The sequence below is a fragment of the Archocentrus centrarchus genome, chromosome 22 (assembly GCF_007364275.1).
Source record: "Archocentrus centrarchus isolate MPI-CPG fArcCen1 chromosome 22, fArcCen1, whole genome shotgun sequence".
NCBI classification, from domain to species: domain Eukaryota; kingdom Metazoa; phylum Chordata; class Actinopteri; order Cichliformes; family Cichlidae; genus Archocentrus; species Archocentrus centrarchus.
Window position 1 is genome coordinate 8,257,923 of NC_044367.1, and position 576,716 is coordinate 8,834,638.

General features: G+C 40.6%; 16 protein-coding genes, 1 non-coding gene and 2 pseudogenes across 29 annotated transcripts; 9 read left to right on the plus strand and 10 right to left on the minus strand.

The window, feature by feature from the left end:
- The window catches only part of LOC115772692 (neurexin-3a-like), a 311,850-nt pseudogene extending 147,725 nt beyond the window's left edge, over positions 1–164,125 (minus strand).
- A 44,775-nt stretch (positions 164,126–208,900) lies between these two features.
- Positions 208,901–316,746, minus strand: adck1 (aarF domain containing kinase 1). Of its 5 annotated transcripts, XM_030719006.1 has the most exons (14): positions 316,604–316,746; positions 316,197–316,268; positions 311,815–311,850; positions 310,705–310,844; positions 307,530–307,613; positions 260,381–260,584; positions 243,084–243,242; positions 239,528–239,686; positions 238,440–238,556; positions 232,296–232,445; positions 230,191–230,388; positions 215,800–215,993; positions 210,028–210,111; positions 208,901–209,706 (listed from the first exon to the last, which is right to left on the minus strand). In XM_030719006.1, exons 4-14 carry the CDS (start codon positions 310,834–310,836, stop codon positions 209,505–209,507), a joined length of 1,683 nt encoding a protein of 560 aa, XP_030574866.1. In that variant the 5' UTR covers positions 310,837–310,844; positions 311,815–311,850; positions 316,197–316,268; positions 316,604–316,746; the 3' UTR covers positions 208,901–209,504. The 5 variants fall into 5 exon arrangements, with proteins under 5 accessions (XP_030574866.1, XP_030574865.1, XP_030574867.1 ...); XM_030719005.1 differs by having other exon boundaries at positions 316,197–316,696; XM_030719007.1 differs by lacking the exon at positions 311,815–311,850 and having other exon boundaries at positions 316,197–316,696.
- A 3,321-nt stretch (positions 316,747–320,067) lies between these two features.
- On the minus strand, positions 320,068–357,238 carry arid4a (AT-rich interactive domain 4A). Of its 3 annotated transcripts, none has more exons than XM_030718856.1 (25): positions 357,157–357,238; positions 355,221–355,273; positions 353,867–353,977; positions 350,881–350,946; positions 348,305–348,395; positions 345,563–345,642; positions 345,352–345,449; positions 345,056–345,188; positions 342,310–342,389; positions 341,932–342,008; positions 341,434–341,615; positions 341,241–341,313; positions 338,601–338,695; positions 337,913–338,010; positions 332,779–333,016; positions 332,420–332,646; positions 331,491–331,652; positions 330,865–330,946; positions 328,740–328,944; positions 328,460–328,522; positions 326,829–328,379; positions 326,642–326,746; positions 324,224–324,382; positions 323,637–323,783; positions 320,068–322,502 (listed from the first exon to the last, which is right to left on the minus strand). In XM_030718856.1, the coding sequence occupies exons 2-25, from the start codon at positions 355,224–355,226 to the stop codon at positions 322,399–322,401; spliced, it is 4,233 nt and encodes a 1,410-aa protein (XP_030574716.1). In that variant the 5' UTR covers positions 355,227–355,273; positions 357,157–357,238; the 3' UTR covers positions 320,068–322,398. The 3 variants fall into 3 exon arrangements, with proteins under 3 accessions (XP_030574716.1, XP_030574715.1, XP_030574717.1); XM_030718855.1 differs by lacking the exon at positions 357,157–357,238 and adding an exon at positions 356,246–356,301; XM_030718857.1 differs by lacking the exon at positions 357,157–357,238 and adding an exon at positions 355,503–355,523.
- LOC115773157 (small nucleolar RNA SNORD53/SNORD92) lies at positions 352,150–352,235 on the minus strand. The gene has a single exon (XR_004019086.1). It is a non-coding gene; the product is annotated as a small nucleolar RNA SNORD53/SNORD92 (small nucleolar RNA).
- Positions 357,239–357,972: 734 nt separating the features above from the next.
- On the minus strand, positions 357,973–370,348 carry psma3 (proteasome 20S subunit alpha 3). The gene is made up of 11 exons (XM_030718560.1): positions 370,211–370,348; positions 369,091–369,173; positions 368,749–368,872; positions 365,989–366,090; positions 361,244–361,317; positions 359,735–359,807; positions 359,514–359,579; positions 359,286–359,332; positions 358,945–359,012; positions 358,487–358,551; positions 357,973–358,170 (listed from the first exon to the last, which is right to left on the minus strand). Exons 1-11 carry the CDS (start codon positions 370,229–370,231, stop codon positions 358,126–358,128), a joined length of 768 nt encoding a protein of 255 aa, XP_030574420.1. The 5' UTR covers positions 370,232–370,348; the 3' UTR covers positions 357,973–358,125.
- A 3,066-nt stretch (positions 370,349–373,414) lies between these two features.
- On the minus strand, positions 373,415–383,213 carry snx6 (sorting nexin 6). Its single transcript, XM_030719129.1, has 14 exons — positions 383,150–383,213; positions 382,942–382,992; positions 380,669–380,773; positions 380,455–380,565; positions 378,988–379,109; positions 378,772–378,895; positions 378,331–378,426; positions 378,138–378,243; positions 377,926–378,001; positions 377,641–377,680; positions 377,391–377,477; positions 377,144–377,303; positions 376,814–376,899; positions 373,415–375,206 (listed from the first exon to the last, which is right to left on the minus strand). The coding sequence occupies exons 1-14, from the start codon at positions 383,153–383,155 to the stop codon at positions 375,153–375,155; spliced, it is 1,224 nt and encodes a 407-aa protein (XP_030574989.1). The 5' UTR covers positions 383,156–383,213; the 3' UTR covers positions 373,415–375,152.
- A 5,541-nt stretch (positions 383,214–388,754) lies between these two features.
- On the plus strand, positions 388,755–415,690 carry baz1a (bromodomain adjacent to zinc finger domain, 1A). 3 transcript variants are annotated; one of them, XM_030718688.1, is made up of 30 exons: positions 388,755–388,859; positions 389,165–389,304; positions 394,302–394,580; positions 394,748–394,909; positions 394,987–395,091; positions 395,487–395,574; positions 395,672–395,794; positions 397,786–398,028; positions 398,108–398,203; positions 399,244–399,382; positions 399,878–400,009; positions 400,440–400,760; positions 400,887–401,052; positions 402,815–402,922; positions 403,899–403,960; positions 404,049–404,146; positions 405,868–406,112; positions 406,218–406,438; positions 406,602–406,732; positions 406,816–406,958; positions 407,106–407,257; positions 407,496–407,567; positions 407,759–407,841; positions 408,693–408,857; positions 409,346–409,566; positions 411,017–411,136; positions 411,221–411,414; positions 411,930–412,069; positions 413,131–413,218; positions 413,373–415,690. In XM_030718688.1, exons 2-30 carry the CDS (start codon positions 389,192–389,194, stop codon positions 413,546–413,548), a joined length of 4,386 nt encoding a protein of 1,461 aa, XP_030574548.1. In that variant the 5' UTR covers positions 388,755–388,859; positions 389,165–389,191; the 3' UTR covers positions 413,549–415,690. The 3 variants fall into 3 exon arrangements, with proteins under 3 accessions (XP_030574548.1, XP_030574551.1, XP_030574550.1); XM_030718691.1 differs by having other exon boundaries at positions 411,933–412,069; XM_030718690.1 differs by having other exon boundaries at positions 394,990–395,091.
- A 5,087-nt stretch (positions 415,691–420,777) lies between these two features.
- On the plus strand, positions 420,778–432,011 carry cfl2 (cofilin 2 (muscle)). Its single transcript, XM_030718720.1, has 4 exons — positions 420,778–420,934; positions 425,500–425,807; positions 428,835–428,911; positions 431,003–432,011. The coding sequence occupies exons 1-4, from the start codon at positions 420,932–420,934 to the stop codon at positions 431,113–431,115; spliced, it is 501 nt and encodes a 166-aa protein (XP_030574580.1). The 5' UTR covers positions 420,778–420,931; the 3' UTR covers positions 431,116–432,011.
- Positions 432,012–437,930: 5,919 nt separating this feature from the next.
- On the plus strand, positions 437,931–443,509 carry LOC115772543 (interferon alpha-inducible protein 27-like protein 2B). 4 transcript variants are annotated; one of them, XM_030718850.1, is made up of 6 exons: positions 437,931–438,034; positions 439,106–439,464; positions 441,108–441,167; positions 441,298–441,327; positions 441,945–442,115; positions 443,208–443,507. In XM_030718850.1, the coding sequence occupies exons 2-6, from the start codon at positions 439,176–439,178 to the stop codon at positions 443,321–443,323; spliced, it is 666 nt and encodes a 221-aa protein (XP_030574710.1). In that variant the 5' UTR covers positions 437,931–438,034; positions 439,106–439,175; the 3' UTR covers positions 443,324–443,507. The 4 variants fall into 4 exon arrangements, with proteins under 4 accessions (XP_030574710.1, XP_030574713.1, XP_030574711.1 ...); XM_030718853.1 differs by lacking the exon at positions 437,931–438,034 and having other exon boundaries at positions 439,087–439,428; positions 441,135–441,167; positions 443,208–443,509; XM_030718851.1 differs by lacking the exon at positions 437,931–438,034 and having other exon boundaries at positions 439,087–439,464; positions 441,135–441,167; positions 443,208–443,508.
- A 1,789-nt stretch (positions 443,510–445,298) lies between these two features.
- Positions 445,299–448,353, plus strand: LOC115772693 (major histocompatibility complex class I-related gene protein-like; annotated as a pseudogene).
- Positions 448,354–451,687: 3,334 nt separating this feature from the next.
- On the plus strand, positions 451,688–462,521 carry LOC115772343 (major histocompatibility complex class I-related gene protein-like). Its single transcript, XM_030718534.1, has 8 exons — positions 451,688–452,287; positions 456,700–456,966; positions 458,656–458,934; positions 459,254–459,556; positions 460,262–460,357; positions 460,718–460,735; positions 460,884–460,955; positions 461,199–462,521. The coding sequence occupies exons 1-7, from the start codon at positions 452,236–452,238 to the stop codon at positions 460,928–460,930; spliced, it is 1,062 nt and encodes a 353-aa protein (XP_030574394.1). The 5' UTR covers positions 451,688–452,235; the 3' UTR covers positions 460,931–460,955; positions 461,199–462,521.
- Positions 462,522–481,949: 19,428 nt separating this feature from the next.
- Positions 481,950–485,480, plus strand: LOC115772575 (interferon alpha-inducible protein 27-like protein 2A). Of its 2 annotated transcripts, XM_030718907.1 has the most exons (4): positions 481,950–482,057; positions 482,191–482,220; positions 484,121–484,282; positions 485,338–485,480. In XM_030718907.1, the coding sequence occupies exons 1-4, from the start codon at positions 482,048–482,050 to the stop codon at positions 485,439–485,441; spliced, it is 306 nt and encodes a 101-aa protein (XP_030574767.1). In that variant the 5' UTR covers positions 481,950–482,047; the 3' UTR covers positions 485,442–485,480. The 2 variants fall into 2 exon arrangements, with proteins under 2 accessions (XP_030574767.1, XP_030574768.1); XM_030718908.1 differs by lacking the exon at positions 482,191–482,220 and having other exon boundaries at positions 481,977–482,057.
- A 9,179-nt stretch (positions 485,481–494,659) lies between these two features.
- LOC115772881 (interferon alpha-inducible protein 27-like protein 2A) lies at positions 494,660–495,655 on the plus strand. The gene is made up of 4 exons (XM_030719310.1): positions 494,660–494,733; positions 494,862–494,891; positions 494,986–495,147; positions 495,340–495,655. Exons 1-4 carry the CDS (start codon positions 494,724–494,726, stop codon positions 495,420–495,422), a joined length of 285 nt encoding a protein of 94 aa, XP_030575170.1. The 5' UTR covers positions 494,660–494,723; the 3' UTR covers positions 495,423–495,655.
- Positions 495,656–503,063: 7,408 nt separating this feature from the next.
- LOC115772925 (interferon alpha-inducible protein 27-like protein 2A) lies at positions 503,064–504,438 on the plus strand. The gene is made up of 4 exons (XM_030719377.1): positions 503,064–503,158; positions 503,297–503,317; positions 503,398–503,559; positions 504,176–504,438. The coding sequence occupies exons 1-4, from the start codon at positions 503,149–503,151 to the stop codon at positions 504,259–504,261; spliced, it is 279 nt and encodes a 92-aa protein (XP_030575237.1). The 5' UTR covers positions 503,064–503,148; the 3' UTR covers positions 504,262–504,438.
- An 11,883-nt stretch (positions 504,439–516,321) lies between these two features.
- Positions 516,322–517,721, minus strand: LOC115772922 (interferon alpha-inducible protein 27-like protein 2A). The gene is made up of 4 exons (XM_030719374.1): positions 517,629–517,721; positions 517,498–517,521; positions 517,052–517,219; positions 516,322–516,702 (listed from the first exon to the last, which is right to left on the minus strand). The coding sequence occupies exons 1-4, from the start codon at positions 517,651–517,653 to the stop codon at positions 516,599–516,601; spliced, it is 321 nt and encodes a 106-aa protein (XP_030575234.1). The 5' UTR covers positions 517,654–517,721; the 3' UTR covers positions 516,322–516,598.
- Positions 517,722–523,744: 6,023 nt separating this feature from the next.
- On the plus strand, positions 523,745–525,154 carry LOC115772924 (interferon alpha-inducible protein 27-like protein 2A). Its single transcript, XM_030719376.1, has 4 exons — positions 523,745–523,828; positions 523,966–523,995; positions 524,076–524,237; positions 524,892–525,154. The coding sequence occupies exons 1-4, from the start codon at positions 523,819–523,821 to the stop codon at positions 524,975–524,977; spliced, it is 288 nt and encodes a 95-aa protein (XP_030575236.1). The 5' UTR covers positions 523,745–523,818; the 3' UTR covers positions 524,978–525,154.
- A 3,940-nt stretch (positions 525,155–529,094) lies between these two features.
- On the minus strand, positions 529,095–530,527 carry LOC115772923 (interferon alpha-inducible protein 27-like protein 2A). The gene is made up of 4 exons (XM_030719375.1): positions 530,405–530,527; positions 530,274–530,297; positions 529,825–529,992; positions 529,095–529,475 (listed from the first exon to the last, which is right to left on the minus strand). Exons 1-4 carry the CDS (start codon positions 530,427–530,429, stop codon positions 529,372–529,374), a joined length of 321 nt encoding a protein of 106 aa, XP_030575235.1. The 5' UTR covers positions 530,430–530,527; the 3' UTR covers positions 529,095–529,371.
- Positions 530,528–537,422: 6,895 nt separating this feature from the next.
- Positions 537,423–541,792, minus strand: LOC115772697 (cytosolic 5'-nucleotidase 1A-like). The gene is made up of 6 exons (XM_030719090.1): positions 541,696–541,792; positions 540,958–541,062; positions 540,475–540,595; positions 538,318–538,446; positions 537,986–538,173; positions 537,423–537,743 (listed from the first exon to the last, which is right to left on the minus strand). The coding sequence occupies exons 1-6, from the start codon at positions 541,711–541,713 to the stop codon at positions 537,423–537,425; spliced, it is 882 nt and encodes a 293-aa protein (XP_030574950.1). The 5' UTR covers positions 541,714–541,792.
- A 13,261-nt stretch (positions 541,793–555,053) lies between these two features.
- LOC115772589 (cytosolic 5'-nucleotidase 1A-like) lies at positions 555,054–567,690 on the minus strand. The gene is made up of 6 exons (XM_030718924.1): positions 567,253–567,690; positions 565,920–566,087; positions 565,506–565,635; positions 559,041–559,163; positions 558,697–558,881; positions 555,054–556,795 (listed from the first exon to the last, which is right to left on the minus strand). The coding sequence occupies exons 1-6, from the start codon at positions 567,388–567,390 to the stop codon at positions 556,424–556,426; spliced, it is 1,116 nt and encodes a 371-aa protein (XP_030574784.1). The 5' UTR covers positions 567,391–567,690; the 3' UTR covers positions 555,054–556,423.
- Positions 567,691–576,716: the final 9,026 nt, after the last annotated feature.

The window sequence follows — 576,716 nt, forward strand, 5'->3', positions numbered from 1 at the left end:
TTTAATATATGTGAAGCTATATATTATTTATCAAATGATAAATAGTACAATTTAAATGATTATGCATACCCCAATATGGAGATTCAAGACTCCTTTTAGTATTCAATAAGCATTTGAATGTTTTAAGCAAAGCACATTGCTGCTAAATTCAGCTCTTTGGGCTACATTTAGTTTAGCTGTTATAATGTTTTGATATTAAGACATTTATCTGTCCTCGTTGCTTGTAGACTTGACAGAACTTTTTGTTGGTGGTATATCAGTATATTAGTCAAATCAAAGCTGGAAAGTCTCAACTCAAACTCAGCTGCACTCAGTCCCGCTTATGCTTAATGTTGAAATAGTAACACATATCCATCAAGGTAATTGATTCCTCAAATGGGACACAGTTTGACTCTACCATGTTCAGCCTGCAAATGTTATAATCGGGATTTCCTATAAAGTTGTCACACAGACTGCTGTTCCCATGCTGCTTCACCTGTCGATCTCTTCAGGCACTAGTTCTTCAATATTAGAGATGGTATCAGTATGTAAGGTTTTGGGAATGAGGATGAACTATTATGACATCCAAACAATCACACTTACCTCTCTCACAGGTGCGTGACCAGTAGCCAGTGCCAGTGCAGTCACAGATGAATCGATTCCAGCCTTCTTTGCAGACTCCTCGGTTCTTGCATGGGTAGCTCTCACACTGCTTGCCTGGTTGTTTATTGCATGATGGTTTAATACCAGCCCCATTTTGTGCCTCAGCAATCTGACGGATGTCCTTGCTTCGACCATCAATGAAAAGGTCACGAATACAGCCCACATAGCCATAATTGAGCATTGCTGTCCAGAGCTCAGTGGGCAGGATGAGGTTGGTGCGGTCAGTTGGAAGCCCCCCCAAATACATGTCACCCTCCAGGTCCAAAATTTCACTCTCACCACTAGCTGTAAACGGGGTCCTTCTGCTGTTTACAGAGATGGTGCCTGAGGATGGGACAGAGGGAACAGAGATCAGAGTCATGGATCCAAACAGCATTACCTGATAGAAAGGTGATTTTCTGTTCTGTTGTGTTCTTTTTTATTTATTTATTTTTTTTGCTAAGTCACAAGCCAAGGCATTTGGATACTTGCAGGTAAAAAAGGTACTTTCTAATTCCTGTGTTTAAAAAAAGGTTTAGTTTAGTTTGAAATGTTTAAAACTATCAAAAAAGTGAAAATAAATAACCAATAATATTTTATGTCCAAAAATGTCTCTATCTATGTCTTCACTTGACATCTCTTCATCAGTGTCAACTGAAGTTGAACATGGGCCTAGCTCTACTGTCATGTAATACCATTTTGAAACACAAAATTGTGTACTGACTCAGTGCAGCTACACCATTTATACAGGTACATCCATCCATTAATTTTCTTTCCCCTTATCCAATTCAGGGTCATGGTGGGGCTGGAAACTTTCCCAGCTGTCATAGGGGAAGAGGCAGGGTACAGCCTAGACAGGTCGCCAGTCTGTTAGAGAGATATAAGCTTTCCAACATCTCCTGGGTCTACACTGTGTCCTCCTTCCAGTATGACATGCCTGGAACACCTCACCCAGGAAGCACCCAGAAGGCATCTTAATCAGATGCCTGAACCACATCAACTGGCTCCTTTTGATATGGAGGAGTACCGGTTCTACTTTGAGCCCCTCTCGAATGACTGCACTTTTCGCCACCGCTTGTATCCATGATCTCATTCTTTTGGTCACTACCCAAAACTTGTGACCATAGGTGAGGGTAGGGGTTTAGGTAGCTCCACTTTTACACTCAGCTCTCTCTTCACCATGATGGACCAATACAGCATCCGCATCACTGCAGCTGAGGCCCCAATCTGTCTCTCAGTCTCCCGCTCCCCTCTTCCCTCTCTCATGAACAAGACTCTAAGATTCTTAAACTCTTCCACTTGGGGCAACAACTCGTCCCTGACCCAGAGTGGGCACACCATCCTTTTCTGGCTAAGTACAATGGCCTCAGACTTAGAGGCCCTAATTATGATACCCGACACTTTACACTCCGCTGTGAACCGATCCAGTGCAAGCTGGAGGCTACCACCTAATGAAGCCAACAGGACCACATCATCCACAAAAAAGTTGATATGAGATTCTGAGGCCACCAAGGTGGAAAACTTCTGCTACTTGACTATGCCTGAGAAGTTTGTCGATAAAAATTGTGAACCAAATTGGTGACAAAGGACAGCCCTGGCAGAGTCCAGCACCTGCTGCAAACTAGTCCAAATTGTTGCCAGCAATGTGGACCAAGCTATTGCTGCAATAACAATCATCTGCCAATCCAGAGTCACTGTCCCAGATCTCCAGGCAGTGCTGCATAGGCTTGTCAACCAAGATGGCTCTACAATGTCCAAAGCCTTCAGGAACTCAGGGCAAATGTCATCCTCCCCAGGGGCCGTGCCACCAAGAAGCTGATTAAGTAATTCAGTGACCTCAGTGTTGGTACCCATCAGCTGCCTCTCAAGTCCCACAGGCTAATCAAGCCAAACAGGACTCCTTCTTCAGCTTCATCTCTCCCTTCACCTCCAATGTCCACCATTTGGTTCGGGGATTACCACCATGACAGACACCAATCACCTTGCAGCCACAGGTATGTGCTTATCCTGCTAGCCTTCAGTGCAGCATTTGATACTGTTGATCATAATATTTTATTACAGATTTTAGAGTATGACATGGGTATTAAAGGTGCTGCACTGCAGTGGTTTGAATCATATCTATCTAGCAGACTCCAATGTGAAAATGGGGAGTCTTTTTTTCCACATACTACAGTTAACCTTCTAGAGTTAACAGACGTTCTGACATGTCCAAATGACATCATCAATTTAGGATGACATAGCAGCAGGACACTACCTCAATGAGTTGCCATTTCAACTTGAACTTGAGTTGAGAAAAAAAAAATATAAAGTTGTTGAGTGACGACAGCAATATCAGGCCTGTGATGTGCCCCTTTGGAATGGCACAAATAATTTGTGTGGTATCTTATTGTGACACCTGACTGTTTTGTAGTTAGACAAAAAATGCCTGAGGCATTGCCTGCATTTTAATGTAAACAGTTATATACCACGAACATGGTATTTGAAGTTATAAAAAACCATGTTTGTTTTTTTCACAGTAAAAAATGTGTGAATGCTATATGTCAAAATGAAAAAAATAAATAGCTGTACAACCACAGGAGTGATTGTGCTGAAAAAAACGATACCAAACAAGGCAAGTTTTAAAGGAGAAATATAAAGGTAAAATCAAAAGTAGTCAACAATGGCCAACAAACTACTGAGGATTAATATGGAGTTCCACAGGTTTCCATGGTAGGACAATTCTATTTACATTATACATGATTCCCTTAGGCAGCATTATTAGAAGGCATAGCATACATTTTCATTGCTATGCAGATGATACCCAGCTTTATCTATCCATGAAGCCAGATAATACACACCAATTAGTTAAACTGCAGGATGCCCTCTAATTTACTGCATCTAAATTCAGATAAAATTATTATTGTACTCAGACCTATAAATCTTAAAAACATAGTGTCTAACCAGATAATTACTCTGCATTGCATTACCTTGGCCTCCAGAATTAGGTTTAAAATTCTTCTTCTTGTATATACCACCTTATCTTAAAGAGTAGTATCAAATATCACCCCAATAGAGCACTTTGCTCTCAGACTGCTGGCTTACTTGTGGATACCGTATTTTCCGGAGTATAAGTCGCACTTTTTTTCATAGTTTGGCTGGGGGTGCGACCTATACTCCGGAGCGACGTATATGTGACATTTATAACACATGAACCAAAATACTCCAGCCACTTGACATCTCCGTGAACTGCAGCTTTAAGGCAGTCTTGCGTAACCTGTGGGCGCAGTGGATGGAGAGCACAGCTTAACGGCAACTGGGAGAATGCGCCACCCAAATTTCCTGGAAGTCATTGGATGGATCAAGAAAACATGGGCTTCAGTGACAAACCATCCTGTTGGGATTCAGAAAGGCTGGAATAATTGGAACTGCAGCTGACGACGAGTCTGACTAACGCGACACAGAAGAGGAAGCGGCGCTTCGTCTACGGAGTGTACGGAATTGTTTAGAAGTGACACCGAGGATGAAGAATTCAATGGATTGATGGTTTGGTTAACTTGTTAGTATGTTCTTTATGCTATGGCTATCTGAATAACTTAATGTTACGTTAACATACTGTAGCGATTCTCTTAGTTAGAGAGCGTGTTGATGTTGTGGGATTTCGGACTGTTCGGGAGGTTCGTGAAGGCAGCATGGAGAGAGAGAAAAAGACCGAGAGCTTGCCTGTGTGTGTGTGTGTTGCTGTTCCGCTGTTGTAGTTGTGGTTGGCGTGGCTGTGGCCTACAGCAGCCGTTTTTCTGTTAATAAAGATGACCTTTGTTGTGAATATCGCCGACTTTGGAAGTGTGTTTACAACGTAACAATACCGAACACGTGTTCGTTGTGCGTCATGTAGCTGAATGTGCTACGTTAGCATAACGTAGGTGTAACCGTGTTCGTCCTGTTCTTTAATCCATTATTATTTTAAATTGCCGTTCAAGATGGAATTTGTGCTCTGAGTCTCGGATTCTATCAACCCCCCCCCCCCAAAAAAAGTGCGACTTATAGTCCAGTGCGACCTATATATGTTTTTTTCTTCTTTATTATGCATTTTTTGGCTGGTGCGACCTATACTCCGGAGCGACGTATAGTCCGAAAAATACGGTACTTAAAAGTAGAATGGGAAGCAGAACCTTCAGTTTTCAGGTTACTCTTTTCTGGAACAAGCTCTCAGTTTAAATTTGGGAGATAAACACCCTCTCTATTTCTAAGATTAGGCTTAACACTTTCGTCTTTAATAAAGCTTATTGTTAGGGCTGGATCAGGTGACCCTGAACCTTTAATTATGCTGCAATAGGCCTAGGTTGCTGGGGGCTTCCCATGATGCACAGAGTATTAATCTCTGGCTCTCCTCCACAGCAGATGGGTGCCCCTCCTTGGGCTTGGTTCTCCCAGAGGTATCTTCTGTCATGGCGCCTGGGTCTTGGGCCTAAGATTGCTGAATTTTCTGGATATTTGGGGGGGTTCTCCCACTTTGAATGTTTTGAATTAGTTTTTTCCCCTTCTTGTTCCCTCAGTCTTGTCATTGTTAAGTTTTACATGTGTAGGTCTGTTAATGGTCACTTCCTGTTTTACTTTGGCAGCCCTTTGCATTGTGTACTTTGTATTCACCTTTGCTTCCCCTTGTCTTGTTAGTGTGTTTCAGCTCACCTGTTCTCCCTGGCTGTTTCCATTTTCCTCATTACCTCTTGTATATTTATTGTCTGTGTCCTCCTCCTGTTCTTTGTCATGTTCTCCCTCTAGTTGTGTGGATTACTTGCAGAGAGCTTTAGTTAATTCTGGCTGATGCCCTGCCCAGCCATTTTTTTGTGTTTGTTTCTTTTTGGAAAACTCCTGCAATAAAAGCTGGTATGAGTTCAAACCTGCTTATCAAGTCTTGCATTGGGATCCTATTTCTGCCCGCCACACAGTGGTGTCTTAGCATCTTCATGTTAAAAGGGAGTTTTTTCCTTCCCACTGTCACCAACTGCTTGCTCAAAGGGGATCATCTGGTTGTCGGTGTTTTCTTTGTATTATTGTATTGTATTATTTGCCTTACAGTATAAAATGCCTTGAGGTGACTCCTGTTGTGATTTGGCGCTATATAAATAAAATTGAATTGAATTGCATCTGAATCAGTCTTCGTCTGGCCCCTCACCCAGTACCAGTTTGTCTTAGGAGACCCTACCTGGGGGCAAAAGCCCCCTGACACAAAACCCCTGGAATCCCTGGGACATACAAACCCCTTCACTATGGTAAGGTGGAAAATTCACAGAGGGATCACAGTAACAGCTTTTTCTTTATCCCAGAAAGATGATTCTGACAATGAAACTTTTCTCCCACTGAAAATGTTGCACCCAGATGAAGAAAATAATTGTTTTGGGATTCCCTTACCTGAATTATTGCGCTTCAATCAAGACAAATTTTGCCTTAGATTGCAGAAGTGCTTGAGTGTTCTGAGCTGTTATCAGGGGTTCATCCATTTTTCAGCTAAAAGAATTGTCCACTCCTCCATACTGCTAGAGGATTAATGAGCTGCTCCGTGCCATCTACTAGTTAGTGTCAAGAATTTAGGTCAGAACCCTGGGATTACCATTTTAAGCCCTGATTCTCTGATGGAAAATATTCAATAAGAGACTTTTTGTTTTTTGCATTTTTAAATTTAATCATAGTGGTCTTACTTTTCGAGCTTATGAGTTTTGCTGCCAATATTTATTGATTTTATACATCATCACCCTGCAGTCTAATCTGGCACATCTGTTATTTGGTAAATGGACTAGTTTTTACTGTATATAGCACTCTTCTACTCTAATTGAGCACTTTATACAGCATGTTTGCATTCACGAGCACTATATAACATTCGCATTGGGAGCAACTCGGGATTCAATATCTTGCCCAAGGATACTTTGTCATGCAGACTGGAGCAGCCAGGAATCGAACCACCAACCTTGGCAGCTCACTCTCTTGGCAGTATTTACTTTTAAAGGAACAGTATTGTATTTTGTATGTATTCATTTTTAAACATACTTTAAAAGTTTGTAGTGCAGTAAAACTCAGATAAAGGTAGCATGACAGATGTTTACTTTGTAAAATTTTTGTAATTTGTAAATATTTGGACATGAATAACTTGAGCCAATTGCATAATATTATACTACTCTATATTTATAACTAATTAGACAGCTAATATTTTTCCCTCTTGTCAATATGTTTTTAAAGATATAATGCATTTTAAGGTCAACTTGAAAGAAAGGCAGATGTGAAATGTGAAAGTGAGATCAGAGGTCAAATGTGTCACAATATTTTGATGCAAAATATAATATGATATTTACAATCGCCATATACCAGTGTCATTTTCTAAACATTGCCAATACAAAGACAGTAGAATTTTAAGCATAGTTTTAGAGATAAAAGACATTTTATGAAAATTTGTGCTACCAAAAGTCTGACTTTATTTGACCTTAAAAAAAAAGGTCAGAGGTCCAAAGTAACATGATATTTAGAATACCCATATATCATTCCCTGTATTCCTGTATGTTGTCAGTACAAACAATGGCAGTAAAAAAACATAGCTTTAAATAGTTCTATATAGCATTGTTATTGCTTTGACCTTCAGATCAATCTACTGACCTTTCAGGAAATGTCAGAGGTCACATGTGATATGATATTTTAAATCTTTATACTGTATTTTCTATATGTTGACAATACATACCACACTTGTAAGAATCGTAGTTTCTAAGCTATAACATATTTTGTCAATTGTCGGCCAATAAATTATGAAGTTGACCTTGAAGACCTTGGTGGATTTAAGCCAAATTTTAATGGACTGTTAACATGACCCCGCTCTACACCCCTAAACTCTAATCAAACATAAAAAGTTTGATTAGAATTTGTTCACTATAATCAAATTCAATTTCATTTCATTTATATAGCGCCAAATCACAACAAACAGTCGCCTCAAGGTGCGTAAAACTTCAAAACTGAGCTATCGTGTTTACAGACAGAATTGCACACATGCTAGCACGCAAATGCTACCAAAAACATAGCCTCCTTGACAGAGTTGGTAATATTAAATTAATTTGGTTGCCTTTTTCTACCTCAGTCACTTCATTATAAAATTCACCCATACTACTGAAGTACTAAATTATTGTGCATTGTGATTATTACAGAATGAAGGTTTTGGTACAGAAGTTTTTGATATTTGAATTTTACAATACTTTAAAATCTATTTATATGCTATTAAATCTGTATAACCCACATATTGAACTTCACTGACCTGAGCGTCCATCTCTCTGGATGTCCACATGATACCAGGCCCCATCATTCACCTTTGTCTGAGTGGCCTTAACCTTGATAGTCCCTGAGCCCATATCCAGCAGGAGGTACAGGCTGCCATCCAACAGCTCCACAGCAAAGAAATCCACCTGAGCAAGACAAAAAGAAGTCCCTTTTCTGAAAAAAAGAAGGCAGTCATTTTTTTCTATGGTTGTTTCTTTTTCATTTTTCTAAAATCCACACATGTTGTATGTGTAAAATAACCCAATAATAGATTTGACTCATGACAAATGCACAAATCCTTGATATTTCAGTTCAAGTTCCAGTTTAACAACAATGCCAGTGGATAACATAATGGCAGTACATATACCAGATTTTGTACTGTGACACACTGGTGTGCTATCCAGATATGGATTTGGCTCATATACTTGGTTAGGCATTTATCTCAAGTATACATTATTATTGAAATTGTTACCCCTATACAGGAAGTCTGGACCAGTTCTCCAATAAAGAGTCCAAGTATCTGCTCCTAAAGAGTATTAATCTACCGTATTTTTCGGACCATAAGGCGCACCGCATTAAAAGGCACACTATCAATGAACGGGTCTATTTTCACACATAAGGCGCACCGGGTTATAAGGCGCATGATAAAACATATGTAGAGTGAAGCAAAAGCGTCAGGTATGTCGAACTTTATTCAACTCATTCAAAATAACTCAGAATATTGTTCAGTTGTAACAAATACAGAAAAATACCCTCACATTTTAAATCATTCATCTTCCACAAATCCTTCAAATTCCTCATCTTCAGTGTCTGAGTTTAACAGTTGGGCAATTTCGGCATCAAGCATGCCGGGTTCCCTCTCATCATTATCCGAGTCAGTCTCGTTGTTACTGTTTTGTTCTGGTTGCAGCACACAGCAACCATTTAATTGTTAATAAAAGGGCAACTTTTGCTGGCAATCTCTCGCCATCTTCTTCAACATCTTAACAGACGCTGCAATATATTCTTTATTAATGAGGGTAAGAACAAGTCATTTTTTTCATTTTATATATAAGCCCTTCATAAATCCTGTGCACCAGTATATTTACGGATATAAGCAAAGAAAAAACATTAAAAAAAAAAAAAAAGGAAATCCCTTTTTGACTCAACACCGGAAACCTGAAAACTCCGCTGTCACCGTGTTTTGCGTACATACAGCGCTTGTACTGCGTCCCATCGTACGCTGTGGTATCGCCCGGACCTCTGGCACCGAGGAGAACAGCACACACAACCCCGGACCTCAATTCGTCCTTTAGCAACTTTTGAGACAGTCGACGGCGAGTTTTGTTACACAAAAGTTGGCAACAGCACCGGCCGCTGATCGCCAGATTACGCACAAATATCCGGGCCAGCATAGATGGAAATAGGCCGGAACATGTAGAATAAAATCCATCATCGTTTTCTGCGATTTACTGCGTACGGTTTCTATTTTTGGAACAATGCTTCCACTTCTTCTTGAATTTATCTCCGGCGGCTTTTACTGCTTTCCACACCTGCTGCACTGCACTCACAGCTTGTTCCTGTCTAATATCGTCAGTAGAGTAAAGTGTGCCTTATAGCCCGAAAAATACGGTAATAGGATTTGCGTTAAAATATGTACAGCTTTCTTATACCATTTTATACCATCCTGTGGCCACATCTCAGTAAATTTTTCACCACACCCTCTCACCCTTCAAAATTAGTGCTATATTATACTTACTATTCAGAATCAGAATAAATCAATACTTTTTGCCATTCATTGTAGTTGTTAAAACATACCATTACACTTCATTACCATTAGCACAACCCCCTCTTAGTCCATAGGGTTTAATATGATGTCGTCCCACCTTTTGCAGCTATAACATCTTCAATTCTTCTGGGAAGGCATTCCACAAGGTTTAGGAGTATGTTTATTATGGGAAGTTTTGACGTTCTTCCAGAAGCACATTTGTGAGGTCAGACACTGATGTTGGACGAGAAGGCCTGGCTCACAGTTTCTGCTCTAATTCATCTCAAAGGTGTTCTTTTAGGTTAAAGTCAGGACTCTGTACAGGCCAGTCAAGTTCTTTCACACTAAACTCACTCATCCATGTCTTTTTGGACCTTGCTTTGTGCACTGATGCACAGTCATGTTGGAACAGGAAGGAGCCATTCCCAAACAGTTTCCACAAAGTTGGGAGCATAAATTTGTCCAAAATGTCTTGGTACGTATGCTTAAGCATTAAGGGTTCCTTTCACTGGAATGAAGGGATCGAGTCCAACTCCCGAAACGCAACCTCACACCATAATCTCCACCAAACTTAACACTTGTCACAGTGCAGTCTCCCGGCAACCACCAAACCCTTAAGATGTTTCTTCTTCCCAGTAGCCTTGCTTCACCATTTTTTAGACTGCTGTCCAGCAGGTCTGGCTGCAGCATTTAGTTGTTTCAAAGTGGACTTTGGCATGGGTAAGGGCCCACAGACCATTACTATAGTGATACAGGATAGCCAGGACTGCTATCAGTGACTCCCGCCAAGATTTTAGTCATCAGGGACAAGCAAAAAGTCCTTTTTCCATATCCTTGTCTTTTCCATGTTTGCTGCTGACACTTTCTGTTTCCATTATCTTCAAATTTATTCACCTGACATAATTTGTTTTTTTTTTTTTTTGTTGTTTTGTTATGTTTTGTTTTTTAACAATTTGTAGGCCTTTGGAATTGTGCGTCTAGTTTCCTTTTTGCATAAAAATGTACCTTCTTAACTGGACTGGGCTAGTTGTGTGGTTCCCTGGTGATGGGATGGCTTCAGCTGCCTAATCACCATAGAGGGACCTCTGGAGCTTGAAAAAAGGTGACTGGACCTTTTTTTGTTTCTTGAAGATGTCTCACCTCTCACCTCGTTGTAGCAAGGAACACACACATGTAAAGAAAGCCCTTAAATCATGTGGTTAGCCCACCTGGGCCTTCATCAAATCAGCCAAGATGCACAGGAAAGAAGGTCAAACACAAACTAGATGTTCTCCACTGAACCATCCAAGGTGGCCAGGGAAAAATATGAAAACAGTACCCCCACCAAGGCTGGAAATGGAGCAATACCGTCACCCATATGAAAGAGCATATGGGAGAAGGATGCAACACACAACACCAATGCTCAGTGGGTAGTGGATCTAAGACAAGACCACAGCAACCTCCCTGAACAGGCTCCTGTAACCATGAAAGTGGCAAACATCAAGGTCTCACTTATGAAGAATTGGACAGCACCAGGCCCTGAGATGTTTCACACTTACTGGCTAAAGAAATTGACTGCAATCCATTATTGCCTTTCAGCACAAAATGACTAGCTGCTAATGCCTAAGACACACCTGGAATTGCTGACTGAAGGCAAGATGGTCCTGATCCCAAAGGATCCCCAAAAGGGACCAGTCCCATCCAACTAACGGCCAATAACGTGCATCAGCACAAGACGGAAACTCCTCTCAGGCATCATAGCAGCTACGATGAGCAGGCACCTGGATCAATACAGGAGCGGGGCCCAGAAAGGAATTTGCAGTAACACCGGAGGAGCAAAACACCAACTACTGGTAGATAGAGCAGTCACTCGAGACTGTAAGACAAGACTGACCAACCTGAGCACCGCCTAGATTGATCACAACAAAAGTCTATGACTCGATGCCTCATACATGGCTCCTAGCACTGTACAAGATCAACAGGACCCTGAGAGTCTTTATCAAGAACTCAAGGGGAATGTGGAGAACAACACCAGAGGCCAACTTCCAGCCAATTGCACAAGTCACCATCAAGTGTGGGATTTACCAAGGAGATGCTCTGTTCCCACTGCTGTTCTGCATAGCCCTGAATCCCCTGAAGACCAACTACGGTTATAAACTACGAAATGGAGCAAACATCAGCCACCTCCTTTACATGGATGACATCAAGCTATATGCCAGAAGTGAACACGATATCAATTCACTGAACCAAACCCCTAGGATCTACAGCAATGACATCAAAATGTCATTCAGACTGGAGAAGTGTAGTTGAATGGTTACAAAGAGAGAGAAGGTAGTCAAAACTGAGGGGATTGCACTACCAGAAGGCAACATTACAGACAATGGGAACCATGAAGAGCCCGCTAGGAAAGCTGCAACCACCAAATAAGGGAATTCCTGAAGAGTCAGCTGAATGGAAGAACAAGATCTGGGCAATCAACACCTACACCCTGCCAGTCATTAGATATCCTGCTGGGATAATAAGCTGGCCAAAGGAGAAGATAGAAGCCACACAACAAGAAAGTTCCTTGCTATGCAAGATGGGTTTTGCCCTAAATCCAGCACCCTGAGACTGTACGCTAAGCTAAGGAAGGAGGCAGAGGACTAGTGAGTGTCAGAACTACTATCCTAGATGAAACTACAAAGATCCATGAATACATCAGGAAGATGGCCACAAAGGATCATGTGCTTAGTGAGTACCTAAGTCAGGTAGAACAGGGACCATCATGGAAGGACAGGCCTCTGCACAGCATGTACAACAGACAGATAGAAGAAGTGGCTGATACAGAAAATTTTTACCAATGGCTGGACAAAACTGGACTCACAGACAGCACAGAGGCACTAATCATGGCACCACAGGAACAAGCTCTGAGCACAAGAGCGATAGAGGCTGGGGTCTTGCCACGCAAGGCAAGACCCCAGGTTCAGTCTGTGCAGAGATGCCCCTGAGACAATCCAGCATATAACAGCAGGGTGCAAGATGCTAGCAGGCAGGGCATACATAGAACGCCATAACCAAGTGGCTGGCATAGTGCTGAGAATGACCTGGAATTTCCAAGGTCAAAATGGCCTACGCCCCCACGAGTGGTCAAGAATAACCAAGCTAAGGTCCTGTGGGACTTCGAGATACAAACTTGTGGTGGCTAACCAACCAGACATAGTAGTGATGGACCAGCAGAGGAAAAAAACTGCAGATATTGATGTTGCAATGATGGCAACACCAAGAAGAAGTAACACAAGAAGTTCAAGAATAGGGCTGAGAGAAGAGCAAGAGAGGATGTGGAAGGTGAAGGTAACAGTGGTCCCTGTGTTAATTGGAACACTTGGGGCAGTGACCCCCAAATTGGGGGAGTGGCTCCAGCAGATTCCAGGAAAGACATCCAAGATCTATGCAGCCCTAAGATATTGCGCAGGACCCTCAAGCTCCAAGACCTCTGGTAGAGGACGACAAATACTGCATGCAGGGCAAGTGGGGAATTTCTTTCATTCACACACACACACACACACCCACATATTATATACTATATATATATATATATATATATATATATATATATATATATATATATATATATATGTGCTCTACACACACCAAATATGCCTGGGTATTTGGTGTGTGTAGAGCACAAATGTTTGAAAACCATTCATCTAAACCACTGGGAACACCTGGGTAGACTACCCTAAACACAAGGTAAAGTCAAGTTCTGTAATTTGTAAGAAATAGAGAGAATATCATTTTTGCATGAATCATTTTTCTTTTAAATAATTTGGCATGAAATATGTAAAACAAGGGAAATATACAGGAATATTGTTTTATGGTTAAAGTAATCTGCAGCTCAAATGCAATATACAATAAAAGTGAACAGCAAACCTCATTTTATTTGATCACTGGGCCAACAAGATTAAAATCTACCTCTTTAAAACTCTTCACACAGCCAGAGAACATTTTCTATCACATCCACTGAATTTGCTGTTTTGTTTTGAAGACTGCAAGTCAATCAAAAGGCCTCATCAGTCCTTTCACACTGGTTTCATTTGAAGTAATATTTGCAGCTGTTGTTAGGATAGCATTTCTTAAAACTGAAATTATCAAGCGACTGAAGAGATTATGGACTGACCTTGGTGTTCTTTTGGCTGCGTGCAGCATCTTTGCGCTCTTGGGGTTTGCCATGGGTAAAGAGGATGAGGCCGTTGGGCTCAGTCGTACGGAAATCGAAAGAGATAGATCCCATCCGCTTGGTGTTCCACTTAGGGAGACTGATGTAGGCCTCTGGAGTCTCAAAAGAAATTGGATCAAGGGTGGCCACATTCTCACACTTGTAGGATACCTCACCCTGGATTTTCATCTTGGGGTCCACAATTCGAGCCAGGCGGGACAGCTCAAGACGGATGTCATTGTTCTTATACACTACCTGTGATAAGGCAAGGGCAGCATTACTTACTCTTTTATTAAGGTTAACACATGTGACACACATTCAGAGAGACAATTAATAATAAACCAATAACATTATAAAAGACTACAGAAAAGAAAATCATCATCTCATTTTTAATCCATAGGGTTTAATATGATGTCGGCCCACCTTTTGCAGCTATAACAGCTTCAGCTTGTCTGGGAAGGCTTTCCACAAGGTTTAGTTGTGTGTTTATGGAAATTTTTTGACAATTCTTCCAGAAGCGCATTTGTGAGGTCAGACACTAATGTTGGACGAGAAGGCCTGGCTCACAGTCTCGGCTCTAATTCATCTCAAAGACTGGTGGCTGCCTTTCAATGATCCGTTGGTGCAAATGTTTATTGTTTATTGTCCAGGTATAGTTTGCTCCAATCTTAAAGAAGTCTCCTGGCTACTCTACTCATTGTTTATCATATCTCAATTGTCATTACAGCATTTGTCTCTTTTAGCCAGATGACTTCTCCCACTGCTGGATCTTCCCATTGAGACTTGACCAATTCATCTATGCTGAGGAGTTCTTGGGAGTTCTTGGCTAATGTTAGCAGTGAGAACTAGGACGGTAACTCAAGCTACATCCTGTTCTTGTGCTGCCTTAGTCCCACTTCATGTGGTGTGTACCACTTCAGTGTGATTTGTAGCATGCGTGTGAATGTAAAGGGGCATGTAGCACAATTTATCAGCATTTGTGTTTGCTTTTCTAGGTCTGTACTTTATCTCAAACCAGAAATCTGACAACTCCACAACCCAAGGTGCCCAACAGCATTGAGTTTAGCAGTGCTCATTAGTGTGTGGGCTAAGCTAACTCCGGCTGTTTCAGAAGTACCTTCTCCACGTTACATGTCAAATCCCAGTGAGACAAACTACTGGTCAGGATTTACCTTTAATTTGCATAACAATTATATTGACCACATGTATGATTTTATTACTTACTAACAGGTAAATGATGAGATGGGTAGTGTGTTTTCCTCCCTTACTACTGACTTAGGCCACACTAAACCATCTCACTAGGGAGGAGGTGCCCCCTTGTGGCATACATGTGTATGTCACAGTTTTCCTCTCCAGAAAGTGGAGGAAATCAATATTGATATTCTCTCAGAAACAAGGTCAACAGATTTAACATTTAACAGATTTTCTCAACTATATTTTTGGAGATTCTTTATTTAGTCACTTTTTAGTTATTGCTTTTTTACTTTCAGTTAGTACATACCCTAAAACTAAAATCAGAATCTGTGGAATGACTATTTACTTTATCTCTGTTACCACATCCAGTCATGAGAAGAAACCACAGGTTCAGGCACTTTACTCTATAATTGTTTTAGCTCCAGAGTTATGAAAAATCTGAAAGTGTTTTTTCAGGAGAATTCTCTCCACAAAGGTTACTTTTTTTCTTTTTTTTTTTTCTAAATAATGATAATTGAAGGTATCCAAATAAATGGATTTCTCTAAATGGTATGTTTCTGTAAGTTGTTGAAAGGTATCCCGATGTTCAGGTGATGATATTACACTTCTATTTCATGTCATAGTTAGTTTTTCTTTCTTTCTTTCTTTCTTTTGTTTGTTTTTTTGTTGGTGGTTTTTGTTTGTTTTGTTTTTGGATCCAAAAGGTGACACAAAAAGACTGAAAGCTGGTAGTGATGATATGGAACTTAACTTATGGCAAAAACAGAAAGTGATGCATTGAAGTAGCAGGAAAGCCAGACTACTGAATGAAGTGCGAAAGAAAGAAAGAAAGAAAGAAAGAAAGAAAGAAAGAAAGAAAGAAAGAAAGAAAGAAAGAAAGAAATGATTCTAGTATAGCAAAAGTATGTGTTGATATTGTTATCTAAATACTGCAGTTCTATTTTTTAAACATGTGTTGGTCCTGCTTCGCTATCCTGGGAAGCATTTTTGTAAAAAAACACTAAATGATATGTTGGTCTGCAGTTACAGCTGATCTTTCTGTGGTGCATCCAGAAACACAGTGTAAATCTTTCTCCAGAAAACCCATTTGTGACACAGAGTTTCTTCCATCCTACGATGGAAAACAAATAAATGAAGACCACAAATCTTTTATCACAGCAGCCTAAATGCTGTCAATAACAATGGGAGGGTGGCGTCATGGAGGGGTGTGTCTGTGTAAATTGAAATCTGCTCAAGTGGAAAATTGAAGGCCTTTTTCTCACTCAAATTCTCTGGGCAGCAACCCCCCCACCCCCATTTTGGGCACACACATACACAAAATAAACACAACCTCTCCTCCAGTTCACTCTCTTATATTAATAGCTCTGCTCTTGCTCTGTTGGAGAATGCAGCAATGGCTGAGTGGGTGGATTGAGGGGACTGGCTGAGATTATCATTAATCCATCAGCACATGACAGTATATCAAGTCCTCCCTTAAGGTGCACTTGGCCTGGATAGAAACAGCCTTTCCATCTTCTCCCCTCTCTCTTTTTGTTACATCTACCCTCCTCTTACTCACCCCAGCCATCTATCTCATTGCCCCGTCTCTCAGCAAGAAGCAGCTGTTCCTTCTCCCACTCAGGCTGAGTATTAATTCCCAGAGACAATGAGCAGCTCGATCATTCACACTTCCAAAATAAAAGCCTAAATAAGAATGACAGCATCTTCAGACTCACTGAAAACACAAGTTATAATGTATTTGTCCCCTGTGACCAAGTAATAATCTGCAACATTTTCACATAAATAATAACAAAACCTGCTTTGCTGCCTCAGTGGCTTACTGCTGTGATGGCATAACAACAAGACAACCTGGTTTGTTGTTCTTAAGAGCTGGGCCTGCTTCATTTTTACTCTATAAAGATCTCATTATGTGTTGTGAAAAAAGGCTTTTCTTTGGAGCTAATGTTGCCTACTCCCACACTTTGTTATGGTATCCCATCAACAGAAAAGAGACAAACAGTTGTTTTTTTTTGTTTTTTTGTTTTGTTTTGTGTTTGTTTTTTTGTTTTTTGTTTTTTTGGGGGGGGGGTTGATAAATGTAATATCAATTGTAAAAACCGTGTACATCATTTTCTCATTAAAAGCAATTAAAGTTACTGTTATTTAAAGGACTATTTTAACCTTCTAAACATCCAGCATGTTAAAAAGGTCTAAGGTTAGGGTCATAGGGTCACACCTAATCTTTAAACTCGGCTTCTTTAGCATGTGGCTATAATCAAAACCTAACCATACCTCTAACCTTAATTGGTTCCCTGGTGAATGTTTAAGAGGTGAGCAGTCAATTATTTCATTAAGACTATTTTTAGGAGATGGAATGTGAACATAAATCTTGTTTGTAAAAGACTACAAATGATTCTTGTCAGGAAAATATAAATCTATATATGAGACTTAGAAAATTTGTCACCAGCAATGTCACCCTCAAAAAAGTGTTTATCTTTGGCAGTTTTTGAATAATTAGCTTTAATTCTGTAAAGAATACCAACACAAAACAAAACTACAGCAAATATTAAAGAACAAAATATTAAAGAACCTTAAGGAAAAACAAAAACAGCACACAGTATATTCAGCCTTCAAAAACATAATAAAGATTTTTATCTACAATATATGTTTCTCTATAGAAGCCCATAAATAGCTTATGTGCAGTTAAAGCCATAATATTTGACCTCATGTGTCAAGTAGCTAAACTGTAGCCAGGTGAAAGCGATTGGGCCGTGGCATGGGAGTGTAGGATATTTTGCTGGCATGTTTGGGCCCACTTGATTTGAAAGATACCTTCTTGTTTTTTGGAAATATGCATGTTTAGCATGATGCTAAAATACACCCTAATTCGAAATGGCCATCCAAGAAATCTTCAGTTTTGATGAGTGAAATGTATGTCACAAATCCATCACTCAGCACTAGCGGGCAGGTATAACATGTATCTGTGCATTATGACCATCCATTTAATGCAGCATGTTAACCAGGCTTGCTAGCCTTATCTGATAGCTTACCACTCCTCCCACAGAGAATTTTATAGGAATTATGGCATTTCTCTTTTCTTAGCATAATTGTAGTTTGTAAATATTTGTCAAGACAAACAATATTGTGCCATATGTTGGGAGAGTATATTGACACAAGCTCTTAATGTGTTAGTGTTTCTTCTCCTGTTGCACCCTTGTTGATGAAAAAAAAAAAAAAAAACTGTGGCTTTAGACTGGAAGAGGGGGTTATGGCTGGGGGGGGGGGTTGCAGGAATGGAAGGGACAACTGACAATTTGACAAGTCACTTTCAGGTCCTGCCACCTCTGAACAACAGCAAAAAAGCCTTTCAACATGTAAAGGAAGCTTTATCAACACGCTGCAGATGCAGACTGCAGGTTAACATGAGAATGAAGCATAAGCACACACAGATAGCAGACTGAGGAATACCCAACCCCAACACACACTGATGCAGACATGATGAACACATAACATATACACAAACATAAAAATGTGTGAGTATGTGTGTTAGTGAGAGTTTGACTGACAGAAAATGCTTGACAATGGTCAGATGAAAGGAAACCATCACTGCATTATCTCCTTCACCACGCTTCCGCTGCGCACATCATTACACAGGCATGCAATGGACACACACTCTTATTAGTGAATGAGAACAAGCAGTATAATACCATATGACCGAGGTTTGAATTTACCTTTCAGGCTGCCGGCTAATATAGATATCTGATTTTCCTGGTACTATTCACCCAGAAATCCCACAAGATAGCAAGTAACTGATTTTTTTTTTTCAAACAAAAGGAAAAAAATCAAACATAAAATATTATTTGCATTTTTAGGGCTGTAAGTAATGCAGTAATGATGTAAAGGTTATAATACTAGAAAAGGCCAAGCTGCTCATTCAAATCATTTTGCTGGGAACATCAGTGTTATCAAGTTGACATTTGTCCACAGGTTTGTGTTAATAAATAAATAATTCTTCCACTGTAATTTACACAAATGCTCCGTATTTGTTGTTATATCCCGGGAAGTTGATTAGGATGCTCCGTGTGAGTTTTAAAGTGCAATATTGCTATACTCCTCTTCAGTTGTTTATACCTTATATGCTGTTTATTGTATATATAGCTTCAGTTGTGCTTATATTCTTTTATACTGTTTTTATGTTTGAATTTTTATGTTTTATTTGGCACCATTCAGTGTCAGCTGCTGTATTTTTGTCATGTAGTGCATGATGACAATGAAGGCGTTCTTCATCTCATGAATACAGAAAATGAAAGAGAGATGGCGACACGTGGAGGAGGGTTGGTGAATCAGGAATTTCAGTGGATTAGTAAGAATGAAGGGAGGGCAGCTATGAAGAGGCTCAAGAGTGGAAAGGCAGTTGGTTCAGGTGACATACTTGGAGAGGTGGGAAGTAATGGAGTATCTATACTTCAGTATTTATTTTTCTGACAACTTTTTGTTTTTACTGCCTACATCTTTACACAAATATCCGTACTTTCTACTCCTTACATTTCATATAATTATTAAATAATTTATTTATTCATTTTATTATTATTATTATATTATTAAATATAGTGCATATAGTGTGTGTGTGTGTGTGTGTGTGTGTGTGTGTGTGTGTGTGTGTTGGGGGGGGGGGGGGGGTGGGCATGCATGGCTACAATTGATATCATCTCCAGATGTCTCACTTTCCCCTAAATATGCCCACTGACAATATATAAGCTGTGTGCTGAAAAGTGTGCAATGCTCATGTAGACCATCTTCAATGAAGGCTTCACTTTAGATGTTAGTGCGGTAGTATCACAGGTCACATGTTGCTGACATGAGACACTCCATGGATTGTTTTACAAGATCAATTTGTTTGCAGTGTGATGTCTTGTCCACAGGGTGGCATGATTTCCTTTGCAGAACACATGCAATGCCTTTGAGCCAGGAGCTTCTTAGGTCAATTCAATTCAATTTTATTTATATAGTGCCAAATCACAACAGCAGTCACCTCAAGGCGCTTTATATTATAAGGTAAAGACTTCACTTCCTCTAATTCTCATGTGCATTTATAACCTACAGTGATAAGAGAAAACACCAACAATAAAACCCCCTATGAGCATGCACTTGGCAACTCCCTTTTAATAGAAAGAAACCTCCAGCAGAATCAGGTTCGGGGAGGGGCAGTCATCTACCGTGACCAGTTGGTGGTAAGCAGAGGGAGACAGGACAAAAGACATGCTGTGGAAGAGAGCCAGAGATTAATAATAACTAATCATTAAATGCAGAGTGGTGTATTAACAGAGTAAAAAGAGGGAAATGAAGAAGAAACACTCAGTGCATCATGAGAAGCCCCCCTGCAGCCTAGGCCTATTGCAGCATAACTAAGGGAAGGTTCTCCAATGCAGAATCGCCCTAAACTTGCATTCTTGACCCATATGGTTGTAAAAAATCTTGCAGTCCAGTAGAAGTGAATGAAATGGCACTGCACTGCAAATAAAGCTAATGTGCTTAACAGCTCCAAAGCATGACAGATTAAGCCACCAAAACTGCGATCCTCCCCAGAAGACAACCTCTACCACTTGGCCACTGAACTGAATGCACTTAAGAGGGCAGGCACACAGAACGCTACTGACCTTCATGACCTACTGACCAGTCATACTGCATAGTTAACAGAGGTGTCAGCTAACTATTAAGCTATTAAACCAACTCTTCCCTCTCATGAGGTTGAGAGGAGTGGATTTGGTAGCAAAGCTGACTACTGACGTGATGTTAGCTGTTTTACCTGTTAACAGTTGGCATTCAGTACACATGCTTCTTTGGACTTAGACAGATTTATCTATTCAAGTGTCCCCTGCACTCACACAGACTTGCTTTACTTTCTCTCAGCAGATTCATTATATGACCTGTTGGTGTCAAAGGCTATTGTGAAAAGGTGAGCGTGCAAGCAAGCAAGCATTTTAAGGATGTTCAGAAATTACACTTGTCATAACTGTGGTGTTTCTGTGAAAATCCTAAAGGGTTATCTATACATTATGAAAACTGGATGAAAACTTTTCAAGCCCCATGCGGGGTGGGGTAGGGGTGGGAGTGTCCCGCTGTGGTGAAACACGGTCCAGGGGGGGGGTGTCCCCCTTAGTTGCAAAGCGGCGGCAGGACGGCTTTACAGCAGACGGTGATGGTGGAGTTTCACTAGTTGCTATGCTAACATACCTGCTAATGTTTCCTTGTTCCACCATGAGACTTAATCCGATGTTCAACATTTGTTCCGCATGACTTTTCTCCCAGGTTGTTTGTGTCCCACCTGTCATGACCCTGTGCCCCACCAGTGGGGCGCACCCCAAAGTTTGAGAAACACTGGGCTGCACAAAAATGAGGCACATTACCAGTGTGCTTGTTGTATTGCTGGTTGAAGTCTCACTTCAAAAATTACTGTGCTTTCAAATGTCTCATTTGCTGTCACCATCAGCTTTCTTCTGTGTTACAATGTGAGATTTTGCAGGGAGCCATTATAGAGCCAGATGAAAAATATAAAGTTAATGTAGTCCTGACAATAGACTCCTTCCCTCAGTGTTTCCTCCATGTGGTCCTTTACTGTTAAGTTTTGCCTATTTCAAATGATTTTTTTCTCACTTCCTGTTTTATTTTGGTAGTCATTTTTCTCCTGTGTCTTGTATTTGGTTATGCTTCCTTTGTCTCATTGTCTTCAATAGTTTCAGATGTACCTTGTTCCCCAGCTATGTCCATTTCCCCTAATTCTTGTGTGTATTTATAGCCTATTTCCTTTGTTTTTGTTTTGTTTTTTCAGGTCATTGGTTAACCTCTACTCTAAGCCTGGGTTTTGCTGTTTATTTGTTTATTTTGGCCCTGTATGATTTCAGTGAGAGGAAAAATCTTTAAAATGGTATCTCAGGTTCACAGCACTGGCCTTGAGCATAGAAGCCCCACCCACCTGATATTCAAACGTTTGTGAGGGGCAGTCAGTCAGAATAAAATTGACTTAAAGGCTAATGTGGCTTGTTCCAGCCAGAGGATGCACTGAAGGGCTGCATTAAGACTCAGTATAAGGTAAAAAAATTAAAATTATGGAGTTCTTCTTAATATAAATATTGAAATGTTTGTAATAGCTTCAATTTTATAAAGTGTTCTTGGGTAACTTCTACTACATGATTAAAATATCCAAAATTCTTTCTTGAAAAAAATTGCAATAGACTCACAGATTTCCAAAATTTACAAAGATGTGACCCCCTAATTGTTTAAAAAGATGTAACTAGTTTTATCCATCTCTGCTTAACTTCTGGCACACCAGTTAGCTTTTGAACACACACCAAATCAATTTATTGTATTTTTTTGTGTTGTTCTCGCCAAAAGTAGAACTAAGTAAATGAATAAAGATGAAATTACTTCTAAATTAAAATTATTTATTAAAAGTACAAAAAAAAATTATAATACTAATAAGTAGTATTGGTGTTATAACATGCTGAACTGTAACAAAGGAATATTTCCTCTGGAAAACACTGTCAGTGCTGCTCATATCCAGCGTTGAGTCTGTGAGCTCGTCCTTTGTGTTTCTTTGTTGGCTACAGTACACAGGAAAGCCAGAAGCCTCCGTGTGAGTGGTTGATGGAGGTGTAATGACAATGACAATTATAGCAATTATGTGTTATTGTAGGCCATTATGTATTTTGTAGGTTTTGAGATGTAGGCTTTCTTTGTAATTGCTGGCTTATGAAAGCCATAATAATCATGGTCCCGCCAGCTGCAGGAGCTACCAAGGGCAACCAGTACCTGGTGCCATGGTAACAAAACATTTATCCATAATGCTGCTCAGTGGATGGCGAGGACAAGAGCATTGGCAGCAGGCAAATTAGCCCTAATGGCAGGGAGTGGAGGACGAGAAGGTGCTGGACAGCAGACAGAGGGAGAGCTGGTGGGTGCTACAGATATGTGGGTGGGTGGGCCTGTGATTAGGAGGTGGGCAGAATACAGAATACATGTGACTGTATAAGGGAGTATGTATGAGGATAATCTTTCTTATAGTGTTTGTGACAGGTGTGCATCAGTGGCTGCTATGTAACGCTTTAGAGGAAAAAAAGTTTTCACATAGAGAAGCACTGATGTAGTTACTTCGTTTTACTTGAACATTAACACTGAGTAACCATTGCAACACACGGCCAGATCCTGTTTCTTATGTGCATTAACGCTTACCTATTAAATATGCAGCCTTAAATGGTAAAAATTAGAAATAGCAGTACTAGCAAAAGTAGGAAATGTAGGCGATTAAACAAAATGCAGTGACATTTACTTTACCTTTGTGATTTTACAACATGATGCAATGAATTATTATGACAAAGATATTTTCCTTTGTTAAAAAGCTTTCATTAGATTAACAACATTTTCATTTGGATCTACCAGAGGGGTGTACTATGAACTAAGTTTGATGTTTCTTTGCGTTACCTGGCTTGATGAGATAATGAGTTTCACAACAGTGGTTATCAAGTTTCTTTGTTATTCCAGGCTTTCTACTTTAGGAACACTCACATACAAGGCAGCATTTGATTTACTCTTCTAAACAAGATATAATATATATATATATATATATATATATATATATATATATATATATATATATATATATATATATATATATATATATATATATAATATGTGTTAAGGCAAAACCAAGCACAAGTGCTGCAAATGAGGAGGCTACAGAAAACTGTTAATTTAGGAAATTAATAATTAATTGTTTTTTCATTCAGTAGCCAAACCTAATAACTGGTTGTGCGAGGATTGCAATCAAGCATTTGCAATAACTGAGTCTTTCACATCGCTATGGAGGAATACTGGCCACTCTTCTTTGAGAAATTGTTTTAATTCAGCTGAATAATTAATTAATTAATTCAGCTACGGTGGAGTGGTTTGAAACATGATGGTGTAAGGTCAAGCCAAAGCATCTCAACTGAATTTGAGCCAGACTTTTACGCTGATGGATTTGAATCTTGTTGTTTTTGAGCCTGTATTTCAGATCATTGTCATGCTGAATGTGCTTGACCTTCAGGGGACAAACTGATAGCTCAACAGTCTCTTTCAGAATTTCCTGGTAGAGAGCAGAATTCATGGTTCTATCAACTACAGTAAGTCATCCACGTCCTAAAGCAGCAAAGCAGCCCCAGACCATCCCACCATGTCTGCTATGTTTTTTTTTTGTTTTGTTTTTTTTTACAAAATGCTGTGTTAATTTGATGCCAGGTATAATAGGATTCAAACTTTCCAAAAAGTTCAAGTTTTGTCAGGTCAGTCCACAGAATATTTTCCCAAAAGTCCTCAAGATACTTTTTGGGAAATGTGAGACGAGCCTTTGTGTGGTTTTCATCCACAGTGTTTTTTTTGCCTTGAAACTCTCCCGTGGGTGCTATTTTTGCCCAGTTGCTTTCTTGTTTAATCATGAACACTGACTTTAACTGAGGCAAGTGAGGCCTGCAGTTCTTTAGATGTCTTTTTTTTTGTGACCTCCTGGATCAGTCGTCAATGCACTCTACTTCACTTTGTTACACGGTTTCTATTGAAGTGATTGCTTTTTTTCTTTTTTTTTTAAAGCCTGTCTGGTCTGGGAGCTTTTGCAATCAGAATTGTGATCTGAATGCAAGATGAGCTCTATAAATATTCTATAAGCTCCCCTTCTTAGTATGTATATTATATATATATATATAAATGTGTGTTTGTGAGAGAGAGACTAAGAGAGAGAGAGAGAGAGAGTGAGTGAGTGAGTGAGTGAGTGAATGAGTGAGTAAAAGAGTGTAAATGTCTATTTTTGCCATGAAATGCACTTAACAATGAGGGTGGACCCAAGGCCACACATGCCATTGACAGCCCCATGCCCACCCAGAAGGAAGAGTGAGGCCTCAGATGGAGCCCCACAGCCAAAGGGTAAGAGTCCCAAAGAACCAGAGGCAAGTCACCCCAGCACGGCGGACAGTGGGGCCCCAGGGCCGCAGGCACCCGAGGACCCCAGGAGGACCCCTTCTCGATGCAGACTGGAGGTCTGCATCGAGAAGTAGGTTGTATAAATATACAATATATTTTGGATTATACTGAACCCCAAGCTCTCTGATGGAGAGTCACTGGAGAGTGAGCGTTAGATGTAAAGCATTAGAAAAAAAAAGTGAATGGGTGAATAAGGCATGTTGTATGAAATGCTTTGAATGTTCAAATAGTGTAGAAAATTGCAATGTAAGAAACAGTTTATTTACCACAGAGTAAAGGAAAGGAAGGTGAAATAAAACTAAGAAAACCTGAGAATACAAACAAGCTATAACCAAGAACAGAACCCAGGTAACAAAACTAAAAAAACCTGAGGATACACCTACAACACAGGGTAAATTAAACCAGATATCAAGAATAAAGAACTAAACACAGAGGCAATACTACTCAGTTAACACGCAAAGATAAAAAACACAGAGATGGAGACAAAACCAGGCACAGAAACACAAGGGAGGCAGGAATATGCAAGGTGGTAGTAACCCAAAAGTAATCCACAAACAAACAAAGGCTACAGGCACAAATAACAAAACAAAAAGGAACCTATTCCATGCACCAGAAGATTATTAGAAAAAGAAAAAAAAAAACAGACACACACACACAATCACAATATACTGAAAGGATTAAATGTAGAACCTCAAAATAAATCACACACACAATCTGGGACGACATTCCCACTATGATACATAAGGGTTTAAAAGTACTAGTGTGTAAAAGTTAGCTGGCTCTGTTTGCAGAAATTGAATGTAATAGAATTCAAGGTTCTAGCCAGAAAAAATTCACAGGCTGGCGGTATTGGACAGGAGAGGGAGACAGGCGCAACAGTACATCAGCCCAGCGTAGCGCCGAGTGATCAACTGCTAGCTTGATCCCTGGAATGACATTTTCATTAGTATATAATCAGTTGCCTTCCTTTCACACCAACCAACAGTCAAAACAGATGGCCACCCTTCTTGAGTCTGGTTCTAGCAGAGGTTTCTTCCTACTGTTAGAGAGTTTCCCATGACTGCTTTCTCCCCAAGAGCTTGCTCAATAAGAATTTCTGAAATTTCCTCTATAACATTATATGCCTTTATTTTACTATATAAAGTGACTTCAGATAGCTTATGTTGTGGCTCTATAAATAAAATGTAAATGAATTATGACAGTGAATTATGACTTTCCAAGCTATTTTGTTCTGTCATATTGCATTGACTTTAGTTAGATAAATTGTTTTTAATATTTTGGCTGATGAAACTCATTATTATTAGCATAACATACAGCCTTTATATTTACATAGAGCATCCTCTTCCATGTTAGTGGTCTTCTATGTTAAGCCTAGAATAGTCAAACCACATCCACTCTAGAGAGGGCCATGTTTTTACATTAGAGTGATGGCCACTGCAGGTTTTCCTACATGTCTAGAAAGGAAGGGGTGAGAGAGTTTATTGCAGTCTGCACCTTCACCACTACGTGCCACTAACTGCTACACTGGCCTTTAAGTCACCAGATTCCTACAGTATATTCATAATAGTAGCACAAAGTATTTCATTAAAAATAAGATGAATATGTGGAATAGGATGTGGTAAACTATATTACTTGGTATATTAAGCTGCAACAAAACAGTTTAACTGTGTGCACCAGCCCACAGTTTATGTGTCCTGTTTTTGCTACATGACACCAGTTTTATCCTTGATCCTGTGTTCTTTGATGGGGAAATAAAGATTTTGATGATTTTGATTATATGTGAATATGTGTGTGCTTCTGTCCATGCTCGTATTTGTCAGGGGTGGGTGGTGCAGGGAATTGCACACATGCCCAGCATGACACAGAGCAGGAAGTAGGCCAGAAGGGGATTAAATAGCTACTGGGCCGCTTCCCCCTCTCCTTGCAGTTACATGAAGCTGCGTATTCTGTGTGTGTGTGTGTGTGTGTGTGTGTGTGTGTGTGTGTGTGTGTGTGTGTGTGTGTGTGTGTGTGTGTGTGTGTGTGTGTGTGTGTGTGTGTGTGTGTGGCTGGTTGTTGAACAGTGACAGAGAAAGCCAAGCCCCTACTGTCACAGTACTCTTCCGCCAGTTAGTGCAAAAGTATTACATCATCAGCTTGAGGGAACAATATTTATCTGTCTGTCTGTCTGTCCATTGTATGTTTTTTTTCTGTACTGATTAACTCAGTGAGCTAGCGTTTAGATTCTTAAAATTGCTATAAAATGAGTAAAATTGGTACATCCTTTCAAGGCTGTCATTTTTTTGTCAGCTCTGCAAAGTTTACAATTAATCATGATGTATGCATGTATATGGCCAATGTGAAATTTGCCTTATGAACCTGCTGAGGTTTTCATGCATTTATTTTTTTATAATTTTTTTAGTGCAGTAATAAGGTTCTGGAAACCATGAATGAATGAATAAATATATATATATATATATATATATATATATATATATAAACAACATTTAGCACTTAAGTAGCAAGAAACAGGAGGCTGCACACAACAGTTCTGTGGGTAGAATTAAAATAAGTCTGGGAGCAAGATTCTGAAATGCTGCTTAAAGTAAATTTTATTTATTACAACTTTTAAAATGGCCCCTAACAAGCAAAAGGCAAAAACAATAACAACAGGTATTTACCTCCTTGAGACAGCCCATGAAGTTGTTGCTGACTGGAGAACCTGGCAGGTCAGCTGTGCTGGGACTTCCACCAACATAGAAGAAGTCATCAGAACCCAGCATGGTGTAATCTTCCTGGGTGTAGCCTGTAGTGGTCAGAATCCCATCCACTGATATTGTCACCTGGCAAAGATGAATTAAAAGGTAAAGTGAGCGTGGAAAAAGGACTTCTGCTGTTTAAGACATTTATAATTAAGAAACACTCGGGTGTTTCTTAATTATAAATGTGAAACTGAGTTTAACAAATAAAGACATTTGCCAGATTATTTTTTTCAGTCAGTAGATGTTATCTGTGTGAGTGAAACTATTAGGAGGTACAGTATACAGGGTTAGTAAAATGTCAAAAGAATGTGTTAACTGGGTGATATAGCTCCAAGCAATGACAAGCATGCATTAATATTCATGTATCTCTAATAAATTCCAAGTTTTTGATTTGATTTTCTGTTGTGCCTAAATATGTTAGGAAGGAAAGAAAATAATACAGATATTGTGGCATGCAGGAGCAGATGAAAACACCCACAAACCAGGAGAAAGGGAAGAGAAGACAAGCTGGGCACACAGAGTGGTAGAGTCCAGACCACATTGCAGGATATTGGAAAAATGTAATGAAGTAATATTGTTGAGCCTTTAATTTGTTATTTTCTATTTCTCCTGATAAGCTCTATAGTTCAAAAAGATGTTATCAGAGTGTATTTATTAATTAGAATTTCATATAAGGATAATGGAAGATTAGTAGCCTCAGATACTCTAGACTTAAATCTTCCCACTGCGTGCCTTGCATGCCAACAACTCAACAAGACCACTGAACTTGCAGTTTGATTTTGTGAATTAAAACATTTTAACTCTCTTTGCATGAACCTTTGTCATAATTATCAGAAAAAATCTTAAGATATGGCCACAAAGATGTTTCCAGGGGTCACAGTGACCTTGTACTTTGGCCATCAAATTGTCAACAGGATTAGAAGCAAAGCATTAGTTAAGACAAGACGCAGACTTAAATTTAGCAGTTAAAACTGGGACATTAATTGATAACAGCAGCCCTCAACATCAATCCACATCAGTTGATGGTTCAAGGGACCAGCATGGCCGTGCCTATGCAGAGCTTTGCAGACTGGCATGAGCATGTTGTGACTGTGTACTGTCACCAGGGGGCAGTGTCAAAAAATATGTGGAACCACAGGTCTGTGGGCTACCCCTGAATATCTTTGTGCTGTTGTTGGTCCTTTATTTTAGACCCCGCTGTAGAGATCAGTTTCATACTATACAAAGATTTTTGGGGGGGGGTTTGTAGCAAGGTGAAGCTGAGTATTAAAAATAATGACAGCTGTCCAGTGCAGCAACTGTCTGTGTCTCTTTTCTTTTTCTTTTTTCTTTTTTAGCTTTGATTACTTTTTATGCTTCTTCCTCTTCATGGTGAACTCCAGTCTCACTACCTTTCTCTTCAAGACAAATTTTCAGTCAGTCAGGATTCTACCTAAACACAATTCACACATCAGTGAATTTTAGACCAAATGGACAGTTATCGGTGTTGTAGTGTAGATTTGTCTCTCTTTGTTTGTTGTAGCACACATCTGGCCTTAGAGTTTTTCTGTTATGAGTTGCCATTTGGGTATGCCAAAAAGGTGAAAGATGTAAACTAGTGGTGGACGCAAGATTAATTGCAAACATTAGAGAAGTAAAAGGATACTGGTGACCAAAGAGAATAACAATGGAAAGTGAAAATGTGAGTGAATTAACCTGCTAAAGACAGATGGCCTATGATTTAAAACCCATTTCCTTGTTTTAAGAGGAAAGGCATCTTGAGGTACAAAAGTCAGAAAAGAGTACACAGCAAACCAAAGAGATGATAATAAGAATGATATCTACCATACAATGGAGTTTGTTTACCATGGCATATCCAATGCCTGTTTGCTTTGCAGAAAGATGGGGTAGGTAAAACAAGTTTATATGAGTGAACAGTGGGTTTGTTAATACAAAGCAAATCAAACAAAAAAAAAAAAAAAAGGTCAACAGAAAGTGTAGCCTACAATGGCTGAGGCACTGCAAGCAAGGTTGAAATGAGTGCAACAGAAACCAGGGCTGAATGGACAGTCTTGTATGTATTATGTATGGACTGTATTTAATTAGTCTAAAAGGTTTGAAAAATATGTGTGATATGATTCACAAGACAATTAAAAAATGTGTACAATGATTTGTGAGTAATTTGGGGTACTTATAAATGCGTGCCCCAATCCACACACAAAGCAATTTGAACACATGTAAAACTATTTTACAAAAGCATGTCTCAAAACCTGAATAAATAAAGATAAATTACACACATATTTTTAAACTCAACTTCACAAATCTGATCATTTTCACTTTCACAAAGGTTCCTGTGTTTACAATTTACTATTTGTGATATTTGTTTTCAAACACTTACAGAAATGTTAAATGTATGTACACAAATTGTCTGATATGCACAGATCATGAGAGGTGCATGTAAAAGGACTGGTTCTTACAGAGTGCTTTTTTTACTCTACATAAGCACTCAGCATGCCTCATTCACCTATTCACACACTGATGAACTGGAACACAGGGGTTTAGTATCTTGCCCAAGAATACAGGCAGGGATTGAACCACCCATCTTCCAATAAGCAGATGACCTGCTCTACCTCCTGAACCACAGCCACCCCTGTGGGGCTTCTTTATAGGCTGTGCCCCGAGAAGGTCTATGCCAGCGTGCTAGAAAGGAGAGTTTGTCCATTAGTCAAACCTCAGATTCAGAAGGAACAATGTGGTTTTTACTAGGGATGCGCCGATACGATATTCAGTATCGGTATCGGTCCGATCCTGGCCTAAATTACTGGATCGGATATCGGAAAGAAAGAAAAAATGCAATCCGATCCAATCCGATCCGACCTACGTGTATTACAGTGCTCTTCTTCTTCTTCTTGTGGGTTTGCGGTTGACCAAACCAGTTTAGAGCTGCATTACCGCCACCTACTGGAATGGAGTGGATCAGGAAATAACCCCCTCAGTTCTCCGTCGCTGCGACGGATTCCTTTTGACACTGAGCGATCATCGCTGACATGTTTTTCCACACCTCCACCGCTCTCTGCTGTGTTTGTGTGTTGTGGTCGCTGTGCTGAGAATTTCAGCAGTTATTTTTTTCTCTACTTCAGCTCTCGGACATACTGCTAGCGAGCGCCCTTCCCCGTCAAAATATTTTTGATACTTTAATCCCTGATTAGAGACTAAATATGGACCTGCAGTATAAAGGTATTTAGGAGAATGCTTGTGACTATAAAGCATTACAAGATTACGCTCACGCAGCGCCCAGTTTTTCAACATAAACACTGATAACACAACAGCAGCAGTCAGCTGATTTACGTGCAGTCTGTCTGCACAAGCGCAAAGAGGCGGAGCGGTGAGCTCAGATGGAGTGGACAAAAGCTTTTCTCCCTGTAACCTCCATTAAACGTTTATTGGGAAACAGTTGGAGATCCTTCATCAACCAACTGATCAGTAAGTGAAGAAAAGAGAACTTTGTAGCTGCTCCATCCACCCTGTTTGTTTCACACAGGGCAAAACTGCAGTACAGAAGTTAAAATATGCAGATGAACTGTTAATGTGAAAAAAGTATTTCTTATCCAGTTACTCGGGTAATTGATGGAATAATTGATTGAATACTCGATTACTAAATTAAGCGATAGTTGCAGCCCTACTGAAATTTGCAACATACCATAAGCCAATGCATCACCTTCTCACAATGGAGCAACAGGATTCAGGTGATAGAGCGATTGTTGTAAGTAAGTAAAGTTTATTTATTTAGTGCTCTCCACAGACAGAAAGGCGCTTTACAATAATTAAAACACAATATCAAAAACCCAGATAAAACACCATGTTAAAAACATATTAACATTACCATATTAAAAAAAAGAATAAAAATAAAGTCAACAGAAAGTCTGGTTAAACAGAAAAGTTTTCAACTGTTTTTTTTAAGACACAGAGTCAGCTAAATGGAGCTGGAGTGGTAAACAGTTCCAGAGCTTTGGTGCCACCGCCTGAAAAGCTCTGCCCCTCCCTGATTCTTAGTCTTGTATGTGGGATAACTAAAAGATTTTGATTTTGTTGTGTAACAGACTGTTCACTTATGTAAAATGTATCCAGGCATTTGAAATCAATTGTTTGTTTGTTTTTTTACTTCAAATCCTCTAAAAGCACAGGCCTATGGTTAGACCAGTGATATCAATTTGTTCAGCGTCCAAAGTAAAACAACAATGCTGTGGCATGCCATTTATATAGACTATGAACTGTATTTGAAAAATAAAACAAATAAACACATTAAAAAAGACCCAGGAAGTCTGCAGTAGCGGTTGGTGGCATTATGAAATTATAAGGCACTTTATTAATCTCCTTTCATCCAGGAGATTACTGTTTGACTCCTGTGTGAAACTTGGTTTAATATAATATTTGTTGATATGTATGTTTGTTTTCACACCCTCTTTGGTTTATTTTATTATTTTTTATGGTGTTCATTTTAGTACCAAAACTACATGTCCGAGTTGATAAACAAAATGTGACTCACATTAAAAAAAAGATCCTTTCACAATATTAGCTTTTTGTGTATTTTCTTGTCTTTTCTGCTTTAATATGTGAGTGGGTGGCTGAAGAAAGTGGGCATACAAAGGAAACCAACATTTACGTACAATAACTGCAGTTCCTATAACACCCACTTGGGGCTTGCTCTAAAATTATCAACTTCATCCATGAAAATTACAGAAGATCTGGGCTCCATAGCTAACTTCCCTTTTCATAACAGCGGTATAGAAATGTTTTAACTCATCAATTTCAGTAGTGCTAATACTTATAGTTAGGGGTGTGGCCACTTAATTGACTGGCGAGCTGACACAGGGAGCTTTAGTCAGCAGCTGATTGCTGTTTCACCTCAGTCCATTGAAAGTCATGCAATCATGTGATAAAAAATGTGATGTGGTCAAAATGCAAAATGTGGGGTCTAGAAACCAACTGGTAACGTCACAGTGGCTCAATATTTGTTCTACAGTCTATGGTTGAAAAGAAGTGACTGTGGAAAAGCAGAAAAATAAATGGCAAAGATGGTTAATTACAAATGTATTTCTGAAACATCCCCTCAAAACATCACTGATGCAGTTTGGTGGTATGTGAATGAATTTATTTTAGGAAACAGGGCTTAATTAATGTGTAAAAAACTACCCAACAGTGATGCATTCAATTCATGACTCAAGTCAACAGCAGAAGTAGCTTTTTTGCTGGCTAGTGGTAGTCAGTAGGATAATGGACCATAGCCTGCCCATAGCGGACCCACTATGGCGGTCAGCATGTTATCATGCTTGCTGTGGAAACATCCATACAATTTGTCAAGTACGGCTAACTGCTGCAACTGACATCTTCACATCAAAAAGTGCACCTCTGTGCCTTACCTGCCGGAGGTTGCGAGTCACTTTGACGTCATGCCATGAGTTGTCGTTGAACTTCCCATTGACTGGTTCCACGATGGCTTCAAACGCTCCAGAGCCCAGGTTGATAACAAGAGAGACAGCTCCATCCTTTAGTGCCAGGTTAACGTAATCAGCTGATTTGCCCGTGTGAAGGATAAGGCCGTTGCGCTGCCATGTTTTGAAGGACAGCGTAATCTCATCGCTGCTGCTCTGGATCGGGTTCTGGGAGAGATCGTAGCAGAAGTACTCTGAGCCACGGAAAGTGGCCACATTCTCTTCTCTTGCTATAGTAAGAAAAAAAGAGTTGTAGGGAAGAGTATATTTCAGTAAAGGATAAAACATAACAATAACTGTGTTTTTCAGTAGACAACTGCACATCTAGTGCAAACGTGTTAGGTATGTGAATGTTTCATGAATAATCTGACATGGATAATAAACATATTGCCAGTGTGGCAGCGGCTGTGGACACCCATCTCCCCTATCTGTCTGTTCTTCACTGGATGGTTGTTCCGAAAGCAATTTCGTTATATTATGACGGAATGTCGTTATATAATGTGTTGTATAATGATTAATTTCGTTGTATGTATAATGACAATAAAGTTCTATTCTATTCTATATTCCTTCTTTTTACCAGCTCAAACGTGTTTTTATTTTCAAGTCTGAAGATAACTAATATGGTTACACTTTCTCATATGCTATTTACTATTTATTTTTCTTACTTGCTCAGCAATTGGGTGTACATTAAAGGAAAAAAGAAATAAAAAAACAGGTTGAATAACTTGACATGGGTCAATTAAACAAAGACATACTTTTAGGAACATAAAAACAATATTCGAGTGACGGTCACTGTATAAATTGTCTAGAAAAATGTACCTTTGGAAATACTGAACATGTAACAAAGAGGAATGTATGCAAGACCACAGAAAGCTGCCATATCAGAACAGCAAAGGCATAATCGTTTCAATGAAATTGCGTTTCCTGTCAAACACCTTGCAACACAGTTGCAACAGATGCTCCAGTCAGGTGTAATCTGAGAGATCACATTCAATTAACTTGCTGTCTCTTAAGCAAAAATGCTAGCCACTGTGCTCAGATAGAAATGCTGCTCCTTGCATTTTAGTGTTTCAGTGACTGCTTTGCACTTCAGAGTACAGATTTCATGTTTCCATATGGGGTGTTGTTTAGAAAAAAATGGCCACTGTTTTCATCTCACACAAATACTCCATACATCTGTTTCTCAAAGAAGACTCCATCCCACACACCACAGACTACTCTCAAAATGTAAAGGAGAATGTATGCTTTAGTGTGTTGTTCTCCAGCATATGGATGCAAAACCATGTTTCTGTTAAATCTAGGAAACAGAGTATAAAAAATTAATAAAAGTAAACAAAAAAACTGATTGCAATAAAAAAAAATGTCAAAATGAAATATCAGAGTTTTGAACAGCTGAAATCCATCAATCAAGAATTAACACACTACAAAAAAATTTTAAGTTACGAGTCCTCAAAGTACATGTAAGTAGGTTGAAATTTGACACTTTTTAAGTAGCTAAATAATTTTTTTTCTCCAGCATTTTTGATCCTTCAGAACTTCTTCAGTACCACAGATAGTCAAATGAAATTTTCAGACATGAAAAACACATTTAAGCTCTGTTAAAAACTGCCACCAAACAATTATAGTATACTAATAGTATACTGATAAATGTTACAATCTAAAGCTAAAATTAGAGGGTTTTTTTGTTTGTTTTTTTTACCTCCTTCTGGTCAATTTTAAACTTTTTTTTCCAAACAAGTATTGATACTGGTATTGGTATGCTTTATCCAGAGTCACCTGGGAAAGAGAGTGCACTCTTTTTTAGATCTGAGAATTATGTATCAGAAATGAAAAATCATCTTTATAACGTTCTAAAATTACTTAAATACAACTTCAGATTAACAACAACACATAACATTACAGTGTCACTACTGGTAGCATGAGGCGATCCCCGGACCTTACAGAGGTTGCACAGGTAGTCCAACTCCTCCAGGACGATACATCACTACGTGCCATTGGCAGAAGGTTTGCTGTGTCTCCCAGCACAGTCTCAAGAGCATGGAGGAGATTCCAGGAGACAGGCAGTTACTCTAGAAAAGCTGGACAGGGCCATAGAAGGTCCTTAACCCATTAGCAGGACCGGTATCTGCTCCTTTGCGCATAGCAGAACAGGATGAGCACTGCTTCAGCCCAACAAAATGACCTCCAGCAGCCCACTGGAGTAAATTTGTCTGACCAATTAATCAGAAACAGACTTCACGAGGGTGCCCCAACATCCTCTAGTGGGCCCTGTGCTCACTGCTCGGTACCTTGGAGCCTTTGCATTTGTTATAGAACACCAGAATTGTCAGGTCCACCACTGGCACCCTGTGCTTTTCACAGATTAGAGCAGGGTCACCCTGAGCATGTGTGACAGATGTGAAAGCGTCTGGAGAAGCTGTGGAAAATGTTTTGCTGCCCGTAATATCATTCAGCATGACTGGTTTGGTGGTGGGTCAGTGATGATCTGGGGAGGCATGTCCATGCAGGGACACACAGACCTCTACAGGTTAGGCCACTGCACCTTGACTGCCATTAAGTATCATGGTGAAGTCCTTGGACCCATTGTCAAACCCTACACTGGTGCAGTGGGTCCTGGGCTCCTCCCGGTGCACGACAATGCCCAGCTTCATGTGGTGAGAATATGGAGGCAGTTCCTGGAGGATGAAGGAACTGACACCACTGACTGGCTCCCATGCTCACCTGACCTAAATCCAATAGAACACCTCTGGGACATTATGTTTCAGTCCATATGATGCTGTCAGGTTGCATTTCAGACTGTCCAGATCTGGGAGGAGATCCCCAAGGACATCATCGGTAATCTGATTAGGAACATGCCCCAACATTGTTAGGCAGGCACACAAACACATGGGGTCCACAAACTACTGAGTACCATTTTGAGTTGCTGCAATGAATGGCAAAATGGACTAGCCTGCAGCATCAGTTTCATGTGATTCATGCACAAACATGGATAAATATAGCGCAGATCCACTCGGCTGGACAGGTGCCAGAAATCTGAGGAGACTAGGAGGAAACTAGTAAACCGCATGGGAATACAAAGTGAGGGGGGGAGCGACAAAAAAGTTTCTGGAAATTCACAGGAGGAATCGAAAATGTTGAACAGACCAATCATAATCCTTGTGGACTGCATTGACCTGATGTGCAGTTACATTTCTCAAGAGGTGCACGTCACGTTTTGTTGGAGGCTATGGTGTAGGTTCCAGATGGGTTTCCAGTTACATATGTAGGCCCTGCAAAGAACCGAGTTAGTAGTCTAAATCAGGCCTAACTCCATTTAACGCAGTAACCTACGCTGTCCATCAAAGTGTCCAGTCACATTAGGCAGGTCGTTGAATTTACACGCAAGGGATTTATGAATACCTGTTCACGTAAAATTCAGTTATTTGCTTGGATTATGTTTTTTCTTGTGTGTGACTTTTGACATAAATATAATTCTATAGACTTTGCAATTATCTGAAAAAATCATCTGATCACTCTTCATAACATTCTGGAGTATATGCAAATTGCCATCATAAAAACTGAAGCAGCAAAGTTTGTGAAAACTTTTGTCATGCTTAAAACATTTGGCCACGACTGTAGATATCCAGCATGATTTTTTTCTTAATGAGATCTGGTGTGTTTTCAAAATATTCCTTTAATTTTTAATTTTTTGGGGGGTTTTTTTGAGCAGTGTATAAAACATCTCTGTTTTATAGAAGTGATGATACATTTAAAGGGGAAAAAATCAATAAAAGACTGCCATCACCAAGAAAGGTAACTCGAGTCATTTTACAGAATTATGGAATAGTAATGAACTGAGAATGAATATAACTTCTTTATGACTGAAATGAAGATGAAGCAAGGAGATTTTTATCAGGCCGTTATGGTTTTAATGGCATCAGTAACCTGTTCTATTCGGAGCCTTCATTTGATGGATGAGCTTGAATGAGTCCTGCAAGGGGAAATCCATAAAAATGTCAGAAAGACAGGTGGCAGGAGAAGCTATGGCCACAGCAAATGTCCCTGCTATTTGAAAGGTAAGGGGATGCTGTATACCATGAGTGACAAAGAGCCAAATTTGTGCCTTTGATCACAAATTTGCCTGTTACCAATTTTAAAATGATCCTAAATTGATTTTTCAGTCCACAGTTATACCTAGTGCTAACATATAAAAAGAGACAAATTAATATACACATGCACAAACACTCATACATGGGCCTGATAAAAGCATGATTTGGCACCAGCTCAGGTGAGAGCATTTAGAAACTCCTGGGGGGACCATCTGATATCCCTGTTCACTTGAAAGATAGCAAAGGAATGATTCAATTCCCATTTATCTGAACAACTTTCTGTCTTTGTGTGTGCAAGGCAGTGAGTGCTGTAAGGCAGAGGAGAGGTTAGTTTGCAGGGGTTTCACTGAAAATAAAACGACTGAGATAATGCAGAGGAGAGTATGCTGGCAGAAGAGTGGAGAAGAGTGAGGAATGCATTATCTTGAGTTGCGCTGAATATGAATGTGATTGCTAGATCCTTCCTTTTTGTCAGCGTAGGGACTGTAAATTATAACTGAGTGAGAGAGGTACATTATTTTGGGGGGTGGGGGTGGGGGTGATAAAACAGCATGCATTATATGCCACTGGCATATCGAATGGTGCTCATCCGCAACATTAAAAAGTCTTCAAGCAGAGCCAGAACACAGGAAGTGGACACACTGGAAAAGCACAAAATGGCTGCCTTATTCCTCCATTTGTAACTCTCTAAAACATGTATCCACTTGTACTGTATATAAGGTTTAAGGCTGATGTGATTCCTGGACTAAAGCTTGCGTAGAATCTCTGGGACCTTTAACAGTAGTGGCTGAATTATGGATGACAGCTGACAGTGAAACTGCACCATATGATGCGGAGACAGTGTTGTTAAAAAAAACTGTACTGTGTCAACACATAAAATAGTAGCTCACTTATCACAAGTGCTTCTGTCTAACATAAATGGCTCTGAAGAGACCTTAGGTAAGCTATTAAAAAGTTATTAAAAAAATAATTTGGGGGTTTTGGTTTGTGCCTGAGATTTAAATTTAAAAACAGATAGCCGCTGTTATAAAATGCAGGTGTGTGGTTGAAAGAAGTGGATATTTAAGAGCTAGATGGAATACAGAAATTAAAAATATCATGGAAGGGCCAAAAAGTCAGGTCTGTCATGGTCCTGGGCCGTCTGCCCAGCATTTTGTGTTTAGTTCTGTCTTCCCTGAGTTTTGTTGTTTTTCAGTTGTTTTGATACGTTTGTTCCCCTCGTCCCTGTCTCCCCTGCTCCATGTTCTTGTCATGATGTCTTGTCCCTGACCTCCTGTGTTTTCATGTTGAGTTTATTCCTAGTGTTGTGACTAGTCTGTGTCTCTGCCCCGTGTCTGTGTGCCAGTCCCCCGTATGTAGTCTGCGTGCGCCTTGGTTAGTCACTTCCTGTATTATTTTGACAGTCGTATGTTCCCTGTGCTTTGTGTTTAGTTTTGCTTCCCATGTTAGTTTCATTTGCTTCACCTGTTGTTCCCTGCTGTTTCCTCTTGCCCTGATTACCCAGTGTGTACTTAAGCCCTCAGTTTTGTTTTGTTCTCTGTCGCGTCGTCTTCAGTGTTCCCTCGCTGTGTGTCTCCCTGCTCCTCCTCAGGTTTTGGTTTAGTTCCTTCCCCGTATAGGTTGTTTTGTATTTTTCCAATAAATCCTGTTTTTTTGAGTCTGCATCCTGGGGTCCAATTCTGCCTGCCACACACACCCGCCATGCCAGAACGACGCGACCATTTCAAAGACCCCGCGGACTCAGACCTGTGTGAACGGCAGCTAGCTGTGCAAGCTCACCTGCAGGAAGTGGTGAGGAGGAAGCCGTGGCTGGCTCCCGAGTACGAGGGACAGCTCCGCCGCTCTCACCGCGCTTGGGGAGACTCCAGCTGGGTTAAAGGGTCTCCGCGTCAGAGCTTGCCGCTCTCTCCACCTCCGCCGCCACAGCCCTGTTCATCAGCCGCACTGCAGCAACCGCTCGATACCACTGCCCCACCTCTGCCCCAGCCTTTAGGGATTAAGCTGGGCGGGTTCTCCCTGGCATCGGATTCGCCTCCACCGGCCTCGTCATGCCCCAGCACACCTCCTTCACGACCCGCTACGCCGGCACGTAAGCGGAATTCCCGGCGCCATAAAAGCCGAACGGAGCCAGCAGCCAGGGATAAAATGACAATGGACTCTCTGCAGTTTTCAACCACTTCCGACTCCACCACTGAATCTGTCCCTCCTTTCCCCGGCTCGTCAGACATGATTAACCACACTGCTCCACCGTCCTTGACAGCCAGATCAGACATTTGCAACAAGGCATCCAAGCTCTGTATCCTGTGGTTCCGGCTACCCAGTGAGGAGCTGGGGAATACCATCGCCCACAGGATACATGACATGTTGACAGAAAACACCTGGCTTATGGATTCCTTGCCCCGGCTAACCCAGTGTTATGCGGAACAAATACTTCATTCCGCAGCCCTCACTTTCCCCTCCGTGTCTCCCAAGGTGACTGTTTCCAATAAACCGGCTAAAGAAAAGACTGTGTGTTTCACACCTGGACTCAACCCTGACGCTCCATCCTCTGTGCCTCATGCTCCTGCACCCGTTTCTGTTCCGCGGGTGGGAGCACCAGCGCCTCAGTCACCAACGCCGCTTGTAACAGTCACCCCTCAGCCACTTCAGTCAGCAGCAGCTCCTCCCCAGTTACTCCCGTCTCAGTCAGCTGTAGCTCCAGCCACCTCCCAGTCTCAGTTAGCTGTAGTTCCGGCCTCCGCTCAGTCTCAGTCAGCCTCTGCAGCTCTCCCCGCTTCAGCTCCCTCAGCTTCAGCCCCCTCGTCCTCAGTCACCTCAGTCCCTCAGGTCCCCGTAGTCCCTCAGGTCCCCGTAGTCCCTCAGGTCCCCGTAGTCCCTCAGGTCCCCGTAGTCCCTTACTCTACTCCCACTTCTGGTCCCTCAGTCCCTCAGGTCCCCGTAGTCCCTTCAGCTCTCCCTAGCGCCCGGCCTGCTTCCACGCAGCCGGCTCTCCCTAGCGCCCGGCCTGCTTCCACGCAGCCAGTCGTCTCCCGGCCTGCTTCCACGCAGCCAGTCGTCTCCCGGCCTGCTTCCACGCAGCCAGTCGTCTCCCGGCCTGCTTCCACGCAGCCAGTCGTCTCCCGGCCTGCTTCCACGCGGCCCCTAGTGCCAGTTCCCTTAGCTTCAGTCCCGTCAGTTTTGGTCCCTTTTGTTCCCTCCTCTGGTCCCTCAGCTCCTTTCGTTGTGGTTCCCCCTGCAGCCTCAGTCCCAGTCTCCTCTGTTCCTGCTCCCCCGACTCCAGTTTCCCCGCAGTTAGCTTCGGTCCCCTCACCTCTCCCGCAGTCAGCTTCCCCAGTGTCAGCTTCCCCGTCCTCAGCTTCCACACTCCTAGCTCCCTCCGTGTCAGCTCCCTCAGTGTCAGCCTTAGTTCCCTCCTGTACTTCCATTCCTGGTCCCTCGGTCCCCCTAGGTCCCTCAGCCTCCCTGCAGTCACAGTCCATAGCGTCAGCTCCCTCGCCCTCCATAGCGTCAGCTCCCTCGCCCTCCATAGCGTCAGCTCCCTCGCCCTCCATAGCGTCAGCTCCCTCGCCCTCCATAGCGTCAGCTTCCACGCACCCACCATCACATGCACCTGGTCCATCCCCCAAGCAGCCCCAGCTGCTCAGTGAAGTAGCTGTGTGCCCTACACCGCAGACCCAGCCTGCACATTCGGAGCCTCACCTTGTAGGCCCCGTTCAGCCCAAGGGTCCGGCTCAGTCGGAGCCGTGTTTGAAGCCCAAGGGTTACGCTCAGTTGGAGCGTCGGGCTCAGTTCGAGCCTCCTGCCTCGTCTCGCCGCCGCCGCCTGGAGCGCGGTCGGCCCCCAGTCTGGTCTCCTCGTCGCCGCCGCCTGGAGCGCGGTCGGCCCCCAGTCTGGTCTCCTCGTCGCCGCCGCCGCCGGGAGCGCGGTCGGCCCTCAGTCTCGTCTCGCCGCCGCCGCCTGGAGCGCGGTCGGCCCTCAGTCTCGTCTCGCCGCCGCCGCCTGGAGCGCGGGCGGCCCTCAGTCTCGTCTCGCCGCCGCCGCCTGGAGCGCGGTCGGCCCTCAGTCTCGTCTCGCCGCCGCCGCCGCCTGGAGCGCGGTCGGCCCCCAGTCCCGTCTCCTCGCCGCCGCCGCTGGAGCCGCGGTCGGCCCCCAGTCCCGTCTCCTCGCCGCCGCCGCAGGAGCCGCGGTCGGCCCCCAGTCCCGTCTCCTCGCCGCCGCCGCTGGAGCCGCGGTCGGCCCCCAGTCCCGTCTCCTCGCCGCCGCCGCTGGAGCCGCGGTCGGCCCCCAGTCCCGTCTCCTCGCCGCCGCCGCTGGAGCCGCGGTCGGCCCCCAGTCCCGTCTCCTCGCCGCCGCCGCTGGAGCCGCGGTCGGCCCCCAGTCCCGTCTCCTCGCCGCCGCCGCTGGAGCCGCGGTCGGCCCCCAGTCCCGTCTCCTCGCCGCCGCCGCTGGAGCCGCGGTCGGCCCCCAGTCTCGTCTCCTCGCCGCCGCCGCTGGAGCCGCGGTCGGCCCCCAGTCTCGTCTCCTCGCCGCCGCCGCTGGAGCCGCGGTCGGCCCCCAGTCTCGTCTCCTCGCCGCCGCCGCTGGTGCCGCGGTCGGCCCCCAGTCTCGTCTCCTCGCCGCCGCCGCTGGTGCCGCGGTCGGCCCCCTGCCACGATTCCTCGCCGCCGCCGCTGGTGCCGCGGTCGGCCCCCTGCCACGATTCCTCGTCGCCGCCGCTGGTGCCGCGGTCGGCCCCCTGCCACGATTCCTCGTCGCCGCCGCTGGAGCCGCGGTCGCCCGCCTGAGAGGTTTGGACTCTGCCTTTTGGCCCCTTGGCCTGGACGGCCCCCTGAACTATGGACTGTTTGTTCCCCCTGGCCGTTGCGCTTTTTGTTTCTGTTTTTGTCATAGCTCCTGAACTGTTCCTTGTTTTGACCCCCTGTTTTGGACATTGGAGCTCTCCGGCCTTGTGCCGTCGCTTTTTGTTTCATCCAGTTGTTTTTTTTTCTCATTCCTGTGTTTTGTCCCTGTTTTTGGACTTTGTCCCGGCCTTGTGCCCCTGCTGTTTTTGTTCTGACATTGTGATTTTTGATGTTTTGCTCCCTGCCTTTGTTGCTCCCTGCCTGGTTTTGTTTTTGTTCCGGTCCCTCCGTCCTGGTCCCCCGCCTCCCTCCCTGGTCTGGTTTTGTTTCCTGTTTTGGCCGTCGGGTGCCGGCCTTTGAGGGGGGGGTGCTGTCATGGTCCTGGGCCGTCTGCCCAGCATTTTGTGTTTAGTTCTGTCTTCCCTGAGTTTTGTTGTTTTTCAGTTGTTTTGATACGTTTGTTCCCCTCGTCCCTGTCTCCCCTGCTCCATGTTCTTGTCATGATGTCTTGTCCCTGACCTCCTGTGTTTTCATGTTGAGTTTATTCCTAGTGTTGTGACTAGTCTGTGTCTCTGCCCCGTGTCTGTGTGCCAGTCCCCCGTATGTAGTCTGCGTGCGCCTTGGTTAGTCACTTCCTGTATTATTTTGACAGTCGTATGTTCCCTGTGCTTTGTGTTTAGTTTTGCTTCCCATGTTAGTTTCATTTGCTTCACCTGTTGTTCCCTGCTGTTTCCTCTTGCCCTGATTACCCAGTGTGTACTTAAGCCCTCAGTTTTGTTTTGTTCTCTGTCGCGTCGTCTTCAGTGTTCCCTCGCTGTGTGTCTCCCTGCTCCTCCTCAGGTTTTGGTTTAGTTCCTTCCCCGTATAGGTTGTTTTGTATTTTTCCAATAAATCCTGTTTTTTTGAGTCTGCATCCTGGGGTCCAATTCTGCCTGCCACACACACACGCCATGACAAGGTCTCATCTGCTGCAGCTTCTGTTGTAACAGTAGTTTTTCTTTTTTTCTGTATCTTGTAAGTACTCGTAAAGAAGTTCAAGTGGAACACTCTGTTCTTTATGGCATCACTATGCTGTGACACCATCTTTAAAGTATCAGGATGATCACTGTACAAGTACTTTTGTTATACATCCTGTGCAATCGTGATCATTACAATTTACACATATTCATCTTCAGCCATTTTACATTTTTTAAAAAAAACATGACAAGTCCACTCAAAACCTACAACTACTTATACAATTATATGCCTACAGATCCACCTGTGTAATTCTGTACAAATGATCAGTTACTACTTTCTACTGTAAAAGCTTGTCTTCAAATATAAATAAGAAACAATGACAGGAGATTTGTTTATTTGCAGCAGTTTCATCTGCATCTTCCCATTTTGAAGCCTCAGTGTGTGTGTGTGTGTGTGAGACCGCTGCCATGTCAGCCTTGGGTGGCAGCTTTAATAACTACAACTTTTGGCACTCTGCATTGGCTTAATTTTTCAACCCTGAAGGTTTTTGCAATGTGAAACCATGAAAAGGTTTTCTTCATTCTCCATTTTGCCATTTTTTTCCTTAATTCAGACAGTGCAGTGTGGACAAAGAGGAAATGTGGGAAAACAGAGCTGGGAAATGACCCGTAGTATAAAAATGGGCAATTGCAATCAAATCAAGGACTTACTACAAAAAAGGTGGGACAGTTCTTCAGATGTTGTTATGGGTTCTTTTATGACTTCCTGGATAAGTCGTTGATGCACTTTTTCACATGGGATTTGGGTAGATTTGGATATCTTTTTTTCCCTTAATAAATGAAATCATCATTTAAAAACTGCATTTTGCATTTACTTGGATTGTCTTTGTCTAATATAAAAATTTGTTTGATGAGCTGAAACATGTAAGCTTGAAATATATGCACAAAAAAAAAATCAGGAATGGGGAAAAAAGTTTTTTGTTTTTTTTAAAAAAGCAATGTATATACAGATTTTAAAGCAAAATATGTTTCCATCCAGATGTCTTTTTCAGGAAAGGCCAAGTATATTTCAGCAAGACAACGTTAAACTGCATGCTGCAGCTATTACAACAGCATGGCTTTGTAGGGGAAGAGTCCAAGTGCTGAACTGGCCTGCTTGCAGTCCTTTCACCAACTGAAAACATTTGGCACATCAGGAAATGAGGACTACATCAAAGAAGACCGGGGACTGTTGAGCAGCTGGAATCTTATATCTGACAAGAATGAGATAACATTCTTTTCCCAAAGGTCCAGCAGCTGGTCTCCTCTGTTCCCAGATATTTACAGACTGTTTAAAGAAGAGCGGCTGCTACACAGGTAAATATGCCCTGTCCCAACTTTTTTGTGAACTGTTGCTGCCATCAAGTTCAAAATTATTTTTGTCTTCTTAAAATGGTGCACCTTGTCGGTTTAAGAGATTTGCAAATCATCACATTCTGTTTGTCCCACCTTTTTTGTAGAATTGGGGTTTTATAAAATGTGTTTGTAGTGTGACTGTGCTGTGAAGAACGCATATCTGTAAATAAACAGCTGCACAACGATCTCAGAAAAATAGGCCTATATCTTGATTTTAAAAAGTATGTTAAAATGCAGTGCTTAAAAAATTGGATGTTTATGGCACAGCAGCCCTAAATTAACAGTACTGGTACTTTCCAAAATCATTTTTAATGTTTGTGTAATGGTTAATCCAACAATATGTGCGAGCTCTGTAATCGAAATGATATAATTAATGCAAAAATAAAATGTTTTTAATCCATGAATTTTCAAATTTGGTGTTTTAAAAAAAAATTAAAGTACATTATTATTTTCTGATTAAAATGTCAAATTCCAGTTATTTACTTGCATTCCTGAGCAGAACATTTTGTTCTAGTTGCTGAATGTTATGCAAGATTAATTTCTGACTTCTCAAAGAAGTTCACTGTACCGACTCAAATTTGGGTATAAAACATAAATTCAGTTTTTTTATTCACGGAAAAATTTACTTTTTTATTATATAGTTTTTGACCAATTTCCAAAATATTTGTGTTTTCTTGGTTTTATGACAGGTGATCTAATAAATTTGTATCTGAATCAAACAAAGAAAAAATTGTGTTGTGATTTGGCACTATATGAATGAAACTGAATTGAACTGAACTGAGTTCCCTCAGCTTCTAATAACTAATAACTCTACTTATTAGTCCTAGAACAACCAGGATAAACAAGGATAAAAAATGGACTGTTGGAGGCTTTAACTTACATAGGTTTACCATCAACAACACAAACCAAAAGAAAATGAAATACAACTTCCCTATAAACAGCAGTGGCTAATAAAATAGCCCAAAGCAGTTTTAAATCAGTGGTATTCTAGTGTATACTAATAAACATTAACAGAACCTTTCTGATAATATGTCCCAGATATTTTATACCTTCAGCAGTCTGGCACTGAGAACACAATGAAGCAGACATTCAATGCAATTCAATTTTATTTATAAATCATAACATCAGTCGCCTAAAGGTGCTTTATATTGTAAGATAAAGACCCTAAAATAATACAGAATCCCCTATGAGTAAGCACTTGGTGACAGTGGGAAGGAAAAACTCCTTTTTAACAGGAAGAAACCATAGGCAGAATCAGTAATAAAACTGTAATAAAACTTATTCCCCACTGTTGGGCAATCCATTAATGTAAAAGTAAAATGATCAGACAGGATGGGGCTTTCAGGGAATACTCATTAGTCTTCAGTTTCAATGCCATATGTCAGAACAAGATCCAGAGTATGATTAAAGTGGTGGGTGGGCTCATTTACATTTTGAGAGAAGACAATTTAATCTAATAATTGCAATAAATGCAGTCTTGAGGCTGTCATTTATAACATTTACATGGATGTTAAAATCACTTACTAATTATTTTATGTGAAGTGAGCACTAAATCAGATAAATCAGAAACTCAGATGGATGATAGAGAATAACAAATAAAGCAGGTTTTTGAATTTTCTAATTAAGGCTACAAAAATGTCACCATCCAGTGCTGCTGCAGCTGGCTTATAGAAAAGTAATACTACTCATCACTGTTTTAATTCATCTGTAGCTCCTTGGGCTACTTAGTTTGCATTCAAGTGCTCAAGATCAAGGTTTTAATGAAGCTCACTGGGTGTTTTTGACAGTTGTTATCACAGGAGCCAACGTGTGAATTTATAGCCATTATCTACTAATCAAAAGGTCTTGGTTTGGCTGGTTTAGGACATCAATTACTTTACATTCAGAGTGTGGATCGCTATTTATCATTACAGGCTACTTTGTGGAACAGTGTGGATATTATGGTAGTAATGACACTGTAGGCAGCATTGTTGGAAAGTAATTCTGCAGGTTGGAAGAAACACTAAACAATCTAAGGACTACTCGCACTACTCAAAACCTTTTGTCTGTCTTCCTTGAAACAACTGAAAGTATTTCTCCAAAATATTTTAAAGAAATATTTTAAAACCATAAATTACTGCACAGTTAACTACAACTTGAATTCACCTGTCAGCTTATTCTACTTTATAACAAGTGACAACCACAGGTGCAGAAACTAAAGCCAAAGTTCTTCAAGATTCTTTTTACATGTTGTAGCCTTTAAACTTTCACCTGAGGCCACAAGTAAGTGAACTACCACCTGGATAGCTCTGTACTGCTGAATTGGATGAGGAGGTGGAGTTGAACAGTGCAGTATGCCCAGTGGGGTGAATTCTGGGTTCAGCTGGGTGAGGTGTCTTGTTTTGGTCAAGCTTTTGAATTATTTTTGTACTGACCTGTTGCCACTTAACCCCATTAGTTGTTTTTTTTTTTTTTTTTTTTTTTTGGGGGGGGGGGGGGGGGTTGCCTCCATGACAGTTCTTTTAAGCAGTTTTGCCACCATAAAATTTAAAATTAGTTAATTTTCATGAAATGCTAAAATGCCTTAGTTTAAACATTTGTGTAAAATATAAAATATGGGTTTATGGATTTTTTTTTTTTTTGGAAGTGGGCTTTGTATGTTTAAAACGGGCCTCAAAAAATGTTTTTGGACTATGGATAGTATCACATTTCATAGCATCTGTATGTTGGGTGATTTGTTTTTCCAAACTTCATCCATATGAATGCTAGTAAGGGTAAAACTAGGAGTTAGGAGCATAATTGCTTTGATTAGGGATGGCTGTGGCTCAAGGGGTAGACAGGGTTGCCTGCCAGTAGGAAGGTTGGTGGGCTGAAGTAAATGTTAAGACTTTAAAATGCAGAGTCCAAAACCAGTAGGGGATGTCGGTGCAAATATGCATTCTCTGTTTTGTAACTGAAAAATACTGAGATTTAATAACTGTGCCACATGAATGTGAGAATTCTTTGTGGTCTGGTCACTTACTTTCCACACAAATAAATTTTTGCATATTTGCCATACCCAAATGGAATCTTATAACATAAGACTGCTTAGGCCAAAATGCATGGAAGATACTTGATCAGACTGATGTTGAGACAAGAGAATTTCATAGCTTATACAATTTACATTTTTATAAATAACTGTTTCTCCTACTAAAATGGTTTCAAATTGTTAAATTTTTACATAAATACATTCATCTGTGCATTTTCTTTGATAAACAAGCAATCAGACCAGTGTTAATATCACACCAGCTTCCACAATAATTGCAATATGTCTTTTAATACTGACTACTTCACTAAATGAAACAGGATCATCAATAGTATTATGCTCTGTGATAGAGACCTGGGTCACAGAATGTGGATTAATAGCAAGAGGGTTGTGAACAAATAAAAAAAAAAAAGAGTAAATCCTCATGACTGAGCTGAAAAAGCTTATCTGAGGGGAGGCTGGTTGGCACAGGATGGCTGAAGGAGGCAGAAGAGAAGGGGCTGGAGGGGGGTTAGTAAAGATGACGGGGGAAGGGTTTGGAGATAACATCAGTAATTTCAGCATGCTGGTGGGTTTCCATTTGTTTGGAAGCTTGACCAATGGTGCGATGGGATGTCTGAACCAAACAGAAGTATGGAACTGAAACAGTAGCAACAGGAAGGGGGATGGAAGCAGTCAGACATTAGCTCAAAGAAAGAAAAGAAGGTACTGCCATTTTGATGGCATCTAGAGAGTGAAGGGTGAAGTCCTCAGACAACATTTACACACACAGAAACACACATATGGCTAAAGACTGATAAATCAGTTTGTAATTGAGCTCCACTGAAAAAACTGAATATTGGAAATACTGTTAGATTTGTTCAACTAACCTAACTTCCCAATTAAACTAATTGCCAAAGGTCAGTCTAGTGAGAAATGGGTCATGGAAGAGCTGAATGGTAAATAAGTTTTTTTTTTTTTTTTTCTTCCTCTTAGAATCCACTAAGTGGCCAGCAGGCAGTTTAATGTCAGGAGTAGGGTGAGGGTTAGGCTCCATTTTACTCCTTTATATTGAATTGTATCCTCTTTGGCATACCCTAATGAAAATCCTAGAACAAATGTATGGCAAAAATGAGTCACATGAGAGATAATACTGTATGAGCCTGAATATACATGGCATGCATTGTATAACAAAAAGAAATGCTAATAGTGTTTCATATAATAACATTCAGAGTATTTATGAACCAATGACCAATGGAAGAGCAAGCAATCTGAAAACTAGCAGCATTAAGTCCTTTTTTGAAAAAGCCCAATTTGTACTCTACTGAGCTAAGCAATTACAGGCCAATATCAGTAGTGGCTGGGCAGCTGACTGCTTTCTTGGAAAGTAATAATATATTTCATAAGTTTCAGGCTAGTTTCCACAACATGCACTCCACTGAGACTGCCTTGTTGAACGTCTCAAATGACATATTGATGGCTGCAGACTCTGGTCAGAGCAGTGTATTGGTTCTATTGGATCTGTTCACTCCTAGACCCCATTTTGTTCCTCTTATACATCAGCCCCCTTGGTAAGATTATCAGTAGCTTTAATAAGGTGTCTTACTATTTGTAGGCTGACGACATTCAATTGTACTGTTCCTTCAATGATTCAGAATTACACAAGCTTGATGATTTACTTAACTGTGTCTCTTGTATTAAGGACTGGCTAGCTAACAACTGCCTTCAGTTAAATTCTAGTAAGACTGAAACCCTGATCATTGCTCCCGAACAGAAAGTTCTTGGATCAAACAACACCTCAGTTATCTGGGCTCCTCCTCCCAGCCCAGCCTTAGAAACCTTGCTGTTCTGTTTGACCAATCAATGTCTCTGGACAGACATTCAAGACTTCTGGTAAAAAGTTGCTTTTATCATTTGAGGAATATTTCTCAGTTGAGGGCAATGTTATCCAAATCTGACCTGGAGATGATTATTCACGCTTTTTTGGTGGGGGAAGATACTGAACAAACCTGGTATGCCCAAATGTATAGTGAGAGTGCGCTGGGAATGTGTGGCAGAGGCCCCAGTCTGTGAGATCTTCAGTTTCCACCTCCAGCAGACCTTCATTTGCATTCAAGAGCAATTGAATCAGAGCTTCAAGTGACCAAAAGAATGAACTCATGGATACAAGTGGCAAAAATTAGTTTTCTTTGAAGGGTGGTTGGGCTGTCCCTTAGAGACAGGGTGAGGAGCTTAGTGATTCGAGAGGGACTCAGAGTGCAGCCACTGCCCCTCCATTTCAAAAGAAGCCAGCTGAAATGGTTCAGGTATCTGTCTAGGATGCCTCAGAGGTGAGGTGTTTCAGGCATGTCCGGAGGAGGCTCCATGGTAGACCCAGGACTTGCTGGAGAGATTATCTCTTGGCTGGCTTGCGAATCATTCAGCGTCACCGTGGATAAATTGGGAGAGGTGGCCAGGGTGAGGGAAGTCTGGGCTTCTCTTCTCAGACTGCTGTCTCTGCAACCTGATCCCGGATAAGTGGTAGAAAATGGGAGGAAGGAAGGAAGGAAGGAAGGAAGGAAGGAAGGAAGGAAGGAAGGAAGGAAGGAAGGAAGGAAATCTTTACTGGCAGACATTGTGTACTTTGTTGAGAACAAGATGATGTAACAACTGTTAATGAATACCAAAATCAAAATCAACCACCTGTGGGCTACAAATACAGGGCTCAAAAAAAAATTAAAGGATCACTTTGGAAACACATCAGATGTCACTGAGAAGAAAAAAAAACATTGTGGATATCTAATTGATATGGAGTGGGCAATGTGTTAGGAAGGAAAGGATGCTATATTGTTTGATGGAAATAAAAATTATCAACCTACAGGGGGTTCAATTAAAAGACAATGTGGAAATCAAACTGAAAAAATGATGCGGCAGGCTAGTCCATTTTGATGAAATTTCATTGCACTCAAAACGGCACTCAGTAGTTTGTATTGCCCCCACGTGGTTGTATCTATGCCTGACAACTTTAGGGACATGCTCCTAATGAGAAGACGGCTAGTGTTCAGGGAGAGTTCCTCCTAGCGCTGGACCAGGGCATCACTGATCTCCTAGACAGTTTGAGATAATCTGGTGGCGTCAGATGGACTAAAACACAATGTCCCAAAGATGTGCTATTGGATTTAGGTCAGGTGAGCGTGGGGGTCAGTCAATGGTCTGTGAGAGGGTGCAGGCAGTTCCTGAAGGAACTGCCTGCACACTCCCGCCACATGAGGCCAGGCATTCTCATGCACCAAGCGAAATCCAGGACCCAGTGCATCAGCATAGGGTCTGACAATTAGTCCAAGCATTTCATTCCGATACCTAATGAAAGTCAGGGTGCTGTTGCCTAGGCATAGATGTCTGTGCATCCCTACATGGATATGCCTCCCCAGACCATTACTGACCCACCACAAAACTGTTGCTGCTGAGTGATGTTACAGGCAGCATAACATTCTCAATGGCTTCTCCAGACCCTCTCATGTCTGTCACATGCTCAGGGTGAACCTGCTCTAATCTGTGAAAAACACAGGGCACCAACGATGGATGTGTCAATTCTGTAAGCAAACCTTCTGGCAATAGCATGATGTGCCATCCTGGAATAGACGAACTACCTGTGCAATCTCTGTAGGGTCCAGGTATTGCCTCATGCTATCAGTAGTGATGCTGACACTAGGCAAATGTAAAACTAGTGAAAGAACATTCAGGAAAGTTGTCAAGGGAAAAATGTCAGTGGACTCATTTGTAAAACCATCCCTGTTTTGGGGTTTCTCATTGCTGCTCATGTTGTGCACCTGTTGTTAATTTTATTAACAACAAAGCAGCTGAAACTGATAAACTCCCCAATCTACTACTTAACCGACCAGATCAATAGCCTAGAAGTTTAATTGATTTGATGCTATTCTCTCTAAAGGGGTTCCTTCAAATTTTATTTTTTTTTTTTGAGAAATGTATATGCATATGCAGAAATGTATATGGATATATGGATAAGGACTACCAATATGGAACTGATGGAATTTTACTATGCCAGCCTACCCAAAGAGCGAGGTTATATGCAACGCATGCCGGAACTATGGATAAGTAGAAAGGGACAAGAAGCACTTGGTAGCTCAGTGCAATAATATCAATAGACGATAGCTACTATCGAAGGTGGAGAGGCCACAACACAGCAACAACAAATGTGAGCAGTACAAACATAATAAGCCAACCACTGAACTAAAGTAACAGTTTAGTAACTGAACTAAATGAGGTACAACATGCCCATAACTGAGGTTGTAGAAACTGCAAAACAAAGGCTCACAGTTTTGGCCAATAGGCTGAAGAGGTGTAGAGGCTATGAGAATAAATGACCTGTTCTCCAAAGATCCATCCAAGATGTGCTCTGAGGTACAAGGGAATAATAGCACAACGGCAGACCCACCCAGAGCTGAAACTGAGCAATACTGGAAGAACATCTGGGAGAAAGCAGTGCCACACAACAACACCAACGCCAAGTGACTGGTAGACCTAAGAGCAGACCACAGCAACCTTGAAGAGCTAGAACCAGTCAGCATTACAACAGCAGAGATCCAACAACGAGTCTCTGGAATGAAGAGCTGGACAGCACCAGAACCTGACACGATCCATGTCTACTGGGTGAAGAAGCTAACAGCAGTCCATGGATCCCTGGCAGCACAGCAGGTACTCATCCAGACTGGCTAACACAAAGCAGAATCATCCTAATCACAAAGGATCCCCACAAGGTCACGACACCATCAAACTACTGGCCAATTACCTGCCTCTCCACTACAAGGAAGCTCCTCTCAGACATCGTAGCAATCAAGCTGAGTAGGCACATATGAGTCAATACATGAGCACAATTTAGAAGGGCACTGGCAATAACACCAGAGGGCCAAAACACCAGCTCCTAGTTGATAAAGCAATACACCAGGCCTCTAAGACCAGGCAGACCAACTTGAGCACTCCCTGGATTAACTACAAGAAATCCTATGACTCAATGCCCCATACATGGATAGTGCAGTGCTTAGCACTATACAAGCCTAATAGTGCACTAAAAACATTCATCAGGAACTCAGTGGGATTGTGGAAGACAACAGTGGATGCCAACTCCAAGGCAATTGCACAAGTCAAGTGCAAGTGCAGAAGATACCAGGGTGATGCACTGTCCCCACTGCTGTTCTGCTCTTCTCTAAACAAGCTCAACACTAAGAATGGATACAGATATAGCTTCAGGAGTGGCCACCAGTCACCTCCTGTACATGGATGACATCAAGCTGTATATCAGGAGTTAGCTACACTTACTGATCCACCTCAGACATTAGGACATCATTCAGACTGGATAAGTGTGCCCAAATTGTTGTAAAGAAAGGGAAGGTCATCTGAACTAAAGGAGTGGAGTTGCCAGAAGGTAGAATAGTGGACATACAGGACAGCTACAAGTACCAGGGTATCCCACAGGCCAATATGATAAAGATGCACGAAGGTCAGCCACAGCCAAATATCTCCATAATGTAAGATAGGTGCTGTGAAGCCAGCTGAATGTTAGGAATAAAATCAAATCAAGGATATCATAGACAACCAAGCTCCTGCATGGGATGTATTATCGACAAATAGAGGAAGTAGTATGCATCAATAAATCCTACAAGAGGCTAGAAAAGGTTGATGAGGCTCTGATCATGACAGCACAAAAACAGGCCTAAGTACCAGATCTATGGAGGCAGGAATCTACCAAAAAGAGGAACATGTGGGGGGAAAAAAAACCAAACAGAAAAGCTTATGATGAAGCACATCTGTCAAACATGCAGGTGCTTCAATTATGTGTGTGAGTTACTCTGCTGCAATACCAACTGCTCCTTGGGAACAAGTACAGTACTTGAGTTACTGAATGACTGATTAGTGGTACTGCCATTCACTGATGTCACTGCTGGTGGAAGCAGCAAGATAAATGCAAAGGTATGCAGGAGCACTCTGTCTGCTCAGACTCAGCCAAACAAATCAAAACTCACTGAAGAGGAGGTCATTATTAAGCGGGACACCAATCCTAAATACACATGTACAGCAATCAGAAATTTTAGAAAGTGCCAAGTCTGGTGTTTATTTATTTATTTGTCAGCTGATTATTTCAGGCAGCAGGACACTGTTGCAGAAATGAATGGAAAAACTACAGTGCAGGTCTTTAAGATAATGCATGTCACTCAGTGCAACAGTGTGACTTGTTACTCATTTATCAGCAACAATAAAATTCTGTGGCACAGAAGGAATTATACAGACTTTGCAAAAATGCTGATTAGTGGGATCCGTTTGTAGTTTTTTTTTGGTCTCTTCACTTTATTTGGTGGCAAAAAGAAAAACTGCAGATTCTGTGATTCAATTCTAAGTGTTATGGCTAGAGTTAATTATTAAAAATAAAGGTAGTACTTTATACTAATTATCAATAACAAAGGATAAATTAAAGGTTAGTTAAACTTAAAAACTACGTTAAATTAATTATATCTATGTTAGTATAATTACAGTGTACTACAGTGTGCATCTGTTAGTAACATTAAAGTTATTTTGTTACTGATCTGTGAGCCTGTTCTTATACTGAAGGTGTCAAACCACAGAGTAAGAAATTTAACAAAATCCACACAAGAGTGGAGTGGAAGTTTTGTTAACAAAATCTTATTAAAACTTTAACAGAATCCACTGATGTCACATTTTAACATCTTCTGTATTTCATATGCAGCATATTATGCACCAATATTGTGATCGTACATATTTTAAGTTTAAATCTAACCAAACGAGAAGTGAAATCACAGTTTTCAGGTTAAGGTAATTTACAACAATCTATCTGTCAATTATTCCCTCTTTAAAAGGGAGCATTACAATCATTTCATTGTTTGTTACAGTAAAATAATTATTTTTCCTGTTTCTCAACTATGGTTATTATAATGTCTTACCATAATAAAGCCAAATCATATGACAGCTCCTTTTCTAAAGGACAAAGAAAACACATAGTCTGAAATAGATAGATAGATAGATAGATAGATAGATAGATAGATAGATAGATAGATAGATAGATAGATAGATAGATAGATAGATAGATAGATAGATAGATAGATAGATAGATAGATAGATAGATAGATAGATAGATATTTTGGATTTTGCCATTATTTGCTTTCATGAATCCTAAATCAACACAACACTTTTTTTATTTGGCTTAGATCCAGTAGGAAAGATGACAATAAAAAATAAGCAAACCTTAATGAACATCAGTTGTTTTAAATGCCAAAAAACTGCAATATCTCATATACCAAATGTCATCCACTAGATAAAATTAAGCAAAAATCAAGATAAAAAAAAATACTAATAATAAAACACGTTAATTTGACAGAAAGTGAAACAAAGTGATTGTTGTAAATCATCCATTGGCTGGTTTGTTAAAAATTCTGAATTAATATATATCATCATTTATATGTAAGTTTTCTATAATTGCAGTTTTCTAAAATGACTTCTTTTTGTAAAATGATAATTATATTTTTATGTTAGTATGTGTAACATCACCAAAGTGGCAGCTTGTGGTGGTTTGTACAAGCAGATGTGATGCCACTTTTTTTCAGCGAGTATGAGCGAGCATGATGGCCCCATATTGTATTGTATTGTTTGTTTAGAATAACTGTTTAGTAAAGTGCAATTAACTACCAATTCTATTGTAAATTTATAAAAACTATTCAAAAGTGTTAGCTATTAGCCCACAAGAAAAGAGAAAAAAGCAGCAGCACCAAAATAAATATGTATATTTAAAATATATATAAATATATTTAAAATATATATAGTATATTTAAAAAAACATATAATAATAATAATAATTTTTTTATTTCTTTGATTACTGGGCCACATTTTGATTTTGCTCTTTTTTCTCTTTTTTGTCATATTCTAGCCTTTGTTTTGTATATTTTATTCCTCTTTTTTAAACAAAATATTGTACTTCCGCAGTATTTGGAGATGTTAACAACTTAGCTTTATTACAGTGTGCTGTGCATATGTGACAGCTTTGACTCTTCAAATGAATTGATTGTAAGTCTTCGTGGGCTCTGTGTGCTCAGTCAGTCCTTCGTTCCTTACAATGATTGTGTGCACATTGTGCACATGAGGCATCCAAGCATATGTGTGTACAATTGCATGTGCATATCTTCCCACATGAGTGAAGCGAAGGATGACCACATCCACTCTTACAAATACGCACATGCATTCACGCACACGCACACACACACACACACACACACACACACACACACACACACACACACACACACACAGAGCCGTAATTTTCTGAAGCATGACAGCAAGGGTTGACTTTGTCCCTGCAGGGTTTTCATTTACTGCCCAACATAATGCCGCATCCCCACCCACCCCCACCCAAACACACAATCATGCACACCTCCTTATTGGCTATTATCTGGGCTGTCAGAGCCTGTGCTGATACCTAATGAAGGGCCACGGTTGCCTTTTCTCAGCTGATGGTCACCAAGGTAACAGGAGTATAGGGGAAAAGGGGGCACTGGTGAGCGTGGTTTTGTGGGGATTATTAGAGAGAATAAGGAATAAAGGCTGAAGATAAGAGGTAGTTCAATGCAAAATGAGATTTGATTTAGTTGTTTTCCGCTGTTGTTCTGCAACATGGACAAACCATTTTCCTCCCATACCGCACCAGGTTGGCTTTTAGTGGTCAGTGTGGATGGCTGGACTGCTCTTGGTTAAATAAAGAAAAGCAAATGATTAAGTGGAGCACAACACTTTTTTCTAATATTTTTTTAACCTTTCTTTTCCCTGACATATGATAAGATAAAATAATCTTCTCCCTAACCATCGCTGGAATTGCCTTTAGGACTGCATGATTAGTAAATCCTATTTTATTAATTTGTAATAAAACTACCAAACTATCTTTAAAAGCATTAAGCACTAGCTTAATTATTTATTTCCAGTGGGTCAAATTTCATATGACAAATTACAAAAGGTGCAACATATAGGGAGACACACAGTTAAAGCACAGAAAAGAAAAATATTTGTGATCATGAATTTCTAGATCAGCTCCAGTCCCATCATGACCCTCAATTACCAAAGATTTCAGTTTTAGAGAGCATCATGGAGACCCAGAGCATGAAAACTAAAAGTAGGTGTTTGTTTATTTGTTTGTTTGTTTGATTTTTTTTTTTGCCCCCAACCTCAGTACTACCTGGAGATCATGCAGTGAAATACAGTCATTTTACCATATACAAATGATGTATAGTGACATTAGAAAATTATAAACATATGAAAAACACACAAGCAAATAAACATATTTTAACCTCTTGACATCCACCAGTACACCAGTGAACCATTTAGGGGTAGGGTTAAGGTTAGGTTGCATCTTAACCTCAACCTAAATAAGCATAGTGGCAGAAACTAGAAGATTTTACCTTTCAAATCAAGTCTCTTTCATTAAGTTGGCCTTTCAGTTCTTTTGTTTATAAGATTTTGGGTTTTCCAGAGACATGAACATTCCACGGAAAAAGCTAGATGTGAACCTAACCTTATCCTCAACCCTGAACGTTTAGGTTACATGCTTAGAAATAATAGAAGCAGACAAACAATATGATGTTGATGAAGGAAATGTGCATCAACTATACATCTGCCTAGATTAGTAATTGTAGTTGAAACTTCCATTTAGTACAGCTGTACAGGTGTACAATAAAAAAGAACAATTTTTTGCTCTTTATATTCAGGTAACATTAATAAGAGCACTAGCTTGATGCAAGATGAAAGAAGTACATCTCTAAAAGGGTCTTAAATATCACTAAAGTTTTCTTTCTTAATATTTTGAGGTAGGCTGCTTCAGAATTTGGGATGATGAGTCAAACATGACAAACATGCAGCAGACTGTAAATAACATATGAAGGCTATACAAAACAACAGCAGAGCTAGTTTGATTTCTGTGAAAGGCAAGTACTGAGAGATTGTTTATATAATGTGTGTCGTGGTCCCCGGTCTTGGACCCAGGGTTTGAGCTTGTGGGTTGTTTTGTTTTTTTCAAGTTTTGATAATCTTTTGATTATGCTTCTGATATATTTACATTTTCAGGTTTTACTTTCATGTCTAGTTCTGCCTTGGGATCAGGATTTTTGTTTATTCCTGCTTCTCTTGTGTTCCAAGTCTGGCTTAGTCCTTGTCTGTGTTTATCTTTTGTGCTTTGTCAAGTTAATCTTGTCTCCTGATTCAGTTGTGACTCTCTTCCTCTCTTATTTTGATAGTCTCTTGTCTCTTTATCTGTGATTAGTTTCAGCTGCTCCCACCTGTGGCCTATTCCCTCGTTATAGTGTGTGTGTGTGTGTGTGTGTGTGTGTAGATAGATAGATAGATAGATAGATAGATAGATAGATAGATAGATAGATAGATAGATAGATAGATAGATAGATAGATAGACAGATAGATAGATAGATAGATAGATAGATAGTCTCAGAGGTTCTCCCTCAAAGTTGTGTGTTCCTGATAGAGGTTCTTGGTTTTTGGATCATTTGCTCCTGTTCTGGTTCCTGGAGTATTTATTTTGTAAATTTTTTTTATGTCTATCTTCTTGCGACACAACCAACCTTGATAATATGTAAATGTAATTTTATCAACTTACATTTCTGTATTATCTACAAATACATGTTCTGTAATTCTCTTGATGCTGGATATTTGTAATGTGAATATTACAATTGTTACCGTTGGTTTTAAAATCTGGAACACTATTGTAATTATTGATTGCTGGCTCTGCAGGTAAAACTGGTGGCTCTTTATTCTGTTTCCTTTTATTTTTTTCAACTGTGATTCTCCGTTCATCTTTGTTTCTTCACTCCTCTCTGTCTCCCTCATACAATAAACACAACCCCACCACACTAGCTCCTCTTCCACTGCCAGTCACCATTTCTTTCAGATTTGTTTTCATGCTCGGCTGATGGACAGTTTGTCCTTTAACTCAAAGACATAATTGCATTTTGAGAGGTACAGATGACACCAGGGCCAGATTAATCAAAAAACTAAACTCATTTCTGAAGGACGCTTGTAAGGTGGCGATTCCACGCACTGTCTCCAGGTAATCTACAACAATGAGATGTGGCAGGGCTAATACTGCATGCACACTCTGGCCTAATGAGAAGACAGTCCAGTCAGGATTATGAGATGCCTGCCAGCCTCCGCTGTGAACTACTGTCTCCTCTGAACAGCAACAGGCAGGCAGTCTGTCTGAGTTGTGATGAATGAATCAGACTTTCAAATAAAGCAATTTGTAATATAATATTATCAAGATTATTCTGATTAAAAGAATAAATGATTAGGAATATTGCATCATGTCTAAAGCTACATACCCATACATGCCCTTTTTAATGTAATCTATGGCTTCTATTTACACTGTGCGACAAGTTTACTGATTTATAATAAATATACATTGATTAACCTTTTAGTGATTCAAGCCATTATGACTATTATGATTGGCATCAAAATAGTTTTAATATTGTCAAACCATGTTATTGTTTTACAAAATATTTTCAGTGAAATATACCCACATATAAATTTATCAGACCTTTATGTAATATATTAAATGACCAGACAAAGTTAATCAAATCATCAGGAAATCAATGTAAATTATATTCTCTAAATAAAGGTAAAGGTGTAGGCTGAAACATAAACGTACTGTGTCTGCTGGTAAAGTGTCCTTATGTTGGTCTGTCCAATAACATTACACATCTTCACAGTTTGCGTTATTTTCAGGAGACTCTATCCATTCCCTTTTTCCTGACAGAGCTTTTAACAACACAGACTGTTCTGATAGTTCAGCTTCAAATCTAGGGAAAAAAAAACAAAAACGGTGCAAATACACTCGTGCTCAAATGTTTACATACCCTGGCAGAATTTCTTATTTAAAAAAAAAAAAAAAAAAGGCAATTTTTCAGAGAATATGAATGACAGTACAAAAACGTTTTGTTCACAGTTAGTGGCTGGGTGAAGCCATTTATTGTCAAACAATTATGTTTGCCCTTTTAAAATCATAAGGACAACAGAAACTACCCAAATGACCCTGATCAAAAGTTTACATACCCTAGTTCTTAATATCGTGTATGACGTCCTTTAACATGAATGACAGCTTTTGAGTAGCTGTGATTGTGGCACTTTATTTGCTCAGATGGTGAAGCTGACCATTCTTCTTGGCAAAATGCCTCCAGTTCCTGTAAATTCAACAGAATTCCTCATTTTCCATTTTTTAAATAAGTGTTTAAACACTGCTGATTTGCATTCTCAATTCCTTGGATATGTTTTTATATCCTTTTCCTGTTTTAATAAAGTTCAACTCTCTTCTCCTGCAGATCCTTTAATGATTATTTGCTTTCTCCATGGCTCAGAATCCAGCAACATCAGTGCAACACTGGATGAAACATGCAGGGTTCTGTCAGGAGCCCAGAAACTCACTGACTTTTTATACACACACACACACTAATGATAAGCAAAAAAAAATAGTTACCTTCAGTAGCCATTTAAACCAGTGTGTCAAATTGTGTGTAGGTTATCATGCCAAAACTTCCAGGGTAAGTAAGCCATTGATCACAGTCATTTGGGTAGTTTCTGTTGTCATTATGAGCTAAAAAGGTCAAACACAATTGTTTGATAATAAATGGCTCCACCCAACCACTAACCACGAGTGAAAAAGAGACACACTCTGCCAGGGTATGTAAACTTTTGAGCACAACAACTGCTTTTACTGTTTGGGAACAAACATTTAACTTTTGGGCCCTCGACAAATTAACTCGGCAAACACTGTTACCTTCAGGTCCAATATTTAGTACTTGGGGGACACTTTTATGTCCTGCAGGGACATAAATGGACTTTTACTGTACTCTATATCTAACAATGTTCCACTAACAGATTTAATAGATGTACTGTACTGTGTCAATTAACCCAAACCCAAGTTGTTTAAAGGCATACGAGGCATATATGTCTCATTTCTTCTATATGCAGCAATACCAAAAAAAGTGATGATTAACTTCAAAAATATAGAGAAAAATGCTTTTCTATATTATTTATAGTGCAGCTCACTGTGGGCTAACTTAATAAGAAGAATGACAATGATGAAAAATAATGATAATGTTTACTAAGCATATTTGGTTGTATCCATTAAGCCTTTTTTCTCTCTTTTTTACCTTTCCATTTATTTGTTCAAAGTGAGTTTTTGGAGGGTGTTTGTTTGGGCCTCAGTGAATTTATTTTGGCCTGAGCTGTAATTCTGAGTAGCTGCATTTGACCGTCCACTAAACACAAAGCCCTCTCCCATTTTACACTCATGTTCACCGTACATGCAGGCCTTTGTGTCAGCAAGGAAGCTGACAGGAGCGTGTGTGTGTGTGTGTGTGGGGGGGGGGGGGGGTGGGGGGGGGGGGGGGGGGGGGGGGGGGGGGGGGGCAGTAAGTGATTTTGGCTTGCCACAAAATATCTTTCGGTCTCCAAGCCTTACACACACACACACACACACACACACACACACACACACACACACACACAGAAACACACACACTCGCACACACAGAAACACCCACAATGGGTCTCAGCAAGCCTTCCTGAGGCTAAGTGGCGTTAACCTCTTTCTCTCATGGGGCCCAGACAAAAGCCCCCAAGGAGGGCTAATAATCACATCGCTATCTACCCCTCCTCCTCCCCTACAAAACACCAGCTCCAGCTCCCCTCGTGTCTGAGCTCCACAGCAGAGCATAAAATAGGGAAATTTCAACACAAAATTGAATGAAACAACAAAATGATCCCAAAGGTCAATAAAATAACATTTTATTCACCATGTTATTTAAAAATAACATGGTGGGAAATTAATAAATGTACAACTATAAATGGATTGATTCGGATATACCGCCTTTCCATTCAATTTGAGCAATCAAAGCACTTTCTACAACAAGTCTCATTCACGCTGCGCTTTTTATCTAGCATTCACACACACACACACACACACACACCCCCCCACACACACACACACACGCGCGCGCACACACACACACCAATGGCTGTATTAGCCATGTAAACTAAAGGAACCATGGATCAAAGCCAACACCGTTGATTGGCTTGATCCCTAATAATAGATAACCTGCTCTATCACTTGAGCCACACTCACCCCACTATGGAAATCTAGTTTCATCTGCTCCTTTGTCAAAGACATCGCCACAGTGGGTTAGCTCTGCATGTTTTGATTTGGCAACCTTGAAGGGATTTGTGTCTCCAGCTGCAATTGAACCAGGGACCTTTTGCCAGTCAAAAGAATGTGTAATCCACCACACTATGCAGCCACCAATAAAAGTATAACTATACATTAACTAAATTCTAAAAAATAAAATAAATATACACATAATACATTTTATGAAAATTGCTTTCCACAGTTAAATATTTTAAATAATTTTATTTATACAGAGCAATATCACAACAAACAGTCACCTCAAGGCACTTTATATTGTAAGGTAAAGACCCCACAATAATACAAAGAAAACCCCAAACCCCAACAATCACATGATTCCCTATGAGCAAGCAGTTGTAAACAAGGGGAAGGAAAAGCTCCATTTTTAACAAGAATAAAACTGTGGCAGAACCAGGTTCAGGGAGGGGCAGCAATTCACTGTGACTTGGGTATTAAAAAAAAATTATTATTTTTTTTTTTAATACCCAAGCTTGGGTCCTCTACCAGAGGCCTGGGAGCGTGTGGTTCCTGCACAGTATCTTAGCTATTCCCAGTATTGTGTGTGTATATATATATATATATATATATATATATATATATATATATATATATATATATATATATATATATATATATATATATATATATATATATACACACACACATAAAATACACTCACAGGATAATGATGGGAAAAGATAACAGGTAGCACACACAGCAAGAAATATGAATCATAACAAGATGGGGAAGTAAACTCAACACAACCAAAGAGAACAACAGCTACCAAAATAAAACAGGAAGACGTAAAGGCCTGGAGGACCTCTAATTTCCTGCTTTTAAATTCAGATTAAATACTGCAGCTAGAGTACTGACAGAGATTAGAAAGAGAGAGCATTTTTCTCCCATATTTGCTTCGCTTCATTGGCTCCCTGTTAAATCCAGAATTGAATTTAAAATTCTTCTTCCCACATACAATCAGGTCCCATCTTATCTTAAAGACCCCATAGTACCATATCACCCCAATAGAGCACTTCGCTCTCAGACTGCTGGCTTACTTGTGGTTCCTCGGATACTTAAGAGTAGAATGGGAGGCAGAGCCTTCAGCTTTCAGGCCCCTCTTCTGTGGAACCAGCTCCCAGCTTGGATTCAGGTGACAGACATCCTCTCTACTTTTAAGATTAGACCTAAAACGTTCCTTTTTGATAAAGATAGGGTTGAATCAGGTGACCCTGAACCATTCCTTATTTAGACTGCAATAGGCCTAGCCTGCTGGGGGGCTTTCCATGATGCACTGAGTTTTTTTGTTTTTTTTTTCACTCCCCTCTTTTCACTCTCACACCACTTTACATTTAATCATTAGTTATTATTAATCTCTGGCTCTCTTCCACAGTGTGTCTTTTGTCTTGTTTCTCTCCCCTCACCCCCAAACAGTCACGGCAGATGGTCACCCCTCCCTGATCCTGGTTCTGCCGGCAGTTTCTTTCTGTTAAAAGGGAGTTTTTCCTTCCCACTGTCACCAAGTCCTTGCTCGTAGGGGGTCATCTGATTATTGAGGTTTTTTTTCTGTATTATTGTAGGGTCTTCTCTTTACAATATAAAGCACCTTGAGGCGACTGTTGTTCTGATTTGGTGCTATATAAATATAAATTAACTGAAATAAATTCAAATAATAGGACTAGAAAATCATCCATAAAGAGCCTATACAAAACATGAGCTAAACAAGACTTTTTTATCTCAAGGGGAGAATGACAACAACAACAACAACATCTCAATAACCTGAAAGCTAAATGCTGGCTAACCAAGAAATACAGAAACCCAACCCAGTGATAACCTAAACTGAAGAACTTCAAACAATAAGGAAAACACAAACAGGCCACTGGAAAACTAATAATAAATTAAACCAGGAAAAATATAACACTAACTTTCAAGAGGAACGAAACAAAGAGCAAAACTTGAACATAAATCACTTCACAAAAACCAAAAGGAATAAGAACAGAAACTCAGAACCAGGAGTCCAAGACCCAGGGACCATGACATCAACTATTCAGAGTAAAATAAACATGCCAGTGCCTTACAAAGTAATTAATTAATAATTTAATTAAAATGCTTTAATTTGTACTATATGTGCAGGAGTAGGCAGGTGAAACTTATAGGAAATAGGTGGTCTTGCATGTAAAATAAATACAACAGTTACTATATGAAGCTTGTGTGGGTTGGGTGTTTGTACTTTACTGAACAGCTGTGGGTGGTGGCAGTATAGAAATGGGAGTCACTGGGGTGTAACGTCACACATGCTGTGTCTTCAATGGCTTATTTTTAAATTCACTGCTGCACCCCCAACCGCCCCAACACACACACACAAAAAAAGACATGGCATGAGCAAATGGTTTTAGTGATAAGTCAGTTAAAATGTTTTTATTTTAAAAGTCACCAAAACAGGAATGAAATACACATCCTCGTTGTAAATGCCTATAAGGGATAACCATTAGATAATGTATTAAAATGTGAAAGAAAGAAAGAAAGAAAGAAAGAAAGAAAGAAAGAAAGAAAGAAAGAAAGAAAGAAAGAAAGAAAGAAAGAAAGAAAGAAAGAAAAAGAAGAAAGAGAGCAATAAATGCAACAAAACCTCAAATATCCATAATTGTTAACTTAAAACTAATCTAAATAAAACAGAAATGCTGACAGCTTTCAGTCTGCACTTGTTTTCTCCTCACTGATTTTCCATAGTAACAATCTGGACAGCCTGGATTGATTTGTTAACACTGCTTTTTGTTCTTTGTTTGTTTGTTTTTTGTGTGTGTGTCTCATGGAGTTTTTTGGACTGGCCCAGTTTGTCCGTTAAACAGCTGATCTCAGCGATTGCTGGCCTTCCTATACTCCATTAATACCAAAGACTAATATGGGGCCTGTTACCCTTTGACCTGCTGGCTACATAACACACTCCAACACTTCCAGCTTGATGAAACTCCCTAATCAGCTAGCCTCTATCCTACTAGCTTACAGCCAATTTCTCAGCCAGCAATTTGGCAAACTAGCTTCCTGCCTGCGTTCAGGTGATTGGGCCTACTTCATCAGTTTGGAATCCTTTGGCCTGCTAACCCACAGCCACACTCCCAGACTGCTGGCATTAGGTCAGCCCTCCTCTTCCAGCCTGCTACGCCCCTGATAATCACAGAGTCAGCTAGCAGTGATACTGTTATTCCCTCCATTTGATCCTGTCTCTGAGTTGCTTGATGTCCTAACCATGATTCCCTGGAAGCCAAGCTCCCCACAAGACTCAGACTGCCCTTCTCTTGCTCTATGCCAGGTTTGCTTGTTCATTTGCTCATCTGGGTCTTCTCGCAGATCTATAACCATAACTGGGAAACCCCTGTCTTTTATATCTTTTGGAGCTGACTGTAATGTAAAGTTGAGTCCAGTCCTTCTAGGAGACTCATAGTCTGGCTGAATATGATGTCTGGGAATTGATTTTCTTTTCTTTTCTTTGCTTCCTCAATTCTCTGATTACTGAGTTCCTCTTTAATGTCACTCAGCTGTCGGTTGTCTTGACTCTGGCAGTAATTCTCTCCACATACACTTGATTTTTCCTGACTTTTCCACTTTCCCACCATCTTTTGCATTAAACTCTGCACACATGGATATTCATCATTGTTGTTTTTATTACTCTCATTTCCATCATTATCTTGCTATCTGGAAGCTTAAAATGCAGAGTGGAGTTTGACTGGCTTTAGTGGGATAATACTGATAATATGTCAGAGGAGACTGTTCTAAGCTGCTTTCTTGGGTGGTGGAAGAATCCAACAAAGATTTATGGTTGTATCCTCAATGTTGTCAAAGAAAAAAATGCAGTACTATTTTATGCAATTTTTTAATCTGAAACTGGACCAATTAATGTCAAATATACTAAACTGTAACTCCAAAGCCAATGTTCCTATGCAACAGTAAATCTGGTATAGCATTACAACTCCTTCTGCATAAAGTGGCATCATCATTCCAGTTTTAAGTCTTTACATAAAAATTTCAAATCCTGGAAATCAATATTAAAAGTAATTATGCATTAATGATGATGAGGGGGAAGAAACAAAAAGGAATAAATGTGAAGGGCCAGGAGGGGTAGGAGGGAAAGGGGTGGGGGAGGTGAGAGTGTGGGATCTGGACAGAGAGAGATAACAGCTCTTTCTCTCTTTGAATTGTCATGTGAGTAGCGTGTCACAGTGAGCATCTGGTTGATAAAGATAGCAGGGTCCACTGCAATAATCTCCTCTGCACACAACACACATAGAAACAAATCCAAGAAAATACACTTTATCATGATCAAATTTAGTCAGGTGAGGTGTTCATCAAAATCTATGGACTCAGTAAACATACACTATTACCACAACAAAGCACCATTTAAGAAAACTGCACTGTAGCTGCTTTGCATGTGGGGACATATGTTGTAAATGGACTCCTCCAGCAGAATGCTTTAAAAAGGTAAAGCTGTTTTACATTTAAGTTTCCATTCAGATATACATACTCTAAGGACAATGGAAATTCCATTTGTCCAATGGGAAAATGTTGGGGAGTTGTTCAAGGAACCTGCACTACCTGCAATATGAATGAGTATAAGAAAATAATCCTAGTCTCTTGAACCATAGGACTTAAACTGTAGTCTCCTGGTTGATTTTGTGTATGAGGATTACTTATGCAGAATTCAGTGAACTCTAATACTATAGGTATTTTATTGGAAAGAAACAGTTTTTTGTTTCTTTCAAACAATGTTCCAACAATGTTTCCATCCATGTATGTGTTTTTGTTGTTGCTGTTTCTTTACACATGGACAATGCCTGAGGGAAATGCTATGACCAATGACTAAAATGAACTTTTGGGTGAATGGTAAATGGACTTGTTCTTATATAGCACTTTTCTACTCTACTTATACTACATGTGTCATTCACCCATTCATAGAAGCACTTTTTTGCATTGGATTTGAATGTATCGATGAATGTATTGGAGAGCAACTTGGGGTTCAGCATCTTGCCCAAGGATAATTTGGCATGCAGACTGGAGAAGCCAGGGTTCAAACCACCAATCTTCCGATTAGTAGATGACCTGCTCTACCTCCGGAAAAGTGAAGTGAAAAAATAAAGAGACAGCATTTTCTATGGAATGCATTGGAACCAGAAACTGTGAGGCTGTGAGCCAACGGTGCAAGTAATAGCAGGGTAATAATTTGATAATAGAAACAGTCATTTACTTTATGCACGTAATTACCAACATTTTAACCAAGTCATAGACCAAGTACACTTTTTAATGCAAATATTGCACTGTTTATTCTAATGCTGTCAAAATATACTATTACTATACTATTTGCCTTATTGGTACCTTTAAAACGTGTCCCTATTATTACACAGTGTTTCTGTTCCATCTTATTATTGCCAGTGCTGGGCATAACGTTACAGTGATCACATTACATTTTTCTGTAATGCATTAATGTAACACGTTACTATACCAAATTCAGAAATTACATGACAGTTACAATCATGTCGTTACTTGTGTTACAATTTTTCTTCAATTATCTGCACAGCAGGCAGATAGAAAGAAAAAAAATCAAATGTCTTCAACAGAACACAATGGCAATGATGAGCAGTCAGCCCTGCAGCCTCCATTTACACCTGAATCAGGAAAGATCCTCTATGTGCCCTCATTAGAATAGGGATTTGTGTTTATGTGTGGGACTGTAGCCTAAGGTTTATATTCTTAACTGGTAATTATGAGGCAATGTGTTTCAGGTCATTTTCCAGAGTAACGAAAAAGTAATGTAACAGTAGTAGTAGTGTAACAAATTACACTTCTCCTGCAAGTAATTAAGTAATGTACTGTATTACTTTAAGAAAAGTAATGAGTAATATGTAATACATTACTTTTTTGAGTAACAACCCAAACACTTATTACTCTGCTATAAGATTGTTAATACCAATTTATTACTTGATTATTACTTAATTACATGGTCTTTTTATCATCAGCGCTTTACTATCAAACTATTACCCCACTATTTATTACTATGCTGTAATATAAGTGCTACTGTTTTCTAAAATAATGAAGGATTTAAATGGTTTTAAGAGAAGCAATGCTGCTGTAATGTATAGTAAAGTCATAAATGTAAATTACCTCAACCTCCCACACTTCAGTCACTGTTGGATGATGAGCTACTAAAGTGGGAAATAACAGCCACCAGGCTTGACTACAGAAAAGCGGAGCAGATTAGATCTTGTTGTGTGGTTGACTATAGTGAGACGTGACATTAATGAAATCAGACTGGGATCAGTGAACTTCTTTAAACCTCAGACTGACACTGCTATACATATGGGAACATTGCCACATGCACAAAGCTTTATCGGTGCATGTGTGTGTGTGATTGTTAGCACTGATTACAGATTACTTGAATAATTTCCCACATTGTTTTACGTGCTTCAATCAACTCTACTTACTGGAACCACATACTCAATACAGGAATCAAATTCCTGACCTCCTTTCATACACACTCACAAACATCAAGTCAACCCTGCAGCATTATGACATGAAGATAATGTCTATAGAGCACTGGACCCTGTCACTGCTCCCTGACTGCAGGCTTTGACATGAGATGAAGCCACTGATACAGTCCACAGAGGCTCACTGAGGGCTGAATAATGAGAGGACAATGAAGTGGGGCTGTGTAGTGATGACAACGGCTGGCACTGGCATGCACAGTGGGAAAATGGTAACCCGGGACAAACTGAGGAGATGGGTTTGTTTGCATCTTTGTAAGTTGAACTGAGTCTAAAATAAATATGAAATTAAACAAAAGACACTAATTGGACGTGACTGGAGCACATGATAATAATAGAAAGCAATTACATTTAAAGAACAGAAAGAAATCAGAACAAAAGAAAGAATAGAACACAAAAGACCATTAATAACGACACAGCACAGAGACAATGTCATAATCTTTTTCTTAGATCTTACACAACCTAAAACTGGTTCTCAAAACATACAACAACTGTTTTATCATCATAATTTGGACCTCCTACGAAAGAAAAACTAGTGATTTCACAGTACAGTGGCCAAATATTAATAGAAAATAGCAGGTTTGGTAAATGGACTGGTTCTTACATAGTGCTTTTCCACTCTACTTTGAGCAGTCAAAGTGCTTTATACAACATGCCTCATTAACCCATTTATACAAGCACTTCTTTCTATGCCTAAGTGCTTTTTATCTAATGTTTACATGCCAATGAGCGTATCGGAGAGCAACTCAGGGTTCAATATCTTGCCCAAGGATACGTGGGATGCAGACTGGAGCAGCCAGGGATCAAACCACCAACCTTCTGGTTAGTAGATGACCTGCTCTACCTACTGGGCCACAGCCACCTGCTGAGTAATCCTATTGTTTGTAATATGATTACTCAGCCTTTTGGCCAGACTGGTACTTGGGTACATTATTGTACCTTTAGGGATACAACAGCTTATCACTGACCAGAAGCTTTTACAGAAAGTTGCAAAATTCAGTCCCCATTTAGTGCATGCTTTTTCATTCATACACCTGAAAATGGACTGGTATTTGTATAGCAAGACAGATACAGAATGAAACCATGCTTTTCATAGACTGTCATCCAGTAAAGGCTGAGTACACCTTGGCCAGGTTGCAAGTCTATCATAGAGCTAACCAGAAGTTAAAGTGGGATTTGGCAGGTGGGGGGATGCTCTCTCTTATAATGTCTCTGCTGCTACTCAGTACCTAACCTAGCAGTGGCATTGAACACTACAGTATACCTGCAACACTGCAATATAGTTCACTATAAACTGAACCACAACTACCCAGTTTATCCTGCACTTACAGTCCAGTATAAATTTTGAATTACACGGAATTATCATTTAATTTGTTTGCAAAAACAAATTCAGAATATGAAATGTCCACATAATGTCAGAAACACATCATGTACAGATCCAATATCTGATTTAAAAAGAAATCTAAAAAGAACTAGAACATTACATAAAAGAATATCTCATGTTCCTCTTCTGTCCTCTCATTTTTTCATCTTTCTCTATCTCCAGAAGTAAAAATATCACACTAACATTTTTTCTTCCCTGGAAAACACAGCCAGTGGACCCTTAGCTAGCAGACTGAGTGCCAAACTGCACAGAAACTGTTTATGTGCCTATGGGCTATGTGTTGAGCTGCTTGAAAAGTTGAATTTGAAATTACCTGCCACTTCAAAAAAGTTACTGCATTTATGTTCGCTCCTATTTTGTAGCACTAGCTAGCTGCTGAAGGACTGTGAACACAACTTTACATCTGAACCTTGAAGGCATCGTGGGGATGGGACGAAAAAAAGGGCACACAGTGTGCAGTGTATTAATCTGCCTATCAGATTTAATTACTCATTAACTGAAGGTGCTGGAACACTGCTCTGGATCATCCTGGCCCACTTTATCCCCTGGAGCTGACAGAAAGAGAGAGAGAGACAACTACACACTCGTGTTCACATCCACACCTGCAGTCAATTTAAAATCATCAGTTAACCTACCGAGCATGTCTTTGGACTGTTGGAGGAAACCAGAACACCCAAATCAACCTACCAGGTACAGGGAAAATACATGTCATAGGAATGCTCAAACACAGACCCTTCTAGCTACAGTGCCAACCTCTTAAATAAAATATTAACTCCGTAAAATTTAAGGGCAAAATTAATATTTTAATTAATCTCATTTTGTATCTGGCCAAGTATATGCTGTCTCTTGTTACAACACTTACCTCTATTTCTGAGACTGTAGGCAAAATGAAAAACTAGCCATTATAGACGTGGGGAAATAAATATTATTTAAAAACATATATCACAGCAAACAGTGTCTCAGTGCACTCAGTTTCTCTAGACAGACATTCAGTCTTACACTCAGTTATTATAAAAAACAGCTAGCAACAGCATACTTCCTTAACTTTGTACAGTTTGTCAATCATGGCATGAAGTAGATATGAAAGTCGGAATGTTGAAAAATTATAGAAATGTTCAGAAATCCCACAGGCAACATTCCAGCACCTAAAAGCTGTAGAACTGTTTTTTAAGGGATCCAACTGTCTGGCAAGCACCTAAACATGAGCTACAGGTTTTGCAGGTGTGTTAAAAAACAAAAAACAAAAACAAGAAAGAAAGAAAGAAAGAAAGAAAGAACTGCTGATCTCATTGCCTTTTGGGTTTCCTTGTATACAAGTGGAAAGGTGGAAAGTCCCAAAACATTTCATGCTTCCACATTTAAAGTATTTTATTAAAGCGATCCCAAAAAAATATGCTTAGATATTATTTTTTCAAAGCTCTACTATTTATTCCTGATACTTAAAGCCAAATTCCAAATCTCCTGTAAAACACACGATAAGTACACTTCAGGACATAGTTTAAAATTTGCATAATGGGGCAACATACTTTGATTCATTCACTGTAAATGAAATAATCAGTATCTGTTTATATTATTACAACCTTTACAATGACTGTTTGTGAGCATTGTGTGAATTGTGAGTTTAATAATAAAAGATTAATGTCCGCATTCAGAAACAGAAACTAATGGTTGTTTGTTGCTTGGTAAACTGTATTGTCTGACCAACATTTTTTAGATCTGACGGCAATCAAAGAACAAGGCTGCATGGCCACATCCACCCTGAGGCCATATTGTCTGTATATGGTTGCATCAGAGACAACTCGGGGTTCGGTATCTTGCCCAAGGATACTTCAGCATGCAAACTGTATGATGAAGCTGAAACAAGGATCGACCCACTGACCTTCCAATTGGTAGATAACCCACTCTACCTCCTGAGCCACAGCTACCACAGGTCAGTGCTCTGATTTCACCATTCAGCTTTTTTTCAAGTCTGGAACTGCCGTATTATTTCTGTCAACATATCAAATAACTGTTAATTACTGAGTAGATCCCCAGAGTGATCTAAGACATGGCTGCCATACTGCTAGTAATGTCACCACAATGACCAAATTTTCTAGATATATTTTTTAGAATGGTGTAGCTGTGGCTCAAGATATAAAGTGGGCTTTCTACTAATCAAAACACTTTTGTTTGCTGCCTTGGTCGCTGATGTCTACATGTCTCATGGATCGCTGTGTGGCAGGCAGGAAGTAAACTCAGAAACAAAACATACAGTAACTCAAAGTTCTCAGCTTTATTTGCTAGTAATCCATAGGGTAAACAGAAAATTACAGTAAAGCAGATCAGGAGCAAACTAACCATAAACTGAGACACTAAGCTAAGCACACAGGCTGGAGGGCGCACAGCTGGCAGAGAAGCCAGTGACACACATAATGTATACACAAGAGGTAACGAAGGAAGAGTAGAGACAGCTGGGGAGAACAGGTGAATAGGATTAAATTAGCATGACAGAGGGAAACAAAACTGAACACACGGAGCAAGGCACTGGCAAAAAAAAATAAATAAAAATCAGGAAATGACTAAAGAAATGCAGACTTGGCACACAGGGAGACAGGCATACTGAGGGAAACCACAAACACCATAACAGAAACTAAATACTCAAAACTGAAAGGAAAAATTCAAAACTGCAAAACCTACAATAAACTAAATCATAAGCAAACTTGCTGCTATCTTTCTGTCACAAATCACCTCTGATACTCGTCTCCACCCACTCCACCCTGCCTGCAGTCTCTTCTTCACCTCTCTTGTGCACTGTCTGTTGTTTTAGACAGCTGAACCCAGGTTTTTAAACTTATCTACCTTGACTATCGCTACTCCTTTCATGCTCACCTTTCCACCAGTCTCTCTCTCTCTCTCTCTCTCTCTCTCTCTCTCTCTCTCTCTCTCTCTCTCTCTCTCTCTCTCTCTCATTCACACACACATATTCTGTCTTGATTCTAATGACTTTCATTCCTCATTCCTCCATTGCATACCTCCAGCACCCCAGGCTTTCTTCCAACTGCTCCTTCCTCTCACTACAGATTACAATATTGTCTGCAAACATCACAGGCCACCGAGACTCCTGCCTGACCTCGCCTGTCAGGAATTTAAATAAAAGAAAAACAATAAACCTTTATAATAAACTATTACTATTAATAAATGGTAAATTGATTGTGTAAAACTAATTTCAGTTAATAGTTACATTATTTACTGTCATTATGTCATTAGTTTGTGTAATAAAGTTACATACTGTACTTTATGAATTATATATCAGCATGGTACAGTATCATAGCTGATAAGAGATGTTTTGTAATGAGGGCTTCTTTACTGATCAGTCAGCCTGTTCTCATTAAATAGATGAGAATGGGCAAAGCCACTTTCACCTCAGCGATACACACAAGGTCTCCTTTACCCCCAGGAAGACTATCAACCACAACACAGCCTCTTTTCCTGAACCTAAAATAAAGTAAACGTTTATTTAAATATTAATTTACTGTTTATTGTTATTGGACATTCCTGTGAATTCTGAAAAACAAACAAGATTTGTCTCAGAACTTAAAGGTCAATTATCTTATTAATGTGTCCCATTAAAAAACATCCTGGATGCACCCCTATCTTATAAGTGAATGTATTACACTTCCGCGCATGTGTGTGTGTGTGTGTCATTGTTATTTTTGCATTTATTGTTGTATAGGAAATTTCAACTTTTTATAGAGAATGTGATCATTTGACAAATACATAAATATATTAAAATAATTCAACTGAAAAAAATATATACTATTTGTGTTCACTTGATTACCAGGCATCCGTTAAGTGAGTGGAATACATCATAAAGATACTGCTTCACCTCAGCAAACAGAAAACCATCACCAGAGGTTTGCTTTATTTATTTGCAATGAATACTGCAGATATGGGTCATGAGGGGACTGCCTTCTGCTTGGTGGGATTCCAAGAACAACACAGTGACCATGTGTTTATATCTGTGTGTAGCTTTGGAAAAAATCCCAGGCTTTGCCAACAGAGCAGCTAAGGAGCTAAGGCCAAAACAGCATAGCATTTTAACAGCCACACACACACCAGACATCACTCTGTAACTTCAAGTAAGCAGCCAGCTGAGCCAAGACTACAGTCTACTACACACAGGGGTGGCTGTAGCTCAGGACGTAGAGGAGGTCACGTACTAACTGGAAGGCTGGTGGTCCGATCCAGTCTGCAAGATGCTAAACCACTAGTATAGTTTGAACTACTGCACACTTATTTGTTGAGCTGATTTGGGTGTATTTTCCTGTTTTCACTAAATTTTTCATCAGATTTGCTGCCAGTATGGAAAGTCAAATTGTTACAGTGTCCCAGGGGCAGTGTAGACAGGGAGGCGGATATATGACTAACCAGTGGGAGTTGCTTGTGCAGCAACAGGAGTGTGAGACTTTCAGAATAAATAACTGCTTTGTAGATATGATTAACAAAGGTAATAACTTTGTTAATCATATCTACAAGCATTATAATGCTAGACCTTAACAGGAAGAAATAGGCACTCGGTCCTTAAGCTGGTCAGAATAGGTTTGCAGAGACCTGCTCTATGTGTAATTTTCACCTTTTTTTTATATGAGCAGCTATGGCTCAGGTGGTAAAAGCAAGTCATCTTTTCAGTTCAATTCAGTTTTATTTATATAGTGCCGAACAACAACAAACGGTCACCTCAAGGCACTTATATTATAAGGTAAAGACCATGCAATAATTACAGAGAAAACCCAACAATCAAAATATGAGCAAGCACTTGGCGACAGTAGTAAGGAAAAACTTCCTTTTAACAGGAAGAAACCTCTGGCAGAACCAGGCTCAGGGAGGGGCCGTCATCTGCTGTGACCAGCTGGGGGGAGGGGAGGGAGACAGAACAAAAGGCATGCTGTGGAAGAGAGCCAGAGGTTAATAATAACAAATGATTAAATGCAGAGTGCGATATAAACAGAGTAAAAAGAGGTGAATGAAGTACAAATACTCAGTGCATCATGGGAGTCAATCGTAAGGTAAATGGACTGATCCCTTACTCCTCCAGTCCACATGTCAAAGTATCTTTGAGCAAGAAAGTTTTTAAGTTTTAAGTTTTGCTGTATACGAGAGATCTTTGAGGTCTTCTAATCGTCTTTTATTAGATGTCCCAAGAACCAGGTTAAAGTATTGGGGTGATCGGGCCTTTTCAGTGGCTGCACCCCAACTGTGGAACAGCCTTCCTTTAGATTTCCGACTTATTTCGGATCTGAAAATGTTTAAATCTAAACTTAAGACTTATTTGTTTAAACAGGCTTTTAATACCATGTAATGGAACGATCTTATTTTTGTCTTCTGTGATGTAATATTATTTATATTTAATGTAATTGATTTATTTTATTGTATATTTTTAAAGTGCTTTGGTCACCTTGTCAGTTGTGTTAAGCGCTATATAAATGAATAAATGAAATGAAAGAAACTGAACCCTGAATTGCCCCAAATTGTGTGAATGCAGGAAAGCACCTAGACATAGATAAAAGCACTGTAGTATTTGATTGGGTGAGTGAGACTTGTAGTAGAAAGCACTTTGAGTGTTTAGCTGAGTTAAAAGCATTATATGAGTACCACTATTTACCATTTAAACTGAAATCCATAACAGAAGAACTGTGAGGCCAAAATGAACATATTTGAAAGGTACTATCTTCTTGTTTCTGAAACTTTTAGTATTTTGCTAAAAAGCAATCTAGGCCACCAGGGTAGCTCAGGGCATGAGCAGGTGACCATGTGTGCTGTGTGGCAGTGTGGTCGGCAAAGGTTCAAGTCCCGACCTGTCACTATTTACTGTATGTCTTCCTTGTTTCTCCTCCCACTTTCCTGTCTCTCTCCACTGTGAAAAACTGTCAGTAAAGCTGTGAAAAGGCCAAATAATATCTTTAAAACAAAAAGCTATCTAATCCCAACCCTACACCTATAGTCTAATGCCTCTTTTGCAGTAATACCTTCTTGGCTCAACTTGACTCTACTCTACTTGGTTTTGGTTGCTTTCCATTACAATTGACTACTGCCTCAGTGTGGGCGGGGTCATTGTAGCAAGGTGACCTGAAAGTCCAATGACATTATTTATATGTGACAGAAACACAAATGGTCATTCCATCTACTCCCCCTGGATTTGGTTTTTCTTTGGACACTGGCGGCTTTTTCACTCTTTTTCAGTCCAGTCCTTGTACCTCACAATTTTTAGATGAATATTTTTGCTTTGTTAATCCACTTAGCTGTCATGGTCCATGTGGGTTGCTGCAGTTCTTTTCCTGAGTCCAGTGATTCTTGGCCCCTACACCTCCCAGGCGGAATCTGGGTTCCGGTGTGCAATGAAGCTCACCTGCTTTCTATCAGGTCTCATCAGCCTGCAGGATTTAAGGAGCCACCAAGCACCCAGTCTCCACCAGATCATCAGCTCTTATACTGTGGTAAACAGAGAATCTGCTTTTCTTCCCTCTGAATGACAACACTTTTCATTACCTGTATCTCTATTTCCAGTGACCTCTACACGCAGCTGCCACCCAGCTTCAGCATCCACAGTAGCTGTCTCTTCCTCCTCACAGTTCTTCTTCCCCTTACTTGCCTGCCTGCCCTCCTGGAAGAAGCAACCCCTCCTCGGACCTACCTCTTCCCCGTGGAATCATTAGCCCACCTGGGTAAACCCGTCGCAAAACCCACCACCTCAGTGTAACTTTGGCTCTCACCATCTCTGACTTCCCATATCCAGTCGACTAATTCTGTCTCTCTCTCTTCCCCAAGCAGACCCCTCTCGAGCCCAGATATCCGTTTCTCCAGCAGAAAAACCAAGATAAATCAATTTGTTTTCCTTCTTGTGAAAGAAGAATTCTAAGTTGGATTTGCTCTCGGGTGGTGTCTGCATCAGAGTCCATTCTCAGCGTGGTAGTCTAGGCTGCCTTAACATTTAACACTGATCTATGAATGAGCATAAAGCACAAAAAAGGCACCTAACAAAGAACTAATTGTGTCTACACATAAAAGACAACAAAGAACCAATTTTAAATTGTATCTTTAGGCTGCTAGGCACTTTTTATTGGCAACCTGTTGCAAAAACACATAATGTTCCCATTCCTTTATTTGAATCTTTTTTTGAAAAAATAACACAATTTAACAGGCATAAAATAGTGATTCCCAAAGAGCTATTAACTGAAAACTTGGAATTACTGGGAGACAAAAAGAAGTGGCAGGCCTAAAAAAAAAAAAAATATCTGCAGCAGATGAACAGCATCTGAAAGTCATCTGAAAGTCATGCATTTAAGAAATATGGAAAAATCCAGCAAATCCCTGACACAGGACCTGAGAGATACAGCTGGCTTTTCAGTTTGCCCAGAAATGATCCCAATGGAAGGGTGGCTGTCAGGAAGCCATTCTTAAGGAAGGAAAACAGAGAGAAAAGACTGAGGTATGCCAAATTACAGAAGAACTTTGAGAACAGCTGTGATGACACAAATTTTACTGTTGATAAATAAAGTATTTCTTATTCTGATTTCCACATGTTTGCATGTTTCCAAAAATCGCCTATTTCCCATATTCCTAGCAAATACAAAGAAATGAGAGGTGAATCCAGACTTTTGCACAGTACTGAGTGTGTATCCAGAGACATTACAAGAGAGTGAGACCGAACTCAAAAATGTATTTAAATAAAAAATTTGGGAGAGTTCTGCAACAACAAAGACAGTGGTATAAAAGCTTTTTAAAACTTTTTCTGTTTTCTGGAGTCAGAGTCAGAAAACCTGTGTTCTTCTCAAATTTGACTGATGATTCTATACATTATTTCACATCCCAGTGAGCACTGAAATATAGTTAAATTAAATGACACTTCAGAATAAAAGCCCAAAGTTCCTGAAGGTTTTCCTCCAGAAGTATTTTGGTGGAACTATTTTAGGGTGAAAGTACTAAAATGTTTCCGAGCAGTAATAGGGATTTGCTCCATTTCTTCTAGGGCTTTATGTGCAATATCAGGAGGCAGTCTGTGTTCCATCAAATACAAAAAGAAATTAGGTAAAATGTTAGTTTTACTCTTCTCCAAGGTTCTGGGTTTAATCGTCCAATGACCTTTGCTTTTCCTGGTAGTTTGTCTATGTGTTTGATTTGTGATTCTAAGTTGACTGTAGGAGCCAGTGTTAGATAAACAAAGCTCTGAGTCCAGTCTGTTTTCAAGTATATAATAATTACCATATATATAAAACAATAGATACACATTCAATTTTCTGCCCTTTTAAGAGGTTTATTTTGATATAAAAAAAATTACCACCAAAGGTTCAAGACTAGCATCCATAAGGTACAAACTACAGGGGTACAAATAAGTACACCCTGTCAGTGGTACTGCAGCAGACCTTAGGGCACACCCCTGTACTACAGAAAATAAAATAAGAAGGAAGAAGAAAGAGAAAGATAAGAACCCAGCAAACAGGCTCAGGAGAGTGCACAAATATCAGGCCCTAAGGAAAGCTTTTTACTGGAACAAGAAGGAGCCAGTGATCGGGAGGAAACATAAAGGCAGTAAATGAGGCTTTTGTTTTCTCTCCCTCAAAGGAAGGGAGAAACGTGGAGTACATTTTCAAAACATTAGGAGCATTTTTAACCAGTACTTTTTGTATATTGTGTGTCTGAAAATGCACTTCAAAGCACTAACCTAATGATATGTGTTGACCGAAACAATCATACAACACAAAACCATAAAAAGTTCTAAATAGTTGCCCATTGTTAGAATAAAAGCTGTTGAGTCATTAAAATCAAAACAATTTTATTTATTAAGAAGTAACCTTCCAGATAGAGTAGGTGTAGTATCTTCCACCTCTAAGTCTAACACATTATCAATGTGTAAACAACACATTGAGTCAGTATGCTCAAAGTCAAAAATGTTACTCAGAGCATAGCAATGAAAACGCTCTGATAAACCCAGCACTAATGACAAACAAAGAAACAGAAATAGTGCATCATTTACCAGCTAAAGCTAAATGTTTGTTCTCAAGTGCAGACAAAAACAGAGGTGCAAACATGACTTCAAATTAATGCTCATGCTACTGCATGGCTCTAGGATGAGCGACAATACTAAAAACTAAAACTATTTTATGTCATGTACTGTACTTCCACCTACTATATAGTGAGAGATTTGACGCACTTATTTGTCAGCTCTCACGAAAAATTTAAACATGCTGATTAATGCTGTTGTATTTCTTGGCAGCAGAATGTGCTCCAAGAAGGAGGACACAGATATGCTGATCACATTCTAAATCTGATATCTGGAAAAATAAGCCTTTGCAGCTTTTGCAGTATCAAAGCCAGTGGCTCACTGTAATACCAGTTCTGCATTTGACATAATAGACTTCTTTTATCTGAGTATATAAATGTTAAAAAAGATTAGTGGGCCCACTGAACAGCCCTGAGGTATGTCACAAAAAAAGCAATCTCATTTCCTATTGCAGTACACAGCACAAATATTTTCCACTCATTGCTCTCAGGGAATTTGCATTCATTGTAAAGGCTAAAGGGAATATTTATTAGGTTAAATTATGCTGACGGGGAATTACACAAGATGGGGAGCGAGATCAATCAGTGAAAGGCATTCATTTCCTACATTTGTTCAGCCGCCTAGTGTGGTGTGTATATCCGCTTAGCCTTCCTCCTGATCAGATAGTACAAACACTTTAATTTTCTGAGTCATAATGTTGAAAGATTGGAGGTCACCTTCAACACAGAATCACTGCTTCTCTTTTTTTTTTACTTCAATTCCACTCTGGGTTCAAATGCTTTTGATAGCAGCCGGTCAGACTTTAAGAATATCAAAGAGCAGGACAATGTTAAAGCATTTCTCACTTCAAAAAGTGCAGTATTTCTCTGTCATAACTGTATGATTGCTGCAGTTATGGTCAAGTTAAAGCAATCAGATGATCATTGGAACTCAGTCATGTGGAACAATGCAGAAGCCGAAAAAGATAGGGAAGGCATACTCTGACTGTCAAGTATTGAGCAAAAAAGAAAATGTATGCAAACTGGTTCTCTCAGTGCTCACCATGCCTTTAGCCTAAATGAAATGTAGCTGAAAGTCAGCAAATCTTCCTTCCTCACACAGAAATGATCCCTCTATCACTGCAAGTGTGATACTCGCACAGGATCATATGGATAACATATTCAGAGATCTGCCCAGGCAATTATAGCCATCATGTTAAAAAATATATTGTTTTAAAAAGTCTAATAAACTGGTGCTGGTATACACATTTTTATGCAGAGTGCTATGGTTCAGCACTGCACTCTTCAAACTGAGGATTGTTCCATGCTGCTTATCCAACGAGCCTCCCGGCACATATATAATAGATGCAGAATAAATATGTGGCTCAACTATGGAATGATAATGACAATGACTATTTCTTAGAGTACATCAAAGCCTTTCCAATTTAAATTATTACAGCCAGCAAGTACAAAATACAGGAGTGAAGACACACTACGAGATAAATTGGAACACTCCACAGAAGACACTGGAAAAAGGACAGGTTTGACCGATGTGTAAACTTCAGGTTAAAAAGTCAAAAGAGCCAATTTCATGTTTATAATACTGTTGACTTTTTTTGAATATTAACCCAACATGAAAGTGACAAAAACTGCAGTTCCACTAAATGATCCCTTTAATCTGGGCACAAAATTGAGTAAAACCCCATATATTCACGTTAAAATGCTCAGCAACTGCATTTAAAAGCATATCAACAGCAAAAAATGGCTTCAACCTCTATGGATAGCTTCTCCCTTTGTAACAACTGTAGGATGACTTTTTTTTTTCTCTTTCATCCATTTGGATATTGGCAAGCCTTAATGGCAGGGGTATCTCTGGTTTGTCAGATGTGCCGAAACATGGAGCTGTAGCCAATAACACAGCTCCCCGTGTCAGCACCTCCTCTAAATCAAATCAGTGAACTGTATTTCCCTTTGGAAATTTTTTACTGAATTATCTGACAAAAAAAGGTGAACAGGTGGACTACAAAACACCTTGAGGTTGGTATAAATCAAACTGAAAGAAAAAGATGGTTACAAACATAATTGCACAAAAAAAATTAAAGGAAAACTTTGAAAACACATCAGATCTCAATGGGAAAAAAAAAATCTGAATATCTATAGTGTCATGAACTGGGTGTGTTAGGAATAAAAGAGTGCCACATTGTTTGATGGAAATCAAAAATATCAATCTACAGAGGGCTGAATTCAAAGACAACCTGAAAATAAAAGTGAGAAATTGGTGCGGCATGCTAGTGCATTTTGCCAAAATTTCATTGCAGCAACTAAAAATGGTACTCAGTAGTTTGTATGGCATCCATGTGCTTGTATGCATGTCTGATAACATCAGGGCATGCTCCAAATAAGATGATGGATGGTGATGATAGGGATCTCCAGCCAGATCTGGACCAGAGCTTCACTGAGCTCCTGGACATTCTGAGTTGCAACTTGGTGGCATCAGATGTACCAAAATATAGTGTCCCAGAGGTGTTCTATTGGATTTAGGTCAGGCGAGCGTGGAGGCCAGTCAATAGTATCAATTCATTTGTCCTCCAGGAACTGGCTGCATACTCTCGCCATATGAGGTGGGCATTATTGTGTACCAGGAGGAGCCCAGGACCCACTCCACCAGCATAAGGTCTGACAAAGGGTGCAAGGATTTCATCCAGATACCTAATAGCAGTCAGAGTTCCATTGCCTAGCCTGTAGAGGTCTGTGCATCCCATGCACATAACCTCTAGAGGGAATGACCCACCATTATTATTCCACCATCAAACTGGTCGTGTGGAACAATGTCAGTGGCCTCTACCTATAAAACCATTCCTGTTTTGGGGGTTGTCTCATTGTCTCATTAATGACTCATCTTGTGAGCAAAAGTATTGAAACATGTGACAGGTGTGTTTTGTTGCCCAGGTGTCGCCTATTACACTGATTATTCAAACAATAAATAGCTAGGCTCAGTTTCAGAATTGGGTTTTGCCTGTACAGACTGTGCATTTTTAATTAGAAGAGTAAACAACATGAAGGTTTTTTCATGTAGCAGACCCCGAGTCAACAGTGAGGAACACACTCATGGCCTTTGCTGGATTTGCTGGTATTGGGGCAGCACTGGCCCTGTTGATCAGGTGAAAAAGGACACCAGCCTTTTTTGGACATTTTTTTTTTTTTTTTTTTTCCACCAGCCTTGCTTATCTGAACTTCAACCACCATGTGAATTTATAATATATATAAATATTATTTAATTTACAGATTTTATTTTGTTTAACTCTGTAAACATAAACATGGGGGTAGCATATAACTACATATTGGCAGAAAAATTCTAAAATGCCACCAATTTACAGATGACATTAAAACGTTTTGTTGCTAAAGAGTTAAATATTGTATACTGAACTGAAAATTAAACTGCTAAAAAAAAAAAAAAAAAAACGGCAGTATCGTCAATGGCGGCGTGACTATCTGCAAACATTTGAGTGATTAGCTTTTTTTTTTCGCCAATTTATAACTAGACAGGCTTAAAACTAAAAAATATAAATATAGGTAGTTTCTTAGCCTAACTTAAATTATTTTCAACAATCTGGAGGACGGTGAAGAGGACCTGGATAGTTTGCTGCGGTACATCGACGGGTGTTTTGAGCGAGTCGTCATGGGGAAAACCGACAAGACGCCGACTCCCTCCACCAGCAAGGGAACTCCGTCCACAAAAAGAAGCCGCCCCGAAGATTCCCCAGAGGCAACTTCGCCACCCACCACCAATATTGTGGGCATTCTGGAGTCCATTAACAACAAGCTGTCAAGCTTTGACGCCCGCTTGGCCCTGGTTGAAATCCTCCACAAGTAGTTTCAGGCCCTGCGGGAGTCAGTCGAGTTCAGCCAGCAGCAGGTGGAAACACTCGCTGCTGAAAACGCTGTCCTCAGAGAGTCGGTGAATTCCCTCACCGAGGAAACGGCACGGAAAGAATCGATTATCGAGCTTCAGGCCCACAGCATGAGAGAAAATCTTGTGGTTTCAGGTATCCCGGAGAAGGCAGAGGAGGACCCGGAGGCTACAGTGATGGAGTTTATCCAAATTCACCTGAAGCTCCCGGAGGACGCCGTGAAGACCATCGCCTTCCATAGAGTCCACCGCCTGGGAGGGAAGCGACCCGGAGCACGCAGACCCAGACCGATCCTAGCCAAATTCAAACACTTCAAAGAAAAAGAGCTGGTGAAGAGCCGCGGCTGGGAGCTGAGAGGGACGGACTTCAGCGTCAACGATCAGTTTCCAAAGGAGATCCTGGAGCGACGCAAGGTCCTCTTTCCCATCCGGAAGAAGTTCATGCAGGGAGGCTCCCGGGCTGTCATCGCCGTGGACAAACTATATGTAAACGGACAGCTTTACCGCGACAAAGACACCACGCCATGGCTCTGCTGATCGATCAGGTGATCTGTGTCCACATTAACACTCTTTTCTGTTTTTTTTTTCTTCTGTCTTCTTCTTTCTCTACTTTCTCTGCAGTCTTCGAAATGTATATTCAACTATCTAAATAGTACCATTAAATAGTCTAAATCTGTCTAAATAGTACCATTAACGCCGACAAGTCAGCATAGTGCCGTGATCGTTTGTTTGTTTGTTGGTTCTGTTTTGTTTTCCCCTCATCTAATTTCATTCTGTCACTTAGGTCACTTTTTACACGTCTTTTTTCTTTCTGCACTCAGCAATATTGTTAGCAGAGACAAGATGCGCAGAGATCCTGGCGTGGAAGCCTAGACTTTACCGACGATCATTACGGAGGAATAAAAGCACACCAGCCATCACTTTTCTCAGACTTGAACCAACTTCCCGCGACAGGGAAAAAACTTTATTCACGCCCACCAGTGTATACCTACATGTCAAAAACAACACGCCTCATTGGCTGTCGGCGTCCTCTGCCACATTAATATTTAACACAAATAATTTGTCTGTAGACAACAGGAAACAAACATGTCTTTTGCACAACAAATGAGGTTTTCTTACCTTACACTGTACACACTGATACACAATCAACCTCCAAAAATAAACCTTTCAAACTTAACCAGCTTATCTTTTGTGGCAGGTTTTGTCATCACATCTGCTACCATCTCATCTGTTGGACAATAACTCAAAATTATTTTTCCCTCATTCACAGTTGACCTTACAAAGTGATACTTTATATCAACGTGCTTACATCTCTGTCTGGTAACAGGATTCTTTGCCAATGCTATCGCACCTTGGTTATCTTCATAAACCTTAGACGGTGCATATTGCTGTCCATCGATACCTTCTAATAGTTGCAGCAGGTACAGACACTCTTGCACAGTTGCAGCTAATGCCATGTACTCAGCTTCACAGGTAGATAAAGCAACAGTGGGTTGCTTTTTGGTTTTCCATGAGATCAAAGGACCATTCTCATTCAGACTTACACAATATCCAGTAGTGCTCCGTCTGTCAGTTAGATCTGCTGCCCAATCTGCATCACTGTATGCTTGGACCTTCAGTTTCTCATCACATTTTCTATAACACAGTTCTTTCTCAGATGTCCCCTTTAGGTATCTCAGTACATGTTTTACTGTAGTCCATTGTTCCTCAGTTGGCTCAGTGAAATACTGTGACAGTTTGCTTGCTACAAAACTAAAATCTGGTCTTGTGCATGTAGCCAAATAAAGCAGGCTACCCACTGCCTCTCTATATTTCCTGGTATTGTCCATCATTTCTGCACCATCTGTGTAGCTTACTTTCTGTTCACAGGGTGTCACTCTGGCTTTACAATCTTGCATATCAAACCTTGTAAGTATTCTTTCAACATATTTTTTCTGTGACATTCTTACACAGTCATCACCCTGGTCAAAATCTATACCAATGAAATGTTTCAGTTTACCCAAATCTTTCATTTTGAACCTTGCTGTGAGCATTTCTTTCACAGTAGTCAATGTTTTCACATCACTGGCTGCGATAAGCAGGTCATCTACCCATATTATCAAGATCACTTTCTCATTTTCTGTCACCCTTGTGTAAACACAATGGTCAGCAGGATTCTACACAAAGTTGTTTTCACTCAAATATTCATGTAACATCCTATTCCAATTTCTGCCTGATTGCTTTAGCCCATACAGTGACTTTTTCAACTTGCACACAAATCTTTTATCTGTGTCGGATTCCACCTCATAACCCTCTGGCTGTTCCATGTATATCTCATAATCTACCTGTGCATGTAGGTAGGCAGTTTTAACATCCATCTGATGTAAAATCATGTTTTCTTGCGCTGCCTTTTGCATCAACACTCTGATACTGGTCAGGTTAGCAGTAAGAGAAAATGTTTCCTCATAATCTACACCCATCTTCTGACTGTATCCTTTGGCTACGTATCGTGCCTTGTATTTTTCAGTTCCATCTACATTGTTTTTGATTGCATATACCCATCTACCCCCGCTGTTTTCTTACCCTCTGGCAAGGAGTTTAAGGTAAATGTGTCATTTTCTTTCAGTGACTCCATTTCTTCATCCATTGCACCTACCCATTTCTGAGAGTCAGATGACGTTACTGCTTCTCTGAATGTTAGGGGTATGTTACACATGACTCTGTAACAATAATCCATGTTAGTCAACACTTGATCACCACTGTCCTCACCAGTTACATATTCACTCAAATATTCTGGCTTCTTCCTCACTCTGGATAGGTAACGTGCAGCCTCATGGTTTGTCTCACATTCTTGTGACTGGTTGTTCACCTCAGGCATGGTTACTGGAAGCTGACATTGAACATCAGTATTTTCTCTAGTCTTGCTAGTCCTGTTTTGTACCTCAAAGTCATCATCATCACCTGGCATCATGTGAGTTTGTGTCTCTCTCTCTACAGTTGTTTTGATAACAAACTTCACCAGTCTGTGCTTCTGTACCTTCCCACTGTTAGGGTAGTAGACCATGTAAGCTGGACTATTCTTGTCATAGCCGACAAAAACTCCCTTCTCACATCTCGAGTCTAGTTTCCTCTTGTTCTGTCTGTAAACATAACACACTGTCCCAAACCTCTGCATCTTAGAAAGGTTTGGTCTTCTTCCTGTCAACATTAGATATGGTGTCTGTTTTGTGCGTTTGTTAAAACATCTGTTCCTCACCACAGCTGCGGTTTGTACTGCATATGTCCATAACTCCTTAGGTAACTCACTCTCTATTAGCATACACCTGGCCATGTCAAAGAGTGTGCGCCAGTTTCGTTCGGCAGTACCATTCGGATGTGGCGAGTATGGTGCTGAAGTCTCATGCCTGATCGCATTTTTTCTGAGAAGTGCCTGGTAATCCTTCCCCATAAACTCAGTTCCATTGTCAGATCTGATACATTTAATTTGCCCATATGGGGCTGTATCAGCCAGAAATTTCTGTGTTGCTTGTGTTGTGTCACTTTTACTTTTCAGAAAATACACAAACACTGCACTGGAATAATCATCAGTGAATGATAATGCAAACCTATATCCATCTTTGGATTCTGGGTCTACTGGTCCTGCTAGATCTGTGTGCACCAGTTCTAGAGCAGCCTTGGCTCTTACATCAGGCTCCCTGTTCCTAGTCTGAATAAACTTCCCCTGTGTGCATACCTGGCAATGTAGGGCTGATTTATCAGTTTTACCTTTGATTGTCATCCCATTGACAACACCTTGTAATTTTTTAATGTCATCATAATTGCAGTGCCTCACTGCAATTATGATACTTAAACTCCTCCACTTGCCTCAAGTGGAGGAGTTTAAGTATCTCGGGGTCTTGTTCACGAGTGATGGGAGAAGGGAACGGGAGATCGACAGGCGGATCGGGGCTGCTTCTGCAGTAATGCGGACGCTGCACCGGTCCGTCGTGGTGAAGAGGGAGCTTAGCGTAAAAGCGAAGCTCTCGATTTACCGGTCGATCTACGTTCCTACCCTCACCTATGGTCACGAGCTTTGGGTAGTGACCGAAAGAATAAGATCGCGAATACAAGCGGCAGAAATGAGTTTCCTTCGAAGGGTGGCTGGCCTCTCCCTTAGAGATAAGGTGAGGAGTGCGGCCATCCGGGAGGGGCTCAGAGTAGAGCCGCTGCTCCTCCACATCGAAAGGAGCCAGTTGAGGTGGCTCGGGCATCTGATTAGGATGCCTCCTGGCCGCCTCCTGGGTGAGGTGTTCCGGGCATGTCCCACCGGGAAGAGGCCCCGTGGTAGACCCAGGACACGCTGGAGAGATTATGTATCTCGGCTGGCCTGGGAACGCCTTGGGGTCCCTCCGGATGAGCTGGAGGAGGTGGCTGGGGAGAGGGAAGCCTGGGCTTCTCTGCTTAGGCTTCTGCCCCCGCGACCCGGCCCCGGATAAGCGGAAGAAAATGGATGGATGGATGGATAATTGCAGTGCCCTAATATTTCATGCCATGTTTGCATGTCATAGCAACCGTTACACTGGTCATCACTTTTGCTCACTGTTTGCAAGTAGTACAATCTGTTATATTCATATATGGGAAACTTTGTACCGTCTCTGTGCTGTAGGGTATTTTTCTCTTGCTTGAAAATAACAGTTGCTCCGCTGGAAGTAGCTGCTTTTACAGAAAAGATGTCCTGTGGGTATGAAGGAATGTACAGTGCCTGCCTCAGAGTTGTTTTGTGGCACTGACCTCTGCTGTCGATCAAGCAAACCTCTGCATCTCCTCTGTGCTCTGCGACTCCGTTGCACTTCGTACCATCAGCCAGCTCTACGTAGTGTGTCTTGGCCTGGAAGCTGTCATCGAATTTTACGAACTTTGCTATATCCGTAACGATATACGAAGTTGCTCCCGTGTCTACCATCAGACCTTTCTTTTTGACGCCACGCCCTGACTGGATCCCTGGATCCTCGTCGCTCGTCCGGAATGCATAATCCTTGCCGCTTGGTTCCTCAGAAACTTTTCGCGCGTTGTCCCGTCGCTGTTTCCGTCTGCAGGTTGCGTCCCGATGTGTAGAGCTTTTACACTCACTGCACCACTGCTTGCGCTGACACGTTCTGGCTTTGTGTCCCCTTAATCCACATCTGAAACACACAATGTCTGTATTCCCGGCTCCCCGGTCATTTGGAATTTCAGACGCGGGTTTGTCACCCGGCCGTGCTCCTGCTTTCATGACATTATCCTCCGATGCTACGGTGCGCATTTTCTCAGTGTCCTCATAGCTCCGCAGTTTAGTTTTAAATTCTGCAAAGGTCACTGTCACTTCACTTTGTGTGATATGGATAGCAAACGGTCTGAATGAATCTGACAGTCCCTTTAAAACCATTGCTACCAATAACCCATCACTCAATGTCTCACCAGCATTTCTCAGGGCAGTGATGGCGGCCTCTGCCCGTATTACATACTCAGTCACACTCTCACTGGTAGACTTTTGGAGTGAAGTCAGTTCTGTATACAGACTAATTATGCGAGGCTTTCCTTTACCCGCATAATAGTCCCTTAGGATCTTCAGCGCTCTCTGCCCATTGTCCGCCGCTTCTCGCATCACTAGAGACAAGCTTTTGTCATCCAGGAACTGGATCAGCTCTGCATATGCCTCTGCGTTTTTCGCGCTGTCCTCTTCTTCCTCGACACCGGCAGGCTGCTTCAGAATGATATCTTTCAATCCTTGCAATCGAAGATGGCCCAAAAATTTCGTCTCCCACAGTTCATAGTTCTTTTCATCTCCGTCAAAAACTAGCCGAGACCAGCGGTTATTTGACTCGGCGACCCGTCGACTCATGGTGTTAGCATGCTAACTCTCACCGGACACGCTGTACGTTGCGACGTTTCTTTCGGTGGAAAATCACTTGACAACTTTCTCTGGGCAAGTCTAAGCTATACTGGGCCCATAACCTGTTAGCAGAGACAAGATGCGCAGAGATCCTGGCGTGGAAGCCTAGACTTTACCGACGATCATTATGGAGGAATAAAAGCACACCAGCCATCACTTTTCTCAGACTTGAACCAACTTCCCGTGAGAGGGAAAAAACTTTATTCACGCCCACCAGTGTATACCTACATGTCAAAAACAACACGCCTCATTGGCTGTCGGCGTCCTCTGCCACATTAATATTTAACACAAATAATTTGTCTGTAGACAACAGGAAACAAACATGTCTTTTGCACAATTGAGAGCATATCTGCCAACAAATATGTTTACGTCACTTACAATGCTACAGTTTACTACACTAACATACAGCGCAGACGCACACACACCAACATACAGCGCACATACACACGCACACATCAATATAAAGCGCACACACTGTCATGATCCTGGGCCGGTGGCCCAGCGTTTTGAGTTTTCTTTTGTGTAGCTTTCTTTTGTTGTATTTTTCAGGTTGTGTTTCTTATATATTGTTTTGAGTATGCTGTTTAGTCTCCCTTGTTTTTGTGTATGTTCCCTTAAGTTTTCAGTGTTAGGTCTGCGTCTGTTATGTGTACTCGGTTCCTGTTTTATTTTGACGGTCTGTTTCCTGTGCTTTGTGTTTAGTTTTGCTTCCCCTTGTCATTAGGTTTATTTGGTTCACCTGTCGTCCCCTGCTGTTTCCACTTGCCCTAATCCCCTTCTGTATATTTAAGCCCTTTGTTTTCCCTCTGTTCCTTGTTCGGGTCCTCGTCAGTTTTCGCTGTGTGTTTTGTCTTCGAGTTTCGAGTCTTCAAGTTTCTAGTTTCATGTTTTGAGTGTATTGTGTAGCACAACCAATAAATCTTCACTGAACCTAGCTCTCGTCGTGTCCTGCACTGGGGTCCTCCCTGCCTTGCCCGCACACAGCCATGACACACACACGCCAACATACAGAACATATGAGCACACAACAGTCCATCAGTTAGTTTAAATATGAGCACACTCAGATTTGTCTCATGGAATGTGCACGGAGCTGGTTCGAGGGAAAAGAGACTAAAAATTTTTAATCGGTTAAAAGACTTAAAAGCAGATGTTTTTCTGCAGGAGACACATGTGTCCAAAACATCTGTGCACACTCTCTCCTCTCCACAGTTCCCTCACACTTACTCAGCCTGCTATAACTCCAAACAAAGAGGTGTAGCTATACTGATTAACAAGAAGATAAACTTTAACATTAGCAACAGTACAATAGACCCTGAAGGTAGATTTATAATACTTAATTTATCTATACAGAATACAGATTTATGTATTGCTAGTATATATGGGCCAAATGTTGATGACCCCTCCTTCTTTCATGCTTTGTTCACTTCACTCTCAGATCACTCTGACACCACACTTGTAATAGGAGGAGACTTCAACCTGGTACTTAATGCAGATACTGACAGGCTCACTACAGCAGTGAGTCAGAGGAACTGGCAGTCTGCAGACATTCTTAAACAGTACATGAAGGATTTTGGTCTTTGTGATGCTTGGCGTTCACATCACCCCACTCTAAGAGATTATACTTTTTTCTCCCCAGTACATCACTCTCACTCCCGCTTAGATTACTTTTTAGTTAGCAGCTCCATGATGATGGATATCACAGACACTCAGATTCACCCTATCACTATCAGTGATCATGCACCGGTGTCTATGACTCTGACACAGAAAAGAGTCACACCACCAATCAGGAACTGGAGATTTAATACATCATTACTTAAAGAAGAAGGTTTTATTAATTATTTCAAAAAGGAGCGGTCAGCATACTTAGAATATAATGATATTCCAGGAATATCACCATGTGTTCTTTGGGAAGCAGGAAAGGCAGTAATGCGGGGCAAAATATTATCTTACTGCTCACATAAGAAAAATAAAGAAAAAACACTTGTGTTAGAATTAGAACAAAAAATTAAATCTTTAGAAACTGCCTATGCTGCTTCACCAGAAGAACACACAATTATCAGCCTGAGGAAACTGAAACTGGAGCTAAATGAAATAATTGATAAAAGGACACAATTTATGTTGCAGAGGCTGCGTTTGGAAAACTTTGAGCATGGAAATAAATCTGGAAAATTCCTGGCCAACCAATTAAAACTGAATAAAGAAAAAACAGCTATTTTTTCTATTAAAGACTCGACTGGTATTATTACTCATGACCCACAACAAATAAATAACTCTTTCAAAGACTTCTATGAAGCCTTATATTCACCACAGATTAACCCATCTGATACTGAAATTGAAGAATTTCTTAATAATATAAATCTACCAAAACTAAATGACGGCCAGGCTGCAGCTCTGGATTCACCTTTCATTGTCTGAACTTAGTGAAGCCCTACTGCATCTCCCAAATAATAAAGCCCCTGGCCCAGATGGTTTTCCAGCCGAGTTTTATAAAGAATTTTGGTCTGAGCTAGCTCCCATTTTTTTCAGAATGGTGACTCAGATTCAGAATGATCACACATTATCTCCAACCATGAACTCTGCTAACATTAGCCTGTTTCTTAAACCAGGCAAAGACCCCACACTCCCATCCAGCTACAGGCCAATCTCTCTCATTAATGTAGATCTTAAAATAATCTGCAAAGCCCTTGCCAAAAGATTAGAAAGTATTACCCCATGTATTGTACATCCAGATCAAACAGGCTTTATCAAGGGTCGGCACTCAGCCAATAATACACGTCGACTGATAAATATAATAGACTATTGTTCTATTAACAAATTAGAGACAACAATCATCTTTAGATGCAGAAAAGGCATTTGATCGGGTAAATTGGAAATTTTTACTAGCAGTTCTACAAAAATTTGGATTCGGTTCATCCTTTATAAACTGGATCAGAACACTACACAGCTCTCTGAATGCACGTGTTAGGACAAATGATCTCATTTCCCAAAGTTTCAGTCTGCATAGGGGCACCAGGCAGGGCTGCCCACTCTCTCCCTCTCTTTTTGTAATTTTTATCGAGCCACTAGCAGCAGCAATCCGTCAAAATGTAAATATTAAAGGGATTCAAACTGAAAATATGGACCATAAACTTAGCCTTTATGCTGATGATGTATTACTTTTCCTTGGGAATTCACAAGGCTCTCTTTTGAAGACTATCACACTGATAGATAAGTTCTCATCGATATCTGATTACTCTATCAATTGGAGTAAATCAACAGTTTTGCCTCTGAATTGTAATTTCCATAGAACCTCTAGGACCCCACTAAAGTCAGGAAATATTAGATATTTAGGCATAAATTTTTCTGCCAGGCTCTCAGACTTGGTACGATTAAATCATATCCCCTTATTAAAAACAATAGAGGATGATCTAGCACGTTGGAACAGTTTACCTATATCACTCATGGGGAGAGTTGCTGCCATTAAAATGATGGTTTTACCAAAAATTAATTATCTATTTTCATTGATCCCTAATAAACCTTCTCTTCCTTGGTTTAAGTCACTAGATTCAAACATCTCAAAATTTTTATGGAAAAACAAACCGTCAAGAATAAGCTTAAAAACTTTACAAAAACCAAAACACAGTGGCGGTCTAGAATTACCAAACTTTTATTACTATTTCTTAAGCAGTAGATTGCAGTATATTTCAAAGTGGATCAAATCCAATCCATTAGACAACACGTGGCTGGATGTAGAACAGGCACTTTGTGGAAAAATAAAAATCTCAGATCTACCTTTCATTAGTCCCAGTATTAAACATCATAACTGCTATAAAGTCCTAAGTATAAATACCTCTCTGACAGCCTGGTGGGAATTTTTAAAAATAGCTAAATCTTCACTTATCCCCTGTAAACTAACACCCATTTGGAACAATCCAGATATTTGTCAGAAAAAGAAAATGCTGAATTTTCCGTTATGGCGTGATAAGGGTATAAATAACTTAGAACATATTATCCAAGATGGAAATCTTATCACGTTCCAAGAACTTATATCAAAATATAGAATTGGCAACGGTAGATTTCTGGAATATCAACAACTTAAGTCCATCTTACAGGGAAGATTTAACCTTAATCAATTGAATCTAGAAATGCCTACTTGGGTGACAGAATTTCTTAACCTCTGTACCCCAAAATTGTTATCAAAATTATATAAATTATTAATAAAAACTGATGATTCAGCTTCCCTCCCAATTGCAAAATGGGAGCGTGATCTTTCTGTCAACCTGGATCAAAATTTATGGACAGAAATATGTTTAAATATCTTCAAAATGACTAAAAGACCCCAAATACAACTTGTACAATTCTCCATAGTACACACTATACTGGACAAAGGATGTTCCAAATGGGCCTTACACACTCAAACATATGCACCCACTGTACAAGCAATTCAGAGGATAATCATCTACATGCTCTGTGGTCTTGTGTACCAGTTCAGAGATTTTGGCAGAGGATTTGTGAAGATCTATCCACATGGTTTAGCTGTCGTATCCCAACTTCCCCCAGACTATGCATCTTAGGTGATGTCAATGAATTAATTATGGAGTTAAATATATCACACATAGTTCTTACTGCCTTGTGCATCGCTAAGAAGATGATCCTCATGAACTGGAGGATAAAAATAAACTATGTATTACTCAATACAGAAATTTATTAGTAGATCATGTCAGTTTAGAGAGAATGTCTGCTTCTTCTAAAAACAAATTGGAGGAATTTGACTCTCTTTGGTTTCCACTGATCAGCTCCATTACTTAGTGGGGGTGGTGGGATGCGGACTCTGCTCCTGATGTGCTTTGTAGGCGGTTGGGTGAGGACTCCGGACGCCTATGTAGCTGGTAGCCTCCTGAGACTGGAGTCCTGGGGTGACCTTCTGGTGATGTCTGTGTGCCTGTCCTGGTTGATGGTGGTGGGGCTTGGATGATGCTGCCTTCGGTCCTGGGGTGTGGGCCGGGGTGCTTGGGGGGGGGGGTGCCAGCCCTTGGTCGGTTGGCTGGTCTTCCCTGTATGGCTCGGGGGCTGGGGTCTGGGGCCCCGACACTGGGGCCGTGCCAGCTCCCGGTGGGTCCCCCCTGGCGCTGGGGGGGCCTCTGCTGTCCCGGCCGCGCCGCCGGGTGGGTTGGCCTGGCGTCGGGATGTCCGGTCTACGCTTTTGGGGCCCTGGGGTGCCTGCATTGCAGGGGGGTGGGGTGGGGGAAGGGGCCGCGGTGGGGTGGTTGGGGAGGGCTGGGCACTGTATTCCCATGCCCAGGCCAGTATGTCCTGTCGCTTGTTTGTGACTATTGTTGAGTGAATGGGCATCCAGGGGGAGCGGGCCGCCCTCTGCAGTGGGGGCGGGGGCGCCAACCTCGGGTGCTGCAGTGCTCCGGGATGCTGTCACCACGGCCCCGGGCTCACCTCCCCCTGCCCTGTGCTGGGGTGTGGGGGGTCGGGGTGCCTATTGAGCCAGCGGACAGCTGGCTCTCTTCTTCCAGAATTCTTCCTGGTCATATGCCCCCCCCTCCCCCTCCCCATACACAAACACGCACACACACACACAGAATACACAGATGTAGGATGGAGAGGCCACGTGGAGAGCTGCACCACCACTTGCCTCTCCGTTTTAATTGCACTTTAGTCATTATAACTCACAACACATACACACTTACAACCTGATACACATAGGACCTTTGGGGCAGGCATGTTACTCAGAGGTTGATGAGGTGGGGCCGCTGATTTGGCCCCACTCGGATCCTCGTCATTGTCTCTCCGCAAATTTTATTTGCACTTTAGACATGGAGGGTTTTGTGGGGACAGTGTGGGCGACCAACAGTTGGTGCTTGTGGCACAACTGTCCCCTCAATTTTAACAGCACCCTATACACCTCATTCACTCACAAACATTAACACATACACTTACAAGTTGGGGAGGAGGAGGGGTGGATGGGTCATCTCACACCCCGATTTCTTACACCTCGCCCAGGGTAGGGGTCGGGTGGTTCCTTGGGGACCGGGCTGGTGGCGTCCTGGGGTCGCTGTTGGCCCTGGGGTGCTTTCCACTTGCCCCGTCTTCAGAGGGTGGGTAACTATGGATGAATGTGTGTCTTTGTGTATTTGTCACCGTCTCCGTGAGTATGGGTGGGTGAGTGAATGTGTTTGTATGGCGTATCTGTATGTGGGTAAGTATGTATAGGCATGTATGAGTATCTGTGCATAAATGTGTACACGGGTGTGTGGGTGTGTTTGTATGTATGGCTGGACCTGGGTCTGGGCCTTGTGCCTTGCCTCCTGGCCGCTCCTTGCTGGTTACCTCCTCCCCCCTGCCCCCCTGGGGTGGGGGTGCCTCAGGGCTCCTGGGTGGGGCTGGCCTGCCCCCCTTGGGGGTGCGGTGCGGGGCTGCGTTGGCTTCTTCGGCGTGGGGGGGGCTCTGTGGAGGGTCAGGCGGTCCTTGGGTGCCGTGGGCCCTGGGGCCCTGCCGCCGGCCAGTGCAGGGGGCTGGCCGCTGGGGGGGGACTGGCTTCTCATCACCTTGGGTTCCCTGGAGCCCTTGCTCCTCGACTGGGGGGGCTCCGTCTGAGACCACCCTCTCCCGTCTGCTGGGGTGGGTGTGCGGTTGTCTTTGGATTGAGTAGCCACGGGTCTTCCTGGCTCTTGATGGGATGCTGGTGACCTGGGTTTCCTGAGGCTTTCTCTACCTGCCTCTAGCTTCCGATGGGTGGAGCTGCAGCGTTTTGCCCTCATTGGTAAGTACGTTCCATGACACAGACACAAACATGACACAGACACAAACACCCACTCAATCACAACTCAACAAAATTGTTGGTGTACGTAACATGCTTTGTTAGTTTTGTTTTTCACACACAAATTTATTTTTGCAAGTATTGATAGTATTTTTTAATGTTAAAGTGATGAACTATTTGATTAATTTACTTGTGCTCTTTCCTCTTTTTTTTTCTTTCTATTCTCCTTTTTTTGCTCTCTTTCTCTCTCCCTTTTTCTTTTCTTTATTTTCCTTTTCTTCAGCCTGTCAGCTCTGGCTGTTACATTGTATGTTAAAAATAACTCAGATAAATAAAATAAAGGGTTAAAACATCAACAAGAAGAGCCTATTGAGAACCTATAGAGCTCATCTTGAAATAGCAAATATGTTTGGCACAACAACGCATTCAGATCACAGTTCTGCTTGCAAGATTTACCAGACATGACAGGCTTTAAAAAAAAAAAAAAGTTCTCCAGAGTCCTGCTAATGACTTCTATATGTGATTCAGGTGTGCTGGATCAGGGACACATCTAAAACCTGCAGGACACCGGCTCTCGAGGCCTGGAGTTCCCTACCCCTGGACCACAGCAAACCCTGAACGGGATCCAGTGACCATCACAGTGGCAGACATCCAAGTAAGAGTCTCATATATGAAGGTCCTGAAATGATTCACACCTACTGGCTAAAGAAGCTAACTGTACTCCATAAGTGTCTGGCAACACAAATGGACCAGCTGCTAGATGCTAAAATGCACCCAGAATAACTGAGGGCCGGACAATCCTGATCCCCAAAGACCCCCAGAACTAATCTGCCTCAGTACAACATGGAAACTTCTGTCAGACAGCTGTCATAGCAGTTAAAATCTGCAGGCACATGGCACAATACTTGAGCGGGGCCCGTAAAGGAATTGGCAGAGATACCAGGGGAGCAAAACACCAGCTACTGGTAGATAGAGCAGTCATGTAAGACAAGACCAGACTGACCAACCTGTGCACTGCCTAGATTGATTACAAGAAAGCTTATGATTCAATGTCTCATACATGGATCCTGGAATGCCTAGAACTATACAAGATCAACAGGACCCTAAAAGCTTTCATCAGGAACTCAATGGGGATGTGGAGAACAAGACTAGAGGCCAACTTCAAGCCAGTTGCACAAGTCACCATCAAGTGCAGAATTTACCAAGGAGATTTTCTGCTGTTCTGCATAGACCTGAATCACCTCAGCCAGATCATCAACAAGACTGGCTATGGATATCAACTACGAAATGGAGCAACAATCATCCACCTCCCATACATGGATGACATCAAGCTGTGTATGCCAGGAGTGAACAAGAAATCAATTCACTGATCCACACCACTAGGATCTACAGCAATGACACTGGAATGTCATTCAGATTTGAGAAGTGTAGTCAGATGGTAACAGAGAGGGAAGGTAGTCACAACCGAGGGGACTGTGCTACCAGAAGGCAATATTGCAGACATTGAGGACATCTACAGGTACCTTGGCTGAATGGGAAGAACAAGATCTGGGCAATCAACACCTATGCCCTAACAGTTGTCAGATACCCTGCTGGGATAATAAGCTGGGATAATAAGGAGGAAATAGAAGCCACTGATGTCAAGACAAGAAACCTCCTTACTATGCATGGAGGGTTTCACCCCAAATCCAGCACCTTGGAACTGTACGCTAAGCGGAAGGAAGGAGGCCGAGGACTAGTGAGTGTCAGAACCACTATTCTGAATGAAACAACAAAGATCCATGAGTACATCAGGAAGATGGCTACAAAAGGATCATGTGCTTATTGATTACTTCAGGCAACAGAAACCCGAGAAAGAAGAGGACCAAGTACAGAACCATCATGGAAGGACAGACCTCTGCATGGCATGTACCACAGGTAGATAGAAGAAATGGCTGATGTAGAAAAATCCTACCAATGACTGGACAAAGCTGGAATGACAGACAGCACAAAGGCACTAATCATGGCAGCATAGGAACGAGCTCTGTGAACAAGATTGACAGAGGCTGGGGTCTTGCTACACAAGGCAAGACCCCAGGTTCAGGCTGTGCAGAGATGCCCCTGAGACAATCAAGCACATAACAGCAGGGTGCAAGATGCTAGCAGGCAGGGCATAGATGGAACACCATAACCAAGTTGCTGGAACAGTATAGAGGAACATCTGTGCCGAGTATGACCTGGAGGTCCCGAGGTCAAAATGAGATATGCCCCCAAGGGTGGTCAAGAATGGCAAAGCTAAGAACCTGTGGGACTTCCAGATACAGACAGACAAACTTGTGATGGCTAACCAACTGGACATAGTAGTGGTGGACAAACGGAGTAAGAAAGCCATAGTGATAGACGTTGCAATACCAAGTGATGGTAACATCAATAAGAAAGAACATGAGAAGCTCGATAAATACCAAGGGCTCAGAAAGGAGCTTGAGAGGATGTGGAAGGTGAAGGTAGCAATGGTCCCCGTGGGAATCAGAATGCTCAGGGCAGTGGCCCCCCAAACTGGGAGAAATGCTCCAGCAGATTCCAGGAATGACATCCGAGATCTCTGTCCGGAAGAGCACAGTCCTGAGAACAGCTAAGATACTGTGCAGGACCCTCAAGCTTCCAGGCCTCTGGTAGAGGACCTGAGCTTGGAGGACAAAGACCGCCCACAGGGCGAGCTGGGATTTTTTTTTTTTTTTTAACTGCAGGAATGTCTTAAAGACATAAAGGCCTGGATGACCTCCAATTTCCTGCTTCTAAACTCAGATAAAACTAAAGTTATTGTACTCAGCCCTACAAATCTTTGAAAAATGGTGTCTAACCAGATGCTTACTCTGGATGGGATTACCTTGGTCTCCAGTAACACTATGAGAAATTTTGGAGTCCTTTTTGACCAAAATCTGTCCTTCAATGCACATATTAAACAAATAAGCAGGACTGCTTTCTTGCATTTGCACAATATTTCTAAAATTAGAAACATCCTATCTCAGACCGATGCTGAAAAGCTATTTCATGCATTTAGTACTTCTAGGCTGGACTATTGTAATTCATTATTATCAGGTTGTCCTAAAAGCTCCCTGAAAAGCCTTCAGCTGATCCAAAATGCTGCAGCTAGAGTACTGACAGGGACTAGAAAGAGAGAGCATATTTCTCCTATATTGGCTTCTCTTCACTGGCTCCCTGTTAAATCCAGAATTCAATTTAAAATCCTTCTCCTCACATGCAAGGTCTTGAATAATAAGACCCCATAGTTCCATATCACCCCAATAGAACATTTCACTCTCAGACTGCAGGCTTACTTGTGGTTCCTATTATACTTAAGAGTAGAATGGGAGGCAGAGCCTTCAGCTTTCAGGCTCCTCTTCTGTGGAACCAGCTCCCATTTTGAATTTGGGAGACCGAAAGAGGGACACCCTCTCTATTTTTAAGATTAGGCTTAAAACTCACCAATTTGATGAAGCTTATAGGTAGGACTGGATCACATGACCCTGAACCATCCCTTAGTTTTGTTGCAATAGGCCTAGGCTGCTGGAGGCTTCCTATGATGCACTGAGAGTAGTAATAATAATGCGGCCCTTTCACACCTTAGGTGTGATTTTTCACACCTATGTGATAAAAAAGCCTTGCGCGTGCATGTGAGGTGCGTGTGCGCGTGTGTGTGTCCGTGCGTGTTTGCGCTGACGTGTGATAATGACGTATACGGTATCCGTTCAAATCAGCTGATCTCATTGTCTCTCCTTACAAGGGGGCTTTTTCCCAGACGGACATCAAAGAGGTTCAAACTCACAAGACAGTGGCTAAATAAAAATACAAAGGTAAATAATCTAATATCCGAGCCCACCTGTGGTGCATAAAGCACACAACACAGTGGCTAAATTAAAATACTATGGCTAAATAATAGCCGTATATCCTCCTCAACAGTAGGGCTGTTCATTTACATACAGTAGGTCTGAGGATCCCAGTCTACAGATCAAAGGGTTATGACGTGTGTCTCCACCTAGTGGGGTGTGTCTTAAGTTATAGGGTGTGTATATAAGATCGTATGTACCTCACTTCTTCAATTGACCACCGGCATATACAGCTTCGGAGAGAATTTGCGACAGCTAGCAATCAACCAACCACCCATCTAAACAGCCATGACGTCCTTCAACCCACTTGCCGGAGTGAATCCGTCTGACCCTTTTGGAATCAGGACCGACTTCGGAGGTACGTCATCAGATGCGCAGATTGATGGGCGTCCTCGCAAAAAGAAGCATGATGAAGAGGTTGAATTTAAAACAGATTACCAGGGTGTGAACGGGTACGTGTATACAGCTAAATATAGGGACGGTAAGGTGGCGCTGTGTGTGAATTGTGGGGATGACGAGATTTGGGGCGTTGGTGGTTCACACCATATGTCTATTAAAAACTGGAGACTTTTTCGCACCGTGGTCGGGCCTGACCTGGACCAGACAGGCTTCCCCGACATGCTGTATGCATCCCAGTGGTATTCACCAACAGGGCCTGAGTTGTACAGAGTGGAGGCTGATCGTTACCCACCGAGGAGTTTATTTTTTTGAGTGTTTGTGAAGACAGGGAGAGGGTTATTGCATCCAGAGGAGTCGAGAGCTGGAGATTAAACCCGTATCCTACCACAAAAGCTGAGCGCATGAGTTGGTTTAAGGACTTGTTTTTTATCCAGTGGGCAGATTGGAGAGCTGTGCAGCGAATGTTTAAGGAAGTCGATGCGTTTATCAAGAGAGACAAGCTCAACAAGGGTTATGAGAACGTTAGAAAACGCCTTGTTTTTGATGATTTCACCCTTACTACGAAGACTGCTGAGCCTTCTGCCTTGTGTAGGCCGAAAATCATCAGACTGTCAGACTACTAGGGATAAAAAAATAAATAAATAATGGTACGTTTTTAGTGATTTGTATATATATATATATATATATATATTACATTACATTAATGCTGGATACATAACTAATGATGATTTTTTTGTTTTTCCAGACGTTAAAACAGCCTCATCTGTTACACCTTCACATCCAACACAGATGTTGAGCATTCCTCCTCCTGATTCACCACCTCGGGCACCATCATCCCCACCCCACCCGTGGGTAGTGGAGCTGTCAGACGAGAGTTTGAAAAACGTCAAAATCGCCACAATTCGTCTACTGACGTGCGCTATACGAAAGTATAGAGAAGAGGTGTGTTACGGATGTATCGTTAACCACCCGAGCCAAATGCAGCATGAATGCATATGGGAAACCCCAGATTTCTATTTCGCCACACATTATGATGAGATAGTAAAGATATTGTGGACCCCAAGATTCATCCCAGCGGTCAGGCTCTTTCTCTGTGCCACCAGCAGCCTGTGGGAGTCACGCAACGAGCTAACAACACCCGTAAATATCATTCTAACTGAATTGTTGCCTTCAGCAAACATTGAGCAGGCTATGAATGACATATTCTTACCTCTGATGAGTGAAGATGGGGATGCATCTGTTAAATACGCCCATCTAGGAATGATAGAACACTATTGGTCTGGAAGGCATATGTTGTAACATAATCAGTGCATATTTGTTGTTGTCACCCATATGTTTGAAATAAAAACGTGTGTTATTCCATACAGACTGTTCATTTACCTTTGCATTCATCATGGAAAACGCTCTGCGCAAAATATATCATAACCACGCACACCCTGCGGGGTTGGCTAGTGTGAATAAATTATACAATGGTGGGGTTGAGTTGCTTGATAAACCACCAACATACACTGAGGTGAAACAATATTTAATGACAGATGATACATATACTCTCCATAAACCTGCCAGGGTAAACTTTCGCAGAAACAGAGTATTGGTGAACGGCATAGACAAGCAATTTCAGGCTGACTTGGTTGACATGCGTGAATATGCATGTGATAACGATGATGTGAATTATTTGCTAACCTGTATAGATGTATTTTCAAAGTATGCGTGGGTTAGGTGTGTTAAAACAAAGTCCGGACGTGCCGTAGCTGCTGCTTTTGAGGATATTTTGGCTGAAGGGCGCATCCCTCTTAAAATTCAAACAGACAAAGGAACTGAATTCTATAACGCACATTTTCAAAAAGTGTTAGACAAATATAATATTACACACTTCTCAACACATACTGAAATCAAGGCCGGTGTCGTCGAACGTTTTAACAGAAGTCTGAAAACACGGATGTGGAAATATTTGACCTCTGCAAACTCTAGAAGATATATAAATGTCATACAGGATTTTGTACAAGCATATAACGGCTCATATCATAGATCTATTAAAATGGCACCAAAAGAAGTGAACGCAGACAATGAGGAATTAGTGTTTAAAACATTGTACAAATCAAAGCCTGATGAGGTGTATGATTTTAAATTTAATGTGGGGGACAATGTAAGAATTTCAAAACTGAGAGGTAAATTTAGAAAAGGCTATGAACAGACTTATACGGACGAGTTGTTTACCATAAAACAGCGACTGGGGAGAAGATCACCACATGTCTATATATTAAATGATCTTAGTGGGCAAGAAATCGAGGGAACATTTTATGAACAGGAAATACAACATGTTATTATCGATAAGAATAAAATCTTTAAAATTGAAAAAATACTAGCTAGAAAAAAAATGGGTAGGAAGAAGATGGCTCTGGTGAAATGGCTAGGTTGGCCGTCTCATTTTAATTCCTGGATACCTGAAAAAACCATATTAAATGTGAAATAAAAACACGCAGCACAGACTACAACACAGCACTCTTTTTTAAGATTGTGAAGACGAATGATGGAGAAAAAGAATGGGTTTTATGTTACGCTACCATCAAATGCGTCACAGCACGTTTATCCAAATAATAAGATATGGAGTTTCAGAACTAAACTGGCTAAACCTATCATTCTGAATGAGCCGTATGAAGTTGGTATTATCGAATTTCAATACCCTAGAATCTGGAACACCTTTTCAAAATCTGATGCGATGGTAGTCGTGTATGTCCCTAAAAGAAAATCAAATGTCTATGTGCACCTTCCCGTGGGATATTATGATTCAATAGCGCAAATAATAAAAGAGTTTTATTCTGAATACCTTAAGCTGACACAGTCCACGGACTTCAGCATTTATCACAACCTGATTACAAATAGAATACATGCAGTAGCACAGGAAGGAGTTACTTTAACGTTTAAAGGTCGGCTAGCCGAAATACTGGGTTTTAATCCTGGAGAAGCTTTTACACTCTCTAAGACATCCAAATCCGCCCCTCATCCTGCTGACATTCACGGAGGAAGATATAATATTTTTATATACAGCGATATTGTAGATTACCAGCTGGTAGGCGACTCCCATGTACCCCTCCTCAGATGTATAAATGTAGCGAACGAAGACAGCTCCATACCCATTCTCACATTTGACAGACCGCATTACACATCGGTGTGCAAATCTGTTATAGACGATATTGAATTATCTTTGAAAGACGATCAGAATCAATTCATTCCCTTCATCTACGGCAAAGTAATTGTAAAATTACACTTCAGACCTGCGAGACATTATTTTTAAAAATAAAAAAAATAAAAAATGTTGCGCACACCATACATTCATGACGAGACCAAATATCTCAACTACTATATCAATCAGGCTGGTGGAGATATGCCCGGATTCATAGGAAGCAGTGTACAATACGGTAGCGGATTAGGAGGAATCTTTCGCACACTCTTCAGGTTTGCTGTCCCATTGTTAAAAAGGGGTTTTAATATTGCCAAGCCTCATCTTAAATCTGCAGCCACGGGGATCGTATCAGATGTGGTTTCAAACATAGCAAGGCGTGTGGGGTCTGAAAAACAAGAGGGAAATGGATTATTGGTTTACACATCTAAACCGTCGAGATCCCCTCCCACTTCACACAGTCGTCACACCAAAACAGCCAAGAAACGCAAAACACGCTCCTCCTCCTCCTCCTCCTCCAAAAAAAAAAGAAGAAAAGCTGTCAAAACAAGAAGAAGCACCACTTCAAATTCGGCTTTTAAAGGGAGAGGACCGGTGAAAGACATATTCTAAGATTAGATAATCATGTCTCTCATCCATACACAATCAGCTGATTGCTTGAAGTCTGAGCTGGACATTTTTACAGTACCCTTCACACAAACGTCAATTGAAAAATGCACATTTATTGAAATTCCTCCCCTGTCGGCAGTGACAGACAGTGGGCCTCTTGAGTTTTTTATTTCATCAAGCGGTGAAGATTATCTGGATTTGAATGATTCTTATATATTTATAAGAGTCAAAATAACAAATGCTGACGGCACGCAGTTGGATAATGCAGCAGCAGATGTAGGATTTATAAATTACCCAGGATGCACGCTCTTCTCTCAACTAGATATAACGTTGGGAGATCGTCTAATAACTCAATCGTCAAACACCTATCCGTATAGAGGGATAATTGAATGTTTAATTAATTACAGCAAGGATACATTGGACACGCAGTTTAGTACTGGATTGTTCTGTAAGGATACAGCATCACATATGAATGTGACGTCCATAGAAGGTGATAATCAAGGTCTGGTCGCTAGAGGGAGACACACTGGAAACAGCAGAATTGTGGAATTAATAGCACCAATTCACACGGACATGTTTTTTCAAGATAAATTATTGTTGAACGGTGTTGATCTGTCTCTAAAGTTTACCAGGTCTAAAGATGAATTTTGCCTCATGACGGGTCAGAATGCACAGTACAAAGTTAAGATTATCTCAGCAAGTTTGTTTGTCAAAAAAGTAACAGTTTCCCCCACGATCAGGTTGGCACAGAGCAAAGCGCTGCTGCATGCAAACGCTAAATACCCTATAGATAGGGTTACGTTAAAAACATTCTCCATTCCGGCAGGAACACGTCTCAACACACAGGACAATCTATTCCTAGGAGCCATACCACAGTTTATCATTGTAGGATTTGTGGATAATGAGGCGTACACAGGCAGCTATGCACGGAACCCATTTAATTTTGAAAACTGTGCTATAGAGTTTATGTGTCTGTATGCTGAAGGACATTCATACCCAGCCAAACCATTTCAGCCCCACTTTCAGAGAGGTCAGTACCTCAGAGAGTATTATCAATTATTCAAACCACCGGTCGTCATCTAAAGGACAGACCTCTGGCTATATCAAGAGAGGATTTTGGATCCGGATACACACTGTTTTGTTTCAACTTGGAAGCTGACGAAGGCCATTCTGGGAATGTATCCCTGATTAAAACAGGCAATGTGCGCCTGGAAACCAGATTCAGAAATCCTCTGCCACGTACTATGAACCTTATTTGTTATGCTGTTTTCGACTCAATTATTGAGATATCAAACATGAGACAAGTACTTTTGGACTACTACTAAAGTAGACATGAATACTGTGGAATTAACCTCAGTCGTTAAAAGAATAATTATTAATGGGACCTATTTTCTAGGAGTATTTGCATGTGATCAGTTACCTAAAAAGACAATATCGACATTTCCCTGCATGGGAATTGTAAACACAGATCCGTCATCCTTACCCGGACATCACTGGTTGGCTTATTATATCACAAAAGACAGACGAGGTTTATTTTTTGACAGTTTTGGTAACTCGCCAGACAAATTCCCACATGAGATAATAGACTTTCTAATGAAAAACTGTGATAATATTATATATTCTGGAAGACAAGTTCAGAGCTTCTTTACCACAACTTGTGGCCATCATTGTGTGTTTTTCTTGTATCACATGCAAAAAGGTGTAGCCTATAATCAGTTGATTAATATGTATACTTCTAACCTTGTCTGTAATGATGCTATGGTATGTCGCTTTGTTAACAAAATACAACCTGTTTCTAAGTGTTTAGGATATAGCTTTGATTGTGTACAACGTTAATGCTATGGAAAACGAGACAATAAAGACGATGAAAACCACAGATTGATTCATTTCATTTCATTTATTTTCAGAAAAATATAAAAACAGCCTTATCAAGCAAAATATACAGACATGTAGAATGTTAAAAACAGTTTTATCACACAATATATATATACAGGCATGTAGAATATTAATTAAAAAAAACATTAAAAGAGAAAAAATAAAATAAAAGAGAAAAAAATCAAATTAATGAGAAAAAAATCAAAATCCTTCCCAGCTACCAACAGGCCTTCTCATCTTTTTAACCGTACTAATGGGTGTATGATCACTCTGCGCCCGTTTTCTACCATTCTGCGGATCATGTTTAAACAAGCCAATACTCCTGCGCACGTGTGTGTTAGGAAAGACAGAAGACGGTACGTTTAACCCTGCAAGTGTTTTTAAAAATACAATCCATCCGGACGGTCTTGAATCATCAGAAACATTATGTACAGCTGTGACACTTTTAATTAAGTCGTAAAGGTGTGATCCTCTGACAGTTTGATTATCAAGAATAATTTCCCCACGTTCGTTCCATGATACATCTGCTGTACGCATCAGAGCAGATAGGATAACCTCTGCATTTCTCCTTCTCTTTTTGGGTATGTATGTCAAAACATCATTAGCAACCACATCGTCACTCATCTGCTGATGCTGTTCCTGCTGCTGATGCATGTATAAAGGTGATTCGTCAGGGAAAGACAGTGTCAACACATTCTTTTCATTCTGGCCTTGTTTCACAAGCGATAAATATCTTTGAAGAACAACAGAATACTTTTTAGCTTTTTCATATTCATTCATATCAGGTATTTGCAACACTTCAGACATAGCTTTGTCCAACTCATTTTGCACAGATTGCCTGATGGAAGAAGTACTTTGCTGTTGCTGCTGCTGCTTTAAAAACTCCATCTGGTGCTGGGGAACCAGATACATTTTCTGAGCGTGCTCCATATCATCTATTAGCTATGAGACTGGTAATGAATGGTATTGCAGCCCCTAATAAAGGGAGGAGAAATCCTCCAGATTGGTTGATGCTTCTTTTCTTACTATTTATTTTGACTTTCTTGTCAGCAATTAGTCTGATTATAGTCTTTTTCTTTTTTAGTTGTTTGTACTGACGATCACTGAGAGGTATGTTACCTTTCATTACATTAAGAGCTATTTCACACAAAGCGTTGATAAAATCTAAGCTAGCATTCTTAATAATTACACGCTGTACAGCCGGAGGGGATTTGTGCAACAATTCCAACAGAGATAAATTTCTACGTATGCGACTCGACATTTTTTTTTTTCACTTCTTCAACCTCTTTTTAGGAATATAAACAGCTGTGCGATCAGGTAGCAAACCACTTCTGAGTCTTAAATGGTCAGGGGTCTTGCCTTGGTAATCAATGAGCATGAACCCAAAAGGCGTGGCAGTGGCGTCGTTAAAAGCTTCTAAAAAATATTTGATGTTACCGGGAAACATTTGTCTACCTAAAACTGAGATCTGACATTTATCCCTAGGATTGTTGAACAAAATTAAATAATTTGTGTTCAGAGAAATAGTTCTGCTTGATTTTCCCTGAATAAACAAGTTCTGAACTAAATAGATACAACTCAAATTCCTGTGATGGACATACTTGGTGAACACGTTTTGTACTTCCAAGTTATTGGCAGCGTCATTCATTAAATCATCTATAATAAGTAAGTTGTTCTTGTCTGGAGGTAGCAGAGTGTCGTCACACAATGAATCAGGGAGACCATTCACAAAATGAATACTTCTGATCTGAAGAAGTTGATCATATATGGGTTGCCAGCATGAGTAAATGTACACAATATTATCAATATTATGGGATATGATTGTTGATGCGTTTTCAATAATGGTCTTGACCGTATGTGTTTTACCACAACAGCTCGGCCCGCTAATTACCATGCTAAATGGGTGTTGTAAGCGGGTATCAAAGCATAAATCAGGTTTTTTTTTTTTTTTTTTTTGTTTTTTTTAAGGGTTAAATATTAATTTTTATGAAGTTAATGTATTTAAACATAAGGATACAACAGTAAAACATTGCATTTTAAAGTATGAACTAATAATAAACATAATACAGATAAACAATACTCATCTAAACATCTATATTTAATTTTTAAGGGTAATTATGTTTTTATGTCTACAGAAGTGAAGCAAATTTTTAGCTCACTCAACAGTCACAAAGAGAAGCAGCAGAAATAAATAACGGATAGTTTGACAACAGGTTGAAGTGACTGAACTACTCAGTTCACAAAGTCTGAGTGTTTGGGTGTCTCTGAAATGACAAGCTCACCTGCGACTGTTGATTTCCTTCCTGTTTGAGGATCCTAGAACTCAGGATCTCTCTTCTAAGATGGGATTTAAAAAAAAAAAAATCCTACAACGTTGGTTAAGACCACCAAGGACAGATCTTTAGGAGTTATGTTATTCAGGGCTTCGACTACAGGCGAGTCCAGACATACAGGAACAAACGTTTTACTTTATAATGCAAACCGCAACATATGAATTATATTATTTACCCAAAGGAGCAGGAAAAAGGTCATATACCCGTGGCAAAATAAATCACACAGTCTGTGTTAAATCTAAGTCCAACACAATATTTCCATCCTCAACCATAAAGGGAATTATTCACCCAAAAAACAACATGTACATTCCTTTGATGTCGGACAGTTCATTCTTCCTTTGTGGCTTTAACCACTTAACTGGCGGCTAAAAAAAACAAAAAACGCCTGAAAAAGCATACCCAAATTAAATCAGCTGCTGTTCCTGAACTCTTTGGAGTACACACAAAAGTTTAGTGTCTTTGCGAAGCAGACAACCTATATTTTTCATTTATGTAGTCAAAAGCACTGTAACTGTAATGAGTTTGTAGCTATTAAGTTTGGAACACAGAAAAAGTAGACAATTTTTGCCTCGCCTAGATTTTTCCTGATTGTTATCATATAACTACACACTGAATATAGAAGGTAACGACTGGAAAATACATTGGAGCTGTAGAATGAAGTCTTTTTGTCGTGCATTTCGAATTTCATCAAGATAGCACAAAAGCCTATTGTTTTGTAAAGGTTTTTGTGCATTGATGCCCTGGCGTGCTCTCTCATGTGCCATTTGGATAGTCCAAGTGCCGCATCTAAGCCCCCTTTGACATGCAAATTTTAAAGGGCTGTAACTCCTCAATGCTTCAACATACAGTCATCAATGAGGGCTCTAATCAAAGATACTGTCCTGAGGAATCCTGTACTACACACAAAATTACTGAATAAATCATAAATAAAGCCATATTAATCCAATAAAATATGAATGACACTATTGTACATTGTAAAAAAAAAAATAGTCACAAACAAATCACCATTTCTGTAAATGCTATTTTATTTTTCAGAGTAATGTAAAAAAAAAAACACAGCACAGCAAACTGCAACTATTTACAATTATTCTGCTCTACCCCCACCCCCCCCTCACATGGAATTTTCAATGTGCCACTGGTTATAGCAGTCTCTGTTTGGGACAAAGCACAATGGCTTGTCACATGTGGTGCACTGGCCCTTCTGGCCTGTGCTGTAACAGGCATTAGATCCTCTTCATCAGATGAAGAAGCCTCTTCCACCATCTTCTCTTTGGCTGGCTGCCACTCATGATCAGAGGTTCCCCTAATTGTAAAAGAAGGAAAATGTCAGGCCTTCATGCACCAAAAACCCAGTCATTTTTCAGTGATTCCCTTACACACACAAATAAATACATTGTATCTCAAAAAAAGTTACAGTAAATGCAGACAGTGCATACACACATAAAATAAAAACCACACAATCCTCCCAGTAGTCCTTGTCTGATACAAAATGTACAACCTCCTCCCATACAATAACCCCCACCCCCAACTTGTAAAACTTTAGACACTTACTGGTCATCTCCATCGGAAAACAAATCTTCTTCTGATGTTGGATCATCAGTTGAACCCAAAAAGTCTGATGCTGAAATGTCGCTCTCTCTCCGTGTGAGCAATTCCACAACCTCCTGAGCGCTGAACTTGGTCTTGCCGGCGGCCCGCTGTGCCATTTCGCAAAACTCCAAAACAACGATGCGATCACGACGAATCTCAAATGAAGCTCTGAGACGTTGTCCACCTCACCTTGCCCTTTTATCGGGTGATGCTGACGTAATAGAGAAGCCCACGAAACCCCCAATCGATACTTACAGTACACCTTTCCCTACCCCCAAACACCTGGCACATTTCAATACGTAAATCACACCACTATACAGCGCCCACGCAAACACACAATATAAGTGGCGCCACAGCGGCGCACGGTTATATTTTCTGTGTAATGGTGCATGCCAAGCTCAGCATTACATACATATTTACATCAGAACGGCATATAATACGAGGACGAGCTGAGAATAAAAACTTACCTTCTGCCTTCTGAGTAACAGGTGTTCATTTGCAGCGATAAAACTGGTCAAATCAGCGACGACATTCTCTAATACAAAATAATCCACTCTCGTGAGTCATTTAGTCACTTCGTTGAATAAATGTAGTCTGTTTTTGATGCATTCTGACAATCCATTGCCGAGAGAAAACATTGTAAATACTGTTTATGCACGTCAGCGCATAGACTCCTACTTCCTGTTTGGTTTACGCATGGAGGACGCAGCAAATACGCACTGAATACGCAGGGAGTTTATGCCTTCATGTGAAAACACACCCCATAGTGCCATATACCCACGTGTCGGGAATTTTATTGGCTATCCATCTGTGGTTTTAGATTTCAGGTTAGAGTTGACCAATAAGAACGATTGGAGAACATTTGGGGGCATGTCCTTAAATGTCACATGACGCTCTCTGGATATTATTGGCTCTGGAAAATCCATTTCATAACATGATTGGCTAAATGAGGTGTCAATCGAATTCTGAGGGTCTAGTCTGTCATATAAAAGCATCGTGAGGGCGAACGGCAGCGTTACTGTGACGCTATGAGGCTTCAAAGTCGGAAATCGCTACAGAGGGCCCGGGGGCGGGCCCTTGCCAGTTAACAGGATAATCAAGTCTCACCCAACGGCAGGAATATGGGACTTTTACTTGCTGCAGCTTGCAGTTAATCTGCTCATCCTTCAACATGACTTTTTGGTCTCTATTCTCCTCGGCTGTAGTCTGGCTGTGTGCAGCTTATGCAGATATAGTCCTCCTTCTCCGCACGCTCAGCAGACAGTCCAACGCAGATCTGGTGGAACCACTGACTGCAACTGCCGTCACACTGGACCCAGTTTACCTCGTCACCCTTACCCTCGTCACCCGTATGGATATTAAATCAGGTTTAATATCCATACGGTAATGTGGTGTAGTCGCTAAGAACTCTCCGCTTATTATACACCACACGCACCTTTTTAACAGTGACATCATTCTTCAAACGGAAGCCCTTTTTGTCTCTTTTGATGGTGTCAGAGACAGCCGTCACGTGTGCGTCTGTATTCTGGTTTGCCACAAATGAACTGACTAAGCCTTTCAATGCATCATGCGTTACGATTTTAGAGTTTACGGCGTTCAGTGTTACACCTTTGCACTTTACCACTGTTTTGCCTTGATTAGTGCGATAGCCATAACATTTTGGACCCCCAGAAACAAACTCGACGATGTATTCGTCATCACCATGCTTACCGATGGAGAGTTCACTTGTGAGGTCGCCGAGAAATGGACCCAGCGGTGGATTCCATTCACCCTCTCTTGATGTGAAAATGACAGAATCAGTGTCACAGTAGAGCACCCTATGCTGCAGACTGTCCAATAAGTCGTACAGCATAAGCCTGGCGTGTGCCGTTGTCATGGCCCCGACAAACACGTTCACATCTCTCACTCGAGCTGTTCTAGCGTCAGCGTGCGTCCACTGCACCATGGCAATCTCATCAGAGATGAAGCAGAATTGCCGCACATCATATTGATCACTGAACATGAGTTGTGTGAAACGAGATGGATCAGTGATTAGCTCACACGTTGGCATGTTTGCCCTCATGCTGAAACGACCCCAGAGCGAGTTCAAGAGGAGCTTGTTGCAGCTTCTGACCGCCTTGTTCACACGAATCTTTGAAGGGTCTAACATGATGCCTTCGTGCTCATAATACTGTTGAATGTAAGCCTCCTGCTCATCAGGTGTTTTGACATTCTCACGGTATCCAGATGCTTCCTGCTTACATTTCAGGAAAGTTTTAACGTAGTCTTTAAAAAGTGAAGCAGACCTGTTAGGGAAATGCCAGACTTCGCAGATGGAGATGATTTTATATCCCTTTTCAACAGCTTTTTCGAGTTCAAACGACACCCAGACACCATCCAACTGACGTTCAGCATCAGAGTGCCCACACACAGTCTCCTGATTCTCCTCTACAGCGCACGCTGCACACAGCGGGAACATGAGCTTGTTGTGGCATCTGAATGGGAGGACGGGATGGTAGAGACCTCTAGGGGGCAGTACAGAGCATTTCACAAACCCAAAATATTTATCCACAGTGTCAAAATCTTTGTAGATGATGACAGGATGGCCCAGGGGATACGGTTTTTTAGACTGCACAGTTGGGTAGAGGCTTGTAAAGTCATAATAATGAATTTTTTCACCAATACCAACTTTGTGATACAGCTTCATCGCATTAGTACGCCCTCCAAACAACGCTTCCCTAGGATTCAGTCTCTCAGGCATGCTATAGCTGCGCATGAACGCCATCACAGAGGGATCTGTCTGTTTCAGCTTCTGCCAATCACACTCCCACATCACCACCACGTTTAAGCCATGCCGTTGACTCAACGCTTCAACCTTCTGACAGAAGGTGTGGTACTGTTTGCCATACGACAGTTTACACACAGGATTAATCTCACTCTCCGCATAACATTTGGGGCATCCGTGAAACACACAACCAGCAAATTCAAAGCATGTGTTTGTGTCTGTGTGAAAACCGTCCACATAATACGGACCGACAGGTTGCTCTCCTCCCCGAAGGGCATGCTTGATCACAATATTGTGCCTGCGGGCCAAATACTCCAACCACTCAATAGAGACGTTAGAGTACGTCTTATGTTGGTAAATGTAAGCGGTGTCGTGGGTGAGAGCGAGTGTGTTTTTTTTGAGAAAGTTTGTTTTATAGACACCCATCGCATACGACGCTATGGTCACATGTCTGAACGGATCGAGCCCCGCACACTCCTGCAGAGTCTCGCGGTAAATCAGACAGGCCTTTCGCAGGACTTCCACATCGTTAACACAGTATTTGCGTATTTCATGCTGGAAGTTGAAGAGGGTTGTGCGCACGGGCTGGTACCACTCCATGAATTTAGCTTTAGCATCTGCGGTCATGTTGTCATACCCATAAAAGGATGGATCAGGATACGGGCCAATATAAAACTCGTTGGCCTTAGTATTAAATTTGTGAGGGAAATATCCCTTTTCCAAATCCTCGAACCCTAGGGCTGCTGGTGTCTTGGCAAGGCTCATGGGGAGGAAACTGAATGAATCAATCCAGCGTTGATCATAACAGTCATCATGCATTATTATTACTCTGCTACCTCTCATTGTGACGGAAGGAACAATTCTTTGTCTGACAAAGTGTTCTAAAATTAAGTAACTGTCAAAACCAGACGCATTATGTGCTATAAATGTGTATCCACTATATTTTTCACATCTGTAATGCCTGATGAATGCGCTCACACACTTTGACGTGTTGTAGCAGAACTTGTTTCCCTGAAAATCCATGGCACAGACGAAGTTTGCTTCATGTTTACCATTTTCAAACCTGGTCTCGAAATCATAAAATATGTATTTATCATTAGGCTTTTGTTTGTCGACAGGTTGAATGAAACACAGGTGTTGTGTTTCATCCTGAGTTTTCGCTTCGTGGCAGTGTGGACACTTCGCAGGCGTACAGACGTGTGCTGAATTCTTACAGTATCTATACACGCTACCACACTTGTCGCAGTATTTCATGTAAGCACATGGTATCTTATTGTGTTTCGGATCAGGTGTTTTGTGGTATTGATAACAGATGGAAGACTTACAAATGCGTTTACAGTCTTTACATCTGATGGTTGTTTCGGATTGTTGTTGTCGTTGTTGCTGTTGTTTACATGCTGCTGTATAACACACATTGCATGTCACATCACATTTATGCATGAGCGGACCTTCGTATGTTTTGTAACAAAGGTTACAGAAATACAAGCAGCCGAAAAATCCTGTGAGGTTTTTGATCAAATAGTAATGGTTATCATGGAGATACAGGAAAATTGTGTCGGGTCTTGCTTTTGTGTCTGTGTGGAAAGGTTGCACACGTTTACGCCCTGCAGAAGCGTGGTGGAATACTACAATTTTGATGTTTAAGATCGATTCAAATTTACAGACATCTGAGAGCATCACCTGCTGTGTTATGTCTAGGCCTGCTTTTATGTGTGTCTGTCTAGCTATGACGTCTTTTTCTGGTTCTTTTTTTTAGGATGGATTTTGTGTGTGAGACACCTGCTGAAACACAGGTTGTCATCATTGTCCGGGTTGTATAGATGCTGTCCTTTTTTAGCCAGAATTTCATCGTAAAACATGTTCTTTAGTTTTAAACGTTTACCACGACCACCGCCTCTGTTCAGTGCAATACTGACAATGAACTCAAGCTCATCATCGCCAAGTGTGTCAGCGTTACTTTGCATAACTGCGGCTATCTCATCGAGAAAAACATCGGGGTTATAATCATTATCTGAATTTAACACAGCTTGTACATCGCTAGATAAGCTAGGCCCTCTTAAAACAACATTCAAAACACTAGATGGGGGAGCCCCGTCCACCGCACGATCGATAACATTACCTAGACATTCTCGCAGTATTGTTGGTGCTTGGCTGGGATTATCTAATCTTATGTTTCTGAAATCTATGGGCTGTCTGAATTCACGCCCATTAAAAACAGGTATGTCCCTAGCCATTCCACCGCTTTGCAAAGTACCACTCACATCAGAATGGATGGAATCCACACAGGCTGTGGTAACATCACTCCACACACTGGTAACATCTATACACGGTCTATGACTGGAGGACGACGGTATCACGAGATGATCACCATCACCAGCCTGTATGTATGCATTATCAGCACATCCAACATTAGACATGCTATCGCTCATCAGAGACGGCGATTGAAACAACCAATCGTCATCGCAAAAATCAATCATGTCTGGGGCTACTAGTATGTCACCCACATCATAGCTATGAGATGAGATGTTAGACACGCACAGAGCATTGGACTCGCTAGCAGCAACAGCAACAGATAAACCAGACGGGCCTGCAGGATCACAGTGCACGCCCCCACCTCTAGGGAGTGTGACAACTGCAGTAGCAGCGTTGCTAACATTAGCAGCACAAACAGTAGCATCAGCAGTAATAGCACCACAAACAGTAGCATCAGCAGTAGCACACGGCAGACCCGCATCGCATTGGGATGTAGCAGCAGCATTAGCGCCGATGGTTGTGCAGACATTACCAACAGCACTAGCATCTGGTATGTAAAATGTGTGGGTGTGTGAAGAATGATTATTGCTGTCTGTGTTAACAGTTACAGCGTGTGTATTGCATGGTTCTGCCACTGGTTCAACACTGTCTGATAAAGAGGATGAGTTCATTACACTTCTTTTTAAACCATCACATGTTTTAACCATGTGATTACTCAATATATTTAAAATGTGGAGTTGTGTACGAAGTTTGTTATTGTCGATATTCAAACTGCCAGAGGATTTAAATTTTTTCTTCGTGGGTTCCATTGATAATCTGAGATCAAGGAGCGGATGAAGCTTCTTGTGCCTCCTGGCCTTGCAGTAATCTTATACTTACGGTCTCTAAAATAGTTTTTAAAATATCTACAATGGCTAGTTGTGTGTTTAAAATTTCTACAATGAATTGTCTTGTTTCTTTTAATTCAGTAAGGTTTGTTTCTCTGGTACAATGCCTGGTTTTGATAGAGTTTAAAACAGATGATAACACTTCGGGATTACAAAGATTATTATGACTGGCGATTTCAGGAGCAGGGGTTGACGCTACCCATGCGTTGTAAGCTTCAATCAAATCGTGATCAGTTATGTCATGCACATTATTATTGGGACCCCTAACTCTCATACAGCGTGGAGTTGTAGCACAGCAAAAAGAGGGACTGTTGTCACCTGATTCAGATGAGATGGTTTGTTGTCCTGGTTCAGATGAGATGGTTTGTTGTCCTGGTTCGGAGGAGTTGGTTTGTTGCCCTGATGGAATCTGTTCGACCACCTCGTCTTCGCTGAAAAGTTCCCCGTTGTTCAGCCTATGTACAGTACGTAATCATTCAAAAGAGCGAGGCCATCCTTTTTTTTTGCACAAGATTGATGTGATGTATGATGTGAGGTTGCTTCGTGATGTGAAGATGGTCCTGCGATCGCTGTGTCTCTCGTAGACGACGTAATGTCCTCACACACACCCCCGTGCACAGAGCGATAGATTTCACTCGCGTGCCCGTGAATTAATGATTGACGCCTTCCTGCTCCAGCGTGATGAAACGATCTACTGTGGTATGAAAGGCTGAATGAATATCGCATAATAAAAATCAAATATAAATCCAAAAAAAAATATCAAACAACTTTTACTCACCCACGATTTTCAGATTCCCTTCTTGACGATTCAACTAATGCTATGGGAAAAAAAAAAAGCAGGAGTTTGAGAAAAGTTGTGATGGATTTAATTCAGACACAGCTTGTTAAAAAAAAAAAAAAGACTTACGGTTTGTAACGATCCTTAACTCCCCCAAAGGTCTTCGTATTATCTGGCCGCGTGCATTCTTGTATGGATGGATGAAATAATCTGGTATACAAAGGAACATTAGATAGAAAGATTTTTTATTTTTAAGAAAAAAGTGATTATATATATATATAAATATATATATATATATATCAGTGAAATCACTCACCTCTTACATCACGTACACTTCTCCTGAAGTCTCTATTCTGACCACTGTTGTCTAAAACCAAACTGTGTGTTTTTAAAAAGAAATGAGATACTATACAGAATACAATTTGTTTTCACATAATTTTGTGTAAAATAACACGCTTACCTGAATCCATTTAAAAGTCCGTGTGTAGCGATGGTCCGGAGTCCGTTTAAAAAGAAAAAAAACTCGGGGAAAAAAGAAATCAAGCGAAACCTCTTGGCAAGCGAGAGTTTGAGAGGACCTTCTCTCCTGTTCCCTGTTTTATAAAGGCACAAGCCTTTTGTATGGGTGAACGAACCACTGTTTTGAAATTATCCCCTCCGCTTGTTATTTCACGAACCCGTTGTCTACCACGGATGATTGGTACCAACACGTGTGAATTGTCGCTGGATTGAAGCACTGTAAATAAAAACATAGGCTTCAGTCAGAGTCTGGTAACACACCATAACCCTTTGATCTGTAGACTGGGATCCTCAGACCTACTGTATGTAAATGAACAGCCCGAGCAGTGAACTCGGCCCTTACCGTTTTATTTCACAACCGTATTTTAATTAACTACTGTCTTGTGAGTTTGATCATCTTTGATGTCTGTCTGAGGGATAAGGAGAGGCATGAGAATGAGCTCGATTGTTTTTGATTATAGTCTGACATTTTTTCAATATGATCGGGATTTCTTTGGTTTTACAGCAAACTTGTTTGATCACTAACGATCTCACACATGCCTGTGTGACTGCCTGGTAAAAAGAGAGAAAGCTCCGCGATTTTCGGAGTGCATACGGATCCCACCTACTGTAACATGTGAGTTATTTCCTGAGAAAAAAAAAAAGTCTCCGATGGGGAAATCAGATTACAAATAAACTACAAAGCGATGTAAGAAGCTATGGCTGAAATGTGAAAACGCTAAACACTACAATCAGCTGATGTCGGCGGATCGCGGCTTTGTAAATGCCACATGTTGCTGAGTTTGGTTAATGGGAAATGTTGTGGATGTCAGTATATTATTTATTTTATTTTATCATCACATAGACTTTTTAGTAAGATCGATTGTGTAATTATTTGTGTGTGTGTGTGTGTCTAAATAAATGCCTTGGGTTTCAGGGATGAATCTACTAATCTGATTAATGTGTAATCAGGACTGGGTCATCCTCCGTTCTGTATGTAAATGAACAGCCCTACTGTTGAGGAGGATATACGGCTATTATTTAGCCATAGTATTTTAATTTAGGCACTGTGTTGTGTGCTTTATGCACCGCAGGTGGGCTCGGATATTAGATTATTTACCTTTGTATTTTTATTTAGCCACTGTCTTGTGAGTTTGAACCTCTTTGATGTCCGTCTGGGAAAAAGCCCCCTTGTAAGGAGAGACAATGAGATCAGCTGATTTGAACGGATACCGTATACGTCATTATCACACGTCAGTACAAACACGCACGGACACACGCACGCGCACACGCACCTCACATGCACGCGCAAGGCTTTTTTATCACCTAGGTGTGAAAAATCACACCTAAGGTGTGAAAGGGCCGCATTATTATTACTACTACTGAGTATTTCTTTTTACTCTGTTTATAAACCACTCTGCATTTAATAATTTGTTATTATTAATCTCTGACTCTCTTCCACAGCATGTCTGTCCTGTCTCCCTCCCCTTCCTCCAACTGGTCACAGCAGATGACTGCCCCTACCTGAGCCTGGTTCTGCTGGAGGTTTATTCCTGTTAAAAGGGAGTTTTTCCTTCCCACTGTTGCCAAGTGCTGCTCATAGGGGGTCATTTTGACTTTTGGGTTTTCTCTGTAATTTTTGTAGGGTCTTTACCTTACAATATAAGCACCTTGTTTGTGGTGATTTGGCACTATATAAATAAAATTGAATTGAATTGAATATATATTATATATAGGCACAGTATATATAATGACACAGTGAGTGTGAGTTATTACTTATTATTTTTGAGTCATTTAGCCAAATGGGAACAATTAAGATGGTCACCTCTCTTTGCAAGATCATCAATGTCTGGCATCATGTTTAATGTTGATATGCACAGAAGAGAGAACTTTTGTTTTTCTGTAAGATGTGATCTGTAACATGACTTAGTTCATCACAGAAAAAGTTTTAGCAAGAATCCTCTATGTATGCCTGTAGAGGTTTGGAAACTGTGTTTCCTTCAGCAAGTTGTAGAATTATAGCAACATTTTGTTTGAGAGCAGGGTCGCACTAATCACAGTTAATACAAGTTTCACATCTGGGGCACTTTGTTTTTTCCATCTCTTTGTGCTGTTGCCATTATCACAATTATTGTTGTCCTCATATTTAATGAAGTAGTTTGCACATTGTTTCCCTGACTGACTTTTTTCAGGTGGAGAAAAATCATTATTAGTTTATATTATTTTGACATAGCCAATATTGACCTCCTGTTGACTCCACATTTTCAAGTTAAAATCCAGCAAACAAGGTTGAAAATCCTGACATCTTTGCCACCTTATCGTGGTAGAGGGGTTTGTGTGTCCCAGTGATCCCAGGAGTTATGTTGGTAGGGTCACCTAAGGCAAACTGGTCCTGAGTGAGGGGCAAGATGAAGAGCGATTCGAGTAATCCCCATGAAGCAAGAAAAAACAAGGGACCAGTTCGCCCTACCTGAGACTGGCCCATTCAATGCTCATGTGGACAATGACAATGAAACCTGGAGGTGTGTGACTGGATATGGAGGAATGGCTTGCCTGATCTGAACCCCAGTGGGTTTCCCTTATTGGACTTCTGTGCCAGCCACAGTTTGTCCATGTTCAAGCATAAGGGTGTTCATAAGTGCACATGGCACCAGCACACTTTACGTCGCAGTTTGATGATCAATTTTGTAATAGTTTTCTCAGAGCTAATGCCACATGTCTTGGATGCTTGGATAAAGACAGGTGTTGGGGTGTCAACTGATCACCACCTGGTGGTGAGTTGGATTAGGTGCCAGTGGAGAATGGTATACAGAACTTCGACAGCATTCTAAGAGAGGCTGAGGACAGTCAGTACATATTGACCAATTTCCGCACCTCCACTACTGAGGTGCTACTCAGGAATCACAGCCACAAGGTAGTTAGTGCTTGTTGTGGTGGAACCAGATGGTGGATACCTGAGATTAAGGGAACTGTCAAGCTTAAGAAGGACTTCTATCAGGCTGTGGGACTCTAGAGGCAGCTGACAAGTACTGGCAGAGTGTGGCTCTAACAACAGCTGAGCAAAAACTCGGGTGTGGGAGGAAACAATACTTTTGGTCAGCCTTGAAGTGATTCTGGCAAACCGTTGGGTGACCAAGGAGGGGAAAGCAGTGGTCTACTCACTCTGTGTACAGTGAGAGTGGAGTGCTGCTGACTTCAACTGAGGATATAATTGGGCAATGGAAGGAATACTTCAAGGATCTTCTCAGTCTCAGTGACACAACTTCTGCGGAGTCCGGGAATGAGGGGGTTGACATGCCCATCAACGGGGCAAAGGTCACTGACAACTCCTTGGCAGAGCCCCTAGGGTAGATGAGTTTCACCATGAGTTCCTTAAGGCTCTGGATGTTGTGGGGCTGTCTTGATTGGCACACCTCAGCAACATTGGGTGGAGATCTAGGGCAGTGTCTTCGGATTGGCAGACTGTGGTACTGGTTCAAATTATTATGATAGGGGACCAGAGGGTGTGCTCCAGTTACAAGGGGTTCACACTATTGACTAGAAAAATCTATGCCAGGGTAGTGAACAGGAGAGACTGTCTGTTAGTTCAACCTGAGATTCGAGAAGAACAATGCAGTTTTGGTCCCGGTCATGGAACATGGGCCAGCTCTTTATCCTCTCAAGCATGTTAAAGAATGTGTGGGAGTTTGCCCAGTCTTTGAGCAATTGTTATGGCCATTTAGTTCATGCACAACCACAGTGAGAGCTCAGTGTCCATTGACAGCACTAAGTCAGACTCATTTCTGGTAAGGTTGGATTTCTCCAGGGGTTTCTCTCTGTCACTAATTCTGCACATAATTTTCATGGACAAATTTTTCAGGGGTAGCCAAGTGGCAGAAGGTTTACACTGGTGGTCTCAGGACCATGTCTCTGCTTTTTGCAGATGATGTGGTTCACCTCTTTAAGAAGAGGGACTGGAGGGTGTGTTCGAATTATAGAGGGATCACACTCCTCAGCCTCTTTGGGAAGGTCTATGCTAGGGTGCTGGAAAGGAGAGTTCATGTGTTAGTCGAACCTTGAATTCAAGAACAACAATGCGGTTTTCGTTCTGGTCTTGGAACCTGCTGGACCAGCTCTATATCCTCTCAAGGATATTTGAGTGTGCGTGAGAGTTTTCCCATCCAGTCTACATGTATTTTGTGGACCTGGAGAAGGCATCCTGTGTGGGGTGCTGCGTGAACATGGGGTGTCTGGCCTATTATTATGAGCCATTCGGTCCCTGTGCAACTACAGCGAAAGCATTGCAGGCAATAAGTCGGACTTGTTTCCAGTGGGCGTGGAACTCTGCCAGGGCTGCCGTTTGTCGCTGATTCTGTTCATAATATTTGTGGACAGAATTTCTAGGCATATTCAAGTAGTGGAAGGTTTTCCACTTTGGTGGCCTCAGAATCTCATCCCTGCTTTTTGCAGATGTTGTGGTTCTGTTGGCTTCATCAGGTTGTGGCCTCCAGCTCGCACTGGAGTGGGTCGCAGCCAAGTGTGAAGCAGCAGATATGAGAATTAGCACCTCTAAGTCTGAGGTCATGGTCCTCAGCCAGAAAAGGGTGGAGTGCCCACTCCGGGTCAGGAATGAGTTCAATTCAATTCAATTTTATATATATAGTGCCAAATCACAACAAACAGTTGCCTCAAGCCACTTTATATTGTAAGGTAAAGACTCTACAATAATTACAGAAAAAACCCAACAGTCAAAACAACCCCCTATGAGCAAGCACTTGGTGACAGTGGGAAGGAAAAAACTCAGTTTTAACAGGAAGAAACCTCCAGCAGAACCAGGCTCAGGGAGGTGCAGTCATCTGCCACGGCTGGTTGGGGGGAAGGGGAGAGAGACAAAAGATACACTGTGCAAGAGAGTGTAATTAATAATAACATATGATTAAATGCAGAGTGGTGTATAAACAGAGTAAAAAGAGGTGAATTAAAAACAACACTCAGCACATTATGGGAAGCCCCCAGCAGCCTAGGCCTATTGCAGCATAACTAATGGATGGTTCAGGGTCACCTGATCCAGACCTACCTACAGTATAAGGTTCATCAAAACCTTTAAGTCTTAAAATAGAGAGGGTGTCCCTCTCTGGGTCTCCCAAATTCAAACTGGGAGCTGGTTCCACAGAAGAGGAGCCTGAAAGCTGAAGGCGCTGCTTCACATTATACTCTTAAGTATCCTAGGAACCACAAGTAAACCAGCTGTCTGAGAAAGAAGTGCTCTATTGGGGCTATTCTGGATTTAACAGGGAACCAATGAAGTCAATATGGGAGAAATATGCTTTTCAGGCAGCTTTTAGAACAGCCTGATAATAATGAATCACAATAGTCCAACCTAGAAGTATCTGGTTAAACACCATGTTTCTAAAGTTGATGGCCCAAATGGAGGAGTTTAAGTATCTCAGGCTCTTGTTCACAAGTGAGGGAAGATGGAAGCAAGAGATTGACAGACGGACTGCGAAGCAGCACCAATTTATCATGGTGCGGAGTGTAAAAGTGAAGCTGTCAATTTACTGGTTGATCTATGTCCCTACCCTCACCTATGGTGACGAGCTTTGGGTAGTTACCAAAACATTGAAATCATGGATACAAGCGGTGGAAATGAATCCCAGGGTGAGGAATTCAGTCATTTTAGGAGAGACTCAGAGTAGAGCTGTTATTCTGCCACAGGAGCCACTTGAGGTGGTTTGGGAATCTGACTAGGGTGCCTCTTGGGTGAGATATTCTAAGCATGTCCTGCCCGGAGGAGGTCCCAGGGCAGACCCAGGATATGCTGGGCTAGCCTGGGAATGTCTCAGTGTCCCCTCGGATGAGCTGGAGGAGGTGGCTTGAGAGAGGGAGGTCTGGCTTTCTCTGCTCAGACTGCTGCCCCTGTAACCTGGCCCTAGATAAGTGGCAGAAAATGGATGGATGGTGTTTGTGATAATGACTTTGGAAATGAAAAATCCATCCATCCTCTTCCACTTACCTTTTTCAGGGTCACAGGGGGCCTGGAGCCATACTCCACACAGAAAAATCTTGACCAGGTGGTGGATTCAAACCCAGGACCTTCTAGCTGTGAGGCAACAGTGCTAACCACCATTCTGCCCGAAATGAAAAAACAAATTATAAATAATAACAATAATTTTCACTGCAGATAAAGAAGTTTTACTTTGCATTGTAATATTAGAATCTGTTATGGCTATCATATATATACAGCCTACTCTTTATATATATATATATATATATATATATATATATATATATATATATATATATATATATATATATATATATATATATATAAATAATGTTCTCAGAAAAAAAAAGGAAGGTTTCACATGGTCACCATGAGAAAAAAAAATCAAAATAACAGCTTTAAAGCACAATTGACAGGAAGCTACAAAATAGAAAATAAAATAAGAAAAAACAAGAGGGAAAAAAGAAAGGGAGGCAGAATGTGACGTGAGAAAGATGAATGATGCCGTCTAAATGAAATGCTATTTCCAGTAATGGGAAAAAGGCCATACCAGAAAGCAGGTCACTTAAATTGCAAAAGATGTATTTAAGCAGTGTAGCCTCGGGCACAGTGAGCTTGACAAAACTGTTAACATTAACCTTCCAAAATCAAAATAAATGGAAGGAGGACATGAGGGGAGGAAAGGAAAGCCAAGAAGAATACATCGCTTTTTGTCTGCAACATGCAGCCTGACTCCTGGAGCGAGGATGGCATAGTCAATGGCAACCACACCACTGGCTTGGGTGCACACACACAATCAGGAAAGCATCCATGCAAACAGACACCTTTCCAAATATGCACTACACTGTCTTTCCATGCATATCATATGTCATCTGCTTGTTATATTGTGGCTCTAAAGTATGAGCCAAATTGAGTCTGACAGTTGCACAACTCAGCTTTGTTGCTTTTTAAGGAATATCTCAGTAGTCTTTTGACTGCAATAGCCATGAGTAAAAAAACAGCCACCAAACCAGCATTACAGAGCAGACTTTCCCTTTGAAATACACACACAGCCCCTGGCAGAAATCAATACGAGGAGCATAAAATGCACTTGCATTTAATTAAGATAACTAGCACACTCGTTCATAATTTCTCTTTCCTCCTCCATCTTTCTCTCACTACATCTCTCTTTCCGTACTGCTGCCCATGTCAGTCCCCTCTAGGGGGTGAGAAATGTTGTCGGTAGGAATCTGGATTTAATCGTTTCTCAGATCAGCGCCATGTTTTTCTTCCCCTGAAGCATGTTTCACTCACCCACCCCCACAGCCTCCTCTTTGAAATGTTGTCTAGGGTGTGTTCTGCAGCTGAAATGTGTTTGCTCTACAGCAAGTGGTCTATTGGGATTGAAATCTTCAAGTTAATGGGTTGCAATCCATTGTGTTGGTCAGTGCGACAATGTCACAGTGTTTTGCTTCACTGTTTGCATATGTATTTTGTAGTAGATGTGTTGGGGTTTTTTACTGACTAAAGGAAAAAAATTGCAAATGAAAGATAAACAGTTCCTGTTTTTTATATTCTATATTTTTATATTCTTTTATATTATAATTAATATAGTGGCAATCTGTGAATGGATGGATGGATGGATAGTGGCAATCTATCTTTTATGAGTTATATACTGCTTTCACATTCTCAAGGAATTTGAAATACACAAACTATGAGGTTAAAATATTTCATTAAAGATTGATGTCATTATTATTGGTATACAGTGGCTTGCAAAAGTATTCATACCCCTTGAACCTTTCCATATTTTGTCACAGTACAACCACAAACATAAATATATTTCACTGGAATTTAATGTGAAAGACCAACACAAAGTGGTATACAATTGTGAAGTGGAAAGAAAATTATACATGATTCAAAACATTTTTTACAAATAAAAAACTGAAAAGTGCGGTGTGCAAAAGTATTCAGCCCCCCTGAGTCAATACTTTGTGGAACCACCTTTTGCTGCAATTACAGCTGCAAGTCTTTTAGGGTATGTCTTCACCAGCTTTGCACATCTAGTGACTGAAAGTTTTGCTCATTCTTCTTTGCAAAACAGCTCAAGCTCAGTCAGATTAGATGGAGAGCGTTTGTGAGCAGCAGTTTTCAGATCTTGCCACAAATTCTCGATTGGGTTTAGGTCTGGACTTTGACTGGGCCATTCTAACACATAAGTATGTTTGGTTTTAAACCATTCCATTGTAGCCCTGGCTTTATGTTTAGGGTTGTTGTCCTGCTGGAAGGTGAACCTCCGCCCCAGTCTCAAGTCTTTTGCAGACTCCTACAGGTTTTCTTCCAAGACTGCCCTGTATTTGGCTCCATCCATCTTCCCATCAACTCTGACCAGCTTCCCTGTCCCTGCTGAAGAGAAGCAGCCCCAGAGCATGATGCTGCCACCACCATATTTGACAGTGGCGATGGTGTGTTCAGAGTGATGTGCAGTGTTAATTCTCTGCCACACATAGCATTTTGCATTTTGGCCATAAAGACCACATTTGTGCAGTGCACGACTAATAGTTGTCCTGTGGACAGATTCCCCCACCTGAGCTGTGGATCTCTGCATTTCGTCCTGAGTCACCATGGGCCTCTTGGCTGCATCTCTGATCAGTGCTCTCCTTGTTCGGCCTGTAAGTTTAGGTGGACGGCCTTGTCTTGGTAGGTTTACAGTTGTGCCATACTCTTTCCATTTCCGGATAATGGATTGAACAGTGCTCCGTGAGATGTTCAAAGCTTGGGAAATCTTTTTATAGCCTAAGCCTGCTTTAAACTTCATGATGCTGTTTACTCCCCAATATTCTCTTAACCAACCTCTGAGGCCATCACGGAGCAGCTGTATTTGTACTGAGATTAGATTACACACCGTAGTTCCTGTCATTGCTGGGATTCTATTTCAATGGGCCATCAGAGTCTGATCATCAAATACATTAATTCTATTCTGTATATCAAAAAATTGTGTTCAACTCTTCCTAATGAACTCTCATTATTGAAATGCAAGCTATAGGAAAAAATGCCCAAAGTGCTTTTGCAAAGTGAGTTTTTAATGATGAAGCACTTGATGTTGTATGGCTGACACCAGCTTCGAGTCTTATTCAGTGTGCTGAACTAAATACAAACACAAACACTTCAGTGGTACATGACACCATTAAATTGCAGGTGTACTGATGGCCAGGAGGCAGGGCTATTGTTGAACACTATTATTTGCTGCCCATATAGTGTCACTATATTGTTTGCAGGCAGTGCAGAGCCTTGCAGAGCTTACAAAGAACACCTTTGTCCACTGAAAGTGATTTTGAAAATCCATTTTACCTTTTGTTCACCAAGCAAAAAGAAAGTTGAAATCAATTTTATTTATATAGTGGCCATTCACAACAATCACCTCAAGGAACTTTACATATTGTAAAGACCTTATATTATTTTTTTAGATTTTTCTGTTCATGAAATTACCTGAATACTGTCAGAAAAGTTTAGACTTTCAGTGGACATAGCAGAGACACCTATGAGGTGTGTTTCAACAATGTGACTAATAAGAGATTTAACTCTTGACTGACAGCTTGCATGCTCCACAAACATTGTTGTAATAAAGTTCTTAGAAAAATAATAAATCAGAATTTCATCTTTTAAGGAATCAGAAACAACCAGTCCAGGTCTTGATGACGGCAGCATGACAGTCTCCTGTTATGTTCTCCATGTTGTCATTAATGTTGTTCATTTCTGGTGGTAGCTTGTTAAAGAGGTGGTAAAGAAACCTTTTATAGAAGCACATCAGGACCACGCACAGGAACAGCAGAGCAGTGTAGACACACACACACACACACACACACACTCACGCACGCACACACACACACACACACATTCTTGAGTGAAGTATACAAAATAGATTTTTAAATGTAGATACCCAGTTTAAGGTAATCATGGTCTGACACTCACAGAGACTGCATGAATGCAGGCATTCACAGACACCTTCCTCCAAAAAAAAAAAAGAAAAAGGTTTAGGGGTAAAATTGTTATTTTCACCATTTGGTGTAAAACCAGTATAGGTCAACAATGAGGCATATTTTCTTTTACTTAATTGTCATACATTTTAATTCACTTTTAATCAAAACAAACAAAAATTATATTCCCATACAACTAAAATGCAAGTTTTAGTTAGCTTTAGAACAGTAAGCCATAATGGTTCACTCTTTACACCTTAAATGTCTATGTGTGGAAGCTCAAATGGTCTGCAGAGTCAACCAGACTTGCTGGCTACAGCAAAGAAAAGAACAGTCTTCTACTATCACCAGCACTCAGGTGTTCCTGTCCCTCACAAAACTGTACAAAGATGCATTTATAGATCTATACAAACTTGATATGGTCCTGGGCTGTGTGCCCAGCGTTTTGTGTTTAGTTCTGTTTTCACTGAGTTTTGTTATGTCCTAGTTTGTTTAGGTTTTGATTATTCATCTTAGTTTCCTATCTGATTGTTAGTTATGGTTTATATTTTGATTCCCTAGTTCCCTTTGTTCCTGTCTCCCCTCTGTCTGTGTTCTTGTGTCTGTGTTCTTGTGTCTGTTTTGTCCTTTTGTCGTGTCCCTGGCCTCTTGTGTTCTGTCCCAGTGTTGTGACTAGTCTGCATCTCTGTCCTGTGTCTGTGTGTTTTCTGTTTTACTTTGATAGCCCCTAGTTCCTTGTGCTTTGTGTTTACTTTTGCTTCCTCTGTTATTAGTTTCATTGGTTTCACCTGTTGTTCCCTGTTGTTTCCACTTGCCCTGATTACCTAATGTGTGTATGTAAGCCTTTAGTTTTTCTCTGTTCTTTGTCGCGTTGTCATCTATGATCCCTGCTGTGTGTCTTCCTGTTTCATGGTCCAAGCCAAGCCAATCTATTTTTTCAGTCAGCTACAGCAGCTTCCCAGCAGCCTCGGTCGGCTGCAGCAGCTTCCTGTCTGGAGCCCAAGGGTCACGCTCAGTCCGAGCATCCTAAGGAGTTAGGTCACCTCCTCCGGTCTCGTCTCGTCTCGTCTCGTCTCGTCTCGTCTCATCTCGCCGCTGCCGCTGGGATCGCAGCCGGCCTCCTGCCTCATCTTGCCGCCTCTGGCACCGTGGTCGCCCCCCTGATCAGCGTCACTTCCATAAGGTTCCCCAGCCCTTGGATCTGGCCCCTTGGCATGGGCGGCCCCCTGACTTGTTTGGACTCTGCTGACCGACTCCTTGGCCTGGGTGGCCCCCTAAACTTTTGGACTGTTTCGGCCTCGTTCTGCCTCAGCAGCAGTTTTTACTGGACTGTTTTCTTCAGCCATTTGCTGCTGTTTTTGTTTCTGTTCTGGCCCTGTGTTTTTGTTTTGTTTTTGTTTTGTTCTTTGTCCTTGGCCCATCTGCTTCCTCATTCCCAGTGTTCTTTTTTGGTTTGTGTACTGTTTTTCCAGCCTTGTCACTACTTTTTGTTTTTGCCCCCATTTATGTTCTGTCCCTCTGTTCCTCTGTTGCTCCCTGCCTTGTTTTGTTTTTGTTTTGGTATTTGTATTTTTTGTCATCCTTCTCAATAAAACCACATTCAAGTTCAGTTTGCCTTTTGAGTCCTGCATTTGGGGTCCAACCTTTGCCTGCCTGCCACAGCTAACCATGACACAAACTTATATGAATATCTCTGACAATCCTTGACACATCACAAAGCTTGTGAATGCAGTTTGTGAAAAAAAAAATACTGGGCAAAGTTATTTGTTATTTTAGAATCTAACAATTGGCCCATGTCCAATAATACTGCAGTATAACAGTAACCAGCATAAAACATGGAAGTAGCTTCCAGAAGCCTGTACTACGAAGCAGGATTTTGGCTTATCCAGGTCATTTCTAGGACGAGTTGAGAAGGATGTAGCGTGAACTGAAGGCAGGGTCTAGAAGCGGTAAAGATTCATGCAGGGAGAAGCTGGAGACCAAACTCCAGCTAAATAACATCAAAGAAGTGTGGAGGGGGGATGAAGTTGATCACCAGCCCCATGCCCCCTTTACACAAGAACGATCCAGTGGAAACTGTGATGTTATTTCCGTTTTTGCTTTCAAAAGGTTTTCAAACACATTCAGATGGAAACATTTTAAAAACGATCTCTGTTCACAAGGAAGCACAAGACATTGAAAATGATGTAGTTCCTATTGCCAGGCCACAACTTGATTTTGGGGTCATTTATATATGCTTTTAAACATTATAGGCTTTGTTTTTAATCTAATTGTCCACTACACTGTAATGCTTTACAATTACCATGACTAACAGACCTAGAATAGCAAGATTTACTGCTGCAGGAACCCCAAGGTAGATGCAGTATATGGACAAAAGTACTGGGCCACACCTCTTAACCTTTGAATTGAAGCATTTTCAATCCCATTACAACAGGTGTGTACAATCATCCACCTAGTCATGCAGTTTGCCTTTACAAACATTTGTTAAAGAATTCACTAAATTTGAGTGTGGTACTATAACAGGATACCTCTAGTGCAAATGGCAGAATGGGAAATGCACTAGTTCTTTTATGGACCATTCAACCAAACTGGTTCAAATTGCAGTCCCATACTTAAAAACACATTTTGGAAAGCAATTAAATATTTGGACCCTTGATATTTATTAATTTCATGTTGGGATCTTCTGAATCCCAAAGCATTAGTTCAGATAGGTCTAAATTAAATAAATATACAATATCCTCCTTTTTATGTGACTGTTTGGAAACAGCTGTCCCAAACTCCAATTTCTAAATTTCAGTAAATGATTCAATGATTCAAATTCAAGATGATTTTGTGGCTTTGTTAAGAATTCAAGAAGTATATGACAAATAAGCTGCCTTATGTTTTCATGTCACTACCAAAGCAAGACATGTTATGGTCCATAGGAGGGGGGCCTTTTTTCAACCACATACCCCTAATTTTCTCCAACAATAAAAACAGACATCCTCTCTGTAATGGCCACATAGCAAGCAGAGAAGTATAACCATTTTTCAGTAATTGTTAAATTTTTTTTAAGACTCACTACTGAACACATAATTTCTGCGTATAAATATTTTTATTTTCAGTGATATATGTTTTATTTGTTTTATTCATGAACATCTCAAATCTGTGATTGCCAGTCATTTTTTAGCCTAGTGTTGCTGAGGTATGTTAAGAATTAGCTAAAACTGTCACTACCAAAACAGTCACTAACATAGTATAAGGCAGTGGATGTCAATTATTTTTATGCATAAGAATACATTTAATTTTTCAAACATACAAATAATTCTTGTTTCTATTTTATTGTGTATTTTCCTAGGGAAAGATAAAATATAAAAATGCCTACTAAAAAGAAAAAGTGGGACAGAGCAATTTCCAGGGAATGACTAAGAAATTACCCAGTAGAATATCAGTTTATAGACTCGACCAGCCTGTGATGCCAACTTCTGACTGGCTGAGCATTGTCTAACATGTTGGTCAGGGATGACTTATGGGCGTAAATAGTACAGACTATGACTCATCATTGAGCAATATTAAAGCCGTACCTACTGCTCAGCAATATTGCTCACATGTAAACAATATGGCTGCATTATGTTTTGCACATGTTTGCCTTGTGATTATAGTGATGTCATACTTAATGCATTGATTATCAGCAGATTATGTGGTATTGGTGTATTATATAGAAATATTCTGTACACACATGAGTATGATAAGATGTGAATACTTTGCAAGTATGCATTATATCTAGCTTATTGTTATAGCTTATATAAATTTAAAAACATTATGTAGTATAAACCTTTGTACAAGAGTACAGTATGTCTGATTTGTTTACCATGGATTTTTGTGCTTGTGAGTGTCTGTTTTAGGATGTGGTTACCAAAAAGTGTTTGCAGATATGTTAAAGATGATCACAGAATATCAGAGTGCTTAAAACTGTTTTGATTTAATGAGTATTGTTAATATTGAGAAAATATTTTTGCTGGAATATATATTATATCTTTACTAACCCTGAGGTGCCTAAAAGTATTTGGATAAATGTTTTGGGCAGGGCCTTCAAATTAGGGCAAAATTGTGTCACAGAATGTAATAAAATTTCTGCTGAAGGTTTTACCGTTATGAAATGGGGCTGTAATTTTATCCTGACTTCTAGATTTATTTGATATATTCATTAATGGTGGAAGGATATCCCCATCAGTGATGACGTCTTGTTTATTTCCCTCTTGACCCTTTGCCCCCCCCCCCCCCCCCCCCCCCCGTGTGTCCTGTTGAAACTGAATCCAATTAATTAATTAATTAATTAAGTAAGTACTGTAATCACTCCTGAAATATACCAAACATACACCAAAATACCTCGCTTTCAAACAACATTTTATGATAATGTATGTTTAGGTGTATGTCTATTTTCAAGTCTGAAAAATTCTTTTGGCAATGTAATCAAATATATAAATTTTACAAAGAAAGATTATATGTAGATTTCAATGAATTTTAAAAATTCAATATTAAAAATTTTAGAAAAATTCATTAAAATCAATTTTGCTGTGAACACCTTATAAATTAATTATAGAAAAATTGTCTGTACAGGAGGGTTGAAGCAAAAGATGCAAAGATAAAACAATTATTTTTTTGTTTGTTTATTTGTTTGTTTTGGTAGTGACAAATTTTATGAGAGGAACATTATTACAAGATAGTTTGAAAATACAAAATTAACACTTAGTGTTCCATTACTAAATATGTGTTCTTTAGCTATAAAGCAACAGTCATCTGGTTTTAAAAAATGATAAAAGAGAATACAAATTTTAATTAAAATTACAACTCTTAATTTCAACCAGATCCTTAGAATGACCCATTTAGAGCTTTTCTTCTCTACATGAGCACTCAAAGCGCAATACAGCTTTACACAGCTTCATACATCTACTAAGTTCATGAAATATCTTCCTTCCTAGATATTCCACAATCAGCTTTAAGCGGTATTATTGCAAAGTGGAAGTGACTCATCCATGAAGTGGCAGACCACATAAAGTTGCAGAGATGGATCACTGACTGCTGAGGTGCATAATGCATAAAAGTCATCAGTGCTCTGCTGATTCAGTAACTACAGAATTCCAAGCCTCCTCTGGCATTAACTGAAGCACACAAACTGTGCACTGGAAGATTCATGGCATGGGTTTCCATGGCCAAAGATCTCCTGTGGGTGTAATGTGTAGGTGGCTTGGTACTTTTGTCCATATAGTGCATATCCCTCCCATAGTAGCAGTTCCTCAAGGAGGAGAGTGGCATGTGTCTGGAAAGTAAACAGGTAGAAGCAGGGCTAAGGTTTGTGTGGTGGAGACAGAGCTCATGGACCCTAACAAAAGAAGAGGAAGGCAGGACAGTGACGAGAGACCCTGGACCATCCAGACACCTACCAGGACCACCACCCACTTCCCTAAAAGTTGATTACATGTCTCCAGTTCTGCTCCAGCCACACTCAAATACCCAAAAGTTTTCATCTGTGCTAACATTATTGATTTGCCTTTAATAACATTTCTTATCAGTTATATGGTATATTATAAAAAAAACACTGTTCTTTCAGCAAGAAGGAAACAAATGACTAACCTTTTGAGTGGTGTACATAGAAACATACACACATTTAAATACAGAGAAAATATGGGAAGTGTGTTTTTTAAAAATTAATATTGTCCAACATGCAATCAAATGCTCTTTGAGTCTCAAATGTCAATATTGAAATAGGCTCTCACAACAAGCAAGCTTGACCTAATTGGCTGGTCTGATCTGCATTTCCAGTGTAAGGCACACAAGACAAATGGCAAAACCAATCAAGAATAAAATCTTTATTAAATGAAGTCTTTGTGAACCAGGGTTTCAAATCTCTCTCTCTCTCTCTCTCTCTCTCTCTCTCTCTCTCTCTCTCAGACACACACCACACACACACACACACACACATACACAGCATACATCCAACTGACTTTGCTGTGTGTGTCAGTATGAGACAGAGGCACACAGAGAAGGCAGTGTTTGTGGTTAAAAGAAGTGAATTCCCAGTGTTAATCATCTTGTGATTAACAGTCTTCTCTAGGTTAGCAAGAGTACACACCTCTATGGTGCAATCAAACCTGATTGGCTGATTAGCATAATACATGCATAATGTTACCCCTATTCATTACCCATTGAGTGAGTTCATCCTCGCTCACCAGGAAACATTGATCTTTTGCTCCACGTTCTGATGTGCAGATACAACACACACACAAACACACACACAGACAAATGGTCAAACTATAAACTAGTTGAAGGAATATGGAGTAAGATAACTGTCAAAAAGATGTTTGCATAATTCTAACATTCGTATTCATATTTGTTTGTCAATAAAATTCTTGTACCTAAATCTCCGCTGAAATATATGTGAGTCTGAGAAATTGTGCAGATTAGGATTGTTTTTATGTGAGTATGCCAGCCGAAATATATAATCTCGCCAACGTATCCTGGGTCTGCCCTGGGACCTCCTCCCGGTAAGAAATGCCTGGAATCACCTCAAATGGCTCCTTTCGATGTGGAGGAGTAGTGGCTCTACTTTCCTGAATGACTGCACTCCTCACCCTATCTTTAAGGGAAAGGCCAGCCTACCTTCGGTGAAAGCTCATTTCCATCGAGTTTAACCGCAATCTCAATCTTTCTGTCACTACTCAAAGCTTGTGAGCTAACCATGACATCAGCTCTCTTCACCATGACGGACCGGTGTAGCCTTCGCATGACTGCAACCACAGGCCCCAATCTATCTATCAATTTCCCACTCCCATCTTCCTTCATTCATGAACAGGACTCCAAGACACTTAAACCTCTCCACTTGGGGCAGCAACTTGTCCCTGATCCGGAGTGAGCACTCCACCCTTTTCCAGCTGATGACCATGGCCTCAGACTTAGAGGTGCTATTTCTCATATCTGCCGCTTCACACTCAGCTGTGAACTGCTCCAGTGCGAGCTGGAGGCCACCAGTTGATGAAGCCAACAGGAACACATCATCTGCAAAAAGTAGAGATGAGATTCTGTGGCCTCCAAGGTGGAAACCTTCCACCACTTGAATATGCCTAGAAATTCTGTGCATAAAAATTCTGAACAGAATTGGTGGCAAAGGAAAGCCCTGGTGAAGTCCAACACCCGCAGGAAATGAGTCCAACTTATGGCCAGCAAAATGGACCAAGTTCTCGCTGCTGTTGTATAGAAACTGGATGGCCCTACCAATGGCCCAGACTCCCCATACTCCCACAGCACCCCTCATAGGGAGCATGGTCAAATGCTTTCTCCAGGTCCACAAAACACATATAGACTGGATGGGCAAACTCCCAAGAACACTCATGTATCCTTGAGAGAATAGAGAGCTGGTCCAGCATTCTGCGACCAGGAAAACTGCATTGTTCCTCTTGAATCCAAGCTTTGACTAACAGATGAACTCTCCTTTCCATCACCCTGGCATCATTGATGCCAGGGTGATGGAAAGGTCTGTGTGATTAAGGGGGTCCTCAAAGTATTCCTTTCATTGCTCGACTATAGCCTCAACTGAAGTCAGCAGCACCCCACACGAACTATACACCATGTGAATAGAGCACTGCTTTCTCTTCCTGACTCACCTGACCGTTTTCCTGAATTGCTTCGAAGCAGTCTGAAAGTTTTTTTCCATGGCCTCACCAAACTCCTCCCACACCCAAGTTTTTGCTTTGGCCACCACCCGAGCCGCATTTTGCTTGGCCTGGCAGTGCGCATCAGCTACCTCCAAAGTCCCACAAGCTAAACAAGCCCGATAGGAATCCTTCAGCTTGATGGCTCCTTTCACTTCCAGTGTCCACCATCTGGTACGGGGATTACCACCACAACAGGCACCAACCACCTTGCAGCCGCATTGTTGAGCTCTGTGCAGCAGCCTCAACAATGGATGTGAGGAACATGGTGCATTCAGACTCAGTGTCTTCAGCTTCCCTCGAAATGCTGTCAAAGTTCAGCTAGAGGTGGGAGTCAAAGACTCTATACATTTAGATGTGCCAGGTCTGTCCAGCATCCTCCCCCTTCACCTCATCCAACTCACCACCAGGTGGTGATCAGTTGACAGATCAGCTTCTCTCTTCACCAAAGTGTCCAGAACATATGGCCAGAGATCTGGTGATACAATTACAAAATCGTTCATCAACCTGCGACCTAGGGTGTCCTAGCGCCACGTGCACCTATAGACATCCTTATGTTTGAACATGGTGTTCGTTTGGACAGAAGTTCAATAACAGAGCACCACTCAAGTTCAGATGAGGCAGGCCGTTTCTCCCAATCATGCCCCTCCAGGTCTCACTGTCATTGCTCTTGTGAGCATTGAAGTCTCCCAGTAGGATGACAGAGTCACCGGATGGAGCACCCTGAAGCATCCCACCCAATGACTCTATGAAGGCTGGGTACTCTGAACTGTTATTTGGCGCATAAGCACAAACAACAGTCAGAATCCACAGCGAAGCAACTCTTTCATCCACTGGTGAAAACTCTGATGTAAGTCTCCTCTTCAGGCTGCACCCTACTGGACCACACGGGCTAAGGCCAGGCCACCAGGAGCTCTCCCTCGAGGACCCTCCTCAGGCCTGGCTCCAGGATGGGGCCCCAGTAATCCTGTCCCGGGCAGGATAAACTGTTCCCTTGATGTCTTTTCCATAAGGGTCATTGGACTCACTCTTTGTATGGTCCCTCATCCAGGACCAATTTGCCATGGGGAAGCTCCCAGACAACATAGCCCCTGGGATCACTGGGACACACAAACTCCTACATCACAATAGTGTGGCAATTAGCGAAGGCACATCAAAACATAATTTTTTAAAAAATCTGGTCCTTAGCAAGTCTTAAAATGAGGTAAATGCAAACTCAGATGACCTACAAGACATGACATATTACACCATATCATTATTTATTTTTTATAAAATGTGTGAAAAAATAAGCACATCCTCACTACTTCTACATTAAGAGGGTAAATAGCAGCCAGGTGCTGTTAATCAAATACACTTGATTAACTGACCAACAACAAAGTTGTTGCTACTCAGTTTGCTACTCTGGAGCAATTATGTGTGTGTGTTAACACAATGCCAAGGAGGAAAAACATCACCAATAATCTTAAAGAAGTAGCTGCTGCTGTCCATTAATCTGGGAATGGTTGAGGTAATTTCCAAACAACCTGAAGTCAGTGATCCTACGGTGAGAAAGATTATTCATAAGTGGAAAACATTTGAGACAACTGCCATTATTCCCAGGACTGGATATGCCAGCAAATTCACCCCAAGGTCAGATTGTGCAGTGCTCAGACAAACTGCAAGAAACCCAAAAGCTGCATCTCAGACTCTGCAGGTCCTGCTAGCATGTTAATTGATGACAGCGGAATACAAAAAAAAAGAGAAAAAAAAACTGAACATTTCTGGTGTGTTTGGGAGGATTGCCAAAAGAAAACTTCTTCTCTCTAAACAGAATACAGCAGTACATGTTAGATTTGCAAAGTTGCATCTGAATAAAGACTATTTTGAACAGATGAGATCAAAGTGGAGATGTCTGGCCATAATGCACAGTGCCATGTTTAGTGAAAACCGAACACATCCTATCAGCATAATAACTGTCAGTCCCGGGGGGGTGGAGGGATGATGGTTTGGGGTTTTTTTGCAGCCACAGGACCTGGACACCATGCATTCATTGAGTCAACCATGAATGCCTCTATATACCAAAGTATTCTAGAGTCAAATATGAGGCCATCTGTCTGAGAGCTCCAGTTTGTCTCAAATAGAACAAAATTAGAAAAAGAAAAAGAAAATAATTTTAATGAAAGCTAATAAATCATGGGGTGTATTTAGCTTCTCACCCACTGTTTCTGTATTTTGGTTTAATTTTGCAGTTACATTTTATGGGATAGTAACAAGGGACCTAAAAAAGTATGAAAAGACACTGGGTACAAATTAAGAGGGTGGTTTGTCAGCATTTGTTTCTCTCTCTCTCTCTCTCTCTCTCTCTCTCTCTCTCTCTCTCTCTCTCTCTCTCTCTCTCAGTGTGTGTTTCGTCTGTGTTTGTTGTTTTTGTTGCCACTGCTGTTTGCTGGCATATGACCCCTGCCAAAGGTACATGGCACAGTGTGGCATTGCATGAACAGCTTGGGTGTGAGTAGCTCACCAAGACTGGCTTTGGTCTGAATCACATGGCAAGTCGTGTAGTTTCTAGAAACCTTTATTTATATTTAGATGCTACATTAATATTATGTATTGAATGCAGTAAATTCAGTACAGTACAAATAGCGTATATCCACATATAATACTGACCACTCAGTCATCCAAGTGAATGTCCATTTATGTTAATAAAGTATCATTATATCCATGACACATACATTTTATAGTATCCTTCTATCAAGAGTCAGCAACGTGCAACAATTAGAGGAGGCAGAGAGTATGGAGCCTCTATTAAAATGGGCATTATTGCAGGCTTCCAATTCTCTGCAGAAACTGGGTATTTTGTGTTTTATATTCTGTGTGTAAGACACTAGTTTTACCTATACCAAATTTGGGAAGTTATTTTGTTACATCAGTTAAAAATTACGTTAAACATACAAAGATATAATTAATTTGAAATCCAAATTAATATGGTAAAGTAAATTAGTGGACAGTACAATGCAACAAAGCAGCTTAGTGTGTACTTAGTGTTTCAAGAGTGCAGGATTTAAATAAACTGTTTACATTAGGGTCATTCCATCTCAAATCATCAAATTTTCTGCTCAACCATCTCTTCAAACTTTGGATATGAATTATCCAATTATAAAAATATCAAATAATTTTAAAGATTTTTTTTTTGGTTGAAAAATGAAGAAAATGCTATTTTTATTCAACTTTCATGCTGGATTGGTCATACTATTCACAAAACATTTAACATACTAAATGAGACCCTTAGAGTCTAATTTGTATCTTCTCCTTTTTTTTTTTTTTTTTTGCATTTTACTGGGACATCCAAGATTGGCAACTGTCTTGAATATTTTCCACTTATGAATAATCTTTCCCTCTGTAAGATGATCTTCAAGTTGTTTGGAAATGACCTTATAACCCTTCCCAGACTGATGGGAAACAACAACTGGTTCTCTAAGTTCACTGTTGTCTTTCCTTCTTAATTTCTACGGAAGCAGTAAGGGTGTACTTATGAAAAAATAGGACTAGTCCTTTGATTCTGTCTTTCACCCTGTGAAAACCTGCCTTTTCACATGACTGAATAATCCATCATTGTAGAACTGAGTATTTCTGTCTAGATGGTATGCCCCGGAGTTGTACTGAAAGTCTGTTGTGTACAAGGTAAACAGGAAAGGGGTCAGCACAATCTTGTGAAGCCCCTGTACTTTTTATTTTAATTTAACACACAATACATGTTAATGGACATCAATATATCAAAAATATAAGACGCTATAGGGCAAGAAGCAGGTTAACACCCTGGACAGGTTGCCAGTCTGTCGCAGGGTCAACACAGACAACCATTTGCACTCACATTCACACCAAAGGTTTAGGGTTAGGGTTAGGGGTTTTAGAATCACCAATGAGCCTAACCGCACTGATTGCATGTCTTTAGACTGTGGAAGGATTCTCAATTTAAAATATACTGCAGAAAAAAATTAAGGAAACACTTAAATCAGATCTTAATCAATTAAATATTCAGGTTGAAAATCTTGCTGACATACAGTGTTTAATCTGTTAAGAAAAAAATGACATAACAGCCAATGGAAAACCAAATTAATGAACCTTTTGGGGGCTAGATTCAAAATCAGACCAAAAATCAAAGTTAAAATTGTTTAAGTGTTCCCTCATTTTTTTTTTCTGAGCAGTCTACTTGTGCTACTCATGCTCCTGTCCATGAGGGAGACACACGGGAAGGCTGCTGTGTCATTCACCATATTTGCTGGAAGGACAGGTAGAAGTAGAAAGTGATGATGTAACCCACTGTTTTGCTTTAGAGCTGAATTGAAGCCTTCTGTATGACATCTTTTCCTATTGAAGTCAAGGCCTTCAAAGTATGAGGCACAGGGTAGAACAGGAAAAGCAACCTGATTGGACCATTTAGCACACAATATTTTTGGTACATCAGCTAAAATGCAAGATGCATTATACACATTGCACTTAGCAGTTAAAATTGCATATGATTAAAAGAAGCCAAGAAGCATCAAATCTTTCTGTGAAAATGTATTCCAAATGGCAACAAACAGCCATTATATCATGAATGAAACACAAAGGCATTAACAGCCTTCCACTAAACCATTTCTTTTTAACACCTTTGCTGTTACTCAGTTACCATCAGAACACTCAGTTACCAAATTACATAAAACGTCAACTACACTTATAAGAATAATTCAAGAAAGCATATGTGAGATTGTTATAGCATACCAAATTAATCATACCGAATATAAAGTTACAAGGAAACACCAGAACCTTAAAGTCCAGAAACATGCATGTTAGGTTCATTTGTGATTCTAATTTGGCCATGCATGTGAGATATATAAAGTGCTTTAAGTGCATAGAATAAATCACTGCATGGAAGTATGGTTAAATGTGACTCGTAGTCTAAAGTGCTTTAAGTGTTCAGTAAGACTTGAAAAGTCCTACATACATTACATTACAAATTAGATTTGCAAGCTGCTTTGTAACCCACCTCCACCGCAGCTCCTCCTATCTGTTGTCAGTGTCTGTTTGTGCTTGCTACTGCTTTCCTCTGGCTTTCTATATATGCCCGTGGAAGGGGGAGGAGGTTCACAGCACCAAATATAAATGATTTTTGAGTATTTTGGTTATGAATTAAGTACAAATGAAAACAGTCATTAATATTAACACATATATAAGTTTTTTAAGTCATGGCATGGTTCAGGGGTGCAGCAGGGTGTCAACCCTAAAGGTGACAAGTGGTTAAGAAAATGGATACTATGGTCCTTACTAAAGTATGAATTATAAAAATTCACAAGTATTAATACAAAGTGTCTCAAGAGAATAAATATCTCTGCCTTTAAACTCATTCATCAGAACTAAAATGTGCATCCACAGTTAAAGACTATGCCATGGTTAATGGTTAAGCCAAGGATTGTAAATACTCTAATCACTCGCTGTGATGACCCAGAAACCTTTTCCTATATTTCATAATGGTGAACATTATTGTGTTATCTGCAGTAATAAATAAATATCTTCATCTATGCAAAAGTATGACAGATCATACTTTCCCCCAAAGGTGTCAATTGACCAAATAATTCATCAAGTCATCAAAAGCAGGTCTGCAGTGCTACCAGTGTTGGTACCATGACTGATCCTGCTGCCAACCATCAAATGACCTGATTTGAAACCATGAGCAACTATGTAAAATGTTTTATAATTGTAAGCATAAACACTGCTTTGTTCTTATGCATCTAACTAAACCAATAATATAAGGACTTTCCAGGATGCACCAGAAACGCATTTCACACTGATTCCTAGATACACTCATCGACCTACTCACTATCTACCTGCTGTCACTGATGCTGGGATATTACTGGCTAACCTCAGTGTCTGGCTCATTTACCAGCACTCAGTCAAGCAAAGAAAACCCAAATGTCCAAGCAACCCCCATCCCTACTGCACTGTGTCTATGACCTGATCTAGTCATAAACAGCTTCACAGGATTTTCTGCTTTTCTGTAAAACTGCGCTAGTAGAAGAATGCCCAGTGGAATTGCAGGATATGTTTTGTTTCAGGTTTAAGAGACAAAAAAATACTGACTCATGTTTTATCCTATTTTAAAATATGTTTTAGTCACCTGTTTTATAAATATTATGTTAAAATTTTTACTATTGTCACATTAAAGCCAGATTAAAATCAACAGCAAACTCCATAGAATTAATATAAAATATGAACTACGGTGTCACTGCTCGGCTGCCACCATGTTTGTTCTTTTGGAACAAAAAATGACCATATTTAGATTAGAAGTTAGAATGCTAAGTTATCAACTAAGGCTGGTTAGCAAGCTTCATCCATAAACTGTATGGGTGCAACACACAGACACAAATATATAGTATTCAGTGCTAAGTAATAATAGAATATTAGTCACCAAACAACCAATAAAAAAAAAAACAATAGCACAAATATTCCAGTCCAGTTCGATAACTTGAAATAGAGGACATGAAGCCCGGCAGACTGCCACAAATCATAAGGTAGTAAAACCTGTCAGTTTGATAACTAAATCGAGTCAGTTTGACATGACCACTGGCAGTCAAAAGGCTGGCCATCATAACACAGTGTGCTTATTCAGTATAACATGCATGGTAGTGATACAGTGCACTCAGACATAAAACAGCACTGTGAAAATAATGCAAGTAAAAATAAAAAAGTGCAATCCACTCAGAATGAAAGCTAATCTAATGCCAAAACACTGAACAAGGTTTTATGTCAGTGAGGAATTTACAGCTCAACATGCTGTTCACATTACATAGACTAGTTGCAGCTAAAGCTGATCTAGCTTTAATGTTAGTGTGCAATTTTCCACACACCCTCTTTCTTGGCTCTACTGGTCCATCAAGAATAATAGGCTTATCTAAACCAGCAGCAGGTGTACAAAATTGCAATAAGAGAGTGAGTACAAAACTGAGAATGAAGTTAATAATAATTGATGAATCTAGAAAGAGGGGCAGGCAGCGAAGGAAAGGCAGAAAAGGAGAGTAATTAGGAAGTGAATGAAGAGTGAAAATGAAGAAGACAACAGAGATAGAGTGAGAAAGCAAAGTCAGATAAGAGAAGCAGAGAGGGTGACTGACCATGACAATATTAAAAAGAAAAAAAAGTGACCAGATATCTGAATAAGATGAGGACAGGAGCAATTATTATCATCCATTCACCAAGAAATATGATTTCACAACTGCAGACACACCGTTTTTTACTATTCCCTTCTCAGTCTATCTGCTCCTCTGCCACCAGTGAACTGCCATGCAAATGGAGCCAGAACGAAGCCTCTTGTCTGCCTAACAGGAGACAACAGGGAGCCTGTGTGTGTGTGACACCTAATAATGTCTACATCTAGCTCAGGGATTAGACACAGTTACAAGAAAAAAAAGGACAGGTGGTGAGGGAAGAGGAATCTCCAGGAGCTTACACAAGCTTGTTCCATGAATGGGGGAAGCCATTACAGGTGTACACAGCAGGATGCAACCAATCACGGCTTCTCAAGACAAACGCCCGACAGCATTTCTGCGCTGAACACTTTGTACTAACACCCACTGCAGCCCTTAAATTTCCAGATGCACTGTCATGCTGAAGGATTATGTGTTCATCAAACACAGTATGGAACCAACTGCTTGTGCAGTTAAATTACAACTTTTACAGAATTATCATGGATAGATCAGGCATATTTTCAAAAAGATTCATTTAGGGGATGTTTTAGAGGTTAATCCAAAGGCATGCAGCCTACTTTATTAATACAGCACACTCTATAAGATCCAGATTTTTGGTAACATGCAATTACAGATATTAAAGATATAATGAAGTTAGAAGTAGAAAATATATTTTAACTCTTTGGTAATACAACTATTTCATTTCAAAGGGTATCAGCCAACTGTATAGTCAATGATGTTATCAGTCCCATACAGACAGAAGAAGCTTCTTCCACTTAAACAGTCATATTGAGTCCAGCTTATTCTGCTCTGAAGTTACAGGCAACATGTTAACTAGCAGCAAAATTACACATCAAAAGGCTAGAGGGGTTGATGAAAGCATGATCCATTCAATTTTCAACACTATCAACTGTGAGCACTCAAGCCACATTCAAAAAAAGTCAAAAAAAGGTTTTGTGGGTTTAGCCACCAAAATTAAGCTACTTGGCCTTTTTTAGGCAGGTTATAGGCAAAAATACATAGTCAAGGTAGCAACAGTATTTGGTTAGTGTTAGGAAAATATAACTAAGTATAAAACACTCTTTTAAAATGTAAAATCCACATCACAGGGTTCCAGTTGCTGTCTTAAAACTACATTTATGACCAGAGATTTTACATGAACTACTTTGCACTGCCACCAGATGTCTTCTACATAACAATAAAGAAGGCAATCAGTGAGCCTACCAGTTTTATGTCAACTTTAGTTTTAATCTTCTGAGACCTGAGATCAGTTTGACCCAAGTCACAAAGCCAAAAACATTCCTGATCTGTTTTAAACACTGGTCCACCTTCAGCGAATTAAGATTGCCCTCACAAAAGAACAATCCAATAATTTGTCTGTGCAAACTCTAATTCACCCCTTCAGTCATGATACAAGAAATTTTGGTGGGGAAAAGAGTATATTTTGCCTACATAATTGTTTTAGATAGGAGATGTAAGAAAATGAATATTACAGCACAATATATAACTATAGAAAATGATGTGTACACGTGACTGATAGGGGTTAAGTTTATAATAATTAAATGTGTGCTTGTGGAGATGAAGCAGAACTACAGCAGGCACTCTAGTAACCTACACAGTGCAGTATTTTTCAGTGACTCAACTCAACCAATTGAATTGAATTGAATTGAATTGAATTGAATTGAATTGAATTGAATTGAATTGAATTGAATTGAATTGAATTGAATTGAATTGAATTGAACCAGTGCATGAAAGTGAAAACCAGAAGCCAAACACAGTGTGAAGCACACTGATGTCCACAGTATGAAAACCAGGATCTCCTGCAACTTATGCAAGTGAATGCAGGTTCACCGGCAACCATCCAGTCTCCTAATGCAGACTCTGTAGCTTTCTTTGGCTGATATTCCCACAGGCGGTGCACCTGAGCATCAGCATTAATGGGCACCTTGTTCATTAGTAATGCCTACATGCTACAGAACCTAAAAATAAAATAACATTGAAGTAAATCAGGTAACTAAATCACTGGACAGTTTACATGAGTTATTATTCTGTATCACTGGTCTCCATGTTTGCATAATTGTGCTTGATGAGCTGAATTCTCACTAACATAAGTGAACAAAACTAAATGCACCTACATTTTTTTCACACCACAACATACAGGTTACAGTTTGAGCATTGTTGAAGGACAGCCTGCTCTGTCAGTGTTTCCATCAGCCAGAAGAAAATCAATTATAAATCCTGCCATTTATACTCAGCTGATGAATTGAGCAGACAGGTTTACATACTGAGAAGGGGTGGAAAAGCTTGTGAAAACTGACCCACAGTGACGGTTGTTCTTTTTACACAAGTGTCTCAGAGGCGTACTCATACAATTCAGGTCTTATTACGAATTGCAAAATATGTGCACACATTTAAAAACAAGTAGAAAGCAACACACTCTTTTTTCCTTCTCCTTCAATTAAGGTTGGCTTAATTACTTGCTTACTCCAAGCACCCTCAGTGAAAAGCCATTACAGAGGAGAACTGAATACAGACAAGTAAACACCTTAAAAACATCACACACATTACACTGCACTGCTCTCAAACACTCACAGAGCAAGCGTCGCTTTTCATAGCGGTGGAAAAGGAAAGATTTCAAAAAAGCTGTACCTTTGCTTTTAGCTAGAGGAGCAGGGGGAGGCAAAGACAGCACACAGTCCACAGCCAAGAAAGCCCAGGCAGGGAAGAAGAAGAAGAAGAAAATTAAGTCCAAATTGTAGCAAACACCAACCATATAATTTCACAGGTTTAAATAATGTACGGCAGCATCTTTGATGCAGCTGTACATCTCAAAACACACGAAATACACAAACTACAGATATAGTGGGTGCATAAAGCACTGATCAGGAAAGAGAATTTATATTTAACTATCATAATACCTAGAAGTGCAGATCCATGCATGAAAAAAACATATATATATATAAACACACACAGCAATCAGTCATAGCTGTTTCACTGGCTAACTGTAGATTAACAATAATCCATTTTTCAGTTACTATCTTTAGACATTCAAGGATTCTTTATTGCCATTCACATTGCATTTGCATGCAGTGGGACAACATTTCTATATCATTTCTATATAAAAGGTGTTAGGTATAATAATAAATATAATAATATAGTCATAGTGGGATATTAGTGGTTGTAATTGTGTAATAAAACTTAATTAGCAAAGTATAAACACAAATTCAGAGTGCAAGAATGGTCTGTGAAGGTAAAAGTAGACCAGTTTTTCTGCTTGTGTAAGCAAGCATGCTTTTCACTTTATAAGCTAATCTCAGCCTAATACTCTTAAGATCACACAAAACAATCTCTCAATATGTTGATTGGGAAATTTGAATGGTGATATTAATCTACCCTTATGTTCCAAACATTTCCTTTTGTTTAAAACTAATACTGCAAAGACTACTTGAGGCAATAAAAAAAATGTTGAAAGTGGAATTTCATTATTGAAATGTAAATAGTTATTTGTTTTCAGGGATTTATTACACAATATCCACTGTGCCGTATACTGAGCATGTTGTCATTTTTGTTTTTGTTTTCCTTCATAGTTTTTACATTGGGAATACACATCACGGGTGTCTCTGATGTTACGTCTGACAATGTTTTCTTCCATCTTTTGCATGACTTCAGATACATTCAATTCAATTTCAGTCCATTTTTTCAATAATTTTATTTATATATTTTCAAATCACAACAACAGTCGCCTCAATGCATTTCAGAAGGGGAGAGCAATCTTCTTCTTCCTTCTTTTTCCAGCTGTTCTCTTTAGGGGTCACCACAGTGGATCATCTGCTTCCATCTCGTCCTGTTCCCAGCATCCTCCTCTGTCACACCAACCCTCTGCATGTCCCCCTTCACTACATTCATGAATCTTCTTCTTTTCCTCCTGCCTGGCAGATCTATTTTCAACATCCTTTGTAGAATATGTTCAGTACCTATCTTCTGCACACGGTCCAAACCGTTTCAGTCTTGCTTCTCTAACTTTGTCTCCAAACTGTTTTCTCTCTTTTCTAATCCTGTCCCTCCTGGTCACTCCCAATGAAAATCTTAGCGCATTCAATCTGCCACCTCCTCCTCCATCTTCTGTCTTTTGTTAATGCCACCATCTCCAAACCATCAGAGCAGGCCTCACTACTGTCCTGTAAATCTTTCTTCTCAGTCTTGCAGCTATCTTTCTGTCACAAATCATCCCTGACAGTTTTCTCTACCCACTCCACCCAGCCTGCACTCTTCTTCACTTCTCTTGTACACTGTATATTGCTTTGGGTGGTTGAACTCAGGTATTTAAACTTGTCCACCTTCATTACCTTTGCTCCTCACATCTTCACTGTTAAACCCGCCTTCCTTTCATTCATACACATGTATTTTGTCTTGTTTCTACTGACTTTCATTCCTCCTCTCTCCAGTGAATACCTCCATCTCTCCAGGCTTTCTTCAACCTGCTCCCTACTCTCACAACAGATCACATTGTCATCTGCTAATATCACAATCCATGGACACTCCTCATGCACTACCACAGTTCCTCTCTTGGCAGAAAATCTATGATCTGAGAACCCTCACAGACTGCAGATAACATGTGTTCTCTACACAAAGACACAGTGGAACTCCTTCTGACTTTCTCTATACTTCTCCATCAACGCTCTCAAAGCAAACTTTGCATCTGTAGTGCTCTCTCTCTGCTGCTCACTGATCATCACCTCTCTTCTTAACCTAGCTTCAACAGCTCTTTGCCATAGATTCAAGGTATGGCTCCTCAACTTTATCCTTCTGTGGTTACTGCAGCTGTGCACATGAACCTTGTTCTTGAAAATCTGTACCAACACACTTCTTCTCCATTCCTCAGGCATCCTCTTACTCACCAAGATTGTGTTAAACAATCTTGTTAAAAACTCCACTGTCCTAGCTCTCAGACATCTACGTACTTCCACAGGTATGTCATCTGGACCAAATGCCTTTCCACTCTTCATCCTCTCCATAGCTGTTCACTTCCTCCTATGTCTCCTAATATTCTACACTTTCTGAAAGAGCCCTAATACTCTGTACTTTCTGAATTGCTAACTTTTCATTATTTATCCTGCCCTTTTTTTCATCCATCAGTTTCTCATAGTACTCCTTCCATCTTTTCAGCACACTCCCTTCACTTTTTAGTACATTCCACTTCCTTTGAATACTTTCCTGTACTTTTTCATTCCATCACCAAATCTCCTTGTCTTCTTTCTTCTGTCCAGCAGATATACCAAACATCATCTTCAGTTTCCCTCAGTACTTCAGCTATACTTTCCCAGTCATCTGGTAACTCTTCCCTGTATCAACTCTCCTATCTCTTTCAGATTATACCTTCTGCATAAGATATTTTCCACCTGTGTGCATCCTCCTCCAATTTTATATGTCACCCTATGTTCCTCTCTCTTCTGTTCATCACAGCCATTTCCTTTTTGCAAAATTCACTACCGTTTGTCCTTTCACGTTCCTCTCCTTAACACCATACCCTCCCAACGCCTCCTCATCACACCTGCAATGTCCATTGAAGTCCACTCCAATCACCACTCTATCCCCTCTGGCGACATTCTCCGCTGCTTCATTGAGGCTGATCCAGAATTCCTCTCTCTCTTCTGACATCCACCTTGAGGAGCATATGCACTGACAACATTCATTACCCCTTCAAATTCCAACTTCAACTTATGATTCTGTCTGACACTCCACAACACTGTTCACATACTCTTCCTTCAAGATTACCGTCCTTCTCTCCATCATAGCCGTCTTGTTTTTGATGATCAAAATGTTTGATTTAGCAAATATTTTTACGATGCTCTTCCTGACACAATATTTATCCCGACACCTGTGGCTTGGTTCCTGTCTTCCTACCCTGTTCTGTGCAAACTGATGCAGCTTCATAAAAAGACTGACCCAGTGCTCTTTTAAGCTAATTCTGAGACACAGACGATTATTAGAACATTTGGGTTAAATCTACTGTTGGCTTAAACTTAAGAGATCATGTTTTAAGTTATATGTATATTATGTCTTTGCAAATAAATGGAGTAAAACATGGTTCATGCTCAGTTTTATCCATTTACTGAATTTTTCATATCTTTCAAATTATAGCTTTTATGGAATTTTTCTTGCTAGTTAGCAAGTTACCATATTATTACTAAACTGTAACTATACTCAGGCCATGTTGTGTCATGTGTTTTGCTATAAAGGTGACATTGCCCATATTTACCCTCTTTTGAAAATTTCATCATTACCCTCATATAATTATTGTTAAAATGTAATTACAATATAGCCTCATTCATTATTATCACTTTATTATTCACTATTACCCCAGTAGTACAGGGTTATTACTAAGCTGTAATGTAAAGCCTTATCTATAGATTTTAACAGCCCAACGAATTTCTTAGGGCAGTAAAATTCACACTCTATCTACAGTGGGAGAAATAATTTTTTGATCCCTTGCTGAATTTGTAAGTTTACTCATTTCCAAAGAAATAAACAGTCTCTAATTATTATGGTAGGATAATTTTTATGGTAGGATAATTTTAATGGCGAGAGACCAAATATCAACTAAAAATTCAAACACAAACACATTACATAAAAGTTACAAATTGATTTGCACGTTATTGAGTGAAAAAAGCATTTAATCCCCAAACAAAACATGACTTTGTACTTGGTGGAGAAACCCATCTTGGCAAGCACAGCGGTAAGACATTTCTTGTAAGCTGGTGACCAGGTTTTTGTACATCTCCGGAGGGATTTTGGCCCACTCCTCTTTATAGAAACTTTCTAAATCCTTTAGGTTTCTTGGCTGCCACTTGGCAATTCGAAGCTTTTCTGTAGGATTGAAGTTTGGAGACTGGCTAGGCCACTCCATGACCTTAATGTGCTTCTTCTTTAACCACTCCTTTTTTGCCTTGTCAGTATGCTTTGGGACATTGTCATGCTGTAAGACCCATCTACAACCCATCTTCAGTGTTCTGGCTGAGGGAAGGAGGTTCTTGTCCAAGATTTTATGGGACAAGGCTTCATCCATTGGCCCTTGAATGCTGTGAAGTCGTCCTGTACCCTTAGCAGAAAAACAGGGCCCAGCCTATCAGGCACTCTCCCTCAAGCACCCTGGGAGGGTGCTTGAGGGAGAGTGCCTGATAGGCTGGGTGAACTGTTCCCTTGATTTTTGTCTGTCATGGGGTCATCTCAATTGTTCTTCATCTGGCCCCGCACCCAGGACCAATTTGCCTTGGGTGGCCCAACCAGAGGGCAAACCCCCCCAACAAAATTGTCCCATGGTACACACAAACCCCTTCACAATGGTAAGATGGAGATTTACAGAGAAGTTATTCTCTTTCTCTCCATTAAAATGACCCAAATTATCCAAAATGCTGCAGCTAGAGTACTGACACAGAAAGAGAGACCATTTTCTCCCATATTGGCTTCTCTTCATTGGCTCCCTGTTAAATCCAGAATAGAATTTAAAATCCTTCTTCTCACATACAAGGTCTTGAATAATCAGGCCCCCCTTACCTTATCTTAAAGACCTCATAGAACTGTATCACCCCAATAGAGCACTTCGCAATAGAGCACTTCACTCTCAGACTGCTGGCTTACTTGTGGTTCCTAGGATACTTAAGAGTAGAATGGGAGGCAGAGCCTTCAGCTTTCAGGCGCCTCTTCTGTGGAACCAGCTCCCAGTTTGGACTCAGGAGGCAGACACCCTCTCTATTTTTAAGATTAGGCTTAAAACTTTCCTTTTTGATCAAGCTTATAGTTAGGGCTGGATCAGGTGTCCCTGAACCATCCCATAGTTATGCTGCAATAGGCCTAGTCTGCTGGGGGGGTCCCATGATGCACTGAGTGTTTCTTTTCATTCACCTCTGTTTATTCTGTTTATACACCACTCTGCATTTAATCATTTGTTAGTATTAATTTCTGGCTCTCTTCCACAGCATGTCTTTGGTCCTGTCTCGCCCCTCAGCCCCAACTGGTCATGGCAGATAGCTGCCCCTCCCTGAGCCTTGTTCTCCCAGAGGTTTCTTCCTGTTAAAAGGGGAGTTTTCCTTCCCACTGTCACCAAGTGCTTGCTCATAGCAGGTCATTTTGACTGTTGGGTTTTCTCTGTAATTATTGTTGGGGCTTTACAACATAAAGCTGTTGTGATTTGACGCTATGTAAATAAAATTGAACTGAATTGAACTGAATTAAAATGAAACTGCTATAAAAAATTAGAGACTGTTGATTTCTCTGTAAGTGAACAAACTTACAAATTCAGCAAGGAATAAAATAATTTTCCAGAAACACCACGTAAAACTGCCACACCAACACACCACAACATAACAACCAAAGTTTAAAAAAAAGACTTGGTAGAAAAGAAGTAAAGAGAGGCATACCTTGCTCGGCCATCATATGTGCAAGGCCTTAAGAAAATAGGAGAGATAAAAGAGAGGGGAGGGAAAGAGTGAAAGAGAACATTTCAGCAAAGAGAACACTTAGTTTCAATACTCTTTGGTATTGTGATGATTCATGTTTTTACCCAGGAAGAAAAACATGACATCGAATCACACAAGTGTGCAAAGCATCCTGGGCCTGAGCAGGAGGCTTCCTCATAAGAAGTATCACACATGAAAAAGCTCATCTCTACTTAAGTTTAATACCAGAGCTCAACTGACCTGCTGTATGGACTTATACGTGTGATAACTGTGCTTTATTATTTGGCCGCTTGAGGCAGGAAAAACAGATTATAACATTTTTTTTCAGCTTTTTAATTTTATTTCTACCTTGCTAACACACATTTGCTCACACTATATTGCCAAAAATATTTACTCACCCATCCAAATCTTTGAATTCAGGTGTTCCAATCACAGGTGTATAAACAAAGCACCTACGCATGCAGACTGCTTCTACAAACATTTGTGAAAGAATGAGTCGCTCTCAGGAGCTCAGTGAATTCCAGCGTTGAACCGTGATAGGATGCCACCTGTGCAACAAGTCCAGTCATGAAATGTCCTCACTACTAAATATTCCACAGTCAACTGTGGTATTATGACAAAGTAGAAGCGACTGAGAGCTAAAGCAACTCAGCCACAAAGTGGTCAGCCATGTAAAATCACAGAGTTGGGTCAGCGGATGCACAGAGGTCACCAACTTTCTGCAGAGTCAATCGCTACAAACCTTCAAACTTCAGAGTAGCTCAAGAACAGTGTGTAGAGAGCTTCATGGAATGGGTTTCCATGGTTGAGCAGCTGCATCCAAGCATTACATCACCAAGAACAATGCAAAGCATCAGATACAGCGGTGTGGAGCATGCCGCCACTGGACTCTAGAGCAGTGGAGACTTAAGTGATGAATCATGCTTTTTCATCTGGCAATCTGATGGACGAGTCTGGGTTTGGTGGTTGCCAGGGGAACGGTACTTGTCTGACTGCACTGTGTCAAGTGTGAAGTTTGGTGGAGGGGGGATTATGGTGTGGGGCTGTCTTTCAGGAGCTGGGCTCAGCCCGTTAGTTCTGATGAAAGGAGCTCTTAATGCTTTAGCATACCAAGACATTTTGGACAATTTCATGCTCCCAAGTTTGTGGAAACAGTTTGGGGATGGCGCCGTCCTGTTCCAACATTCCTGCACACCAGTGCAAAAAGCAGGTCCATAAAGACATGGATGAGCAAGTTTGGTGTGGAAGAACTTGACTGACCTGCACAGAGTCCTGACCTCAACCTGATAGAACACCTTTGGGATGAATTAGAGCAGAAACTGTGAGCCAGACCTTCTGATCCAGCATCAGTGTCTGACCTCACACATGCACTTCTGGAAGAATGGTCATAAATTCCCATAAACACTCCTAAACCTTGTGGAATGCCTTCCTGGAAGAGTTGAAGCAGTTATAACTGAAAAGGGTGGGCTGAAATCATATCAATCATCATGGCATGAGATGCCACTCAAGTTCAAATGTGTGTGAATGCAGACAAGCGAATACTTTTGGCAATATAATGTATTTACACAGCCTATTGAGGGCTGCCCAATTAGAATACTCTCTAAGTGGCCCATGAAGTTGTAGTCCATGTGAACTGGTGAATTTCATCAATTTAATATTTGCTGACTTATGTAAAGATGGTGTCAATTTGCAATCTAATTTGTTCTTTTAGATAACTTAACAGTTACTGTAATGCTCCAATAAATTCCTTGTTTTCAGGCAAACATTTGAATATCATTTCAGCTCCCAATTTAAAAATTAAAAATAGTTTGAGGAAAGTAATCTGTAACAGTGAACACTGCCTGCTTTTGCTTCTGTCAGTTATGAAGACACAGACAGACTGTCCTACTGACACACAAGAGTCTGGTATGTAGAAATGATCCTAAAGCCAGGATGCTTACAGTAGACATTTGTAAATAAAAGACAAATCTACCATCTACATATGTTTGACTAATTAAAGGAAAAACCAACATAAAGTGTCATAACAAAGTGCTGAGCCACCACAGTACACCTAAGCACTGATTCTTCAAGTGTTCACCATTTCCAGCTAGTCTGCATTAAAAAAAAAGAAAAAAAAACTTGATGCCATACCTATGATTCTGAGCCCTCTGTTGCAAAGTATGGCTTGTGCTGAACTATTAATTAATCTAAAATGCCATCAAAATAGCAAATAAATACCCACAGCATAATAGAGCTTGCAGATCCTTTCACTTGTAAGGAGCAGTTGTTCAGGTTTTTCCTTTAATTTGTCCTTTGCCTGTATATACAGACTCTTTGTGTACAAAATATCCCATTTCAGCTATACAATGTGTATTATGTTAAAGCATGGACAAGAATACAGCAGCGAATCATCAAGTTGGAACAGTAGCTTCACTTCATCAGCAAGTCCATATTTCTGTTTGTACAGCTCTTGAATGTCTGGATATCAAATATCTTTTATCTGAGATTTTTTTACTGAAACTCACCTGGCATGTTGTTGCTGTTGATCTCTGGAGTAAAAGAGGAGACAGAGAAAACAAGCAAAGGCAGTGTTAGAAACACACTTATTTCTTGCATGTTGAATGTCATGCAAATGATTACACACATAGTTCATACAGAGGGCTGGCAGTATGCACAGCCATTTGCATGTTCTTTATCATTCAGAATGTTGTGTCAAGGAGCAGTCAAAGCAGCAGCAATGGGCTTGATTCACAACCACTATATGAAATCCAAAGAGAAATGTTCAGCACAAATAAAAATTCTTCTCGCACATTTATGTTGAAGGCACATTACCTCATTTGTTCAGTGTCAACATACTGTTGCTATATCATAAAGACATGCAACAAAAGAATGAAAACCTCAAATGTTAAAGCCAGAGAGCTCCTAACGTCTGCCCCCAGACCATCAAAAAACAATCCAAAAATCAGGAAAAATTATTTAGGCAAAAGAAAAAAAAGAAAAAAGAAAAATATAGCATCCCCAGCTGCACCAAAGAGTAAAATTGTTAAATGTGGTTTATTAAACTTTAGGTCTCTCTCTAAGTCCATCCATTCTCTTCCACTTATCCTGTTCTGGGTCCTAGGAGCCTATCCCAGCTGTCACAGGGCACACCCTGCACAGGTTGCCAGCCTAACATAGAAACACAGACAACCATTCACACCTATGGGCAATTTAGAATCATCAATTAACCTAACCCCCACTAATTGCATGTCCTTGGACTGTGGGAGGAAACCGGAGCACCCGGAGAAAACCCACACAGAAAGGCCCGGGACAAGGTGGATTCAAACTCAGGACCTTCTTGCTGTGAGGCAGCAGCGCTAACCACCATTCCACCGTGCTGCCCTGTTAGTAAATTATTTAATAATTGATCAACATATTGCTATGTGGTGCCTTACAGAAACCTGGTTCCAGCAGGTTTCTGTAAGGCACCACACAGCAATATGTTGATCAAGTCAGAATCCTCAAAGTACAAAGAGGAGTAGCAGCAATCTTCAATTCTAGCTTATTAATTAACCAGACAGAGTTTAAATTAATTTGGAAGCCTGATTCTTAGCCTTGTCTACCCTAATAGACAAGGGCCAGGTGAGTTTTATTTGCTCACCTGGCCCTTACTAAGGCTTCTGATCTGATATCTTAGACTTTTATCTGATTTAGATAGTGGGTGATTTTAATATCCATGTAGATACTGAAAGTTTATTCCTAAGCACCTCATAGCCTTAGTAAGCAGAAAAACAATGTTCATTTAAAAAAAAAAAAAAATCTGTTGTTTGATTGCTGAAGAATATGAGGCCTTATTCATTTGATTAAGTAGTAGTGTAACTGTAACTGACTGGTGATGCATTAAATGCTCTTAGCATGGACTAATTGGGCATGTTAGCGTCAACATGAACACAGACAGATGGAAGTCAATCTGATATGCATTAGATATTAATTAGGTTTAAACTGAAGACTGTCAACCGTGCTCCAATGTGAAGCAAGCTGATCCAATGGTAATCAGGAAGTGTGTGTGCTTAGATTTATACACATTCATGAAAAAATAAAACAGGGATAAAGACAGCGACATAAAGGAAAAGAAAATCAATAAAGGAGTGTATGTGTGTCATCACACTACATACAGGGCTTAATCCTTTCCTTATTCTTATGTATTATATTATACTCTTATATAATAAAGTTACTGATCAGTCACATGAATGCATATGAAGATATCCACCCCACTTCTCTCTGCTCAGGATCATGACGGCAGTGTAAGCACAGATGATTGGACCTCCTTTTCCACAACCACCCCAAGGTGTTCCCAAGCAAGCTCAGAGACATAATATTTACAGTGTGTCCTGGATCTGCCCTGAGATCTCCTCCCACTTCGACATAGTTTTTCCTCACAAATTCAATTGAGACTCGTCTGTTTGCTAAGTTTATTAAGGAGTTTTATTACCTTATCTTGAATATAAAACAACTCAATAAGGGTGTTGCAGAATTTTCAATATAATTCCAGCCCTTGGCAGCAGAGAGTGGGTGAAATTCCAAAAATTACAAGGGGCCTTCATTCACTCATTAAATGATTAGGTGAAGAAATGGCTTCATCAATGGCTTCATCCTTGGCTGTTAGAATTGATAACTGGCTTTGTGAACAAAATTGAGAAAAGAACTACAAATCCTGGCAGGTCTCAATATGCGGTTCAGCACCTACTTCCGTGGTTCGTTCCCCTCTCCTTTTCATTTCCAAGTCTGGCATGTCACACTCTTCCAGGGAGAATTCTGATGAGCCAATGCAGCTGGAGAGAACTTGCCTAACCCCAGAGAAATGGCAGAAGAGAATGGAAGCCAGGGAATGTCTGTATTGACCAAAACTGGAAATTTTAATGCATCTTGTCCGGTGTGGCCAAAAGTTCCCACCCACCAGTAATACTGCTGGGTGGCTCCTTCAGTGTCCTGTGCTCTGTGTTAATCAAGACTCTTTGGCTTTGCAAGCTCTAAAAGACTCTGACACAGAAGACAATCTTCTTGGAACCCACCAAGCACCACAACTCAAAATTCCCACTATGCTCATCTCACCTCTTTCTGTGTCTGCACGTAATGATCAAGTCTTGTCCTCCATTACTCATCAAACATGATCTGTCCAACTCATCATTTCCAGAAACCATCATGAGTAACCTGAGTTTTACATTTTTTCTGCACCACAGACTCCAATTACCTTAGGCATTGGGTAGAAAAACACAGTTCTCACATCAAGTGGTCAGAGAAACACATTGAAAGCTGGAGTTTATTTTGCCTGCCTAACCTCTTGCAATCAGCCTTACCACCTGCTAATACTTCACCTGAAAATCTTGAGCTGTACTCACCTGACCTCTCCTCTGTCCCTCTGTCATGATCTGCAACAAGTTTTCAGCAAAGCACAAGGACAAAGCAGTGTCTCTTATGACTCCACTATTGAGTTTCTTCTTGGAGCTCTACTACCTAACAGTGGCCTCTACAACCTGTCCCACCCAGAAAGAGATGCTATGGAAAATCACATTTGTGAGTCTCTGGTAGCCTGAATCATTTGTCCATCTTCATCACCAATAGGTGCTGGTTTGTCAGCTCTTTGTTGACAAAACGAGTCTCAGACCCTGGACTGATTACTGTGGTTTGAACTAAATAACCATTAATGCCATTATCTTTTCCAGATTTTATTTTAGGGCTTTTTGCCTTTATTTGACAATGTACCAGCAAAGGGCAGACAGAGAAGGAAAAAACCCAGCAAAGGGCTGCAGGTTGGACTCAAACCTGGGCTGCTGTATTGTGACCCTAGGACATATGTGCACCTGCACACCCACTGAGCTAAACTGGCACTCATAATGACACTATCTTCACCAAGTTAGAGCTATGTAATGCTTACCACCTTGTCAGAATTTAAGAAGGTGTGGGAAACCACTTTTACCACCCCCACTTGGCCATCCCAAATGCCTAGTTGTGCCTTTTGCCCTGACCAATGTATCTGCCATTTTTCAAGCTCTGATTTGTTTTTGTCTGTTTGGATGCATCTTAATCTTTTCCAGCAGCCACTAGGAGCACCATTGCCATGTCAGAAAGATCCTACTGCGCCTCCTAGAAAATAAACTGCATGTAAAATTAGAGAAGTCTGAGTTTATGTTCCTTTAGTAATCTTTCTGGGATATGCATTTGAGGGTGGGTAGATAAAGACTTAACCAGAGAAGATAAAAGCAGGAGTAGAATGGCTGACTCCTACTTCCAGAAAGTAACTGCAGCTGTTCTTAGGATTTGCTTATTTCTATTGACATTTCATCAGCTTTCCAGAAACTGAAGAATAAATTCAACATGGCATCAGTTCTGGTTCAAGCTTATCCCAAGTTGCAATTCATTATGGAGGTAAATGCCTCAGGGGTGGGCACAGTGGGCACAGTCATATCTCAGCAGTCAGGCCCAGATGGTAAGTTCTAGTTCTGTGCCTTCATTACCCAATGTCTGATTTCCAATTAACAGAATTACAACATTAGTGGCTGGCAGTGAAGTCAGCCTTAGAGAACTGAAGACAGTGATTGGAGGGGGCTGAGCAGGCATTTATTGTATGAATTGACAATAAAAAAACTCTCCTACCTGTTCCAGAGAATGAAACTTTTATCCATCAGGCATTCTAAAATGAACCAGACCCTGGCAATGGCCCCTATGACAACTGTGCATCCCCTCATCTGTGCACTCATGGCTTATTCACTGGGTCCACTTTGTCAAGTTCACCTGCTAACTCAGGGTAAGTCAAAAAAATTTTTTGTCATGGTCCTGTTACATGACAGTATGACGGGTACTAGAAGGCATGATCACATCACTCCAGTTTTAGCAGGTTTACACTGGCTCCCTGTCCAATTTCATATTGATTTTAAGATTCTTTTACTTACTTTTAAAGTTTTAAATGGAATGGCACCCAGCTACCTCGCAGCCAGCCCCCTGAATTGCTCCATCAGTGCCGCTGGCCACGTGGCCATCCTCCATCACCTTCATCACCGTTGCCACTGTCTCTGCAACCGGCCCCCTGAACTGATTCGCCTTTGTCGCTGGCCCTGCAGCTAGCCTCTAGAACTGCTTCGTCTGCACCGCTGAACCCACGACGAGTCTCCCGAGTTTGTCCATCTACGCTGCTGGCCCCGCAGCCAGCCTCCAGAACTGTTTAGCCCAGCTAGCCTCCTCCCATGGCCAGACAGGCCACCTTAATTGTCCGTTTGGACTCTTGAGGTCTCTTGTTTTGTTTTTCCTCCTGTGTCAAGTCTGCATTCTTGTCTCCGTGTTTCCTGTTTTACTTTGTCAGACTTGGTCTCTTGTCCTCTGAGTTTAGTTTTACTTCTGGTCTCATTTCTCTGATTATGTTCAGTTGTGCTCCCCACCTGGTGTCCGTACCCTGATTATCCCTCAGTTTTCCCCGTGTCCTTTCTTGCATCATTGTTGTCAGCTCTCCTCGTTGTGTGTTTGTCTCTGACGTTCTCCTCGTAGTTAGTGCTCCCAGTGTATTTAGTTCCTGGTCTGCTCCTCGTTCATAATTTAGTTTCCAGCAATAATGCTGTGCTTTTGAGTTTACGTCTCATTTCCAGAGTCTGCATTTTGGGGTCCTATCCTGCCTGCCACACAGTGTTACATGACACGCTTTCTAAGGTGTTACTTCTGGTGGTCATCTTAGACAGAGATGTTAAAGAATATGTGGCCACTTGCTCAACCTGTGCCAGAAGTAAGAGCAGCTCCCAACCTCCAGCAGTTACTTTAGCCATGGTCTCACATGGCCATGGCCCTAGATTTTGTCATTGGTCTTGCCTCCTCTAATGGAAAAACAAACAAACTTTCAACTTCCACTGAAACCATTGACCTTCTAGTTCAACATGTTTTCCAGTTACATAGTATTCCTCCACCTTCTGAAAGAGGTTCACGTAAGAATTAAAATCATAACACATCCAAAGTACATGCAAAGAATTCACAACATGCCCTATCACCGTCATTTTCCTTTCATATTTTCCTTTCCCTAGGCCCATTTTGGGTTTTGTGCATGCCTGTGTGTGTGTGTGTGTGTGTGTGTGTGTGTGTGTGTGTGTGTGTGTGTGTGTGTGTGTGTGTGTGTGTGTGTGTGTGTGTGTGTGTGTGTGTGTGTGTGTGTGGAGAGAGAGAGAGAGAGAGAGAGAGAGGTGAACACATTAATATTTAATAAAGATTCCAGTCAACAAACCAGCCAAACACTCACCGATACAATGTCCAGTGGGAGCCTTCTAACATTTAATTCAATACAATTACTGAATCAGGGACCTTTAGAAATTCCTCTTTATAAATTACTTACTTACTGAACATTGATTCACCAGGATTTTGACAAACTTATTTATTCATCAGTGGATAAATATTGTAGCTACAAGTAATGTTATGACACTTTTAATTCTGTACCCAAAAGGTGAGGTGAGGATAGGAGGGAATTAGAGCTCAAAGTAGATTACTTAAAGGGATAATTTATGGCGTGCAGGAAAAAGTGGGAGAGCACGGTGATTAATGAGGCATTTCAAAATCTGCTTTCTTTCATCCCTGCTGACTTTTCAGATTTTTTTTTTCTGTAAATTGGAACTATAGAAAGTAAACCAGCACATGAATGTTATCAGTCATCACAGTGCTGAAGGCTTTATTGTTTCAACATCATTTGAACTGCCATAAAAGCTTCTCACTAACTGATTCCACCAGCAGCAATGGTTCATGTTTATACGAACACATGGGCAGCTGGAGAAGCAGCTAGGAAGGGCAGCTGAAGCCATCTGTTCATGTTGAGGTTCAGTGGCATACAACTGGTAACTCAATGGCTGGATAATGAAATCACTGTTACTTGTTACTGCGCTGAGATTTGTTAGAGAGGGAGCCACACTGGAAAGATGCCAATTTGCTCATCACACTTTACTCGGAAACCTTTTGCACATTTTTTTTTTTTTTTGGTTTTGTTTTTTGTCACTGCAATGCAAGAACTCCGTTGGTCTTTTGCTAGAACTAAACTAAACTAATATTTAATTTTGAGATTTTTTTAAAATGTGACCATATACATCATTTCATCTTTGCAGTCAGTGTGTTACCTTCCCAAGGGAAGTGCAAGGTGGATCAAGTATACAAGTATGTGTAAACTGGTTTGCTAACTACTACTTCTCCTCCTGCAGGGGATGGTTCATAACACATAAAGACACAGCAGAATGAGAATGAAAGGCAGAAACACAAATAAAAGTAGATTGTTTTCTGATATCTACATAAAAACACAGCAGATTCTTTATAGTTGTATGTTACTATCACATTATTCATTGTTGCTGCATAATTTTCATGTTTTAGAAAAAGAAATGTAGAATACATACTGAAACTCATATTTGTTATTTTCAGTTAGATATAATTTTCTCTTCATAATGTATTCAGAAAGCAGCCAATCCACCAGTTCACACCTGCCAGCTTCATTAAGCATGTCATTTATCCCTTAACAAAAACCGATCTAAATTCTCTCTGGTTTGCTTGAGTCCCCTGCCTCCCTCACCTATCACTGCTTTGCAGGAGGCAGCCAGGCAGATAGGCAAAAGAGGGAGAGCCAGACATAAATCAACAATGGGAATGGGTCCCAGCGTGGAGGCTGCATATCAAGGTTGGGAAAAGCAGCCTATCAGCCTACAAGGGTCAGTAGACAGAAGGTTGTAAGGAGAGTGTGTGTGCGTGTGTGCGTGCGTGCGTGCGTGTGCATGTGTGTGTACTTTGAGGAGAGAACCATGAGAGGATGAGAGAGCCAGGACAGGTAGGACATGTTTTGGACTCAGTGAGTCCAAAACATTAGTCATGTGTGAAAATATGTGTTAAGAACGATCATGTGTAATATTGTGTGCTGTAAATAGAATCTTCTGTAGTGGTAAGCCTACGGGTTTCCACTACACTGAAGGTTTTTTAATTAGATTTTTATTTTATTTCAGTTTTTTTGCATTGCATATGATGTGGAGAATTAGCTGTGGATATTTGTGTTACACAGTGGATGAGTCTTAAAAATTTAAGTGGTCCTCAGGTCAAAATTCCTCTGGTCACCCATACAGTGTTATAGTAGAGGTGCCTTGTAAAGATATAAACATGACATTTATAGGAGGGAAGCTCATTCCCAACTCCATATTTTAAGTCTTGGAAACTCTAGCCCTCTGATGCATGAATTATGAGAACCTCAGGCAAGATTTCTTTTTCCTGAATGTTTTTATTTCTCTATAGGCAAGAAAAAGAATGCAATTAAAATTTTGTTTATGAACCTATTTTTCATGGAGTTACAAATATGTCCAGTCAGCTGGAATCCATGCATTTGACTTTTCAACCAGAGAAATATGTATTTAACACACCAATAACAGAAAATGATATTGCATCCTCAGATTGACTGTCACTATTGCTAATATTGACTAATTCTGATTCTGGTAATGACATTCAAATAACAAATGAAAATTAAATAAACAACTCCCCATGATTGGCCAATCGGTAGCAGTGTATGGGATGATGCACAAGCATCCACTGTGTTGACTGATATGCAACTGTAACAACAAAACACATAAACAAGAGAACAGCTTTGAACAGCTGTCCACTGTAGTGACCACTATGCATGAAAGGGCTAGAGTAGTTTCAACATAGGGTCAGTTCATCCTCTGTCTGAACCAAGCTTTTTTAACTTATCTCCCTTAACCTTTTATAGGGCAAGTGATTATTTTTGGTAATTTCCTCCACTTCATATATGGCACCCCTCCTTTGCCTCAGCGAGCTTAAGTAGCATGTGGTCATGAAGAAATGGCCTAATGTTATAATGTGTATGTTGTAATGTTCTAAAATGTGATGTTCTAATTAATCTGCTGTAATGTTCTAAAACACTTTCACCATATATGTTTTTCTTGTATTTATTATATGTACAATTCTTGGAATTTTTTTTTTTTTTTTTTTGACCACTTGTAGGCAAGGAACCAAATGTTGTAACTTCACCGACTTTGTTTTCTGAAATGAAACATTTTGAAAAAGTAATTAAAAAGTAATTAGGTCTTATGTCTTCCAGTAACACTAAGGTTGAAATTTTGAATTTCAAAGTATTTCAGTGAGTGCTATAAAGGGTTAAGGCCACCGTCCCTTTAAGCAAACTTTGTTGTGATTGGCTGCTTCTTGCTTTAAGTGCTCATTTAGAGTAGAGAAGTGCTATATAAGTACCAATCCATTTACTACTAACCCTCAAAAACAGAAGATTTGAACAGCAGGTGAAAGGGGATTTGGTGCTCACAGTTAAGAGCCGTGTGCTTGAGATGACCATATAGCATAATACAGAGGAACGAAAACTGTCTGAGTGTTTGGAGCAGTGTGAAGCCTGAGTTTGGCTCACAGCAATTAGTTATACATATACTGACCTCATTATTTGGACCTTTGGCCACCACTGTATAAGACTACATTACAGAAGGTTAAGAAAAACCTGTACTCACATCACATGACTGATAAGGTCACATGACTTCACTGGACCCACAGAATTAATTCTATTGTTTCAGTAACCTCAGAATACTCCACTATCAGGTAACATGGAATCAGTCAAACTTTCCAAAACACAAATCTATAATAAATGCTAATCCTGCTAATATTACATTCAATACCTGCAGAGGATATACAGTTGTCCATAGTCTCCACCCTCAGGATGGACTTTCTTGTTGTTAGCCTAATTATTGCTAAGCACAAGCAAAGTAAAACCATCATGCCCTAAAGAACCCGATGACTTCTCTGACCTGCCCTTCTTATGCTGAAATTTCAGCCTTTTTCTTGAATCGAATCAAATCAAACTGACTGTGTCAATCATGACAGGTGGTGGATGTTAACCAGGTTAAAAACTCTCAGTCAGCCATATAAGCTGCTGATGTCATGAATCTCATTTTAGTTTGCAACACGTATCCATCTTATTTCCAATAAATCAGTCTAAATACAGGACACATTTGGACAAATACTTCCTCCATCAGACTAAGGTCTCAAGTTCCCTCCTTGGAATGCTATTAGACCTGTTTTGGTTTGTAGTGATGTCCAAAAGATTCAAATAAATGCAAGCAATAAGGCTATAGAGACTAAAAACAATAACTAAATGGACTCTCAGAGAGCACAATCCTCTGGCCAAATATCCTAGTTAGCAATTTTAGAAATCTTCTAAAGACTAAAAGACCAAAGCAAATAACAGATCTAATAACAGGATACACAGTACTATTACTAACATAACTCTCTCATGTATTTGACTAGTACTGGGAGCAGACAGGGCAGTACAGAGAAAGTGTGGCTCCCCCTCTTAAATAGGTAGTCCTCCGCTCTGCTGAGCTAGCAGATTTTCTTTAACACATTTCACATCAAGTTGTCTTCTCCAGTTCTCAAAGGCAACCAAAAGACAAGAATGAACACATAAACACTTCTTCCCTCTGTGTGAGCTCTATGCCTCACTTCAATCAGCTGAGCAAAGGCAAAGCAGCTCATAGAGCAGACATAGAGAAAAGGAAAAGCCCTGACACCTCCCCCTACCTCGGAGACAGATTAAAAGACTCTAATCTTTAAATTCCAGATTCCCCGGCCTTTTGTGTGTGTGCTGTGGATGTGGCATCAACCCAGATGGGATGTAAATTCCATATTTGTGAGGGGTTAAGAGAAGCACACCAAAGTCAAAGAAAAATGGAGGAAAAATGGAAGAATAAATGTATTCAAATGACCTCTGATGCAAATTAATTAAACAGAAAAAAAAGAGTTCAGGGACTTTTTCATCTAAGTGGTATTGATTATTTTATAAGGAGTCAGATTATTGTGTCTCCTTAGCAGCTGGAGGCTGCTGGTTTAGAAGGCCTGACAAATGTGTATTGATTGTGAATAATTAAATACATGGAAAGAGTTTTCAGAGCACATAAAAAAGCAGAGGTGCCTGGATCCATTTCATGTGCTGATGGCACTGTTCCCAATTACCAAAACAAAAAAGGAGAATTTTCTGGGCTCAGGATTTATCAAATGACAGGAAGTCCAAGTTTCTACATAAAGCAAATCAAAGTGCCTTTTATTTGGCCTGTAGAGAAGAAATACATGGGGGAAATGAGTAAAGGGCTTTCTTTTAATAGAAATCAATTTCACTCTGGCTATACACAACTGTAGAGCAATTGAAACACAGTGCTAGCAAAATTCTCAGCACAAAAGGATGTGATATAAAACACCTGCCATCTTGTGACTGGGTGAAGAAAAGGGGCTCAGGAGGCCCCATTCACTGTAAAGGCATCCTTATCGCTGCCTGCAGGGCTAATGCCATTAACCTGTGCTTCACCGACTAACTGGTTAGATTAGATTTCGGATTTTACAGCTCAGTCACACAGGCGAGCGCGCGCACACACACACACACACACACACACACACACACAGTCCCCCAGATACCTGGTGCGATAGCAGAAACAATCCTTAGCTGAGAAAGATTGAAAAAAAAATAAGGAGTCAAATTATGTGAAAAAGGTCAAAACCTTCAAGGTCATGACTTGTTTTTTTTTAACATTCTTGCAAATGAAGAATTCATTTAAACTAGACAGGGAAAATCAGCTATATAATGCACCAAGTGAAGTGAAGCAGCTCTCCAGATATTAAAGAAGCCAATTCTTATTTCAGCTAATTCTATTTTACCTCTTAGCAGCCGCCAAGTTCCTGCCAAACCCCTTAAGGGTAAGAGTAGGGTTACACGGCATTTTTGCCACATGCTAACACAGGCACAAGCATAGTTTCAGAAACTAGAAGTTGTTTGAAGACCTTTCAGATCAAGTCTTGTTACAGTTCTTCTGTTACATATTTTACATTTGGGCAGGCGTAGATGAGAACCTAATCCTAACCCTACAGAGGTCACTGCAAACTGGTTGGATGTTAAGAGGTTAAAAAGCTCCGTGTAAATTTGAAGTGAATTAGTGTTTAATGGAGTACTGCTTAATGTTTCAGGATAAATAGCAGCATAGTATGAAGCTTTATAGGTTTGTGTTACCTTCACTGCAGAAACGGCCTTTGTATTCTGTTTTGGAGCAGTCACAAAACGGTTGTCCATCCACCACCGTGCACATTCCACCATTCTCGCACGGGTTCACGGTGCACCATCCTTCCGACTCCAGGGGCACATTAAGGCTTCCTAGGAACAGGGGCTGTGAGATGCCATATTTGAGGTCTGTGATTGTGCCACTGAAGGCCTGCATGTTTCGCACCGTAGGCAGTGTAAGTGCACCACTGCGGATATCCTGAGGCACTCCACCTAGGAACAGGTCACTGACTATTTTCATGAACTGACGCTGAGGCTTCACCTCACCTGCTTTGGCCTGGCCATCCAGCACCAGCACTGTGCGCAGGTTATACCTGCTCAGGGTGGCAAAGTGCCAGCTGCCATCATCTACACGTCTGTCAGACATTATGGTGGTCTCAGCACAGTCGATGCTGAAGCGCAGCCGCAGTAGTCCCTCCTCCACCGAGAGCTGTAGAAAGTCACAGTAACCTCCATCGTCAAAGTACAGCAACAGTGCCTCTGAGGCCTCTGTCTTAAACTGGAAGCTGAGGTCACCGCGGGTGCTGGCATCCCAGCGGAGGTAGCGTGCCCACTGACCTGGTGTACCTAAAAATTCCAATCCCAGACATGTGCTGAGGAACACTTGGAGCCTGATAGAAAAACCTACAAGATCCATACCTGTAAATAATGTATTAATCCAAAAAAGTGTCTGAGGAGAGTTCAATTAGCTTCAAATCTTAGGGCGTCTAGAAGGGATTTCAGTGTTCCACAGTTATATCCACAATATGTATATAGATATATTTATAAAAAAATATGTTTTTAAAAGTGGGAAAGGGCAATAGCGGGAGAACAGTCGTTGTAGTTAACAGTCATAAAGTAAATCACAATAAATTTTCCCAAAGTTGCAGGGCAGTGTGTAGAGGAATGATTGTTGTCCTTTTAAGGGTTAAAGAGAGGGCTGACAGAAGGAGGAGGCGAGGCTTTAATATGATTTCCTACTCTTCAGACCACATGAAATCAAGACTTGTGGTGCAAAGTCTGATGGAATAGACTTTTCTGGCTATCAGTGTGAGTGGAATTTCCTCCTTCATTTTGTCCGCTGGGAAGTGGCGGTGACACGGGATCCACTGGCTTCTTGCAGTTCCATCACTGTCAGAAAACAAGAGGCAAAGGATTACAGTGGGTCCATCAGCACTCATTTTAATACTAAAACAGCACACATCCTGGAGTGGACCTTTTCTGCATAGCATCACATGATCTATGTCTACCTTCTAGTTACATACTGTTGCCATGTATGCTTATATGCAGTTTCAGTGGTACAAAATAACTTAAGTACATCATGTATGTACATATCATAAGTTCCATTTAATGTTTTTTTACATGACTGCCTGACACACTACAGCTTTATTACAGGGTATTATAGGGTTCAAATGTGAGCTATGTATTACTGTACCAACTCACAGAGTAGTGACATAATCTCCATATAAAAATGTTTGATTTGCGAGCTTTTGAAAGTTTACTTGTATTCCTCAATGTACTTTTTGCACTTGCTGCTGTATTAACATTCGTAATTAACATTTTAGATGGTAATCATACAATAGATAGTGGAATCTGTACATCCACTCTAATTGGATTTCATTTTATTTATTGGTTGTTTGTTTTTTTGTGAGGACATGTGCAATCAGCTGTAGGTCCATTTCTTTCACTTAGGTCATAGACTCGACCAGATGGCTAGCAGAGCAACCTATCAGGAAATGGGAATCAACATTGTATTTACATCTTTGAATCAGCAGCCTGACATTCACCAAAAAACATATTTTGCAAGATGGTCGACTTTCCCTGGGCTGCTAACCAAGACCAACGAAATGTCGTTATCAGTAAAATGTTACATATTTTTTTCACTTGATACATTTGTATCTAAAATTATACAAATGCAATGGAGTAGAAATATTATATTTTCAAGTTACATACAATTGCATAATTAAGTTTCTATTCATGCTGATAATGCACACACACTTTATTGATATATTTCAGTAGTTCTTCTGCACGTAAAAAAACACAAGACAGTGACAGTACTGATAAAAAATGAATGTCACATATAAAGTGCACATTGAGGAACCATCTGTGAATCAGCTTGTTTCATAAATGCAGTTGATATCCACCCATTTCATTCTCCTGAACTCCCACAAAAATCCCACAATTAGCTGCATAATTTCATAGGTAATCAGAGGTAAAAACAACCCTGAAATAAGGTTACATAGTTAGCTGTGAATGGGCCACTAAAATAAGGTCAAGCGTTTATTTCTAACCTGCACATTGCTTGTGACAGTAAACAATCCTGAATAAAAGTGCCTGTGAAATCGCTGCATTTTTCCCTCCTCCACAAAGGTTGTTCGGCGTTATCGGTCATCTGCTGGGGAAATTAGTCTCATTATTCTCATGGCAGTGCATGACTATCAGTCAGCCAGACACACTGCCTTTATCTGATGACCAGCCTGGAGAGACAGCTTTCAGCTGAATTTTGTTGAATAAAAAGGGGTACAGAAAAAAACACAAGCTCATTGCAATATCCACTCGCTAAACAGTATTTTTTTTTTAAATAAAATATACTTCTATGTTTTTAAAAATACTGATAAACCTTTTATCTTCCTAAAAACTACATTCATACTTTCTGTCTAAATTATCATGGGAACCATGGGAACATCTGCCTGAATTCTTGGTGTGGTAATGTCAGCATTATTACAAAGAAGTGGAAATGTATGTAAACTGTATGTAGTACTATGCAAAAGTCTTGAGCTACCCCTCATTTCTTTATTTTTTTTTTCTTTTCAAGGACTCAGGAAAGTATGTTTAAAGTGGTCTTGAGCAAATAGTTCTGCAGGTTTTCTGAAGGTCTGCTGCTTTTCACTCATTCTCACTTTTTTCACTCAGCCCTTCCTTTTCAGAGAAATGTTGTGTTTTGTTGAGCTACCTAACACTGACCAGTGAATCACTCAAGCATCAAAAAGACACATAACTCAAGGAACCAGTGTTGTGACTACACATAACAGACAGCTTAGCAAAGAACCAATTATAAAGTGGCTCTTTAAGCACTGTTTCAAAAACACATCATTTTTTCCCAATTTCCCCATTTTTTTAGTTGAATCTACAAAAAATGTCAAAGGCATAAATTATATTTTTGCACTGATGAGGTGACTCCCAAAGAGATATTGCCTTGACAGATCTTAGAATGGTGTGCAGTGTGCACTTAGAAAAGTTGAGGAAATTGGACAATCAGAGCACAAAAGAAGAAGTGTCAGGCATAAAAAAAAACTATTTAAAGCAGATAATAGTATCTAAAAAAAATCATGTCTTTAAGAAATGTTAAAATATTTAGCAGCAATGTGAGAAATGTGCCTGGCCCTTTAGTTTATCCAGCTACTGTTCTCCGAAGCCCTATCAGAGATGATCTGGTGGGAGCTGTCAAGAAACCACTCTTAAGGAAAGGAAACAGGGAGAAAAGGTGTGCCAAAATCCACAAAACTGTCTGAAAATCAGTGGTAACAAGTCTTATGGAGTGATTCATCCAAATATAGAAAAAAAATTATACAGACGGTGGCTCAAGACTTTTTCACAGTTCTGTATGTGGGTGTTTTTTAGTTCCAAAATACTCCATGTGTGAAGGTTTTGTGCCTTACTAAGTGCTCTGAGTAGTTTTTTGTGAAGCTCGCAAGTGAGATGAGAAAATGTGTACTATTGTACATTTAATTCATCAACATTTCCTGTCACATTGTGATTTACAGCAAACAAATCAGGAGAGCGTCGCCATTCAGTGTCAGCATTTCCATTCTCACCTGTACAGCAGATTAAATGTTCCTTGATTTAAAGATTCTGCAACATATTCAGACATGGAGCCATGAAACTGTGAACTTGGGTGAAGTCTGACAAATCACAGTGAAACCTTTAAAGGTACACAACACAGCTGATTCCACCTGACTATGGAGGAGCTACATGTAAACTGACACATAATAATAAAAATCTATATCGCTATTGCCACAGGCATCTGCTGGCACTCCTGGGTGATGACTTTAAATATTTTTTTTTTAATCTACAATAAATATCACCACTTTTAACAATATCGCCTCACTGAACTCCTGCTTTGTGATGTCTACTAGTATCTTTCCAACCACACTAGTCCACCATATATACCACCATATATATATATATATATATATATATATATATATATATATATATATATATATATATATATATATATATATATATATATATATAAAGCAGGATCTGTTACAGGACTGCATCAAGAAATCAGGTTTGTTTCCAATATGTTTTACAAAATTGTCGACGTTATCACATGTGCTGCTCATCTGTTGTTTTGTTCACTGCAGTTAAACTTTTTTACTTAACCTTTATTTATACAGGCAGTCCCATTGAGACTCATTGTCTCATTTGCAAGAGAGACCTGTATAAACAGGCAAGCAGGCAAAATTCTACTAAAAGGTGAACTTCATGACTTCGATCTAAGACATAATCTAATGTAATGAAAAAAGAAACTATGAAAACTGGACAATAAATTGATCTAGTATTTTTAATACTGAGATACACAGTATTAATGTGTTTTTGTTTTTTTTAAGCTGGTACACACAGTTTGGATGTATTTTGTTGATTATTACATGTATGAAGACGAGCAGACCACAGTATTTCACATAGCATGGCCTCTTATGTACAAGGGCCACAAATTTATCTTTTTTTAATATGAAACCACATTAAAATGTGCACTATCAGTTAGCAGGTTTATCTATAAATGAAGTGGCTTTGAAATGGGAGCCGAATCGTTGTGCTGCTGCCTCTGTGGGAGATGCAGTGATAAGATCATATGACAGTTGTTTGGGGTGGAATCATGATCCACAATCTGCATCACTATTTTTTTTCACCTTTTTAAAAAATGTGGACTAGTTCTACTGTATATTATAACTAAAATTGAATTCTTATATTTCTACCTGTTTAAAGATAACCCCACCAAGCACCAGATTGTGTTGGACATTGTTTTCTGGGCTGGAGCTTGTCAGTCACTCGTGGCCTTTATTTAGCATCATTGATAATGAGGTAGTGTCTGATCTGATTTAAATTTAGCCCAAACTGAACATTTATTATGAAATAATATAGCTTTATTACAGTCACTGAAAAATCAATGACTTGATAATGACATTAATGATTAGTTTTAAATAGCTATATCACTATCTAAGTCTGCCATAAAAAGTACCATATGGTTGTTCCTGAGGAGTAAGGAACTTGGCCATATTTATCACCCTGCCTCCCACTGATGAGAGCTGCAAGAAACGATGTGTCCAGTGCTGGCCTGCACTTCACAAGCATTACACATTCTACCGTAAGCAAGACTCTGATGTTCAGCAACGACACTGGGTTTCATTTAATTAACTAACAGTGGATCACTTCAATAAAATGATACATACCCCTGAGATCAAGGCAAAAAATGAAGCACAGCCACGTGCCAACATGCAATTAGACAGGGGCCTAGACTAAAATTCTATACCACCCTACTACACTTCTTAAAAAATAAAAGAACCCTTTGAACACGTCAGATACCAATGGGAAAAAAATCACGCTTGATATCTATGCCGATATGTTAGGAATAGAAGGATGCCACATCATTTGACTGAAATGAAAATTATCAAGCTACAGAGGGCTGAATTTAAAGATACCTGAAAATCAAAGTGAAAAACTGATACAGCAGGCTAGAACATTTTGCTGAAATTCAGAGGGATCTCCTCCCAAATTGTGACAGGGTTCTAGCAGACTGAAACATAGTATTCCAGAGGTGTGGATTGAATTGCCTGCATACTCTCACCACATGAGCCCAGACATTATTGTGCAACAGGAGGAACCCAGGAGCTACTGCACCAGCATAGGGTCTGACAATTACTCCAGGGATTTAATTCCGATATCTAATGACAGTCAGGGTCGCCTAGCCTGTACAAGTCTGTGCATCCCTATGCCTCCCAAGCCCATCACACCAAACTGGTCATGCTGAACGATGTCACAGGCAGCATAACATTCTCCACAGCTTCTCAAGGCCCTTACACTCTGTCACATGTGCTCAGGGTGAATCTGCTCTCATCTATGAAAAGCACAGAGTGCCACTGGCGGACCTGCCAATTCTGTTATTCTGTGGCAAATGCCAATCGGGCCCCACGGTGCTGGGTAGTGAGCACAGGGCACACTAGAGCACGTTGGGCCCTCAGGCTACCCTCATGAAGTCTGTTTCTGATTGTTTGGCCAGAGACAGTTACACCAGTGGCCTGCTGGAGGTCATTTTGGAGGGTTCTAGCAGTGCCCAGCCTGTTCCTGTTTGCACAAAGGAACAGAGACTGATCCTGCTGATGGGTTAGGGACCTTCTACAGCCCTGTCCAGCTCTCCTAGAGTAACTGCCTGTTTCCTGGAATCTCCTCCATGCTCTTAAGACTGTGCTGAGATACACAGCAAACCTTCTGACAATGGCACGTATTGATGTGCCAACCTGGAGGAGTTGGACTAATTGTAAAAAAAAAAAAAAAAAATGTCATGGTTGTAGTTGCAATTTGCATTAACAGCTCCACATGGGTTACCACAGTACCTGTATGGCGATACAATATTGAGGATGCAAGTCTGCAGTCTTGGTTTCAGAGTTGGAACTCTGCTGATTAGCTCCAACATGTATTCATAGAGCAGAAATCCTATACCCTAAGCTTACAAATGCAAACTTGTTCTGGTATTCTTTTCACTCTTTTTTTTTTTTTTTTTGCGGATGTGTGTGCGCGTGCTTTTGTCGCAGTGTGGGAAGTGTCAGGTTAAAAGGCTAAACGGCATGGATCATTGTTCTCGCTGAAAGGCTCCTTTGACGAACCCCACAGGGACGAGTCCACATACATTCACTGACAAAAGGCTGCAGCCCTCTGGATCCTATTAACAGCCACACAGACTGGAGTGAAGCATGTGTGTGTGTGTGTGTGTGTGTGAGAGTGTAAATGCAGATAAAAGCAACCAATCAGTTGGCCCCTTGTGCTGATGCTACTTGCCAGTAATTTTACAGCAGGTGCCCAGATCACACACTCATGACAAAATGTCCTCCATAACTCATCAATAATATCACTGAGAGTGAAGCCATTCAAATATGCACAGAGACACTGGCCGTTGTGCCTGTCTTTTTTTGCTGCAGTGGTACACTCCAAAATCATTTGAGCAGGACATGCATGCTGACAATGGAGAGGAGGAGGAGAGACAGCAGAAGGAAAGATGAGTGGAAACAGAGAGAGGGAGGGAGGGAGGGAGGGAGGGAGGGATGTTCCACCTCATCCATTCCCACTCATGCATTTCATGAAACACTCTGACACTATTCTTCATCACACTGCAAACACACACTTCAAGTCAGCAACAGAGCTCGCTGGGTACACACAGCGGCACCGATCCACCATTTTAGGCAGATACATTTGGGCTCAGTTCTTCTATGAAGACTATATTTCATAGTATACTGTGATAGTCTCAAAGCTCTGGACATGTTGCTGAGAAACTGTCAGTAATTGTGTATTTGTTCTTTTACAAATCTCCCTTCACCTCGTTACATGCATATTTTTGTTTATTTCATTTAAACAAAAAACACAAAATAAAGATGAAATTAACAGAGTAAAATTATTATTATTATTATTATTATTATTATTATTATTATTATTATTATTATTATTATTATTATTATTATTATTCAAATTTATAGATTTATCACAGTAATATCCTTATTGAGATTTGTACTGGTCACGATAATCGGGGTGAAAATCTTGTATTGTGACACCCCCACTGCTAACAATCCATCATGTGTCCCAAGCTTGTGGCTAAATGTAGTGAACCTCTGAAGCGGGACATTATTACACACAGTCACAGTCACATTTGACTGAAGTCAGTCTATCAGTTTTGTCTTTTTAAGAGACCATTACGTTTTTAGAATATTAAAAAGTTTTTTGTTTGTTTGTTTTTATTGTTTTGTTTTAATTGCCCAGGTGGACACCTTATCAGTAACATTCCAATAGATTTTAAATTATCAGCAGAGGAAAACTATGGAAAATAAATATTTTTATTATTAAAACCTACCAGCTGATTTAAAGAGGTCATTTTAAAACATTAAGAATGAAATGAGATTGCATTCTCTTTTTTCTTTTTTGTTTGAATGATTTTTATCTACTTGTTAAATTCCTATTTTAATTTAAGTGTGATCTGCTGCAGGATGTGTTCGTTTTCAGTCTACTAAAATACAATAAAATAAAATACAAATCAGAAACGTAAAACGAGAAGAAAGCCAAACTGAGGAATGGCGGGTGTGTGTTTGTAGAAGGGTGGAGGGGGGTGGGGTGAGGGGTGGGGGGGTGGTATTTGGCGGCGGTTGCGCGTGGGCACCGTGTTGTTATCCAGCTTCTCAGCAGGCAGGACACGCCTTCTCTGGACTCCTGGTTTCTGCTGCAGCACCCTTCACGGCATTACATCACCCAGTCAGAGAGCACCCAGCACCCCACAAACACTTCACAGCCTCGTGCACGTGCGCTCAACGACAGCACAGACGCCTACCACGCACATTACCAATGTCAGTACACACAACACGCGAACAAACACACACACACACACACACAATATACACTCCTTAAAAGTATAATCATGACTGTACATATTCGTAAAAGAATAAATGTCTGCACATGAACGCTGCAGCCAAAGCACGGATACAAACCTCTCCATCAGCTATACACACTTCTATCTACACTCACACACACACACACTCCACCAATGAACACACCCACAAATACCCCACCACCATCACCCGTTTATGTAACACCAGACAGCCTTCATGGTTGAGGACTTTTTTTTTTTTTTTTTTTTTGATTCAAGGTGTTTTAATCATCGTATATTTTGCAGTATTCAAAAACTCAAATCACGCCTGTTATTAAGTCTAAAACCTAAATTTGAAATAACAACGCGTGTAGTTGTTATTTCCCCACACTTTTAATTTATATAATTAAAAGGGAAATATATAATTTTAAAGGCTGTTTTTTAAAGGAGCATCACTTGGTCACAAAAAAAAATATTTATGGCCCCACACTTTATTTAAATATAAGAAACGGAAGAAAAAAAACGACGAAATGAAAGAAAAGAGCATTCTCCCAAATCCTGCGTGATGTCTGAGTCTCTCCGCCCGGTGGGATTACTGCTACCTTGAGAGCCCTTGGCTTTTTGCACTTGATTTGTCAGCACAGTTAATCGGCTGCCAACCAGGGGGGGAAAGGACAGCCAAATTACCCAAAACAACCTCCATCATGCGCCCAACACCCCCCATCACCGCCACCACCACCACCATCCTAACCTTAAATCAGGGTGAAGGAAAAATCAAATCGAGGGGGGGGGGGGGGTATATTTCTGTAGAAAACACGCACCGCCCATGTGGGCGAGTCGCATTTTTAGTCGTTTTTCATATAAATCAATTCAATACTTGACCAAATGTCAATTATCATCACACATTTACAATCATATTCAACACAGCCTGCCCAGTTTAATTCCCAGCAATGCGAGAGGGGAAAAAAATCTAACGAAATAATAAATTTTTTTTCGTTCTCAAAATTTTAATCTTGAAGATTATTACGCAATTAAATAGCAGGTGATAAGACACCATTGGGCCCTTTGCAGGGGGAAACAGACGCATTCCCTAGGTTTGGGTTACGCCCATTCAGAGGAGCGTCAAAAAAAAAAATTCCCGATTAGGAATTCCCCGTGCATAAAAGCACAAAAATCATCTAATCCTATTAACTCAACAAATCCGACGCATTCAAATCAGCGCTGCAACGGAGAAGAAAAAAATTCTAATTGTCATCCGTTTGCACTTGTTTTGACTTTTTTTCCACTGGTTCAGACTGAAGCTGCAGATGTTAAAACGCCGTCAGACCGCCCGTAGATCAAGGCCTTGATTGTTATTTTGCGGCAGACAGTGGATTTTTTTTTATAGCGCACTGCACAAGGCCTTTTATTTTTCTTCAGTGGAAAACAGACAAATTTGATGTAAATGGGACATCCTGCATTCGTCGCAGTGAAAATGACAAAATAGTGTAAAGGGGGAAAAGACGGTCCAATTTAAATTAAAATTCCTGCGATTAAATGAATTTGAGCTGATTTTTAAAGCAGGCCCCAGAATGAAGCTTTTCAAATGTGGACTGATGAAGGGGTAAAAAAAAAAAAAAAGTTCTCAGCTCCATGCGCCATGAAATGCAGTTTACTGAGAGGAGCAGCTAACCTCCCTGCTCTTCCTGCAGACGCCATTTGATCCACATGGGAATAATGAAAATCATCCAAATCATTTCGAAAAAATGACATTTTCCTTAGAAATATATAATCACTATGCTGCATCTCAGTCCAAACGGATCGGGGTAATTTTTCCGAGTAAAAGGATCCTGTTTAACTACATATTATTTATCTATATGGAGTAATGTGAAGCCTTATAGAAAATTCTGTTGAGTTGTACTGAGCTTTAAAAAAAAAAAGCGAGAGAGAGAAGAAGGATAATGGAGGAATGTGATGGTTGTTTCATGGCGTGGAAGTGCGCAGCCTGCTGCTGCGCGCTATCCATCTCCGGAAGGTCATGAATCAAACTGCTCGAATTACATCAAAAATATGCATCTATATTTAAAGAGTATTAGCCGGGGCCTAAAGGGCGTCGCAGCGCGTTTGTTTGTCATTCCGACATGAAAGCTGCAGAGGAGAACAATGCGTGGATACTGGACACCTGGCGTTCACCTTATTTATTATTCATCATTCTAAAAACGAGTTGAAGGAAATCCTTTAGGTTGCCCTTAAAGTCTCTTTTTCGGGGGCTTCGTATTTAATGCACGAGCAGGATTATATGTGTATGTTTGAAATATAATGAAATATAAAATTGATCAATTCTATAGTAAACACCGAGAGAGCGGAGAGGGCTGTAATTCTACACCCGCCTGTCACTGTGTCTCCTTTTCATCGGACGAATTTAGAGGCCAGCATAGCAGACATTCTCATTTTCCATCCTTCATACGTGACTTTTCTTTCAAGGAGAATCGCACCTGCTCCGACTGGGCACGTTCACCGTTTTGGTGCGTAAAAATTGGGGGGGAAACTCCCGTAAAAGTGGCTAGTCCCGTGGTGCCTGTCCATCAGGAGTGGAAACTCTGCCTCATATTTCCCTGGAACATGGTCCTGGTTCTGTTAAATTCATACAGGGTTAAGTGATATGAACAGGTTGGACTAAAAAGACGACGCTACTGACCTTAGTTAAACAGACCACCAAGAGTATCCAACTGCTAAAATCCAGCTGTAAACTCCACGGAGATGTAGTGTTTTGGGGGGTTTTTTGGTTGGTTGGTTGGTTGGTTGGTTGGTTTTGTTGTTGCTGTTGTTTTGTTTTTGTTTTGTTAATCCAGAATTCTGTTTTTTAAAGCAGCAGTGTTTCCGGCGCCGGTGGTGCTGATGCGTAGTGGCAGAGCGCTGAGCAGCACCAGGCGGTACAGGGCTGGGTTTATCCTTCCTCACAGGTGCGTCGACGACGGTGCATCATGGGCACAAAAGCCGCTGTTAACTCGGCGCGACTTGCAGCGGCTGCAGGCGAAAGGCGTACACACACAAACGCGCACACGCGCGCCGCCCAGGTCCGCCCTCTCCTCAGCACCAGTACACGCCATTTAAAGGCATACAGGCTAGTAAACGGCGGGCTCTCTCGCACCCACACACCTGTAAGGATGTTCCATTGCGCTTTAGGCTGATAATAGGCTGTGTCAGGAGGTGTGGTGGTTCACTTTATCACCGTGGGTCAATAGTATGCCCAGATATTTCAGGCTCCACATATGAAGAAAAACATGATGTACACTGTAGCTGCTCCCAGTCACTGATTTGTGGTGTGTCTACAGAGTAATTGATATTTCATTGATAATCGGACTAACTCCTGCATCTAACTGTTTTTCTTTCAACCATATTTGAATATGATGTGACAAAAAAATTAAATAAAAATAGAAAGTTCTTTTTTTCAATAACTCATTTTATTGTGGTCTTTCTTTGTAGTTGAAATCAGAACTTTATTAGAAGAGTACCTCAATAAAAGCCTGTTAGCAGCAGGCTAACAGCATAAGCAAAGGATGACGACAATGATGCTGTCCAAGGTGCTGAACTGCCTGCAGACGTCTCGTTAAAGTGTTCGCTGTTGTTCCCTTTTAGCGTGCATGTTGGACTTGAGGAGAGCGAATTCTTCAGCCGTTATATTAACATGTTTCAGATTATTGTGATAGCATGCATTCTTGGTGAAAGAAAACACGTTTTAACACAAATATGGTGAAGTCATGTGTTCCTGTCAGTTCAGCTCAGACTCATGAAGGGCATGCAATCAGTGCAGTCAGTGCACCAAGACCTGTGACTAAAGGAATAATCCACTGATTTAACTAAATCGGACTCATAGTCATATTCAAATAAACAGGGCACAACCACACACACGGTTTATATAATCAGCACATTTTCCTTATGTACGTGGGTAATATGATGTTGACACTTATGTTAAATCTGGAAATTCAATCAGAAAATAATACAAAACCAGTTGAAAATTAGTTGAACAGCAAGTTCTGATGATCTTAATTGTGTGCAGACCTCCTGCTTTAATAAACATGCAGAATTAATTCATGAATAGATCTGAATAAACAGATACAAGTATGACATGGATATTTGTTTAATCTTCCTGTGTACATGCCTGTACCCACCACCACCGTGCATACCCTATCCGATCCCCTGTTTCAATAGCACCTGCTCTCCTCCTGGATAAGTTACTCCTAATTTAATGAAACATATGCTACTTACCTTATTGTTTTGCGTCCCCACTAAATTACATCAAAACTGTGAAACTGCACAGTATGTTCCACATTTCAGTCCATTACACTATATTTAACATAGACTCCAAAATATTTGTTTTATCTCTTTTAAAGGTCTTTGCTTTTTAGGCCAATGCTGTAAGATAGTGAGGTGGAACTGAATAAGCAGCCCACAGCTTTCCTGAAAACACTGGCAGTTTGTTCAAACTCTGAAAACAGCACGTGTGCAGTTTCCTGACAGGTGACCTCTTGTGGCTGCAAGGAAGAAGTAGCATGATGTCACTATTTGATCATAAAAAGTCCCCCATTTTCTTGCGCTATTTTCTTTCCTTAATATTAACCATAGTTTTTTTTTTCAAAGTCCTTGAAACAAGTCTTGCAATTGCAAACCATTTTGAAATGCCATCTGTTCTGATAAATTATTGAGAAGTTATGAATTTTATCATTTACTGAAATTCTTCCTCCTCTTCTTATTTTAAATTAAAAAATACAAATAAACTGTTTCAATAATTTTTGAGGCCCAGGCTCTGGAGAAGCTGGTCCATGACTGATAGTGTTCCATTGTGCAATTTTCTATCCAGGTTTGCTTTTACTGCATTGGCAGTGTGTTTGAGATACTTGTCATGCTGACAAATGAAGCCATTGCCATCTGGAAAAATGTTTTCCAAATGGTATTGCATGATGGATCAAATTCTGATAACACTTTTCTGCTTTCATTATTCCATAAATCTGGACAAGATCTCCAGCACTATCTCAGCCTGTTCTTGCTGTTTCCCTTTCTTAAGAATGGCTTCTTGACAGCCACCCTTCCACTGAGACCATTCCTGATGAGACTACAGTGAACAGTAGATGGATCAGCGTCTCTCAGGTCCTGTGTCAGGTCTTTGCTGTTTTTTCCTATTTCTTGAGGTCATGACTTACACATACTGTTCACCTGCTGTCAATGTTTTTTTTTTAGTCCCACCACTTCTGACATCTTATCCATTTTTCTCAAAATTTTCAAGGACAATGAGATGTGCCAAGTTTCTAGCTAATAGCTATTTGGGAATCACATTGTTGGTTCAAAAATAGCATTTTATGTCTGTCAAACTGCTTTCACTGGCAGCTTCACAGGTCAGGGTTAGACCACTTACATTACAGGAAAATCTAGTTCCTTGGAAGCAAAACATAAAGAAATAAGGGGTAGACAGTAATCCAAAAAAAAAAAAAAATTAAAGGAACATTGTTAAAACACATCAAATCCCAATGGGGAAAAAACTCATGCTCGATATCTATACTGATATGAACTGGTTAATGTGTTAGGAATGAATGGATGCCACATTGTTTGATGGAAATTAAAATACAAAACCTACAGAGGGTTGAATTCAAAGGCTCCCCAAAATTCAAAGTGAAAAAAAAATGCAGCCAGCTAGTCCCTTTTGTCAAAATTTAATTGCAGCAACCAAGAATGGTACTCAGTGGTTTGTATGGCCACCACTTGCTTGTATACATGCCTGACAACATTGGGGCATGCTCCTAATGAGACAATGGACAATGTTGTGATGGATCTCCTCCCAGATCTGGACCAGGGCATCATGAAGCTCCTGACTGACCTCAGTCATTGGATGGACTGAAGCATAATATTCCAGAAGTGTTCTACTAGATTTTGGTCTGGCGAGAATGGGTACCAGTCAATGGTATTTATTCCTTCATCCTCTATGAACCACCTGCATACTCATGCCACATGAGGGCAGGCATTGTTGTGACCTGCCAATTCTGGTATTCTGTGGCAAATGCCAATCAGGCTTCACGGTGCTGGGCAGTGAGCACAGGGCCTATTAGATGACACTGGGCCCTCAGGCTACCTTCATGAAGTCTGTTGCTGATTGTTTGATCAGAGACCGTCACACCAGTTACCTGCTGGAGGTAACTCTGTAGATCTGGCAGTGCTCATTCTGTTCCTCCTTGCACAAAGGTGCAGGTACCAGTCCTGCTGATGGGTTAAGGACCTACAGCCCTGGCCAGCTCTCCTAGAGTAACTGCCTGTCTCCTGGAATCTCCTCCATGCTCTTGAGACTGTGCTGGGAGACGGAAAACCTTCTGGTAATGGCATGTATTGATGTGCCAACCTGGAGGAGTTGGACTACCTGTGCAACCCCTGTAGCATTCACCTGCTACCATTATTGAAACCACTAGTGAAAAAACTGTCAGAAAAGATGAGAAGGGAAACCATTCCTGTTTTGGGGGTTATTTCTTTGTGCACATGTTGTTGTCATCAGTACCAAAGCAACTGAAACTGATTAAAAACCCTCTCTGCTACATCAATATTCCAGAAGTTTAACAAACTCGATGCTGTACTCTGATTAAAAAGTGTTCCTGTAATTTGTTTTTTTTAGCAGTGTATGTAAATGTGTATTTCTTATAAACTTTCTACTAACTGTTTCATGAGCTTCATGTGTGCTTATATATAGGGAATTATATATAGGAATTTTAAATATCACCGTTCTTTGGACATCAGCCCTTATCTTCAAGGTCAAATGAGGTCAAACTTTCAACTGAAAAGTCTGAAGAAAACCTCCAAACAAAGTAAACATCTGTCATGCTGCCCTTATCTGATTTTTATTCCAAAATGAATACATACAAAATCCAATACTATTCCACTAAAATACTGCCCAGAGAGTCAGCTGCCTTGGTGGAGGTTTGCACTCTCAGAGTGCTTCTTGTTTATTTATGTATTCATCAATTATTCATTCCATAACTCCTGTCTTTGTGGCTTTAAGACATTCTTAAACTGTATCTAAATATTACAAAAGGACATCTAAAACAGAATGACACCTAAAACAAAACACATCAACATGATGTTATTTGTATCCCATTACATTAGTTTAGCATTTAAAATGAAATAGCAAGAAACAGAAAAGATTTTTTTTAAATGGCTTCTCAAAATCCATCCATCTACTCTTCACCATGTACATGTACCATGCCATGTTTGCGTAGCACAGAATTCCTCAAAGGAGATGCATAAATTAAACACTTGTTAACCAAGCTTTGCACAGACAATTACAGTAGGTTCCAAAATACAGATTAATAACAATATTATACCATGTGTGGAAGCTGCTTTGTGATCTATTCTTCAAATAAGATAGACAAACAATATTAAATTTCTAAAAAAGAAATACAACCTGATATGTGAAATTGTGTCGTTTTGAACAGTTTCTCTGTTTCTGTTAACTTGATGTACACATAAGAAAAATCTCCAAACTTAATGTTAAAACAATGACTTCAATATACAGTAACAGCTAATAATTCTGTAAATATTTTAGGGAATACAGTCCCTATAAGCCTGTGTAAGCTTGGCAAACAGGTAATATGTCCCACTTTTTACTTTTTCTTAATTATGGGGAGAACCTTTCTATTCGCTTTCAATTTCTCAATCTGTACAGTAAGGTCATGATAAAGGTCTTCAGTTTCTAGCTTCTGCAGTAGTCTTGTAGAAACCCATCATACTTCTTTTTTGACACAAAGGTGAACTCTGCAGTTGTAGCACTTGCAGCCATTGCGTTCCTATCTGCTCTGACAGACTTGTAAGAAGATCTTCGGTTCTTCCATCACAGAACTCATATAAAACCTTCTTGTATCTTTTCACGACTTCCTGGGGATTTACATCTAAAATTGAAAGTATTAGATTTAATAAATAAACAGTTAATACTGGTAATGAAATGAATTTTGAAAAAGCTTGTAGTATATGAAATCACTCACCTCTCTTCAGAAATGTATTTTTCCTCTTCTTCCCTTTCTTCTCCTTCTTGTCCTGTTTGACTTCCTTTGTGTCTGCATCAGATGGAGATGAGGAGGATGGATTATAGTGAAGATGAGATGAGGTCAGTGACGTAAGATATCAGAAACAAAGAAAAAACTGAGCCTTTTAAAAGGTTTTGAAAGCTTGTTACAAAGCTCACAAAGCCTAATGTAAAACATACAATAAAGGTTTTTTGTTCGTGTTGTTTTCTTCTTTTTGTTTTCATTTTTGTTTTTGTTTGGGGGGGGGTTGTTTATGTTTTGTTTGTTTTGCTCAATAACAAATTATACAAGCAAATGGGTGCAATACAACAAGAATATTTGCCATGGCTTTGTTTCCACACTGTACAGAAAACTTGAGCATCTGCATTTAATGTCCAAAAAAAAAAAAAAATTTCTATGATAGTAAAATATAGAAATTTTAAATTGTAGCTCACAGACTGATTTGATTTCCCAGACGCTCTGAAGTGAAGTACACAGTGCAATTTCTTGTTAAAGCCCGTCTCTGTGTAAGGAACAAATTATTTGAAGTAATTAATAAAGCTGTAGCTGATGTCATGATTAGCTAAACTGCAAAACTGCTCAGTTATAAATATTATATATGTTAAACAGTTTGAGGCCTTGTTATTGCTGTTTAAGAAATTCCCCAAAACAAGATATGGAAGTGACATACACACAAATACAGTCATAGTCTTACGAGTGTGTGCATGCGTGTGTGTGTGTGTGTGTGTGTGTGTGTGTGTGTGTGTGTGTGTGTGTGTGTGTGTGTGTGTGTGTGTGTGTGTGTTAATGTGACAGCACACAGACTTGTGCAGTGGTGAAAGCCAAAGTGACCAGAGTGCTATTTATTCAAGAAGCCATCATTTTTACGATTTTGTCAGATTAACATAAAGTCCTGAATGTTGGAAAGAGGCTTTTTATTTTTGTTTCAAAGTCACATCCCAAATGCATGTAAGTCAAATGCATGGCAAGTCATTTAAACATTTTATGACTAAAATTTATATCATTTCAGAAATCCGCAACATAGTTGTTCCTAAGAAAAACTTTCTTTCAGACTTTCACAATATAGTTGTTGGAATCTGTAAAATATTTTCCAAGAGAACCCATTAAAAGTTAAAACAGACCGCAATGAATGTGTGCATGAAAAATACAAATAATTCATTGTTTCAGACAAGCTGCTTATCGCTAATAAACAGGCTGGGAAACAGTGACTGAGCTGGCTTTTTAAAGTTCACATTAAAATTCACACAAATATCAGTTCAGTTACTGAGAACACCACTGTAAATCAAACACATTCAGGGAACTGCTTCAATTTAGAGTCTCTTCGGTCGATTCAGCAATTTTCTTTGATTGAAGTTTTTTTTTTTTCTTCTTCTTTGCTTTACGAAGCTTTATGTGACGTTATTGTTATTTTTATTGTCATTGTTATTTCACCAAGCTCAGATAAGTTGATCGTCTTAAAAATATGTGGAAAATGATAAAGCAAAGACGTGAGAAAGTGATGGTTTTAATTGAACATTGGCTACATTAGCTTGGTACAGGCCTTGTTTGCTGCTAACATGTAGAGTTAGATACAGAACTGCTACATGTATGCAATAAATGACTAACTATTGAGCCTGCTTACAGGCACTATGGCCCTCTTCCACTTTTAATCCTTCCCCACTGTTGCTACAGCAGTAGCAAGCTGTTTCCTCAAATGAGTGAACCCCTCATGGGTTCACCCTGGCTCTGTCCTTACTTAAACATAGTCTACAAATTTTCAGTAGGGTTAAGACTGGAGCTTTGGGAAGACCATTCCAGAAGCTTAATGTTAGCCTGCTTTACTCAATTGTGTTCCAACAGTTCCAACTGTCTAGCTGTTGATTTGATGTGAATTTGAAGAATTTGGAGGTACTCTTTATTATTCCATCCACTTTGTGCAATGCACCAGTAACACTGGCAGCAAAACAGCCCATGATGCTACCACTACTATGCATGACAGAGCGTACAGTTATTAGGTTTGAAAGCCTGATGTTTACTCCTCCAAAGCATGCCTCTTGTCACTGCGGCTAAATAGCTCAATCTTTGCTTCATCTGACCATAAAACCTTTCTCCAGAAGGCATTTGGCTTGTCCATGTGGGCAGCTGCAAAATTCACTCAAGCTTAAAGGTGTCGATCTTGAAGTAGGGACATCTTTCTTGGTCATCGCCCTCTCAGTCCACGGTGATGTAAAATTAGCTTCACTGTGGGCAGTCACATTGATGTTTCAGCTGTTCCCAGCTCTTGGCAAGCTTGAGCTTTGGCGTTTCCGTTGTTCCTGAACATTCTAACCAATTTCCTCTCATCAGAGGGTGACGTGTCCAAACAACGTGCTGGAATCTGCAGTTGTTTAGAAATGGCTCCAAGAGACCTTCCCAACTTGTGTAAATCTACAATTCTCCTTCTTAGCTCTTCACTGAGTTCCTTGGACTTTCTCATGGTTCTCAGTATTGATCAATCCAGTGAGTGCTGTCAAATCATTTTTTATGCTTGCAAATCATGATTACTAAGAAGAAGCTAACTGGCCTTGGCCTTGTCAAGTTAAAACATTGCAGAACTTTCAGCACCACTTATTTAAAGATGTAAGTGAATGTATGTATATTTTGAGCCTGTATTTTGACACTGTGGGTTAGAGAAAAGCTAAAATAAATTCAAACTAACTTCTGCAGCCAAATCTTGTATTCTTATTTTTTCAAGTCATTAAAGATGAATGCTGTGCAATCATTCCACCCAGGAAAAAGAACAGTTTAAAGAAATCATTAACAGCCCAAAATTACCATGACATTCATGCCCATGATGAGTGAATATAAACGTCAACAACTGTAACTCCCAGCAAAGGGGCTGAGACACATCTCGCTGTGTTTGTACTGTATGAAACTGCATCTTCTTTTGGATTTATTTTAATAGGCTTTTACTTTTTTAACAGTCCAACCTCAGTTGATGGGCCTGCAGCTTTGCGCTCCTCCACTCTTCCAACAAGTCCCACTACCACAGACATTTTGCCTCAGCAGACCACCTGCAGACTTGATAAAAACTTTGAATCTGAAACTTCTGCTTTTGCCTAAGATCTATGCAGTGAATTGCCCAGTACAATACAACTTTTCTCCAGGGCTGTCACGTGGGTGATGTGTGCATTGCAGCTGAGGAGGGTACTGTAGTTTTCAAAATGTTTGTGTAAACAAAGCTGTGTGCTCCAGTGTATACTTTGAAGTATACTACACTACCATTAAGTGGCAATTTTACAGTCCAGGCACCTACTGAATTGTCAACATGTGTAACAGCTCCAAGGAAGTATGTTTTCACCTCTTTCAGGGACTGATGTCATCACCTCCCTCACCCCTCTTGTGCAACAAACAGCAGATAAATTGCCTTTTGCAGTTATGTAAGAGCTTTACAGTGGTCTTTCGAGTGATTATGTCCACATGTTGTGTTCTTTCCTGAGAAAAAGGGAGGCTTAGTTCATTCTGTGGCCACTAGGCAGTGCTTGTTCTGTTTTGTGAAATACAGCCCTCATTGCTGGAGGTAGCCATTTTGTTTTGTTTTGTATTCCAGTAGAGAAAGCATCTACATCCATCCTGTTCGGAAAGCACAATAGTTGCATCCTCTATAAGTATGGTTGTAAGATATCTATCTATGTTTGCTTTGATGTATGCATTTTGTATAGATGACTAGGTCAGGCCATGTTTTTGTGTCATATGTTCATTGTTTGGTATGTAATTTGTCACGTTGGTGGCTTTCAATTAGCTAAGATAGGCATTATGAGACTAAAAAACACCAGGAAAATGTATGTTAATGAGGCTTATTATGCTCATCATTGCTGTTATTTGCTTTCTTCATTTTCTGTTTTACACCATTCTTATACTGTCAATATAAAGTGGTGGTGCTCAATAAATCCATCATATATTGACTACAGATATCAAGCCTGCGCAACTTTTTCAACCAAGTTGTCAGATGCAGATGGGAAAACTCACTAGACACTAGATCAGTGTGTTCACAGTCATCAAAATTGTCAGCCTGAGACTGAGGTCGAGGCTCCCTCAGCTGATGATAAGGCCCCCCAGCTGAGGTAAAAATTCCCCCAGCAGCCGTCAAACCTAAGCCACTGACTGATTCTCCCCCAGAGCATAAATCTGTTCATCAAGATAAGACGCATCAGTTATCTCCACACGCCCTTACTCCTACTGAAGCAACTTCGAGCCAGGGACGCCCGCTGGTTTGTTTCATGCCTAAAAAGGAAAGTGAACAGAACATCCCACAGTCACAGTTTAAGAGCTCGTGGTCACCCAGGGACAACACAAGGGATAACGATCAGTCACTGAGAGGAAGATACCATGTGTTTCGTGAATCCCGTTCTGATGTCTCAGACTTAGCAAGGTTCTTAGCTTGCCGTGACCTACTTACAGCTGGACTCACAAAATTCAATGATAAGACAGCTTGGAAGTGCACACTCTCCAGCGCCATCAAGGACCTCAATTTGAAACCCAGTGAGGAAATTGACCTCCTAATTAAGTGGCTTGGATGAGATCCCACTGAGTATGTGAGAAGAGTGAGGCCAGTTCACATGAGACACCATGCTGTGGCCCTTAGTATGGTCTGGGGAAGGCTAAAGGAGAGCTACAGATCTGTGGAGGCAATGGAGACTCCTCCAAAACTCCCCAAAGTCTCCCCCAACACTTGCAGGAACTAGGTGACCCTCTACTTGACCCGCAGTGTGCCCAAGGGGAAGGTAGCTATCTCCTACCTGGACACTGCATGTGGTATTAATCCTATTTTGGAGAAATTACCTTTCAGTCATCAGAAGAAATGGATGGTGCATGGGACAAACAACAATTCAACATCAGCTTCCCACCTTTCTCCATCTTCTCCAGTTTCATTAGCGAGGAGGCAGGGATGAGAAATGACCCAAGCTTCATCACTGCAACCTCCAGCATTGTGCCACCTAAGGGAAAGATTTTCAATGAAGATACTGAGAACTCCAATAACAGTAGACAGAACAGAGGTGAACAGTCCTCAACTAAAGGATGAGGCATGAGGGTTGGACAGCCCTAAAAAGCAATGTCCCATTCATGAAAAGCCACACCCACTGCATACATGTAGAGCCTTCTGAAAGAAACACCTGGAGGGTAGAAATGCCTTTCTTGGAGAAAATGGTATATGTTTTTGTTGTTCTGCAACCTCTCACCAGTGTTCAAAGTGCAACAATGATAGCCACATTGCAGCCCTTCATGCTGGCCCAGCATCTTGGTCAGTGAAACAAGCTATCAGCCCCTCTGAAAGGCATGGTGTGGAAGAAAAGGAATCGCCATCTCCTTCAATCACCACCTCAACCTGCACAGAAGTCTGTGGAGACAGCACTACAGGGAAATCATGCACCAAAATCTGCCATGTTTATGTGAATCCTTGAGGTCTGCTGGAGAGGAAAGTGAGGGCATATGTCATTCTAGACGATCAAAGCAATCGGTCTTTGGCCAAATCAGCCTTCTTCAAGATGTTCAGCGTCACTGATGACACCTCCTCTTACACACTCAGAACACACAACAGAAGAGGACGCTATCGCTCTTCTTCAGAACACTCAAGACATGTTCCCCCCAGAAGACTTGGCTAAAGGGCTGAAAGACCTGGCTCTCAACACAGACTTCCATCCCATGCAGAGATCTTTAGGAGTTGGGATGTCTTGGAAGACTTTTTCACCTTCCAAGTGTCAGTAGCAGAAAATCCTTGTACTTCATGCGAGGTCCTGTCTACTATCAACAGCCTGTTTGACGCACTGGGATTTGTAGCCCATATAAGCATTCAGGGCAGTGTTTTACTCTATGAGCTCACCACAGGGGCTGGTGACTGGGATGCCCCTCTCCCAAAAGAGAAATACAAGGAATGGAAACTGTGGAGAGACACACTGAAAAAGCTTGAACAAATCAAGATACCATGCAATACACCAATATTTCATTCTGGCACAATGTAAGGAGTTGTGTGTTTTCTGTGATGCACCCACAATCGCACAATTGCTGCTGTTGCCCACGTGCAGCCAACTAATCTGAGCATAACACAGATCTATGTACTTGCCACGCCCTGAGACAACTGTTCCACAGCTTAAACTGTGCACTACCATTTTGGCCATGGAAATAGCAGAGGCAATAAAGGATGAGATGGACACCAGATTTCACAATGTGACATTCTGTTCTGGTAGCAGAGTAGTCTTAGGTTCCATTCACAATGAATCTAGATCATTTTATGGGTATATAAACAACAGAATGCAATGCATAAGGAGATCACCCAGGCCAGAACAGTGGAAATACATCCCTACCAATGACAACCCTGCTGAACTGGGCTCAAGATCAGTTCTAGTGGGCAGCCTGACCCACTCAATATGGGCATCAGGACTAGCATTCTTGTTGAAGTCAACTGGACGTGAGACTGCTCCAACTTCCTTCGACTTGGTTGATCATAGTTCTGATGTTGGCATCCGCTCACAGATTATTTGTCATGCCACCAATGTCACCAGTGACAGATAAGACCCCAAGCACTTTGAAAGGTTCTTGAGCTTGCACTCACTCAGTGATTGTGCAGTTTCAAGGCTTGTGCATGTTGTCCACAACTTCAAGAAAGGTAGCAACTGCAAGGGTTAGCACATCCACACAGATAGACCACAGAGAGTGCGAGTCAACAGCATTTTATCAGATTTGCTTTTATCCTGCACTGGTTCCCCTCAGGGATGTGTCCTTTCTCCACTTTTATTTGTTCTCTACACAAATGAGCATCAGAGCCATTATAAGAACAGACATATAATTAAATATGCAGATGACTCAGTGATCATTTCTTTGCTCCATGATGCAGATCCTGACCACGGCCCAGTTGTGGACAATTTTGTAACATGGTGTGGGAATTCCTTTCTGGACATAAATGCATCAAAAACAAAAGAAACAATCATAGACTTTCTTCGGAAAACCTCATCCGTACCTGCTGTTCATATTCATGGCCAGGAAATAGAGGTAGTGGAGAAATACAAATATTTGTGCACTATACTAGACAGCAAACTGTCATTTGATGCAAATACAGATGCCATTTGTGCAAAAGCTCATCAGCGTATGTACTTGTATCGAAAACTTAGGGGTTTTAACGTGGATAACATTTTTATGAAAATGTTTTACTCTTGTTTTATTGAGTCTGTTTTAACCTTTTCTTTAATCTGTTGGTTCAGTTCTCTGAGCCTTAAGAACAAAAGAAGGTTAGAGAACATTGTGAAACTGTGTAGCAAGGTGGCAAATGTAAGTCTTAATGATCTTGCCCTCCTGTACAGGGTTTGAGCCACCCAAAAGGCAAAAAGGATTCGGGGTGATAGCGCTCACCCCCTGTCCTCATTGTATCAGTTATTGCCTTCAGGAAGGAGGTACTCTCTGCCACAGTGCAGAACAAACAGATTTAAATTCTCTTTTATTCCTAATACTATTAACTTTTTGAACTCTTTTAGATGATTGTGTCCCTGGTTGTATGTGTGTATGTTTGACTGTTTTTATAGATTTACTTATTTTTGCTGTTGGTTACAAAACAAATTGCCCCTCGGGGATAATAAAGTATTTGAATTGAAATTGAAATTGAAATCCATGAACGCCACAGTCCCATAGAATACTTGGACCAAGCAAGGAACATTTTGGCCCGTAGTCTGCAACACCATGCCTTTGCTGAGGAATCAGAATGCATCAGAAAAGGAAGAGCCACTCTGAAACAAAGCCCCCTCTTCAGCCTATACACTTATTTTGATTCTCTTGGTCTTCTCAGAATTGGAGGACACCTGTCCCAAGCAAGCCTAGCCAAAGATGAAATCAATCCTCTAATCCTCCTTGGAAGGAGTCATATCATGACTCTATTCTTCCAGCATTAACATGAGCAGGAACAGCAACAGGGGTGTCATATCACAGAGGGCACTTTGTGAGCGGCAGGCCTGTGGATTGGTGGTGGAAAACGATGAGTTAGCAGCACCATTCACCACTACATCAAAGACTATGCAGGAACATAGAGACTCAGAAGATGGCTGACCTACCTGTGACCACCTCAGGACCAACCCACCTTTCTCCTTTGTAGGTTTGGATGTCTTTGGACCATGGATGGTCACAACACAGTGGCCTACAAGCGGGTTAGCAAGCAGCAAACAGTAGGCGGTGCTTTCTAAATGTAGGAGCGCCAGGGCCATACATATAAAAGTCATCGAGTTGATGGACTCTTCGAGCTTCATAAATACACTGCAGCAGTTCTTTTCTATCAGAGGACCAGTCAAACAGAAGAGGTCTGATTGTGGCACAAATTTTGTGGGGGCCTGTAAAGAGTTGTAGATAGAATTTCTGTGGAGCAATAAGAAAGTGCAGGGATATCTGAGCAGCAGTGGATGTAAATGAGTCTTGACCCACTGGGAAGTCCTGACCACAGAAGTTTCGGCAATGTGGAATGCCCACCTACTGGTTCCAGTATCCACAAACCCAGACTCGCCACTTATCCTAACACCAGCGACACTTCTCTGACACATAAAGCCAATGCACTTCCTCCACCCCGAAGTGTATTTGATGAGAAGGATCTCTGTGGCAAGCAGTGGAGGCAGGTACAAAGTTTCACCAAAGCCTTTTGGCATTGCTGGAGGACAGAGTATCTTCCTACCCTGCAGAGATGCAGGAAATGGAAAATGGAAGAACATAATCTCCGTGACGATCAACACTGTCATACTGAAAGACAGGCAAGACGGAAGAAACAGGCAGCCTATGGGCACTGTAGTCAAGACATTTATTGGTACAGATGGGAGAGTTAGGAAGGTGGAGATTAAGACAAAAAAGAAGGATTCATGCAAGAACTTTCAACAGCCTGTCTCAGAGACTGTCTTACTCCTCTCCTCAGAGCCTGATTAGGGTTTAGTTCCTTCCTGCCATGTATCATTAGTGGAGGCACCCTTTCAGATATCAGGCAGGGAGTGTTCTCTCTTGAGAAAAAGGGAGGTTTAGTTTATTCTGTGGCCACTAGGTGGTGCTTATTCTGTTTTGTGTATTATGGCCCTCATAGATTACCATCTGGATCCTGTAGGCAGCCATTTTTGTTTTGTATTCAGGCAGACAAAGCATCTACATCCATCCTCTTTGGGAAGCACTATAGAAGCATCATATGTAAGTATGGTTGTAATAAGATGCCTATGCTTGCTTTGATGTGTATATTTTCTATAGATCACTAGGTTAGGCCTTGTTTTTTGTGCCATGTGCTGTTCATTGTTCGGTATGTAATTTGTCTCATTGGTGGCTTTCAGTTAGCTAAGTTACTACCAAGTATGTAAGATAGGCTTTATGAGGCTAAAAATACACCAGAAATATGTACATTAACAGGGTTTATTATGCTCATCATTGCTGTTATTTGCTTTCTTCATTTCAGTTTTACTCCGTTCTCATGCTGTCAATATAAAGTGCTCAGTGAATCCATCATACACTGACTGCAGTGTGTGGAAGGAGTTATCTGAGGGTAGAACATTTTGTGCACTTTTGCTTCCTTGCACTTTCATGTCTTCCATATGTATTAGTAGGTAGACCTTTATTTGCTTTTATGGTATTATTATGCTTTTCTACACTACTGTTACTTTGGCAAATCAAGGTTCAGTATCTTACTCAAGGACACTTTGACATACAGACTTCCTGTATTCCCCCTGCTTGCAACATTTCCTCTTCGATACTGCTATTCACTATGACCAATAGATGGTGCAAAAGCGCATACAAAACAGACAAATGCGCTGACTCCAATGCAATCACAAAAAGTTCCTACTTTATTTAAATCATTGGTTATATTTTTCAGTAGTGTCATATAGTGGTCGTCTTTTTGATGCTCCCTTTAGGGGTTGCCATAGTGGCCTCGTCTGCCTCCATTTCAACCTACCTCTACTATCCTCCTCTGTCACACCAACCCTCAGCATGTCTTTCTTCACTACATATATAAATCTCTGTGGTCTTCCTCTTTTCCTCCTGCCGGGCAGCTACATATTCAATATCCTTTGTCCAAAATATTCAATATCCCTCCTCTACACATGTCCAAACCATCTCAGCCTTGACTCTGTAATTTTGTCTCCAAACTGCTCAACTTCTGAAAGGGTACTCATTTCCAATCTTGTCCATGCTGACCAGTCCCAGTCAAAACTTTGGCATCTTCAACTCTGCCACCTCATATCTTTTTGTTAATACCATCATCTCCAAACCATACATCATAGCCTCACTTTCTGTCACAAATCACCTCTGACGCCCGTCTTCACACACCCCACCCCACCTGCACTCTCTTCTTCACCTCTTGTGCACTGTCCATTCCTTTGGATGGTTAACCCCAGGTATTTCAACTCATACACCTTCACTACCTCTACTCCTGACAGCTTCACTGTTACACCTGTCACCCTCTCATTCACACATGTATTCTGTCTTGCTTCTACTGAATTTCATTCAATACATAGATCCATCTCTCCAGGCTTTCTCCCACCTTCTTCCTACTCTCACTACAGATCATGTCATCTGCAAAGATCATAGTCCACAGAGACTTCTCCCAAAATGTACCTTGCAGAAGCTGCAATCTCTTTCAGATTATATGTTCACCACAGCCATTTGCATCCTTTTTGCAATTCCACAACATTTCTCCTTCTGCATTTCTCTTCTTACCTACCAACACCTCCTCATCACCCTATTTCCTTCCCTTAGGTGTCTGCTCCAATCATCACTCTCTCCCTCTTGAGAACACTTTCTACCACTTCATCCATCTTACTCTTCTAAATGATATTCAACTTGTGAGGCATGCACACTAATATTCCCTTAGATTTCCAGCTTCAAACTTTGCGTGACACTCTTTTCACCTCCACAACACTATTCATATACTCTTCCTTCAAGATTTCTGCTACTCCATTTCTCTTGCTATCTACACCATGGTAGAGCAGCTTGAATTCACCCAATGCTCCTGACCTTGCTTCCCTTCCACCTGGTCTCCTGCACACACAATATATCTATCTTCTTTCTCTCCATCATATCAGCCAGCTTTCTCACTTTTCCAGGCACATGCATTTAAAGTAGCACAATTTTCACCAGCACCCTGTTAGCCAACAGCACTGGCGGTAGTCATTAACCTGATCCCTGACTGATCTAGTAATGAAATCTCATTCTTGATGATTTTACGCGAGATGCCCTTCCTGATGCAACCCTCCCCATTGATCCAGACTTGAGACCAGTACTAGGAGTGCACTGTACACCTCTTGGCTGGGTTATAGTTAGGGCTGAATCAGGTGATCCTGAACCCTCCGTTAGTTACACTGCAATTGGCCTAGGCTGCTGGAGGCTTCCCATGATGCACTGATTGTTTCTTCTTCATTCACCTCCTTTCACACTCTCTCTCTCTCTGTAAGGTATGTCCCTACCAATATTTGCTCCACTGGTGTAATTAGCACTACACTGGACTCCAATTCAGTGCTGAAGGGGGCAGATTCGACTCATGTCCTTACCAGTGTTAATACCACACCTATGCCTGTGTGTGAAAATAAAAAAGTGAAACCAGCTCTAAGGCATTCTTAACTACAGTACTTTTTAAAATGTATTTTGCTACTTGTCACAAAGGTAGAGCACATATGTTGACTACTGTCTCCAAAGTTAAACAGTTTGCATTTAACTCTGAAGTTAAATCACTGCAAGGTCAAAACTATTTGTTTCCCAAGCCTGTATCTATCTTTCCACCTGTCACACAGCAGGTGCCAGTAGCCACAGAGGCAGACAAATAAGAAAGACAATTAGGCACAAGTCACTATGTGGATATTCAATGGGAACCACACAGAGGAATTGCTGGTGTACCACCTTGTAGTGAATGAATGGAATGAATGTTTGAATCCCATTAACATTCACATACCAACATAGTCATGCGAGGATGAAAGATGTTGATACATACTGAAGTAATACTAATGTCATTACCAACAGCATATCAAAACAAAAGGAAAAGAGAGAAGAAAGTCAGAAAGAAGATAGAAAGGATTAAAAAATATAGTCACTGTATGTAGAGAGAATGAGAGGAGCTTTAACTGAGGGAGATAGTTGAGAGAGCCCAAAAAGCAAATGTAGGCTTTCTTCCAAAAGCACTGGTATATCCCAAGTTTTAAGTTTTAATGCAGTTTAAATGCATTTAAACATGAAATGTTACATTCTTATATTATTAAATGAAAATTAACCTAAAAGGAATAAAAATTTGTTTTATCACAAATCTTTTTTTTTTTTTTCAGGTCTCACACACTTGACACAAAACCCAAGTATTTCATGAGCACTTTGTGGTTTACTAAAGGTTTATAAATGACTTACAACACATTTTTTCTTTGTTGCAAGTGCTTTTTATAACACTTTAAAAGCATCTGAAAATGTATATTAATCTTTTGTAAAATGTTACTTTATCATAAACTTTAAGTAATTGATGAAAACAGTAGTTAACAACGTCCTTGGACTGTAGATCATTGCCTCGCCCTCCGATGGGTTGAGGGAGGTCGTGTTTTCGGTCACGTCCAGATTAGGGTCTGGATCCAGGGTTTTGTCAAAGGATTCTTTACCATTGTGAGACAGGGACAATATTCACATATTTGTGTCTAATCTTGTGACAATATGTCAGAATCCTCTAAAAAGAATTAGGGTGCAACATGACCTTTAGTTCTATCATAGAGCAAAGTTTGTTTAGGATCAAAGAATCTACTGATCCAGAATGGTGATAATTATTTATGATCCAGTATGACAGCACTGGGTAGTATCTATTACAGCGTACTATCAGCACATTAAATATTTGGGTTATGCACTCTACTGAGTGCCCTTCAAGTTTATACATTTAATATGTTAAAAAAATTAAAATATTTGGATAACACTTGTACTCTTAATAGGCTAACATAAAATAATAAGTTATATACTGATCATTTACTGATGATTTGTTCATTATTCACAAACACACAGACAGACACCACCACCATCACAACACCCTCTACTTTTTTAAACAAACAACAAATTCACACAATGAAAGAGCTGAACAATACCTCTGCACTGTAATTTCAAATATTTTTTTAGTCCATATACTGTCTAGTATTCTTGTGCATACTTGTTTCAATTTGAAATTTGTACTTGATTTTTTCCCTAAGTACAGAACACTTCTGCAAATTGCAAGCACAAAGGACTCACGGGACTGTTAGATTTTACCTTTAAATCCTTAATTTAGTCAGTTATTTGTATTTAGACATTGATTCTTGTGAATTTCTAATGTGCTTTGCAGTGTATTAACACTGATTTCAACTCCTGCAGTGTTTAATGTTCTTGTTCAGGGTTGTTTTTCCTGTAACTGCCCTGTGATGATGCTGTACATTTTAAATTTCTTATTATTACCCCTTATGAATAATAATAATAATGGATGGATTTACTATATTGCTATAATATTACACTATACTATAATATACTCATTGTTCAGGGGAGCATTCAGGTTAATAATTATAACTCTGTATTTTTATGTATTAAAATTTCCATATTCACTTTAATATTTTGGGGGGACTTTTTTTTTTTTAGCAATGTCTTAATTTGCAGAAACCACTCAAACAAAATGTGTCTGTGTGATCCATATTATATTAAGTTTACATTGGCTAACATTAGGATATATTACAGATCTGATTACAGATTTGGACACATTTAATGGGACTTCCTTTCTTTATTTTTTGTCATATGCATCCTGTTTCAGTAGTGGATTAAATATGACCAAAGTTTCAAATTTTTATATGAGCCAAAAGCTCATCATCATCATCATCATCATCATAATGCAAGTCCAGCTGGACCCACTAAGCAGACTCAACAAGTGGGTGTGTTTAACTGAGTAAAATTTATTGTAAGGAAGGGGAGTAATGGAGAAACGGAGGCAGGGAAAGGAATACTGCTTCAGAGTGGACGGGATCATGGGAGCCCTGCTGGAGAAGGCTGGGGTGTGAACTGAATCAGATTGAGCCTTACTTAGAAATGTGGAGAGATTAAGCTCGGAAGGAGTACTGAGCAAGCTGGTGGGTATCTGTGAGGAGCAGGTGGAAAGCAGGCAGGTTGGCTGGGTGTGGGTTGCAGATGTCTGGAGGTCCAGGTGGTGGAGAGGTGGTAGAGCGAAGCAGCTTGAATCTCTTCCAGATTGCGAGTTAGTTGATTTGAGAACCAGTAGGTTTAGGTAAGCAACTATGAGGTGCACAGGGAGATAGAGAGGTGAACAAATGAGGTTGTGAACGGGTGACATAATGTGGGAGCCTAAGAGTCACTATAGTGTCAGATCATACAATATTAAGAAGACAACTCCAACTCTTGTCCTTGTTCATAAGGGTTTGTTTGTTTCAGACACAGGATGAACTGAGAAATATATGAAGGCCAATATTAGCATAAGAGGTGTAATTTAAATTTCATACATTTATTAAATTAATACACAGTTTATTGAGTCTCATTTCATAGTTAGTGTTTTTACCTAAATAAATATCCATGAATAAGTAGTTGTACCCAAACTTGTATTTTATAGTAATGGGATTTAATATTGCTAAATCTATCCCTCCTAGTGATTGAGTGATTGTTTCACACCCTGATTATTCTGACACTGCACAGAAAAGCAAACCCAATGATCCTCATAGTCCTCAAAGTGCATCTGAAGAGTCATTTGCATCTATTGGCTCTGCTGCATTATAGCTTTCCTAACACCTGTACAGAGCATTTGTCATGAAATGAAGCGTCAGTGTGCAAAAATGGACTGGTTCCCTGTGACCTCCAGGCAGTGTGATTCTCCAAAAGGCCAGGACACAGAACAGCCAAATAATGTACAGATATTACAAGTACAAAAGCCCATGCTAGAGAGAAAGGTCCATTAATGTTTCATCATAAACACAATAAATAAACAAGCAATAAATTCAGAATTAACTGTGCAACCAAAACTCCAATAACAGAGTTTAATGATCTTCCAATTATATATCTTTTCTTTATTAAAATAACATTACTATTTCTTCAGTGTGTGTGTGTGTGTGTGTGTGTGTGTGTGTGTGTGTGTGTGTGTGTGTGTTAAAAATGTTAAAATATCTCCAAATCATCTTTAATTCTTTGTGGTACTGTATGATCTTTCCCTTTTTAGGGATTCTGTATTTCAAGCTCTGTATGAAGCAGGAATATCTTTTCTGATTGGTTCCTTCTGCTGGCTCCAAAGGCTAGGAAAGCATACAACAGCAGTGGGAGGTCTTTACACAAATGTCAGTTTCTTAAAATATATCATGTTCATCAAATCAAAAACATGATTTGATGAACATGATGACAAGGGTGTAGCCTGGTTTCCATTTAAAGGTTCTCTCATTTAGACACTTCATTACCATTTTTGTATCATCCTCAGTCATCTTTACAAACATTGTTACAGTTTACCTGTGAGCTTTGGCGAGCATATTCATGATCCCTGAAGACAGAACATTACAACACATTTTGATTTTAATGACCTTGGCTGTATATAGATTTGAAACTCCAATGGGAACACAATAGGAGTAACATAATTGGAATTATCAGAATGTTAGTCGCTTCATCCAACACAGGATACACAACATTAGTGTGTTTGCCTGAGTCCTGGGATGGAGTGACAGCCTGAACAAGTTGTTTTACATAAATAATGAATATAAATATGCCTGCGGTAAAACTGGATGAATGATCAATAGGGGTTCAGTCTGCTGAGTTCTTACATAAACTCTGAGTTCTAAGGGGATCCTTTTGGGGGACTGAATCATGTTCTTTGCAAAGAATAGTTACTGTGAGAAAGACAGCCATTTTACCACAGAGGTAGTACTGAGGGATAGTGATGGTGATAAAGATAAGGTGAAATAAATAGAGAGGGTGAGTCCATTGGGTTTTTTACTGCCCTCTAACAGTATATATCCTAAGGACAAGGGACAGGGAGTGGTTGTGACCAAAGAGCTATTGTTCACATCACTGTGTTATCTCCTCCACCTCAGAGTATATAAATCATGCCTGCCCACGGGGAGCACTGGTGTGTGTGTCTGTCGATATGTGGTTATTTGCTGCATGTGTCTGTGAGTGGGTGAAGCACATATTGACAAGAAAAAACTTAACATGTCAGTGACCTGCAGTGTCAAGTTATTGAGCTGGTCCATTACACAGAGTGATTATACAGCAATGATAATTCACTCTGGTAAGTCCTATACTAACCCTAGATACACAAATAAACTGTCTCAAAATACACGTGTGCATCCTTACAAAGGCTCTGTTTCCCAGTAAGCAGAGCAAAGTCGTAAAAACACAAGAGCAACTAAAAACTAGAATGAATTGATTGCTTTTTTAACAGCTATAGTTGAAATAAGCAGCAGAGAAACTTTTGCTGTTCCATCACAAATATGTGATCAACCACACTCCATCACACTGATCTATTGGTAATCTGTAAATTATTACTAATAATCAATGCTGCAGTATCGGATCAGTGAAGAGTCAATGATGTGCATCACAAGTTCTTCAATAGTTTGAAGAAACTCATCAGATGCCTTTTCATGCACCCTTTTACAGTGAAGTACAGACTGTGCCCGGGGCAGACTGACCGTAGAATCAGCAGATCTCACAACTCCAGAAGCAGTGCACAATTACCTGCGTCTGGATCTCAGTACTGCTGCATGCAATGAACTCATCTTAAAACAATGGAATACAACAGTAGCTCATTTTCTTTAAAATTTTGCAAGTATCTCCAACTTCTACCTATTACTGAAAAAAGTGTGACTGTCTAATCAGTGTGTCTAATATCAAGACTTTTAACCACAATTCCTGGGGATGTTAAATGAAAGGTTTCTAGGCACTGTCATCAAGTTGTATCCATGTATAAGACAAGGTAGAGCATCCTTGTCTTTTACATGGGTTAGGGTTTGGATCATTACCGATGATACTGATGACAATTAAGGGGAATTTAAGGATTCCCTGAGTTTGTTTTTAAGAATAAATGTAATTTGCTCCAAGTGCAAAGTCTTAACTCAGTCAGAGAGTTTAACATTAGGAACTTCTTTCTTCTACCAAATTAAAAGATAAAGCTTCTTAGCGGGCAGTAGTCCATAAGATAAGACATGAAATAAAGCAAGCTCTCAGCTTCCTGCGTCTGCATTTTCTTTCTGTACCAGAATAGTGTGTATGTTCAAAGAGATAATGTTAAGGGGTAACACCAAATTGTCAAATTTTTAGTCATTAAAAATTAGTAATCTATATACTGATTGGATTTTATTGTGTAACAGATTTTTGCATTTGCATCTGTCATGAAATGCAGAATGACTGAAATGCACATGCAGAAGTGCATGATACAGTAATGCAAAAATCCAAAATTCTGAATAGGGAGCACATGAGGGGAGGTTAACGGTCAACCTGAAAAAAATAAAGCAGAGGAAATAGACTATAAATTTTTCACAAGCAAATATAAAACTAATCAGAACAATGACAGAAAGCAATCAAAACCAAATGCAAGACACAGAAGACAAGTAATACAAATATAACAGGTAGTGAGAAACAATAACTGAACCAGGAAGCTGCGGAGACAATAAATGTATACAATGAATAATACCGAAGGACCATATGGAGGAAACACTGAGGGAATAACTTAATCCTCAGGGCTCTAGGGTATAATTGTCCTTTTTTGACTACTTTTGATTTCACCTTTATATTTCAGCTTAAAAACTGTCTACCTTGCCTTGTTTTTGTTTATTTTGAGCACAATCTCATGTGTGATTGTTCAGTTTTTTTTGTTTTGACATACTGTATCAACACATTGGACCTAAAATCTTACACAAAAAAACATACAATCTAAGTTTTCTGTGAAACCACAAACATGTTTAACAATTTTCATAACTTAAAATACAAATATAAATTGTAAATTTCCATAAACCAATGTACAAATTTACAATGTACAACAAAGTTATATACAATTATTTAAATTAAAATAGAGGCAGGGTTTGTTTTTTATTCTATAAATATTTACAAAACAATCAGATGTCACAAGAAGATGCCACACAAAATTATTTGTGCCACTCCAAAAAAGATCATGTCCACCACAAGATAGATGAGCACATCACAGGCCTGACACTTCCAGGTGTGTCACTCCTCCTGTTGCACACCTGGAGACAGTGTTTACATTTGAGTCTGCCTTTCATGGCTTTTTGGCAGGCATCTGCCTTGTCCATGACTACCCAACACATTAAACACACTACACTACACACTAACTATACATTCCAGATATACTAAGTGCCACAAAAGTTTGGAAATCCAGCAGACTTCATGTGACCAATGATATCTCTCAAAGATGGCAAACTAACAGGCTCAAACTGGTTAAGAACAGCCAAGTATGTGACAGAGATGACGGGGTCATGAGAGAGAAGACTAATGAGAGCCCTGATGCAACCTTACTAATAAAAAGGCTCATGAAGTTCTCACAAACTTCAGTCGAGCTCTCCAGGCACGTGGGGCATTTAAAGGAGAATGTAGAATTTTAAAAAGAACACGAGGATTGTGACAGATAGATGATGTGATATTATCAGAAAAGTGCCTAATTTTAGCAACTTTTACAGTTTTGTGATTAAAAAAAAAAAAAAAACGCTAACTGTCCACACCAGTTCTTGTCCTTCTTTCACTTCGGTAAAGAAGAAACTGCTCAGTCCAGAAATTACAATTTACAATGTAAACATAGCATCTTTTACACATAATCTTTGATGCTAACACAAACATAGTAGTGAGAGATTGTGGACTTAGAGTGAAGTTGTAGTGTCTCAGTGTGCTCAGGGGCTATGTTGTCCTGTGGCTTGGTAGGATCTCCCACAGCAAATTGGTCCTGGGTGAGAGGCCAGACAAAGAGCAATTCCAATGACCCGTAAGCCAGAGAAATCAAGGGAACAGTTTATCTTGCCCAGGATAGGGTTACCTGGGCCCCACCATGGAGCCAGGCCTAGGGAGGGTGCTCAAGGGAGAGTGCCTGGTGTCCGGGCCTTAACCCATGGGGCCCGGCTGGGTACAGCCTGAAGAGAACATACTGTATGGGCCCACTCTCCTGTAGGCCCACCACCCGCAGGAGTCATTGCAAAGGTCAAGTGCAATGTGTGTTGGGTGGCAAGGGCAGAGGCTCTGGCAGACTGATCCCTGGCTATCGGGTCTGACTACTGGGACATGGAATGTCAACTCTCTGGTGGGGAAGGAGCCTGAGCTAGTGCAGGAAGTTGAGAGACACAGGCTAGATATAGTCAGGGCTCACCTCAACGCACAGCCTAGGCTCTGGAACCAGTCTCCTGGAGAGGAGCTGGACTCTGTTCCAGTCTGAAATTGCCCTTGGTGAGAGGCGGTGGGCTGTGGTGGGTATCCTTGTATCCCCTTGGCTTGCTCCCGCTTTGTCTTGTCAAAGTTTTCACTGGTGGATGAGAGGGTCGTTTCCCTGTGCTTTTGACCCAGGGAGTGGATCCTGATTGTCATCTGCACTCATTCGCCAAATGACAGTTCAGAGTACCCAACTTTCTTGGAGTTGCTGGGCAGGGTGCTTTAGGGTGCTCCATCTGGTGACTTTGTCATCCTACAAGGAAACTTCGAGGCTTACGTGGGCAAAGATAGTGAGTCCTGAAGAGGCATGATTAGGAGGAATGGCCTGCCTTATCTGAACCCAAGTGGTGTTCCATTATTGGACTTCTGCGCTAACATCTGTGGCCATATGTTCTGGATACTCGGGTGAAGAGAGGAGCTGAGCTGTCAACTGATCACCACCTGGTGGTAAATTGGATCAGGTGGCAGGGGAGGATGCTGGACAGACCTAGCACACCTCAATGTATAATGAGGGTGCACTGGGAACGCCTACCGGCTGCAAGGTGGTTGGTCCCTGTCATGGTGGTAATCAAACCAGATGGTGGACACCAGAGGTGAAGGGAGCCATCAAGCTGAAGAAGGAGTCGTGTCAGGCTTGGTTAGCCTGTGAGACTTCAGTGAGGCCATTGAAAAAGACTTTTAGACTGCCTCAGAGAGATTCTGGCACACAGTCAGGCAACTCAGGAGGGGAAAGCAGAGCTCTACACACACTGTATACAGTGCGGGTGGGGTGCTGTTGACTTCACTTGAGGATATAGTTGGGTAGTAATACTTCAAGGACCTCCCTAATCCTACTAACACGCCTTCTGGATAAATGTGTGTTAGATCAATGTTAGATCAGTCTAATTTAAAGACCTCAATGTTACAAAATAGAAAAGTTTTTGAGTTTTTGTTAAAGGATGTGTCTATGTGCTGAGGCGAATTTTGATCATTTGCAATTAAATTTGAAGTTGTAATTCAAACATGCAGTGGATACGTTGACATGACGTATCAATACATGATACAAATATTATACAGTGATATGCAACCTGGTTGACCACCTAAAATTTGGTCAGGAAAGATTTAAAAAGTTGATGTTGCTTGATGTCTGAACACATCTATATGCCAATATTAAGGTAGCCCCACCTAGTGGGAACAGGAAATTCTCCCAGCAGGTTGACCACGTCCTTCTCAAATGTCAGAAGAACCTTCAGATCTTGATTCAGTGAAAGTCACACCCTTGTGGCAAATAGCCATAAAACAGGAATTTCTTATTAAGAGGTAGGAAAGCTTGAAAACTGATGAAACCCATATGCCACAGGTCTATAAAATCAATCACCTAGCCACCTACCTTTACAAACATTTGTGAAAGAATGGGCTGTTCTAAAGAGCTCCTTGAATTCAAGCATGGTGCTGTAATAGGACGCCACCACTGCAACAATTCAGTTTGAGAATTTTTTTCCCTCCTAGATATTCCATGATCGTAAGTGGTCTTGCAAAGTGTTTAGAAACCACAGCAACTCAGCCATGAAGTGGCAGACCATGTAAAGTTACAGATCATGTAAAGTTACAGAGCAGGATTGCTGAGTGCGACCATTAACATCAGCACAAAACTGTGCACTGAGAGCTTCATGGAATGGGTTTCCATGGGAGAGCAGTTCTTGTAGGTGTAATGTGTAGGTGGTCCAGTACTTTTGTTCATATAGTTTATCTTTCTGTGAACCAAAGTGCAGAGGCAGGCACAAAAAGGGTCCATCACTCCTACCTTAAGAGCTGCTGGTAGGGGAAACTGTAGTGAACACTGATGAAAGCTTTTCTAAATGGATGGGTATAAGTGAGGTGGAATACTGCACTGGAATCAATTCAGCCAGCTTCCTCCAATAGACAGGAAAAGTCTCATTGATTCATTCTACTATAAATTTGAAATCAAACAAACTGTCGCATATATCATTGCTGTGGGAGGACCATAGTGAAAGGCATATTGGATCTTTAATAAGAAGAAAATATCAGCCTCAGTGTAACTAAGAAGGCATTGCCAAGAGGCCTAAGTGAGTGAACTTTTCGTCGGAGAATCAACAGGATAAAGCCAGAAGGAGAGAGACAGAAAGACTGATGGAGGAAAGAAAAGAAACACTTACCCTGTAACCCTGTATTTACCTCAACGGACATTGAGACAGAGTGTGGACTGTGCTGCTGTGCTGTGAACAGTGTGGGCCAATCGACTGTGACACCTCATTTATTACCCTGAACATACTGGAACAGAGGAATAATGACATTGCTGCGGCCTATGCTGCAGAGCAGGCCAGTGCCACAAAGTTGGTTTTTAAGGTGGCCTTGAAAGCTCAACAGACTCTGACTTAAGAAAGGCAGAAAACATCTCTACCAGCTTGACGTGTGGAAAAAAAAAAAAAAGAAAGAAAAAAAATGCTGAGACACATGATCAAGACAGAAGGTTCATTCTCATTTATTGATAAAAGCAAATTCATTATCAATGCTGCATTGTGTCATGAGATTGAAGATGAATAGTGGAATCATTCATTTGATTCATTATACAACAACCTCCATTTCGCTGCAGCTCAGTTGAGCATGAGCTCATTTTGACCATAGACTGTATAGAAAAGAGGGAAGTACTGTAGTTACCATGACATCATCCATTGATTGGTGAAGTTTTGCTGTGAAGCCTCAAGCTGAGTGTCTTCTCTATGCCCATCTTAGCTTTTTGAAACCAAACAAAGTGTGGCCCAGCTCTGACTGAAACCTATAATGAATGGATGAATATTTTGACACTAATGGAAAATAAACATATTTTATTCAATAAGACCTAAAACACGTTTTTGTTTTTTTTTAGTGTTTGGGTGCCGGAGAGGTGCAGTGTTTAGGATCTTTATGTTTTTCTGTTACAGCAAGGAGGCTCCTGGTTGTAATCTTTTAGTTGGGTGGAGCCTTTCTGTGTGGTGTTCTGCACATTATTCAGTCTGCATGGGTTTCCTCCCAATTGGTGATTCTAAATTGACCATAGAGGTAGTTAGGGCACCGAGGAAGATAAAGTGCCTAGAATAAAGTGCTTTATTATAAAAATTAAATGTTTTATGTATCCATCTTGCCCGGCCTCAGCCTCCTTCACTGCAATGCACTTGACTACCAAACAGTTTTCCTCTGTTTTAGAATATTCCTGACCACAGCTTCACTTGTGTTGGCTTTAGATAATGGAAGATAACACAAGACAAAAACTTGAAATGTTTGAATAATTTAAGATAATAGATTTCTGAATTAAATTATGAAAAATGTTAACATTTTTCTTTACAATATTCTAATTATTTGAGATGCACCAGTTAACTAGCAAATTACCATATATTGGGTATCTTTGGCTAGAACATGCAAACCACACACAGAAAGTCCCCACTCAACAGGGAGAGAAAATGCACAAAGCTCCTTGCTGTGAGGTGCTAACCACTGCATCACTGTGCCACATACCAAGCATCACAGCCCTCCCAGGATTTACCCAGAATCTGATAAGGGACCAGCCAATGCAACACATCCCACCGGTTTGTTTTAACCTTTAAACACTCCAAACACAGACAAGATGGAATTACTGGCGTTTAACTTGTATTCTTTCTTTATTTTTTACTCTGAAATTCAGCCCACTCACTGGATATCAGCCTCTCATTTCCCAGGGCATAACCTTGCAGCAGCCAATCTCACAGACATACTCCCTCGTCGGCCCGCTGATAATTTGTCTCTCTGTGCAGTTCATCCATCCAAACTGCATAAGTGCAAAAATTTCCAAAAGGGAAAAAGTATTTCTCGACCAGACGTTGAACATCCAAGCCAGTGTAACAGGTATTTTAACAGGATAGTGGCTGTGCTTATTTGCAATGCTCCGTCAGGTGAATTCAAATATGTTTTGATTTTGTTGGCATATCCTCGACATGTCAGGGGACACTTTTCTCCAGCTCTGATGTGAATTTGTCAGTGTAGATTTGCCCAGAGTTAAACAGAGTGCATGGACACACAAAATACACAGTACTGCTCATCTCTTCCACCTGCTTTTGGTGAGAAAAATACACATTTTCACCACTGTTTACCATTATAGTGTTTTCTTATGACTCTGTGTGTGTGTGTGTGTGTGTGTGTGTGTGTGTGTGTGTGTGTGTGTGTGTGTTTGAGAGAGAGGGAGGGAGATAAAGACTAGCATGACGGCACTAGATATATTGTACAGTGTGTGTGTGTGTGTGTGTGTGTGTGTGTGTGTGTGTGTGTGTGTGCTCGCCACAGGAGGACCATCCATCTCTATCACACAGAGCCACCCAGGGCTGCCATGGCTAATAAGAGCAGCTCTCTCTTTCAGCCCTTCTTTCTTTCTCTCAAGAAAAGAGAGGAGAGAGACAAGCCCTCCCTTTGTGGAAGAGGTCTGGAGGAGTATGAAAGGTCATCCATTTAAATGTTAAGCGTGCAGAAACTGTGTTGATGAACTTTGATGATGCTCACCAAGTATTATAAACATCACAAATATTGGGGTTAAGGATTAAATCTAGTTTTAGTGTGGAGGAAAACATATTAAAATAAGTCGATTTGTATAGCACTGGAGCACCCTTCTTATGTCTGTTTTTACAAATCAACTGGACTCTTTGGAAAACTGTGCATCAAGTAGCTTTGATTTTATTTTATTCTTTTTTATTTAGATGTCAGATATTATAGTCTGTTGAAGAGTAAGCATCTCAGATTGTATTGAAATCTTAGTTTACCATAAAAAATGTTTTGAATTTCTGAGAGACAGTATTTCTAGCTTGGAGCTAGTTGAAAATTGATGTGACAAATTAATATAGCGTTAGTTCATTAAAGCAATCTTTGCAAATCAGCTGAATGCCAGGACACATCAGCTTATACTTTTCTGAACATCCAGCTGTCCTTTATATATGGCATGCTCTTTGGGCTGCTTTAGCCTGCCTTCAGTTGCTGTGCATTGTGTATTTTATTTTATCGCTAACTTCATTAAATGTTACATCTGTTGTTCAGTGACACATGTGATCAGTCCCCAGAACAGTGCCATGCCTCCAAATATGCATTACTTAAGATGAATGATTATTTGACTATCTTTGACCACCTCATTTAAGGTAAAAGTCTGTAATGGAAGTTAACCAGCTGTAATCCAGTGAAACACTGGGTGTGTTTCATTTGGGTCTTTAAGTGTTAAGAAGAAATAAGGATGTTCTGCAGTAGTTGTGATTGAAAAGTGGTGCCAATCTCGACAGGTGACTACAAAGGAATGTTTCTAGGGCCTGAAAAGTAAACTGCTAGCTATGGAATGCACAGCGAGGGAATTTTTTTCCCCTCGAGTTATTTCGTTATCTTTTTCTTCTTTCAGCTGGTCCATGTAGGGGTCGCCACAGCAGATCATCTGCCTCCATCTCACCCTATCTCTAGCATCCTCTTCTGTCACACCAACCCTCTGCGTGTCTTCCTTCACTACATCCATGAATCTTCTTTTTTTTCCTCCCACCAGGCAGCTCAATGTTCCACATCTTTTGTCCAGTGTATCTACTATCCTTCCTCTACACATCCAAACCATCTGAACCATGTCTGTCTAACTTCTGTCTCCAAACTGCTTCAGTTTCTGGCTGAGCAGCATGTGGGTAAGGAGTAAGAATGAGGATGAATTCACTTGATGCAGTAAATAACATTTTCTGTTGAAAGTAGAAAAACCTCGAGAATAGATGAGAGTTAGAGCTGAAAATCTCTCCCTGTTTTGTTTTTCTCCTTGAAAACAAGCAGTTTCTGCTGAGATAATTGAATGAATTTACAGCATAGTACACAGCTCTCTCTGCTGATATGTCAATGGAGCCCAAACAGCAGTCTCTTTCTTTCTCTCACTCCTTGACTCTCATTTATATGACAGCAATCATTCAAATAAGCCAATATTTATTTAATTACACTTTGGATCTCAGTGTTTAAGTGAATGTACAGTTGTGTTCAAAATAATAGCAGTGCATTTAAAAGCACGAGTAAAGCTCGGAATCCTTAAATTGTTTTTATTTCCAGACATTGGGAACACTGCACATTATATTCTAAATCAAAACTTGAAGAAAAATGTATATTTTTCCAATTACTTAACAGGAAATGAAGAAAAATGAATGTTGGGCTGTTCAAAAAAAATAGCAGCATCTGCATTGTTCTTTATAAATGCAAATATTCATTTTATAAATTGAAAAATCTTTAGGAATTAGCATTCCTGTGAATCACTAAACTAATATTTAGTTGTATAACCACTGTTTTTGAGAACTGCTTCACATCTGTGTTGTATGGAGTCAACAAACTTCTGGCACTTGTGAACAGGTATTCCAGCTCAGGATGATCTGACAACTTTCCACAATTCCTCTGCATTTCTTGGTTTTGCCTCAATAACAGCATTTTTGATGTCACCCCACAAGTTTTCTATCAGATTAAGGTCCGGGGATTGGGCTGACCACTACATAACTTTAATTCTATTGGTCTGGAACCAAGATGCTGCTCGCTTACTGGTGTGTTTGTGGTCGTTGTCTTGTTGAAACATTCATTTCAAGGGCATTTCCTCTTCAGCATAAGGCAACATGACCTCTTCAAGGATTCTGATATATGCAAACTGATCCATGATCCCTGGTATGCAATAAATAGGCCCGACACCATAGTAAGAGAAACATTCGAATATCATGATGCTTGCACCACCATGCTTCACTGTCTTCAGAGCATACTGTGGCTTGAATTCAGTGCTTGGGGGTCATCTGACAAACTGTCTGGGGCCCTTGGACCAAAAAGAACAATCTTAATTTCATCAGTCCACAAAATGTTTCTCCATTTCTCTACAGGCCAGTCAGTGTGTTCTTTGGCACATTGTAACCTCTTAGCACGTGCCTTTTTTTTTTAATCACAGTGGGACTTTATGCGGGCTTCTTGCAGACAGAATAGCTTCACACAGGTGTCTTCTAATTGTCACGGTACTCACAGGTAACATGTCTCTGATCACCTTGGACCTGATCATTGGCTGAGTCTTTGCCATCCTGGCTATTCTTTGATCCATTTGAATGGTAGTCTTCCGTTTTCGTCCATTTCTCTCTGGCTTTGCTTTCCATTTTAGAGCACTGAAGATCATTTTCTGATCGTTTTCTGCACTTTATACATTTTCTCCTTTTCAATCAACATCTTAAACTCTTATTCTGAGGGTGTCAAACCTCAGAATAAGAACTTTAACGAGAGCCACTGATGTCACATTTTAGCATCCTCTGTATTACTAGGTACTTCTCAGATGCTGCTTTACTGTTGTGATCAGACTTATTTCTAAATCTAACAATTCAAGAAGTGAAATCCATTTCCAGGTTTACAGGCTTGTGATTTACAACAATCCACCTGCCCAAAAACTCTTTTTAACAAGCATTATACTCATCATCATTTCACTGTTTGTTACAGTAAAATATAAATTTTTACAATTTCTTAACTGTGCCTAATGTGATGTATTATCATAATAACAAATTAAATGATTTTTGTCTGTCTTTTTGAAAAAAGATCTTTCCCATGTTTTGATGAACAGGACAAAGAAAACTGACAGTCTAGATAGATAACAATTACATAATAATAAGCAATCATTAACCAAATTATCACCACAAGCCAACGGCACAAGGAGCAATTCATTGTTGGGCCGTGGCTTGTGGTAATGATAATCAGTCAAGTCTGAGAAATCTCCTTTCTCACAGCTGTTTTAAAAAGCTGTTTTGGATTTTCTCATAATTTGCTTTTCTGTATACTAAATCAACACAACACACAAATTCTACAAAGTGCACAGTATAAAACCTACACCCTAAAATAATCTTTTCTGGGGGAGGAAACAAACAAACTCATACACCAAATGCTGCCCACTGGAAAAAGATAAAGCAAAACTTCCAATAAAAAAATATTAAACCCATGAATTTGACAAAAGGTTTATTGTAGAATTTTAACAATATCCACTCCTATCAGTTTTTTTAGTGATCAAGTATTCTATCAACTGAGTAATCAAGTAATCGGATAAGAAGTGCTTTTGTCTTATTAGTGAGCAATAATAAATATTCAAAAGGGAAAAAAACACAGGTCTTTTAAGATGCTCATTAGTTTCCATTTTAGAAATGACAGCGTTTTTAATAGTTTAACTGCATGTATCTGTCAAAAGCAGCTTTCAATGTATTTACATGCAGTATCAACATCAAATTTTTAAAGAAAACAGTTTTGTAAATGCTTAAATGCAAAAATAAATAATAACAAGTGCAGTAATGTCAAATACAATAAGGTAAATGTATAACCTGAACCAAGGCATGAAACAAAATAGCCTTCACTCTGTCCTTTTGGAAGGCTTTCTTACATTGGGAGGAGGCAGTTGTATCTCCTGGATGAGGTAAATTTGGTGTATTCGTGTGTATATGTTTTTGTGCGTGTGTGTCTGCATGTTTATGTGTGCTAGTGAATGAGTAAGTACCGTATTTTCCGGACTATAGAGCTCACCATACTATAAGCCGCACCTACAAATTTTTTGGAAAAAACTGGAAACGTACATATATAAGCCGCACCGGGCTATAAGCCGCTGGTATCTCCGCCGCTCTCGGTTTTCCACAATTACTCGGCACTCAGCAGAGGGGGACAGACAACCCCAAATTTGAGTTATAACAAGTCAATTCACCATTGATTCGTTCACGCCGAGCTTACGTGCAGCGGCTCTATTTCCCTCCTGTAGTGCCAGGTCGATAGCCCTCAACTTAAAAGCGGCATCATAGGAAGTTCTTTTTGTGGTTTCCATGATGAGGGAGTTTGAAAAAAATCTCTTTTGTGCCTGCTGCTAGCACTTGTTGGCGCTTTCTTCTTTGATTTCCAACTTTGACGTCCCATGATTCATATCCTGCTAAAGAGCCCCCTGGTGGTTAAAGAAAAATCCACAGAAACGCCGCACCGGGCTATAAGCCGCATGGTTCAAAACGTGGGAAAAAAGTAGCGGCTTATAGTCCGAAAAATACGGTATGTGTGTCTGTAAGCCTTTAAAGGAGCATGAAGGAAAGCGAGCATATCAACATCCTCAGAACTTGGATTTGCCTCATGCTTTGCTGCAACATCTCCTGCTGCAGAAAACAGACATTCTGATGGTGAAGATGTTAAAAATTAATGTTGATAATGAATGTTAATAATAATTCAATGTTTACAAAAAAGCGCTTATTTTTATGCAGGGCTTTCAAATTATGCCGGCGCCAGGCGCATTTTCCACCTACTCCACCACTTTGTGCCGTCTACTTTTTAATTTTCCTAAAAAAAAAAAAATTTGCGCCTGTCCGCTGTCTCCATTTCCAGCGCCATCTGGATGCACGTGGCAATATTTACATTCTTTCAATCTGAGCCATTTGACTGGTTCACGACTGCGATGTGACTATTCATATCGACTGCTGCCAACGTGGCTTCACTCTCGGTCATAAGGTGCCTGCTACTTTGGCATGCCCCCCTGCTACTTTAAAACAATTTGAAAGCCCTGTTATAATTTTAAATATTGGTATTTTTTGTTTTATACAAATCTAAATCCACAAAATAATGTTTTTATTTTGCTTTGTTTTTATGGTGATTACAGTAACAAGCACTGCTGGACGCTAGAAAAACGTTTCCTTTCACTCCACCTGAGCTCAACAACTCAGTAACCGCTCCGGCTCTTTGCACTTTGCCGCGCGTGTGTGTAGACAGACTCCGGCTCCACGTTAAACACTGTTATCATTCATTTTGCTGAAAAACGAGGGCTTACACAGGTTTAATGTTGTAATACTTTTGATTCACACATTCTTCTAAATACGTTTCTACCACAGGGCTATTTTTAGTTGCAAATGTGGGTGAAATGCTCGCTCTTACGTGGTGACAACTGTGCGCTACAGATCTGTGGATTAAACAAAGCATCAAAGCAAAAAAAAAAAAAAAAAGTTTTTTTTAGCAGTTACAGCGTTCGGCATGGAAGTGAACAGCAACACCCAACAAGCAGCAACCAACTTCATGCTGAACAGCCAGTTAGAAGGAGTGTCCCATTCCAAATATCTAGGATCCATCATCCACAAAGATGGCAGCTCCACAAAAGGACTGGCCTCATCTGCCATGAGCAAGCTGGAAGCAACAACATCAGTCTATGAATCTGGAGAAGCACATGGTTTAGGTCCAGTCTCTACACTACAGAACCTACACACGATGTGTATTGTATATAGGATCATGCTTATTGTAAATTTCAGGTCAAGGTCAGTGTCAGGACATTAAATTTCAACAACGATAACCTGTTGAAAATGCAACATATTGAGTAAATTAAGGACAATGACATTACAGTCATGTAAAAAATGCTGATATCCAGACATGTTTCAGTGTAGAAATGCCAGCAGAACAGTGAGCCAGTGTAGCATCGTGGATCCTTTAACCCACAGAAACAGTTCATACATGGATAGTTTCCACAGGCTGAGTGACTCTGCCAGTGTGATCTGCAGACGCCTCCTCGTGGTCTGAGCTTTACTCCTCTTGTGCCTGTCAGCCACAGCAGAAGAAGAAGGAAGAAGAAAGTGGTTATGGGTTTGGCACAATTTGGGTCACAGAAAGATTTCTTTCAAATGCCATTTCCCTTGATTTTCTAATCATCTAAAAAAAAAAAAAAAAAAAGAAAAAGGAAAATGGCACCAGTGATCATCTGTTTAAACAACTACCACATTTTTCTGGTGAGCCTTGATGAACACTTTTGTAGTATAATATAGAGAATAATGGATCAACATGCTTTGTGCATTGCATTTGCCAAACCTGCTTCAAAAATATATAAGAAAATACATCTCATTGTGAAACAATATAGGTAAATGATTGATTTATAGCAGTTATTGAAATGCCTTTTTATTTAAATTATTGTTGAAGTATGCTTTATATTTTGTGATTAAAGGATAAGTTTACTAACTTAGTTTATTTCAACGTAATTAATTTGTCATTTTTCACAAATGCAAAATAGAAATATACATTTATTAGTAGTCTTGGACCTTTAGACCAACCGTTTCCCCTCATTTCTACAATGGAAACTGCAGCGTTAGAAGGACCCATTATAATAGCCACACAAATGGGATACATATATATGTCACTCAAACTAACCTGCATATCTTTGCAACATACATACTGCACAAAAAATGCCCTGATTAGCCAGATTATCATGTTCACTTACTTTATATTATATTTAGAAATATCAGGAATATAATAAAAAAAAAACAGGTGCTTCAGTTTGGTTGTTCTCTGCACATGATTATAGTCTGAGTTGTAGAAAATGTTTTACATTGAAACAGAGCAGGTGCCACCTGGTGAGATGAGGGGCATGCTAGTGTATACCATTAATGGCACTACAGTCAGTTAATATTTTATAAGATGTGGTTATTTGAGTAGGCTCTTTATATATTATTTATTTTATTTTATAATACCATCTATTTAAACCTGACTGGATTTATAACAGTTTGTTGCTACACTTGATTAATATTTTATAAGATGTGGTTATTCAAGCAGGCTTTGTGTTTTAATTAAAGTATGCTCTTTATAGATTATTCACAGATAATTATTATATATTATCTTTTTAACCTGACTGGATTTATAACACTGTTATTATGCTGACCAGTGTTGTTTATGAACACTGGTCAGCATTTGTACATGATTATATTAGAAAATGTTTATAGCACAGAAGAAATCTCCCCTAGAAGAGTAGCCTGGTATCATAATGTAGGTAAAAACAGATACCGTTCATAAGCTATGACTTACTTTGACCAGCCACTTAGTTGTTTTTGCCACTGAATTATCAGAAAACACATAAAACATCCAGGGTACAAATGCTTGTTACTATATGTCTGTTAGACCTCTGCTTATTCCTCTGCATATTTCAAATACAACAAGGGTTTTTACAGACAAAAGTATTGATGTGCCACGGGCTCCCCAGTGTTACCCACTGTAGCCAACCTTTGCATGGAGGAAGTGGAACGTAAAGCTCTTGGCTCCTTCAAAGTGATAGCACCTAGCCACTGCTACAGATATGTAGATGAAACCTGCATCAAAATCAAAACCCAACAAGTAGAAGCCTTCACTCGCCACATCAAATCAGTAGATAACAACATTAAGGTAGGTTAACACAGTCCAGGAAGGACGCCATTCTTGGACTGTGCTGTGCTCACTGAGGAAGATGGAAGCCTCAAAATTGAAGTTTACCAGAAGCCCACGCACACACACACACACACACACACACACACACACACACACACCAGTACCTCTTTGACTCCCACCACCCACTGGAACAGAAACTTGGGGTGATCAGGACCCTGCGACAATGGGTGGAAAAAGTTCAAAGTTAACCATTTGGACACACTCACCCACTCATTTGAATGGGTGAGTGTGTCCAAATTTTTGACTGGTACTGTACATGTAAGCTCTTAAAACATGTGGCTATCCCTACTGGGCTTTAATCTAATCAGCAAAGATGCACAAGAAAGAAGGTCAGACACCAACTAGGGAGAAAGAGAATGACAAACGGAACAACACTGGCATCCCTTATGTAGCACGTTTGTCAGAGACACTCAGGAGAATTTTCTCCAAGCATGACATTCCAGTGTACTTCAGACCCAGCCATACCCTAATCCCAAGGACAAAACTCCCAAATACATGCTAAACAACAGTCACTCCACAAATTCATGGCACAACATAGAAGAGCCACATTTGTACTTCTGCACTTAAAGGACACTCTTTTGAAGATGGCAATGTTCGCATTTTGGACCAGGAAGACAGATGGTTTGAAAGAGGAGTAAAGGGGGCCACCTATGTCCACTGTGAACAACCATCACTGAACAGAGGTGGTTGCTTATGACACCAACTGTCAGCCACCTACAAGCCTTGAGATCCCTTCCCAGGCACCTCAAACCCGATCACCCCTTACTTCATGTAACCTCAGTAGGTCACATGATAGAGTGGGGCAAGGTCTCGCAGTGGTTTCACCCTAAACCCTGGTGGTAGAGACCCACACTTTTTTTTCCACACCTTAGCTCATATGATAATGCACATGATTAATAATGGCTCAATGACCACGTCCAAAGGGGACAACCTCCACTAGGGTTTAAATGCCCAGGACTCTCCAACTTTTGGGGTTAGAACTGAAGAAGCCTCTTGGATAAGAACATTTTTTTTACGGAGGTCCACTCAACTTTTTTCAGGCTCTTAAGACTACCATGACCTGGATGATTGAGAATCTACACAGACATAAATTTGGGGGGTTTTCTTGGCTCAGAATGGGTCCCCAGTGGCAATTATGCGTGGCGGTAAGCAGCCCAAAAACTGAATCTTCAATATTTGAAGGAAAGCTGCACATCCCTGTTGTTTGTGACTATTGCTAAATAGATTATACAGAAATCCTATATGATGAAACACAGTAAGCTGTGCTCCATATTTAGCAAAGACTAAATTAAAGAAAAAAGTTATGCTCCTTAAAGCTGCTTATATTTGAGCCCTGTTTCCTCTTACCATAAAGTTGGCAGTTTGAAAGCTGGTTTACGTTAGTCTTAATGAGTGGCATCCCTATTTAATCCCATGCAAGAAAATATGTACATATGACGACCTGTATTCTGAGTCCAGCATCATTAAAATAAAGCAGATGAAGGCTCAGAAAACAGGAGAAAAGTAAACATACACTACTCACAAAAAGTTAGGGATATTTGGGATATTTGGCTTTTGGGTGAAATTTCAGGACGAGCCTAAAATGCATTCAAACCTTTACAGGTAAACTTAATGTGACTTTCTCTAAGCTTTTGAATGCACATGTCCAACTGTTAAATGTTTCAGAATGTTTTGCACAAGTTGCTGTTCCCTAACATCTCTTAAAATCCTTCTCCTCACATACAAGGTCTTGAATAATCAGGCCCCATCTTATCTCAAAGACCTTATAGTCCCATATCACCCCAACAGAGCACTTCGCTCTCAGACTGCTGGCTTACTTGTGGTTCCTAGGATACTTAAAGAGTATAATGGGAGGCAGAGCCTTCAGCTTTCAGGCGCCTCTTCTGTGGAACCAGCTTCCAGCTTGGATTCGGGAGACAGACACCCTCTCTATTTTTAAGATTAGGCTTAAAACTTTCCTTTTTGATCAAGCTTATAGTTAGGGCTGGATCAGGTGACCCTGAACCCTCCCTTAGTTATGCTGCTATAGGCCTAGGCTGCTGGGGGGGTTCCCACAATAGACTGTTTCTTTTCATTTACCTTATTTACTTTGTTTATACTCCACTCTATATTTAATCATTAATTGTTATTAATCTCTGGCTCTCTTCCACAGCATGTCTTTTCTCTCCTCTCAGCCCAACCGGTCGCAGCAGATGACAGCCCCTCCCTGAGCCTGGTTCTGCTGGAGGTTTCTTCCTGTTAAAAGGGAGTTTTTCCTTCCCACTGTCGCCAAGTGCTGCTCATAGGGGGTCGTTTTTGACTGTTGGGTTTTCTCTGTATTATTGTAGGGTCTTTACCCACAATACAAAGCGCCTTGAGGCGACTGTTTGTTGTGATTTGGTGCTATATAAATAAAATTGAATTGAATCGAATCAACGAGGAGCTTAACGGCAACATTCACAACAGGTGTTTAATCCTCAAATTGACCGATAAATGTCCTGGTTCATGATGAGGACCACTGTTTAAACACCAGCTCTAACTGAACCAGGACATTTATCGGTCGATCCTGTTGTGAATTTTGCCGTTAAGCTCCTCGTTAGAGAACAGCAACTTGTGCAAAAAGTTCTGAAACATTTAACAGTTGGACATGTGCATTCAAAAACTTAGAGAAGGTCACATTAAGTTCACCTGTAAAGGTTTGAATGCATTTTAGGCTCGTCCAGAAATTTCACCCAAAAGTCAAATATCCCTAACTTTTTGTGAGTAGTGTATGAGCTTCACATTAAATGCATACTGGATTCCCCATTGTGGGGACATTGCTATTAGAAATAAAAGTTAATCCACCGGGTCAGGGGATAAGACACCGGGACTGCATGGATTGAATGAGTGCTGGTACTGATTAATGGAGCTTGACACAATGCAAAGATGTGTGCCACACGCGAATAAGTGTTGGCAACCATGTAAATATACTAACATTGAAACCACCAGCAGAGCCTGTGCTGTAACTGAGAGCCTTTACCTTCAACCATTTGCACCAGTATAAAATTCAAACCCAATTAAACCAAAACACTGCATCTTTGTTGGCTGATCCAGCACCTGTGTAAAACAGAGTGGCTATGGGTGAGAGGAGAGCTGACTCCTGTGAGTAAAGACGCCTTGTACTTAAATTTACATACAAGGTTGTACTGCTCATGCGGTGAAACAGTATTTGATAAAAAAAAAAAACAAGTAACTCTGCAACTCTTTGGTGCTGGGCTAATATGGCTTTGGAGAAGGGGCCAATAACTTCTCTCTGCAAGAAAAACTGTAGCTAAATTCCAATTTAGCCTTTTGTTTGTTGCTACTGATAAGATCCTTCTACTGTCCAACAGTAATTCTGCTGGAGTCTCATGTTGATTGTGATACTTTCACAGCTGCACTCTCTGGAATGGTATTGATGTGACAGGTTATTGTTGCAGGGTTCTTGCCAGCGGTTGATCACCCAGCGCTGTGCCGGGCTGAGAATTTCACTGATACGGTTTCAGAATTGATCGCCATCACCACAATTAGCAAGCGGGCTTGACTGTTTGCACGGGCAAGTGGTTATCCGATAGCCAAGGCGGACCCCGCCTCTTGTCATCCAATCAACCTATACCACCAGGCTGTGAATTTTTTCTGGCTAGAACCCTGTGTTGGTGATTTTTTTCCCCCAGTTCAGAGGACATTTCTGTCATCAGCAGCAGCTGTTTTCTTTGGGACATTCATCCTGTGTACATAAATCTACCAATGGTTTCTTTTTTCTTTAGAACTTGTGCTGTATTCTTTTTCACAGATGACCTCTTTTTCCACAAACAGCACTCAGCATGTGTCACAATCTGTCACTGAACAGATTTATAATGTTTTAATGTCTTATTCCACTTTGGCACAAATTCAGAATAAGTCTAACACCCTCTATTTGAATAGTTTTAGTAACTTCTCACTACATGTTTCACTGTAGTTTTGTGTTAAAATGACAAAACATCTTCATTTAAAATTAAACAACACATTTCAAATGACTGAACAAATTCTAATGTTTCTAACCTGGCTACGGCTTGTATGCAGCAGCGGGACATGTTGATGAAGGACGAGGATGAGGCCCTGGTCTGTAATGTGGTCTCAATGCCCCTCAGTAGGTCATTGGTCTTCAGCAGCAGTAGCATCTGTTGGGGCACTCTGTTCAACAGGTCACTGATCTGGGGCAGGTACAGAGCTGCATTGGTCCTTATCTCAACATCCTGCCAAGTAAGACAGACAACAGGATAAGCCATCTTTGGGTGTGTCTCTGGTTGCATGTATAAGTCCACTTATCGAAAGGTTGGTAGTTTGATCAATTACTGCTTATTCCCATGCATTCACTGCCATTACTGTGTGTGGAGAAAAGATAAAGCACTTAAGTGTATAGCCTAAGGAGCTGTGTGAATGAGCAAATGTACCTTGTAGCATAAACTCTCTTTGAGTGGTCATTAAGAATCAAAAAGTGCTATGTAAATATCAGTCCATTAAAGGTTTGTACATCAGTATATGAAAAGAAATTTGCTGACCTCAGCGAATTGCAATATTCCCTTATAATCAGATAAAGCAGACCACGAGGTCAAAATATTATCACTGACTTATTACTGGCTTCTGGCTACATGAGGCATTGCATTGGCAGTGTAGAAGACTGAACAATTTCCTATTGGTGAGTTTAAAACACATACAGCATTACTCTGGCCCATGTCAACAGCCATGTTGACTTTTCAATTCAATGTCTTGTCAAAAACATCAACAAAAAATACAGGAAATATCCCAGTTATAAAGTGACTTCAACCGTCAACATTTCTGTAGTACAGCCGATTTCACACATGCACTCCAGCCTCAGACTTTTATAGGACTTACCTGAGAGGTGCATTTGAGAACATAAATGTCTGACGCACCTCCCCAGTACAAAGTATGTAATGCAGCTAATATATCAGTGCATTCAGATATTTACTAGCAAGTAGGCGTAACATGTCCTGCATGCATGCCTGCCAGCTTTCTCGCCTAAACCACATCAGTGAATTTCCAGTAGTGAGAAAGAGTTCAGTACTGCTAAGGTGTACCTGAAAAACTGTCCAGTGAGTGTATAAGGGAAAGGAAGAGTTGATTCAGACAAAAATGGTACTGAGTTTTGCTTCAGTACAAACAGTAAATGACAGTACACAGAAAGAAGTAATGATGAAGGAATAAAGGGACTGAGGGATGATGTTTACCTCCATGGCAACGATTCATTCTCTTTGATGCTGAAGATGGCTGCTTGAGTTGCCACATGAGCATCAGTGTCTTCCTCTATTCTACTTCAAAGGACTTTTCCTTTGACATCAACTGGGGGAAATTACACTATTAGTCATGGAACAAAGTGGACTCTAAGATTACAAACCTCTAGTCATTTTGTAATCTTTAGCTAGTAAGTAAGTCAAGAGGTGAGCAATCTGTATGAGCACTGGACAAAACACAAGTAAACTGAACAACTGTATAACTACAGGCTAATTGGAGACATAATAATTTCACATCATCTAAAACTCTAAATAGAAGCACAAAAAATATTAGTAGTAAACGTTAGAGTTGTTTGATTTCTTTTTTTAACTACTAGTTGTCTGTATTAAAATTCTTACAGTCTTCTAAAATTACAAACTGCCCAGCAATGTCTTCAATCACAAAGAAAAATCTGGCACAAATTTGGAATGCAAACCATTACATATAGCACGAGATTTAAAGGCTGCATTCATACACACAACATGACAGTTGCACTACAAGTGATTTATAATTTTAACAGACGGTAAGAAGCACTTAGCAGTACACCTTAAGGAAGTATTTTTTAATAAATTAAAAACAAAGTGAAGGTTAAAAATGTTAATGAGTGGATTTGGTGAAGTGTTATTGTAAAAAAAAAATGAATCTAGCAGCACAAAGTAATACAAACTGCAGTTTTTACTGCATCCTTGGGACTATTTTCAGAGACTGTCTTCTAATAGTTACATTATGTTTCAAAATAATAAATTTACAATGTCAAACACAAACCGAACATTAATAAGGACCATCAAAATGTCAGGATTCTGGCTGGTGCAGGCAAGGCAGAGGACCCCAGTGCAGGACTCAGACGAGGAGGTTTGAACTTGAGGTTTTAATCAAACGACTTGAACGTGGCATTGACATGGACTTGAACGTGGCATTGACATGGACTTGAACGTGGCATTGACATGGACGTGGCATGGAACACACAGCAGAAAAAACCAACAAACAACTGACGTAAGACTGACGACGCGACAAGGAACTAAACACAGAGACCTTAAATACACAAAGGGATAACGAGGGAAAAGGAAACAGGTGACAACACAGGTGAACGAAATACACTAACGAGACCAGGGGAAGTAAACCTAAACACAAGGCACAAGGACACAACATTGTCAAAATAAAACAGGAAGTGACCTAAACGTGCTGCGTAAGAAAACTTAACACGGAGGGAACCTAAATACCATGTACAAGAAAACAATGGGAAGATAACGAAACACAGAAGGGCCCAAAACAGACAACACAGGAGCACAGGGAAGACCAGGACTGATATGGAAAACTAAAGAAAGGCAAACTAGAATCCTAATACAAAAACTATAACAAAACTAGAAACAGAACAAGAACAAAACAGAACTTCACCAATAGAACTCAAAACACTGGGCCACCTGCCCAGGATCATGACACAAAAGCATCTCACTGGTGCTCCCATATATAATACGCTGCTCAAAAAAATAAAGGGAACACTCAAATAACACATCCTAGATCTGAATGAATTAAATATTCTCATTGAACACTTTGTTCTGTACAAAGTTGAATGTGCTGACAACAAAATCACACAAAAATCATCAATAGAAATCAAATTTATTAACCAATGGAGGCCTGGATTTGGAGTCACACACAAAATTAAAGTGGAAAAACACACTACAGGCTGATCCAACTTTGATGTAATGTCCTTAAAACAAGTCAAAATGAGGCTCAGTATTGTGTGTGGCCTCCATGTGCCTGTATGACCTCCCTACAACGCCTGGGCATGCTCCTGATGAGGTGGCGGATGGTCTCCTGAGGGATCTCCTCCCAGACCCAGACCAAAGCATCTGCCAACTCCTGGACAGTCTGTGGTGGTGGATGGAGCGAGACATGATGTCCCAGATGTGCTAAATCGGATTCAGGTCTGGGGAACGGGCGGGCCAGTCCATAGCTTCAATGCCTTCATCTTGCAGGAACTGCTGACACACTCCAGCCACATGAGGTCTAGCATTGTCCTGCATAAGAGGAACCCAGGGCCAACCGCACCAGCATATGGTCTCACAAGAGGTCTGAGGATCTCGTCTCAGTACCTAATGGCAGTCATGCTACCTCTGGCGAGCACATGGAGGGCTGTGCGGCCCTCCAAAGAAATACCACCCCACACCATTACTGACCCACTGCCAAACCGGTCATGCTGAAGGATGTTGCAGGCAGCAGATCACTGTCCACGGCGTCTCCAGACTCTGTCACGTCTGTCACATGTGCTCAGTGTGAACCTGCTTTCATCTGTGAAGAGCACAGGGTGCCAGTGGCGAATTTGCCAATCCTGGTGTTCTCTGGCAACTGCCAAGCGTCCTGCATGATGTTGGGCTGTGAGGACAACCCCCATCTGTGGACGTCGGGCCCTCACACCATCCTCATGGAGTCGGTTTCTAACCGTTTGTGCAGACACATGCACATTTGTGGCCTGCTGGAGGTCATTTTGCAGGGCTCTGGCAGTGCTCCTCCTGTTCCTCCTTGCACAAAGGCGGAGGTAGCGGTCCTGCTGCTGGGTTGTTGCCCTCCTACGGCCTCCTCCACGTCTCCTGGTGTACTGGCCTGTCGCCTGGTAGCGCCTCCAGCCTCTGGACACTATGCTGACAGACACAGCAAACCTTCTTACCACAGCTCGCACTGATGTGCCATCCTGGATGAGCTGCACTACCTGAGCCACTTGTGTGGGTTGTAGAGTCCGTCTCATGCTACCACGAGTGTGAAAGCACCACCAACATTCAAAAGTGACCAAAACATCAGCCAGAAAGCATAGGTACTGAGAAGTGGTCTGTGGTCCCCACCTGCAGAACCACTCCTTTATTGAGTGTGTCTTGCTAATCGCCAATAATTTCCACCTGTTGTCTATTCCATTTGCACAACAGCATGTGAAACTGATTGTCAATCAGTGTTGCTTCCTAAGTGGACAGTTTGATTTCACAGAAGTTTGATTTACTTGGAGTTATATTGTGTTGTTTAAGTGTTCCCTTTATTTTTTTGAGCAGTGTATATATACGTGTCAAAGTAACATGTATATATCCACATGGATGCACCCAAGGTTTCACAGCAGAACACTGCCCAAAGCATCCACCGGCTTGCCTTCTTCCCATAGTGCTTTCTGGTGTCAGGTGTTTTCCTGGTTAGCGACATGCATACGCCTGACCATCCACATGATATAAAAGAAAACATGACCCATTGTTGGTGCTTTCGAAGGTTGACAGGGGTCAGCATGGGGACCCTGACTGGTCTACTGCTATGCAGCCCGATCCACAACAAACTGCGATGTACTGTGTATTCTGAAACCTTTCTATCAGAACCAGCAATAACTTTTCAGCAATTTGAGCAACATGGGCCACACTTCACTCCTCCCCCTCGTGCATCAGTGAGCATTGGCCGCCCATGTTCACTTGCTCCCTGATATATCCCACCCACTAACAAGTGCCATGATGAAGATGTAATAAGTGTTATCCACTTCACCTCTCAGTGGTCATAATATGCTTGATCAGTGTATATGAATATATATAGTTGTGATCAGAAGTTTACATACACTCATTATGGGCATGACTGTCATGGTAATTTGGGGCTTTTAATGATTTCTTTTAACTGTTCTTTTTCCAGGGTGGAATGATTGTACAGCACACAATTTTAATTACTTTAGTTAACAAGAACTGGATGCAGAATTTTTAATTTATTTAGGATTTTCTCTAATAAACACAGTCATCTTCACTCAGCCTATACATTCCCATTGTTTTGAGTATTAGTCAATTCAATGAGTGTTGTCAAACAAATCATTTTTATGTTGATAAAGAGAAACTACCAGTTGTAGTCAATAATTATCACTAACTTGAACTTGTCAAGTTAAATGACATTATAGAACCTTCAACACCCCTTATTAAATTATTTAACTGAATGTATGCATATATTTGAACCTATATGTGTAATGTGGACTCTGTGTGGCTTAGAGAAAATCCAAAATAAATTTGAACTTGTGCAGCCAATTCTTATTTTAAAGTCATTAAAGATGTTTGATGTATAATCCTTCCACCCTGGAAAAAGAACAGGTAAAAGAATTCATTAAAAACCCATGATGAATTTGTGCCCATAATGAGTGTATGTAAACTTCTGATCACAAGTGTATGAACAGATACATATGAACAGGTGTTTTGTGTTTAAACTAAACCTTACAAACCTTACTCTGATATGCTGCACAAGTATTATTTACTTTTAGATGCAGTAATCTGTAAATCTAATATCTTGAAAAGCAGGAAACATTTAATATTATTCTGAAGAAATTCTTATTTGCAAATGTTTTACACAGCCTCAAGTATTTATATGTCACTGATTAAATTTAATAGTATTTTTTTTTCATTGTGTAAATAACCAACATTGGCGTCCAATTTTTTAAAGCCCTGAATATGTTCTTCTGCAGAGTATTTGTATGCGCATATGTGTGTGTGTCAGCAGTATTGTCAGGGCTGTCAGTCCAGATAAACAGAGATTTGACAGAAACAGAGAGACAGACAGCCACCATTCTGACACAGATAAACTGTCTCTGCTTTCTGTCTGTCTCTGTCTAATGCCCACAGGAAGTTATGTGACAACAGCAGCAATGCAGCAAACAAACAGCATCTGCTTTATCTAAATTATCTCCAACCTACACACACACACACACACACACACACACACACACACACACACACACATTTATTTATTCAATTTTATTTATATAGTACCAATTTACAACGGCTGTAAACAACAACAGTACTCCCTTACTGTAACATAAAGGCTCTACAATGTTAGAAAGAAAACACCAACAATCAGACAGTCCCCTGTGAGCAAGCATTCAGCAACAGGAAGAAAAATCTCTCTTTTAACAGGAAGAAACGTCTGGCAGAGCTACGAAGGGACAGTCATTTACTATGACTAGTTAGGGGGTGTGGGGAAAGAGAAGAAACGAAAACCATAGGGAGACAGAAGAAAACATAAACTATAGTGCTCCATCTGCAAAGATGGGAGCAGAGAAGAAGTGCTCAGTGCATCATTGCATGTCCTCCAGCAACCTGAGCCTATAGCATAAGTAAGGCATGGTTCAGGATCACTTGATTCAGCCCTAACTGTAAGCTTTATCAAAAAGAAATTTTTTAAGCCCAATCTTAAAAATAGAGAGGACATCCATGTCCTGAATCCAAACTGTTGTTCAAACCTTTTGTTTACAAGGGACAGCCAATCAAAAGAAAGCTGGCATAAAGAGAGAGGAAAGGGAGCTAAAATGCTTGTTTCAGACAGAGGATGCATTGAGGGACTACAACTATATAAGATAAATAAGGATTACTTTTAACTGTCAATCATACAAAGCTACTCTAGTAGAGTGCAAGGAAAATGTGCTTGAAATTGACATAATTAGTTAATGCAGAAGAGTTGCACACACCATATTTAGCAGATTTATTGTAAACTCTTTGCTGACTCATTTTCCATGGATCATTGTAAACTCTTTGCTCTCTTTGCTCACTAAATATAGTTACTTCACATCTCTTCATTTCTTCTTTATTTACGCTAAAAAAAAAATCAAAACCAATCTTTAACAGAGTAGAGACATAAACCTACAACATAATACCCCATCACAGCACCCCAATCCAAATAACAGGGTGCTGGGTGTTCTCAAGTGCTATGCTGATGCCTGCTTGGGGAATAACAATTAGTAGTAATTATAGGAGGCTGGGTAGCAGGCCTCACAGCTGTCAGCAGGACACAGAGAAGGTGACAGGGCTCTCATTTGCATCTGAAAGCTTCAATAAGGACATATTGTATTGTGAGTGGCGCAATAATAAGCCAAGGGAAAGGGAATTCATCGGGAGGGGAGGTGAAATCTGTGCTGGTGATTTTTCTTTTTCCCCAGTGTATTAAAGAGTTAGCCAGCTGATTTTATACACAGTGCAGCAGACAGTAGAAAATAGTGGGCAGACACAGAGAACGGAAGAATATGAGAGACCACATGATATACTAAAACCAAACCAAATTCCATTTTTACAGAGTAGAGAAGCAAATTGCTACTGTATGGAGTAAACTAAATTCAATAAACAAATGTATACAGTAGTAAAAAATGCACCTAACTCAAGGGATGGACCATTGCTCTCTCTCTCTCTCTCTCTCTCTCGATATATATATATATATATATATATATATATATATATATATATATATATATATATATATATATATATATATATTTCATCAAAGTATCCTAAATACATGACACAGCAATAGCCAGAACATAAACCATATGTTGAAGAAAGTGAAATACCTCATTCTATTTTCACCTGGTCCCAGAAAGGACAACTGCACTAAAGTGTTTCTTGTGAGTGAAGGTAAATGAGTTTAAATATGCTGGTTAACCATTCAAAGCAATGGACAGTGCACAAAAGAGGTGAAGAAGAGAGTGCAGGCAGGGTGGAGCACGCAGAGATGAGTATCAGGGGTGATTTGTAACAGGAGGATAGCAGCAGCAGTGAAAGGGAAGCTTTGCAAGACAACAGTGAGACGTGCTATGATGTATGGCTTGAAGACAGTGGCAATTACAAAAAGACAAGCTGGAGTTGGCAAAGTTACAGATGGTAAGATTTTTGCTAAACATGACCAGAATGAACAGGATTAGAAATCAGCACGTTAGAAGGACAACTCAGGTCGAGACTAAGTTTAGAAACAAAGTTAGTGAATATACTGGGCAAAGAATGCTGAATATGGAGCTGCCAGGAAGAGGAAAAGAGGAAGACCACACAGAAAATTCATGGATGTGGTGAAGGAGGGCATGCAGAGGGTTGGTGTGACAGAAGATAGGATGAGATGGAGGCAGACGAGCCATTGTGTCAACCCCTAAAGGGATGCTTTTCATTGTTACATTTAACACAATTTCAAGTAAATCGCCTGTGACAAACCTTAGTAACTCACATTTTTTGTGTTTCATTATTTGATGGAGCAGGCCAGTTGCACTCATTGGCACTGACTGACTCCAAACAATTGTGAAGTATAGGCAATCTGTCTCCATTTATAAATTACCTTAATGTACCTCCTGAAATTAAATTAGACAGGAAATATTTGCACACATTTGCCAGTCTGGTACAGAGTGACTGCAAACTGCCTCTTACCAGGTGACCTGTGCATCTGTGTGCAGTCACCCAGAGGTTGAGTTTGCTGCATGCTCAATTTCTGGGTGACCAGTCACTGCAACTACTTACAACTGGTCTCCAACAGCCAAAAACATTCAAAGCAATCACTCTCCAACCACTGGCTTTTACTGATCGCACAGAGGTTGCCGTCCTATTTTTAGTCTTGCTGAGTGAGGCAGCTAGACTAGGCAGCAGAAGAATTGCATTTACAACTAGAAAGGCACTCAGTAGAGTGCATACTTGGCCCATTATTTTTTGACCGTATAATTTTCAGCATTCTGGAACATTAGATGTGGAATCCTCCTTCGATCATGAGCAAACTTTGATATATGACTGAACTTATGGTCACGTTGCATCCTAATTCTTTTTAGAGGATTCTGACTTGTCCTCATGAAGTTAGATGCAAATATAAATACCGTCCCTGTCTCACAATTGTAAAGAATTATTTTACAAAATCCTGGATCCAGATTGTGATCTGGATCACCACCAAAATGTAATAAATTGTTTAATGTACCACCCCCAACACCTCCAGAAATTTCCATCAAAATCTGTTCATTATTTTCTGAGTTAGTCTGCTAACAGACAAACAGACAGACCAACAAAACTGAAAACATAACCTCCCTTCACCTATCAGTGGACAAAGAAATTACACAAACTGGTAATGATGGTGACTCAGACAAGACATGGATACAGTGTAATTCAATCAGAACAACAACACAGCCTAGTCATATCAGTTGTTAAACACTGGTTATCTAGAGCAGTGTTACTTATAACACTGATTTGGAGATCAGCCTGCTCCCTGAATGGAACTCCATCACCTGCTGATGGCAGAGAAGAGTGCTGGAACCGTTGCTGCTGAGGAGGTAAGCTGCATCTGCCATTCAGCCAATGGAGTGGGAGAGATTTAAAAAAAGAGTCCTCAAAATCTAACGCTGTATTGTAAATAAAACTCAACAATTTCTACAAATGTGTGACAATGAAAAGACCAACAGGATGGGGACCATTTGCATATTGCTGTAATTTAGCTTCAATTTTCACTGTTGGCAGGTTGCTTTTTATTGGACAGCAAGACTTGAGAAGGTGACAGAAAAGCAGACGGGAGGAAATATAATTCAAGGGGACATTAAAAAATAAAAGACAGCCAAAAAGTTCAAAGTCAGTTTTACTTATTTTTTGTCTGTGGTTTCCTGTGACAAATGACTCACTAGTTTTATAGTTTGAATGAGCAGTTCTTGAGAAACCTGGAATCTGCCATATTAAACAAGAAGCACTTATACATTACAACACATTACATTACAATTACAATACATCCTGTAGATAATTATAAATTACATCTACAGGAGCTGTTTGGCCATAGAAGCCCACGCCATCAAACTTCCAATGTACAGATTTGTGCAGATTTCATTGTCAGAGAAGATTTGGAACTCTGCATTGATCAAATTAGCAGAGCACTGGAGACTTATTCCTATGTGCCTCAGCACATGGCGGCCCTGCTCTGTAACTTTTTGTGGCTGAGTTGCTATGATTCCTAAAGGCTACCACTTTGATATAATGCTATATACAGTCGACTGTGGAATGTCTAGGAGAAATGAAATTTCACAAACTGACTTATTGCGAGAGTGGCATTACAGTACCATGCTTGAACTTAGCGGGCCCTTTAGAACAAACCATTCCTTCACAAATGTTTATAAAGTCAGACTGCATGGCTGGTTTATTGTATACACCCGTGGCAATGGGACTCAAAATACCTGAATTCAAAGAGGTGTGACCCAATACTTTTTTTCATATAGTGTATGATAAAATACATGGCTTGTAGAATCACCACCTTGTTATATTTTTGACTAATGACTTTGTTTTCAGTGTTTCAGAAAGAAGTATTCATTAAAAACATAACATATTCCTGTATGTGAAAGAAAAGTGACAACACCACAGCTCTAAAAGCACTCAACATTTGCTGCGTGTGTGTGATTGCATTAACACTAATGGAATGTATCATCGGTTATTAAAAAGATCCATGCATAAGAGGGTGGAAAAAGACTGAAGAAGAAACAACAAAGGAGAGAAAAGAGAAGGTGTGTGTACGTGTGTGTGTGTGTGGCAACGCTAAGCAGATAAGTGGTTGTCTTGCGGCCATAGAGAAATCCTCAAACCTTAAACACTTAACTCCAAAATGTTACAATATCAACAAGTGTGTTCAAGTACAAGGCAGCAGAGTTTAGACGACCTAATGGAGTGTGTGGCCTGTTTGGACAGATGGCCTACATTAATAAGACTGCTTCCCTCTTATATAAATAAGAGGAAGAAAAAGAAATAATACTACATTAAACCCATTTTCACACAGGATTAAACTGTTGAAACTAGAAAAATTAATACACACCTAGCTTATGCCTAAATAATGCAACCTGGCAATCAATGAATGAATGTGAGCCCAAACAATCCAACTGTTTATTACAGGCTATTCAGGTTATGGGCCATTTAAACCATGTAGCGGCTACCGCGAGTGACGCATATATTGAGAAACTAAAATAAATAAATAAAATGATTTTATTTTAATATTTTAAGATCACAATAATGTTTCACTTTAAAACTACAACAAAAACCGAACTGACAAAATTAAAATGCACTGGATACTTATAATGTACTTCCGCGAGCCGCACAGAGCCGCAGATTAAGCCTGGATGAGCCGCATGAGGCTCCAGAGCCGCGGGATGCCGACCCCTGACATAGACCAATGAGAGGCCCAGGCAGCAGTGCTGGTTTCCTTTGCAAAAAAGATTTCGCAGTCAAAAACACACTGCAGTCCAAGCCTAAATGAGTCTAAACCCACTAATACCTCATTTTGTACTGTTTTAATTATTTAATTATATTTAAAATTGGCAGCAATCTATTGAAAGTATTTACACTTAACTAGCAAAATTATTGTACAGCCCCAATTCCAAAAAGGTTGGTGCTTGTATAAAACGTAGATAAAAACAGAACACAATGATTTGAAAATCTCATAAACCCATATTTATTTCACAAAAACACATCAGATGTTTAAACTGAGACATTTTACTATTTTATATAAAAAAAAGAAAAAATATTAGCTTATTTTAAATCTGATGACAGCAACACATCTCAAAAAAAGTTGGGAAAGCAACAAAAGCCTGGAAAAGTAAATGGTACTAAAAAAGAAAAATGACTGGGTATAAAAAAGAGGACCTTAAAGAGGATGAGATTCTCAGTAGCAAAGATGGGCTGAGGCTCAATCTGCAAAAAACTAAAAATTGTGGAACAAATTCACAATAATGTTCCTCAACATTAGATAAAAGAACTTGAATATCTCATCATCTCCATTCGGTAATATCATCTAAAGATTCAGAAAATCTGGAGTAATCTCAATCGGGAAAGTGCACTCAGGCGGCACTGCAATAAAAACAGGCATGACTCTGTCATGGAAATCACTGCATGGGCTCAGGAACACTTCCATAAATCATTGTCTGTGAATACAGTTTGCTAAGCCATTCACAAATGCAGGTTTTGCTATCATCCAAAAAGAAAGCCAAATTTGAACATGGTCTAGAAACACTGCTGTCTTCTCTGAGCCAAACCTAATTTAAAATAGACTGAGGCAAAGTGTTCTGTGGTCAGATGAATCAAAATTTTAAATTCTTTTTGGGAAACATGGATGATGTGTCCTCCAGACTAAATAGGAGAGGGACCCTCCAGCTTGTTATCAGCACTCAGTTCAAAAGCCTACATCTCAGATGGTACGGAGGTGCATTAATGCCAATGGAATTGATAGTATATGCAGGTTTTAGAGCAACATATGCTCCCATCCAGATGTCTTTTTAAGGGAAGGCCTTGCTTGCAAGACAATACAAACCCACATACTGCAGCCATTAAAAAAAAACATGGCTTCTTAGTTTAAGAGTTTGGGTACTGAACTGATCTGCCTGCAATCCAGACCTTTCACTGTAAACAATTGGAACATCATGAAACAAAAAATACAACAAAGATGACCGTGGACTGTTGAACAGCTGGAATGGGACAACATTCCTCTCCCAAATGTCCAGCAACTAGTCTCCTGAGTTCCCAGACATTTATGGACCATTGTTAAAAGAAGTGGGGTGCTACACAGTGGTAAACGCAGCCGATTCGAATGTTATCTGTCCATTAAATGCACGTTATTAACAGTTATCAGTCCCATAAATGTAGTTCAGACCAGGCCTGCTGCAACTGCTAGCCATCTCAGTAGGCCGTTATCACTAATTAGAACGGTAGTTGTCTGCTGGAAGGGACTATGATGAATCCAGATCCACTCCAGAAATCCACTCCAGTTCACGTCACACCGGAACAGTGTTCCTCAATTAGAACAATGATAACAACCTTTTTGACCGGCTAGGAGGTGGAGACATCCCCTCCTGGCCCTTAACTATGGGACTGATAACTGTTAATAACATGCATTTAATGGACTGATAACATTCAAAGCGGGTGGGTAAACGTGGCCCTGACCCAACTTTTTTGAGATATGTTGCTGCCATCAAATTCAAAATGATCTTGTTTTTTTCTCAAAATTTTATATTTTCTCAATTTAAACATTTGATATATTTTCCATGTTCTATTGTAAATAAAACATGGGTTCAAGAGATTTGCAAATCATTGTACTCTGTTTTTATTTGGATTTTACACAGTGTCCACACCATAATTGAGTAGAACTGCTTGAATTAATTTAACATGCCAAACCTTTCACCTGCAATAGTGAGCTAATAAATAGCTCCATTTACAGACTAACAGTTATCCAGAATTACAGAATAACACACAAGGAGGGCTTCCACAAGCATATTACAGACCCTGCAGCCCAACTAAGTTCACCTCCTTCCATACCTGAGCAACTGGATTATTCTTTTAAAATACAAAAGCTACTGTATTTATGTTAGTTAATATATCTGATCTCAGTGGTAACTGTGTGCAGAAACGTCACTATTGTGTCTATGCCTCACAATTAGAGCTATAGCAGATTTATAGCATTACTTTAAATGAGTGCAACAATACATCCATCTGCCATATTGGCCGAAGGCTAACAACTTTCTGCGAGAAACCCTGCACGAGCCAGTCATATGTTTGTACTGAAATAGAGCTTCATGACAAGTTATTCAAATTAATCAATAAAATACACTGTTTTTCTATCATGGTTCAGCAACACTATAACATAAGAATATCATCAATATGATTTTAGTGTTTTTGTCTGTATGTTATGTGAAATCTACCTTAAAATTTCCTAAAAATAGACATAGAATTTTTAGAATTACTAAAAAGAGAGTGTGAGTTATTCATGTAGTGGCCCCTGCCAAATTCAGCTTTATAATGCCTATCACGTGTGAGGGGGTGGCACTCTGTAGCAGATGGTTATGTAGTACTTTTGCCAGCTTGAAAATGTTGCATAAGAGAGGTATAAATAAACTCTCTTGGGCATAGATGGCATCGTAGAACACTTGTGGGCAAAGGGGTGCACAAACCAGTTTTACACTGGTAGACTTTGACACTCATTTGAAGAAAAACTAGATAATCTTTCTATTAAGTGTCTTATAGGAGTAGCAAAATGTATGCTGAAATATTTTCTAAAATAATCCATGAGAATATAATTTATTCTTATTAAAGTTTATTTGCAGCACACACTAAAAAAGGCTGTGGGATTCATCCCTGTTGAAGCCAAGACTATGACTGGCCAACCTGGTTGACTTCCTTTTGTCTCCTCACACACATGAATGAGAGCGAGTCATTCAAGTTCTGTTTCTGCAGGCATCGTCTCAAACATTTAAAAGCCCACTCATACCAAAAGGACACTAAAGAAAGTAAACAAAAATGTGTTTTTCACAACACACAGTATAGAATGATAGTAATAGCAGTCTGTTATATTTATGGGTTAAATATGAGAAGGACAAGATGATGAAGACAGCATGTTTGTGTGTGTGAAAGATCATACCTCAGAGTGGGTGACAGGTACAGAACTAATCCCAGCATTCACCGCCTTCCAGGACCGCGCAGTCAGCACACAGGCAAAGAGGGGGTACAGATCCCCAGCTCCCAGTCTGCGGCTGTAACGCTCCACCCCAGACATGTCGCCCTTGATCAAAGCCTGCCAGAGCTGACAGTAGTCCAACCTGAAGTCTGGCTGCAGAACCTATGGGGCAGCAGGGAATGGGGGTTTAACAGTGACTATGTGTCTTTTCTTTACATTTTCACATTTTTTTTTATTAATACTTTATTGTATAGTGTAGCATCTGTGAGTGTGACCTTAGAATTCTTCCACTGACTCAGTGTTCAGATGATATCAACAAAGGTGGATCTGACTGACTCAGTAAATCTACCTGCAGCCACTGTTCACCTGTTCTAATTAATGGTGTGCCCAGAGCATGGAGCTCTAACTAGATCAGTTTCACCTAAAACAGGTTCAAGCAGACCAAAAAATGGCCACGCATTTAGAGGATCAATACATCAAGCTTTGTCCTCTCAGACGCTTACCACAGATACAACATCTACTAATAAATAATGCAGGAAAGTCCCATCAAAAGGAAGCTAAGTGAGGATTTCATGGGATTAGATATGTTTCTAAACCACTTCTTAGGAGGAGAAACAAGGCCAGATCGTTGGTAAGACATACCAGCACTTCACAATTAATGATTGGAAAAAATAACATTACAGGAACGAGAGGTTGAAACTGGATTTTTACAATTCAAATTTTTCTTTTTTCCTAAGTTACATCTGTCTGGACTGTAGATGCAAACTGGATCACCTAAAGTATACTTTGTGTGGAATGGATATGTTTATTATTGGGTAAGCAGAGTGGTGCAGCGGTTAGGATTGTCACTTCACAGCAAGAAGGTTCAAACCTCCAGATGAGCCCAGCTTAGTGTGTGTGGAGCTTTCATATTCTTGCTATATTTGTGTGGGTTTCCTCCCACAGTTCAAATATTCTAGATTAAATGATGACTGCAAATTGGTCGCAGGTGTAGATGTGAGAATTTGCTGTCTTCTATGATGCACCGTCGACCTGTCCAGGTTGAACCCTGCTCCTCGCCAAGTGTTAGCTGGCACTGGGACCACAAGTTGAACAAGTGATTCTAAGAAAATTGATGCTTAGTTTCTATTATGTGTATGTATATTTTAAGTATTTTAAATCACCTTTTAACAGAGTTGAGTTTATATTAAATATCAATCATCACAATATAAAAACCTTTAATTAAACGTGTTAAGCTAATTTCTGTGTATCATGGATGTCTTACTAAACAGTTAAAAAATATATTAGAAATTTGCTCCATCTCTTAATGCATTTCTTACTTTAGGCACATTTAATCCCCCTGCTAAGAACCATTTGCAGACCAATTCCAGTACTCGGAGCACAAAAGCAATGCGTAGTACCCTACTGGTAATAACACTGAAAATGAGTGTGTGTATGTGTGTCTATTCTCACTGGATTAATATTCTGCTCTGAAATGACAGCTGAAATCTCAAGTCATTAGGAATAAATTGGTACCATTATGGTCCATGGGACGTCTATGTGTGTTTGTACATTGTGTGTCAAAGATGATGGAGTTGCATATTTATTACTAAAATCCTCTTTATGAATAAAGAAATAGGCAGTAAACAAACTTATGGAAGAGCGGTCCGTGTCTGTATTAGCCTGTGGGTGTTTGGAAGACCAAGTGTGCTGACAATCAAAGAGCTTGTGTGTGTGTGTGTGTGTGTGTGTGTGTGTGTGTGTGTGTGTGTGTGTGTGTGTGTGTGTGTGTGTGTGTGTGTGTGTCTAGAACATGAGTGCACACATGTGCCTGTATGATTAAGGCTGTGGTGCATTCAAACACAGCACACTGCACTCTGCTAAGAACAACATCAAATGAGTTGTTTATCAAAAAGCTTTTATCCTGTGTAGCTCTAATAAAAGTGTGCCTGTTAAAGTGTGTATGTTTATTTTTCATGCGCATCTTGGCTGTCTACCCTTTGACTCAAGGCCAGCAGCATGAAAAATGGACTGCAATATTGGAACAAATGATATTTTCTTGCTGCACAGGCAGGATAAAGATTTCCTACCTGATACAGGCCATGATCAAGCAGAACAATCTCGCTCTTCTTGGTCTGCGGACACTTTCGGACCAGCACATTGCCTGGGTGTGGGTCGCAGTGAACAAAGCCATGGACAAAGATCATTTCGCTGTAAATCTTGCCCAGGTTCTCTGAGATCTGTTGGAAACATGAAGGGGAAGAGTAAAGTTAAATCAGAAAATATTTTACAAATGAGAAAGGTAAAAAAAAAATGCCACAAATTATATTTAGAACAGCACAGAGCTTAAAAATAATTCACCAGAGTTCAGTAAGTTCATGGTTTGTACTGTCCAAGAAAGAAAATGAAGTCTTTCTATCTTTTTAACCCAAATGCAGATTAAAAAAAAAACAAAAAAAGCAAGTCCAACTGGCAAGGAGTCCAAGAAAAATGCACGTTAATTACTAATGAGAAAGAAAAAGCATTCCAAAGTGGTGGCAGGAAAAGCACTAAGCTACTAATTAGGTCAGCAATAATAAACAAAATGTACTGGAGTCGACTGGAGACACAAAGAAGAGGAAGATTGAAAATGCAGGCAAAACACAAATACCAGGGAGAGGGATAATAAGCAACAGGAGAACACAATCAAGACAATAACAAGGATGTGGAAAGGACAAAGGAGGGAGGTAAAAACACAGAAAACCACATTAGAAAATAAAGCAGGAAGTAAAGCAAAATAGAGGCTGAGAATAAACAGCAAGATGCAAACATAGGAGGAACCTAGAAAAGAAGGAGACACATGAGCAAACTGAAAACTAGTCAATACAAGGACATAGACAATTGTAGGTTCAACACCACTGAAAGAAATATCATGGAGAAATGTAAAGCTGTATAACTTTCAGCTCCCCAAAAGTGGAACTTTTTTTAACTGCATCCAGGGATGCATTGATTTATGTTTTTTTTTAAATCCCCATTAACTCCTTTCTTCATAACTTTTTATGGGATGTGCATTAAACTCTACACATTAAAATCATGAAATGTTTACAATCACAAAACAAAAACAATATAATTACACATATTAAACACCATATTGGTGGGCAGCATGGTGGTTAGCACTGCTGTCTCACAGCTAGAAGGGTTCGAATCCCCCTTGGCCCGGGCCTTTCTCTGGGTACTCCGGTTTCCTCCACAGTCCAAAGACATGCAGTTACTGGGGTTAGGTTAATTGGTGATTCTAAACTGCCCATAGGTGTGAATGGTTGTCTGTCTCTCTGTGTTGGCCCTGCGACAGGCTGGCGACCTGTACAGGGTGTTCCCTGCCTCTCGCCCTATGACATTCTTATTCTTATTGTCTTAATCCAAAACTCTTCCAAATTCTAACCTGACCCTTAACCTCTTCATATACAACAGGTCATTAGCAAACCACGTAGGTGTGAAGATTAGATTAAGCTAAATTTAAGTCACATACGAAACAGTATAATTTCAGAAAATAGAAGATCACGTCTTTCAAATCAATTCTCTCTCATGCATTTTGGCATTCCCGTTATGAGATTTAGTTAGCTTCTTTTAGTTACAAAAGTGAAAATTCTATATAAAAGGGAAGAAGTAAATCTAAGCCTAACTTCACCCCTAACTGACAAAGGTTAAGGCCAGTTCATTTTCAACTCTGCTTGTTTAGCATGTGGTTGAAATGTATACTAACCCTAATCCTACCAAGCGGTTCTCCACCAATCTGGTGGATGCTACAAAGTTAAGTAAGCTAGGCATGGATTTCACAGCTAGAAAGAATAATTCACTTTATATCCTGTCTGCCATATTTGGCATAAAACATAGGTGAGCAGCAGATAGAATAATAATAATGTGGCACAAATATTAATAAATATGATCTAAATATTAAATACTAAAAAACAATACTAAACTCTACTCCCACCAGGTGTGCACAGAGTCACCAAAATACCAAACTACAGCAGTCAAAGAAATTACATCAGTGTGGCTCAGCATCCTGCTCACGGACACAGGCATATTTATTTAGTAAGAGAACCAACACATTATCTCAGAGTGGAACGGGAAGACACTAAAGACCAGAGCTTTTCAGATTGTCACTGAAGAAAAAGGGAATACACACATGACTACTGGATTACTACTGGATTGCCAACAGAGATGCTAACTTTCCCATGCACTCTGCAACATCCCGTTTACAACTGCCTGCATTGTTACGAGTGTGGTTTATTTCAGTTAGAACATTATTCCCAGCACTATGCAGTGTTTTGTTATCAATTAATTCCATACAAATGGCAGTAGATTAATAGCAAGAGGAACATTTGTTTCTAAAACAGCACCAGGTACACTGGTACCTAGTTGAGGTTGTTGCAAACATGTTGCAGAACTTGCAGCTGAATATTTAGACCATCTCAATATCTTCTGCCTCATTGTGTAAACCCAGGATTATGTTATGATCACAGCTCAGCTGGGCCACCTTACAGAGCCTATTTGAGGACAACTATATTGTAATTACTGATGTGTATGAATCTAAACCTCTAAAGAACCTAAAACTTTCACACATTATAGTGTATCTTGACCCTGTTCTAGGCCTATCAGTGTTAGGTCATTTCTCTAACACTATAGATTTGTAATATATCAGCATATGACTCCATCCAGATTACACTTGATTAATTTTGTCTTCTGCACCTGAGAAGCATTTCATTTTGGCTTCTGGGGTTCTTGTTTACAGCTGCCTCAATTTTGTGGGTGACTTAAACTTGTTCTTCTCGTATAATTTTGATTGGCCATCCTGAAATTTTATTTCATCACATCACAGGTAAGGTTTATTTTAGAAGATGAAAAAAAAGAATGAAAGACATAGAATAAGAAGAAGAAGAAAAAGAAGAAGATACAGAAGTAGACGATGGAGAAGGAAAAGAATGAGTAGTAGAGGAGTAGAGAAGAAGAAGAATTTTGCAAGGCCCTGTGTTATGTCATATTATAGTGAAGTACGGTAGTTCACTTTTCATTGACTATTACAGCGTTCCACTGGTGGAACGGTGTGCATTGTGGACAGCACCAGTGGCTGAGCCTTTATCAATGCTGTGTGGAGATGAACCGTATTGTTTTGCACCAGCAGTTGTAAAATAGCTTGGTATAATTCCATGTACAATGCAGGAATATTCAAATTATATTTGTTAAGGGAGTGTTGAGGAACGATACAACATGCATAGCTCGAGCACTCGAATGCCGAGATGTAGGTTTTATTGCATTAATCAAGCCAACGTTGCCCCCTACTGGGCATAACAGGACATAGCTGGAAAGCTACCTCTATAATATCAAAATAGGTTAAGCCCGACACAGGCTACAGAAGGCCTAATTAAAATTTTTTAAAAATTTTGTCATTAAGGCAATTTAACAAAATCTGGAATGAACTGGGATCATTGGATTTTATAGGAAAATAAATCTGAATGTCATCAGCAAAAATAATGAAAGGATAGGTTATACTTCCTAAAAATTTACCGCAGGAGCAAAATATATAAAGAAAACAATAATGGGCCCAAAATAGATCCTTGCAGTACACCACAGGAAAGAGCAGCTGCAGGAGAAGAATATTCACCAATTGTTATAGAGAAACTTCTGCCTCTACCTCTAATGCCCACGCACTATTCAAAATGAGACAGAAGAATTGAATGGTTGACAGTGTAAAAAGCTACTGTTAAGTCTCAAAGTACTAAGGCAGCAGGGTTTCCTGAATTGATAGGTAGGAGTAGATCATTAACAACTATGTAAAGGGCAGTTTCAGTACTATGGCAAGACTTAAACCAGACTGGTAAATTGGTAAATGTCAAACTCAGCTAAAAAGGTTTGTAGTTGGTTAAAAACAACTTTCTCCAAGACCTTAGATAAAAAGGGGAGCTTAGAGATGGGCCAAAAATTAGCGAGGACAGACAGATCTAAATTCTTTTTTTTTTTAAGAGGAGTTGCACAATAGGATGTTTAAAAGAAGTCGGAATGACTTGCAACACCTGAACTAAAAGATGTGTTGATTAGAGTTAAAATATTATACCCAACAGTGCTAAAAACATAATTAAATAAAGGAGCAGGTATACTATCAAGAGAGCAATTTCCAGGATGTAGTTGCTTGACTGTGTCTGATAAATAAGGGAATGTAACTGGTTCAAACTCATCAAAAACAGCAAGACACGAAGGGGATATTAAGCAACAGCAGGTGCAGAATTCATGAGGCCATAAATTTTATCAGTAAAGTTTTCACACAGCATATTACATGATGGCACTGAATCTATAGTCAGAGGGTTAATAAGAGAATTAAAAACCCTAAAAAGAACTTGAGGCCTATGGCTATTAATAGCAATGTGGGTGGATAAAAACTCTTTGCCTTCTTTACAGCACTCTGATAAATAAACATGTCCTGAAGAATTTCATGAGAAATTTGGAGTTTGGTTTGGTTTGGTTCTTTGGTTGTCTTCAGTTACGTCTGAGATCACAAATATTCTCATTCAGCCGAGGTTCAAAACATGCTTTAGAGTGTTTCCTTCTCAGAGGAGCAATGCAATCAGGAATCTCCTCACAAGTGCAGTCAAACATAGCAGATACCTACTCTACACTGTATTCACAGTGATCCAGCGCATACAAACAAGTGTCTTTAAAAGCAGCAGAAAACCTGGAGGCAGTTAAAGAGTTAAGCGTGCATTGCCAGTGTACAGGAGGAGAAAAATCTAAGAGCAGGTGACAGTGACAGTAAACAACACATGGAAGTGGTTCGAAATACAGGAATTACAAATTTCACTGATGTCCACACATAGGCCATAAGACAACACAAGATCCAATGCATGTCCTTTTTCATGTGTGGGACCAGTGACAGACTGAATAAAGTTAAATGAATCCAAAAGATTAAAAAACTCTCTGACCAGAGGTCTAGACTCACAACGTACATGTATAATAAAATTCCCAACAATTAAGAAGTGGTCAAATTTCAGTGCAATTCCAGCAACAAAATGCATAAAACCCTGAACAAAGTCTTTGTTAAATTCTCGGAGGACGATACACAACAGCACACAGCACAGACATAGAAAAATTTGCCTCAAAGAGCTGCAGCTCAAAGCTGGCACAGCTATCAAACGGTACCTCACGGCAGTGGAAGGAGGATTTAAAAATGGAAGTTTGCCCCCCACCTTTAGCGTTGGCCCCAGGAGAGCTGAAAAAGTAACACCGGGGAGGAAGAAGTTCAGAAAACAACACAGTCTCATCATTATGAATCCAGGTTTCCATTATAAACATAAACATAAAATCCAATTGGCGTGACGTGAAAAAAAAAATCATTCAAAATAAACATTTGCTTTGCTAACGATCTAGTATTAATCAATGCCAAGCGTGGAACATGGTCCTCTTCAGCCGAACATGCAGCTCGATCCAACAAGGGAAGATTACACATGTCAACGCCGCCTCTGTGGCCTCGACCCCTCAGGGAAGCAGAAGATGACATCAGCTGGATCAGATCTGATAAGTCCGGGAAACTCAGAACAACAGGATGAAGCCACTGCCAGCTCACACCCGAATCCCAGAGAAAAAGCCTTCATCCTGACCTTCACACCTCCTCATTTTCCTCGCCATCTGAAACGCTTCTTATGGGGAGCAGCAGAAAGCAGATGCCACAAGCACAATGGTGTGCACTTCAAAAGTTGCACTTCAATACTGAATCTTTAAAATTGCAGATCCCAAGAAGTCTTGCGCATGTGTGCATGCAGATGTGTGTGTTTATGACACGCTCATCCATCTCATCAGCTGTCTTACAATACTCTTCATTGCTGCTTAATGCTCACATTTATGTGTGACTTCACATGCACATTTTATGTATGTGTTTGTTTTTTAATTATGAAAGAGGGCTTTGGAATTGGAGCAGGAAGTGCACTCCGAAAAACCTTCTAGTTTTCTTCTGTTTTATGCATGTAATTACAGTATGTTGGGCCCTGACTTCCATCATATTACACATGATCTACACTTAACATTATGCCAGGAGGCGTCATGTAGATACAGATTGAGGGGCTGATGTGGCAGCTCTGCTGTGTGAGCTCAGACAGCAGCTGCAAATGAGTGTACACCTGTGAGTGCATGGCCTCGATAATCAGTCAATACACTATTAACCATTATCCATCAACACAAACACAGTGTTGATGGGTTAAATGCAGTACCTCATTGACATTGATGCCATGTTTCTGCATGTAGTCCCTGTCATTAACTTGGCCCCCATCTGCAAACTCCATGGTCAGGATCCTCTTTGTAGAAAGATTCCAGTGGATCGTGGGAATCTGGAGAGAGAGCAATGGAGGATGGGATGCACACGTTTTTCCTAGACCATTATCACTTTCACTCACTCTCCAGTTTCCTGTGCAGCAGTTGTGCAGAGGTGCATTAGATCAAAGGTTAAGTTCTCATGCTGGTACTATTTTGAATTCTGTTCCATGCTATGATTAAGTTCACCGTCTAACAATTGATTTTAATATTCTTTTAAAAAAACTGATACCAGGTAAGGGCAATCCAGCTAGCTGTTACTTCGCTAAGTAGGATGGATCTGGTATTGGTTATGTGGTAAAAATCAATTCAATTCAATTCAATTCAACTCAATTCATTATTACCGTATACAGCAGAAATATAGTACTTTATAACATAACACTTATGCACTTACTAGTGCAACATAACAATATAGGATAGTCTTGTTCATGTCATATCAAAGTTTTACTAACTCTGTTGGACCACATTTGCACAAAAATCCTCTGTCATTCTGCTAAGTTTTATGTCAACTTACAATTAAAGCATGCGGCATAAGATGAAACAAATAAAAAAGATGAAGCAAAAGACATTCTTGTAAAGAAAATATGGTTTGCAAGGATTCTGCTAACAGAGAATACAGAAGAAGCCGATAGGCAGCAAAAAGGAAGCTCTCATACATGATAAAAAAAAGTCTAACCTCTATTAACTGTACAAAACTCTTTTTTTTTTTTGCATTTTTGGCCACAGTGGCTTTTATTGGCAGTGGAGGGAGACAGGAAATGGGGGAAAGATACAAGGGAAGATCGGCGACAGGCCGGGACTCGAACCCGCACCACCCGCACCGCGGTATATGTGTATATGTATGTGGTCGCCAGCTTCACCACTAAGCCACCTGAGAATACAGTTTTATAAATGAAACAAAAGGACCTTGACTTGAAACACCATGTCTCAAATTAAACCTAGCTGTTTGAAGAAAAAGCCAAATTTTAATGTGTTTCCATATGGGTACCTTAAGAAAGGGAAAGTGGGCAAGCATGTTGGCCACCTTCTCAGCATTGTGTCCCTCATTAAGGAAGTCCAGCTCCAGAGGCATGTTTTTCTTGGCCTCCTCCGCCAACCACATTAAGGTGAAGTCTGGGAAGAGCCAATGGACTGCCTTCAACAATACCTTGAAATTATAAGAACAAGAATCAGCCTTACTCTTACGCATAATAAAACAGTGAACATATATACAACAATACCTCTATATGTATATATATATATATATATATATATATATATATATATATATATATATATAGGCTTAAAGTGATGTTCAGAATCAGAATCAGAATCAGAATCAGAATCAGAAGGTTTTTATTGCCATATGGGTGAACAGGTTCACAGCATTAGGAAATTGCTGCGGTACTTCGTGCTTACAGAAAAAAAACAAATAAGTATAAAAACTATAAGACAATATACAAGTATACAAATTGCAAATATACAGAGATATTAGAGCTATAACTATAGCACAATATTACAAAATTACAAAATATACAGTGCAGAGACTAATTAAAAGATAAAAAAATGTAGACTATATTCCACTAATATGTACATCAGTGCAGTCAGACAGGTGCATAGACATAGGGTCATCAGCGTTTGTGGAGGGTGGTGGTAACAGTCTTAGGGTAATTGTTCATGAGTCCAACAGCAGAGGGGAAGAAACTGTTCTTATGGCGGGAGGTTCTGGTCCGTATGGACCGTAGCCTCCTGCCTGAGGGGAGAGGGTCAAAAAGTCTGTGCCCAGGGTGAGAGTGGTCGGCTGTGATCCGACCTGCACGCCCCAGTGTCCTGGAGGTGTACAGGTCCTGGAGAGATGGGAGGTTACAGCCAATCACCTTCTCAGCAGAGTGCACAACGCGCTGTAGTCTCTGTTTGTCCCTAGTGGTGGCTCCAGCGTACCACACAGTGATGGAGGAGGTGAGGATGGACTCAATGATGGCAGTATAGAACTGCACCGTGGTCCTTGCTGGCAAGTTGAATTTCTTCAACTGCCGCAGGAAGTACATCCTCTGCTGGGCCTTTTTGATGACAGAGGTGATGGTGGGCTCCCACTTGAGGTCCTGGGTGATGGTAGTTCCCAGGAAGCGAAAAGAGTCCACTGTGGTGATGGGGGTGGCAGTCAGGATGATGGAGGGTAGAGGGGCTGTGTGCTTCCTAAAGTCCACTATAATCTCCACTGTCTTCTGGGCGTTCAGTACCAGGTTATTGTGGCTGCACCAGGACGCCAGACGTTTGACCTCCATCCTGTAGGCCGACTCGTCCCCGTCTGAGATGAGTCCGATGAGAGTCATGTCGTCTGCAAACTTAATAAGCTTGACAGACTGGTGGTCAGAGGTGCAGCAGTTGGTATACAGGGAGAAGAGCAGAGGAGAGAGGACACAGCCCTGAGGAGTGCCGGTGCTGATGGTCCGGGAGTCCGAGACATTCTTCCCCAGCCTCACGTGCTGCTTCCTGTTCATCAGGAAGTCAATGATCCACCTGCAGATGGGATCTGGCACGTTCATCTGGGACAGCTTGTCTTGGAGGAGATCAGGGATGATGGTGTTGAAGGCAGAGCTGAAGTCCACAAACAGGATCCTGGCGTAGGTTCCCTGGGAGTCCAGATGCTGTAGGATGAAGTGCAGAGTCAGGTTGATGGCGTCGTCCACAGACCTGTTGGCTCTGTAGGCAAACTGCAGGGGGTCCAGAAGGGGGGCTGTGAGGGACTTGAGGTGGGACAGCACCAGACGCTCAAATGACTTCATGACCACAGAAGTCAGTGCCACAGGTCTGTAGTCATTTAGTCCAGTGATCCTTGGCTTATTGGGGACAGGAACAATGGTAGCGGTTTTGCTTTTGTATCAGGTTTGACTGCAGTAGAAAAAATGGCATCGAGAAGGTCGGGGAATTTTGCCTTTGGATTTCAGTCATGAAATCAATGTTTGTACACCTTTTGTAGACCCTTCCTTGGCATATGGCTTAAAATCAAATAATTATTCAGTTCCCAAGCTAAAACAATGCAGCACAATTTCCTTCCCCACCACTCCCAGCCCAACCCTCCCCCTACTGCCTGATTTAGACTTCTGCGTCTGGTCTTTGCGAGGCCTACATACATAACCAGATAACTCTCTGAACCCTAAGCTGTAACCTACGACTTAATTTGTCTCACACCTCTCGAGAAATGTAACTGTACATCAGGTCGACAGTGTAGGTTACAACGTAGGGTCCAGAGACCCATAGGCCCCGCAAAGACCCAACGCAAAAGTCTAAATCAGGTCCCTAGCATTTCCACACACTAGGTAGTGGCCTAGGTCTTCCCTCTGTCAGAGTCCTATTATACTTGCCATATAGCAAGTATGGACAACAGTTTCAAGGTACAGGCAAATGTATATGCACTCAGTCAGTGCTGAATATACTGTTTCTGTGCATGAATACCTGTCTGTGCTTTTGAATGGAAGTTAGAAAAGCACACTCAACTGATCTTTTTCTAACTTTAGAGCATCTTGGTTTGAATCTGATGACTCTATTGAGATCAAAGAGATATCCTTTCTCATTTCAAAAATAAATTTAGATATAAAAGGACTTTTTTTTCTTGTCTGTGTTTTTTGTTATATGTTTATTGAACAAACAACACAAAATATGGTGCACCAGGACAGAACAACCCTCTTGTACAAGCAAGTCACAACAACAGCAATATCAAAAACTAAGACAGGACATATTTATATTTTTCAGGGGTTTTTGTGTTGTCTTTTTAATAAGAGAAAAAAAAGATACAAACACACGCAAAGCAGACTAAATAAGAAAAATAAACAAGTAAATGCAAAAGCTAATAAGTAGTAAGTAATATTAATAATAGTAATAGTATGGTGTAGGGTCTCAACAAACATGAGGCAGAAATTTTAAAGAGTTGAAGAATGTTTGAAATGGCAGCCAATTGTCAAGAAACTTTCCAGAATTACCTCATAGTGAATGCCTGATCTTTTCTAGCTCAAAAAAGACATTATGTCCTGGAGGCATTGGACATTAAGGGGCACTTCTCGATTTCCACAGGAAATGTTGTCTTTCCAGTAGTGAAGCAAATGTTAAAACTACAAGCTGACTGATAGACAGCTGTCTGTATTGCCATATTTGGGAGTAGAAATATGGCAGAGTAAATAGAGTAATGTGGGGGGAGGGGTTTACATTTATAGCAAGTATTTCTGACATTGTATTACAATAATTCCGCCAGAAATTGTTGACCAGTGGACAAGAGCAATCCACAGCAATCAGTAATACTGGGAAAAAACTGTAACAGTTGAGCTTCAGAAAAGTGAATCCTAGTTTTTAAAAAATTGTTCAACTGTCCAAGAGTGGGTTTCTAGCATTTTTTCAACAAACTTTTAAACCAAATCTGGCAAAGTTGTTGTCAATAAATTTTCCTTATTGCTGAGTTGTGAGGGACTCTTGATCACAAACTTGAATTAGATAGTGATCCATATTAGGCCAATAGGAGATCCCAACATTTCTTAACTTATTTAACAGAAGTTCAAAAGACGTAGACTCACCTCCATTACCACTATGTCTTTGGAGCTTTGTTTCTGGACTTTGGGGTGTTGGACTTTGACAGCTACTGTTCTTCCATCATGTAGCACTGCCTTGTGGACCTGTGCTAAGGAGGCTGCACCCTGAGGCTTCTCTTCAAAGGAGACAAATAATTCTGATAACTGCAGGAGAGACACAAGAATGGAGACAGAGGGTAAATTAGGGATAGAGAATAATAAAGAGAAGAGAAAGGGGTGTGGAGATGGGAGCAATCAGATGATATCTACTATCAAACATCAATATAATAAAAAAGTATTGCTATAAAAATCTCCCTCTCACCCCCTGGGCATTATTATGTGTGTGTTCCTCAAGCTTGGGTCCTCTACCAGAGGCCTGGGAGTTTGGGGGTTCAGTGCAGTATGTTAGCTGCACTCTTCTGGACAGATATCCCCGATGCTATGCCTAGAATCTGCTAGAGCTGCTCTTCCAGCTTCGGGTTTACAATTCCTAATGCTCCTATTACCACTGGGACCACAGAGGGGGTTGTTAATCGGTTTCAGGCACTTTGGTGTTAATGAAATTAACAACAGGTGTACTAGAGGGGCAACAATGAGACAACCCCCAAAAAAGGAATGATTTTACAGGTGGAGGCCACTGACATCTTTTCCCTCCTCCTCTCTTCTGACTGTTTTTCCACTAGCTTTGCATTTGGCTAGGGTCAGTGTCATTACTGGTAGCATGAGGTCTACAAAAGTTGCAAAGGTAGTCCAACTACTCCAGAATGGCATCACCAGAAGGTTTGCTGTGTCCTCCAGCACAGTCTCAAGAGCATGAAAGAGACTCTAGGAGGCAGACAGTTCCTCTACAAGAGCAAGACATGGCCGTAGAAGGTCCTTAATCCGCCAGCAGGACCAGTATCTCAGACTCAGCTTTATTGTCATTCAGACTGTGAGACATTGTGTGAACGAAATATAGATAATCAGGTCTCAGTGAAAGTCAAACATAGGATTAGAGTAATAAATAAAAATTAATAGAATTTAAATAAGTACAGAAAAATAACTAATAAATAAGTAGCTAAACCAGGATAAGTAAAAATAGAATGTGAACACACTAAGCTAAAACCAAAAACAGGTAAAGTAGCATTCTACTATAGCAGCAACAACTTGAAGTGGTTTAAGGTGTAGTGGTGATGCTGTTTGATATGTGTGATGTGGGGTGTCTAGTCAGTCTATGGGGTTCAGCAGTCTATGGAGGTGGAATGGTTCAGCAGTCTGCCTGCATCCGGGTAGAACCTGTTTTTCAGCCTCGATGTTTTTGCCCGGATGCAGAGCAGCCTCCTTCCAGACAGGAGAGAAGTGAAAAGTCTGTGTGTGGAGTGGGTGTGGTCACGGAGAATGCAGATAGCTCTTTCCCTGCATCTGTCCTTGATCAGTGGTAAACTGTACCCGATGGTTCTCTGTGCAGACTTAACCACTCTCTGCAGTGCCTCCTTTTCCACCACTGTGCACCCAGCGTACCACACAGTGAGGCAGGTGGTGATGACACTCTCCACCACACAGTTGTATAAGGACCTGAGGATTTCTGTCTTTAGCCCCGCCGCTTGAACTTCCTCAGGAAGTACAAGTGTTGGTGGGCATTCTTTATTACAGCTGTGGTGTTGGTGCGCCAGGAGTGTTTTGGTGAGGTCTACACAGAGGTACTTGATGGGAGGGACCATTTCCACCACTATTCCCTCAATGTAGAGAGGAGGGGGTGCTGCGCCAGTCCTATGAAAATTCACCAACATCTCTTTGGTCTTCTAGATGTTTAGGACACGTCTTTGCACCAGCGTGTCAGGTCTTCTACTTCCCGGCTGTACATTGACTCGTCCCTGTGGCTGATGAGACCAGCCACCACTGTGTCATCTGCAAACTTCACCACAAGGCTGTTTTCGTAGTAAGCTCTGCAGGCACGGGTCATTAGTGTGTACAGCAGTGGGCTGAGCACACAGCCCTGCAGGGAGCCAGTGCACAGGATGATGGTGGAGGATGTGCTGTATCTGCTCCTTTGTGTAAGGAGGAACACTGCCAGACCCCTACAAAATGACTTCCAGCAGACCACTGGTGTGAATGTATCTGACCAAACAATTCAAAACAGGCTTCATCAGGGTGGCCTAAGGGCCCTACATCCTCTAGTAGGCTCTGTGTTCACTGCTCCGCACCGTGGAGCCCGATCGTCATTTGTGACAGAATACCAGAATTGACACGTCCATCACTGGTGCACTGTGCTTTTCACAGATGAGAGCAGGTTCACCCTGAGCACATGTGATGGACGTGAGAGGGTCTGGAGAAGCTGGTAAGAATGTTATGCTGCCTGTAACATCGCTCAGCATGAACAGTTTTGTAGTGGGTTAGTATTATTAAGTATCAGGATGAAATCCTGGGACCCATTTTCAGACCCTACGCTGGTGCAGCGGGTCCTGGGATCCTCCTGGTGCACAACAAACCCAGGCCTCATGTGGCAAGAATATGCAGGCAGTTCCTGGAAGATGAAGGAATTGATACCACTTACTGGCCCCTATACTTGCCTGACCTAAATCCAACAGAACACCTCTGAGACATTATCTTTCGGTCCTTCTGATGCCACCAGGTTGCACCTCAGAGTGTCCAAGAGCGCAGTGATGCCCTGGTCCAGATCTGGGAGGAGATCCCCCAGAACACCATTCATCATCTCATCAGGAGCACGCCACAACAATGTCAGGCATGCATACAAGCATGTGAGGACCATACAAACTACTGAGTACCATTTTGAGTTGCTGCAATAAAATTTTGGCAAAATGGCCAGGCCTGCCGCATACATTTTTCACTTTGATTTTCGAGGTGTCTTTGAATTCAGCCCTCTATAGATTGATAATTTTTATTTTCATCAAACGATGTGGGTAATGTGTTTCGTTCCTAACACATTACCCAGTCCAGTATAAATATCCAACATGATTTTTTCCCCCCTTGAGATCTGATGTATTTTCAATGTTCCTTTTGTTTTTGTTTTTTTGAGCAGTGTATTTCTAACACACGTCACCCATTTTGTTTTACATACTCCAATAACTAAATGAGTAAGTGGCCCAATAACAATAAAATCTGGTGAGGAGTTTCCATAGCAAAAAAAGGATAGGAAATTATATCTGAGTTTGGAATTGGCACTGCTCAACCCATGAAACTATTGAGAGGGAAGAACCCAAAACACAAGACGGAACAGTGGGGGGCAGTAAAATGCTTCATTACAATGGCTTTGCGCTGTTTTTAAAATAAGCATTTTAAAATATCTGTGATGACAGTGTACACTAAGAGGCATATTAATTATGTAAAGACAGTAGTCCAGTAACTTTTGATACGCTCTGCCCACCCACATATCAAAGAACTGAGCATTTAGCATCCACTGTGCTCTTTGAGCAGAGGTAGTCCCTCATTAGCTTTAATTTGTCTCTGTGGACTCTCAGCATTCACACATTAATTAGTGTGTGGGTTTGAATGTTAAAGAGGACCTGGCGTTATTAGAACAGACTTATATGCTTTAGATCTGCCAAATAGCCCTAAGGCTGCCCTGCCTCGTAGATACAAATCTATCACGTGAACAAGGCAAAGGGCAGAGTGCACATGAAAAAAACACAACTGCTCTAACACGCTGCACTATCTTGAAGTTCGTGGGGTACTGTTTATGCTAAAATGTTTGTGTTTGTCCATCTTACAAAAATTATAGAATTTTATGAACATGTCTGAAACAAATCCATCAGATAAAAATTGATACAGTCATGCAAATAGGGATAAGGATTATTAAATCTTTATTCAATCCAATCAGCCTCGCTGAGAATAAAATGTGTTTTATAAGAGAATCAACAGCTGTAGAGTCATTAAAAACAGTTGGAAGATCCATAAAAAGCACTAGGTAATAAAAGTGTAAGATATCAAAGGAGAATGAAGGACTCTAGTTTGAGGACAGTTCCTTACAGTCTAGCTTTTATTATTAAAGTCTGGAAGTAAGGAAGTCCCTCCAGCATAGTAGGCTATGATATACAGGTTTAAATCATAAGTGATGATGGGAAGTACAACTAGTCATATAATTTGGGGAGATGGTGAAAAGGACTTTTTTTGAGAAAAAAAAATAGATTGTTTATGATGTGTGACAGTTAAAATGCATATGATTTTAATCATCTGATTGGGAGAACAAATTTCAAAAGCCAAACATCTAGCACAGAGAGGTACTCTAACTTGTGTCAAACTATTTGCCAATGTGTTTGTAATACTTAGCAAGAGTAATATTGATGCCATTTGAGGTTTTAATTAAAGATTTATTCAGTTGGACCCTGAGCTGAGAGTGGACCCTGGAGAATATAAAGTACTGACTGGGAGTAATTATTGTATTTTTATACAAAATAAACACAACAGCCCAAGCTCAGACTGCAAGCCTGTTTGACACAGACCCCTGTGACAAACAGGCTTGCATTCTTTAGTCAAAACATTTTTTTAAATAAATGTAATCATCAGCATCATAGGGTCTGCTCATCTCTTTGCTATATACAGTACCAGTCAAAAGTATGGACACAATTTTGACTGTGTAGTGTGTAAATACTTTTGACTGGTACTGTAATTGTGTAGTGTCATCAAGCCAGTATCTGAACAGCATTTCAAGGAAAAGAGGTTATGGATGCCTATGAGGCTTGCAAGAAATCTTAATTCAAATCTCAAAATTATTTAAAATGATTCCAAATGAGGAAAAAAATTATTAACAAAAGGCATAGATTTTAAATGACTGTCAATGAATTGCCATCTGAGTAAATTATTTACTGCCTCTGGGTTCTATCCTCAGAAGACATGGGATCTCATTTCATTGTTGTGCTGATGATTGCCAAATTTATTTGCCCTTGAAGCACAAGGATGTCCCTTCCATAAAACAGCTCCTGGCATGCCTAGATAATTTTAAAGTTTTGTTGGCCTCGAACTTTTTAAATTTTAATGAAAAGAAAACAGAGGTGATGGTGTTTGGACCCAGTAGCCCCTGTGAATCGTCCTCTGTTAACTCGGGACCCTTGGAGGTGGACAGTGATTTTAAATTGGACAACCAAATTAGAGCTGTGGCTAAATCCAGTTTTTATCATTTAAGGCAACTGGCAACAGTGAAATCTTTTCTTTCTAGGCAGCACTTTGAAACAGTGAACCATGCTTTTATTTCATCTCATCTGGATTACTGTAACTCACTTTATGTGGGAGTCAGCCAGTTGCTACTCTCGTGTCTGCAGCTGGTTCAAAATGTCGCTGCCTGACTTGTGACAGGAACTTGAAAGAGAGAGCACACAACCTCTGTCTTGGCCTCACTTCACTGGCTGCCTGTATATTTTAGGGTCCATTTTAAATTTCGTATGTTTGTTTTTAAATCTTTTCACATTCTTACCCCGCCTTCCCTCTCTGAGCTTCCTTACCCCTAGATACCTTGTTGGTCTCTCAAGTCAATAGACCAGCTGCTCCTGGAAGTACCGAGATCCAGAAGGAAGTTCAGAGGGGACAGAGCTTTCTCTATCGTTGCTCCTAAATTGTAAAATAACTTGTCCTTGCATGTTAGAGAGGCCCCTTCACTGTCCACTTTCAAAGTTCATCTTAAAACCCCTTTTTTTTTCCTTGGCTTTTGACCCCACCGAGACCTAGTTTGAAATTGTATAGTTTTTAAACTCGAAGGAGTTCCCTTTTTTTTTTTAATGTATGTTTTAATGTACAGCACTTTTGTCATCTGTAGTTGTTTTAAAGTGCTTTTATAAATAAACATGGTATGGTATGGTATGGTATGGTATGGTATGGTATGGTATGGTATGGTATGGTATGGTATGGTATGGTATGGTATGGTATGGTACTCAGCCTCATCTACCACAGTATAGTATTTAGCAGGCTTCCACTGGACAGCTTCATATTCATATTTCAAATGTTAACACTGGGCAAATTCCCCTGTTGGTTTTACCTAGTGAAACATGAAAAGAAGCTAATTTGAACACAATGTTGGCCCATCAGGTACTGGCTGAACATAAGCCATGTAGGAGATGCCATAGAATGATCAATTATACATGCAGCACATGATTCTGTGTGGGAACAACTGAGTTATTCATTATGCAAATATGCTAAATGGAAGGAAATTATCTGCGCCCACCAATGTCTACCCACTAGGCCAATGAGCATCCAGTGGGATCTATCATGCAAAAAGTGCCTTCATAGGTTAACATGGGTTAACATGTAATTTCTCAGTTGAGACTGTCACTTTAAAGAGCAGAGAAAAATCTGAGGAATCCCAGTGACATTTAAACATTAATAATTCTTAAAATTTAGATTATTCTAAAAAAAAACAGGTTAAAAAGAGGCTTGATACTAACAGTCCAATGTCTATTATTTGTTTCTAGTGGTGGCAGATCTGGTTTTGTCACCAGTGTCTGATTTGTAGCCTCTGGTTCATAGACTCTCCTACATAATCACTACTTATGTTAATCTCAGCTGTGGAGTTAATAAACATGGTAATGTGTGCATGTGGGACCTGCTCCCTCAGGGCAGACCCACAGTGACATACGTTCCCTGAAATGAGTTGTGGCACAAGTAAAATGGCCCCTGAGGCCTCACAGTTGGATGGCAACACACTGATGTCTGTGTCTGTAGTAAGGTGGCCATTTTTCCTGATGGCAGCTGGCTACATTCCCAGCTGGAAGAGATCACATAAATCATTACAGTACAGAAGAGAAACAGATTACTTAACCATAGAAATGAAATGAAAGGTATAGCTCTAAAAACTCTAACATCCGAAACATCCTTATCCCACTGTCTTAATGCAATCCACCCAGCAAAAATTTGTGAAGCACTAAAACATGATGGCAGTAAGACATGTAACAGTTTAAGACTGATGAATGAAGCAACAGTGTTCCTAATTTGGTTTTACTTTTTAACCACCAATGTGTAAACCAGCAGCTACCAGCAACTTTTAAGGTGAAATGTCTTCTTGCATGTAACTCAATGCAGCACTTCACAATGTGAATCAATAAACACTTTAAATATCAATTTGGCAACTTAGACCATTCAGCATCATGTCCCTGGCTCTTGGACCCAGGGTTTTGTGTTTTTGTGGGTTCATGATTTCTTTTTTGTTTTGCAATGGAATTTATGTTTGAGCTCCACAGACTACTGTTAACGGTGTTATTTTGTATTTCCTGGGGCTTGTGAGTTTTGTCTTAGCTGTACCTTTAGTTCTTTACTTGCTTTAAATTGGAAATATATTTTTTAGTTCCCTCTTGTGATCCCATTCTGTTCCATCCGTCTCTGTGTTTGTCTTTTTGTCTTCCTGTGTCAAGTTTGTTTGTCATAGTCACTGTATCTGGGTTAGTTGTTTTCCGTTGTATTTTGACAGCTGTTGTTTTCTGCGTTTTGTGTTTAGTTTAACTTCCCCCCTCCAACTAATGAGGTTAATTGTCTTCAGCTGTGTTCCCTGTGTCCTCTCCCCTCATTATCTTGTGACTTTATATTGTCTTAGTCTACCTTTGTCTTTTGTTCCATCCTCACTCATGGTTGTGTGACTCCCTGGTTCTTGTTTCCTGGTTGTGCTCTTGCCCTGCAACTGTGTTATACTTTGTATTTTGTTAAGCAACAGCATTAAAGCTCAGTTTTTAGTTTATTCCTGTCTCACAAGTTCTACATCTGAGTCCACATCCTGCCTGCCACACAGCCATTTTATGACAGCAGGACCTGACCAACCATGGACCCTGCAGATTCACGTTCAGTTCCTGAGGAGTTTGAGGAAGTTGTAGCCATGCTAAAGAAATATTCATAGTATGTGATCAATGCTAATAACCAATATAAGAGATGTATACAGTTAATCCTATTTTGAGGACTTTATTTCTTCCAAGGCTCTTGGCATTTTCTGTCTGATCAGTGATGGCATAGTTACCTTAAAAAAGTAATCTGATTACTCATTACTCCTTTAAAAAAGTAACTTAGTTACCTTACTGATTACTTAATTTTAGAAATAACTAAGTTACTTTATTATTTACAGTCAACAGCTGCCGTGTTGTGCCAAAAGTTGATCGTCTGCCATAAAGTGATTCCAATTTTCTAAGTGCTTTTATGTGTAATGTCTTTGCTTATTGGTAAATAGAGTGCAGTCAACATTATTTATGAAGGGCTTATATAAACACCGGCAGCTCCTCCCTCCATTGTTCATGTTTGTGTCACTGTGTGGTATTATTGTCCTCGTGCTGAAACCATGACTTAGTTTTTGCATCGGGCAGACATCACTCCCCGAGATGCAAGAAGAAAAATAATAACGCACGGTGACTTGGTTAAGTAACTTTAATTTGTTTACTGGACTACAAATAGTAATGAATTAGATTACTCATTACTGAAAAAAGTAGTCAGATTAGAGTAACGCGTTACTGCTCCTGATCACTGAGCAGGTCTGCAGACTGAACAGTTTATTTTACCTCTGCAGTATCACTCTCAGTGGGCTAGTTCTTATATAGCGCTTTTCTACTCTGTCTGAGCACTCAAAGCACTTATACAACACATTTACATTTACCCATTCATACAAGCACTTCCATGATTAACTAAGCTAAGTGCTTACTGTCTAACATTCACATACATTCAAGCGTCGGAGAGCAACTTGGGGTTCAGTATCTTGCCCAAGGATACTTTGGCATGCAGCCCAGAGCAGCCAGGAATCGAACCGCCTACCTTCCGATCAGTAGGTGACCTGCTCTACCTTCTGAGCTACAGCCACCCCAAAGTGCTCTTATTGTCCATAAACACTTGCACTGGATTCTAAGGTAGACTCCCCTGGTTCTGGACCATGCTCAGGCTAGTGTGCTGTTTCTGGAGTTACTGGAGGCACAGCATTCTGATTGCTAGACTGGTGTTGAAGACATCTAAACCTCTGGGCCCAATACTGTTCATCCCCATCTGAATTCATTGGGTCCTCTGATATTTCATTTGTTTTGGCATACTGTCTTTTCTTTAGCTTAACATAGGATTTACTTCCCCCATACTCCATGCTGGCTCTTCAAAAGGCAAAGCATTACATGGCATCAACATGTTGTGATGCAGGATTCGTATTCTCCCTGTGCCACATTCAGGCTTTACCTCATACTGTACACTGGGCTGCTTTCTCCCTTTTATATGACCACAATATGTATTGAACTTTCCAGTATGAGCACAATTTGCCAGGCCCTCCATACTCTGACATATTCCTCACAAGGACCCCATCACCTGTTGAAAGCACCATACTAATTACAGTATGCTTTTCCTCTTGCTGTAAACATTTGCATGCTTTTGGATGCAATATCCTATGCATCATTTGTTGACATTTTTACCAACTGGCAAATGGTGTTTTCCACAAAAAAGCAAGTAAACACTAGAGTACCTAGGTGATTCAATGGTAGTGCAATTATAGGCATGCATATTTTCATTTACAGTCACTCCAGTTTTCCTTTGGGTCATTCCATCTCAAATGTGCACATTTTAAAATATTTTCTGCTCGAACATCTCTGATTTGCATAAAAATTTTGTGGTCCAAAGTGATTGATTGCTGTGAAATTTTGGCTTCATATATCAAATAGTTTTTAAGTTATACTTTATATGTCAAAACTATTAAAGATAGAAGCTGAAAATTTTGACAGGTCTTTTTTATCATCAATTAATCAGGATCTGTAAATTTGGAACAGATACATTAAAAATTAAGTATTGGCTAGTTAAAATATGAAATAAGAGAGCTGTTTTAAATGTTCCTCAAATCAGATCCAAGTATGCTGAGGGTGCTTTCAGTTATAGTGGTCCTATTCTCTAGAACAACCGAGAAGTTTATGCAGTTCTCTATTGTTTGTAGAGGAGTGGGGGGTGTCTTGAGTGCCTGTACTACAACTACTTTTCCATCCATTTTGTAGCATTCAACAGAGATCACTTTTCTGACAGTAGGGCAGGAAACATTGATCAACTGACAGTATATTTTTAGTCCCTTCTCCAGTGAAAGACACTCTTCAGCTTCAGAGATCATTTTAGCTTTCACTTTCAAATCTGTTCTGACAGGACACCTAATGCACTGTTTTTTTGTCATCCTCAAACTACAACAGGTGTGCTCCCAGCCCTAATGGGGTTAGATTCTCACTTGTGGCCTCCTGAATTATGTTAAGCAGTACATCTGCCTTTCCTGACACTACCCTCTGACTTTTTGAGCAAAGCTAATCTTTCACTGGTTTGAGTCTGGTTTTCTTTCTCTCATTATCCCCTCAATGACATTAAAACCCTAAGGTCTTGTAATATATCCTTTCTCATTAGTACTGGGAATAGAATCTCATCAGACCCTGTTGTTTTAGCCTTTGGATCATACAGATTAATCTCAACCCAGCACTCAAAGGGCATTCCTGACCCACTGGCAGCTCTCAGATCCAGCAGCTCATTCTTGCTGAACAACTCACTAATGGGGTGGACTTTCACATCAGGCAAATTCTGGGACTTCCATGCCTTATTCATCACTGATACCTGGGCTCCAGTGTCCCACAAAGTTTGATTCCTGGTGTTTTTCATTTTGCACTAAACAAGATACTTTTTACCTACCAACTGTGCAACCTTCTTGCAAGGGTGCTGAAAGATTGTGAGTAGGGAGTTTTTTTTTCTGCCCCCTGATTTCTGTGTGGGCTCACATGACTGTTGGGTAAGCTAAGCTTAGGTTTTGGGTCATTTTGGGATTTTGAGGTCATGGTGTGTGTCCCCCAGTCGTAACATCTTCCAGTTTCTCAACTGCTTTGGTGTGCCTCCTATTCTGCACCCTTTTGCCCAGTGTGTTCCACTACCACACTTAAACCAATGGTTATTTTCACCCTGATCCTGTTGACATGCAACACAATATATCTTTAAACCAGTTACATTCACCTTAGTTTGCCTACAGTCTTCAGCATTTTTTCGATGATGTACATATAAGAGTGCTGCCACTTGACCTGTAAGCTCCTGATTGCTATGTTACTCTTTTCTATTTTTGTAAATAGGGGGTTTTCTTTAGTTGGTTTGCAAGACTTAAATAACACAGGAGCTGTTAGAGGGTCACTTTCTTCTTCCATCTGTTCCACAAATTTCAGACATGCTCTGCAAGTGGTGGTGTTTGTCTTTTTAGTCACTACTACACTCATCCTGCAGATACAGCTGCATTTCTGCCCTGACTTTGTCATTTAACAGACCTGCCATGATGGACTGGAAGCACTGGCTTTGGACTAATTCTTTATTTTACCAGATGCAAATGGTGCAGATCAAGCACACGGATGAGAAACTGGTGGTGGTGTTTCATTTAGTCCTTGTACAACTTTAGTCAGTTACTAGTATAACACACTTGCATTCTTTTCTGCATACTGGGCTCTTAATATTTGCCTCAGAATGGCTAGGGTTTGATCAATTTTACCATTTAAATAGCTTCTTAGCTTCAATCCAGGGCCTACAGCAAGTATCACTGCCTCCACAATTTCCACTTCAGAATAGCCCTTCCTTAAACCACTTTTGATCTGATGCTTAAGACTACTGAAACTCAAAGTGCCATGAGGATGACTCACCAACATGTTAATTTATCCTAAAGTTGTTTCTGAATATACTGGAAGAAGTACCATAGCAACTGTTGCTACAGAATTCTCTGCCTCTGCGCTGAGCATCACTGTTGCTCTATGGCAGTGTTTCTGAAACTGTGGGGCACCACTGAGAACCACTGTACTATGGAATTACATTTATGTCAAAAGTCATGTACTATTAAAAACATAATAATCCAAGTTAATCTTTAAAACCGGAAGATTCAAAGGCAGGTTCTGAAGCCTACGCACTCCTGTCCCATTAATCTGTTGTATAGCATCACAGACCTTTTGAAATGTGTGTTGGGCAGCGTCCAAGGGCGGAGGCCCTGGCGGACCAATCTCGGACTATTGGGACATGGAATGTCACCTCTCTGGTGGGGAAGGAGCCTAAGCTACTGCATAAGATTGAGAGATACTAGCTAGATATAGTTGGGCTACCTCAACGAAGGCCTGGGCTCTGGAACCAGTCTCCTGGAGAGGGGCTAGACTCTGTTCTACTCTGGAGTTGGCCTTGGTGAGAGACAGCGAGCTGAAATGGGTATTCTTGTATTCCCTCGGCTTACTGCCTGTACGTTGGAGTTTTCACCGGTGGATAAAAGGGTAGCTTCCCTGCACCTTTGGGCCAGGTAATGGGTCCTGACTGTCTGTGCTTACAAGCCAAATGACAGTTCAAAGTACCCAGTCTTCTTGGAGTCCTTGGGTGGGGTGCTCGATCTGGTGACTTCATTGTCCTACTGGGGGATGTCAGCACTCACGTGGGCAATGACTATGAGACCTAGAGGGGCATGATTGGGAGCAATGGCCTGCATGATCTGAATCCAAGCTATTGGACTTCAGTGCAAACCACAGCTTGTCCATAACACCATGTTCAAACATAAGGATGTCCATTAGTGCACATACACCCTAGATCACAGGTCAGTGGATTTTGTAATCATATTATCAGGTCTGCACCTGTATGTTCTGGACACTCAAGTGAAGAGAGGAGCTGAGGTGTCAACGGATTACCACCTGGTGGTGAGTTGGATCAGGTGGTGGGGGAAGATGCTTTGCGCACCTAAAGGTATAATGAGCATGCACTGGAAATGCCTGGCAGAGGCCCCAGTCCGCGAGATATTCAACTTCCACATCTGGCAGAACTTCGACAGCATTCCGAGGAAGGCTGAGGACATTGAGTCCGACTGGACCATGTTCCGCACCTCCCTTGTTCAGACTGCTGCTCAGAACTGCGATTGCAAGGTGGATGGTGCCTGTCATGGTGGTAATCCCTGAACCAGATGGTGGACACCGGAGGAGCCATCAAGCTGAAGGAGTCATCAAGTTTGGTTACCCTGTGGGACTCCGGAGGCAACTGATGGGAACAGACAGGCTGAGCAGAACTTGGCTCGGGTGGGGGCCAAAGCAAAGACGGGTGTGGGAGGAGTGTTTTAGCTCCAGCTGTGGTGTACACTTTAATGATTCAACAATTATATAGAGTTTGAAGTATATTTTAATGCAGGACATTTGTACTTTTACTTCACTATAGGTTTATTTTTACAGAATGTACATATATAATATATATATAATATATATAATAGTATTTAATAACATTTATGTAAGTATAGGATTTTGGATACCTGTTCCACAACTGTACAAAGTTGAGAATCAGGATTTGATCAGGGCATTTGTTCACTGTTTATGGAAACTATCAACAGTAATTTTACTAATAACCACAGATCTAAGTACCCACCAGAAACAGCTCTGCTAGTCTCTTTATTTAGTCACTATTAATTTGTAAATAATACATGAACTTATTAAATTAAAAAAAGAAAACTGTACAAGAAATATTGTCGCAGTGACAACAGACAACAGATAGATGTGTGGCATTTCCCTGTGGTCTGCAGGTCCAGGGCAGAGACCAGAATGATGACTAAAGTTAATCTACTGGTTAGCTTCACAGAGATAATGGCAAAACATAAAAACATAGCATACCTAGCAAGCAGCAGCTACAAGGATGGTGTGTAATATATAGTTATAAGACCCTTTAGAGTTACACAAAAAGGTAGAAACAACTTAAACTGATTTATCAGACACCAGTTCAGATCAAACAAATGAGTTACTTATCAGTGTCACGTTGTGTTGTAAAAAGCCTGTCACAGAACTGCCTGTTCACAGAACCTGTAATATTGTCTGGATGAACTATAATAGTGGAGCCTGAACCCACAATGAGTGGAGCTCTGCAGCCAGATGTGTACAGCTTTCTGACTTAGTAACATCTGGCAGCACATTATGATTTTTTTTAATCATAAAAGATATGTGATGGTATACAACAGATTAATGGAACAGGAGTGCAGAGACTTCAGAACTTGCCTTTGAATTCTTCGGTTTTAAAAAATATATTCAGCATTAAAGTAATCCAGTGACAGTTGTCAGTATTTTCACCACTACACAGAAAACAATTGAAAATTAATTTGTCAAACTTTAAAAATTATAAGCAAATATGGTTGAAAACAGTGCTTATGTTGCTGCCAGAGTGGACTGCCCATCAAAGAGACCAATCACATTATGCTCCACCCAAACAGTCAAAAGTCAGTTGCTTCAAGTATGAAAATGCAGCAGCTTGTGCAAACCAGACACTCTGGCTTCTTTGTGCACATGGCTGCTGAGATCTATGTGCACGGGTTGTTGAATTTACGTATGAGGAAAGAGTACCTGCGCCTGCAAATTAAATGATTTGCTTGGATTATGTTTTTCTTGCACATGACTTTTGACATAAAATTCCATACACACTGTTCTTTACAGCCACAGCTTGTCTGTATGTGGATTTCTCTGTGTGTTAATAAAACATGTGTTAATCATAATTATTGATACTCTGGTTCAGAAATGTGCAACACTTGTCTGTGTCATTGTTTCACAGAATGGCATTATCAAGTAGATATCACTGTGGAGATGGGTGTCAGATTGTTTCAAAACCTCAACACAATTCCAGCACAGTTGCTTCAAATGTTTCAGTGTTTCATACAGCCTCGGTTTGGCCATTACAGGTGTAGAAACATGTTTGCTTTATTACTTCACCAGATAAAAGCAGGTGAGATAAACAAGTTGCAGGTGTGGCAGGAGCAGGTACAGACTCGTGTCACTTATCGTGCACACTTTGACTAGCTCGAACCCTGAATATGGTTACAAAATACAGGAGAAGGCTGCACATCACTGTATTTTAGCTCATTTTGGATAGTACTAGTTTGGTTATGAGACACTACTTGCAGTTCCTGACTCTACATGCCTACAGATGTCCCTACACTTATGCCATCCTACCTTGGCAAGATCCCAAGTACCCATGATTCACTTGTGTTTTTGTTTTGTCATGCCTCAACACCAACTAAGTGTAATATTCAACCTGGAAATAGAGTATGTTTGGTAAACGAACATATTGCACATGCTGGCCTTTTGGCAGTTTCACTGTGGAGGGGAAATGACAGCCAGAATGAAGGCTTTGCTTCCCAGATCCATGCACAGTGGCAATGCATACGTTATTGCAAATAGTGCTGGAAACAGCACGATACCACACACTACTCTTGACTCACCACTTGTATATGAGAAGATCCATCAGACATGAGAATGCACGCACATATTAAAAAAGAAGCATGCGTAGTCGATCGGAAATGATGCTGAAGCTGCACTGCTGACTAGAGCTGCTCATCAGCGTCACTTCTTTTCCTGCCACTCCAAAAGAGAGGAAGGCTGATTCATTCTGCTGCCTTCTTTATAGATGGACCAATTATGAGTATCTTTTCAGCAATTTTGATGCCCTACACCAGAGGAAATCAAACTGAATGTGCATCGTAATTAAAAAACATGAAAAAGAAAGGACTAAAAATATGAGCGCAATTAGAAAAAAAAATATTTTCTCCTATTATTATTATTATTATTATTATTATTATTGACTGTAGGGCTGTATCCAAATATTCAACTAATTTTGGGACTGTGCAGCTAGATTTGGCATTACTGGTTATCCAAATCGTGTTCTTTTACAACTTCAACTTCTTTTAAAAGCTTCATTATGCCACCATGCAGCACTGTTTCAGGAGTTGCAACCTTTTACTGAACAGTAAATGATTTGTAGATGTGGGTAAATCAGGGACAACATGCTGCAGCTGGGCGAGACTTCAGCCACAACATTAAAGCCAGTGACAGGTAAACTGAATAACACTGGTTATTTTGTAGCAATGCAGTGTCCTTGTGGGAAAACTTGGATTATTATGTGGAAGTCTGTATGGCAAGTAACTATTCAATAGTCCTATTCATACAAAATTTGCACAAAAGATGGCCAATGACTCCTAGATCACATGATTGCCATAATTGGGTCAAGGTAAAAAAAAAAAATGAAAAATTGAAAAAATCCCTATCTTTAAAGTAGGGCAAATAAAAAAAATTTTTTAAATCATATCTCCCTCAAAACCTATTGGATTCATCTGATATTCAGCACACAGTGGTGGAGGGCCAAAAATGCCATCTGGATCAGATCCAGATTCTGATTTGCAGGTTACTTGAATTTAATATGGGAAACTTCATTTAATGGATATTTCTGGCTATATCACAGCTGAAAAAAAGACATATCCTCATTTGTTGCAGTAAGAGAGATGGGCTAGGTTGGGTTCCGCCCTGGGGCAGAGCCCCTACTCCAGTGCTGTCCTGGTTTCACCTTTTGGGAATTTGTTCATTAGTGGCTGGGTATTTAAGGACCAGTAGTGGAAGTTATTTTCTGCCAGTTTGTTGTGTCCATGATGGGGATAACCAGGTTCTGTCAGTTTTATGTTTGCTCCAGTGAGATTTTGCTCCTAACTCTGTTCTCTCGTTATACATCCAACTCCTCATCAAGAGTGTGTAATCTGTGTCCTAGAAGCCCTGCTATTGCCTCCCCTGCGGATCCCAAGTTCTGGCTCCTCGCACTGTTTGGCACCCTCAGAGGATTTCCAGATTCACAGTAACCCACCTGGCTGCCCACTTGCCAACAAAGCCCGGCAGCAGACCTCAGATCCTCGTTGACCATCCTGAATATTTCCCCAAGCTTCACCCACCTGCACCTCTCGGTAAGACCCATGTTATCACAAGACTTCCTCCGCCTCACACAGTCACTACCTGGCCCTGTCTAACTGCCTCTCTCCCTCTCTGCGGCTGCTGTTACACCCAAATTTCCCCTCTGTGGGACAATAAAGGCTGTTTCTTCTTCTTCTTCTTCTTCTCTGCAGACACTTCCCTAGTCTCCTGTTAGAGGCTGAGCCCTGCCCCGTCTCCCCTAGTTTTTTGATGCTCTGATCATTTCTCTAAATAAACCTGTTAAAACATCACTGGAGGTGAGGTCACTGAGGCTGTTGAACAACTCCTTAGTGGCAGGGCCCCTGGGGTGGATGAGATTCACCCTGAGTTCCTGAAGGCTCTGAATGTCTTAGGCCTGTCTTGGTTAACATGCCTCTGCAACTTATAGCACAGATATTGGCACTATAGAATTTTTTTGGATTGGATGATTGGTGGTTGACAAATGGGATGCCATCCCACAGCAGTGTGTGACCAAGCTGGTGACCAGCATGAGTAGGACGTGTCATTTCCTTACAAATGTGGCACAGTTTAAGGGGAAATAAACAGGCAATCCAACGGTATAAGATTTCTTGCCCAGAAGCATTGTTACAACAAAGAAATAATCGACCAATTTCCTTACTTTTGTGCTAAGTTCTCATTTATTTGCTCTACCTCCTTGCCAAGGTCTTCTCTGATGACCTGCTGGATCTCTTCCATTGTGCTCTGTGGAGCTCGGCTGTGGAGCACCTTCAGTGTAGATGTGTACTCCTCAGGTAACAGGTAATCCAGAGCACCAAGGTGTTGGCCCACTTTGATGAAAGTGCCCCGGTTGGCACAGCACAAGTTTCGAAGACGCTCTGCCGATCGCCTATGCACCTGCAGGAGATGTCAGATAAAAAAAAAAAAAACAGTAATTGATCAAAACATTTCAAGGTTGCTACAGTAGTAAAGGCGTTGAGGGTCAATGCTGAAAGGCCAAAAACTCTGGCCTGAAATTTGAGCTAAATATTGTTCTCATTTATCCAAACTGCTTATAATTGTATGCTATTGCACTCCGTTCCAGAGCAGGAGAGTATTACTGTAACAGAAAAAAATGAAAAGGGACAAGGTAAAAGATGGAAGCCTCTTTGTAAATCTTTGAGAGTAACAACAAACTGGAGTTCATGGCCAGCTGACAACTGTGTTTCAGTTCATCTAAATGCCTTCTGGAACAGCAAAGTGGAAAAACCATTCCTTTATATTAGAATAATCCTGGGTTTCTATTCAGCACTGTAGCCAGGTTGACAAACAGCCAGAGCTCAGTGGACCCCTGGATCCATATTACACTCAGCTGTGATAATCTTAAATTTTTTTTAAACAACAAAATCAAAAAAATTGGAGATAAACTAAATCGAAGTCTTTTCACTATTAGCCAGGAGCAAGCTAAAGCTATAAAAATAAAAGCCCCTATAAAACCATTTATTGTACTGGATTTTTATACACTGGTAGACCTTGCTGAGATTACATCTACCATCATGTTCGGTATGAATCGGACTGGTAGTTTTGCGACAATTTTGTAAACAAACATACCAAAAACAATATCCCATTCCCCCTCCAGAGGTGGGGGTAATTATCTCCTGTCAGCGAATGCAACTGCGTCCCAGTCATCACTATGGCATGACTCTAAAGGTTTTGTCATAGCTACATTTAGTAGGTCATAATTACTTCTAGGTTCGACAGGCCAGAAAAATGAACAACGTGGCAAGGTGTCTTGAAAACACAGGCAAAGAGCCACTTATTGATTCCTGGGTCCCTCACTATTTAAAGGAGCCTTCCAGTCTCCCTCCCCTGCCTGTCTGTCTTGGATGTCAGAAACTTCTAAATTCATTTGTAGAATACAAACAAATTTGGGTGCAAAAAAAAAAATAAGGAATCATTGATTTGTGTGTGTGTGAAACATTCACATCCACAATTCATGCACAGATTTGTGTGCATGCACCATTTTTGAATGGAGACCATTCTTCCAGAAGTGTGGTTTGTTCAGATGCAACTTGGAAGATGTATCTCTTGCTCATATTTCAAGGCAGGCTTGCATAGCATTGGAGATCCTAGCTTGGGGTCCCTTACAGGATGGTTACCCTGGCCAGGATTATTCCAAAGACCGTATTGTTGCCACTACACTATTCAGCTGTTCTACGAAATCCAACACCAAAACAATTAGTAGCTGAGTGTTCCAACATCCACAAGGAGCAACTGCTATCACAACTTGAGATTGATGAGCTACAACAGTAATGCTATGGCAAGGGGGAGCCAGGACATCAGGTCAGAGGTACAAAGTAACATGATATATAAAATCCCCATATATCATTCCCTATATGGCTATATTTTGTCAATACAAACAATGGCAGTAAGAATAGGGCTGCATAAAACGATTATTTTAGTAATCGAGTATTCTATCGATTATTCCAGCGATTAATCGAGTAATCGGATAAGAAATACTTTTTTTTATTAACAGTTTATCTGCATATTTTAACTTCCGTAATGCAGTTTCTCGCCATGTGAACAAACAGCGGTGAATGGAGCAGCTACAAAGTTCTCTTTTCTTCACCTTAACACTTGCTGATCAGGTGCTTGATGAAGGACCTCCAGCTGTTTCACAGATTTAATGATTGTTACTAAAAGAAAAAGCTGCTGTTTTGGACGCTGGAAAAACGTTTCCTTTTTCACTACTTGAGCTCACCGACACAGCTTCGCCTCTTTGCGCTTGCGCAGTTAAAACCGCTGCCTGCTATGAGTGTTTTGAAAAACTAGTGGCTGCGGGAGCCATGGCGCATGTGTGAGTAATGGTGTAATGCTTTGTATTCACAAGCATTCTCAAAAATACGTTTCTACTGCAGGTCTATATTTAGTCACTAATAAGGGATTAAAGTATAAAAAATATTTTGAAGGAGCCCCTCGGTCCTGGGGGGCGGGCCTTCCGGTACCGAACCATCGCTAGTGCTAATGGCCCGCGCTCGCTAGCAAACCAGTTCTGGTAGCTACAGCTGAAGTAAAGACAAAAATAGCAGCTGAAATTCTCAGCGAACACAACACACACAGACACACAGAGAGCAGTGGAGGCGTGGAAATGCATGTCAGCGACAGTTGCCACCCGTCCCGTAAAGTACGGAACACGGCATGTTACGGAGCCGTATTCCACGGAGTCCCGTAACATACGGGGTTCTGTATTTTACGAGACAGGTGGCAACTCTAGTGATGATCCACTCTGTGTTAAATGAAATCCATCGCAGCGACGGAGAGCTTTTTAGAATGTGTGCTTGTGTATACGTGAGTGATTCACACTCCAGTCCAGTAGGTGGCGGTAATGCAGTTCTATGCTGGTTTGCCAGCCCCCAATAAACCCACAAAAAAACGTCAGCACTAATGCTGCTAATGCTAGTGAGGAGCGCCGCTTACACCGAGACAGCTGAGCGCTGCAGAGTTTAAACGAAGCATCGACACAGTAAATTTGTGTCAATAAATTTTTAGAATCGATTTAATCGAGTTAATCGATGAATCGTTGCAGCCCTAAGTAAGAAACATAGTTTGTAGCTCTACATAGGATTTTTTTTTTTACTTTGACCTCCAGAGCAATCTATTGAGCTTGAAGGAGAGGTCACAGGTCAAAAGTGACATATTTTTTTTTTTTAATAACTTTATTTGTATAATTTCAATATAACATACAGAAAAGTAATGAACACAATCAGCATATTTGCAGAACTTGAACAGAGCAACCCCATATTCAAACTCTCAGAGAGAGAATGAAACCCAAGTAGAAAGGAAGAAGCCAGAAGAAACAGAAAGTTAGTGAGATATGTAAATGTGTATATATATGCAGCTATAATTAAAGAGAGAAGAAGGAAAAAAAAAAAAAAACAAGGGGGGGTGGGGGGGGGGTGGGGAGGGTGGAAAGGGGAAGGGGCAGGAACCTCCATAGTGCATGCATAGGTATGGGCAACCACTAAATTAATCGAGACTACTAAATTATCTTAGAAAAGTTTCTGTAGCTTTATGAAATGTTTGTATTTTTTACAAAATCAGTAAAAGAAGACCAGGCCTCCGTGAATTTTTCGTGGCATCCCATTTTGCTGTACCTAATTTTTTCAAGCTGCAGCATGGATAGCATCTCTTTAATCCAACTTTCAAAAGTAGGGGGTTTATTGGACTTCCACTGGAGAAGAATGAGTCTGCGAGCCATTAAAGAGGCAAAAGCTATTGCTTTAGTTTGTGTTTTAGGGACTCTAATTTCTGAGGGGAAAATCCCAAAGACCCCCACATGGGGAGAAGGTGTTAGCGTTCTCCCGCACATGTGAGAAATAACCCCGAAGATTCCTGCCCAGAAACTATTTAATAGTTGACAGTTCCAAAACATATGGCCTAAGGTAGCCCGGTCCGCATGGCATCAAAAGTGACATATTTTGAATCATTATGGTACTTTCTATATGTTGACAATACAAACCACACATAAGAATCAGTTTCTAAGTTATAAGACTTTTTGTTAATGGTTTAATTAAGTTGACCTTGAAGACCTTGGTGGATGCAAGCCAAATTTTAATAGACTGTTAGCATGACCCCACTTTATATCCCTACAAACATTTATCAGAATCAATTAAAAACATTTTGAGCTAATGTGTTTAGAGTCAGAATGACACACACGCGCACTCACACATGCATGCACACACCCATATACTACTAAAAACACAACCTCCTGGAAGAGGTAAAAAAAAATAAAAAACATTTTAATACTATCATAAAAAGAAATTAGACAAATAGAATAAAACCCACAAAACCCAAACAACAAATGATCTACTCTTAAGCTCTGTAAACAAAAATTAAAAGGGTTGTAGTCATTTTTCAGCTGTCTATTCTGCTTTTTGGTAACTGTACTCTCAATTTATGGTATTCCTGTTTTTAAACAAAGTCAGCATGGAAATGTACTGACGTTTCTCATTTTACTGACCACTCAAAGCTAGGGATGCACAGGTAATCAAATTTTAATCTAAATCACAATTTTGGCTTCTCACAATTAAATGATAATGATCAACCAATATTGAAAATGTGTGCTTCAACAATAGAATGCAAAGCAAAAACAAATCAATTGCTCTCTAAATCACTGCCTGACAGCATGCCTGCCAAGGTTATTACTGTTAACGAAAACGAACGAAATAACGAAAACTGAAATTGAAAAAACATTTTCGTTAACTGAAATAAATAAATTAAAAGGAAAAAAACGATAACTAACTGAAACGGTATTGTGTGTTTACAAAACTAACTAAAACAAACTGCAATTACAGATAAAATGACCTTTGTTTTAGTTTTTGTCAGTTTATTTAAAAGCATTGTGGATCGATATGTAATAATTTTTTTCCACTTTAGCAGTTTTAGCTGGGAGCGCCATCCCGCAACTGCGTGTGTGTGTGTGTGTGTGTGTGTCATTGCTTTGTCATCATTGCCCAGATGACACTCATGTCAAATGGTCCTATGGGAGCATGCTGTGTGTGTGTGTGTGTGTGCTGGTTTGCAAACTAATGGCAGCAGGCCCATATGGGGTTTCTTTGAGTACGATCGGCACCTGAGAAGTGTGCACAAGGCAGCTACGGAAACCACCACCGCTACATCATAGGTTACCGCGTAATCTATGATGTAGCCTGCCCTGCACTGCTCAAGAAATCTAACTACATGTCGGGTACATGCAGCCTGCAACGATTATGATTGACCTGTTCAGCACTGCCAAGTCCTCTTGTGCATTTCCAGCTACTTTTTGCCGCAGTGCTTGAATTTATCAGTGAGAGAATAACAATAAGTGATATCAGTAACGCGTTACTTAGTAATGAATATGAAACACCGGCACCTCAAGGTAATTAATACACATAATGTGTGTTAATTACCTTGAGGTGTTGTTAATCTACTGCAGTGATGCTGAAGTTTATTGGGAGTTTATTGGGTTTTGGACACATATTTAGCACATAATACTGCTGTTTTGTGAACAGCTGGTTGTTGAATACAAATTTTTAAATAGCAGAAGGTGAAGCACTTGTCCATTGACGCAGATCATAATTCTTTGTTTGGAAATGCTTTAGATTAGGGCAAGTGATGCAGACTCTTAAGGCAACAGGATAAACTGATAATGCAGCTTTATTTAAACTGATAGAAAAATCCAAATAACAACCAGATAACAACCATCCAAAAACATTTCAGGCAGGGCCAAGAGAAGAAGCAAAAACAGATATTGTGACAAGGACTAAGGGGAAGACAGCACACACAAGAAGGCAATTAGGGGAATGAGGCACAGGTGAACAGAAACTAGGTAACAAGACAAGGAGAAAATAAAAGTAAATACAAAGCACAAGAGGCAAAGGAGTACCAAATAAAACAATTCAATTTTATTTATATAGCTCCAAATCACAACCTCAAGGTACTTTATATTGTAAAGTAAAGACCCTACAATAATTACAGAGAAAACCCAACAATCAGACAACCCCCTATGAGCAAATACTTGGTGAGAGTGGAAAGGAAAAACTCCCTTTTAACAGGAAGAAACCGCCAGCAGAACCACGCTCAGGGATGGGCATTCATCTGCCACGACCAGTCAGAGGTGAGACAAGGAAGACAGGACAAAAGACACACTGTGTCAGAGAGCCAGAGATTAATAATAACTAATGATTAAATGCAGAGTGTTTTATAAACAAATAGAGAGGCGAGTGAAGAAATACTCACCAAGGGCATCATGGGAAGACTCCATGATGGCCTAGTGCATTGTAACTAAGGGAGGTTTCAGAGTCACCTGATTCAGCCTCAACTATAAGCTTCATCAAAAAGGGAAATTTTAAGCCTAATCTTAAAAATATGGTGTCTGTCTGTCTCCTGAATTCAAACTGGGAGCTGGTTCCACAGAAAAAAGAGTCCTGAAAGCTGAAGGCTCTGTGTCCCATTCTACTTTTAAATACCCTAGAACCACAAGTAAGCCAGCAGTCTCAGACCGAAGTGCTCTATTGGAGCGATATGGTCTTTAAGATAAGATGGGGCCTGATTATTCAAGACCGTGTATGTGAGTAGAAGGATTTTAAATTTGGTTCTGTATTTAACAGGGAGCCAGTGAAAAGAAGCCAATATGGAAGAAACATGATCTCTCTTTCTAATTCCTGTTAGTATACTTGCTGCAGCGCTCTGAACCAACAATAACCTGTTTATCTGAATTTAGGAGGAGAAAATTAGAGGTCATTCAAGCCTTTAGGCTTTAAGAAATCCTGCAGTTTATCTAACTGTTGTGTGTCATCTGGCTCATGGATAGATAAAGCTGGGTGTCATCTCTGTAGTAATGAAAATGTATGCGATGCATTCTAATGATACTGCCTCAGGGAAGTAAGTATAATGTAAACAGAATTGGTCCTATCACAGAACCCAGTGGAACTCCATAATTAACATTAGTGTGTAAAGAAGACTCCCCATTTACATAAACAAACTGGAGTCTATTAGCTCTCTGGAGGTTGTTGCTGATGTCACTAACAATTGTTTTAGGAACTTTCTTTACAGCACTTACAATGTTTCTGTCATCAACTGCTGTTATTTTCCTTGGTGTACCTGTTCGACATCTGTTATTTAATACTTTCTTCTTCAGGGCAATCCAAACAGTTGTAATGTCTATGGGCAATGTTTGTGCAATGGCTCTGATTGATTTTCCATCTTCTCTAATCTTCACAATTGCTTGTTTTTCACCCATAGACAGCTCTCTGGTTTTCATGTTGGTTATTCTTCTAACTGTAAATGGCCATCCTCACAGGCAGAAACCTAAAACTCAAACTGAGCGTAGACATTCAGCGCTATTTATTGTTTGAATAATTAATGGAACAGAACGCATCTAACAGTCACATGTTCCAATACTTTTGCTCACAAGACAAATGGGTGGCTTCAGACAAAAGGCGCTATCTTCTGAACTGTGTATCAGATCCAGATGTAAATACCTAGAAATATATACAAAATACAACACTATTAAAAGTAAATAGTGCCCAGAGAGTGAGCGGCCTTGACAGAGGTTTGCACTGTCAGAGTGCTTCTTGTATTCTATAACTTTTGACAGAAGAATGAACCAACGTAAACCCATAGGTCCACTGATGCAAAAATAATATGAATCATAATATTAATACTCACAGTTCACAGTATGTGTGAAACTGCCAGAATCTTAAAAAATACAGTGATGCAATTTTTTTGTCATACCACCCAGCACTAATGTATCTGTATACTTCAGCACTGAAGTGCTGTTCAATAAAATAAAGTCAGTATATAAATAAACAAGTCAATAGAAAGTATAGAAATGAAAAAAAGACAAGACACAGAAATAAAATTATTCATAATTGTGGCAAAACTGAACAAAATACAACTAAACTAGCATGGACTAATAGAATAAAATATACATATTTATGAAAAATATCAAAATGAAAAAATAGCATTAAAAACACAGGCACATAGTTAAGAGACCCTATTTTGATTAACGGCCCTGGAGGGCATCTTATGTGTGGTTTGGTCTGTTTGTGTGGAGTTCCTGTCCCGTCTGTCCCATTTGAACCAGCTGGTAGTGATAATGCTTATAGAGCTCCTCTCCTGAGGCCAGTGCAAATAAAAAGGCGTGAAATTAGCTCCCCTTAACCTCTCTAACCTCCACTAGACACACATGACACACAACACTCCAGCATGCGCACGTGCACACACACACACACACACACACACACACACACACACACACACACACACACACAGCATGCTCCCATAGGACCATTTGACATGAGTGTCATCTGGGCAATGATGACAAAGCAATGACAGGAACAAGTCACTAGAGATTACCAGATGAGTCTTCTTGCTTAGAGATGTATTAGGAAGCCTTTTTTTTTTTTATAATAACCATTATTACTAGAGCCATGTACTCATATCTGACCATTTGGAACAGTGAAAAGAAAGCCTATTGCTAACACATAATTGGTAAAATCAAAACTTAAAAATACTAAGGAAGTTAGTATTTATAATCATTAATAACCCTGCACGTTTACAGTATGGGTCTCTGAACATAAGTTCATATACATTACTACATGCACCAAAAAGCTTTATAAATTCTAGTGTTTGAAGATAAGTAACAAAAAAGAACACTGTTGGGGGAGAAATATTCTGCTTTCAAATGAAATCTCATAATCAAAGGGCCAAAAAAACTGAAATCAAAAAATCTCATGACCATTTAAATAATTTAAAATAAGCAAAATAATGTTCATACAGCTTTATTTTGAAAAGACACAAAATCTGTTATTCGATATTAGAAATTCAAATTTCCAACTTTTTCCTAGGGGCTTAGTGAAAAGATCATCATTTCAAATAGCACCATGAATAAACAGCAGTATTATGACTCCTCTCTTGTGCTGTGTACAAACATTTTCATTAACAGAACTACATTAACAGATATCATTAACAGTACAAATTTCTCACCTAATAATTAATGCTTGTTTAATTTTTCTGCGCAGTATCTTAGGTGTTCCTAGCACTAGCACTGTGGTCTTCCGGAAAAAGAGCTCAGATACAGTTTCAGTCATTCTCAACCACCCGTGGGGGGCACATTTCATTTTGACCTTAGAACTTCCAGGCCATACACAGCACAGATGTTTCCATATACTATGCCAGCCACTTGGTTATGGCGTTCCATGTATGCCCTGCCTGCTGGCCAGTGTTAATTTCATTGACGAAATATTTTCGTCAGTTTTCGTCAACGACCCTTTTTTCATGATGATAACGAGACGATAACTAAATAAAAACTACCTAAAAGGATAAAACCAATAACAAAATTAATTGACACTTTCATCAACGAATGAAAACAAGACAAAAATGCTTGGCGGGGACGAAATCCAATCAGAACTTATTTGATTTTGTGAAAGGGCGGGACAAGTTAGGAAAACATCCAATCAAATGCACAGTTGCGCAAATTTGCTCCAAACCCGGGAAGGACAAACTAGCCTGTGAGTTTTCTTTACTTCCGAGACAACTAAGTTATGTAAACAATGTCAGCAGGAAGAAAGAGAAGAGCCGATGTATGGACACATTTGTCCTTTAACGTTGTGATGTGTAAACCATGTGTGGCGACTATCTCGGGTAAAAACACGACAAATCTTAAACAACATTTGCAAACCAGTCACCCAGATCTCCATTGCAAAGGTAAGCATTTTAATGTCATGCAGGCTAAAGTGTTTTTCCCAGTTTAGTGTTTGTGTTTAGAGAAAATCTCCACACCACAGTGGATTAGCCTTTCCTAATCTTAGTCCTCAACACTGCCCTGTACCTTTCAGAGTGTGTCCTGCTGTAAAACACTCGTATTATCTCAGTAAGGTGGTGTTAATGATGCGTGTGGGAAGCAGGGTGAAACGCTAATGTTAATATTATTAATAATATTCCATAACTTTTAATAAATATTTAATTTTGTGTAAGTGTGTACAGTGACTAATTCAAGGGAACTGAAGAAAAAGCATTTACATTTTACACCCTTTATATTTTAGTCGATTAAATCGACTGTAGATTTAGTCGACTATATTCTTACGATAATTTCGTCGACTAAAACTAGACTAAAACTAAAACTATTCAGATGACTAAATTATGACTAAAACTAAATTACATTTTCGTCAAAAGACTATGACTAAAATGAAATCAAAATTTGCTGTCAAAATTAACACCGCTGTTAGCATCCTGCACCGTGCTGTTATGTGCTGGACTGTCTCATCTCTGCACAGCCTGCACCTGGGGTCTTGCCTTGTGTGGTAGACCCCAGCCTCTATTGATCTTGTGCTTAGAGCATGTTCCTGTGCTGCCATGACTAGCGCCTCTGTGCTGTTCTTCAGTCCAGCCATTGTTAGGATTTTTCCGATATCAGCCACTTCTATCTGTCGGTGGTACATGACTTGCGTTGGCCTGTCCTTTCGTGATGGTTCCTGTTCTTTCTCCTCTTTCTTTCTTTCTGCTGCCTGAGGTTGTCATGGTCCCCAGAGCTCTCCCTGGCTGGCCACCAGTTTCCTTTTATTTTTTCTTTGTTGTCCTGCTCCACTCCCCATTCTGTGTTGGTGTGTTTGTGGGCATGTTTTGTTTACATACGGCTGCAGAAGGTGTCCTCTCTGTGGCTGGCTTTTCACCTGTGGGAGATCACTTAATCAGTGCACCTGCCGCAGATGAAGGCTCATCAGGGATGGACTATTTACGACAGGATAAGCTCCTCAGTCACCACCAGATTGTTGTATCTACAAGGTGCAGTACTCAGGCTCTAGCTCTGTGATTTAAACTCAGTTCAGATTCCCTGCTCTAATTCTTGTTTCCATGCAGACTCAGCCCATTCCAGTAGATGTCTGAGTAAATGACGTTTTAGCATATATGTGTGTGTGTGTGCACCCACGGATCCTCCGACCCAGTACCAGAGGAGACCCCGGAGGGAAACCGTCTCTGCTTTCTCCCAATTCGCATCTGCCCCTTAATTATGTTTTTCTGGATTCTGTGTTCCACAAGTGAGTCCTTCCTCTTTCCAGTTCATGACAGAGGTATATGACAACTGGCAGGGCATAGGTGTTGATTGCCTGGATCTTGTTCTTCCCATTCAGCTGACTCTTTAGGACTTGCCTTACTCTCTACAAGTACATGGCGGTTGCAGCTTTCCTAGTGGCTTGTTCATGGTTTCCATTTGCCTGTGGGATTCCAAGGTACTTGTAGTTGTGCTCAAAGTCTGCAATATTGCCTTCTGGTAGTGCATTTCCCTCAGTTCTGACTACCTTTGTGCTTACCATCCAACTACACTTCTCCAGTCCAAATGGCATTCCGATGTCACTGCTGTAGATCCTAGTGGTGTGGATCAGAGAATCAATGTCTCATTCACTCCTGGCATACACAGCTTGACGTCATCCATGTAGAGGAGATGGATGATGTAAGTAAGTAAGTAAGTAAGTAAAATTTATTTATATAGCACCTTTCTAGATAAAATCACAAAGTGCTTTACAGCAAATAAAAGAAAACAGTGATACACAATAAAGCACACACAAACCACTAGTTAAAAGCAAGCCTGTGCAAATGAGTCTTGAGCTGTTCTTTAAATGATTCAATAGCGTCCACAGATCTCAGTCTTGATGGTAATGCATTCCACAATTTAGGAGCTGCAACCTCGAAAGCACAGTCTCCCTTAGTTTTTAGCCTAGAGCGTGGAACCTCCAACAGATTTTGGTCAGAAGACCTCAGCAGTCTGTGCATTATGTATGGGTGTAAGAGCTCACTAATGTATTCAGGAATTTGACCATGCAGAGCTCTGAAAGTGATCACCAAGATCTTAAACTGGGATCTGAAATTTATGGGGAGCCAGTGCAGAGATGACAAGATAGGTGTCACATGAGACCACTTAGGGGATCCTTTAAGTGGAGGCAATCCAAAGACGATTTGCTGAGACCAATGTATAACAAATTACAGTAGTCCAACCGAGAGGAGACAAAAGCATGAACAATAATTTCCAATTCTGGCTTGGACACCATTCGACTGAGGCGGGCAACATTTCGCAAATGAAAAAAGCAGGATCGCACAAGGCTAATAACATGTTTCTCAAGGCTAAGAGCTTGGTCAAATGTAACTCCTAGGTTTGGGACATTTGACTGAACCACTGATGATAAAAAACCAAGATTGTTTATCACAGTGGGAACAAAGCTATCCGGTGCACAGACAAGAACTTCAGTTTTCCTGGTATTGAGTGAAAGGTAGTTAGCAGCCATCCAGTTCTTTACAGCCTCAACACAATTCTGAAGAATAGGTGGAGAAAAGGAAATATAAAGCTGAATATCATCAGCGTAACAATGATATGAGACCTCTTTAAATGTGCCTAAAATGTCTCTGAGAGGTAGTAAATACAGAGTGAACAAGATAGGTCCCAACACAGAGCCTTGGGGCACACCACAGGACAGAGCAGCAGATGAGGATGTAAAACTATCAGCAGCCACTGAGAAGCTTCTGTCTGAGAGGTAAGAACGAACCCAATGTAAGGCTGACCCGGAGATGCCCACCCATGTCCTTAACCTGTCAATTAAAATGTTATGATCTACCGTGTCAAACGCTCCCGATAAGTCCAGGAGTACAAGAACAGAGTATTCACCTGCATCCCTTTTCATTAAAATATCATTAGAGACTCTTAGGAGAGCAGTTTTGGTGGAGTACAGGTTACGAAATCCAGACTGAAACTTATCGAGTATGTTATATTTAGCTAACATAACATTTAGCTGTTTGGCCACAACTTTTTCTAAGACTTTTGATATAAAAGAAAGCTTTGAAATTGGTCTAAAATTTTGAGGAAGTGAAGGATCAGCATCAGGCTTTTTCAATAGGGGATGAATAACAGCTTGTTTATAATATCGGGGGACAGAGCCAGTAACCAGTGACCTGTTAATTATTGTTAACACACATGGCCCAATGGTGCAAAAAACTTTCTTAAATAAAAATGTGGGTAAAACATCAGTGGAGCTAGAGGAGGGTTTCATGCTCTCAACCACACTTAGGAGATCTTTTAATGATATTGGTGAAAAGTTCTCCAGGATTGAAGGCCGAGTGGGAAGTAAGGCAGAAGAAGAAACCGGGGGATTTATGTTAGCTCTGATATTGCTAACTTTCCCAATAAAAAAGGATAAAAAGTTTTCACAGTCTTCATTAGACTGAATGGCTGAAGTAGGAGAAGCAGGTGTAACAATCTGTTTGATTGTGTCAAATAGCATTTTTGGATTTCGTCTACTGTTAGAAATCAGCCGAGAGAAATAAGCAGCTCTTGCATCCTTCACCATGTTAGTAAAAGAAAATATAAGTTCCTTTAAGTGAATTAGGTGGACTTGGAGCTTTGTTGACTTCCACAGACGCTCCACTTTCCGACAGCTACATTGCAAAAAGCGAATACTGTCATTCATCCAAGGGGAGGATTTGCTAAAAGTAGCCTTCCTCATTTTAAAAGGAGCTATTCTATCTAAAATAGAGAGACACTGATGGTTAAGAGTCTACTAAAAGGTTTAAATCATTTGAAGTAGAAACCGCCTCATGATTAAAAGCAGCAGTAAATTTATCTGCAGAAAGGTGATTAAAAATGCGTGAACAAAACACGAGGCATAGATAGACAATCAAAATTAAGAGACAAATTAAAAAGAACACAAACATGATCAGAGACAAAAATATTCTCAAAATAAAGAGAATTAATATTTAAACCAAGAGTAAAAACAAGATCTAAAACATGTCCTTTGTAATGTGTAGGGCAAGACACATGTTGGGTCAGATTAAAAGATTCCATCAGATTGATAAATTTTTCAGCATGTTTATCTGAAATATCATCAACATGAAAGTTAAAATCTCCAATAATAAGGAGTCTTGCTAGTTTCAATGTGGAGGACAAAAAATCACTAAATTCCTTCAAGAAGGATGTCCCTGGGCCAGGTGGACGGTAGATTAAAACACAATAAAATGAATTATCTCTTCCAACCTTTAAGATCTGCGACTCAAAAGATGAAAAAGTTTCCGAGCTCACGCAACAGCACATAAAGCTGCTCTTGAAAATTGCAGCCAGTCCTCCACTACGTCCTGAGGAGCGAGGGGAGCTGAAGAATCTGTATTTAGTAGGACACCGTTCTATAAGCGGAGTGTGATCCACCTCCCTCTGCTAGGTTTCAGTCAGAAACAGGAAATCCAAATCCTTGGACAGAATATAGTCATTCAAAATGAAAGACTTATTTGAAACGGAGCGCACATTCATGAGCGCCATCCTGAGAGGAGTTGAAGCTGGGGACCCTACTGAAGACAGGAACGCAGGACTCGTGAAGTTGATCCACTGTGCCTATAAAGTTCACTCACCACCGGAGAGGCTACCACAGCCGCAGGTGAGTCCGGAAAAACTTGGCAAAGACAAAACGTCCTCCCGCGTAAGTTCAGAAGTGGAAAAAAATCATAACTCCAGGCACCAGGAGACGTCAAGCTAAACATAAAGGAGGGTCGATATTTTCCAGCAATTTCCCACTTCCAGAACAACCGCAGTCCCATCTCGCCGAAACACTCGGTGCTCGGCCAAAAAACGGGTTCAATTCCAGCCCCGCAAACTAGCTGGTCTGGAACCAGGAACCCGTGCCGAAAGCGGCAGAGGGGCGTGACTCTGCCGACTCAACATCAAGTTTTCTACCATATTACATGTGTATTACATGAGAAAAGCGAAGCGATTTTCACGGCTGTGAATTAGGTTGGGCTCTAAGGCTGAACTTGCTGCTTTGTATCAGTTCATATCACAGGTAAAAGGACACAAAGCACGTACTTGTCGTCTTGCTCTAATCGCTGTCTGTTTCCCTCTGTGCTGCACACAGATGCTGCAGTAGTTTGGTTTGGACCGTAAAACGTATTTGCAGCACAAGAAAGGGGAGCATGTTCTCCCACATTTGTGCACTTCGGCTTCCGTGTCCAGACGAGGACCCGCCCACGCTCATACGTAAAGGAGCAGTTCACAGAAACGCGGTGGGAACGCGGGCCCGTTCTTAAGCATTTCGCCAGTTCATTGGGATCGGCACGGGAACTTGCTCCGGCTCCGGAACCTCAGCGGTGGGAAAGTAGCATGTCTGGCCTTCGCTCAGTCATTCTGGGTGTGTCTTAGCCTTTAGCAGCTGGTTCATTTGTGCTGATCCACTACCAACTGAGCATTGTTGTTGTGTGTTTCATTGTTCTACCATATGCTCTTCCAGTACTGTTCTGTCTCCAGCTTTGGTGGGGAGCCTGTTCTCATATTGTTCCCCTGCCACAGAGAGTATACCTTAGACCGGGGGTGGGCAACTCCAGGCCTCGAGGCCCGATGTCCTGCAGCTTTTAGATGTGTCCCTGATCCAACACACCTGAATCAAATGGCTGAATTACCTCCTCAGTATGCAGTCAAGTTCTCCAGAGTCCTGCTAATGACTTCTATATGTGATTCAGGTGTGTTGGATCAGGGACACATCTAAAACCTGCAGGACACCAGCCCTCGAGGCCTGGAGTTGCCCACCCCTGCCTTAGATGGTTCAGTAGAGAACATCTGGTTTATTCTCCTGTCTTCTATCTCTCTGATATACTTCTTTAAGTGGTTAGCCAAAGCTAAGGCCTCAGACTGTTGTACTTTTTAGGCATCCCTTTCTTCAACACACCTTTCTGCAGCTCTGATAGCTGGCTGACTTCAGTCAGTGCTGCCTTAATCTGGTCTTCTTTTTCATGGAGGATATTGCTCCTTGTGGCTTTTCATCTTATAGCCAAGCATCTCAAGGATCACTTTTATCATGGTATACATCCGCTGGTTGGTTTCAGTGATGATTGAAGTAGTGCTGCATTCGCATCTTTTAGTAGACTTTCAGAGGGTACTCACATAGTCTTGGTAATCAGTCACGGGGAGTCCAGGTTTCCAGCTTAGCCATGATCTTATCTTTCAGGTGAGGTGCTCTGAAATTCAACGTACCAGTTGTTCTTGGGGTTTGGTATCCAGTCTCTGAGTCTGGGGATTTGTGTTGCACCTCTTCAATCTCTATTTGCGATAGCAGTTGCTTCTTGCGGGTACTGAAACACTGAGCTTGATGTCAGTCTGGATTTTGGGTGTTGAAGAATCCATCCTCTTCATGTAACCCCTTTCATTGGGATTACATGTTCAGTAGCGTTCCAACAGTTCATAATTCTCATCTCATGTCCACTTGTGCTGTATTCCTGTTCCAGTAGCCCACTTATCCTCAGTATGCCCTGGTACCTCAACGCCTGATATGGACCTTGTTAATCTGAGCAACGTCTGGTAAGGCTTCAGTTATATCTGTCTCACTCATATTAGGCTTGGGTAGCATGGGGGTCTAGACTGGGGACCCTTACTGGATGCATGCCCTGGTCAGGATTCAAATCACCATCCTATTGTTCCAAAGATGGTAATGTTACCACACACACACACACACACACACACACACACACGAAACACAACATGTGACAGAAACATAAAATGCTGGGATTTTTTTTTCCTCCTGGGTCCAAGTCTTTGCTGTGGTCAATTATTTTTTTTTTTTTTGTGTACAAACACATTTCTCCCTCTTGTTTTTTCATTTCTTTGTACAAACTTGGGGAGAAGTACCCAGAAAGGCAGGAAAGGAATTGTGTTCTTCAGGTTAAATTGTAAAACTTACCTAATAGAAATATCAGGCCAAGATTAACGCAGTTATGGCATTTTTCTACAATGATGTCAGGGCTGCAGCTCCATCTAGTGGCAGATGGCTGCCTAACATTTAGGACAAACATTTACCAGCACTGGGTATCAATTAAAACCTTAACAATTAGGCTAACCGACTAGTGCATCTGGTACCGACTAGTGACATTTTCAACGATTAATCGACTAGTTGTGCACATCCCTTATAGTTGAGGTGGCTCATCTGTTTCAGGCATGTCCTGCCAGGACCATGACAGACCTAGGAGAACTTGAACAGACTCTGTCTATTGGCTGCCCTGGAAATGCAAACCTGCAGAACGTAGAGCAAAGAGGGAGATCTGGGTAACCACTAGAGCCAAACTGATATTGGATTTTTTTTTCATTGATACTGATATTTGATGATTTAAAAATCTGATATATTGGCCAATATTTTTTTTCTTTCAGACATACATTGATTGGAAAACATATAGAAGAGAAACAGCTCCAATCTGGCCAGGATTTTTTTTTTTCTGTCTCTAGTGTCTTGGAAGAAAATGTATGTAAACAATAAAAATAAAAGTAGTAGTAGTCTGTCTGACTGGCAACCTATCAAGTTGTACCACCTATGTCAGCTGGAACAGGTGTCAGACCTCCATGATCCACAACTGTTTTAGCTATTAAGAAAATGGATGTATGTACTGAAGAAAGGTACCAAAAAATATCAATTGGGGTGGCATTATTCTTAATTTTCTTATCATTATGACCACAACTAAACAGTATCATGGTGACAGTGTTACTTTCATTTTAGTCTAAGTAACAGTCTTCAGACAGCCTAGACTGCATCTTGCAGAATATGTTTGGAAGCTAATTTTGAGGTTGATCAGAACAAAAATGTTGCATCAGTTTGTCGCTTATTGCCTAATTATCAGATTGATCTTCTCTCTTGTCACTCTCCTCTTTTCCAGTAATCAGGAGGCTTGTGGGATGCAGGCAGGCTCACAGCTTGAGGATGACATCACCATGGCAATGCTCTTCTGACAGTCTGAAAGGAATGCTGCTCTGGGATAGGCTGACGCTCACCACCGCCCACCATCTCCACACATGTGCAGTCCCATCAAATGGACCAGTTAGCGAATTAGACACATGGGTTCATTTGTGGTACAGACCAGAGACACAGGAGCTGAATGTAGAATGCATCTGGGTTCCTCTATGCTCATCTTCTTCACACTTGGTGAGGATAGAAAATAAAGGTTGGGGAAGCATATGTATTTGTGTACACTTTGGAGGGTGATGTGTTATGGATGAGAGGACTAGGCAATGAGTGGCAGAGGAGGGAGGGAGAGATAGAGGGGCAATGAGAATGAAGGAAGGTAATAAAACAAAGGAAGATCTTGAACCACTGTTAATATAGTAACACAATTTTGTAACAGCAGCATTGTTTTCCAGGTTTATTTGTGACTAGTTCAGTACTCATTAAAACCTGTCTGTTCAGCTTATTGTAGTTCACAGATGTCTGAGTTTGTGTTGCTCACATCATAAACATACAAACCTATCCACTGCAGTAGCAGATCACTATTTTGCTGCATACTTCTTTAAAGAGATGCACTGACAACTATAATAATCCACTTTATACACAAGAAAAACTAGACTAAACTAACGAATTTGTGAAAATAACCCTGGTTCTGTGATTAGCATGCGTGAATGTCTCTTTATGGGAATGCCTCCAGTGTGATCTTATCAGAAGCTCAAATACCATTATGTCAGCCGCTATAGCCTGGCTCAATCAGGAGGGGCTAGGGCTCACATAGCATCAGGTGTCATTCAAAACAAGGTCACCTCTTCCTCACTCGAAGGGTGCAAGAAGGGTGGTCTGGTGAGACACACATTCTAATCAGAGAACAGGGGTTATATCTATAACCTTAAGTTCTTTCATAGGATTTGCTTTATATCTCACTATGACTCCCAGACTGCCAAACATGCCCGTTAAGAAATCAACCATCCCCATAACCTTCACAGGGGTGGAGCTTCCACCTGGGAAGAACCTGCAATGAGGACTGAATGAAACAGATTAGACATTGTAACATCTAATTTTTGCTGCTTTTGGATACCTTTTGGAGGAAATAATGTGCCTGCAGGTCAGCAGGCAGCTGAAGACCCCTGCTAGGATAAGCCAGGACAAAAGCACCTACTATCCAATGGGAAAACATTGATTAGACACAGGCTTTCTCATATGTGGTTTAGTCTAGGACACAAATAACTGGTCACACTGTCTAAAACCCTGAGTTCTGTCAATGTAAATCTGCAGGGCATGGACTGGACACAAGGTATACAACCACTGTTGCTCCTCAGAGGTAAAAGACACATGATAAAAAACAAGCTGGTCTATAGGGGAAAATGTGCCCATAACCTTTGGGATAAAGACAGGGTCAAGCCACATACTGACCTTTGGATTATTTGGTGAAAACTGAATGCATATCTGATGTATTGAGAGAGCATGGTTCTCCCCTACAAGCTTAGCCAATGCTAAAGCAATCAATAAAGCTGTTTTTAAGAACAGGTTCAAACAGGGAACAGGAGAGGGCAGTTAATACTGTGGGAAGGTTGCACAAAGGGACCAGTGGGCTAGATGTGGGTAATTTACAGTGCACACCCTTTATGACATGGTATATCAGGGGGTACTGGCCTAGAGCTTTCCCCCTTCTTTCCCAGACTGAAATAGCTGTCAAATACATGTTGATGGTTGAGAAGGTTGACTTTATCCTTTTCAATCAGGATGTGAAGAAATGCTAGAATCACTACCGCAGAGCAGGAAAATGGAGTGTCCTGTGTTTCTAAGCACCAGTTTTCAAACACATGCCACTTGCTCTAGCACACTGATTGGTGTCAATAATACTATGAAGGAGCCCAGCTGTGCTGAAGCTGAACCACTCACAAGCCAGGCCTATAAAGCTAATATCTCTGGGTGGAGTTAGAATATTTACCCCTGTGCCTGACACAGAAGGTCTCTGCTTAGTGGCAATGGCTATGAAGTTAGAGGAATGAGGGCCAATCCAATCCAATTCAATTCAAATAGCGGCAAATCACAACAAACAGTTGCCTCAAGGTGCTTTATATTATAAGGTAAAGACCCTACAATAATTACAGAGAAAGCCCAACAGTCAAAACAACCCCCTGTAAGCAAGCACTTGGCAAAAGTGGGAAGGAAAAACTCCCTTTTAACAGGAAGAAACCTCCGGCAGAACCAGGCTCGGGGAGGGGTGGTCTTCTGCCGCAACCCGTTGGGGCTGAGGGCAGAGAGACAGGACAAAAGACACAATGCCATTGAGGGAAATGCATAAAGGAGGGTCCTTGGCCACTCATGAGCCAGCACTTTCACTGCCAGTGAGGCTCTCTGATGGCATAGGGACAAAAATAGGGAGCAGTGAGCATTCTCCACTGAAGAATAAATGTCCAAGGCCATCTGACCAAACCGCAGCCAGATCTGCTTCACTGCCTTAGGATGACATCTCCTGTCTGCGTACTGTGGGCTGCCCTGGATAAAAAATCTGCCCCAAAGTTCAAAATTCCTGGTACATGAGTCACTCTCGATGACTGCAGGTAAATGCTGCTCCAGAGTATCAATCTGTATGCCATTGTATGTAACCTAGGTGACCTCAGTCTCGCTGGTCTGTTGATGTACACCAGAACTGTAGAACTGTCTGACCTCACTAACACAGGATGACCTCTAAGCCAAGGGAGGAAATGTTTTCATGACAGATGAACTGCCAGCATTTCCATACAATTCATGAGTATAGAGCGCATGTGGGGAACCCATCTCGTATTCACTGCTCTCCTCTTGTGAGTACCACCCCAGCCCACAAAGAAGGCTTCTTTGGAGACTACTTTCCTTGCTGAAACCATCACCATGGTAACATACTGAGTCAGGAAACCTGATTTCTTCCACTGGCTAACAGCAAGTGAGCAGTCTACACAGACACTGCCCAACAGCACTGAAACCCTCTACCATACAGGTGTCCCAGGAATATTACCACTACAGAGGAAGCCATCAGGCCCACTAGCCCCTGGCACTGTTTTAGGGTAACGGCATTGCCTCTTGAAAAATGACACTAGGGTTGACTACTTGATCACCAGTCTCTCTGGGGACAGAAAAGCTTTAAACAGTAGGGAGTGGAGACTGAATACCTCAAGTAGAAAATGTTGTGGGCTTTCTTGAGAGGAACAACTCCTATAGCCCTTTTGTTTCTCACAGTGGAAATTTCCTCCAAGAGAAAATTGGAAAATTTGTCCAAGAATGAGAGTGAACAATTTCTTTGAATTGTAATGGAGTGACATTTGAATAGTAGTCTGTAGCCCTTTCTATTGTCTTTAGCACCCCTGCTGACTGAGTGCAAATTGCCCAGTTTTCAATGTGGAGAAACAGTGGACTCTGTGGCTACTCTGTCAAAAATGGTGTGTTGGCCCCCTCTTGTGGTTGAGATCTGCAACATACACCATGCCTGTGTCCAGTCGCCACAACCACATGAGATGGAGGTGGCTAGAGTGTATTGTCAAAGGTGTGGGAGCGGAGTCTCACAGGCTGTGTTACGGCAGGCAGTATTGATTTGTTTTTCAGCATGTTTATGTTTTTTTGCATGTTTTGTACAATACTCAACAGTGCCCTCGGCAACCTGCCTGGATGCTTGTTTCAGGACATTTGCAATACAGAATGCATGACATTAGTGCTGTGAAACAATCCTGACCCTTTTTCTGTCTGGCAGGTCCAGGAACAGGAACGCCAACCAGGGTTCCACACTCTGTGCCGAAAATTGAACTCGTTCTGGAACGGAGCTGGGTGGGGACAGAACAGCCTGTGAAGGAGGCAAACTGGGCTTGTTCTCACCTGAAGGAGAGGCTGTCATGCCAGCCGCTTCTTCTTCCTCCCAGTCACGGCAGCAGGGGGAAAGAAGGAGATCTGCTTTAGGTCTAGCTTGAGGAGATTGCTTCCTGGTTCGTAGATTCTTGAGACCACCCACAGCCTGGGGGGCTGCCTGTGCCTTAGGAACGTTGGGGATCCAAACTTGGTGTGGTGCTGCTGGAGTGGCATGTTGGGCCCTCCTCCACAGGCAGAGTTTCAGTGACTTATCATCTCTTTTTCTACTCACATCTATTCTGCACGGATGTGGTGCTGCACCAAAGAGACCTTGAGACAACAGGGATGTCGAAGAGCTTCTCCTTTTCCTTAGTCGTCAGGTTGGCAAGCCTGAGCCAGAGTGCCCTCTCCTGGGCTCTCCCAGTAGCCTATATTGCCACTTTGTAGAGAAGGACTACATGGTCAGTTATAACACAGATTTCTTCCCACAAGGTGGTGTCTGGTTTAGCTATCATGTCCTCGTCTAGCTCAGCTTGGTAAATCCATTAGAATAAAAGAGATGTCAAGGCATCTAGCTGACAGAGCCGCTGCCTTGTAGCCCTAATCCGTGAAGCTGGACTGGGAGGTCTTTGGGTGAAGGTGGCTCACTACCAAACACTCCACCTGTGGCATTTGGCAGAGGCAGAGGGACTCCATCACCTCACAGTCCAACAGGGAGCTTCCCATGATGGGGTGCTTCTCTTATATGGTTTACTGTTTGGTTAGGCAATACATGCTTACCTGTTATTTTTCACCTTCAGCAATTTCTTACTGTCAGAAAAAGGTTTTACAACCTGAGTTTGCTCAGCAGGATGGAGGATGTTGAGCCAAGCAGCTGTGTGTTTGCAGATGTCCTGCATGTTGAGATCCAGAGGTTACAGCAGTGTAAGTGTATCAGCCTTATGCGTGGTTTGCAGCTCAGCTGATACTACAGAGGGAGTTGGAATCCTCCTCCTTGTTATCAGACAACAGGAGCTCCAAGTAAGCCGACTCGCCTCCTCATCATCATTAGCCTCTCCTGCCAGGGTGGCTCTCACAGGAAAGAAGCACATCCTCCATCTGCCACCAGTAATGGGAAAGCAGTAGTGATGGGCTGAAGATCTGCCTCTGCCGGCTCGGGCCTGGCGTTGCAACCCAAACCTGCTGCTTCATACAACAAAGTGTTGCCACTTGAGACGTCAGCTTGGCAAGCTAGCCTACAGCAGAGGAGCTTGCATGGAAAAGTCATGGGAAGGATATACAGTCATGAGTGGAGATCAAGGCAGCCTGAGCATGGGATAAGTCCAGGCATGCTGCACACACACGGTGTGTCCCCCAGGCAAAAAGCTTGTTGCCACAGGGACTAGGTTTTCCAACTTCATTTTGGTTATTAGCCATAGGTGGGCTATAGATGCTAGCAGGCCTGACAATAAGGTAAACAACTAGTGCAGCCACCACCACTCTAAGGTGCAGGGAAGAATACTGCTGTTCTTTGGTTAGTGTGGCTTGAAAAGTAGTGCTACTTTTCAAGAAGATTTGCTACTTATTGTGAGATATCACTAATGCTGTGTTAAGGGTATTGTCAAATGATAATGCCAATGGTACCATATTAGTAAAGCACTGCTACTTCACTTCGGGAAACACTGCTACTTACCAGAGTGAAAGTATTGTTAATCATCACCAGCAGCATTTATAGAATCATGGTATTGCTACTGCTTGTGAGCAGTACACCTGAAATGTTGGGAACAAAGTGCCCAGTGACCAAGTTGTGCACTCAAATCTGTTAAGAGTTTAGCTTAGCACCCAATAGCATAGTTGTAAACAGGCTTCAGGAAGAAGCAAGATGAGGTATTTGAATAACAGCCAATGCTATGTCAGACAATAATAAAGAAAAGCACTAGCCCCTCCTGACATGGCATTTGAGGTTCTGATAAGGTCACGCAGAAGGTGTTTCCATACTGAGACACAAAATGAAACAAAGTAAAACACAACTAAAACTGGATGTGAAGAAAAAACATTTCAGTTAACTGAACTAGAACTAAAAACCATAGTCTTCAAGAAAAAACAGATTGGTTCTTTTCTACTCTACCTGAAACTCAAAGCACTTTATACATGTCTTCAATCATCCATTCACACAATCACTTTCTTTCTATCTATCAGTCAAACACATTCACACTCCAATGGATGCATTGTGAGCATCTCTGGGTTCAGTAGCTTGCCCAAGGATACTTTGGCATACAAACTGGAGCACCCAGGGATCGAACCACCAATCTTCCGATTAATAGATGACCTGTTCTACCACAGCCACCCACCCACAACTGTTGCTGTTTCACAAGAACCTAAGTTCCTAAGACAACTCTCCAGATATTGAAAACCATTATGTCTATGCACTGTTTATGAGCAGCTGTGGCCCATCACAGTTAAAACATCCAGTACCTTCACTAAACAGAGGTCATCATATTACTGTGAAAAACAAAGTGCACCTCATGATTCAATAACAATGTAGGGTATGTGTTTTTAATACTGCTTTTTATACTGCTCTCTTAAAGTACTGCCACAGCATTTCACTCAGCTTGAGGTCTGGATAATGAATGGGCCACTGCAACACCTTGATTGACTGGGCCACTGCAACGCCTGTAGTAGAGTTGCTGGTAATCTTAGTCAAACTAGGGGAAAAACTGGAATTTGTGCACAACTCAGCCGTTTGCTTATGGAAAATAACTTAGATTAAGAAGACTATTTAAAATCACAACAACATCAGAGGATGTAATTAACTACTGAGGTTACTAGTGCCAATTGCCTAATTGATGTAAAGCTTTTTTCTGTCTCACAGATTGCTTGCAAAAGATGGATAGTCACTGTGATGTCACCAATTGGTCTGTGGAGGACAGACATAAAACAAGCAGATGTCCTAGCTTTCAGAGCTTCAGATACTCTGAGAGTTAACTGGTTCCATTAGAACTCATTTTGATTAACAGTTAAATCAAAGTCTGGCTCTCCATCAGTGAACCTACAGCTGCCAATCAAAAGGCTTCGAGTACCTTCTTTATTATAATAACTGCCCTCTGTTGTACCATGTAGGAAAGCTTCTTTTCAAAGAACTGAAATAAAAATAAAAAGATGCAAAGTTCTGCTTGGGTCATCTAATTGCAAAGTCACTGCCATGGCAACTCATAATACAGAAACCTAACTTTGTAACAAGGCACATTTTGTTGCTGTGATCCCATCTAACACTGATGGAATGTGTATGAAAAAGAGTGAAGATAAAATCACTACAGCTCTGTGGCTAGGATGTGACATCACATCAAACTGCAATGTCTTTGTACTGTACAAAATCAAAAGACCAGATAATCAAACAATGACACATTTTTAACTCCGCTCAACATTTTATTCCAGATTACAAGTCCTGTTTTATTTCCAATTACAAATGTGCTATGTAGTGATCAATCATTAAATTATCACTACAATGCAAATTTGTAAACCAAGAAAGGACTACCATCCACTTGTCATCAGTGGTGCTGAGGTGGAAAGAGTGGACACTTTCAAATACCTGGGAGTGACCATCTCACAGGACCTGTCCTGGACTCATCACATAAACATCACTGTGAAGAAGGCCAGACAGCGTCTCTACCTCCTCAGGCGGCTGAGAGACTTCGAGCTCCCACTCAAGGTGCTCAGGAACTTTTACACCTGCACCATCGAGAGCATCATGCGTGGGAGCATCACCACCTGGATGGGAAACTGCACCAAGCAGGACTTCATGGCCCTAAAAAGGGTGGTTCGTTCAGCTGAACGGACCATCAGAACCACCCTCCCCCACCTGCAGGACATTTACACCAAGCAGTGCAGGCTGAGGGACATGAAGATCCTAAAACAGCCCAGCCACCCCGGACACTCTCTCTTCTCCCTGCTCCCATCAGGCCGGCGTTACCGCTGCCTGAGGACTAAGACTGAAAGGTTGAAGAAGAGTTTTTACCCACAAGCCATCCGTCTGCTCAACTCTGAGCCCTAACTGGACCATTATTGCACAATGTAAATATTATAATTTAAAAAGTGTGTATAGCGTATAGTATATAGAGTATAGTGTATAGTGTGAATTACTTTTTTTTTATTTTTATTCTTCTTATTTATATGTGTGTGTATATATGGTTGCAGGTACAAAATACATTTCACTGTGCATTGTACTGTGTATAACTGTGCATGTGACAAATAAACTCTATCTTATCTTATCTTATCTTAAAGCTTGTTTTGTATAGAGAAGTCATACTGCTGTTCTCTGTACACCAATGCCTACTATTGCCATCAAAAGCAAACTTTTACAATGGCTATTTTTCTATATTAATTGTTTGATCAATCTAAGGCCCGAGCCTCTGAGAGTGTGAAGGCCCTATTTTAACCACTCTGTTAAATTGCCTTTTGGGGGGCCTAAACATGCTCAAAAACTCATGAAATTTTGCACACACGTCAGGTCTGGTGAAAATTTACATATTTTAATGGTCTCAGGTATGGGCCTTCCAAAATGGCTGTATAGCACAGAATCTTTAATTTAAGCCCCACCGCTGTGTTTCACGTATATGTATGAAATTGGGTACACACATATAAGATGTCATAGTGCACAAAAAATCTTCCTGTAGCAATGACCTACACCCAACAGGAAGTCCACCATTTTTAATTAATAGGCAATTTTGGCAATTTCCAGCCCTTAAACATTTTCTAACTACTCCCAGGGTTTTAATGGGATCAACTTCATATTTGATCAGTGTAAAATACAGGCATGGGTGAATCTAAATTGTGAAACTGGTGAGTTTTCATTGGAAGGTGTGGCTGTGTCACTATGGTGAATTTTGATCGGCTGGCATTTGCACATACATTCTCCACTCAGGACCAAACTTCTCATGTGTAATAAGGGTCTGCCAATGAAAACATCTATATGACATTATTTAATGATAGCTGCAGCGCCACCTGGGGGTATGTTATGTTTTACATTTCAACAAATTCAAAGCCACATTGCCCAATCTGCACCAAACGTCAGTGGTTTGATGAAAGTCCAGCCCTGAACACAGTGATACGTATATACAGTGGTATCCGAAAGTTTGGGCACACCTGATAATTTTCATGATTTTCTTAAATCATTGGTTGTTCGGATCAGAAATTTCAGTTAAATATATCATATAGCAGACGATCACAGTGATATTTAAGAAGTGAAATGAAGTTTATAGGATTTAAATAAAGTGTGCAATAATTATTTAAACAAAATTAGGCAGATGCATAATTTTGGGCACCCCAACAGAAAAATTACATAAATATTTAGTAGATCCTCCTTTTGCAGAAATAACAGCCACTAAACACTTCCTATAGCTTCCAATGAGAGTCTGGATTCTGGCTGAAGGTATTTTGGACCATTCTTCTTTACAAAACATCTCCAGTTCAGTCAGGTTTAATGGTTTCCGAGCATGGACAGCCTGCTTTAAATCACACCAGAGATTTTCAATAATATTCCGGTCTGGGGACTGAGATGGCCATTCCAGAATGTTGTACTTGTTCCTCTGCATGAATGCCTCAGTAGATTTTGAGCAGTGTTTAGGGTCGTTGTCTTGTTGAAGTATCCAGCCCCGGCGCAACTTCAACTTTGTCACTGATTCTTGAACATTGCTCTCAAGAATCTGCTGATATTGACTGGAATCCATGTGACCCTCAACTTTAACAAGATTCCCAGTACCTGCACTGACCACACAGCCCCACAGCATGATGGAACTGCCACCAAAGCTCATTTCCATCACCAGTATCTATGATCTTGTTCTTTTGGTCACTACCCAGAGCCTATGACAAGACCCCAAGATACTTAAACTCTTCCACCTGGGGCAGCAACTCATCCCTGACCTAGAGTGGGCACTCCACCTTTTTCCGTCTGAGGACCATAGCCTCAGACTTGGAGATTCTAATTCTCATACCTGCCACTTCACACTCAGCTACAAACTGCTCCAGTGCAAGCTGGAAGCCATCACCCTAATGAACCCAACAAAGCCATGTCATCCATAAAAAGCAAAAATTTGATTTTGAGGTCAACAAGGCAAAAGCCTTCCACCACTTGTCTTTGCCTTGAAATTCTGTCCATAAAAATTATGAACAGAATCATTGACAAAGGGCAGTACTGGCAAAGTCCAATACCAGCAGATTCGAATGTTATCAGTCCATTAAATGCACATTATCAATGATTATCAGATCCATAGTTAAGGGGCACCTCCACCTCCTAGCTGGTCAAAAACGTTGTTACCATCGTTCTGATTGAGGATCACTGTTCCAGTGTGACGTGGACTGGAGTGGATGTCTGGAGTGGATCTATATAAGTTCAGATCAGGCAGGCCATTCTTCCCAGTCACATCCCTCCAGGTCTCACTGTAATTGCTCACATGAGCATAGAAGTCCCCTAGTAGGCCAAAGGAGTCACCAGATGGAACACCCTCGAGCACCCCACCCAGTCACTCCAAGAAGGCTGGGTATGCTGAACTGTCATTTGGCCTGTAAATGCAAACAATCAGGACACATTCCTTGGCCCAAAGGCACAGAGAAGTGACCCTCTGGTCCACCTGTAAAAACTCCAATCTTCTGACAGCAAGCCAAGGGGATACATGCCCAGCCTGCCACCTCTCACCGAGGGCAACTCCAGACTGGAACAGAGTCCAGCCCCTCTCTAGGAGACTGGTTCCAGAGCCCAGGCCGTACATTGAGGTTAGCCAACTATAGTTAGCTGTTATCACTCAACCTCAACCTAAGGCTCCTTTCACACCAGAGAGGTGACAATCCATGTCCCAATCACCAGCGTCGATAGCCAGGGATCAGTCCGCCAGGGCCTCCAGTCTTGGCCACCACACCTGGACAACATATTCCCTGGGATCACTGGCACATACAAACCCCTCCCCCACAATAAGGTGGAGATTTGCTGAGGTTTTTATGAGAGTTTAATGGTTTTCTCTGTAAACCCATGTTCCATTTTATTGCATTAATAGTTCATTGAGAAACATTTATTTATTTATTCTTAATTACACTATAGACATTATGGCTAACGACACTTCACCATACACATAAGGCAGACATGTTCCCCAGAAGTTGCGCGGTGGGACTACTGAAGTGGCTCCACTCGCTACTTCACTGCTGTTTGCCCCTCAGTTATATTTAGACACTGAGGGGTTTGGGGGGGGTGGGTGTTGGTGAGCACTGCTGATTGGCAGTCAGGTGCTCATCAGGTACCAGTCCCCTCAATTTTAATAGCACTCTAGTTTTCATACACACATACTCATTTTTTACACTTCATAGACTCACATATTCCGACACATGCACCCAACATTTCAGGTCTTTTGATTCCCCTTTTTACCGCACCCGACCCGGGAAGGGGTTGGCTAGGGTGTCGGGGATGGGGCTGGCTGCACTCTGGAGTGACTGCTGGCTCTGGGGGCACTCATTCGCCCACGCGTTGGAAGATGGGTTGATGAGTGGAACTGTGTCTCCCATGTGTCTTGTTCTGTGTCTGTGTGTGTGTGTGTGTGTGTGTGTGTGTGTGTGTGTGGCTGGTCTTGGGTCTGGGGTTTGCTGTGACTCACCCCCCGTGGGACATGTTTGCTCCCTGCTGGTAGTTGCTGCCCGCCCAGGAGATGGGCACTCAGTGGTTCTGGGGCACTGGGCTGAGTGTTTTGGCATGGCTGTTGGCCTGCTCCCTTGGGGGTTGTGGTTTGGATGAGGGCAGCCTGCTTCTGCATGTGGGGGGGTCTTTGCTCGGTGTCGGGCGGTTCTCGGGCGCCTGGGGTCCTGGGGCCCTCCCCTGGCTCATGCAGGGGTGGCCGGCTCCTGGTGGGGGTGGCTACCCATTTTGCTGGTTCTGTGGGCCTCTTGCCCTTTGGAAGTGGGGCCCCCTGCTGGGGCCACCCTCCTCCTCCTCTTGTGCGGTTGTGCGCCCGCGGGTGTCATTGAGATGCATGGTCTCGGGTCTTCAGTGCTCGTTGGGGGCTCTGGGCAGCCTGGGTTTCCTGGGTCTATCTCTGGCTATCTTTGGCTCTGGGGGTCGTTGTTGTGGCTTCTCACCCACCTTACCAAGTATGTTTCATGACAAATACACACGTGCACACAGGCATGTACACACAAGCAACAGAACAAGAGTATATGCTTGTTTTCTGTTTTATACTTCTCTTTCAGGTGCTGTTTGTTGTTTTTGTTGATGTTGTTTTTTTTCTCTGTGCTTTTTTGTTTGTGTGCTTTGGTATTTTATTACAGGTGCAGCAACTGGTTCTGTGTTAACTTGCATCTAACAAATAAAACTGAACTAAACTAGGAATACACAGGAAAATTAATGGCACAAAAACATAGGATTTGATCATTTAATAATACAGGAAAATAATTTGACACACTGATGAGCTAAAAAAGCATGTAAACCTTTCTATCTGATGCTGACCATTTGTGCAGCAGTACCTGCAAATAAACATTTCCAGTAACTATCATTTCTGCACATCAGCTTGCAGAAACTTATAAGGTTCTTGAAACAACTTGGTGTTTGGTAACTTTTTTTTTTTTACAGAAAATACTCATTTCAAGTCCCTAGTTCACTAGATTTGTTAGATTCAGATCAGGACATTGATTTGAATATTCTAAAACGTGTTTTTCTTTGTTGCTTAGGGTTGTTGTCTTGGTGCATGACCAAATGTTTCTACAGAGACTGTTAAGAATAAATGTCCTGATATTCTCCTTTGGAATATGTTGATGTAATTCAGAATTAATTCTTTCAGCAACAATAGTGAGACGTCCTGGACCAGATGGAGCAAAACAGGCCCAAACCATAACACTAACACCACCATGTTGCAAAGATGGAACGAGGTTTTTAAGCTGGATTGCAGTCTTTTTTCTTTCTCCAAACACAACACCTCTTATAATTTATACAGTGGACATTTAGAGTTTGAGTGGGGGTGGTGATGATTGTCTGACTAGTTTAGATAACTGATATTACAAATGCATAATGTCCTACTGTGGAGCAAGAGTGAGAGGTGGGAATGTGTTGTGTGCAGCTGGACAGCAGTAGAGAGCAGCTGCAGTAATTGATTTCTGCTGCCACACCAGGGCTGAATGACTGGGATTAGTGGACTATGAACAAGGCCTATTTATTACTGGAATGCTCATGATTAGCTCGTTACTCAGTTCACTGAGGTTCATAGTCACCTCTCACAGGGGAGGGGGATATGTGTGTTTGTGCTTACATTTAAACCGAGGCAGTCAATAGGGCTTGTCTACAAGTATTATAGTTACAAAGCCTAAGGCATTAGCAAAGCTGTTCACAAGAAATCCTCCAGCATTTAGTACAATGAAGCAAAACATACAGTATCTAAATAGACTGAGGCTCGGTTTGGACCCCAGCGCTGCTTTGTGTATTAAAATGTCATTTATCTGAACACAGTACACAGTAGTACAACAACATGGGGAAAATACAAGCTATTTGTTATCTCTAACAGCCAAGTGTAGGCAAAAAGTCACTGTGCTTCTGCTCTCACTCCAGTATGAGAAGAACCACAAGAATGTGGGAGAAAATGAAGAAGGGGCAAGAGAAAAAGAGATGATGGGGGTGGATTTTAAGTGGGAGCCACAGCTAATTTCATGCTCTGCATTTTTATTGTCATGCTTCACTAATTGTGCTTGAGTGCTACATGAATGCCAAAAACACCTTCTGCCACGAGCCAGTGGACGTTCAGGATCAGTAAGAATCAACAGAGCTCTTTAGAATCACACACGCACCCACACACACAACAACACACACAGACCAACACACAATAGAGGGAACTAAAATTAATGGGAAGAGTATTTTGTAGTTAGGAAGCTTTTAAATAATTTAGTTAACACCTGTGATATTAAAAATATTTTTAATGTCTACAGAAATACTACTATACCACTGCTGTCCTTTCCCAAACACAGCACACAGCAGGAAATAATCTACTAATCTCACTACTGGAAATGCTTTGTGTGGTTTAGACAAGGGCATTGCCTAGATAGAGCATGTAAGAGTTAGCATACATGACATTATTCTGTGTCTCCCTTTCGATTTACTTCCTGTTTTATTTTGAAGGTTTATTCTTCGCCTATCTGTCTGTGTCCCAATTCAGGAGCTGCATCCTATGAAGGTCGTGGCCCATGTAGGCTGCGTCTTTTGCAGGCCACAAAGACCATGAAGCCCAGAAATGAACAGTTATTAAATGGGACAGTCTAGCCTACCACTCCTGCTCCTGTTGCCTAGCAACCATGACACTAGCAACTAAGGATGTTTTGAATAGCGTTTTTTACAGCGGCGAGGTGAAAATCTTTATCTAATTTGCTTTACTGGAGCAAACTGAGATGTTTCATTGGCATGTGTATATGAGGCTGAGAGTATTTTAGCTGTTCCCAGGACTCGGCTCTTCTGGACAGAGATCTCAGATGTTGTTACAGGAATCTGCTGGAGCCACTCTCCCAGCTTGGGGGTCACTGCCCTGAGTGTTCCAATTACCACGGGGACCACTGTTACGTCATCTTCCACATCCTTTCCAGTTCCTCTCTGAGCCCTTGTAATTTATCAAGCTTCTCGTGTTCCTTCTTCTTCATGTTCCCGTCACTTGGTATTGCAACGTCTATCACTACGACCTTCTTCCTCTGTCTGTCCACCACTACGATGTCCGGTTGGTTAGCCATCACAAGTTTGTCTGTCTGTATCTGGAAGTCCCACAGGATCTTAGCTTGGTCATTCTCAACCACCCTTGGGGGTATATCCCATTTTGACCTCGGGACTTCCAGGTCATACTCGGCACAGATGTTCCTGTATACTATTCCGGACACTTGGTTATGGCGTTCCATGTATGCCCTGCCTGCTAGCATCTTGCACCCTGCTGTTATGTGCTGGATTGTCTCAGGGGCATCTCTGCACAGCCTGCACCTGGGGTCTTGCCTGGTGTTGTAGACCCCAGCCTCTATCGATTTTGTGCTTAGAGCTTGTTCCTGTGCTGCCATGAATGGTGCCTCCATTCTGTCTGTCAGTCCAGCTTTGATCAGCCATTGGTAGGACTTTTCTATGTCAGCCACTTCTTCTATCTGCCGGTGGTACATGCCGTGCAGAGGCCTGTCCTTCCATGATGGTTCCTCCTCTTCCTTCTCAGGTTTCTGCTATATATATATATATATATATATCAGGGTTCATACACCTTTTCCAGGATCAAATTCAATCACTTTTTAAGCACTTTCAAGTTTTTCCAGCACATTAACACTGGGATACATATTTATACAAATACATATATACTCAAAATTATTTCACATTTTTTAATCTACCAGCAATTCTAGAGACTGTTGCCCTGCCTGGGGCCTCCCTGGAGACTGAGCGTCCTGCACATAGGCATATATACATAGATGCTGCATTGAGCGGGGTAGCCCGTTGCTGTGGCACGTCAGCACGTCCACCATATTGGATGTGGCAGATCTGCACTGTAGACTAATACAAGTGAATGGACTGAACTTCATAAAGCGCCTTTCTACAAAGTTATTCAATGCATTCATTCACACATTCAAATATGCACTAATATACACTGGGAAACTTTTAGGCGCAAAAAAATAATTCTGTTTTCAAAATCTTAGAATGGCCATATACGATCTAAAACAATTCGTCAGTCTTACCTGTGAAAGGTAATCCCACTGTAGAACGGTTCGAAAAACAGCACGAGTGCAGTATTATGTTGGCCACTTTTGCCACATCCATGGCGACGACGCTGACATACAAGTCAGCGCTCAATGTGGCGTCTAGGTATATATCTCTATGGTCCTGCACCTGTCCTTGCTCTTAGGGTGGGAGTGGCCAGGGCCCAGCCCATTCCTGCACCCAAATTCCCAGGGCAGCCAGGCCTCAGCTTCTGCTCCAGCATCCGTATTTGGCAGCAGGCCCTGCACTGTTCCAGCCTTTAGGGAGGACTGTGAGTCATGCGGAGCAGCTTCCTGGAGAGCCTTTGCATCCTGGGCAGCCCCAGTTATCAGAGGAGTCAGCTGTGAGGTCTGCACAGCCCCAACCTGTTAAACCTGTGTATCCTGCGCCAGAGCTGCCACAAACCCAGTCGTTGGAGGAGACTAGGTTCGAGACACAACAGCCCAACTCATCGGAGGAGACAACGGGCCCTGGTGAACAGCCTGCGGCCTGAGCCAGAGGATCCCCGAGATGCCTGTCCAAGGATCTCGGTCTTCACCACTGGCCACAAGCCAGGCTGTCATAGGCCTCTAGCCAAGCCACCAGAGGTGTCTCATTTGCCAACGCCAGCCTCTGAAAAGTCTCCTTCCCTGCCTGCTTCCTGTCAAGTCACTTGAGGTGCCCATCGGCTCCGCTGATGCCACCCTCCGGAGAGTTTCCTTGTCTCTCGTCAGCCTCCAGCCAAGCCTCCTGAAGATCACTATCTTTGCTGTTACTGGCACACCTTTCAGCCTCCCGAGGGATTCCAATTTCATTGCCCTTGGCGGCCCCTGGCCAAGCCACCAGGGTGTCCCATTACCTCTATCTCCACAACTGGCCACTTTCTTGATGTCTCACCCCATGACTAAGCAGGCCCCCAGAGCTACTGCTTCTCCTCTTTGTTCCCCATGGCCAGGCAGACTCCTGGAACTGTGTTTTTGTGGTTAAACTGGAATATTACAAATTGACTATTATTGCTTTACCACAGTGCTCTAGTTGAGCTCCTGTGAACAAATCACCTTAACAAGTGAATTATCTACTCGTTTCTCCTTCAAACATTAAAGTATGTTGGCTGGACACCACAAAACAGAGCAGCTTAGGGGACTTTAAAAGTGATATTCAACTGAGGGAAAACCAGGATAGATTACTGGTATTAATTATGGTAAATGGACTGGTTTTTATATAGTGCTTTTCTACTCTACATGAGCACTCCAAGTGCTTCCTACAGGATGTTTCAATCACTAATTCACATGCAGACATTCATACAAGCACTTTCTATGTCTAAGTAATTTCTATTCACACACTCCAATCAGAAACAACTTAGGATTCAGTATCTTGCCCAAGGATACTGGAGTAGCCAGGGATCAAACCACTAAGCTTCCAATTAGTAGATGACCTGCTCTACCTCCTAAGCCACAGCAACCCCCTTTATCCATGAAATTGCCACAGTATCTGTAAGATTAACCTTAACTTTTGAACTGCTTGCATTGTCAAAGCTTTTAAAGGATGCACAACCTGAGCCACATTAAGTAGCAACTCAGTCACGTCATGAAACTTTGTCAAAATTTAACCACATTAAGCCACCACCAACTAAATATCTCTCACTGTTAAAGTAGGGGAACCTATTGTGGCCATTGTGTCATCATAAAAACACAATAAAAAAACCTCTCTAGATCTAGTGTTAGGTTTACAGCACAGAGTGGCAGACTGAGGAGCCAGGCAAGTAAAGACTACTACACCTCTATTTATAATGATTTGTTTCATTTTGGTTTAGATGCAATGCTGTAGCCATTCCTTTGAAAAAACATTAAATGTTGTACTCTGAGGCACTGTGCCAGCTGCTGTTTAACTCCTGGGTAGCACAGAGATACCAGCATTGACAGAGAAATGCAGTATTTATACTGCTGCTGGAGATTAGCTTGTCAGCAGTGATCTAACTACAGCAGGCAGCTGGGAAGCAAATGTTAAACGCTCCCTCCTGTCTATATCCCTCAAGGATTTTCCTGCCTCACACTTGTTTGGCTGATAAGCTGCTGCCATGAGCTTGTCAAGGTCAGTAGTTATCTAGCCACACCCCTGTATTCACACAGTGTCTCCCTCACAATGGTCAGAGCTTGAGGAGAGGTGGAGGGAACTTACCTTCCTTTTTTCCCCATGACGCAGCAGTCCTGAGTTTCAGGGTGATGTGATCAGTGCTGGTATCTGCTGGGAAAAAGGTGACGTGCAGCCATGTCTACCAACAAATCAGTTCAATGTTGGAATAGGTCTATATTAAATGCCATTAATGTCTAGTTTACAGGTATCTATATGTGCAAATAATTATATTTAACTAGTACAACTACTATATTATAACCACTATAGTATAATATGTTTTTTATTTTAATTCCTTCTCATCCTTAATCTCTGCAATACCAGTGGTCCCACTTTGTGATGAATACATCATATTACCTGGCTCTCCAGTGAGTTTGCGTCCCCTGGATGGATGCCAGTTCCACCATCTTGGAGAGCAGTTTGCAATGTAAAGCCTTTTTCTTCTAGAGAACCACCACAGCAGCATACTGATCATAATCTACCAGTACCGAACTACAAGGCAGGAAGGAAAGGGAAAGGTCTAGCTGTGACTCTTTGATAGGTGCTGGATATCCTTCATTTTTAGGAAGTTGACAAACTCACAAGGGATCAAATATGGCAATTAGGGCATGTGGCAAGCACCTCTCTGTGTAGGAAAAAAAAAAGATGTCCTCTGTTTTCAATGCGCTGTATGCCGCAACAGAGTCATGATTGTTGCTAATGTTTTCCCTCAGGCCCTGAACTTTTCTGGGATTTACCTGAAAAAGGTGCAGTAAAAATACAAATTTTCAAAGTAGTCATTTCAGATGCTAGCTGTTCATTAACTTGCCAGCTCCAACAATACATAGCTTCTGTGATGTCAGATTGCCCCTATGTGTGAATAGTGCATCTAATATCTTGGTGACTTCACTGCTCGTCAGTAGGCATCATGTGTGCCATATGCTCTATCTAAATAGTCTTCTTGACTAAACCACGCTGATTATTTCCAGTAGGGGGAACAGGTCTACGGCTGACTATTTCCTAATATGTGCTATATGTAAGAAAGGACAGCAGCTGCTACATTAACATGACTGCAAATCATGGAACTGTAACCCCAGGTCTGAACTTGCCATTTCTGCCTCTCAGTGAATCCTCTAAACATAGCTGACTCAGCTAAATGACGGGTATGCAAAGCAGAAAAACAGAAGAACTCATTGACATAACAGCTGATAAGAAGGATTTTTCCTCCAAGTCACTAATCATCATTAATAGAGCCTTTGATTTCCTTCCCCATGGTGCCTACAAATTACAACCTTAGACATGTTCACTGTAGTAGGGCTAAAAAGACAACTCTTCATCTTTAACACTGGGATGTGATGAAAGCATTTCCATGATACTATGCAGATGTGCTGAGTTAATCAGCATTTTATTATGCCTTTTTATTTTGTCAGTGAAAGGCCACCTTCAAAGTGGCTGCTTCCCCAAATCAGCTCTGTGCTCCTGCTTTCTTTTCATGCGGCTGAGGGAACAAGCGAATCATTAGTCATTATCTGTCTGCCCTCGTTCTCACCAGTTCATCATGTCTTCCCCTCCTCCTCCTTATCCTCTTTTCACTCTGTCTCCTAAAATAGGCTCATGACTTGCAGTGCACTCCTATTTCCTCAAGAGGCCACTCTCAATTTCCCTCACAACCAAACCCTCAATCTGTCTTTTTGTATACCATGACAGCATTAAGCCAAACTACTGAAGTTATGCTCATGTTCAGTATTTAAACTGAAAAGGAATACACCAATATCACCGTAAATGTGATGACTGTTAATCTCACGCAAGAATGAATACCATTTGCATTTTCTAATCACTTACTAGAAGAAAATCAATCTGAAAAAAATTGCAAAAACCCTGAGGCTTTATTCAGTTCAGTTCATTTTTTTTTATATAGCACCAAATCAATTCAAGGTGCCTTATATTACAAGGTAAAGGCCTTACAACAATATTGAGAAAACCCCAACAATCAGACGAAGCCCTATGAGCAAGCACTTGGTGACAGTGGGAAGGAAAAACTTCCTTTTAACAGGAAGAAACCTCCAGCAGGACCAGGCTCAGGGAGGGGCAGTCATCTGCCACAGCCAGATGCAGTGAGGGGAGAGAGAAAGGACAAAAGACATGTTGTGGAAGAGAGCCTGAGATTAATACTAAATAAATGCAGAGTGGTGTGTAAACACAGAGCAAGTGAAACAAGGTGAGTGAAGAAGAAACAGTGCATTATGGAACTCCATAATTAACTTTGTGTGAAGAAAACTGCTTCCTGGGCTCAACCCTGCACAGTCACATTTTAGGTTGTTTAATAAATTTGGCCAGATTTCTAGAAATGAGAGCTGCTCCATCCAAAGTGGGATGGATAATGTCTCTCCTAAGAAGACCAGGTTTTCCCCCAATTATCTATAAAGCCCACATCGTTTTTTGGCCACCACTCAGACAACTAGCAATTTAAGGAGAACATGCAACTAAACATGTCACTCCTGGTCCAAATGTGGAGGGGCCCAGAGAAAACTACAGAGTCCGACATTTTTTTTTAGCAAAGTTACACACGACTCAATATTAATTTTAGTGACCTCTGAGTGACGTCATTACTGCTGATGTGAATTATTATTTTACGAAAACTATGTTTACCCATAGCACTTTCAGGTTTCCTTCCATGTTGCCTGCTCTGGTCCCTGTAATGTGTAGTTCCCTACAGGCTTCCTAACAATAATTCAATGAAGCAGAACTTAACCTTTTTAAACACATTTAAAAACAGCCTGAAATTTTGAAGAAATATACAAAGAAAATGTAAACAAATAATGAAAAGATTACATCTTACTGTTTTACATTTAGATTTTCAGCTGACATGGTAAATGGACTAGTTCTTATATAGCGCTTTTCTACTCTAACTGAGCACTCAAAGGGCTTATACATCATGTTTACATTCACCCATTCACACAAGCACTTCAATGTGTAACTAAGCTAAGTGCTTATTGTCTAACACTCACACACATTCATATTCCAACGCTTGGTTCAGAGAGCAACTTGGGGTTCAGTATCTTGCCCAAGGATACTTTGGCATGCAGCCCGGAATCGAACCGCCAACCTTCTGATTAGTAGGTGACCTACTGTACATCCTGAGCTACAGCCACCCCTAACCCATACCTGTCCACTCATGTTTAGGAATTACTATAAATCTTTCTTGGCTGGATGTAAATAAGTTTAACAGTAATTTGGTGCTTTCTCGCTGGTGTGGCTTAGTTATGTTCTCTTCATGCTGGAAGGCTAGAAGGGAGAAATAAAACTCCCCATTTTTTGCCATTCACCTGTTGGTCACGCAGTGATAGTGATTTGACCAGATTAGAGCTTCTACAACAACAATGTTTTTTTGGTTTGTTTGTTTTGTTTTCTCTTCTACACGTGCCCAGCGGATTGGAATGCTGACTTTGTACAAACATTTTTAAAATTAAAATTAGTAAACTGGAGCCAATCTCTGGCTAAATTTAAGCAAACATTTTGTTACCTAAACTTGGAAAAAACATAATTTTTTTAGGCAGACAGGTTTGTCCAGTGACATGCAATGTGAGTTTTTGAAGTAGTGCCACTAACTTCAACTTTTACATGTTTCAATAATGCATTTTAATCCATTTTAATTCTCTATATATGAGGCATCCAACCCCTTCTAACCTTGCCCACAGGCCTGAGCCAACAGTCATGAATTATTCACGTGAGTTAAAGAAGCTACATTTAATTTCCCAATCATCTGTTGGCATGGCTTGTAATGAGACACTAAGAGAAACCTGAACTCTCTGAGATAGAGAGAGATAGAGGGGTGAAAAACAGAGATAGAGTGAACAAAGTAGTACTTAGGATTACATAATCAGTCCATAGATAAGAACCTATTTCCATCAACCAGCGCAACTCGTGTTTTTCCTGTTCTTCTCTCTCTATTGATGTCCATTTTAATTTCTCTCACTCTTTTGTCTTTTAATCTGTCTCATCAGAAAGGACTGGAGAGGGCATGTGGAAAAGCAAAAGACACCAACACAAGAGAGACACAATAAAATGGACAAAGTTTACATGCATTCATCATGACTATGAATGCCATGGTAATTTTGGGCTTTAAATGACTTCTTTGAAAATAGTATTTTTCAAGGGTGAAATGATTGTACAGTATGCATTGTTAATAACTTTATAAAACAAGAACTGGTTGCCAAGTTTGAATTTTGGATTTTTTCTAGTCCACACAGGGTTAAAAGTATACAGACACCCACACCAATATTTGTTTAAATGTCCCGTAGCAAGTTCCACCTCGAACAGATGATTTTGATAGCCATCAAGAAGCTTCTGGCATAATTCTGGATGTATATTTGACCACTATTCTTGGCAGAGTTGGTAGAGTTAATTTAAATTGGTTGGTTTCCTGGTGCATAATCAGCTTTTAAACATAGACCACAAATTTTCAATAGGGTTGATGTTCAGGCTCTGGGATGAAAATCCTCTCCAGACAACGGGCTTCATTCATTAGTTTACGCATGGAAACGTTCATGCGCAAAAAAATGAGTTTGCATGCAAAATCAAAGTCAGATTCATGACAGCACATAAGGAAGAGAGAATCCTATACCACTAAGGCAAAAAAGCAGGAGAAAGTCTGGCTGAAGAAACTTATATAAGAAGGAAACCAGAAAAGGTACAGTTTTCCAAAGTGCTACCATCGGGAAAAAAACAAGATATATATTAGCCAATTTATTAGTATTTTATCTCTTTACATGCAGTTTTTTTTTTTTTAATGTATTTCTGAACTTTTTTTTTTTTGGTTTGTGGTGTTTAGCCATATAAGGGAGAGAAAATGTTGTTCCATTTGTTGTTCTCTTTCTCCCTAGTTGGTGTCTGACCTTCTTTCCTGTGCATCTTCGCTGATTTGATGAAAGCCCAGTTGGGATACCCATGTTTTAAGAGCTTTTTTTCACATGTGTGTTTCTTTTTCTTTCCCTTCTACCTTAGAGGGAATGTTTTCTGCCGGTGCTGCAGGATCTTGATCACCCTAAGTTTGTCTTCCAGGGGTGGTGGAAGTCAAAGAGTAGGTACTGGTCTGTGTGCGGGTTTCCAGTAAACTTCAGTGCTTCCATCTTTCTTAATGAACACAGCACAGTCTAGAAACAGTAACCTATTATCCTTGGCATCCTCCCTGGTGAATGTATTGTTTTTATGCACTGAGGTGATGTGGTGAAGGCTTCTACTTCTTGGGTTTTGATTTTGACCCAGGTATCATCCACATATCTGCACCAGTGGCTAGGTGCCATCCCTTTGAAGGAGCCAAAAGCTTTGCCTTCCACTTCCTGCATGTAAAGGTTGGCTGAAATGGAGGACACTGAGGAGCCCATGGCACATCCCTGCTTTTGTCTGTAGAAACCCTCATTGTATTTGAAATATGTGCTAGTAAGGCAGAGGTCTAACAGTGTGCAAATCTGATTGGATGTAAAGCCAGTTCTGTTTTGTAAGAAGCTATCTTGCTGTAGTTGTTTTCAGGCAGTCTCCACTGCCTCAGTTGTAAGCATACAAGTTAAACAACAAACCAAAGGACACTATGGTTTCATCTGGATTCAGCCTAAGATTATGGACTTTGCTGGTAAAGTCAGTGGAGTTTTCCATGTAATGGTGTGTGTTACCCACAAGCGGAGAAATGTCGTGACTGAGTTTATATTACTAAAAATGGGTCAGAGTGGTACTCCTTCTTTATGAGTCTTAGGAAGTCAATATATACATAGCGTAGCTTCTCCAAGACAAAGGTGGTAACATGTATGTCGGTCAATGGCTTTCTCCCTTTCAAGTTGTTGTAGGCAACAAATGACTTTCTTGTAGTTGGAGTCTTGTCTTAAATCTCTAAGTATTGTTGTCACTGAGGAATGTAGTAATCTTGGTGTAGTCAGTTGAATTTAGAACAATGGTGCACCTCCCCTTGTCAGCTGGTAGTATGGCGATGCTTTGGTCTTTACCAAACTTAAAGAAGTCCATTCTCCATTTTCCCAGAGACTACTGTGGCTTGGGATGACTCAGAACATACACAGAAATATTCCAAATGAAGTGTTACCATTATTTGGGTAGCGAAACAGATCTTGAGGTCATTCTCAATGTGAAATGCTTTTTGTATCAGCAGTTTCCTCCCACAAGTATATTGCAACCATGGTTGAGCAATTTTGTTTGTATTGTGCTCCAAAGTACTTTTGACTTAATGGCTGTGTTTCTGTGACAACCATTCCAACAACTGCTCTGAAGAACCAAAAGATCCAAAATCACTCCAAATCATCTACAAGCTTATCATCTTGCTCGATAGGATGGCTGATAACTTTCTCCAACTTAATGATGAAAAAACTGAAGTCCTCATTTGTGCCCCTGATAGATTTATACCCAGGATAATGGAAGCTCTTGGTCCTCTTGCCAAATTTGCTAAATCTTCCATCAGGAACCTTGGTGTAACCTTTGACTCTGCTTTCTCCTTAGATACCCACGTCAAATCTCTGGTTCACTCTTGTTTCTATCATTTACGGAACCTTGCTAAGTTAAGTCCCATTGTGTCACGTTCTGAACTTGAGATTGCTATCCATGCATTCATTTCCTCACGTCTGGATTATTGTAATGCTTTATCTACTTGTCTTAGCAAAAGCTCCCTGGAGCGTCTCCAGGTTGTTCAGAATGCTGCTGCAAGGCTTCTGACAAAATCTTCTAAGTATTCGCACATCACACCGTTACTCATCCAGCTGCACTGGCTCCCCATTAATTTCAGAGTTCAGTTTAAAATTCTGGTCCTGACTTACAGAGGTCTTCACGGTCAAGCCCCAACTTATATCAGTGAACTCTTGCATCCCTACATTCCCACCAGGTCTCTGAGGTCATGTGATAAAGGTCTACTGGCCCTACATCACTCAAGGCTGATAACTAGGGGAGATAGAGCTTTTGCAGCAGTGGCTCCCCAACTCTGGAACTCTATCCCGTTATGTATAAGAACTGCGGATTCGGTGGTGTCTTTTAAAAAAACAGCTAAAAACTCATCTTTTTAGGCTTGCATTTGGTTAGTTTACTTTATATTATATATATATATATATATATATATATATATGGCCCACAAACACAGCATATATATATATATATATATATATATATATATATATATATATATATTTGTCCTCCTTACTCCAATTGTAATTTGTTTTAATGTTGTGAAGTACCTTGTGGTCTATGTCTTGAGAGGTGCTATATAGATAAAATTTTACTTACTTACTTACATTATTCCATTACAGAGAATAGGCCTCTGCTCATTCAAGTTCAGTGAAATTCAGAAAAATGCTGTGTTTGTGGGCCACTGTTGTAGCTAAAGCTTATTCTAATCAGAGACAGCAAAACAGTTTATTACAATCAATATCATAATATGATTAGAACTGTGAGTAAAAAGGGTGCAGGAAAATATAGCCTTGCTCTCAATACTCAACCACTCTCTTGAGTCAATATCATAATACATTACACCCTTTAAAAAGGCACAGTGGGCGTGGTAACAGACACAGCCCACCAATGATTTTTTTGGATCTGGTATTTTATAATAATATAAGTTAAATGACAGTTATATTGCAAAAACAGGTCAACATCTAGGTCTAGCAAAAACCTAAGTGCTTGTGACACACAGGAGTTTAATGTAGTGTTGAGCCAAAGAGATTTCCTTAGGCTGAGAAAATTACAGCTGAATGTAGCTGGATGCAAAAGGACAAAAAGCAGTCCAACTGTTCTCTCATTGTGGGCCATGTTCCACCTCTCATTTGGCAGACTTGAGAGAGCTCCCTTGCTTGTTCTGCAATAGACAAATTGGCCATAAATGGCCTCTCAGTTCACTCAGGGAAGCCTCTGATAAGCCTGGAAATCTGGCTGCTTAAGTAGCTTTTGAATGAAGCTCTTCATGAGGGGCTGATAGTAGCTTGGTTGCTCTGCTCAGAGCTGAACACGAGGTGTCACGTTATCAGCAGAAGAATGAGGATGGGGAAGTGCAGAAACAAAAGCTCAACAACTTTGTGGTCAAATGTGTCCTTCATAACAGGAAACAAACATACAGTTGAAGGTCAGAGGGTGTGGTCTACATTTGTAGTCATCATGACCATACCAATCCACGTGATTCTAATGCACCTTTTTCTACTTTACATGAGTGTAGAAACAAGACCCACCATAGACAGGGGTATCCTCCTGTGATTAATAAGAATATAAAATAAATTAGGATAACATTACAGCCCCATTTCATAATATAAAACCCTTCAGCAGAAATCTTCAGAATGAAACTTCCCATCATCACCACTTCAACCAAGCAACAGAGAGGCTTTATACTGTACTTGCTTTTAAAAGTTTTAAGACTGTTTGCCTGTCATCTAACTCTCAGTAAGATTGCAAACATGCCCATTGTTCAATTTCCCCAAACACTAACACAATTCCTTACTGAATAAGCAATCACAATAACACCCAGTGCTGTTTTGAACTTGCACAGAGCAAATAACTCACAATACATGAATGTCACACATACAGTGGTCTGTGCAACATTAAGATTCATCATAACAGTATCACATGTAGAGAAGTGGGATAATTTTCAAGTCCAATTTAGCCTCCCTGTTAGGTATCTATTAACTGTGTGTGTGTGTGTGTGTGTGTGTGTGTGTGTGTGTGTGTGTGTGTGTGTGTGTGTGTATGTGTGTGTGTGTGTGTGTGTGTGTGTGTGTGAGAGTGAGAGTGAGAGAGAGAGAGAGACAGAGAGAGAGAATCACTGAACAAGAGTTGGGCCACTGTTCTGTTTTCTCACCTCTATGACTTCATAATAATTAGGAGGCAAGTATTTCTGTATTAAATCAGCAGCATGCATTAATTCTAATCAGGATCTGTAGCCAGGCTTGACCAGCAGTCTGTATGTGCCAGCAATGCTGAACCATGCTCTTCAAGCTTCACTGCAGCTCTCTTGCTGCAGCGCAGCACTTTTTGTCAGAGCAGATGATCTCTGACCTTTCCTGCAGTCTCCTGTGTGAACCTGTTTGAGCTGTGGCCTTTTAACAAACACCAACACAAATCACTCAGTGCACGGCAGCTCCCATTCACACTTATGTCCAACTGGTAGGGCTTTCCAATCATATATGATCCTTTTTGGTGGATTCAACTATGAATTTAAAATGCAATCTGATAGTGAAACATGCATGCTGCTCAGCAGACTCTACTTTACCTCACATCTGAAAGCAGAAATTAGGGTTAATGTCTGTCAGATTCTCCCTGACAAAAAAAAACAAAACAAAACAAAAAAACATAAAGTAACACCCATCACTTCTTACCCCACTGATTTTGATTTATCTATAATGTTGTATTTTCATCCATTTGCCCGGCTTGAATGGTAACATGGAAGGTTTTGTGCATAGTAATAGGTAACATAATGCAGAAAAAAATACTTGAGGTACACCATTTTCCCAAAAGTATTCACTCACTCATCCAAATCATTGGATTCAGGTGTTCCAGTCACTTCCATGGCCACAGGTGTATAAACCAAGCACCTAGGCTTGCAGACTGCTTCTACAAACATTTGTCAAAGAATGGGTCGCTCTCAGGAGCTCAGTGAATTCCAGCGTGGTACCGTGATAAGATGCCATCTGTGCAACAAGTCCAGTCATGAAATTTCTTCGCTACTAAATATTCTACAGTCAACTGTTAGTGGTATTATAACAAATGGAAGCAATAAACAGCAGGGATTAATTAATCCAAATTTAAAATCATTCATCAGTTACACTATTCAAAGGTTCTGCATACGATCTACCCCACTGTTTCCCCAGTGTGTGACAGGTGTAATATGCCGGAAGGTACGCTGTCTCATGCTTTCTGGTCATGCCCTTTATTAAATGGCTTCTGGTTGAAAAATATGTGACTGGTACGCCAAGGCATATAAGACCCCTTTACAACTCGAACCAGGTCTTGTGATCCTTGGATGCTCCCAAACGCCCGATGCTATACCTGCTGCAATGATGCAGCCACTGGAACTTGGACTGATTGTTGCCAAAAGACTAATCTTGAGAGACTGGAAGTCCTCTGGACCTCCTTCCTTCCAATTGTGGGTGACCGATATGATGTCCATAATACAAATGGAAAAACTCAGTGAAGACGCTAAAGATACCTTTTCGCGCTACTGGAATCCCTTCCTAGATCACTTAGCTAAGGCCAGATTAAGCTAAACAGATTCCAACTTTAGGATATATCCCTTTGTCGCTTTTAATGTGTGCTTGTTTGTATACATCTGCACATCTGTAAGAATATGTTTATGTATATATATATACTTTGTGTGTACACTATTTGTTAACTGCAATGTTTAACACTTTGACCTGTGCATCTGGGCCCTGTCTGTTTGTTTATTTGTTTTATTTTTTGTAAGTATTAAATCTTGAAAACCAAAAATAAAATTATTAAAAAAAACAGCAACCCAGCAACAAAGTGGTAGGCCATGTAAAATCACAGAGCAGGGTCAACATATACTGAGGTAAATAGTGTGAACAGGTCGCCAAGTTTCTGTCAGTCGCTACAGACCTCTAAACTTCATGTGGCCTTCAGATTAGCTCAAGAAGTCAAAGTTTTGTTATTGTCAATACTACATAAGTATAGGACATGGAGAGGATTGAAATTGCATTACTCTCAGACCTGAGGGGAAAAATCTGAATTTGTACAGTTTTATAACTAAAAGTGCAAAAGAATGTAGAAGTAGTAAAATTTAAAACTAAGTTGAAATAAATATAAAAATAACTAGAAGCACTCAGAGAGCGCAAACCTCCACCAAGGCCATAGGGTCACTGACGCTGTAATACGTGTATCTAATACTGTGAAATAATTTTTAATTTTTCCCAGACAACAATAATCCCCTATACCCCAATAGTGAAGAATCCTTAAAAAAAATTCCCTTGATCCAGATCGTGATCCGGATCACCGCCAAAATTTAATCACTTCTTCCTCTTGTCATTTCCAACCACTCCACAAAAATTTCAGCAAAATCCGTTCATAACTTTTGGAGTAATCCTGCTGACAAACAGACAGACAGACAGACAGACAAACAAACCAACGCGACCGAAAACATAACCTCCTTGGTGGAGGTAAATAATGACAATTAAAACTGCAAGCAGTGATGAGAAGGCCCTTGCCAACCCGACGTGTTTCAAGGCTGTTGCATCATTCAGCTACTGAATGGCTGAATTTCTCAAAATTTTGAGAAAATAACTCAATGTTTCGAGTTATCTATATCAAAATTTAGTATTAATAAGTCAAAATTTTGAGATTCTTAACTCAAAATTTTGACTTATGGATGGCCTTTTTTTCTTTTTTTTTTAAGCAGTGGAAACAAGTTTCCATACAAATACACTTCTGGAAGAATGGTCAAAATTTCCCATAACACACTCTTAAACCTTGTGGAAAGCCTTCCCAGAAGAGTTGAAGCTGTCACAGCTGCAAAGGGTGGGCCGATATCATATTAAACCCTATGGATTAAGAATTGGATGTCACTCACGATCATATGCAGATGAGTGCATTCTAGATATGTCATTACATTTGTCCAGCAGAGCATGCCCAACTCCGTGGTTTACAGTACTTTCAGTGCTCTAGCTAGTGCCCAATCACCCACCACTGCGCCTTGTTGAGGTACCGTCATGCCGGGCTGAGAATTTCCGTTGTTAGCTCCTGGAATGGAGTTAGCTAGTGACACAGCCATTACCACTAGCAAGTGGTTGTTTGGTATCTAGGGCAAACCCCACACACACCCCATCCCAGTCGTCTGATTGGTACCCCCCTCCGTTCTGTGAATTTTTTCTGGCTAGAACCCTGGCTTTAACCACTTGCTGCAGTACATTTAACTTCAACTCATCACCAAGAGGAAACAACCCATTTTACCTATCTCCATTCTGATGAAAAAACAGAATAAGTGATTATTTACCTTGGACTTGAGTTCCCTGTACTCCTCTGTGCCGTATTCCACGTGTCTGAAAGCTGTCAGATAGTCGTAGCTGATGACTGCTGTCTGCAGACAAACCAAAAAGGGACATGCAAGTGTCATGAGAAGAAAGCACACAGACTTGTTTTATTTTTTAACTTCTCCATAAGGAAACATATTTAGATTTACAGCAACACAATGGAATCAGAGATTTTCGTCTGTAAAGTGAAAGCATGGTTATTACTAAATTACTGTAAAGATGTCTTGAATGTCAAAGAACTGTGTGACAAGATGACAGGCAAAGGTCTGACATGTCCTCTCACATATCTAGCATGATTTGAGCTTAAGTTATAGCTCGTGGAAAATGGGAAAATGTTAATCTAAATCATTAAGTGATGAACAGAATATTCATCAAAAGACATCAACATTCAAAAATACTGATACCACTCACATTTATTTTGAGTGTCATTGACTAAATGCACCAAGGGTTCAATTTAGTCTTTGATTACCTGTTTCACAGAGTTTAACACAACTCAGCTCTTATTACATGCCACATGGTCCGTACCGTGAGTCCAGTACCCTAACCCTAAAGTATAAGCTTCAAAATCATTAAAGAATAGACACCCCTTCTCTATTATACTGATATATGCCGCGTTTCCATTAGTACCTACTCAGCGCTGGTCGACCCAACTCGACTCACCACAGTCTTCTTTTGTTTCCATTACAATTGCGTACCACATCAATGTGGGTGGAGTCAATATAGCAACGCATCAGTAGTCTCTTGACGTAATTTGCATGTGACACAAAACAAAACACAACAATGGATGAGACAGAGGCAAGCTAACAGTAGCTAATGCCAGTTTACTATCGCTATCATGCATAAGTCCCCTATACAATGTTTTAATGGATGAATGTTATCATTGTTAAGTATTAAAATATGCATGCTGTGTGCGTGTTTCAGATGCTCTCTCGTTCCAAAACTACCACTGCAAACCGTAGGCCTGGGCACTCAACCGAGCCACCCAGTGGTTTGCATGCCTCCATTTTCTTGCTGTCGGGTTTTTAAATTGGCACGGTTGATTCTGGTGAAGGAGTCACGAGAGTGACTCAGCTAGTGACGACACTCCCTGACCAATCAGTGGCATGCTGTCCTTCAACGTCAAATTTTCGGATCGCTTGGAACCCCGGCTGAGTGGGTACTACAAAAGTACCTGGTGCCAGGACCTAATGGAAAAGCCTACAAACTGTGCCAAGTCGAGTCGAGCCGCACTGAGTAAGTACTAGTGGAAATGCAGCAATAGAGATATTGCGGTCTTCCACTGAAGTACAGGGAAACGCCGCCAGAGTGCAGTTTCTACCTGTGGAAGATGTAAAAGTTTAACTCTTAATGAGTATTTTGGGTTTAGTCACACTGATAATGGTGCATCAGCCAATATGGACAAAGCTGTGTGGAGTAAATGTGTCTACAGAGTTATGGTTAAAGAGGGGGATACTTGTTATGACAAGTTTCAAGTCCTTCAACAATAACCTGTGGAAGAGGATAGGGGTGTGCACGAATGAACAGAAATTAATTCTTACACAAATCAACCAGTCACACTTGTTCCTAGTGAGCACTGGACTTTGCCAAAGTGGCTCTTCATCATTGATTTTCCACATAATTTTCATGCAGAATTTCTAGGTATGGCAGTTTTAAAGTTTGGTGACCGCAATTCAGATTCATGTCCAAGGACATTTCAATATGCAGATTACACCTGTTTGGTCCTGTTTGGTAGGACAAACTGCTGATGGACCACCTGAAAGACCTGGAGGATTCCCCAGGTGAAAGGGAAGTTGCATCTCTGCTTACACTGCTGCCCCCATAATCTCGACCTGGTTGTCAGAAAATGGAAGGACGAATGGATTGATGGCCTAAGTAAGAAAATACCTATGGCATGCTCTAATCTCTCTAATAAAATGTTATGGTCAACGGTATATTGTTTCTGTTCTGTGATGAATTCTTAAACCTGACTGAAACTCTTCAAGTAAACCATTCCTCTGCAGATGATCAGTTAGCTGTTTTACAACTACTCTTTCAAGAATTTTTGAGTGAAAAGGAAGGTTGGAGATTGGCCTACAATTAGCTAAGACATCTGGGTCAAGTGATGACTTTTTAAGTAATGGTTTAATTACTGCCAACTCAAAAGCCTGTGGTACACAGCCAATTATTAAAGACAGACTGATCATATTTAAGATTGAAGCATTAATTAATGGTAGGACTTCTTAAAGCAGTCTAGTTGAAATGGGATCTAATAGACACACTGATGGTTTGGAGGAGGTAACTAGTGAAACAAATCCCAGTAGTACTGAAAGCAGTCAAACATGAAGATTTGTCTTTGAGATGTTTATGCATAATTTTTTTCTCTAATGGTTCAAATTTTATTTGTGAAGAAATTCATGAAGTCATTACTAGTTAAGGTTACCGGAAAACTTGGCTCAACAGAGCTCCGACTCTTTGTCAGCTTGGCTACAGTGCTCAAAAGAAACCCGGGATTGTTCTTATTTTCTTCAATCAGTGATGAATAGTAAGATTTCCTAGCTTTACGGAGGGCTTTTTTTTAAAAGAGCAATAAACTCTTTTTCCAGGCTAAATGAAGATCTAACTTAGTGAGAGACCATTTCCTCTCCAGCTTGTGGGTTTTCTGCTTTAAGGTGTGCATTTGTGAGTTATACCAGGTTCCACTCTTCAAACCTCAAACCATCTACACTGATTCCCTCCAGTCTGCTAAATTCTATCAACATTTTCATTATTTATTTCAGTAACTTTTACCATTTGCAAAACTTCTCCCATCAGCAGTGAACACAGTCTTACTGTGGATGAGTTCATCTGTGCTGTTAACAGCTCCTGCTCAAGTGCCACTCAGATCTTAAAAAAAAACTCCTCTCTTCCTTGAATGAGAAATTAAGAAGAGAGGAAATGCAGAATGGCTGAGAGGAAGTGAAAAAAGGACTAACTAAATGCTTTCCTCACTGCTCTTAAAAGCTTATGTTGAATCTTGTGTTTAATTACTAGCTGAAATTCAGCAAAGAACACCTATTTTCCACAACTAACTAACTAGCTAACCAAGGACACAATTCCAAAATTCTTTTTAAAATCAATAAAATATGTGATTGGTCAGAGCAGAGGTGTGCAGTAACTCACGGTGGCCACAGCTCGTCCAAAGCGGATCACACTTAGGTCATTGAGGTCTGGCTGTCTGCTGTAAAGGTAAAATCCAGATGAGCCCAATACTGCTGTGGCTAGAGAGGAAACTTTAAAGAGCCGATTAGCCATGAGAGACACTGCAGGAAGAAGACAGAGGAGTAAATCAATAAAGTGCTAAAGAAATGTTTCATTCATTGATAACTCAGAATAATGCTGCATTGATTAACTGTGGCTGTTTCCCATCATTCACTTTGAAATTACACCAAAAGAAAAGTGCCTCTAGTGATAAATCTAAATTTGAGATTTGTGTGTGACAGAAGGTTATATCTTAGTTCTGTGAGGGTTCAGGTCTTGGGACACTTGGTGTATTTTTACTGTCAGCCATTGGTGCCCAGTCTACATCTGGTTCATGCATTACCAAAGACTTTTCCCAGTGCTGAAAAGCTGACACTAGCACAGTAACACAGAATGGCTGGTATAAAGCTGGAACCACCAATGTCAGTGGCTATGGTACAGGCTACAGCAACAAAATGACCCACAAGATGCCCACAGATTCTATTTGCAACCCAACTTAATCCAACTTTTACTAGTAGAACTATGTAATGATCAGTTCTTAAAATAATCAAAATCTGGGGTGGTTCTCAGAAGGCACCAATACAGGGCTACCTGTTAATTGGTAGAAAAGTGGTAACAGATACTAGGCCCTAAGGATGATACTTAAAAGACAGTTTTCTAATCCTATAAAGGGTGGCTGTAGTTCAGGACGTAGAGCAGCTCATCTACCAATTGGAAGGTTGGTGGTTCAATTCCTGGCTGCTCCAAGTATCCTTGGGCAAGATATTGAACCCAGAGTTGCTCCCGATGTATTTATCGGAGTGTGTGTAGAAAGTTCTTATATGTAAAAAAATTTTTTTTAAAAAACAGCATGGGTGAATGCAAACGTGTTGTATAAAGCACTCTTGACTTTAGTGTCAAAGTCCATAAACATCAAATCCTACATTTCACATTATTAAAATAAATGGATACTGCTCATACTGTGATTAAACCTTGAACACTTTTCAGTTGCATAATGTGTAACTTTAAAACATTTACTGTCTTCTCTTTTACCTAATTTCCCAGGGAAGATGGCTGCCCTCCCTGAGCCTGGTTATGTTGGAAACAGAAAAGGGGAGTGTAATAAGACCAGAAGAACATACTATAGCTTCTTTTTATACTTCTGTTCTGTTATTTGCTTAAGCAAATGAGTTGGTTAAGTTGCATGCTAAATGCCAAATTTGTAACCTGTACAGTTTATGTTCACTTTTTAATTACACTGAAATTTAAATCTCATAGCATTTAAAGCATGTCCCACATTGCCCCCAGCAAGCATGTTCTATGTCCCGCAATCAGTGTGTTGAGACCTGTTCATCCTAATCAAATGAAATATCCTTAATATTATCATCTCAGGTACACAGCACTAGCTGTCAAAGCAGCCCCAGTCATCTGTTTCTAGAAGCGGCAGCCCTGAGACAAGCCGCGATTAAGGGAGACTGAGCCACTGGGTGTGTAACATCATCAAGCACATTCCTGACTGATAACCAGTCCATCTTTGTTGGACCGTTGAAAGCTGTAAAAATCTGCACTGTTTAGTGTTAGCGCAAGGTTACACACTCCAGAGCTCCCACTCTCAACAACCTAAACAATTTATTTGGGTTATATTTTTTCCTTTTCTCAGCTATAAAGAATTTAAAATTTATCAGTTCTGTCGCTAGTTAGCTAACATAAACTAATGTAAATATATTGCCAGCAACCAATCAACCAACCTAATGATGTAATGTTCTGTAATGGCACAAGATGGCACTATACATGTTCTAAAAAAATGTAAACGCTTATTTCTTTTTTCATATATATTTTATTGAACATTTACTTTTATGAGAAAGAAAAAAAATGATGAGAGAAAAAGAAAAAAGCAAAAAAAAAAAAAAAAAAAACCCAAACAAGCAACAACAAAAACAGAACAGGCCAGCACAGGGCATACATAAAATAAAGTAGACGTAACATTGGTTATATTTTAAAAATAAAATGTGACCCTCCTTTGCAAAGTATATCATTTAAATCCTGAGGTAAGTAATCCAGAAGGGGTTGCCATATTTTATAAAAGGCACCCAAATTGCCCTTTATTAGGGCACTGAGGCGCTCCATTGGGAGGACCCTAAATGTCTCTCTGTACCATTGTGTAACAGAAGGGGGCTGTCCTTGGATCCACTGTAACAGAATGCAGCGTCTTGCCAGATGTAAAAGTTTGCGTAGTAACATCATCTCCTCAGGCATCAGGGACAGGCCATGCACAGATAAGCCAAAAAGAAACAACCTAGGATCCATAGGAATTGTTTGATGAAAAATAGAACAAAGTTCTATAGCAACATTCTTCCAAAACCTGTTTATCAATGCACATTGCCAGATACAATGATAATAGTCACCCACAACTGTGTTACATTTTATACAGAGAGGTGAATATTGAGAGTGAAGTTTATGCATAAACTGTGGAGTACGTTGTAGCCTGTGAAGAATTCTAAATTGGTTCTCCCTGAGTCTGTTGCAGATAAATGTTTTTTTTTGTTAGTGAAAAAGCCCTCGACCATGTTTCACTGCTAAGTTCAACCCCCAAATCCGTTTCCCAATGCCTTTTGGACCTTTCAGTTGTGAGAGGCTTTAGCATTATTAGTTGCCTATAAAAAAAAAAAGAAATGAATTTCTTTTTATGGTCAGGACCTGTGTTAAATTTAAGCAGAGAACTTTCTATGGGGTTTAAAATTGGCTGGTCGTCTGGAAAAATAAGTGATTGTACAAAATGTCTTACTTGAAGGAAACCAAAGAAGTCCTTCTGTAAGATATTATGCTTAACTTGTATTTGTCTAAAGGACACAAACCTACCTTCTTCAAACAAGTCACAAACCAATTTTAAATTTTTGTGATACCAGTTGTCAAATATACTTGGACCCATACCAGGGGGAAAGGCTCTATTTTTAATAAGCGGCTGCATTGCACTTGAATATTTCCTTCTCCCAATGTGACTCATAATATTACGCCAAACTTTTAATGTTATAAGCAGTAAGTTATTGTTTCCAACCCCGACCGGAAGCTCAGCTAGATCTGTGGACAAAACAGAGAGTAGCGAAAAGGGCTCACAACACCAACTGTCTACATGCGGTTCAGATTGGTGTAAAAAAGAGTGTAGCCACCCCGATATTAACCTGGCATGACATGCCCAATAATAATATAATAAGTTAGGGACAGCCTGACCCCCCCTGTCAATTGGAAGTTGTAAAATCTTCATCTTAAGTCTAGGTTTCTTCCCATGCCATATAAATTTGGATAAGCAGTTTTCAATTTCAGAGAGGGTTGTTCTATTAATTTTAAGAGGTAGCATTTGCATAGGGTAAAGTATCCTGGGGAGGATGTTCATTTTTATTAAACTCATCCTACCTATCCAGGACAGTGGGAGGTCAAACCATCTATTCAGATCACTCTTAATTGAGTCCAGAACTGCTTTGAAATTTAATTTGTACAACTCAGAGGTATTTGCAGATACTCTAATGCCCAAATATGCAAAACCTGTGGTTGACCATCTGAAGGGAAAGTCAGCAGGGGGGTCCCAACCAGACCTCTGAACCCCCAGTGGCAAGGCCTCAGACTTTTCAAAATTAATTTTATACACTGAGATTTGGGCAAATTGATCAATAACAGAGATTAATTTTGAGATAGATGTTTCTGGTTTAGTAATAAATAGTAAAATGTCATCAGCATAGAGTGAAATTTTGTATTCAATATTTCCTAATCGAATTCCAGTAATCTCAGGGTTGATTCTTAAAGCCTCCGCTAGTGGTTCCACTGCCAGTGCAAATAATAAGGGGGAAAGGGGACAGCCCTGACGGGTTCCTCTACCCAGGTGAAACAACTCAGAAGTAGAGCCATTTACCAAGACCCTTGCAGTGGGGGCACTGTACAGCAATTTAACCCACCTAATAAATTCCAGGCCCAGACCAAACCTGCCCAAAACATTAAATAGATACTCCCACTCCACCCGGTCGAATGCCTTCTCCGCATCTAAAGATATTGCTAGAGCCTTATAGTTTGCATTCTGTGAACATTGTAAAATGTTTAAAAGTCGTTGCACATTGGAATGGGAGTACCTGTTCTTTATAAATCCCGTCTGATCAGGCGTAAACGCTTATTTCTTAAACCCAGCTTCACAGACAGCGTTAAATCTATGATAGTTTTTTAGAGCAGGGCTCCATGGTGTAAATTAGCCACTATGCTGTAGTGTTTCATGCCACCTTTAAATATTTCACAAACATTTCTGAAATTAGCAAACACCCATTCTGATTCACTGACCCTTATTTTTCTCCGATCATCATCAAGTTGAACTCAACTTATTACTATTCACAGTCACTGACTCAGTTACTCATGGAATTGATCGTTCACCTCTCGTTGTGAGTAGGAAACTGATTAAATCTGTACTTCTGACCCATCCTGGTGTCAGTGGAAGTCTTGTTGTTATTACTGCAGTTAATGGCACAGCAAACTCTAGCAACGTTGGTGGCCATACTGGCAGAAATTCATGAAACTACTGAAAACTCGATGCAAAATACACTTATCATATGCAAATTGCAGCTTCAGAAGTCACATGATTTGCAGTGCACACCCCAAATGTGCTTTGCTCAGTCTTCCACTATTTATTGTCTCTAGGGCTGCCAAGAAAGTTAGCATAAAGGTAGGGGAGCAAAAGCAGTTTATTTTCCCCAAAAGTGCTGTTGTGTAACTTCTGATATTTCTTTTTACACTACCCTCATTTTTCTCAAGAAGTCTTGCCTTTTGTCAGGTTATCATTTAAAAATTATAAAGTGTTTTTAATGATTTGTTACACTGACTCACTGCACCATCTTGTGGTACAAATTGGCATTAAACAAGAGTACAGTCTGGCCCTAGTTCAGCTTCACCTGATATCTCTTTAGCACAATAAAATAGATGTTTTAGACATGTACTAAAGATAACTGTGTTTCTCTAATGGGAAATATGTATTTTTTATCCATAATATACATTTTATATCACCATCATGTACTTGAAATTTGAGTTTAACTGATTTGTCAAAAAAAAAAAAAAAAAAAAATATATATATATATATATATATATATATATATATATATATATATATATATATATATATATATATATATAAATTAATGACTTTACAGCATTATTTTAAAAAATTTTAACAGATGTTGCAAAAATATCACCTGCTTATTTGCCCACTTAGTGAAAATCTGAAATAGTGACAGCCCTAAGACAGTCTGTTGCTTTATTCAAGTAAACCAGTCATCTGTGGAAAATTTCTCACCATATTTCATTCATATATTTGGCAATTACGCATCCTTCTGTTTGTGCACACACTGATGTGTGTGTACTTAAACACACGGGACATGTTACAGACGTGGACAGATCCCACTCACCCAGAGCAGCTAGAGGGAGGTCAGTTCAGTTCTCGTTCTTGGTGTAGGTTGGATTTCAGAGGTGTCTCATTTCTAAAAGAGCACAATAAAGTACAGTATACGGCGACTGTGACCTAAACACCACTCGTGCATGTGTGTTATGCAACAACTGCCTGCGTTTTGTAATAAGCGCGTTTAAGAAAACGTACGTCACCCAGCGGTTACAGTGTTACACTCAACATGAGCGTTTCACCTCTAAACAGAAGACCTCTTAATTAAAGAACAAGTAGCCGCCCTTCCGGACTCGTACACGCGTTGACTGATTACCACTTACTGGTTTTATTTTGACCTCTTCGCGAGTTTTCGACGACAAAGCAAAGGATTCTGGTTAATGTAGTATGACCCGATATACACCCTGTTATATTTACCGTACACCTGCTACCAAGCCTGCAAGATAATCCGAGGTGGATATATTAAATTTATGCTGCCCACCAAAAGCTTAACCCGGGTGTCTGCGGTAATTTAGCAAGAAAGTATTGTTGTTTACGATGGATTTAAACTACACTTCCGGCGATCACAATGACGTTTTCCACACGCGTCACAACTTTCATCAAAAAGTGGATAACGATTTAAAAGAAAAATACATAAAGAAAAAAAAATCAGAAACGATTACAAACAATTCGAAATATTTTAGTTTTGCATTTTTTTTCACAAGTTTATATATTCAACTTAAAATAAAAAATTTAAAAAAAGCTTTAAAAACCTTTTTTGGCCTCACAGCAGTTTTCAAAGACATTTTTTTTAGCCTGTGAAGCCAAAGATCTCAAACTCTGCGGAAAGAGAAAGAGGCTGATGGAGGCTCTAAAAGTCTTTAGTTGTCTAAAATCAAAACTGTTTAAACTGAAAAACTTCTACAAAAAAGCCCAATCTGAAATATTTTAGTCTAACCCAAGAGAATCATCAAGTTACAACTGAATACGTGTTTTGTGGTAATGACAGGATTTCTGCCTCTCCTCCTGCAGTATTTGTGTAAAGATAATGGTTTCTTCAGTTATTCGGTCCCAAACATCAACAAACACATAAGATGTCTCACTCAGAGAATCTATTCACTGGATGGCCTGTTCTGTAGTAGGACACACTAACTGCTGTAATACTCCTGTCTGTAGATATCTGCAAAGACACACAGGTCATCGCCTAAAATTCACATTACATCTGATAGTCAGTAATTAAGCTAGGTCTATTTTGAGTGCAGTATTTTGTAGAAGAGTTTTAAAACAACAGTTATAAAGACCATCAGAAAGCTCTTGAACACTCTAATATACTCTAATTTCAGTCTCTTAAACATGTCCTACATTATCCTCATATATAGTAGTTGTTGGAAACAGTTGTGTTTTCAACAAGTGCATAGCGAAATGCAGTTGTTGAACAACTCTGTGAACATCAGCTTCCTCATTGATGGTTCTTCCAGCATCATAGAGGAAAAGCATTTTGAGTGCTCACGTAGAGCAGAAAAGCTTTATAAAACTTCCACCTCGTGCTGGAATTCCTGGTGGGAACAGTCCGACTGGCTGTGTTGGTGGTGCAGGTGGGTCAATATCACTGTAAAGTACCTTTTGGTGTCCTCATCAGAATCAATAAATTATTATTAGCATGTTACATAGTAATGAAAATTTAGGTGGTATTACAAATGTGCATTCACTGACACACAAATCAGTACAAGGACACGTTTCTTAGAATGAATTTCACTAATTTTATACCATTTTCTTTGGTTGGATGTATCTGCTTTTGCTATGTCCCACACGCTGGTCTGCTCCTTTCAAGTAGTGTATTAAGGTATTAAATGGCAAAAAATGCAAATATTTTTTAAATGTTCTTATTCTCACCAAATTCTTGGGTGAAACAAACTATTTTGATTTTTTTTGTCTCTATTTTTATTATTTTGTGCACATTTTGTGCACGTCCACCCTGTCATTATAGTGGAATTGGCCCTTTAAGAAACCAAATCAGTAACATCAGCACACTCAATCTGTCTTTCTTCAACGGAGGTTTAAATAACAGCTGTAACTACAGTGAGTAGCTACACTTATATTTCCTCATTTTCACATCATTATGTTTGTAGTTAGATGTTGTCAAGTTTAACATGTCCACTCTGTCAGAGAAAAAGGTGATTAATAGAAAACTGTCCAGCCTATCACCAAACCCTGCATGACAGGGTGGACTTTGTATTGTATAGTTGGGATTTTTTTTTTTTTTAAACATATTTTGATGAGATGGTGATAATTTAATAGTTCTTTGAACTATTTTTCTGAAACAAAGCCCATACTGCTAAAAACGGTTAATCTCGTAGACAAGATTGTTAGTCAGGTGACAACTGGGCACAAACAGAGAGTTTGCATACCATACAGTGAAGAGCTTACAAAGGAAGTGACTGAGAGGAGCAATTTGTCATACACTTCCTTTTACCATCTTATATATTTTAACTGTGATGCAAGAACTTATGAATGTTCATATTTATGTTTTGTAATGTTCACCTTTGTCGAGAAAGCACCTAATTAATCTACTCATGTCAGCAGTTTGGTTTTTTGGCCACCCTGTAATTTTTCAGTTTTTTGAAAATAGTCAAATTACTGTTACAAGTTAGTAAAAGCTTTTCACATTTTCCTAATAAACTAATCACTGCCAAATAATATTGTTTGAACAACTGATCAGATCGCTGTTTTTAGAGATTTTATTTAGAAAAGAAAACAACTATCAGATTCTTTGAAGACACAAGCAATTTGCAGTTTTTTCACTATTTTCAAAAGACTTCTTTTAGCAATTAAATATTATTGGGACAAAACAGCCATCTGAAAATGCACATTTTATAATCAAATTGTTATAAAAAAAATATTTATTTTCTTTTGACTTTGTCCTTGACAGGGTGGACATATTTTACAATGTGCTCATTTTTTTCTACTTGCAACAAATTAAAAAGAAAAAAAATTGTGGGAGCTTGGCCAACATGCATTTACAACAGCCTAAGGTCAACTTACAATGGATATGAAATTAGTTGTGAAATCATAACTTTTTGGGGGGACAAATCATGATGTCCCAAAGGCACTTTTTAGTGATACTGACCCAGGTACAGTGCAGTTCAGCCATGATCAGAGGCTGGAATTTGGCCTGTTTGACCAACACTGCAGCATCATGAGATTACTAATGAAAATAAAATGGAAATACTCAAAAGTTATTATGTTTACCTGAAAGACTGGAGTTACGACACACCACAGTTTAGCCTCCTTCAGCCTCTTTCCTTATATGAAAGTTGTGTTCACCTTCTATAGGATTTTTTTTTGTATAAGCAGTTAAACTATATTTCTTTCTGGTAGGAACAGGTTGTGATTTTCTCATTGTGGTGAGAGATGGTCAATCATTTGATAATGTCAGAGGCCCAGCAGTGGCTGCATATAGGGTGAGGTGTGTGTGAGCACAATAAGCTTTTTTTTTAGCCTCTGGGTTTCTGGCCCACTGCACATGATCAACACTGATCCTATTTAAACCCAGAGATGTTACATTGGGGACATCACGGGGGAAAACTGACCTCTCATGGCTTACTTTACTGGGAGATCTGTCTTCTGACAGATCTCAGATGTTGTTCCTGGAAACTGCTGGAGCCATTCTCCCAGTTTGGGGGTCACTCCGTTTACCACGGGGACCACATGTGGAGAGATGATTTTGGTTTAGGACTGTGAAATAAGACTGGCACAGAGCAGAAACCTTTAAAAACTTTATTAGAAACAGAGAGCGCTGCTTGTTGTGCACACAGTTCCAGCATGGCTTCTGTTCTTGGGAGGAAATGTGTTTTTCTCCATTTACAGTCAATGCTCTCTTTAAGAGCCACCAGAAAAACATCACATAGTAAAAAAAAAAAAAAAAAAAAAAAAAAAAATCCATAATATAACAGTACAAACAGTCTTCTCTTAAAAATATTAGAAATTATTCTTTACAAGCGTGTAAAATGTAGTTCTGAAATACAGGGTGCGTCTTTATTCTCTTCTTTACTCAGAGCTATTTATGTACACATACGCACGCACGCACGCACACACGCACACACACACACACACACACAAAGAGTTGAGGATTTGAAAGCAGCCTGTCTGTCCAAGCTGAATGCAGACAGCAAGTCATAGAAGGAAGAAACCAGAGAAGAAGTGCAACAGAGACCCTCCAGAGCAATGCCACAACTGAGCTTAGAGACCCAAAATATGGTACAGAAAAAAAGTCCAAATTATGACTTAAAATTAATTAACCAATGAAGTAGTGAGGAATAATCAGGGCTCAAATTTTCTCCAACATCAGCACTCATCAGCATCATGTTCATTTATCATTTACCAAGATATTTCTATTTGATGATAAACAAGTTTTGAGTCAACACAGGGAAAACTGCCCCAACCCCCCCCCAATCATACCTTAGACACACTTTAGTTGAACTTGACTTAATGACCCAAAATTGATATGAAATTACGTCCATTAAGTTGCTGGTCAAAGTTCTGAACTCATAAAATTTACTTAGTTGAATCTAAATTAAGAAAAATTTTGTTTGCTAAATTACGACTTCCATAGGTCGCTACTTTTATGGAATTATGCAAAACGTAAATGCTAAATGGAAACTTTTCAAATTTAGCTAGAACCCAATTCATGGCTTCAGGAATCAAAATATTTCAACAAAAAGAAAAATTGGTCATCAAACAATAAAGTCAGAATTTATTGGTTATTGGTCTGATGTCATCGGTTTCAAAACTGAGACTTACTGAGTCAGCGTCAGTTATGAAAGTCTAAATAATTCGTTTTAGATCACAGTTTTGGTGCAGAGCCATATTTGTGACTAAATGACTAGACTGAATGTTTAGCTATTTAAATTTGACAAATTATCTGCTACCACACAGTTCTGAGATCATCAGTTTAAAGCTGTGATTTCAAAAATCACAGAGTCAAAACGTCCCACAGCTCACACGGTCCCTGTGCAGCCAAGGAAATCAGGACCGGAATTAACTGCAAGTTTTTACTTTAAATCCAACTGATGTAAAAATTATTTATTTGAATTTGACTTTAAAATTAAAACCAACAAATTTAGCTTTCATCATTTTGAGTAATTATAAGAGCGATCTCATTTTAAATGACAAATATTCAAAGCTACAAACTCGGCAGTTTTCAAGTCAATTACAAGGGAAAAAAATCCAAATGCAAACATCAAGTGAAAATGAAACAAAACCAAAAAGCATTGTAACACCAAATGAAACGACTACTTAGAATCTCAGCTGTGAGAAATCAAGCCCAACATTTTTGCCATACTTTCAAAATTACCCAATGAACATGACGTCAAATAAAAAGAACTGAATCATGTTTGTGTCATTTTTCACTCACTACTAACAAGTCAAAACAATCAGATGTGAAAATATAATGTGAAAATATTTAGAAATAAATCTGAAATGCCAAAATATAAAGTGAAAATGTTTGTGGAGATTTGCTGGTAAATATTTGGACAATCCCTCATCTATTTTCTTGGCAGTAATGATATTCCATATAAAACCCAAAATTCACCTGTTAAAGTTCAAACCCAAAAGTGAAGGAGCTGCAGAAGGGTCAGTTTAATTATTTTACACAAAAAGCTTAACAAATATCTCCTTTTCTCTCCTGCTGTGAATTCAAAAACTTTTTGAGTATTTTTGTCTGTTTATAACCAAAATAAAAGCTCTAATTTCATATAAAAAAGACCAAAAACATTCACAGCAGGAAGTGAGGAAACGTCTCTTTTTAATTTCAAGAGAAACAAAAGTGTGCATAACGAGCTGTTCCAGCTTAAAATCATTCCTATAAACCTTTGACCTTTGACCCCTGCAGCCAGACCAAACAGGGGAAGAAAGGGGGAAAAAAAAAAGGGAAACTGATAGCAAAAGCACTGGGACACACTGGAGGGAGGGAGGTAAAAAAAAAAAGAAAGAAAGAAAGAAAGAAGAGCAGCTCTGTGGTGGCTAACAGCAAGATTTCTCTTATTAGTTTCCTCAAACAGGAAGTCAGTTCATAGGTGTGGGGACGGTGCCCATGCAGCCAAAACTGGTGGAGTGATGGCTTTCCATCAGGCTGGATGGAGTTTAAAGTTTCTGCCCTCAGAGGTGACAGTGGAGTCTGTGGTGGAAGGGAGGAATCAGGTTTGCGGGTGGGTAGGGCTCAGGTGGGCGTGTCATCACCTGCACTCCACAACCACAGTGTTCTGAGTGGGCGAAGCTGACGACGGACTCATACCAGTGTCCGAGGAGCCCGATGAGGTTGATGCCATTGTGTTGGACACTGACACAGAAGGACAGAGACAAACAGGAAGTCACCTTCACAATAAATCCCCAGACAATTGCATTTTTTAACCAATAACAATCAATAGTCAACAATAATATGACAAAATAATATGAACCCTAATAAGTGGAGCATGGACAAATGAATTAACCAGTGAAAAGCAAATCATTCTTTCAAGAATGGAAATTAAATTTCATTTCTGAGAAATAGAAAAAAAACTTTGAAAGAGAAAAGCACTGAATGCATGTTTGACACACTGACTATAAAGTTTTAAATTCAGTGAGAACTAGCATCAGTATTTGCTAAAGACCAAGCTGCAATTTTAAACACAAATTTAGAAAACAAACAAATGGTAAATGGACTGGTTCTTATATAGTGCTTTTCTACTCAAGCATTCAAAGCCTTTTATACAGCACATTTGCCTTCACCTACTCACACACACATTCATACAAGCACTTTTTTTCTGCATCTAAGTGCTTTCTATCTAACATTCACACTCCACTCAACACACTGGGAACTCGGGGTTCAGAGCAGCCAGGAATCAAACGATTAGTATGTGACCTGCTTTACCTCCTGAGCCACAGCCACCCCAACAAACAAACAAACAAAACCTAACAGACAAACATCTCAAACACAACTCTGAAGTATTTAGTCTCACTTTGAAAAAGGGCCTGAAATCCTCAGTGAGCTGCAACAGGATTAAATAATACACTTTTGGGGACTACTTTCAGTGGCAGATTAATCGACGTTTGCACAAAAGAAGTTTTAAATACTCAAATACACCCCCTCCCTCCATGTCCTGTTTCACATGATGGTACATAATAAATGGGGCCCAAAAACCTAAACTTCCTGGGATAAACATTTTCTTGTGGAGAGTTTAATTTTCCTTTCAACAGATTTATGGGCAAAATTGTGTCAAGTGTGAAAAAAAACCTAACAGCCATTTAGCTCCATTCACTCATTCAGTGATGACTATATCATGAGCGCCCTCTGCTGTCCTCACCATTGAATTGCAGAAAACTTCTGTACAACAGGATTAACAGGAAATGGAACAGTTTTCCTTGACTAGTCTAAGATTACAGATAAATAAAGGAGTGGATGATGTCCAGGTTTCCCAGCATGCCCTCCTCATACCTTCTCTTTCCTTCTTTTTTAGTCTCTTCCTGCGTCTGTCGATGGAGGCGACTTCAGACTTCAAGGTCATATAGTACTTTCTGATCTCCTGTAGCTTTTCCTGGAGGAAGGAGATCCTTTCTGTGCTTGACATGTTGTCCAGTTCATCTGAAGAACAGTCAAAATTATCACAGATGAAATTAAATTTCTGTCCTTTGATTAAAAAAAAGAGAAAAAAACAAAACAAGCTGAAGCTCAGAGGGGTTCAACTGTGTTAGAATCTCTCCTAACATCAACATGAGGTAAAAACAGGTCTGGTGGAACTGCTTTGTTTGTGATATATATAATAATAATAAAAAAAAAAAAAAAAAAAAAGTGCAACTTCAATTCAGAGTGAGAGACAACAATCAAGACAATGTATGGTTCAGCCCCCAGTCACATGCACACTCCCATTCAACAGACTTCCTGTAGTGGAAAACAGGTTTGTCCACAGCAGCTGGTAGCGGGCATCCATTTGACATTTTCTAAATGTCACTTTAGTTTCTAAATTTCTCACACTTTAACTCAAGTGACAGTGTGTGTGTGTGTGTGTGTGTGTGTGTGTTTACCAAGTTGGAAGGTCCACTTGTAGGTGCGTTGAGGGGAGGGGAAGCTCTGTTTGTCTGGTTTGTCTTTATGAGAAGATGGAGATGAAAGGCTGGGACGAGACTTCTGAGACTTGGACAGAGACAAGAGACGAGACTGGTCCTCACTGTCACTACTGTGACCTGGAAAGAGTTTAACACGTCCTTTTAATGGAACAGTCCTAGTAATCTGTTGTGTGTCTTCTCATATAAATAATCCATGCATTCAGAATCTTCTAGTGTTATCAGCTGCATCACATTTGTGCAACTGCTTGAGACAGGGATGTCTTGATGAGAGTCAAGTGTTCATACTGCAACCTGTTATAATCATTTTAAAAGTGGAACCTGTTCTGCTCATTCCCAGAGCAGAGTAGCAAGAGTACTTATCTTACACTGAGCCTTGGTATCATGTTCAGCTGGGAACATGATATTTAGCTCCTCCCCCTTCCACTGAAGCCATAGTTTTTCTGATTTACTGAAAAACAGAAGCCTTCAGCAGCAGGTGGGTGGGTTTCTGCGCTCCTAGCAAGACCGGACATGAGCATTTTAGGGATCTGTGACATCATAATTAAGTTTAAATAGTTTGTGTTTAAATTAGATATTTTAAGTCTTATTTTTGTTTTTATTTTTATAATTATGGTTTATAGCTCAGGAAAGCTCAAATCCAACATCTCAAAAGCTTGTCAGCAGACAAAAACAGCTCTAAAATCTTCTGGCAGATTTTCGATCATCAGAGACTGAAAATGTCACATTAGACTGAAGCTCTTTTTGTGCCTCTCCACTGTTCCTTAGACGGTTCCATGCCTGTCCGGTCACCCCTGAACGCCCTTGTCACCAAAAGTTATGCATTAATATATGAATGCTCTCTTAATCCCAATGTATTCTTACCTGCATTACCATAACAGCATACATGACCAAACAGTAAACCATAAGTGTGGAACATGTTTTAACACTTCTGCTATTGAACTGTGCCCTGGCCTGAAAATCCATACACTTAGAGCATCCGACAGCAAAAGGTTATTATAAAGTATAAAACTTCACTGAATGCAAATTATGAAAAAGCTTTGAATGTCATTTTGTCAAAAACAACTGAAACAGTGGCACTGGCATCACTACCTGCTTATACTGAGCCACTGAGAAACCTGCTTAATTTAAAAAAAAAAAAAAAAAATGCATGAGTTGGATCAAGGTCACCAAATTCCAAAGTGTCCGAGCTTGTCAGTAGATGCAGCTCAGCTATCAGTACGAGAAGCCTACATGATAAACACAACTGTTGTATAGTTTAAAAAAATGTGACCTCTATCTCAACCTGTTGTGTTCACAAAATTTTCATTAAACTTGACTACTGACCTTGGGCTCAAGGTTGCCGAAATTCAAACTCAGGCCTCTTTCCCACCAACAGGGTTCCGGTGCCGTAATTTGAACCGTTAGGCGGGTTTTCCACCGCCAAAACACTCGGTGCTCGGCCGAAAAACAGGTTCAATTCCAGCCCCGCAAACTAGCTGGTCTCGAACCACGAACGCGTGACGAAAGCGGCAGAAGGGCGTGACTCTGCCGTCTCAACATAAACTTTTCTACCATATTACATGTGTATTACGTGAGAAAAGCTAAGCGATTTTCACGGCTGTGAATTAGGTTGGGCTCTAAGGCTGAACTTGCTGCTTTATATCAGTTCATATCACAGATAAAAGGACACAAACTGCGTACTTGTCGTCTTGCTCTAATCGCTGTCTGTGTTTACCTCTGTGCTGCCCACAGATGCTGCAGTAGTTTGGTTTGGACCGTAAAACGTATTTGCAGCAGAAAAAAAGGGGAGCGTGTTGTCCCACGTTTGTGCCCTTTGGCCTACGTGTCCAGACGAGGACCCGCCCACACTCATACGTCAAGGAGCAGTTCACAGAAACGCGGGCCCTTTTTAAGCGTTTCGCCGGTTCATTGGGAACAGCACGGGCACTGGGACGCAAACCGGTTCCTCGGCGGTGGGAAAGTAGCCTCAGAGATTTTTTACACGATACATCTGTGTTGTGAATTTGACATCCTAGGTGAGCTCGTTTGAATTATTGCGTTCATGAGATTTTTGGAAAACTTGACTTCTGACCTTTACCCTTAGGTCAAGGTCACCAACAGCGACAACTAAAAAGTAAACTGACACAAGCAAACCAACTCTGGACACCTACTGACACTAATGAGACAATAAATATAAAGGAAAAAAAGATATTTTAACAAAACTAATATAAACTTATGATATATAAAACACCTATTAAAGGTTAAAATAGCAAGTTTCAGTGTTTCCAAACTAAACAGAGCAAACATCATGTGATGTGCTACAGGCTGAAGAAAAGGGAAGTAGATGTTCATTTGATACGATCAGATTTACAGTCCAGCAGCCCGGCTTCAACTCACCGGCTCCATTCTTCTCCACCTTCCCGGGTGTGTGTGGCCGTTTTGGGTTCCGTTTCTGTTTCTTGGCTGATGGGCTGGTGTTACAGTCAGTCATCCTCTTCTGACCTGAGGGGTCAAAGGTCACAGGTTACTTGTGATACAATCCAACTGATAAGGCAGCGCTTCTGTCATACTGGTGTGTTCTTACCTCTATCTTTGTTTTCCTGCAATGACAAAAGGGAGGTGGAGGACGAGGACGCACTGCCATCAAAACCAGGACTCGAGTCACTCTCCTGGTCACCCTTCACCACTCCTACCTCCTCCTCAACATCAGCCTTGGGCAGGTGAAGTACCTCGTGGCAGACGGTGGTGATGGGAGTAACTTCTGGCAGAAAGGGCATGACCTGAGTCTGGGGGAAGTGAGGAGTGTGAGGGGAAGGTAGGGAGGAATGGATGAGGTGGGGCAGTGGTGGTGGGGCTTGTTGTGGCTCATTCATTATTGGGAGGTGGTGATCCGATGATGGGATGGGCTTCTCCTTCTCATCTGGGTCATCCAGGTCCACCTCATGGCAGACCAGTGATTCTGGATCGATCTGTGGTTCCAGCTCCTCTGTACGCATTGGCTCATGCGTCTCCAGGACAAGGGGAGCTGCCCCAGAATGCACAGCCGTCTCCTTTGTGACTCCACCTGCAAGATGCTCCTTTGACATCTCCTTCTGGAGCTCCTCTGCTGGGTGAGGCTGCTTCTCTGTTTTCACCATTCCCTCACTCCTCCTGTCTGAGTGGAGTGGTGAGGGGAGAGGTTTGAGGGAAGTTCCTGCAGCCATCTTGTGGCAGATGGCCTCTTCCTGCCTTCTGTCAGGACGGAGTTTCTTCTCTGCTGCCCTCTCTCTCTCTTCTCCAGCCTTACGTTTGAGTGCCATGCTGCGTCCCTCCTCAGGTGACCCCTCCTCTGACTCCTCCACCTCCTCCTCTTCAGTAGCAGAGTCGGTGTCTGAGGCAGCAGTGGAAGCCTCAGGCAGGAGGTGCTGCGTGGGAAGGCAGTGGAGCACTACCATGGGCTCATCTTGCCTTTTCAGGACACTGTGAGGAGGAGAGGACAGCGCCGCCACCTGAGAGCGGCTGGCGGTGGGTGTAGGGCTAGGGTTGCAGAGAGGGACTCTGGGGGGTGTTTCAGAACCTGTCTCCCTGTTGTTGGTCCTGCGAACTTTCACTCTGGGAGAGGACACAGGAATAATACAGTTGTCCTCATCGGTGGTGGACGGGAGAGAGGACGGCACCTGCTGCTGCCTTTCAGGGGGTAAAGGGGGTGGCGTCCTGCTGGGGCACATCTCGGGAAGCAATTCTTGCCCTAGAGACACTTTGTTTTCGTCTTGGACAGACACAGTCTTTGTGATGGGTAACATTTTGTTTTCCTTATCCAGGTCAGCTGGCAATACTGCAGCTTCCTTTGCAGGATCCTGCCCCTGCTCCGGCTCCTTCTTCTCTGATTGACTCATTTCATTATGAGCTTTCTCTTGAGGCACGCTAGGACACAGGGCTAAGGGAGCCTCTGGCAGCTCAGATGTTGTTGCACAGATTTCTGTGTTGTTGTTGTTGTTGGGAGATGCCGTGACATTAGCAAACCCACTTGTCTGCTGCTTTTCTTCTGCCTCCTCTTCCTGGGAGGTTGGGGCTTCAGCTCTGCCATGCCATGGTGATGTTTTTTTGTCAGGAGAGTCTTCTGATTCACTTTCATCTGAAGAATTACCAGAATCTTCTGCAGGGTGGGAGCAGCATTGGTTGGTTAGTCAGTCATTAGTGAACTGGATCAATTATTATAAACAGAGCTGTTCTCACCAATAGACGCTCTGTCTGAGTCGTACATGCCGGAAGTCCTCCTGGTTCTTCTACGAGGAGTGTCTGTAGAGAGGATGGCACGTCACATGGGAGAACACAAACAGCCACACCCCACCCCAATGGTGAAAAATTCTAACAAATCCTAACCAAGAAAGCTGGACAACTACAGCCTTTCCTGGCACGCTGGATGTGTGGTGTAGAACAGTTGTATCTGTCTTGTCATGCAAAAATGTAGGAGTGATTTGATTCCTCTGGTGACAGCAGGCTCTGTATCACTTACTGTCTCCATTGGCCATACTGGACATGTCAGTCCTGCTGTTCTTGCAACTGGATCGTCCCTCACTGCTCGGGGTTTTGGAGATGCTGCGGCCAGCAGAGCTGGTGGGTGTCGTCCTGATCTGAGGGCGACCACGCTTCCCTCCAGTTGGCTTGATGGCCGCCATGAGTGCTGGCTTCTCTTCTTCCTTATCTAGCTCGTCTTTGGTCTGTTGGGTGGGAAGAAATAAGCATTTCGATGAGAATAACACGACCTATCACTGATGGGGAAATCCTCCCGAGATTAATGAAAACATAAAACAAACGTAGAAGTCAGGACAATATTACAGTCCCATTTCATAATAGAAAACCCTCCAGCAGACTTCTTATCTTCTGCATTACCTTATTACCTTTTCCAAATAGTTTTCAATATTAATATTTGGTAAAAACATCCTAGAACTGACAAAAAATTTCTATTGTAAACAAATTACAGAAAGTACATACTGCACTCTTGTACAAGGGCATACGAGGTGTGGCAGAAAAGTAATGAGACTGATTTTGTATTTACCAAAGTTTTTATTTTTTTTCAAACATCAATGTTATCCCCCTCAAAATAGTTCCCCTGGGCAGCTACACACCAATGGAGACGTTGTTCCCACTTTTGGTAGCAGCGCTGGAAGTCTTCAACCGGTATGGTCTTCAGCATGTCCGTTACACTCTTTGGATGTTTTCTAAAGTCCCAAAATGACGTCCTTTGAGGACATTTTTCAGTTTAGGAAAAAGTCACAGGGGCTGAGGTCAGGTGAATAGGGGGGCTGGGGAACCACAGGAATGCCTTTTGAGGTCAAAAATTCTGTGACGGAGAGGGCAGTGTGACATGGGGCGTTGTCATGATGGAGCATTTTTTGACAGAAGGGGAATCGTCCACAAAGAATTTGTTCCTCCAGGATAAACTGTCAACCAAGTTTTTTTATAAAGACGTCCTTGAAAGGCTCAGAAAAAGGGTCATTCGTGTGAGACCAGACATTGCAGACAAATGGATGCTCCATCATGACAACGCCCCATGTCACACTGCCCTCTCCGTCACAGAATTTTTGACCTCATTGATGTTTGAAAAAAATAAAAACTTTGGTAAATACAAAATCAGTCTCATTACTTTTCTGCCACACCTCGTATACTACATAAGCCATCTATTCATTTTCTGCTGCTTATCCTTTTCAGTGTTGTGGGGGGCTGGAGCCTATCTTAGCGGTCACAGGGTGAGAGGCAAGTTACACCCTGGACAGGTCATGTTAGCCTGTGTTAGTCATAGGGCTAACACAGAAAGATGCAAAACCATTCACACCTATGGTCAATTTAGAATCAGTAGTTAACCTAACCGCACTAATGTCTTTTGGCTGTGGGAGAAAGCCAGAGTACCTGGAGAAAACCCACGCAGACACAGGGAGAACATGCAAACTCCACACAGAAAGGCCCCGGCCCAAGGTAGATTCAAACCCAGGACCTTCTTGTTGTGAGGCAACAGTGCTTAACCATCGCACCACTGTGCTCTATACTACATAATGTCATAATATATAACAATAAGACATATATAATGCATACTTACAAGGCATTTACATCATATTATACACGTGTGTGTACAAGAATATTTCTACATACTTCAGCCATACTACATTATGTGCTGATATCAGTACATTATGTATAACATCATAAAGCAACTGTGTACAAAACATAAATGTAAACATGGTTTCCTTAAGGAATATTGCTGAGCAGTAGGTATGGCTTTAATATTGCTCAATGATGGGTTATAATCTGTATTTTCATGGCTGTGAGTCATTCCTGAACAACATGATAGACAATTCAGCCAATCAGAAGTTGGCATCACAGGCTAGTCAATAAGGCTGCAGCCAAAAACTGATGTTACTATATACAGACTGGCTCTTTAGCTGGAAATTTGGGATCCCCCAGTTTCTCACTATCAGCTACAGCCAGCTGCTCAGTGACCTTGTTCGGTGGCTAGATTATTTTGTTTGCTATTTTTAGTTTGTTATTTTTCACCTGTGTCTAATGAAGAATGTTTTGAAAATCTTTTTTGAAACTGGATATTTGACAAAACGTTTTGTTCTTCAGTTTCTAATGTGGCATCTCACCTTCACCTTTTTCTTCTGCCTTCTCTTTGTTGCTTTCTCTACAGGCCAAATAATTCGGTCAGCCTTCACCCACTCGTCATACCTGTGCATCAGATACACCTGTAAGGACAGACTCAAATACCACCAAGGGACACCGTCCTCTAACATCCTGAGACTTTAAAGCAGCTCAGAACTGTAGAAACTCAAACAACACTTTGAAGTTGACAAGTGACACCAACATTTTTTATGAAACATTTTAGTTGTGGAGCATTTCTGCTACAGAAAAATATTCAAACAAACAGCAAGAAATACATAGAAAGCGATTTAATTGCCTTGTATAATTCAGTAAAAACAGTGAGATATGTAGAATTACCACAATGCCTTGTGTTTAGTTTGTCAAATGGACACAAGTTTATTTCTATGATTAAATTTGACTGGCAATTAGTTACTTCAATTAATTTAATTGAAGTAACTGCAAAAAAAAAAAAAAAAAAAAAAAATCCCCAGCCCCAATGATATTAATGACGACTGAAGTGGACTGTAGTTGGCACAGTTGAAAACCAAGATGAGGACTGCACCATTATTTTGCATATGCAGTACATATTTTGTATTCCGTGTAAACAGGCACACTGAATACAAACACTGACCTGACATTCCAGCCGTAGTAGTGAACCAGGTAGAACTGTTCTCCATTGTCAATGTCAGTCTTCTTGATGTGAGCCTCGTAGATTTTTTGAGTCTTTCCTTTTCCGTACTTCACCCTGACCTTAGTTCCCGTTACAGAGTCTCCGTCCTCTTCATTCTCACTCCTAACACACACACACACACACACACACACACACACACACACACACACACACACACACACACACACACACACACACCCCCATCAGTATCTGCCAGTGTGGTATCATTAAGTCTACATTGTTACCCTGCCACTCGATAAAGGAAAACTTTACATAATGGCATGAGCTCAGAAAATTAATATAGGAATATAATATAAACAGCATAATATATAAATCCTGTGACTGTACATTAGCAGAACTTAAGCATTTCATATTGTAAAGAGTCTGAGCATAATAGTACGTTTTATACAGCACAGGCAATCATATCACATGGATTTTTTTTTTTTTTTTTTATTTTAAACTGAATACAGTTTGGATTGCATTACTTATTTCTCACTCAAATTGGTGATAATTACACAATGATTTTAAACTTAATCCACCTCTTTAGTATCCCAGTTTAAAAAATATATATATATATATATTTAGGATTAGGCTCATCTATATAAAATTCATGCTCATTTTGCATTCAAATGTTTTCCAATTTTCAAAATAATTTCCAGTTTGTTAAAAAAAAAAAAATCCTTCAATTCAAAATCATAGATGGCAATTTTACATTAATTTCACCTTTTTTAACAGAAATTTTAATATCACATCACATTTATGTAACAGTGCAAATGAGAATTTTACTTTTCTAATTCAAGTGTAATTACAAAAATCACTTTCTCACTTAATCATATTCTACTATTTTATGTAACTTGGTCTTTTTGTTGCTACTATTCTGGTTTTTATACCTGTCTCCTCTCCTGCTCTCCCCCTCCTCCTCCTCGTCTTCATCGTCCTCCTCATCATCCTCATCGTCAGAGCCTTTCTCCGAGTCATCATTTCTTCTGTTGCTGCGTCTCCTCACCTCCCTCTGCTGCTCTTCACTGTTCTCTCCTCCTCCTGTTCCACCTCTCTTCTCCAGCCTGGAGGATGGCTCTCTCTCTTTCACACGGCTCCCAACACACCTCCGCCTCCCCTGGGGGGGGGAAGGGTGGGAAATGTCAAAAAAAAAATGTGTGGAGAAATGCTGCTTGCTCAATGTGGCCTAATGTTACAGACATGGGGTTGGGGTGCCAGTATTTCTGTTGATGTAAAAGACTTTTCTCACCCTTGGGGATGACTGTCTCTCCTTCACCTCCTCCTTCTCGCTCTCGCTCTCTGACTCCACCTCCTCCCTTTTGTCAACAACTGGCTCGACCTTCACCGTTGGTGCGGAGGACTCTGTTGATGCTGCTTCGGTTGCCTTTTGACTGGCTGGTATGGCAGGAGGGCGGGGGTTGTTGTGATGGATGGTTCTGAAAGTAATGGATGCAGAGCGGCAGTACTCCTCAAACCCATACAGGTACCTGACAACACAAAAAAAGAGGGTCAAAGGTCTGCTGGAGGTTTTAAACAGTCCAAGAATATTTTCCATCAACAGTACATTCAGTGATGAGACCTTTGCACAGGAGACACTTTGTTTTGATATATATGTGCATTAGTGCAGCAGGTATGAGATGTAAGTGCCAAAATTTGTGTTTGTGTCCTTTTGGAGCCATTCATCTGAGAAAATCCCATTAGCTGCTTAATTTTCAAAATTTCCATCTTAGGAAACAACTTACTACAAAATGTCAACCACTGGATACATTTCAGAGGTTTTACTTTTGACGTATATGCTTTTGACTTTAAGTAAATCAAAGGTATAACTTAAAAACATCTTTAATGCTTCTTTGTTTCAAGAAAAAAAGATAAACTTAGATGACATGTTACATGGTGCTCCACTTGACAATTGCAGCTGCACAGTGTTGTGCAGGTCAAGAGTTTACCCTTTGACCTCTGTAGCAGTGGTATGTTGGGTTCAGACATTTAACATTCATCTGGTGCCATTTTTTTTCCCCCAGCACTTACTGAAATGTATGTATTGAATGCATGAAGACTCCTTTACCTTCAGCTCTCTCATGATGGCACAAACTGGCATTTATTTTTTTCCTGCACCAGCTATTTTTTTTTATATATTGGCTAATTCACAAAATTAATCTATTATCAAGTTCCTGAGGTTAGTTAATGTACTAGCCTCTCCTAGTTGAGTCCATGTTAAATGCACTGTAATTTACATAGGGCCTTTTTACTTTCAACTAGCACACAAGATCTTTTTGACACTGTGAGCTGCATCCACATACATGTTCAACCCAAGATAGATGAATGCAGTGCAAACCCGGATTATTTGGGGGTCAGTATTTTGCCCAAGGACACTTCCACATATGGATGCATGAGCTGGGGATCAAACCAGCAGCCAAGAAAAACAGTATTACACCCCTGTTTATTTAACTTTTGAGTAATTCCAGACTTCTAAATTCAGCTTCTACATGTTTGAATGTGTATGATTCGACACCAAGATCGCTCAGATAGGCAAGTCTAATTCATTTGATCAGAAAGAGAAAGCAAAACATTAGCAAACCAATAAAGTATGAATCAATTACTAATAAAACATCTGAATTTCACCAAAACTGAAGTACAAATTCCTTGGATGGTCTGTACCTCACAGATATGGTTATGGATATGGTTAAAGCAAAAATAATCCAAAACATATTTTTTAAACAAATTCCTTTTCTCAATTAGCGAATGTGTGCAGGGGACACTCACGCGCGCATGGCGCTCCCTGAATATACTGGCAATTGCTTGATGATCACAATGTTGAACTCTGACAGCTGTAAAAACAACTCTTATGCAATCCAAAGCTGTGTCACTGCATCGTAAGGTGGGTGCAACGAGCTCTGGCTGGAGGGACTAATGAGCCCTGAATATTTAGAAATTTGCATCAAAATGACAAACAGTGGAAAAAAAAAAACTGTTTAAAAATGCTTCAATTTCCTTTTTCACCAAAATCTGAATATGTGAAAAAAACATATATTTTTTTCAGCCTAAGCAAAGAGTCTGTGATTTTCGGGGTGTGTGGGATTAAATAAATAAATAAAAAATTACGACAACTAGAACCCCCAAGGACAGCATTTTGACTGCATAGAAATTCATGTAAAAACAGCAACAACTGCGGCATGCTAGGTTGCCAAGCAATACAAGTGTTTACACACATTTAGATATGGAGATTGTACCCCTACACTTACCCACTTTGACCTGCTCTGATCCTCTTCCAGGACAGAGTGGGGGAGTATGTGACAGAACGCAGAGAACTGGGCGGGTTGCTGGTTGTGCTGAACTGAGCAGAGAGCCCAGAGTATGGAATACTAATGAACAAATAAAGAGCGAAATCCAGAGCAGAGCAGCTGAATTGGACGAGTTTCAGGCCTAAGCAGGAGAGCTGAGGAGATGAAGGACGACTGAGGCAGAGCAGTGTGGATGGAAGATGAGAGAGAGGCTGCAGGTCCAGTGGAGCTGAGGCAGATGTGGACGGTGTAATAAACTTTCACAATTTTACTTTTACAATAATTAATTTATTAAAAGCTTTCTTATTTAACTGTGAAGTAAGATTTACATGACGATGTTCTTCTTTAATGACTAGACATATTAGCTATCGTGTTTTTAGAGGTACCCCTTGTTTATTAGTCAATTCTAATATACATCAGGGCTGCAGCTATTGATTATATTAGTAATCAAGTATTCTATCAATTACTCCATCAATTAATCGAATAATCAGATAAATACTTCTGTCTTATTAAAGAGCAATAATAAATATTCAAGAGGAAAAAAAAACAAAAAAAACAGGTATTTTAAAATGAATTGCTCACTGGTTTCCACTGTAAAAATTGCAGTGTTTAATAGTTCAACTGCATATACATGTCAAAAAATAAAGCTTTCCTATCTATGTTCCATATATTTAATAAAATGTAATTAATATGTTTTATTTATATTAAGCTAGAGCTGCAAAATAATGTGTATAAAGCCTTGAAATAAAGATGGTCTAGTACACCCTAAGCCCCCCTTTAGACTCACCCCTGCTTGCTGCAGGTTTCACTGCCACATAAAGCAGGACGGCTGCTATCAGCATTCAGCAGCTGCCTGATTTAAACATTGTATCAGACTAAGTGAACAGTTCATCTGTATATTCTACTGTAACTTCTGTAGCTTTATTGCAGATTTTTGCTGTGTTAAACAAACAGTGGATGGAGCAGCTTCAAAGTTGGTGTTTCTTGACATTTGTGCTTGTTGATCAGGGGGGGTTGATGAAGGATTCCTGCCAGCTTTTTCTAAGGTTTTTATGGTGATTACTGGAGCAAGTGCTGCTGTTTTGGATGCTAGAAAAAACATTTTCTTTGGCTCCACCTCCATTTGAACAAAACCTCTAAAACTTTAAATACACTGCATAAAAAAAAATTAAAGGAACACTTTTTAACCAAAGTATAGCATCAAATCTGGACAGTTAAGTAGCAAAGGGACATGTTAATAAGTTTTAGCTGCTTTGGTGCTGATTAAATTAACAGTTGCACTGAAGGGGCAACAATGAGACAACCCCTAAAACAGGAATGGTTTTACAGGTGCAGCCCACTGACATTTTATTCCCTCCTCATCTTTTCTGTTTTTTCCACTAGCTTTGCATTTGGCTAGGGTCAGTGTCACTACTGGTAGCATGAGGTGGTACCTGGACCCTATAGAGGTTGCACAGGTAGACCAATATAGCACATCAATACGTGCTATTGGCAGAAGGTTTACTCTGTCTCCTAGCACCGTCTTAAGAGCAGAGCATGGAGGAGATTCCAGGAGACAGACAGTTACTCTAGGAGCTGGACAGGGCCATAGAAGGTCCTTAACCCATCAGCAGGACTGGTATCTGCTCCTTTGTGCAAGGAGGAACAGGATGAGCACTGCCAGAGCTACAAAGTGACCTCCAGCAGGACATTGGTGTGAATGTCTCTGACCAAACAATCAGAAATAGACTTCATGAGGGTAGCCTGAGGCCCCGACGTCCTTTAATGGACCCTGTGTTCACTGCCTGGTACCGTGGAGCCCGACTGACATGTGCTATAGAATACAGGAATTGGCAGACTGTTCAGCGGTTTTTCCACCGTGAACGCACTAAGTGCTTGGCCGAAAAACGGGTTGAACTCGGGCCCTGCAAGCTAGCTGGTCTTGAACCAAGAACGCATGACGAAAGCGGCAGAAGGGCGTGACTCTGCCATTGTAAAGTTTTCTACCGCTATTTCACTGCACGGTGTGTATTACATGAGAAAAGCGATGCGATTTTCATGGCTGTGAATCAGGTTGGGCTCTAAGGCTGAACTTGCTGCTTTGTATCAGTTCATATCACAGATAAAAGGACACAAACTGTGTACTTGCCTTCTTGCTCGTAATCACTGTCTGTGTTTACCTCTGTGCTGCACACAGATGCTGCAGTAGTTTGGGTTGGACCGTAAAACGTATTTGCAGCACAAGAAAGGGGAGCGTGTTCTCCCACGTTTGTGCCCTTTGGCTTCCGTGTCCAGACTCATACATAAAGGATTCGTTCACAAAGAGCGGTGGAAATGCAGGCTCGTTCTTAAGCGTTTTGCCGGTTCATTGAAAACGACCCCAGCACTGGTACGAGCACCAGCATCTCTGCGGTGGAAACGTAGTAACAATGAAATCCTTGGACCCACTGTTAGACCCTATTCTGGTGCAGTGGGTCCTGGATTCCTCCTGGTGCACAACAATGCCCAACCTCATGTGGTGTGAGTATGCAGGGAATTCCTGGAGGATCAAGGAATTGATACCACTGAGTGGCCCCCACACTCGCCTGACCTAAAGCTAAAAGAGGACCTCTGGGACATTAATGTTTTGCTCCATTCGACAGAACACAGTGATGCCCCTGGTCCAGATCTGGGAGGATATCCTGCAGGAAACCATCCATTGTCTCATTAGCAGCATTCCCTGACGGTGGCAGACATACATACAAGCATGTGGGGCTATAAAAGCTAAAAGTACCATTTTTACTTGCTGCAATGAAATTTTTGGCAAAATGCTGCGTCATTCTTTTCACGTCAATTTTTATTTTTCGGTGTGTCTTTTAATTCCATTCTCTGGGTTGATAATTTTCTTTCGAGCAAACAATGTGACATCCTTTTGTTCCAAACACATAAACCAGTCATGTCAGTACAGATTTTTCTTCCCCACCATGGAGACCTCATGAGTTCAAAGTGTTCCTTTAATTTTTTTGAGCAGTGTACTTGCTTTTAACTTGATCCATCAACTGCAGAGCTTCACAAAGCCAAATGTTTCACTTCAAATCAAAGCCAAAAATTAAGACTTCTATCCAAGTCACTTCTTATTCTTACTTTTTGTAGGCAGTCTTGACATTGTAGGATGCAGCAGAGTTGAGAACAGGGATCCCCAGATCCATGTAAACCTGCTTCCACACGGTACCAGACTCGATCTGAAACAGAAAAGGGAGGGTCATTTGGAGCTGCAGCTGCGGTCCTTCATGTTCATTGGCTGGTTAGACCATGGGTTAGACCTTTAATACGGAAAGAGCCATTTGAACCTGGTTTCCACAGAAAAGAAAACACAGAGTCGCAAATACTAGCGGAAGCCGGTAGCTGCTACCAGAAGGCGGTAGCGGCTACCACGAGTGACGCATATATTGAGAAACGAAAATAAATAAATAAATAAATAAAATGATTTTATTTTAATATTTCAAGATCACAATAATGTTCCAATTTAGAACTACAACAAAAACCGAACTGACAAAAATAAAATGCACTTCAATTGGATACTTATATTTTACTTCTGCAAGCCGCACAGAGCCGCAGCTTAAGCCTGAAAGAGCCGCGGGTTGCCAACCCCTGGGTTAGACAGTGAAACTTGTCAGGCACTAGGTCAGATAGCCAAGAGGACCATCAGAAGCTCGGTCCAGCATGCAAAACCTCTCTTAGCATCAACACTCACATGACCCTACACTTATGATCTACAGTGATGTGTACTGGTAGATGTTAATGAAATAAAGTGTGACTGGCTGTACTTCACCTTGTGGCAGCCTCCCAGGTGATAGACCAGCCTGAAGAGCTTGAAGAGGTTCAGGTCTTTGTAACCCAACACTGGAGGTTTGTTGATGGGAGTCCCTGTTGGAACAAAACAAGACTGCTAGAGCCAACCATTACACTGTTTATACAGCAAAAACACTCAAACTGAATAAAGTCTAAAATCCAGAACTGACCAGCGGTTTCATCTTTCATCAAATAAAAAGTCAGACGGATGAAGGAACTATTGTACGTATTAATACAGTTTAAAAAAAACCAAAAACCCTTAGGACCGTACCCTGGTCAGTGAAACATGATCCTCCATCAGCCAAAAATACAGTCATGGTAAAACAAGAAAGCACACCCTCTTTCAGTTGTAAGGTTCTGTAAAAGTCATCCAGTCCTTACCAGGTTCTAAAATTAGGTGAACACCACGACGTACCATTGTTTTTATTCATTTAACAAAAACTAAAGGCAGTGGAAGCGATTCGCAGCGAGTGAATGATTTTAGGCGACTTCAACTAACTACAGATGAAATAACTGCTAGCGATCCAAAGTGGGTGGGACCCACGGTAAACTTTCAAGCAAGTGACTGAAGAGACGACCAATGAGAGTGAAGCAAAGTCCACAAGCGACCAGCTGGTAGCTTTGCAACAAGCGAATTGTTTGTGTGTAAACGGTTTAAGCCGACTCAATTTACAAAAACAATAATTTATACCATGCAAAACAAAGGAGGTGCTGATTTATTGTAGTCTTTGGTATTTTAAGAGGTTAATTTATCATACAAGAATCATCTAGTCAGCACTTTCTGCAAGTAAAAATTGCAGTTTTTGTTATTGAAGTTTCTGAAATGATTAAGTTTACAAATTAAGATCAATCAGAAGCAGCTGTGAGACAAAGGGAAAGGGCAAAAAGGTATTTTTTGTAGGCAGGGTCAACTCATCCTAAATTTAGCGATGCACCTATGCTATCAATTTGAAAATCCTAGGTGATATTCAAGTTATTGTGCTCACAAGATTTTCAGAAAACTTGACCTGTGACCTTTACCTTGAGGTCAAGGTCGCAAAGATTCAAACTCATCCAACATTTTCAGTAGATGCATCTATGGTAGGAATTTGAACATCCTCGTTCACATGGTTCTCGAGTTATTGTGTTCACAAAGCTGAAAATTGGGTGCCTGCCCAGTGGGGTGACAACAATACCCCATCAGTCTTTTTAGGATGAGAGGTAAAAAAAAAAAAAAAAAAAAAACATTATGTCCAAGCCAAAATCACAACCTATCAAGACAGATTAAAATAATTCCTTTTTAACCCCAGAGAACTGAAAGACTGTGTACTTCCTTTTTTTACATGACTGTACAGTATTGTGAAAAAAAGTCATCCCTAATTTGTTTTTAAATATTTTGTTAGGAAAATGGGAATACGCACAGGCATTTACTGAAACATGCAAACATATATGGAAATATAGTATATAGAGCAAAAACAGTTTGTACAGTTCTAACGAGCTTCAGTATGACTGCTCAGGAAAGTTCAGGCTGTGTAGAAGAATAATGGCAAACTTTCTTGTAATTGCTTCAGGACCAGTTCTCAAGGCTTCTTGAAAGACATACCAAAGCTTTTCTTTGGATGCTGACTGCCTTTTGCTTCATTCTTTGACAGGATAATCCCACATTGCTTCAATAATGTTGAGGTCAGTCCATGACAGTTTTCCATTGTACAGTTTTCCATCCAGATATGCTTTTATATTACTGCATTGGCATTACAGGGTGTTTGGGATTCATGCAATGCTAGAAAATTAAGCTGATAGTATTGCATGGTGGAAAACTTTGATTCATCACTCCATAAGATCTACTGCTGCTTTCCTTAAGAATAGGTTCTTGACAGCCACCCAGTGAGCCTTCAGTGAACAGCAGATGGATCAACTGAAGGGCCACATGCATCTCAGGTGTTTGTTGGATTTTCTTTTTTTAAGAACATGACTTTTACAGTGTTCATCATGTGTTGATTTAGGCTTGCTACTACTTCTTTTGTCCTCCACTTGTCCAGTTTCCATTTGTAATAGAAATGGAAATAGAAACAGATGTGCCAGCTTTTTGAGTAATAGCTCTTGGGGAATCACCTTGTTGGAGCAAAAACACAATTTCATGGTTGTCAAATTGTATTCTTTGGCATTTTTTGTAGATTCAACTAAAGAAATGGGAACAAGTTATATGCTTATATGACAGGCTGCTAATAACAAAATGCCTAAAGATACAATTTAAAATTGGTTCTATGTTAAGTTGTCTGTTATGTGTAGACAACATTGACCTATGAATCTTTCAAGCATAGAAAAGTCATCAAACTCACAGGAAGAACCAGCGTTGAGTGGCTTAACAAACAAACGTTTCTCTAAAAATGTCCGGGTACTGGACTGAAAATGAGTGAAAAAGCAGCCAATATCCAAAAGAAACTTGGAGAGCCCTTCAGAAAACTATTGCTCGAGACTACTTTAAAAAAAATAAATGACTGAGAAAGTCGGGCTCCATGGAAGCAAAATATATTTGAAAAACACTTTTGTACTCTGCTGTATATCTTGTTTTAATATCATTCCTTTCTTTTTTTTTTTTTTTAATTTATGGTTATTCAGTTTTGTTCTGGTCCAGTCTCACCTCTGTCCTCCATGAATTTGTAGAGCTGCTGTAGGAAGTGGTCTCTCTCCTCTGGATCTGGCTCCTCCTCTGGCTGGATGGATAGACGAATACATGGACACACAGTCTCAGTAACACATTAAGGTTTTGAATAAAATATTCTCTCATCCATGTGACAGCTTTCTAAAGAGCCAAACAAACCTCTCAAACTCACCTCTTCTTTTATACGTTTCCTTTTCTTCTCTTCTTCGTCTTCATCCTCCTCCTCTTCACTCTCCTTCTCCTCCTCATCATCCTCGTCATCACTGGAAGATGAGTCCAAAATCTGACTCATGTCCATTTTCCACAAATCTGGAACCTCCTTGCTCCTCAGGAACATCTGGGCTACTTCTATACCTGTGGGAGGGGTCAGAGGGGGAGAAAAGAAGAAGGAAGGAAGGGATAGGGAAAGGACCAGGGGGAAGACGAGAAAAAAAAAAGAGAGAAGGATTTTATAAGAAAATATGGATCAGGAGGGTGATGCAGATAGAGAAGTGGAAATATATAAAATAAATACAAATGAAAAAGGAGATGTAGGAAGGAATGAGAACAAGAAAGGATGAGAATAAGGACTTAAATTTTTTTTTTTTTTTTTTTTACAAAATTAAAAAATAAAGGAGATAAGAAAGCAGATGAAGAATCTGGTGGCTGGCAATAAGTTGTAACTACTAACCTCTTCTGTCAGAGAACTCAGACTTGGAGATGCTGATGGCGTTGGTGATGTGGACGTGTCTCCTCGCCACAGTGTAACTGGAGGAGCAAACAAGGAGCAAGGTGAGCCAAAGCTTATCAAAGGACCAGCTTTTTAATGAGTTTCCGGAGGACCCATTTTTTTAAATCAAGAGCTCCTGATTTCAAAAGCACATTTTAAAAAGAGTGTGTGGGTGTATAAAACTAATATATGAATGGAGTTTGGGGCAGAAATAATTTCAGTTGCTAAATAAATAAAATAGGTCTACGTCAGCATTCACCACATGCCTACTGATGTTAAATTAGCAGAAATTTGAATAAAGCTTGGAAAAAAAAAATATATATATCAAAGTGCACTCACAACTTGCCATCGCAGAATGACCTAACCAGACACTGATCCTTCTTCACCACCAGCTCATCATTACAGCTGGGAGACACCACCTGCAGGACAGACACACCTGAGTGATTTCACACACTTCTAAACAGATTTACATCACAGTCATCTTCAAGTCTGCAAAGGAACCTCCACAATGATTCTGGGTTGATTGAGACAAGAGTCCACAGTCCAACATCAAACTGGTGGTTTACACTTCTTTGCTGAGTAGACAAACACAGGAAAAAGATGTCTGTGTGATTCTGGCCCAGTAATTATTGTAGGGTCTTTACCTTACAGTATAATGTACCTTGAGGAAAACATTTCTTGTGAACCTTGTGCAGCTGAAGTTTCAAATTTCACAGTTGTTTTTAAATCTACATGGCAGTGACATGATTCTCCAGGCAACAGACAAAAGTCAAAGTCTGTCTTACACACACACACACACACACACACACACACACACACACACACACACACACACACACACACTTTCCTGCAGTCCTATTTGTTCCTCCATAAACAGAGAGACACAGATACTGCTAAATGTAGCTTCAGAGCTGAAAAACACCAAAAAGTTTGCCAATATTTTGGCAAAGTATGGGAAAGATGTACAAAATAGTTAACAATCCATATTTCACTTTTGGTGATGCAGTGTGGCATCATCATCCATTTCTAAACTGTATTGCATTTACCCCCCTTTATTAGCTATATCTGCCATAAAAAGTGCCTACACAAATCATGTACGTTCTTGTTCTGTTTTCTTTTGTCAGAGAAGTGATAATTCTACTTTAGGTTCATTATTATAAACATGGTAGGTCGTGATATTGTACTGGGCTGTAATACATTTTGTCCAGAATGGCAAAAAGTACAGAATTGCCAAGAAAATAAATAATATCTGTGGGGTTTCGCTGGATGGCTGCAGCTCAGGAGATTTGACACCCCCCCTCCTCCAGCCATGTCAAAGGGCATGACTGGGCAACAGAGGTGGGAAGTAATGAAGTACAAATACTTCAATACTGTACTTAAGTAGATTTTTCAGGTATCTGTACTTTACTTGAGTATTTATTTTTCTGAATACTTTTTACTTTTACTCCCTACATTTTTACACGAGTATCTGTACTTTCATTTTCACACAGACTCGTCACTTTTGGTTCAACAAGTCTGAGAAAAGTTTGCATTTCCAGTCAGTGCGCCATCAAAAGATCTGAGTCGGGGCTTATCGCATACAAAGAGATTAAAGAGGCAAAACCGTATAATTAATGCATTATTTATAGCGCTATAATCAGGGGTTACAGTGGGCCGGGCCGGACCCAGGGCTGATGTCCATAAGTTGTGCTCACGGTACTTCAGCATTTAGCTAGCACTACTGAAGAGGAGCGAGCATAAAGAGAGTAACACGTGGCAGGTAATTTTAAATGCAACGTTTCTAAATGCTCAACAAATATCAGCACAAAAAGTGTCTGCAATTTGTTACACTGTCTGCTAGCTAAAAGGTCCAGCTGCTGTATTTCCAGGGAGAGCAAAGAATGAGGGATAACTCCACTCAGATGGAGAAAGATGTAAGAAAGAGGAAGGAGAGAGCAGCAGCAGCAGGTCAGCTGATCACAGCCTGCACACCAACATCATTTACTGGATTTCACAATAGAAAGTTGTGATTCTTCTCCCCATGCAGAGCCACTACAGCTGATCTTAGGGTTCCTCCACCTTCTGAATCCCATTGTAATCCCTGAGTATCCTCATGTTTGTGTTTAGGTGGAGGCACAGTCACCCTCTGCTATGGAGGACACAGAGAATAGAGCTGTGTTTAAATTCCCTTTCACAGTTTGTGCCCTACATAACAGATTCAAGCTGAGTGCATTCATTAGAATTTAAATTTATTTTGGAATAATGTTTGTATTCTCATGTAATATTATTTTATATTATTACAATAATATATAATGAGGTTCAGTTAGCTTTAAGCAAAAATAGTTGGTAGAAACATCCTCCAAATAACTACTTTCTTACTTTAAGCACATTTCACATGTCAGCGCCAGACTCTGAATTTCTTCTGGCTAGTACCCTAAACAATATCTTACCCAAGGATACTTTGGGATGCAGACTGGATCAAAACACCAACCATCCAATTAGTAGGTGACCTGCTCTACCTCCTGAGCCACAGCCACCCCATAAGACCACATACAAAAATGATGAACTTTGTCTTCTGATTTTAAATGCAAAGTAATACAAACTCAGGTCTAAGTTACTGTGTCGACAATCTTAGTCTTCATAGTCTTGTATAATTTAATCTACCCTAGCTTTTTGTGTGCTTTGCAGTGATCCTAATCCAACACTTAAGATCCTCATATCTCAACTGACCCTTCTCACAAAATGTTAATTTAATCCAGGACTCTGTGAAAGCCAGTGAAGTTCTTCCACATCAAACTCGCTCATCCATGTCTTTATGGACCTGCTTTGTACACTGGTGTGCAGTCATGTTGGAACAGGAAGGGGCCATCCCCAAAATTCACAAATGAACTTAAGCATCACAGACGGTATCCTATCACGGTACCACACTGGACTTCACTGAGCTCCTGTGAGTGAGCCAGTCTTTCACAAATGTTTGCAGAAGCAGTCTGCATGCCTAGGTGCTTGACTGTATACACTTGTGGCCATGGAAGCGATTGGGACACCTGAATTCAAAGATTTGGATGGGTGAGTGAATACTTTTGGCAGTACTTTTGTGTTTGTTTACCAGAGCCAAGAACCAGCTGCTAGAAGAGTCCTCGTTCTCAATGCTACAGACTTGTCCCAGCAACTCATCATTCAGCCTCCTCCTGTCGTCATCCTCATCCTCACTAGATGAAGACTCATTCTCTTCATCAGCCCTGAGACACAGACACAAAAATCAGAGCTCCAGTTCAAAGTAGTGAATCAGCTCACTCCGATGAAGTCGCTCACTGATGACTAAATTATGAGAAAAGAAGCTGGTTTAACAAAAGACTGTTTAGAATGTCCAACAGAGGGAGATCACACAAAAAGAACACTCACACAGCCTGAGATGATCGCCGTCCTCCACGGTTTGACTTCTTGCCAATGACTGGAGTGCCAAAATGCTCTGGGTTCGTCAACGGCAGCTGATCCAGAGTCTGCAAGAGAGTGGGGAGAGTATTCATTAAAACATTTGAATACTTTTAATGGTTGGCAGACCCTTGCAAAATTGTCCAATCTTGAGAAGTAGTACTTCTTTCAGATGACTTACCTCACTCTCTGCAAAGTGTCTCTCTCCCTTGAGACAAAGGGATGTTCGACGGAGAGTCTTCTCATCACCATCGTCAAACACTGAAACATAGCGTTTGGGCAGCTGATCAACACCAGAGATTTCACTGTTCACACTGAACTGATCAGCCTTGTTCGCCTTACACGCACTTTGTTCCGATTCAACTTGAAATCCAAAGGTTTTTAATGTCCAGCCAGTTTGACATGGGAGGGCAGAGGCTGTCATTACCTTATGTGTTTGACACATTCTCATTTTGCTGTAGTCAAATATCTATACTTCCTGTTCCACACACACACACACACACACACACCTAGGCTGCTGGAAGGCTACAAATACCTGAGTGTTCAGCTCAACTAGTAAAGGCGCTGATAGAGCAGATATTTAACATATTAATCTGGTTTATGTATACACCAAGTTCACTGTGTAGTTTTCTAATGTATGAGGTATGTGACTTGTAATAATACTGCAATATCAAATCACTGAAACAGATGCAACAACCCATTTTACATTTTAAAATTGACCCCACAGCTGGCTACAAAATGTAACAAACACATTTTAAATATATTAATTAGAATAAAATTAGAACAAAGTTGATCATTCTATTTCTTTATGTGATTGTTGTTTTGTTTTTTAATTCTGTAAAGTGTCCTTGGGTGTTTGAAAGGGGCTTAAAAATAAAATGTATTATTATTATCATCATCATCATCATCTTGTTCACATCTGCCTTCGATCACCGGACCTGGAGTCTCTCATCCAGCGTCCACACAGGCTTCATGTCAAAACACATGTAAACAATAAGTATTGCTAGACAACCTGGCATGCCACAATAGTTGCTTTACATTCATTTCTATGTGGCCAAAATGATGTCCTCGGCGGTTCTAGGTAAAAGTAAAAATTAATCTAAATTGTCCATCCATGCATTTTCTTCTGCCAGTTCAGGGTCGTGGGAATGCTGGAGCCTATCTTCCAAAATGATTTGCTGCTGACCAACCACAGCAGCACATTTAGCAGCTATGTTAGCAGCATGCTACAGTACTTCCTGAAAACAGGAAGACATGAGCAGCAAGAGGACAGGACTATCATAGAATTTTAACTTAACTTCTACTAATTGCCCATTTTCTATACAAAGAGGGGAAATTCTAACCAGCTGAAACGCTGAGAGGCAATCTTGTTGCCAGTAAGCTGGAAGAATTTCAGCAGTAAGCAACTTAAGATTTTCACTGTTCATACTTTACACGGTTGGATCAGTTTGTGGTCAAGCATTTCTGTAACCTTGTGTGACAATAGTATGGTTTAAATTTTTCTTATAGCTCTTTTTTCCCTGAATGTTATTTCTTTGAATGGCTACTCATGGGTCTCACCCTTTTCTATGACAATCACATTTTTGCTCCTCCTTTCAGCATGGCTGCTCAGAAAGACTATAATTACTTTGGATATGGCAAGAACTCATCCTGATGAAATATAATCCAGGCCTTACATTATTATGTGGTCTGCTTTGATAATGTAACAGATTCATGTTGTGGCTACCTGCTTTAATTATTTCAACTCTCATATTTTTTTCCTCTCCCACCATCCAGTTATATCAGGCTGTGGTGTTACCGTGGCGTAAAAGCATCAGGAGTGTTTAACACAGACATAACATGCTGAATTCATGCTTACAGCACAGGAAGCTTTAGGGCACAGACCATTTTCAGGCATTTCTTGAGTTTTTACTGGTGCCTAATGAGATCATTTTAAGCTCAGTGACTGGCTTTTTTCTAATTATGACTGTGTCAAAGAAAGAGTGATTGGGTACGTTCTTCACTTTTCCACCAACATGTTAATCATGAAAGAATGAACTAATAACTTTCAGCTCACTAACTTCAGGCCAATGCTGTTCATGATGGTTCTATAGACATGTCACTGCTAAGGTGGAATTGGTGCAAATTGTTAATGCTTTTATCTCTTCTCATTTGGACTACTGCATCTCCCCATTTACCTCTCTTAACAAATCATCTTTAACTTGTTTGCAATAGCTTTGGAGCCAATTTTAAAATTCTTGCTTATATCTCAGAGCTGTTATTGACCAACTCTTCTAACCAGACACTTTAGTCTTCAGAACAGAGATTACTGCTGGTGCCTTGTGCTCACATTAAACCCTGTAGAGCAGGCGTGGGCAACTCCAGGCCTCACGGGCCGGTGTCCTGCAGGTTTTAGATGATCCAACACACCTGAATCACATATAGAAGTCATTAGCAGGACTCTGGAGAACTTGACTGCATACTGAGGAGGTAATTCAGCCATTTGATTCAGGTGTGTTGGATCAGGGACACATCTAAAACCTGCAGGACACCGGCCCTCGAGGCCTGGAGTTGCCCACCCCTGCTGTAGAAGGTGGGTCTTTGGGGGGAGTGGCTCCAAAACTCTGGAATGAGTTGTGTTCATTCCTTTGTTTTATTGATTCAGAGGCAGCTTTTTTTTTTTTTAAATTAATAAATAAATAAAACAAACAACTAAAGGCATTGCTTTTCAGACAAGCATTATGGTAATTATGCTGACCTTGCATCGTCTATGCATCTCTATTTTGTTTTATTTATTTCAATTTGTTTTTGTCCCGGGATTAAGGCACTTTTGTGACCTTGTGAATGCTGTGTTATAAATAAACTTTAGTCATTTACTATCCTGTATGCTTCAAAAAGAAGTCATGTGTGAGGAACCTGAGGAAGCACTCAGTATCAGACTCACCCACAGTGTAAAGGCTGGCATCTGTCAGCTTACTGATGACAGCCTCACTACATATACCTTCACTGGTCTTCACCTCCACTGTGGAGCCAACCTGAAACACACACACAGAGAAACACTGAATTCAACACCAAGACAACAACTCCTTTATCAACATTTATTCAAGGTTTATTTCAAGTCCTCGGGTCTCACAGGACAGTTTCTACTTATGCCAGCTTCAGACCACATGATATTTTCATTTACAATAGTTGCTGTTGCATGACCGCTTGCTACTTATGCTGTACAATCATTACACCCTGGACAAAGAACAGTTCAAAGAAATCACAAAGCCCCAAATTACCATGACATCCATGCCCATGAGTAGATGTGAACTTTTGACCACAACTGTACTTTTTTTTTTTTTGTTTACAATGATAAGAAATATGGGAAGGAAAAAAACTTTTTTGACATACATCACATTGCCAAAAGTATTTGCTCAACTGCCTTCACACGCATATGAACTTGAATGACATCCCATTCTTAATCCATAGGGTTTAATATGACGTCAGCCCACCCTTTTGCACTCTTTGCTTCAACTCTTCTTGGGAAGGCTTTCCACAATGTTTAGGAGTGTGTCTCTACTCTAATCCATCCCAAAGGTGTTCTATCAGGTTGAGGTTAGGACTCTGAACACTGGCAAAGTTCTCATCCATGTCTTTATGGTCCTTGCTTTGTGCACTGGTGTGCAGTCATGTTTGGAACAGGAAGGGGCCATCCCCAAACTATTCCCACAAACTTGGGAGCATGAAATTGTCCAAAATGCCTTGGTATGCTGAAGCATTGAGAGTTCCTTTCACTGGAACTAAGGGGATGAGCCCAATTCCAGAACAACAACCCCACACCATAATCTCCCCTTCCACCAAACATTACACTTGGCACAATGCAGTCAAACAAATACCGTTCTTCTGGCAACAACCAAACCCAGACTGGTCCATCAGACTGACAGAGGGAGAAGTGTGATTCATCACTTCAAATGTAAGGCACTCTGTCCAACACCTAAAGCTTGGCCAAAATGGTGTCATGCAACAGGACAATGACCTTAAACACACCAGCAAGTCTACAAAACAATAGCTAAAAATGAGAAGAATCAAAGCGCTGCAATGGCCGAGTAAGAATCCTGACATCAGCCTGATGGGATGCATAAGCAAATGCCCACAAACCTAAATGAATTAATGTGTAATGCATGTAATTAGTTTTTCCACACACTGCTTCTGTATTTTGGCTTAGTTTTAGTTAAATAAATACTGACAGTATAATATTGTCGTTCATCTCAGGTTGCATTCACATAATTTTAAGACTTGGTAATAAGGCTGGACGACATATCGAGTTTTTTAAAAAATATCGATATATTTTTATTCTTGATATAAGATGAAACAATATCGTTTATATCGATATAGTCGCGTTACAATCAAACTTGTAGAACCACCAGTTTGCCTTTCTCTTCTCCCAGTCCTCCTCTGCACAGCTTCACACTGCCCCGCCTCTCTCCGCTTCACCCGTTAATCACGTAGGGAGCAACTGCATGGCAGTGTTCCCAACTTAGTGACTTTGTTGCTAGATTTAGTGGCTTTTCAGACCCCGCTGGCGACTTTTTCCCCAAAAGCGACTAACGACAAATTTAACGACTTTTTCCAGAGAGTTTTGGAAACCTGAATCCTCCACTGTCGCCGTGTTTTGTGTACATACAGCCTTCGTACTGCGTCAGTTAGTACTCTTTGGCATCGCCCGGACCCCCAAGAGTCCCAGGGTGCAGGTAAGAGGGTGCTGCCATATGCAGCAGAATTTGGTTTGTACCATAAGTCACGTGACCTTAATAGGGGAAATGGGTCTTTTCTGTGTGCTTGCGGACGCTGCATTGAGCAGGTGGGCCCGTTACTGAGATACATCAGGGCATATGTCTTCGGATGTCTGGCTAAAATCCTGCAGGTGGAATTTTGTTCAGTCTGTCATGTACAGGAGCCTGTACCTGGATGTACAGGAGTACACACAGGAGGAAGCACTTTCCCGTGAAGTAGACTTCACCAGACTGGCTTTGTAAAGAATAAGTCAGCCTTTTGCTATTTTTGCTCTGTATCTTTTCCATTTACATTTTAATAGCACAGCTGTGAGTCTTTTTATAGAGCAAAAAAAGCCTTAAATTTATTTGAGGAGCATTATTATTTAAATATGCCAATAGTTTATTTTTGAGCAATTTCTCATGTATATCTACAGCTGAATGTTAAAATGTCTGTGTGACATTTGGGACACATAGCTTTGACTCTGAAGTACCTTTTTGTTTATACCTTTTGGGAAGAAAAAAATACCGAGATATACATCGGCCTATGGATCGGCTCATTGCCATCTATATCTGATTCAGCTTTTTGGATCGGTATTGGATCCATATCGGATTGGATCCTACTGTGTGGTTTGTTGTGAAAATCTTATTTTAAGAGGATTTAACTAAATCTTTAACTTTTGTATTAAAAAAACAAACAAACAAACAAACAAAAAAAACATTGTAAAACCTTCCAGTAGCAATACACATTTTATGATCATCTTACCCTCAGAGGTCCTTTGACCTGGTCATCTTGCACCACCTGGGAAGTACTTTCACCTTTCAAAGTCACCTGAAGACATGGATAGAAACAAAGAATGTTGATTATTTCTGCAGAGACGGAAGCAAACAGTGACAGCAAAAGACGTTTTTCCCCCAAATAATAAAAAAACAAAAACAAACAAAAAAACCCCCAAAAAACAAACAACAAGACAAAATGAGCCAAAACACCCTTTTCTTTAAGTCCTGAACCAAAGATCTGAAGCTGGAGGACATGCACAGATGATCCAAACAGTTTCTGATCAATCTGCAGACTTTGGTGAATATAAAGAAGACCTGGCCAAAAGTGGTAACACCTATACACAGGTGAGTATGCAGAAGGCAGCACATTTGTCTTGATGGCACTTTAACCATTACTTTTTTGTTACTCATCTACCATTGACTGATCTCTCATGCTCCATGGATGGGAACACCATTATCCCGGCAGGCCAGTGCCATCGGGAGACAAATCGTTCTCTTTATTAGGATAAAGGTGATCACTCAGAACAGCTTTGGATTAATGTTCTGTGTTCCTTCCCTCTGAAGGAACAAACAGACCGAAACCAAGTCAGCAAAATGTTCCACAGAGCACAACAGACCCACGACATCACCTCGCGGTGGGTTGTAGGTTTCAAATTTTCCCTCCATTTACTGCTAAAGCTGAGTTTCATTTCTGTCCATACTGATAAAACATGTAGTAAGGACTTCAAAGGAACTGAAGAGATGGACATCCAAGACTGCTTTAGCAAATTCTGCATTCAATCAGATGTTAAATATGGTTACAACAAAATCAACAAAATGTTTTGGGAAACATCTTTTAAAGTTCCTAATATACAGAGCCATCACTTAATTTATCCTGTTATATCCTACATGAATGTGAAATTATTCTCTATCTGATCAGTTCATCCGTGAGCCTAAGTGAACATTTGTGCAACTTTCAGGTGTCGCTCAGGTATCACTTGTGCATGAAAGAGGTAGACAGAAAGACAAATCTCACACAGTGCCTGTGACCGTGGATGTTGGAACTTTCCTGAAAAGCAAACAAAAATCTAATTCCTTAGATACTGAGTTAATAACTGTAAAATGTAGCTGTAAACACTGTACGGAACAGTGAAACAGAACCGAACGTCTGGTGTGTAGTCACCTGATGGCAATACTTTCACTTTCACCTTGTAGTCACATAGTACCTCCAGTTCTGAATGTTGGTCAGACTGAATATTAAAAGCCTGGCAGCAGATTGGTCAGACAGCCAAGAGAAGATGTGACATCACGTGTCATCATCAGCAGATTTAGCGAAACCTTTTCTCAGTATCATCACTCCTCTCCAGCAGCCAGTCTTAATATCAGTGACCACAAGAGAAGTGACAGTGACTTTCCCCTAATGTGTCTGTGACAGTCATCTAAGAGGAAAAAAAAAAAAAAATTATATATTATATATATAAAAATAAAAAATTGTAGTTTGTCTTGTATGCCTTACATTTTTATCAATACTGTGGTACATTTTCTATTTAGCAATTCTCCTTAGACCTTTTTTAAATTGGTTTTAATAGTTTTCACTCAGTACTTCCTCCATAACTGCCCCCTGTTCTATGAAAACACTTTTCCACTTTTTTGTCCATTTTCCACACAACTTGAAGGCTATGCTATTCTTTGGGTTTGTATTTTTCCTGCTTGTAGAGCAGCATCTACAATGTTACCACTCCACACATCTAACAGTTCCAGCATCTTGTAGTAGTAACATAGTCTTCATTTTTTATGGTTCCAGCAGCTTATATATGCACCACTGCAGCCTTCTAAGGGATTAAATAACACATTACACAAGGTGCAAGTTACATTAGGACAAAAAAACAAAATCATTTTAAAAATGTAACTATCATTTGTGTCTATAAAAGTAAAGAAACACTTCACTATTCCAAAAATTAGCAGCTTCTACTTTTTCTTTTCTTTCAGTTAACAAATTAGCACAGCCACACAGCCCCTATAAGGAAGCTGGCCTTGTGAGTATGCTGTGTGTGACAGACTTGCAGGGTTGTTGTGGCAAGTTACTCTTCCAGTACATGAGAAGTACCAGCACATTGCTGCAGTGTTTGCTATAGGGGTTAGAGCAAAGTTACTTTAGTCAGCAGTAACCGTGCTGTATAAAAGAAGTGGGCGTAGCCACCATGATGTCACCCACTAGTTTGTGGGTAAGGCCTGAGTGCACCAGTTTGGAGTCAGAGGTGATCATATTTGTACTAAGGTGGAGCTGTTCAGTGATACTAATACCTCCTTCTGAGTCTTCATATCTACTTAAGGATGGAGTTATTTTCATAACACACACACACACACACACACACACACACACACACACACACACACACACACACACACACACACACACACACACACACACACACAGCAATTAGAAGATGTAAATTAACCTGATTGCTTAACAAAAAGTGATTTAAAGCTTTTTGAGGAGGAAATTATTAGACCCAGAGATTTTTGGATCCAGCACCATTCCTCAGTAGTACTGCACTCTTAACGGGGACATTATGCTCTTGCACTTTGGTGTTGCTTTCACCAGTTGTGTTTTCGATTTTTGTAACCTCACAAGTTTTGGCCATTGCCGCAAAAACATAAATGGAAATGGGTGTGCTATGACATCACTGCAACCAATGCAGCAAGTATACAGGGGCCCTAAAGCACTTATGCATTTGCTCCACCTTTCTGAACTGGTAGTTACATCCACCTTTTGCAATCAGTCTATGCTACATGGTGTAATCTACACCGATCAAGCATAACATTATGACCACCTCCTTAATGTTTTGTTTGCCCCCCCCCCCCTTTTCTGCCAAAACATTTGTGACCCATCAAGGCATGGACTCTACTAGAGCCATGAAAGCCACAGACCTGCATTCCTTTATAAGTCCTGATGCTCGTGAGGAGACAGATCAAATTCATGTGGATCTTACCTTGACTTTCACCATGCGTTTAACAGTCTTGATCTTGGCCTCACAGAAGGCTCCTCTGTACTTGGCACTGACATCTGTCCCCACTGTCAGGTAGGCAGGCTCGTCTGCTGCCTGAAAAGCCAACACAAACATACATTTAAAGCATGCACTACAGCATCAGATTACATTCCTGACAGATGCATAATGTGAGTGAATACAATTATCGTTTTATTAATGACAATAACACCATCTATATTATATAGTGTTATTTGTCATAGTTCTTGATCTTGATCATTTAGTGCATCAGGAAAAAAAAAGGTTGTCAGAACAGTTTTGATTGAAGTTATCTACAGGGGTGTTGCTGGAATCAGACTGAAAACATATTTTTAGGTGTTAAAAAAAAAAATAATCATTTTCATTAAGTGATCTGTGATCTTTGGAAAATTTTAAAAATAGCTTTAAATGACTTGCGAATTATTCCCTTCTGTTTTTATTTACATTTTATGTAGTCCTAGCTTTGTTAGGAACAGCATTGTAATTAAAGCAGTGGAAATGTGTTTACATTTATTTCTGTGTAGTTCATAGCTAGAACCAAAATTAAACCTCCCACTTTCAGAAAATATGAACCTTTTTAAAGCAGTTTCATATTTGCATCTGTCAGATTTCACTTCAGGCTCCTTAACATATAAAGTTTACTTTTTCTGTTGAGAGAATGTATTTAAACTTGAGGGTTGGGTTGATCTTTTTTTTTTTTTTTTGCTCTCACTGTGATCCTTCCTTCATCCTGCACATTCATGATATGAGACTCCATTGATTTCCCTTCATAATAACGTTTCCTCCTGCTTATATCAAGACAATCTTCACCTTCTAAATATATTTTTATAAGCACTTTTATGACCTGCTGACCTTTCTCTTATTCTGAAAGCAGGTTAACTCTCACAATGACAACTAAACATGTGCGTGTTATGATTCTGAATTAACTTGGGCCTAAAAATCACAGTCCACAGTGTTTGTTTAATCAAACTCAGTCTAAAACCCAGGGTTCATCTGTTATGACTAAGCAATGTAAGTGTTGGTCGCTGAGGCAGGAAAACTGTCAGGTGTTCACCAACAGATGGACTGATAAATTGTCGGAATCCTGCTTAGGACTATTTGGCTCATCACTGTGACATCACTGCTAAGGTCTGCCATGTAAAACTAATAACCCAGACACAGAAGTCTGAACTGGAAAGGCACCAGTGTAAAACGGTCAGAGGCCAGTTTAAGTCATCAGTGTCTGGTACCTGCTGGATCTCTGAGCAGGGTGCAGACATGGTGCTTAAGCTGAGAACACTATCCTCAGTATATGACTGTATGTCGTAGGTCAAACACTCACCTTCATTTCTTCTCCGCTATTTGAGGGAGTCCAGCTCGGAATATTTTGGACCACTGAAAGACAGAAACACGCGGAAAGATGGGGTTAAAGCTTGCGGTGGTATTGAGGACAGACGGGGCACAGGGAGTTAAACAGTCCAGAGGTTGGAAAAAAATCATGCTAAGCTAACTGACTAGCTGCTCACTTGTGTTAGCTCAGGCATTCTTTTCTAGCTCGGTCAACCCCCTCCCTCAAATGTCCCTACTCAAAACAGTTCTAATATGTGCCACGAACAGCTCCTACCAACTTAGCTAGCAGCCTTTACTTCCAGTGAACGATGGGTTGCCGGTTTCGACGGGTTGGTGGAGTGCTGTTGGCGGCTCGGTGATGGGCACAGAGCGTGAGCGCGGCCGGAGAGGTGCGCTTCTTCCCGCTCCACTCCCAGCCCCACTGAGTCACGTCGCCATCACAGCTCGCCATGTCAGCTAGCTCGGCTAACTTTATCACATCCACCCCCAACCAAAAACGCTTGCTAGTGACCAGCTGCTGCTACACAATTGAGTGCCAAGCCGAGCAAAGTCCAAACAGCGGGCGAACCGGACGAGCTTCACTTCGCTTCGGCGCTCCGTTTAGCTAGTTGGCTAACTAGCGACTCAACTAGCTAGTTACGGAGATTTAAACCGTCCGCTAGCAGATGAGAAGCATCGACAGCGTCCACACTAGCTCCCATTTGGTTCCGAGGTCGAACTAAGTTTTCATCCAACACAACGTGAGTCCGTGACACTCAACGGAACGAGAACTGCTGTGGATTTATTTATTTAATAAGCGGTTCCCCCACAAAGGCGCAGGAGATTCACATTTCTTCACTGCAAAAACAACCCGACTGCCATTCAATTCAGACAGCTCCGAGAAACAGCGGACAAATGGACATCTCCCGATCTCTCCGGTGACATTTAGCCGGCTCTTTACCCTCACCCTGCCGACAATTTTAACTGTTCAAAGTTTTAGTTTGGTTCCCGGCAAAATTATTATGGTTTTATACTTACATCCACGGACGCGGCAGCTTCCCCTCTCGCTCGGGCTGCAAAGCGATACACGAACAACAAGCTGTTGAGCCTCAAGCTCTGTTTCACGACAACATGATTGGCTGTGGTGACAGTGGTGGTCGAAACAGAGAAATATAATTGGTCAAGCGATTCCTCGATTTCAATTGGACGCGCCTCACGTGGTCTTGCTATTGGCCGATACGAACGCGGCGCCACTAGGGAAATGACGGCACCTGCTGGCTAGTGGTGAAATCAGAAGCGAGCTCAAAAGAAAAAATACACATGGCGATCACAATTGGCCGTACGCGCTTTGTTCCTAGCGGTAGCGCGTCACTATTGGCGGAGCGGGCTTCTTCGTCTGCAGCGATATCACAGGAAGCCTTTGCAGTGCTGGAGATCTGCGCACCATGTTCCATTCAGAGTTAATATTTGTTGGTCGATGAGACTACGCAAGTGCTAGAAAGACCACGTTTAGGATTTGTTGGGTGTATGCTCAAAAATCACCGGCTAATGCACAGACTGTTACCTAATCACAATAAGTCAACCGGTTTGTGATCGCTTTGTATTGCCAATAATGTTGACCCGTAATAACCGGAAAAAGGCGGTTTAGGAGATATACTGAAGTTATTATTCTTTTTGCACTGCTTTTTACCTTACATGTAAGCCCAAATCAAGAGAGGCTATCCTGCCGCTTTTCAAATCCTTTCTAACTGCTTAATAACTCAGAGAGAACTTCTGAGAACATACACTTTGTGAAATGTAATTTGTCGATGCGGGTTCTACGTCTGAGACAGACTGTCTAACCACGCTCTACAACCAACCGCGGTGTTTGTTTTTACGCAGCTCCAACGTTCAGCGAAAGAACCAGACTGGTGGACCGAGGTGGGTGACCAGGTTTACCGTAGACTCACCAGACCAAATAACGTAGCCACAGAATACTTCAATAGTTGTTTTAGCTGATAATGGGAAGTGTGTGACGCATGAACGTCACAGGAAGAAACAGACGGTAAAATCATATCACGTTTGTCTCCGAGAAAGTGACGCTGTCAATGTCTGATTTCAGGGGGGAAAAAAGAGATCTTTCAACCAGCGAACATTTACAAATGTTCATGAAGTTGTTCAACTACTTTTTATTGTTAAAACTAAGGACACACCAAACTGCTGCATTTTTAAAAATTTGTTAAGCTATTGTGATTTATCAGCTTGTGTTTTATATTCATTTTTCATTGTTTTAGAAAATAAAATCAAAATGAACTAAAATGATTGGCCGGCTGTCACGGTGGATTTATACCAACCTTCTCTCAGTAAAATCACCAATTAAAACTTCTGTGCCGTCAAAACTTTCACCTCTTCTGTGAATTTCATCTGCTGTCTACTCGATCATGTCAGAGCTGCAACTGCAATTTCATTTATTGATTAGCTGATTGAAACACTGCATCGTTTGTTCTGCAGCAAAGAAGCCAAAATGTACCTATTCTAACTTTCAAATATAAAATTTTATTTTTTGTTACATTAGTTTTTAGACCACATTTCTGAATAAAATACTTTTTTTTTATGATCATCTTTAACTGCAGCTCTAGATTACAGTTTGTAAATCATTTCTCACCTATAATTTTTTTGTACATTCTGCAAACCTCTGGGCTCTCGCAATGTCAGAACAGAGTTAGTTACTGTTTATTAATCAACACTGTCCAAAAAAAAAAAAAAAAAAAAAAACATAAGTCACGTTGACTTTACTTCAACTTTTTATTTTCAAAGCTGAAATTCAAAACAAAAGCAAAACAACAGACATGACAGTTTATGAACTATAAAACCTAAAAAAAGAATCAGATGTGTGTTTAAGCCATCAGCAGAGGAGGCAAGGAGGCTCAGTCCCGAGTTTACATGTTGTCCTCATCAGAGTCGTCCTCTTCCTCTAGAGAATCCTGAAACACAAAAAGGGAATCGCCTGAATGCACTGGCCCCGCAGGAAGAGACAGAAACCACAGGAGCACATTCTTGTGTAAATTTCTCTACTCATGTCTGACACACAAATCTGCAACAGCTGACTTTTTCTTTGAAACAGCCGAGTTAATAAAAATAACACTAATGTCTGACAAATAATGTCTGCTGTGAGGTGCAGCCCGCCCAAGAAGTCTGTGCCCAGACACCAATGGGTGACATTACAGTGACGCCACAGTGGCTACATCCATCTGTCATGTACAGTCTAAGCTGCAAATGCTGCAGATGGGGTCCACTCACCTTGGCATATTTCTCTGCTTCCTCTCTGACATCTTTGGGTACCAACTCGTGTCGTCCATTTGTGACTGAAAGAAAGAAGATAGGACGTAAAGAGTCTGATACGCCACCATGGCAACCACCATGCTAATTTAGATTTTGATTCTTCCGTATGCTCGCCTTACAGCTTAAATTTTATACTGTATGTTACACTTGTTTATTTGTTCTGTTAAGGTTCCACATTGATTTACAGCTCATCTGGGTGAGTGCAGCTCAGGGATTGGTTAAACAGCCAACAGGGAATGACATCACAGGAGTTCAGTCCTGTGAGTGAAACCTTTTGGATTCTCAACATCCCTCCATGATGAAGGGCTTCAGCTGACATTACTGCTAAATCTCACAGGACGTAGAAACTTTAAACTAAAAATCAGAGACAAACCAGTGAGAAGACAAAAAACAACAAAGCACTGAATGGTTCTTACTTTCTCCAACCCAGCTGAGCTCCAACTCAAAGGCCTTGTCCTTCACCTCATCATGAACAATGTAGATTCTGGAGGGGAGGGGGGTAAAAATACAACATTGACACTTTAGCTAAAATAGAAATATATGAACACATTAACTCAATCACACCGCACAATGTGTATATTGTAGTTTATACTTATGCTGTACTTTTTCTGTACTACATGACCTAACAGTTTTAATTCCTTTTTTCTGTACAGATGCAGATACACACACAAAGAGATGATGAGCTGATTAAATGCTCTTTTATAAATGACACAGGCCAGGCGTTCAGAAAACTTTAGTTTGGAAGTTGCTCACTCACATTTTGGCAACCTCTTTAACCAGCTCTCTGCATGTCATCTCCTTCATCTGACAGACACACACAGAGTGACAGAGTTACAAAAGAGAAATAACCTGGAGACATTAAAGCTTTGTTAGTGCTAAAGCTGCAGTCATGGTTATTTAACAGGCTGAGAACTGGATGCAGAGTAAGGGTGACTACTAGAACCAAATCTGGACTCTGATGTGGATTTTGAAGGTTTAGACTCACCTGCAGTTTTTCAATCTCTGTCTTGGCGGCTTGTTTTGCTTTTCCAATGGCACATCCCCAGTAACCCTGCATGCACATACACACACACACACACACACACACACACACACACACACACACACACACACACACACACACACACAAAATGTTGTTACTTGTTCTCTAGCCTAGGTTCTACCTGTGATCAAACTGTATACAGATGTGAGCGCAGACAAACTCACGTATGAAATGCCGGACGGATCGACCATGTAGAGCTGAGGACCATCGTCTTTGTCGTACGAGCCAAGGATGAAACTGTGAGAGACAAAGAACCACAACACAGACACACATAAGGGCAGATTTATTATGGACCAGTTCCTAGACTGAGGAAGGAGGAGGACTGCAGCTACAAACAAACACTGGATGTATTATGTTCCTGTTGTGTTTCTAAACTTGAGGAAGGGTTTCTTTGTTATGCTAACATGTATTTTCTTTTGGCTGGCTGATGTATACAGCAGAAAGAAAATAGCTCCCCCATAAAACACAAATATTTTATAAATAACTACATGAGATTTTCTTATTTTTATTTATTGCTTTGACTGCCATAATGTGAGTGTCCATATATTCAGCAGAAGGCAGACATCTCAACAGCATTTATGTCCAAAATTGGGCAAATCACACAAGAACAATCTAGATGAATAAACACCAGAGGAAAAGTATGCCATTTTGATTTTGGAGTGAACTGCCCCATTAGATGACCTCAAACTATCTGTCACATTTAGCCATGTGTAATTTTGATAAAGGCGTCTGAGTAAAATACACCTGTGTTTCCAAACTCTGGAGAAATTCATTTAGCGCTCTGTCTCTGACCTACAGCATCCACAGCAGTATGAGACTTTAGAAAGGCAACAAATTAATGCATGACTTTGTGATGTGCACAGCACAACACGAACCTGCTAACAATGATTGTTTACGCTGAACACAGATTGTAATCTTTGCTATTTGTTGTCTGTAAGGTGTCTGCGAACATCACTTTGTTTTGTACCTGAACGCACCACAACAGAGCTTTCGCCCTGAACGCATCATGACTTTGATCTCTGACACTGATAGGAACACAGAACTGAACTCAAAACAATCACAATTTTGCTTTGACTTTAAATCATGTCAAAACTTCAATAAGTCATTTTGTCCGTTTAGCTCAAAAAACTTGAGAACACACCCAAGCTGTAAACAAAGTTTGATGACTAAGTAATATTAAAGAAAGAAATATTCAAGTATCAAATGTTATGTCAAAAAAAAAAAAAAAAAATCCCTGGATACTTCAGTGGTCTTTTCCAGCAAGCTCTTTCTTTGTGACTATATTCATACTCTGGCCTATATACAGAAGCTCACTTTAAACTACATTCAGTCCTGTGATGTGATAGACTCAATGCAGCTGCATCACAATCATCCCCATTCACAAATTTACTGTGATTCTTCTCCATTTTCCATCAGTGCAACCAATCACAACATTAACACAGTGTTTAAAGTTGATTACCACAAAATTACACACTAAATGTTGGCAACTTGACAGCTGTTTAAATGTCCTTCTTAATGCAACCTTAATGCACTCTGAATGAGGAAACTAAACTGTCTTTTGGACAGTGGCTTTAGGAGGGGAGGAGTCAGAGGCTCAGGGTTTACTGAAGGAAAAAGCTAACGGTAGCTCTACTCCATGTTTTCACAAAGCTAACATAATGACTGAAACTCACCTGCAGCCGAACGGCCTCACGGCACTGTACAGTGTGTAGGCGTGGACATACATGGCCACTCTGTCCGAAAGGTGCTGCAATGACAGGAAATACAATTAGCTAAGTATCACTTAGTGATTACAGACCCCTGTCCTCTGGCCAGAGACAAACAGATAGATGGTATTTGCTAAAGTGATGGTGCCTTTTACATGATCTGTCAACTGATGGGCCAGCTGATTAGATGAGAGGCACTGTAATACTGTAACATTACTGAGAACAGATGATACTGTATGGCAAGGCAAATGCCCCAATACAATCAGGCGCTCAGGGGCTCGTGTGTAGGGGGCAGCAGGAGGAGGGGGGCAGAGCAGGGAGGGAGTTGAGTGCCCTGAAAACCTGGCGTATGAAGCTGTCACCCAGTCTGCTCATCCTGGCCAAGAGACTCTGCAGTCTCCTCCCTGATGGCAGCAGACTGAAGAGGGTGTGTGATGGGTGGGTGGGGTCCACAGCAATACAGAGGGCTTTTCAGGTAACGCAGGTGTTATAGGTATCTCGGGAGGTGGTGGAGGTGTTAGTGGTGGGTCACCGATGATCTCATCTGCTCTCCCGATGTGCTGGAGGGTCCGGCAGCAAGATGCTGTGCAGGTGCCACACCACACTACGATGCAGCTGGTCAGGATGGTCTCGATTGTGCCCCTGTAGAAAGTGCACATGATGGGGGCTGGGGCTCTGGCTCTTCGCAGCTTGCAGAGAAAGCAGAGGTGCTGGTGAGCCTTCTTGGCCAAAGAAGTGGTGTTGAGGATCCAGGAGAGATTCTCTGCGACAAACCCAGAAACTTAGTGCTGCTCACCATCTCCACAGCAGCACCGTTGATGGTCAGAGGGGAATGCTGGGGGCGTGCTCAGCTTTGTCTTCTTTTGGCCCTTTCATACCAACTGAGCATCATTTAAACATAATGTAGAGCAATGTTTGTGACCATATCCATCCCTTTATGACCACAGTGTACCCATCATCTAACAGCTGTCTGCAGCAGGAAAACACAGCATGTCACAAAGCTCAAATCATCTCAGAAAGTGGCTTCTTGAATATGGCAGAGTTCACTGTACTCAAATGGCCTCCAGAGTCACCAGATTTCAATCCGACAGAAGACTTTTGGGATGTGGTGGAATGGGAGTCACATAATGCACGTGGAGTCGACAAATCTGCAGCAACTGTTTGATGGACCAAAATCTGATAAAAAATTTCCAGCACCTTGCTGAATCTATGCCATGAAGAATTACAGCCTTCTGAAGGAAAAAAAACTTCTTCTTGACAGCAATTTAGGAGCACGGCAGTTTTTTTGTTTGTTTTGGCTTTTTAAAAATAAGCAGAAGAGGGAGGGAGGGAGGATGAGTTTGTTGTAGTTGCTACGATATAGGCTATCTATTGAAGACATCAGCTTCGAGTATCTGACTACTGTTTAACGGGTAGATCCACTGCAAACAAAATTTTCGGCTAAGCATTCATGTCAACATTGTGGTTGTATGTGAATGTCAAATGGTGCAGACACACCAGCAGTATTTAATTCTTCTCCACTTCTTCCCCCTGATGAACTCCTCTGTAGTGTTGGCAGTGTGTTTTGGGTTATTCTCTTGCTGCATGATGAACGAGCTCTCAATCAGTTTTGTTGCATCTTTCTTTAAATTGTCAGACAAAATGTTTCTGTGTACTTCTTAGTTCATTGTACTGCTGCCATCATGCCTGACATCATCAATGAAGATTAATGAGCCTGTCCCAGTAGAAGCCATGCAAGCCCACCTCCTCTGTGTTTCACAGATGAGCTCATATGCTTGGGATCATAAGCAAAATCCTTTCTCCAAACTTTGGCCAGAATTTTTGAGGCTTGTCTCTGAACTTCTTGGCAAATTCCAGCCTGGCCTTCCTGTTCTTCTTGCTAATTAGTGGTTTGCATCTTCTGATGAAGCCTCTGTACCTTTGTTTATCAAGTCTTCTGTGAACAGCAGATTGTGAAACCTTCACTCCTGCCCTCTGGGGGTTGTTGTTAATGTCACCTGTTTTAGGGTCTTTCTTTAAAAATAAAAGCTTCTGTCATCAGATGCTGCTGTTTTCCTTGTTCTACCTGTTCCACACCTGTTATTACAGCAGTGACAACTTTCTACTTCAGGACATTTCAGTTTTTCACTCACAGACAGCTGTCTGGTTTTCATGTTGTTTACTCCTCTAACTATAAATGCACAGTCTGCACAGGCAAAACCCAAATCTGAAACTGAGTGCAGTCATTCAGCACTGTTTGCTTGAATAATCAATCTAACAGGACACACCTGGGCAACAAAACACACCTGTCAGTCACGTGTTCCAATACTTTTGCTCACAAGAAACACGGGTGGATTCAGTAAAAAGGTGCGATCTTCTGAACTGTGCATCAGATGGAAATAAAAGCTGAGATGTTGATCTTTGGTCTCGTATTGATTTTTTTTATGTCAGACCCAAATGTTTTCAGTGTATAGCAAAAATACACTAATTAATATACTTTTGGAGGGGAGTGTAAATGGTAAATGGACTGTTTCTTATTAGGGATGTGCGCGACTAGTTGACTAGAAGACTAATCATTGCTGTTGTCACTAGTCGGTACCAGACATACCAGTCGTTTAATCTAATTTTTAATTGATGCCAAATTGTTGTCCTAAATGTTATGCAGCCATCTGCCAGCTGCAGTTCCTGACATTGTTAAAGAGAAACACCATAACTCTGTTAATCTAGGCCTGAAATTTTTAATAGGCCTAATTTTGTTAGTTATTTAGAAGGTGAAGAATGAGATTGTGGATAACTGCGTCTGGGTTTCTCTGCATAGCTTGCTGCCCCCATGATGCAACAGCTCTATGTAAACAAAACACAGTGGTTGCTAGTCACTACGCCAACCATAGACATACCTGCTGCCGTATGAGGTTCAAAGTACTATAAAAATGTTAACTCTTTGTCTTTAAACTGACTTTAAAACAACAGCTGCTACTAAAATAGGTTTGATTTTGTACCCTGTATGAAATGGACTTTTAAAAACTTGCAATATTTCTCTATATGAGGTTTATATTATTTTTATGTGCCACTGTCTAGAGCTATTGTATCAGTGTCATTTATCTGAGTCTTTAGGGCAATCGTAGGATATTTTAGTGATTTAGGTACGGTAATGTATGTTAGGAATTATATTTGTATTTGATCTCTTGATGTTTGGGCCCCTATTTATAAGCTGTGGTTAGCTTTTGGGGAGTACCATTACCCATATAACTATTTTAAATATTATTGTGTTGGAATTTATATTTTAATTGATTTGTGAATAAACTGAATTTGAAATTGAAACTCAGAACATAACCTGCTCCCAACAGTTTTTTTAAGTCGCTCAGCTGCAGACTTGCTGCTGTTTAAAGGTTTGAGAGTAAATATTAAATATGACAAAACCCATCACCGATATCGTCCAGCAATTAATGAAAACCTAAAATAAATGTGGAAGTCAGGATAACATTACAGTCCCATTTCATAACAGAAAACCCTATAGCACAAATCTTATTACCTTCCACAAAACTATTCTGCCCTAATTTGGAGGCCCTAAACCTTTATCCAAATACTTTTAGTCACCTCAGGGTTAGTAAAGATATAATACATATTCCAGCAAAAATGTGTTTTCAATGTTAACAATACTCATTAAATCAAATCAATTTTAAGCCTGCTGTAAGAGATTGATATTTTCTGATTATCTTTAACATTTCTACAAATACTTTTTGGTAACTACATCCTAGAACAGACAAAACATGCCCATAGTAAACAAATTAGTAGACTAATTAGATTAGTACATACTGCACTCTTGTACAAGGGTGTACACCAAATACGCCAATATAATGCATACTTACAAGGTATTCACACCATATTATACTATTATATGTATGCAGAGGAGTATGACTGCATAATGCCCAAAATACCCATACTACATAATCTGATCATATCAATGCATTATGTCTAATATCACTATAATCATAAGGCAACCATGTACAATACTGCTGAGCAGTAGGTATGGCTTTAATGTTGCTCAATGATGAGCCCGTCTGTACTATTCGTGGCCATGAGTCATCCCTGACCAACATGTCAGACAATGCTCAGCCAATCAGAAGTTGGCATCACAGGCAAATCAAGGCTGCAGCCTAGAACTGATGTTACTATAAACAGACTGTCTCTTTACCTGGAAATCTGGTTTGAGAGTTCCTCACTAGGGTTAGCCCTGAAGTTACCTGGATAAGCCAAATCATGTTTGCCAACAAGGGTTTCTCCACCAAGTACTAAGCCATGTTTTGCTTGGGAATCAAATTCTCATTTCACTCAATGACAGGCAAATTAATTTATAACTTTTATGTATTTTCATTTTTATTTTATTTGGGGGGGGGGGGGTTATATTTTGTCTCTCTATTAAAATAAAACTACTATAAAATTAGAGACTGTCAATTTCTTTGTAAGTGAGCAAACTTACAAATTCAGCAGAGGATCAGATCATTGTTGTAGATAGGTCAGTATGAAAACAACTTCAAAATCTCAACTGATCAGTGAATGAAGAATGACTGATTTGACTTGACTGTCAAATCTCAACTTAAATAAATATATTCTAGAATGACTGTCTGCAGCTAAATCACTGATGATCACAAGATGAGCATCTGCATCTTAACATTTTGTTCTCAAGAAGACCAAAAAAACAAAACAAAACAAACAGGAAGCTGATCTGTTACCTTCAGAGGAATGTCGTGTCCGTAGTTTGATCTGAAGTTAGAGGCTTCTTCTCTGGCTACTTCAGCAAGGGAGCGAGCATCAGCTAGTAGGCCAGCTACTGCCTGTAGAGAGAGAAGCTTTACTTACTCATATTCATGTCACAGTAAGTCTGTGAACACACAGAATAAAAAGTTTCACATTTTCAGGTACAAGTATCTGAAGGCTTTCAACTGACTGTCCTATCCAGTGAGCTGTGGATAGAGCAGGTCAGAAGAAACAGTGTTTTGATCTGACATAAAGCCAACATGAAGGCAACCAAGGTATGCATCTTTGAATGCATGACATGAAGCAGTATGATGCTACTCTAAGTTAAGAACATATAAATAAGAATACTGATGGTACTGACTCACAGACAAGATAAGAAAAGGGCACAAATCCCCTGAAGTGCACATTATTACCAGGTCTCTGTGACTTATTCACCGTATCAATTCAAAAGCAAAGTAAGAACCAGTAATAAGAACTGCTAAAATCAAAATAAATATAAACCACTGAGAATACTGTCACGTTCTGTGATTGGCATTATTATGGTAGGAACTAACTTGTCTGAGATTTTTAGTAGATGCATTTATGGTATGAATTTGAACATTCTGGGTTTAATCGTTCTCAAGCTGCAGCGTTCACAAAGTTGAGAGTTGGCCACCCATCTGACGGGGTGGCGACAATACCCCAAAAAAGAGAAAGAAAATGATGATTATTATTTAGCTTAACAACTTGTGTTCATGTGGCCACTACTTGTGCATACACATGATCTAAAGTTGTTTTAAATGTGTTTGCAGAGTATGAACCAATTATGCTAAGAAAATATTGATCAACTCAAAATTTAAAAAAAAAAAAAAAAGGCATTTTGCACAGAGACATATTGTGTTACTCATTGTAGCATTATTGTACAATTTACAATTTGTCTGTGCTTGATATAAGTGGCAATGTTTGCATGCATACATGCTTCTCTATCTTGAAGTCTCACAACTGTGTTTTTATCACTCTGCTGTCTTATCACAGGTGAAACTTTGCTCACTCTCCACTGAGGTGTACATGAAAAGCTGGGATGGTCGTCCTTAACAAACAGAAGGAAAGCAACACTGCACGACACTCATCCATAAGGCTTTACTTCAAAAATGTACCAATTATCCCTTTGCTCTTGTTTCATTTGAACAGTGCTTAGTGTAAGGACTCAGCCATAACTCTGCTTAACAATGAACATGCTGTTCAAATAATTTGCTACCTAGAAATGGAATGAGCTACAAAAATATGAAGCTACATTCTCTTATTGCGCAGTATATGTGTGTCTGCTCTCAAACTGTATGTTCTTTGTACACGAGCCCCTTGAAAAGATCATCTCAGTGAAACTACCTGCTTTACAAGGGATTTAATAAGAATGTGTGCACACTGTTTATGAAAGAGGCTTGATCTCAGTCCAACAAAGCATCTTTGGATGTGCATTATGAAGGTGCTGTCCACAAATCTGAACAAACCTTAATGACATAACCTTGTCATTTTTTTTAGCAAATTCTCCAGGATCTTTTTAAATCTATGACACAAAGAAAGCTATTCTAAAGCCAAAAATTGGCCTGGTTCTAGCAAGGCCTGTATGCTCCAGTCAGCCACAACATTAAAACCACTTGCAGGTGAAGTAAGTTATTCTGATCATTTCTGTTACAATATAATGTTCTGGTACAGAATAAAGAGACAAAAATAATGCTACTGAAAAAGTCAGAGGAGGCTATGGCCTCACTAAGCTTGCCAGAACAGGCAATGGAGAGGCCAGCAGTGGGAAATGAGGAGCCAGCTAACTAGCAACCTACTTCATGAATGACTGACTTGCAGGACACCACTGGCTTTTCAATTACCAGTGGTAGCTTCTCACTGGGCCAATCAGTAGCTGGCTTCTAGAAGGATCTAGTCTTCAACTTCTCTGTCAAATTTTTGTGCCTTATACTGCACCACATTACATGTTACTGATGTTACTTTGCAGGTGGCTGTGGCTCAGTAGGTAGAGCAGGTCATCTACTAATCGGAAGGTTGGTGGTTCAATTCCTGGCTGCTTCACTCTGCGTCCCAGTGTATCCTTGGGCAAGATAACGAACCCTGAGTTGCTCCCGATGTGTTCATTGGAGTGTGAATGTGTGTGCAAATGTTAGCTAGAAAGCACTTAGATGTAGGAAAAAAAAGTATGTGTGTACACGCAAACAGCGCTTCGAGTGCTCGAGGAGAAAAGCGCTATATAAGAACTAGTCTATTTACTTTGACTTCTGGCAACACGGGGGGTCTACACAATATTAGGTGGTTTTAATGTTGTGGTTATATTTAAGTAGCACTTGAACAATTCTAATAACATCATGTTATGTTCATTTGAATATCAGAGCTCATGGGAAAACAACAAAAACATCAAGCTTGTGCTTCTGCTACAACACACACACACACACACACACACACACACACACACACACACACACACACACACACACACACACACACACACACACACACACACACACCAGGTTAGCCAAACTGGCTGTAAGCTTGTAACTCTGACAAAGTCTGTCTTTGAGGTGATGTAGCTTTGTCACAATAGCCTCAAAAAAATGGCTGGGCATGAGGGCAGCCTGCCGAACAAGGTCAGTACAATTAAGCTACAATTAAGAGGACAACACCCACACACACACACACACACCAATGTAGCATAGCTGAAGAGATCTGTGTTTGACTGCTTGTGTGGTTACCATGCCAACATGTCTGTCGATGTTGAAGATCCGTTTGTTGGAGCCCTCCTCGTACAGTTTAGACAGGACTAGCTTCTCCACCCCGAACACGACCCCGTCCTTACAACGAATCCCGATAGCCGTGCTGAACACCACAACATGAAGACACACACACTTGATAGCCTGATCGTGTGATATGCTAAAAACTAAGCAGAACTTTTAACACTCTGGATTAAAAAGCTAACTGGTTATCAACACTGCAAAAACAAAACAAAACAAAACAAAAAAACTGGAAAAATATTTTAGCTTTTTTCTTTCATATTTACACACACGGTTTTGGTAAAAGAACATGGAGACTCTGACCTGCTGTTCTCTACAGCCTTCATGGCATACTCGACCTGAAACACTCGACCATCTGGAGAGAAGGTTGAGGCTGACAAGTCATACTGCAAGACATAGAAAAGTTCACCTCAGCAGATTCAAGCATTAAACTAACTACAGACATTAACAGCTGGACAGAAATACAATCCAATAAACTCACACTTTAAAGTGGCCTTAAATTTTTATTTATGGCAAAAAATCGGGGATGATTGACTTTGGTCTGAAATTAACACATTACCCAACTAGTGCTTTGGGTATATATGTACAAAAATATATTCAGGGATAGTATTGCTGGTAGTGCTCAAATCTCTGCTACTCACAAAAATGTCTTAACATTTTAAATTTCCTGTAAAATGTTAGTTTCTGGATACCACCCAAATTCATCTGTCAGATCATTCAATTAAACTACAAAAACATTTAGACCAAACTCTCTTAATACGCTGGAACTATTTTACTGATAATAAATGGTCAAATTAAAGCATCTGAGGACTACAAGCAGAGTTAACTTGGTGTTAGTGGAATTCAATAATTAATCTGTTTCACTGTGTGCACTGACCTTTTTATATTCATTTTCACCTCATGTGCACCAAACATGTTATTCTGTTCTTTGACGGTCCTAAAATGGGGATGGTTTAGCTCTAAAACCATAAAGTTTATCAGAATAAAGTATGTTTGCTGAACAGAATGAACGCCGATGAGACTGTTAAAGTTGTTAAACAGTTATCCTTCTTACGGAGAGAACTTGAGCTGGCACGCAACTCAGAGTTTGGTTAATTGCTGCGGCTAACAGCAAGATACGTAAATATCACGAATATCTATAATCAAAGTGACAAACTCAGTAAGGGACGCGACATCACAAGCTTTGCACTCATGTTTAAATCGTCAAAAATAGCATTGAATCGAGATTAAATTACACTACTTTCAATTTCAGTTTAGCTTCTGTGAGCGGGCCTCGCTGTGACTCAGCAGGCTAACACCCTAGCCATGAATGAACATAATTTTTAACTAGAAAAACAAGTTGTTTTCCTGAAAACAGGGCTAAAAGCGAACAGAGTGTAAGTGATTGGAAGCGTCTTCTCAATAAAGCACTATAAATACTCACCCCAGTCCCAATAGAACTCATTTTAATACCAACTGGAAGTCTTATGCATAGGTCCCACAGAGGTGCTGCTTCTTCTTCGTCTTCTTCTTTGTCTTCTTCGTCCTTTTTTTTCCTTAGGCTTAATGGCGATTGGCAAACCAGCTTACAGGTGCATTACCGCCACCTACTGGACTGGAGTGTGGCTCAGGAAGTGGGGAAAAAAAAACAAACTAGATTCTCTTATTAAATCCGTTCTTCTCACAAATCTCATCAACTGACCATAAACTTGCAACCGCGCCTTTACAAGAAGATCATCCAAGATTTTTGAAAAGGCAAAAAGGGTGAGTGGGGATTGATTTTATTTATTTATTTTTAAGCCTGTCTTGTCTGGCAGGTTTTGCAAGCAGAATTGTGCTCTGCCACAGATAGAGAAAGACCCAGGAGATCCGGGCTGCCCGTAGCCCCCCCAGGAGCAATGAAGACCCATGACCACACATTCCAATGACAACTGCACGCCCACTCCAGCAGAAGGGAGAGGGAGGCCCAGACAGACTTCCCCAGAACCTTGAAGAAAGAACAGCTCGTACTAGAGGTGCTAGCAGCATGGGAACTTCACCTCTACAATTATGAACTGCCAAGAAATGAAGACAACAATTCACAGGAGGGTGTGCAAGATGCTGCAGGAAGATGTCTTCATTGTTCCTTCTTGCAAGAATAAAATTTTATTACTACATAAATCAGATTCTCCAGTGTATTTTAATTCAAAAGTGGTGTCAGTGGATTTATCTGACACTGACCAAATTTGAGATTGCGCTGTTCAACCAGCTTGAAACTGTACGCCAAAGTATAACCATGACATTTCCTGTTCCCACTAGGTGGTGCTGCAACCAACATTCAATAATGTCAAGGGCCGACCTTTATTACACTTGAGAAGTTTGAGCCTAATTGGATAATGTACATTTTAATGCAAACCAATTAAAAGTTCATGACGAATGATTAAAATTCACTGTGGCGCCATGGCCACAACCTCCAATAGAAATTCAAACTCCCCATTTACACTTCATCACTGTCACAGTCAGTTGTGTGGGAGGCAGGAGATGGACCCAAAATGCAGGACTCAGGATGCAACTTAACTTCAGCTTTATTGTTGAGAACAGGGTTTACAGAGCTGGACGGGGCCAGCAGCACAAACTAGGTTATAGACAGATGAGTGAGCACACAGCGGGTAGGGAGCCATAGACAATAAAGTGATGAGGAACAAAGGGAAATGCAGACAAAATATACTTGGGGAATAATGAGGGAACAGGCATCAGGTGAGGAGCACAGCTGCAGGTAATTATGTAATTAGGTAATAGCCTCTTTTCTTTTAATGTGGTAATTCTGTTCTAACATGGTGTTTTGTTTTTTGATATTGTGTTTTAATTGTTGTAAAGTGCTTTGTGACTTTTTGTCTGTGAAACATGTTTTATAAATAAACTTTACTTATTCACTAATCACACAGACGAGACTGGGAAGTAAAACTAAACACAGAGACGAGGACTGACAAAGTAAAACAGGAAATGAGTAAACATGGGGACAGAGATGCAGACTTGACATAAGGCAGGGGAAAAACAGAACTCCAGAACATGGAAAATCATAATAATAATTCTTAAACACCAAAATTCAGAAGTCCAAAAACACAAAACCCAGGACCACGACAGTTATTCAAAGATATGTGTATTCAGTGCATGTCACAAAGATGATAGAGGTTAACATACTACATTATGTTCCATGTTCACTGAGGATTTATGAAATCTAGAGCACATTTAAATCAAATGTGGATAAAGTGTAACAACAAAAAGAGAGAGTGTGGAAGAACGGCTGTGTGGCAGGCAGACTAGGATGAGGACCCAAACACAGGACTCAGGAGGCAAAATGTAAACTCAAAGTTCTCAGCTATACTGCTGGTAACCAAAAAAACAAACAAACCACAACATATGCAGAGCAGGCTGGGGCAGTCTGGAGGCAGAGCAATACTAGAAGAGCATATGGGAGAAGGATGCAACACACAACACCGATGCTCAGTGGCTAGTGGATCTAAGAGAAGACCATACCAACCTCCCTGAACAGGCTCCAGTAACCATCACAGTGGCAGACATCCAAGACAGTCTCACACATGAAGAGCTGGACAGCACCAGATACTGACATGATTCACACCTACTGACTAAAGAAGCTAACTGCACTCTACGAGCACCTGGAAGCACAAATTAACCAGCTGCTAGAGGCTAAGACAAACCTGGAATGGCTGACTGAAGGCCGGACAGTCCTGATTCCCAAGGATCCGCAGAAGGGACCGGTCCCATCCAACTACCGGTCAATAAGCTGCCTCAGCACAACATGGAAACTCCTGTCAGGCATCACAGCAGCTAAGATGAACAGGCACGTGGCTCAGTACATGAGCAGGACCCAGAAAGGAATCGTCAGAGATACCAAGGGAGCAAAACACCAGTTACTGGTAGATAGTCACTTGATACTATAAGACGAGACTGACCAACCTGTGCACCGCCTGGAGTGATTAGAAGAAAGCCTATGACTCACTGCCTCATACATGGATCCTGGAATGGTTCGAACTGTACAAGATCAACAGGACCCCAAGACCCTTCATTAAGAACTCAATGGGAATGTAGAGAGCAACACTAGAGGCCAACTTCAACTTCAGCACACGGTACCATCAAGTGCAGGATTTACCAAGGAGCTGCTCTGTCCCCACTGCTGTTCTGCATAGGCCTGAACACCCCCAAGCAGATCAACAGGACAAAAACTGCATTGTTCCTCTTGAATCTGAGGTTTGACTAATGGACCAGATCTCCTTTCCAGTACCTTGGTCCAGCCCCCTTCTAGAAGACGGAGACCACTGCCCCAGTCTGCCAATCCACTGGCAGTATCCCAGATCTCCACACCACGTTGCAGAAGAGTCAACCAAGACAGCCCTACAATCAGTTTTCAAAAACTCAGGGTGACTCTCAAACACCACAGAGGCCCTATGACCAAGGAGTTGTGTCTACCTCAGTGACCTCACCCCCAGCGATTGTCCCCAGACTCTGCTTGAGCTAATCTGTGAAATACAAATGTACTAATTTACTGAAAAACATAAGAAACTTAGAGTCATTCTAAGACAGAAAACAAATATCTTGATCAATTCCCAACCAATAAAAAGGAAACCATTCACGCACAGGATTTGTAAGAAAACTGTAAAGTTTTATTGAATCTCAGTATGATAAGGGTGGATTACAGACCTGCTGAAGTTCAAACAACTAAAATGTTGTGAATTTCATAATTATCTGTTTTTTTTCTGTCTCCATCTTGAATCAGCAGTGGAAGCTTTGGTCACATAAGTTTGAAAAACATTCGTATACAGTGCATTAAAAAAAAAAAAGTGATGGGAACAAAAACTTTTCTTTCTGTGACTTTAACTGTTTCTTTACAATGATGCAAACAGACACTGATCAACATTAAGGCAAACAAACTCCACCTTTGACTAGAGTGACAAACATCTGATCAGTGAACAAAGAAGCTACAATTAGTAATGATGATGATTAGCGTTCATTAGTCAACTAATGCAAACATCTACAAGGGTTTCTTTTTCTTTAGTGAAATTACACTTTAATAACAACAGGGACCAAGAGCTGGACTCAAAACGCTGGCACGCAGCAGCAGCGGCACAGGAAGTCATCAACATTAAAATGACCCCCCCCCCCCCGAAACACAAGCATCGCCAAAATAAACAACAGGACAGAAGAGAAGGAAAAGGAGGACAAAAAGGACAGGTGACGACATCGACGGCAAAAACAAAAAAAAAAAAAGCAGGAAATACAACAGAAAAGACGAACAGACTTCTCTGGAAAAAGAACTCTGTATTACCAAGTACTTCTGTCAGTTTTTGAGTCCTTTTGAGCGCACAAAAAGTGCAGCGCAGCAAAATAAAAACCAGCACACTGATTCCAGAAAATCATTCAATCAGGTTGATTTTTCAGTTCTGAGTTCACCAAAGGAAAAAAGAAAAAGCACAAAAGGCCGTTCAAAATGTGACTTTAATAAGTGAGATTTTAGAAATTTGTCTCTTAGAAATTTGTAATTATGTCTCCCTCAAAATAAAACAAGAAAAAGGGAAAGTAATGATTGGAAATCTGGCTTCTACTTTTTCCTTCTTTGGTGAAAGCAGTAAGCTTGTTGAGCTAAAGTTGTCTTGCTGCACTCTATTTTTTTTTTTTTTTGCAAAAAAATAAAGACTCAAAAACAGAAATGAGTTCGGTGTGTGAGTGGTGACCAGCAGAGACAAACCGGGACCAGCTAGGGCAGATGCAGCGGACTGCGTTTAACATCACCTCATAAGAGTGACCTTCACATGCATGTTTCTATTCTGACTTATTTACGATTTGAAAACCAATTTTAGATTGAATTTGGTTTATTTAACCTTAAAAATTAACAAAAAAGTACAGAATAATGTCCAATAATACCCACTTATACCACAACCAGACTAGGACCAGGCGCAGGGAGACAATGGAAACAGTCGTGTTTTATTTCTGAATACTTTCACTTAAGGGCCACTCAGGAACAAAGAGGCTGGACCGGCAGGACCAGTACAGGTGCTGCAAATCAGACAATAAAACGAAAGGGCCAGTAGTGGTGCTGCTGGAGAGAGAGGGAGAAGTTTAGCAGGAAGGGGAGAATTTAAAAAAAAAAAAAAAAAAAAAAAGAGACTGTCTGGTTAGTGACGATGACGACGACGATGATGATAATGATGATGACGACGACAGACTTCCTGTCAGTTTTATTCCAGGTTTTCTCTCCTCTTCTCGTCCAGTTTTCTTGGTGTCGTTTTTCTGTCCTTGGGGGTTTCACCCATGTGATGGGCTTGTCCAGCTGGAAATGAGTGGGACTGTGACTATGGGCCATCCAGCTGGATCTATGTGGTATTGTATAGTTAAGTGTTTCCTTTCAGGATGCCCAGACAGCCCTGCAGCAGCTGGAGGTTCCCCTGCAGGTGAGAGAGGATGGGATCAGACACAGCTGCGTAACAGGAATGCTGGGGATGTTGTAAGGATTTAATTTGAACAACTCTTGCTACAATATCAAAACAACCGGTTTATTACTATATAATCTGCTGATATCAATGCATTATGTATAACATCACTATAATCATAAGGCAACCATGTTGTTTACATGTGACCAATACTGCTCAATGATGAGTCATAGTCTGCACCATTTATGGCCATGAGTCATCCCTGACCAACATGTTAGACAATGCTCAGCCAATCAGAAGTTGGCATCACAGGCTAATTAATAAGGCTGCAGCCAAGAACTGATGTTACTATAAACAAACTGGCTCTTTACCTACAAATTAGGTAAAGTTTCTCACTACCTGCTACTGTGGCCAGTAGCAACTGACCTAGGTCACTAGCAGTCAAACAAAGTCAGCTGCTAGATACGGGGAATACCCAATTTCTCTATTTCAGTCAATAAAGGTAAAATAGGTACAGCCAAATACACAGCACAATATGATCGCATGATTAAGCTAAGCCAATCAGGCATGAGAAAGAGGCATATCATTAGCATATATTATCATAGCCTTAGCAGCCTGAACTCCTCCATGATGTTTACTTTCCACTTCACACTTCAGCCAAAGTGTACAAAGGGTGCTAAACATCCAGCAATATGAATATTTTGTTGCACATATTTGAGTAAAGAACACATACGCCAAATTTCATGGCTCAACATCCTTTTGGAGTCTATAGACCGGAAAAGTAAAACCTCACAAACAGACGCCTGGATTGACATATGAATATTGTGCTGCACATCTTTGAAGAGTAAGGCCTGATTTAGACTTCTACATCTGGTCTTTGCAGGGCCTGAGTACGTAACCAGAAACCCCTCTGAACCCTACGCCATAACCTACAACGTAACCTGATGTGCACCTCTCAGGAAATCCAACTACACATCGGGTCGATGCAGCCTGCAAGGACTCTGACTGGCCTGTTCAGCATATTTGATTCCTCCCATGAATTTCTGGCTACTTTTTCGCTGAGAATGAGAGATAGTGAGAGAATAACAATCATCATCTCAATATAAGAAGTATTCACAGTAATAAGGACTCTCGAATGCCAGCAAATTCCTGGATGGAGATTGCTGAAACTATGGGAATGCACATGAGGAAATGTAGAAAGAAGTGAAAAAACTAGAGAGAAAAATATGTTCACACTTGAATAAACTGACCACACCAAAGACAGAGGACCCAGGAGGGAAACAAGTCCCAGCATTTTATTTGTTTCTGTCGGCTGTCACTGCATGTAAAGCACTGGGGCATGACCACATAATTAACACGCACAATGCATCTCTTGGAGTCTATAGACCAGAAAGGTAAAACCTCACGGACACCTGGACAAGTGGATGAACAGATTTTGGCTGAAAGAATAAAAAAAAAAAAACTGTATTACCACTGGTTTTTTAAGACCAAGACAGAGGTTTAACCAATGTCGAATGGTCCTGGTATTCCCTGAATTCCTACTATGATTGTAACATGACCAAAGAGGACTTCCCTAAAAAGCTGAAGTGCTCTTTTAATGTGTCTCTGTATTCCCTCAGTACCTTGGCATGTTTGAGCTCGAGCTCGGCCAGCTCCACCAGGTTCTTCCTGAAGGCTGCCACTCGTCTTGTCTTGAAGTCTATGAGCTCTGTGTTTAGAGAAGAATGCACTATGAAATCAGACTGCACAGACATCCAAGTCTACTAAACATCCACTCACTGATTCTTTGAGACTCCTCAACTCATATGTCAATGTAAGGATATGTAAAAATGACAACGATGGGGAGGAAATGCAACAAAGAAGCAAAGAAAATGCAACAAAGCAATTGTGACAAAGCTGAGGTATAAATATGAAAAGGATGGGGAGAAAAAGCAGTGAGGATGGACAAGGACCTTGCTTGGCAGACTCTGAGATTTTCTCAAACTTGTGGCAGCAAAGCTGCTGGCTGGTCTCAGCCTGCAGTACGTCTCTGTTTTTGGCTCGAGCCTTATCTAGAGCCTTGTTAGCGTTCTCATAGTCAACCAGAGCCCGGCTCCTTCGGTACAAGAGGTCCTGCAAGGGAAGACGACATCACATAAATTGCAGTATGTGACAGCAAGTTTGTTAGCTGCTGACTTCAACTGTCAGTATGTGCCAGACCTTTGCAGCCTGCGACTCCCTCAAATAATATTTCAGTAGGTCGGCCAGCTTCAGGTCTTCATCTGCTGCAACGCGCGCTTCAATTTTCTGTTTGAAGAAAAACACCAAAACAAAAACAAACAAACAAAAAAACAAAAAAAACAAAACAGTGCCTGCATTACAGTTAGTGGGGATGAAGAACAAAAAAATGTTGAACAGTAAGCACACGAACAAAGCAAACGCCAAAGTTCAGATTTAATGTCACACATACCCGAGTTTTCTCAAACAGCTCTGACACTTTGAGGAAGAACCTTAAAAGGAAGGAAAATAAAACAAATTAACAAGACATGTTTACAACCTGGCTCGGATCCAGAAAAAATACACAAGTATTGTTCCCATTCAAATGTTGCTCAGATTTTAACTGGATATATTCAGAAAAATGTTAAAAATGAAATGAGAATGCTTGTGCCCATCACATCAAGACAACTCCAGTCAAAATTCAAAGAAAGGGAATACTGGATAAGATCTGTGAACGGAAATTCAAGATTGTTCATACTTGCAGAGGTCTGTGGAGTCCTGCGTTCCTAATGTGTAGAGAGATGAGGCAATTCTGTTGATGTCATCAGCAGCATCTAAACAACCAAAAAGACAGAAATAAATAGACATCAGTGTCACACAGTGTTTGCAAACAGTAAAATAAATAAAATCATGGAAAAAAATAATAAAGAAGAAAATTTGATGAACTCAAAAACAGAACAGCATTCTTACTTTTGTGCGAGCGGATCATTCTGTCAGATTTGGCTGAAGCGTCCTTGACTCTGTTGTGATATTCTAACAGAAAAGTTTTCTCATGCTCGAAGAAATCATCCACATCCTGAAATGCGGGCAGAAAAACAGCAACTATCAATGAAGAGAACAGATATGGGAATAAAATGATATTCTATGATTCCTGCTTCCTCACCTTGACTCCAGCCACCAAGACACCATCTGCTGACTTCACCACATTTTTAAAGAAATCTTCCAGTTTTTCTTTCTTGTTCTTCCCTCGTACACTGAGCTATTGGGAACAAACATCACACACAACAACACGGACAGTCAGCAGCTCTCTGTTGATCTGGTTTTTTTTTCCCCCATGGAGCACCACAAGGTTCTATATTTGGGCCTCTTTTCTTGTCTTTTTTATGGCTTCATTCGGGCTTTACTGTCAGAAAACCTCATGTCTTATTCTGTTTTCTGCTACTTTTACTCTGGCTGTGAGAAAATAGGAATGTCTCGGCCTCTTCTCTGTCAGTGACTGAGCTTGATTCTCTGCAGTGATTTTGTGGGGCCTGATGAATATGAGACTGGATCTTCAAGCTGCTAATTCATCCTAACAATGAAATTAATCCAGTGTGATACTTACATCCTGGTTATACTCCAGGAAGACATGGAAATTGAGGTCTTTCCTGAGGACAGGATGAGCAGCCACGCGACATAAAAAGACCTCGTGCATGGCTACAGTCTTCTTAAAGATGGCCAGATACTCTCTGTGTGACAATACAAAGCAGACGGTGTGGTGATTAATCCACCATGTAATAAAAAGCTGTGTGGGGGAACTTATTTGTCTGTGCTGACTCACGCCTCCAGCTCCTGCTTCATCTTTGTGAACTCCTCCTTAGTCATGGATCCCTCTCCCTCACCCAGCTTCTGCAGCTTCTCTCTGGACGCATCAAAGTCTGGTCTGGGAGGGGCTGGGGGGATCTGCAACAAGAAAACAACTTGAAAACAACCAGCTGGACACTGCTCTCCATTTAAGTCTACTCACACTCTTTCTGGTCTTCTGTGCTGTTTTATTTAATTTGCAACAAGACAGCATGTTTGTATGTGCAGGTCTGTTCTTGTTTTGCTAGCAGTGACCTAAGCCCAGTAGACAGTGGGGTGTAAGTGTTAACTTCCTTTTGGGATCATCATGCATCGACTTGCATCATTTTAATGACATGATGAAGACCTACTTTTTGATTAGACTTGAGTTAGGGAAATGTGAAGTTTAGGTTAGACCCTGGTCAGAGGTAGTTAAGCTTAGGTTTTAGGGCAGGCCTGGGAGGATTTCCTGCATGTTTCTTGATTTGGAAACATGCAGCATCTTAATTCAGATACTTAAACATTAACTCATTGTAAAGAATACAGCAGGTTAAGATTAGGAACCCACTTACCAACCTACAATGGTTTACAGATTACATTTCAACAGATGTTTTGCTCTGTTTACCTTCATGGAAACAAAGTCTGTTCAGATGTGACGGGTCAATAATACTCTGCCTATAAACTGACTACAAATGGAAACTAAACATTTTTAGATAACAAAAATTGTGTCCCTTGCCCTTTTTAAAATTACAGAAATATGACTATAGGAACACAACTCATCATAGCCTCTGAAAATGGTAGACTGTATAATTCCTAAACAGTTAATGTAATACTTTTGTCAAACCCAAAGAATTCAGGATTTCTAAATACTCAAAGCCAAAAGACCAAAATTAGATACTTTGTGTTTTTCTGTTGTTTTTTTTTACACTATTCAGTGTACATCATGGACATCATCACATCAAAAAACATTTTTGAGGACAAAATGCGCACCACAGAGAGACCCAAAGTTTTAGTTTAGCTTTTTGGGAACACCTTGTTGTTACAAAAATACTATTTAATGCCTGTCACACTACGTTATCTTTGGCATTGTTGTAGACTCAGCTAAAGAAATGGGAACAAATTATGTACGGTGACTTTGAATGATTGTTAAGCCACTTAACACTGACAAACAAACAAAACACTGAGTGAAAAAGCAGCCAAAAGAAATTCTGGAGAACAGTGACCACTTTAAAAAATTACAAGAAAGTCTGGCTCTATAGAAGAAAAATATAAATAAATGAGTGGCTCAAGACTTCTGAATAGTATTGTACTTATGTAACTTATTAATGAGACATACATCAGTTTACACAATCACATTGGAAGCATAACAAGAAGGCTTATTACTTAAAGTGAAGACTTGGTTTGCAGAAGTCTCAAGAATATGACTATAAATGAATCTGATATCTTCTGTGTGTTCTGTTCTTACGATATATCCTGCGTACTCTTCATTTTCAACAAACGAGTCGTGCAGCCAGATGAACTCTTCATGTTGTCGGACCACTGAGAACTCATTCTGCTTAAAGTTGGGGAGCGTGCTCTGTGCAAAAAGAAAGTACAGCTGTAGTCTCCAGCAAGAGTCATAACCCCGTCTGTTATGTATTCCGCTCACTCAGTGGATCTGACATCGAGCTGTTTCTCACCTTGGTGTGAACGGTGAACTTGACCTTGTCTCTCTCACTCAAGGCATCAGAGATGTCGACCTGCAGCATAGCATCCGTTTGAAGGTCCACATTCACTGCACGTGGCTGCAGGAGGGCAACAGACACCATATGTCCAACAAAGCATGCAACTACATCAAGTGATCAGTACAGACACACAATGAAGGCTGTCATTAATAGTGTACTGTTCTCCTGCATCACACTGATCAACACTGCAGGATGCTCTGATTACAGAAGTTGTTCTAGATTTACAGATTTGTGTGCAGATGAAATTATTGTTTAAAAAAAAAAAAAAGATTGTCATACAGTACCAGTCAAAGGTGTGGACACACACACCCCCATTCATTTGAATGGAACATACCAAACAGCCAGAAATGATTTTCATCATGTTCTCAGGAATTTAAAAACTCTATAAATCAAGCTGTGACTAATCTATGAACCAAACCATCCATTTTGTAAAAATGTTCAGAGTGCAGTTCAGTGTATCTAAGTGCTACTGGAGGATACGGCTGCTTCAGAGGAAAACAACCTTTAAAAATGTGTACATTTTTAATAGCTAACACTGGCCACCGGTAAAATGTTTAACTAGAGGATTTCACCATAAAACCTCCACAGTTCTTTACTTAGACAAAGCGCAGCAAAAATAAATCCCTGAATGTGTATTTAGGACATTTGGGTACTTTCAGCTCTGTAACACACTTTAGCAGGATGAAAGAAAAGATGGGATATAAAAAAACAAAATTATTTCCATGATCATATTTAGATTTTGGGGATGGTAGTAGTAGGATAGGTTTAAATGCCTTAGCTACGTATATAAATTGTGACATTGTTGCAGGTCTTATTTTTACCATCTGTCTGAATTTCAGCTCTTGTCTCTCTAACCCTCCGGTCATTTGAGCTGACAGTTGCTAAAGAGCAGAATTTTCTCTGAGAGAACAAAAACTACCTTTAACATGGACATTGGACTTTTCTGGTTTATTTCCCCGTTCTTCTACCAAAGTAAACAATCGCTGGGTTTTGGATTGTAGTGAAGGCACTATAACCACTTTGGTCACGATGCAGGAATTTTAGTGGAAAATATTTCATCATCTGCCTACATAATCTTTTTAGGTAGATATCTGAAAATTAATATTACAGTACAATATAAAACTCTAGAAAATGATGTACATCAGCCATTCCCAAAGCCAAGAGTACTGCGGCACACTTTAAAAAAAAAAAAGAAAATCTCATGGAGTCCACCCAATCTTAAATTTTCTCTCTAATCAAAATCCAAGAAAAAGTGATGATGCACTTCCTTGAAATTTTATTCAAAAAAAATTAAAAAAAACCCCAAAAAACCCATAAAGAACACAAGCTATAAATTGCTCATGCTACCAGTCATATGTAATCTGTTAAGGCCAATGTGTGACCCTCTTACCACTGGGACACTTTTATACAAGAGCAGTAAATTTAGACCAGAGTAATGAGTAATATCACAAACTAACCACCTCCTATTACCAGTTTTAATTTACTTTTTACACAAATAAATAAATGTATATAAATATATAACTGTTCATACTTGTGAGTAATTTAAATCTGAATTTATGTTTTTACTGCGGCCCACCTGCAGTATCTTCGCGGTCCACAGGGGGCCCCGGCCCACACTGTGGGAATAACTGATGGACACAATTATGTACGAGGTGATCAAAGCGGTTTGGGAACATGAAAGTGATATTGTCCATCTTGTAATATTAGAAACATTTTCACTTTTATCCAACACTTCTCAAGAAGAAAACAGAATTTAGGCCACGTTTTTTTTTTTTTTTTGGATCAATTTCCTTTGTCGTACTTAATTTGGAATAACACGGATTGACCAATTAACATCAGAGCAGAGTGTGTATGCGTGTCAGTCATGTGATAGCATGATGGTAAAACAGCATAGCACACAGTACAACATAAACTCTACTCAGTCAGCGGTTCGTTAGCTGCTATTTAGACCTTGGCAAAAACTGTTAGCCACGTTAGCAAGTGAAAAGACTGCAACCGGGTCAACGTTTGGACTCTCAGCCGGAGGAACCAGTCAGACCACAGCTGACAGGATAACTTGCCCGTTAGCAGGATGCTAAAACTAGCCGGGACAGCTAACCTGTCTAGGAAAAAAAAATCCGAGCTAATGCTACCCAGCTGATTTAGCTGCGACAAACAGAACCTAGAGTTGAACTCTGATAGGCAGGCAGACAGGTGAACAAACAGACAGGCAGACGGACAGCACTCACTCCCCGGTCCTCCTCGGAGAGGAAGTCGGGTCCGTCGTCCAACCCTTCCTGCTACGAAGACAGAGAGGAGAGTCGTTAGTTTACTAACACACCGACCGTAGCGCAAGAGCAAAAGCAACAACACCACAACCGGTGGAACTGCTGAGGTTCACCGAGCCGAAAACACACAGAAAAACAGAAGGAGATCGCAGAAAACAGAGAAACCCACCATCATGGCTGCAAATGGGTGGAGACAGGAAGCAGAGTGACGTCAGGACAGTCAGGCGGATTTCATGAATCAAATTCTAACCAATGTACCTCTAAAAAAAAACAATCAACCGTAAAATAAAAGAAAATAAAGGCTTTAAAAACACTAATAAAAAATCGCTACATGGACATACACTAGAGTTGGGAAGTATAGAAGTACAATTACTCCGTAACTGTACTTAAGTAGTATTTTCAGGTATCTACTTTACTTGAGTATTTATTTTTCTGACAACTTTTTACTTTTGCTCCCTACACTTTTACACAAATATCTGTACTTTCTACTCCTTTTATTTTCCAAATAGGCTTGTTACTTTAGGGAAGTATTTCCCATCTCTGTGCGCCTTCAAACGTCAAACCAATTTAAACCTAAATGGAGGCCTATAGCGTAGAAAGAGATGAACGAGGAAAAAATATATAATTCATGCACCATTTATTGGGTTGCAGGTAAAAGCTGCAATCACGTTTTGGCAAAGTGACTTTTATACATCAAAAACACATAAAAACTTTGGAAATCACTTTTTGGCATATGATCACTTTTTTGGCACAACACCAGCAGCTGGATCATCTTGTTTGGCTTCACATTTTTGTGTGTGCAGATTTTCTCTGTTCTGAACTTAAGGAAAAACTGCTTGAGATCCAGAGTAAGTGACTCCCACCTACATGACATTTTGCGCATGTCTACCACTGTTCTGGAGCCAGACCTGCCCTGTGTACCTGTGTGCCCTTCACATTAGTGTCAGTAGTTTACCTGTTGCTCTGTTATCATAAATACACAGCAGTATTTTACACTTTCTGTATGCTATAAATTTCTGTTGGAAATTCAGAGAGCTTTTATGCTCTACATTTGGTTGCCTCATGTTTGTTTGCTGCATGGAAATGAACACCCCTAACCTAAGGCCTTAGTTTGGACAGCTTGTACTTCTTAGGCACCCGTTTCTTTATCCCACCTTTCTACAACTCTGATAACTGGCTAACTTCCCTCCATCCTCATCTTATAGCCAAGCATCTCAAGGATCACTGTTGCCGTGGTATACATCAACAGATTCGTTTCGGTGATGGTCAAAGTAGGGATTGTCTGTAGTGCTGCATTTGCATCTTCTAGTAGACTTTCAGAGGGTACTTCACGTAGTAGTTGACTTCGGGAGTTCCAGGTTTCTAGCTTAGCCACGATTTTATCTTTCAGGTCAGCTGCTCTGGCATTCAACGTACCAGTTATTGGGACTTGGTACGCAGTCCCGTTGTGTGGGGATGATGATATCTGATATATGCTGTAACAGCATATTAGGGTTGTCAAAGTTAATGCTATAAGGCGTAAACACAAATTCTTTCCAGAAACCCAGTGGTTTGGGACATCAGGAAGCAACGCAACAGTAACGTCGTGGATTGTCCATCCAAAGGACAAAACCCCCAAACACAAGATCAGCAATGTAGTGTATGCTGTCCAGTGCATTGGAGAAACCAAACAGCCTCTTCACAAACGAATGGCACAACATAGAAGAGCCACCTCGACAGGACAAGACTCAGCTATACATCTGCATATAAAGGAGAAAGGGTGCTCGTTTGAGGGTGCCAATGTTCGCATTTTGGACCAGGAAGACATGTTTGAAAGAGGAGTAAAAGAAGCCATCTATGTCCACTGTGAACAGCCATCACTGAACAGAGGAGGTGGATTATATCACCAACTTTCCCCCGTTTACAGTGCTGCCCTGAGCTCCCTCCCCAGGCGCCTCAACCCCGATTCACACCTTTGTTCAGGTGACCTCAATAGGTCACTTGATAGAATGGGGTGAAGTCCCAAATTGGTTTAACCCAAAAACCACTGATTGTAATGACCCACGCCTTGGCACATGTGATTATGCACATGAACAATACCGGGTCACAACCACCTCCAGGGAACTACGCCCACTGGGGTTTAAATACCCGGGTCTCTCCAGCTTTTGGTTTGAGAACTGAAGAAGCCTTTCGGATGAGAGGTGAAACGTCTTCAAGCAACAAAAAGAAGTCCAGTCGCCCTTTTTCAAGCTCCAGAGACCACTGATAGTGCATGCAACATGACTGCAGCAGCCAGGCAGCTGTCGTTTGAGCATATGCTTTGCGTCAAAGGCCACAAGTGAATTAATAAAGTAGGGTAATGGAAAAATAAAAATATTAGATTTGTTTTTATCATTAAAACATTTGGAGAAATACAGACACGTTGGACACCACTTTTCATTAAATGGCATTTACCATCAGCTGTCTTTGCATAATGAATTAAAAGGAAAGCAATAATTTAACAAGAAGTCTCTGGAGCTTGAAAAAGGCGACTGGACTTCTTTTTGTTTCTTGAAGACGTTTCACCTCTCATCCGAAAGGCTTCTTCAGTTCTCAACCAAAAGGTGGAGAGACCCAGGTATTTAAACCCCTGTGGGCGTAGTCCCCTGGAGGTGGTTATGACCCTCTATTGATCATGTGCGTGAACACATGTGCCCAGGTGTGAAGGGGGCGTGGGTCATATTTAATCAGTGGTTTCAGTTGAAACCAATTTAGGACTCCGCTCCATTGTTTCCTGTGGCCTATTGAGGTCACTGGAACAAAGGTGTGAATGGGGGTTGAGACGTCTGGGAAGGGAGCTCAGGACAGCACTGTAAGCGGGGGAAAGTTGGTGACGTAATCCACCTCCTCTGTTCAATGATGGTTGTTCACAGTGGACATAGATGGCTTCTTTCACTCCTCTTTCAAACCATCTGTTTTCCCTGTCCAAAATGTGAACATTGGCATCCTCAAAAGAGTGCCCTTTTTCCTTCAGATGCAGATGTACTGCTGAATCTTGTCCTGTCGAGGTGGCTCTTCTATGTTGTGCCATTTGTTTGTGAAGAGGCTGTTTGGTTTCACCAATGTAGAGGTCCGAGCACTCTTCACTGCACTGAACAGCATACACTACATCGCTGATCTTGTGTTTGGCGGGTTTGTCCTTGGGATGAACCAGTTTTTGTCTTAGGGTGTGACTTGGTTTGAAGTATACTGGGATGTCATGCTTGGAGAAAATTCTTCTGAGTTTCTCTGACAAGCCTGACACATATGGGATGACAATGTTGTTCCTCTTGTCCTTCCCATTCTCTGTAGTTTGTGTTTGGCCTTCATTCCTGTGCATCTTAGCTGATTTGATGAAGGCCCAGTTGGGGTAACCGCATATTTTGAGGGCTTTCTCAATGTGTGTGTGTTCCTTATGCTTCCCTTCTGCCTTAGAGGGAACACTTTCCGCACGGTGTTGTAGGGTCCTGATCACCCCAAGTTTGTGTTCCAGAGGGTGGTGGGAGTCAAGAAGAAGAAATGATTAACAACCAACAATAAACACCTAGTATAATAGAGCTCACTTGCACATATAAGGTGATGGTTTTGTAGAGTTCTTATTGTTCTTGTTGTATTAGTGTATCATTTATGTTTGAGCTTAGAAAATCCTCTTTACAGAGATATTAGTTTTTACTGCAAGCTGTCGGTACCTTTGGTAGGTCATTCAATCCACAAAAACTACACCTGTCTGAACAGAAGGAACAGGTCAATCATTTCTTCTCTCTTAAAAGATCCAGTTTAAATATATTCTAAATGATCCAGTTTATTCACATGGTAATTTTGTGCAATAATGCATTAAATGCTTTATCTTAAGCTGTCTGAGTTAATCATGTCAAGTGGATAACTGCTACATTTGCAGTGTTTTTAGCACAGAATTTCTTTGTTTGCAGTGGCATCGCTGTTGAGCTGCGGCAGGGATAAAGCAGCCAAAATGAAGTCTTTGATGTTAAAAAGGACATAAAGAAATCTATCTGATTTGACAACTGAAGTTTCACATTAGGTAAAACCTGAAGTAGATTTTTTTTTTTTTTTTAACAGAAGTGGTTACCAACAAACAATTCTTACATTGTAAGTGCCTTGTGAGACGCATTTATTAGAAAGATGAGGAATTACTTTTTGAGGCTTTTATTTTATTGGGCATGTGCAGAGGAGGAATAATGAATACACTGGACATCTTCAGGCACAGTTTGAAAACCAAAGCATTAAGGTAAGTGTTTGGGAACAGCACAAATTTATTTACAGATCTCTGGGAAACTAACAAATAATCACTTGGGTGAAGCATTTTGTGCTTTATAAATGATGTGTGGAGTGAGGATGGAACACATCAAAATAAAACTAAGTAAATCTAACTTTACAGATATGCAGAGATAGTCACTGAAATGCAAAACACACATTGCCATGTAGAGTTTTGTTCTGCCAATAGATGGTTTCTTATTGTGTTCAAATATCTTTATGACTACGGAAAATTATTAAATTTATCTGAATGCATGATATCGTGTTTGAAAATTTTTCCAATTTTTCCATATCCTTTGTATCCGTAGCGCCATTTTCACTTTTAATTATTCGTTCTTTTATTTATTTATTTTGGTATAAATAATAATTATTTATTTATTTATTTATTTTATGGATTTGATGACGCATCACTTCCTGCTATCATCACCACCTCCAGTCATTGGTCGCTCACTCGTCGTACGTCAACACGTCGTTTCATCAGCCCGTTTCAGCGGGAGCGGGGCGGGTTGGAGACCTTTGCATGAGCAATGATTGGTTGGGAGCCGAAGCGTGGCAGGTCAGCGGACCAACTGGTTCTGTGGAGGACAGGAAGTCCCGCTCATCCTGCCGCTGGATGGTGCTTTTAGGTGAAACACATCAATTACTAAAACATTTGTATGTCTTTCAATGTTTTAGTAAGATGTTTTCTCTTATTTGCTATTGCATCCTGGGATAATGTTTTGTAGTTTTGTTTAGTTCTTATTTGTTGTTTTGCCGTTTTTGTTTTATTTTTATAGACATGTCTGCACTGTAGGAGGTCCGGTTTAGCTCCAATATATTTATTTTACTATGCAACCATGCTATTTCAGTACATCTGGTTTTACATCATCTTGTTGAAATAAACAAGACCTTCCCCGAAAAAGATGCCTGAACTGCAACATATGTTGCCCCAAACCTGTATGTACTGTTCAGCATTAATAGGGGCTTCATAGATGTGCAGATTCAGATTTTTCAGATTTTATTTTTTTAAAGTATATTTACCTGCGTTACATTGTACGTTTAAATTTGAAGCTTGGACTTTTGTTTGGATAAATTACTTTGTTTCTATGTAATTGCTACCTTTTAAGAAACCAAATAAGCAGCTGACTAATAAAAATAATCAGAAGTTATTGTTCTTGACACAATAGGAAATCACACAATAGCCCCGTTTGAACCAGTTACAGCAGCAGAATTAGTAGAACTAAAATAATTCACGATTAAAAATAATCAAATGATATCCATACACAGCTTAACAGTCACAGAGAACATGTTCCTGTACTTTTAGCTTTGTTTTATTGATTATACTTACATACTTTTACTTTATTAACATTTCAGATGCAGTACTTCTATTTTTAATAGTAATTTTAGAGGGTGGTGTTGGTACTTTTACTTTAGGTTAGTATTCCCATCCCATTTACTAGGTTGTGGATAAAATCGCGCAAACTAAGTGAAATCCTAAAAGTTCCCAGCCCGTCGTAGTTCCGTGAAGTAGACGAAAACTTGGTCAACAATCCGCCAGTGAGCAGCTTTTGAGCCCGGGACTTCTTCTTCAGATTGGACTGCATATTACCGCTTCACTGTTACACAACTCGGTAAAGACAATCAGATACCTGTTTTTATTGTATTCTACTAAGTGCCGGCGGGTGTGGGCTTTGTTTTTTTTGTTTTACTGTCTGAGAGTTAAGTGTTTCGGTTTAGACGGTGAGGAGCACATTTCCATGTGGGCAGATTATCAGCGCGTCTAACAAAAGACCCGCTCTCCTTCTGTTGTCTCCTTGCGCTCGGTTAACCTCGCCCGCGTTCACATTCCGGGATTCACTGACTTTGATGTATTTGGTCAGTTTAGGTTTGATATTCGGATTATTGTGACCCAGTTTCCTTCTTATTATTTTCAAAGTGCGGTTGGCGGAAGCGGAGCTGAAAGATGCCGCTTCTCCACAGAAAACCCTTCATCCGACAGAAACCCCCGGCGGACCTGCGGCCGGACGAGGAGGTGTTCCTTTGTAAAATCACACACGAAATCTTCAGGACTTACGAGTAAGTACCACACAGGCCATTTACCTCACCTGGAGGGACCTTTAAAGAGCCACTGGAAGTAAAGTTTGAGTGATGCCTGTCTGACCGTTGGTGCCTGGCAAACTTCCAGACAAGATCAACAAAAACCAACTTAATTCTTTCCGGAAACCAAAACTTATATGAGTTTGCACACAGGAAAATGCGTCCCCCTCACAGTTAAAAGTAAGGTATAGCAGGCAACCGGATTTAAAAGTGGACTGCACGGGCTGGGGCAGGTGTAATGTTATCCAAGTTAGTTAGCCAACTGAGCTAATGTGGTTTAGCTGGGGTAGCTAACGTTGAAGCTGTCAGTCAGCCGGCAGTTAGCTCGGTGCCGACAGGCTCACCGTTTATATTGCAAGTCTGTTATACCCACCCGCTGAGGTCCAGTTAAAGGGTACTTATACTAGCACAGATGAAGTGTACGAGTTTTTACTTGGCCAGTTTCCTGAGAGAAGAAGTTCTGAGAACTACTCAGCTTTTATTTCAAACTGAAGTTATAGATCTGCTAAACTCAGTCAATCTGAAGATTCAGGCGGGGTTGATAGTAGAGGTTCACTTCCTACCTCTAGACACACTTCAGTGTATAATGGTAAAAGTTAATTTACCTAAGTACAGCTTTTTGGTAAGTGTACTTTTCCATTCTATGTAACTTCATACATCTCCTCCACTATAACAGTGGCGAACATGGCATTACTTTTTTTTTCTGACTTTAGTAGTAGCACACCTTAAACCTCAAAGTCAAGAAGCACAGATTGCTCATATTTCTCTTTATTTAGTTTATCTATGTAGAGAAATGCTTTAATTGAATGAAATATTCCTATTATATATGGGCCTAGCCCTCGCTGTGGTTGTATGGGGACTGAATGGCCTGCAACAATGGGCCAGACACCCCATACTCCCGCAGCACCCCCCACAGGTTACCCTGGGGGGACTTGGTCAAATACCTTCTCTAAGTCCAGAAACACATGTAGACTAGATGGGCAGACTCCCATGCACACTTGAATAGCCTAGAGGATAAAGAGCTGGTCCAGTGTTTCACAACCAGGACGAAAACCTCATTGTTCCTCTTGGAGCTGAGGTTTGACTAACAAACGGAGCCTCCTTTCCAGCACCCTGGCATAACCTTCCCAGGGAGGCTGAGGAGTGTAATCCCCCGATAGTTGGAGCACACCCACTAGTCCCCTGTCTTTAAGATAGGGACCCCCCACTCTGCCATTCCAGTGCCCCTGCCCCAGATCTGTATGCGACATTGCACAGGCATGTAAGCCCTACAACATCCAGCTGCTTCAGGAACTCAGGGCGAATCTTGTCCACCCCATGGTCCGTTACACCAAGGAGTTGTTTGACCACCTCAGTGACTTCACCTTCAGCGATGGGCAAGTTGTTCACCTCATCCCCATATTTCGCTTCTGCTACATCATTCGCAAAAAGCAGAGATGAGATTCTGAGGCCATCAAGTTGGAAGCCTTGGCTTGGCTACTGAGTCAGCAGCACCTCCCCTGCACTGTACACCATGTGAGGAAAGCACCGGTTTCCACTTCTGAGTTGCGTAATTTGTTTGCCAGAATCGCTTCGAGGCTGCCCAAACTCCTCCCACACCTGAGTTTTTTCTTTGTACACCGCCTGAGCTGATTCCGTTTGGTCATTACCCATTAGCTGCCTCCGGAGTCCCGCAGGCAAACCAAACCTGATAGGACTCCTTCAGCTTGATGGCTCCCTTTGCCTCTGGGGATTTAAACCACGACAAGCACCAACCACCTTGCAGGTACAGCTCTATGCAGCAGCCTCAACAGTGGAGGTGTGGAACAAGGTTCTTTCAGACTCTATGTCCTCAGCCTCCCTCAGAATGCTGTCGGAAGTTTTCCTGGAGGTGGGAGTTGAAGATCTCGTGGACTGGGGCCTCTGCCAGGTGTTCCCAACACACTCTCACTAGACGTTTAGATCCATCAGATCTGTCCAGCATCCTTCCTCGCCACTTGATCCTACTCACTGCCAGATGGTGATCAGTTGATAGCTCAGCTCCTCTCTTCACCCAAGTGTCCAGAACATAGGGTTGCAGAGCTGATGATGCGATTATAAAATCGATAATCAAACAGCGCCTCTGGGTGTCCTGTTGCCACGTGCAGTTATGGACATCCTTATGTTCGAGCATGGTGTTTGTTATGGATAAACTGTGGTTTGCACAGAAGTCCAATAACAAAACACTGCTCGGCTGAGCCATCCAGGGCTCACTGACATTGTCCACGTGGGCGTTGACGTCTCCCAGTAGGACGATGGAGTCACCGGATGGAGCACCCCACCCAGACAACAGTCAGGACCCGTTCCTTGGCCCGAAGGCACAGGGAAGCAACCCTCTCGTCCACTGGTGAAAACTCCAACTTACAGGCAGTAAGCTGAGGGGGATACAAGGATACTCACCCCAGCTTGCCGCCTCTTACTGAGGGCAACTCGGAGCCCAGGCCATGTGTTGAGGTGAGCTTAACTATATCTGGCTGGTATCTCTCAACCTCATGCACTAGATCAGGGCTCTTCAACTCCAGGCCTCGAGAGCCCCTGTCCTGCAGGTTTTAGATGTGTCTCTGCTTCAACACACCTGAGTCAAATATAGAAGTCATTAGCAGGACTCTGGAGAACTTGACTGCATAGTGAGGAGGTAATTCAGCCATTTGATTCAGGTGTGTTGGATCAGAGACACATCTAAAACCTGCAGGACAGGGGCTCTCGAGGCCTGGAGTTGAAGAGCCCTGCACTAGATGCTCTCCCTTGAGCTCCCTCCCAAAGGGCTGGTTCCAGGGTGGGGCCCCCTGGTAACACTATCCCAGGCAGGGTATACTGTTTCCTTGATATTTCTTCCATAGAGGTCGTTTAAATTGCTATTTGTTTGGCCCTTCACCCAGGGCCAATATGCCTTGAGAATAAGAAAAACATGAATAAGAAATAATTTCCCCAAAATTGGGAAGTTAATGTGTTACAGCAACCAAAACATTGGAGAGAGAAAAAATGTCTTAGTGTGATTAAAATAAATACAGTGGCACAGAACAAAACTGAAAATTACACTAAAGAAAAAACAAATATATTTGTCCTATAAAATTGATGCCACACCTGTAACCTGCATAATTTGTATTTATTTATGTATTTAATAATCTCATTGTACATCCTGTATAATGACAATAAAGGTATTCTATTCTATTCTATTCTAAGTATATTTAAAAAAAAATTTTTGTATCCAAACAGACCTTCACTCAGTTTTAGACTACCTCTCAGCATTAGTAAATTTTCACACACTATTCCACACAGACATACTCTTTGACCCAGACCCAGATTTCTTCCTGTGTCCTTATCTGCAGCTCATCCCCTCTTTCCATTTCTCCCTCTGGCCTTATTCAGAGATTAGCTAATAATTTAATCAGATGAATAGTTGGGATCAAGTAGCTTATGAAAAATGTGTTGTTTTAGAAGCTATGGAGAAAATCAGTTCAGTAAAGAAAGTTGGTAAAGCAGTGTTTCCAACAAAAACTTTACTTGGCCATCCAGGTGTATTTTGCAGTTGTATTTTCATATTTCTTTAATTTGTCTGAGAGAATGATGCAATGTAGGTTAGTACATTGTAAGGGATAACCCACTCACTCTTACTTTGAAAGTTCAGTTTCTGCTAACCATTCAGCTTCCGGTGCCCTGCTTGCCTACTGGCAGGTAGACCAGAGGCCCATACTAAAAAGCAGAATTGCATCTTATCCAGGTCACTTCAGTGTTAACCCTGTTTTTTCTGTACTACGAAGATGGTTCACAACATGTTCAGCTTTATGGGGTTAAACATTAATTTAAGGAAATATTCCTATTATGTTTTATCTGATTCTGCCATGTCTTATAGATAGCATTGTGATCTGTTTACTTACACAGTCATAATTTTTGCTGGCTTTCCTTCTTGGCTAGACTTTATAAATGTAATAGGTTCTTTTCCAGTCTTACTGTCCAAAGTGCTGAAAGTATACATGCATTCCTGTAGTGTTTTTGATACTGAACCACTGCACAGTGATTTCCCTCTCACACACTCATTCACACTCACTTTGTCTGCAGCAGCTGTTTTGCTTTCAGTCTGTGTTGTGTTTATTCTCATATTTTTCTCCTAGTATATTTTTATCTTTATTTGTAAAATCAGCCACTCTGCTGCATATATACTTATCAATAAGTGTGATTGGTTAGATGGTGCCAGCATCACCTCTTTGATGCAAACAAGCAGGTGAATACCTGGGTTAACTCAGTGAGGTGATAACAAGCTTTGTGCGACTGCTTATGCTAATGGCAGGGAATCCAGAAAACTGAAAGCTATCTTGTGTATGTTGAACTGGTTTCGTAGTACAGGACCCAGGTCACTGTTGTAATGGTCCTGGATGTCTTTCAGTTGCCTCCCAAAAGAGTAACTCATCCCTCGGTCTAAAGGACTCAGACTATACTGTGTTGGACTGCAGCTGCTGATGGTGCTCCTTGTTTTGCTCTGTCGATTTGCTATGAGTTAAAATGCCATTCTAACCAGAACCTGAATCAGGTGGTGAACTGGTCCATTTGTGTTCCCTTGTGGTGAACCTACCAAGGTTAAGGAACAGAATGAGGACATCCATTGCCTGCTGCTGTCCACTGGTGGAATTGGAGTTTATCTATGGGATGAGGAACTGAGTAAACAGGTAGCTGACAGCCAAATAAAGAAAATGACTGTATGGGAAACACTTTAAAAGAACTTGGTAAAAGATCAGCATATGATCAGGTTATATTTGTCAATACTGCTTTATAGATAACTGCCTGTAGGATCCTGGGCTTCAGGATGGGTTCTGAACATCTGTACAGAGTAGCCAATGAATGAGATGAGAAATACTTGGTGTGTATGTAAGCACACTGGGAGTTCAGAGAAACTGGACCTACATATAAAGAGGCTGTGTAAAGCATGAATATCTGATTGTAACCCTCCTCCTCTCCCTCAGTGAGTTCTTTGAGAGGACCATTCTGTGTAACAGCTTGGTGTGGAGCTGTGCTCTGACTGGGCGAGCAGGCCTCACTTACCTTGAGGCGGTGGAGAGTGAACGGCGGGCAAGGCAGAGTCTTGGAAGCTTCCCTCAGTCCCTGGTAGTGCCTCTGCTCCACCTTGCTGCTTTGAGTCAGCGGTGCAGGCTGACGGAGCTCTGCGAGGACGTCTATACTTTTGTCAAAGACCGGTTCTTTCCTGGGGAGATGGTGGACGTGAGTGGACATAACGGAGCCAGGTACACATGAGAGATTCTGGTTTTGTTTCTGTTTGTTTGTTTTTGAAGCAGTTACCATGTTTCTGTAGTTATAGACTTCATGATGTTACAGTAAAAGTAACATCTTACACATTAAAGAGCAAAGGTGAAAGCAGGTGAATTGATGTAATTTTCTATGTGTGTGACAGATTTGTGTGCGAGATCCTGCAGGTACACTCACCTTATTCCAGTGCTAATGGAAAACCAGAAGTTAATGGCTACACCAAGCCGGCTGATGACAACACTATTGTCATCAGTGACAGCGACGACGAGGAGCACGCCTTCCAGAGTCCCATAGTACAAGTCTGTGGGTCAGTAGGTGAAAGGTCGTCTCAGTGTCAAATTCTGAACTGACTGAAGTGTGATCTAAAGTGAGTGTGTGTGTTAGCAGGAAGAAGAAGAAGTCTTTGAGTCCGTCGGTGTTTAAATACACAGTGAAGATGATGAAGAACAAACACAGCGAGCCGTTCACCATCAAAGCCAATCAGATCAGGTGAGGAGCCGCACCTGCAGAATCTGACCTCATTACTCCTAAATAATACCGATGTTCTATATTTTAATACCACTATAATGGACAAAGGCACAGGAAGATCATGCAACCTGTCAGACACTTTAAATCTCTGCATGATACTTGGGGTTTAAAGTTGGTTTTGTGTGTGTGTGTGTGTGTTTGAACTGTGTCAAATGGTCTGTTGCACATCTTAAGTGTAGAGAAATGAAATGTGACACATTTATAAAACACTGATGACAATTCTGGTCAGCAGGGCAGTGGGATGGGATGTCATTGTTCACGGGCACTGTGTAGATCACTTTTACCTGATGTGGAAGAGCTGAGAAGATGAATGTTGATTTTAGTGTTAAATTAATTGATCCACATTGTGTGTTCAGTCGTAGGAAAACGCCACTGTCAAGAGAGAGACTGAAGCTGCTCTTCAAGCAACACTGTGAGCCTCAAAACGGTCTCATCAAACTGAAGGTGTCAGCCTCTGATACACCTACAGGTTTATCACTCTAATCACAGCATCGCTGTGTGGTCACCACTTCATTGAAGATGTCTCTGTCCTGTGTTTCAGCCCTCCTCGGTGACAAAGTACCGGCTATCCGAGCAGGCCTTCTCTCAGTTCTTCCCTGATGAGCTCCCCCTGTACCCCTTCGGGCCCCCCTCTAAATGTGGAAGGCACGAATCACCTGGACAGGTACATATTAGTTATCTTACACTGGTATGCAATTGGGTTGTCACCACAAAAAAACCCCCCCAAAAAACCCTCAAACTAATGGATACTTAAAATTACCGTTGGGTTAGATACTCATTTGCAACAGTATCAATGTATACAGTGCTGTCTTCGCCTCATCCAGTTGACACAACACAGTCTAAAAGATGGACGTAGCTACTGTGATTTCACCCATTTGTTTCTGAAGGCCTGTTTTGAAGCCTCAATTTGAGAAATTCCACCATCAACATCTCTGTTGCAAAAAAAATGGATGTGATGAGCTTTTTAAACATGTAAATTTACTTTAAGAACATTTACTTTAAATGTCCTTGTAGGCTTCTATCCATGCATGTATATCCTTTCAAAAATACATACAACTGTTTATTTTCCAGCTCAAAGTACTGCTGAACCATGCTGGTTCACTCAGTTGTCATCTCTCCTGCGTTCTGCCTTGCAGGTTTACAACTTATCATCATAGACTAGGGATGTTCCTGGCGACTAATTTCTTAGTCGACTAAACAAGGACAAAAATATTTAGTTTGATTTTAGGGCTGTTTAATGGACAATGTCAAAAACTGTCTAAACAAAAGCATTTGAAACAATAGATCACATCTTTGAACAAATGGGGGGAATAGCCAGAAATGCACAGGAGGAAATGATGGTGTTTCCCTGGAGGTGTGCTTGAGGTTATGTTGTAAAACTTCAAAAATAACTAATATTAGATGTAATAAAAATATCAGGCCAAGATTAACAGAGTAATGGCATTTTTCTATAACAATGTCAGGGCTGCAGCTCTATCTGGTGGCAGATGGCTGCGTAACATTTAGGACAACCATTTATGGCCCTGGGCATCAATTAAAATCTTAACAATTAGGCTAACCAATTAGTGTGTCTGGTACTGATTAGTGATAATAGCAATGATTAGTTGATTAGTCGCACATTATCCCAATCATAGACCATAAAAAAAAAAGAGAGGCAGAGCCACTGTAACGTAACCCACTGATACTGAGATCCCACTTTGATGGCTCAAGGTAACTGATTTTCAGTTTCACCATTTTGGCTTTTTGAAACCAGAAGTCAGACGTGAGGGTTGGATAAGACAAAGTGAGAGGCTCCATGCTCATTCAATTCAATTTTATTTATATAGCTCCAAGTCACAACAGTCATTTCAAGGCACATTTTACTGTACGGTAAAAATCCTACGATAATTACAGAGAAAACCCAACAGTCAAAATAATGAATTACAAATGTCCAGCCTAGAAGTAATAAATGCATGAATTAGCTTTTCAGCTCTGAGACAGGATGTTTCTAATTTTAGAAATATTGCGCAAATGCAAAAAAGCGGTCCTCCATATTTGTTTAATATGTGCATTGAAGGACAAATCCTGGTCAAAAATGACTCCAAGATTTCTCACAGTATTACTGGAGGCCAAAGTAATGCCATCCAGAGTAAGTATCTGGTTAGACACTATGTTTCTCACTAGCTCATTGGCTAACATCTTGGCAGCTCACTGACTAGACAGTGAGTATACCTTGCTGGATCTATCCGGTTCTTAAGTGATGACGTAGAATTCCATTTCTGGGTCCAAACCGTCCTGTGTTCAATATGCCGCAATGCTGTGTCCCTTGTTGTTTTAACCAATTCAAATCAAAAACACACACTCAGCTGTAATTTTACCGACGAGAGCGAGAAGAGGAAATGGCTGCAGTTGATAAGGTGTGTTGCAATCTTCTGTAATAGTGCACAGTCACTGGTTCTGCCCTTGCTGTTTATTTAGGAGCAATGATGTCAGACTTAAAGACTGGATTCTGACCCAAGTGTGGACCCTGATTTACAAAATGAACATCAGGATGTATTTAATAAGACTTAAAACTTTGTCCTTGACTCTTATTAATGAGGAGTATGGTTTGTGCAGTTGATTCTCTGATCAACATGTTTGACTGGTTAAACATGTAAGAATGTTGTGTGTTTGCAGGCGAGTTCGTCACTGCTGAAGGCTGCAGAGGAGAAGCTGAAGCTGCTGCAGCAGAGGGAGGAGATGGCGGCTGCAGCTCAAGACAAGGCTCGGCTGAAGAAAGAGAGGGAGGAGGCACAGGAGGCTAAGAGAAAGGAGAGGGAGGACAAGGAGAGGTTGAGGGAGGAACAGAGGCGTAGGTTTGAGGAGGAGAAACAGAGGAGGAGGGAGGAGAAGGAGCTCAGAAAGCAAGAGAAAGAGAGGGTGAATAAGTTCAAGTGTCAAATCTGCACATCAGATAAAACCACAGGGACGGTGCTGAGACATGTCTTCTCATTCACAGGAACGAGAGAAGTTGAAGGAGGAGAAGAAGAAATATGCTGAACGACTGAAGCTGTGGAACAAACCTCGAGAGGACATGGAGTGTGAAGACCTGAAGGTCAATGAATGGACCGTCTGTGGCATCAGTGCATTTGTACAAACACGTTGAACGTGAATACAGGAGGATTTTTCTTCCTATGACAAATTTTAATATTGTTGTGACTGGGGAAAAAAAAAAAATACATGGAAGTCAGAAGCAATGAAAATGAATTAGTATTGCTGATTTATTATAAATGAATAAATCCACAGCAATTTTAAAAAGAGGAAGCATTACAGAACAGAATGTCTGAATACTTGAGATGTGAAAAACCTCACTTCCTCTTTGACTGTTTTGTGCTACAATGTTCCTCAGCAGGACTGACAGCACATCCCTACATTTAAAATGGACTGTCATCTTTACATGGTTGGTTGATTTGTTTGAATGAAAGCAGTGTAACTTCTAACTCCCACCCCCACGCAGTTTTTAATGACCCTTAAAATTAGAGTTAATTTAGATACTGCTTCAATATAACTGCACAAATAAGCACCTGTTGGTGTTTCAGGATCTATGAGTGGTGAGACTTGGCCTGATGCAGATCAGCAGCTCGGGAACTGTTAGTGAGTTGGACCGAGAGCACGATACAGTTTTTGGCCATTACCTGTACTGCTTCCATAGTTGTAGCCGGTGTACTCCTATTAGCAGTGACACGGCACCAAAGTCAATATATTCCTCTGAAAATGGCATAGTAACTACGCATGTACCTCAGGAGGTGGATTTAAGACTTAATTATGTTTTCTGCATCTGCGAATTTGCTGAGGTCCACTTGGATCCAAGTGATGTAAATTCTGTCATCAAACACGGTCCATGTAGATCTTCTTTTTTTTGTGTGTGTGTGTGTGAGTGAGAGTATAATCAGTGTTTAAGATGCAGCATCAGATGTCCTCTTCTATGAGCCACTATTACAAAACTATTAATCAAGTTTTGGTTCCTGTGTTTTTATGTCAGGTGGTTATAATGTAGTTTGAGTTGTTTGATTTTGTCAATACAGATGAGTCAGTGTGTTCTTTTTTTTTTTTTTTTCTCAAATCCTGGATCTTTGTGTATGTTTGTCCCATCAGGAGCTGCCGAGGGCGGTTCCAGTAGAAACCCGGCTCCCAGCAGAGCTCTTTGGAGATGCTCTGATGGTTCTCGAGTTCCTGCGGGCCTTTGGTGAGGCCTTTGACCTGAAGGATGAGTTCCCTGATGGCGTCTCTCTGGGTAAGAATAGTTCCACAAACTCTTTACATTGTTCTTCCCCAGGTTTGCTGTGGTATTGTTGTGTGGTGCAACTGATATGTGCTAGAAGAGAAAGCTGAGAAATTGCTCTTCACATCTAACATAGGTTATTATGGTAATTGTTGCCGGAAGTCCACAAATGGCAGGCCTGTGGTAAATAAAGGGTTAAAGGAGGTTCTAAAAATCCTCTTCGTCTTTTCTTTAATTTTCTTTTTCTTCTACAGACAGAGCATCAGACTTTCTATCAGTTTTGTAAAAAAACCAAACAAACAAAAAAAACAGGCAGCTGTAGAATTCCATAATTTTTATTGTTTGAAACAGCTGTTTAATTGTGATATTTTCCCATTTCTGGTAAGGTTAGTTTGGAACACTTCAGGGGTTTTCTGACTGCGATGTACTTGTTTGAACTTGAGATTCTGATAGGCAGTTTGGTTTGAATGTGTGGAGATGGTTCTGACAGATGTTATCTCTCTACAGAGGTTCTGGAGGAGGCTCTGGTGGGTTCTGACCCTGAAGGTCCTCTGTGTGAGCTGCTGTTTTTCTTCCTGACAGCCATCTTTCAGGCTCTAGATGAAGAGCAGGAGGAAGTAGCCAAAGACCAGGTTGAAGGTCAGACTCATCAACTGTCTCTCTCAGCAGTACGCTATGGGAAACTGAGTGACAAAGAAGAGAAAACTTTGGTGCACCAATTGCACTTTGAATCTTCCACATAAATGTTCCCACATTCATTAATTTTCTTCACTTCCAGTGTATAAAGTAGGAAGACTGAGACTTTTTTCCCTCCTTTTTTTTCCCCCCTTTAAAATCCAGAGAATCACAAATTATGGCATCTTGTTGTATCTGGCCACAAGAGGGTGCTGTGTTCCAACTTGACATGACCACTTTTAATACATTACTTGACCTTATAGAGACTTATGGACACCTGCCTGTCATCTGTGTGCATTGTTATGTAGTAATACATGTGTATGTTGTGTGTTGCATTGTTATGTGTACAGTCTGTATGTATAATTTTTTTTTTTACATTTCCTGTTGCGTTCAGACCTGACGGAGGCTCTGGATGACGACTCTGATCCCACGTGTTCAGCTCTGAGTGCTATCGCCTCATTGGCTGCAGCCTGGCCTCAGCTGCATCAGGGCTGCAGTCTTAAACAGCTGGATCTAGACAGCTGCACGCTGTCCGAAATCCTGCGCCTTCACATCCTGGCATCTGGTGCTGAGTGTAACTACGGGAATGCCAAGTTCCGCTATCAGAAGCAAGGCGGATTCTCGCTGATGGATGACCCTTGTGTGGAGCTGCGACTGGCAGAGCCAGCGCTGCTGAAGAAGCTGTCGTGCACAGCGGTGTATGACCTCACTCCAGGTCAGCAACCAACATATCAGATACAGTCTGCGTTGTGTTCAAGAGTCAGTGAATATGTAACACTTCGGGTACTGATAGAATGATAGAACCGTATGTATGCTTATCAGTCATCATTGCTGTCTGCAGGGGAGAAGCTGAGGATCCTGCAGGCTCTGGTGGGGAAGGTCCTGACGTTGGCGTCCAGCAGAGATCTGATTGAAGACTGTGTGGAGGAGCAGAGAGCTGCCAGGCACGAACTGAGAGAGATTAGAGCCGAACAACACCGCAGGGGGAGAGAGGAGGCTGCGCATAGGTATACACAAAATATACACCCAGGTGGACACAATTTACTTTCACAACTTTCAGTCTATTCAGCCAAGTTATTTGACAGTGTAGTAATGAATATTGAAATCAATATAAATCAATATTGTTTAAAAGGCTGGTTTCAAGTAGTCCCTATACCAGATATTGTTAAAGGGAGAAGTGCAGAAACTTTAACAATGGGGTGAAATGAGAAGATTTATGAGAATGAATTAAAAGCCTTGCAGCAGCATTTTGGACAGATTGGAGGAATTGTATTAATAGATGCTTTAGACAGACAAAAAAAAATGCATTACAATAATCCAAGCAAGAAAAGGGAAGGCACGGACAAGCATCTCAGTTCACTTTTTGAGACAGCAGTCCTGAGCAATAACCCTTTACTATGCCATTTTCAGAGCAATAACCCTTTAACTCCAGGTGATCGCTGCTAAAATGCAGGTTTCCGCAAATAGCGGCACTTTTGAAGTACGTTGTGCCACGGCTGACACCTTCAGAGTTATGGGATTAAATGGGGAATCAAAACAAGACTGGGACAGAAACTTGATGTGAGCATCAAAAGTCAAAGATTGATCAAAAATCAACTCAAAGTTTTGCATGTTAGATTTTACAGGATGGTCTTGCGAGCGATAATTAGACACGGTCTTGTCTGTGTTAAGCTGCAAAAAGTTATTTGCCATCCAACCTTTAATTGCATTAAGACAATCAATTAAAATGGATGAGGTTTAAAAGACGGGTATAATGTTGAATGTTGTCAGCATACAGATGATTAAAAAATGGCTTTAAAACTACTTGATAATCTGACCTAATGGGAGAATATACAATGATAATACCAGGACTTAACCCTGATCCTTGCAGAACGTTGCATGATAGATCAGCAGTGTCTGACAAAAAATTGCCCACTGAGACCAGAAGTGTTTTATCAGCCAGTTATGAAGTGAACCAATCAAAGACAGAGCTGGAAATCTCCCTAACATGTGGTTTCACCTGTGGATTCAGATCTAAAGATCAACCATATTGAAGTATTCAACAAAAAAAGTATTGAAAAATCCCTCTTATAGCAATCAACAGGTCATTTGAGACGTTAAGGAGAGCTGTGGAATGTAACTTTCTGAAGTAAATCCTTGATATAAATTTGTTGCTTCGATTCTTTGTTTAAACTCTGCAGCGCTCAGGTGTCTCCATATAAGTGCAGCGTTTCATCCACATTAACAGCATTAAAGTTCTCCATCGCTTTGACGGATTTCCATCATTTGGAAAAAAACAGCCCTGTAATACAGAGTGGTTCATCGCTGACACATTTTTCCACACCTCCACTGCCGTGTGTGTGTGTGTGTGTGTGTGTGTGTGTGTGTGTGTGTGTGTGTGTGTGTGTGTGTTTAGTTGTTAGCTACTGGAACAGATCTCTATCACCACAGTTGCAGTTCTTCATTCCATGCAGTACATACCCACTGTCAACTCAAACAGGCCGGAAAAAAAAGCATGAAGCTTAAAGTGGAACTGAACAAACTAATAATAAAAATCTCAGTCTCAATACTGTGAATGCTGAATCAGCATTTGCACTAATAGGTTAAATATATTGTCATAATTTTTAATTTCCTTTTGAAATATGACAGAGGTGGAATAAAATGGGCTTTCTATACAGACTTATATACAGACATGCAGGCATACATGTCTGTATATAAAAATAATTAAAAAAAAAAATAAAGGTGAAGTCTTGAACAGGGCCAATTTCCTAACCTGCTGCATACTTCCAGGGTTCGCCTTCGTAAGGAGGAGAGGCTGAGGGAGCAGGAGCAGAGGATGAGGGTGAAAGAGGAGAAGCTGAAGGAACAGGAGGTGAAGGGAAGACTCCAGACAAATGGGTGAGGAGGACAGAACTGCATACATTCATAAATTTGTCATCTGAACCATCCCTTCCACTCTGACCACCAAACGTTCCATGCAAGGCACACCAGTGTTAAACCGGAAAAAGTTGAATAGTTTAAAAAGTATCCAAGTGTCTGAACAATCTCATTTAGTAAATGGGGAAACAGTCGTTTTGTTTTGTCTGAAATTTTCATCCAGTTGTAAGGAAGATGAATGGTTGGCTTTTACATATCAGTTACAGTCTTGGTAAAAAGAAAATACACCCTTTTTCTGGTATAAGGTCTTATAAATCAAGATATAATAAAAAAAAATCACCTGGGGATAAGCAGATCTTAAAATTATTTCAATACAAATGCAAGATGAACAAAAACACATGACATATTACCCCATGTCATTATTTATTTAACAAAAACTAAGCTGAAATGCAGAGGCAGTGTGTGAAAGAATGAAGTACAGCTTTACTGCGTCCATAGGAATTAAGTAACAGCTACAAACATCAATGAACTCAAAATGTTGTGAAGAAAAGTGGGCCACCCTTTCTCCTCAAAGGTGTTGATAAAGTCATACGGGAAATTATTACATCAAATTTATTACTGCTAAAGTTAGTTTTACAAGCTATTGAAGGTGGTGCACCCTGTTTTCATGATTGTATAATGTCACTGTGACAGGATATCTTTAGTTATTTACTCCATCAGTAGTGTTAGCAATGTTTAGCTCAATTTTATCAAATCTTTATCATTTTGTTTCCCCCCTATACTGAAGTGGATTTTAAGTGTGGATTTTTTTTTTTTTGTTTGTTTTTGTTTGTTTTGTTAACGTGTCGGCCACTCTTTGCTGCAGCTTCTGCTACTTGTCCACGTCCTCACAAGTATTTGAAATGTGATCTTCTCAGCTGGTTTTCACTGAGCCTCTATGACGGGTATAAAATTGCATTTGATGTGGTACTAAATATCTTCTTTGCTTGGTCTGCAGTGACACTCCTGCAGAGCATCACACTGAGAATGAAGAGGAGCAGAACAGCAAGATGACGAAAGGTTAAAAAAACGAACAAACAGGAAAATGATAAATGCAGTTTTGGGAATATCTGGAAATAAAGTCAGACGTGCTTTTTCTCTCCTCCAGCTGAAGTCAGCCAGAAAGAAAAAGAGCAGCAGACAATGTCTGACCTCAAACCCCCCACCAGCCTGAGGACAGAGGAGCTGGAGAGAGAGCAGGAGAAGGTCAGAAACACAGACATTAGTTATTAATGTCTTTGTGAGAAACAGTAAAGTAGTCAGTAACATTTCTCTTTGTATTGCTGTACCATTATCAACCCACAGTCTGAACCCTGAATTATAGTGAAGATATATATTTTTTTAAAGCTGTTCCTATTCTGTAATTTTTGTGAATTGTTGTTTTTAATGTATATTTTTTTAATATGATTACTCTTTGACAAAATGTACAAAACCAAAGAAAGTTAAATATACTCAGTACAGTGGGGTTCAGTGCCTCCCATCACACACCAGAAAAACTTTTTTTGTTAGGAGTTTTGACACTGGCATTAGGTTCTTAGGTTGTCTGTCCATATGGCTGCCCCATGCTTGTAAAATGCAACATCTCAAAAATAACTTGGGTGAATTTCATTCTTTTTTTTCTTTTTTTGGTGAATTTTTTTGTCTTTGCACATTCGCTTAAAGGATGAACTTATAAGGACTGTAGGTGAAAAATCATCATAACCTTATGTTGGTCCTTTTCTTTTGGATCCACTTAATAAATGGAAATTAGCTAGTAGCTAAATCTGGTAAAACGCATCTCTTCTCTTAAAATTTTGTGTATGTATAGAGTTGTAATATTATGGTTATAAAAAGCTGGGGATTCAAGGCAAAAGGCTGAGTTTGAACATCCAGCTGATATCGCTCCACTTATGTTGACTAATTACATGAGTCACTGTTGCATCCTTTCTCGCTGGTACAGTAGCCAGTATGACAGTAATATGTGTATCAAATTGAGTACTAAATTATATTCAGATGGTTTTTAAATCATTCATTTAACTTGGTGAAACCTGTGGTATGCCGGCTTGTTCACAAACACGAGAGTTCCTTTAACTGATGTTTACTGTGGTCTTGAATCTTCAGCTTGCTTCTCTCTTTTACACCACAAGTACAACATAGAACTGATAAACACACAGATGTACAAAATATTACCTTACTTGTCTCAGCTTATTTAAAATATACAATTTACAAACATAGAAAACATACCACTTTGGCCTGCAAGTGGACAAACCGGTGGACTTGGAAACACTTATTTTCCATCTTCGCTGTTCTTAATTAGCTCCGTATCGGGTTTGCTCGCATGAACTGTCTACCGAGCCCTTTTTTAACCAGAAGTGATGTCATCGTCACTTTAAACTAAACTTTTCAAGATGGCCGTTTTACTACCACTTTGATATCAAATATTATTAATCCTTTGCTCTCATAAATGCTGTAAAAATGTTGAAAATAGAAAACAAAGCACTCAAAAAATGTGATATATAAACTTTCTCCATAGCAATAACAGCACCATAGTTACACCTAGTGGTGAACCGTGAACGAAAAATAACCACACTTGCCGTTACATGTGGATCTTGTATGCAAAATAACTGTTATTCCAATAGTTTAGAATGTAACCTGCAGGATGTACAGACCTGTGGTTAATTGTTTTAATTTGTGGTCTCCAGCCCCAGAGTTCTTGTTATCATCTGTGCTCTCAGTGGCTGTTTAAGTGAAGCCTTCTATTGAAATCCAGCTTTTAAGATGCCTGCTGATCCGATCTCGTCTTTCTTCCCATTTTGGTCATAGCTTGGATAGGATCAGGTTCACATGTTCGTGACATCTTCTTCAGCTGACTTTATTACTGAAGATCACAAAAACTGAACAGTAATATGGGAGAAGTAATCAGTTTGATCTGATTGTCATCCCTGCAGGTCAGAGAGTTGCAGGAACGAATCCAGAAGGCTGCAGCCTGCACCTGCCTCATGCCTTTGGGCAGAGACCGGCTGTATCGCCGATATTGGCTCTTCCCCTCTGCTTCTGCCCTTTTTGTGGAGGATGACTACTTTGGTCTAACGGAGGACATGCTGCAGCCAAGGCCAAGAGCTGCCCAGGACACAGCTACCACCAAGATGGAGGAGGGAGAGGAAACTGTCAAGGATGAACCAGCTGAGGGAAGGTAGGTCACTCAGACCCACTTTATCGTGGGAGTGAAGCAGTTAAAAAGAACTCCACACAACTTTCTCATGGTGAATAAACCCTCCTTACTTTCATAACCTAACAGTGCTGGCCCGAGTCCTGCCCCCCTCGACACCTGCAGCCCACCAGTCAACCGTCCCAACCAGTGGTCCTTCTACAGTTCATTGGTGGAGGTTGATCAGCTGATTGAAGCTCTGAACCCTCGAGGTCACAGGGAGAGCAGCTTGAAGGAGGCATTGTTGCAGGAGAGAGAGAGGCTGCAACACCTGCTGCAGAACTGTGACAGGAACAAATACAGACACACAGGTAATGCAGGAAGTGCCCAGAGTGAAATACACCACAGAAAACCTGAATGTAAATACATGGGTGACACACACATGACTACAAACATAATCCAAACACACAAACTATCTGCAGATACATTTAGTAATCTCTTACATAACTGTAAACACACCTTTTCTTTACCCAGATGATCCAGAGGCATTCAGATCATCCCCAGAATGCACTGCTGCAGCTGAGTCTATGATGGAGGTGAGACTCAGAGACCTGCTGCTAGACATTGAGGACCGCATCCACCAGGGAACTCTGGGAACTCTGAAGGTGAGTATGCCTACCAGTGATGGCAAAGGATGGGTAGCCACAGCTGATGCAGCACTCATCTGTCTGACTCTGTTGATGTTCAGGTGATGGACAGACAGGTGTGGCGTTCTGCATTAGAAGCTGGAAACTACGAGCTGCTCAGTTCTGATGGCAGAGAGAACACGGGGATGAATAGACGACTGGAAGCCATGGAGGTGGAGTCTACCCACCTTAGAGCCAGAGACAGGTACATAGTTTGGAACCTGAGAGCATAGTTTGTGCAGAATTGATGTGATGAATGCAAACACTTCATTGTTTGTGTTGAGATTTAGACCATAAACCTGGTGCAGTCAAAATCTGGGTTTCAGCCTTACTGAGTTTGTTTGTGTGTCAGGCTGCAGGAGCTGAAGTCTGACAGCTCTGGAGCCTATGGGTCTAGTGGCAGTGGAACTCCTCAGGTGGTCAGCAGCTCTGTACGAATCCTGGCTCAGGCACTCGCCCACATTGAGCAAGGCATTGAGAGACGCTTCCTCAAAGCTCCGCTAGGTGAGTTTCTTGTCGGGACTGGATTTGTCAGATGGAAATGGTGTCAGACAGTGGGGGTGACTGACTGGGGGGAGTGACTGGCAATAGTTTGCAAAATCTTGGTGGCATTAAATTGTCCATATCACCAAAACTATTAGAGCTACAGGTGTGTATGTGCTAAACCTTTTGTCAGTTATTTTTATATGTTTAATTTATGCTTATAGTTTATGTATAACAACTTCCTCATTGCCTCCTGCAGTTGATGAAGACTCAAAGAAAGAGCAGAAGATGAAGAAGAACAAGAAGAAAGAAGAGGACCAAGCTAGTGATGGTATGACTTCTGATGACTCCTCCAGGCACAGGAGAGAAATGAAATCGCTCATCTATTTGAAATAAAAGAATAGTCATCATCATTATCATGTTGAGCTCTATATTGCTGTTTCTCTCAGTAAAGATAGGGTGCAGTTGAATCCCCTTTAAAAAAAATCACTCAGGCTTCACCTGTATATCTCTCTGTGTCAGATGGCAGTGACAGTGGTCGAGTCAGTAAGACGGTGTTGGAGCGATGGAGGGAGTCTCTGCAGTCCTGTTCCAGCCTGTCTCAGGTCAGATAAACACAACTCATTTATTGCTCAAATTCTGAAAATTAACCTTGTATGCCTTTTTTCCACTAGTATCTATTCTACTCGGTTTTGTTTGTTTTTTCATTACAATTGAGTAAAGCCTCAGTAAGGCGGTCTGAACTTAGACATATACAGAGGTTCTTGGATTTCTTCGTAGGAGCTCCACAGGGAGTTTTTTTTTCTTTACAGCGTAAGTGTGCCAGTGTGACTCAGAAAGCTGCAGCAGCCTTGCTTCATCAAGTCAGCACCTTGGATATTCACAGTAACTCCAAAGGGATTTGTGTTTTCGCTGGGCATTATTAAACTGAGGACCTTCACTTAGGCAAATGTGTAAAGCACTACACTATTGAGCCACTTTTTAATAAGGAATTTGATGGCAGCCACAAAAATGTTGTGACGGAGCAACAAAAGACTAGAAAACTTGTGTAATGCTAAAGGAAAAGACCTGGTCTGTCTGAAGCTGGTAGAATCTTCCTACTGTGTGGTGAAAGTGCTACCACTGTACCACAGCCTAGGCTCAGTTAACCTTCTCATGAGGTAGAGATGGTTGTCTACAAGTCAGAATGCCTGAGTGTCACTTGCACAAATGCAAAGATACTGAACCCTAAATTGCCTGGATGCATCTGTTGGTGTGTGAGCATGCATTTCATTGTGTGAGGAGGCTGATGTGTGGTGTAAAAGCACTAAAGTAAATACTTTTTTTTTTTTTTAAATGTTCTGACCAGTTTCATTCAGGATCTGTCTTGTATGTCAGTGGTGGTAAAATGGGACAGCCTTTATTGTTGGATGAACTTCCTAACATGTTTATGTCATTTGTTGATGCTTGTTTTCAGGTGTTTATTCACCTGTCTAGCCTGGAAAGGAGCATCCTGTGGTCTCGCTCCATCCTCAATGCCCGCTGTCGCATCTGCAGATGCAAAGGGGATGCTGACAATATGCTGCTATGTGACGGCTGTGACAGAGGACACCACATCCACTGTCTGAGGCCACGCCTCAAGGTAAATACACTATACCTGCACTGTGAGGCACACGTCTGTTTATAGGTGCGCTATAAATGCATGCTTACATCACCGTTATTTTGCCTAACATACTACTTTACTTGACACGAACTAAATTTAGAGTTTTAATTTTCTATCTGAAAATTTATCCTGTCAGCCATGAACCAGCAAATGTTTGCAAGAGAAAAACGCAGTTAAATGATCCAATGATTACAATTCCTGCAGGTTAGCCAACAATCAGTTCATTGATTGTTCCTGCTCCCCTCAACCTCCTTTAATTTACCACAGATATTTTTTAACCTCCAGTGTGTCTGACCAAACTGGTATTTTTATTAAACTCAACCAAAAGCACCAACCATGACTCCACACACCCCGTGTGTGCTTCAAGTCAAAGAAATGTTTGTTGGAAAGCTTTCGGTTGTGAAGCAGTTTCAGGTAGAGTTGCAGCACATAGTTGACAGTGAATTAACCATCTCATTTTGACTCAGTCTGTTCCAGAAGGCGACTGGTTTTGCCCAGACTGTCGACCCAAACAGAGATGTAGCCGCCTCCCATCACGTCAGCGCTCTTCTATTGATGAAGAGGAGGAAGAAGAAGATGACGAACAGGAAGAGGAGGAGGAAGAGTCCGAAGATGAAGAGGAGGAATCTGAAGAAGAAGAGTCGGACGAGGAGGAGGAGGAAGAGGAGGAGGAGGAAGTAGTCGTGAGGTAAGTATGGTAATGTACACTGCTCCAAAAAATTAAAGGAACACTTTGAAATCACATTAGATCTCAGTGGGGAAAAAATCTTTCTGGATATCTATGATGATATGGACTGGGTAATGTGTTAGGAATGAAAGGATGCCTCATCGTCTGATGGAAACGAAAATGATCAATCTACAGAGGACTGAATTCAAAGACACCCCAGAAATTGAAGCGAAAAACTGATGTGGCAGGCTAGTTCATTTTGATGACAACATTGGGGCATGCTCCCTAACAAGATGATGGATGTGTCCTTGAGTATCTCTTCCCAGATCTGGACCAGTGCATCAATGAGGTCCTGGACAGTCTGAGGTGCAACCCGGCGGTGTTAGATGGACCAAAACATCCCAGAGGTGTTCTATTGGATTTAGTTCAGGCAGGCGTGGGGGCCGGTCAGTGGTATCAATTCCTTGACAGGAACTGCCTGCATACTCTCGCCACATGAGGCTGGTCTTTCATGCACCAGGGGGAACCCAGGACCCACTGCACCAGCTTAAGATCTGATGGTGGGTCCAAGAATTTCATCTGAATACCTAATGGCAGTCAGGGTGCCGTTTGCTAACCTGTAGAGGTCTGTACGTCCCTCCATGGATATGCCTCCCCACACCATCAATGACCCATTACCACACTGATCGTGGTGAATGGTGTTACAGGTAGCATAACATTTTCCATGGGTTCTCCAGGCCCTTTCACAAATGTCACATGTGCTCGGGGTGATCTTGGTTTCATCTGTGAAAAGCACAGGGCCCACTAGAGGACATTGGGCCCTCAGGCCACCCTCATGAAGTCTGTTTCTTATTGTTTGGTCAGAGACAGTCACACTACTGGCTGCTGGAGGTCATTTTGTAGGTCTGGCAGTGCTCATCCTGTTCCTCCTCGCACAAAGGAGCAGATACCGGTCCTGCTGATGGGTTAAGGACCTTCTACAGCCCTGTCCAGCTCTCCTACGGTGACTGCCTGTCTCCTGGAATCTCCTCCATGCTCTTGGTACTGTGCTGGGAGACAGCAAACCTTCTGGCAATGGCACATATTGATGTGCCATCCTGGAGGAGTTGGACTAACTGTATAACCTTTGTAGGGTCCAGGTATCGCCCGATGATACCAGTAGTGACAATGACCCCCCCCCCCCCCCCAAAAAAAAAAAAAAAAAATATGAGGAGGGAAAAGATGTCAGTGGCCTCCATTCCTATTTTGAGGGTTGTCATTGTTGCCCCTCTAGTGCACCTGTTTTAATTTCATTAACACCACAGCAGCTGAAACTGATTAATAAATCCCCTCTGCTACTTAACTGACCAGCTCAATATCCCAGAAATTTAACTGGCTTGATGCCTCTTTTAATTTTTTTTTAGCAGTGTATTTACACTGTCCTTCAGCACTGAATCATTCTGGAGCTGTAACTTTTCTTTTGAATCTTCAGCACAAAGAAGAGTCAGGCTCCACCCCCCAAAGGCAAGAGCCAACAGGCAATACCAAAAGGTCAACAGACCACACCCAAGAATGGCACCGTCTCATCAGGGAAAAACACATCAGCCTCCAAGTGAGTATCTACCGTTGCCCCAACCTTTTTACTGTAGTTCTGATTGTAGTTTTACAGTAGTCCCCATTGACTGTCCAATCACAGGTCCTCAGGGAAAAAGGCCACAGCCCCTACATCAAAGGCAAAAGCAAGCTTCGGCAGTAAAGGTACACCCTGCTCCAGGAGTCGGACTAGTGCCCATCTGAGCCATGAGGTCCTGGAACCAATCGACCAAACAGCCAAACGCAACACCAAAACCTCACCTGCTCAAAGCGAATCTCGCAAGAGACCATTACCAGGTAAATAACCAAACTGTGAACACCTCACAACAGGAAGATTATAAATAACAGCCAGTCCACAAACGATAAATACAGTCAGTAAACACCTCAACAGCTAGTAAATATCTGATAATGCTGGAAAATGGCTTATTTGAAGTGTGTGTGTGTGTGTGTGTGTGTGTGTGTGTGTGTGTGTGTGTGTGTGTGTGTGTGTGTGTGTGTGTGTGTGTGTGTGTGTTTAAAAAAAATTAGACAAACAGAATATTCACCACTCAATAACAAACCAGTTAACAGCAGTAACACCTATAGACAGGTGAACATTGTGGTCCACGCAGGTTTATGCTACATTTCAAAATCTGGACTGAAGTGGCAGGTCCTGATTCTTGCCCAGCGGGATCGGTGTACCTGCTGCTCTGAATAGAACACCAGTAAAGCCAGTACACATCAGTCTCTCACTCTACTCCTCTCGGACACTGCTGCTTCTCATAACCAATCCAAACCTGTCCTACATGTCCTTCCCTCGTCCTTCTTCTCAGCAGCCTCATCTTCCTCCAGTCGTCGTTCATCTGGGAGGAATCAAGGGGTGCACGAGCTGTCAGCCTGCGAGCAGCTGACAGTGGAGCTAGTCAGACATGAAGACAGCTGGCCCTTCATGAAGCTGGTGTCCAGGACCCAGGTATGCACACCTTTACCATGTGCTTAAGTCTGGGGAAAACACTCATTATTTTTTGCTTTTATTTTTAGACCAACTTGAGAGCTGATCATTCAATGAAAATAAAGTAGAAATGTGATTTGATTCGATGCCCCCCCCCCCCCCCCCCCCCCCCCCCTCAGTCCATGTGCACCATAATTACATTTAGTCATTTTAGTAACAGTTATATACGTTCCTCAAACACAACTTGGTAGGAAAAGCAGACAAGCTTGGCCAGGTTTAACAATATGAAATATGGGTCGTGGAGGTATTTAACACTGAAGATGCCAAAATATGTATTCATACATATGTGGTGGACTACAACCATATAAATACAGCACTGTGGAAAGGTCCTGAGCCACCTTTTGTATTTGCTTTGGAAATGGGTGCAGCAATTTATTGAAACATGCAAATATAAATACTGTTTTTTTTTTTTAACATAAACAATTCTAATCAGCTTGAAAGTCTATTATTGCTGTGATCACCTTTTACTCAACACAGCCTGAACTCTCTTTAGGCAAGCTTTCTTGTAGTCTTCGGGAATAGTTCTCCAGGCCCCAGCTGCTGTAGGGCGAGAGGCAGGGTACATCCTGGACAGGTCGCCACCCTGTTGCAGGGCCAACACAGACAAACAACCATTCACAGTCACATTCACACCTATGGGCAATTTAGAATCAGCAATTCACCTAACCCCCCACTAAGTGCATGTCTTCAGACTGTGGGAGGAAGCTGGAGTACCTGGAGAGAGCCCACACAGATGTGGGGAGAGCATGCAAACTTCTCTCAGAAGTGCTGCAAAACCACTTTGCTCAACATGCTTTGGTCTTAATGTGGGTCCTGGGAACAGCCTGAAGAATTCTGCCTGAGGATCTGTCTGAGGCTGTGTAGTATTTATTCAGCTTAATGGCCCAGAGTTGAGAACTGCTTTAGATGACATTTGTTGATCTCATAATTTCTTGTATAAAATTGGCATTGACCAAAAATGCAGCTGCAGTGTTTTGCCTTTATTTACTACCCTGTGCGTGCGTGTCTGTGTGTACGTACAGGTTCCTGACTATTATGACATCATTAAGAAGCCGATTGCACTGAACACCATCAGAGAGAAAGTCAACAACTGTGAATACCAGACTGCAGGTGAGAAACACATGGGATTATGGCATGTAGCTGATGGATGATGGTGCAGGACCACAGAACACTCAGAAAATACATATTTTTGTGCATATTTAACACATAAATGCACAATGGGGTAAATGTGTTTTACTTTAATTTCTCCCTTTGTTCCCTGCAGGTGAGTACATTTCAGACGTGGAGTTGATGTTCTCCAACTGTCTTCAATATAATCCTCGTCACACTAATGAGGCGAAGGCCGGATGTCGACTACAGCAGTTTTTCCACGCTGAGCTTAGCAGACTTGGCCTATTAGAGCGTGGCTCTGCCATGCCCACCAAACGCTCCCGACACTGAAACAGACCCACTCCTGTGACCTCACTGCCGTCCACTCCACTGCACTCTTGAGTGGTCCACAGGCTGGAAAGGGGAGACAGATGTAGAAGCTGCAGTTGTTTTGTTTCTGAAGGACTTGGCAAGGTGTCAACATTCTTTTGCAACCTGCGTGCACCCGCAAAGGGACACCACGGGTCAAAGGTCAGCAAACGCTTAAAAGAAACATTAAATGAAACCCAGTTCCATAGTTAGAGCTTAGAGATTTTTTTTTTCCTTCCTCTTCTTCTTCTTCTTAGATTAAAGTTCATTGGGGCATTAACCTTCTGTTCCGTGAGCTCTGCCCTTCTCATCTGTTGTCCTGAGTTCCTCTCTTAAAAATAAATAAAGTTGCAGATTCTGTTAAGTGTGAAACAAATCAGAGATTTATGCTTCCTGCAACCTGCTGATTTTCAGGGCATTTATTTCCAGTCTATGTGAATAGATGGACATGTAGCAAACGTATTGGACACACATTCCTGTGGTGCTATAGTGGAGACAGTCCCATCTGATTTCACCTGATGTTTCCTTTAACACAGAAAAGCAAAAACCACTAAAGGATCTAGTAAAGAAAAGTCACTTCAGGCCCTCAGTGTTTTCTCAGGGACATACTTTTTTATTTCAGTGGAAACTGTTGTGGAACAGTACAGCTGGTTTTACTGAAGCAGAGCAGCTGCAAGGGATTCAGGGCTCAATGAGTGGGTGTCTGAGGATGCCACAATTACAACATAAAATTGTATTTAAAAAAGTTTTCTGTTTTTGTGCATGTGAAGTATGACCAAATTAGTTTAAAAAAAAAATAACATTTAATAAGAAAAAATAGCTGATTTAATGCTTCTATTTTGAAAATGTGAGGCTAAAATGAAAATCAGTACATGGCATGGACTGGACATGCATAACCACCTGTTGTTGCATGACTTTTGGGTTGATGCAATCTCAGCCTTTATCCATTGAGACTCACTGTGGGATAGGGATTTGAAAACTAAAGGATGGCTAAGTAACCTCAGCTTGTTTTTAATGAAGAGTATAGTCTAAGGGCAGAATTTCTTCTGAGATGCTTCATAAAAGGGAAACTGATTTTTTTTTTTCTTCATTAGGAAAGGCATACAATCAGAACAGAATATGAAATAATGAATTTTAGGGTCAATGTCATTTCATTATGACAGTGGAGAAACAGCAGGGTTTTTCATTGGCAGTGTAAAATTAAAAATATGTCGGTAAGGTTTTGAATGTACATCTCTTCATAAAATTTATTGCCTTTTCAAACAAGAGTTGTTTGAATTGAGTAATTTTAATTGTGACTGTTGATGTGTGAATTTCAAAACTGTGACCATTAACATGAAGCTAATAGCCCAAAACAGCTTGGTGCCCTGACAGTGCTACACGTGCAGTCTGGGAGTGTAAAGATGGTTTAACATCTCAGGAACATTTCTGGAGTCAGGATTAGCCTAGCTTGGCATAAAGACTCCAAATGTTTTGTTTTGTTTTTTTTTTTAATTGTTTTTGTGGGTTTCTTTATTTTTATTTTTTTAAAGCTCCATTCAGAGAGGATTATCTTTACAGGGGTGGGTTGTGGTATCATTTAACTCCTTGTTCTGGATGGGGGACATGGACCTTGAACAGGACAAACCATAACCAAAAAAAGGCTAATAAACGTCCATAAATCCACTGTAGAGCTGAGAATCTTCCAGTGTTTTTGGTGTTCTTGATAACCCACTGAGTCTGATACACTGTAAACAGAAACTACTGGTTAAGAATTCTGCTACTTTTAATGTGACAAAATGTATAAAGAAATCCGAAAGACTAAACAAATTCTAAATTTTGAAATGTTTCTTTAAGACCCTGAGTTGCAGCTGCTTCTGTGGATTTTGTAGGGGGTTTTTTTTCTGTTTTTTATGGACTACTGTGAGTTTTCCTGCATTACTTGTTTTTTTTTGTCAGCGTTGTTTTTCTCTGATCTTCATTTGTATGTGTTGGAGGATGAGGTCAGCTGTAGACACTACACTGGAGCTGCTGCAGCCTCTCTCCCCATCTGCTGTGTATTTATTTAGTTTAAGCCTCAGTATTGTCTTTATTTATGACTGCTAGCCTCCCTCTTCCTCCTGAAGCTTTGTTGTTCTAATATAAAAATAAATTGACTTTAAAAGCAACTGCAGCCTGCTCATTTTCAACTTTGCTTTTTTAAACTTGTATGTGGGTGTGTAAATCAAACCCAGTCAAAACATAATGGATATAAATTCTACTATACAACCAAAGTATCAATGACACAATTTGTTACTTATGTCAGTAAAAGTTCTGTCAGAAAACACCACAAAGGGAAATAAAAATGTTACAAAGTGATTAAAATGGCACACTTCGAATAGGGAAAAAAAGGAACAGCTGGCATGCAAGGAGAGAGAAAATTACAGCAGCAGTGAAATCTCCAGACACCATGATTCCATTTATTTCTACCATTTTCCATGGTGTAATACAAACTGAACAATGTGAAGTCTTTCTGTTTTGGTTACAGCTTTGAGATCATCACCTTGAGTGGCTTCAATTTTCAAGTAAGCTTTGTCAAAAGTCCTACAATACATTCCTTATGAGACTATCATTTGTGCCTTGTTAAAGTGATACAACAACCAGCCAGACTCGACTACAGTAGTAATGCTTGATATGAATCATTCAATTGGACAGATCTGGTCTCTGAAAATTCCTCACACAGGATGTAACATTTTGTTGGTTTGAATAAATTTTGGATGTAATAGACATGAAGGGAAAGTAAGAAAGAGTAACCAACCCCTCTGCATACATGGATTTAGAAAGTATTCAGACCTTCAGTTTTTTCTGCACACTTTGACAGCCCTCAAGTACATATTGGCCAGTACTTAATGGAAAATATGGATTCAACAGATTGGCGACCTGTTTAGGGTGTATTCTGCTCCTCGGCCTATGACACCTGGAATAGGCTCCAGCCCCCCCGGGACACTGAACTGGATAAGCTGAAGATGGATGGATGGAATCAAATGGTTAAAAGACTGCTTTAGCCCATTCATTTTCTGACATCCCTACCTACAAAATATACATGCCTACTTTTATCACATATTTTTCAATTTAGAAAAAAATTAATAAAATTTTAATTTGTATCTTATTAAACTGTAACGTGAATGACTAGGCTTACTATTTAGTAAAATTGCAACTTTTTGTCTAAAAGTTTTTATGTAATTTAGCCTTGGTAATTTAGAATCTCTACCTTTCATTACTTTATTTGTTTAAACGCGATTTTTTTTTTTTTTTTATTGAGTCTGTTTAATGTGATTCCTTTTTTTAAAATGATTTATCAACCGAAAACAGGCCAGTACATTATTATAGAAAATCATTGTAGTTAAGTACAAAAAGAACTGAGCATATGAGCAACAATAATACAAAAAAGAAGATAAAAATAAATAATAGTGAAAGAACAATTAGAGATTTAGTCAGATAACCATAAATGTAAAGGCTATCCATCCATCCATCCATCCATCCATCCATCCATTTTCCTCCACTTATCTGGGGCCAGGTTGCAGGGACAGCAGCCTGCACAGAGACCAGACCTCCCTCTCCCTTAGCCACCTCCTCCAACTCATCTGGGGGGACAACAAAGCGTTCCCAGGTCAGCCGAGAGATATATCCTGGGTCCTGCCCGGGGGCCTCCTTCCGGTAAGACATGCCCGAACCACCTCAACTGGCTCCTTTCGAAGTGAAGGAGCAGCAGCTCTACTCTAAGCCCCTCCCAAATGGCTGCACTCCTCACCCCATCTCTAAGGGACAGGCCAGCTGAGGTTTGACTAATGGCTGAACCCTCCTTTCCAGCACAATGGCATAGACCTTACCAGGAAGGCTGAAGAGTGTGATCCCCTGATAGTTGGAGCAAACCCTCTGGTACCCCTTCTTAAAGATGGGGACCACCACCCCAGTCTGCCTATCCAGTGGTACCGCCACAGATCTCCTTGTGACATTGCAGAGGCATGCCAACCAAGACAGCTACAACTTCCAGTGGCTTCAGGAACTCAGGGCAAATCTCATCCACACCACGGGCCCTGCCAACAAGGAATTGTTTAACCACCTCAGTGACCTCACCCCCAGTGATGGGTGAGTCGTCCCCCTTGCCCCAGACTCTGCTTCCACTGCAGAAGCTGTGTCAGTGGGGTTAAGGGGGTCCTTGAAGTATTCCTTCCACCACCCGACTATAGCCTCAGTTGAAGTTAGCAGCATCCCACCTGCACTATATACTGTGTGAGTAGCGTGAAACTGCTTTCCCTTCCTGAGTCACCTGACGGTTTGCCAGAATTGCTTTGAGGCCATCCAAAAGTCTTTTTCCATGCTCTCATTGAACTCCTCCCACACCTGAATTTTTGCTTTGGCCACTGCCCAAGCCACGTTTCGCTTGGCATGCCAGTGCCTGTCAGCTGCCTCCGGAGTCCAGCAGGCTAACCGAGCCCAATAAGACCCCTTCTTCAGCTTCAGGGGATTACCACCACGACAGGAGCCAACCACCTTGTAGCTGCAGCTCTGAGCAGCAGCCTCAACCAAGGAGGTGTGGAACATGGTCCATTTGGTCTCAGTGTCCTCAGCCTCCCTTGGAATGCTGTTGAAGTTCTGCTGGAGGTGGGAGTTATGGATCTCGCAGACTGGGGCCTCTGCCAGGCGTTCCCAGTGCTCAATTGCTCTTTTTTTCTGGACCCTCTCCCAGGACCAATTTGCCATGGGAGACCCTGCCAGGGGGCACTTATTTTTATCTATGTTGCATTGTTGCAGAAATTGTTGCAAGGATAAATATAATTTATTATTTTGGCTGTCATTTGTCCCGATAGCCACATCATTGGGGTATGTCTTACTTTAGTTTTTGATTTTCATGGCAGAGGAAAAAAAACAGTTGTAAGAGAGTCCCTTAAGAAGTGGTTGGTACATCCTCTGTCTGTGAAATTTGGGGTGAACTTGGGTTTAACACCCTTTAAGTGAGTGCTTTCACTGTATTTCCCCAAGCTTTAGGGATTGGCCTGACAACCACTGTAATTTGTTTGTAAAATTTATATTAAATTCATTAAAACAGTAGTAAATTCCCAGCAACTGTAAAATTTAACACATACCAATCACCAACCAATCACAAAGGCAAAAGGATCATCTTTATCTACAAAATACACTTGTTAGTCTAAATAGGATAATTATGAGAAGAGAAAGTATGTTTAAAGATCATTTTCCAGTATAGAAGGACCTGTTGACGATATTTAGACAGCATACTGGACAATTTAGTTACACAATAATCTCACTTTAAAAGAAAATCTGTTCCACTACATGTAACAAATCTTTTGAATGGGAGCTAAACCAAAGCTTATTCTTATTCAGTATGAAATTGCCAATGCATTTTAATTTTTAAACACCATTCATCAAATCAAAGCCAACAACATTTAACCTCCCATCATCTAATGACTTAATTGCATCTCATTTCCTAATATAATGATGCTTATTCCTCCACATAACATTAAAAAAAGTCAAGGATGGCAACAGAAAAAGCGGGATGTACAATTTGCTTTGATTTGGTGACTAAAATCTTCCAAAAATAGATTTTAGATCCCTTTTCAGTCAGAAGTGATGTAAGGATTTGAGTATTATTCCCCTCAAACCTTTTATCTGTTCTGTGAGGGAGGGTAACGGACCTTTTTATATCCTTATGCATTATATTGACTGCTTTTATAAACTGAGATCCAAAACCAAAGTATTCTAGACTTTTTATGATAAAAGGGTGTTTGACAGCATGAAAAGCTTTATAAAATCCCCAAACAAAAAATCTATAGCCTAACAAATCAAGAACCAACCTTAAGAACATAAGACTTTTCCTTCAAAAAAAACCTGATTATGTTTGACTTAAAATTTGTTCATTACCATTTTTAAATGATATGAGTTATTGGTCTTTGGTAGTTAGGAATATAAATTTTGTAGTTTCCAGGTTGGGGTAGAAGAATAATAATCCCTTGTCTCATAGTTGATGTTAAGACACCATTACTGATGCTTTTCTTTAAATTCTTTGGTGTTGTCCTCAAAAAAAAAAAGGATTGACCATCACTTTTACCACATTTTTCAATTCCTTCATGCATGACTCAGATTTACGTCTGTCTTTATATTCTATGTTAATTTGAGTGATGTGTTGTTTAACAGTATCAAGAAAGTAAAACCATTCTCATTGAATAAGATAATGAGTAAAGCATAGAATAGAATTTTAAAATATATGCAGAGCATAATTTTAGGTCTGAACATTATCAATTAATATAGTGTTTATACAAATTTTTTATGTCCTCTTCTTTCAAGGCCAAAGAACTAAGAAGTGTTTTTCTTTCCTTGTTCAATCCATTTTGTCTTAAATCTAATCTAAGAGCCCGGTGTTTTTGTCAGGAAAAAAAAAAAGTTATTTTATTCTATTTATTCAGTTCTTATGAAATTACACGTGTTCTCACTTCACTTTTCTTATTTGACAAAATTTTATAGATTTCTCACCTAAATATTCCCATTTTGTTGTACTAGTGTCTAACATTTTCTATCTTTTCTTTAATAAGGACTTTAATAAGATTAATTTTCCAATCTAACCTTAATTCCAAATTGAGCTTCCAATAATTCTTTGGGCAGGTAGAGCTGTTTTCAGGTGTTAGTGTTAACTGGATTGCAGAATGGTCAGTTAAAGGAGCACCTGCAATTATTTGTTACCCAGTTTGCAACCTCTGAACCAGAGATCTAGACTTCAATATACCATTTGGTTTTATCCATAACATATTATTTACATTATTTTTTAATGTGCATGCAATATTGTAATTTGTTTGAGATTCTACGATTGCTTTTCTAAATGTACCAAGCAGTATTTTGTTCACATTTACAAATGCAATAATCTAGTGATTTGAAAGTAATAACCTTGCCATGGAATCTACTCAAACTCCTAGATCTGTTAATAACTTGAGAGAAATTAATCTTGTCTTCCCAAAGTTTATAGGCCTCCAAAGATGAATGAGTCTCTTGTAGAAATATGCAATTGGATCTCAGTCTGGTGCAGAACAAGCTTTGTGTTTACTGTCCTTTAGACTTCTTGTATTTAAAGATAAACAAAAGAAATGCCAGACTTTAGAAGAAAAACGGGTTAAAGCATTATAAGTAACAAACTATAGAAACGTTTACAGTGAACAAAGACGTAAATCAACTTCTTTGAATGTTCAATGGGCTTCCTGGTGACTAAAGGACCGCCTCCTCCTCCTCCCCCCCCTCCTTTCCTCCGTCTTTGGACAGCCGGCCACATTCCCCGCTACCTTTCACCCACGAGAAACACCGTTCTGACGGCGAAGCAGTGCGGACAAACCCTGGGACAACATGGTAAGAACCAGCTGAAACAGTCCCCTGTATTGGGTCAAGGTTCGGAGAAAACTCTTTGTTCGCAGACCGGATCCTGCGGATCTGTGACACACCGTTATAGTGTTGTAGCATGATTTGCTAGCATGGCTACCGCTCCCGTTAATTAGCCGCTCTCTCAACAGATTCTGACGATTATTTGGGGTCTGCATTGTCGAGAAACGGCTCCGCGAGCAATATTTTCTCTCTTGACGTCAGTAGAGTAGGGTTTTTTTTTTTTTTTTTTGGTTTACTTATTTTTTTTTTTTTATAATTGGACTCAACGATCTGTGTTGCGAGTCGATCCAGGCCGGTCCAAGTTGGGCCGTGCCCGGCCCCAGGCCGTGTGGCCTGTGGCGGCCATCTTATTCCGGTGGTGATCCTGGTGGGTTGCCTGTCCTGCATCCTGCCGGGTCGGTGCGAGCACTGCCCGGAATGGATTAAGCCACTCGACCCGCGATATTTAAGTGAACGGGGTTTCGGAAGGCCCGAGTAATTGAGACGGACAGTGACTGTGCAGTCTGTATGGAGGCCTGTAGGCTAAACACTGGTGCACCAGCGTAACCAGTCAAACCAGCTAGCGACTTAGAGCTGCCTGGCCCACCCAATTTTCTTTTTTTTAGCTCACACAGTTCACGGCACTGCTGACTGTTTTAAGCAGACATAGTTAAACCCTCATTCCCTTTGCTTTGTCAGTTTATTAACGCATTCGCTGATGTTCTGATTCTATTTATAATTTAAGGCAACAACTGAATTACTTAATTTTACTTTATTAATAGTATATATATTTTCCTCTTCATAGCGACCCCCCACTTGAAATTAATTCACAATAGACCGATGCAGCTATTCTGCCACTTTTCTAAAGAACTGATCAGTCCATGAAACAGTCAAAATGTCTTGAGGTTTGACCAAAAGTGCAAATATATAACTTTTATAAGAAAAGATGGAATGTTTTCATTTTAAATGCTGGAATATGGACTTTAAGTAGATTTATATGAAAAATGCCTTTTTGGCTCAGTTTAAGGGAGTTGGACTAATAACTATTTTTGTTGGGCCTTGCTTAGTCAGTTAAAATAATCTGCAAGTACTTTAATGTCAGAAAATGTTGAAAAAAAAATCATATTTTAGTGTCTGTAAAGAATAGGTTTGTTCCCTATTCGTGTCATACATTACTATAAACTGAATGTTTTCTGACTGTAGGTGAAACAAAATGAGGTTTCTGGAAGTTCTATGTAAGAAACATTAGTTGCAAGCAGATCAGTTGATATTTCTTTGGTGTAAGTGCTAAATTAACAGTTTGGATTATAAAGAGGAACAATGTGTGTGTGTGTGTGTGTGTGTGTGTGTGTGTGTGTGTGTGTGTGTGTGTGTGTGTGTGTAAAATAAATGTTCACCAGTGTTGTTTTTTTCTTTCCCCTTTGCCTGAAGACTTGTAAACTCTGAATATATCTGCAAATAGAAATTAAAAAATGCATTATTAACATTATCACTTAAAAGAAAATAAAGTTAGCACCTCTGCCCAGAAAATATTTGATTCAGGCAGGCAGTACAAATAGAGCATTTCTGTTGAGTCACTAGATGGGATGAGGGTGGAAAGGTCTATCATAAAATAAATGGTCATTGATTTCTAATTATAAGTAAAAACAACATTTTTTTGTTGATAAACTGTCAGTTGAGAAATCTGAGTGCAGTATTTTACAGTATGTGTTAAATAAAATGAAATGACAGAATGTTAGTAAATTTAAAAAAAAATTTCTTTAGAACAGAATTTTCTAGTAGTTGCTTAATAAAAATGGCTCTTTTTTAAGTAGAAGTAAATTTTTTTTTTTTTTCCACCTTGTTAAAAATGCTTTTTTTTTGTCCCTATGAAGTCAAAATAAAGGATTTTATGTTTTGCAGAAATTAAAATTTTAATTTCTTTGAAATCACAGTCAATTCATTATTTTCAAAAGACAAATCCATTTTTCAAGACATGATTGGGCAGATCAGATCATGGTAATGTCTAATTGCAGCCTCAAATGGTCAGGATTTTTTTTTTTAAGCTATGTATGTAATAATGTTATTACATAATAAAGCTAATATTGTTATGGAACAAACAACAGTATTGCAATATATATTGTATCACTTCCTCTGGCTGTATGATTGATATGCTGTCACCATAGACAGTAGGGGTGTCAGTCACGATACCTGATATTTAGTAGTCTGCACTAATTGTATTAGAATAACATGGAGGAAGTGTCTAGTACAGGGGTGCCCACACTTTTTCAGCTTGCGAGCTACTAGCAAAGCTAGCGTGGTTAAATGCGCGTGCCTAGGGTGGTAACGAAAATGTAGATCGCACGGCACTTCTTTTAATGCTGTGCAATCTACATTTTTTCCCAAACTCCACTGGGGGGGGGGTTCTGTGCGATCTACCTGCACTCCCCTTGCGATCGACCAGTACATCGCGATCGATGTATTGGGCACCCCTGGTCTAGTACTTCACACACAAACACATTCCTTAAAAACATTTGAACACCTCAAAAATGGCAGTTCTGTAAATAAAAGAATATAGTACTATGTGTGGATTCTCAGTCATCCGGGTCATGGTTGTCTCTGGAGCTTGAAAAAAGGCCACTGGACTTCTTTAAGTTTCTTGAAGATCACCTCTCATCTGAAAGGCATCTTCAGGTCTAAGGCCAAATGGAGAGACCAAGGTATTTAAACCCTAGTGGGGGTGTCCGCTGGAGGTGGTCATTGACCCACTATTGATCATGTAAATAATCACGAGTCAAGCTGTGAAAAAAGGTATGGGTCATTGCAATCAGCCATACCACATCTTTTAAGAACTGCTGTTTTTTTTAAAGCACGTGTTCCTTTTCTTTTCCTTCTTCCTTAGAGGGAATGTTTTCTGTTTCAGGGTTTGTGTTCTAGTAGGTGGTGGAAGTCAGGGTAGGAACTGGTCTGTGTGTGTGTACTTCTGGTAAATGTTGATCTTCCTCAATAAGCACTGATTAGGCCAAAAGTACTACACTCCTCAGTGACAATACACCATACATATTACCGCCTTTACCCTGGAGAAGCTACACCATGCAAATATGGATTTCCGAAGATTCACAAAGGAGTGGTCTCACTCAGACCCACTGTTACTAGTATAAACTTCCTACGTTTCCAAGCACCTCGCCACCATCTTATCTCCACTTGTGGGCAACAGATCTCATCACATCGAGAACGCTACAGACTTTAACAACAAGGTTCACAATCTTACACTAAATCCAGATAAAATCACCGTCTTTTGATGTGGTTTCACTTTTCACTTGCTGAAAATCAAAAGAAGTAGAAGCCTTCACTGGCCACATCAAATCAGTGGATAAAAACACAATGTTTTTACCAGGGAGGCTGCCAAGGATAATGGGTTTCAGCTACTGACCTGTGCCGTGCTTATTCAGGAAAATGGAAGATGTGCAGGGAACGTCCGACACCAACTAGGGAGAAAGAGAATGACTAACGGAACAACATTTTTATCTCCAATGTGGCAAATCTGCTAAAGAAATTCAGGAGAATTGGTTTCATCTAAAACACTCATGTCATATGTTAGTGGAAATGTGTATCACTTTTTTACTCCATGCAGAATGAAGCACAAGCTCCTTTGTGGGAATTTCTCTTATCTTTCTCTTGTTATCCCCTGACATACTGTTCTGAATATTAAAAACTACGTTTTAGTAAGTTAATTGTTGAGGGGTAACTGGACCATCTGGAACCATCTGCTGGTGCTCGCTTCTCCACCATCCGGAAGTCCTACAACGTAACCTATTTAAGTGGCCGATGCTGTTGCCGATATTTATGCTTGTGCGCGTGCATTTCATGTGTTAATTACCTTTCGGTCATGTGCCAGCCAACAGAAACCTAAAATGATAGAACTTCTCTCCTTTTGTGTGTGTGTGTTCAGGTTTTTTAGGTGCAAACATATTTGTCCCACTAGTTTTATTTTTTTTTTTGCACTTCTTTGTACAAACTGGGAGGAAGTAGCTGGAAATGCATGGGAAGAAATTAATATTGACTAGTGACAATAATTACGATTAGTCGACTAGTCGCACACATCTGTAGTTATAAGCTAACATTATACCAACTGATTTTTCCAGTAAAGTTACATCCCCTTCAAAGACAGTTTTACTAACTCCAGAGACCAGCAGCTAACAGAGGTTAATGGCAGCAAAACAGAAAAGTTTAGCATATCCTCAACAACTCACCTCAGTATCGCTCAGAAGGGGTTGGATCCAGATCAGGTCAAACCAGCTCCCTCTTCATTGACACTGAAGGCTGACACGTGGCTATCAATCTCAGACATGCCCAGGCTTGTCTTGTAGTGGATGCTAGGGAACGTAAGCGCAATATAATTGATACCGTGATATATTTTTTTATCACGTAAAAATCTATACTAGCATCATCATTGTGGACAATATTACAAATATTGTCATTATACAAACACTTGGACCTAAATGTAGCTCCCTCATTCTGCTTACTGAAATAAGAGACATGCTGTTTGACTGAATACTGCGTATTCTCTGCAGGCATCAGGTGTAACAGTGAACGATGAAGTCATCAGGGTGTTCAACGACATGAAGGTCAGGAAGTCTTCAACCCAGGATGAGGTGAAGAAGAGGAAGAAGGCTGTGCTGTTCTGTCTGAGTGAGGACAAGAAGACAATCATCGTGGAAGAGGGAAAGCAGATACTGGTGGGGGACATTGGTGACACAGTGGAAGACCCTTATGCCAGCTTTGTCAAACTTCTACCCCCCAACGACTGTAGATACGCCCTGTATGATGCCACCTACGAGACCAAGGAGTCCAAGAAGGAAGACCTGGTCTTTCTCTTCTGGTACTGTATTGGTTGGGAATAGTCAGGATTATGGGATCAGTGACATTCTAGGGTGAAGTAGATAAGATGAGTTTAACGCTGTGAATACATAATCTTTCTCAGCTACAGTATATGCATATGCTATATATAACTATTTTGTTTTGAAATTTCAGTTGTTGCTCGTTTCCCTACCTGTACGCTGTCCTGGTTGTTGACAGGCTGGGGCTAACTAGTTAGCAGCAACTGTACTTTCAAAGTGAAATGCTTGCATATATAGCACCTACAGCTGAACAGAATAATTCATAAAACTTCATTTTCTTTTCTTTTTAATAATTCCAGATAATATATTTGGCATTACAAACTTGGGTTGCATGCATCTAAATCAGTGGCATAGCAATAGTAATTTGATTATTCATAACCATCAGTTTGTCAGGAGCACTTTAGATGAGCAGTCACAATTTTGCTGTGAAATCACTTCAGATTGACTCGGAGCTCCAGCACAGCTATCACAATAATTTTAAAAGTCAGATCAGTTAAACAAAATTCTGCTTATTTATTTTACATTCTATTCTTTAAAATCAAATTCTGGGTCTGCAGTAGATGGCGTGATTAATCTGTGCAAAGATGATTATAAACTAACAAAACATGGCTACAGGTATCAGCAGGATATATGCAAATTAATTGGAGCATTATTGTTGTGTTGCTGAGCTTTTGGCTCCACTGAAATGACACAGGTTTATCTCCCTCTAAGCTATTTAAAGAGCAACTTCATCCAGATTACTAAAGCTGACTGTAGTGGTTTCTGACAGCTTTCTAGTAATAGAAAAGTGGTGAGAAGTAGCCAACTAGTGTAAAATAACAAAACTATGGGCTGGTTTTCCTCCTGTCCTCAACCACCACTGTCCTCAGTGCAGTAAAACCTCTGTCCTGCTGGTCCCCTGCCATAAATGGGCTTTTCTGTCTGCTGTGCATTAACTGGGAACAGAAAGAGATGGCAAAAAAAGCTCATTTATGTTTTTACCAGTGTTACAAGTCATGGCCATCCTAGTTGCCTGAAAAAGAGCAACAGTGAGCTTCTCAGAGAACGCCTGCAGTCACTGCACTCTCTATAGGAACAGTTTTCAAAAAGAAGCTGTGCTCTGCCACTACTGCACACACTGGTTGTAAATGACCAGCATGGGATTGCAGCACCTGTTTCTGGGGGATTTGGGTCTAAATTATGTGGGGCTGATGTCATGGTAAATGGACTAGTTCTTACATAGTGTTTTTCTACTCTACTTTGAGCACTCAAAGCACATTATAGAATACATATGCATTCACCCATACAAGCATATTTTTCTACATCTGTGCTTTTTTTAAATTTAGCATTCACGCACCAATTCACACATGAATATTTAAGGATACTTTGACATACAGACAGGAGCAGCCAGGAATCAAACCACCAAAACTCAGATTAGTAGATAAGCTGCTCTTCCTCCTCAGCCACCGCCACACCAGTCATCCATCTTTATATACAATCTGCGTTCTAACAGACACTCATAAAGCTCTAAATATGGATCATCAGTAGTGTTTAACCTTTCCAGTCTATAGAGCCCCAAACCACAAAGAGCTGAGCCATGAAATTTGGCATATATATCATGTACAACACAATATTCATATTCCTGGACGTTTAGTACCCTTTGTACACTTGTGCTGTATTTATCTGAAGTGGACCGTAAACAACATGGATGATTTCAAGTTGCTAATGCTATGATAATGCAGCCTCTTTCTCATGCCTGATTGGCTTAGCCTAATCATGTGATCATATTCTGCTGTATGTTTGGCTATACCTACGTGAGCATTATTGACTGAAATGGAGAGAGTGGGGGTTCACCATATCTAGCAAATAAACCTCGGTGATTGAACAGATAGTGAGAAACTGGGAAATGCTGAATTTGTAGGTGAAGAGCCAGTCTGTAGTAACAGCAGTTCTAGACTGCAGCCTTATTGATTAGTCTGTGATGCCAACACAACAACACAGTGATATTATACATAACTAAGTGATATCAGTAGATCATATAGTGCGGTTGCATTATGTAGTAATGTTCCTGTACACAAATGAGTATAATATAATGTGAAAACCTTGTAATCTGGCTTCTCGTTATAAATGATAGACATTGTAGTAATGCTATCTTTACCTTTCAGTATAAAACACCTTGAGGCAACTGTTTGTTGTCATTTGGTGCTATATAAATACAAATTGAATTGAATATGTTCTTGTACAAGAGTGCAGTACGTACTTGCTCTAATTTATTTGTCATGGAACTTTTTTGGCTGTTTTAGGATGTGTTTACCAAAACCTTTTTGTAGAAATGTTAAAGATAATCACAGAATTTCAATCTATTACTGCATGCTTAAAGTTGATTTGACACACAACCATTTGCTAGTGCTTCAAACTGTGGTGATGGCAATCCGGTCCAACATCTAACAGCTGAAATTCTCAACAGTACCTCAACCTGGTGATCAACCACTAGCTAGTCAGTCTTCCTGAAGTGAAGACTGACGATATTTCACATCCACCTATTCAGTTCTTAATTGGTGTGTACGTCTTCAACACATGCCTGCACAAACACAGTGTAATTTGACTGGAGGCGTACAAAAGCAAGTTGGTAATTTGAGTAATTTGGCTTTAGATTAGACCTGTTTTGCTCATCTCACAGGTAGGCTTTGGTTCTGCGGCTTCAATTCATTCTCCTTTTGAAACAACCTGCTTTCTCGCTTAAAGTCTCCCTCCCTTTGCTTCTCCTTGCAAAGGTTTGAACAGTAGGTTTATGTGGGACACAGCTAGACCTGTGAGCTTGAGATGACCATATTAAGGATGTGATGATTATAGAGAGCCAAGAATGAGGGGGTGGGGGCTGTTTAAAATGGAGTGTTGACGGTGGTCTGAAGCCTGAGCTTTAGGCTAGTGGGGATTACATGTACATAGACTGATCTTTTATTTAAGCCTTTGTCTGTGTTTAATGTGAACATCCTCCATGAGCTCATTTGGATCTTTTTTCTCCTCAGGGCTCCAGAGAGTGCTCCACTGAAGAGCAAGATGATCTATGCCAGCTCCAAAGATGCCATTAAAAAAAAGTTTACAGGTTAGTATTCAGATCACATGATGAGGTTAAAGTTCTGCGTAGACAGCCATACTGTTTTTTTATTGGGCCCTTTAAAAGCCTTATTAATTAACATTACTTTTGAGTTTTTATTTATTTAGCATAAAATGGTTGTCCATAAATCATCCTTCAAAACAGCCTGAAGGCTTGTGGCACACAGATGTGGTTTCTGGGAAAGATAGGAAAGTAGACACGTGAGATGAGCAGCAGAATAATGTATTCTGTAGAGAAGTCCCAACAAAAGGTCCGAGCACTAATCTTTTCCACTATGAATACCGATGCTAATGCTAATGGCTGCGCTGCTAGCTAAATGTTACCATAACAGCTGAAGTCCTCAGCCGGCGCAGCTAGCTAGAACCCTGCTGAGTGAAGGATGGGATTTTGTTCATTCAGTCTGTTTACATGTTTGGTTATTTGCACAGAGTACTGGATGTACAGGAGTGCACACAGGAGGAAGCTCTTTGGTGACGTCTACTTCACTGCAGACTGGCTTTTTAAAGTCAGCCTTTTTTTTTTTTATTTCAAATTTTAATAGCTCAGCTGTGAGTCTTTTGTTATGGAGGGGAAAAAAGCATTATTTTATTTGAGCATTATTATTTAAATATGCCAGTAGTTTATTTTTGAGCGATTTCTCATGTACATCTGCAGCTAAATGTTTGCTAATAAAAGTGCCCGCGTGACATTTGAGACATGTAGCTTTGACTCAGAAGTGCCTTTTTGTTTATACCTTTTGGGAAGTAAAAATACTGAGATATATATAGCTAAAAAAAAATATTGAGCTGTCATTTTTTTGGTCCATATCACCCTGTGGAGTCATTTTGCCATAATTAATGATCTGAGTGATTAAAACTCTGGACTGGAAGCCTTCATGTGTGCCAAATTTCATGACTCTTCAAGCTTTCCAACCCCCTCAGCAAACACTTCCTTTTTCATGGTGAATCGGCATGCCTCCAGGGTGCACTATTAAATGAAAACTCACAATTTTCACACTGAAGGATCATCAGGGTCTGATGTTTATTCAGACCACTTTTGAGTTAATGGGGGTAAAACTGGGAGGAGCTGTACGCCAAAGTATAAAATATGACATTTTCTCTTGCCACAAGGTGGCTCTATTATGGACTATATGCATATCAATGTGTTCAGGGTGGGACTCTGATCAGTCCACTGAAGTTTGGTGAACATTGGACAATGTGTCTTTGAGTTACAACAATTTTGTGCTTCATGGGAAAATATTAAAATTCACCATGCTGTGAGGGTCAAAAAATAAAGTAATACTTTATAAACTCCTTAAGGCCCCCTGTTGGCCATTAGGTTGGGTACAGAGCAAAGACTGGCATTTCTTTTCAGACTAAAAAGTTTGTCCATCTTTTATATACTGTGTATGATGGAAACAGGAGACTTTATGGTGCATTGAGGTTCTCCATGGAAACCCCATAAACCTCACTCAAATGATCATGAAGGCCCCCCTCCTCCTATTTTCCTTGGTTGATATATTTACATATATCTCTTATTGTTTTCTTCTTCTTCTTTCACTTCACATTTTTTAAGTAATCACATAGCAAACAAATGGACAAATAGACAATCATCTCCAATTGAATGAAAAATGAGTTCAAAATGCTTGCAGGATTCTTTAATGCTAAAATTAAACCCACTTTGGCTCTGTTATTTCCTGCTATTTGTAGATTTAGCCAACTTCATCTTGGAAAAGGGTGTCAGATGTTAAACGGGCTGTCATACTATGATGGCTGCTTGCCAACCCCTAGCCATAGTCTAAAGGTAGAATTTAAGAAGTACTGCAAAACAGACGAGTTTTGCAATGAAATCAGCTTGTGTGCTCTTTCATATTTGTTGAGCTCTTTCTGGAGCATTTAAATATCTCATTCTGTAGCTACATGCTGAAGAAATGAAAACTTCATTGTCATTTGGTATGATTTCATGAAAGGGGTAATGGAATAGAACTTACATTTAGTAGCGTGACATTTTCTGTTTTGTATCAACAGTGCACCAGGTAGGAAGAATACCAGAAAAGCAACAAAGTTTGTTAAGGTGTGTTGGGTCGATGTGTCTCCTCAGGTATCAAACATGAGTGGCAGGCAAATGGGCTGGATGACATCCAAGACTATCGCACGCTGGCTGAGAAGCTGGGCGGGAACACGGTGGTGTCTCTGGAGGGCAAACAGCTGTGATGTCACAGTGATGAACCAAGCAGAGTCAAGCCAACCGCCGTGCCATCCAGACTGAAGCTCCTGAACCCACCTGAACACCACTGCTTCACCCAGCAGCTTGCTCTGTCTGTATCAGTGTCCTGAAGGAGTTAGCATCTTTAGGCCTCTTTGTTTTCTTTTGGTTTTTGTTCTTTTGCTTTTTTTTTTTTTTTGTTGTTGCTTTTTTCAACATTAAGATCTCATTAACATAATGATATGCAAACACCTCCCAGTTTGTTGCCACCTGACATCTGTTCACCTTTCAGAAACAAAACAGAAACGACACTACCAAACCCCAGGAAGGTTGTCTCTCTCACACAGCCAGTTTTGCCAAAAAGTTGAAGTGAAAGAAGCAGCCACATGTGTTGGAGGTGAGCGTTGCGCTACGAAGCTCCGCCTCCTGCAGCACACGGGTCGCACTCATGACGCTTTTTACATATGACTTTATTTATTATTGTAAAGTGTTGTTTCTTCTCCAGTATGTTCTAACTAGGCAGACACTGTTAGACTATGCATTCAGAAAAGATTACCCAGCACTTTCTGTTGAAACACTACAGGTTAAGACAGCAAAGATCCTGCATTAAATTCTCTGTATTTATGTCTCCAGGGTAACATTTGTTTACCTCAGCTTTCATTCCTGTTGGACTCACTATCATTCTAGCTGTTTGGTCGTCGCCTTACTTTCAGTTTGAATGTAACCGTCAAACCAGAGTTAGAGTGCACTTTTATTTTGTAAACACTAAAGGATGCAGATTTGACCCCAGCAGTGAGAGACTACCCCACAACAACAGCAACACAATGACATCTGGAGCCTTAAAGTGGAACGTTTCTGAGATCACAGGAAGCCACTTTGCAATAAAAGCCTGTGGCAGATCTGATGCCTCCCTGCCTCATCTCTGCTTCCATTTATCACAGAGCACTTTCACCCACCGGGCATTTACCTGGAGATCTTCATTGATGGTTGATATTTTCTGTTTCAACAACCTTGGGGTGAAAACATTCTGTACATTGTAAATCAGTGAAGTCAACATTCTTGAAATGAAACACAAATGTGTTTTAATATGGCAATTATGGTTTGAGAGTGACTGCCGTAGCCCTCTTTAGACAAGCGTGACATCTGAAGAACTTTTGTGCCTTTTTAAAATTCAGTAAAACCTCAATAAAATAATTTCAAACAGAATCAGAATCTAGACAGAAAGTAGTGCGTTCAACAGCAGAATTCATTAGAATGACTTCAACAGAACCTGATTTAAACCAAACTGGTGTAAGAAATTGTAGAACCCAACTTCCTAACTAGCATTACAGTAACATTTCTTGAAATTAGAAACAGTATAACATCCAGTAGAAAATATTAGAACTGCTATGACTTCCCCAAAATGATGTTAGACCCTTATTGGAGCTAGTGGATTCCCAAAGGAATCGATTACAATACATTGGCATGAAAGAAAAAAAAAAAACCATTCAAGACTCATCAGAGCCCTGGTATGACTATTATAAGCCATAATGACTTTTGAAGAAACCAATTTGAAACTGGATATCCTTAAAGATTGTATAACCTCACTAAAACTCCCTAGAACGTAAACTGTATACCATCAAGAACAATAGACCCAGTATGGTTTTGCAAGTCTCCAGAATCTCTTAAGAATCCACGTGATCTTGCTAGAATTAGTACGGACCACTGTGAACATAACATATATACTGCTCGAAAAAAATAAACACTTTGTAAACACGTCAGATCTCAGAAAAAACAGCTCTATATGTTTATATATATTATATATATATATTGTTGATTGTAATTTTTATTTTATTATGTCAGATCTGACAGGCAGAAAGGAAGGGGTAAAAAGAGGAGAAATAGAGAGAGAGGGAAAGTGGAAAACAACAGAAAATATAGGTAAATAGAGGTATATAAGAAGCATAGCCATCGTAGACACACATACATCCACATTCACATATACATACATGTGTGTGTTCCTTTGTCATGGAACATACTAACAAGGGCAAGAAGCTGCAACCACCCCCTTTGGGATCCAGAGGCAAGCAGGAAAAGACCCAGGGGACCCGGGTCATCCACGGCACATCAGGAGCTCAGAAGACAGAGGCCACACATCCTGAAGGCAACCGCGCACACACCCCAGAGGAGGAAGGAGGGAGACCCCAGACGAAGCCCCCATGGTCGATGGGCAAGAGCCTAGCAAGTCAGAGGCAATGAGCAGCCCACACCCCTGGTAAAAATGCCGTGGCAGGCTAGTCCATTTTATTGAACTTTCATTGCAGCAATTCAAAATGGTACTCAGTAGTTTTCATGACCCCCATGTGCTCCACCATTGCCTAACAACAATGGGCCATGTTCCTAATGACATGAAAAAGTCTCCTGCTTAGCCTGTAGAGGGCAGTGTGTCCCTCCATGGATATGCCTCCCCAGACCATCACTGACCCAAAACCAAACTGTTCGTGATGAATGTTGCAGGCAGCATAATGTTCTCCAGACCTTTTCACATCTATCACATGTTCAGGGTGAACCTGCTCATATCTGTGAAAAGCAGTGTACCAGTGGTGTACCTACCAGTTCTGGTATTCTTTGCCTAATCCCAACTTCCACAAGGTGTACCTCCATAGACCAGGACACCTTCCCACTTATATATATATATATATATATATATATATATATATATATATATATATATATATATATATATATATATATATATATATATATGACCATTAGGAAGAGTTGAACAGGATTTATTAATAATACAGAATTCAATTAAAGTGACTTAAATATTGTCAACATTTTGAAAGTTATGATGTCTGAAATTCAGAGTATGAATCTCAACATGTTTTCCACTGAAAATCACCTAAATCTGTGATCACAGGCTCTATAATGCATCTGCAAACCGTGTAAACATTTTTCAGTTTTATCCAGTAATGGCAGAAATAATGAAATTCTCCATTAAAAAACAAAACAAAAATGAATAAAGTGAGGTTGCTATTCCATCAATAGATTCCATTTTTATTGTATAATTATTTGAGCAAATAAATGGCCATAAACTGAACTGTCATAAACTGCAGCAGAAACAGTTTTTATCGAGTCACAAACTGGCCTGAGATCAGCTCCCCCGGGGTCTGCTGCTGTCTCAGTCTCTAACACTCAGTAAACACAGTCTGAGCTGTTTCTCCACATTCTTCTCTTCTCTTTCTGTCTCCTGCAGTTTGTCCGTCAGGCTGCAGCTGAAGAATTACATTTGATAAATCAAATGTAAAATTAGGATTCAGCTTCATCTGATGGAGATTCAAGTTGTGTCAATGATGACAGCAGACATGATAACAGAAATTATATATTTTATAACAAACCTTTATTATGTCTGTGATGATGTCAGAGTGGGTCAGGCTGATTAAAGTGACTCGTCATGCTCCACACTGACACGTGCGATCCTCCATCCATCGGAATAAAATGCTCTTTATTTACCTGTTGCCATGGTGACTCCTGGTATTGATGATGGCTTTCTTTCCTTACTCACGCACACGCTGAATCAGGGTGAACACACTCAAGAGCTGATTGAACTAACTCTGATCAGCTGTTCTGTAAGAGGAACCTCAGAGTTGGTCAACTCAGAGTCTGTTTTTAAACTCAGTTTGTTGAATCTGCTTGCTAGAATTTGGAAAGATTTGAATCCATAGGAGTCAACCAAGAGCATCAACATGTCTCAGGAGTCAAGAGAGAGCAACGCCGACCTCTTAGACTGGGGTGATCAGTCAGGAATCCCCCTTGAATGGGGTGATGTGCCAGAGATCAACCTTGACCCACAAATCGACAGCCATTACTGGGGTTTTTGGCAAGATGTATCAGTTGACACTGACACCGACCCCCTTGGCAGTAAGGATCCACCTGAATCCCTCAGAATTGCACCTGAACACTGTGTGCAGGAGGAGATACGTCAGGTGGACGAATCTAGACTCAGCGACATGTCCAGCAAGCTCCAAGTGGCGGAGACAAGAATCCAAGAGCTGCAAGCAATGCTGAAGGAAGCAAGAGACATGGTTAAAGAGAAGGATGTGAAATGCGCAGACCTGGAATGCAAGCTCCAAGACATGGAGAAGAAAAATGAAGGCTTGGAAGAAAAGTTTAATGAAGTGTTGAAGAAAAACACACAGCTGCTATTAGATCAAGAACAACAGGGCACAAAATGCTCAGACTTGGAATCCAAGCTCCAAGAGATGGAGGGCAAAAATGAAAGCCTGCAAGAAAAGCTTGATCTAGCCTTGGGGAAGAAAGAAACAATACTGCAAGAGAAGAGAGCCCTGAAAATGAAACACTCAGAAGTCAAATCAAGACTTGAAGACACCGACAAGAGGCACAAGGTGGTGCAGGTCAAATTAGAGGATATGAGGAAACAAAATAAAACCTTATATGGATTGCTTCACCAAGCCCAACAAAGCAATGCGGAAGTGCTTAAACAAATGGAAGCCAAGCAAAGAGCAATTCTCCAAAAGATGGACGAGAAGCACGCAAAAATGCAGTGCAAGCTCAATGGAAGCGAGGAAAAATACGCACAAGCGCTGAAGGAGAAAGAAGAACTCTCCAAAGCACAGAGACAGCTGCAAGATTGCCTCCAAGACTCTGAAAAGAGAAACGGAGATCTTACGGAGAAAAACAAAAAACTGCAGCAATACAAGGAGGAGCTGGAGAACATCTGTGCCGAGAAAATGTGTGCGGGCATTGAAGTTATGATGAGCAAAAACGCAGAACTGGAAGAGCTCCATAGGAATGCCCAGTACAAAACCAAACAACAGGAGAAGATGCTTAAAGACATGCAGGAAGCAAAGAAATTGCTGGACAAGAAGTACAAAGAACTGAATGAAAGCCATGCAGAAAAGCAAGAAAAAATTGCAGAGCTCAACAGAAGGTGCAAGAAACTGGAAGAGGAGAAGGAAGAATGTGTCAGCAATCTGGATAATATCATTCTGCAGCACAAAGATCTGCATGAGTGCTGCTTGAAAAAGAAAAAGGGCTTCAAGTTTTTCCGGAGGAATTCTGTTGCTTCTTGACCTTGAACAAAACTCACCTCGTCTGCCACCACCTTGAATCTATCTCCTTGACGTTGACCTCTCCTCTGTGCTTTTCTTTCTTTCCTCTCTCACCCTCCTTTTTGGGGGGGAATTTAATTGGACACTCTAAATTTTAAGATAATAATACAGGCAATCTTATTGTGATTTAGCTTAATTGGACACTCTAAATTTTAAGATAATAATAAAGGCAATCTTATTGTAATTTAGCTTAATTGGACACTCTAAATTTAAGGCCGTGCAAAACCCTACCACCACCTCCTGGCGGTGCCGGCTGGTAACAGTGGTCTCAAACCCTGGCTAACGGTGGAGGTCATATCTGTCAAGTTTTGTATTTAAAAATACGGGAAATTTTCCACCGCTGCACAGCAAATTTGGAAGTGTTAATTCAACTCTTAGGGAGTTGAATTGACACCTCATTCGGCCAATCATATTAAGAAATGGGTTTTCGAGAGCCAGTAATAACCAGGGGGTGTTTTACATGATTGGCCGAACAAGATGTCAATCAAAATAGGAGGGTCTAGCCTGCCATATAAAGTTAACTGCATCCGTTCCGCTTACGGGACGTGGCTGTCCTCGATCTCTGAGGGGAGAGAAGCTATTTGAGGCTCCAGCATAGCATGAACAGTCCAGAAACAATTTGAAATGAGAAAAAAAAAAAAAAAACAATTTATTAACTGATTACGTCGGATCTATTCTGACCCAAAGTACAGCTGTGACCGGTTCTGAATGACGGCTTTACAGCAGACAGCCGCTCCAACTTTTGCCGGTACTGTGTACCGGCGCAGAATCTTTTAGTGGTATGCAGTACTGGACTGTACCGGCTTACTTTCATCCCTGCTTGTTCCCCTCTGTCAGATCCAAAGTACTGCACTTGGCACACTACCTAGGTAGAGCAGGTTATCTACTAATCAGAAGGCTGGTGGTTTGATTCCTGGCTGCTGCTGTCTGTATGCCAAAATATCACCAATATCTGAGTATATGCATACATTTACAAATCAGGTTTTATTGTATGCGAGTGTTACCCAACACTGGTTTCCAAAGGAATCCAAATTCACTACAGTCCCTATAGTTTTCATCAATTTTGATGAGCTCTGTATTTGTATTCATTTTAGCAGCCCTGAAACAGACTGGGAACCTGTTGAGGGTGGACCCAGCCTTTTGTCCTGTGACAGCAGAGCAACCTATTGAGCAGAGCGGGAAATCTACAGGGATTAGTGAAATGATCTATTTTTCCTCTGTGCATTGTTTTGAGTTGGAATTCTTACTTGCAAGTGTCCCAACAGGAAGGTTTTTTCTTTCTCAGAGACTCTGGATGTAAAATAGTGCTGTATAATAACCAAATGTCTAGCTGCAGTAGAGTATTGATCTTGTAATGTGTAAAATAAAAAATAAATAAAATAATCAGACTAACAGAAATTGTCTATTGTTCAACTTTGGTTTAATACTTAATTATTCTATAAACTAACTGATAAAATATAAACAAAAACAGAGCTCTGTTCAGTATTTTTAAATGACAAATAAGATCACCACGAAAACTGTTTCCCTTCACCTTAGCGCAGCACCTGGTTCAGGTGAAGCTGCCGATTAAGTAACTGCAAGAAACCCACAAGGCTGCTAAAGATAAATTAATAAATAAAATAAAACATTAATTTTAGCGCATGTTATAAAATGAAAATATAGTTTTTTATTAAGTCACTGGTGTATGCATGTACACCAATGGGGGGTGCTGTCGAGCTACTGTGGAGACTAGAGGGCGGATTCAAAGGCGCAGCTTCAAAATAAAATAAACTAGTGGCCTGTTACCATCGTCTGCTCTCCGTCTTTTCCACGGGTAAGGAATAAATGTTCTTTCCATGACTTAAACCTGCTCCTAAAATAACATAAATGACTTCGGATTCATTATAAACGTATAAACGTTTTGAGTATTTAAGTATGTTTGAGTTTCGGAAAGAGCTGTATTTTCTGTACTGCACTGCTGTAGTCCGCCATTGTTTAAATAGTAAAACAGGGTTTCCATGGGGTAGTAAAAATAAGTAGTAAAAGGTAGTAAATTTAACTCTAGGATTCCTGTATAAACCCTGTAAAAGTTTGTATTCGAAGCCTTATTCGAGTAGTGTGATCTGCTAAATGTTGAACGGGCTGAGGTAAGTTCTGGTTATATTATGCAGGACTATTCCTCAATTTTCGTGTTGCCCCATTTGGCTTACTTCCGTTTGTGATAAACGTATTGAAGGAATTTAAATAACAAGTGTGTGTGCTGCTTAAGCCTTTAGGTTTCTGCGTGTTCGTTTATCAAACAGGAATTACACAAACAAACGGAATAAGGAGTCCAATTATTAAATTTAATAAAACCAATTCAAATAGTTTACAGATTAATCTGGACCAGGACTGCATGCCAGGCGTGTGGCATGAAGTGCTGGCACATTCTAATAGTTTCATAAAGTCACAGCATATCAGTCTTGGTTACATCATTATACAAAACAAGGATTCCAGCAGCTGCGTCTTGACATGACCTCATAGTCTCCTTTTCTGTCATTGTGTAGTCTTTATCAGTGTGGTTCATTGTACAGTCAGACCACAAAGTTCATGATGACAGGGAACAATATAAGCTTCTGTATTTTTAATCAGTTATGTTTATTTTCCAGACAAATTTCTCAGGGAAGTAAATGTACATAAGATATACATGTAGCATATATCATGAATATTCCTACAGTATCTTATTCTTTTCATTTTATGAAATTAATTATTTGTCTATTGTGGTTTTGGTTTATTACTAATAATTATTGGAGTCATTTTTATATCATCTGATCTTTACTGTAAAAGATGAGTTTATGTGTTTTATGATTTGAAGAATTAACTGAGCTGGTGGCCTGTTATCATTGTCTTCTCTCCTCTCTTGCAGTGTCCAGAACTTCAGGGAAGGCTCTGAGCAAGTGTGTCATCCAGACAGTATCTACCACCTTTGAAACGCCATGGCCCCTAATGCACGACAGGCACTGATCAGTAAGATCCAGGAAGGACTTTTAAAGTTGAGCAGAAGTCAACTACAAAGTATAATCAGCTCCATCAAGGATGTTAGCCTGGCAAATGGCATTGAAGAATTAAGTGATGATGACTTGCGCAAGCTAGTTTTCGACTACGTGACAGGTGACCAGTTAAGGTCCCAAGAGGATGAAGGCACGTCCGAGCTGCACCACCTAGATGAACTCATCACGCAGACTGCAGGCAAGGAACCAGCTCATCTCCCGACGGAAGACCCAGGCACTAATCCTATCATATCTACTCTATCATCTGGTCACTCCTGTACACTAGTTCTGATGTTTCTTATGGTAACCTGTGTAAACAAATTGATGAAGTTTGACAGGAAGGGTTCACTGAGTCAGAGGTTATCAGAGTTGTCCTTAAATTAATAAAATCTGGTAGTTTTAGAGAAATGTTAACCAACAGAAGTGATCTAAATGTTGATGAGCTTAAGAGATTCCTTCGCTCTCACATTCATGACAAAAACAGCACTGAGCTTTTTCAAGAGCTAACTAATGCTAACCAATCAGACAAACAGAGTCCACAACAGTTCTTGTAGAGAGTAATGGGTCTAAGGTTGAGGCTCTCCAGTAATACATATTTCACTTTTATACAATAGTTTACTTCTTCAAAACAACACGTTTGTTTATACAACTACACAGATGTTTAACATTAATCACAACAATGTGCCACATTGGGGCAATGTAACTTTAATTTGAAGTGAGAGGTTTTAAGCTTTGTCGAGTTTGTTGAATTTGTTTGGCTCTTGTATAGCCGAAAAGCCACGTCCAATTTTCTTCCTTGCCAGTCAGAAAACAGTGTAAACAAAGAGTGAAGCCCTCCAGTGGAAGGGAGTGGAAAGACGTGAAACCAACAGTTGGTACTGTTTTTAACTGATATTTTTAACTGTCAAGGGTTAAAACCTCTATCTCAAACACATGCAAATTAGTGATGATTTTGTATTAGAACAAATCACCAAGTCTACGAGTGAAGAAGCAGAAAGACACAAAAGAACAGCAGAACTGTTAAAACCAAGACAGTGACTGTTGAGATGCTCGACAGCGGTGACAGGACTAACAACACCAAGGTTGACAAAAAGCAGCAAATTTAGCAAGATGCTATTAGAAAGTTAATGGCACAGGTGTCCTTGCTGACAACAGCATATCTGTTGACTTTAGTTGTCCAAGGCGCAGCTCACAGGTACAAGTGGAAACCCAGCACAGATGCAGATCTTGTGTACAGTGGAGCAATGCCAGCAGCACACATTGCTTTGTGTGCAGCCAGACAGGACACAGGGCCATAGGCTGTCTGCAACAGAGGACGTTGGGAAATGCAATGAGGTCACTGGAGAGGGGCAGCCAGTGACCAGGACAGCTCGAGTGCCCCCAGTATCTAATAGTCATCCCAAAAACGCAAAATCAAAGCCAACTCAACCACCACCAAGAAAAGCTCACTGGTAACAGATGCATAGTTTCATGTGCTCTCAATGGATTTCCAATTCAAATACTACTGGATTCAGGTACCCAAGTGACTATAGTGGGGTAAAAACAGAACAAGAAGAACACGTTATTGTTAAATATTGTCAAAACAAACTACAGTAATTATTACATAAAATTTAATACTGCTCTTAAATGAGATTAGTGCTAAAATAAATAAAATATTTCCCATGTGCTTGGTAAAAATACAGCAATTCATTGAGGAAAAAAATAAAATAGTTTATCTTTTATATCTATATTTTGTTAGCAGAATTGCAAAGCATCAGAACAATCTAGAAATATATTCAAAACCGATAACTGATGATTTTCTTTTCTGATGGCATTAGTGACTTATGCGGAAATTTTAAGTTTCATCTCTCATTTTGTTTTTGTGACCTGTAAATACAGGAAGTGACTCTCCGACTGGCCCTACAGATACAGACCCAAAGCGGAGCTCTGTGGGTGTTGGTGAGTTTCTTAATAGATTTGTTAATTTAAGATGAATATAGTCATGTGTTTAATGATGTAGAGCTGCCATGATGATAGCAAACATATTAAAGATGTAAGTGTTGATGTGGGTCTTCATGCTGTGTTTCAGGGACAATCGTTGCCATTACAGCGGGAGCAGGTACGGCTTTGGACAGTTACAATATTTGGTACTATGAAGCAAATTTAACGTACCCATGTTATCTCCCTGATTCACTAAAAAGGTGTTTCACTCATTACTGGGATGCTTTACCATGCTAACTCATGCTCTCTAATGAAATATAGAGATCAACATGCATGAAATCACCACCTACTGACATTACATTATCAGGAAACATGATCATACAGCATTTTTAATACTAAACTACTGTACAGTGCTTTTTCTCTCACACACACTCTCACTCTGCTGCTTTCAGTCTGTATTCTGTGTTGAACCTCTTCATAAGTTTTCCATAGTATAGTATAGCTTTCTCTTCCTTTGTAAAATCAGCCGCTCTGCTGATAGTACACTTATCCAGAACTGTGATTGATCAGATGCTGCCAGTGCCACACCCTTCACATGAGTTAGCAGGGTAAACCCTCGGTAAACTTAGTGAATTGATAACAGCTTCATGTCACCACCACAGATTGCTGATATTAGGGTTAGTGAATCCAGATGACAGAAATATACCCCGGGTATGTTAAACTCACTTTGTAGTACAGTACAGGCAAATATTTCTTAACAGTCACACTGATATTGGTGTTCTTGTCCATGTGCAGTAGGTGCAGTAGGTGCAGTGGTCTCTGCTCCTCTTGTTCTGGGGGCGATGGGTTTCACCTCAGCTGGAATAGCAGCTGGCTCCTACGCTGCAAGCATGATGTCTGCGGCTGCTGTGGCCAATGGAGGAGGAGTTGCAGCAGGAAGCCTGGTGGCTGTCTTGCAATCAGCAGGTAAGCTTGTTGTCTGATGTAGACGTGGTTTTAATCATAGCACTGGATATATTCACCAAGCACTTTTATCAGAAGCGCAAAACAAAGGTCGCCCTTGCTCCTGGGGGTGGTGACCAGCATTAGGATCTTCATCATTCACTCCCCAAGAATCCAAAGTGTTAACTACCTACTGAGATTCTCCTGTGACCCACTGATTGTACATTTACAGGTGAACACGCTCATGCAGCCTGATGTGTATTGCATTTAGGACTATAATGTGGAGGGCCTTAGTATGAGCTGATAGATGTGTCAAGTGTTGTTTCTGTTCTGCAGTCCAAAGTGTGACATCTGATCAGATGCAGGTCAGGAGCTTCGTTAATGTTTGAAACCAAGCATCAGAATGAAGGCGTGGTGTGAGACAGTGGTCATGGCTACTTGTGCTAAGCTGTAATTTGGCATCAATAACACGAATCCGCTGACACAACCTGCCTTGCTAAGGATATGGCTGTGGTGTAATTAGACTAGGGAGTGTTATCCAGTCACACACTGGACTGTCAAGTATGATCACATTGTCCAAGCTCGGAGTATTGTATCTGACCTGTACCTGGACCTGAGTGTCTGCAACACGAGCCTGCTGCTGGCAGATCCTGGGATTAGTGTACAAGCCACAGTTTTTGCTTGTTTGGTTGTTTGTTTAGTTCATAAAATCTGACATCACTAGGAAGAGCAGTGATGGCACCATTAGACATTTTATTTTTAAATCAATAACTCCACCTAACTCGACTGTTGCTGGGTGGACAAAAGGAAATGGTTTTTGACTGTTGTGTTGGATTAGACTGTTAATTTTTTGTGTAATCTTTATAAGAAGGAAAAGATTGTAAGCAATAATCTTATTGGAAGGTTTTTGCTCTTGGTGTTTCCTTGCCCTCACACTTATCTAGACGAGCATCCTGCTGCAACCATCTTTACTTTTCCTTGATTTTTGATAAGCAATTTGGTCAGTACTGTTGGTATGTTTCCTGATAAAGTTATTAGGATTCTCATCTGATTGACTTGATGTAGGATACTGAAGCTGTGAATTATTACTTTTTTCTTCTTTTTTACCCCTCAAAGGTGCAGCCGGGCTGTCGGGTGCTGCCACTGCAGCTGTGGCCAGTGCTGGAGCTGGTGCAGGAGCGGTTCTAGGAGCTGGAGCGAACCAGCTGAGACTTCTCTTTTCCCGGAAATAAAGCAGTAAACTGAATAATTTCACAACTTCACCAGTAATCATTTCAGATGGGTGAATGGAAAATCGCCAAACCTTTTCTGTCAGTGACAAAAATATTTTCATGCTTCTGTAAACAGTGTTTATATTATTGAAAGATCCAAATGTAAGAATCTGAAATCAACTTTAATAAAATGCATTTGAGAGTGTCTCCTTAAAAAAAAAAAAAGTTTGTGATGTTGCAAAAACAATTTAAAAACTTAACCTTCACTTGTGTCATAGCACACTCTTCTAATATTTTATTAACAATCTCTAACAGTAGTGAGCAGTATATCAGTGAAAGGCAGTTTTTTTTTTTTTTTAGCTGCTAAAATCTGTATCTTAATTACTGTGAATGCTGCAAGCATTCACAGTATTGTTCTTGTACTCCAAAAACTTTCGGTTGCTAAAAACTCAAGCAGCGTTTGGGCTACAGACACCGTTCTGGTATCAAAACGTTCAGCCTGTTCTGGAGATTTATGCTATTACTTTTCTTTTTTGTAACCTTTATACTTTTTAAGATATTGAACTTTTTATAATCTTCATTTTTGCCATTCAAAATGAATGGGGAAGTTTCAAATCCTTTTCAAATCCTTTCAGGCTTTAAAAGCTAACAACTTCAGCATACTTTCAGCTAGAAAAACCATTTAAGCTTTAAAATGAAGCCAAGCCTTTCAGCTATTACTTGGTGTTTCAAAATCTTTTATGGTTTAAGCACAGTGAGCGTTTAAGTTTAAGGTGTTTTTTCAACCGTTTCAGAGTTTATAATGGTTGTGTATTGCGTTTGCTAGAGTGGGAGGATGATTAGTAGAGTGGGAGACTTCAAAACTTTCAGGTGGAAAATTTATTTTTAAACTGCCACTGTGTCCACACTCTTTGCACTACAGCCATCATTTTATGCTCAAAATGTAGAGCTGCTTCTCTACTTTCAAACAATGTGTCTCTAAACCCTGTCAAATGTACACTTTTTAAACTGTAAGCGTTCAAACAGAGGCAGTACCTTCCAACTCCTTCATTAACCTCTATAGTAATTTCAGAGAGGTGATTTTCTCTGAAGCAGAAATGAGCACCTTTTTTAAGCTGCTTCCACAGCCACACTTTTGAGCCCAGGAAAATAAAAATGACACCATTGTTTAGAGCACGTCCTTGTGACGCTCACAGTTCAAAAATGATTTTGATAGAAGCTACGGTTTTTGACTTAGAAGCAGTTATTTGACAGGTGCGCCGAGGCAAATTTGACAGAGTGCATGCATCTCAGCAGGTAAGCAGTGCACCTGGCAGGTGTTTTCAATTGGTGCATTTACAAGCATTCAGCTTGGCAGAGCTCTCCAATATGTATGCTTGCAAACCTCACTGCTTGTGTGACACTACTGTTGGCTCAGTGGTAGAAAAGGGGACCATCAATGCACAAGAAGCAGACAGAGCAGGTTCAAGTCCCACTTTACTCCAAACTTTAAAAGTTTTCCATTGAGCATTCATTCACCAGCTAAAACTCTTTCAGCCAGATTTAAGCTCTTTGGAGCATTTCCTGGCATTTCAGCATTTCTCTTTTGTTTTTAACTTATAAATTTATTTTTCCAGAATTTGTTTTTGTCTTTTCTTCTTTTACAACTGCAGCAGTTGATGAACTGTTGTGGTTTATTTGCTTGTGTTCTGCTCTCATTTTCCTATTTTCTCCCCTTTCTCTCTTTTTTCTTCTCTTCTCTCAGTCTGTCAACTCTGGCATTACAAGGACACATGTATATGTATGGGAAAAATAACAAAGAAATAAATAAAAGGACAAATATTAATTAGAGGAGCCTATAGAGAATCTATAGAGCTCATCTTGGAAGAGTAAATATGTCTGGCACAACATTCAGATCACAATTCTGGTTGCAAAACCTACCAGACAAGACAGGCTAAAAAAAAAGAGAGAGAGCACGAACTGTGTTGCAGTCTCTCTAAAATCTGCATTATTGATCATGATTGGCTGTAAAAACCTTCCACGGAGCCGACAGCAGCAGCTAATGCAGCTCCTCTGTGTGTGTCTGTGTCAGTAACACTGCTGCAGGCTGTCTGTGGTTCACTGCAGAGTCTGTTTCTCTATCAGGTGTTCACACTTATTAGCGAATAGCTGGCTGTGACTGGGATGAAGAGACTGATGAGCTGAATGGAGTTTTCCAAGACAGTTATGATGGAGAGGACTTCATATCATTTGACCAGAATACACAGACGTGGATCGCTTCTAATCAGCAGGCTGTCATCATAAAAAACATCTGGGACAATAACAAAGCTATCTCTGCAGAGGTGAAGACCTACCTCACCCAGATCTTTCCTGACTTTCTCAAGAAGTACGTGAACTATGGGAGGAGCTCTCTGATGAGAACAGGTGAGTTCATATGAGCAGAGTTAGAGTGATAATAATAAATCATATTTCTGATTTACTGCCACATTAAAATGTGTCTGACTCTTTCTCCACCTCATCAGTCTGGTTTCCTCGGTTCCTGCATGTGTGTTACAGTGTTATCATCACTTTATAACTCACTGTTTTAACTACACTTCACAGCATTTCTATTAATCTGAGGCTCACAAACTGCATCACATCACAAAGAAGTTACTCTGCTGATAATAATAATAATAATGAATGAACTGTTTCTCTTTATTCCTCAGTCCTTCCCTCAGTGTCTCTCCTCCAGAGGTCTTCCTCCTCTCCCATCACCTGCCACTCTACAGGTTTCTATCCTCACAGAGCTGAGCTGGTCTGGAAGAAAGATGGAGAGGAGCTTCATGAAGGTGTGCACAAAGGAGAGATCCTCCCCAACCATGATGGGACCTTCCAGATGAGTGTTGATCTGGACCTTTCAGCAGTTGGCCCTGAGCACTGGGACAGGTACAGCTGTGTGTTTCAGCTCTCAGGTGTGAACGAGGACATCACCACCAAACTGGACAAAGCAGGAATCAGGAGCAATGAAGGTGAGACTGAGATCAGAGCAGACAAACATGGGAAACAGACTTTTACAGTTTCCTGTAACGCTCCTGCAGCTCACAGGTTTTTATGTCCTGGATGATAAATCCTGTTTCCTTGGTGTGTCTGTGAGTTTCTGTCAGCATCATTTTAAAGCCTGCATCAGTTTAGATCAATAATGTGTCCCAAAGTTTTCCCCACAGTTTTTCTTTGCTGACCAGAACACACGTTAGTTTTCTTTGAAATGTTAGATTTGAACTAACAGATTTATTTTATTAATGTGTTTTAGTGCTCTAGAGACAAAATTTAGTTGTTTTTCTCATGTTATAAACCTGGAGGCAGCACGGTGGTGTGGTGGTCGGCACTGCTGTCTCACAGTTTGAAGGTCTGGGTTCGATTCCACCGTGGCCTCTCTGTGTGGAGTTTGCATGTTCTCCCTGTGTCTGTGTGGGTTTCCTCCCGTCCAAGGACATATAGTTAGTGGGGTTAGGTTAGTTTGTCACTCTGAATTGCCCACAGGTATGAATGGTTGTCTGTCTCTCTGTGTTAGCCCTGTGACAGGCTGGTGACCTGTACAGGTGTACCCTGAACAGGATAAGTGGAGGAGAATGGATGGATGTATGGATGTCAGAACTTTTATTGTAGGGATGAAATTAGTTGTTCAAACATTAATGACTATAAAGCGGCTGATCAATTGTTTTCTGTTGATCTGCAGGAGGTTCCCTCTCCGTGATCATTCCTGTGGTTGTTGCTGTGGTCGTTCTCGCTGCCGTCGCTGTGATCGGATTCATTATTTACAAAAAGAGAACAGGTGAGAGAGCAGAACTACCTGGATCTGTTTGTACACTGCAAACAAATAATAATGATGACGGTCATAATTCATCACAGTCATTGTTTACAGTTCACAAAGGAAAATAAATAATTCATATAGAGCTAAATTAGTAACAACAGAGAAATAAATCAAATAGCCAAAAACAGTGTAGTAGGGCTGCTCGATTATGGAACAAAATCATGATTATTTAACATGATTACTCACTGAGTTTGGCAAAAACTGCATTTGTTGCCCTTAAAGAACAACAAACCTGAAATCTAGTGCACTTCTACAATCTCTTGAAAATAAATTGAAAATAAAATACAGAATATATAAATAAATCGTAAATGCAGCCGGTGGATACGACGCCGCATTGAGCGGGTGGGCCCGTTGCTGTGATATGTCAGCATACATGTCTATGGATTTACAAATCCTGCTGACTGAAGGATGGAAGTTTGTCCAGTCTGTTTACATGTTTGTTATCTCACACAGGAGGAAGCACTTTGATGAAGTCTACTTCACTGCAGACTGGCTTTAAAAGAATCAGTCAGCCTTTTGCTATTTATGCTCTGGATCTTTTCTGTTTACATTTTAATAGCACAGCTGTGAGTCTCTTGTTATGGAGAAAAAAAGCATTAATTTATTTGAGGAGCATTATTTAAATGTGCCAGTAGTTTATTTTTGAGCAATTTCTCATGTACATCTACAGCTGAATGTTAATAAAAATGTCTGTGTGACATTTGTGACATGTAGCTTTGACTCAGAGGTGCCTTTTTGTTTATACCTTTGGGAAGAAAAAATATCGAGATATATTTCAGGTAAAAAATATTGAGATGATATTTTGTCCATATTCCCCAGCCCTAGTAGTTCTAAACATATTTAGGGTGTTTTTTCTTCACTTTTTATCTCTCCAATGTTATTCCTCTCTCCTACAGCCTCGATTGCAACTACATGCAAATAACCAATTATGCAAATTAGGTCATGACATCGGAATTTCTCCTGTTGGGTGATTTAAATTGGGATATGCTAAATCCACCTGACACAGTGTCTGATCAATTTGACTCTTTAAACCTGTTTCAAATCATATCCCAGCCAACCCTTTACAATACAGCAAACGCTGTTAAAGCCTCTCTAATCGATGTAATTTACACAAACTATCCCCATAAGTATCAATCTGGTGTCTTTTGTAGTGATATTAGTGATCACTGCTTCATTGCCTGCATTTGCAGTCATCGGTGTACTAGATCGGATGGGCAGATAATCAACAAGCGCATTCTTAAACATTTTAATGTTCAAGCCTTTCTGCACGACTTGGCAGTTATCTGCTGGGACAGAATTGAACTCATCCCTACAGTGAATGAGGCATGGTCTTTGTTCAAGTATTACTTTGAATCAGTGATTGATCGACATGCTCCTCAAAAAAGTCTCCGCGTAAAAGCCCGAAGCAGCCCCTGGCTTTCTCGTGAGTTGGTTACGCTATTGCAGCAAAAGAACACTGCATGGCGCAAAGCTCATCAATCTGGCCTTAAGTGTGTTTGGCTCGCTTACTGCCAAGTTCGCAATAAGGCAACGCAAATAGTTCGTCAATCTAAGTCAAACTACTTCAAAAGTCAATTTACTCAAAGTGCCACGAATCCTCAGCTGTTCTGGAAAATTGCTAAACAACTGGAGAACAAACCTGCAGTAACACCAAAGTCTCTCTCAGTGGACAATACCATAGTAATAGGCAAGGAGCACTTGGCCAGCTTGTTTAACGAGCTTTTTACGAAAATTTGCTCTGCTCCCGTATCCTCATCCGCTTGTTCAAATACTAATTTCCAAACTTTTAATTCAACATCAAAATTTTCCTTCCAGCCCCTAAGAGTAGCTGAGGTCAAGAAGGAATTATTATCCTTAAATCCCAGAAAATCAGCAGGCCCTGACGGTCTCGCCCCACTATTTTTTAAATATGGTGCCCCGATTATTACAGGCCCGTTGACAGGCATTTTTAATCTCTCTCTCTTATCTGCAGACATCCCCGTGGAGTGGAAAGCCTCTATTGTCCTCCCTCTATTTAAGGGTGGCAATCAATCTGATTTAAATTGCTATAGACCTATATCCATTCTTCCATGTGCTTCCAAGATTTTTGAAAAACTAGTAAGCAAACAACTAACTGATTATTTGGAAGAGCATAAAATCCTATCCAATGACCAGTCTGGCTTCTGTACAGGTCATGGTTGTATCACAGCTGTTCTAAAAGTCCTTAACGATATAACCTCAGCTCTAGATCATAGAGAACACTGTGCTGCTATTTTTATCGACTTAGCTAAAGCTTTTGACTCTGTCGACCACACACTCTTATTACAAAGACTAAACTACATTGGCATTTTGGGTCCATCGCTTGACTGGTTCTCCAATTATTTATTTAACAGGTCCCAAAAAGTAAAAATCAACTGTCATGTCTCTCAGTCGCTAACGGTTCTTACTGGGGTATCCCAGGGCTCAGTACTAGGCCCAACCCTCTTCTCAATCTTTATCAATGAAATTCCTCTTGTAGTTGAAGGGGCATCAATCCACCTTTATGCAGACGATACTGTTCTTTATACTGTTCCTTGCCTGATAAGGTAATCAACTCTCTCGCCCAAGCATATCACAAATTACACCTGGCTTTAGCTGAGCTAAATCTGACATTAAACATTAAGAAAACAAAATTTATGTGGTTTAGACACAAGGATAGGGCTTGTTTTCCTAAAAATGACTTCATCACTGCAACAGGGGACTCTATAGAACTAGTTGCAGTTTATAAATATCTTGGAATCTGGCTCGACCCTACTTTGTCCTTTTCACACCATATTAAGAATTTACAATCCACGGTTAAAGCGAGACTTTGTTTTCTCTACCAAAATCGCACTTCCTTCACCATAGCTGCCAAATGAGCCATCATTGAGAAAACCATACTACCTTTATTTGATAATGGTGACACTCTATACAGACACGCAACAAAAAAAACCCTCAGTAAACTAGATACGATCTACCACTCTGCAATACGCTTCGTTACAAATGCCCCTTTTGGAAGCACAAGAAAATTTACGCTGGCGGCTGATCTGCGGCTGATCTGCGGCTGGCTTGACCGCGGCAGATTATTTCCAGCAGCAGGTCGTCGTCGTCGTCTTCTTCTTGTGGTTTTAATAGCGGTTGGCAAAAAGCTAAAAGGTGCATTACCGTAACTTTTTTTTTTTTTTAATAAACTTTATTTAACTCAGCAAGTGTAAACATACAAAGGGTGAAACCACATAGAAAAACCAACTTTGTTTACATGTCTTAATAACAATCACGACTGGAATTTGGCTCAGGAACTGACTCCGGCAATTTCCCAGTGATAAACTCACGAAGAAGACCAACTTACTGTGGAGTACAGGTGTTGTGTTGTGTAGTTTTTTGGTAGGAAAAAATAATAATCGCCAAAATTCCCCACATTTTGAAAGGAAGCGTAAGGTGGCAACTAGCTCCGCCTCCTCGTCCTCCTTCACTGCGCGCTCTCCAGGGTGGGGATACAATTTATGTCGGGGATAACTACTTTGGCACAACACCTGTTTAGAGTTGAGGTATGGCGGCGCTCACTTGCCTGCAGCCAGGTCCCTCTCCCTTTTTTCGCTCTCCTTCTCCTCAGTGGTGTGTGGTGTCCTGCCTTGGTATGCCGGGTTCCTGGGAAGTGATTGCACACCTGGAGAGGATGATCGCACCTGTGGCTCATTATCAAGTCAGCGCCGGTGTTACGTCGAGCCGCGTTTCCCCATCAGATACGGTTTCCCCAGCGTCTCTGCGCCGCTCACGCGGCAAAAATCGCGCGTGCTTGTTCAGCGCTCGTAACCACACCGCCGTGCTTGAGCCGCAAGAGAACTACGGACACCGTGAAAGCTCAAACAACGTGTTTCGGCGAAGTTGTCCCACTTTTTGCAAATGCGCTCCCATCAGATACGTGCGCTCTCTCTCTCTCTATGTTTAGATGTTTATCGATAGATAGATAGATACTCCATATAGCCCATGCGGATAGCTCTATATAACCCAAAACTGGGTGAACACATCTTGATAGCCTAATAACAGCCATCAGAAACTGTTCCCCCTGTGTTAAACTGGGGGAACACATCCTGATGGCCCAGGGACAGCCATCAGAAACCGTTCCCCCTGTGTTAATCTGGGGGAACGCGTCCTGATGGCCCAGGGACAGCCATCAGGAAACGTTCCCCAGTTTAAAACAGGGGGAACGGTATCTGATGGCTGTTATTAGGCTATCAAGATGTGTTTACCCAGTTTTGGGTTATATAGAGCTATCCGCATGGGCTATATGGAGTATCTATCTATCTATCTATCTATCTATCTATCTATCTATCTATCTATCTATCTATCTATCTATCTATCTATCTATCTATCGATAAACATCTAAACATAGAGAGAGAGAGAGAGCGCACGTATCTGATGGGAGCGCATTTGCAAAAAGTGGGACAACTTCGCCGAAACACGTTGTTTGAGCTTTCACGGTGTCCGTAGTTTTCTTGCGGCTCAAGCACGGTGCGCTGGTTACGAGCGCTGAACAAGCACGCGCGTTTTTTGCCGCGTGGGCGGCGCAGAGACGCTGGGGAAACCGTATCTGATGGGGAAACGCGGCTCGACGTAACACCGGTCTCGTTAGTGAATCGGCTCCTGTATTACTGCCTGCACTGCTGAACGCGGTAACTGCATCATTACCTGCTTCTTCTCTGTCTGCACAGATATTCCATTGCCTTCCTGATGGTGTGTTTTTCCCCGGAGAGAGAGAAAGAGAGAGAAAGAAAGAAAAAGAGAGAGAAAGAGAGAGAAGTGACCTCGGAGGATCCTTCTTGGAAGCTTGAATCCTTACTGGATCTGGAGATTCCCCGTTCAGTCCCTAAAATCAGTGTTGGACAATAAACTTGTGAGCTTTTCATCAGAATCCTGTGTTTTGAGTCCCACCCGTTCACTGAACATTATGACACGATCTATGTGACGTTTGCTCTCTGGATGAATTCTTGAGAGCAAACGTCACCATCAGCCTGACGCCTTTCCTGTTTCACCTCCTTTATTTCTGATGCGCAGTTCGTTTCTGTGAGCATAAAGTTTCTTCAAAGTTTGGATCCCGGAGGTCACAATGAAAATGCTGATGGTCCTGTTTCTCCTGGGAGTACAGGAGGCGGCGGCAGGTCAGTTAGGAATTCATGTTTTGGTCTTTTTACATGACACTGTTATTATTGTTAAATTCATACCCTCTGAAATACACATGTATGGATGGTTTGGTCCACAGATATGGGGCTGTTATTGTAACAAAACATGTGTAACTGCATCCGCGTGTCTCTGTGTGTGTCCGTGTTCAGATACGTGTTTATATCAGTTTGTAAATGTGAAATAAATCTGCAGATATTAATGTTGAAAAGTCTTAAAGTTTTGCTCGAATCACTAAAAAAACTCACAAGTCATCAGTTACCTCACCCAGCGGTTACACCCTGACCTTTGCTGCAACTCTGCCTCCGCAGATTTGTCTGTAATGTGGGCTCTTTCACCCTCAGCTCAGGCTCACAGGCTCAGGGTTTCGCACATGCTCAGTACGTACCACCAGGTGGCGTATTACTCGGTCTAACAGTCACATTAGCCTGCTGGTAGCGGTGGCTGTGCCGATGCAAGGCTGGCTCAGATGGACCTTCACTGGATTCAGCACATGCTAACTGTAAGTAGCTGTTTCTGTTTGTTCAGTAGCTTCATCAGCAGCTGTAACTGGAACAGCTGATTACTCAGCTGATGGTTCAGCAGCAACATGACGTCAGAGAGCAGCTAGCTGAAGCAGTTAGCTGAACCTGACTGTGTAGGAGTCAGTGGAGGATGTGATCAGCAGAGGCAGACTAGGATATGACTGATGGAAGAAAAATACTCAAAGCTTTATGACACTGAAGGAATTATGAAAGGAGAATAATCAGAATAACTAAATGAATGTCTCTGTGTCCAAAGCCCAGTCACAGTAAATACAGAGGGATGCTTCTCTGCAGCAGTCTGTGACCTCTGTCAGGACTGACTGGAACATTATTAATAATACACTCAATAATACACTCAGATAATACTCCATTACAAGTAAGAGTCTGGCTTTCAGAAACTACTAAAGTATGCATGTATTACCAGCAAAGTTTCAAAATATTAAACTTTATTAGTACTTTAAGCATTTCCAGAGCAAATGCCATCTTCAAACCAAGCAGCTCCCACTATGCAAACATCAGTGTCATCAGAAATAAAGCATTTTATTATTGTAAATTCCTTTAAAACACACAATGTAGAATTGGATTGGAGCATCATTTAGTTACAGCAATGACTGAATATGAAGTAAAATACGAGCCTGATTTTTGCATTTGTTGGCCTGATCTGTAATTATCTGCTCCAAATCTCTTTGAGGTCTTTCTTGGAGAAAAAGAAGGTTTGCAGACCCACCACCTCTGTCAGCAGATCCTCCAGCTGCAGTTTGATCTCCTCCCTGCTCCTGCGACTCCAACAGGAGGTGCAGAGGTCAGCATGATCCACTCAGATTATCTCTAAGCAGTTTCCATCACATAACAGATGGTACCATCATGTCATGTAAAACACAGCAACCAGATCCAAGAACACAGCTGTTAATGTTCAAGTACATGTCATAACCTTGTGTTCATTCATAAGTGTCCTACTGTGCCAAATATATGCTGTGAACATGAACCTTAGTGCTGCAGGTACACATGCAGAACCATCAGGTCATATATTCAGATGTAAATAAAATGTAAAGGACATTTCTGAGGATATTCAAACATTGTGCTGATTTATGTGACCTTAACACTGATTCCTTTTTCTACAGAAACCGCACATCCCAGAAATTCAGTCCTTGGAGTTCATGCTGACCTCAGCCCTGAGATCCACATTTCTCAGCAGTCTTAAAAGGTTAAAGTCCTGAAGAAGTTTGAAGATCCACTTAAGCAGCAGTGTCCAAAATCAGACCCTGTGCTACAGGCAGTGACAGCCTGAGTTGGGCTAACTGTGAGGCGTTTAATGGTGAACAGTTTGATGGTTTCAAAGCATGTCGAGGCCCCGGGAGTAGACTGCCTTCACCATCAGCTCCTTGGGGGGGAACTGCAGCAGGTTCTCCAGATGTTCCTCAGAGTCTGTTCCAAAGACCTGTGAGACCGATCCTCTGTACTCAGACACACAACTCTGAACATTTAAAGTGTTGTTCACACAACATGCAGAGAATGAGGAACGGAGGAAAACAGGAACAAAAGGAGGCGGTTAGAAGGAAAGAAATGTGTTATTAATAAAGCCACACAGGTTTAATCTGCTCAGGCAGCACAGCTCTGACTGCTGAGGTTACATTTCTCAGACTCAGCTCCCATCAGTGCAGCTCAGTGTTCTCCATCCTTGGTAAACACTGTAGACAGTAATGCTGCTTTTACAAGGAGAGTCATTATTATTAGTTTTTAGAAAGTCTTTATTGAGCCATTGTTGAAGACGGTCAGTGCAGAAAAACCACTCTGACATTATTATAAATTCAGCAGGGAAATAAAAAAACTCTCCTAATGTTGGAAAACCTGGAATGATTAAAATACTCAAACTTTTACTGCAGATATTTTTACTTTAACAAAGTGTGAAAATTAGTGTGACATGAGTGATTATTTTCCAATAAAAGCACTGCTGCTGTTTGTGCTGTGGTGATGCAGACATTACTGAACAGCAGTGAACACATGGAGTCAAAATTACTCCAAACACAATTGTTGTTTACTTTAAAAACTCTGTATGTGATGATTGTGTGACGTCAAAGATCAACTTTGTGTAAACTGTAAACTGACTGCAGTGTAACAGTGAACTTAATAAATGAGGAAAAACTGGATATATTGTTGCTCTTATTTTTCTTAAAACATCTCAGGCTTTTCATCTTTTAGTAAATGAGTGAATGTTGTCAGATTGTTAAAGATCATGTCCATTATTATGCAGAGGTTTTTACTGATTGGTCCATTTTAAACTGGACCGCCTGCACCTCATCAACTAAATGACTTTGACACCCCTGTTAGAAATTTGTATTTATTGTCCATTTATTGTCCAATGGGTGAGCATTTTAATTTTCATCATGAACTAAAACATTCTCTAATAACTCATCACTAAAGCTCACTAATGTGTGTTTATATCAGGTGTGTATAATTTTTGTGTTGTATAGACTGTATATACAGAGCCACGTGTCATTCAGTGGGTTCATAAAAACTGAGTCTCCTGCTCTGTGATGTATTCAGTATCATTCACCAGTATGTGAACATTTCTATTTAAACAATATGAGCACATTTATTATAAATAACAAACTACAAGCTGAACATAAATTCACTGTTTGAGTCGTTTTTGTTGTTCTGATATCAGCGCTTCATTATTACTGAATAAAATAAAGTTTATAAAGATATCTTTATTGTCACTGCATAATACAATGACATTTTGTTAGAGCCGTCCCCCAGGTGCCAAAATAATAAATACACTAGATAGAAAATAAGAATATAATTAAAATCAATCAGGATCTGATATTTACAGTGAGCAGAAACATTATTAGATGCTGATAGATACTTTGATCATTTACACTTTACATATCAGTATTCACTAATATTGGTATCAGTGCTGAAGGATCAGTAAGAAGATGCTGCAGCTGAAAAATGCAGTTTGTAATTCAAAAATATTCAATTATGTCCACCAGGGGGCGCTAAGTGTTTAACCTTAGTCTGTAAGACAAACCGATCAATCCACAGACCTTTAAAGTCCATAAATGTGACTTACATGCATTTACATGAACCATAATGTGATTGATAATCAGAAATACTCACCTGAAAACCTGATTACAAAATAAAGATAAAATACATATTTGCTTAAAATAATATTTTTAAATAGTCCCCTAATATCAGGTTTGGTTTTATTGATAATATTATCTATCAGAGATATTAGGGGGAAAACCTTTTCAGTTTACATGAATCAAGAAAATCTATGAAAATTACATAAACAATAAAGCTGTCTGGATAAAGTTTGTTCTTGGTTGCTGGTTTAGAAAACCTGTTACTGAAAATCTGAAACAAAAACCCTCCAAAACCAAAACCTGGACACTCACATTAAAAAAATGAAATCAATTAATATTTCATATCAAAGATGGTTATAAAAAAGAAAACAACCCACTATGGAAGTCACAGCACATTTGATTCAAAAGCTCAGAATAAATAAATCCAGTTTATAGTGTAACATGCAGGAGTGTGACAGAAGCAAGAAGGTAAGAAGTTTATTTGTTGAACTCTGAGAATAAAATGAAAATCATAGACTGTAAACATAATGAAGAAAACTGAAACTAAACCAAACAACAGCTTTCTGTGAAAACCAGGTTCATAACTGATTCTGTTAAAGTCACAGTCACAGTTTTAAAGAAAAATCATCAATAATCAGAATAAATTCAGATCATTATTCATAAATCTATTTGTATTTATTGAAGGGACAGCAGGATTATTATAAGATGACTTTAATGTGCTCTAGTTTTTTTTATTGTGTTCATTAAAAATATAAATCTGTGATCTCATATTAACTGTTCCCACAGTGATCCACTCTCTGAAGTATTTCATAACTGGATCCTCTGGAGTCCCAAACTTCCCAGAGTTTGTGGTTGTTGGGATGGTTGATGATGTTCAGATAATTCACTATGACAGCGACACGAAGAAAGCAGAGCCCACACAGGACTGGATGATCAAACTCACAGCAGATGATCCACAGCACTGGAAGGGTCAGATTGCACTCGCTCTGGATGAGCAGCAGGAGTTAAAAGCCAACTTTGAAACTGTAAAGCAGCTCTTCAAACACACTGCAGGTTTGTTTCTGTTTCATTTTTCTCTGATTCTTCCTGTTAATGTGTTTTTATTTTCAGTAGGAAACACATTCACATTAAAGAGTTTCATTCAGATCACAGATTTAGATTATTAGCAGAATAATTCAGAATGACTGTAAAGTAGAACTACAGTCTGGAACACCTAATAAACATGTTTATATGTACTGATATAATCTGTCAGTCAGCTGACTGAAAGTTGATCAAAATAAGATAAATCAATGATATTTACAGGTTCCTGTTTTATATAAATTTTTCTCTCTGAAAGTTTGATTATTTTTTCTATAATTTCTCAGTTCATTAATGAACCAAAAAACAATCTTCAGAAAATCATCAGGAACAATAAGAACTAGTTTGCATTAGAAAAACTCTGAACTGAAATTTGTCTATTAATAAAAACAAAGATTCAAATGTATAAAAAAGCTACTTGGAGCGTTTATACAATATGTATCACAGTCTGACTATCCCAGCTGATAAAGGGCAGGAGGCAGGTACACCTGCACAGGTGGCCAACCTGTGCAGACAGTCGCCATTCACTTACATTCACGCCTATGGGCAATTTAGAGTGACCAGCTAACCTAACCCCAGTAACTGCATGTCTTTGGACTGTGAGAGGAAACCCACACAGACACAGGGAGAACATGCATCGAACCCAGACCTCCTGTCTCTGAGGCAGCAGTGATATTTCTGCTGGTTCAAGTTTCAGGACTCAGATTTTTTTTTTAATCTATTGACTGAATATTTTAAAAAAGTCACTGAATATTTAAAGATGAGTTTAATGTCTAAATAAATGGATCTGCTCATTAATCCTGGACTGAAGCTTCTAGAAGAAGCTCAGCACAGGCTGCTGTGTAGCTCCTCACAGGAGCTGGACTGATAACAGGCTGCACAGGTTTGGAGGGTGGGGGGGGCTTCATCTGGGACCTCCCTCTCCCCTCTGCTGGGGTGGGAACGTGGCCATGGGTCTTCAGAGCTCTTGATGGGTTGTGGACAGCCGGGGTGTCCTGGATCTTTGTCTATCTGTGTCAGGGTTCTGGAGGGCGGAGCTGCAGCTTTCTGCCCTCGTTAGTAAGAACATGTCATGACATGGACACAGACACACACAGACACGCTCATGCAGGCACAGAAGAGCAGGATTGTTGGTTTGTGTAACCATGCTTTTTTTCCGTTTTTTTTTTTACCTCTAAATTTATTTGTTTTTTGTTTTTTCTTCTTTTACACCCGCAGCAGTTGATGAACTGCTCTCATTTTCCTATTTTCTCCCCTTTCTCTCTTTTTTCCTCTCTCTCAGCCTGTCAACTCTGGCATTACAAGGACACATGTATATGTATGGAAAATAACACAAATAAATAAAATAAAAGTACAAACATTAATTAGAGGAGCCTATAGAGAATCTATAGAGCTCATCTTGGAAGAGTAAATATGTCGGGCACAACATTCAGATCACAATTCTGGCTGCAAAACCTACCAGACATGACAGGCTAAAAAAAAATAGAGAGAGCACGAACTGTGTTGCAGTCTCTCTAAAATCTGCATTATTGATCATGATTGGCTGTAAAAACCTTCCACTGAGCTGACAGCAGCAGCTAATGCAGCTCCTCTGTGTGTGTCTGTGGCAGTAACACTGCTGCAGGCTGTCTGTGGTTCACTGCAGAGTCTCTGTTTCTCTGTCAGGTGTTCACACTTATCAGGAGATCTCCGGCTGTGACTGGGATGAAGAGACTGATGAGCTGAATGGATTCAGCCAGTTTGGTTATGATGGAGAGAACTTAATATCATTTGACCAGAAGACACATACGTGGACCGCTTTTAATCAGCAGGCTGTCATCATAAAAAACATCTGGGACAATAACAAAGCTCGCGCTGCATGGGTGAAGACCTACTTCACTCAGATCTGTCCTGGCTTTCTCAAGACGCTCCTGAGCTATGGGAGGAGCTCTCTGATGAGAACAGGTGAGTTCATATGAGCAGAGTTAGAGTGATAATAATAAATCATATTTCTGATTTACTGCCACATTAAAATGTGTCTGACTCTTTCTCCACCTCATCAGTCTGGTTTCCTCGGTTCCTGCATGTGTGTTACAGTGTTATCATCACTTTATGGGACTAATAAAGGCATTCTTGATTCTTGATTCTTGATAACTCACTGTTTTAACTACACTTCACAGCATTTCTATTAATCTGAGGCTCACAAACTGCATCACATCACAAAGAAGTTACTCTGCTGATAATAATAATAATAATGAATGAACTGTTTCTCTTTATTCCTCAGTCCTTCCCTCAGTGTCTCTCCTCCAGAGGTCTTCCTCCTCTCCCATCACCTGCCACTCTACAGGTTTCTATCCTCACAGAGCTGAGCTGGTCTGGAAGAAAGATGGAGAGGAGCTTCATGAAGGTGTGCACAAAGGAGAGATCCTCCCCAACCATGATGGGACCTTCCAGATGAGTGTTGATCTGGACCTTTCAGCAGTTGGCCCTGAGCACTGGGACAGGTACAGCTGTGTGTTTCAGCTCTCAGGTGTGAACGAGGACATCACCACCAAACTGGACAAAGCAGGAATCAGGAGCAATGAAGGTGAGACTGAGATCAGAGCAGACAAACATGGGAAACAGACTTTTACAGTTTCCTGTAACGCTCCTGCAGCTCACAGGTTTTTATGTCCTGGATGATAAATCCTGTTTCCTTGGTGTGTCTGTGAGTTTCTGTCAGCATCATTTTAAAGCCTGCATCAGTTTAGATCAATAATGTGTCCCAAAGTTTTCCCCACAGTTTTTCTTTGCTGACCAGAACACACGTTAGTTTTCTTTGAAATGTTAGATTTGAACTAACAGATTTATTTTATTAATGTGTTTTAGTGCTCTAGAGACAAAATTTAGTTGTTTTTCTCATCATGTTATAAACCTGGAGGCAGCACGGTGGTGTGGTGGTCGGCACTGCTGTCTCACAGTTTGAAGGTCTGGGTTCGATTCCACCGTGGCCTCTCTGTGTGGAGGCCACAGTCCAAAGACATGCAATAACTGGGGTTTGGTTAGTTGGTCACTCTAAATTGCCCATAGGTGTGAATGGTTGTCTGTCTCTCTGTGCTGGCCCTGCAACAGGCTGGTGACCTGTACAGGTGTACCTGCCTCTCACCCTATGACAGCTGGGATAGCCTCTGGCCCTGAACCAGAGAATGGATGGACATCAGAACTTTTATTGTTATTTTATTGGGATGAAATTAGTTGTTCAAACATTAGTGACTATAGAGAGGCTGATTGATTATTTTCTGTTGATCTGCAGGAGGTTCCCTCTCCGTGATCATTCCTGTGGTTGTTGCTGTGGTCGTTCTCGCTGCCGTCGCTGTGATCGGATTCATTATTTACAAAAAGAGAACAGGTGAGAGAGCAGAACTACCTGGATCTGTTTGTACACTGCAAACAAATGATAATGATGGTAATAATTCATCACAGTCATTATTTACAAAGGAAAATAAATAATTCACATAGAACTAAATTAGTAGCAACATAGAAATAAATCAACTAGCCAAAAACAGTGTAGTAGGGCTGCTCGATTATGGAACAAAATCATAATCATGATCCGGTGTGGTGCTAATCACATATATCAGTAGGGATATCCAGATTGCAAAATGAAATTATTAAATTGTGTTTCATGACTTGCATCATGTGTGAAATGAAATAATGTGTGAAATCGATAGTCGAACTGCTAAAATTATGTATTTCTCTCATTTTGTTTCAGACAAACGTCCCCCAGCTCGTAAGTTAAACTTCATCTGTTTCCTCTGATGTCTCTACATGAAATATTGTTTGTGTGTTTGAACCTAAAGTCTCCTCAGGCCTGTGTTACCTGTAAAAGTGTGCGCTCAGAGCAGGATGTGCTCTAACTGTGTGTTTCTGACGTGCAGCTGTGGAGAACCCTGAAGTTCAGGAACAAATGGTTCCTACAGCCTGAAGGACCAACAGCTCCTCTGCACTCAGTGAGACACTGCAGAGTTTATCATGTTTAATATTTCATTTTAAAACTCATGGAAGATATTATGACTGCAGCAAACTCTCCTGTTTATACATAACCAGAGGGAAAAGTTTAAATCATATGTGTCAGTGTCCTGCAGAAGCATGTGAGGCAGATACCCGACTGAACTGGAATATTTTAATGATGATGTAAATATGTTGTTTGTGCAGCTGAACAATGCAAACATTCATTGTTTTTCTCTCTTCAGGTTTATGGATAAATGCACTGAAACAAGAGGCGGAGCCTAAACTGGAACGTCATGGATTATTGATGAAATGATGGAACGTTGGGGAATCTGGTTGTAGATGATTATTAATCAATATTTAACTTTGAACATGAGTAACAAATGTTTAACAAAAACATCATATCTGGATCATTTCTGTGCCCATGTGGAGAAAAAAAATTACCTTTAAACAATAATGAAAATTATTTTACAGCTGCAGTCACAGTTAAACCTGCATGAGTGATAATAACTAATAAAGGTTATCTTATCACCTTAAACAGATCCACTATATTTACAGTTTAGTGTTCCTGGTGTGGGGTTTGTCAGAAAAATTATATATATGTCCTTTATTTATGAAGGACCGGGCGCACAATAACAGCTCTCATAGTGAGGCCTCACTAAGCAGCCTCACTCAGGCTGCTCATCAACAGGAACTCTGACACCAACTTATACAAAAACATGATTATTATAACTGATTATTATAACTGAATGATTATTATACTAACACAGAACTGATTTTCTTAACAGGTTTCCTCATAAATCAATGCATCAATAATAATAAAAATGTGGACGTCCATAAACAGAGGTAGTGATACGTGGTTTCTCCTCTTCATAGATATTCAGGCTGCTGATCATTTAGTTCTTGATGCTGCAGCTCAGCAACAATCTGAAAATCTTAGAAATAATCTGAGATTTTCCTCATAACTTGTTAAACTTTGTAAACGTGATGATGAACTTTGTGCTCTGAGACGACTCAGCTCTCAGCTCTCAGAGTCCTCTGAGAGCTGAAATGTGATCCATCAGCAACGCTTTGGACTCACATTTGTTTCTATGACGTCTCTAAATTATCAGTTTATTGAATTCACAGAAAATATACATGAAGTAATGACATAAAATACTTGTTACCATCGTTATGTGCGTGTCCAAAGGAGCACAACATGTTACCCACATTTCACTTTATATTCCTTTACTTTTTAAAAAACTGATTTCAAGCAGACCTAAACAGGTTTTACTGTATGACTGAATTTTTGTCTTAATAAAGATGTTTATTGTGTTTTGTTTAAGCCCTGTTTTGATATTTTTGATGTTAGAGTTCAGTTTCAGACTCTGAAGTGTTCTGTGTTGTTTTTAACACACTGATGAATGTGTATCTGCTCGTAGTTCAGGCTTTTTCTGACTCCTCTGTAAACATGAAAAAATGAATCAGTGATGCTCAGATTGCTTCTGCTGTTGGTTTGATGGAAGAAATTCAGTAAAGCTGCTGTTTCTCTTTTTCACACTTTTCAATAAAGTCCCAAATAATCCAGATTTCTGTCTTTTTGTGATCATTATAGAATCTGCACTTAGCTACGATTTCATGAACACTGCCCAGATATTAACACACTGCTTCATAACCACATTGTAACGCGTGACAGGAGCTCACTGAGCTCAGCTGTAATAATGAAGCTCAGGTCATTATGCTGTTAACTCATGACAGCACAACAGGAAAAGTCCCCCCCCCCAGGGGAAACATTTCCATCATGAATATGTGATGATCCAGGTCTTTGATCCAATATTTTGAGTTTATTCTTGGTCCTTAGACTTTATCTTATTCCTGAAATTTTTTCTAATTTTTATTTTTATGCCAAATTTGACAGGCTTAACACAGATTTTCCCTGTAACTCAGATGATTTTGTCATTCAGGCGTCACACACACAGGTTTTGAGGGCTTTGAAACAGGTGAAAGCAGCAGGTCCAGACCGTGTCTCACCCACAGTCCTAAAGACCTGTGCAGAACACCTGGCAGCTGTGTACACATATCTTCAATGCCTCTCCAGCACAGGCTACAGTCCCACGGATCTTCAGATCCTCCACCATCATTCCCGTACCTAAGAAACCAGATACATCCACACCAGTCGCCATGAAATATCTGGAAAAGCTGGTGCTCAAAAATCTCAACTCCATGGTGCCAGAAACTGCTGACCCGCTTCAGTTTGCTCCACCACACCCTCCAACACCTGGACCACAGCAGAACGGATGTCAGGATGTTTGTCCCACTACACCTCTGCCTTCAACACCATCCGACCAGGAAAGCGGATTGGAAAACTGTTCCACCTGGGGGTCCCGACTTCTGCCCCCTGCTGGCAAGTATAAACATGGCATAAATGACTAAACTAAACTAAATGGATCAAACCTTGTTTAAGAACACCAGACAGGTATCTGAACACACAAGAAAATACAGGTGCCACATTCCTCCCTGGCAAAATAAATGTTGACCTCAACATAAGTGTTGACTCGCAGTTTAACATTAGCTAAAAAGCCCAACAGTACAAAATATAACAGTATAAGGTGTAAGGCAGAGACATTTTACATTACACATTTAGTGGCAATTGATCTAAAGTGCCATTCAGGTTTCACCGTTACAGTGCATTACTATCACTGTGTGACATATTCACAGTTTTCTCCAGCAGTGCAGTGGCTTTTTCCCGTGTTAACTCTTGTTAGACACTAAAAGGTATAACTTTGATCTGAAAACACATCATTTACATATTTGACATGTCTCAGCTTGAGTCTAACATCTTAATGCATAACCAGAACATTTCTTCAGTAATTTTAACCTGGTGAACATTACAATAACATATTAACAGTTACTCTCCCCTTTTCTTTGAAAATGCACATCAAGGGCAGTAACCACTGGATTTACAAACAGTGCCTGTTATCCTGTCCATTCCCTCACTTACTTGTCCCAAAACATTCAATGACAATGCGCAACAACAATCCACATAAACTCTCTGCCTGTCTCTTAGCAGTATCCTGGGGCAAGTGTAGGATAAATTATAGGTGATCCAAACATCTGTGGAAGTACCCAGGGTGGATTATAATAACCAAATGATGGTGTCAGTGCATTTACATACAGTGGATTGGTGTGAGCCCCTGCCACACGATGAACTGGTTGACCTAATGTTTCATATGTTAATGTCTCCTTAGGTCGTCGCTCTCTCTGGGACCTGCGGGGCTGTGTGTCAGGCAAGTCTGTCTCCTGATCACTGGGCAGATCTGCACACTGACCAGGTTGTATTGTTCCTGTGGCGTCGCTTCCAGTGCTGTTATTGTCCAAAAACACTTGTACTGGAGTCTCCGATGTGGGGTCCTCGGCTTCCGCACCCTACTCAAACTGATGCACTATTTTAGGAGTTTCCGGGGTGACTGCTGGTGTAACATCCTGCTTTCCAGACCGGTGGTGGCGGCATCCAACCCTCTGAGCCCAATATTGTTCCTCTTCATCTGAGCTCACTGGGTCATCTGCAATTTCATGCGTTTTGTCATACTGCATTTCCTTCCGCTTAACATGGGATTCACTTTCCCCAATACACTGTGCTGGCTTTTCAAAAGGCAAGGCATTACATGACATCAACATGTTACGATGGAGGATTCTAATCCTCCCTGTGCCACGCTCAGGCCTCACTTCATACAACGGGTTACCTTCCCCTTTTTGTGAGACCACAATATGTATCCGATCTTCCCAGTAGGAGCGCAACTTTCCCGGCCCTCCCCGCTCTGACAGGTTCCTCACTAAGACCCTGTCACCTGGTGAGAGCATTGCACTCTGTCTCTTTTGATCATAGTATGCCTTCCCCCTTGCTGTGGACTTTTAGATGTTTTTGGATGCAATATCATATGCTTCTCTCATCTGCTGTTGCCATTTTCTAGCATATTCCTGGTGAGAGTTACATCCTTCCAAGTTAGTGAGCCCAAAGATGAGATCGATGGGCAGACGGGGATTCCTCCCAAAAAGCAAGTAAAATGGAGCATACCCAGTCACTTCACTGGTAGTACAATTATAGGCATGTACAACCTTATTGACATAGTCACTCCAATTTCCCTTTTTCTCCTCATCCAGGGTCCGCAGCATTGATAACAAAGTACGATTAAATCTCTCTGCTGGGTTCCCCTGTGGATGAGTTGTTTTTGAGTTCCCAATTCCTGAATATTTCTGCAACTGTCTGAATAACTGATTCTCAAATTCTTTGCCTTGATCATGGTGTATTTTAGCAGGAAACCCAAACTTTAAGGAAAAATCATTAAAGATTTTCTCTGCTGCAGTTTTACCTGATTTGTTAGGGGTTGGGTAGGCTTGGGCAAACTTTGTGAAGCTGTCAATAACCACCAAGATATACTCATACCCACCCCTGCTTTTTTCAAGGTGAAGATAGTCTATGGAAATCATTTCAAATGGCGCTGTTGCAGGTACGTGACACATGGGAGCTCTGCTCTGCACTGCGGGTTGTTTTTGAATATTGCATTTAGAGACTTTAGTTATAAGAAACTTAATGTCTTTTTGCATTCCCGGCCAGTAAAATCTGCTCCTAGCAAGATGTAAAATGCGCTCTACCCCAAGGTGACCCATCTCACAGTGAAGATATTTGTACACCAGTTCTTTGAACTGTTTTGGCAGAACAATTTGAGTGCATGTTGCTGTTTTGCACTTCAGCAGACAATCATGGGAAACACACAGTCTGTTCCATTCATGTAAGAGTTGCTTGACTTCTGTAGTTTCTTTGTTTACGAGCCCAATGTTGGGTCTTCCCCCAGACTTCTTCAGGTGGAGGGCACGTGATATTGCAGGGTCCTGAAGTTGTGCATGTAACAGCTCAGAGTGTTTTATTCTTATGTCTGACCCATGGTGAGCAACCATCTCCTGACTTTGCGGGCTACAGGTGATAGCTAAGATCCAGTCGATTTCACACTGGTCCCGTGTCTCTACTGCACTAAATATTGCACCTAATACTTCAGGAGGGCAGTGCTCTGTACACTCACTCATGTATGACTCCATACTCACAGGTGTGCGGGACAGGAAGTCTGCATCTATATTGCTTCTTCCGGGTCGGTATTTCAGCGTTATGTTAAAATCAGCCAGGTCAGACACCCAGCGATGTCCCATTGCATTCAGTTTGGCTGTGCTCAAGACGTAAGTGACTGGGTTATTATCGCTGTACACTGTCACGGAGGGGGCGTAAAACAAATAGTCCCTAAACCTGTCTGTCACTGCCCACTTGACTGCTAGAAACTCCAGTTTCCCTGAATGCAACCTGTAGTTTCTCTCTGCTGGTGTCAATGTTCGTGAGCCATACCCAATAGCTCTGAGTTTGCCTTCCTGTCTCTGATATAGGACTGCTCCCAGTCCTTCTTCTGAAGCGTCTATGTGCAAGATGAATGGGTCTTCAAACTTAGGATAAGCCATTACAGGTGGGTTAGTCAGAACATCAATCAGGTAGTTCAGAGCTTTCTGTTGAGTGTCAGTCCAAGTTATTTTCTGGTTTGGAGGGGGTTGCCCTCCCCTGGCTGCCTGGCACTTTGACATTGTATCAGGGCCTGTTTTCCCATTCACTGACAGCAAGTCATACAGGCATTTTGCATGACAAGAAAAATCTTGGACATAACTTCGATAACACCCCAGGAACCCGAAGGAGCTTGCGCAGCTCTTTAATGTTGGTTGGGGGGTTTGTTTTGAGTGCCTGTACCACAGCTATTTCCCTCTCATCCATTCTGTAACCTTCAGCAGAGATCACCTTCCTAATATAGCGCACCTCATTCCTGAACAGGTCACATTTATCTGGTCTTAGTTTGATTCCCCAGCTTCGCTGACGCTGAAGAACTGACCTCACATCCTCTACGTGCTGTGAGAATGTCTTGCTATAGACCAGGACATCATCCAAGTATGGAATGCATATTTTGTCTCTGATGCCTTCCAGGCTCTCTTCCATACTACGCTGAAAAGCTGAAGGTGCATTTGTGAGGCCAAAAGGGATTCTGTTCCACTCATACAGCCCCCACGGTGTTATAAAGGCTGTGAACGTTTTAGTCCTCACTGATGCTACCCTGATGATAAGCTTTGCCTTGGTCCAGCACACTGAACCATGCATTTCTACCAAGCCCATCAAGTATCTCCTGAACGCATGGTATGGGGTGCCTATCGGGGATTGTTTTTTTATTCAGCCCCCTGTAGTCAATGCACAGTCTTAGGCTCCCATCTTTTTTCCTAACACAAACCACTGCTGATGCATATGGGGAGGTGGATTTGCGGATGAAGCCCTTGTTTAACAAGTCTTGGATGTGATTCTTTACCTCGTCATACAGTGGTCGAAGTATGGCATTGTACGGTTTGCCTACTGGAATGTCATCAGCTAGCTTAATGTCCATTTTTAGGTTTCTAATGTAGCCTACTTCATCTTTGTGCCTAGCAAATGCACCTGACTCCTCCCTGAGCATTTGCCTAACGGCTGCTTATTGTTCACTGGTCAAGTGACTGACACTGACCGGTGGATCCCACAGTTCACCTTCAGAGTCACTCTGAGGCTTTTCTGCGGCTGAATTAGGTGGGGTCTGGATGTTTTCAACCATTACTGAATTCACCTGATGTTCTTCTGTGTACACTGGGTGACAGGTTGCTATTCTCTGTATGCTCCCTATCAGGGTCCTACCTGGCACGGTGATGTCATGGTGTGTGGTATTTCTTACATAAATGTTTGCTCTGCCCGTTGAGCAGGAAACATTGATCAGCTGACAGTCTATTTTTAATCCCTCCTCCCACAAAAGGCTCTGTTCGGGTTCGAAAAGCATTTCAGCTTTCACCTTTAAATCCGTTCTAAGGGAACAGCTAATGCGCTGTGTTTTTCCTCCAGGAACCACAACTGGTGCACGCCCAGTCTATACAGGGTATGTAAGATTCTCGGTTGTTGGCCCCTGGATGAGGTTCAGCAGCGCTTCTGCCTTTCCTGACCCTAGCCTTAGAAAATTTCTGAGTAACACTATTCTTTCACTATGTTTACTCTGCTTCTCTCGTGCTCTCATTACTTCCTCAATGGCATTAAACCCTATTATTGGTTTCTGTATCAGTTCCTTACTCACTAGTACTGGGACGAGAATCTCCTCAGACCCTGTTGTCTTAGACTTGGGATCATACAGACTAAGGTTAACCTCAACCCAGCCTTCAAAGGGAATTTCTGACCCATTGGCAGCTCTTAAGTCTAGCAGCTCATCCCCGTTCAACAACTCAGTAATGAAACGAACTTTTACATCAGGTAAGTTCTGGGACTTCCATGCCTCACTCATAATCGATACCTGTGCTCCAGTATCCCACAGAGCCTGAGTCATAGTGTTATTCATCTTACACCAAACAAGACACTTCTTACCTATTAAATGTGCCACCTTCTTACGTTTAGCATAAGGGTTGTATAACTGGGGTGGTTGCTCCTCATCTTTACCACCAGACTCACAGGGCTCTGAGGGATTTTGACTAGTTTTTTTTCCTTTGCCACCTGCTTACTATGTGGGCTTACTCGGCTGCTGAGTGAAGTAAGCTTTGGATTTTGCTTATTCTGGGACTTTGATTTTGAGGTCACGGCACGTCCCCCAGTCACAACCCCCTTCAGTTTCTCGGCTGCTTCTGTGTCCCCCCTACTCTGCACCCCTTTGCCCAGTGTGTCTCACTCCCACATTTAAAGCAATGGTTGCAGTCACTTTGGGTCTGCTGACATGCCACACAGCGTCTCTTTAGTCTCTTCAAAACAGCTGCGTTCACCCGAGCTTGACCACCACCATCAGCTTTTCTATCAGGTTGGACAGTTTGCAAGAGTGATGCCACTTGACCTGTAAGTTCTCTGATTGCTATGTTACTCTCCTCTATTTTTGTAAATAATGCCCGGTATGCCCGATTACCAGTCCAACCCTGCTTGTAGTCCTACAGGCGAGGCCGGAGTTGTAGGCAGTGGTGCGGGACCTCAGAGCATCGCGGACGGATTTATCCACCCACGGCTTCTGGTTGGGAAAGGTCCTGATGGTCCTCCTAAGCGAAGTGTCATCAACAACTTTCCCAATAAATCCCACAACCGTTTCTGTAAACTCCTCGATGTCTCCGCCCGCGCTGCTGCGAAACATGTCCCAGTCGGTTGACTGAGAGCGGCCTCTGTTTGATCAGACCACCGTGTCACTTCTCTCACAGCAGAGGGTTCCTGCCTGAGCCTTTGTTTGTATTTCGGCATGAGAAGGACAGAGGTGTGATCGGACTTCCCAAAAGGCGGAAGAGGCTTTGCTTTGTAGCCCTCTTTGAATAGAGAATAGCAGTGGTCTAGGGTCCTCTCTCCTCTGGTGGGGCAGTCTATGTGTTGATTAAACTCCGGTATCATCTTTTTCAAGATGGCACTGTTAAAGTCCCCGGCTATGATGAGAGCCGCATCACACTGGTTAGCCTGATAGGTGGAAATAGCCTCATGTAGCTCGGATAGTGCCGTGTTTGTGTCCGCCTGAGGTGGAATATAGACGGCGCTGAAGATGACCGAAGTGAACTCGCGGGGCAGGTAGTGGGGGCGGCATTTCAGGGTTAGGAGCTCCAGGTTAGGCGAACATGATTGTTTCAGAGGGACGACATTCCTACTGTCACACCAGTTGTTATTAATCATTAGGCACACACCTTCTCATTTTGATTTTCCAGACTCACTCGTTCTGTCCGTGCGATGAACACTGAAGAACTCCGACGGCTGTACGGCGTGGTCCGATATGAGGGGGGTCAGCCATGTCTCCGTGAGACAGATGATGTTGCAGTCCGTTATGTCCCTCTGAAACTGTATCCTGGCCCTGAGTTCGTCCAGCTTGTTATCCAGTGACTGGACATTAGCCAACAGGATGCTCGGCAGTGGCGTTTGGTGCGCTCTACGCCTCAGCCTCTCTCTTAAGCCGGCTCTTTTCCCTCGGGGCCTTGTCCGTGACCTGGGGGCTCCGCGCCCTTCTTTGTTTGAGCTGGCCCACTGGCGCAGGATCTCCCAGGGCCAAGCCGGGTCGGGAGAAAAAGGCGTCAGAATACAGCCAGAGTGCTGTATTCTGATGTTAAGAAGAATCTGTCATACGTGATATGACACAGAGCAGGCGGAATTATAAAGTCGAAAATTAAAGCTAAAGCTAATATATTCTCCCTGCTCGCATCAGGCCGGCATTACCGCTGCCTGAGGGCTAAGACGGAAAGGTTGAAGAAGCGTTTTTACCCACAAGCCATCTGTCTGCTCAACTCTGAGCCCTAACTGGACTATTATTGCACAATGTAAATAATATAATATTCTAAAATTGTGTCTGTATAGTGTATAGTATATAGTGTGAATTACTTTTTATTCTCCTTATTTATATGTGTGTATGTATATATGGCTGCAGGTACAAAATACATTTCACTGTGCATTGTACTGTGTATAATTGCGCAGGTGACAAATAAACACCATCTTATCTTATCTATATACAAACAAAGCGTAGGAGCAGGTACGACAGTTGCTGACCTCACCAGTGCCATCTTACTGTCATTTGTAACCTTCACTAATGCTGTTTCTGTACTGTGATGAATTCTGAAACCTGACTGAAACTCTTCAAATAAACCGTTCCTCTGCAGATGATCAGTTAGCTGTTTTACAACTACTCTTTCAAGAATCTTTGAGAGAAAAGGATGGTTGGAGATTGGCCTATAATTAGCTAAGACAGCTGGGTCAGTGATGGCTTTTTAAGTAGAGGTTTAATTACAGCCACCTTGAAGGCCTGTGGTACACAGCCAACCAATAAAGACAGATTGATCATTTTTAAGATAGAAGCATCAATAAATGGAAAGACTTCTTTGAACAGCCTAGTAGGAATGGGATCTAATAAACATGTTGCTGGTTTGGAGGAAGTAACTATTGAAGTTAACTCTGAAAGATCAACTGGAGCCAAAGAGTCGAAACAAATACCAGCAGTGCTGAAAGCAGCTGAACATGAAGATAAATCTTCTGGGTGATGGTCTTTGTGACGCTGATGTCCTCCATGCATTTGTTTACCGTATTTTCCGGACTATAAGTCGCACTTTTTTTCATAGTTTGGCCGGGGGTGCGACTTATACTCCGGAGCGACTTATAGTCCGGAAATTGCGACACATCATAAGAAAGCCAGGGCTCTCCTCTTTCCAACCATATATGCCATGCCCAGGTACAACAATCACAGCATATACACCACAGGGTATTTTAAGTTAATACCCGAAACTAGTAATTTGATGCTCCCTACCTTTCACGGCTGTCTGGTGTCGAAATCTTGATAATTCCCCACATATTTGGCATCATTCTGTCCATAACAGTCCAATGAATATAATCCAATACATCCATGAGGTCCAAAACACGAGTCGCATCCACAAGGGCACCAAAAACAGAGCCTAAACTTTTCTTGAAAAAAAGTGAAGACGCTTTTCTGCCGACTTTAGCTCCTGTAGCAGGTCGTGTTTACGGCTAACAGCCATTGTGTGGGCTTGAAATGGTAGCCCAGAGTCTTAGGCTTTGATTGACACCTAACTTGACCAACTGGGACACTGTGACGGCTTTAACTTAAAAATTTGAGTACATTTTTAGGCATTTTTGACAAAAAAAACAAAAAAACCCCCAGAATGTTAGATATGGTAATTTCACATGTTCGTTATTTTTACACTGAAAACCGCAAGAGGGCGCTCTAGGCTTGTGTACGGTACCTGCTATTTTGTACCACTGAAAATTTAAAGTTTCAACATTACCGGTAACTTATAAAGACAACTGAGAAGGGCTGGAAAAAAAAATGCCATCAAAAAGAAAATCATATTCTGCAGATTACAAGCTGCAAGTAGGGAAATATGCAGCCGAAAATGGTAATCGAGCAGCAGAAAAAAAGTTCGGAGTGAGCGAGAAACGTGTGAGGGACTGGCAAAAAGCAGAGGTTACTCTTACTGCAATGAAGAAAACTAAAAAAGCTAATCGCGGGCTAAAAGCTAGGTGGCCACAGCTAGAGGAACGAGTTCGCACATGGGTGCTTGAACAACGTGCAGCCGGGAGAGGCTTGTCAAGAGTGCAGTTGCGTCTCCACGCCCAGGTAGTTGCCAAGGAAATGAATATAAATGACTTTGTGGGAGGACCTTCTTGGTGTTACCGCTTCATGCAACCCAACCGCCTCTCTATCAGAGCAAGGACAACAATGTCCCAAAAACTGCCAGCAGACTTCCAAGCCAAGGTCGACAGTTTCCGTGAGTTTGTTGAAAAGCATGTAACTGAGCACAACGTGACACCGGATCATATTATTAACATGGATGAGGTCCCCCTCACGTTTGACATTCCCATGGGCCGAAGTGTCGCGGAGAAAGGGCAAAAGAGTGTGAATATAGTAACAACTGGTCATGAAAAAAATCACACTTCACAGTGGTGCTGGCATGTTGTGGAGATGGATCAAAACTGCCACCAATGGTCATTTTCAAACGAAAAACCATGCCAAAAATCCAGTCCCCCTCAGTTGCCGTCGCCGTGAATGAGAAAGGGTGGATGGATCAAGAAATGATGAACTTATGGCTTATGAAGTGCTACACTAAGCGTCCGGATGGCTTCTTTAGAACACGCAAAGCCTGCTTGTGATGGTCAGCATGCGAGCGCACATCACGCCACAGTTCAAAGATAAATTAAAAGTTTTCAACACCATACCTGCCATCATCCCTGGAGGCTTAACTAAAATACTCCAGCCACTTGATATCTCTGTGAACCGCAGCTTTAAGTCAGTATTGCGTCACCTGTGGGAGCAGTGGATGATGGATGGAGAGCACAGCTTCACGGCAACCGGGAGAATGCGCCACGCAACGTTCTCGGAAGTCATTGAATGGATCAGCAAAGCATGGGCTTCAGTGAAAACCGAAAGCATGCTGCTGGGATTCAGAAAGGCTGGAATAATTGCAAATGTAACTGAGGACGAGTCTGACGAAAGCAACAAAGAAGAGGAAGCAGCGCTTCGTCCACCTCCGGAGTTGTTCATAAGTGACACAGAGGATGAAGAGTTCAATGGATTTGATGATTTGGAGTGAGATAAACTTTGATAAAAATGGTTTGATAAACTTGTAAGCATGTTCTTTATGTTAGTTATCTGAATAACTGTTCATGTTACCTTAACTTGGATTTTATTAAATAACCCCCCCCCGCGACTTATACTCTGGTGGGACTTATATGTTTTTTTCTTCTTTACTGTGCATTTTTTGGCTGTTGCGACTTATACTCCGGAGCGACTTATAGTCTGGAAAATACGGTATATATGCTGACACAGTCATGGCGTACTCATCCATGTTGATGTGGTCACTGTAAGTGGCAGCTTTCTTGAACATATCCCATTAAGTGCATTCAAAACAGTCTTGTAATGTCTCCATAGCCACCTCAGGCCACACCCTCACCTGCAGGGGCTTATATGCAGGAATTAGCATAACAGATAAATAGTCTGAAGAGCCAAGGTGGGGGCGCCTTGAATGCACCCTTCATGTTGGTGTAGGCCAAATCTAATGTGTTCATACCTCTGGTTGCACAGTCCACGTGTTGATGGAAGTTTGGAAGAACTGTCTTCATATTAGCCTGGTTAAAATCCCCAGCAACAATGAAAAAGCCTTCAGGGTGGGCTGATTGCAACTCACAGATGGTACGGTAGAGAACACTCATAGCTTCCTTTGTATTAGAACTAGGAGGCACATAAACAGCAGTGATGGAAACTAGAGTAATCTCCCTAGGCAGATAGAATGGTCTGCAGATTACAGTCATCAACTCAATGTCCGGTGAACAATAGCTTGAGACAAACTTAGCGTTCCTGCACCAGTTGTTATTCATGTATATACACAGACCTCCACCTCGGGATTTTCCGCTGAAAGTGCAGCTCCTATCAGCACGGAATATGGTTAGCCCCTCGATGCTTACAGTATTATCCGGGATTGATGGATTAAGCCATGTCTCTGTCAAAATTATTATGCAGCAGCTTCCGATCTCTCGCTTAGTAGATAATTCCAGCTGCAGATGATCCATTTTGTTCTCCAGAGAGCGAAAGTTGGAGAGAAAGATGGAAGGAAGCAGCATTCTGTAAGGGTTTGCTTTTAGCTTAGCTGTTAGCCCTGCTCAACAGCTGCGCGTCCGCTTACGGTCGCAACGCCTCCACCTGCTCCTCTGTTGGCTGGTTCTGTTGGTCAAGTCCACTGCTCCGTAGGCTCCTGGGTCTTTCCGTAGCACTCCGAAGCTGCGCAGCCACTTCTTAGTAGTCCTGGTAACGGAGCCGAAGTCGCTAAAGAGTCGTAATTTCAACAGATGTTGACGATCATACACTAACACCCTATTTTTTTTAACTGATTCTAAAATCCTATGTAGCATATTTTAATTAAAAAGTCCGTTCCTATCGCGAGCTCATGCAGCCGCAGCCGCACAGGGTGCCGCCATCTTGTGACTTCACTCTAATGTTGTAACTTCAGAGTCCTATTATTGTGTTTAACTCCATTCTTTATTGCAGTGACGTTGGTTGCAAAGGCACCTCCTTTTGGCCTCTGCTGTGAGTGAGTGGATGCTTGAGCTTGGCCAGATAAAGATGTAGCCTGGATGATGCCATGCAGTGGGTCTGAAACAATTTTGGCCTGTTTTTCAATAAAGTTTACCACATCAATGAACACTGCTCTGCTTCCAGTCTGGTCATGAATGTCACATGCAACATCTCTCCACTTTCATCAAAATCGTCCTGAGGTTTGCTGGCATATCCAACTCTTTCATGTACTTGATGTGCTGCACTAGATTGGAACAACCTTGAAGGAACAAAGAAAATGATTGCAGTGCATTTACATCCTCAGGTTTAATTGAGGGCCAGTTGCAGATTTTATCCATATAAGCAGAACAGATTTTATGTTCACTGCCAAAGTGTTCAGTGAGGAGTGATTTTGCTCTCTGGTATCCTTCTCCAGGGGGAAGATGCTGACAACTTCTAACCAGATCTCTAGGCTGCCCTCTTGTGTATTGTTCCAGGAAATACAAGCAGTCACTAAAGTTGTTAGTTTTATCCTCCACACAATTTTCAAAAGCTCTCAGAAAAGATTTGAACTGCAGAGGGTCACCGTCAAACACAGGAATATTCCTCATGGGCAAAGCAGATGCCGCAGTCTGCTGGACTAACAAAGCAGTGATCTCATTTTGACATTGCATGATTCTCAAAGTGTCCTGAGTGGGATGGAATTGCTGTTCTACACTAGGAGCATCATGTGTCATTTGTGTTATTGTTGTCCGGTTTTGCAGAGCATCTGCAACTGCAGCTGTATTATTTCAGGATGTTTTGGCTTGACAGTGACAGCTTGACAGTCTAGTGGAGATTTAGATAGAGTTTGAGATGGTTCAAACTGGTCAGCATATGGATTTAGTCCAAATTTCCTTTGTAATTCTGCCCTTTCAACATATGAATTCATACCATCTGAAATTTTAGAGCTGCATTTGGAGCTTAGCTTCAGGACCTTAAGCTTTGCATTCATCTCCTTTAATTCAGTTTCTAAGGCCAGTTGTTCCTTTTCTTTCCTTAACTGCTCCTTTTCCAGTCTTAGTTTCTCCTCCTTTGCCTCTAGAAGATGTTTTCTTCTTAAGGCAGCCATGCGCTCCATTAGTGCTGCCTGTTCAGCTTGTGCTTTAATTTTGGCGGAGATGGTGGATGATGTTTTAGATAGTTGAGAGCTGGATTTAGAAGGTTCTGTTGGACATGAGACATTAGAAACACTGTCCTCTGGCTGGATATCATCAGAAACATTGCTTTGATTTTCAGCAGCAGGGTTATCATTGGACTGTTCGTATGAATGTCCAGCATTAGACAGCCAGCTCTTTACATCCTTAATGAAGCTTGAAATTACAGTTACCTTTGATCAAAATATTTAGACTGTTTCTCCACCTCTTCCTCCGGCAGATCCACTGATAAAAAGGTTTCATGTAACTCTTTAGCCTCGTCCAGGCATTTTATTAGTCTATTCAATAAAGAATTCACAGCGGTAACATTGTCCGTGGATTGCATTAATTCACGCAGCTGGTTCATGTACTTTTTAGCTCGTTTACACTTGCTGGCTCTTTTTTTCCTGACATGACTGTATGAAAAACATTAATCTATAGCTGTGAATCTGGTGCTCCGTTTAGACCTGGCTGCAGTCTGCGCGTCACTAGCAGCTTTTGATGCCGCCTTCGATGCGGCGGCTGACATAGTACCTTTTTATCTTAATACAAACTGACTTTAGAAAGGTTCATGCAATGTCAACGAGACACATACCGTGCAGCAGGTTGCTTGTGGAGGCCCCGGTGTGCCAGCAGAGTCTGTAGACCAATATAATCCAATACTGTGCAAAAAAAAGTCCGTGCAATGAAACGTTCCTCCAGTGCTCCAATAGCATCACCGTTATACTATACGATGTCCAGGGAAGACTTTCCAGTGCAGTCGGATTGGATCATATTGAGTGCGTTGAATACAGGCCGCAGATCCTTCACTCGTGGCTGCTGCTGTGCTTCCTTGAGCGTCCAAACTCACATAAACGGTAAAGTCCACTTTCACAGTAATCCAAGAAGTATCCAGTAAAGGGAAAATGTTTTTTTTTTACGCAGGCCAAAAAGGGTCTTAAAAATAACACAATGTCCATACAAAAGTGCATTTGGGTCGGTTTATTCCCCATTACGCAGCAAACTTACAGACATGAGCACTTTGGTCTGCAGCCTCTCTGTCGCCTGGTAAAAAACCGTATGACCCGGTGCCTGCTGACCCCTCCTACTTGATCTACTTAAGTAAATTAAGTGTACGCCTGCTTAGCCATAAACCCAAAAAGTGAACCCAAATTTACCAGAAGAAAAATAAACCATAAACTTAACCTTAGCAAAAATAAAGTCAACACTTTAATCCAAAAAGCAAAAATAACCCACAAATAGCTCCAACAGTGTATATATTACATATTATTTATCAGTGCAATTTGCACTTCTTGCACAACGTCAGCCGTCATATAACTCTTCCTACTTTTGTTTGTATTTTATCTATTTTGGTTTCTATATGTATAGTTTATGACTCATCATTGGCACTCTCATTGTTATGGCTCAGCAAGCAAGTGGACTCACAATGCAGACTCGTACTGAAAGTTCAGCAGTTCATTTTGAAGGAATTTAAATAAGTGTGTGTGCTGCTTAAGCCTTTAGGTTTCTGCATGTTCGTTTATCAAACAGGAATGACACCAAACAGGAATAAGGAGTCCAATTATTAAATTTAATAAAGCCATTTCAAACAGTTTACAGATTAATCCGGGTCAGACTTCATGCCATGCCCGTGTGAGATGGCATGAAGTACTGGCACATTCTAATTCAGCTTACAGTTTCATATAGTCAGAGCATATCAGTCTTGATTAAATCATTTACAAAACAGAATGTGGAAAACAGAGAATTTCAACAACAGGGTGACCTCGAAGTCTCCATTTCTATCATTGTGTAGTCTTCATCAGTGTGGTTCATTGTACAGTCAGAACACAAAGTTCATGATGACACAGAACATTATAAGCTTCTGTATTTTTAATCAGTTATGTTTATCTTCCAATCAAAAACCAATTTCTCAGGGAAATAAATGTACGTAAGATATATATGTGGCATATATCATGAATATCCCAACAATTTACAAGTTTCAACAGTCCAGATTAAACTGGGGGAGGTTTCCAAATCTTCTGTCTCCACTGAGCGGTAACTCCACAACACAAGCTCCTCACTCCTTTTCTTTCTCTGGGAACATCGGGGAAATCTGTGTGGAGGAAATGCACAGATGAGAAGGTAGGTATTTCATTAAGCAACACTCCTAACAGGGAAACACTGAGCCACAGTCACTAACATGCATCACAAACAACCCAGCATTGATGAAGGTCACTGCTCTACTGAAGTAGGAGCCAGACGAGCAGATCACCCACAGGTGTGCTTCAGTGGCAGTGTGGAGGACCCGCCCACTGAAACTCAAAGGTGTGGTAAACAGGCACACAGGGGAGAGAGAGAGAGAGAGAGAGAGCAATAAAAACAAAGGGAAAACATCTATCTATCTATCTGTCTGTCTGGGCCTGCCTGTTCTGTTTGGATTGGTGCTCTGTTCTCCTTTTTTCGCTCTCCTTCTCCTTGGTCCTGCCTTGGTATGCCGGGTTCCTGGGAAGTGATTGCACACCTGGAGAGGATGATCGCACCTGTGGCTCATTATCTCGTTTGCTGTGGTTTCTTAAGCAGAAGGACTCAGTCAAGTCTTGTTAGTGAATCGGCTCCTATATTACTGCCTGCACTGCTGAACGCGATAGCTACATCACTACTTCTTCTCTGTCTGCACAGATATTCCACTGCCTTCCTGGTGGTGTGTTTTTCCCCAGAGAGAGAGAGATGTTTAGGAGAATCATTCAGTGTATTTTAATATTTTCAACAAGATTCCCAAATATTTCAGGAATGACAGCAATTCAGCTGAAAGCCTTCAGCTGCAAGACATTAAACTACTAAACTTGGATTTAACTTCTCAATGTGTTTTACGGTTTTTCTTCAACTGCAGTTTAAATTTCTTCAGGTTTATTCTTGCCATTTAAAACTTGTCAAATTCATTGATATTTTGGCAAGCTAGAATTGAAGACCTTGTAGCTTCTGGCAATTCATGTGATCACCTACCAGTTACATAGAGAAGCTGCACTTAATTTACACAAGCTGGGAACACCTTGAACATGAAAAACGGCACGAGGTCATCTGCTGCCATAGCTACTTGAGACATGGTGGTGCCCTTTCAATATCTTTTGTTTTTTTTTTCAGCTGTAATTTAAATTTCTTCAGACATTTTATTATGTTTCACAACCCTTTATATTAACTTGAGTCAAAGAAGAAAGAGCTCTTCTAACTCTTTACAAACCCTGTGCTCACCTACTGGTTGCACATAGGAATTGTACTTAAGTTACAGGAAAAAAATGGCCCAAGGTCATCAGCTGCCATAGCCATCTCACTCATGGTGGCCCATTTTACCCATTTCAATGTCTTTTATGTTTTTTCTTCAGCTGCTGTTAAAATTTCTTCAGGCTGTTTTTCTGCCCTTTAAGCATATCGAGTTTAATTTAGCTACTTTCTTGACAATTTCAGCTGTTTTGCATTTAAAATTCAATTTCAGCATTTTTTTTAGCTGCTTTAACTCTTTCAGCCAATCAGAATTCAGCTCTGAAGCATTTCCTGGCATTTCAGCTCCAATCATTCAGCAAATAAAGTTTCAGCTGTTTGAAGCATTTCTTGGCATTTCAGCTACAATCTTTCAGCATGCAGCATTCACAGTGCATTTTCTTCAGGAAATGCTTTTTCTAGTTTATCTTATTGTTGGAAATTGTAGTTCTAAAATGTTGAACAGTGTTAATGCCGTTGCCCTAAAGTAAAGCTAAACTTTGGTAAGAGACTCTGAGTTACCTTGTTCTCCCTGACACCCAGTTGCTCGTGTTTCTCAAGCCTCGCTCAAGTTTCAATAATCCTGCCAGCAGATGATTTCAGTGCATCTTTTATGACTAGTTATGCTGCTGAGATTGTTGTGAGCTTTGTGGACACTGAGGCATTTCTCTCCAACCCCAGGTGTGCCTAAGCTGTAGACCCAGCTTTCTTCTTGTTTTCCTCCCTTTCATTGTATAGCCCCAAATTGCATTTTTCTCACTGATGCATTTTATGGACTCCAGAGGACTGTTTGATATTGCTACATTACATTGTGTTTGCAATAAAAACAACTATACTTTTATTTTGCGTGCAATTTTATTTTCACTTTGAATTCATGAAAAGAACAGAAGCATCATATCAGGCTTTGGATCTGATTAAACAGCTTGATCCTCCACAATGATGTTATTTAAAAATGATGGATAAAAATCAGTAGCACTCTTCATCAGCCATTTTTAGAACAATTCTTAAATCATACTTTAAGCTGAGTGTGACATATGCACATGAAAATAGTTTAATTTAGGCTGCTGAGATTTGTCACAGGAGGAAACATTAATAGATCATCTGGTGTAAATTTAAAATCCCCTCGGGCTACAAATGACTGCGAGCACCCAGCCTATATGGGGCTATTTATGGGGCTAATATTGTAGAGTCATACTCTGAAATTCAGGCACCAGAACTTTCAAAATGTTGACACCATTTAAGTCACTTTAAATACATTTAGCTCAGTTTGCAAGTCTTAAAATGATTTCAGCCTCATCTTTACTCAAGCATTCACATCATCTCCAAGATCCAGACATTTTTCCATCAGTGTGACCCTTTACAACAGGACAAATGATTGATCATTGTGTTCTGCGTCAAAACACAACCATTTTGCTACAATAATAGCCCCATACTTGTTCCCCTTGAGCAACAAACCTACAGGAATGGGGAGAAAGGGTGTTGCTACAAAGCACAATAGCACTGTCTGTTCATAACTCATCATTCATTCCTCACTTGGCTATATGACATCATAACAACTACTTCTACTTTAATTTGGTGGCACACTAATGTGACAGAGCTACATGATAATTATAATTACAAAGCATTTTCCAGCAGTGATTTAGGTGATTCACCGGATCTGCCTGAAGGGATCATAGGCTCCATGACGGATCAGCAAACCGTGTCCAAGTCCAATTGCACAGCAGTGGGGACCCAAAAAGATCAGGATTCAGACCAGGATCGGGCCCAGATCCAGTGCAGACTCCAGTCATTTCCCAAACCCATTCATAATGGTTTAATTTGTCCAGGGGTGATCTGCATTTTCTGTAAATGGCGCATCCTCCCAAAACGACACTTAAATATTTAAAATAAAAACTAAGACATTTTATAATGTTTTTGCCTTTATTACTAAAACTTTACATTCATTACAGACTTTGAAAGCTGCCCTGCATGTTTTCAGCTACTGGAGAACATTAAAGCGGGTTTTCCCTCTAAATGTCATTAAGCATTTTTATCCAGTAATGACATTCCCCATTTAAGAAAAAAAAAAAAAAAAAAGGTAAGCTTGCTCAATAGATTACATTTCTGCCGAATAACTATTCAAACAAAGGAATTGTCATTTATATCTTCAGTTTCTGTCTTCTGCATTTTGTCCTGTCAGATTAGAGCTGAATAATTAGATTAAAAAAGCATCAAAGGTAAAATTAGGATTCAGCTTCATGTGGTGAAAATTCACGTTGGGAAAATGATGACAGCAGACATTCTAAAAACAAAATTAAATATTTTATATCTATCTATATATTCTGTCTATGATGAGAGCGGGCCAAGCTGATAAACATGACTCGCCACGCTCCACACTGACACATATACTCCTCCACCCACTGGGTTAAAATACAAGCGCTGTTTTTATTTACCCGTTGCCATGGTGAATCCTGGTGTTGTGCCAAAAAGTGATTGTCTGCCAGAAAGTGATTTTTGATGTTTCTATGTGCTTTTATGTGTAATGTCTTTGCTTATATTGGTGAATAGAGTGTAGTCAATAGAATTTATGAAGGCTTAGATATAAAATGAAGAAATGAACTGTTATTCAAGTATGTTTATGACTCTGCATTATTGCACGTACATTATAATAAATCCAGTCCGCTTTGGTCACTTAAAATAACTTTATAGAGTGTAATGTCATGTTTGTTCTGATTTCTGTTGCTCTCTTGGCCAGATATCTCTTTAAAATCTGGCCAATCACAGTTTTTACCCTGATAAATAAAAGTCGCTGCCAAAAACTGATTGCAGCTTCTACCTTGTGACAGAAATGTTGTTACTCAAAATGACTTGATATCATTCACGAGAGATATGTTTGACATATTTTTCACAGATTATAGGCCAGCAAGTCATTTACAACAGTTTAAATATGGGCAATCATTTTCTGGCAATCACTTTTTGGCACAACACCTTGAACGCTGCTAACAAATGGGCTATAACTCGCGCATGTGCAAAACCCCACCGCGTGATCACTGAACAACATAAAAACAGGAAGTGACTCTGACAGCCTCTACTGCTGGGACACACATATACACACACACACAGCGGAGCTCTGTAGACATGGGTGTTGGTGAGTTTCTTAATAGATTTGTTAATTTAAGCTGAATATAGTCATGTGTTTAATGATGTAGAGGTGCCATGATGATAGCAAACATATTAAATCAGATGTAAGTGTTGATGTGGGTCTTCATGCTGTGTTTCAGGGACAATCGTTGCCGTTACAGCGGGAGCAGGTACGGCTTTAGACAGTCTCACCGGGGCTCGGTACTATGAAGCAAATTTAACGTACCCATGTTATATATATATATTCATTAAGGCCCTTTCGCACCGGACGCGTAAATTCCGTGCGAATGTTTCGTGCGTTAAAAATATTGTAACGTTGTAAACACACTTCCACAGTCGGCGATGTTCACAACAAAGGTCGTCTTTATTAGCAGAAAAACGGCTGCTGTAGGCCACAGCCACGCCAACCACAACTACAACAACGGAACAGCAACACACACACACAGGCAAGCTCTCGGTCTTTTCTCTCTCTCCATGCTGCCTTCACGAACCTCCCGAACAGTCCTAAATCCCACAACATCAACACGCTCTCTAACTAAGAGAATCGCTACAATATTTTTCGGACTCTCCTTTTCTTAATGCAGCCGTTCACACCAACCGCGTCATTTCACAGGACGAATTTGCGGCATTTATTTTTTCGGATCAAGTTCGATTTTTCTGACTTTCGCAAGCGAACAAACAGGATTGACCAATCAGAGCGCTGTATTTAGCAGCATGTGAGGTCATAGCTCAAAACGCGCACCGATGTACTGAATATACAGTGATGTGGGAACAATAAAATCATAATATTTTACCTCAGACACACAGCTACACGCTGCTCCGGGTCAGTCGGGTCTCTGATATTATCCTCTGCCTCCTCACATGTGATCCCAACTCTGCCAACAAGAGCTCAAACTGTCCCACTGAAATATGTGCGAATGCATCCGTGATGCAGCTTCAACTCCGGGATCAAACCATGAAACTTTCCCTGCTGCTGCTTTCTTATGAGTTGGATGAACCCATAAACTCTTTTTCTTCCTTCTCTTGTTTAGAAAGATCAGGGCCTCATTACATCATCGCTTGATGTCGACTGCATTTTTTTTCCCACCTTATAGAGAGGATATAGGGAGGACTTTGGATGCTTTAGACCTTCCTGCTGTCTGTGCACCGAAGTCTGAGGGATCTTCCAGGAATTGTGAGGCTGTTTTCCCAGCAAATTGATTAGTCAGTAGGTGGTGGGTCATACAAGTGAGGTGCGGTGAAGTTTGTGATGGGTGAGGCACTGACTCGTCTGGAGTCGGATGTTCACATATATGAACCCAAAATAGAAGCTTATATTTCAATTTTAATTATGCTTTAATCAACTCCATACTGTTCAACAATGATGGCAAGAAAAACAAAATATTTAATGTAAGGTCAAACTATTTTTTTTTTGTTTCTCTTATCATTGTTAGTATTTTACTTGTCATGATGTCAGGGGAGGCACTGCCTCACCTGCCTCCCCTGACATCACGTGACTGGTTCATACCTGTTGATCTCTAGTGGTAAGATGAGCTGTGTAGCAGGACTTTGTCTTATCTTGGTAACTACATAGTTAACTCTGGGTTTTCAATACTAAAAAGGTGTTTCACTCATTACTGGGATGCTTTACCATGGTAACTCGTGCTCTCTAATGAATTATAGAGATGAGCATGCATGAAATCACCACCTACTGACCATTACATTATCAGGAAAATAGCATTACTGTTCCTGGAAGATCCTTCAGACCTCTGTGAGTGGATAGCAGGGTTTTAAGATTTTTTTTTTTTTCTTAGTGTCTAAAGTTTCTGTGATTCCCTGATGAATACCAATAATAAATGTAGATGCTTCATGTCACTACCACAGATTGCTGATGTTTGTGTAAGTGAATGCAAATGGCAGAAAGATACCCCGGGCATGTTAAACTCACTTCATAGTACAGAGCCCTGAATAAGATGAAATCCTCCTTCATAGTACAGGATTCTGCTTATATTTTTTGTAATGCAAAAACATTTTACATGGCAAATCCTTCTTAACAGTCACGCTAATATTGGTGTTCTTGTCCATGTGCAGTAGGTGCAGTGGCCCTGGCTCCTGTTGCTCTGGGGGTGCTGGGTTTCACCTCAGTTGGAATAGCATCTGGCTCCGTCGCTGCAGGTATGATGTCCTCTGCTGCAGTGGCCAATGGAGGAGGAGTTGCAGCAGGAAGCCTGGTGGCTCTTTTGCAATCAGCAGGTAAGCTTAAGCACTGGATACATTCACCAAGCATTTTTATTAGGAGTAGAAAGCAAAGGTCACCTTCACTCCTGGGGGTGGTGACCAGCACCTTAAGACCCTGGCTCCTTGGGGATTGAATTATTGAATTAAATAATTACCTACTGTGACCCACTGAGTCCACATTTACAGGTCTACACACTGATGCAGCCTGATGTGTATTGCATTTAAGGACTTTAATGTGGAGGGCATTAATATGAGCTAAATAAACAGCACTCTCTTGCAAATAAATAAAGTAAATAAAGGTTAGATAAAAAAAAAATTGAAAAAAAAAAGATGTGTGAGGTGTTCTTTCTGTACTGCAGTCCAATGCGTGACGTCTGATCAGATGAAGGTCAGGAACTTTGGTTAATGGTCACTTCAAGCATCAGAATGAGGGAGAGGTGTGAGACAGTGAGCATTGGTTACTTGTGAGGTGTAACTTGGCATCAATAACATGAATCTGCTGAACCAACCTGCCTTGTTTACAGGGCCAATGGCTGTGGTGTAATTAGACTGGGGAGTGTTATCCTGCCACACCTTGGACTAGCAGGTGTGATTACTTTGGCCTAGTTCTCAGTATTGTTTCAAACCTTGGAGGATGAGCCATTTTAAATAAAGAATGCAGATTGTTTTGGGAAAATGAAGCCTGGACTGGATGAGCTGGGAAATGACTGGAGCCTGAACTGGATCTGACACCACTAGGATGAGCAGTGATGCCACTATTAGGCTTTCTTTTTAATCAGTAAGTCCTCCTAACTTGGGTGTAGCGGGATGGAAACAGTAATAAATAAGTAATAAATCATATAAAATTTATTACTTACAATATAAACAACATATAGTATTTCCTTGGCCTCACATTTATCTACACAAACATCCTGCTTCAACCATCTTGACATTTTCTTCATTTTTCATAAGCTATTTGGTGAGTACAATTGGCACGATTCCTGTAAAAGTTATCAGGATTCTCAGCTGCTTGACGTGATACACTGTACTGAAGCTGTGAATTAGTTTTGTCTTCTCGCTCTCCCCCAAAGGTGCAGCTGGCCTGTCGGGGGCTGCCACTGCAGCTGTGGCCGGCGCTGGAGCTGGTGCAGGAGCTGGAGTGAACCGGCTGGCACGCCTCTTACACCGGAAATAAAATAATAAACTAAATGTTCTCACATGGAGAATTTCATTACATTGTTGCCAGCTGTGCTTGTTTACTTACCAGTGGGCATTGTTGTGATGTCTGAAATCTGTGTGCCTAGATATTTCTCATTGTACATCCTGTATAACAGTGACGTGCGGTGAGGGTCGTGACTGGTGAGGCACTGACGTCATCACATCAGATTTACAAACATATAGCTTATTCACCATTTGATTGGCAACAGTTGTTTTGTTTAACATTAACATAGTCTGAAGCAAACCTTTTAGCTCCGGTGTTGGTCTTCCTTTAATTATTATCTTCTGCTTCGATTGAAAGTCCAGTTTAGAAAATTCTTTCAGTTGAGTTATGTAATCTTCCATGTTGAACATAAGGCCAAGCAACAGGAAAAACTAACTGGCCTTGCTAACTGTTTATGGTAGCTTGCCGCCGAGGAGTCGTAGAGTCCCTGGGATCACCAGCGCCCCCTACCATGAGGCACGAGAACTGCGTGCCTCACCTAGAGTCTCTTCGCAGCAGTTTCATGATCGCTCAGCACAAGAATGCATTACACACACATACAGTTGTTAATGAAAAAAACAAAAAATAAACTGTGCATTATATACACCAGCTAAAATATGGAAATTTAGTTCATATAGTAAAAGTGCAGTGAGACCGGAAAGTAATCCGGTCTCACTGCATAGCATGCCAGCACAGTTAGTAGTCATTGGCAATGACTATACTGAGCCGCACCACGGATTGCGCAATCCGTGGTGCGGCTCGCCGGGCTGGTGCCTCACCGTTCGTCTCTTAGTATTTGACCGGCAAATGCGAAAATTCAGCGATTTTGAAAAAACTAATCTAAAAATGGTGTAGTTAAATGGAAAAGAACTTTAAAATACAAATCACTGAATGAATATAACCATTTAATTTATTTTTTAATTTTATATTTCCACGATGACAGGTGAGGCCGTGCCTCACCTGCCTCCCCTGACTGCACGTCACTGCTGTATAATGACAATAAAGGCATTCTATTCTATTCTATTTAATTTTTTTTTTTCCAACATTATCTTTATTGGTTTTTCAAAAATGCTTCCAATAATATACAAAAATAAGCATGCTCTCTCAAAGGAAACATCAAGGGCAACTAAATTATTGTCCAGTTTTCAACTTGCCTTTCCTTGCAAGTCAGGTGCTTATAAGATATCTTAGAGCAGCATTTAAATGACAGTACAGAATGTATGAGAAAAGAGAATTTAAAAAATAAAAAACACAAAATGAAAAAACAGGTGGGTAAACCCCAAAACAAAACAAGACAGAAGGACACGAACCCAACAACCACACCAACAAAGGTTTCTCTATATTATCAAGGGTTAGCCCAAATTATTTCACTATTGTGTATATGATTCAAAAAACACAAACTCGGATATACAGTTCTCACAAAATAAGTTAGGGTGGTGGGAGTCAAAGAGGAGATACTGGTCTGTGTGTGTGGGCTTCCGGTAAACTTCAATGTTGAGGCTTCCATCTAGAAGTTTGTGTTCCACCCTCTGGAACACAAACTTGGGGTGATCAGGACCCTACAACACCGTGCGGAAAGTGTTCCCTCTAAGGCAGAAGGGAAGCATAAGGAACACACACACATTAAGAAAGCCCTCAAAACATGCGGTTACCCCAACTGGGCCTTCATCAAATCAGCTAAGATGCACAGGAATGAAGGCCAAACACAAACTACAGAGAATAGGAAGGACAAGAGGAACAACATTGTCATCCCATATGTGTCAGGCTTGTCAGAGAAACTCAGAAGAATTTTCTCCAAGCATGACATCTCAGTATACTTCAAACCAAGTCACACCCTAAGACAAAAACTGGTTCATCCCAAGGACAAACCCGCCAAACACAAGATCAGCGATGTAGTGTATGCTGTTCAGTGCAGTGAAGAGTGCTCGGACCTCTACATTGGTGAAACCAAACAGCCTCTTCACAAACGAATGGCACAACATAGAAGAGCCACCTCGACAGGACAAGATTCAGCAGTACATCTGCATCTGAAGGAAAAAGGGCACTCTTTTGAGGATGCCAATGTCCACATTTTGGACAGGGAAAACAGATGGTTTGAAAGAGGAGTGAAAGAAGCCATCTATGTCCACTGTGAACAACCATCATTGAACAGAGGAGGTGGATTACGTCACCAACTTTCCCCCGCTTACAGTGCTGTCCTGAGCTCCCTTCCCAGACGTCTCAACCCCCATTCACACCTTTGTTCCAGTGACCTCAATAGGCCACAGGAAACAATGGAGCGGAGTCCTAAATTGGTTTCAACTGAAACCACTGATTAAATATGACCCACGCCCCCTTCACACCTGGGCACATGTGTTCAAGCACATGATCAATAGAGGGTCATAACTACCTCCAGGGGACTACGCCCACAGGGGTTTAAATACCTGGGTCTCTCCACCATTTGGTTGAGAACTGAAGAAGCCTTTCGGATGAGAGGTGAAACGTCTTCAAGAAACAAAAAGAAGTCCAGTAGCCTTTTTCAAGCTCCAGAGACTACTATGACCTGGATAACTGAGAATCTACACAGACACTAGTAACTACACCTCATCCACCCCACTCCCCCCGTTCGTTAAATCCACACACTCTAAATATTCCATAAAAGGACCCCAAATGTTTTGAAATTGTGGTAGTTTCCCCTTTATAGTATAAGTAATCTTTTCCATGGGTAAAGTTGTGGAGATTTCATTAATCCAGTTAATGAATTTTGGTTTACTGGTGCTCTTCCATGAGAGTGCTATGACTCTTTTTGCAAGTAGTAAACATAAATCCATGGCAGTAATTATTTTTCTGGACATACGATGTCCATCCGGATATAGACCTAAAATGAACAGTTTAGGGTCAAGAGCTAATTTTATACCTAGTATAATCTCTAAAGCTTGTTTAATTTCTCTCCAGAATTGTTGAATTTTATTGCATTTCCAAACACAATGGAAAAACGTCCCCTTCTCCTCTCCACATCTGTTACACCAGTCTGGGATGGCACCATTATACTTATTAAGCTTTTCTGGTGTCACATATGTCCTCATTAGCCAGTTATATTGCAGTACTTTGAGGCGTGTATTGGAAGTTTGTGTTTGTGCTTCAGCGCATGCCTCTTCCCAGTCCTCAGAGGATAAATTCTCCTGTAAATCTTCCCTCCAGGCTTTAGGTTTACATGAAGAAGACTCGGAGGATCCCTCTGCTAACATGTTATATAATTTGGAAATGATTCTTTTCCCAAAGCAATCTTTATTCATTTCCATTTCCAAAGTGGACAGTGGGGGAATTGACACACACTGATTTTGAGATGATCTGATAAAGTTTCTCACCTGTAGATATTTAAAATAATGTTTACTTGGGATATCATATCTGGCAATCAACTCTTCAAATGACATCACAAACCCACCTTCTGATCCCATAAGATCTCCTATTGTCTTTAGACCTTTTTCAGCCCATTTCCTGAAACCAGGGTCTGCCCTGCCTGGAGGGAAAGATTGATTACCCCATATTGGGCTGTAGCGTGACAGAGAGGAGGATTCGCCTAAATACCTCTTAACCTGATACCAAATTGAAATCATATTTCTGACTATAGGATTTTTTGTCTTTTTTTTCAACATTTTAACTGTTGTTGAGTATACGTAATGTGGGAGAGGAAGAGGAACAGAACAATTTTCAATATTCATCCAAGGTTGGTGGGACTTATCTGTAAAGTAGTACATCATGGTCCTCAATTGAGCTGCCCAGTAGTACCAAAGTGGATTGGGGCACCTGAGGCCTCCTCTATCATACGGAAGGTACAAAAGTGATAAACGTAGCCTCGGTCGCCTATTGTTCCACAAGAAACGTGTGAACATATTCTTTAGGGATGGAAATAGATTGGCAGGAGGTGGCAGTGGGATATTCTGAAACAAATACAAAAGTTTGGGCATTATATTTAATTTAAGAATATTAATTCTTGCTATAAGTGATAAGGGCATATAGTTCCATCTATCTATAGAGGATGTAATTGAGTCTAGCATGGGGTTGTAATTAACCCCGACAATGTCATTTATACATGGTACTATCCTAATCCCCAAATATGTAAAACAGTCTGCTTTTTTGAATTGGAAAGGATTCCCAGCACTGTTTCTTTCTTCTGAGTTAAGTAACATTAATGAGGATTTATCTTTATTTACTTTATATCCTGATATCCTACCAAATGTGTTTATTATGTCTAACAAGGCTGGGATAGAATTTTCCAATTTTTCCAAAAAGAGAATGACATCATCAGCAAATAAAGCAATTCTGTGTTCCTGTTGGCCTATTGTCAAGCCGATTATGTTTTTATGGGACCGCACCGCAATAGCAAATGGTTCTATTGCTAAAATAAATAGTAAGGGGGACAATGGGCACCCCTGCCTACATCCTCGTTTGATTTTAAATGATTTAGATATAACTCCATTCGTTAATATTTCAGCATAGGGCTGATTATATAAAAGTTTAACCCACCGACAGATATTGTCCCCACAACCAAATCTTTTTAATATCTCGAATAGATAGGGCCATTCCACTCTATCAAAGGCCTTTTCGGCATCCAATGATAGCAAAGCAGTGTCTGGTTTTTCTTCCAAATTGTAAAGGATATCCATCACCCGTCTCACATTATGAAATCCCTGTCTACCCACGATAAACCCATTCTGGTCACTAGAAATTGTATCAGGTAATATTCTCTCTAGTCTTCGAGCCAAGATTTTGCAAAGTATCTTTAAATCCACATTAAGAAGGCTTATTGGTCTTAGATTTTCACATTTGTTGCAAGGTTTACCAGGTTTGGGCAACAAAGTTATCAGAGCTCCTCTTAATGAGGCAGGGAGAATTCCCTTTTCAAATGAGACCAAGTACATGTCAAAAAGAGGGAGCAGCAGTTTAGCTTTGAATTTTTTATAAAATTCTGTTGGCAGTCCATCTGGACCTGGGGCTTTATTCGTTTTCAAGTGATCAATTGCTGTAGATATTTCCTCCTTAGTTATAGCTGCACCAAGATCTTCACTCATTAGTTCTGAGATATTGGTCATTTGGAGGGTATCTAAGAATAAGTTTTGCTCTTGTTCCTTATGTATTATGTCTGAGCTGTATAATTTTTCAAAAAAGACCTTAAAGGTTTCATTAATTTCTAAAGGGTCAGTAAGAACCTGTCCCTCACTGTTTTTGACTGAAGTAATATTTTTTTCGTTTTGTAGTTGTCGGAGGCGCCAGGCTAATAGTTTGCCGGGCTTTTCTCCTTGATCATAAAATGCCTGCTTAAGACGCAAAAGGTGTGAAGCTGCTCTAGAGGCAGAAAGTTTGTTATACTGTGTTCTTAATAGCAGTAGTTTTCGATGGATGTTTGGGCATAGCGTTTGATAATATTCTCTCTCAAATAGTTCAATCTCTGCTGCCAACTCTTTTGTTTTTCGATAAGTTTGTTTTGCCTTATAACTTGTAAAGCTAATTATCTGACCTCTTATATAGGCCTTAAAGGCCTCCCACCTTGAAGAGGGTGAAGTTTCATCCCCATTGGTTTCAAAAAAGATGTTAATTTGATTATCTATAAAAGATATAAATTCTGAGTCTAGGAGCCATTTTTGTTTAAATCTCCACCTAGGAGGATCTCTCCTTAGTCTTGAGCCTTCATATATTAATGAATTTGGCGCATGGTCAGATATTAAGATGCTATCATATTGACAGTCTTTTATTTTATGTCTCAAATTGGCAGAAATTAAAAAGTAATCGATACGTGAATATGATTTATGTGTGTTTGAATAACAGGAGTATTTTAAACCCTTGGGATTCATATCCCTCCAGATATCTATCAAATTAAGTTCCTTCATAAAGTGTTGAATTGTTTGTCTACTTTTAGAATGAGAGTTGTCAATACCTGAGCTTCTATCCAATCCTGGGTTCATTGTGCAGTTAAAATCCCCTGCTAGAATATAGCTACCAGACAGAGATGAAATTGTAAGAAAGAGATTCTGAAAAAACTTTGGGTCATCAGTGTTTGGAGCATAAATATTTATCAGGTTTATTTTTTCTGTGATCAATGTGCCCTGTAGAATAATATACCTCCCAGTCTTATCCTTAATAACCCTTGTCACATGAAATGGTATGGTTTTATGAATCAAAATCATAACACCTCTTGCCTGAGAAGAATAGGGTGCTGAATATATACTGCCCTGCCACCTCCTCCCAATTCTTGCCTCTTGACCAGACAACAGGTGAGTTTCCTGAAATAGCATAATATCAGAGTGTATAGATTTCACCCTAGTCATTATCTGTTTAACTTTTTTCAGTTTTTGTAATCCTCTGCAGTTCCAAGAAGATATTTTAATTCTTAACCCACCAGACATGCCGTATAACCTTGAATGGGCTTCCCAGTTCTTTCAAATAGTTTACAGACAGAGAAACCAAAAACACCTGGACGTTGAAAACTACATCCATAACAATGAACACTGAACAGTATACCCCTATTAACTAGAACTCTGTTATCTACCCTCCTCCCCCCTTAGTATACTGGTACCTATCTAACAGCTGGAGGCTGCTCCACACAAAATTGAGGATCAGCCGACTGTGCCTAAATACTTTTCCCTCCTACCCCACCCCGCTACATGAGAAACTCGTTATTAAATGCGTTCAGAAAATTAAGCTAATAATATTGGCTGTGGGCCTCTGGATCTGCATAGCTTCAGTATAATAAGCGAACGATTTATCCTTCTTTTTTTTTTTGTTTGTTTGTTTCTACTTGGCTTACGGTTAAATTATTACTCATCCCTATCAATACACTGCAGTGTGATGATGTCTTCATTGTCTCACCCAGGTCCACTTTCTGTTTTCAGAGTCCTTACAAAGTTCTCTGCTTCAGCTGGTTGGTTAAAGATGCGAGACTGACCATTATATGTCACCAGCAGTCGTGCGGGAGGAATCATGCCGTATCGTATCCCCATGGCACGGAGTTGTTGTCTCACGCCGTCAAACTCCTTCTGTTTTTTGTGCACACCGGTTGCGAGGTCCTCGTAAAATCTCACTGGGTGGTTCTTGAAGAGAATCTGTCCCTTTGCCCTGGCGGCTCTTATCACGGTCATTTTATCCTTGTAGTTTAAGAACTTCATGATAAGAGTCCTTGGTGCAGCGGTGGTTGATGGTACTTTTCTGACCAACCCGATGCGCTCTCTCCAGTGTCAGAGAGGTGCGTAACGGTGCCAAGTTCAGAGCCTCCGGCAGCCATTTTTCCAGGAAGGCACATGCATCCTCTCCCTCCGCGCCCTCCGGTAGATTAACCAGTCTCAGGTTAGATCGTCGCGATCTGGCCTCCAAGTCCAGTACTTTCTCCTCAAGATCTTTGTTTTTATTTTCCAGGGCTTGGACCCTGGCTTGCAGACTGGTGATGCTATCCTCTGCTGCAGATATCCGGACCTCCGCCTCACCGACCCGCTCGGCACATTCATTGACATCTTTTTTCACATTCTCTATTGCTGACAGGATACCATCTAGTTTGCAGGAGAAATCGGACTTCAAATTTGCAATTGCAGCCAGTATTGCGTCTAAACCAGCTTCGGCTGTCTTTCCCTTCTCATTCGACTCGCCATTTTCCTCCTCCATTGCCTGGTCTGTGCTTGTGTTAGCTTCGCTATTGTCGCTGCTAGCTTCAGAGCTCACCTTAGAAGTGACGTTGGATAACTTAGATTGAGTCGACTTACTAGTATTTTTACTGGACTTTCTTTGCGAAAAAGGCATCACAGCTGTCTTCGGACGTTGTTCAGTCTCTTATATAACGAGTATTGTCCAGGATTTTACAGAAAGGTAGCGGAGCCGAAGCGAGCACGTCCTCTCAGCAAGCCGCCATTACCGGAACCCGATATTTAATTTTGAAAGTATTTCAGTTATTTAGTGATCAGAAATGAATGAGTATGCTGTGTGCCAAATTAAAGCAACACATTAAACCAGAGGGAAATTTAATCATATTTGAAGATGTGCAGCACATCTGCTGTCCTTACAACTTCTCCAGTAATGATTTCAGATGCAGGAATAGAAAATCACAGAACCTTTTCCTCTACTGATAAAATATTTCCAGGTTTCTGTAAGCAACATTTACATTATTGAAAGATCCAAATGTAAGAATCTGAAATCAGCTTTAATAAAATGCATTTGAGAGTGTCTCCTGGCTCCACTTTTTTAAGTTTGTGAAGGTGTGAAAAACATTTTAAATTTTAACCCTCAGTCTCTTCTAAATTTCAATAATCTCACAGTGTCTTCACACTTTGAAGGCTGTGGTTTCTGATGCTGCTCATTCTGCTCATTCCTTTGCTGTCTTGACGACGACTCTCTCTGAACATCAGCCACGACATGACCTGGACCGCTGCTGGTGAGCTTCTGCAGGTCAGCCATCGAGTCCGTCCTTACCTACTGTATCTCAGTATGGTACTCTGGCTGCACTGTAGACAACAGGAAAGCTCTCCAGCGCATCATCAAGACTGCTGAGAGGATCATGAGCACCTGGCACTAGACGACATGTACAGGACCCACTGCACTGCATGAAAAATAAATTGTCAGAAAACTATAAAAGACCCACATATCTCTTCCCAGTCAACATCCATATCTATGCTTTTGAATATGATGCTCAGATGATGCACGGAGCTTAACTTCAGGTGTTTGCAGAAACCTGCAGTGGTGTATTATTTGATCCAGTGCTCCTTTTTTCCAAGAAAACAAAACTAACTGCCAGCATGTAAACAGCTGATAAGCCCTTGACAAAATACACCACATGGGAGCTTTGTAATTATAATTATTATGAATGTGTTTGTATTAAACTGACTTTCCTCCCTAATACACACATACATTTGCAATCACCCAAGTGAAGCCCATACAAGCTCTGGTATGCTGTTTTTATTTTTTGTATTTTTTGTTTTTATTTTGTTTTTATTATATGAAAGGTGATTAACTTTGTTAATAGAACAAAGATTTAGTTTAAGGAGCAAAATAAACAAACAAACAAACCAAAAAACAAACAAACAAATGAAATAACCCTTAATGTGTGAAAAATGTAATAAAACATAAATAGACTGAGCTCCAACCTCACAGTCACTTGTTCCAGGATGACTAATGAAGTTTTATTTAGGTTGCTACAGACACAGTGAGTCTAACAGTTTCGTTTCCTAAGAAATTTCAGCTGGACCCTCCCACATACATAAAAGGCACAGCCGACTGGACTGTGTGCACGTTCCTGCTCCTCATCCAGTGAGAAACATGGGACTCTGTGAGTACAGCTGTCTTTTTGACGTCATCCATAGCTACATTATATAATGATACTAGCAGTCGCAGAAAGTGTCTTAATAATTCCAGCTGAGCTGTGATAAGATGTTTTTTTTATTTCTTGTGTTTCAGTGACAGCAGTAGCTATCGCAGCAGGAGCGGGTAAGACACCTACTTATTTATTTTCACTCAAACTGATCGAGAAGTCATTCATATCATACATTTACCCATATTAAAGCGTCCTGATTGTTGTCAGGTGGAGCAGTGGTCTCTGCTCCTATTGTTCTGGGAGCGGTGGGTTTCACCTCAGTTGGAATAGCAGCTGGCTCCTACGCTGCAAGCATGATGTCTGCAGCTGCGGTGGCCAATGGAGGAGGAGTTGCAGCTGGAAGTGTGGTGGCTGTTTTGCAATCAGCAGGTAAAGATAAATCACCAGTGCCCTGTAACTATTTTATCAATAATTGTTCAAAAACCTTTAGTATGCTAAAAGAAAAAGGATGAATAAAATGTTGCAGTGAGAATAAAGCTTTCTCCTCTTCTCTGTAGCTCAGGTACTCGATCTAATTATTTGATGGTCCTGCTGTTCTGAAGCCTGTTTTTCTCTCGGCAGGTATGGCAGGTCTCTCTGGGGCCGCCACTGCAGCTGTGGGGAGTGTTGGAGGAGCTTTGGGATTTTTGGCTACTCTCATCTGAGACCATTCTTGAAATCATGAAGGAAAAAAAAAAAAACATAATGAAGGATATATTTACTGTTGCTAATTGGAAACAGTTGCCAAGAGTTTCAGCTTCATGCTTCAGTGAAGCTTTGCTTCACTGAAATCTGAGTGCTGTAATGCTGTGGTGTTTTTTCACAAAACACATTAACGCGGCCAAATTGTGCGACTTCAAAAAGAAAATGATAATAAAAGAATGAAAACGAGTTTAAACTTGTGTCCTGATTATTTTAATTATTATATTTGTGTATCTGTGTTGTCTTCAAAACTACAAACAACTTTCGATTGTACCATAAATTTTACATAATTGGGTCCCAAGGTGGACATATTAGCTTCTTATAACTGGCAAAAATAAAGTGTTTAACATGGATTGAAATGAAAACAAAGTTATCACAAAGTAATAGAACTCTATTTGTAAGCATGCATGCTTTTTCTTTTTTTTACTGTATTATTGCCCCACTGGTAAAGGGTGGTCTTACCATCTCAGACACATTAAGTGTACAGATTGTTGGCCAAAAAGTGATTTCCTGTATTTAAACTTTTGTAAATGTCTTGTTGTCTTATAATCTGTCAAACATATTGCTCATGAATGATAACAACTCGTGTTTGTGCCAGAAAGAACAATAATTAATACAAAATTATTTCATGGATACCCGTGTTGTTTTAAAAGGTACATTAAGAGACAAAATTGTGATTGGATCATGTGACTTCAAGCATTTTTTCTGGCTGCACTGAAGATGATGGTGATCAGATTGTAAACACAGCTGAAGGTGAGCCTAGCTTTGTTTTGTGTAGATAAAATCTTTAGCGATCAAACTTGTCTAACTAAAGGAAGTAAAAGTCGTAACGAGACTTCTGAACTTGCAGAAGGATCAGTACTGTAGGTAAATTACTGTATTTACATTTTTGAAAAAAGGCACCTCACCATTGCCTGTGAAATGATATTACTATAATTCACCATAGGATTCAGATTTTAAAATATGCTCTTTTAAATGAAAAGTATCCAGGCAGATTTAGAAGGTTTTGCATCTGAACTCTTCATATTTCTATATTCATTTTAAAAAAAAATCTACAACCAAAAAATCTGAAAAGTAGATTGTGCAGCAATCGTCATTTGTCCTTTTATTTTATTAGCTTGTGTTATTTTTCCCATACATATCCATGTCCCTGCACTATTTTAATTTTAATAAAACTTCTTTGTTGATATAATGCAGGATATCTTGGAGGGCGTGGCACAGTATGAAATTGAATTGCTATCACTGCATTTGATAAGTACACAACATCTGAAGAAAAATACCTGAGAATTAAGAGTTTTAACTGTGGTTATATGAAGCAAAACAACAAACCTCCTGTAGTTAGGCTAGAAGACCAAAATTTCAACAACCCAAAGCTGTGTATATTTAAATATATATCACACCTGGTGCTATTAACATGAGTTTCAATGGAGGTTTTGTTGTGTTGGGCTGGCAGCTGTCAGTCAGATCTGGCAACCCTGGGGATGGGCAGTGGTGATAACCTATTCCACTTCAGTGCAAATTACGGAAGATGGAAAGTCTGTCAGACCATGGCAGAAAGCTACATACACCACACAGCAGGCAGAGGGCGCTCATTACCCCCCAAGTGGAGTAGTGTGCTAGGTGTTGCTGCGGCGATCTGTGGGGGAGGAGGGCGCCAAACAGGCTAGGACCGCCACTGGTCCAAATTATGTGCGCTGATATTTGTTACTGCTTTTGTTAGTTTGTCTTAAAGTCCACTGTAACATTCCAGTTTTTCACAAAATCCACAGTGTTGTTCTTAAAGATGAGAGCTTATTATTGATTGTTTATACAAAAGAGGGACCTCATTTACTCCATGTGAAATAGTTTTTCTGTTACAAAGCATTTGATATACAAATGTATACAAGTGTGATGATTCGAGCCTATTTATTTATACTGTTATTTAAGAGGTATTAGGAAGGAATAAACTCATTTGTGTCATGTTAAAGAGAAACTGATATCGTCAAATGTTTTGTTAAACATCTTTTGAATGTATTACAAATGTTTTAAGTAAATTGTGCATTGTTAAACACTGCTGTCTGATTCATTTAAGTTGCTGGTAAAGGTCAAAGTGAGTTCTCACACAGGTTAGTCATAATTTAAGTAAATATTGAGTGAAATTAATTCGATGTGAAGTTAAATATAAAACCAAATTGAGTGGAATGGCAGCAGGGTAGTTTTTATTTTACGCTACACAGAATAAAATATCAGTGGTAAATTAAAATAAAAACATGGCAGCTGGGATTGCCTCAAGCAGGATGCATCATCCTGCTGAAAGAGTTCATCAAGGAATACTGTTTCCAAGACAGTGTGTATATAGTCTACAATACTGCTTAGGTAGGTGGTCTGTGTCAAAGTAACATCCACATGGATGGCAGCATCACACTGCTTCTGCCATCTTGTCTTCTTCTTCCCATAGTGCATCCTGGTGCCAGGTGTTCCCAGGTAAGTGACACACATGCACCTGGCCATTCAGGTGATGTAAAAAACTGTGATTCATCAGACGAGGACACCTTCTTCCATTGCCCTGTGCTCTGTGTCCATTGTTGGTGCTTTTGGTGGGTGACAGGTGTCAGCATGGACACTAGTGATGTACACTGTATTCTGTCACCTTTCTGTCAGAACCAGCATTAATTTTTTTTGTCAATCTGAGCTACAGAAGCTTGTCTGTTGGATTGGACCACACAGGCCAGCCTTCATTCCCCACATATATCATAGAGTCTTGGCCACCCATGACCCTGTGGCTGGTTCCTTCCTTGGACCACCTTTGATAGATAGTGGCCACTGCAGACCAGGAACACCCCACAAGAGCTGCAGTTTTGGAGATGCTCTCACCCAGTCGTCAAGCCATCACAATTTGGTCCTTAAACTCGCTCAAATCCTCACATTTACCTATTTATCCTGTTTCCAACTCATCAACTTTGAGGACAAAATGTTCACTTTGTCCCTTAAATATCCCACCCACTAACAGGTGCAATGATGAAGAGATAATGGTTTCCACTTCACCAGTTCAGTGGTCATACTGTTGTGCTTGATATATTTTTCCACCTTCAAATGAAAATATGTTTAATAATTAACATTGTTTATTGTTATGGTATATAAAATATATTTAAGAATCTGCACTGGTGATAAAAAAAAGTCGGGCCATTGAATTTATTCTATATTGCAGTGCAAGTGCTAAATGTAAAACTAATCTTTCACATTCATGGGGGACACTTTTTAAATAATGGATGATGTTAAAACTGATTTTTATGAACTGATTTTAAACCTCTGATCTCACTCCTGACAGCTGCAATGAGTGATAAACCTGTACCACTGTTTTCACAGTGAGCTGGTATTCAGTGAGTTTATCAAGTTAGAAATATTCATCTAAAAATCTATGTAAATGTTAAATTAATTACATTATCTGTAATTTAATACTGATTTAACCTGGACTGTTTTTACAGTCCAGGTTAAATCATGTAAACTTGAATGCAGCAATAGTAAGAAGTGCAGCAGCACATGTGCTCACGTCTCTTTAGATTGACATCAAATATTTCCATAATAAAACTTTACATCTTCATCTCCTACTTCATGGAGGACATTTCTGAAACACTTTATGACATTTATGAAAACAAGAACTGACAAAAATCCCCTCTGCTCTTCTATCTTTGAACTGTTGATAAGAACTAGATGAATTTTGTGGGTTCATTTTGAATCTTTTTCTTCCATATCTTGATTCCTACGACCAAACACACAAAGGTGATTCAGTAAGAGACCCGACAGATAGACTTAAAATAGTTATACTGCAGAAATAAATGCAATCGAAGAGATGTTTGTATGTTTATTTGTTGTGTTTGTCATTCGTTATAGGAACACATTGTTCATGTTTACATTGTTCCATCAGTTATAATCTCTTTATGACTATAATTAATTGCCTTTTATTGCTGGTTTAGTGAGAGCACCAGGCACGCCACTGTGCCAACCTCCAGTGCAGGAGTTTCTGGTCATCAAAGAAGATGTGAGGCCTGATCTTCTCCAGTGTGGGACACTTAGAATAGAATAGAATAGAATAGAACTTTATTGTCATTATACACACAACGAAATTAATCATTATACAACAAATTATATAATGACATTCCGTCATAATATAACGAAATTGCGTTCGGAACAACCATCCAGAGAAGATCAGACAAGACTAACATAGGGGAGATGGGTGTCCGCAGCCGCTGCCACTCTGGCGCCGCCGCTTGAATCAGTCCCCGGAAAAGGAAACAAACACACATCATGGGGTAGTTAGGTTAAAAAAAAGTAATCAGGGTCCAAAAAAACCACCTTAGCAAAGCATATTTGCACATTTAAAGCCAGGATAGCAATATGGTGGGTAAGGGCGAGGGCAGGAGGGGATCCAGACAGAGACAAGAGGGTCAGGGTATTGTGGAGCCAGATGCCAGCTCCTAGCCAAAACAGTTCGCTGATAGTGATGGAAGTTCATCAGCAGCCGTGGTACGCCAGATCCAGCTTCACAAATCACAGAGAGGGCTGAGGGGGAGAGAGCGACCGTCACACATTGACCTGGAGAGATATGATTACCAGCCCAAGGCCGGCTAGGGAGCCGAACTTCTTAGGTGTTTTAAAATTAGTGAAGAAATGTGAACTGTGCTACGATACATACCTCTGTCATTGGAGTTTCAACATTTTGCCTCTCATGCTCCAAGTATCCGTGTAGTCCAGCTCTCTGGAACTCAAGCTCTGACTCATTAGAGAAGAGGACAGCATCACCATCAAAGGCAACACGCAGCTGATCCTCAGACACTGGGATGATGTTCTTCTCTGGGGTGAACACAACAGCAGCTGCTATACCTGATGCAGGGACATTAATTCACAGTAACACACAGAGTCATGGTATAAAGTACACCAGCACACACTGCATTTCACTCTTACAGTTATCTGTGCAGAGACATACTGGAGGTGTATATGAGTGCTACATTAGTTTAACACTTTTACCTGTGTTCACTGCTTCTGAACCTTCAACCCTTATTCATCAGTCAGGTACAGGTGGGTATTGTTTTGTTGTAATTAATTTACAAGTTGATCTTCACTCACAGGTAAGAGAGTGATGAGTTCTTCCAGCCCTGCAAACAAGAAAGAATGAATGATGATTTCCCAAAATCCTTCACATTAATTCTTCCTTTACCTAAATTGAATTCCTGGATGTTTCTGGAAGAACTGAATATATCAAAAAACAGTAAGCTCAAATAAATTAAACCTTATTCTAAGCAGAGTTATCAGACTAATGTAATCCAACCAAACGTGCTGGCAAATTCAATAACTCACCCTGTTTTCTGATCTCTTCCTCATGTGAGTCTGAAGAGCCGATGAGAGTTCCTCAGTCTCAGAGTGAAGCTCTTTAAGGGAATTCACTGCCTGCAGAGCCTGAGAGCACAACAGAACCAAAGAAATATCAATTTCATCAGGTGCAAACAAAAAGCTGTTTCAGAAAAGTGTTTGTGTCTGTTTCTGTGGTGATTTATTTTTTCACATAACATGATATCTGACCTTGACAAAAGAGAAAGCAGGTCCAAAGCTCTGCTGCTGCTCCTTAAAGAGGACTCCTGATATGGCAATGGTGACGGGGCTCTCTGTTTTAGGCTAACAAAAAATAAACATCTGGTATTTTAAAACACGCACCATTTCAATGAATTCTTATTTATATTTTAAACATAATTTGTGTAAAAAAAAATCATTGTATTTTTCACTGTTCTCTGTTGTGTATCTATATATCTGACTGGCTGATTGCAGTTTTTACTTCTTGTTAGTATGATTATTTTGAGCCTTGTCTTTCCTTGTGTCAGGAAATTTTTTAAATTGACCTTCAACCTTTAATCTGATGCATGATGACTGTAGTGAGAGGTAAACCTGTGCAAATTCAATAGTAAATGAGCTCATGGATGAATTTATAAACGTTCATCTGAAAATGTATCAGTGTTAAGTCAATGTAATAAGATATGGTAAAAACTTTACTGTTTCTGGGCTCGTGTCATAGCATTTTGTCCACAGCTTCTCTCACATGGATTTGGTTGGTTCGACTTTTCACGTCAGGTACACACTGTTGTGACTTTTTTCTACTCTCCTTTTTTCTGTTGTTGTTTCTCTATTTGTATTGACGTCGCATCTTTGATTCATTTGAATAATTTTATGAGTCGAGTGTTTTGAAGGGAGATGTCAGAGATGGAAAGATGACTAAGCTTTTCAGAAATGCTGCTTCATCTACTTTTTAGCCAGTCATGCTCCTGAGACAGTTCACTGATTTCTGTTTTTGCCACTGTGCACTCCTTGAAGACAGACTGCCAGCAAATTTTCTAGTTTGTGAGACATGAACTCAAAGGCAAGGATCATCATAAGTGCTGCAACACATGTGCTTGTCTTTCTTTTGCCATCACATATTTCCATAATAAAATCTTACATCTACAGTACATGTCCTGCAAGATTATTTATGTATGACGAAAATTTAGTCTGCCACTGACAAAACTTCACAAAAATGGCTTCATCTGGTCTGCTGTATCCTTGTCTGAAATGATCTGGCCACATTTTGTGGATTCATTTTTTTTTCTTCCATCTTGATTGATTTAATAAGCTCATTCAGTAAAATGCATGTGACAGACTGCACAGATGCATAACAGAGACCTTAAAATGTTTGTGTTGCAGAAACAGAAACAAAGATATGCAAAATGTTTATTTTTGTGCCTTTGAAGCATCACAGAGACATACTTTTCAAGTTCACATTTTTTTCCATCAGGTAAAACAATCAGTTTATGAGTCCCAACACGGCCATCCACAAAGGTTGAGGATCATCTGCAAAAAGCAGAGATGAGATTCTAAGGGCACGAAGGAGGAAGCCTTCTGCCACTTGGCTGCCCTTAGTTTTGGATGTTCCCTGTAACTATTTTACCACTAATTGCTCAAAAAACTTGACAGACATGTTGCAGAGAGAATAAAGCTTTCCCCTCTTCTCTGTAGCTCAGTTGCTTGACCTAATTATTTGATCATCTGCCTGACATGACTGTTTTCTCTCTGCAGGTATGGCAGAAAAAAAAGATACAAAAAACAAACAAACAAGTAGTGAAGTTTCAGCTTCATGCTTCAGTAAAGCAAAGCGTAACTATAATCCGAGTGCTGTAACGCTGTGCTGTTTTTTCACAAAACACATTAATGCGATCAAAATGTACAAAATGATTTGTGTCTTGGTTATTTTATTTTACGTATGTATCTGTTTTATACAAAACTAAAAACAAGAGGACTTGACTCTTTCACTGTATTATTGCCCCACTGAGAGCGATGATGTCCATCTCAGGCATGGATCGTTTGCCAAAAAGTGATTTCCAGCATTTAAACTGTTGTAAATGACTTGTTGACTTATAATCTGTCAAACACATCTCAAACATATCTCTAATGAATGATCTCAACTCGTTTTTGTACAAGAAAGAACAATCCTGCCACAAAGAAAGATCAATAAGCACTTTTTAATAGATGATCACTTTTTGGCACTACACCGGCGCTACAGTTTGTGTCGCTCTCTGTCGCCCTCTTCTGTTCAGCTCTGAGCACAAAGTTTTGTTTCTGAGCAAATGAAACTCTGCGTGGTATAAAAATCAGCCCAGTTCAGAGCTTGTTGTCAGTGCAGATAAAGACATGGATCCCGGTGAGTGATTTGAGAGTTTCTGTGCGTTTAAATCACCTTTGATTAAAACAAAACAAAACAAAAAACAACAACAACAACAAAAACAGCTGAGCTGTAGTCTAGTTCGATGTTAATGTGTGTTCTTATCTTGTCATATAGTGACAGCTGCTGCAGGAGCAGGTAAGGAGTTCATTTGATCGGGAAACTGGACATTAATTGTTAATTATTAATCAATGCATGATCCTCTTGTCTTTCTGCAGTAGTTGGAGTGGTCGCTGCTCCTGCTATTCTGGGGGCAGTTGGTTTCACCTCAGCTGGAATAGCTGCAGGCTCCTGTGCTGCAAGCATGATGTCTGCAGCTGCAACTGCCAGTGGAGGAGGAGTTGCAGCTGGAAGTGTGGTGGCTGTTTTACAGTCAGCAGGTAATTTGAGGCATAATTTGATCTTTACTTTCACCAAGGAGGTTGTTCATATGTCATTCTGTCTGTAAACACAATAGCTCGAAAATTTTTAAATTACGTCTGATAAAACAATCCATTAACATTTGGCTTCCATCCACCAAGGACTTCAAGGTCAACTTCATGATTTATTGGCCGAAAAGCCTGATAACCTAGAAACCATGATTCTTACAAGTGTGGGGTATATTGTCAACATATAGAAATTAACATATAAAGATTTTAAAAAATGTCACATTTGAACACTGCTGCATGAAATTGAACTCAGCTCTCCTAAAAATGTGGTTAATCACAGTTAATTCACAATTTCACAAGGAGGGCAATTATTATTTCATAGAGTTCCAGGAGGGTTTGAAAGTTTTTTTGCCTTAAAAATGAATTCATCATTTAAAAACTGCATTTTGTATTTATTCATTTTATCTTTGTCTAATATTAGAATTTGTTGATTTGAAACATTTAACTGTGACAAGTCTGCAAAACACTAAGAATTCAGGAAGGAGGCAAATCCTTTTCCACAGCGCAGTATATTTACTTATTTGGCATAAACATAAATATTTATCAGCTTTTTTGTGTAATGTTGCAGGTGCAGCTGGTCTGTCAGCTACTGCTGGTGCTGCTGCGGCTGGTGCTGGAGCAGCAGTGGGATGGTTGGCGAGCTTCATCGGCTAAAAATCAAGAAGAGTTAATCTATTTGTTTACGCCAAAATTGGAAGTCCTGTTACCCTGATGAAGGATTTTTTTGATTCTGTTCTGAGACACTTGCCAGTGTTTCCAAACACAGTTTCATTCTTATGCTCTGGCTACCAAAATAAAAAAAATGCTTCAATAAAAAAGCTTTAAAATGTTTAGTGCCTCATTGTCTTATTTTAAATTAAGTATTATGATGTGAATGTTTAAGCCTCAGGCATATCAGATCTCAGTTATAATTTTCTACAGCACTGTACAGCTAATTGTACTCTTAATGACACGGTTACGTGAGCAGTGGCTGACCATGTGGAGAGCGCAGAGGTGAGGACCCAAATGCAAAACGCTGAGACAGGCAGATCAACTGAAAGCACGCTGGTTTATTTTAGACAATGGAGGACTGAGACAATAAATACACAGAGGGATAATCAGGGAACAGGCAACAGGTGGGGAGTACAGCTGATCGCAATCACAAAACGAGACCAGGAAGTAAAAACTAAACACGGCACAAGAGACAAAGACAAAGTAAAACAGGAAACAACTAGATGGAGACAGGAATGAAAACACAACACTGGGAATAAAACTAAACACAACACACATGAGAAAAGACGAGCCATTTCCCGGGAATCCCGGGAAAAAGTTTTTTTTTTTTTAATTTTAATTAGGCCTTCTGTAGCCTGTGTAGGGCTTAACCTATTTTGATATTGTAGAGGTAGCATTCCAGCTATGTCCTGTTATGTCCAGTAGGGGGCAACGTTGGCTTGATTAATGCAATAAAACCTACATCTCGGCATTGGAGTGCTCGAGCAATGCAGTGTTGTATCCAGGGGCGGTTCTAGGGGCGGGGCCACAGGGGCATTGGCCCCATCTGAAATCTGACTGGCCCCCTGATGTGCCCCTGTCCTGTCACTCATCTGTCCTTTGTCCGAGAGCAAGGATCAAATTATAGGTGGATGCAATTCCATGCTGAAATACCAGTAGCGCTAATGAGCCAAATAGGAATGTCCCGTGTAAATAAAGCTTACAGAACAAAAAGAAGATTTGAACGATCTCGCGGAGAAAGTTTTTTAACCGACAATCGATGCCAGTCAACATTTTGAGGAGTTTGCTGGTAATGATAAGTCATAAATCCCTTTTTACTCACAGCTGTCACACAACGTAAGTCTGACAAACATTAATTTAAGAAGCAAAGTTAGTTAAGAGTAATGTTAACTGAGGCCATTCTTGTGTTTGGACATGGACGTTAGCATTTCACTTATTCATGTAACCCGAATTCATGTACTTCTTTGTAATTTGCATTTGTGTGTTAACATTAACTATAATGTCTGGCAGTGATAGAGAAGAATATGAAAAGAAAGGGTCAGTCTCAGGTGGGAATTCAGCAGTTTTTGAGCAAAAAAGTGAGTCTGCCAGCTGAAAATGAGCAGGGTGAGAGGAGGGAGAGAGCAGCAGTACACAATAGACCAGAGGCTGGTCAAGAGCAGGGCACCTCCAGTCCCTTTTCATCAGGTCAGAAATCATTTAGGGAGAGCAACAACAGTTAATGCTGTAATGTATGAAATGGCTGATATTGTTATTTAGTGTAATGGCACATACGTTCACTGAATTCTTACACCTCATGGTGATAAGATTTACCATAACTTTAATGTAATGGCTTTAATTTTTATTGGTCCGTATATCACCACATCTACCACAAATACTTGGCCCCTCTATGAATACTGTGGCCCCTTGATGGCCCCTTACTCAGAAAAATCCTAGATCCGCCACTGGTTGTATCGTTCCTCAACACTCCCTTAACAAATATAATTTGAATATTCCTGCATTGTACATGGAATTATACCAAGCTATTTTACAATTGCTGGTGCAAAACAATACGGTTCATCTCCACACAGCATTGATAACGGCTCAGCCACTTGCACACCGTTCCACCACTGGAACGCTGTAATAGTCATTGAAAAGTTACCTACCGTACTACACTATAATATGACATAACACAGGGCCTTGAGTAATTCACTACGACTTGGTCATTGCCATTCTGGCAACAACAAATTTATAACGCCGTGTCTAAGGGTTAAAGTAGGTTCGTTGTGAATCATCTTTTGAAAAACTGGCCAATCCTTATAGTCTAAAAAATATACATTTTACTCAACTCATTTTACTTAAAAGCGAAATATGTTAAAGTAATCTATTTCATGATACTTTCTTCACACATTAGGCCAGTATCCTAATTCATGATTGTTAGTAAGTGGCTGCAAACGAGGAAAAGAAACACTCGAAGTTAAACAGATATTTCTTTATTGTTCAGGGCAGGCATATTTTACAGGCTATATAATGCAATATAACAATATATAATAATATAAAATTATATAATACAAAATACCTTAGGCTAAACACATTGCCTACGATTTCAACAAATTAAAGAGGAAAAAAGTACAACTGTGTAATACCTCTATTAAAACGCTTGAGATGAAGGCTGAAGCCAACGGAGGCTGAACTTGCCTGAAATGAAGAGTAATGCTTTTCGCATTAAACGAACCCTTCTCTCAATATTTCCTAAAATTTAACATTCTGAAGCTTTCTTTTCTTTTCTTTACTTTCTTTTCTTTCACGCGACTTTTTTTCCCGGTTTCCCGTCTTAACGTTTCCCGGGAAACGGGAAATGGTTCTGATCGCATTTCCCAGGAATCCCAGATCCTGGGATTAAACCCTAGAGGAAAGGGACACAGACACAGAGGGAAAGCTAAACTACACACTAAAACTAACATGATTAAACATATTTAAACTGAAACAAAGCACAAGAAACTGAAACCAGGAATCACAAAAGGAAACACATAAACTTCAAAAGTGCACTAACAGAAAACTACTGGGTCAGAGTCCAAGGACCATGACAGACACCAGTACAGAGAGGTGACATCATTTTCTGTACAAGTTCTTAATGATGGAGGATGATTTTGAAGGCAGGTTCTCCCATTTTTCTGGCTTTTGTTTTACAATTAAAAGGAAGACTGACCATTTTAATGTCATCTACCATAGATTCTCTAAAACTGCATATCTTAAATTATGATGTGGTTCAGTCATTATTACAGCAACTTTGGGCGCCAAGATAATAGAAAAGCATGTTACATGACATAATATGAGATGTGGTGTCATGTTTCCTTCGACTGTAACTGGAATCAGTTCCTGATGTTTTGGTGGAGTCAGAAATGAAGATTATGTGAGGGAGCGTAGGTAAAGGAAGCCACCCCCCCCTCAAAATTATTTGACTTTATTATAAATGTTGTAGGAGAACAGATGTTGGGTCTCTTGGCTGTATACAAACAAACTGTGTTCCAGCATCAGACATGGTACGACGCAAGCAGCTATTCTCCTGCTGTGCCACAAGGGGGAGCATCCTCATGGCGAGCAAGTTACGCAGAGGAAAGAGGGCTGGGCCACTCCATGTAGGCAGTACGCCTAGAGTGAACCCAGAGGGAATGTGAGCTGCAAGTAACTGTGCTGTGTCTGTGTGTTTACAGCATTAAAGATGGGCGTACTACAAAACACACTGTTTTATGGACTTTAATTCAAGTGTGCAACAAAATTTGGTGGCAGCGGTGGGATCAGCGGTGCTGTTTTGAAGCAGTGTGAGATTGCAGAACCAACATACGCAAGATGGAGCTGGAGCAACTGCAGGATCAGTTGAGTGAGATACTGCTGCAGCTGAAGTCAGACCAGCTACGGGAAGTGTGTTCGGAGGCTAAGATCTCAACGGGAAAACAGACAAAGAAGCACACGCTGATCCGGTCTATAAGTGAAGCGGTTGAAACAGTTATTGAAGTGGAAGAAGAGGAGGTGGCATATGCATTCCTGGACAGATTAATCAAAAGTGCTAAAGGAATGAAAGAAAAAGATGAACTGACACAGGAAGGTGAAGGGAGTGCGAGTAGGGATGCAGTTGCATTGGCCAGCCTACAGGAACAATATGCTGCATTACAGCTAAGTTTTCAAACCTCTGTAAAAGGGCTAGAGCAAGAAATAGCGAGGCTGACAGACAAAATGGCTTCCCAAGGACGCAGTCAGCACCCAGACTCCCAGTTATCTCCTCTGCCAGCATCATCAACTGTTTCCCCAACAGCTCAACCCCCGGAAGTGACTATACGCAGAGAGTTTCGAATTAGTGGCCAGATTGGTGAATGGGGCCAGAAAGATAAACTTTCATACTCTAACCGCATGCATCAAATTGAAATGGGACTCAAAAGAAACCACAGTGAGGCGGAAATTATTGAAGCTGTAGTTAGAACAGTCAGCCCAGGTCTAAGTCTTCGTGATATGTTGGAGATCAAAACAGACCTCACCCTCTCACAGCTTCGAACGATATTGAAGGGACACTACAAAGAGGATGGCTCCACAGACCTCTATCATCGGTTGGTAAACATTACTCAAGGAAGCACTGAGTCTCCACAGAACTTCCTCTTCAGAGCCATAGAGCTGAAAGAAAGACTTTTCGCGTCAGCCAGAGAGCCAGGTGCAGATGCACAGTACAGCGTAGAACTGATACAGAAAAAGTTTCTAAGAGCTATTGGTACAGGTTTGATTAGTGACAATGTGAAATACCAAATTAAAAGCTACCTGGATGATCCCAATGTCACTGATGATGTGCTGATTGCAAAGACAAATGAAGCAGCCAGCCTGGAATGGGAGAGGCAACAAAAACTCAGGAAACACACCAGAGAACTGAGGGTGAAAGAAATAAATGCCGAGACACAAAGAGTTCAAGAGACAGTAATTGGGGCAGTGGGTGGACCAGAACCACAATTTCCCACCTCCACAAGGGTGAAAACTGTTAAAACACCACCACCAGTGACCCGCAAGGAAACAGAGCTTCTCGACATCATCAACCAGCTAAAAGGTGAAATAGCTGGAATTAAGGAAGTGATTCGTGAGTCACACCGACCTGCTTCCCCACGCCGTTCAACTGCTAAAAAGGGTTGCCGGGACTGTCAGAACAATAATGGGGGAGAATTTTGTGACCATTGTTTCAAATGCGGACAACGAGGACACCTGTCCAGGGGGTGCAGAGTCCAGAGAAAACCCACTGGCCGGCCAGAGCAGATCGATATGTCAGCAAACACAGTAACGTCAGTTCCCTCACCCTCTGTCAGTGCAACAAACCAGAGTGGACCGCAACAAGATGTTCATGAACTCCTTACAAATAGTATTAAACATCTGGAGACAAAATTGGCAGCCAGCACACAAGATCAAAGAAAAGAAGCAGTTTCTGTCAGCCTTCTCTCCCCAACGCGAAGAGCGCAGCTTTTGAACTTGATTGGGAGGAAACACATGATTAACTGCCTGCTGGATGGAGTGAAAACCACAGCGCTGTGGGATACCGGATCACAGGTTTGTCTTATTAATGAAAAATGGAGACAACTAAACATCCCACACACCAGAGTGAGAAATTTGACTGAGATCTTGGGGCCAGGCATACTAGATGGAAGAGCTGTCAATCAGACACCTATTCCATTTGCCGGGTGGGTTGAAATTACATTTAGTTTACCCACAGAAGGAGCTGCTCAGCCAGAGCTCCTAGTGCCAGTATTAGTAGCTAAAGAAGATGGGGTGGCAGAGGAGCCAATCATTGGCTTCAACGTAATTGAATACATGTTAGAGAAGGGAATAGAACCACCTCGTGCTGTGGCAGATGCTGTTAGTATGGCATTCTCCATCGACTGTAAAAAAGCTGAGGTTTTTGTAAAAGTAATGAAGAGTGGGGATGACGGACTGGGTGAGGGCACAGTGAAAACTGGGAGGGAAGTGTTGAGCATTCCAGCCGGCCAGACAAGGGTTATTAAGTGTAGTGTGAGAGCAGGACCACTTCCAGAAGGCCAGGATGTTCTATTCGAGCCAAATCTATACCCACAGTTGCCGGAGGGGTTAGAGGTGCAAGAGAGTGTAACCCATTTACAGCAAGGCACTAGGTCCCGTATCACCCTTCCCGTCACTAATAACACAGCTTATGAGATCAGACTACTACCAAGAACAGTGCTAGGACAGACTCAGAGGATTCGAACCATTTACCCAGCCAACATGAGACCGCTGGAGTTAAGACATGTTGAAACCAGACCACCCACTGAAAAAACAGCGGCCCCACTCACAGAGCAGGTGCTAGGGCAGGAAAACAAAACAGATCGTGGTCATGCAGGTGCATGGGACCCGCCAGTCCCCCTGGATCACCTTTCTCCAGCACAGCAGCAGCAGGTCAAACAGCTGCTAAGGGAGGAGAGTAATGCTTTCGCTCAGGATGAAAAGGATGTGGGTACCATTCCCTCACTGCAACTCAAGATCCGCCTGAGCGATCCCACACCTGTAAAAAGGACCTACATATCCATTCCAAAACCACTTCATAAAGAAGTAAAGGAGTATCTGGAGGATTTGTTGAATAGAGGGTGGATAAAAAAATCAAGATCTTCTTACTCCAGCCCAATTGTATGTGTGCGAAAAAAAGATGGCAGTCTCCGCCTGTGTTGCGACTACAGAGAGCTGAATATGAAGTCAATTCCGGACCGCCATCCCATACCCCGCATACAGGATATGCTCAACACCCTGAAAGGCAGCTCCTGGTTTTCTGTTTTAGATCAAGGGAAAGCATATCACCAGGGCTTCCTGGAAGAGTCAAGCCGCCCTCTCACAGCCTTCATCACGCCATGGGGTCCGTATGAGTGGGTAAGAATTCCTTTTGGATTATCGTCTGCACCTGCAGAATTTCAGAGGTCCATGGAAGAATGTCTGATGGGGCTGCGAGATGAGGTATGTCTGCCATACCTGGATGATAACTTGGTGCACTCGGGAACGTTTGAGGACCATCTGAGGGACCTGAGGTGTGTACTGCAGCGTTATCAGAGCCACGGAGTGAAATTAACACCCAGAAAATGTGAACTTTTTAAAAACCAGGTGAGATTCTTGGGGAAGTTAGTCACCAAGGATGGCCACACTATGGACCCTGCTGACATTGCCCCTGTGCAAGCTTTAAAACAAAGGAACCCCACCACCATTGGAGAAGTGAGGAAGCTGTTGGGATTCATCTCATACTACCGTAACTACATTCCCAACTTCTCGCGTATAGCAAAGCCGCTGTATGACCTTCTCTCCACAGGAAAGGCTGTTTCCAGTGAAAAACACCCAAAAACTAAAGCTAACAAGAAGACACAAAGCAAAGGGGGTCAGTTGCCATCATCTCATGCAGTGGAGTGGTCAGCCAAACATCAAGAAGTGCTATGCCAGTTGGTAGACTTTCTGATTCAGCCTCCAGTCTTAGGTTATCCTGATTTTGAGCAACTATTCATCCTGCATTGTGATGCTTCTCAGGAGGGGCTCGGGGCTGTGCTCTACCAGAGACAAAATGGAAAGTTGGTGGTAATAGCGTATGGATCCAGAACGTTAACTGCCCCAGAGAAAAATTACCACCTTCATTCAGGGAAGTTGGAGTTCCTCGCCATGAAATGGGCCATATGTGAGAGGTTCAGAGACTATCTCTACCATTCACCACCTTTCATGGTTTATACCGACAATAACCCTCTCACATATGTGCTGACAACAGCCAAGCTGAATGCCACTACCCACAGGTGGGTAGCTGAGCTGGCCGACTTCCAGTTTTGTATTAAGTATCGACCTGGCAGAGCTAACAGGGACGCGGATGGCCTCTCGCGCATGCCTTTGGATATGGAACAGTATATGCAAACCTGCACTGAGGTGGTGACATCGGAGGCCCAGAACAGTGTGACTCAGGCTCTGACAGTGCAGATGCAGGCAGGTGAGCCCTGGCTTTGTCCCCTGACTATTTCAACCTCTATAGCTGGACAAAGTAAGGAGGTGGGGACCCCGGGAGTGGAAATCCCAAAACACACGCTGAGAGAGGCTCAGAAAGAGGATCCTGTAATTGGGGAAGTGCTGGAATATGTTATCTCTAACAAATGGCCAAAAGTTGGAAAGCGGACACACAGTAAGGATATGGCTGCTCTGATAAGGGAAAAACAGAAACTGCATCTTGATGAGGAGGGGTTACTGTACAGGAAAACTTCCAGCCGAACACAGCTACTCCTGCCCAAGAGGTTCCACAAGCTGGTGTATAGAGAACTTCATGAGGAGATGGGTCATCTGGGAGTAGAGAGAGTCCTGGCCCTCATCCGGGATCGCTTTTACTGGCCTCATATGCAGAGGGACGTGGAACACTACATAACACAGGTGTGTGGCTGTCTGAAAAACAAGCGCCCTAACAAGCCAACCAGAGCACCCCTGACCAACATCGTTACAACTTACCCGTTTGAGCTGGTCTCCATCGATTTCTTGCATTTGGAGAAATGTAAGGGGGGATATGAATATATCCTGGTAGCAATGGACCACTTTACACGGTTTGCTCAAGCTTATCCATGCAGAGATAAAGTGCCAAAACAGCCGCAGAAAAGATATTTGGAGATTTTGTTTTGAAGTTTGGGTTTCCAACGCGGCTCCACCATGACCAGGGGAGGGAGTTTGAAAACAAACTGTTTGCTAAACTAGAAGAATATAGTGGAGTTAAAAGGTCCAGGACCACCCCATGTCACCCCCAGGGAAACGGCCAGGTGGAAAGATTTAACAGGACACTGCTGGCTATGCTCCGAAACCTGCCGGAGGGAGCAAAAGCAGACTGGAAGGCATCCTTGGCTAAAGTGGTTCATGCTTACAATTGTACGCGCAGTGAAGCCACGGGGTATGCACCTTATTTTCTGTTGTTTGGGAGACACTCCAGACTCCCTATTGACCTGATGTTTGGTCTCACAGCAAAGGATCAAGGCTCATCTCACAAAGATTATGCAGAGAAGTGGAAGGCTCGCATGGAGGATGCTTATAGGCTGGCTTCAGCAACAGCCCAAAAGGAGAGAAAAAGGGGGAAAGTGCTTTATGACAGGAAAGTTCATGGGGCAGAGCTACACCCGGGATGCAGAGTGCTGGTCCGAAATTTCAGTGAAAAGGGAGGACCAGGGAAGCTGAGGTCATTTTGGGAGGATCAAGTGTTTGTGGTGACACAAAGAAAGCAAAATGACAGCCCAGTGTATGAAATTAAGCCAGAGAATGCTCAGGGGAGGGTCAGGATCGTCCACAGGAACCTCCTGCTACCATGCGACTTCTTGCCGGTGGAAAAGGACAACTTACCTGCAAAACTGAGAAAGAAAAAACGGACACACAACAAAGACAGTCACGAGCAACCAGCACGAGAGTACAGTTCGGAGGATGAGAGTGAATGGAGAGGAATCGTTGGACTACCAGTGGAGCAGAGAGAGCAGGGAGAACAGCGTTGGGGGACAGAGACACCAGAGGTCGACTCAGAAAGAGGAGCAGGGGCTGTAGAGAATCTCAGTGAGGAGTATCAGAGTGATCAAGAGGGGGAGATGACAGCGACCGTGGAGAAAAACAAAGATGCTCAACACACTCCTCTACTTGAAAATGAAGGCAGTGACCAGGAGGATGCTGAACAGTCACATGTCGACGTGAGAAAGTATCCTTCTAGAATGAGAAAACAAAAGTTAACATTCACCTACCATAAGTTAGGACAGCCGATGATGGCGCAGGAATAGGTAGTTCAGGCAAAATTACCACAAAACTAAAGTTAAGTATGACATTTAAGTTGTTTACAAGTAAAGGAAAAGTTTAGAAATGTTATTGTTATTTGTTAAATGGGTAGAAATTCTGTTGGAAATGTTGTTCCTAATAGGGTGGAAAACACATAATTGGGGATGGTAACCTGTCATGTAGATTGCAGTCTTTGTTGTTTAGTTAAGAGGCTACGTCTAAGTGGTAATGCCTTACTCAGAAAAGATGCAGATGCCCATCATAACGATGGAAGAGGGCAGTGGACTGTTATCGTGCACAATGACACCTACTGCAAGTATATGGCATGAAAGGGAGATACATGTCATGTATTTCACTGTGATCAGCAGCGATGCAACTTCATGGACTTTACCAGACTCTGACTCCTGTAGAGATGTAACCTTTCTAGATGCAATGTTGTATTGCCATACAGAGACTGACAGTATTATACTGGCGGGACGCCATTACAATTTGGAGGGGAGAGTGTGAGGGAGCGTAGGTAAAGGAAGCCACCCCCCCCCTCAAAATTATTTGACTTTATTATAAATGTTGTAGGAGAACAGATGTTGGGTCTCTTGGCTGTATACAAACAAACTGTGTTCCAGCATCAGACATGGTACGACGCAAGCAGCTATTCTCCTGCTGTGCCACAAGGGGGAGCATCCTCATGGCGAGCAAGTTACGCAGAGGAAAGAGGGCTGGGCCACTCCATGTAGGCAGTACGCCTAGAGTGAACCCAGAGGGAATGTGAGCTGCAAGTAACTGTGCTGTGTCTGTGTGTTTACAGGTAAATCTGTACAAGTCAATGTAGTTTTATTGTGTTGTTATATTTGTCCATAAAATTGCGTAAAAGGTGGGAATGTTGGCCGTGGTATCCCCGAATGTATATCTATGGATCGAGGCGAGTAATGGTGTAAAGCGGCCGTGGAGCTAACGATTAGCTGCATCTGCTACTTCACCACCTCGCCGACTTAGATAGAGGCCTGAGGGCACGGTAATGATCTTGTACGAGTACCTGACTGTGATTACAGCAAACAGAGAATTGCAGTGATGATTTGTGTACAGTTGTTCTTGTGTTTTTGGTTATCTGATGTTTGAGGGTAAAGAGGGCTGGGCCACTCCATGTAGGCAGTACGCCTAGAGTGAACCCAGAGGGAATGTGAGCTGCAAGTAACTGTGCTGTGTCTGTGTGTTTACAGCATTAAAGATGGGCGTACTACAAAACACACTGTTTTATGGACTTTAATTCAAGTGTGCAACAATTAGATTAGTTTAAACTTTATTATTTCCTTTTGGAAGATTCTATCAGGGAAATTAAATAATCCAGTCTAACAGGTCTTTTCTGTCATTTGTTCCTGATATTCCAGGTAGAGAGATGACTGAACATCTCAGGAATGCTAAACATGTTTTCATTTTCTGTTGTGATTGCTGACATTTTCTTTCAGCTGGCTCATGGAACATTTTCCCACTATCCACAGGATCGTGGATTAAGCGGATTAAGTGGATTAAGTGGATTATTTTCCGGATATCCTTGCATAATTAAGCCTGGACTTGGTTTCACATGGACTGGACTTGGGTTTCAGTTTCTGGTGCATTTTTTGGTTAAAACATATTTGTTCTTCATTTACTGAAGTGACTCACAGCAGATAGAGTATCGTGAAGAACGGTCCCTCATCTCCTCTTCTTCTTTGGATGAGGAGATGGGGGACCGTTCTTCAGGGAGGGTGAAGAACGGTAAATATTTCAATGGGCGTTGGACCATTTATGTCTATCATTTGCTTCAGCCACTACTTATTAATGTCCTACAGTTTACTTTTAAGCATTTGTCATTTTATTCATTGAGTCACTAATAAAACCCAACATTAACCACTGACTCTGTACCTATGCAGAGCTTTCCTTGAGCTGGCATGGTTAAAATCCCCTAAGACCAGCTTAAGTGAGTCTGGGTGGGAATTTTCAATCTCCATAATGTGAGCAGAGAGTTTCTGAGTGGCAGTCGTAACCTCAGCTTGAGGAGGGATGTAAACAGCAATCAAAAGAAAAGAAGCAAAATTTTAGTGAGGTCATTGGGCTCACTAAGGCAGAGCTTTGGCAAGAACGAGTTTGATTTACCTTTTCCCTCCTACCATTCAGTTGTTTGTGTTGAGTTCATCAAACTTTAACAATAATCCTGCCAGCAGATGGGTCTATCTATTATGACTAGTTTTGCTTTTGAGATTATTGTGAGCTTTGTGGACATTGAGGCATTTCTCTCCAGGTGTGCCTAAGCTGTAGATCCAGCTCTTTCTTTCACTCTTCTTATTTTCCTCCCTTCACTGTAAAGCCCACGTTATGTTTTTCTCTGTAACACTGACACATTTTATGGACTTAGAAATGTTAGATATTGTTACTCTACATTATGATGTTTAAAATAAAAACAACTGTACTTTTAGTTTGTGTGCATTTTTATTTTCACTATAAATTTGTGAAAAGAACAGAAGCATCATATCAGGCTTTGGACCCAATCAAACATCTTCATCCTCCACAGTGATACTTTATTCAGAAATGATGGATATAAATCAGCAATCTTCATTACCCATTTTTAAAACTTAATTCATAATTCATGCTTTAATCTGAGTAACTGACATGTACACATGAAAATAGTTTCATTTAGGCTGTTGAGATTTGTCACAGGAGGAAACATTTGTAGATCATCTGGTGTATATTCATGATGTAAATCTTAATGTGTTCCAGTCTGGTTACAGATGCGTGAGAGCACCCAACCAAGTCCTGCTCCAGCACCGCCCAAACCTCCAGTGGCAACTCCAGTCAGACCTCCCATAGCTACAGTGAAGTTACATTAGAGTTACTTAGCTGTTTGTTACACTTGATCTAAAACTTTTATCTAACCTTTACTGTGTTTAAAGCTATTCTTTAATTGTGATGCTTCTCTATCAAATATAGCAGTATTATCAGCAACATCTACATCATATGTAAACTATTTTACTCTCTGAACCTTTTAATATGTCCAATAAAAGAATTCAATATCTCTGACACTTCAAACATCTAAAACTGTAGATGGACTAAAATAAAATAAAATACTTGGAGATCATCTTGCTCCCTCCGTATAAAGAAAAACAAAACTTGGTCTTACAAATTGAGCAAAATAGAGAAAATATATCACAAAATTTACCCCAAGACTGCGCGGTTGCTACTAGACCTCCTGCTGCAACTCCTCCTCCATTTGCAATTGCAAAATACGACATCAGTTTGGCACCAACTGAACCTGCTGCTACTCCAGTTGAAGTGAACCCCAGTGCAGCCAGAGCAGCAGGAGTCAGAGCCACAGATGCAGCACCTCCTGAATAATATAAAAAAAAAAAAAAATAGATAGATACAGATTTTAATATTAAAATAAAAAATACGACCCCAATTCCAAAAAAGGTTTTGACTGTGTAAAAGCAGGAGGCAATCTGCTGCTATAAAAATTTAAAATGGGCAAATATCTTTTCATTAGAAACGTAAAATGTCTGTTTAAACATTTGATATGTTTTCTATGTTCTACTGTAAATAAAATATGGATTAATGAGAACTGTTAATCATTGATGCTGTGGTGAATCATGTCATGTGACGGCTTACCTCCGAGAACAACGAAAACCTTACCTGTTAACGAAACATGGAGAGAGAATACAAAGTTGCTTGCAATGAAAATTTAATTAAAATACACTGCATGAAAAAGAAATGGTGTCAGAAAACTGTAAAGGACTCACAGATCTCTTCCCAGTCCACGTCCATATCTATACTGTCAAATGTGACGCTCAGATGATGCACAGAGCTTAACTTCAGGTGTTTGCAGAAACCTGCAGTGGTGCATTTTGTCCAGTGCTCCTCCTCCTCTCTTTTTTTTAAACTTCCTTTTCCAAGAAAACAAAACTAACCGCCAGCATGTAAACACCAGATAAGTGGACAAAATACGTCACTGCCCTGTGGGAGCTTTGTGGCTTTTTGTGTGTTTTTTTTTTGTTTGTTTGCTCTTGTTTTTATTGTAGGAAAGGTGATTAGGCAACTTCTTTAATAGAACGTTAGTGAAAAAGGTTTGATCTAAGAAGCAAAACAGAAAAACTGAATTAACCCTCTTAACATGTAGAAAATATAATAAAAAAAATAAAGATTGAGCTCCACCCTCGCAGTCACTTCTTCCAGGATGACCAATGATGCTTTATTTGATTTGCTACAGACCCAGTGAGTCTAATACACTGTAAACCCAAATTTTGATTCGACTTAAAAATATTACTTAAAACTGCCTAGAATGTAAACATTACTTGTTAATGCTGAGTACTTTTTGATGGTCTATCTTATTGTATTTATGTGTGAGTTCAAACAACTTAATATCATCAGGTTTTACACCTGCTAAAAATCTAGTTTATACCGGTTTTAACAGACTGGATTAATGAGCAGCAGCATGGTGGTGTAGTGGTTAGCAGTGCTGCCTCACAGTTAGAATCAATTCCACCTTCGTCCAGGCCTCTCGCTGTGTGGAGTTTGAAATAGTAGCTATTTGCTCTTTTTGTTTGGTTTTTGTTCACCCTCTAGTTCTCCTGTAGAGCTTTTTATTGTTCCATGGACAAATGTAATTTGTAAATGTTAATGTACCAGTGTTCAGCAGGGCTGAGTTTTATCATGTTTGTTTATTTACCAAATTTAAACAGACATAGTTCAACACTGTAAAAAATATTTTTGTTACTGGTGTGGTGGTTAGCACTGCTGCCTCATAGCTAGATTAGCTGTCTAATAATCTGGGTTTGATTTCACCTCTTGCTGTGTGGAGTTTGCATGTTCTCCCTGTGTCTGTGTGGGATTCCTCCCACAATCCAAAGACATGCAGTTACTGGGGTCACTCTAAATTGCTCACAGGTGTGAATGGTTGGCTGTCTCTCTCTGTGTTAACCCTGCAACAGGCTGGTGACCTGTACAGGGTGTACCCTGCATCTTGCAGCCTCACTGCCTTGTCAGCTGGGATAGGGATAGGCTCCAGGAGGGCGTGGCACACTATGAAATTAAATTGCTATTACTGCATTTGATAAGTACACATCTGAAGAAAAATACATGAGAATTAAGAGTTTTAACTGTGGTTATATGGAGCAAAACGACAAACCTTCTGTAGTTAGGTTAGCAGACTCAAATGACTTTGGACTGAATGCGGGTGTTTGCTTTGCAATCTATCACTTATTGCTATGCAGAGTAAAATATCAGTCGGTAGATTAAAATAAAAACTTGACAGCTGGGATTGGCTTGAGCAGGATGCATCATCCTGTTGAAAGAGTCCACACCCATCAGGGAATCCTGTTTTCATGACAGTGTGTACACAGTCTACAATAATGCTTAGGTAGGTGGTACGTGTCAAAGTAACATCCACCTGGATGGAAGCATCACACTACCTCTGCCGTCTTGCCTTCTTCCCATAGTGCATCCTGGTGCCTAGTATTCCCCAGCTAAGTGACTCACATGCACATGTTATTCAGGTGATGTAAAAAAAAATAAATGTGATTCATCAGACGAGGACACCTTCTTCCATTGCTCTGTGGTCCATGTGTCCATTGTTGGTGCTTTTGGACAACAAACTGTGATGTATGCTGTGTTCTGACACCTTTCTGTCAGAACCAGCATTAATATTTTCAGTAATCTGAGCTACAGAAGCTTGTCTGTTGGATTGGACCACACAGGCCAGACTTCATTCCCCACATACATCATGGAGTCTTGGCCACCCATGACCCTGTAGCTGGTTCCTTCCTTGGACCACCTTTGATAGATACTGGCCACAGTGGCGGTCCCAGCCTGTTTGGTGCCCTGGGCGAGCAACCCCGCCGGCGCCCCCCCATAGCGATCGCCGCAGCACCGCCTACTGCACTACTCCACTTGGGGGGTAAGAGCGCCCTCTGCCTGCTGTGTGGTGCATGTAGCTTTCTGCCATGGTCTGACAGACATGGCAGACCATGTCGTTCCCCCCCCACCATCACAGGCACACTCAGAATTTCTTTTAAATTTTAATTGAAAAAACATGGAAGAATCATTACACAGCTTCTGTTTACCTTTATCTTTTGCTTGTTTCTCCTGTTCTGCTTTCCTCTTTTTCCTAAACTGCACACCTGATGCTTTGACATTTTCCTTTCCATTTTCTGTAATTTGCACTGAAGTGGAATAGGTTATCACCGCTGAGCCATCCCCAGGGTTGCCAGATCTGACTGACAGTTGCCAGCCTAACACAACAAAACCTCCATTGAAACTCATGTTAATAGCACCAGGTGTGATATATATTTAAATATACACAGCTTTGGGTGGGTTGTTGACATTTTTGCTGCTTTTCACCATATTTAGTAGGTTTTTAGGAAGGTTTTATTGGAAAATTATATATCTATATAATTTTATAATTATATAGATATATCTATATAATTATAAAATTATATAGATATATCTATATAATTTTCCAGCCACATGTGTTCACAAGCTGCCCAATCTGGCAACACTGCGCCATCCACCAACATTTGTCCGAACATTTATATTTATGTTATTTTTTCATCAGGATTCAGGTTCACACAAATTCTGTGAATTAATGACCATATTTACAGTATTATAAATTAAATGTCCTTTGTGTTCTATCAATTGTGTGCATAAAATTTTATTAGTTTGATTCGGATTGATTGATTCTAGGCTCAGGAACCGAGACGAGAGAATCCCCCACCTGCCCCTTTGCTTCTGTTACAACCTGTCTATCAGACCATGGCAGAAAGCTACACGCACCACACAGCAGGAAGAGGGCGCCCATTACCCCACAAATGGAGTAGTGCGGCAAGCACTGTTGCGGCAATCGCAATGCGTTGGGGGACGGGGGGCGGTCATGCCATCCTGGGCGGCTGCCCATGTCGCCCATATCAGGAACCACCACTGACTGGCCACTGCAGACCAGGAACACCCCACAAGAGCTGCAGTTTTGGAGATGCTCTGACCCAGGCGTCAAACCATCACAATTTGGTCCTTAAACTCACTCATTTATCATGTTTCCAACTCATCAACTTTGAGGACAAAATGTTCACTTTGTCTCTTAAATATCGCACCCACTAACAGATGCCATAATGAAGACATAACCTTTTAATATTTTCCACTTCACCAATTCAGTGGTCATACTGTTGTGCTTGATATATTTTTCCACCTTCAAATGAAAATATGTTTAATAATTAACATTGTTTATTGTTATGGTATATAAAATATATTTAAGAATCTGCACTGGTGATAAAAAAGTTGTGCCATTGAATCTATTCTATATTGCAGTGCAAGGCCTAAATGTAAAACAAATCTTTCACATTCATGGGGGACATTTTTTAAATAATGGATGATGTTAAAACTGATTTTTATGAACTGATCTTCAACCTCTGATCTCACTCCTGACAGCTGCAATGAGTGATAAACCTGTACCACTGTTTTCACAGTGAGCTGGTATTCAGTGAGTTTATCAAGTTAGAAATATTCATTTAATTCATTAATTTAATACTGATTTAACCTGGACTGTTAGTTTAGTTTTAGTTTTTGAGACAAACTTGAATGCAGCAATAGTAAGAAGTGCAGCAGCACATGTGCTCACGTCTCTTTAGATTGACATCAAATATTTCCATAATAAAACTTTACATCTGCATCTCCTACATCATGGAGGACATTTCTGAATCACTTTATGACATTTATGAAAACAAGAACTGACTAGTGTCCAAAAGAAGCCTTTTCGTCCCTGTAACCTCCATTAAACCTTTACTGGGAAACAGCTGGAGGTCCTTCATCAACCACCTGATCAGTAAGTGAAGAAACGAGAACTTTGTAGCTGCTCCATCCACCCTGTTTGTTTCACACAGGGAAAAAACTGCAGTACGGAAGTTAAAATACGCAGATGAACTGTTAATATGAAAAAAGTATTTCTTATCCAGTTACTTAGGTAATCAATATAAATAGAATACACAATTGCTAAAATAATCGATAGTTGCAGCCCTACTGAAATTTGCAGCATGCCATAAGCATCACCTTCTCACACAGAAGCAACAGGATTCAGGTGATAGTCATTGTTGTAAGTAAAGTTTATTTATATAGCATTTTTCACAGACAGAAAAGCGCTGTACAATAATTAAAACACAATATCACACCCCAACCCCAGAAAACACTATGTTAAAAACATAATAACATTACCATATTAAAAGAAAAAGAATAAAAATAAAGTCAGAAACCAGAAAGCCTGGTTAAACAGAAATGTTTTCAACTATTTTTTAAAGAATGCCACAGTCAACTAAATGGAGCTGGAGTGGTAAACAGTTCCAGAGCTTTGGTGCCACTACCTAAAAAGCTCTGCCCGCCCTGGTCCTTAGTCTTGTATGTGGGACAACTAAAAGACTTTGATTTTGTTGTGTGAGAGACTGTTAATTTTTAAAAAAAAAAAATTTTTTTTAAAATGTTTTTAAATGCCTGGATAAATTTTAAATATCGGATTTATATCGGTATTGGCTGATATCCAAATGTAAAATATCGGTGTCGGTATCGGACATAAAAAAGTGGTATCGTGCCATCCCTACTAATTATATGATCATCTGCCTGACATGACTGTTTTCTCTCTGCAGGTACAGCAGAAAAAAGATACAAAAAACATACAGTCATGGTTGCTGTGGCAGGTAGGAGGGGCAGACCCCAAAAGCAGGACTCGGAAAAGGGCGAAAAATGAACTTAAAGGACTTCACTGAAAAACAAGTGACTGTATAAACAAATAAACTGGGCTGGTCTGTGGCCAGAACTAAAACAGGGAACAGAGAAGCACACAGCTGAGACATAGATGACAACACAACAAAGAAAAGAAGAAAACTGAGAGCTTAAATACACATTAGGTAATCAGGGCAAGAGGAAATAGCAGGGCACAGCAGGTGAAACAAATGAAACTAATAACAGGGGAAGCGAAACTAAACACAAAACATGGGGAACACAAGACTGTCAAAATAAAACAGGAAGTGACTAAACAAGAAACACGGCACAGGGAAACAGAGACACAGACATGGGACAGAAACGCAGTTAGTCACAACACTGGGAATAAAACTCAATACGGAAACATAGACGGTCAGGGGTAAGACAAAAGGACAAACAGACACCAGAACACAGATGCCGGGGAGACAGGGATGAAGGAAAAAGAAAACCACAAAAGATAAAGCCAGAACTAAGAACAATGAAAACAAAAAACAAATTAGGAAAACACAGGAAAAATAAAATTAAAACTCAAAACGCTGGGCAGGCGGCCCAGGACCATGACACAAACAAGCCATAGTGAAGGATATATTTACTGTTACCAAGAGTTTCAGCTTCATGCTTCAGTAAAGCAAAGCGTAATTATAATCCAAGTGCTGTAACGCTGTGCTGTTTTTTCACAAAAAACATTAATGCGATCAAAATGTGCAAAACGATAATAAAAGAATGAAACAGTTTAAAGTTGTGTCCTGGTTATTTTATTTTACGTATGTATCTGTTTTCTACAAAACTAAAAACAAGAGGACTTGACTCTTTCACTGTATTATTGCCCCACTGAGAGCGATGATGTCCATCTCAGGCATGGATCGTTTGCCAAAAAGTGATTTCCAGCATTTAAACTGTTGTAAATGACTTGTTGACTTATAATCTGTCAAACACATCTCAAACATATCTCTAATGAATGATCTCAACTCGTTTTTGTACAAGAAAGAACAATCCTGCCACAAAGAAAGATCAATAAGCACTTTTTAATAGATGATCACTTTTTGGCACTACACCGGCGCTACAGTTTGTGTCGCTCTCTGTCGCCCTCTTCTGTTCAGCTCTGAGCACAAAGTTTTGTTTCTGAGCAAATGAAACTCTGCGTGGTACAAAAATCAGCCCAGTTCAGAGCTTGTTGTCAGTGCAGATAAAGACATGGATCCCGGTGAGTGATTTGAGAGTTTCTGTGCGTTTAAATCATCTTTGACTAAAACAAAACAAAACAACAACAACAACAACAACAAAAACAGCTGAGCTGTAGTCTAGTTAGATGTTAATGTGTGTTCTTATCTTATCTTATAGTGACAGCTGCGTATACTGCTGCAGGAGCAGGTAAGGAGTTCATTTGATCTGGAAACTGGACATTAATTATTAATTATTAATCAATGCATGATCCTCTTGTCTTTCTGCAGTAGTTGGAGTAGTCGCTGCTCCTGCTATTCTGGGGGCAGTTGGTTTCACCTCAGCTGGAATAGCTGCAGGCTCCTTTGCTGCAAGCATGATGTCTGCAGCTGCAACTGCCAGTGGAGGAGGAGTTGCAGCTGGAAGTGTGGTGGCTGTTTTACAGTCAGCAGGTAATTTGAGGCATAATTTGATCTTTACCTCCACCAAGGAGGTTGTGTTTTTGGTGGTGTTCACATGTCATTCTGTCTGTAAACACAATATCTTGAAAAATTTCTAATTACTTCTGATAAAACGTTTATGGGTGCAGAGTGGAGTCATGTTAACAATCATTAACATTTGGCTTCCATCCACCAAGGACTTCAAGGTCAACTTCATGATTTATTGGCCGAAAAGCCTGATAACCTAGAAACCATGATTCTTACAAGTGTGGGGTATATTGTCAAAAGTAATATACAAGTAATATAGAAAGTAACATATAAAGATTTAAAAAAATGTTATATTTGAACACTGTGCAGCATGAAAATGTGGTTAATCACAGTTAATTCACAATTTCACAAGGAGGGCAATTATTATTTCATACAGTTCCAGGAAGGTTTGGAAAGCTTTTTCCCTTAAAAATGAATTCATCATTTAAAACTGCATTTTGTATTTATTCATTTTATCTTTGTCTAATATTAGAATTTGTTGATTTGAAACATTTAACTGTGACAAGTCTGCAAAACACTAAGAATTCAGGAAGGAGGCAAATCCTTTTCCACAGCACAGTATATTTACTTATTTGGCATAAACATAAGTATTTATCAGCCTCTGTAATGTTGCTGCAGGTGCAGCTGGTCTGTCAGCTACTGCTGGTGCTGCTGCGGCTGGTGCTGGAGCAGCAGTGGGATGGTTGGCGAGCTTCATCGGCTAAAAATCAATAAGAGTTAATCTATTTGTTTACGCCAAAATTGGAAGTCCTGTTACCCTGATGAAGGATTTTTTTGATTCTGTTCTGAGACACTTGCCAGTGTTTCCAAACACAGTTTCATTCTTATGCTCTGGCTACCAAAATAAAAAAAATGCTTCAATAAAAAAGCTTTAAAATGTTTAGTGCCTCATTGTCTTATTTTAAATTAAGTATTATGATGTGAATGTTTAAGCCTCAGGCATATCAGATCTCAGTTATAATTTTCTACAGCACTGTACAGCTAATTGTACTCTTAATGACATCGTTATGGTGAGCAGTGGCTGACTATGTGGAGAGTGCAGAGGTGAGGACCCAAATGCAAAACACTGAGACAGGCAGATCAACTGAAAGCAAGCTGGTTTATTTTAGACAATGGAGGACTGAGACAATAAATACACAGAGGGATAATCAGGGAACAGGCAACAGGTGGGGAGTACAGCTGATCGCAATCACAAAACGAGACGAGGAAGTAAAACTAAACACGGCACAAGAGACAAAGACCGACAAAGTAAAACAGGAAACAACTAGATGGAGACAGGAATGCAAACACAACACTGGGAATAAAACTAAACACAACACACATGAGGAAAGTAGGGTTTAATATTTTTCCCGAAAATGACATGAATCAAATCCTGGGAAAAGACGAGCCATTTCCCGGGAATCCCAGGAAAAAGTTGTTTTTTTTTAAATTTGGTGGATGCAATTCCATGCTGAAATACCAGTAGCGCTAATGAGCCAAATAGGAATGTCCCGTGTAAATAAAGCTTACAGAACAAAAAGAAGATTTGAACGATCTCGCGGAGAAAGTTTTTTAACCGGCAATCGATGCCAGTCAACATTTTGAGGAGTTTGCTGGTAATGATAAGTCATAAATCCCTTTTTACTCACAGCTGTCACACAACGTAAGTCTGACAAACATTAATTTAAGAAGCAAAGTTAGTTAAGAGTAATGTTAACTGAGGCCATTCTTGTGTTTGGACATGGACGTTAGCATTTCACTTATTCATGTAACCCGAATTCATGTACTTCTTTGTAATTTGCATTTGTGTGTTAACATTAACTATAATGTCTGGCAGTGATTGAGAAGAATATGAAAAGAAAGGGTCAGTCTCAGGTGGGAATTCAGCAGTTTTTGAGCAAAAAAGTGAGTCTGCCAGCTGAAAATGAGCAGGGTGAGAGGAGGGAGAGAGCAGCAGTACACAATAGACCAGAGGCTGGTCAAGAGCAGGGCACCTCCAGTCCCTTTTCATCAGGTCAGAAATCATTTAGAGCAACAACAGTTAATGCTGTAATGTATGAAATGTCTGATATTGTTTTTTAGTGTAATGGCACATACGTTCACTGAATTCTTACACCTCATGGTGATAAGATTTACCATAACTTTAATGTAATGGCTTTAATTTTTATTGGTCCGTATATCACCACATCTACCACAAATACTTGGCCCCTCTATGAATACTGTGGCCCCTTGATGGCCCCTTACTCAGAAAAATCCTAGATCCGCCACTGGTTGTATCGTTCCTCAACACTCCCTTAACAAATATAATTCGAAAATTCCTGCATTGTACATGGAATTATACCAAGCTATTTTACAATTGCTGGTGCAAAACAATACGGTTCATCTCCACACAGCATTGATAACGGCTCAGCCACTTGCACACCGTTCCACCACTGGAACGCTGTAATAGTCATTGAAAAGTTACCTACCGTACTACACTATAATATGACATAACACAGGGCCTTGAGTAATTCACTACGACTTGGTCATTGCCATTCTGGCAACAACAAATTTATAACGCCGTGTCTAAGGGTTAAAGTAGGTTCGTTGTGAATCATCTTTTGAAAAACTGGCCAATCCTTATAGTCTAAAAAATATACATTTTACTCAACTCCATTTTCAAAGCGAAATATGTTAAAGTAATCTATTTCATGATAATTTCTTCACACATTAGGCCCGTATCCTAATTCATGATTGTTAGTAAGTGGCTGCAAACGAGGAAAAGAAACACTCGAAGTTAAACAGATATTTATAACAATATATAATAATATAAAATTATATAATACAAAATACCTTAGGCTAAACACATTGCCTACGATTTCAACAAATTAAAGAGGAAAAAAGTACAACTGTGTAATACCTCTATTAAAACACTTGAGATGAAGGCTGAAGCCAACGGAGGCTGAACTTGCCTGAAATGAAGAGTAATGCTTTTCGCATTAAACGAACCCTTCTCTCAATATTTCCTAAAATTTAACATTCTGAAGCTTTCTTTTCTTTTCTTTACTTTCTTTTCTTTCACGCGACTTTTTTTTCCCGGTTTCCCGTCTTAACGTTTCCCGGGAAACGGGAAATGGTTCTGATCGCATTTCCCAGGAATCCCAGATCCTGGGATTAAACCCTAGAGGAAAGGGACACAGACACAGAGGGAAAGCTAAACTACACACTAAAACTAACATGATTAAACATATTTAAACTGACACAAAGCACAAGAAACTGAAACCAGGAATCACAAAAGGAAACACATAAACTTCAAAAGTGCACTAACAGAAAACTACTGGGTCAGAGTCCAAGGACCATGACAGACACCAGTACAGAGAGGTGACATCATTTTCTGTACAAGTTCTTAATGATGGAGGATGATTTTGAAGGCAGGTTCTCCCATTTTTCTGGCTTTTGTTTTACAATTAAAAGGAAGACTGACCATTTTAATGTCATCTACCATAGATTCTCTAAAACTGCATATCTTAAATTATGATGTGGTTCAGTCATTTTTACAGCAACTTTGGGCACCAAGATAATAGAAAAGCATGTTACATGACATAATATGAGATGTGGTGTCGTGTTTCCTTCGACTGTAACTGGAATCAGTTCCTGATGTTTTGGTGGAGTCAGAAATGAAGATTAGATTAGTTTAAACTTTATTATTTCCTTTTGGAAGATTCTATCAGGGAAATTAAATAATCCAGTCTAACAGGTCTTTTCTGTCATTTGTTCCTGATATTCCAGTTAGAGAGATGACTGAACATCTCAGGAATGCTAAACATGTTTTCATTTTCTGTTGTGATTGCTGACATTTTCTTTCAGCTGGCTCATGGAACATTTTCCCACTATCCACAGGATCGTGGATTAAGCGGATTAAGTGGATTAAGTGGATTATTTTCCGGATATCCTTGCATAATTAAGCCTGGACTTGGTTTCACATGGACTGGACTCGGGTTTCAGTTTCTGGTGCATTTTTTGGTTAAAACATATTTGTTCTTCATTTACTGAAGTGACTCACAGCAGATAGAGTATCGTGAAGAACGGTCCCTCATCTCCTCTTCTTCTTTGGATGAGGAGATGGGGGACCGTTCTTCAGGGAGGGTGAAGAACGGTAAATATTTCAATGGGCGTTGGACCATTTATGTCTATCATTTGCTTCAGCCACTACTTATTAATGTCCTACAGTTTACTTTTAAGCATTTGTCATTTTATTCATTGAGTCAATAATAAAACCCAACATTAACCACTGACTCTGTACCTATGCAGAGCTTTCCTTGAGCTGCATGGTTAAAATCCCCTAAGACCAGCTTAAGTGAGTCTGGGTGGGAATTTTCAATCTCCATAATGTGAGCAGAGAGTTTCTGAGTGGCAGTCGTAACCTCAGCTTGAGGAGGGATGTAAACAGCAATCAAAAGAAAAGAAGCAAAATTTTAGTGAGGTCATTGGGCTCACTAAGGCAGAGCTTTGGCAAGAACGAGTTTGATTTACCTTTTCCCTCCTACCATTCAGGTGTTTGTGTTGAGTTCATCAAACTTTAACAATAATCCTGCCAGCAGATGGGTCTATCTATTATGACTAGTTTTGCTTCTGAGATTATTGTGAGCTTTGTGGACATTGAGGCATTTCTCTCCAGGTGTGCCTAAGCTGTAGATCCAGCTCTTTCTTTCACTCTTCTTATTTTCCTCCCTTCACTGTAAAGCCCACGTTATGTTTTTCTCTGTAACATTGACACATTTTATGGACTTAGAAATGTTAGATATTGTTACTCTACATTATGATGTTTAAAATAAAAACAACTGTACTTTTAGTTTGTGTGCATTTTTATTTTCACTATAAATTTGTGAAAAGAACAGAAGCATCATATCAGGCTTTGGACCCAATCAAACATCTTCATCCTCCACAGTGATACTTTATTCAGAAATGATGGATATAAATCAGCAATCTTCATTACCCATTTTTAAAACTTAATTCATAATTCATGCTTTAATCTGAGTAACTGACATGTACACATGAAAATAGTTTCATTTAGGCTGTTGAGATTTGTCACAGGAGGAAACATTTGTAGATCATCTGGTGTATATTCATGATGTAAATCTTAATGTGTTCCAGTCTGGTTACAGATGCGTGAGAGCACCCAACCAAGTCCTGCTCCAGCACCGCCCAAACCTCCAGTGGCAACTCCAGTCAGACCCCCCATAGCTACAGTGAAGTTACATTAGAGTTACTTAGCTGTTTGTTACACTTGATCTAAAACTTTTATCTAACCTTTACTGTGTTTAAAGCTATTCTTTAATTGTGATGCTTCTCTATCAAATATAGCAGTATTATCAGCAACATCTACATCATATGTAAACTATTTTACTCTCTGAACCTTTTAATATGTCCAATAAAAGAATTCAATATCTCTGACACTTCAAACATCTAAAACTGTAGATGGACTAAAATAAAATAAAATACTTGGAGATCATCTTGCTCCCTCCGTATAAAGAAAAACAAAACTTGGTCTTACAAATTGAGCAAAATAGAGAAAATATATCACAAAATTTACCCCAAGACTGCGCGGTTGCTACTAGACCTCCTGCTGCAACTCCTCCTCCATTTGCAATTGCAAAATACGACATCAGTTTGGCACCAACTGAACCTGCTGCTACTCCAGTTGAAGTGAACCCCAGTGCAGCCAGAGCAGCAGGAGTCAGAGCCACAGATGCAGCACCTCCTGAATAATGTAAAAAAAAAAAAAAAAAAATAGATAGATACAGATTTTAATATTAAAATAAAAAATACGACCCCAATTCCAAAAAAGGTTTTGACTGTGTAAAAGCAGGAGGCAATCTGCTGCTATAAAATTTAAAATGGGCAAATATCTTTTCATTAGAAACGTAAAATGTCTGTTTAAACATTTGATATGTTTTCTATGTTCTACTGTAAATAAAATATGGATTAATGAGAACTGTTAATCATTGATGCTGTGGTGAATCATGTCATGTGACGGCTTACCTCCGAGAACAACGAAAACCTTACCTGTTAACGAAACATGGAGAGAGAATACAAAGTTGCTTGCAATGAAAATTTAATTAAAATACACTGCATGAAAAAGAAATGGTGTCAGAAAACTGTAAAGGACTCACAGATCTCTTCCCAGTCCACGTCCATATCTATACTGTCAAATGTGACGCTCAGATGATGCACAGAGCTTAACTTCAGGTGTTTGCAGAAACCTGCAGTGGTGTATTTTGTCCAGTGCTCCTCCTCCTCTCTTTTTTTTAAACTTCCTTTTCCAAGAAAACAAAACTAACCGCCAGCATGTAAACACCAGATAAGTGGACAAAATACGTCACTGCCCTGTGGGAGCTTTGTGGCTTTTTGTGTGTTTTTTTTTTTGTTTGTTTGCTCTTGTTTTTATTGTAGGAAAGGTGATTAGGCAACTTCTTTAATAGAACATTAGTGAAAAAGGTTTGATCTAAGAAGCAAAACAGAAACTGAATTAACCCTCTTACCATGTAGAAAATATAATAAAAAAAATAAAGATTGAGCTCCACCCTCGCAGTCACTTCTTCCAGGATGACCAATGATGCTTTATTTGATTTGCTACAGACCCAGTGAGTCTAATACACTGTAAACCCAAATTTTGATTCGACTTAAAAATATTACTTAAAACTGCCTAGAATGTAAACATTACTTGTTAATGCTGAGTACTTTTTGATGGTCTATCTTATTGTATTTATGTGTGAGTTCAAACAACTTAACTCAGGTTTTACACCTGCTAAAAATCTAGTTTATACCGGTTTTAACAGACTGGATTAATGAGCAGCAGCATGGTGGTGTAGTGGTTAGCAGTGCTGCCTCACAGTTAGAATCAATTCCACCTTCGTCCAGGCCTCTCGCTGTGTGGAGTTTGAAATAGTAGCTATTTGCTCTTTTTGTTTGGTTTTTGTTCACCCTCTAGTTCTCCTGTAGAGCTTTTTATTGTTCCATGGACAAATGTAATTTGTAAATGTTAATGTACCAGTGTTCAGCAGGGCTGAGTTTTATCATGTTTGTTTATTTACCAAATTTAAACAGACACAGTTCAACACTGCAAAAAATATTTTTGTTACTGGTGTGGTGGTTAGCACTGCTGCCTCATAGCTAGATTAGCTGTCTAATAATCTGGGTTTGATTTCACCTCTTGCTGTGTGGAGTTTGCATGTTCTCCCTGTGTCTGTGTGGGATTCCTCCCACAATCCAAAGACATGCAGTTACTGGGGTCACTCTAAATTGCTCACAGGTGTGAATGGTTGGCTGTCTCTCTCTGTGTTAACCCTGCAACAGGCTGGTGACCTGTACAGGGTGTACCCTGCATCTTGCAGCCTCACTGCCTTGTCAGCTGGGATAGGGATAGGCTCCAGGAGGGCGTGGCACACTATGAAATTAAATTGCTATTACTGCATTTGATAAGTACACATCTGAAGAAAAATACATGAGAATTAAGAGTTTTAACTGTGGTTATATGGAGCAAAACGACAAACCTTCTGTAGTTAGGTTAGCAGACTCAAATGACTTTGGACTGAATGCGGGTGTTTGCTTTGCAATCTATCACTTATTGCTATGCAGAGTAAAATATCAGTCGGTAGATTAAAATAAAAACTTGACAGCTGGGATTGGCTTGAGCAGGATGCATCATCCTGTTGAAAGAGTCCACACCCATCAGGGAATCCTGTTTTCATGACAGTGTGTACACAGTCTACAATAATGCTTAGGTAGGTGGTACGTGTCAAAGTAACATCCACCTGGATGGAAGCATCACACTACCTCTGCCGTCTTGCCTTCTTCCCATAGTGCATCCTGGTGCCTAGTATTCCCCAGCTAAGTGACTCACATGCACATGTTATTCAGGTGATGTAAGAAAAAAAAGTGATTCATCAGACGAGGACACCTTCTTCCATTGCTCTGTGGTCCATGTGTCCATTGTTGGTGCTTTTGGACAACAAACTGTGATGTATGCTGTGTTCTGACACCTTTCTGTCAGAACCAGCATTAATATTTTCAGTAATCTGAGCTACAGAAGCTTGTCTGTTGGATTGGACCACACAGGCCAGACTTCATTCCCCACATACATCATGGAGTCTTGGCCACCCATGACCCTGTAGCTGGTTCCTTCCTTGGACCACCTTTGATAGATACTGGCCACAGTGGTGGTCCCAGCCTGTTTGGTGCCCTGGGCGAGCAACCCCGCCGGCGCCCCCCCATAGCGATCGCCGCAGCACCGCCTACTGCACTACTCCACTTGGGGGGTAAGAGCGCCCTCTGCCTGCTGTGTGGTGCATGTAGCTTTCTGCCATGGCCTGACAGACATGGCAGACCATGTCGTCCCCCCCCCCACCATCACAGGCACACTCAGAATTTCTTTTAAAATTTAATTGAAAAAACATGGAAGAATCATTACACAGCTTCTGTTTACCTTTATCTTGTGCTTGTTTCTCCTCTTCTTTTCTCTTTTTCCTAAACTGGGTTTGATTTCACCTCTTGCTGTGTGGAGTTTGCATGTTCTCCCTGTGTCTGTGTGGGATTCCTCCCACAATCCAAAGACATGCAGTTACTGGGGTCACTCTTTTTCCTAAAGCTTTCCGCTTCCGGCGCCGCGCGAGCAGGCAGCCAGTTTCAGCAGCTCCGCACTCATTTCGTGTTTTTTCTCATTTTTGTTTAGTATTAGATGTGTTTTTGTGTTTCTGTATCTTCTGCTCTTTTTCCCCATGATGGAGCAGACTTTTTTCTGGAAAACTTTGTTTTTGATTTTTACCCTTTTTATGGTGTTTATGTTTGGAGACTGCGAGAGTGGCCACACTCCTATTGTTTACTCTCGGGACCAGCTGTTCTCCATCGGGAGCTCCGCTGTGCCTACTCCTGCTGAACGACTCGATATTCCCCGCGAACTGAGAAGGAAGAGACGCGGGAGACGTGCGGGCATAGGTCGTCGTTGCCAGAGGAGAAGATACAGGCCCGTCATCCCGTCCATCATCATGGGAAACGTGAGATCTCTTCCCAACAAAGTGGACGAGCTGGCGGCGCTAACGCGACATCAAAGGAGCTACCGGGAGAGCAGCCTCATGTGCCTGACGGAGACGTGGCTAACCGAGCTAACCCCGGACTCACACATAAACATGGACGGCTTTCATTTGATCCGTGCCGACAGAACCAAGGAGAGTGGTAAGAAGAGGGGCGGGGGTCTGGCTGTGTTTGTGAACGATAGATGGTGCAACTCCAGACATTTAACCATCAAAGAGACGCTCTGCAGTAAGGACATTGAACTGCTCGCTGTTAGCTTGAGGCCGTACTATCTTCCTCGGGAGTTTTCACATGTTATTGTGATAACTGTGTATGTGCCGCCCTCTGCTAACGCTGCTGCAGCCTGCGATGTCCTCCATGCTACTACCAGCAGACTCCAAACACAGCACCCACAGGCCCTCTTTCTGATCTCAGGGGACTTTAACCACGTCTCCCTGTCCTCCACTCTCCCCACCTTCACCCAGTATGTCACCTGCCACACCAGGAATACCAACACACTGGATCTACTGTATGCCAACATCAAGGAGGCATACAGCTCATCACCTCTGCCTCCCCTGGGGGGCTCAGATCACAACCTGGTTCATCTCCAGCCTGTGTACAAACCCTTGGTACACAGAGAACCAGTTGTGACACACACAGTGAAGAAATGGTCTGAGGAGACTGAAGAAGCTCTGAGAGACTGCTTTAGCTCCACTGTGTGGGAAGAGCTTTGTGCCCCTCATGGGGAGGACATCGACAGCATCACGGACTGCATCACTGAGTACATAAATTTCTGCGTGGAAAACACTGTGCCCACCAGGAGGGTACGGTGTTTTTCAAACAACAAACCCTGGATCAACTCCGAAATAAAGGCTCTCCTGAAGGAGAAGAAGAGAGCCTTTAGATCAGGAAATAAGGAGGAGCTGAGAGCCGTGCAGAAGGATCTGAGAAGGAAAATCAGGGATGGAAAAAACATCTACAGGAAGAAGATGGAGGACCAGCTACAGCAGAGCAACATCAGTGGGGTTTGGAGGAGTTTGAACTCAATTTCAGGCCACAAACCAAGCCCTAGGATTGTGGGAGACTTAGAGTGGGTTAACAACCTGAACCAGTTCTTTAACAGGTTTGACCAGCCACCCACCCCTCCCCCAGCCCAGTCCCCCCTGCTGTCAGCCCCACCATCTTTAATGACTGCCAACCTTTCTTCTTCTTGGGACCTCACACCTCTCAGCTCTCAGCCATCACCCACCCCCTTCACTTCTGAGGACTCCATCTCACAACCCCCACCCCCCACCTCCATCTTGTCCCTCTCAACTCATCATGTGAGGAAGGAGCTACGTAAGATCAAGGTGCGAAAGGCTGCTGGTCCAGACGGCATCAGCTCCAGGCTCCTGAGGTGCTGCGCAGATCAGCTGTGTGGCATCATGGGATACATGTTCAACCTGAGCTTGAAGCTGGGGAAAGTACCACAACTGTGGAAGACCTCCTGTGTGGTACCGGTACCAAAGACCAAACATCCAAAGGATCTTAGCAGCTACAGGCCGGTAGCCCTGACATCGCATCTAATGAAGACCCTCGAGAGGCTGGTCCTCAACCATCTACGCCTCATGGTGTCGTCTTCGTTGGACCCGCTGCAGTTCGCCTACCGGCCTGGCATCGGGGTGGATGACGCCATCATCTACCTCCTGCACCGAGCTCTGACCCACCTGGAGAAGCCTGGAAGCACTGTGAGGATCATGTTCTTTGATTTCTCCAGTGCTTTTAACACCATCCAGCCAGGACTTCTGAGAGACAAGCTGGAACTGTCAGGAGTGGACCACCACATCTCCGAGTGGATACTGGACTACCTCACTGACCGCCCACAGTATGTGAGGACACAGGGCTGTGTCTCTGACAGGCTGGTCTGCAGTACGGGGGCCCCACAGGGAACTGTGCTGGCACCGTTCCTCTTCACCCTCTACACTGCAGACTTCTCCATCAACTCCCCACGCTGCCATCTGCAGAAGTTCTCTGACGACTCTGCCATAGTTGGCCTCATCACAGGTGAGGATGACTCAGAGTACAGACAGTGGACTCAGGACTTTGTGGACTGGTGCCAGCGGAACCACCTCCTGATCAACGCCGCTAAAACCAAGGAGCTGGTGGTGGATTTCCGCAGGCGCAGACCCACCACACGGACACCGGTGAACATCCAGGGAGTGGACATTGAGATAGTGGACTCTTATAAGTACCTGGGTGTTCACCTAAACAATAAACTGGACTGGACTCATAACACTGATGCGCTCTACAGGAAGGGTCAGAGCAGACTCTACCTGCTGAGAAGGCTGAGGTCTTTTGGAGTGCAGGGGACACTCCTGAAGACCTTCTATGACTCTGTGGTGGCATCAGCCATCTTCTATGCAGCAGTATGTTGGAGCAGCAGCTTATCTACAGCTGAGAGGAAGAAGATAGACAAGCTCATCAGGAAAGCCAGCTCTGTCCTAGGATGTCCTCTCGACTCAGTGCAGGTGGTGGGAGACAGAAGGACTCTGACCAAAATAACATCACTGATGGACAAGGTCTCCCATCCCATGCATGAAACTGTTGCTGAGCTGGAGAGCTCCTTCAGTGACAGACTGCTGCATCCTAAGTGCACAAAGGAGCGTTACCGTAGATCCTTCCTCCCAGCAGCTGTAAGACTTTATAATCATCACTGCTCCCAACAAAAACCACAATAACCTACACAATGTAGGATAATATATAATATACTGTAAATAGTCCGGCCTGTTAAGGTTCAACACACAGGCACATCATGTACATTGTATATAGTGTTATTATTAGTAGTATTAAGGTTAATATTGTTTGTTGATTTTATATATATTTATATTCTTTTCTTAGTGTGAATTATTATATTTTTACTTATATTTATAATAACTGCGGCTGCTGTTACACCCAAATTTCCCCTCTGTGGGACAATAAAGGCTGTTTCTTCTTCTAAACTGCACACCTGATGCTTTGACATTTTCCTTTCCATCTTCCTAATTTGCACTGAAGTGGAATAGGTTATCACCGCTGAGCCATCCCCAGGGTTGCCAGATCTGACTGACAGTTGCCAGCCCAATACAACAAAACCTCCATTGAAACTCATGTTAATAGCACCAGGTGTGATATATATTTAAATATACACAGCTTTGGGTGGGTTGTTAACATTTTTGCTGCTTCTCACCATATTTGGCAGGTTTTTAGGAAGTTTTTATAGGAAAATTATATATCTATATAATTTTATAATTATATAGATATATAATTTTCCAGCCCAATGTGTTCACAAGCTGCCCAATCTGGCAACATTGCGCCATCCACCAACATTTCTCCGAACCGTCTAGATTCATATTTGTGTTATTTTTTCATCAGGATTCCGGTTCACACAAATACTGTAAATTAATGACCATATTTACAGTATTATAAATGAAATGTGTTTTGTGTTCGATCAATTGTGTGCATAAAATTTTATTAGTTTGATTCAGATTGATTGATTCTAGGCTCAGGAACCGAGACGAGAGAATCCCCCACCTGCCCCTTTGCTTCTGTTACAACCTGTCTGTCAGACCATGGCAGAAAGCTACACGCACCACACAGCAGGCAGACAAACTTCAGTGCAGCTGGTATTCAGTGATCACATCAAGTTAGAAATACTGGTTTAAAAATGTATGTAAATGTTAAATTAACAACATTAATTTAATACTGATTTACCTCCACAGCCTGGACTGTTTTTAGTTTTTGAGACAAACTTGAATGCAGCAATAGTAAGAAGTGCAGCAGCACATGTGCTCACGTCTCTTTAGATTGACATCAAATATTTCCATAATAAAACTTTACATCTGCATCGCCTACTTCATGGAGGACATTTCTGAATCACTTTATGACATTTATGAAAACAAGAACTGACAAAAATCCCCTCTGCTCTTCTATCTTTGAACTGTTGATAAGAACTAGATGAATTTTGTGGGTTCATTTTGAATCTTTTTCTTCCATATCTTGATTCCTATGACCAAACACACACAGGTGATTCAGTAAGAGACCCATTCTTTATGTTTACATTGTTCCATCAGTTATAATCTCTTTATGACTATAATTAATTGCCTTTTATTGCTGGTTTGGTGAGAGCACCAGGCACGCCACTGTGCCGACCTCCAGTGCAGCATCAACATGACACTTCTGGTCATCAAAGAAGATGTGAGGCCTGATCTTCTCCAGTGTGGGACCCTTCTTACTTCCTCCCAGCAACACAGCCTCATCAAGCTCCAGACCCCACGTATGCAGAGTGTTTAAGGCTCTGTACCCGTCACAGCCTGCCCCTCGAGATGTTACCAGGTAGGTACGAATGGGACAATTCTTGTACAGGTCTTTGTTATGCAGCTTTTTCTGCAGTCTAATTAAAGCCTCCAAGAATCCTTTGAATGGCCCCTGATGGAGAGAAAGAGAGGAAAGAAACATGAGTGGCACATGACAGTTTGGTCAAAGCAGGAAAGTATGTTGGATAATTTAACTAATATCAGTTTATTTTAATGTAATCAAACATTTTTTTTTTACTTTGATTAAATAAATACTGTTTTAACATTGCAGAAGACCAACATAAATATAACAATATAGTTGAATGAGGTGTTTTAAAATTAGTGAAGAAATGTGAACTGTGCTACTATACATACCTCTGTCATTGGAGTTTCAACATTTTGCCTCTCATGCTCCAAGTATCCGTGTAGTCCAGCTCTCTGGAACTCAAGCTCTGACTCATTAGAGAAGAGGACAGCATCACCATCAAAGGCAACACGCAGCTGATCCTCAGACACTGGGATGATGTTCTTCTTTGGGGTGAACACAACAGCAGCTGCTATACCTGATGCAGGGACATTAATTCACAGTAACACACAGAGTCATGGTATTAAGTACAACAGCACAGACAACACTTCACTCTTACAGTTATCTGTGCAGAGACATACTGTAGGTGTGTATGAGTGCTACATTAGTTTAACACTTTTACCTGCATTGACTACTTCCTGAGCCTTCAACCCCAATTCATCAGCCAGATACAGGTGGGTATTTTTTTGTTGTAATTCATTTACAAGTTGATCTTCACTCACAGATAAGAGAGTGATGAGTTCTTCCAGCTCTGCAAACAAGAAAGAACAAGATGGCTGCAGGACAATCAATTTTCCAAAAATGCTCAGATTAAACAGGAAAAGTGTTATTATATTGCAGGTGTGTTGCATGCATAAACATTTGATGCAGATGATATAATTTTACATTGCTGTTCAACAAGGAGGAATCAAATATTAGCTTGAGGCTTTCCATGATGGATAAACCAATAACCACAGTGATTTTGATTCCTTTTTAAAATATATTTTAGATATTAAGTGTCAAGTTCTTACAAAACATGAAATTTCAGTCATATTTTGTAAAGCTCAGACAGCGAATCTGGGTGCAAAGTTGAATTCTGTTAGACTTAAAACCAAGACCCAAAGCACATATCCCAGCTGAAGTCTCAGATTCTTTAGGATTCGTGTGGTGTCCACCTCCAAATCTGATTTTTACTCCCTCAAGGATATTGTTGGAGTCTGGCTTTTCTCTCTCAGGGAGAACATAATGTCGCTTCTGTATTTTGCAGATTTTCCTCCTGCAACACTCTAAGTGGTCTACCCAAAAAAGTAAACAAAATAAAATAAGATCCAAACCTTTGCTTGTTTTCAAATTCACTTCTTGTTTTGCTCTTGTTTACATGTTTTATTGTCATATTTCAGTTCAAGAATGGACCAAAACACAGACCAAGCACAAAGCAAAGGAAAAGGGAGCGATATTATGAAGCTGAAGAAAAGTCCAGAATAGTGAACCGGGTATTGGCGTGGCTCAGACGTGTATATATACATCACGTAGGGGTGCGGACAGCGCAGTTCCGAGTCTCGGCCTGTCGCCATCTCCCACATGTTCTCCCCTGTATCTCTCCTCGCAATTTCCTGTCACGCTCCACTGTTAATAAAAGCTGCTTTGGCCAAAAAAGCTAAAAAAGAATAGTGAACCAATTCAAACACATATAATGAACGAGAAATGCTGGAAACTCACAGGAGGGAAGTGGGCTGTACAACAGACAATCTTACAGAGAGGAAGACAAGGCTATTTTACACTGAGGGCTTCTTGGGATTAAGAAACAGAAGGGGAATGAAACAAAGGTAAAAACATTCAGGACAATCAACAGACAGCAAGTAAAAGTCAAAGAAAGACCCTGGGGGGGAAAACTAAACACTAAAACATGCAACTCACACTAAACATTAAAAACACTGAGGAGGCACGCTTAAGAAAGTCAGAACAGAAACCAAAATGTAAAATACTACAAAACTGAAACAAATTCCAACCATGAAAAAGCCAAAGCAGGAAGTCAAAATTTAAATACAAAGATCAAAAGGTTCATGCACTAAAGACTAACGAGAAACTGCCGTTCACTAATATTATCCAAGTGTCCAAACTTCAGAACAGTGTGAGTCCCGTGACCATGAAAACACTTACAGGGCAAACACCAGTGCAGCTGCTCAGATCAGGAGAGTTTGAATACATAAAACTTACCTCTTCTGTCTGTATTTTCATCAAGTATGACTTTGAGGTGTAGTTATGCTACTTACATGTATCTCCATTGTAAAACTTGATTTTATGTAATTTTATTGCTTAAATTTGACTTTATTCAGCAATATTTACTTCCTCTTAGAGTACTTATGTTCAGTTTATTCTATTTTATTTATTTCATTCTATTTTTAGTTTCTTTCTTATTATCAGCTTGTCAGTAGTCTGTGAAGCACTTACCTGCATGAAAGGTGCTGTACAGATAAAGTCTGATTCAGAAAGGGTGGTGGAGTAAACAGGAGCGAATCAGAATCACTTAAAAGAGCAGATTAGCTCAATTGTTTCTATTTGTGGCTATTTTAGTAGAAAGAGGTGAGTTTCTGCGCTGATGCATCACAAATGCTGTGTGTTCACATCAAGCATCCTCCTGAAGTCTTACTTACATTTAATTTATGCCTTGGTGGCAGATTTCAAATCAGAACAAAGATTTCAGACTTCTTAAAAATGAAGAAGGCTCATTATGAGACATTTGTATTTGAATTAATAGTGAATGTGACATCAAAATGGTTTGGCTGTATCATTAACTCACTGTGTTCTTTGATCACTTTCTCGAGTGAGTCTGATGAGTCGACATCAATGAGTATGACCTTAAAGAGTTCCTCGCTCTCAGGGTAAAGCTCTCCAAGTTGAGAGTTCACTGCCTGCAGAGCCTGAGAGCACAACAGAACAAAAGCAATTAAAACTCAATCGAGTGAATGTTAAGTAAGTATTTATGTTTCTATGGTGCTTTCTCCTCCTCCTTCTTATCTTCCATAGTCATTAACATCTAACCACTACATGCTATTGAGTTTCTACATGTCTCTTTGTGTGTGTGTGTGTGTGTGTGTGTGTGTGTGTGTGTGTGTGTGTGTGTGTGTGTGTGTGTGTGTGTGTGTGTGTGTGTGTGTGTGTGTGTGTGTGTGTGTGTGTGTGTGTGTGTGTGAGAGAGCTCTGGTTTTAGCTTCACATATTATTGCCTCAGCCTGAGTGTGTCTCAGTCTCTCAGCTAATATTTCCATGCCTACTATCTGACCTTGACAAAGGAGAAGGCAGGGCCCGGGCTCATTGCTCTGCCGCTCTGCTTCTTGAAGAGGACTTCTGAAAGCATGGCAATGGTGACGGGGCCCCCTGATTCAGACTGAAGGAGAAAAAAAATGTGTGTAACATTTTAACATTTCCACAATTCAATTAATGCATTCCTATGAACAAATAATACAAAATTGCCGTTCAGATATTTTTATTCTTTGGCCTCTGTACTCATACAGTATGTATCATATCACAATGATTGTGTGGGGACTTGTTATAATTATGTCTTCAACCTTTAATCTCACTCTATATAACATATAATTGATACATTTTTCCTTGTATTCAAAGAGCTGAATGATGTCTTTATACAGTGGTATGAAAAAGTTTGGGCACCCCTGATAATTTTCATGATTTTGCTTTATAAATCATTGGTTGTTCAGCTCAGCAAAAGGAGGATCTACTAAATATTGATGTCATTTTTCTGTTGGGGTGCCCAAACTTATGCACGTGCCTAATTTCATTTAAATAATTATTGCACACTTTATATAAATCCTATAAACTTCATTTCACTTCTCAAATATCACTGTGTTCCTCTGCTATATGATAGAATTAACTGAAATTGCTGATCTGAACAACCAATGATGTATGAAGGAAAATCATGAAAATTATCAGCGGTGCCCAAAAGTTTGCATACCACTGTAAATGTTGAATTGAAAACGATTAAATGCAGGAAAATAAAGCTTACATGATTCCATATCTGCATCGTATCATGTTCTCCAGTGCTGGCATTTCTCAGGATGTCCTGTCCAGGGCTCCTCAAATGTTGGTTCTTGTTAGAACTCATCTCACCTTCAGCTCCACAGTCTGCTTTGATAACCCTTTTATACTCACACTTTACTTCTGTTTCTGTTTCACATTAAGTCTCTTAATTATTCTAACATGAATCAACTTATGAGTCAAGATTGTGAGGACATTTTTCCACCAGTTGGTACCTGCACTCCAACATCCTATTCCATGAAAGACTTAAACAATCAAGTTTACATTACAGTTTTTGTTTTAAATAATCAACATAACTGTGAGGCATTTTTCGAGTCCACATAAACACATTTACCGCTCAGGACTTTTTTGTGCAGCCTAAAATAAAGTAACAGCTAGTTAATATTAACTAATCTGTCATTGCTTCTTTTTGTGCCTCATACCTGTTGAATACCTGATGTTGCTTAACTTTCCATAACTCCAAGTACAGTACAGTCCCTAAAAAGCTGAGACTTTTCCCACATGGGAAATCATTACTCACTAGCGCACTGGTTACTCTGACCGTAGCCAAGGCAAATAGAACAAATCTGTTCCCTTTGGACTCGGCTCTCAGAACTCGCCCACTGTTTCGAAAGCGCAGGAAAACAACCAAACACTGATCTTAACTATCTGCTACACACAGATGCTCCCACAGGCCTCTGTTGTAGGTGACTGAAATGACTGGCAGGCTTCACAGTGACTAAATGAAATATTCAGCGAGCCTCAGTACAATAATAGCAGACAGTCAACAGTCAAACCTGACTTCAGGTTAAAGCTTTGAAACTTAAAAGTGTGGTGTGTATAGTCAGCATATAGAAAGTAACATATAAATCATGTCACATTTGACCTCTGACCTCTCCTTCAAGGTCAATAGATTGATCTCAAGGTCAAACTGATAATAATACTAGATAGAGCTGTTTAAAACTACATTTCTTACTGCCATTGTTATAGGAAACAATACATGGGGATTCTAAATATCACCTTACTTTGGACCTATGTTCAGCATATAAACAGAAGAGCAGAGGAACATTGTGCACACACCCTCACACTGCTGCTGTTTTTGTATAATTATTATTTGATATTTAATTCATAGTTGTGGGAAAACTGACCATATAGAAATGTTCCTTTTAATGACCTAAATAAAGTCTGTACAGCAACTACAGGTTCTGCACAATAACCAGTTTTTATACTAATTTCTTTATAATAGATTTCATTTAAATTTAAAAGAAGAGAAACTTTCAGCCCAAACTGATTTTTCTTCAGTGAAACTGACCCTCGTGTGACAGGTCAACACTGCTTAGATGTTGAATGTTTCACCAGCTGCACAAGAAAAAATTGTTCAATAATGTTGGTGTATAAAATATGAAAGAATCAGCACTGGTGTTAAACTTAAGTCATCCTAATAAATGCATTCTAGATGGTGCAACAATAAATGCAGTGCAAGGCAAAACTATTCGGTCACATTCAAGCAGGACATTTTTTAAAATAACCTATAATGTTAAAACAGATTTTTTTATAAACTGATCTTTAGCCTTTAATCTCACTCTTGATGGCCGCAGTGAACGGTAAACCTGTACATAAACTTTGATTTTCAAGTGAGGTGATCATGTATTAGTGTTAAATTCATCTAATTAATTATGGTGAAATTTAGGTCCTCCTGTTTCTGGGCCTGTGTTGTAACATTTTCTCCAGTTGATTTGAACTACAGCACAGATCAGCTGGTTAGCTCAGCTTTCCACCTCCAGTGTGGACGCTTTTCTGCTCTCTCCTTTTTTCTGTTGCTGTTTCTCTTCTTGCATTGCTGTCACAGCTTTGGTTAATGTGAATCAGTTTATGGGCCAAATGTTCTGAATGGAGATTTGAGTTAAACAAGTCTTTAGCTTTTCTAGCTTTTGCTCCAGCCACACTTCTGGGACTGTCCTCGGATTAGTATCTTCTGCTTTGCCAGCAGGTTTCTTAGTTTTTGAAACATGAACTTCAAAGCAAGAGCAGTCATAAGTACTATAACACATGCATTTATAGTTTGCATCCAAATATCATGTCACATTTGACCTCTGACCTCACTTTTACATTTCATTTCTGCCTTTCTTCCACAGTGACACCAGAATGCGTTATATCTTTAAAGAAAGTAGAGAATTAATCCACATAAATACAAAATAATAAAAAATTATTATGCTCAAAGTTATTTCATGTATATTAAACTAGGTTTCAACAGAGCAAATAACAAAACCCTTCTTAAAATATGTTTAAAAAGAACAAAGAATACAAAATGAATATATACAAAATATAATTCTAGTCCCTTATAAATAAAAACTGCCAGGGTACCCAGGTGGCTCAGTGGAAGAGCAGGCAACCGTGTATGCCGTGAGGTAATGTGCAGGCAGCGCAGTCTCGAGTCCCAACACGTCGCTCCTTGCTGCATGTGTTCCCCCACCATGCTGCCTCTCTACGAGTAAAGCCACTATGACTAAAAACAGAAAATACTGCCCAGAGAGTGAGCTGCCTTTGTTGAGATTTGAGCTCTCTGAATGCTTCTTGTTTGAATATTTTTGGGATTAATATTGTATTTGAGATACAATGTTATTCCCAAAAGTTGGAGAATTACTGATTATTGTATTTGCTTTGTGAATAATACAAAAATGTTGATTTCATGGAGAGTAGTCTGTTAACCTCTAAACTTTATTATTCTGGCTCATTCTAATAATCACGATGATAAAGCACGATTACGCATTCATTTCAAGATGGTTGCTAAGACAAATGACTATTGAGAAGAAACTGATAGAAATGACATTTCCTGTTGCACCAGTTTGAACCTGAATGTAAAGTATGACTGTTCATGGGCGAGGTATTTAATTTCCATCATCACTGAAGTGCAGCACAACTCACAACAAACACAATGATGTTTGAGCAACTACAAGAACCATTTCTGAGAAAATGAAACCAAAACAAAAATGCTCGTTTAAATCAGGTCACTTAAAACATACATCCTTGTTTTATTTTTAACAAGCAAGCAAAAAAAAATTCCAAGTTTAAAAAGTAATAACAACAACAACAACAACAATAATAATAATAATAATAATAATAATAATAATAATAACTTTTATATAGTATGTCATTACAAAGTGCTTCAAAGAAAAAAAATCACAGGAATAAATTTGTAAAAGCATAAATAGAACAAAGAGAATAAATAATAAATCAAATTAAAAGACAAGACAAATACTAAATATACAAGAGTGATAAAAAAAATAGCCACATATCAAACATTCATAAACGCCTTTTGATTAAAGAACAGATTTAATATGAGACTTGTCAGGTAATAAAGAAGTTTCCATTCAGATCTCTGAGGACTGTTCCAACAGTGTTAGAAAAAACAGACCCACTGTAATTATTGTGGAGAAAAATGGAGAATTAATTATTAGTGGAATCAATGTAAAATGTTGCATTTGATCATTAGAAAGTAATAGAAGTTAACCAGCTGTTTCATAAGCTTGCTTGGATGTATTTCGATGTCTGGCTCCCCTTGCTGACAAGAGGAAGAAACTTTTTGTATTAACAAAAAGATACTTTCAGCTGCTTTCTGATTCATTAGAGGTCACCACAGCTGGCAGCTCCACACATTTGATTTGGCAGATGTTTTATGCCAGATGCCCTTCCTGACTCAACCCCAAAGGGAGCTGTGCCTTCTCTGGGAAATGAACCAGGGATTTTTTTGTTTGTAAGGCAGATGTTTAAACCACACAAACCACACTTGCAAGAAAATTTGCGAATTTTTTGTAATCCAAATTGGTGAATGTTTAAATTCTCTTTTGTGTCACAAGAGGTCAGCCTCGCCACGTTTGTTGTGTTTTTCTGGGTTTTTGATTATGAAAAACAGTGCCATCTAGTGGCCAACAGCCGTAAGCAGAAAGTATCTTAGGGAAGAAGCCATGTTGGCTCTAGAATGAGAGGCGCAAACGAGTCTTAATGTCATCCGTGACCCTTGGCAATTCAAGGTCTTTTTACAGTAAAAACTGGGTCTCAGTAAAGGCCAAAAAGATGATGTCACAGCGTCCTATCATTGCTGGGTCCATTAGTGTTTAGCTCGATGTCTAGCAAAGATTAACATTTAACTGAGGGCATAAGAGTTGGTAGTGTATTTTCTACAGGGTATGCACCCTAGCTGTGAGGCAACAGTGCTAACCACGATGCCGTGCTGCCCCCAGTTTTTTTGTTTATTTGTTTATTTAATCAAATATTGGATCTATGCATGATGTAATCACTATGGTGGACTGGTACAGAGAAGACTGTGGTGTTCATGGTTAATGCTGGGTTACACCAAGAGTAGCAGCAGCGCTGGACTGGGGCAAAGAAAAATATTTGTGAAATATTTGCTTCAGAAAACAAGCAGAACAGATACAATATGTGAACATGGCATCAACTACTGTATAGTCCATAAAGCTATGCTACATACATTCAGCAGACACTTTATTAGGTACACTTGTTGGTTGGTTGGTCTGAAAAAAGTTTGAGGTCATTTAATTGAAACACTAACACAATGCTGGGCAGTATTCAGGAAAATGAGAGATGGAGAGATGTGAATGAGAAAAGTGCAAACTGTTTAAATGAGTTTTAGGATTAGAGTGAGAAGTGCATCAACACAGTAACAAATATGCTCAGTAGTGAAGCATGTGTATGAACAACAGTAGTGTGTATAAAAACAATGAGAAATGTTAATGTGGGCGAGGACACGCCTTCCTGATCACCATGATTATCTCTGCTGTGAGAACTGCTCCAAATCGATTGAGAAGAAACTGTAACAGCATTTAAAAAAAAACATTTTCATGGGAGGCTAATAATTCTGTCCTTATCTGTTGCTTCATTTCTTGGTGAAGAAGCCACAATGAACAGGCAAAATTCTGGAGCAGGACCGGTGAGCGCCTCGCCTTACAACACTGAGCTTATTGCCCTGCGCGAGGCCTTTAAATCCTTGCAGACCAAAAATAACAAGCTCAAGGAGGATGCTAATCGACTGCAGCAACTCCTGGAAGATGAAACAAAAGTAAAAATGGAGGCACAAATGAAACTAAAAGAAGTAAAGAGAGAATTAGAAGTAGAGAGGAAGGAAAAACAGCGTGCAGAGAAAAATGCAGAGGATATAAAAAGAAAACTGCTGGAGGTACAAGAAGCCCTGAAAGAAGAAATGAGAGGAAGACAGCAGGCAAACAGCAAATTTGAGGAAATAAAGAAAGACGTGTTAGAATTAGTGAAAGTATTGGAAGATGCAGAAAAGGAGAGTTATGTTTCAAAAATTGACTATGAAAATGCAAAAAACAAAGTAGAACTTGTTAGTAAGGAACTTTCAGAGGTGAGGAGCACTTTAGAAGAGGAGCGAAGAAGACGAGAGCAGGCAGAGGAGGAAGCACAAACTAGAAAAAATAAACTGTTGGAAATGCAGCATATGCTAAAAGAGGAAAAAGAGGGAAAACTAACAGCCAAAAAAGAACTGGAAAATCTAAATAAGGACTTGTTGGGATTCCAAGAAGCACTGGAAGAAAAGAGACAACAAATTCAACTAGCAAGAACAGAAATAAAAGACCTGAAACAAGATTTATTGGCAACACAACAGGAACTAATGGACGAGAAACTAGACATTTTTATAGAGACAACCCTGGAGGAGACTGAAGACACAGAAAAAGGATTTAAAGCAGCTTTGAAACAGCTGAAACAGCAGCACAAGGATGCCAAAAAGAATTTAAAACAGAAAACGAAAGTGGCAAAAACGAAGCTGAAAGCAAAAGTCAAAGAGGGAGAGCAGAAAATAATTAACAGACTTAAAGAGCTAAAGAAGGAACAGAAGAAGAAAAAAAACTAAGAAGATGTGAATTCACCTTTCTCCTTCTCCTCATCGTTCCCTCCCTCTCCTCCTACCACCCCTTTCTCTTTCCCACTCCTAATCTTCCATTCCTCCTCCCTTTCTTTCCCTCTCTTTCCCTTTCTTTCCCTCTCTTTCCCTTTCTTTCTACATCTCCCTGTTTTCCTTTAACTTACATATTGTTCAGTTGTTAAAGTTCCAGTTTTATTTAGTTATTAAGTTTCATATTTTTCAGTTGTTAAGTTTCCTTTTTTTGGTTGTTAAAGTTCCAATTTTATGTACTTATTAAGTTTCATATTTTTTAGTTAAGTTTCTTGTTTTTGGTTGTTAAAGTTCCAATTTTTTAGTTGATAATTTTCCTTATTTTAGTTAAAGTTCCAGTTTTATTTAGTTATTAGGTTTCCTTTGTTTTTTTAGTTAAATTTCATATTTTTCTAGTTGTTAAGTTTCGTTTTTAAAAACTGTTTTGTCTTTTTTTCCTCTTCATATTGTAAATAAAAGCAAACTAAACTAAAGAGGTTTCTGTCAGTATGTACAACAGGACGAGAGGAAGCACTAACTCATGTTTTTGTGTGTAGGTCCTCGTGGCTCCATTGATGGTGTGCAACTCATTTTATTCACAGTTGTTTATCACAGTATTTACTGATCCTATCAAGTGTCCCCACAAAAACTGCTTTGAAATTGCATTTTTTAACACTGCAAACCGCATTTAATTCTTTTGCTCTCGTTTCAAACACGTCCATCATATACCACCCCAGATAGTAAAGTGACTCTGGACCGGATCCGCCCCGATGTATCACAGACTCTGGAACGGATTCGCAAACCGGGTCCGGCGTCAATTCGCACATCGGGACGGATCCGGAGTGGATCAGAATCACAGATCGGGAAAAGCGCAGGACTGAATCTGGAAGCAGCATATTCATGTTAGAACCTCCACCATTGCTAATGAAATATTCTCCAACCTCCTAACCCTTTATAGGACACTCACTGAAGATCAAAATTTCAACCTCAGAGTGTTATTGGAGGACATAAGACTTTAATTACTGTTGTGACAAGTTCAATGAAGTTACCATATTTGGTTCCTTGACTATAAGTGATAAAAAAAAAAATAAAAAAAATTCTAAGAGGTGTACAAGAAAAACACATATATGGTGAAAGAAACGTGTATTTTACAACATCATAACAGATTCATTAGAACATTGCAACATACGCATTATGATTTCTTTAAGACCACATGCTTCCTAACCTCACTGAGGTGTGAGGTGTGAGGTGGGCATCATATATAAAGTGTGTAGAAATGACCAAAAATCGTCACTTGGCCAATAAAAAGGTTTTAAGCATTAGTCTGAAAATGTTCCCTGGAAATAACGTTCTCATTAGGCAGCAGGGTTACCCTTTACTTATTTATAGTTAGATTATCAAGCAGAATTTTAATGATGTTGTTGAATGAGTTAATAAGCTTTTAGTGAGAAATCCTGATGTGGAGTCAAGTGTAAAGATACTCTATTCTCTTGAAATCTAATGGAGACAAAGTAAAAAGTACCATGAAATAAAAGCAGTACTTAAATAAATGTACATTTAATGATTTAGTTTCTTTAAAAACTTTCTAGAATTAGTGAAACCAGTACTATTTATTAGGCCATTCAAAACGTTTGCAGTTGTAATCCTTGCTTCCATTAAGAGAAGGTAAATCGCCCCATCTGGTGGTAAAAACCTCAAAGCATCGGCATCTTCATTCCAGGGAAAAACAAACGAAAAAACGTCACAGCAAGAATTAGCATGAATTTTAATTACTATTTATTGTATTATTTTATTATTGTAAATTTATTATGTTTTGGAATCAGGTCTCTCTTGCAAATGAGACACTGAGTCTCAATGGGATTACCTGTATAAATAAAGGTTAGATTAAAAAAAAAGGAATTAACATGAATTAATATGTGAATTTATTCATGAAAAGCATGAATTACTTAATGTGTACCTCAAGAACGATCAGCAAAGCTCCTGTATGAGCAGCTTGTGTTTTACTGCAAGAACAGAACCGGACTGTCTGCAGTGAGTGAGGAGTGTCGTCATCATCACTCATGAATGATCATATTTCTGTCTTCTTCATAGTCAGATTTGCAGTTCACGTGAAATGGGATAATTTCTTTTTGTCAGTAAAACATAATATTATATTACTCATTCTCTCCACTCATTACATCAGTATTGAATTCTTAACTTTTTGCTGCTATTAACACCGATTGATAATGATCAGTAATAAAGAAATGATTTTGGTTATGCTTAATTAATAACGATTAGCACAACATCTCAAACAAAGGCAGCTCATTTGGTACAATATTAACTGTTGTGCTTATTTGGACGCTTATAACTGTAGCTATAGTCTTTCTTCATTTTATTTAATTAATTTGATATTCGATATTTTTTTGGACTGAACCCGCCCACACCCCATCCTTTCTCTCTATAGGGGGCCCTCTGGTGGCCACAGGGCGTTATGCCCTTATGTCTTCCTAGCTTCACAGACTATAAATGTAGCTTCCAGGCTCAGAGAACACACGCAGACTATTTGCTAATTTTTGGTACATTTCTGTAAGCACAGCGAAGATAAAGGTTTTTGGGAGTTTGGACTTTTCTATTGGAGGAAAAAAAGAAAAAAGGCCAGCATCTCATGAAGTAAGTTTAAACATTTTGCATGCAACAGGTAACATGAAATTGTCTTACAGTGGTATGAAAAAGTTTGGGCACCTCTGATAATTTTCATGATTTTCCTTTATAAATCCTTGGTGTTTCGGATCAGCAATTTCAGTTAAATATATCATATAGCAGACGAACACGGTGCTATTTGAGAAGTGAAATTAAGTTTATAGGATTTACAGAAAGTGTGCAATAATTATTTAAATAAAATTAGGCAGGTGCAAAAATTCGGGCACCCTTCTCGTTTTATTGATTTGAATACCTTTAGCTCTAATTATTGGAACACAAAATTTGTTTTGTAAGCTCATTGACCCTTGACCTACATTCACAGGTGAATCCAATTATGAGAAAGGGTTCAGGTGGCCAATTGCAAGCGTTTCTCCTCTTTGCATTTTCTCTGAAGAGTGGCAACATGGGAGCCTTAAAACAACTCTCAAATGAGCTGAAAACAAAGATTGTTCAACATCATGGTTTAGGAGAAGGATCCAAAAAGCTCTCTCAGAGATTTCAGCTGTCAGTTTCCACTGTGAGGAACATAGTGAGGAAATGGAAGAATCAACCGGCTAGGGGCATCCTATAACGTCGTCCAGAGGGCATCAATTCAAAGTCAGAATGAAGAGGGTGCTCTCTGTTAGCAACAATAGACCGGGCTTTCCTTAAAACAGCACACCGATACAGCATATCCAAAGAGCTTTGTTGTCGGCCAATGATTTTTCCTCCAGTACTAACAATGCTGTCTAATTTCTTCCTATTTGCCACAGTCAGGTTACCACACCAAACTGAGATATTGAATGACAAGATGCTTTCAATCAAGCTTATGTACACTCTTTCCAGAATGTTTTGGCTAACACCAAAGCCATTTAACATCCTAATAAGAAATAATCTCTGACTGGCTTTCTTACAGATGTAATCAACATTCTTCATAAAGCTCATCTTATCATCAGTGTATGTTCCCAGGTACCTAAAACAGTTAACAACTTCCACAGACTGACCAGAAAGTGAAAGCCCTGTAACAGGGGCTGTGTAATTCAAGACAAGCTCTTTTGTCTTGTCAACATTAATCAACAAATAACGAGACTTACACCACTCCTCCAACCTGTGCACCTGAGCAAAATAATCGGGATTAAAATTCTTAAAAAAGAGACCAACAGCAGCCATATCATCAGCATATTTAAACATCTTCACATTCCCATCCTGGAGCTGCATGTCATTTATATAAACAGAAAATAGCAATGGTGATAAAACACACCCTTGTGGAGCCCCCACATTAACAATAATTTCATCAGATAAAACATGATTAATGCAGACCCTCTGCAGAGGTTCAGTTAAAAAATCTCTAATCCAGTGAATCAGTCCTGGAGTTACCCCCATGTTAGTTAGCTGTTGCAATAGAATATGTATCCTCATTGTATTAAAAGCCAAAGTCAAATCAACAAATAAAATTCTTGCCTGAGCATCTGTTTGCTGTAAATGACGTGCAACGACATTAACCAAACACAATGTTGCATCTTCTGTGCCCCTTTGCGGCTTATATGCAAACTGCACAGGATCCAAATGATCCACAATGTCTAAGGTAAGATATCTACTAACCACTCGCTCCATACCAGTACAGAGGTCAAAGCCACTGGGCGAAAATCATTAAGAGCTTTGGAACCGGGCTTTTTGGGAAGTGGTTTAATTATAGACGTCTTCCATATATTTGGAACTGTACATGTATTCAATAAAAAATGAAACAGTCTAGTCAGGACACCCTTCAGCTGTACTGAGCACACCTTTAAAATGCGTCCCTGCAAAGAATCCGGCCCGGGTGCTTTATATGGCTTAATCCTTTCCAAACAATTACCCACCACTTCTTCAGATAGCTGAATTGTCGGGCTTTGAGCTACATCAGCCATTATGGTACTGGTACTTTCCTTAAGATCTTCAGTATCAAAACGAGCATAAAATTGATTTAAATTGTTTGCAAAGGAGAGGCTGTCCACTGAACAACTTTGAACCCGGCTCTTAGGAGCTTAGACCACAGGCACAGTTCTAGTTAAGGCCCGAAGTGACACAATCAGCGGTTACAGTCTATGACCTCTTCCCAAAATGTGATTTAGAGAATCTGAAAGTAGGACAGGAGAAGTCAATATGGGTGGAAAGGGGGGCCAGAGAAATGGATGGAGTTTGGAGAGCCCCAGATGGGAGACCAGTGTTGCCTGCCATGCTCTCAGTAGGATTATTCCAAGAAGCTCATGGACTCACACATTGTGGGAAGAATCAAATGCAGAGAAAGTTAACTCATTGGTGGCATCCCCACCTACCAGCCATGGTTGAGAACTTTGGAAAATAATGTACAGTCTATAGTGTATATAATGTAAAAAGTACAGTTAAACCCCACCAGGGAAAGTTTCCCCCTGTATCTAATGCCAGGGCAAGAGACAGTGATTGATTTTACTGACATGGGAGACCGAGTGAGAGGGGTGAGATACCTGCTAGTAGCAGTTGATGTATACACTGGGTGGCCAGAAGCCTTCCCCACTAAGAGAGAAGACGCTGCATCAGTAGTTAAATTTCTAATCAATGAGTACATCCCAAGACATGGGTTTCCAAAAAGAATTAGGTTTGACAATGGCACACATTTCAAAAATAAAGACTTGCAGCAAGTGGAAAAAGCTTTAGGCTTGAAACATGCTTTTGGGAGTGTTTACCATCCTCAGTCTCGAGGCAAAGTGGAGAGAATGAATCGCACTTTAAAAGACAAATTGGCAAAAGTATGTGCACAAACAGAAGTGAGGTGACTTGAGGTACCGGATTCACTCCCTATGAACTAACTCATGGTTTGCAATTTCCAGGGCCGAGTGCTGGAGCAGTCTCCTCAGAAATGGCGCTGTCTCTAAAACACAAACCCTACTATAATCAACTAATGAGTCTTACCTCAGATTTCTCCAAACAGATCCATCCAGCAGATTCAACGGAGGAGGCCACACCACACACTGCAGAGTGGGTGAGAGCCTTCAAGCGAAAGTGGTAGGAGCCAAGGTGGAGAGGACCGTTCCAGGTGACTGAACAAACTACGTGTGCCTTAAGACTGAAAGGTAAAGGGGACACTTGGTTCTACTGGAGTAGTTGTGCTCCTGCTGCAGAACCAAACAGGACTCTAGGAGACGTCCAGAGTCAGGTAAAAGGAGCAGCACCTCAACAGGAGGACTGATGGTACGGACTGGTATGGAAGGTTTCTGACTGACACGGGGAGAGAATTGCCAACCATCTAGACTGAGAAAAAAGGAGAGAGGAGTTATTTTTTATATTTTCCTTTTTATTTTCATTTCATCTAATCTCAGATTTAATCAACATTTAATCATTACAAGCTAGATAGGTTGCTTTGCATTTAGTTATTTTGTGAGAATAATCATGCCTGCGCTAGAGTGGAAAAGTATTGTTGTAACTGCCTGTATAACTGTAATATTTGTATTACCCATTCTACTCTGGGAAATTTTGCAGAAAAGACAAGAGAGAGGGGAGAGAGAAAGTACCCGAAATAGCCAACCAATCAGGGACTCTCACTCACCTGAAGCGTGACATAACACAACACAAGGGTAAGAAGGATCCTGGGCTGGACTGGGGCAAAAAATCAGCCCTGGCATTTTTGGCTTAGACCGGCCCACAACTATGTCTTAAAAGCATTTGACACTGTCTTACTCTTAATCAACGTGGGCATACCTTTTGCTAATACTTTTATAAAATCCAACAGCATCGGCCCTTGAGGACTGTCGGCCCACCGGGCAAATACCCGGTACACCCGATTACCAGTCCAGCCCTGAGTAGCAGACATCATTAAATCTACACTGAGGATTGGATTGGATTCACTCATTCAATTCTGTTTTTTATTCTAGCTTTATAGTTTCAAGAGGCTAGCAGATGACTTATGTAACATCTGCTTATATCTTGTTGAATTCAGCTGACTAAATCCACAATGGGCAGTAAACCTCAGAGCAGGAGCAGCACCACAGGTCAGCTAATCACTGTGTACAAAACAACTCCACTGGAGTTCACAAAACATTATTATGTGACATATTTCAATCCAATTCAATTTTATTTATATAGCCTCAAATCACAACTATCTGTCACCTCAGGTAAAGACCCCACAATTATTATAGAGAAAACCCAACAGTCAAAATGACCCCTATGAGCAAGCACTTGGCGACAGTGGGAAGGAAAAACTCCACTTTAACAGGAAGAAACCTCCAGCAGAACCAGGCTCAGGGAGGAGCAGTCATCTGCCTGCACCGGTTGGGGCTGAGCAGAGAGCGACAGGACAAAAGATACACTGTGGATTAAATGCAGAGTGGTGTATAAGCAGAGTAAAAAAAGGTGAATGAAAAGAAACAGTGCATCATAGGCCTAGAAGTAATAAATACATGAATTAGCGTTTCAGCATCAGTCTGAGAAAGGATGTTTCTAATTTTAAAAATATTGTGCAAATGTAAAAAAGCAGTCCTACATATTTGTTTAATATGTGCATTGAAGGACATATCCTGATCAAAAATGACTCCAAGATTCCTCACAGTGTTACTGGAGGCCAAGCTAATGCCATCCAGAGTAAGTATCTGGTTAGACACCATGTTTCTAAGATTTCTAAGTAATTCTTTTCCCCACGTTACACACCCAATCTTAGGGCAAATCCCACTTTAACCCCAGATGATAAGAAAGCATTTTGACCTCCACACCCCAACAGGGGAAAAAAGACAAGGAAACAATCATTTATTTATTTTTACAGGGTTTTTACTTCAATTTTGAAACCATCAAATAGTCAAATAGTTACTCATTTGTCCCATTTTTAATTAGATTTCACATCAGACAGCAACATCAGTCTCATTCAACACCAACTTGCTTCACATTCATTCACAGAACAACAAAGTTCAACAGCATCAACACACCTACAAGACAAAATGAGACAGACTCACAGGCAGAGAAATAAAAGAGGAGACATTGAACTTTCGGCACTTTAGGAGCAAGTAGTAGAAATTAAAGCTGCACATGGTAAACGCTGACTATTTTCAGACTTATCTATGTCATCTTGAACAAGAAGAAACAAATAAATATAAAGTAACGTACATATTTCTTAAATATTACATCTTAAAATACAATCATATGACCTACATATACAACATATGTACCACCATCATGCAAAACTCACAGAAGAAAACAACAGAAAACAACAACGAAAGGCACCAGTTTGTAAAACTCAAACTAAAGACAAGAATTAAAGTGACTGCACTGCACAAAACCACAAAACAAAAAATATGTATATTCTTCATATTTCTTTAGTATCCTGGTGTCTGAATAAATATTATTTAGAATTTATTTTAGAATCTAATAGATTTTTTTTAATCATATATACTGTTATATTTCTAATATTTCCAAATATTTTAATAGAGCTTTTTCTGTGTATAATTAAAAAAATAGCAATAAAGAGAATAAATAAATACATTTTTGGTACCCAAGAAAAAATCACCAACAATAAAGGTTAAATTTAATACAAACATTAAGCACCAGTTTATAATATGACATAATGTTGATCAAAGATTTAGAACTAATGTCTTTATAATGGGATCTAAATTATTTATTCAGATTTAATAGCACAGTTCAAAGCCGATAATAAATTCAGGTTACCAGGTCGTCAGGAATCCCTTTGTGGAGAGTTTAATCATTATTCTGCTAATAAATGTAATGTAATATTATATTAGCAAATATTAACAAATCTTTGTTAATAACAGCTGATCTAGATCCTTTTCAACGGCAAACTCTGTTACACACTTCAATCTGTCAGAGAAGTTCTTTATAACCTAAACAGCCCAAACATTTAACACATTAGAGTAAATTCATGAAATAAATTAATAAAGCCATTTGTTACAACTCGCAAATTTTTTTTATCTATGGATAAAAATAATTATTATGTGTTAGCCAAAAATAAATGTTTGGATAAATATCAACATATCAATTTTTAATTCTATGATATTGCATCACCTTACTGCATTTTTAACCAAGCACTGTTATTGTTTTAAATACTTACTTCATCTTCCAGTGGTAAAATCATGCTGAATGCCACAGTAAAATGCCCTGTCTGCTGTGCTGCTGCACAGTGATACCTCAGCTATTTGAGTGTGTTAGGGGTCTCTTTGTCCTTTGGTCCCTTTTTCACTACTCTCTGAGCTATCCCATATGGCACGTGGCATGCCACTGTCCCCATTTCTGCCGCCCCCTCCACGTGAAACATTTGGTCGTCAAAGAAAATATGTGGCCTGATCTTCTCCAACATTGGGCCCTTGGGTGCCCCAGCAAGGAAGAGAGCTTCATCGATTTCCAGACCCCAGGATCGCAGCGTTTTTAGGGCTCTGGTACCAGAACTGGCTGCGCTCCGAGCCGTCACGAGGTATGTCCGGATGGGGCAGTCCATCCGCTGGCCTTTGCCGTAAAATTTCTTCTGGAGCTTTCCTAAAACCTCTAGAAAACCCTTAAGTGGCCCCTGCAGAAAGGACAGGTACAGTTAGGTAAACCTTGTTGCATGTATATGTGTCTCACTATACATTAAACACAGTGTAACTGAATTTAGGCCTGCTGAGCTCGATTTTAGCAGCTGGTTTCATAGTTAGACAACATTGTAACTACCAAGTTAGCTAGTTATTAAAAAAAACATTATTGAAAGAACAGGAAATACTTTGAATCAGGGGGACAAATTTATCATAGACCACTTGCATTTTTTCATCCATATTGGCAGCATACTAGCTTTTCTTTAGTCACTATAAAGAGCTCATGAACGCCTTTTTCAACAAACATTATTGTTACACTAAACCTATTTGGCCTTTTCTCAATAATCTCTTAGTTACTGCTTCATATAAGCTGAAATGTTTTTAGATAATGGCCTAGTCATAGTAACACATGCAAATGAATTTCCTGCTTAATCAGGGATTAGTGCCAGCAATTTGGTGTGCACATCCTCAGTTTTAGTAACAGATAATCTGACTTTTAGCCCAGGGTTTACAATAACAAATACAGTAATATAAAACCGATTTAAAAATAAGTTGGGACACTGTGTGAAATTTAAAAGCAAAACAAAAGAAAAAGCAGAATGTAATGATTTGCAAATTTCATAAACCCATTTTTCTTATTAGAATGACAGTCTGTAAATGTCTGGGAATCTTAGGAGAGCAGCTGCTGGACTTTTGGGAGAGGCATGTTTTCCCATTCTTATCTGACTGAGGATACTAGTTGCACAACAGTCCTGGATCTTCTTTGCCATATTTTTATTTCATGATGTGCCAAATGTATTCAGCTGGCGAAAGGTCTGAACTGCAGGCAAGTCAATTCAGCACTTCAGCAGGAAAAAGGCATCATCTGGATGGGAGCACATGTAGCTCTTCAGTCAGTTCCACAGGCACTAAACCAGCCCATACCAGAGATGCAGACTTTTGTGCTGATAACAAGCTGCGTGGTCCCTCTCTGCTTTAGTTCAGAGGAAGTGCTGTCCATGTTTTCCAAAAAGAATTTCAAGTTTCCATTTGTCTCACCACAGAGCAGTTTCCCACTTTGCCTCAGTCCATTTTAAATGAGCTTTGGCCCAGAGAAGACAGCAGGGATTCTGGATCATGCTCACATATGGCTTCTTCTTTGCATTATAGAGCTTTAACCTGCATTTATGGATCCACAGTGAACACAGTTCTCTGGAAGTGTTCCTGGGCTCATGGAATAGTTTCCATGACTGAATTGTGCCTGTTTTTAATGCAGTGCTGTCTGAGTGCCTGAAGATCACGGGGATCCAATATTGATTTTTGGCCCTGTCACTTGCACACAGATTTTTCCAGAGTCTCAGAATCTTTTGATGATATTATGTACGATATTATGCAGTTTTGTGTTGAGGTATTATTCTGAAATTGTTCCATAATTTTTAAACTGTTTTCTTGCAGATTGGTGAACTTCTGCCCATCTTTACTTCTGAGAAACTGCCTCTCTAAGATGCTCTTTTTATACCCAGCCTGTTGCCAATTAACCTGATTAGTTGCAAACATATTCCTTCAGCTGTTTCTTTTCAGCACCACTTATTGTTCCAGCTTTTGTTGCCACTGTACCAACTTTTTGGAGACGTGTCTCTGCCATCAAATTCTAAATGAGCTCCTATTTTCCATGAAATAATAAAATGTCTCAATTTAAACATTTGATATGTTTTCTATGCTGAATAAATATGGGTTTGTGAGATATGCAGATCATTGCATTCTGTTTTCATTTACATTGTACATTTATTTAATTTAAGGGGGGGGGGGGGGTATGTTGTAGGTGCACTTTTAGAAGAAGTGAGCTCAGTGTCTCTTTCCTATCTTTACTTAATGCATTATATTACCATTGGAAAATATCATGATTTGTATATTGTACATGATCTAGAGGCTTGTTTTCATGCGCCTTCTCATGCTCAAAGAACTTATCCAGTCCGTGGGCCTTGTAAATGCGTTCAGACTCATCTGAGAAGAGGACGGCATCGCCATCAAAGGCAACGCGAAGCTGAGTGTCCGACACTTCCTTCATCTTCTCTGGAGTGAACATGATGGCTGCTGCTATACCTGGTTCACATATGGTTTTCCACAGATGTTATATTTGACAGAAGTTATCTTTGAAAATAAGGTGTAAACATGAAAAATTCATCATCACACAGCACAGACTGTCTCTAGCTTTTTTTTCTTTAAGGTGCTCTCAGTAAGAGAACCAGGTTGTGTACCCACCTTCCTCCAGAGCTTCACGAACCTTGGCAGGATCAGCAGACAGGTATAGATTAGTGTGGTAGGCCTTCAAGTATCCTATGGGACTATTTCCTCCAGTCATACAAAAGCGCTCAATAAACAGCTCTGCAGAAAGGAGGAATCAAAGGTTTAGCAGGCAGTCACAATGTGCATAAAACTGATCATAGCTGATAATTACACGAGAGATCACCATCAGGGTTACAGTGTATCTCCTACAGAAGATAAGAAAATAATAATGGGGCACTTTAAAGACAATGAATGCTTTGTTTCCATTTTTCTCCTCTTATATTTCCTTATATATGATGATACAAGAAAATGCTAAACTTCTTGAAGTCCACATGAATAGTGTGTGCATAGCTGGTGAATTGTAGTGTAGTGCAAAAACTTTGAGTGTGTGCTGTCACAAAAAAATTAAACAGGCATGTGGACATCTGCACAAACCCTTGTTCTCACCATCTGATGCTGAAATTTACACCACTCAGATCCAAGAGGAGCCGAGCACACTTGTGAACACTGAAACTAAAACACCTTTCTGAAGGGTCTGAAGAGTCTGGAAAGTGAAGCAAAGTCCCTTAAAAATTTCATTATTTTAATGGCCACCAGGGGGCGATAGCTGTTTTGCAAAAAGACCTCTCACAGAGCAGTGAGAAAAACAATGAAAACTGTCCACTGTCACTGTTTGTGCTTCTTATGCTGTGTTTTGTTTTGTTTTTTAATCTTTCATGATTTTTTCTTGCTTCTTCCCATCATTGTGAACTGTCCTCTTCAAGTGAGCTTTTTATTCAGTCAGAAATCTACCTATGCAGAGGGTACTCCTCATCAGGCTACAAGCTGTCAGCATAGGTTGCATAAACAATACACTCTGTGTAGCAAATTACCTATGTAAATGGACATAAATACTGTACCATGAAGCCAGGTGAGGAGAAGCCAGTGCTGCAAAAGTGGACATTTGGGGAGGGGTAGAAGGTTAAGGAGACAGGAGCTGAAACAGCTTCCTTCAGACATGGGCTGAACATTAAGGGCCAGCATAAGATAAATATTTATTGTTTGTGAATTATGCAAAGCTACTTTAGTGGAAACCAAGAACTGTGGAGTTGGGCCTGAGAAAAGTGGTCCCTTTCACTTAAGGAAGAGTAACATTTAGCTGCAGAACAAAATCCTGTGGAGGCAGAGTAAGGAAAGGAAGGAAAAGACTCAGAATGCCCTGACAGAAAAAGGAAAATCCACTTTCAGTCATTTTTTCAGATTTTTTTTAAGTGAGGGCAGGAGGTGCTGAACTACTGCAAAGAGCCAAGACCAAAACTCCCACCACTTGTTACTGGGGTCATATTATGGTGTTGGGATCATGAGAAGGAATCCCACTATAACCACTGCTAGTCCCTGTTTATCCAGAAGGACTTCTTATACTGAGTGCAGTAAAAGTCTGTTGACAGGCTTCAAACAGGAAGATTCTTAGATTACAGCCAGTTCCTTTTCTCTTCTCGTTCACTCTGTCCCTGTTTTCCTTTTATTTAGTCAACAGAGGATACTGGGATGGCTTGAGGAGACTTTGTGAGCACACTTTCATGTCCGTGTGACCTGGGAAGGACTTGGGTCATAAAGTCATGAACAGTGTGGGAACAGAGAAGGCCAGCTGTGGAGAGCAGCTGGAGAGTGATGAGTCAACACCATTGGTCTCTGTGTATGTCAGAACAGGGACTTGTACTGTTTACTCACAGAAAAAAAACATGTTTTTTTTTATCATTTCAAAGTTCAGTTTTTGTGAAGAGCTAAGCAAGAATTTCTCAAACATATTTAACAAGCAAAAGGTTGATGGTTTAATTCCAGCGAGACACAAATCCTCTTTGTTGTTGTGTAGGGAAAGGTGTAAAAACTCAAATCAAAAGTGCAAAGCTACCTGCTGTGACAAAAGTAGCCTTTATTTTGTTAAAAGCTACTTTCAGCAGCAGTTTTCTTGCACGTTTAATGCCTAGGGTGGTGCTTCATGCAGCTGGGTGGTGTATTTTATTTTGGGCTGACTGAGAATTAAACTACAGACCACTGGGGGTGATACCTGTGGTTGCAAAATTATTTCCAGTCCTTAAATTCCTGTGGGAAAACAGCCCTCAGCCTGAGCTCGGTAAAAAGAATTACTGTACCTCTCTTATTGTAAGGATCTGAGGTGTGGGGTTTTAGTAAATTGGACCAAATTGTTATGTTTCATAAGAAATTCTTAAAAAAAATTTACTTAGAGTTAAAAAAAAAAAAGGGCAGTCTTTGGGTTAATATTAGTACACAAAAGAATGATACATTTGTTGGGTTATCTTATCTTAAAAAACAGCTTTCCAGTTCTGTGTTTAGATTACTTAAAGATATGTATGACAAGAGGTTTTCAAATAAAGATGGGTGTCAGAGTCAAAGATTATTTTAGATCATTGTGATTTTATTGATGCTTATATATGTATAAGCAGAAATGGTTCGGAGGAATTCAGAATAATAGGTTATGTTCTAATTATTGTTATTTTAAACCAGAAAATTTGTTGGAAAATTATCTTGTCCATGATCATATAACTTTTCCTAAATTTTAATGTGGAAATCTTCTCCCCATATCCGAAGGTTGTCTTGCAGTTAATGTAGCTCAGGCCACATTTAATGGTTTTACCATGAGTGCTGTAGGTGATGAATTATGTACTTGTTTGTGCATTCTTCAAAAGTCAATGTGAAAAGCTTTTGAAACGTTTTTTCCATTGCTCAAACTTATTTACATTTTCTGGAGAATGAAACAATATTGTCTAATTTGATCAAATTTATTAGAATAATTTTATATTAATTCCAATAATTTTCTGTAAATTTCTTCTTTCTCGTACCAAAATGAATAACTCCCTTCATATATTTCTGTTTCAGCTGAATTCCTTTCACGGATTTTCTTTGTACATATTGCAGATTAATATCTGATTATGGATCTCTATTTAACTTTTTATATATACTCTTTTTGTATATATTCTGCTAATATGCAACTAACAGTGTTAAACTTATAACTTTTAATTTTTAATTGTACTCTCATACAAAAGGGATCATTTTAGGGTTAATAAAATTGATTGATTGAAAATTGATTACATCAACACTCTCCTGATGAATTTATAGGCTCAGTCACTTATTTCAGTCATACTGGATAAAACATTAAATCTAACAGTTTGAAATTACTCACACATATGCATAGTTACATATTTATATAAATGTATTTATTTATATAAAAAGTCAATTAAAACTGGTAATAGGATGTGGTTAGTTTGTGATATTAATCTGACCTAAATTTACTTGTATTGAAGTTTGTGTCCCAGTGACAAGTGGGTCACATATTAACATTAGCACTTTACATATGACTGGGTTGTATTAGCCATTTAAAGCAAACACCCTGTGTTGTTTATGTTTTTGAATCAAATTTTCAAGGAAATACGTCACTTTCTCTTGGAGTTTGGTGAGAGTGAAGACAGGCTTTTAGCCAGGAAAGTTTCACAGGCCAGCCCATCGGATGACCGAGGGGAGGGGGGGCCCATGGGATTTTCTGGTTTTTAAGTGACTTCAGGAACCACTGCTCTAGAGGTTTTGCAACAGGCCCTAACAAACCAGCTGGTGATGTCATGGAAGCTGTGTTGATCTTTGATAGTGCTTATTTTATTAGTCTGTGTCTGTGCATGGGACCCATACAGTCTATGGATGCAGCTTGCAGTTAACAAGGTAACAAGCTTTTCAGTGTTCTGTGGAAAGTGCCAACAATCCTATTTCCAGTTTTGTTACACCACTTTTTTCAGATATTCCAGAGAGTTTTAAAATTGTTTATTTAACTTGAATACATGAATATTTCCTCACATATAAGAAATATTTGATTTCTGTACCAAGAAATTCTGAACAAATCTGCGCACATGGAGTTTTTAGGTTTTGGAGGAAAAAAGAAAGCATTCAAAAGTTTCTAATTTTAGCAATTTATTCCAGTATTCTTCCAATAGATTTTCATCATATTTTCCATAGATACACTCTATGGACAGCAGTCTTGGGTTATCTGCACCTTAGGGGCTGCCCAGCCTCAGAAACCCATGCCATGAAGCTCCTGGCACACAGTTTTTGTGCTGATCTTAATACCAGAGTTGGTTTGAAACTGTGCAGTTATTGAGTCAGAAGAGCACTGCTGATTTTCACACAGTATCCCCCTCAGCATTCAGCATTAGCTTTATGTAATCTGCCACTTTGTGTCTGTGTTGCTGTGGTTCCTAAATGCTTCCAATTTGTAATAATACAGTGCCTCTTGGAGTTAATGGTGGAATATCAAAGAGTGATGACATTTAAATTCACTTAATTCAATTTTATTTATATAGTGCCAAATCACAACAAATAGTCACCTCATGGAGGTTTATGTTGTAAGGTAATAACCCAACAATCAGACGACCCCCTATAAGCAAGCACTTGGTGACAGTGGGAAGGAAAAACTCCCTTTTAACAGGAAGAAACCTCAGACAGAACCAGATTCAGGGAGGGGCAGTCATCTGTCACAACTGGTTTTGGCTGAGGGGAGAGCTACGGGACAAAAGACATGCTGTGGAAGAGAGCCAGAGATTAATAATAATTGATGATCAAACGCAGAGTGGTGTATAAATCCAAACTGATTTCTTGTACTGCTGGCATTCTATTACAACACCAGGTTCAAGTTCACCGAGCTCTTTAGAATGACCCACAAATGTAAGTAAGTAAAGTAAGTAAGTAAAAATGTATTTGTATAGCACATTTCAGCCGCAAGGCAGTTCAAAGTGCTTTACATCATAGGAACATCAAACAAATGTGCAGTAAAATCATTAAAAGCATTAAAAGCATCAATCAATCAATAACACAGTAAATCATCAAAACATCAGAATCATCACACAAAATCCTTAAACCATCAAGCAGATACACTTGATAATAATAGGGAGATGGTCAGTGTGTAATAAGATATTTTGTTTAGAGCAGCTTCCACCCAGGTTTGTTTGCTGACTACTAATCAAAGGCAGCTCTGAACAGGTGGGTTTTCAGCCTTGATTTAAAGGAATTTAGTGTTTTGGCTGTTTTTAAGTTTTCTGGGAGTTTGTTCCAGATTAAAGGTGCATAAAAACTGAAAGCTGCTTCTCCATGTTTGGTTCTGGTTCTGGGAATACAAAGTAGACTGGAACCAGAAGACCTGAGTGTTCTGGAGGGTTGATACGACGATAGTAAGTCTTTAATGTACTGTGGTGCTAAACCGTTTAGCGATTTATAAACTAATACAAGTATTTTAAAATCTATTCTCTGGGCTACAGGTAGCCAGTGTAAGGAGCATATAACCAGGGTGATATGCTCTATTTTTCTAGTCTTGGTGAGAACACGAGCAGCAGCATTTTGGATTAGCTGCAGCTGTCTGATTGATTTTTTTGGCAGACGATACTGTTGCAATAATCAATGCGGCTAAAGATAAATGCATGGATGAGTTTCTCTAGACATTAGTCCTTTAATTCTAGAAATATTCTTCAGGTGGTAGAAAGCCGACTTTGTAACTGTTTTTATGTGTCTCTGAAGGTTCGGGTCTGAGTCCATTACTACACCCAGATTTCGGGCCTGTTCACAGGTTTCTAAATGTAGTAGCTGAAGCTGCGCTCTAACTCTTGATTGTTCCTCTTTAGGTCCAAAGATAATAACTTCAGTTTTGTTTTTGTTCAGCTGGAGAAAGTTTTGGCACATCCACACATTGATTTGTTCCAAGCATCTGTTCAGTGCTTGGATAGGTTCTGAGTCACCTGGTGATAACGTGATATAGAGCTGTGTGTAATCTGCATAGTTATGATAACTAATATTATTACTTGTTATAATCTGAGCTAGTGGGAGCATGTAGATATTAAATAGAAGGGGTCCCAGGATTGAACCTTGGGGTACTCCACATGTGACTCCTGTTCGCTCTGAAAAGAAATTGCCTGTTGACACACAGAAGTTCCTGCTCTTTAGGTAGGATTTGAACCAGTTAAGCACTGTGTCTGAGAGTCCGACCCAGTTCTCCAGTCGCTTTAGTAATATATCATGGTCAATAGTGTCAAGGCAGTATGTATGTATGTAAAGGAAGACTGCATGGAGAGGTGCTTGATTTCACATACCTCTGGCAATGGGACTGAAAACACCTGAATTCAAAGATTAAGAGGTACACTTTTGTCCATGTAGTGTGTGTAGAATTGATACTGTCACACAAAGTGCTTATCAGTGATGTGCACACTGAGATTGGTTAGAAGCAGCACTTATTGACTGCACCAACACTGGACTGTCTCTTTTTTCTACAGACAAATAGTTACATAACCAAGTAATTTTAGTTCCACACATACGTTCCACACTTTGCACCTTTAAAGGTCTTGTTAAAAAGATGATTGCTGAAAGAGGACGGGTAAAAAGACATGTCACCTATGTGCCCCTGGAACTCACGGTGGTGATTGATGGTGTTGATGAGTCTTAGGCCTACGTTTGCATGGTTGTTGGTCATGAGCACAACATCAAAGAGCTCCTCGCTCTCAGGGTACAGCTCCCTCAGTTTAGTGTTCACAGCCTCCAGAGCCTGGGAACATGAGCAAACAGATTTCAGTTATGAAAAGGATAATACTGTATCTCTGCAGTGGGATGGAAATGAGTGTGAATGTGTTTGAGTGGGTTTGTGGTTATGCTTTGTATTCAACCACCACCTCCATAGACACGATCTAACAATGACAACAGGGAATCTCTCTGCATTAGTGTGTGTGTGTGTGTGTGTGTGTGTGTGTGTGTGTGTGTGTGTGTGTGTGTGTGTGTGTGTGTGTGTGTGTGTGCCTGTTTCTCCACCTCCTTGTCTTCCTAGTCTCTGACCTTGACAAAGGAGAAGGCAGGTCCGGGGCTGAACGGCTCTGTTTCATGCTCCACTTGGTACTTCATGTACTCCTCCATGCCTTGCTGTTCATAGATCTGTTGCTCCTTCTCCATGTTGAAGAGGACTCGAGATGACACAGCGATGGTGATGGCATTTTCAGGTTTGGGCTGGAGGATGGGGGGTTAAAAATATTTCATTCTGAATGAGAGGAGCTGCGATTGTTACCCAATTGGGTAGAGAGCTGCGTTTTTTTTTTTTTCCTAAATGTAGGCACACAGTATATTATAATTTTCTGAGAAAAAAATATAAGATACTGATGAAACCTTTACTAATTAACTGATTTTAATGCAAGCAATACAAGCAGAACTGCCCCTGCCTGCATGCAACAGTAGATAAAATAAGTGAGCTGGTGTGACAGAATAGAAGTGACAGCGTGATATAACATAGTGTCCTCTGAGCCACACCAGGAGGGTTGACACCTGTTAACTCTTCAGAGGCCAAGACCCTTTAAATTGCTCGTATAATCTGAAAAGTTTCCTTTTGTGTTTATCAGTCCACCAAACTTGGAAAGAGAAGTATTGTCAAACCTTTTAACTTAAATGATATCACAAAGAGATGCACAGGATGAAAAATTACTCAGACTACTGAAAAAGTATTAATCAAATCATAACATATTTTGATAAGACTCACAACTTAGACAAGGCGATGACCACGGCCTTATACCTATGCTTTGGAGGAAAGTGAAAAACAAAAAAAGAAAAAACAGAATTGTGTATTCTCCTTAGGGTTAGGGTTAGGGTCAAGGTTAGGGTTAAGGCAGGTTAAGGTCATCACCAATGATGACTTGGACCTCACCGGGTGAAATCTCATTTCATGCCCTCCATGAAAAAAAAAATCCAAATGAGGTCACTTTACTGACCTGAAACAAGACCCATCTGTACCTTACTCAGTCTCCAGGCAACATGGTACAGCCTTGCTGTGCCTCCTATCCTATCCCATTTCACTCAGCTGCATTACTATGTGCTTTTATTTTCAGTTAACTGAAGGCTATAAATGATGCAGCACTAACTGGCAGGCCTGTTTTAACCCTCCCCCTGTTGTTGATAAAGTTGAGAGGCTCTGTGTGTCTGTTCTCTGTCATTTGACATCCATCAGGTGACATAACTCTCAGACATTGCAGCCTTGAATAGTTAACATAAATCTGTCTTGGCTAATAAATAAGAGTAAAATTAATGCATTTTAATTTCAACTCTATATATATCCGTGAGAAGGATCACTTAAAACTGTAGGTGTGAATGGATGCTATAATCAGAAGTGCGTACAGATACTCACTGGTTTAGGTTTCCTGGTGGGAGTCGATGGCCTCAAAACTGTCCTAGCATCTTCCCAAGAGCCTCGGCTGCTGTTGCCTCCATTTTTGGTGAAATCTTGTCCACTGACGGTCAGAGTTTGACCGTTGTTTAGACTCATCTTACCACTGTGGCTCACACTCTCATCCAGGAGTCCTAGCGTTCTCCCCCGATCGCTCACTTTTCTGGACTCCTTCTCTCTCTCTTTGGCAAGAGTTCCCAACAAAGTCCTTACTCACTCTTGCCCATTTAGAATTTAAATGCAGTCCTTCTGCACTCAAGAGATGAGATCAGTCTGACTGCTGCAGCTGCAGAGGCACTTAGCTGTATGCTGTAATAAGGCCGGGCAGCAGTGAGATGTTGCAGGATGAGGATGGAGAGAGATTCAGGAAAAGACTAAATTCAAGCTGTAAGCACTTCCCTTTATCTGTAGCATCATGCGTATTATGACATCCTTGTTCAGCTCTTCCTTGCTTGTCTTTCCTCTCTCTCACACACACTACTGACTTCAAGCCATTTTGCATCCTCCTCCTCTTTTTAACCCATTCAGTGTCTTAACTTCCTGGAGCAGCACTACAGCACGTGAGTATGTGTGTGACAACTGCTTGTTGCTCCCTATTGGATGAAGCATGCTGGTGGGTCAAAGCAGGGATGTGTCACGATGCTTGAAATATAGCCCTCCTCTCCTAACAGATAGGGCTGTGATTATTGTTACTATTATTACAATTATTAGTGTTGTGTATTATCATATAATTTTATTAGAGCAATTAGGCACATTGTATCCCATGTGCCTTCCGCTCACTAATATTTCATTCTCCTGCTCAGCAGTGTGGGAAATGGAGTCCATCCTGGGTCATTTACTTCCCCCTGTGCTTTTACAAACAATGCCTTCTTGCCTCCTCCCCATTTAGTCCCTTGAGGATATTTCCATAGATTGAATTACAAAGCCACAGTCCCAGTTTCCAGGCAACGGCCACAGAGTCAGACAGGCTGGGACTCCACCACATCTAGAAGATCTGATTGGCTATGGCAACGTAAGATGGCAGTAACCCCCCCCACACACCAAAAAAAAAAAAGAAAAAATGGCATCACTCAAAGAACCAGGCAGGTGATGGAGGAAACAAAGATGAAAGTGCACGTTGTGCTTTGAAGAACATTAATGCATTATTAATAGTGTTAGCTGTGCTTTTATTGGCAGCAAACAGGCAATTTAGCAGCTAAAGATGGTTCTGGGAAGACGATACTGAGCAAGGCATCCATGCAGGGACTCAAGGAATAAAAGGAAAAATAGAGCCTCCACCTAACGTGCACCTATTGGATACAACTGCGTGCATGATGGCTGTCTTTAAATATCTGTCAGAAATACAAAGGTAATGAGGATGGACTGTTGACTTAGAGGAAAAAAATACATGCACATATTTGCTAACGCATTAAAACATCTGATTTAGACATTTTAAATGTATTTATGTGTTAAATTTGTGTTGTATTTTCTGAGAACTCACAACAAAAACTGCACATTGGGGTTGATTACATTTAATCTTTCCTATACTGCAGCACACACTGTGGCCCCAACAGGATAATATACGTGTTGCTGTGACCACACACTCTCCGCCACATACCAGACACAAAGAGCTTTTGTTCACTCTATTGATTCAAGACAGCTAATGGATTTCGTTTTTGTGTGTGTGTGTGTGTGTGTGTGTGTGTGTGTGTGTGTGTGTGTGTGTGTGTGTGTGTGTGTGTGTGTGTGTGTGTGTGTTTGTGTGTGCGTGTGTGCATAGCCTTAAACGTATACATGTTCACTTAGGTATTTACACGTTTGTAGACATGTCAGAGATCAAGTAAAGAAGTAACTCGTCAAAATGAGAAGATGTAAAGAAAGCAAATCCAACACTAACACTGCTAATTCAACTTCATATTTCTTACATTATGTTTATTGTTTTCGAAGGTTTAGCTAATTTAACTTCTATAGCTTTGCATTTTTCAAACTCAAATGACTTTGACTAATTATTCATAAAAGAATTAGTATTAAATTGAAACAAATTTCCAGGCAGGAGGGAAAGTATATATTTTTAAGTTGCACCACCTTTAAAGGATTGCCAACCTATCTGTCCATTTGCCTCCACTTATCCTGTTCAGAGTCACAGAGGGGCTGGAGCCTATCTCAGCTGTCATAGGGCAAGAGGCAGGGTACACCTGTGCCGGTCACCAGCCTGTCACAGAATCACCAATTAACCTCAGTAACAGCAAGTCTTTGGAAGGAAACCAGAGTACCCGGAGAAAACCCACACAAACATGGTGAGAACATACAAACTCCCAGTTAACACAAATATCTAATCAGCCAATCACATGGCAGCATTTGAATGTATTTAGGCATGTAGACATGATCAAAATAATGTGCTGAAGTTCAACCCAAGCATCAGAAACCTTTTTTTCCCCATTTTGTGTCTTTTAGCGTGGCGTGTTGCTGGTACCAGAGAAGCAGTATTTCAGAAACTGCCGATCTAGTGGGATTTTCCCACACAGCCATCTCTAGGGTTCACAGAGAACATAAAAAGAAAAAGAAGAAATATCCAGTGAGCAGTCTTGTTGATGTCACAGGTCAGAGGAGAGTCGCCAAACTGCTTTAAGGTGATAGGAAGGCAGCAGTAACACAAAGAGCATGAAAGTAAGCATCCATCCTGCATTGTATCAACAGTTCAGGCTGGTGGGTGCTGGAAAGACGTGAAGGATATTTTCTCTGCACACTGTGGGCTCCTTAGTACCAATTAACTATTGTTTAAGCACACCACAGCTTATCTGAGTATTGTTACTGACCATATGACCACAGTGCCATGGCTGATGGCTGTTTCCAGCAGGATAGTGTGCCATGTCGCAAAGCTGGTTTCTGGCAGATTCATTCAGAGACAAACTAATAAATGTGCAGCAACTGTGTGATGCTGTCATGTCAACATGGACCAAAATCTCCAACAGCTGAAGGGAGGGGCATCTAACGCTGTACTAGGTGTACCTAATAAAGTGTCAATAAAAATAGATTGGTACCTAAGCCAAAACAATAACGTCACTACCACAAAACTGTTGGACCCTAAGTTGGACATCAGTTGCTGTGAGAGGGGCCAACTTTAGAAAGGATATTCTTCAATAAATTACCCAAAGCGTCTGGCACATAGCGTCAGGTAACACTTGGTTCTTAAACCAGCTGAGAGGGGACAGGTTCTCAAAGGCACCAAGGTAACAGTGCAAGACTCATGCAAGAAGCAGCAGCCAGAAATCCCTGCCAAGATATGCTTGGATCAAGAGTGGAATTGCTGACTTTTTGATTGGAATGTAGCCACCAGGCCCAACACCATGTCCTGCAGGACTGATAATTTAAAGTAATTTCTTTACAATGAGGGAAAAATAACATGCAGTACGTCACATCAGTTGTCCTTTCACAGTAGCAAAGACAGAAAAATATGAATTTAACCATTAAGTTTAATTAGGAAAATATGCCTGAAAACTTGACATTTAAACATTCTCTTCATTTGCATATGCGTGCTTTATTTCTCCTAATTATACTAGCCACAAAAGGCTCTGCGCCAGCCCTATAGCTGAATTGGAAAAAAGAAATGAGTGCAGAGATGTCAGCAACATCAATCATTTCTTTGCATTTGACGCTCACATCCACTAGAGTGTAGTAGAGGCTTAGTGAGCCTCTCAGCGTGCTCTGACTACTTCACAGTTCCATTCATCTTTTAGGGTGCTATAAACAGAGGATGTGAAACAGAAACTTTACAAGTGTGAGAGAGGAAGTTGTTAAACTGTAATGCCTCAGTGTCTTAAACTTTGGAAGTGTAGCTGTAATACCTGTTGTTAAGAGGCATTTTCAGTCCTTAGTACTATTATTATTTCCCAACAACTATAGTCTTGGGAAAATAACCCAAATAAAGGAGAATATGTTCCATAAAAGAAAAGCTAGTAAAATGTAACAATAAAGTTTTGCATAAGGCAAAGTCCAGAGTCTACAATTATGTTTTCCTTTGTGTTATTATATGAAACTCTTAGGGGGTTAACAGGACATGGAGACAGTTGGGCCGCACCCACTGAGCTGATTTGAATAACGCCAGCATTTGGCCTGAGGCTCACAAGAGCCAGCCTTTCTTCATACCGGCTGTTAAACCAATCCCCGCCTCATGCACCCTGTAGTGGCGGGAAATGTTAAAGAGGACACAGAAACACAGAAATAGAAATAAAGAGGGAGACTAGGCTTGTACTAGCTGGACTCTGTACCTTTATTTGTCCTGAAAACCTGTCAGATACACCTCAGAAAAGAAACAGAAAGAAAGAAATCTGGAAGAAAAAGCAACATGCTGCTCCACCTCCATTTTTGGCGCGAGACTGCTACAGAGATAAAGCTCTCTTAGTGGTAGATTGTGGGTGGAGACAAAGAGAAGGCATGAGTGGAGCTGGGCAGAACAAAGAGAGTAGCAGCCCCGACTACCACCCCACCACCACCACCACCACCATCCCCTTACTCCTTATCAGGGCCCCACCCCCCAAACACAGCATGGAGGCTTGAGGCAAGCCAGATGACTATTATAACCTTAATCAGTCCTTCAAAGCAGCCACTCAGGCATGTTCGCCAGCACCAGATTCTTTGTTCTTACTGGGCTTTTATTTGGTTTTGGTTTCCTCCTCAATTTATATTTCTAAAACACACAGTCACACACATGCAGACATACTGTCATCACACACGAGTAGAGGACTTTCCTTCCTTTTACTGCTGCAAAAGTCTCCCACAATCGAGGTAATGAAGGCTGTTTGCTGAAATGACAACAAAGACCATCAGAGGAACCATACTGCACTTTTTCTGACTCCTAATTCTTCTGCATTTAAGTAAACACTATCTACCTTTATGTTATGAGCAATAAATAAATAAATAAATGCATATCACCAGTTCCTCTCACTTCCTGCCTCCTCCAATGGTTTCATCACAAAAACAGGAAGTCTACTCATGTGTTTCCTAGGTCTCAGTCTTTCACAAGCACACACTGGCCTATAGCGGGAAAGGGGAAAACAGGGTATTCATTATTACATAAGCTCTGCAGCGATGGTCACTTAGGCTCGATGACAACAGCAATCACATTCCGATGCGTGGCTGAAAAGAAGGAATTGTAACTATGCAAGACAAACAGAAGCATCTGCACGTTCTCCATCTGATAACACACACCGAGAGGATGTGCATGTGTGTTTGGATGTGTGTGCATTTTCATTCAAGCACTTTAATATATGCTGATGCAAAACACTGCATATTCAGCCTTACTTTGTAGTAACTGGTCAATGAATTGGCCTTTGCGTGGCAGTGGTGGGGGTGCTGATTACTGAAAGTCTGACCCAAGGAGCTAGAGGGGGGTAAAAGTTTTAGTGGTGAAGGTGGTGGGACAACAACTATCAGGTCTGTTGGGGGGTTAAAGGGGACGGGGGGAGGGGTAAAGCCCCTCTCGGAGTAGCTTTTGGGTAAATGGGGGTTGGGAGGGGTCGATGGCACTCAATGGGGCTAAATTCAAAAGATGCAGCAAGTGTCCCAACTTTAACTGAAGCAACCCTACACCACAGAGCCAAACAATGGAACATCTGCTGGCTGACAAAAGCTGGCCGTTTGCTGGGAGAGCAGCACTGGCTGTGTGTTGCTTCTCTGTGTGTGAAGCCCCTAGCAGTGGCAACAGGTTTGAACATATTCCTGAGATACTTGACATTATCTCACTTCCTCTGAATAAAGTAGATTTTTTTTCACTTGCTTTTAAAAGCATAAGGTGTTTTTTAAAAGTATTTTTAAGTGTAGAGCGAGTTGAGGCTGGTGGTCTGGGAAGGTCCCAGATGGGGAGTTTACTGGTGTGTTAGGCTTTGAAGTATCTAAGTTGTGTGTGAGTAAACTGTCTGTCATGGCAGATTGGTACCTTCAGTTTGAGTTTCAGATCAAAGCTAAAAACATTACTTAAATGTAGTAATTTAATCAATTCATTTATTTACTCATGTTTTCGTTTGATGGGCCACTTTAAACACAGGAGTGAGTCTGTCTTCTTTAGAAGACAATAAGAGCAGACATGGAGCAATAACAATATTAACTTGGAGTTCCGATTGTGTCAGCTTGAAGAATGAAAGCATTTCTTCTGTATGTAAAGTATTTACTCTATTTCTTTAGCTCCCTTTTTGTTTTCCACCGACTGAGGAAAAGTTCTGTCTCCCTCAATACGTGTCAACTTGGGCACTTCCTTTAGTGTATTTTCACTTGTAGTAGACTCTCTGCCGTCCTGTGAAAACGTAAGTACACCTAATCATTCAGTAGCTTGTAGAACTACCTTTAGCAGTAATAACTTGAAGTAATTGTTTTCTGTATGACTTTATCAGTCTATCACCTTGTTGTAGGGGAATTTTAGTCCACTCTTCTTTACAACATTGCTTCAGTTCATTGAGGTTTGCAGGCATTCATTTATGCACAACTGCCTTAAGGAAATATATCTTGATTCTTTTCTTTTTCAGCCATTCTGCTGTAGATTTGCTGCCGTGCTTGGGATCATTGTCCTGTTGCATGATGCAGTTTGGTCCGAGGCTTACCTGTCAGACAGATGGCCTCACATTTGACCCTAGAGTACTTTGGTACATAGAGCAGTTCATGGCCACCTTAATGATTGTAAGGTGCCCAGGTCTTGTGGCTGCAAAACAAGCCCAGATCATCACCGTGCTTGACAGTTGATATGAGATGTTTGTGCTGATATGCTGTAATTGGTTTTCATCAACTGTGGTGCTGGGAATTATGGCCAAACATCTCCACTTTGGTCCTGTCTGTCCAAAGGACATTGTTCCAGATGTCTTGTGGTTTGTTCAGATGAAACTTTGCAAACACAAGCTGTGCTGCTGTGTTCTTCTTAAAGACAAGCAGCTTCTCCTGGCAGCCCTTTCAAATAAGCCATACTTGTTCAGTTTTTCTAATTGTCCTGTCATGACATTGCATTGCATGACATTGCACCCCCATGACATTTCTCTGAGCATTACACTTTGGGGTGAATTTGCTGTGAAGTACACAATTAACCATCTAGTGAAAGCACTCACTGAGTCTTTGGTTAAAAATAGCTGCATGCCTCATTTAAATGTAACACTGACAAGTGAGAGTTCATCAAAATGGTAAATTTGCAGACAGCAAAACTAAAACAAGTGGCTAAAATGTGCCAAAGCAGTCAGAGATCACAAAGCCTTCAGTCTCTCATATCAGCAAGTAAACCCTTTTGCATTAAAATAACAATTTGAGCAGCATTACAAGCACACACTGTGCTTGTTGCTTGCCTTCTAGAATACAGTGGACTGTTAATTACAAGCTAACTATGCAGAAGTTAAACTCAGCACAACTAAATGTAGAAAGTCTTGGCTGAAAACACATGCCAAAGAATTACAGCATCTGCACAGAGCCACACAAACAGGAACTCAACAAGAAATTATAGGCTGTCAATAACCAGATTTTATTCCATTGTCAAAGCATCATTTGAGAGCTGTCTGTCTTGTAATATGTTACAAATTTTGGACAGCTGTATCTCAGGTCACGTCTGCATGTGTATAGGGAGTAGTTGTGCTGATGACGGGCTGCCAAGGAGAGGGCGATGCTGCCGTAGTTACTGTCAAGCCTAAAGCTCCCTCTTCAGCCAAAGACATTGTAACAACAACAACAATCATAGTAATAATTTAGCAACATTAAAAAACAAAGTTACAAGGTGCTTTACACCAGCAAAAAAACCACAATAAAAATAAATGTCATAGCATCATTTGAGATCTCAGCAAGATTAAATAATTAAAAATAAATTAAATAAATGTGTTACATTTAAACAAATACCATCTTGTAAAGAATAAAAGCAAATTTTAAATGTACATTAAAAAGAGGTCACTAAATAAGCTTTCCTGAGTCTGAAAGCTGAGAAACAGAAACAGATTATTCATATTTTCTAACACAAAATGTCTAACTTTTCCTGAGTATCCCACCTTAATTGGCTGCCTTATTAGTATCAGCTTATGTACAGTATTAGTGACGCGCTGGTTTGAGATAAATTGGGCAGTCATTAACACCCGGGTCATAGAGTTAGTGGGAGCTGCTGATGGCTCACGCAGTGTGATGTTTGAAGACCTTTTGATGAGTTCATTATAATCAGAGCTGTGGTGAGTCTGGGCCCAGATGGCAGTAGAGTTCACACTAACAGGATTAAGATAAACCCCAGATTAGATTATTACCCTCCCAAATTTATGCTACTAACCCATAACAGAGCAGATACAGATGGGTGACAAATTAAAGCAAAAACCTTGCATGCTTGCAGATAACTCTGTTACTATGTGAGAGTGCATTTTACCGCCATGGTTTGGGCTACTTTGCCCCCTTAGACAAAAGTATCACTGTAAATCATTTTTATCTTGATGGGATTAGTCTCTTCTTGAGGCATAACTGCAAGGAAGAATCCCTGCAGCTACTGTAGCTACTCTGGTGGCCCAGCATCCTTATTTTTTCTGGTAGTTTGTCACCCTTCAGCTGTTTGCTGAGGAGGGTAGTTAAAGTGTTTGTGGAGCCGAGTCAAAAGTCATAACAAGAGCCTTCCAAACTGCTGTTCTGCACAACAGGTGCTGCGCAGAAACCTGCGACACCTATTTGTGTTCATTTGGTTTTAGAGCAAGTCCATTTATTGGACTGGTTTGACACCACTAAGCTGGAGCCAGATGCATTGGGATAAACGAGCATACACGGTCTGTTCCAACTGAATCATCACTGTTATGTAACACTGGCCTCAGGAAGGAGAGGGAGAGAAACCAAGCCTCGGAAGACTGACCTAGATCAGCAGCTAGATATATAAGTACCTGAAGGAAGGGGGGGGGGGGGCTGATTGGGACAGAAAGACAAACAAGAAGAAAGCTGAAAGAAATACAGGAAAGAGGAATAAAAGGAGGTGCTTTCATATGTGCCAGCATACTAATTTGTTTTTTTTAATACGGCAGGCACTTATGAGATATGATGAATGTGGGTCAGTAGGCACAAAGATCAAGGACAATAACCAGCAAAAGTTTCTTCAAGCATTTCTGCATCTGTGCTGCGTGTGCGCCCACAACCAGATGTGTGCATGTGTGTCTTTTCCCGCTTGTGTTTTCCACATCTTCCCTGACCGTCAGCCACTCGAAAATAGAATAAGGGGAAGGGTGTGTGTGTGTGTGTGGAGTGTTGAGTAAGAAAATGATGACAATGAGTCCACTTCTCCTCTTTGGAGCCTCAAATCTCTGTACACAACCTGAACTGAGCCCTCTAATCGGAGATTATTCAGCTCATTCTCAAAGAGAAGATCATAAGGTTACTGTTGCTGTTTCGCCTTTATTATATACACTAAGTTCCCTGACATGTAAGTCAGCAATAAGCAGCCAGTGGTAGCATGCTCTTACAATCAC

Bases quoted from the DNA above. Each gene is read 5' to 3' on its own strand.
- adck1 (XM_030719006.1), bottom strand. From the start codon at position 310,836: ATGGCTAATCGGCTCTTTAAAGTTTCCTCTCTAGCCACAGCAGTATTG. The intron at 260,585-307,529 runs GTAAATAATCAC...CATCTCCTGCAG, and splicing joins ACAGGGAACTCAAGTCCAAG to GTGCATAGGCGATCGGCAGA. The intron at 210,112-215,799 runs GTTAGAAACATT...TGTGGCTGACAG, and splicing joins TGCATACAAGCCGTAGCCAG to GCACAAGAGGAGTAAAGCTC.
- arid4a (XM_030718856.1), bottom strand. The intron at 326,747-326,828 runs GTAAGAACACAC...TTGACCCCTCAG, and splicing joins GCAGGAAAACAAAGATAGAG to GTCAGAAGAGGATGACTGAC. The intron at 324,383-326,641 runs GTGAGTTGAAGC...AACTCTTTCCAG, and splicing joins GGTGGAGAAGAATGGAGCCG to GTCACAGTAGTGACAGTGAG.
- psma3 (XM_030718560.1), bottom strand. From the start codon at position 370,231: ATGAGTTCTATTGGGACTGGG. The intron at 359,333-359,513 runs GTGAGTCTAAAC...TGTGTCTGTCAG, and splicing joins CAGAGATTGAAAAACTGCAG to ATGAAGGAGATGACATGCAG. The intron at 359,013-359,285 runs GTGAGTGAGCAA...CCTCCCCTCCAG, and splicing joins GTTAAAGAGGTTGCCAAAAT to AATCTACATTGTTCATGATG.
- snx6 (XM_030719129.1), bottom strand. The intron at 378,244-378,330 runs GTGAGGAAGCAG...CCCGCATTTCAG, and splicing joins TCTTGGTGGCTGGAGTCAAG to GATGTGGATGATTTCTTCGA. The intron at 377,478-377,640 runs GTATGTGTGACA...TTCTTCAAACAG, and splicing joins AGCTGTTTGAGAAAACTCGG to AAAATTGAAGCGCGCGTTGC.
- baz1a (XM_030718688.1), top strand. From the start codon at position 389,192: ATGCCGCTTCTCCACAGAAAACCCTTCATCCGACAGAAACCCCCGGCG. The intron at 400,761-400,886 runs GTCAGCAACCAA...TGCTGTCTGCAG, and splicing joins GGTGTATGACCTCACTCCAG to GGGAGAAGCTGAGGATCCTG. The intron at 404,147-405,867 runs GTCAGAAACACA...TCATCCCTGCAG, and splicing joins TGGAGAGAGAGCAGGAGAAG to GTCAGAGAGTTGCAGGAACG.
- cfl2 (XM_030718720.1), top strand. The intron at 425,808-428,834 runs GTACTGTATTGG...TTTTCTCCTCAG, and splicing joins GACCTGGTCTTTCTCTTCTG to GGCTCCAGAGAGTGCTCCAC. The intron at 428,912-431,002 runs GTTAGTATTCAG...GTGTCTCCTCAG, and splicing joins CATTAAAAAAAAGTTTACAG to GTATCAAACATGAGTGGCAG.
- LOC115772543 (XM_030718850.1), top strand. From the start codon at position 439,176: ATGGCCCCTAATGCACGACAGGCACTGATCAGTAAGATCCAGGAAGGA. The intron at 439,465-441,107 runs GCACTAATCCTA...CTGTAAATACAG, and splicing joins TCTCCCGACGGAAGACCCAG to GAAGTGACTCTCCGACTGGC. The intron at 441,168-441,297 runs GTGAGTTTCTTA...GCTGTGTTTCAG, and splicing joins GCGGAGCTCTGTGGGTGTTG to GGACAATCGTTGCCATTACA.
- LOC115772343 (XM_030718534.1), top strand. From the start codon at position 452,236: ATGAAAATGCTGATGGTCCTGTTTCTCCTGGGAGTACAGGAGGCGGCG. The intron at 456,967-458,655 runs GTTTGTTTCTGT...TTTCTCTGTCAG, and splicing joins GCTCTTCAAACACACTGCAG to GTGTTCACACTTATCAGGAG. The intron at 459,557-460,261 runs GTGAGACTGAGA...GTTGATCTGCAG, and splicing joins AGGAATCAGGAGCAATGAAG to GAGGTTCCCTCTCCGTGATC.
- LOC115772575 (XM_030718907.1), top strand. The intron at 482,221-484,120 runs GTACGGCTTTAG...GTCCATGTGCAG, and splicing joins TGCCGTTACAGCGGGAGCAG to TAGGTGCAGTGGCCCTGGCT. The intron at 484,283-485,337 runs GTAAGCTTAAGC...TCTCCCCCAAAG, and splicing joins GGCTCTTTTGCAATCAGCAG to GTGCAGCTGGCCTGTCGGGG.
- LOC115772881 (XM_030719310.1), top strand. The intron at 494,892-494,985 runs GTAAGACACCTA...GATTGTTGTCAG, and splicing joins AGCTATCGCAGCAGGAGCGG to GTGGAGCAGTGGTCTCTGCT. The intron at 495,148-495,339 runs GTAAAGATAAAT...TTCTCTCGGCAG, and splicing joins GGCTGTTTTGCAATCAGCAG to GTATGGCAGGTCTCTCTGGG.
- LOC115772925 (XM_030719377.1), top strand. The intron at 503,318-503,397 runs GTAAGGAGTTCA...GTCTTTCTGCAG, and splicing joins GACAGCTGCTGCAGGAGCAG to TAGTTGGAGTGGTCGCTGCT. The intron at 503,560-504,175 runs GTAATTTGAGGC...GTAATGTTGCAG, and splicing joins GGCTGTTTTACAGTCAGCAG to GTGCAGCTGGTCTGTCAGCT.
- LOC115772922 (XM_030719374.1), bottom strand. From the start codon at position 517,653: ATGGACGTGGACTGGGAAGAGATCT. The intron at 517,522-517,628 runs GTGAGTCCTTTA...TTTCGTTAACAG, and splicing joins CGTGGACTGGGAAGAGATCT to GTAAGGTTTTCGTTGTTCTC. The intron at 516,703-517,051 runs GTAAATTTTGTG...ACTTCACTGTAG, and splicing joins AGCAACCGCGCAGTCTTGGG to CTATGGGAGGTCTGACTGGA.
- LOC115772924 (XM_030719376.1), top strand. The intron at 523,996-524,075 runs GTAAGGAGTTCA...GTCTTTCTGCAG, and splicing joins GTATACTGCTGCAGGAGCAG to TAGTTGGAGTAGTCGCTGCT. The intron at 524,238-524,891 runs GTAATTTGAGGC...ATGTTGCTGCAG, and splicing joins GGCTGTTTTACAGTCAGCAG to GTGCAGCTGGTCTGTCAGCT.
- LOC115772923 (XM_030719375.1), bottom strand. From the start codon at position 530,429: ATGGACGTGGACTGGGAAGAGATCT. The intron at 529,993-530,273 runs GTAAGCCGTCAC...TACATTATTCAG, and splicing joins GGTTTTCGTTGTTCTCGGAG to GAGGTGCTGCATCTGTGGCT. The intron at 529,476-529,824 runs GTAAATTTTGTG...ACTTCACTGTAG, and splicing joins AGCAACCGCGCAGTCTTGGG to CTATGGGGGGTCTGACTGGA.
- LOC115772697 (XM_030719090.1), bottom strand. The intron at 540,596-540,957 runs GTCAGATAGTAG...TTGTGCTCTCAG, and splicing joins CTGCCTTCTCCTTTGTCAAG to GCTCTGCAGGCAGTGAACTC. The intron at 538,447-540,474 runs GTGAGTTAATGA...TCTTGTTTGCAG, and splicing joins GAAAGTGATCAAAGAACACA to AGCTGGAAGAACTCATCACT.
- LOC115772589 (XM_030718924.1), bottom strand. From the start codon at position 567,390: ATGAGTCTAAACAACGGTCAAACTCTGACCGTCAGTGGACAAGATTTC. The intron at 559,164-565,505 runs GTGAGTTCCAGG...TCCTTTCTGCAG, and splicing joins CAACACCATCAATCACCACC to AGCTGTTTATTGAGCGCTTT. The intron at 556,796-558,696 runs GTACAATATACA...TCCTTTCTGCAG, and splicing joins AAAACAAGCCTCTAGATCAT to GGGCCACTTAAGGGTTTTCT.